The 576,716-nt window shown below is 45.1% G+C and overlaps 5 protein-coding genes across 9 annotated transcripts in view; 2 read left to right on the top strand and 3 right to left on the bottom strand.

Moving 5' to 3' along the window:
• Positions 1–90,071, bottom strand: part of LOC140201977 (adenylate cyclase type 8-like) — a 147,087-nt gene extending 57,016 nt beyond the window's left edge. The window contains exons 1-14 of the mRNA XM_072266844.1: positions 89,259–90,071; positions 75,819–75,968; positions 70,764–70,888; positions 64,017–64,128; positions 59,013–59,140; positions 54,558–54,716; positions 54,014–54,329; positions 47,865–48,059; positions 35,185–35,285; positions 31,914–32,115; positions 21,902–22,003; positions 7,708–7,854; positions 7,582–7,615; positions 6,279–6,346 (exon numbers count right to left, since the gene is read on the bottom strand). Of these exons, the coding sequence (XP_072122945.1) occupies positions 6,279–6,346; positions 7,582–7,615; positions 7,708–7,854; positions 21,902–22,003; positions 31,914–32,115; positions 35,185–35,285; positions 47,865–48,059; positions 54,014–54,329; positions 54,558–54,716; positions 59,013–59,140; positions 64,017–64,128; positions 70,764–70,888; positions 75,819–75,968; positions 89,259–90,071 (2,652 nt within the window). The remainder of the gene's footprint in view (positions 1–6,278; positions 6,347–7,581; positions 7,616–7,707; positions 7,855–21,901; positions 22,004–31,913; positions 32,116–35,184; positions 35,286–47,864; positions 48,060–54,013; positions 54,330–54,557; positions 54,717–59,012; positions 59,141–64,016; positions 64,129–70,763; positions 70,889–75,818; positions 75,969–89,258) is intronic.
• Positions 90,072–112,526: 22,455 nt separating this feature from the next.
• dnajc27 (DnaJ (Hsp40) homolog, subfamily C, member 27) lies at positions 112,527–166,850 on the bottom strand. 3 transcript variants are annotated; one of them, XM_072264689.1, is made up of 8 exons: positions 166,581–166,669; positions 145,907–146,191; positions 138,031–138,113; positions 136,818–136,887; positions 126,419–126,583; positions 120,984–121,106; positions 119,756–119,913; positions 112,527–114,954 (listed from the first exon to the last, which is right to left on the bottom strand). In XM_072264689.1, exons 2-8 carry the CDS (start codon positions 145,973–145,975, stop codon positions 114,822–114,824), a joined length of 801 nt encoding a protein of 266 aa, XP_072120790.1. In that variant the 5' UTR covers positions 145,976–146,191; positions 166,581–166,669; the 3' UTR covers positions 112,527–114,821. The 3 variants fall into 3 exon arrangements, with proteins under 3 accessions (XP_072120790.1, XP_072120792.1, XP_072120789.1); XM_072264691.1 differs by lacking the exon at positions 145,907–146,191 and having other exon boundaries at positions 166,614–166,850; XM_072264688.1 differs by lacking the exon at positions 145,907–146,191 and having other exon boundaries at positions 112,528–114,954; positions 166,581–166,850.
• Positions 166,851–186,177: 19,327 nt separating this feature from the next.
• On the top strand, positions 186,178–466,634 carry LOC140202111 (protein EFR3 homolog B-like). 3 transcript variants are annotated; one of them, XM_072266969.1, is made up of 23 exons: positions 186,178–186,353; positions 271,560–271,636; positions 273,381–273,508; positions 287,869–288,019; positions 298,333–298,454; positions 304,757–304,906; positions 310,481–310,615; positions 318,890–318,968; positions 344,888–345,023; positions 345,562–345,723; positions 348,046–348,157; positions 364,336–364,387; positions 376,375–376,547; positions 381,484–381,559; positions 382,239–382,400; positions 385,650–385,781; positions 400,141–400,208; positions 415,979–416,106; positions 439,711–439,802; positions 445,958–446,006; positions 446,672–446,775; positions 450,540–450,589; positions 465,557–466,634. In XM_072266969.1, the coding sequence occupies exons 1-23, from the start codon at positions 186,293–186,295 to the stop codon at positions 465,660–465,662; spliced, it is 2,505 nt and encodes an 834-aa protein (XP_072123070.1). In that variant the 5' UTR covers positions 186,178–186,292; the 3' UTR covers positions 465,663–466,634. The 3 variants fall into 3 exon arrangements, with proteins under 3 accessions (XP_072123070.1, XP_072123069.1, XP_072123071.1); XM_072266968.1 differs by having other exon boundaries at positions 446,669–446,775; XM_072266970.1 differs by lacking the exon at positions 186,178–186,353 and adding an exon at positions 264,403–264,485 and having other exon boundaries at positions 446,669–446,775.
• A 36,125-nt stretch (positions 466,635–502,759) lies between these two features.
• On the top strand, positions 502,760–520,646 carry LOC140202110 (pro-opiomelanocortin-like). The gene is made up of 2 exons (XM_072266967.1): positions 502,760–502,885; positions 519,855–520,646. The coding sequence occupies exons 1-2, from the start codon at positions 502,760–502,762 to the stop codon at positions 520,644–520,646; spliced, it is 918 nt and encodes a 305-aa protein (XP_072123068.1).
• Positions 520,647–563,530: 42,884 nt separating this feature from the next.
• Positions 563,531–576,716, bottom strand: part of pomca (proopiomelanocortin a) — a 13,488-nt gene continuing 302 nt past the window's right edge. The window contains exons 2-3 of the mRNA XM_072266966.1: positions 571,532–571,685; positions 563,531–564,361 (exon numbers count right to left, since the gene is read on the bottom strand). Coding sequence (XP_072123067.1) covers positions 563,570–564,361; positions 571,532–571,657 — 918 coding nt within the window. The 5' untranslated portion in view covers positions 571,658–571,685 and the 3' untranslated portion in view covers positions 563,531–563,569. The remainder of the gene's footprint in view (positions 564,362–571,531; positions 571,686–576,716) is intronic.

Here is a 576,716-nt window from a genome sequence, read left to right as displayed (position 1 = left end):
TGTTTCTCTCTCCCCTCCCCCACCTTTCAAATCAACTCCTCAACTTTTTTTCTCCAGTCCTGCCGAAGGGTTTCAGCCTAAAACATTGACTGGACTTTTTTTCACGGATGCTGCCTGGCCTGCTGAGTTCTTCCAACATTTTGTGTGTGTTGCTTGGATTTCCAGCATCTGCAGATTTTCTCTTGTTTGTGTACTCAAGACACTAGGATAGGCCAAGTCTAGCCAAGGCCCACTCTGTGTACCCAAAGGCCCTGGGATAGGACTGTGACTAGACCAAGGCCCAGGTTGTGTACCCAAAGGCCCTGGGAAGAGACTATGACCAGGCCAAGGATCAGGTTGTGTATCCAAGGCCCTGGGAAGAGACTATGACCAGCTTGTGTACTTTGAGGTAGGCATCCTTATTCAGTGGAATTCCAGACACAACATGGTTGCTTCACATGCAATGAACACTGCAAGAAGCTGGATGTTCAGCATAGAATGGTCTCTTCAGCCCGCCATGCCTGTGGTGAACACAATGCCAAATGAAACAAAGTCATTGCTGTATGCATATGATCCCTATCCTTCCATTCTGTACACATCCATCTACCTGTCTAACAGCTGCTTAAAAGCCTCCACCAACAGCCCTGCAGCATGTTCCAGGGGCCTGCCACTCTGAAAATAAAAATTGTGACCCAGCCCCCCATATCCCTCAACCTTCCCTCTCTCACCTAAATGCATGTGATCTACTACTTGACACTTCTATCATGGGGAAAAGGTACCGACATTCAAGTTTGCCCAACCTCTCCTCCAAATCCGGCAGCATCCAGTTAAACTTCTTCTGTACCCTCTCCACAGCTTCCTCATCCTTCCTGTCGTGGGGTGACAAGAACTCGAAGTGTGGCCTGATCAAAGTCTTATAGAACTGACTCACAAATTTCCAACTTTAACGCTCAGTGCTCAGACAAATGAACAAATGCCAAAGACCTTCTTTACCACCCTTGTGTCTGGGTCCTCTGTTGTCAAGATCCATCTGTACATTAACCCTGCTCACTCCTGCCATGGACTGTGCAATTTCCAGCGTGCATCACCTAACACTGGCTCGCATCAGACTCCATTTGACATTTCTCGATCCAGAGGAGGCTGATGAGAACAATGTCAGGAACAAATGTGTTAATGCATGAGGAGCAAACACGAGGAAATCTGCATGTGCTGGGATTTCAAGCAACACACATAAAAATTGCTGGTGAATGCAGCAGGCCAGGCAGCATCTATAGGAAAAGGTACAGTCGACGTTTCAGGCCGAGACCCTTCGTCAGAACTAACTGAAAGAAGAGATAGTAAGAGATTTGAAAGTGGGAGGGGAGGGGGAAGGGGAGATCTGAAATGATAGGAGAAGACAGGAGGGGGAGGGATGGAGCCAAGAGCTGGACAGGTGATTGGCAAAAGGGATATGAGAGGATCATGGGACAGGAGGCCCAGGGAGAAAGAAAAGGGGGAGGGGGGGAAACCCAGAGGATGGGCAAGGGGTATAGTGAGAGGTACAGAGGGATTAAAAGGAGAGAGAGAAAAAAAATTAATAATAAAAAAATAAATAACGGATGAGGTACGAAGGGGAGGTGGGGCATTAACGGAAGTTAGAGATGTCAATGTTTATGCCATCAGGTTGGAGGCTACCCAAATGGAATATAAGGTGTTGTTCCTCCAACCTGAGTGTGGCTTCATCTTGACAGTAGGGGAGGCCGTGGATAGACATATCAGAATGGGAATGGGATGTGGAATTAAAATGTATGGCCACTGGGAGATCCTGCTTTCTCGGGCGGACAGAGCATAGGTGTTCAACAAAACGATCTCCCAGTCTGCATCGGATCTCGCCACATCGAGAGCACTGGACGCAGTATATCACCCCAGCCGACTCACAGGTGAAGTGTTGCCTCACCGGGAAGGATTTTCGGGGGCCCTGAATGGTGGTGAGGGAGGAAGTGTAAGGGCATGTGTAGCACTTGTTCCGCTTACAAGGATAAGTGCCGGAAGGGAGATCGGTGGGAAGGGATTGGGGGGGGGGGAACAAATGGACAAGGGAGCCGTGTAGGGAGCGATCCCTTCGGGAAGCAGAGAGAAGGGGGGAGGGAAAGATGTGCTTAGTGGTGGGATCCCGTTGGAGGTGGCAGAAGTTACAGAGGATAATATGTTGGACCCGGAGGCTGGTGGGGTGGTAGGTGAGGACAAGGGGAACCCTATCCCTAGTGGGGTGATGGGAGGATGGAGTGAGAACAGATGTGTGTGAAATGGGAGAGATGCGTTGAGAGCAGAGTTGATGGTGGAGGAAGGGAAGCCCCTTTCTTTAAAAAAGGAGGAGGACATCTCCCTCGTCCTGGAATGAAAAGCCTCATCCTGAGAGCAGATGCGGCAGAGACGGAGGAATTGCGAGAAGGGGATGGCATTTTTGCAAGAGACAGAGTGAGAAGAGGAATAGTCCAGGTAGGTGTGAGAGTCCGTAGGCTTATAGTAGACATCAGTGGATAAGCTGTCTCCAGAGATAGAGACAGAAAGAAGATAGGGGAGGGAGATGTCAGAAATGAACCATGTAAACTTGAGGGCAGGGTGAAAGTTGGAAGCAAAGTTAATGAAGTCAACGAGCTCAGCATGCGTGCAGGAAGCAGCGCCAATGCAATCGTTGATGTAGCGAAAGAAAAGTGGGGGACGGATACCAGTATAGGCTTGGAACAGGAATTGTTCCACAAAGCCAACAAAAAGGCAGGCATAGCTAGGACCCATACGGGTGCCCATGGCTATATCTTTAGTTTGGAGGAAGTGGGAGGAGCCAAAGGAGAAATTATTAAGAGTAAGGACTAATTCCGCAAGACGGAGCAGAGTGGTGGTAGAGGGGAACTGATTAGGTCCGGAATCCAAAAAGAAGTGTAGAGCTTTGAGACCTTCCTGATGGGGGATGGAAGTATATAGGGACTGGGCATCCATGGTGAAAATAAAGCGGTGGGGGCCAGGGAACTTAAAATCATCGAAAAGTTTAAGAGCGTGAGAAGTGTCACGAACATAGGTAGGAAGGGATTGAACAAGAGGGGATTAAACAGTGTCGAGGTATGCAGAAATGGGTTCGGTGGGGCAGGAGCAAGCTGAGACAATAGGTCTGCCAGGACAGGCAGGTTTGTGGATCTTGGGTAGGAGGTAGAAACAGGAAGTGCGAGGTGTGGGAACTATAAGGTTGGTAGCAGTGGATGGGAGATCCCCTGAGCGGATAAAGTCGGTGATGGTGTGGGAGACAATGCCCTGGTTCTCCTTAGTGGGGTCACGATCGAGGGGTAGATAAGAGGAGGTATCCATGAGTTGTCGCTGTGCCTCGGCAAGGCGGAGGTCAGTACGCCAGACTACAACAGCATCCCCTTATCGGCGGGTTTAATAGTAAGGTTAGGATTAGTGCTGAGGGAGTGGAGAGCAGAGCATTCGGAAGGAGTGAGGTTGGAATGGGAACAAGGTGCAGTGAAGTCGAGACGGTTGATGTCCCGTCGGCAGTTAGCAATAAAGAGATCCAGAACAGGCAGAAAACCAGAGCGGGGTGTCCATGAAGAGGAGGAGGGTCGAAGACGGGAGAATGGGTCATTGGTGAGGGTGGGAGAGTCCTTGCCGAAGAGGTAGGCTTGAAGACGGATTCGGCGGAAGAGGAGTTCCGCGTCATGCCGAATGCAGAACTCACTGAGATGTGGGCGAAGGGGGACAAAGGTGAGGTCCTTACTGAGGACAGAGCGCTCTGCCTCAGAGAGTTGAAGGATGGAGGGGATGGTAAAGACCTGGCATGGATGAGAAGTGGGATCAGAGGGGGGAGGGGGAGAGAGGCTGGTGGTGTCAGTGGAGAGGGGAAGGTTGGGGTGAGAGGAAGAGGGAGCCTCCGAGGGCCCAGGAGTAGCTGATGGAATGTGAGGGAGACAGGGTTGCAGAGCAGTGGTGGGGGAAGGGGAGATGGGAGTCACAATAGCAGCACATGAAGACCCGGCCTGGAGTTCAAGGCTGGAATCTTGAGAGCTGGGATCAGAGGGGGGAGGGGGGAGGTTGGGGGTGTCAGTGAAGAGGGGAGCGTTGGGGTGAGAGGAAGATGGATGAGGAGCGTTTGATTGTTCTGGACCTGTACTCGCTGGAATTTAGAAGACTGGGGGTGGGGGTAGAAATCTCATTTAAATCCACCAAATATTGAAAGGTTGAGATAGAGTAGATCTGGAAAGGATGTTTCCAATAGTGGGAGAGTCCAGGACTAGAGGGCACCGCCTCAAAATAGAGTGAATTCCATTTCGAACAGTGATGTGGAGGAGTTTCTTTAGCCAGGGAATGATGAATCTGCGGAATTCATTGCCACGGGCAGCTGTGGAGGACAAGCCATTGAGTATATTTAAAGCAGAGGTTGACAGGTTCTTGATTAGTCAGGGCATCAAGGGTTACAGGGAGAAGGCAGGAGAATGGGGTTGAGAGGGTTAATACAGAACATATAACAAGTATTCACCCCCTTGGAAGTTTTCATATTTTATTGTTTTACATCATTGAATCACAGGGGATTTAATTTGGCTTTTTTGACACTGATCAACAGAAAAAGACTCTTTCATGTCAAAGCGAAAACAGATCTCTACAAAGTGATCTAAATTAATTACAATTATAAAACACATAAGTATTGCATAAGTATTCACCCTCTTTAATATGACACACCAAATCATCACTGGTGCAGCAGACTGGTTTTAGAAGAAGCAGTAAAGGTGTTTCAATTGATTGTAGTAAAAATACACCTATATCTGGAAGGTCCAACTACTGGTGAGTTAGTCTCCTGGCAAAAACTACACCTTGAAGATAAAATAACATTCCAAGGAGCGCTGCGTAAAGATTATTGAAAGGCACCAGTCAGGAGATGGATACAAGAACATTTCCAAGTCACTGATTATCCTCTGGAGTACAGTTACGTCAATCATCAAGAAATGGAAGGAATACAGCACAGCTGTAAATCTGCCTAGAGAAGGCTGTCCTCGAAAATGGAGTGACCGTGCAAGAAGGGGGCTAGTGAGGAAGGCCATCAATAGACCTAAGACAACTCTGGAGGTGATACAAGTTTCAGTGGCTGAGATGGGAGAGACTGTGCGTACAACAACCGTTGCCCAGGTGCTTCATCAGTCACAGCTTTATGGAAGAGTGGCAAAGAGAAAGCCACTATTGAAAAAGAAACTCACAAGAGTTCTTGGCTAGAGCTTGCCAGAAGGCATGTAGGAGACTCTAAAGTCAGCTGGAAGAAAGTTCTGTGGTCTGATGAAACCAAAACTGAGCTTTATGGCCATCAGACTAAACACTATGTTTGACGTATACCAAATACCGCACATCATCAAAAACACACCATCCCTATTGTGATGTATGGTGGTGGCTGCATCATGCTGTGGGGATGCTTCACTGCAGCAGGCCCTGGAAGGCTTGTGAAGGTAGAGGGTAAAATGAATGTGGCAAAATACAGGGAAATCCTGGAGGAAAACCTGATGCAGTCTGCAAGAGAACTGCAGCTTGTGAGACGATTTGTTTTCCAGTGAGACAATGACCTGAAGCATAAAGCCAAAGCCACAAAGGAATGGCTTAAAAACAAAGTTAATGTCCTGGAGTGGCCAAATCAGAGTCCAGACCTCGATCCAATTGAGAATCTGTGGCTAGACTTGAAAAGGGCTGTTCACTCACGATCCCCATATAATCTGACAGAGATTGAGCAGTCTTGTAAAGAATGGGGAAAAATTGCAGTGTCCAGATATGCAAAGCTGATAGAGAGAGACCTATCCACACAGACTCAAGGCTGTAATTGCTGCCAAAGGTGCATCTATTAAATACTGACTTGAAGGGGGCGAGTATGCAATCAATTATTTTGTGTTTAATAACTGCAATAAATTTAGACCCATTTGTAGAAATTTGTTTTCACTTTGACACGAAAGGGTCTTTTCTATTGATCAGTATCAAAACAGCCAAATTAAATCCACTGTAATTCAATGTTGTAAAACAATAAAACATGAAAACTTCCAAGGGGGGGTGAATACTTTTATAGGCACTGTAAATCAGCCTTGATGGAATGCCAGCACAGACTCAATGAGCTGAATGGCCTAATTCTGCTCCTACGTCTCATGATCTTATGGATATGTCATTGATTTATACTCTGCTGTGTCCTTTTACAGCCCTTTCCCAAGTTGAGACCTCCTACAATCCCTGTATCATTTGCAGACCTACCACCACATGCATCAGTATTACCATTCACCATATCTAGGCATTGAGTGGTGTACCTGTCGCCCGTGGTAAAACACAGTTATGACGAACATTAGCATCAGCACAACAATGATCCCTTGATGCCACCTGGTGTAGGCACTGTGAAGGCAGAAACAAAACAATGATCACTTCAGCAGGGAATCACATGAGAATGTGGGTTTCTGTGTCTACGTCAGCTGTTCCTGCCTGTCCGTAATGGTGCTTCAAGTGACCAGTTACATGGGGGGGTAGGGAGTGACATACAGATTGGGCCCCCTCCATGATGGCACTGGGAGACAAGGAGGATTGTCTCATGGATTTATTTCCAACAACTGAAATTAAACTCAAACTGTGGTTGTGGATCTCTGGAGAGGGTCTAGCATCCAGGGCAAGACGAGCTCTTCTGGCTATCACAACCCCCTCACTGACCCCTCCCCCCACCGCCAATGACCCACTCACCAACCACTGGCTTGGGACAGTTTATCCATGTTCTGAGGAGTGACCAGTGGGTTGTGTGCCCAGTGGAGTGACCTGTGACCAAGGGGGTGACCAATGGGATGTACAGTTGGGTAACCAGTGGGGCTATGCGTCCAGTTGGGTGAGCAGTGACAAGAGAGTTGATCAGTGGTTACACGTGAGGAGACCTGTGCACACCACAAAATGTATGCTGATGACACAAAGGTGTTGTGGACAGTGTGGAGGGCTATCAGAGATTACAACGGGACAGCGATAGGATGCAAAACTAGGCTGAGAAGTGGCAGATGGAGTTCAACCCAGATGAGTGTGAAGTGGTTCATGTTGGTAGGTCAAATATCATAGCAGAATATAGCATTAATGGTAAGACCCTTGGCAGTGTGGACGATCAGAGGATCTTGGGGTCCGAGTCCATAGGACACTCAAAGCTGCTGCGCAGGTTGACTCTGTGGTTAAGAAAGCATATGGTGCATTGGCCTTCATCAACCATGGATTGAGTTTAGGAACCGAGAGGTAATGTTGCAGCTGTATAGGACCCTGGTCAGACGGAGGTTGAGATGTGATCTGATAGAGGTGTATAAGATGATGAAAAGCATTGATCATGTGGATAGTCAGAGGCTTTTTCCCAGGGCTGAAATAGCTAACATGAGAAGGCACAGTTTTAAGGTGCTTGGAAGCAGATACAGAGGAGCTGTCAGGGGTAAGTTTTTTTATGCAGAGAGTGACAAGTGCTGGAATGGGCTGCTGGCGACGGTGGAAGTTGATACAATAGGGTCTTTTGAGAGACTCTTGGATCGATACATGGAGCTTAGAAAAATAGAGGGCTATGGGTAACCCGAGGTAATTTCTAAAGTAAGGACATGTTCGGTACAGCGTTGTGGGTCGAAGAGCCTGTACTGTGCTGTAGGTTTTCTGTTTCTGTGTTCTATGTTGAAAATCTCAGTTTGCTGGCAATGTTTCTGGAAGCTGGGGTCATTACCTGGTCACTGATACTTGTGGATCTGCATGATCCAGGGCGACTTCAGTAATGTAGATGTAGCTGGCCATGATCAGTGCAAGACACAACATCTTCACAACCGAATGCAGATGGAGAAAGACAGCGCAAGTGACCATGGTTGGCACACCAACCAGCATAAAAAACTGAAGGAAGAAACAAGTCCAGGTTAGGGCCATTTCATTGTCCACATCATCCCCAGCAGCCCAGAACTGCCTCGTGACCAAGCCTTGGATGGACACCTTGCTCTTGTGGAGGTGAACACAGCTGTACAATACCCACCAGACCCTCCCACAGCTACCAGGTGTGGACAAGCACACAACTTCATACAGACAACGTAGTCCAAAGTTCTTTACAGTGGGGTAAAGGGCAAACATGAAAATAAAAATAAACATGAAAATAAAAGACAAAAGATGTTAGTTAAAAACAGGGTTAAAAAGTGTCAACTGTGTCTGCATCCCTTATAGATTTAGGTATTGCAGTTCCACAGCTTGGGAACGTTCTGACGGTCCAATCAGTGGCAGGAGCAGTGCGCAGCAAGGAGGTTACTCGCAAGTCAGTGGCGCTCGATTGACAAGAGAGCTTCACAGCGTTTGGTTTCATTCCAGCATCCAAATCAGCAGTGGATGCTGCACAGAGAGGATTAAATAAAAGTAAAGAAGGGACCCGCAGAGCAGCCATCGTTGGGAGTAGGCCAATGGTGAGGTGGGGGGGTTGTTAGGCTTTGGATTAAAGGAGGGTTTGGCTCGGAAGAGGCGTTGGCTTTGGGTAAGTTGTCTGTGTATGTTTGTTAAGTTTCCTTATTTCTTACTGCGTCAACGGTACTTGGTGTAGTTTAAATGGCTGTTGTGAGCTCTTCATGCCGGATGTTGGAGTCCTGGGAGACCCAGAGCCTCCCAGAGAACTACATCTGCCTGATGTGCATCCAGCTGCAACTCCTTGAAGACCATGTTGGAGATCTGGAGCAGCAGCTGGACGACCTTCGGCTTGTATGGGAGAGTGAGGAGATCATCGACCAGAGTTACAGGGAGGTGGGCAGCTTGGGGGACTGTCCGGAGAAGAAATGGGAAGGCAAATTGGCAGTTAGTGCAGAGCACCCCTGTGGCCATTCCCCACAATAATAAATATACTGCTTTGGACACTGATGTGGGAGATGACCTCCCAGGGGAAAGCCACGGAAACCGGGTTACAGGCACTGAGCATGGGTCCATGGTGCAGAAGGGAAAGAGGGAGAAGAGGGAAGTGGTAGTGATAGGGGACTCGATAGTCACAGGAACAGACGGGAGATTCTGTGGATGCGAACAGGACACCCGAATGGTATGTTGCCTCCCAGGTGCCAGGGTCAGGGATGTCTCGGATCACACCCACATCATTTTGGAGAGGGAAAGAGAGCAGCCAGATGTCTTGGTACCAATGACATAGGAAGGAAAAGCAATGAGGTCCTGAACCATATCCTTCCAATTTATTTTGGCCAGCTCCTCTCTCATAACACTATAATTTCCTTTACTACACTGAAATACTGCTATATCAGACTTTACTTTCTCCCTATCAAATTTCATGTTGAACTCACTCATGTTATGATCACTACCTCCTAAGGGTTCTTTTACTTTAAGCTCCCTAATCGCTCTGGTTCATTGCAGAACACCAAATCCTGTATAGTTGATCCCCTAGAAGGCTCAATGACAAACTGCTCGAAAAAGCCATCTCACAGGCATCTAACAAAGTCACTCTCTTGAGAGATCCATTACCAACCCAATTTTCCCAACAGATTTGCATGTTGAAATCGCCCATGACTATCATAACTTGGCCCTTTAGACATGTCTTTTCTATTTCCTGTTGTAATCTGTTTTCCACATCACTGCTACTGTTGGGAGGCTTGTATATAACTGTCATCAGGGTCCTTTTACCCTTGCAATTTCTTAACTCAACCCACAAGGATTCAACATCTTCCAATCCTATGATTTGATGCCATTCTTTACGAATAGAGCCACGCTCCGCCTGCTTTCCGATCCCTCCAATACAAAGTGTAACTTTGGACATTCAACTCACAACCTCAACCATCCTTCAGCTACAATTCAGTGATAGCCACAACATCATACCTGACAATCTGTAATAGTGCAACAAGATCATCCATCTTATTTCTTATACTCTGCGCATTGAGATATAACACTTCAAGTACTGTATTTGCTGCCCTTTTTGATTCTGCATCCCTAATGTACTGATACTCACCCTGCTGGCTTCAATTATGTCCTATCATTTGCCTGCCCTCCCTGACTGTCTGACTGCTTGCTACCTTTGCCTTTTTATCATCTGTCCTATCCTGAGTCCTTTCACTCTGGTTCTCACTCCCCTGCTAACTTAGTTAAATGCTCCCCAACAGCTCTAACAAACCTGTCCATTAGAGTATTTGTCCCCCTTTGTGTTCAGGAGCAACCTGTCCCTTTTGAACAGGTCATACCTCCCCCTGGGGAGATCCCAATGATCCAAGAACCTGAAGCCCAGCCCCCTGCACCAGCCTCTTAGCCACTTATTTATCTGCCAAATCATCCTGTTTCTACTCTCACTGGTACGTGGCACAGGTAGCAACCCAGAAATTACTTCTCTGGAGGTCCTGTTTCTCAGCTTTCTGTAGCTCTCTAAATTCTCTCTTTAGGACCTCTTTGCTTTTCCTTCCTATATCATTTGAACTATGTGCCAAGGCATCTGGTTGCTCTTCCTCCCTCTCCAAAATGACCACACACTTCCCTACACTGTATTCCATCTGCCAATTCTTTGCCCATTCTCCAGATCTGTCTGTCCTTCTGTAGCCTCTTTTTTTTACGTCGCATCCGGAGTTTCTCTGGTTAGCGGGCGATTTCCCTCCACGCCTCTCTGACGTAGCGGGGAACCGCATACGAGGCAAGTTTCAGCAGTGGTTTGCCATTGCCCTCTGCCGGGTGAGTTTCCAAAGAGATCATCAGCTTGTAACCCAGCACGGGTGGAAAGCATGCAGGGGAGCCAGCTGGATTCGAACCTGGGACCTTTTGTCCCGAAGTCCAACGCTGATGCCACTACGCCACCAGCCGGGTGGTAGCCTCTCTACTTCCTCAAAATTACCTGGCCCTCCAACTATCTTCATATCGTCTGCAAACTTTGCAACAAAGCCATCAATTCCATCATCTAAATCACTGACGTATAAGGTAAAAACAATCGGTCCCAACATAAATTTCAGTGGAGCACCATTAGTCACCTGAAGCCAACCAGAAAAGGCTTCCTTTATTCCCGCCCTTTGTCTCCTCCACATCAATCACCGCTTTATTCATGCTAGAATCTTTCTGCAATACCATGACTTGTAGCTTGTTAAACAGCCTCATGTGTGGCACCTTGTCAAAGGCCTTCTGAAAATCGAAGTACACAGCATCAACCAATTCTCCTTTGTTTTTCCTGCTTGGTATTTCTTCAAAGAATTAGAAACATAAACATAGAAACATAGAAAATAGGTGCAGGAGTAGGCGATTCAGCCCTTCGAGCCTGCACCGCCGTTCAGTATGATCATGGCTGATCATCCAACTCAGAACCCTGTACCTGCCTTCTCTCCATATCCCCTGATCCCTTTAGCCACAAGGGCCATATCTAACTCCCTCTTAAATATAGCCAATGAACTGGCCTCAATTGTTTCCTGTGGCAGAGAATTCCACAGATTCACCACTCTCTATGTGAAGAAGATTTTCCTCATCTCGGTCCTAAAAGGCTTCCACTTTATCCTCAAACTGTGACCCCTCGTTCTGGACTTCACCAACATCGGGAACAATCTTCCTGCATCTAGCCTGTCCAATACCTTTAGGATTTTATACGTTTCAATAAGATCCCCCCTCAATCTTCTAAACTCCAGAGAGTATAAGCCTAGCCGATCCAGTTTTTCATCATATGAAAGTCCTGCCATCCCAGGAATCAATCTGGTGAACCTTCTTTGTACTCCCTCTATGGCAAGGATGTCTTTCCTCAGATTAGGGGACCAAAACTGCACACAATACTCCAGGTGTGGTCTCACCAAGGCCTTGTACAACTGCAGTAGTACCTCCCTGCTCCTGTACTCGAATCCTCTTGCTATGAATGCCAGCATACCATTTGCCTTTTTCACCGCCTGCTGTACCTGCATGCCCACTCTCAATGACTGGTGTATAATGACACTCAGGTCTCGTCATACCTCCCCTTTTCCTAATCGGCCACCATTCAGATAATAATCTGTTTTCCTGTTTTTGCCACCAAATTGGATAACCTCACATTTATCCACATTAAATTGCATCTGCTGTGAATTTGCCCACTCACCTAACCTATCCAAGTCACCCTGCATCTTCTTAGCATCCTCCTCACAGCTAACACTGCCACCCAGCTTCGTGTCATCCGCAAACTTGGAGATGCTGCATTTAATTCCCTCGTCTAAGTCATTAATATATATTGTAAACAACTGGGGTCCCAGCACTGAGCCTTGTGGTACCCCACTAGTCACCGCCTGCCATTCTGAAAAGGTCCCGTTTATTCCCACTCTTTGCTTCCTGTCTGCTAACCAATTCTCTATCCACATCAATACCTTACCTCCAATACCATGTGCTTTAAGTTTCCACACTAATCTCCTGTGTGGGACCTTGTCAAAAGCCTTTTGAAAATCCAAATATACCACATCCACTGGTTCTCCCCTATCCACTCTACAAGTTACATCCTCAAAAAATTCTATGAGATTCGTCAGACATGATTTTCCTTTCACAAATCCATGCTGATTTTGTCCGATGATTTCACCGCTTTCCAAATGTGCTGTTATCACATCTTTGATAACTGACTCTAGCAGTTTCCCCACCACCGATGTTAGTCTAACTGGTCTATAATTCCCCGGTTTCTCCCTCCCTCCTTTTTTAAAAAGCGGGGTTACATTAGCCACCCTCAAATCCTCAGGAACTAGTCCATCAAGAGATTTGTTAGGCAAGATTTCCCGTGAGAAAACCATGCTCACTATGACCTATTTAATCATGTGCCTCCAAGTACCCTGAGACCTCATCCTTACGAAATCAACTCCAACATCTTCCCAACCACTGAAGGCAGACTAACTGGCTGATAGTTTCCTTTCTCCTGCCTCTCTCCCTTCTTCAGGAGTGCAGTGATATCTGCAATTTTCCATTCTTCCAGAGCCATCCCTGAATCTAGTGAATTTTGAAAGATCATTTCTAATGCCTTCATGATCTCTTCAGCCACCTCTTTCAGAACCCTGGTGTGTGCACCATATGGTCCAGGTGACTTACCTACCTTCAACCCTTCCAGTTTCCTAAGAACCTTCCCTCTTGCTATAGAAACTTTACACACTTCACGCCCCCTGAGACCTGGAACTTCCACCATACTGCTAGTGTGTTCCACACTGAAGATTGATGCAAAATACTTATTCATTTCGTCCGCCATTTCATTGTCACCCTCTCCAGCATCATTTTCTAGTGGTCTGATATTTACTCTCGCCCTTTTCTACTCTTTATGTATCTGAAGAAACTTTTGGCATCCTCTTTAATATTACTGGCTAGCTTCCTTTCATATTGTAATTTTACCTTCTTACTGACTTTTAGTTGCCCTCTGTTGGTTTTTAAAAGCTCCCCAATCCTATAACTTCCCACTAATTTTTTCTCTATTATATGTCCTTTCTTTGGCTTTTATGTTGGCTTTGATTCCTCTTCTTAGCCACGGCTGTGTCATCTTGCCTTTAGAATACTTCTCCCTCTTTGGGATGTATGAAATGATCGGACAAAGTCAGCATGGATTTGTGAAAGGAAAATCATGTCTGACGAATCTCATAGAATTTTTTGAGGATGTAACTAGTAGAGTGGATAGGGGAGAACCAGTGGATGTGGTATATTTGGATTTTCAGAAGGCTTTTGACAAGGTCCCACACAGGAGATTAGTGTGGAAACTTAAAGCACACGGTATTGGGGGTAAGGTATTGGTGTGGATAGAGAATTGGTTAGCAGACAGGAAGCAAAGAGTGGGAATAAACGGGACCTTTTCAGAATGGCAGGCAGTGACTAGTGGGGTACCGCAAGGCTCAGTGCTGGGACCCCAGTTGTTTACAATATATATTAATGACTTGGATGAGGGAATTAAATGCAGCATCTCCAAGTTTGCGGATGACATGAAGCTGGGTGGCAGTGTTAGCTGTGAGGAGGATGCTAAGAGGATGCAGGGTGACTTGGATAGGTTGGGTGAGTGGGCAAATTCATGGCAGATGCAATTTAATGTGGATAAATGTGAAGTTATCCACTTTGGTGGCAAAAATAGGAAAACAGATTATTATCTGAATGGTGGCCGATTAGGAAAAGGGGAGGTGCAACGAGACCTGGGTGTCATTATACACCAGTCATTGAAAGTGGGCATGCAGGTACAGCAGGCGGTGAAAAAGGCGAATGGTATGCTGGCATTTATAGCGAGAGGATTTGAGTACAGGAGCAGGGAGGTACTACTGCAGTTGTACAAGGCCTTGGTGAGACCACACCTGGAGTATTGTGTGCAGTTTTGGTCCCCTAATCTGAGGAAAGACATCCTTGCCATAGAGGGAGTACAGAGAAGGTTCACCAGATTGATTCCTGGGATGGCAGGACTTTCATATGAAGAAAGACTGGATGAACTGGGCTTGTACTCGTTGGAATTTAGAAGATTGAGGGGGGATCTGATTGAAACGTATAAGATCCTAAAGGGATTGGACAGGCTAGATGCAGGAAGATTGTTCCCGATGTTGGGGAAGTCCAGAACGAGGGGTCACAGTTTGAGGATAAAGGGGAAGCCTTTTAGGACCGAGATTAGGAAAAACTTCTTCACACAGAGAGTGGTGAATCTGTGGAATTCTCTGCCACAGGAAACAGTTGAGGCCAGTTCATTGGCTATATTTAAGAGGGAGTTAGATATGGCCCTTGTGGCTACGGGGGTCAGGGGGTATGGAGGGAAGGCTGGGGCGGGGTTCTGAGTTGGATGATCAGCCATGATCATAATAAATGGCGGTGCAGGCTCGAAGGGCCGAATGGCCTACTCCTGCACCTATTTTCTATGTTTCTATGTATATATCCTGTGCTTTCCAAATTGCTCCCAGAAATTCCAGCCATTGCTGCTCTGCCATCGTCCCTGCCAGTGTTCTTTTCCGATCAGTTCTGGCCAACTCCTCTCTCATGTCTCTGTAATTTCCTTTACTCCACTGTTATACTGATATATCTGACTTCTCAAATTCTCTTTCTCCTTCTCAAATTCTCTTTCTCCTTCTCAAATTCTCTTTCTCCTTCTCAAATTTCAGGGTGAATTTGATCATATTAGTTCTGATGAAGGGTTTTGGCCCGAAACATCGACTATTTACTCTTTTTCAAAGACTGCTGAGTCCCCCCAGCATTTTGCGTGTGTTGCTTAGATTTACAGCATGTGCAGATTTTCTCTTGTTTGATCATCTTATGATTACTTTTCCCCAAGGGTGCTTTTACCTTAAGCTCTCTCATCAATTCCGGTTGATTACACAACACCCAATCTAGACCAACTGATCCTCTCGTGGGCTCAACCATGAACTGCTCTGAAAAGCCATCTTGTAGGCATGCTGGAAATCCCCCCCTCCTGGAATCCCACACCAACCTGATTTTCCCAATCTACCTGCATATTGACATCCCCCATGACTATTATAACACTGTCCTTTCGGCATGCATTTTCTATCTCCTGTTGTAACTTGTTAACTGTTTGGGGGTCTGCTTATAACTCAGGATCTTTTTACCCAAGCAGTTCTTTAGTTCTATCCACAATGATTCAGCATCTTCCAACACTATGTCACCTCTTTCTGATGATTTGATTCCATTTTTTACCAACAGAGCAACACCGTCCCCTCTGCCATCCTACCTGTCTTTTCGATAGAATGTGTATCCCTGGATATTAAGCTCCCAGCTATAATCTTTCAGCCATGATCCCTACCTGCCAATCTGCAACTGTGCTGCAAGTTCATCTACCTTATTCTGTACACTGCACACATTAAAACAAAACCCCTTCAGTCCTGTATTCATCCTTTTCGATTTAATCTGCCTTTTACTTTTCAATCTGTTGACAGCAGTTTTGCCCTATCAACAGCCTCTCCTCACTACACATTGCCTCTGTTTGTAAACCAGCTACCTCATCTTCAGCATTATTAACCTCCCTTCCCTCAAAACTTGCTGCATTGAAATATAGGCAGCTCAGTACAGCAGTTGCACCATGCTCAACCCTTTGATTCCTGACTTTGTCTGAAGTCTTACCAACAACTCCCTCCACAACTCTACTAACTGTTCTGGCACTCTGGTTCCCATCCCCCTGCAACTCTAGTTTAAACCCCACCATGCAGCATTAAAAAAAAACCTTCCCACTAGGATATCAGTCCCCCTCTAGTTCAGGTGCAATTTGTCCCTTCTGTACATGTCCCACCTTCCCTGGAAGAGATCCCAATGACCCAAATTCTTACCATGTAACCATATAACAATTACAGTACGGACACAGGCCATCTCGGCCCTTCTAGTCTGCGCCGAACTCTTACTCTCACCAAGTCCCACCGACCTGCACTCAGCCAATAACCCTCCATTCCTTTCCTGTCCATATATCTACCCAATTTAACCTTAAATGACAACATCAAACCTGCCTCAACCACTTCTGCTGGAAGCTCGTTCCACACAGTTACCACTCTCTGAGTAAAGAAGTTCCCCCTCATGTTACCCGTAAACTTTTGCCCTCCCTCCTACACCAACTCCTTAGCCACGTATTAAACTGTATAATCTTCCTAGATCTGGCCTTGCTAGCACGTGGCATGGGTAGCAATCGCAAGATCTCTACCGTGAAGGTCCTTCCCTTTAACATAGCACCTAACTCCCTGAACTCCCTGTGCAGAACCTCATCACTCGCCCTACCCATGTCATTGGTACCTATATGGACCGTGACTCTGGCTGTTCACCCTCCCACTTAAGAATGCTGAGGACTCAGTCGGAGATAACCCAGACCCTGGAACCTGGGAGGCGACATACTAATCAGGAATCTTGTTCTCGCCCACAGAACCTCTTGTCTGTTCCCCTAGCTCACGATATCACCATAATGTGCCTGTTCTCCCCCTTCCCTTCTGAGTCCCAGAGGCAGACTCGGTGCCAGAGACCTGACCATTGTGACTTCTGTTAGGTCATTCCCCTCACCAGCACCCAAAGTGATATACCTGCTGTTGAGGGGTATGGCCAGGGGGCTACTCTGCACAGGCTCCTTCCCCTTCCTGACCGTCACCCAGTTTCCTGTGACCTGCACCTTGGCATAACGACCTCTCTATATGTCCTACCTATCACCCCTCAGCCTCCCGAATGATCCAGAGCTCATCCAGTTCCAGCTGCAGCTCCTTAGCATGGAGTGTTAGAAGCTGCAGCTGGATGCATTTCTCGCAGTCGTAGTCGTCAGGGACACTGCCGGGGTCTCCAACATACCGCAAGTGGAGCATTCAACCATCCTGCCTGGCATCTCTACTATCCTAGCTGAGCAGATAGAAAGAAGGAAAGGGGAAAAAACAAGAGCTTTCTCTCACTGAAGCCTCTCTTCTGGAAGCCTCTACTGCGTTTTGGACTCAGGCAGTGGACCTGATTGAAGTCCCCTCCTCTCAAAACGTACAATGCCTGGATTGGCCGCTGATCAAAGCTCTTTTTTTGTGTACTGACCCACTGCTGCCTTTTGTACTCGGCCAGTGACCTGAATGAAGGAGAGTCCCCCCCCGTCCCCCTCCTCTCAGAACGTATAATGTCCAGGCTAGTCACTGGTCAAAGCTCTTTTTCAGTGGGAGACAGACTGGATAGTATTCCCTCTGAGCAGAGAGACGGTCTGTTCACAGAACAGACAGTCTGTCTCCCCACTGAGCAAGCATTCCATCTCACCACCGACCAGACACTCTGTCTGCCCACCGATAGTGCGGTCTGTCTCCCCTCTGACCAGACAGTCTATCTCACCACCGACCAGACAGACTGTCTGCCCACCGATAGTGCGGTCTGTCTCCCCTCTGACCAGACAGTCTATCTCCCCATTGAATACATAGACCACCTCCATTATTGAACAGGAGAGATAAGGGCAGGGTCGGCTATTCAGCCCCTCATGGCAGCTGATCATTTAGCCTCTCAGAAATTTATTGGCAACTCACAGGAATGTGGGCAAGCTGAGCGAATGAGTGAAGATGCAGCAAATGGGATACAATGTACAATCATGTGTAATACAGAGCAGAAGGAATCTAGAACACCACAGTGCAGTTCACATCCTTCAGCCCACAATGTTGTGCTGACCTGTTAACCTACTGCAAGATCAATCCAACCCTTCCCTCCACATAACCCTCCATTTTTCTATCGTCCACATGCCTAACAGTATCTTAAGAGTTACAAATGTAGTTGCCTCCTCTATCACCCCGGCAGGGTGTCCCACACACCAACCACTCTGTGTGTAAAATACATACTTCTGACATCCACTCCATACTTTCCTCTGAGCACCTTAAAATTGTGCTCCCTTGTGTGGGCCAATACTGCTGTGGGAAGAATTCCCTAGCTATCCAGTCGATCTATGCCTCTTATCGTCTTATACATCTCTAACAAGCCTTTACAGGCAGCAGCACAAATTAAACCCGGGTCACTGGTGGTATAACACTGTTATGCTAATGGCTACACCTATACTCTGCCCTGAAGTATCTCCCTGGCAGGGAACTCACGTTAACCATTATACCCAAAATGTGCATCACCATAAGACCATAAAACATCGACCATTCGGCCCATTGAGCGTGCTCCACCATTCCATCATGGCTGATTTATTATCCCCCTCAACCCCGTTCTCCTCACTCCTCCCCATAGCCTTTGATGCCCTTTCTAACTAATAACCTACCAATTTTTGCTTTAATTATACCCTTTCTAACTTTCATACCAATGTGTATGACTGAACATTTTTCTGCATTATTTTCCATCAGTCATGGCCCTAGCTGTTCAATCTGCCACCTGCGTCCTCCTGAGAACCCACAACACTGACTCCAATACTCAGTACAGAAGGTGAAGAACAGGGGCAGACCTTCAACCACCCCCCCTCTCCCCTCCCTGCCTCCACTGTAAGTATGTAAGGTCATGGGTGACCTCTCCTAGAGGAGGGTCATGAGAATGACCCTGGGAATGAAAGGGTTAACACATGTTCAGGGCCTGTACTTGCTGGAATTTAGATAAATGAGGTGGGGGGGGGGGGATCTCATTGAAACCTACTGAACATTGAAAGGCCTAAAAAACGTGGATGTGGACAGGATGCTTCCTGTTGTGGGTAAGTCTAGGACCAGGGGACGTAGCCTCAGGAGAGAGTGACATCCATTTTGAGCAGAGATGGGAAGACTTTCTTTACCGAGAGGGTGGTAAATCTGTGAGACTCATTGCCACAGACAGTTGTACACGCCAAGTCATTGAGTTTATTTAAAGCGGAGGTTGATAGGTTGTTGATTAGTCAGGGCGTCAAAGATTACGACGAGAAGGCAGGTGTAGGGGGTTGAGTGGGATCTGGAATCAGCCATGATGGAATGGCGGAGCAGACTCGATGGGTGAATGGCCTAACTCTGCTCCTATATCTTATGGTCTAACAGAATTGAGAGGGATAATAAATCAGCCATGATGGAATTATAGAGTAGATGCGATGAGCTGAATCTAATTCTGCACCTATGTCTTATGGTCTGATAACCCTGGGTACTAATCTTCAAGCTCAGGGAGATCTTGTGTGCTTCAGTGAAATCACCTCTTAACCAGTTCAACTGGTTAATCTGTCCCAAAAGCAGGAGAATACCATTTGGCACTCGTACCTACTTCTGGACTGATAATTTAACTCAACGCCACTTTCCAAATACTCTCTGAGGCTCTATCCAGTAAGAGGGAACCAGTGGATGCGGTGTACTTGGTAGGCTACCAATGAGGGCTCAAGCAGGTTACAGTGTCAAAGGTCTGAGTAATGTAACCTACGGCTTGAGAGTTAGATATTGGACTGAGTACGAATAAACGGACCATTCCAAGATGGACCATTCCATTCCAATGACATGGGTAGGAAAAGGGAAGAGGTCCTGAAAAAAGACTACAGAGACTTAGGAAGGAAGTTGAGAAACAGGACCACAAAGGTAGTAATCTCGGGATTACTGCCTGTGCCACGCAACAGTGAGAATAGGAATAGAATGAGGTGGAGAATAAATGTGTGGCTAAGGGATTGGAGCAGGGGGGCAGTGATTCAGATTTCTGGATCATTGGGACCTCTTTTGGGGCAGGTGTGACCTGTACAAAAAGGATGAGTTGCACTTTAATCCCAGGGGCACCGATATCCTGGTGGGGAGGTTTGCTAAGGCTACTGGGGAGAGTTTAAATTAGAATAGTTGGGGGGTGGGAACTGAACTGAAGAGACGGAGGAACAGGAGGTTGGCTCACAAATAGTGTTTGCCACATTTGCCTTCATTAATCAAAGTATTGAGTACAGGAATGGAGATGTTATAGTGAAGTTATGGTGGGGCCTAATTTGGACTATTGTGAGCAGTTCCGGTCACCTACCTACAGGAAAGATGTAAATAAGATTGAAAGAGTGCAGGGAAAATTTACGAGGATGTTGCCAGAACGGACGGACCTGAGTTACAGGGAAAGGTTGAACAGGTTAGAACTTTATTCCCTGGAGTGTAGGAGAACGAGGGGAGATTTGATAGAGGTCTACGGAATTATGAGGGGTATAGATAGGGCAAATGCAAGCAGGCTTTTTCCCCTGAGGTTGGGTAAGACTAGAACTAGAGGTCATGGGTTAAAGGTGAAATATTTAAGGGGAACATGGGGGGAGCTTCTTCACCCAGAAGGTGGCGAGAGTGTGGAACGAGTGGTCAGCAGAAGTGGTGCATAGGAGCTCGATTTCAACATTTAAGGGCAATTTGGATAGTTACATGGATGGGACGGGGGTATGGAGGGTGATGGTCCGGGTGCAGGTCAATAGGACCAGGTACATTGATAGTTTTGTGTGGACTAGATGGGCCGAAGGGCCTGTTTCTCTGTTGTAGTGTAGTGTTCTATAACTGAATGGAACTTGAGGAGCAGTTTTCAACACAAAAGGTGGTGGGGATATGGAACGAGCCTCCAGAGGAGGTGGTTTCTGTGGGTACCATTACACCATTTGAAAGGTGGCTGGCCAAGCTTTTCCTATAGAGGTTGGTGGGGTATCCCAAGTATCCAAGTTCCTGGGTGTCAAGATCTCTGAGGATCTAATCTGGTCCCAACATATCGATGCAGTTATAAAGAAGGCAAAACAGCTGCTATACTTCATTAGGAATTTAAGGAGATTTGGAATTTCAACAAAAACACTCAAAAACTTCTATAGATGTACCGTGGAGAGCATTCTGACAGGCTGCATCACTGTCTGGTATGGAGGGGCTACTGCACAGGACCAAAAGAAGCTGCAGAAGGTTGTAAATCTAGTCAGCTCCATCTTGGGTACTAGCCTACAAAGTACCCAGGACACCTTTAGGGAGCGGTGTCTCAGAAAGGCAGCGTCCATTATTAAGGACCTCCAGCACCCAGGGCATGCCCTTTTCTCACTCTCACCATCAGGTAGGGGGTACAGAAGCCTGAAGGCACACGCTCAGTGATTCAGGAACAGCTTCTTCCCCTCTGCCATCTGATTCCTAAATGGACATTGGATCTTTGGACACTACCTCACTTTTTTAATATATTTCTGTTCTTGCATGATTTTTAACCTATTCAATATATGTATACTTTAATTGATTTATTTATTAATTTTTATTATTATTTTATTTTGTTTTTTTCTTCTAGATTATGCATTGCATTGAACCAACCTTCCTCGGGTCACATTTGTTGGGACATGGACAGAACAGTTACTCTGTGGGAGAGTCTGGGACTTGCCACAGGTCACATTTGTTGGGATGTGGATAGACAGTTACTCTGTGGGAGAGTCTCGGACTTGCCACGGTTCACATTTGCTGGGATGTGGATAGACAGTTACTCTGTGGGAGAGTCTGGGACTTGCCACAGGGCACATTTGTTGGGATGTGGATAGACAGTTACTCTGTGGGAGAGTCTCGGACTTGCCACGGTTCACATTTGTTGGGATGTGGATAGACGGTTACTCTGTGGGAGAGTCTGGGACTTGCCACAGGTCACATTTGGAAGAAGTACTCACCTCCGGCTGACTGCAGATGCTGTTTGCCCACATGCTAGAGTTTGTCCACTTGGTCACATTGTACCCAATTTCTTCAAACGGGTTCAAATTTGGGCACCAAATCTTCAAGCAAGATCAAAAAATGAACTATCAGCATATGATGGAGGTGGATGTCAGTTGCTGGCTCATTATACAGTAAACATTCTACATCAGATCATCTTGCACTGGCCCGTCCTCTCCCCACACCCCAAATCCCCACGTTCTCAGATTAATTACTTACCCTGCTTCCATGGGTACATCCTGTAGCCATCCCAAACTCATCCCAATACCTCACCTTCTCACCACAAAACGTTTCACGACATATTACCCACTAACTCATGTTCTCAGTGTGATTTATTTGCAGAGATAGTCTGTCGTACTTTAGTTGCTTTTTCAAATCTCTGTGTGTAGTTTATCATTGACTTCTTTGTTGCATGCAAGAAAATGAATCTCAGGGTCGTAGTAACATGGTCACTGAAATTGAGTACAATGTTCTCCTCAGTGGTTGGGTCTTCAGGTGGCTGTAGGGCCCAACCTGTGATCCACATATTCTGGTGCAATTTGGGCAAGAACTTTAAGAGTAATATACAGAGACATAGGACTTGAATAATAAATGGGCTTTGAGCATTTGCCAGTGATCATAATCGTGGTTCTAGAAGTTTTAAAGGGCTGCAGGTGGAAGAATCGGTTAGGACAGGCCAGTGAAGCTATGGACTGGAGGAGTGATGCTGTGAGCTCAGAACGGAAGACTTGGAAATGGACACAGTGTGGGGAGTGTGCACGTGATGGACACCAGTTTAACCAAGCCTCGTCTCCCTGCTCCTGGGAACTGAAGGGAGACAGCTAGAGAGAGTAGGTGAAGATAAGGCAAAGGCATATGTGATAAGAACATAGAACTATACAGACCTTTCAGCCCACAATGTTGTACTGACCCTTTAACCTAGTCTAAGGTCAATCTAACCTGTTCATCCACACTTCCTCCAGAATGATCTTGGACTGCCTCTCCATAGATCCCTGAAGTTCACAGGAAAGATAGATAAGGAAAACATACAGGATATCTTCCTTTAACAGCAGCAGTGAGACGAGGCTTGTATAAACTGATCTCCATCTGACTGGGTACCCACCTTCTCTGGCCTCCCCCTCCAGTCTTCAGTGAGCATAAGACCAAAAGACACGGGAGCAGAATTAGGCCACTTGGTCCATACAGTCTTCTCCGCCATTCAATCATTGCTGATCTTTTTATTTCCTCCTCAGCCCCACTCCCCAGCCTTCTCCCCGTGACCTTTGATGCTATGTCCAATCAAGAACCTATCAATCTCTGCCTTAGATACACCCAATGACGGCCTCCACAGCTGCCTGTGGTAACAAATTCTGCAAATTCACCACCCTCTGGTAAAAGAAATCTCTCCGCATCTCTGTTTTAAAGATTCAAAGATTCAAAGATTCAAAAAACTTTACTGTCATTCTAACCGTACGCCAGCTCTGCAGGGCAGAATGAGACAGCGTTTCCCAGGAGCAGTGCAATCATAACATAACAAACACAACACTAAATAATAAACATAACAATAAATAGTAAAACACAACAGCCACATGTCAGTTAAAATCAATTATAAGTGTCCAGTGCAAGTTAAAAGTGTCCAAAGCAGAGTCAGGTGGAGCAGCTATTTAGCAGTCTGACTGCCTGTGGGAGGAAGCTGTTTAGTAGCCTTGTGGTTTTAGTTTTGATGCTCCTCTAAATGGACGCCCCTCTATCCTGAGGCTGTGCCCTCTTGTCCTAGACTCCCCTACCATGGGAAAAATCCTTTCCACATCAACTCTGTCTAGGCCTTTCAACATTCAAAAGATTTCAATGAGCTCCCTCCAATCCTTCTAAATCTCATGGAGCACAGGCCCAGAGCCATCAAACGTTCTTCATAAGATAACCCTTTCATTCCTGGAATCATCCTTATGAACCTCCTCTGAACCTTATCCAACGCCAGCATATCTTTTCTTAGATAATGAGCCCAAAACTGTTCACAATATTTAAGGTGAGTCCTCACCAATGCCTTCTAAAGCCTCAGCATCACATCCCTGCTCTTATATTCTGGATCCTTTGAAATGAATACTAATAATGCATTTGCCTTCCTCACCACCGACTCAACCTGCAAGTTAACCTTTAGGGTGTTCTGCACAAGGACTCCCAAGTCCCTTTGTATCTCAGGTTCCTGGATTTTCTCCCCATTTAGAAAATGGTTTGCACATTCATTTCTTCTACCAAATTGTATGACCATGCATTTTCCAGCATTGCTATAACCGGTGCACCAGTCGTGAGTTGGAGAGCTCCAAGAGAGGAGGTGGCGCAAAGGTCCAGGAGCGAAGTTTAAAAGGGGAAAGCTTGACAGGAACTCGGCTATAACCGGTGCACCAGTCGTCTGTTGAAGAGCAGAGAAGTTTCAGGCATAAAAGGAAGATACTGCCGAGTGGAGCGGTCATCGATGGAGCGGTCTGAGTCAGAGTGGTAGGGCTTTGGCTCATTTGGGCTTTAGCAAGGTAGGTGGACATCGTTTTTTTCCTCCCTTGCGTTTTTTTCGGAGGAACAGAGAGCATGTCTGTAAGGTTAGTACTTTGCTCTGGGTATCAGATGTGGGAATCTTGGGATTCTTCCAGTCTCCCAGATGGCCACATCTGCCCCAGGTGCACCGAGATGCAGCTCCTGAGGGACCGTGTTAGGGATCTGGAGCTGCTGCTTCATGACCTACAGCTTATTAGGGAAAGTGAGCAGAAGGTAGATAGGAGATAGGAGCTACCAGGAGTTAGTCACCCCGGGGCTGCAGGAGTTAGATAAGTGGGTGACAGTCAGGGAAGGGAAGGCCACCCCTGTGGCCATCCCCCTCAGTAATCGTTATCTCGTTTTGGATGCGTTGAGGGGGGTGACCTGACAGAGGACGACCACGGCGATCGGGTCTCTGGCACTGAGCCTGGTTCCCTGGTGCAGAAGGGAAAGAGGAAGATGAGGAATGTGGTAGTCATAGGGGATTCCACAGTGACAGGAACCGACGGGAGGTTCTGTCAGCCTGATAGAGATCCCGCGTGGTGCGTTGCCTCCCAGGTGCCAGGGTACGGGATGTCTCAGATCGGGTGCAGAGCATTCTGAAGGGAGAGGGTGAACAGCCAGAAGTCTCGGTACACATTGGTACCAATGACATAGGTAGAAAAGGGAGGAGGTCCTGAAGAGAGAATTCAAGGAGTTAGGTAGGAAGCTGATAAGCAGGACCTCCAGGATAGTAATCTCAGGATTGCTGCCTGTGCCACGTGCTAATGAACGCAAGAATAGTATGATCAGGCATATTAATGTGTGGCTGAGAGACTGGTGTAGGGGACGGGACTTCAGGTTCCTGAATCATTGGGGCCTTTTCTGGGGGAGGTACCACCTGTACAAAAAGGATGGGTTACACCTGAACCCAAAGGGGTCTAATATCCTAGCAGGCACGTTTAATAGAGCAGTTAGGGAGGGTTTAAACTAATTTGGCAGGGGGATGAAAGCTTGAGAGATAGGGCTGAGGAAGGTGAAACAGAAATAGATCAAAGATAGCGTCCAACAGAAAAGATAGAAAGAACAGGCAGGAGATGAGGCTTAATCACAGCCAGTGGCATGAGTTACAGGGCAATAGAGGCATGGTGCAGTTAAAACAGAAAGCAACAAGCAGAGTCATTAACGATGATCTTTCAAGGATCAATAGGTTCTGGCGTTGTACCCGATGACTGGAAAATTGCAAATGTTACTCTGCTGTTTAAGAAGGGTGGGAGGCAGCAGAAAGGAAACTATAGACCTGTTAGCCTGACATCAATGGTTGGGAAGTTGATGGAATCGATTGTTAGGGATGAGATTATGGAGTACCTGGAGGCACATGACAAGATAGGCCAAAGCCAGCATGGTTTCCTGAAAGGAGAATCCTGCCCGACAAACCTCCTGCAATTTTTTGAGGAATTTACAAGCAGGGTAGACAAAGGAGATGAAGTAGACATGGTGTACTTGGATTTTCAGAAGGCCTTTGACAAAGTGACGTACATGAGGCTGCTTAGCAAGATAATAAGCATCCGTTAGTCTCATGAGACCATGGATTTGCGTTTTGGAAGGTTTCCAGGGCACGGGCCTGGGCAAGGTTGTATGAAAGACCGGCAGTTGCCCATGCTGCAAGTCTCCCCTCTCCACACCACCAATGTTGTCCAAGGGAAGGGCACTGGGGCCGATACAACTTGGTACCGGTGCCGTTGCAGAGCAATGTGTGGTTAAGTGCCTTGCTCAAGGACACAACACTCTGCCTCAGCCAAGGCTTGAATTAGCGACCTTCAGATCGCTAGACAAATGCCTTAACCACTTGGCCACATGCCAACACAAGATAAGAGCCCATGTAATTATAGGAAGTCACTAGCATGGGTGGAGCATTGGCTGGTCGGCAGAAAAAAGAGAGTGGGAATAAATGGATCTTATTCTGGCTGGCTGCCAGTTACCAGTGGAGTTCCACGGGGCTCGGTGTTGGGACTGCTGCTTTTTATGATGTATGTCAATGATTTGAACTATGGGATTAATGGATTTGTCACTAAATTTACCATGATATAAAAATAGGTGGAGGCACGGGTAATGTTGAGGAAACAGAGAGCCTGCAGAGAGATTTAGATACTTTAGGGGAATGGGCAAAGAAGTGGCAAATGAAATACAATGTTGGAAAGTATATGGTCATGCACTTTGGTGGAAGAAATAAATGGGCAGACTATTATTTAGAAGGGGAGAGAATTCAAAATGCAGAGATGCAAAGGGACTTGGGAGTCCTTGTGCAAGATACCCTAAAGGTTAACCTCCAGATTGAGTTGTTGGTGAAGAAGGCGAGTCCAACGTTGGCATTCATTTCTCGAGGTAGAGAATATAAGAGCAGGGATGTGATGTTGAGACTCTATAACGCACTCGTGAGACCAAACTAGGAGCATTATGTGCAGTTTTGGGCTCCTTATTTTGGAAAGGATATACTGACATTGGAGAGGGTTCAGAGAAGATTCACAAGAATGATTCCAGGAATGAAAGGGTTACCATATGAAGAATGTCTGGCAGCTCTTGGGGGATCTCATAGAAGCATTCCGAATGTTAAAAGGCCTGAACAGATTAGATATGACAAAGTCATTTCCCATGGTAGGGGATTCTCGGACAAGAGGGCATTACTTCAGGATTGAAGGATATCCACTTAGAAGCGAGATGCAGAGAAATTACTTTAGTCAGAGGGTGGTAAATCTATGGAATTTGTTGCCATGAGCGGCTGTGGAGGCCAAGTCACTTGGTACATTTAAGGCAGAGATAGATAGGTTCTTGATTAGCCAGGGCATCAAAGAGTATGGGGAGAAGGCAGAGGAGTGGGGATGACTGGAAGAATTGGATCAGCCCATGATTGAATGGCGGGGCAGATTTGATGGGTCAAATGGCCTACTTCTGCTCCTATATCTTATGGTCTTTTGTTGTGACACTACTCAGCCAGATTTTCAATCTCCCTCCTGTACGCTGATTCATCACCACCTTTGATATGGCCCACAACAATGGTGTCATCAGCAATCTTGAATATGGTGAGGATGCTGTACTTCAGCCTCACAGTCACAGGTTGTTTATCTGTTGTGTGTTTTGTGCTCATCAGATCTGGAGTAACAATTATTTTGTTCTCCATGTGTACAGGAAATTACATGAAACAATCTTGAATCTTGAATCTCAAATCATTCCCTTCATGACCTATTAGTTTTACTATTCTTTGCAAGTTTCTTCCACATGCACTTAATCTAGATTTAATTTCAAATGATTCATCTCCACCATGAAAATAGAGCATTGTGTACATTCTCCCAGTCATATTGACCATTGCACTGAAGTCATAAAGGGTTATACCTCATCCCTGCTGATCAAGTTGCCTTAACATGCTTGTCCCATTCACCAGCATTTGGCCCACAACCTTCTAACCTTTCCTCCTCATGTCCGATTGTCTCTTAAGTGTCATAATTGCACCCACCTTTACCACTTCCTTTAGCAGCTTGTTCCACATGCTCACCACCCTCTGTGTGAAAAAGTTGCCTCTCAGGTCCCCTTTAAATCTTCCTCCTCTCCCTGAAAGCTCTAGTTTTAGACTCCCTCCCCAGGGAAGAAAACTGTGAGCATAGGGTGTAGGAGGAGAAAGAGACAGGGTGCTGAGTAGTTCGGGAGGACAGGGAAAGAGGGACAGAAAGAAACACACACATAAAATGCTGGAGGAACTCAGCAGCTCAGGCAGCATCTGTGGAAATAAACAGTCGACTTTTCAGGCTGAGTCTCTTCATCAGTACTGATTACCTGATGAAGGTCATGGCCTGAACCATAAGACCATAACATATACGAGCCCCACACATCAAAGTTGCTGGTGAACGCAGCAGGAGCCCCGCCATTCAACCACGGGCCGATCCAATTCTCCCCGTCATCCCCACTCCCCTGGCTTTACCCCATACCATTTGAAGCCCTGGCTAATCAGGAACCTATCTAACTCTGCCTTAAACACACCCAAAGACTTAGCCCCCGCAGCCGCTCATGGCAACAATTTCCACAGATTTACCACCCTCTGACTAATGTAACTTCTCCATATCTCTGTTCTAAATACACGTCCTTCAATACTGAAGTCGTGCCTTCTTGTCCTAGGATCCCCTACCATGAGAAATAACTTTACTATATCTAATCTGTTCAGGCCTTTTAACATTCGGAATGTTTCTATGAGATCTCCCCTCATTGTCCTGAACTCCAGGGAATACAGCCCAAGAGCTGCCAGACGTTCCTCACATGGTAACCCTTTCATTCCTGGAATCATTCTCGTGAATCTTCTCTGGACCCTCTCCAACGTCAGTATATCCTTTCTGAAATAAGGAGCCCAAAACTGCACACAATACTGCAAGTGTGGTCTCACGAGTGCCTTATAGCAGCGGTCCCCAACCACCGGGCCACAAAGCTTGTGCTACCGGGCCGCTAGGAAACGATATGATTTGGCAATATGAGTCAGCTGCACCTTTCCTCATTCCCTGTCACACCCTCAGTTGAGCTTGAACGTACGCGAGGTCATTACGCACGCGTCATCCATGTCAGCGCGGGAAGAAGATCAACTCCCCAAGCTTGCAAATGATGACAGGCTGAAAAGTTATGTTTGACATAACATCGACTGTACTTCTTCCTAGAGATGCTGCCTGGCCTGCTGCGTTCACCAGCAACTTTTATGTGTGTTGTTTGACATAACATCTCTGCTGGTATTCTGGTTCAAAGTCAAGGCTAAATATCCTGAGATAGTCAGGAAAGCACTGAAAACGTTGCTTCCATTTCCAACATATCTCTGCAATGAATGCAATGAAAACTAAATTGCGGAATAGACTGGACATAAGGAACCCATTCGAGTATCGCTGTCTCCCATCACCCCTCGATGGCACCGTCTTGTTGCAGGGAAACAAGCCCAGGGCTCCCACTGATTCAGCGATATTGGTGTGTTGCAATGATTTCATGTGTTCATATGGGGAAAATATGTGCTGTGTGTTTAATATTCAAATGTTACTTAAAACGTTATGATGCTATTGATTATAAGTGACTTATCACTATATTCATGCGAGGAAAATATGCGCTGTGTGTTTAATATTAAATTTGTTAGATAAACCCTTTTAGAAACGAAATTGAGCATATTAGCCACTTATCACCTATATTCTGGTTGTGATTAACACCTCCCTGAACAGAATCGCCAAAAACGATTTGTCAAAAAAAATCGGCATGTACACGCATGTGCACATAGGTGCCTGCGCAAGGCTTCATGGTCATTGTAGTCTTTCTTTGGGTAAACACAATGTATTTGACTGCTACTCTTGTCCGTTGGCAACCCTACCCCCCCCCACCCCCCCGGGTCAGCCGGTCCACAAGAATATTGTAAATAATAAACCAGTCTGCAGTGCTAAAAAGGTTGGGAACTCCTGCATTATAGAGCCTCAACATCACATCCCTGCTCTTATATTCTATACTCCTAGAAATGAATGCAACACTGCATTCGCCTTCTTCACAACCGACTCAACCTGGAGGTTAACCTTCGGGGTATCCTGCACAAGGACTCCCAACACACAGCTCGAACCACATCATCAAGTTCGCCGATGACACGACCGTGGTGGGTCTCATCAGCAAGAACGATGAGTCAGCATACAGAGAGGAGGTGCAGCGGCTAACGGACTGGTGCAGAGCCAACAACCTGTCTCTGAATGTGAACAAAAGAGATGGTTGTTGACTTCAGGAGGACACGGAACGACGACTCTCCACTGAACATCGACGACTCCTCCATAGAGATCGTTAAGAGCACCAAATCTCTTGGTGTTCACCTGGCGGAGAATCTCACCTAGTCCCTCAACACCAGCTCCATAGCAAAGAAAGCCCAGCAGCGTCTCCACTTTCTGCGAAGGCTGAGAAAAGTCCATCTCCCACCCCCCCATCCTCACCACATTCTACAGAGGTTGTATTGAGAGCATCCTGAGCAGCTGCATGACTGCCTGGTTCGGAAATTGCACCATCTCGGATCGCAAGACCCTGCAGCGGATAGTGAGGTCAGCTGAGAAGATCATCGAGGTCTCTCTTCCTGCCATTGCAGACATTTACACCACACACTGCATCCGTAAAGCAAACAGCATTGTGAAGGACCCCACGCACAGCTCATACAAACTCTTCTCCCTCCTGCCATCTGGCAAAAGGCACCGAAGCATTCGGCTCTCACGACCAGATTTAACAGTTTCTTCCCCCAAGCCATCAGACTCCTCAATACCCAGAGCCTGGACTGACACCAACCTACTGCCCTCTACTGTGCCTATTGTCTTGCTTATTATTTATCGTAATGCCTGCACTGTTTTTGTGCACTTTATGCAGTCCTGGCTAGGTCTGTAGTATAGTGTAGTTTTGTGTTGTTTTACGTAGTTCAGTGTAGTTTTTGTATTGTTTCATGTAGCACCATGGTCCTGAAAAACATTGTCTCATTTTTACTGTGTACTGTACCAGCAGTTATGGTCGAAATGACAATAAAACGTGACTTGACTTGACTTGACTTGAGTTGAAGTCACTTTGCATCTCTGCATATAAGTGCACGACCATACACTTTCCAACATTGTATTTTATTTGTCACTTCTTTGCCCATTCCCCTAAATTATCTAAGTCTCTCTGCAGGCTCTCTGTTTCCCCAACACTACCTGCTCCTCCACCTATCTTTGTATCATTGACTTGTACCACCTATCGTTGACTGTTTACTCTCCTCCACAGATGCTGCCTGATCTGCTGAGCTCCTCCAGCATTGTGTGTGTGTTACTCTCAATTTCCATCATCTGCAGAATCTCTCTGCTTAAGTTCTGGGGCGATGGTCTAAATCTGTCCAATGCCAATGCTCTTGAACCCTTGAGGGGACAATCCTACGAGAAGTTGTGGCTACAGCCCAGTCCAACACACGTAACACCCTCCCCACCACTCGGTACACCTGTAAGGAACAGTGTTGCAGAAAGCAGCGTCCATCACCATGGGCCCCCACCACCCAGGTCATGCTCCCCTGTCACCGATGCCATTGGGAAGGTGGTACAGGAGCCTCAGGGCTCACAGCAGCAGGTTCGGGAACAGTTATTACCCCTCAACCATCAGGATCTTGAACTAAATGGGATAACTTCACTCACCCCATCACTGAATTGTTTCCACAACCCATGGACTCATTTTCAAGGATTCTTCATCTCATGTTCTCAAAATTTATGGCTGATTTATCTGTTATTATTTTTTGGGGTTTTTTTTTGGTATTTGGACTGTTTGTGTCTTTTGTACATTGATTTGTTTGTCTGTCTCGTTATGTACAGTTTTTCTTTGTATTTAATGTGATTGCTCGCAAGAAAATGGCTCTCAGGGTTGTACATAGTGACACATGTGTACTTTGATAATAAATTTACTTTGAAGTGCCAGGTTGAGTTTTCCACTCACCATGTCGTAAATGGATGAGATGAAATTAATCGAGATGGAGAAGACCATGATGGTGGTCCGGACACTGTATGTCTCCTGTATCCAACAGCACATTTCGTGCATGGCCTTCGGGAGACAGGCAAACCCCTCAGCCATGGTGCAGCACAGAAGACAGCAGAGGACGAGCACGGTGCAGATGAAGTGGCTGAGCCTCATCTCTTCCCTGTGCAGACAAGGGCAGTAAGTTGTGAGGGCAAAACCTGTTGAATGCTGAATGGCCTAGATAGACTGGATGTGGAGAGGATGTTTCCTGTTGTGGGTGAGTCTAGAACCAACAGGCACAGCCTCAGAATAGGAGGAGGTTCATCTAGAACAGAGCTGAAGAGGAATTTCTTTAGCCATTGGATGGTAAATTTGTGGAATTCATTGTCATAGACGGTTGTGAAGGCCAAGTTTAAAGCAGAGATGATAGTTTCTTAATTAGTCAGGGTGTCAAAGGTTATGGGGGAAGGCAGGAGAATGGGGTTGAGAGGGATAATAAATCAGCCATGATGGAATGGTGGAGCAGATTTGGTGGGCTGAATGGCCTAATTCTGCTCCTTTGCCTTGTGGTCTAAATCTTGTCATGAATTGAGACACTGTAAAAGGTAATGGTGGGTGTTGTTGGTCCGATTGTGAAACGTCCAAAGGAATGAGTTGTTTCACTTTTGGAGAGCAGGTAGGGCAGCGGTGAAAGAGGAGAGGGGAACTGAGTGGAGGGAAGGGGGTAAATGGACAGGAGAAGAGAAAAGGGAAAGGAAGGTGTAGAGGTAGGGAGTGGAGGGAAGAGAAAGGGAAAGGAAGGTTTAGAGGGAGGAAGTGGAGGGACGAGAGAAGAGGGCAGCTATGAAGTGTGTGCAGTTGAAGGGAAGAATAACAGGGAAACAGACCGGGAATCCATCCAGTGTCTTCCTTTAGCCTCCCTCCCCCACCAATTTCCAGTGCTTTCTCACCCTCCACTCCCTTCCACCACCATCGAACACCAGTCTCTCCTCCCTACCTCCACCCCCCAGGTCTCTTCCTCCTCTCTCACCCATCAGTCCCTCTTGTCTCCCCCACCAATCCTGCCCTCCTCCCTCCCTCCATCAGTCACTCTTCCCTCCTCACATTTCTCCTTCTTCAATCACATCCCTCATTTTCCCCCACAAATCCCTTCCTCCTCCCCCTCAATCAGTCCCTCCTCCCTACCTCTCTACTCTACCCGTCCCTTTCTCCCTACCCTCCATTTGTCTCTCCCCCCTCCCACAGGTCCCTCCCTCCCACCATGCCCCATCACGTCTATCCCCCCTCACTGACTCCCTCCCTCATTTGGTCCCTCCTCCCTCCCCAGCTGTCTGTCCTCCCTCTCCCATCAGTCCCTCCTCCCTACTTCTCCACCTCACCAATCCCTCCTCCCTTCCCCAACCATCCCTCCTCCTTACCTGTCCACCCCACCAGTCCCTTCCTCCTCACCCTCCATTAGTTTCTCCAACCTCTCACAGGTCTCTCCCTCCCTCTGTGCCCCATCACGTCTCTCTCCCCTCCCTCCCCACCCATCCGTCCCTCCTCCCTACCTCTCCACCTCACCAGTTCCTCCTCCCTCCACCTGTCCTGTCCCTCCCCCTCTTCCACCTTCCCTCGATCAGATCCTCCTCCCCCCCAAGGACTGTCCCTCCCTCATATCTCTCGCTCTTCTCTCTCCCACCAGCACCACCTCTTACACCTTCCCACACCCCTCCTTCTCAAATCATCTCTCCTTCCTCCCTCCTCCAGTTTCTTCCATCCATCATGTCTCATCTCCCACCTTTCTCCCTCCACCGTTTCGTTCCACGGGGGTTGCGTTGTGACCAATTCTTATTAAGTTATCTATCAACGGTTTGGATGATGGAAACGATGGGTTTGTGGTCAATTTTGCAAATGATATGAAGACAAATGGGGTTGTAGGTAGTGTTGAGGAAGTAGAGAGGCTACTGAAGGACTTAAACAAATGATGAGTATGGGTAAAGAAGTGGCAGATGGAATACAGTGTTGGCAAGTATATGGTCAGGCACTTTGGTAGAAGAAATAAAAACGTAGACTATGTTCTAAATGGAGAGAAAATTCAGAAGTCTGAGGAACAAAGGGACTTGGGAGTCCTCATGCAGGATTCCCCACAGGTTAATCTGCAGGCTGAGAAAGGCAAATGATTTCATCTTGAGAGGGCTGGAATATAAAGGCAAGGATGTAATGCTGAGGCTTTATAAGGAACTGATGGGGCCTCACTGGGTGTCTTGTGAGCAGTTTTGGTACTCTTATCTTGGAAAGGATGAGGGGGAATGTTGGAACCCACTGTCTTGCTTTTAATGATACCTTTTATAAGATTTGTACTTTTTAACAAACTCGTGTATTTCTCACAGTATGTGGTGGTTCATCCCCACTCAGTGGCAGAAAGGGGTATAGCAGCTACTATCACTTCTCATTTTTCACTGGCAAAGTATTTGCACAGCACCCATGTAATGTAATTGCTTTAATTGTGTAGCCTTTTAGCTAGTTTATTCCTATCTTATTGTAAAAGTGATGGAATTTATTCTGTTGTCTTTGCATTCACCCCTCAGCATCGTTTCTCAACTCTTTATTTAGTTTGCTTAATAATTGTATGTTCGCTTGTACTCTAAAATAAACTGAATCTTGGAATTAAGACTACGTGTCATTCCTGAGTCCTGGAAGAATCCTAACTATTAAACAGAAATCTAACAGGGATCTTCTTGAAAGCTATCAAATGGTGAAAGACCTTGATAGAATGGATTTGGAGAAGATGCTTCCTCTGGTGGGAGAGTCTAAGATTAGAGGACACAGCCTCAGAATAGAGGGATACCAATTCAGAACGGAGATGAGGAGGAATGTCTTTAGCCGAAGAGTGGCCAGTCTGTGGAATTCATTGCTAGAGGAGCTGTGGAGGCTAAGTTACGGAAGAAGTTGATAGATTCCTGATCGGTCAGGGCATGAAGGGATACGGGGGTGGAGGAAGGCAGGAGGGTGAGGCTGAGAAGACAATTGGACCGGCCATGATGAAATGGTAAAGCAGACCTGAAGGGCCAAATGGCCTAATTCTGCTCCTATATCTTATGGTATAATGGACTTTTCTTCTTCCCTCCCCTGCCAGTATGACTTTCCTCTCCTTACCATGCCATCCCTCCCCCACAGCACAAACACACTCCACCACAGTCCTTTGCTTGCTGCCTACTCGTCCCACGGGATGCGCCTCGGTAGGCCCGCGTGCGCCTCTGATACTCACTCGGGCACTGTAAACACCAGCTGTACTGCGATGATGAACAGCATCATGAGGAGGGTACAGGCCACACTGGAGGTGAACACATCGTCCCGGATCCTGCGATACTATGCGTGGGAGAGAGAGGCCAGTGAATACGCAGGGCAGTGGTGACTCGGGAGCTCTCTGAAAACTTCAGCCCACTTACTGTATGTAATCCACTATCTCACTACCCCTGCCCACTCCCTTGCTGGAAACTAGCCAGAAAATACAGTGGATTCCAGTTAACTGTGCCACTGGTTAATCAGGGCAGCCACTTATTTGGGACAACTATTAAAGAGCAAAAACTAACTGAGAAAATAGCTGCGATTCCCTTCATTTATTTGGGACAACACACATCAAAGTTGCTGGTGAATGCAGCAGGCCAGGCAGCATCTCTAGGAAGAGGTGCAGTCGACGTTTCAGGCCGTTATGTGTGTTGCTTGAATTTCCAGCATCTGCAGAATTCCTGTTGTTTGCGTATTTATTTGGGACAGGTGAGTTTTGCTGAACAGTTTTTAATAGCAGAGACACTTGCACTTGAGCGACCACTGGACACTACACCACGTTTAGAGCAAACAACTTTTAAATAGCATCAATTTCAGGAGCTTATATTCAAAATGCAATGGTTTTTGTCACTGATGGTTAACAAGAAATAAACAGTAAGACAATTTTGAACTCCTTTGCTCACTGCAGTTTCAAGCATTCAGGCCAAAGATGCCAGAAATGGTCGGAGGGAAATGAAACTATTTCACTACTTCAACAAGTTAGGAACTACGTAAAATTTGAAGGATCAACAATCCTCTTGAATGTTACAATGAAGATGAAGATTTGGATGATACAGTCATCAAAAGCATTGTATGAAGGCAGTCTATTATCTACACTAGGTGTCTGCGCTGATTTTGCTCATTTACAGTCAATTAAAAGAATGCAGCAGGGTACACTGGATTATTTCATCCATCAATAATTATTAGGAACTAATACACAGTTTTATAGCACTGTAGTAATATAGGTAGTGTTATAATTTGTTCTGTATTTCATTTACAGTATTGTGCAGAAGTCTTAGGCATAATAATAGTTAGGGTGCTTAAGACTTTTGCACAGTACTGTAGTAATTTTATGTGTTATACTATACTGCTGCCGCAAAAAAAAACAAATTTCATGACACGTGAGTGATGATAAACCTGCTTCTGATATGCGTCTCTATTGCAAACTGAGAGTGGGAAGAGGCAGGAAGAGGGAAATCTTGTTTGGTAAAAGGGAACAAGAGAGGGGAGGGAGTGGGAAGCACCAGAGAGACATTTTGTAATGATCATTAAACCAATTGTTTAGAATCAAATGACTGTGCCTGGTGTCTCAGGGCTGGGTGTGTCTGCTCCCGTGCCACCCCCTGCCCCTGCCACCTGTCCCACACGCCTCCTGCGGGGCTCCACCCGACCATTACTTGCAATTTGCTCCCACCAGATTTACAAACTTGTTCTCTGCTCCATGTTGACAAAAACAGTACTGTGTAAAAGTCTTAGGCATGTTAGTTATATATACGTACCTAAGACTTTTGCACAAGAATGTAAATGCAGAATTTGTTACACAGTTTATCTTTGTTATAGCTTTTTAACTACTTCCATGAAACTTTGGCTAATTGTTTCAATTGGACTAGAATGTACTGGGGCGATGTTTCCCAGTTAACTGGAATCCATGGTGCTCAACGATAGACCATAGAACAGTATGGAACAGTTCCGGCTCTTTGGCCCATGATGTTGTGCAGATCTTTTAATCCACTCCAACATCAATCTAACCCTTCCCTCTTACATGGGTCAGGTCACAGATCTTTCAGTGGGTGAGCATCTGGGGGACAGTGACCACCGCTCCCTGGCCTTTAGCATTATCATGGAAAAGGATAGAATCAGAGAGGACAGGAAGATTTTTAATTGGGGAAGGGCAAATTATGAGGCTATGAGGCTAGAACTTGTGGGTATGAATTGGGATAATGTTCTTGCAGGGAAATGTGCTATGGACATGTGGGCAATGTTTAGGGATCTCTTGCAGGATGTCAGGGTCCCGGTGAGGACTTATAATGCTGGCCTTATAATCTTCTAGATCTCTATCATTATCTAGTTTTTTTGAACCTTTCATAAGCTTTTCTGTTCTTATTGACTAATTTTACATCAGCCTTTGTACACCACGGTTCCTGTACCCTACCATCCTTTCCCTATCTCATTGGAATGTACCTATGCAGAACTCCACGAAAATATCCACTGAACATTAGCCATATGTCTTCCATGCATTTCACTGAGAACATCTGTCTCCAATTTACGCTTCCAAGTTCTTGCCTGATAGCCTCATATTTCCCCTTACTCCAATAAACGCTTTCAACTTGTCTGTTCCTATCTCTCTCCAATGTTATGGTAAAGGAGATAGAATTGTGATCACTATCCCCAAAATGCTCTCCCACTGAGAGACCTGACACCTGACCAGGTTCATTTCCCAATACCAAATCAAGTACAGCCTCTCCTCTTGCAGGCTTAGCTACATATTGTGTCAAGAAACCTTCTTGAACACACCTAACTATCAGTAGACGCCAGCTTTTTTTGCACCTCGGGATTTGTTACTCAATTAATATTACTGTGTACACAGTACGTGGTCTGTGATTGGATCCCTGACAGTACAACCCGGCCAGAATGGATCCAGCAGACCCTGGTCATCTGAGAGCTGCTCTGGAACAACAGGGAGAGATGCTGGGGAAACACCAGAATCAGCTGGACTCCGTGTGCAGGGCAGTGGAGTCACCTTCCGCCGGTGTAGCTGACCTTGTGGCCCAGACTCAGTCACTCCAGCTGTCCCAGAGCGCCCATCAACATTCTGTGACTGCATCTTCTACCCCACCCTCCATGTTCTCACTTGCTCCTCCTGTCCAACAGCCCCGTCTGCCTCCTCCAGAAAAGTACTCAGGGAGACCGGTACCTGACGCTCTTTCCTTTCCCAGTGCACCCTCATTTTTGTAAATCAAAAACTGTAAACCTACAAAAAGCAACTAAAAGAATCATTAAAAGGGAAAAGATGAAATATGATAGCAACCTAATAAATAATATCAAAGTGGATAGTAAAAGCTTTTTCAAATATGTAAAAAATAAAAGAGATGTGAGTGGATACAGGACCACTAGAAAATGAGGCAGAAGAAATAATAACAGGGGACAAGGATTCGGCAGATGAACTAAATGAGTATTTTGCATTAGTCTTCACTGTGGAAGACACTAGCAGTATGCCTGATGTAGTGTGTGAAGGAAGAGAAGTGGGTGCAGTCACTGTTACAACCTGCTCAAGAAGCTGAAAGACCTAAAGACCTAAAGTTACCCGGAACAGATGACCAGAGGAACTGCACCCTAGGGTTCTGAAAGAGGTAGTGTTAGAGATTGTGGTGGCATTAGAAATGATCTTTCAAAAATCATTCGACTCTGGCATGATGCCAGAGGACTGGAAAATTACAAATGTCACTCCACTCTTAAAGAAAGGAGGAAGGCAGCAGAAAGGAAATTACAGACCAATTAGCCTGACCTCAGTGGTTGAGAAGATGTTAGAGTCAATTGTTACGGATGAGGTGATGGAGTACTTGGTGACACAGGACAAGATAGGACAAAGTCAGCACGGTTTCCTTCAGGGAAAATCCTGCCTGACAAACCTGTCGGAATTCTCTGAGGAATATTACAAGTAGGATAGATAAAGGGAATACAGTGGATGTTGCATATTTGGACTTCCAGAAGGCCTTGGACAAGGTGCCACACATGAGGCTGCTTACCAAGTTAAGAACCCATGGTAATACAGGAAAGTTACTAACATGGTTAGAGCATTGGCTGATTGGTAGGAGGCAGTGAGTGGGAATAAATAGATCCTTTTCTGGTTGGCTGCCAGTGACTAGTGGTATTCCACAGGGGTTGGTGTTGGGACCACTTCTTTTTATGCTGTATGTAAGTGATTTAGATGATAGAATAGATGGGTTTGTTGCCAAGTTTGCAGATGATACGAAGATTGGTGGAGGGGCAGATAGTGTTGAGGAAATAGGTAGGATGCAGAAGGACTTAGACAGATTAGGAGAATGGGCAAGAAAGTGACAAATGAAAAATAATGTTGGAAAATGCATGGTCATGCACTTTGGTCATAGAAATAAATGTGGGACTTATTTCTAAAAGGGGTGAAAATCCAAAAATCTGAGATGCAAAGGGACTTGGGAGTCCCTGGGTAGAATACCCTAGAAGTTAACATGCAAGTTGAGTCGGTGGTGAGGAAGGCAAATGGCATGTTAGCATTCATTTCAACAGGTCTAGAATACAAGAGCAGGGATGTGATGCTGAGGCTTTATAAGGCACTGGTGAGGCCTCACCTTGAGTATTGTGAACAGTTTTGAGCTCCTCATCTTAGAAAAAATGTGCTGGCATTGGAGAGGGTCCAGAGGAGTTTTACAAGGATGATCCAAAGAATGAAACGGTTATCATATGAGGAACATTTGATGGCTCTGGGTCTGTACTCACTAGAGCTTAGAAGGGTGAGGGGAAATCTCAGTGAAACTTCTTGAATGTTGAAAGGCCTAGGCAGAATAGATGTGGAAAGGATATTTCCCATGGTGGGAGAGTCCAGGACAAGAGGACACAGACTAAGGATAGACAGGTGTCCATTCAAAACAGAGGTGCGGAGAAATTTCTTTAGCTAGAGGGTGGTAAATTTGTGGAAATTGTTGCCACATGCAGGTGTGGAGGCCAGTCATTGGGTGTATTTAAGGCAGAGATTGTTAGGTTCTTGATTGGACATGGCATCAAAGGTTACGAGGAGAAGGCCAGAAAATGGGGTTGAGGAGGAGAAAATAAAATATCAGCCATGATTGAATGGTGGAGCAGACTCAATGGGCCAAATGGACTAATTTTTGCTCCTGTGTCTTACGGTCTTAATGTCCAAGGATACATGTTGTATCGAAAAGACAGGCAGGAAGGCAGAGGGACTGGTTAAAAAAATGAAATAAAATCTTTAGAAAGAGGAAAAATAGGCTCGGAAAGTGCGGAATCATTGTGGATAGTCCTAAGAAACCTTAAGTGTAAAAAGACCCTGATGGGAGTTCTATACAGACTCTCAAACAGGAGGAAGGATGTGGCCTACAAATTGCAATGGGAAATAGAAAATACGTACCAAAAGGGCAAAGTTACAATAGCACTAGAGGATTTCAATATACAGGTAGATTGGGAAAGTCAGGTTGGTGTTGTATTCCAAGAGAGGGAATTTCTAGAATGCCTATGAGATGGCTGTTTAGAGCAGCTTGAGCTTGAGCCCACACGGCGATCAAATATTCTGAATTGGGTGTTGTGCAATGAACCAGAACTGATTAGAGACCCTTAGGATAAAAGAACCGTGAGGGACAAGTGATCATAAGATGATCAAATTTACAGTGAAATTTCAGAAGGAGAAGCTATAGTCAGATGTATCAGGATTACGATGGAGTAATGGGAATTACAGAGGCATGAGAGAGGTGTTGGCCATAACTGATTGGAAAAGAGCACTGGCAGGGATGATGGCAGAGCAGCAATGGCTGGAATTTCTGGAATCCATTTGGAAGGCACAGGAAAACCAAAGAGAGGGCATATAATAAGGGCAGGTAAGTGTGAGATGGTTCATTTTGGAAGGTCAAGTATGATGACAGAATATAGTATTAATGGTAAGACTCTTGGCGGTGTGACCCAGCTGGTGGCGTAGTGGCATCAGCGTCGGACTTCGGGACGAAAGGTCCCGGATTCAAATCCAGCCAGCCAGCTCCCCTGCGTGCTTTCCATCCGTGCTGGGAAACTCACCCGGCAGAAGGCAATGGCAAACCACTGTTGTAACTTGCCTCGTACACGGTTCCCCACTACGTCAGAGAGGTGTGGAGGGAAATCGTCTGCTAACCGGAGAAACTCCGGATGCAACGTACCTTTCCTTTCCTTGGCAGTGTGGAGGATCAGAGGGATCTTGGGGTCCAAGTCCATAGGACACTCAAAGCAGCTACGCAAGTTGACTCTGTGGTTAAGAAGGCATACGTTGCATTGGCCTTCATCAATCGTGGGATTGAGTTTAAGAGCCAAGAGGTAACGTTGCAGCTATATAGGACCCTGGTCAAACCCCACTTGGAGTACTGTGCTCAGTTCTGGTCGCCTCACTACAGGAAGGATGTGGAAACCATAGAAAGGGTGCAGAGGAGATTTACAAGGATGTTGCCTGGATTGGGGAGCATGTCTTATGAGAATAGGATGAGTGAACTCCAATGGAGGATGACAGGTGATCGGATAGAGGTGTATAAGATGATGAGAGGCATTGATCATGTGGATAGTCAGAGGCTTTTTCCCAGGGATGAAATGGCTAACACGATAGGGCACAGTTTTAAGGTGCTTGGAAATAGGTACAGAGGAGATGTCAGGGGTAAGTTTTTTACGCAGAGAGTGGTGAGTGTGTGGAATGGGCCGCCGGCAACGGTGGTGGAGGTGGAAACGATAGGGTCTTTTCAGAGACTCTTGGACAGGTATATGGAGCTCAGGAAGATAGAGGGCTATGGATAACCCTAGGTAATTTCTAAGGTAAGTACATGTTCGGCACAGCTTTGTGGGCTGAAGGGCCTGTATTGTGCTGTAGGTTTTCTACAGCAAAAACTGGTGGGAAGTTAGAGCTTTTAAAAATGAACAACTAAAAAAAGTCATTAAGAAGGTAAAGATGGAATACTTAAGTAAGCTAGCCAATAACATTAAAGGGGATACCAAAAGTTTCTTCAGATACATAAAGTGTAAAAGAGAGGCAAGAGAGGATATTGAACTGCTGGAAAATGATGGAGAGGTAGTAATGGGGGACAAGGAAATGAATAAGTATTTTGCATCAGTCTTCACTGTGGAACACACAAGCAGTGTGGTGGAAGTTCCAGGTCTTGAGGTCATGAAGTGTGTGAAGTCACCATTATTAGAAGAAGGTTCTTGGGAAACTGAAAGGTCTGAAGGTAGATAAGTCACCTGGACCAGATGGTGTTCACCTCAGGATTCTGAAAGAGGTCGCTGGAGAGATTGTGGAGGTATTCATAATGATCTTTCAAGAAACACTGGAAAATTGCAAATTTTACTCCACTATTCAAGAAGGATAGTTGGTGAAGTAGTTATGGGGGACAAAGAAATGGCAGATGAACTTAATGGGTACTTTGCATCAGTCTTCACTGTTGAAGACACTGGCAGTGTGCCAGAGGTCTGTGGGTGTCAGGGCCTTTGTTATTACAAAGGAAAAAGTGCAAGCTCAAAGGTCTTGAGGTGGCTAAGTCACCTGGACCAGATGGACTACATCCCAGAGTCCTGAGAGAGGTTGCTGAAGAGATAACGGATGCATTGGTCATGATCTTTCAAGAATCACTTGAATCTGGCATGGTCCCGGAAGACTGGAAGATTGCAAATGTCACTCCACTCTTTAAGAAGGGAGGAAGGCAAAATAAATTTTAGGCCAGTTAGCTCAACCTCAGTGGTTGGGAAAGTGTTGGAGTCTATTATTAAGGGTGAGGTTTCAGGGAATTTGGAGACTAATGATAAAATAAGTGAAAGTCAGCATGGTTTCTGCCAAGGGAAATCTTGCCTGACAAATCTGTCAGAGTCCTTCGAGGAAGTAACAAGCAGGGCGGACAAGGGAGACGCAGTGGGTGTCAGTAACTTGGATTTTCAGAAGGCATTTAATAAGGTGCCACACCTGACGCTGCTTAACAAGTAGAGTAAACACCGAAAGGCTTTAAATGGCAGTAAAATGTGACCTCCACCATGCTGAGTATCTGCCCTGGACTGAGAGGAGAAGCAATGGCCCAATCGCCTTTATTCAGGGGTCTGTGGGAGAAGTCGCAGGAGCAGTGAGCAGAGGGGCGTGTCCAGACAGGTAACCCAGTTACAACATATATATATATATGGTTTACCACAACAAGATAAATTCCTATGGCGTTACAGGAAAGATACTGGCATGAACAGCAGATTGGCTGACAGGCAGGAGGCAGTGAGTGGGAATAAAGGGGGCCTCTTCTGGTTGGCTGCCAGTGACTAGTGGCATTCGTCTGGGGTCAGTATCAACACCACTGATTTAGATAATGGAATTGAAGGCTTTGTGGCAAAGTTTGTAGATGATACGAAGATAGGTGAAGGGGTAGGTAGTGCTGAGGAATCAACGCAATTGCAGCAGGATTTGGACAAATTGGAAGAATGGGCAAAAAAGTGGCAGATGGAATATAGCGTTGGGAAATGTATGATAAATGTACAATGCGTTTCGGTAAAAGGAAAAATAGTACGGACTATTATCTAAATTGGGAAAAGATTCAAACATCAGAGGTTCAGATGGACTTGGGAGTCCTTGTGCAAGGCTCCCTGAAGTTTAATTTACAGATTGAGCCTGTAGTAAAGAAGTCAAATGCAATGCGTGGCTAGGGACAGCTCAAATACTATCTATAACTTTGCTGACAATACAACCATTGTTGGTAGAATCTCAGCTGGTGACGAGAGGGCGTACAGGAGTGAGATATGCCAGCTAGTGGAGTGGTGCCACAGCAACAACCTGGCACTCAGCGTCAGTAAGATGAAAAACCTGATTGTGGATTTCATGAAGGGTAAGATGAAGGAACATGTACCAATCCCTCATTGTGAGATCAGAAGTGGAGAGAGTGAGCAGTTTTAAGTTCTTGGGTGTCAGGATCTCTGGGGATCTAACCTGGTCCCAACATATTGATGCAGTTATAAAGAAGGCAAGACAGCAGCTATATTTCATTAGGAGTTTGAAGAGATTTGGAATGTCAACAAATACACTCAAAAACTTCTAGAGTTGTACTGTGGAGAGCATTCTGACAGGCTGCATCACTGTCTGGTATGCAGGAGCTACTGCACAGGACCGAAAGAAGCTGAAGAAGGTTGTAAATCTAGTCAGCTCCATCTTGGGTACTAGCCTACAAAGTACCCAGGACATCTTTAGGGAGCGGTGTCTCAGAAAGGCAGTGTCCATTACTAAGGACCTCCAGCACCCAGGGCATGCCCTTTTCTCACTGTTACCATCAGGTAGGAGGTACAGAAGCCTGAAGGCACACACTCAGCGATTCAGGAACAGCATCTTCCCCTCTGCCATCTGATTCCTAAATGGACATTGAACCCTTGGACACTACCTCATTTTTTTAATATTGAGTATTTCTGTTTTTGCACATTTTTAATCTATTCAATATACATATACTGTAATTTATTTATTTATTATTATTTTATTTGTTTTTTTTTCTCTGCTAGATTACGTATTGCATTGAACTGCTGCTGCTAAGTTAACAAATTTCACATCACATGCCGATGATAATAAACCTGATTCTGATTCTGAAAGTACAGGGAAGGTTCACGAGGATGATTTTGTGAATGAAGGGGTTAACATATGAGAAGTGTTTGGCAGCTTTGGGCCTGTATTCACTGGAATTTAGGAGAATGCGTGGGATCTCATTGAAACCTACTGAATGTTGAAAGGATTAGATAGGGTGGATGTGGAGAGGATGTTTCCTATGGTGGGGGTATCTGGATCTAGAGGGCACAGCCTCATAATTGAGGGCGACCTTTTAGAATTTTTTTTAGCCAGAGAGTAGTGAATCTCTGGAATGCTCTGCCACAGACTGTGGTGGAGGCCAAGTCCGTGGGTATATTCAAAGCAGAAGTTGACTGTTTCGTCATCAGTCAGGGCATCAAAAGATATAGCGAGAAGGCAGGTGTATGGGGTTGAGTGGAATCCAGCATCAGCCCTGATTGAATGGCGGAGCAGACTCAGTGGGTTAAGTGCTTTTCCCTCAGCTCATTACTCCTCTCTACCTTTCAGTCCAGATGAAAAGACCTTAAGCGCCAACTCTCCATTTTCCTCCACAGACGCTGCCTGACTGCTGAGTTATTCCAGTATCCGTTGTCCCCTCATATCCACATTGCTTTCAGCCCCTTTCGGATACAGATAACTAAAAATGGCAGAGGTATGATCTCTGCCAGCCCAACCCAGGTTAACAGCCACTGTGTGGAGGAACCTTTGTGACCTCTTGACATCAGGCAGCAGGTACAACCGCATAAGAATCAGAACTGTCAGGCTGGGTAATGGTTCTTCTCCAGGCTGCTGGACTTGTTAACACCCTGCTGCCACCCAGCACACATGTACACATGTCTGAATGCCCCGTCTCTCCCTCCCACCAACTCAAAGACACACTCTCATCTTGGTAATTTTTCATCTGTTATTGCTGCTGTTTCACGTATTTGTGTTTATTTTATTATAATCGTATCAGTAACATTATACTGTCTTATGAGGATATTTCCATATGAGGAGAGTTTGGCAGCTTTGGTCCTGTACTCACTGGAATTTAGAAGAATGCAGGAGGATCTCACTGAAAGCTACTGAATGTTGAAAGGACTTGATAGGGTGGATGTGGAGAGGATGTTTCCTATGGTGGGGGTATCCAGAACTGGAGGGCACAGCCTCATAATTGAGGGGCAACCTTTTAGAACAGAGGTAAGGAGGAATTTTTTAGCCAGAGAGTTGTGAATCTGTGGAATGCTCTGTCACAGTCTGCGGTGAAGTCCAAGTCCATGAGAATATTTAAGGTAGAAGTTGATTGTTTCCTGATCGGTCAGGGCATCAAAGGATGTGACAAGAAGGCAGGTGTTTGGGGTTGAGTGGGATCCGGAATCAGCTGTGATGGAATGGCAGAGCAGACTCGATGGGCTGAATGGCCTAATTCTGTTCCTATGTCTTATGGTCTCCCATAAACATGCACCTCATGCTAAATGCCAACCTATCAATCTCCAGAGACTTGTGCAAATATTAATTTGTGGCTGTATGTGCTGGATCATAACTATATATGCTGTGTGATTTTAGTGCACCTTCTGTGCTTTGCACCTTCGTTCTGGTGGAATGCAACTGTACGCATGTGATGGTTGAATGACGACAGACTTGAACTTAAATGTTAAAATCTCTGTTCAAATCCAGAGACACAGCACAAAAATTCCCACTCATCCTTGTGAACTCACTGTCGGTGTGACAACGAGTGCAGCCTCAGATTCAGGCCCGGCACCACAGATGTAATGTGGAGAGCATTCTGACTGTTGCTTCACCACCTGGTGTGGGGTGGGGGTGGGTCCACTGTACAGGATCGGAATAAGCCGCAGAGGGTTGTAAATTCATCCAGCACCATCACGGACACTAGCCTCCGCAGCACAGACACCTGCAACAGGCGATGGCTGAAAGACAGCATCCATCATTAATGACCCCCGCCTCCCCCCCATTATTCAGGACGTGCCCTCCTCTCATTGCTACCATCAAGGAGAAGGTATAGGAGCCTGACAACACACTCACAATGTTTCAGGAGCAGCTTTTCCCCTCCAGCATCAGATTTTCAAAAGGGCACTGAATCCACGAACACTACCTCAGTAATTATTTTCCCCTCTTTGCACTGCTTATTTAAATTTAACTTTTATATATACAGTACTGTGCAAAAGTCTTAGGCACATACATATAACTAGGACTAAGACTTTTGCACAGTACCGTATTTGCCAACGTGGAGCAGAGAGTGAGTTTGATCGTTAAGAGCACCAAATTTCTTGGTGTTCACCTGGCAGAGAATCTCACCCGGCCCCTCAACACCAGCTCCATAGCAAAGAAAGCCCAGCAGCGTCTCTACTTTCTGCGAAGGCTGAGAAAAGTCCATCTCCCACCCCCATCCTCACATTCTACAGAGGTTGTATTGAGAGCATCCTGAGCAGCTGCATCACTGCCTGGTTCAGAAATTGCACCATCTCGGATCGCAAGATCCTGCAGCGGATAGTGAGGTCAGCTGAGAAGATCATCGGGGTCTCTCTTCCCGCCATTACAGACATTTACATCACACGCTACATCCGTAAAGCAAACAGCATTATGAAGGACCCTACGCACCCCTCATACAAACTCTTCTCCCTCCTGCCATCTGGAAAAAGGCACCGAAGTATTCTGGCTCTCACGACCAGACTGTGTAACAGTTTCTTCCCCCAAGCCATCAGACTCCTCAATACCCAGAGCCTGGACTGATACCAACCTACTGCCCTCTACTGTGCCTATTGTCTTGTTTATTATTTATTGTAATGCCTGCACTGTTTTGTGCACTTTATGCAGTCCTGGCTAGGTCTGTAGTCTAGTGTAGTTTTTGTGTTTTTTCTTACATAGTTCAGTGTAGTTTTTGTATTGTTTCATGTAGCACCTTGGTCCTGGAAAACATTGTCTCATTTTTACTGTGTACTGTACCAGCAGTTATGGTTGAAATGACAATAAAAAGTGACTTGACTTGACTTGAAATCTGGCAAGAGAAAAGGATATTGGAAATGGTGAGAGTGAAGAGCCATGGGAGGGGTGTGGAGCAGGTGGCACAGAAGGAGTGCCAGGGGTGGGGGGTGCTGGTGTGGTTGCAGACACGGGCAAGGTCATTTGATTCCAAACAGTTGGTTTACTGATCGTCTCTCTGATACTTCCTGCTCCCTCCCCTCTCCCTGCCCCTTTCCCACTCTCAGTCCACAACAGAGACCCAGGTTTATCATCACTCACAGATGCCATGAGATGGGTTTTTGTTGTGGCAGCAGGACTACTGTACAACAGATTTCATGGCATTTGCAGCAAGGCTACACTACCTTCTTTTCAATGTTGTGGTCCTTGAAGGCCAGAGTGATCTCACTGATGTAGGCTGCCCGCAGTTTGTCACTGCTACGCAGCTGGATGGCTTTCTCGACTCTGAAGTTCACCTCAGTAAATCTGGCCGAGCTGTGACGCTGCGCCTTCGATCTGTCTACCTTTTTCTTACATTTCTTCATCAGGGCCGCCATAACCTGCAGGAATAATGCAAGAGGCAAAAGCACCCGTAAACTCTCAGCTTAATACTCCTCTCTATTTTATTCTCTGGAACGTAGGCAAAATAAGGGGAGATTTGATAGAGGTATACAACATTATGAGGGTATAGATAGGACAAACACAAGCAGGCTTTTTAAGAACATAACGAATAGGAGCAAGAGTCAGCCATCTGGCCCGTCGAACCTGCCCCACCATTGAATAAATCCCAGCTGATTGGGCCATGGACTCATCTCCAACTACCCGCCTTTTCCCCATAACCCTTAATTCCCCTACTACGCAAAAATCTATCCAAACGTCTTAAATACAGGATAGCCTCCACTGCTTCATTGGGCAGAATTCCACAGATTCACCACTTTCTGGAAAAAGCAGTTCCTCCTCATCTCTGTCCTAAATATACTCCCCCAGATCTTGAGGCTATCTCCCCTAGTTCTAGTCTCACCTACCAGTGGAAACAACTTTTCTGCTTCTATTTTATCTATCCCTTTCATAATTTTATATGTTTCTATAAGATCTCTTCTCATTTTTCTGAATTCCAGTGAGTACAGTCCCAGGCAAATCAACCTCTCCTCATAGTCCAATCGCCTCATCTCTGGAATCAAACTGGTGAATCTCCTCTGCACTGCCTCCAAAGCCAGTATATCCTTCCTCAAGTAAGGAGACCAGAACTGCACACAGTACTCCAGGTGCGGCCTCACCAGTACCCTGTATAACCTCCCTGCTCTTAAATTCAATCCCTCTAGCAATGATGGCCAACATTCCATTTGCCTTCTTGATAGCCTGCTGCAACTGCAAACCAACCTTTTGTGATTCATGCACAAGCACTGCCAGGTCCCTCTGCACAGCAGCATGCTGCAAACTTCTACCATTTAAATAATTATCTGCTCTTTCATTTTCCCTTCCAAAGTGGATGACCTCGCATTTACCAACACTGTACTCCATCTGCCAGACTCGTGCCCATTCACTTATGCTAGCTATATCTCTCTGCAGATGCTCTGTATCTTCTTCCCGATTTGATTTTCCACCTATTTAGTATCATCAGCAAACTTTGATACACTACCCTCAATCCCCTCTTCCAGATCGTTACTGTAGATCGTGGACAGATGCAGGCCCAGCACCTGCAGCACACCACTCACCACTGATTGCCAGCCAGAGTAACACCCATGTATCCCAACTCTCTGCTTTCTATTGGTTAACCAATTCTCTATCCATGCTAATACATCACTCCCAACTCTATACATCCTTATATTATGGAGAAGTATTTTATTGAGCTGCTCGTCGAATGCCTGGTGGAAGTCCATGTAAATAACACCCATCTGTTCCCCTCCATCAACTGCGCTCATTGTATCCTCAAAGAATTCCACTGAGGTGGACTGAGACTAGAATTGGAGGTCATGGGTTAACGATGAAAGGTGGAATGTTTAAGGGGAACATGAAGGGGATCTTCTTCACTCAGAGGGTGGTGAGAATGTGGAATGAGCTGTCAGCAAAAGTGTTGGATGTTGGTTCAATTTCAACATCTAAGGGAGGCTTGGATAGGTACACAGATGGGAGGAATACATAGGGCTATGATCTGGGTGTGGATTGATGAGACTAGACAGAATTACAGTTCAGCACAGACTAGATAGGCTGAATGGCCTGTTCTGTCCTGTAGTACTCCATGACTATGACTCTAGGCTGAGGGGTCCTCTGTCATAGACACAGTGGTGCAGCAGGTTTCAAAGGAGCACAGAAGCAGCATGGAGAAGTACTGAGGGATAACAGAATGGTTACAACAGCAGTTCTTAGACACGTTGGTCAATGGCCCCTCTCAGAGTGGAGGAGCAACACCTCATGTTCCATCTAGGTAGCCTCCAACCTGATGAGATGAACATTGATTTTTATCAACTTCTATTCAGTTTTTCCTCACCCCCTTCTCTCTTCTACTCCCCACTCTGACCTCTTTTCTTCTCACCTGCTTATCACCTCCTACTGGTACCCCTCCTCCTTCCCTATATCCCATGGACCACCCTCCTCTCTATCATTTCAGCCCAGCTTCTTACATCACTCCACCCTCCCCCACCCACCTGGCTTCACCTATCACCTCCAAGTGTGTCCTCCTCCTCCTCCCTCCACCTGTTTATTCTGGCATCTTCCCCCTTCCTGTCCAGTCTTGGTTAAAATGTGAGCAAGACCAAGGAGCTGACCATTGAGTTCAGCAGGAGGAGGCCCGTCTTCATCGGGAGTTCAAAGGTGGAGAGGGTCAGGAACTTTAACTTGTTCAGGGTTATCGTTTCCGAGGACCTGTCCTGGGCCCAGCATTCAACTGCAATTATGAAGAAAGCAGGGCAGAGCCTCTACCCGCTTCCTTGGCAAGGCATCTAATACTTCGACAAACTTCTATAACGTGTGGTGGAGAGTATATTGACTGGTGCATTACAGCCTGGTATGGAAACACCAATGCCCTTGAGCAAAAGGTAACACACACAAAATGCTGGAGGAACTCAGCAGGATAGGCAGCACCTATGGAAAAGAGTAAACAGTTCACATTTCAGGTCCAGACCCTTCTCGCATTCTTGAAGTGGGGTCTCAGCTGAAATGTCAACTGTTTACTCTTTTCCATAGAGATGCTGCCTGGCCTGTTGAGATCGTTCAGCATTTTGTGCATGTTGCTTTGGACTTCCAGCATCTGCAGATTTTCTCCTGTTGGTGATCCCACAAAAAGTCTGTCACAGGAAATGCCCTCCCCACCATTGAGCACATCTACAGAATGCTGTCACAGGAAAGTAGTGGATACGGCCCAGTCCGTCGCAAGTAAAGCCCTCCCCACCATTGAACACATCTACAGAATGCTGTTGCATCCATTGTTAGGAACCCCCGCCATCCAGACTTGGTTGTCTTCCGGCTGCTATGATCAGGAAGGTGGTATGGGAGCCCAAGGACTCACACAACTGGGTTCAGCAACAGATTTTACCCCTCAGCCATCAAGCTCTTCAACTAGTGAGGATAACTTCACTTGCCCCATCAGTGAATTGTTCCCACAACCAATAGATTGACTTTCAAGGACTATTGCTCTCATGTTCTCGAAATTTAGTTTGTTCATGTATTTTTTTTTCTGTTTTATATTTGCACAGTTTGTCATCTTGAGCACATTGAGAGTTTGCCCATCCTGTTGGGTGCAGTTTCACTGATTCTATATGGTTCTTGGATTCACTGAGTATGCCCGCAAGAAACAGACCTTGGTGTTTCATATGGTAACATATACTTTGATAATAAATTTACTTTGAGCTTTAATGAAGGGCATCATCTGAAATGGTGACTGCTTATTCACTTCCATTGATGCCGCTGAATTTCCGCAGCATTTTGTGTGTGTTTTACCAAGACAGTGTAGGAACATGGGAGGGACACACCGCAGGGGGTGGGGGGGTGTCATTTCTCACCTCACCATGGTGGGTGCAGGGATGGCTCAGGAGTGTGCTGTGCCTCCGGCCATTCCAACCCCTGCTGTGCGAGAGGTGCTTGCTGAACCCCAAACCTGAATCCTCCTTCAGAAGCCAGTCCCGTGCAGCACGAGCGGCCTCACCGAGATACTCACCACACCATTCCGTGAGGTGCTCAGACGGTTCCCGTATGGGCTGCTCTTGCACACTGTTCACTTCATTGTCCTCGCCCACCATCTGAACATGCTTTGGTAGTCGCCCTTGCCAGTGAGGGGGGCCCCAGTGGAAGTCTCTCTATGTAGACGGTGGGGACCTGAGGTGGAGGGTGTTGTACAGGGCAATACCCTGTAATAGATTCCTGAGCAGGTTCACTGATACCCCATCCACCTGTCTTTTCTGTGGACGGGAGTAACCCATGTACAATGCCTACATGGAGTGTGGGAGGCTGCAGCCCCTGTCTGAACATCTGAGGGGGCTGCTCCTCAGTTTCTGGCTGCTTTTTATCTCCTAGCTCCTGGTTTATGGGCACTCAGAAAGGAAGGGGAGGGTTGTTCGGACGATATCCTGGTTGGCTTGCTCTTGGGCCTGGCCAAACATTTGAATTTAGTCACTGTATTGTAACCCCTATCCTTTGTATGCTCTCTGGCTTGTCAGTGGAGCCGAACTGGGTTTGAAAGAGCTGCCTGCAACTCGAAGGCATCGGAGTTGGTGCGCGAAGGTGGCATGTAATCATCAGTGATTGTCTTGGACATCTCTCTTGCGATTGCGAGACCTTGTTAGATATCGAAAATGTAACTTGCCGCAGGCCTGTTTTCTTGGGTTTGCGGCTGGCACAGGCAGTGGGGAAGCTGCGTAGCCTTGGTTGTAGTAAGGACTGAGCCTCAGGCCATGGGCTGGCCTGCTGTAGCAGTCCAGGAGAGGAGACGCCGGAGGTGGTGCAATGTGGCATCCATGCTCAGTTGGGGCTGGCCTCTCCTGGTGCTGCCCTCCAGTGGTCAATCAGTGGGATGTCAGGCTGGATCCTGTGCGTCTGCACTGCCAGTAACTGTATCATCAATTTGTAGGACATGGTGCTCAAGGTCTTGGGCTCTATATGTGCTTATTTTTTGCATAACTATGTTTTTTGGCTCACTATTTTTGAATGTGCTGTGTATGTTTTGCATCTTGGTCCTGGAGTGCTGTTTCATTCAGCTGAATGTATGTATGGTTAAATGATAATTAAACTCGATTTGATTTGATTGATTTATATTTAAATAAAAGTTTGTATATTTTGTGAAAAAAGGATGGCACTGCTCAGGATGGGTGGGCAGTGGTCACTTGTGGCTGCCTCCAGCACATCCTTGGGTGTGTTGTTTGTGAACATAACTGATACATTTCACTATATTTATGTACATGTGACAAAAAACTAATCTCTTAACATCTGTACTGAGGAAGGATGTACTGTAGGAAGGGTCAGTGGAGAGGGTCCAGATAAGGCACAGAAGAATTATTCCAGAAATGAAAGGGTTAACACATGAGGAGCGTTTGGCAGCTTTGGACCTGTACTCACTGGAACTCAGAAGAATGAGGGGGTTCTCATTGAAACCTATTGTGTGTTGAAAGGTTTAGATAGAGTGGACATGGAGAAAATGTTTCCTATAGTGGGAGTCTAGGACCAGAAGTCAGTGTCAGAATAGAGGGACACCTATTTAGAACAGAGATGAGGAGGAATTTCTTAAACCAGAGGATTTAAAGCAGAGGTTGATCGTTTCTTGATTAGTCGGACTTTCAGCAGGGGCACATTTGAGGGCATCCTGACTGGCTGCATCACTGCCTGATATGGGGACTGTACTTCTCTCCATAGCAGTGCTCTGCAGGGGGTGGTGTGGACAGCCCAGCGCATCTGTAGATGTGAACTTCCCACTATTCTGGTCATTTACAAAGACAGGTGTGTAAAAAGGGCCTGAAGGATCATTGGGGACCTGAGTCACCCCAATCACAAACTGTTCCAGCTGCTACCATCCAAGAAATGGTACTGCAGCATAACAGCCAGGACCGACAGGCTCCAGGACAGCTTCTTCCACCTGGCCACCAGACTGATTAATTCACGCTGACACCATTGTATTTAGAAACATAGAAAACCTACAGCATAATACAAGCCTTTTGGCCCATAATGCTGTACTGAACATGCACTCACATTAGAAATTACCAAGGGTTACCCATAGCCCTTTATTTTTCTAAGCTCCATGTACCTATCCAGGAGTTGCTTAAACGACCCTATTGTATCCGCCTCAACCACCATCGCCGGCAGCCCATTCCACGCACTCACCACACTCTGAGTAAAAAACTTACCCCTGACATCTCCTCTGTATCTACGCCCCAGCACCTTAAAATTGTGACCTCTCGTGTTAGCCATTTCAGCCCTGGGGAAAAGCCTCTGACTATGCACACAATCAATGCCTCTCATCATCTTATACACCTCTATCAGGTCACCTCTCAACCTCCATCGCTCCAAGGAGAAAAGGCCGATTACTGACTTTATTCAAGCTGATGATCCTGTTAAAGGGATGGTCAAGCCTCCAGGGGGTCTCGGACTCCATCAAGTGCAGCAGATTGTCGTCTATCTGCAGCACACTGCTGTGCACGTTCTCCCTCCTCCGCTCCTGCATCACGATCGGACGACTGATGCTGGACTGTCTTCGTTTCGAGATGGGTAAACCTGATGGCTGCTTGATAAAGAAAGTCTGGATATTATACTGCGCCAGAAGACTGCTCCTTTGATGGCCATATCCCTCTTCCGTTTGGTAATCTCCTTCTAAGCACTGTAACGTAGCTTCAGATATGTGGACTCGCCTGAGACACAACAGATGACAATCGTTAGAATCGGGTTTATTATCACTGACATAAGGCATGAAAATTGTGGTTTTGCGGCGGCGGTACCATACAAGACATAAAATAGATGATAAATTACAAAAATAAATACCATTTCTTTTGGTACCTCCTGCAGCTCATAAAGAGGGTTGTTTTGTTCGTGGTCTCTGCTTTAACCTTTCTGTCTCTCCAGACTGAGTCAGTACTTACCCAGGCTGACCAGAGCTCTCCATCTCACCAGCAATGTGTACATCTAGTGACCAGACATCAAACTGCCACTTGCGCAGACCCAGCACCCCACACAGGACAAATCCCGAGTGGATTCCGATCCGCATGTCAATGTCTGAGTGAAAACTCAAGCGGATCTTCCTAGACAACAGAGAAACACAAAGTAGCACACAGAAAATGCTGGAAGAACTCAGCAGTTCAGACAACAACTACGAATGGAATTAACAGCTACATTTTGGGCCGAGACCCTTCACTGGGGTTCATCAGAAGAGAGAAACACAGGTGTCAGATTCATTTCTGGTATGATCCTCTTTGGAGGATTAAACGTTCACTCTTGAATCAGTGAGGATAAATTCACTCACTTCAACTCTGAACTGATCCCACAACCTACTGACTCACTTTCAAAGGGCTCTATACCTAAGGACAGCGTGATAACGTAGCGGTTACTGCGACACCGTTCCAGTTCAGTGTTCGACCACAGCATCCTCGGTAAGGAGTCTGTACATCCTCCTTGAGGAATGTCTCTGTTTCTATGGGTGCTCCATCTTTTAAAAGTGAGATACAGCACAGGACAGGCCCTTCCAGCTCTTCGAGCCAAGCTGTCCAGTAATCCCCCGATTTAATCATAGAAACACAGAAAACCTACAGCACAATACAGGCCCTTCAGCCCACAAAGCTGTGCCAAACATGTCCTTACCTGAGAAATTACCTTGGGTTACCCATAGAACCTCTATTTTTCTGAGCTCCATATACCTGTCCGGGAGTCTCTTAAAAGACCCTATCGTATCCGCCTCCACCACCATTGCCAGCAGCCCATTCCACGCACTCACCACTCTCTGAGTAAAAAACTTACCCTGACATCTCCTCTGTACGTCCTTCCAAGCACCTTAAAATTGTGCCCTCTCATGTTAACCATTTCAGCCCTGGGAAAAAGCCTCTGACTATCCACACAATCAATGCCTCTCATCATCTTATACACCTCTATCAGGTCACCTCTCATCCTCCGTCACTCTAAGGAGAAAAGGCCGAGTTCACTCAACCTATTCTCATAAGGCATGTTCCCCATTCCAGGCAACATCCTTGTAAATCTCCTCTGTACCCTTTCTATAGTTTCCACATCCTTCCTGTAGTGAGTTGACCAAAACTGAGCACAGTACTCCAAGTGGGGTCTGACCAGGGTCCTATATAGCTACAACATTACCTCTTAGATCCTAAACTCAATACCCTGACCGATGAAGACCAATGCACCATTTGATTTCTTAACCACAGAGTCAACCTGCACAGCAGCCTCGAGTGTCCTATGGACTCAGACCCCAAGATCCCTCTGATCCTCCACACTGCCAAGAGTCTTTCCATTAATACTATATTCTGCCATCATATTTGACCTACCAAAATGAACCACCTCACACTTATCTGGATTGAGCGCTATCGGCCACTTCTCAGCCCAGTTTTGCATCCTATCAATGTCCCGCTGTAACCTCTGACAGCCCTCCACACTATCCACAACACCTCCAACCTTTGTGGCATCAGCAAACTTACTAACCCATCCCTCCACTTCCTCATCCAGGTCATTTATAAAAATCATGAAGAGGAGGGGTCCCAGAACAGATCCCTGAAGCACATCACTGGTCACCGACCTCCATGCAGAATATGACCCGTCTACAACCACTCTTTGCCTTCTGTGGGCAAGCCAGTTCTGGATCCACAAAGCAAGGTCCCCTTGGATCCCATGCCTCCTTACTTTCTCAATGAGCCTTGCATGGGGAACCTTGTCAATCCCAGCCTAATCACAGGACAATTTACAATGACCAACTAACCTACCAAGAAGTTGTGTCTTTGGATTGTGCGCATTTCTTCTGTTCAGTTTTATATGTTCTGTGTATCTGCCTGTACCACCACCTCTGGGAGAGAACGCCACCCACCAAACACTCTGTGTAAAAACCTTATCCCTGACTTCCCCCTCTATACATAGAAATATAGAAACATAGAAAATAGGTGCAGGAGTAGGCCATTTGGCCCTTCGAGCCTGCACCACTATTTATTATGATCATGGCTGATCATCCAACTCAGAACCCCGCCCCAGCCTTCCCTCCAAACCCCCTGATCCCCGTAGCCACAAGGGCCATATCTAACTACCTCTTAAATATAGCCAATGTACTGGCCTCAACTGCTTCCTGTGGCAGAGAATTCCACAGATTCACCACTCTCTGAGTGAAGAAGTTTTTCCTAATCTCGGTCCTAAAAGGCTTCCCCTTTATCCTCAAACTGTGACCCCTTGTTCTGGACTTCCCCAACATCGGGAACAATCTTCCTGCATCTAGCCTGTCCAATCCCTTTAGGATTTTATACGTTTCAATCAGATCCCCCCTCAATCTTCTAAATTCCAACGAGTACAAGCCCAGTTCATCCAGTCTTTCTTCATATGAAAGTCCTGCCATCCCAGGAATCAATCTGGTGAACCCTCTTTGTACTCCCTCTCTGGCAAGGATGTCTTTTCTCAGATTAGGGGACCAAAACTGCACACAATACTCCAGGTGTGGTCTCACCAAGGCCTTGTACAACTGCAGTAGTACCTCCCTGCTCCTGTACTCAAATCCTCTCGCTATAAATGCCAGCATACCATTCGCCTTTTTCACCGCCTGCTGTACCTGCATGCCCACTTTCAATGACTGGTGTATAATGACACCCAGGTCTCGTTGCACCTCCCCTTTTCCTAATCTGCCACCATTCAGATAATCTGTTTTCCTATTTTTGCTACCAAAGCGGATAACTTCACATTTATCCACATTAAATTGCATCTGCCATGAATTTGCCCACTCACCCAACCTATCCAAGTCACTGTGCATCCTCTTAGCATCCTCCTCACAGCTAACACTGCCACCCAGCTTCATGTCATCCGCAAACTTGGAGATGCTGCATTTAATTCCCTCATCCAAGTCGTTAATATATATTGTAAACAACTGGGGTCCCAGCACTGAGCCTTGCGGTACCCCACTAGTCACCGCCTGCCATTCTGAAAAGGTCCCGTTTATTCCCACTCTTTGCTTCCTGTCTGCTAACCAATTCTCCATCCACATCAATACCTTACCCCCAATACCGTGTGCTTTAAGTTTGCACACTAATCTCCTATGTGGGACCTTGTCAAAAGCCTTTTGAAAATCCAAATATACCACATCCACTGGTTCTCCCCTATCCACTCTACTAGTTACATCCTCAAAAAATTCAATGTGATTCGTCAGACATGATTTTCCCTTCACAAATCCATGTTGACTTTGTCTGATGATTTCATCGCTTTCCAAATGTGCTGTTATCACATCTTTGATAACTGACTCCAGCAGTTTCCCCACCACCGACGTTAGGCTAACCGGTCTATAATTCCCCGGTTTCTCTCTCCCTCCTTTTTTAAAAAGTGGGGTTACATTAGCCACCCTCCAATCCTCAGGAACTAGTCCAGACTCTAACGAGTCTTGAAAAATTATCACTAATGCATCCACTATTTCTTGGGCTACTTCCTTAAGCACTCTAGGATACAGACCATACTTTCCTCCAATCCTCTTAAAATTATGGTCCCTCACATTGGCCAATTCCAATCTGGAAAGAAGTCTCTGGCTGTCCACTTGATCTCTGTCTCTTATCATCTTGTACACCTCTATCAAGTTTCCTCTCATCATCCTCCACTCCAAAGAGAAAAGCACTAGCTCGCTCAACCCATCCTCACTAGACATGCTGTCCTCTGCATCCTCTCCAAAGCTTCCTCATGCTTCCTACAATGTCAACCAGAATGTTGGAAATGTAATGTCTGATTGAGAGAGAAGAACATAGAACATAGGAGCGGAATTAGGCCATTTAGCCCATCGAGTCCACACCATCATTCCATCATGGCTGATTTATTATCCCTCTCAACCCCATTCTTCTACCTTCTCTCCATAACCATTGACAAGCTAACTAATTCAGAACTTATCAATCTCCGTCTTAAATATATTCAATGACTTGGCCTCCACAGCCGTCAGTGGCAATAAATTCCACAGATTCACTCCCTCTAGCTAAACAAATTCCTCCTCCACTCTGTTCTAAATGGACATCCCTCTATTCTGAGGCTGTACTCTCTGGTCTTAGACTCCCCTGCTATAGGGAACATCCACTTTACACCCATGTCCACTCTATCGAGGCCTTTCAACATTTGACAGGTTTCGATGAGATCATAAGACATAGGATCAGAATTAGGCCATTCTGCCCATTGAGTCTGCTCCACCATTCCATCATGGCTGATTTACTATCCCTCTCAATCCAATTCTCCTGCCTTCTCCCTGTAATGTTTGATGCCCTGGCTAATCAAGAACTCATCAACCTCCACTTTAAATATACCCAATGACTTGGCCTCCACAGGCATCTGTGGCAACGACTAGCACAGAGAAGGCCCTGAATGCATTACCTTACCGAATTGCTTGGATCATCCCCAGACCCAGTTCCACACAGCAGTGAGCGTGGTCGGTGCGTGGTTCAGGCAACCCAGCCACCGCATAGTAGCAGTCCCCAAGGATCTTAATTCGCATACAGCCATGCTTCTGTAAAACATAAGATTATGATAAAACATTATAAAGTGCATCATCTCACCCTGCTGTACTGGTAACATCACAACACCACAGAAACTAGAACATTACACCACTGTACAGGATTTTCAAACTCAGGCATGGACAGTCCCAGGCCTAGCTGCAAAAGGATGAGAATTGGCCGTGGGTCTAGCTACGCTAACCAGTGAAAAACCCAGTGTTACGAAAGTACCAACAGAAACTCCAAAGACCTTATCCCCGGGAGAGGAAGGATTGTTGAAAATGGCCTACATCTGGGGGCAACCTGAAAGGCACCCATAACAGAGGACTCTGATGAGCTGCTCTCTGGTTAGGGTGATGGGCTTCAGTTAGTAATTACATACAGGCACTTTAGCCATGAAGTTATGACAACCTTTTGACCTACTGCAAGATCAACCTAACCCTTGTATATTTAACTGGTGTGTCTTTTTGTCCTAGATAGAGTGCATGTGGAGAGGATGTTTCCTATAGTGGGTGAGTCTAGGACCAGAGGGCACAGCATCAGAATAGAGGGACATCCATTTAGCACAGAGATGAGGATGGATTTCTTTAGCCAGGGGTGGTGCATCCATTGAATTCTTTGCCAGAGACAGCTGAGAGAAAGACATTAAGTATATTTAAAACGGGGGAATATTGGTTTTTGATTAGTAAGGTTGTCAAAGGTTACGGAGCAAAACCATGAGAATGGGATTGAGAGAGATAATAAATCGGCTACGATGGAATGGTGGAGCAGACTTGATGGGCTGAATGGCCTAATTCTGCTCCTACGCCTTATGGCCTTAAAGTCTTGCGTGACATCTCCAAACTTTGTATGTTGATGGTTATACCATAGAACATTAGTCCTTGTTCTTGTTCATGTCACAGTATACTCTCTTCCTCTTCTTCTCGGAAGACAGCTGGAATCTTTAATATCAGTTCTGATGAAAATTCACTGACCCAAATGCTAATTGCTATGGAGATTTTATAAGCATAAGAGATACTGCAAATGCAGAAAATCCAGAGCAACGCACAAAAACTGACCTGCTGGGTTCCTCCATCATTTGGTGTGTGTTGACTCAAATTTAGTTCAGCTTCTCTCTCCATAGGACTTCGCTGGAGCCCTCAGTATTCCCAGCAGGTTTCAGTTCCTGTTGTCAGTCCTGTTCCTAGTGCTGAGAAAGGAACAATTCTGCTCTTCCCCCTTTCAGTTTGTGACAGCACACCGAGAAGTGGAAAGCAAGAGGACAATATCCCAATACGTAAGCCCCAGGCCCCAACCTGGTCAACCCACTCAACCGCACCAAACATGGGTGCCACGGTAACTTAGCAGTTACTGCAATATGGTTACAGCGCACGACCTTCTGCAGTTCGGAGTTCATCTCCAGCACCAGCTGTAAGGAGTTTGCATGTTCTTTCCATGAACCACTTAGGTTTCCTCAGGTGCTCCGATTTTTCACCACAGTACAAAGGCATAGAAACATAGAAAACCTACAGCACAATACAGGCCCTTTGGCCCACAAGGTTGTGCCTAACATGTCCTACCTTAGCAATTACTAGGCTTATCTACAGCCCTCTATTTTTCTAAGTTCCATGTACCTATCCAAAATTCTCTTAGAAGACCCTATTGTATCTGCCTCCACCACAGTTGCCGGCAGCCCATTCCACGCACTCACCACTCTCTGAGTAAAAAATTTACCCCTAATATCTCCCCTGTACCTACTCCGCAGCACCTTAAACCTGTGTCCTCTTATGGCTGACATAGCCCTGGGAAAAAAGCCTCTGACGATCCACACGATCAATGCCTTTCATCATCTTATACACCTCTATCAGGTCACCTCTCATCTTCCGTTGCTCCAAGGAGAAAAGGCCGAATTCACTCAACCTATTCTCATAAGGCATGCTCCCCAATCCAAGCAACATCCTTGTAAATCTCCTCTGCACCCTTTCTATGGTTTCCACATCCTTCCTGTAGTGAGGCGACCAGAACTGAGCACAGTACTCCAAGTGAGGTCTGACCAGGGTCCTATATAGCTGTAACGTTACCTCTCGGCTCCTAAGCTCAATCCCACGATTGATGAAGGGCAATACGCTGTATGCCTTCTTAACCACAGAGTCAACCTGCGCAGCAGCTTTGAGCGTTTGATGGACTCGGACCCCAAGATCCCTCTGATCCTCCACAATGCCAAGAGTCTTACCATTAATACTATATTCTGCCTCATATTTGACCTACCAAAATGAAAAACTTCACACTTATCTGGGTTGAACTCCATCTGCCACTTCTCAGTCCTGCTTTGCATCCTATCAATGTCCGGCTGTAACCTCTGACAGCCCTCCACACTATCCACAACACCTCCAACCTTTGTGTCATCAGCAAACTTACTAACCCATCCCTCCACTTCCTCATCCAGGTCACTTATAAAAATTACGAAGAGTAAGGGTCCCAGAACAGATCCCTGAGGCACGCTACTGGTCACTGACCTCCATGCAGAATATGACCCGTCTCCAACCACCCTTTGCCTTCTGTGAGCAAGCCAGTTCTGGATCCACAAAGCAATGTCCCCTTGGATCCCATGCCTCCTTACTTTCTCAATAAGCCTTGCATGGGGTACCTTATCAAATGCCTTGTTGAAATCCATATACACTACATATACTGCTCTTCCTTCATCAATGTCTTTAGTCACATCCTGAAAAAATTCAGTCAGGCTCGTAAGGCAAGACCTGCCCTTGACAAAGCCATGCTGACATAGTCATAGTCATAGTCATAATCATAGTCATACTTTACTGATCCTGAGGGAAATTGATTTTCGTTACAGTTGCCTCAACCAAGAATAGAGTATAAATATAGCAATATAAAACCATAAATAATGAAATAGTAATATGTAAATTATGCCAGGAAATAAGTCCAGAACCAGCCTACTGGCTCAGGGTGTCTGACCCTCCAAGGGAGGAGTTGTAAAGTTTGATGGCCACAGGCAGGAATGACTTCCTATGACGCTCAGTGTTGCATTCCTAATCCTAATCATATTATACCGCTCCAGATATTCATAAATACTGCCTCTCAGGATCTTCTCCATTAACTTACCAACCACTAAGGTAAGACTCACTAGTCTATAATTTCCTGGGCTATCCCTACTCCCTTTCTTGAATAAAGGAACAACATCCGCAACCCTCCGATCCTCCGGAACCTCTCCCGTCCCCATTGATGATGCAAAGATCATTGCCAGAAGCTCAGCAATCTCCTCCCTCAGCTCCCACAGTAGCCTGGGGTACATCTCATCCGGTCTTTGTACACCATGGTTCCTGTACCCTACCATAACTTCCCTGTCTCATTGGAACGTACCTATGCAGTACTCCACACCAATATCCCCTGAACATTTGCCACATTTCTTCCGTACTTTTCCCTGAGAACATCTGTTTCCAATTTAAGCTTCCAATTTCCTGCCTGATAGCCTCAAAATTTCCCTTACCCCAATTAATCACTTTTCAAACTTGTCTGTTCCTACCTCTCTCCAATGCTATTGTAAAGGAGATAGAATTGTGATCACTATCTCCAAAATGCTCTCCCACTGAGAGATCTGACACCTGACCAGGTTCATTTCCCAATACCAAATCAAGTACAGCCTCTCCTTTTGCAGGCTTATCTACATATTGTGTCAAGAAACCTTCCTGAACACACCTAACAATCTCCATCCCATCTAAATCCCTTGATTTGGGAGATGCCAATCGATATTTGGGAAATTAAAATCTCCTATCACGACAACTCTGTTATTATTACACCTTTCCAGGATCTGTTTCCCTATCTGCTCCTTGATATCCCTGTTACTATTGGGCGGCCTATAAAAACTCCCAGTAAAATTACCTCTTCCTGTTCCTAACCTCCACTCACAGAGACTCAGTAGACAATCCCTCCATGGTGTCCACCTTTTCTGCAGCCGTGACACTATCTCTGATCAACAGTGCCACGCCCCCACCTCTTTTGCCTCCCTCCCTGTCCTTTCTGAAACATCTAAAACCTGGCACTTGAAGTAACCATTCCTGTCCCTGAGCCATCCAATTCTCTGTAATGGCCACAACATCATAGCTCCAAGTACTGATCCACGCTCTAAGCTCATCCGCTTTGTTCACAACACTCTTTGTGTTAAAATAGACACATTTCAAACCGTCGGTCTGAGCACGTCCCTTCTTTATCACCTACCTATCCTCCCTCACACACTGTCTTCAAGCTTTCTCTATTTGTGAGCCAACCGCCTCTTCCCCAGTCTCTTCAGTTCGGTTCCCACCCCCCCCCCAACAATTCTAGTTTAAACTCTCTCAAATAGCTTTAGCAAACCTTCCCACCAGGATATTGGTCCCCCTCAGATTCGAGTGCAACCCATCCTTTTTGTACAGGTCACACCTGCCGCAAAAGAGTCCCAATGATCCAGAAATCTGAATCCCTGCCCCCTGCTCCAATCCCTCAGCCATGCATTTATCCTCCACCTCATTCCATTCCTATTCTCACTGTCGCGTGGCAAAGGCAGTAATCCCGAGATTACTACCTTTGCGGTCCTGCTTCTCAACTTCCTTCCTAACTCCCTGTAGTTTTTTTTCAGGACTCCTTCCCTTTTCCTACCTATGTCATTGGTACCAATGTGTACCACGGCCTCTGGCCGTTCTCCTTCCCACTGCAGGATATCTTGGATGCGATCTGAAACATCCCAGACCCTGGTACCTGGGAGGCAAACTACCATCCGAGTGCCAGTTAGCACGTTAATTGGTCATTGTAAATTATCCTATGATTAGGCCAGGGTTAGATAGGTGGTTTGCTGGGTGGTGCGGCTTGTTCCGTCAGAAGGGCTTGTTTCACTCTGTATCTCTAACTAAATGAACTCACCTCAGCAAGGTCATCAAACTGCCCAAAGAGTTCATCCAACAGGTGGACCAGTTCATGTGGTGGAAGAACAATCGATAAGTTGGTGAAACCCTTGATATCTGCAAATATTATACTGGAGAGAAACAGGTTGCTAGTTACAAAGAGGATTTTGCTATTCTGCACTACCAATTAGACACAGCCCGAAATATTGGATTGAAAAGGTTCTCATGCAAATTCCATGAACCCAGACCCAAGTTAGCAGCGTGTCCTCAGCACAAATACACAAGTTAGCAGATTCCATAAGACCATAAGATATAGGAGCAGAAGTAGGCCATTCGGCCCAGTGAGTCTGCTCCGCCATTCAATCATGGGCTGATCCAATTCTCCCAGTCATCCCCACACCCCTGCCTTCTCCCCATACCCTTTGATGCCCTGGCTAATCAAGAACCTATCTATTTCTGCCTTAAATGCACCCAATGACTTGGCCTCCACTGCCACTTGTGGCAACAAATTCCACAGATTTACCACCCTCTAGCTAAAGTAATTTCTCGGAATCTCTGTTCTAAATGGACGTCCTTCAATCCTGAAGTCGTGCCCTCTTGTCTTAGACTCCTCTACCATGGGAAATAACTTTGCCATATCTAATCTGTTCAGGCCTTTTAACATTCAGAATGTTTCCATCAGATTCCTTTCTCCTCCCCTCATTGTCCTGAACTCCAGGGAATACAGCCCAAGAGCTGCCAGACGTTCCTCATATGGTAACCCTCTCATTTCTGGAATCATTTTCGTGAATCTTCTCTGAACCCTCTCCAATGTCAGTATATCCTTTCTAAAATAAGGAGCCCAAAACTGCACACAATACTCAGTGTGGTCTCGTGAGTGCCTTATAGAGCATCAATATCACATCCCTGTTCTTATATTCTATACCTCTAGAAATGAATGCCAACATTGTATTTGCCTTCTTCACAACCAACTCAGTCTAGAGATTAACCTTTAGATGGAGCATTGCTTGTCAGAGAAAAAATTACAGCGGTGCTCTGGCAGGATAGATTAAAGGGCTCGTCTAGGGAGGCTATTTAGGTGGAACTGAGGAATGGGAAAGGTGTAGTAACACTTATAGGGGTGTATTATAGACCACCTAATGGGGAGCGAGAAATGGAGGAGCAAATTTGTAAGGAGATAGCAGATATTTGTAGTAAGGACAAGCTTGTGATTGTGGGATATTTTAATTTTCCACACATAGACTGGGAAGCCCATACTGTAAAAGGGATGGATGGATTGGAGTTTGTAAAATGTGTGCAGGATAGTTTTTTGCAGCAATACATAGAGGTACCAACTAGAGAAGGGGCAGTGTTGGATCTCCTGTTAGGGAATGAGATAGGTCAGGTGATGGAGGTATGCGATGAGGAGCACTTCAGGTCCAGTGATCACAATGCCATTAGTTTCAATATAATTAATGGAGACAGCTAGGTCTGGACCAAAGGTTGAGATTTTTGATTGGAGAAAGGCTAATTCTAAGGAGATGCGAAAGGATTTAGAAGGAGTGGATTGGGACAATTTGTTTTATGGGAAGGATGTAATAGCGAAATGGAGGTCATTTAAAGGTGAAATTTTGAGGGTACAGAATCTTTAAGTTCCTGTTAGGTTGAAAGGAAAGGTTAAAAGTTTGAGAGAGCCATGGTTTTCAAGGGATATTGGAAACTTGGTTCAGAAAAAGAGAGATATCTATAATAAATATAGGCAGCATGGAGTAAATGAGGTGCTCGAGGAATATAAAGAATGTAAAGAGAATCTTAAGAAAGAAATTAGAAAAGCTAAAAGATACGAGGTTGCTTTGGCCAGTAAGGTGAAAATAAATCCAAAGGGTTTCTACCATTATATCAATAGCAAAAGGATAGTGAGGGATAAAATTGGTCCCTTAGAGAATCAGAGTGAACAGCTATGTGTGGAGCCAAAAGAGTTGGGGGAGATTTTGAACAATTTCTTTTCTTCGGTATTCACTAAGGAGAAGGATATTGAACTGTGTAAGGCAAGGGAAACAGGTAGAGAAGTTATGGAAACTATTATGATTAAAGAAGAGGAAGTATTGGCGCTTTTAAGGAATATAAAAGTGGATAAGTCTCTGGGTCCTGACAGGAAATTCCCTAGGACCTTGAAGGAAGTTAGTGTAAAAATAGCAGGGGCTCTGACAGAAATATTTCAAATGTCATTAGAAACGGGGATGGTACCGGAGGATTGGTGTATTGCTCATGTTGTTCCATTGTTTAAAAAGGGTTCTAAGAGTAAACCTAGCAATTATCGGCCTGTAAGTTTGACATCAGTGGTGGGTAAATTAATGGAACGTATTCTTAGAGATGGTATATATAATTATCTGGATAGACAGGGTCTAATTAGGAACAGCCAACATGGATTTGTGCATGGAAGGTCATGTTTGACAAATCTTATTTAGTTTGTTGAAGAGGTTACTAGGAAAGTTGACGAGGGTAAAGCAGCGGATGCTGTCTATATGGACTTCAGTAAGGCCTTTGACAAGGTCCCACATGGAAGATTAGTTAGGAAGGTTCAATCGTTAGGTATTAATATTGAAGTAGTAAAATGGATTCAGCAGTGGCTGGATGGGAGATGCCAGAGAGTAGTGGTGGATAACTGTTTGTCAGATTGGAGGCCAGTGACTAGCAGTGTGCCTGAGGGATCTGTACTGGGTCCAATGTTGTTTGTCATATACATTAATGATCTGGATGATGGGGTGGTAAATTGGATTAGTAAGTATGCAGATTATACTAAGATAGGTGGAGTTATGGATAATGAAGTAGGTTTTCAAAGCTTGCAGAGAGATTTAGGCCAGTTAGAAGAGTGGGCTGAAAGATGGCAGATGGAGTTTAATGCTGATAAATGTGAGGTGCTACATTTAGGTAGGACTAATCAAAATAGGACATACATGGTAAATGGTAGGGCATTGAGGAACGCAGTAGAACAGAGGGATCTAGGAATAATGGTGCATAGTTCCCTGAAGGTGGAATCTCATGTGGATAGGGTGGTGAAGAAAGCTTTTGGTATGCTGGCCTTTATAAATCAGAGCATTGAGCATAGGAGTTGGGATGTAATGTTATAATTGTAGAAGGCATTGGTAAGGCGAATTTGGAGTATTGTGTACAGTTCTGGTCACCAAATTATAGGAAAGATGTAAACAAAATAGAGGGAGTACAGAGAAGATTTACTTGAACGTTACCTGGGTTTCAGCACCTAAGTTACAAAGAAAGGTTGAACAAGTTGGGTCTTTATTCTTTGGAGTGTAGAATGTTGTGGGGGGACTTGATAGAGGCATTTAAAATTATGAGGGGGATAGATAGAGTTGATGTGGATAGGCTTTTTCCATTGAGAGTGGGGGAGATTCAAACAAGAGGACATGAGTTGTGAGTTAAAGGACAAAAGTTTAGGGGTAACACGCGGGGGAACTCTTTATTCAGAGAGTGGTAGCTGTGTGGAATGAGCTTCCAGTAGAAGTAGTAGAGGCATGTTCAATATTGTCATTTAAAGCTAAATTGGATAGCTATATGGACAGGAAAGGAGTGGAAGGTTATGGGCTGAATGCAGTTCGGTGGGTCTAGGTGAGAGTAAGCGTTCGGCACGGACTAGAAGGGCTGAGATGGCCTGTTTCCGTGCTGTAATTGTTATATGGTTACATCGAATCTTACACAAGGACTCACAGGTCCCTTTGCATCTCTGTACTTTCAATTCTCTCCCCATCTAAATAATAGTCTGCCCGTTTATTTCTTCCACCAAAGTGCACGTACACTTTCCAACATTGTATTTCATTTGCCACTTCTTTGCCCATTCCCCTAAACTATCTAAGTCTCTCTGCAGGCTCTCTGGTTCCTCAACACTACCTGCTCTTCCACCTATCTTTGTATCATCGACAAATCTAGCCACAAATCTATTAATCCCATAGTCCAAATTATTGACATACATCGTAAAAAGCAGCTGTCCCAACACCGACCCCTGTAGAACTCCACTGGTAACCGGCAGCCAGCCAGAATAGGAACCCTTTATTCCCACTCTCTGTTTTCTGCCGATCAGCCAATGTTCCACCCATGCTAGTAACTTCCCTGTAATTCCATGGGCTCTTATCTTGCTGAGTAGCCTCATGTACGGCACCTTGTCAAAGGTCTTCTGAAAATCCAAGCACACCACATGTACTGCATCTCCTTTGTCTACCCTGCTTGTAATTTCCTCAAAAAATTCCAGAAGGTTATCCAGGCAGGATTCTCCTTTCAGGAAACCATGCTGGCTTTGGCCTATCTTGTCATGTGCCTCCAGGTACTCCATAATCTCATCCCTAACAACCAATTCCAGCAACTTCCCAACCACTGATGTCAGGCTAACAGGTCTATAGTTTCCTTTCTGCTGCCTCCCACCCTTCTTAAATAGCGGCGTGACATTTGCAATTTTTCAGTCATCCGGTACAATGCCAGAATCTATCGATTCTTGAAAGATCATCGTTAATGCCTCCGCAATCTCTCTAGTTACTTCCTTCAGAATCCAAGGGTGCATTCCATCAGGTCCAGGAGATTTATCCCCCCTCAGACCATTAAGCTTCCTCCACACAAATACATAAGTTAGCAACTTGTCCTCAACACAAATACACAAGTTAGTAGCCTGCCCCAAACGCAAATACACAAGTCAGCAGATTCCTCCACACAAGTTAGCAACTTGTCCTCAACACAAGTACACAAGTTGCCGCTTGTTCTACTGTCGCAATGAGGCCACACTCAGGTTAGAGGAGCAACACGTTGTATTCCGTCTGGCTAGCCTCCAACCTGACAGCATGAACATGACTTCTCGAACTTCTGGTAATGCCCCTCTTCACCATTCTCCATTCCAATTTCCCTCTCTCACCTTATCTCCTTACCTGCCCATCACCTCCCTGTGGTGATCCTCCCCCTTTTCTTTCTTCCATGGTCTTCTGTCCTTTCCCACTAGATTCCCCCTTCTCCAGCCCTGTATCTCTCACCAATCAGCATCTCAACTCCTTACTTTACCCCTCCATCCCCAGTTTCACCTATCACCTCGTAGTTCTTCCTCCCCTCCACCTACTTTCTTACTTTGACTCCTCGTCTTTTTTTCCAGTCCTGATTAACTGTATTGGCCCGAAACTATACTCTTTTCCGTAAATGCTGCCTGGTCTGCTGAGTTCCTCCGGCATTTTGAGGATGTTTCCTTTGGTGGGAGAGTCTAAGATCAGAGGACACAGCCTCATTATAGAGGGGCACCCTTTTGCAATGGAGATGTTAAGGAATTCCTTTAGCCAGGGAGTGGAGAATTTGTGGGATTCTTTGCCACAGGCGGCTGTGGAGGCCAAGTCATTGGGTATATTTAAGGCAGAGGTTGGTGGATTCTTGATTAGTCAGTGCCTAAGGGGAGGAAGGGAGGAGGGATAAAGTGAGAAGAAGGAAGTTGAATAGCCATGAAGAAATGGTGAAGCAGACGCGATGGGCCAAATGACCTAATTTTACTCATATACCTTAAGTTCTTACGGTCTTTCTAAATGGACGTCCCACCATTCTGAGTCTATGTCCTCTGGTTCCAGATCTCTCCACTATAGGAAACATCCTTTCTACATCTAGGCCTTTTAATATAAGATAGGGTTCAATGAGATCCCTCCCTCCTTCTTCTAAGCTCCAGCAAGTACACATTAGCGGCCTGTCTTCAACACAAACGCAGTCTGTTGCCATTCACGTTCCCAAAAAACAACAGCTAAGTCACAGAATGTCGAGCACAGAGCAAGCGCCTCACACAACCCTCACCAATCCCCACCCACTGCAGCCAGCTCCACAGCTACCCTCCCGGGGAGAAAAACATCCCCATCACATTACATTCATTTCCATCTACCTGTTCGTGGCCCACATAACATCCCAGTTCCAATTTCCCCATTCCCACACCCACATTACATCCCAGTTCTTATCTCCCCATTCCCACATGACATCCTTGTTCCCATCTCCCCATTCCTGTTCCCAAATAACATCCCAATTCCTCTCCCCATTCCCACATTACATCCTTATTCCCATCTCCACATAACATCCCTGTTCTTATCTCTCCATTCCCACATTACATCCCAGTTCCCATCTCCCCATTCCCATTCCCACATAACATCCCAGTTCCTCTCCTCATTCCCACATTACATTCCAGTTCCCATCTCCCCATTGCAGTTCCCACATGAAATCCCAGTCCTCATCTCCTATTCCCACATTACATCCTTGTTCCCATCTCCCCATTCCCATTCCCACATGAAATCTCTGTTCCCATCTCTCTATCCCAGTTCCAACATTACATCCCAGTTCCCGTCGCCCCATTTCAAAACCCGCATAACATCCCAGTTCCCATCTCTGCAGTCCCGTTTCCCACATTCCATCCCTGTTCCCATCTCCCCATTCCCACACCCACATCACATCCATGTTCCCTCCACCCCTCTGCATTCTGACCCCCAGGGCCAATGTTGTTTCTAGCCTGATAACCAACCCAGAGGGTGTTCCCTACAGATCAGTGTCGACCTCTCCCAGCCTCCGTTCACGCACTCTGCCATTCCATCTTCTCACTGGTCCCTTGCTTTGGCACTGAGAGACTTAGTGCAGTCTGCACCATTCCATGATGCCACATCCACCCAGAGTTTTATCTGTGCCGATCGAATGCACAATCAATCAGGTTCCTCCCTGTGTCAACTTCCATCTGCCTAACTGGCAGCTTGAACTTCTTCAATGTATATACGCTCACCTGACGTCCTCATACTGGTGCACATAGATCTTGTGGAAACCTCGTAGCCTTCTCACTTCTTCAGACATGTCATGAGTCATCTCGAGCACCATAAACTGTGGAAGCACGGACAGCACCAACTTTTCCTGTTTAAAACACAATGAGAAAAACTAAGGATGATTACCTTCATAAAATAGCCAAAGAACAGAGTGTTCTTCACCATCTAAAGAGAGACAGAGAAAGCTCATCATTATAGGTATTGAACCACAGTGCACACCATCTTAAACACTACTGAAGTACTGTGTAAAATTGTGGGATATGCGAACACGGTAGGGATGGAGATATGGGGAGACAGTGTAATGGAGGATATGGGGAGATGATGGAATGGGATATGGGAAGACGGTGCATTGGGGGATATGGGGAGACAGTGCATTGGGGGATATGGGGAGACTGTGATGGAGGATATGGGGAGATGATGGAATGGGATATGGGAAGACGGTGCATTGGGGGATATGGGGAGACAGTGCATTGGGGGATATGGGGAGACTGTGTGATGGGGATATGAGGAGACAGTGTGATGGGGATATGAGAAGACAGTGTGATGGGGATATGAGGAGACAGTGTGATGGGGATATGAGGAGACAGTGTGATGGGGATATGAGGAGACTGTGTGATGGGGGATATGAGAAGACAGCGTGATGGGGATATGAGGAGACAGTGTGATGGGGATATGAGGAGACTGTGTGATGGGGGATATGAGAAGACAGTGTGATGGGGATATGGGGAGACTGTGTGATGAGGATATGAGGAGACTGTGATGGGGATATGAGGAGACTGTGATGGGGATATGGGGAGACTGTGTGATGGGGATATGGGGAGACTGTGTGATGGAGGATATGGGGAGATGATGGAATGGGATATGGGAAGACGGTGCATTGGGGGATATGGGGAGACAGTGCATTGGGGGATATGGGGAGACTGTGTGATGGGGATATGAGGAGACAGTGTGATGGGGATATGAGAAGACAGTGTGATGGGGATATGAGGAGACAGTGTGATGGGGATATGAGGAGACAGTGTGATGGGGATATGAGGAGACTGTGTGATGGGGGATATGAGAAGACAGCGTGATGGGGATATGAGGAGACAGTGTGATGGGGATATGAGGAGACTGTGTGATGGGGGATATGAGAAGACAGTGTGATGGGGATATGGGGAGACTGTGTGATGAGGATATGAGGAGACTGTGATGGGGATATGGGGAGACTGTGATGGGGATATGGGGAGACTGTGTGATGGGGATATGGGGAGACTGTGTGATGGAGGATATGGGGAGATGATGGAATGGGATATGGGAAGACGGTGCATTGGGGGATATGGGGAGACAGTGCATTGGGGGATATGGGGAGACTGTGTGATGGGGATATGAGCAGACAGTGTGATGGGGATATGAGCAGACAGTGTGATGGGGATATGAGGAGACTGTGTGATGGGGGATATGAGAAGACAGCGTGATGGGGATATGAGGAGACAGTGTGATGGGGATATGAGGAGACTGTGTGATGGGGGATATGAGAAGACAGCGTGATGGGGATATGAGGAGACAGTGTGATGGGGATATGAGGAGACTGTGTGATGGGGGATATGAGAAGACAGTGTGATGGGGATATGGGGAGACTGTGTGATGAGGATATGAGGAGACTGTGATGGGGATATGGGGAGACTGTGATGGGGATATGGGGAGACTGTGTGATGGGGATATGGGGAGACTGTGTGATGGAGGATATGGGGAGATGATGGAATGGGATATGGGAAGACGGTGCATTGGGGGATATGGGGAGACAGTGCATTGGGGGATATGGGGAGACTGTGTGATGGGGATATGAGCAGACAGTGTGATGGGGATATGAGCAGACAGTGTGATGGGGATATGAGGAGACTGTGTGATGGGGGATATGAGAAGACAGCGTGATGGGGATATGAGGAGACAGTGTGATGGGGATATGAGGAGACCGTGTGATGGGGGATATGAGAAGACAGCGTGATGGGGATATGAGGAGACAGTGTGATGGGGATATGAGGAGACTGTGTGATGGGGGATATGAGAAGACAGTGTGATGGGGATATGGGGAGACTGTGTGATGAGGATATGAGGAGACTGATGGGGATATGGGGAGACTGTGATGGGGATATGGGGAGACTGTGTGATGGGGATATGGGGAGACTGTGTGATGGGGATATGGGGAGACTGATGGGGATATGGGGAGACTGATGGGGATATGGGGAGACTGTGATGGGGGATATGGGGAGACTGTGATGGGGGATATGGGGAGACAGCACAATGGGGGATATGGGGAGACAGCACAATGGGGGATATGGGGAGACTGTGTGATGGGGATATGGAGAGACAGTGTAATGGAGATATGGGGAGATGGTTCAATGGGAGATATGCAGAGATGATGGGAATGGGATATGGAGAGATGACAAGATGGGGATATGGGGAGACGATGGGATGCGGTTACGGGGAGATGGTGGAAGGGATGTGGAGAGATGGTGGGATGGGCATATGGAGAAATGGTGAGATAGAGATATGGGGGAGATGATGGGATGGGCATATGGAATTATGAAGGGATGGGATATAGAGAGATGGAGGGATGGGGATATGGAGAGATACTGGGATGGGGATATGGTGAGATGGTGGGAGTGGAGTATGGAGATATGGAGGAACAGGCATAGGGAGAGTTGGAGGGTTGGGGATAGAGAGAGATGGTGGATGGGAATATGGAGAGATGATGGGAATGGTATATGTGGAGATGATGAGAAGATGGGGATATGGAGAGATGGTAGGATGGGGTTATGTGGCGATGGTGGGAAGGGAATATGAGGAGATGGTGGGATGGGGATATGGAGAGGATAATGAGATGGGTATATGAGATGGTGGGAGGGGAACATGGAGAGATGGTGGCATGGTGTTATGGGGAGAAGATGGTAACAGTATATGGAGAGATGGTGGCAATGGGATATGGAGAGATGGTGGTTTGGGGATATGGGGAGTTGGTGGGATTGGGATATGGAGAGGAGGGATGGGGATATGGAGAGAAGGAGGGATGGGGATCTGGGGAGAAGGAGGGATGGGGATATTGAGAGATGGTTGAATTGGCGAGGTGGAGAGAAAGTGGGATGGGGATATGGAGAGATGGTGGGAGTGGGATATTGAGAGATGGTGGAAGGGGTATATGGAGATGGTGGGAATGCGATATGGAGAGATGGTGACAATGGGATATGGAGAGATGGCGGTATGGGATGATAGTGAAATGGGGGCATCAGTAGATGGTGGGAATGGGAAATGGAGAGATTTTGGGAATGGGAATATAGAAAGGTGGAGGGATGGGGATATGGGGAGAGGGTGGGAAGAAGGTATGGACAGAGGGTGCGATGGCGATATGGAGAGATGGTGGGTAGGGGATATGGGGAGATGGTGGGATGAGGTGATTGAATTATGGAGGGATAGGGATATAGAGAGAAGGAGCGATGGGGATATGATGAGAAGGAGGGATGGGGATATGGAGAGGAGGAGGGATGGGGATATGGAGAGAAGGAGGAATGGGGATATGGAGAGATGGTGGAATTGGGAGATGGAGAGATAGTAGGATTGGGATATGGAGTGATGTGGAATGGGGATATGGAGAGTGTGGGAGCAGGATATGGAGAGGGTGGGATGGGGATATGGAGAGGGTGGTATGATATGGGGAAATGGTGGGATAGGACTATGGAATTATGGAGGGATGGGAATATGGAGAGATGGAGGGACAGGGATATCAACAGAAGGAGGGATGGGGATATGGTGGAATATGGGATATGGAGAGATAGTGTGCTGGGGATATTAAGAGATGGTGGGAGTGGGGTATGGAAGGATAGGGAGAGTTGGAGGGTTGGGGATAGGGAGAGATGGAGGGACGGAGATGTGGAGAGTTGGTGGGATGTGAATGTTGACAGATGGTGGAAGGCAGATGTGGAGAGATGGTGGGAATGTATATGTGGAGCTGGTGGGAATGAGATATGGAGAGACGAAAAGATGGTGATATGGGGAGATGGTGGAAGGGATATGGAGAGATGGTGGGATGGAGATCTGGGGAGATGGTGGGATGGGAATATGGAATTATGAAGGGATGGGATATAGAGAGATGGAGGGATGGGGATATGGGAAGATGGTGGGAGCAGGATATGGAGAGATGGTGGAAATGGGATATGGAGAAATGGTAGTGGCGGTATGGGGAGAATATGGGAGGGGGAAAGAGATGATGGAAATGGGGATTTGAAGAAATGTTGGGATAGTTACAGGGAGAAGACATGGAACTGAGGTTGAGGAGGAGAAAAAAAGAAGATCAACCATGATCGAATGGCAGAGCAGACTCGATGGGCCAGATGGCCTAATTCTGCTCCTATGTCTTATGGTCTTATATGGAGTGTTGGTGGAATCATGGATATGAAGACTTGGTGTAATGGGAACATGGAGAGATGGTTGGATGGGAATATGGGGGATAGTGGAATCAGGGATATGGAGGGATGGACAGATGGACTTATGGGGAGGGTGGGATGGGGATATGGAGAGATGGTGGAGTAGGGATATGGGGGGGATGTTGGATGGGGATTATAGGGAGATGTTAGGATGGGGATATGGAGAGATGGTGAGATGGGGATATGGGGAGATGGTGGAATCAGGGATATGGAATGATGATTGGATGGGGTTATGGGGAGATGGTGGAATCGGGGACACCGGGTGATTCTGGGATGGGTATATGGGGATAGGGTGGAATCAGGGATATGGGGAGATGGTTGGATTGGGAGATGGTGGAATCGGGGATATGAGGAGATTGTGGGATGGGAAGATGGAGAGATAGTGGTATGGGGATATGACGAGATGGTGGAATTAGCGATATGGGGAGATGGTAGAATCCAGTATATAGGGGGATGGTGGGATGGGGATATGGAGGGACGTTGGGATGGGACATGGAGGGACAGTGGCATGGGGAATTAGTCTGTGAGCTGACAACAGTGTTCCGCCTCTGATGTTACCTGTCTTTCGTTTTCTTTCTCCAATTGCAGCCTGCCATCAATACTCTGTCTAGTCTTCAGGAAAGCCAATCGCTGTGCCCGGTCAGTGAGGTAACTGATGAAGAGACTGCTGATGTTCATGCAAGCCAGCAGAAGCAGTTTGACAGAGATCTGTAATGGGAAGACAGGACTCATCGCCAGAACATTGGGACGGAGGCACTTTTGACAATATTGCTGGTGCGGGAGATATACTACACATCATTGAACATACTGCCTGGAACAGTACCGCACCAGAACTGGTCCTTTGGCCCATAATGTTGTGCCAAACCAATTAATCAAATGGTTAACTAAAGTAATTCCTTCTGCCTAAAAAATGTCCATACCTTTCCATTTTCTTCACATTCATATGACTATCTAAACATCTTTTAAAAAGCTCTAATGTATCATATTTAGTTATATATTTAGAGATACAGCATGGAATAGGCCCTTCCACCATTTGAGTCATGTTGACTGGCAATTTAACCCTAGCCTAATGATGGGAGAAATTACTGTGGTCAATTAACCTACTAACAGACACATCTTTGGACTGTGGTAGGATACCAGAGCACCCAGGGAAAACTCATACATTCCATAGGGAGGACATACAGACTGCTTACAGATGACATTAGAATTGACCCTAAGCTGTAAGGGAATTGTGAGAACCATATCACTACCGTGTAGTAAAATTGCTTTCACCTCTACCTTCGGTGTTCAATCAGGTGACCCTGAAGTTCCTGACCTTCAAAATAAACCAGGAAATTATAGGCTGGAGGGCCTGACATCAGTAGTGGAAATATTATTGGAAGATATTGGAAGGGAGCAGATATATGAGTATTTGTATAGACATGGACTGACTAGGGAGAGACAGCATGGCTTCATGTGTGGGAGGTCATGTCTAACCAATCTTATAGAGTTTTCTGAGGAAATTACCAGAAATGTTGATGAAGGCAAGGCAGCGTATGTTGTCTACATGGACTTTTAGCAAGGCATTTGAGAAGATCCACATAGGTGGTTGGTCAAGAAGGTTCAGTCACTCAGCATTAAATTGTATTAGACATTGGGTTTGTGGGAGAAGACAGAGAGTGGTAGTAGATACAGGCAGTCCCCGGGTTACGAATTTCCGACTTACGGACAACTTGTACTTACGAACAGACTGCCATAAAGCCTAGCACATTGAAAATTTGAGTTAAATACAATGATTCGTAATAACGAACACACGCACTACATTGTGATGCTCATGAAAACATTGCGCGGCTTCAGCGATTCGTCGGCTTGAGGAAGAAGAATGCCGTCCGCCATTTTAAGTCAGATCATGTTGCCATTAACACTGTGTTGAGTGTGCAACTTTGTACTTGGCTTAAATTTTTCTCTTATTTACCCCTGTAACCATGCCTCCAAAGCGTAAATCCAATGCAAGTGCTGGTGATGGATCAAAGAAAAGGAAAACGATCACGATTGAAAATAAAGTGGAAATAATAAAGCAATCGGAAAGAGGTGAAACACCATCGGTCATTGGAAAAGCGTTAGGCTTCAGTCAGTCAACAATCGGAACAATTTTAAAGGATAAAATGAGAATAACGGAGCATGTGGAAAGGCCCTGGCCCGATGAAAGTTACAATTATTACTAAGCAACGCAGTGGTTTAATTACTGAAATGGAAAGGCTATAGATAATATGGTTAAAATTATCATTATTTGCATAGAAAGGTAAAATATATACTAAATACTAAGACAAACATTTGACTAACTGACGCTAAATAAGACCGGATGTACCTGTTCGGACTTACGTATAAATCCGACTTAAAGACAGACTTAGGAACGGATCTCGTTCGTAACCCGGGAACCGCCTATAGTTGCCTCTATGACGGGAGGCCTGTGACTAGTGGAGTGCCACAGGGATTGGAGCTGGGTCCATTGTTGCTTGTCATCTATATCAATGATCAGGACGATAACGTGGATGACTGGATCAGCAATTTTGCGGATGACACCAAGATTGGATGTGTAGTGAACAGTGAGGAAGGCTATCATGGACCAGCTACCAGGATTTGGACCAGCTGGAAAAATAGGCTGAAAATTGGCAGATGGAATTTAATGCAGAGAAGTGTGAAGTGTTGCATTTCTGTAGGACCAACCAGATTAAGTGTTACACAGCGAACGACAGGGCACTGAGGAGTGCGGTAGAACAAAAGGATTTGGGAATACAGGTCCACAATTCATTGAAAGTGGTGTCACAGGTTGATAAGGTTGTAAAGAAAGCTTTTGGCACATTGGCCTTCATAAATCAAAGTATTGAGTACAGGAGATGGGATGTTACGTTAAAGTTGTGTAAGACACTGATGAAGCCTAATTTGGAGTCTTATGTGCAGTTTTGGTCACCTACTAACAGGAAAGATGTAAATAAGGTTGAAAGAGTACAGACAGAATTTACAAAGATGTTGCTGGGTCTGGAGGACCCGAGTTTTATGGAAAGATTGAACGGGTTAGGACTTTATTCTTTGGAATGTAGAAGACTGACAGGAGTTGTGATAGAGGTATACAAAATCGTGATAGGGGTAAAGATGGAGTAAATACAAGCAGGCTTTTTCCACCGAGGTTAGGTGAGACTACAACTAGAGATATTGGATTAAGAGTGAAAGGTGAAAAGTTTAAGAGGAACATGAGGGAAAACTTCTTCACTCAGAGGGTGGTGAGAGTGTGAAACGGGCTGCCAGCACAAGTAGTGTATGCGAGCTCGATTTCAAAGTTTAAGAGAAGTTTGGATAGGTACCTGGATGGAAGGGGTATGGAGGTCTATGGTCCAGTGCAGGTCGATGGGATTAAGCAGTTTAATTGGCTCGGTATGGACTAGATAGACCAAAGAGCCTGATTCTGCACTGTACTTTTCTATGAATCTATGACTCGATGACAAATCAGATATGAACTCAGTAAACCTATCACCACAAGGCAAAACCACTCTAAAATGGGGTCCCAGATCAGACTAGCACAGCTTACATATTGTAACATACACAGTATGTAAAACAGTTCAGGCAGCATCCATCATTTCTCAATGAGCTTGACAAATTCTATGCTCATGTTGGAAAGAAGGGAATAGAAAGCCACTCCTCACCCCAGCAGCCTCTAATGCTTCTGCATCCACAGTCACCATTGTGAATATCAAGAGAGTGAGTCTGCAGGAAGCATCTAGCCTGGATGTGTCTCTGACCGTATCCTTACATCCTGTGTAGATTAGCTGACGAGGGCTGCTCCAGATATTACTAACCTCTCCCTGCTTCAATCTGAGGTTCCTACCTTCTTTCAGTATCGTGGTACCAAAGGACAATTTTGAGAGGACAAGAAGATTGCAATGCTGAGGCTTTATAAGGCATTGGTCAGACAGCACTTGGAGCACAGTAAGCAGTTTTGGGCCCCTTATCTAAAAAAGGATATGCTAGCATTGTAATGGGTCCAGAGGAAGTTCAAGGGAATGTTTCTGGTAATGAATAGATTATCATATAAGTAGCATTTGATGGCTCTGGACCTGCCTGCACTCACCGTAGTTTAGAAGAATGAGGGGTGATCTCTTTAAAATATATCAAATAGTGAAAGGCCTAGATATAGTGGATGTGGAGAGGTGGAGAGGATATTTCCTAAAGTGGGGGATTCTCAGACCAAAGGCCATAGCCTCAGAATACAAGGATGTTCCCTTATAACAGAGGTGAGACAGAATTTCTTTAGCCAGACAGTAGTGAATAGGTGCGATTCATCGTCACAAATGGCTGTGGAGGCCAAGATATTGGGTATATTTAAAGTAGATGTTGAAAGGTTCTTTATTAGTCAGGGCTGTAAAGCTAACAGGGAGAAGGGAGGAGAACGGGATTGAGAGGGTTAATAAATTCAGTCATGATGGAATGATGGAGTAGACTCAATGGGTCAAATGGCCTAATGTTCCTCCTATATCTTATGTTCTTATGGTCTAAAAATAAAATAACATGCCATATCAGCTCCAGCACTGACTTCATGAATGGTTTAGAGAGGCTGGTCAACTCCAGCCTCTCAGACAAACTCAATCACTGCAATTTGCCTACAGTCAAAAAAGATCTACTGTGGATTCTACCTCCCAGCCCTACACTCATCTCTGGAGCATATGGACAATAAATACATCTATGTTAAGACATTGTTCATTGCCTACAGTTCTTCTTTTCTAGCAATCACTTAAATCTGGGACTCAACATCTCTCTTTGCAATTGGATCCTTGACTTGCTGACAAACACATTTATTCTAAACACTGGTGCTCCACAAGGCTGCATCGAGGACGTGGAAACCATAGAAGGGGTCAGAGGAGATTTACAAGGATCTTGGCTGGATTAGGGATTGGCTTGGCGAGCTTTCCTAAATACTCTGTTCTTATCCCTCTCCAATGCTATGGTAAAGGAGATAGAATTGTGATCATTATCTCCAAAATGCTCTCCCACTGAGAGACCTGACAGTTGACCAGGTTCATTTCCCAATACCAGATCAAGTTCAGCTTCTCCTCTTGTAGGCTTATCTACATATTCTGTTAAGAAACCTTCTTGAACACACCTAACAAACTCCACCTCATCTAAACCCCTCACTCTAGGGACAGATAAATCCCCAGGGCCTGACAAGGTGCCCCCTTGGATCTTGTGGGAGGCTAGTGCAGAAATTGCAGAGTCCCTAGCAAACGTCCTTAACCATGGGTGAGGTGCCAAAGGACTGGAGGATAGCTCAGGTTCCATTGTTCAAGAAAGGCTCCAAGATCAAGCCAGGAAATTATAGGCCAGTAAGTGAATGAATTTTTGGAAGATTTTCTAAGGGACCAGATATGCAATTATTTGCATAGACAGGGGCTGATTAGGGATAGGCAAGATAGCTTTGTGTGTTTTATAGAGCTTTTCAAGAAGGTTACAGAAAAGTTCCCCAATTAGAAGCCCTGGATGAACCATGAGATCTGAAATTTGCTGAGGGCCAGATCTGAGGCATTCAAGTCTGGAGACCAAAAAAGTGACAAGAGGTGCAGGTATGATCTCTGGGAAGCCATCTCCCGGATGACGTGGAGATTCCAGGCCAAACATGAATCAACGACGGATACTCAACATCTGTGGCAGGGTTTGAATGTTGTAACCTCCTACAAAGCTAAATCAAGCAACATGGGAGACTGCAGAGTTTCACTTCCAGATGAGCTCAATGCCTTCTTCACTCGCTTTGACAGTCAGAACATGAAAGAACCATTGTGAACCCCCCACGTCTTCTGATGATCCTTTGACCTCAGTATCTGAAGCTGACGTGTCGTCTGCCTTCAGGAGAGTGAATCCACAGAAAGCATCTGGACCAGACAGGGTACCTGGCCACGTACTAAAGACCTGTGCTGACCAACAGGCCAGTGTGCTCATTGTGAGCTTTAACTTCTTGCTTTGGCAGTGTGTAGTAACTAACTACTTCAAGCAGGCATTTAACATACTGGTGCCAAAGAAGAGGATGGTTACTTGCCTCAATGACTATCACCCATTTGCACTTACATTTTCATTTTTAAAATCTTTTTATTGATATATAATCTTCTATAGCTATAAAATACAAATGTTCAACAAATTAGTATATATATATATATAATTAATAAAGCTGAAGAAAAAAACTTGTATATGCTAATAAAAAAATTATATAAGAAAAAGAGGGAAAAAGAGAACCCCAACTAACTAAAAAAAAACCATTAGGAACCAACTCCCGGAGCAATACGTCTTACAATCATCTACATATATAAAAGAGAAAAAAAACAACCGCCAAATCACATTTATGTAACATAAAATTGGAAGGAAACCATATAAATTAATTCAAATTAAATGGTAATATTTGGCAAAAGAGCTCCACCTTCTCTCAAAATCAAATCGGGGATCAAAAGTTCTACTTCTAATTTTTTACAAACTAAGACACAACATTACTTGGGAAAACCATTGAGTTAGTGTAGGAGCAGAAGTGTCTTTCCACTTCAATAAAATAGCTCTTCTTGCCAACAATGTTACGAATGCAATTACATATTGCTTTGAAAATGAAATAACCTGAATATGATGTGGAACTATTCCATATAGAACAGTCAATGTATTAGGTTGTAATTAATTTTCAAAGCTTTAGAAATTGGTAACTTTAGAAGCGTGGTAACTGGAATCTCCAGAGTAGAAGGCCCCGAATCCTCGGCTTTGCTTGTTTCGGCGGCCAGGATTAGGTTGAAGGCGTTCAGCAGAGGATGGCGCTCGGGAGGCTGTATCGGTGGGGCTGGTCGGAGGCTCAAAGTTTTCGGATGGAAGGACTCGGTGTCGGCTGTGGTCGGCTGCTTCCAAGGCACTGGCAGTTGTCGGTGCCTTGGAGGTTTATAGCAGGGAGTTTCTCCCTTTTGCCGCCTGCTATCGGGGACTTGGGAGTTAATCGGGACTTGAGACTTTTTTTACCATGCCCATGGTCTGTTGTTTATCAAATTATGGTTTTGTTTTGCACTGCTGTAACTATATGTTATAATTATGTGGTTCTGTCAGTGTTAGTCTTTGATTTGTCCTGTTTTCTGTGATATCACTCCGGAGGAACATTGTATCATTTCTTAATGCATGTATGCATTTCTAAATGACAATAAAAGAGGACTGAGTGTTCTCATAATCAAATCTAATTGTAGAAAATAAAGATTTCCAAAAAGGTTTCAATGAGGGACATGACCAGAACATATGTGACAAAGTAGCTACTTCATTTTCACACCTATCACAATAATTGTCTATATTAGGAAATATTTTGGATAGCCTCTCCTTTGTTAAATAATAACAGTGAACAATTTTAAATTGAATTAAACAATGATTGGCACATATCGAAGAAGAATTAACCATTTTCAGAACTCGCAACCAATCTTCGTTAACAAAAGTCATATTAAGTTCTCTCTCCCAATCTTGTTTAATCTTTAGTGAGACGTTATCTTTTTGGAGCAAAAATAAATTGTAAATTCTACCAATGGAACCAAAGGATTCATATTCAAAATAGTATCCAACAAATCAGATTCTTGCATATATGGAAATGTAGAAACATATTTTTGTAGAAAATGTCTAACCTGAAAATATTGCAAGAAATGTGTATGAGAGAGAGAATATTTGCTAGTTAACTCTTCAAAAGTCATCAATCGGCCATCATTAAATAAATCTGCAAAAGAACAGATCCCCTTATTTCTCTATAATAGAAAAATGGGATCAGTAATTGAAGGTTTAAATAGTAAATTTCGAAAACAGGGCTAGACAATTTAAATTGTTTAAAATTAAAAGAGTTGTGAAACTGAAACCAAATTTATAAGGACTGTTTAGTAACAGGGTAGAGATTTAAACCGGGAATTTTAGCAAGTTGTAAAGGTAATGGAGCTCCTAATAATGAAGTTAAATTAAATTGTTTAATAGCTTTTAATTCCAAATCAATCCAAGCTGGTTTTTGGCTCTTATCGAGCCAATATACCCAAAAACATAATTGTCAAATATTAACAGCCCAATAATACAATCTTAAATTAGGTAGCGCAAGTCCACTATCTTTTTTGGATTTTTGTAAATGAAACTTGTTAACTCTTGGTTTTTTATTATTCCAAATAAAGGACGAAATAGTAGAATCAATTTGATCAAAAAAATTTTTATTTAGAAAAATAGGTATATTTTGAAAAATATATAAAAATCTAGGTAAAATCATCATTTTCATGGCATGAATACGACCTATTAAAGTAAGTATAAGAGGATTCCATCTAGAAAGTCATTGTTTCATAGAGTCCAATAAAGGAACTGCATTAGCTTTATAAAGATCTTTTTTTTTATAATGGTAATACCCAAATATTTAAAAGAATTCACAATTCTAAATGGACTATCATTATATATAAAAACAGGAACATATAAAGGGAACAGTTCACTTTTGTTTAAATTAAGTTTACATCCTGAAAATTTTCCGAAATCAGTTAGTAATTCCAAAAGATTAGGAATAGATTCTTTAGGATCTGAAATATAAACCAAAAGAACATCTGCATAAAGAGAGGTCTTATGTATGGTCCCATTTATAGAAATACCATGAATGTTTTTAGCTTCACGAATTGTTATAGCCAAAGGCTCCAGTCAGAGATTAAATAATAAAGGACTTAATGGACACCCTTGTCCAGTACCTCGTGAAAGTGAAAAAAAGGGAGACCTAAGATTATTAGTAATAACAGTGGCGATAGGGTTCTTATAGATCATTTGAATCCACTTATTAAAATTATTACCAAAGCCAAATTTCTCTAATACATGAAACAAATAAGTCCATTCAACTCTATCAAATGGCTTTTCTGCAACCAGAGAAATACCACACTGGGGTGTTTTGGATAATGGTGAATATATAATATTCATCAATCTCCGAATATTAGAAAAAGAGTAACAGTGTCTAATAAAGCCTGCTTGATCCATAGAGATAATTTTAGATAAAATGTTTTCCAAACCGTTAGCCATTATCTTAGGAAGAATTTTAGCATCCATATTTAATAACAAAATAGTCATAGTCATGCTTTATTGATCCCGGGGGAAATTGGTTTTCGTTACAGTTGCACAATAAATAATTAATTAGTAATAAAACCATAAATAGTTAAATAGTAATATGTAAATTATGCCAGGAAATAAGTCCAGGACCAGCCTATTGGCTCAGGGTGTCTGACCCTCCAAGGGAGGAGTTGTAAAGTTTGATGGCCGCAGGCAGGAATGACCTCCTATGATGCTCTGTGTTGCACCTCAGTGGAATAAGTCTCTAACTGAATGTACTCCTGTGCCCACCCAGTACATTACGTAGTGGATGGGAATCATTGACCAAGATGGCATGCAACCCAGACAGCGTCCTCTTTTCAGACACCACCGTCAGAGAGTCATAGAAATAGGTCTATAAGATGAGCATTCAGTAGGATCTTTATCTTTCTTAAGGATTAAAGAAACAGAAGCTTCATAAAAAGAAGGTAAATTGCCTTTCTCAAAAGATTCATGAAATATTTCCAAAAGGTACGGAGAAAGTAATTTTTCAAATATTTTGTAAAATCCTACCGAATAACCATCGAGTCCAGGAGCTTTACCTGATTGCATTGACCATATAGCTTTCTGCATTCATGCTCAGCGATTGGAGCATCAAGGGTCTGTTGATCTTCAGCAGTAATTTGAGGAAATTTAATCTTATATTAAAAAACCTTCATTTTAGAGGGCTCTGCTGGAAACTGAGATTTATGCAGATCGGAATAAAAATCCTGAAAAATATTATTAATGTCTTCATAATTACTTACTATATCTCCATTATCTTTACGAATCTTTGAAATTTGTCTTTTAGCTCTAGCAGCCCTTAATTGGGAAGCTAAGAACCTATAATTTTTATCCTCAAAAATATAAAACTGGCTTTTTAATTTAAGCAAATATCCTTCAATAGGATAAGTTAATAATAAATTATATTATGATTGTAATTCCACTCTTAAACAAATCAACATTTGGAAAGATTGCATTGATATTATCTAATTCTTTAATTTGTTTAGCAATTTTATCTAATTCCATTCTTGTCTGTTTCTTCAATTTTGCTAAATAAGAAATAATCTGACCACGTAAATAAGCTTTTAACATATCCCAAATTACTAACTTTGAGACGTTTCCTGTATTATTAAAGAGAAAAAAACGCTTTTATCTGAGTTTCAATAAACTCAACAAAATCTTAACTTTGTAACAAATGTTCTGGGAAATGCCAAGGTGGTCTTGTAGAAACAACATCTTTCAAATCAAATATTAAATATAAGGGAGCATGATCAGATATAACAATCACATCATATTCACATTTCTGAACATTAAATAAGAGTTGAGGGTCAGCTATAAAATAGTCGATTCTCGAATATTTATTATGAACATGTGAAAAAAGGAATATTCTCTATCGCTAGGATGCACATGTCTCCGGACTTCAACTAAGACTCACTGGTCTATAATTTCCTGGGCTACCTCTACTCCCTTCCTTGAATAAGGGAACAACATCCGCAACCCTTCAAACTTCCGGAACCTCTCCCGTTCCCATTGATGATGCAAAGATCATCGCCAGAGGCTCAGCAATCTCCTCCCTCATCTCCCATAGTAGCCTGGGGTACATCTCATCCCGTCCCAGTGGCATCCAACTTGATGCTTTCCAAAAGCTCTAGCACATCCTCTTTCTTAATATCTACATGATCAAGCTTTACAGTCTGCTGCAAGTCATCACTACAATCACTAAGTTCCTTTTCCATAGTGAATACAGAAGTAAAGTATTCATTAAGTACCTCTACTATTTCCTCCAGTTCCATACACACTTTCCAACTGTCACACTTGATAGGTCCTATTCTTTCATTTCTTATCCTCTTGCTCTTCACATACTTGCAGAATGCCTTGGGGTTTTCCTTAATCCTACCCACCAAGGCCTTCTCATGGCCCGTTCTGGCTCTCCTGACTTCCTTCTTAAGCTTCTTCCTATTAGCCTTATAATCTTCCAGATCTCTAACGTTACCAAGCTCTCTGAACCTTTTGTAAGCTTTCCTTTTCTTCTTGACATGATTTACTACAGCCTTCGTAAACCACTGTTCCTGTACCCTACCATAACTTCCCTGTCTCATTGGGACGTACCTATGCAGAACTCCACACAAATATTTCCTGAATGTTTGCCACATTTCTTCCCTACCTTTCCCTGAGAACATCTGTTCCCAATTTAAGCTTCCAAGTTCCTGCCTGATAGCCTCATAATTCCCCTTACTCCAATTAAATGCTTTTTTAATTTGTCTGTTCCTATCTCTCTCCAATGCTATTGTTAAGGAGACAGAATTATCATCACTATCTCCAAAATGCTCTCCCACTGAGAGATCTGACACCTGACCAGGTTCATTTCCCAATACCAAATCAAGTACAGCCTCTCCTCTTGTAGGCTTATCGACATATTGTGTCAAGAAACTCTACATATCTGATCAGGGACAGTCAGCATGGCTTTGTGAAGGGCAGATCATATCTAACAAGCCTGATAGTGTTCTTTGAGGAGGTGACCAGGCATATAGATGAGGGTAGTGCAGTGGATGTGATCTACATGGATTTTAGTAAGGTATTTGACAAAGTTCCACACAGTAGGCTTATTCAGAAAGTCAGAAGGCATGGGATCCAGGGAAGTTTGGCCAGGTGGATTCAGAATTAGCTTGCCTGCAGAAGGCAGAGGGTCGTGGTGGAGTGAGTACTTTTGGGTTGGAGGGTTGTGACTAGTGGTGTCCCACAAGGATCTGTTCTGGGACCTCTATTCTTCGTGATTTTTATTAACGACTTGGATGTGGGGGGTAGAAGGGTGGGTTGGCATGTTTGCAGATGACACAGAGGTTGGTGGTGTTGTAGATAGTGTAGAGGATTGTCGAAGATTGCAGAGAGACATTGATAGGATGCAGAAGTGGGCTGAGAAGTGGCAGATGGAGTTCATCCCGGAGAAGTGTGAGGTGGTACACTTTGGAAGGACAAACTCCAAGGCAGAGTACAAAGTAAATGGCAGAATACTTGGTAGTGTGGAGGAGCAGAGGGATCTGGAGGTACATGTCCACAGATCACTGAAAGTTGCCTCACAGGTAGATAGGGTAGTTAAGAAAGCTTATGGGGTGTTCACTTTCATAAGTCCAGGGATAGAGTTTGAGTCACAATGTAATGATGCAGCTCTATAAAACTCTGGTTAGGCCACACTTGAAGTACTGTGTCCAGTTCTGGTCGCCTCACTATAGGAAGGATGTGGAAGCATTGGAAATGGTACAGAGGAAATTTACCAGGATGCTGCCTGGTTTAGAGATTATGCATTATGATCAGAGATTGAGGGAGCTAGTGCTTTACTCTTTGGAGAGAAGGAGGATGAGAGGAGACATGATAGAGGTGTACAAGATATTAAGAGGAATAGATAGAGTGGATAGCCAGCGCCTCTTCCCCAGGGCACCACTGCTCAACACAAGAGGACATGGCTTTAAGGTAAGGGGTGGGAAGTTCAAGGGGGATATTAGAGGAAGGTTTTTTACTCAGAGAGTGGTTTGTGCTTGGAATGCACTGCCTGAGTCAGTGGTGGAGGCAGATACACTAGTGAAGTTTAAAAGACTACCAGACAGGTATATGGAGGAATCTAAGGTGGGGTCTTATATGGGAGGCAGGTTTTGAGGGTCGGCACAACACTGTGGGCCGAAGGGCCTGTACTGCGCTGTACTATTCTATGTTCTATGTTCTGTATTGTCTCTTCTGCACACTGGTTGGTCTTTCATTGATCCTGTTATAATTACTATTCAATAAATTTGCTGAGTATGCCCGCCATAAAATTAATCTCAGGGTTGTATATGGTGACATTTATGCACTTTGATAATAAATTTACTTTGAAGTCTATATGGACTTTAACAAGGCTCTGGACAAGGTCCCACATATGAGGCAGATCAAGAATATTCAGTTACTTGGCATTCAGGGAGAGGTAGTAAATTGGATTCCATATTGGCTTCATGGGAGAAGCCAATGAGTGGTAGAAGATGGTTGCCTCTTTGACTGATGGCCTATGATCAGTCAACTGTTGATGTGCCACAGGGATCGGTGCTGGATCCTTTGTTGTTTACCATATATAGCAATAATCTGGATGATAATGTGGTAAACTGGGCCAGCAAATATGTGGGTAACGAGATTGAGGACTTAGTAGAGAGCAAGGAATGCTATCAAAGCTTGCATAATCTGGGACAGCTGGAAATGGGCTGAAAGATGGAGGATGGAATTTAACAAGTATGAATTATTGCAGTTTTAGAGGACAAATCAGGATTGGACTTTTGGTACATTGGCCTTTGGAAATCAGAGTATTGAGTACAGGAGTTGGGATGTTATGCTGAAGTTGTATAAGATGTTGCTGAGGCCAGTTGGGAGCAGTGAATGCCTTTCTGGCATACAATAAATAGGACTGTAAAGAGTAAAGAGAAAGTTTACAAGGATGTTGCCAGGATTTGAGGGCCTGAGTTATAGGTTGAATAGGTTAGGGCTTTATGTAGGAGAATGGGGGAAGATTTGATAGAGGTATGAAGGGGTATAGATGGAGTAAATACAAGCTGGCTTTTTCCACTAAGGTTGGGTGAGACTGGAACTTGAGGTCATGAGACAAGGGTGAAAGGTGAACTGTTTAAAGGGATCATGGGGTGGAACTTCTTCACTTAGAGGGTGATGAGAGTGTGGAACTGGCGCTAGAGGCAGCGGTGGGTACAGGTGTAATTGCAACATTTAAGAGGTTTGGTTAAGTACATGGCTAGGAAGGGCATGGAAGGATATTGTCCAGGGGCAGACGGTGGAACAAGGCTGAAGATCGGGATGGCATGGATTGGGTGGGCGAAATGGGTCAATTTCTGAGCTGTGAGACACTAAAGCAAAAGCGCCGTCAGGTACCTGGTGAGCGAAAATGACACCTTGTGAGTAGCGGAATCCCTCGATGAGTAGGTGGCCGACTGATGAGAGGGTACCGGCTAGGATACTCCAGAGCAGCGGGAGGGGCAGCATGGTATAGGTGCCGAACACAATGTAGAGAATGTACCACGTCTCGTTGGTCTTCAAGCCCACCCCCACCACCAGGAGAATCTGCAGAGTCTGGTAGAACCAGGTGGCGAGGCCAATGTATTGCAGGTAGTTGTGCGAGACGGCGTCCTTGCCGGCCTGGACCATTAAACACAGCGTCGCTGAGAAGAGAATGATGAGGCCCGTTAGCCCGCTCTTCACAGGTTCGATCAGCTGGGGCGATAGGAAATAATACACGACCAGAATAGTGAACTTGGTCAAGCAGTCTATCAGGTTCATCATCACGACAGAATTCCGCCGCTGGCGAGCGAAGTAGCGTTGGTATAATTTCTCCAGCTCCTTAGATCTGAAGGATTGGTTTAAGGAGGGGAACAGTAGCCCCCGGTAACTGTAACCCGTCGACACGAAGAACTCTGTCACGTCTGCGGACTCGCTGTCCACGAAAGGATAGACGGAGCCCGCCTTGGTGGAGATATTAGACAGGATCTGCTGGTTGATTTTGTAAATGTATTCTTTCTTGATGGAGAAGTTGTACTTTGGGAAGCTGGCGGCATTGGACAGTGATTCCTTCCTCTTGCCGAAGAACCTGGTAATGCTTTGCCACTGGAATTCTTTTTGAGATTCGGCCTGGTCTTGAATCGGCCGCACGGAGACCTCGAACTCGGAACCCTCGTGTAATGTTTCCATTGTTGTGGTGGAGGGTCCAACTCCCCGAAGCTAACCACCGGCCTTATCGCCTTCAGCCATGCTGGCGACGGAGGAGCGCCATTCCTCTCGGTTTCTTTCCCAGCAACCACCCACCTCAAAGGGTCGCTAGACACTAGCAGCCAGTTCCAAATCCAACCATTGGACTTCGCTCATTACAAAGGCGAACAGGTCCACGACCCTCCACCGCCGCCCGATCTCCTACCCCGCTCTCTCTCTGCCCAAGGACAATTGTGACTCCTTCCCGCTACTGTCCTGTCACAATGGAGTGAGCACGCCGATATTGTTGGCTTTCGCCTGGTACGCAACAGTAGCGCTGCGCAGGAGGTCTTCAAAGAACGCGGAACTCACGCCGGCGGCGCACTCTGTGGGTGAAGAGCCATCAAAATCAATTAGCTGAATGCAGCGGTACTCCCCCGCTCCTCACGTAAACCCAACCGAACCACTGCAGGCGCAAGTAAAGCACGCAAGGCAATCGTAGAGCGTGGATAATAGTTCTTAGAAGTCTCAGATCGGAGTACATCAGAGAATCGCTTCCGTTTTATAGTCCTGCTCGAGCTCTCAAGTCTTGTTCCGCCGGTCTCTTAAATTTAAACCATCTCTCTCAGGTCAGCTTTTTGTGAATTATGCCCCTAAACTGTGAAATGCAACTCCGAAAACTATAAAGAACACAGACTCAATTACTTTCAAACTCCAGCTCAACCTATTTAATTAACCTTGCTCTTAACTAAGTTTTTGTCTTTTATTTCCATGTTTATTTTTATTATTTTATTTGCATGTTTACACTTTATCCCATGGTAAAAAGCTCCTATTGCTGGAGCTTTAGGAAAGCATCAAGTTGGGTAAGTCTCCTGGACCTGACGAGATGTACCCCAGGCTACTGTGGAAGGCGAGGAAGGAGATTCCTGAGCCTCTGGCAATGATCTTTGCATCATCAATGAGGATGGGGGAGCTTCCGGAGGATTGGAGGGTTGCAAATTATAAAATGCTCATGATAAAATGGCGGAGCAGACTCGATGAGCCAAATGGCCGACTTCTGCTCCTGATAAAATGGCGGAGCAGACTCGATGGGCCGAATGGCCGACTTCTGCTCCTGGTAAAATGGCGGAGAAGACTCGATGGGCCGAATGGCCGACTTCTGCTCCTTTGTCTTATGGTCAGATCTTGTTCCCTGATTCAAGAAAGGAAGCAGAGATAGACCAGGAAATTATAGACCAGTGAGTCTTACTTCAGTGGTTGGTAAGTTGATGGAGAAGGTCCTTAGAGGCAGGATATGTGAACATCTGGAGAGGCATAATATGATTAGGAATAGTCAGCATGGCTTTGTCAAAGGCAGGGCGTGCCTTACGAGCCTGATTGAAATATTTGAGGATGTGACTAAACACATTGATGAAGGTAGAGCAGTAGATGTAGTGTATATGGATTTTAGTAAGGCAAATGATAAGGTACCCCATGCAAGGTTTATTGAGAAAGTAAGGAGACATGGGATCCAAGGGGACCTTGCTTTGTCGATCCAGAATTGGCTGCCCACAAAAGGCAAAGAGTGGTTGTAGACAGGTCATATTCTGCATGGAGGTCGGTGACCAGCGGTGTGCCTCAGGGATCTGTTCTGGGGCCCCTTCTCTTCATGACTTTTATAAATGATCTTGATGAGGAAGTGGTGGGATGTGTTAGTAAATTTGCTGATGACAGAAAGGTTTCAGGTGTTGTGCACAGTGTAGAGGGCTGTCAGAGATTACAGCAGGACATTGATAGGATGCAAAACTGGGCTGAGAAGTGGCAGCTGGAGTTCAACCCAGATAAGTGTGAGGTGGTTCATTTTGGTCGGTCAAATACAATGGCAGAACATAGTATTAATGGTAAGACCCTTGGCAGTGTGGAGGATCAGAGGGATCTTGGGGTCCGAGTCCATAGGACACTCAAAGCTGCTACACAGGTTGACTCTATAGTTAAGAAGGCATATGGTGCATTGGCCTTCATCAACCGTGGGATTGAGTATAAGAGCCGAGAGGTAATGTTACAGCTATATAGGACCCTGGTTAGACCTCACTTGGAGTACTGTGCTCAGTTCTGGTTGCCTCACTACAGGAATGATATGGAAACCATACAAAGGGTGCAGAAGAGATTTACAAGGATGTTGCCTGGATTTGGGGAGCATTCCTTATGAGAATAGGTTGAGTGCAGGCACAGTATCAGTGGAAGAACAGTACACACATTCAAAGAACCGTTTAGACATGCTTGCAGTTTTATTACTCATTGAGCCAAGGACACAGGCTCAATTCCAGTTGCTGTCTGTGAAGACTTTGCATTTTCTCTCTGTGAGCGCATGGGGTTCCTCCTGGTGCTCCGATTTCCTCCCACATTCCAAACAGACGATGAAGTTCTGTAAGTTGTGGACATGCTATGTTGATGCCTGACGTATGGAGACACTTGCAGTCTGCCACCAATACACCATCAGATTTGGCCGTGATGGAAGAAACAGATTTCATGCTACTTTTCAATGCACTTGTGGCAAATAAAGCTAATCTTTATCTTTAAATCATGAACAAGTCAAAAATCTGCAGATGCTGGAAATCCAAGAAACACACTCACAATGCTGGAGGATCTCAGCGGGCCAAGCAGCATCTATGGAAAAGAGAATTTCAAAGTTTCCAGCCAAGACCCTTCATCAGGAGTGGAGGAAAAAACATGAGGAGTCGACTGTACTCTTTTCCATAGATGCAGCCTGGCCTGCTGAATTCCTCCAGTATTTTGTGTGTGTGTATCCTGAGGCCACGCCCTGTTGTCCGAGACTCCTCCACCATGGGAAACATCCTTTCCACATCTACTCTGTCCAAGCCTTTCAACATTCAAAAGGTTTCAATGAGATCCCCTCCATCTTCCTAAATTCCAGCGCATACAGACCCAGAGCCATCAAACGTCCCTCATATGATAACCCTGTCATTACCGGAATTATCCTTGTGAACCTCCTCTGGACCCTCTCCAATGCCAGCCCATCTTTTCTTAGATAAAGAGCCCCAAACTGTTCACAATATTCAAGATGAAGCCTCTCCAGTGCCTTATAAAGCCTCAGCATCACATCCTTGCTATTGTATTCTAGACCACTTGAAATGAATGCTAACATGCCATTTGCCTTCCTCGACACCGACACCTGCAAGTTAACCTTTAGGGTGTTCTGCACAAGAACTCCCAGATCCCTTTGCATCTCAGATTTATGGATTTTATCCCTATTTAGAAAATAGTCTGTACATTTATTTCATCTACAAAAGTGCATGACCATGCATTTTCCAACATTGTATTTCATTTGCCAGTTTCTTGCCCATTCTCCAAATCTGTCTAAGTCCTTCTGCACTCTATCCGTTTCCTCAACATTACCTGCCCCTCCACCAGTCTTCATATCATCTGCAAACTTGGCAACAAAGCCGTCTATTCCATCATCTAAATCGTTTATATCCAGCATAAAAAGAAGTGGTCCCAACACTGACCCCTACAGAACACCACTAGTCACTGGCAACCAACCAGAAAAGTATCCTTTTATTCCCACTCGCTGCCTCCTACCAATCAGCCAATGCTCTAACCATGCCAGTAACTTTCCAGTAATACCATGGGCTCTTAACTTAGTAAGCAGCTGCATGTGTGGCACCTTGTCAAAGGCCTTCTGTAAGTCCAAATATACAACGTCCACTGCATCTCCTTTATCTACCCTACTTGTAATCTCAAGAATTCCAACAGGTTCATTTGGCAAGGTTTTCCCATAAGGAAACCATGCTGACTTTGTTCTGTCTTGTCCTGTCTCACCAAGTACTCCATCACCTCGTCCTTAACAATTGACTCCAACATCTTCCCAACCACTAAGGTCAGGCTAACTGGTCTGTAATTTCCTTTCTGCTGTCTTCTTCCTTCCTTAAAGAGTGGAGTGACATTTGCAATTTTCCAGACCTCTGGAACTATGCCAGAGTCCAATTATTTTTGAAATATCATTTCTAATACCTCCACAATCTCCACCGTGACCTCTTTCAGAACCCTAGGGTGCAGTTCTTCTGGTCCTGGTGACTTAGGTCTTTCAGCCTTTTCAGCACCTTCTCCCTTGTAATAGTAACTGCACTCACTTCTCTTCCCTCACACCCTTCAACATCTGGCACACTGCTAGTGTCTTCCACAGAGAAAAATACTCTATTAGTTCATCTGCAACTTCGTTGTCCCCCATTATTATTTTTCCACCCTCATTTTCTAGCAGTCCTATATTGATTTTCACCTTTTATTTTTTTTAAATACTTGAAAATGCTTTTACTATCTACTTTGATATTGTTAGATAGCTTGCTTTCATATTTCATCTTTTCCCTCCTAATGATTCTTTTAGTTGTTTTCTGTAATTTTATTAAAAGCTTCCCACTCCTCTATCTTACTGGTAATTTTTGCATTGTTGTATGCCATCTCTTTTCCATTTACATTAGCTTTGGTTTAACTTGTCAGCCACAGGTGGACTATTTTGCCATGAGTATTTTTTCACTTATGGAATACATGTCCTGCACTTTCCTCATTTTTCCCAGACACATTGCTGCTCTGCTAACATCCCTGCCAGCATCTCCTTCCAATTTACTCTGACCAGCTCCTCTCTCATACCACTGTAATTTCCTTTACTCCACTAAAATACTACTATATCAGACTTTACTTTCTCCCTATTCATTTTCAAGTTGAACTCAATCATATTGTGATCACGTTGCCAAAGCGTATTTTAACCTTAAGCTCCCTAATCACCTATGGTTCGTTATATAACACCCAATCCAATATAGCTGATCCCCTAGATGACTCAATGACAAACTGCTGTGAAAAGCCATCTCATAGGCATTCAGCAAACTTACTCTCTTTGGGATCCATTACCATCCTGAATTTCCCAAGCTCCCATGACTATCTTAACATTGTCATTTTCACACATCTTTTCTATTTCTTGTGTTGGCACGTGGCCAAGTGGTTAAGATGTCGGTCTAGTGATCTGAAGGTCACTAGTTCAAGCCTCAGCTGAGGCAGCGTGTTGTGTCCTTGAGCAAGGCACTTAACCACACATTGCTCTGCAACGACACCGGTGCCAAGCTGTATCGGCCCTAGTACCCTTCCCTTGGACAACATCGGTGGCATGGAGAGGCATGAGCAACTGCCAGTCTTCCATACAACCTTGCCCAGGCCTGTGCCCTGGAAACCTTCCGAGGTGCAAATCCATGGTCTCACAAGACTAACGGATGCCTATTATTATATTTCTATTTCTCATTTGTAATCTGTGGTCCACATCCCAGCTGCTGTTTGAAGGCCTGTATATAACTGCCATCAGGGTCCTTTTACCCATGCAGTTTCTTAACTCAACCCACAAGGATTCAACATCTTCCGATCCTATCTCATATCCGTTTAATGATTTGAAGCCATTGTTACCAGTAGAGCCACAACACTCCCTCTGCCTACCTTCATACCCTCCGGTAGAACCTTACCAATCATTATTACAAGGAGTGATTCTTGTAACACCCCATTGCCAAGATATCCTTTCTGTCAACTACAACTTGATTTTATCCAATTACATTGTGTGCACTGTTATAAGTATTGTCTTGATGTTCTTAGTAGGTGGACTGAAGCATATCCCACCACAGATAACAAAGCCGATTCCGTAGTGCGTATTTTGTTGAAAGAAGTCATTCCGAGATTCGGGGTACCAACGCAAGTTGTATCTAACAACCGCTTTAAACAGACATTCCACTGTCCCCACAGACCACAGGCTGCCGGCCTGATTGAAAGGCCTAATGGGACGCTGATAAATTGGCTAAATTAGGACAAGAAACTGGTCAAAATTGGCTCAAAGTGCTACCGATAGTCTTGTTCCAGATGAGGACTCATTATCAGACCAAACATGGTCTGTCGGCAGCTGAAACAGTATATGGCAGATCATTAAGAACCACCCCCCCCCCCTCCGGAAGGCTGCCATGCCGACCCCGAAATTGCCTGAGATGGACTTGAATCAAATGTCAAATGAAATTATAGGGTATATCCTGGCACTAACCAAATCTCTCCAGGTGTGCATTCGCAGAAGGAGGCCCACTGGGAAGGAGAGGAAGTGGAAAGTGAACATCAAGTTCTCCCAGGAGACTTTGTTTTCGTAAAGAATCATCTTAGAAAGAAGCTGGAGCCTCACTGGAAAGGACCCTCCCAAGTGTCACTGACCACTCCAACGGCAGTCAAACTACAAGGACTTCCAAAATGGACATAACTAGGACATGTCAAACGTGTGGATTCATGACTAAGCTATTACTGTCTATATTTGTAATCTTAAGCACTTATATTGTAGTAACCAAGCCAAACATCTTCCTGTCACTTTGCTATAGTTATGCTGGGAAAACTAACTCATCTGCCTGCTGGGTGAATGCTGTGATTCCTCCCCATGGGAAGACAGGGGTTCCCCTAATCGCCATTCTGCTGAACAGCAGTGAACAATGGTCAGTCTGGGCTTTTCCTAATAACACTCAGACTAGTGAGGCCTAAAATTGCCCCAGTGATGTGACTGGAGACGGTGGGTGTAACTGCTTTGATAGTTAGTACATTCGTACCCCCGGAAAAAGCCACCCGATGGGAAGGTCAGACGTCATGTGCCTCCACCATTGTCAGATCTGACCAACCAGTAAAAGCTATCTGCTACTGTAATTTCAAAGGTAAGGGGACTTACTTTCTGGACAATAGTACCTGTGCCATTTATACAACGGCCGAACCACCGCGCTCCCTGAACGGAACTCAGTTGGTTTGCAGGGAAAGGGCCTACTTGTGGCTTCCAGGAGAGACAGCTAGCCGATGGGACACCCAACAAGAGAGCAGAAATTGGATGTGACGCTGTTTCCTGGCTTACCTTGTACCCCACATGCGAATGCTGAAAATCCTGGACCAGCACCCTTCCCTCCTACGGCAAAAGCGAGGAATCTCACAACCGGAGCACTTCTGGATGATAGCTTTCCCCTTCCACCGGGCAGCCCGCAATTCAAGGGAAATCATCAACCTGGCCGCAGTTTTGGAGGAGATGGCCAATAGTAACACTAAGGCCGTAGATGGCATCCAGGATCAGGTGAGGGCCATCACCGCTGAAATGATGGTGCTACAACAGACTGTTTTACAAAACCGAATGGCCCTCAATTTTGATCTGGCTGAAAAAGGAGGTGCATGTACTGCTATAGGAGAAGAGTGCTGCACCTACATCTCAGATGAATCGGAGAACATTACCTCTCTCTCCAGTCACATTCAAAAAGAGGTAAATAAAATCTGGAAAATCAGGGCTGACCTACATGGCTTTAGCTCAAAAGGGGGATGTTGGCCCTTCAGTGGCATCTTCACAGGATGGAGCGGTATACTGCTACATTATGCTATCATCATCACAGGAGTACTCATACTTACTGCACTTGTCCGATGTTTATGGCCCCTCGTCAGCTGGTGCTTTTGCCCTACACCCACAGGGATATTTATACAAGGTGCCCCCCTAGAAGGAAGGGGACCTCAGAGATACCAAGGTGCAAATGATGGGGATGGGGACTACGATGACATAGAAAGCCCTTTGGCTTATCCCAGAGCTTACTATCCACCCTCCTTACACGAATATGAAAATTAAGATGTACAACAACCCTGACAGTGATAATCCTAGATGTCATGGAATGACAAAAGGAGGGAATGAGGAGTTATATGCAGAATTAAAAGGGCTAAAAGCTAACTGACTTATTTGCAGCTTGGCTAATAACGTTGCAAAGATAACTAATGAACAAAAAAGTGCTTGTTGCATGGGAAAGCTGCCAAGGACGTTTAGCAACAATCAGAGTATGTATGTGATAATGAATGTATAACAGCATCCCCACAGAGCACTCGGGGGCTCATTTGACTTGTAGATTTTCCCAAACTCTGTGAATGGGGCACTGTGGTTCAACCGAGAACGCAAGCTTGCTAATAAACAGTATGTACTTTTAAGTAAGCTGTGTTTGACAATTATTTCCTGGGTCTGAACCTGAAGTCCTCTGGTAGAAAGGCAGATAGACAGAGTGAGGAATGAGCCACTGTTGAGGTTACAGCAACTGTGGAGTGAAGAATGTGTCTCTCATGAGGTGACAGGAATGTTGGAGGAATGAGTCATAATGAGGTCACAGTAATGATGGAGTGAGGACACAGCCACACATGAGCTGGCAGTAATGGAGTGAGGAATCCACAACTCATGAGTTGACAGTGCCGGTGGAGTGAGGAGTGAGTCACTCATGAGGTTGTTGTAATGGTGGAGTGAGGAATGAGAGACTCATGAGGTGACAAATGGTGGAGTGAGGAACACTCCTGCTGTGAGGTTACAGATCATGTTGTGATATATTTAAGTCAGATGCCGATGGTCACAGCACCCAGTGACGCACAGCTTTGTCCATCCTCTTTGACTCCATGGTAGTTCTGAACAACATCATGGATGATGTCCAGTGAAGTTGTGCTTTTTGTTTTAAGGACAGTCACCCATCTATGTTGTCATGGAGAGCTGCATCTGCCAGGGGTGCCAATAGAGACAAACACATCATGGGCACTTAAGAAAGGCATAGACAGACACATGGATGACTGAAAAATGGGGGGCTATGTCGGAGTGAAAGGTCAGAATGATTTGAGAGTTGGTTTAGTGGTTGGCACGATGTTGTGTGCTGGAAGTCCTATCCTGTGCTGCTTTATAGGTGGAGTGGTTAGGACAAAATGCAACAGGTTTATCCTTTGAGTTGGTCACTCATTACCTGTCACACGCCCATTCTGTTTCCTATATCCTGAAGGCTTGACCAGCGTAGTCAGTGGAGGTGCTTCTACTCTTTCTCAGTGGCTGACATTCTGGCCCACGCTCTGTGCTGCCATGAAGTTTTGTTCCCAACGGAGGGAAAATGATTGATCAGCTGAAGGAGGACACTGGGATGCAATGAGGAGATTTAATTGGCTATGTTTAGGGACTGGAGTCAACGTTGAGGCCACCAGAGGCTGCAGTCCCTTGCATCTTTCCCAAGAAGTTCCCTGGAATGGAGGGCCGTAGTTACAGGAGATTGGATCTGCTGGGTTATTCTCACTGGAACATATGAGTTAAGGATGAGCTCATAAGTAGAATATGATGGATCATACGCTTCTCAAAGAATAACTTTTTCATTCCCAGAATCATTTTTGTGAACCTCCTCTGAACCCTCTCCAATGTCAGCACATCCTTTCTTACAATACTCCAAGTGAGGCCCTACCAGTGCTTTATAAAGCCTCAGCAGTACATTATTGCTTTAATGTTTTATTCCTCTCATAATGAATGCTAACATTGTACTTGACTTCCTCACCACAGACCCAACCTGCAAGTTAACCTTTAGAGAATTTTGCACAACTCCCAAGTCCCTTTGCACCACAGATTTTTGAGTTTTCTCCGTTTAGAAAATTGTTTGTTTTTATTCCTTCTACCGAAGTGCATGACCATACATTTCTCAACACCATATTCTGACATTTCTTTGCCCATTCTCCTAATCTGTCTAAGTCCTTCTGCAACCTCCCTGCTTCCTCAACATTCCCTGCCCCTCTACCTATTGTCGTGTCCTTTTCAGGGCGGTTAGTCCACCTTTGGTCCCCACCTGGCACTCAGCTCTCACCTGTGGCTCCCCATAGCTGTTTGCATGCAACAGCGGCCACACCCCGGGCAACGGCTTTGACAAGCCGGCTAAACCAGGTGAGGGTAGCCGACGGGTTTCAAACCCTCGGTGTGATAGGGAGTTGTCTATCCCAGCATGTGAAGACAGACTCCGGCGGATTGAGCGGATGAGACCTATGGAAGGTCCAACAGTCATGAAGGCGGTCTCTGCAAGCGTCGTGGAACGTGTAGAGCAGGACAAGACACAGAAGACGTCCTGGTCATCCACTGCGCCTAGTCCCATCTCCAGCCATCTAGACTCTGTCTTGCCACTGGATCCAGATGGGAATTGGGAAGAGAAAGTGAGGCTGACGCTGCGCAACTCTCCCTCACTTAAATCCAAATCACGCGCTAGTCTTGACACCATCATAATGGTGTCGAGGTCCTCATTGACGTCAACGATGGACGAACAACCAACCTATTGTCGTATCGTCTACAAACCTGGCCACAAAGCCATTAATTCTGTCATCCTGATCATCCACGTAAAACGTGACGAACAGTCTGAACAACAACCCTTGCAGTGCAAAACTAGATACCAGCAGCCAATAAGCAAAGGCTCCCTTTATTCCCACTATTTGTCTCCTCCTGATCAGCCAATGTTCTATCCATGCTAGTATCTTTCCTGTAATACCACAGGCTCTTATCTTGTTAAGCAGCCTCATGTATGGTATCTTGTCAAAAGCCTTCTGAAAATTCAGGTACACAGCTTCTTTTGTCTGTCCTGTTTGTTACATCCTCAGTGAGTTCCAACAGATTTGTCAGGCAAGATTGTCCCTTAAGGAAACCATGCTGACTACTGCCTATTTTATCATGTACCTCCAAGTATCCAGAGACCTCATCCTTAATACCCAATTCCAATATCTTGCCAACCACTGAGGTCAGGCTAACTGCCCTACAATTACCTTTCTTCAGCCTGCCTTCCTTCTTGAAGAGCAGAGTGACATTTGTGATTTCCAGTCCTTCGGAACCATTCCAGAATCTCAGTGTTTCTTGAAGGATCATTACTAATGCCTCCACAATCTCTTCAGCTACAGCTCGATGACCTGGTCTGGTGAGGTGGTGATAGAGAGGAGCTATAGGCAAGTAGTCACACCAGGGTCTCGGGAGACAGATACTGTAAACGGGTAACAGTCAGGAGAGGGAAGGGCAAGATTCAGATACTAGAGAGTACCCCAATGGCTGTCCCCTTTAACAATAAGTATATCTGTTTGAGTACTGTTGGAGGGGGGGGGATGACCTACCTGGGGAAGCAACAGTGGCCACATCTCTGGCACAGAGTCTCGCCCTGAGGCTCAGAAGGGTAGGGAAAGGAAGAGGATGGCAGCAAAGATTGGGGACTCTATAGTTAGGGGGTCAGACAGGTGATTCTGTGGATGCAGGAAAGAAACATGGATGGTAGTTTGCCTCCCAAGTGCCAGTTTCCAGGATGTTTCTAATTGCATCCATGATATCCTGAAGTGGAAAGGTGATCAGCCAGGAGTCGTGGTACATATTGGTACCAATGACATAGGTAGGAAAAGGGAGCAGGTCCTGAAAGCAGACTACAGGGAGTTAGGAAGGAAGTTGAGAAGCAGGACCTCAAAGGTAGTAATCGCGAGATTACTGCCTATGCCACACGACAGTGAGTATAGGAATAGAGTGAGGTGGGGGATGAATGCGTGGCTGAGGGATTGGAGCAGGAGGCGCAGGGATTCAGATTTTTGGATCACTGGGATCCCTTTTGGGGCAGGTGTGACCTATACAAAAAGGACGGATTGCATTTGAATCCGAGAGGGACTAATATCCTGGCAGGGAGGTTTGCTAAAGCTACTGGGGAGAGTTTAAACTAGAATTACTGGGGGGGTGGTGGGAACCGAACTAAAGAGACGGAAGAAGGGGTGGTTAGCTCACAAATAGAGAAAGCTTGGAGGTACAGTGCAAGAGGGAGGATAGGCAGGTGATAGAGAAGGGACACGCTCAGACTGATGGTTTGAGATGTGTCTATTTTAACGCAAGAAACATCATGAACAAAGTGGACGAGCTTGAGAGCATGGATCAGTACTTCGAGCTATTCCAGAGACTTGGATGGTGCAGGAGCAGGAATGGCTACTTCAAGTGCCAGGCTTTAGGTGTTTCAAAAAGGACAGGGAGGCAGGCAAAAAAGGTGGGGGTGTGGCACTGTTGATCAGAGATGGTGTCACGGCTGCAGAAAAGGAGGAAATCATGGAGGGATTGTCTACTGAGTGTTTTTTTATATACCTCCCAATAGTAACAGGGATACCGAGGAGCAGATAGGGCGACAGATTCTGGAAAGGTGTAATAATAACAGGGTCATAATGGTGGGAGATTTTAATTTCCCAAATATTAATTGTCATCTCCCTAGAGCAAGGTGATTAGATGGATGGAGTTTGTTAGGTGTGTTCAGGACGTTTCCTGACGCAATATGTAGATAAGCCTGCAGCAGGAGAGGCTATACTTGATCTGGTATTGGAAAATGAACCTGGTCAGGTGTCAGATCTCTCAGTGAGAGAGCATTTTGGAAATAATGATCATAATTCCATCTCCTTTACCATAGCATTGGAGAGGGATAGGAATCAGGCAGGAACTTGGAAGCATAAATTGGAAACAGATGTTCTCAGGGAAACATACGGAAGAAATGTGGCAAGTGTTCAGGGGATACTAGTGTGACGTTCTGCATAGGTACGTTCCAATGAGACGGAAAGGATTGTAGGGTACAGGAACCATGGTATAAAAAGGCTGTTGAAAAGTTAGTCAAGAAGAAAAGTTTACGAAAGGTTCAAAAAAACTAGGTAATGATCAAGATCTAGAAAATTAGATTAGATTATGCACACAGTCCTCGTTTATTGTCATTTAGAAATGCATGCATTAAAAATGATACAATGTTCCTCCAGAATGATATTACAAGAAACATAAGACAAACCAAGACTAAAACTGACAAAACCACATAATTATAACATGCAGTTACAACAGTGCAAAGCAATCCCATAACTTGATAAAGAGCAGACCATGGGCACGGTAAAAAAAAGTTGCAAAGTTCCGAAAGCCTCATCATCTCATGCAGACGGCAGAAGGGAGAAACTCTCCCTGCCATGAACCTCCAAGCGCCGCAAACTTGCCGATGCAGAACCATTGGAAGCACCCGACCGCAGCAGACTCTGGGTCCATCCAAAAACTTCGAGCTTCCGACCAGCCCTCCGACACCGTGCACCGAGCACTATCCTCTGCCGAGCGCTTCGACCCCACCCCGGCTGCTGAGCAACAAACAAAGCCGAGGACTTGGGGCCTTCCCCTCCGGAGATTCAGGATCACACAGTAGCAGCAGCAGCGAAGCAGGCATTTCAGAAGTTTCACCAGATGTTCCTCTGTGCTCTCACATCTGTCTCCATCAAATCAGGATTGTGCACAGCACCCTACTTGACGGATAACAGATATCACCACCGGAGCGGCCGCTGTGAGCTGCGTCGCGCCGCCATCTTCTCCTCCCTCTGGATATTTTAAGGCTAGCAGGAAGGAGCTTAAGAATGAAATTAGGAGAACCAAAGGAGCCATGAGAAGGCCTTGGCCAGCAGGATTAAGGAAAACCCCAAGGCATTCTGCAAGTATGTGAGGAGCAAGTGGACAAGACGTGAGAGAATAGGACCAATCAAGTGTGACAGTGGAAAAGTGTGTATGGAACCAGAGGAGATAGCAGAGGTACTTAATGAATACTTTGCTTCAGTATTCACTATGGAAAAGGACCTTGGCGAATGTAGGGATGACTTATAGCGGACTGAAAAGCTTGAGCATATAGACATTAGAAAGAGGATGTGATGGAGCTTTTGGAAAGCAACTTGATGGACAAGTCACTGGAACTGGACGAGATATACTTCAGGCTACTGTGGGAGGCGAGGGAGGAGATTGCTGATCTTTGCACCATCAATGGGGATGGGAGAGCTTCCGGAGGATTGGAGGGTTCAGATGTTGTTCCCTTATTCAAAAAAGGGAGTAGAGATAGCCCAAGAAATTATAGACCAGTGAGTCTTACTTCAGTGGTGGGTAAGTTGATGGAAAAGATCCTGAGAGGCAGGATTTATGAGCATTTGGAGAAGCATAATATGATTAGGAATAGTCAGCATGGCTTTGTCAAAGGCAGATCTTGCCTTACGAGCCTGATTGAATTATTTGGGGATGTGGCTAAACACATTGATGAAGGTAGAGCAGTAGATGTAGTGTATATGGATTTCAGCAAGGCATTTTATAAGGTACTCCTTGCTTATTGAGAAAGTAAGGAGGCATGGGATCCAAGAGGACATTGCTCTGCGGATCCAGAATTGGCTTGCCCACAGAAGGCAAAGAGTGGCTTTGGACTGATAATAACCTATGTTTCTCGAGCAACACTACCCTCTCTACCTTCCTGCCTGTCCTTTTCATACTCTGTGTATCCTTGAGCATTAAATTCCCAGCTATAACCTACTTTCTCATTTCTCCTTTATTTTTAACATACTTGAAAAAACCTTTACTATCCATTTTGACATTATTTGCTAGCTTGCTTTCAGATTTCATATTAAGCCAAAAAGATTGCAAAATAGATTCACAAGGATGTTGCTGAAGTTATAAAGGGAGACTAGATAGGCTGGTGCCTTTTATTCTTGGGGTGCTGGAGTCTGAGGACTGACTTTACAGAGGGGTACAGGTAAGATGAATAGGTACAGTGCTTTCCCAGGGTAGAAATCAAAAATTAGAAAACATGGGTTTAAGGTATGAGGGGAAAGATTTAGAGGAAAGGGGACCTGAGGAGCAACATTTCTCTCTTCACACAGAGGTGCAGAGAGAAGGCGAAGCGAGGGAGTAGTAGAGACAGGTGCAATTACAGTGTTTAAAAGTCACTTGGACAGGTACATGGATAGGAAAGTCTTAGATAGATAGATACTTTATTGATCCCAAATGAAATTACAGTGTCACAGTAGCATTACAAGTGCACAGATTTACAAATATTCAAATAGAAATAAGAAAGAATAAAAAATAAGTTACCTCAAACAGTTTAACTGGAGAGGGGGCCATTACTTTCCCGGTTACAAGTTGACTGAGTATAGAGCCTAAGGGCCAAGGTTAAGAATGACCTCATATAACACTCTTTGGAGCAGTGCTGTTGTCTTAGTCTATTTCTGAAAGTACTCCTCTGTTCAGCCAAGGTGGCACGCAGGGGGTGAGAAACACTGTCCAGAATTGCCAGGATTTTCTGGAGAGTCCTTTGTTCTACCAGATACTCCAGTGTGTCCAGTTTGACTCCTATAACAGAGCTAGCATTTCTAATCAGTTTAGTGAGCTTGTTGACATCACCCATGTTCATGCCATTGCCCCAGCATACCACAGCATAAAAGATTATACTGGCGACAACAGAAGGAGAGGCCTACATACTCCAAAGTACCTCAGTCTCACAGGAAGTAGAGGCAACTCCGACCCTTCTTGTTTACAGCCTTTGTATTGGTTCTTATCTCAAGTCTGTCATCCTGGTGTAGGTCCTCACTACATTGACATCCTCACCATCAATAGTCACAGGGAGCAGTGCAGTCTTAGTTTTCCTGAAGTCCATCACAATTGTCTTCCTAATGTTGAGCTGCAGGTGATTCAGCTTGCACTATTTGACAAAGTCCTCCACCAGGGCCCTGTATTCATCCTCCTGTCCTTCCTTTATACACCAACTATTGCTGAGTCATCAGAGAATTACGTGACTCAGTGTTCTATCTAAAGTCCGAGGTATAAAGAGACTGGAAGGGAGCCAATACAGTCCCCTGTAGGTTCCCCGTACTGCTTATAGCCATGTATGATACACAGCTCTGAAGAGCTGCTTGAACTGTGGTCTGCCAGTCAGGTCACCCATTATCCAGGATACAATGGAAGTGCCAACCTGCATTGAACAGAGCTTTTCCCCCAGCAATTAGGGCTATATGGTATCGAAAGCACTCGAGAAAGAAGATCCTCACAGTTCTGCCCTGCTTATCCATATATGAGTAAGCTCTGTTCAGCAGGTAGACGACAGCATCGTTGACTTCAATGTGTTCCTATAGGTAAATTGCAGGGGATCGAGAGCTGATTGAGGGTTGGAGGTGAGCCAGGACCACCTTCTCTAGGGTCTTCATAGTGTGTGAGCTCAGAGCCTCTGGATGGTAGTCATTCAAGACTTTTGGGTCTTCTTGAGTACTGGGTCCACAGATGATGTTTTTCACAGTTGGGACCTTTTCCAGGCTGAGACTCAATTTGAAAATGTACTGGAGAACTCCACACAGCTGCTCAGCACACTCTTTCAGGACCTTGGGGTTCACACCATCTGGTCTCAATGCTTTACCATGTCTGAGTTTCCCCAGAGCCCTTCTCACCTGCTCAGTAGTGAAGGTGAGTCCATGATGACTGGGGAGTAGGTGGAAGGCGGGGGCTGGGTGAGGTGAAGAACGGGACAATATGAGGAGGTGTGGATGATCAGGGCAAGGAGGGTATGTAGATAGTTCATCCAAATGTTGAACTGGAGGGGGGAGGAGGGAGGAGGGGAGGCATTGGTGCTGATGGAACATTGGGTGTCTCGCACCTAGGCTGGTGTCAGGTGGGAACAGGAGGGCAATCATCAAACCTATTGAAGAATTGGCTTAACTCATTACCTCATTCATGGCTGCATTCTGAGGCTCTACAGCTGGGCTGATTGAAGCTGGTGATGGTCTTACATTTAGAGTGGTTTGGGCTAAATGCAGAAGGCGAGCTCAGAAAGGCAAGCTGATTGGAGTGGACAAGGTAGACGGAAGGGCCCTGAATCCAGGTGGTCTAACTTTCTCTCCATGACTACTGTCTTCTATGACCAAACAAATTCTACCCACCAACTCAGTACGGGGTTCATGCAATTTAACTTTCTGAATCAGCCCGCCAGGAGCAACCATGCCAAATGCTTTACCCAGGTCCACATAGACAATATCCATTGCCCGATTCTCTTTAACCATCTTTCTAACTTTCTCCAAAACACTCAAAGACTGTAAGACATACCACCCCCTCTGCTGGAACGCTTCGTAGATCCAAGAAGAATGCAATTTTAACACAAGTTTTCTTTCACCTAACAGATGCTCTTCCCTTCAGTCATCTAAACAGGACCTCACTAGACAGAGAAGCTGCTCAGGTTTGTTTAACTTCAAATGATGAGGTAACAAAGTAATTGCTAATGCTTTTGGGAGTTAACCACTTGCTTTTAGAACATATAACAGTACAGTACAGCGCAGGGCTTTCAGCCCAAGATGTTGTGTCAACCTTTACTCCACTCCACAATCAGACTAACTTTTCTCTCCCATGCAACCCATAACCCGCGATCTTTCTTTCATCCACGTGCCTCTCTAAAAGTCTCTAATGTATCTGCTTCTACCACCACACCAGGCAGAGCATTCTAGCACAATCTCTACTTCTGACATCCCCATACTTCCTTCCAATCACCTTAAAATTACATGCTCTCATGATATTCATTTCAAACCTGGGAAAAAGGTGTTGGCTGTCCACTTTATTTAAGCCTCTCATAATCTTGTACATTTTTAAACCATAAGACCATGAAACATAGGAGCAGAATTAGGCCATTTGATCTATCGAGTCTGCTCCCCCATTCAATCATAGCTAATCCTTTTTTCCCCTCCTCAACCCCATTCCCAGGCCGCCTCCCCCCGCCATAACCTTTGATGCCATGTCCAATCAAGAACCTATCAATCTCTGCCTTAAATACACCCAGTGGCCTGGCCTCCACAGTTGTCTGTGGTCATGAATTCCACAAAATCACTACCCTCTGGCTAAACAAAATTTCTCTGCAAACAACAGGAATTCTGCAGATGCTGGAAATTCAAGCAACACACATCAAAGTTGCTGGTGAACGCAGCAGGCCAGGCAGCATCTCTAGGAAGAGGTACAGTCGACGTTTCAGGCCGAGACCCTTCGTCAGGTTTGAAATGACTATCATGAGAGCATGTAATTTTAAGGTGATTAGAAGGAAGTATGGGGATGTCAGAAGTAGAGATTGTGCTAGAATGCTCTGCCTGGTGTGGTGGTAGAAGCAGATACATTAGAGACTCTTAGAGAGGCACATGGATGAAAGAAAGATCGCGGGTTATGGGTTGCCTCTTAGGTTAGTCTTGACGAAGGGTCTCGACTGTACCTCTTCCTAGAGATGCTGCCTGGCCTGCTGCGTTCACCAGCAACTTTGATGTGTGTTGCCTAAAATTTCTCTGCATCTCTGTTTTAAATAGATGCTCCTCCATCATGACACTGTGCCCTCTTCTCCTAGCCTCCCTCACGATGGGAAACATCCTTTCCACATCTACTCTGCCTAGTCTTTTAACATTCAAAAAGTTTCAATGAGATCCTCCTCTCATCCTTCAAAATTCTAGCAAGTACAGATCCAGAGCCATCAAACATTCTTTGTGTGATAACTGTTTCATTCCTGGAATCATCCTTCTGAACCTTCTCTGGACTCTCTCCAATGCCAGCACATTTTTTTTATAGATGAAGAGCCCAAACTGTTCACATAACTCAAGGTGAGGTCTCACCAGTGCCTTACGAAGCCTCAGCATCACATTCCTGTTCTTGTATTCAAAACCTCTTGAAATGAATGCTAACATTGCATTTGCCTTCCTCACCACCGACTCTACCTGTAAGTTAACATAAGAGCATAAGAAATAGGAGCAGGAGTAGGCCATCCGGCCTATCGAGCTTCCCCACCATTCAATAAGATCATGGCTGATCTGTCTGTAAACTCAGCTCCATCTACCTGCCTTTTCCCCATAACCCTTAATTCCCTTACTATGTAAAAACCTACCTAACTGTATCTTAAATATATTTAGTGAAGAGGCCTCAACTGCTTCCCTGGGCAGAGAATTCCAGATTCACCACTCTCTGGGAAAAACAGTTTCTCCTCATCTCCGTCCTAAATCTTCTTCCCTGAATCTCGAGGCAATATCCCCTAGTTCTAGTCTCACCTACCAATGGAAACAACTTTCCTACTTCTATCTTACCTGTCCCTTTCAAAATTTTATATGTTTCTATAAGATCCCCTCTCATTCTTCTGAATTCCAGAGAGTATAGTCCCAGGCAACTCAATCTTTCCTCATAGGTTAACTCCTTCATCCCTGGAATCAACCTGGTGAGCCTCCTCTGCACTGCCTCCAAAGCCAGTATATCCTTCCTCAGGTATGGAGACCAGAACTGCACACAGTACTCCAGGTGCGGCCTCACCAGTACCCTGTATAGTTGCAGCATGACCTCCTTACTCTTGAATTCAATCTCTCTAGCAATGAAGGCCAACATTCCGTTTGCCTTAATAACCCATTGTACCTGCAAGCCAATTTTTTGCAATTCATGAACAAGCACTCCCAAGACCCTTTGCACAACAGCATGCTGCAATCTTTCACCATTTAAATAATAATCTGCTCTTCTATTATTCCTTCCAAAGTGGATGATCTCGCATTTACCAATGTTGTATTCCACCTGCCAGACCTTGGCCCACTCACAACCTATCTATATCCCTCTGCAGACTCTCCACATCATCTGTACAATTTGCTTTACCACTTAGTTTAGTGTCATCAGCAAATTTTGCTATGCCGCACTCAGTCCCACTCTTCCAAATCATCAATGTGAATGGTAAACAGCACTGACCCCTGCAGCACCCCACTCACCACTGACTGCCAACTGGAGAAACACCCATTTATACCAACTGCCTTCTCCCGGTTAACCAATCCACTAGCCATGCCAATACACATCCTCTGACTCTATGCATCCTTATCTTATTTATAAGTCTCTTGTGTGGCACCTTATCGAACGCCTTATGGAAATCCAAATATACGACATCCACCTGTTCCCCTGTATCCACTGCACTCATTATGTCCTCAAAGAACTCCAGTAAGTTTGTCAAACAGGACCTGCCCTTTCTGAATCCATGCTGCGTTTGTCTAATGGAACCACTCCTTTCTAAATGTTTCACTACTTCTTCCTTAATGACAGCTTCAAGCATTTTCCCAACTACAGATGTTAAGTTAACTGGCCTATTATTGCCCGTCTTTTGCTTACATCCTTTTTTAAAAAGTGGCGTGACATTTGCTGTCTTCCAATCCATCATGACCTGCCCAGAGTCTAGAGAGTTTTGATAAATGATTACCAATGCGTCTACTATAACCTCCGCCAGTTCCTTCAGCACCCTGGGATGCATCCCTATCAGGACTAGGGGACTTATTTACCTTCAGGCCCTCTAGTTTGCTCATCACTATCTCTTTAGTGACGGTGATTTTATCGAGGTCCTCACCTCCCATTTCGTCCATAACATCCTTCTTTGGCATATTAAACATGTCCTCCACTGTGAAGGCCGACACAAAATAGTTGCTCAATGCCTCAGCCATTTCCTTATCACCCAATATCAATTTCCCCTTCTCGTCTTCCAAGGGACCTACGTTGACTTTAGCCACCCTCTTCCGCTTTGTATATTTATAAAAACTTTTGCTATCTGTTTTTATATTTTGTGCTAATTTACTTTCATGCTAATTTCCCTTTCCTTATTTCTTGTTTAGTTGTTCTCTGTTGCTCTTTAAAGTTTTCCCATTCCTCCAGTCTCCCACTACTCTTTGCGACTTTGTACACGAGCTTTTAATTTGATATTATCTTTCATTTCCTTAGTTATCCAAGGCTAGCTCTCCCCACACTTACAGTCCTTACTTTTGACTGGAATATACTTTTGTTGAGCACTATGAAAAATCTCTTTGGAAGTATTCCACTGTTCCTCAACTATCGTACCAAATAGCCTGTGCTCCCAATCCACATTAGCCAACTCTTCCCTCATCCCGTTGTAGTCTCCCTTGTTCAAGCATAATACATTAGTTTTAGATTTAATTATTTCATCCTCCATCTGAATGCGAAATTCAGTCATACTATGATCGCTCTTTCCAAGAGGATCCCTGACTACAAGATTGTTAATCTTACCTGCCTCATTGCACAGGACTAGATCTAAGATAGTATTTTCCCTTGTAGGTTCACAAACATGCTGCTCAAGAAAGCCATCACGGATGGATTCTATGAAGTCTTCCTCAAGACTTCCTTGACTAACCTGATTCACCCAATCTATGTGGAAGTTAAAATCCCCCATGACAACTGCCGTTCCGTTCTTACAAGCCTCACTTATTTCTTGGTTAGTTGCATCTGTCACTGCAATATTTTTATTAGGCGGCCTATAGACAACACCCACCAGTGATTTTTCCCCTTTACTATTCTTAATCTCTACCCAGATGGACTCAACATTCTGCTCCGTAGATCTTATATCATCTCTCACAATCGCCCTGATCTCATCCCTAATCAAGAGCGCCATCCCACTTCCTCTGCAGGAAGCCTATCTTTCCGTATTACCTGATACCCTTGGATATTTAGTTCCCAGTCATCTCCACCTTGCAACCAGGTTTCTGTAATGGCCACTAAATCATATGCCTTGGTACTGATCTGTGCCACAAGTTCACTAACCTTATTTCTGATACTACGGGCTTTGAAAGAAAGTGCCCTTATACTCATTGTCCTTTTAGAATCGAGTGACCTATGCGATTTTTGCTTTTTACTTTTATGCACTCTACTCTTACTTTTTTCTTCACTAACTCCAGCTTTGGTCTCTGTATCACTTCCCTCTTCTTTTCTGTGTGGGTTCCCATCCCCCTGTCATATTAGTTTAAAGCCTCTCCAACAGCACTAGCAAACAATCTCCCTAGGACATTGATCCCGGCCCTGCCCAAATGTAGACCATCCAGACGGTACTGGTCTCACCTCCCCCAGAAGCGGTTCCAATGCCCCAAGAACCTGAAACCCTCCCTCCTGCACCACCACTCAAGCCACATATTCATTCTAGCTATCCTGCTATTCCAACTCTGGCTAGCACGTGGCACCAGTAATATTCCTGAGATTATTACCTTTGAGGTCCTACTCTTTATCTCCTAGCTCCCTAAATTCAGCTTGTAGGACCTCATCCCGCTTTCTTCCTATATCGTTAGTCCCTACATGCACCACGACAGCTGGCTGCTCACCCTTCCCTTTCAGAATGCCCTGAAGCCTCTCCAAGACATCTCTGACCCTTGCACCAGGGAGGCAACACACCATACGGGAGTCCCATTTGCAGCCACAGAAGCTCCTCTCTATTCCCCTTACCATGGAATCCGCTACCACACAGCTCCGCCACTCTTTTTCTTGCCCTCATGTGCAGCAGAGCCACCCACGATGCCATGATCCTGGCTACTGCTGCCCTCACCTGATGAGCCATCTCCCCCCATTGTCTCCAAACTGGTATATCTGTCTTGGAGGGAGATGATCGCAGGAGACTCCTGTACTACCTTCCTGCTACTACTCTTCCTGTTGGTCACCCATTTCCTATCTTTCCTTAGATCCTTAAACTGCAGTGTGACCAATTCACTAAATGTGCCATACACAACATTCTCAGCACCTCAGATGCTCCAAAGTGAGTCCATGCACAGCTCCAGTGTTGTCATGTGGTCTATCAGGAGCTGCAGCTGGACACACTTCCTGCACATGTAGTCTTCAGGGACACTGTCAGCCTCCCTGATTTCCCACATGGCACAGGAGGAGCTTGGCATGGGTCTGGGTTCACCTGCCACGACAGAGCAACCGATGTTAGCGGAGGAGGACCACGGGAGAAAGAGAAGAGCCCACTGGGGAAGTCGAAGGCCGTTATCTGTGAATCTCTGCAAATCAGTTCTTCAACTTGACCCTTCTTCGCCAAAGCCCCATTTGAGCCAAAGCCCTCTCACTCTGCTGCCTTCTCACTCTGCTACTCTGTCACTCCGCTGCCCGCTCCGAACGCTGCCTGCTGTAAATGGTGGTCTTCTGTTTAAACTCTCCCTGCTCTCCACTGGCTGACGTCATGCGCCTGTGCAGTCTTGCCTCTCTTTACCGCGAGTGGTAAAATGCCTTCTCTCAGAAAATCCTTTCAGACATTCCACTCGCAGCCTTCTTGCTTCGAATCTAAAACCACTGAAGAATCCTTGCCTTTTTAAACTCTTCCTGCTCTCCACTGGCTGACGTCATGCACCTGTGCAGTCTTGCCTCTCTTTACCCCGAGTAGTAAAATGCCTCCTCTCCAAAAATCCTTTCAAACGTTCCATTCGCCAACCTTCAGGGTGTTCTACACAAGGACTCTCAAGTCCCTTTGCATCTCAGATTTTTGGATTTTCTCCCCAGTTGTTCTACAATGCAAAGCAGTTTGTGTTTCGAACTACTGATTATACAATATATCCCACAAAATGTTCCTCAACACATCTTACCTTCAGTTTATTGTGTTGTCAGCAATGCTCCAAAGTGTAGGTCGCAACTCAAGCCTCCACTCAAAGGACCTTCTTCCTTCCTTAGCCTTCTTCAAATCTTGACATTGCAACACAAGGTCAAAAGACTCCAAAAGATTCCAACTCAATAAAATAATGTTGGTTAATGGAATGGATTTATTGCCACATACATAAAAAGATACCCATAGGGAAAAATAATCAATGAGTTTTGTTAACTCAGAACAACCTAAAAGAATGGCAGAATGGGAACTACAGGGAAACAGATCACACTGAAGCAAAAGTATCACAGAATACAGCTGTCATTGGCAACTAGAACATAGAACAGTAGAGCACAGGAAAAGGCCCTTTAGCCCACAATATTGTGCCAAACCAATTAAATTAGTAATCAGATACACAACTAGACTAATCCATTCTGTCTACACAGTGTCCATATCATTCCATTTTCCTCACATTCATGTGCCTATCTAAACTTCTCTTAAAAGTCCCTAATGTATCTGCTGCTACCACTACTGCAGGCAGCGCATTCCAGGCAGCCACGCTCCCTGTGTAAAACATTTGCCCATCACATCTCCCTTGAAATTACATCCTCTCACCTTAAATCCATGTCCTCTGGCATTGGACATTTCAAACCTGGGAAAAAGTTATTGCCTTTTTACTCCACCTACGCCTCTCATAATCTTATAAACCTCTATCAGATCTCCCCTCAGCTTCCACCGCTCCAGGGAAAACTGCCTGTTTGTCTCAGGATTGTATATGATGACATATATGTACTTTGATAATAATTTTACATTGTATTTCGAACTTTGCTAGAAATCCAGCATAACGCACACAAAATACTGGAGGAACTCAGCAGGTCAGGCAGCATCGATGGAAATGAATCAACACAAAAGATTCTACATATACTGGAAATCCAGAACACACAGAATGCTGGAGGAACTCAGCAGCTCAGACAGCATCTATGGAGATGCATGAACAGTCGATGTTTTGGGCCAAGACCCTTCATCAGCACTGGGAAAGAAGGGGGAGATCCCCGAATAAAAAGGAGGGGTTGGGGAAGAAGGACAAACTGATAGGTGATAGATGAAGCCAAGTGTGTGGGAAAGGTAAAGTGCAGGAGAAGAAAGGAATCTGATTGGAGTGGAGAATGGACTATGGGAGAAAGAGGAGGAAGGACACCAGAGAGAGAGATGATAGACAGGCAAGAGGCCAGAATGGGGAATAAAAGAAGAGTGAAGGGGAAAGGAAATAAATTACCAGAAGGAGAAGTCAGTGTTTATGCCATCAGGTAGATATTTACAGATATCTGAGTTCAATGATCCATTGTCAGAACAGACTTCATTAGCATGGACATGAAAAGAATGGTAAGCACCAATGTCCCAGATTCATCAGTTCAGCTTGAAGTATTTGGTGAAGTGCATTTTCAAAGCCTACCTGTGTTGGCCTGGAACACATCCCACCCTGCAAAAGCACGTCCATTTGATAGGTGTTCTTCATCTCACCACACAGACCACTGCCCCCTCGGAGGACTTGGTTACTGCTTGCCTCCGATTACAAGGCCATGGATCAGCGAAGATTGATTGTGCAAATCAATGTAAGCATTCATGTTTATTTGTCCTACACACACACCAAATATTAAATAATGTAATAACTTCCACTGAAATCTCAAGTATAGGTAGTGTAACATTCAGCCTATGGAGATGATGTTTCTTATCTGGTTTCAGAATCGTCACCTTATTCTTACTTGATGTTTTTCAGTAACACAGTCCGTGCATTGACAACTGCTTTGAAGGCATCTTCACTTCCCGGGGCGAGGCACTTGTCTGGGTGAAGGAGCATGGCCAGCTTTCGATAAGCTTTGTTTACCTCATCCCTGCAAAGTTACAACAGTGTGAGTTTCCCATCTGTGGTACCATCGATACACATTAAACACAGTCCTGACAGGGTATGGAAACTATATCGCCATTCCCATTCCAACATTAAACACGGTCTTGAGAGGATACAGAAAATATATCCCCATTACCATTCTGACATTAAATTCAGTTATGACAGGGTACTGAAATTATATTCCCATTCCTGTTCCAAATTTAAACACATCCCTGACAGGGTACAGAAATTATTTTCCCATTCCCATTCCGATCATAAACACAGTCATGATGAGGTAAAGAAATAAATCTCCCGTTCTCATTCGGACATTAAACAGTCCTGACAGAATACAAAAATTTTATCTCCATTCTCATTCTGACATGTTGATTTCCTATTCCCATTCCCATTTCGAAATGTAGATTTCCTACCTTCATTTCTGTTCAGATATGTCAATTTCCAGCCCTCATTCCTGTTCCGACACGTCAATTTCCTACCCCATTCTCATTCTGACATGTTGATTTCCTATCCATATTCTAACATAGATACGTAGAAAAATATAGCACAGAAATAGGCCCTTCGGCCCATCTAGTCCATGCCAAGCTATTTAAACTGCCTTTCCATCAACCTGCACCAGAACCATCATCTTCCATACCCCTATGTACAGTCAGATGACAATAAACTTGAACTTACAGTCTGAAACTTCAATGGCATACCAATGGTTCCACTGGGCGTTTGAGCAGATTTGATATGTCATCAAAGAGCACAGCAAATTTCTACAGATATACAAAAGCATTCTAACTGGTTGCATCACCATCTGGTATGGAGGGGTCACTGCAGTTCAGGTGCCTTCCCGTTCAGCGTGGGCGATCATGTCTCTCGATCCATCATGGTCCCTAACCCTCCAAATTGTAATTGTTGTCTCCCCTGTTTCTAACCATGATGTTATTCCATCTATCATTTCCATTCTCTGTCTGCCTCTGCTTCTTTTTCCTTCCAGTTTTCCAGCTGTAACTAAATGTTCTAATGCCTCTCTTCGCATAATGTTTTCAAAGAATTTTGACTGCTGTTTTGTGATTTTTTTTTTAAGTAATGTACATTTTGTTTTCGTTCTCTGTAGAACTTCTTTGTTGGTTATCCTGTCTGTATATGATATGCATAACATTCTTCTGAGGAACCACATCTCTGCTGAATTGATTCTTTTTTCCATTGCATTTTTGATGGTCCATGACTCGCAGCCATACATCAATATAGGAAAAATGTAGCAGCTGAGAGTTCTAAGGCAGATGTCAATTGCTATTTTCTTGTTCATTAGGATGTTTCTCATTTCTGTAAATGCTGTTCTTGCCATTGCTATTCTTGCATTTATGTCTGTTTCACATTTGCCATCAGATGCACACGGTAAAAAAAAGTCTCAAGTCCCAATAGCCCCATCATCTTACGCAGGCGGCAGAAGGGAGAAACTCTCCCTGCCATGAAGCTCCAAGTGCCGCAAACTTGCCGATGCATTGGAAGCACCCGACCGCAGCCGACTCTGAGTCCCTCTGAAAACTTCGAGCCTCCAACCAGCCCTCCGACACTGAGCACCATCCTCTGCCGAGCGCTTCGACCCTGCCCCGGCCGCCGAGCAACAAGCAAAGCCAAGGACTCGGGGCCTTTCCCTCCGGAGATTCTGGATCACACAGTAGCAGCGGCAGGGAAGCAGGCATTTCAGAAGTTTCACCAGATGTTCCTTCGTGCTCTCACGTCTGTCTCCATCAAATCAGGATTGTGCACAGCACCCTACTTGACAGATAACAGATATCATTCACTGGAGTGGCCGCTGCAAGCTGCGTTGCGCCGCCATCTTCTCCTCCCTCAGTTCAACCGGAATGTTATCTGGTCCTGATGATTTCCCCTTTCGCATTTTCTTCACAGCAGGTTCCACTTCTTCTTTCAGTATTGCTGGGCCCTCGTTGTTGTTGCCAATATCAAAGTTGTCCTCTCGGTCTTTGTCATCGTATAGGTCTTTGATGTATTCTGACCATCTCTGCATTATTTTTCCTTTTTCCATAATTGTAGCTCCGTCTTTTGTTTTTATACATCCTGTTGTTGCCCTGCTTTTCTTCTGATTTGTGACCTCTTTGATTATATCGTGCATACGTTTGCTGTTGTTGGTCTTCTGCAATTGTTTTATTAACTCACATTTGTCCTTAAGCCACTTTACTTTTGCTTCCTCGCACTTGGTTGTTATCTGTGCATGCAAGGATACATAGGCTTCTTCATTTTCCTTACAGTTTCTTCTTTGTTCCATAAGATTCAGAATTTCTTCTGTCATCCATTTCTTTTTAGCCTTTTTCTGTTGTTTGGGACTCCCCTCTTGTGCTGCTTGTGTTATGCTGTCTCTGAAGTTTTCCCATTGCTGTTCTATAATAGTGATGTTTTGTAGAGCCTCGAATTTGTTCTTCATTGTTATTTGGAATTCATTTTTGATGTCACTGTTTTTTCTCAAAAGTCCCAAATTCAGCTTCGGCTCTCCTCTTGGTCTTTTCAGCTTTCTCATTCTCAGGTACATCACCCTGATTATTGGTACGTGATCACTGTAGCAGTCTACACCTGGATATGTTTTGCATGATTTCAGAGCATTTCTATACCTTCTCCTTATAAGCACGTAATCAATCTGGTTTCTGATGTCATCCCCTGGGATCTTCCATGTCCATAGTTTTCTCAGGTGTTGCTTGAAGACGGTATTACCAATTATATAATCTTTTTCTGTGACCCATGTAGCTAGTCGTTCACCTCTGTCATTTCTCTCACCTATGCCGAAATGCCCAATATTGTCCTTGTCCCTGGTCTTGCCTACTTTTGCGTTAAAGTCACCTTGAATAATGGCATTTTCTGAGCTTTTACATTGTCTTAATGCCGTTTCTAGTTCGTCATACGACATTTTCTTCACTGCTGTCTGCTGTTGGAGCATAAACTTGAACGATGTTTTGGTCTTCTGGATCGGGACAAACAGAGCGGCGTGGGAGCTGAATTCTGAAGGAAGGCAGTTTTTTTTAAAAACTTCTTCGAATGCAAGAAGGATGAGACTGCGCAGGCGCGTGATGTAGACAGGACAGTGCGGAGAGTTTAAAAAGGAGACCACCCTATACAGCGGGCAACGGAGTGAGTGGTAGCAGAGTGTAGGGCTTTGGCTTCAATGGGCTTCAGCGGTAACGGGAAGAGGCGAGAGCAAAGCACCAACTTTTATTTTCCCCTTGACAAATCGGCCCGGACAGATAGCGAATCTGCCAGCGACTGTGGTGGAGGCGGATACGATAGGGTCTTTTAAGAGGCTCCTGGATAGGTACATGGAGCTTAGAAAAATAGAGGGCTATGGGTAACCCTAGTAATTTCTAAGGGAGGGACATGTTCGGCACAACTTTGTGGGCTGAAAGGCCTGTATTGTGCTGTAGGTTTTCTATGTTTCTGTTGATCAGTGTCAAATAAAGCCAAGTTAAATCCCCCACAATTCAATGTTGTAAAATAATATAACATGAAAACTTCCAAGAGGGGTGAATACTTTTGATAGGCACTGTACATAAAGACTTGGTGTCCACAGCTGCCTGTGGCAACAAATCCTACAAATTCACCACTATCTGGCTAAAGAAATTCCTCCTCATCTTCATTCTAAAAGGACGCCGCTCTATTCTGAAACTGTGTCCTCTGGTCTTAGACCCTCCCACTAAGGAAACCTCTTCTCCACATCAAGGACTTTCACCATTCAATGGGTTTCAATTAGGTCACCCCTCATTCTTCTGAATTCTAGTGAATACAGGCCCAGAGTCATCAAACACTCTTCATATGACAAGCCATTTAACCCTTGAAATCATTTTTCTGAACTTCCTTTGAACCCTCTCCAGTTTCAGCACATCCTGCACACACTACTCCCAAGTGAGGACTCATCAGTGCTTTATAAAATCTCCACATTATATCCTAGAAAATGCTGGAGGAACTCTGGTTAGGTAGCATCTATGGAAATGAATAAACAGTTGATGTTTTGGACTGAGACCTTCCATCAGGTCTGGAAAGGACCAGGGCAAAAGCCAGAATAAGGTGGGGTGGGGAAGGGGTACAAGCTGGCAGATAATTGGTGAGACCAGGTGACAGGGATGGTGGGTAGGTGAGGGAGGGAAGATGAAGTAAGAATCTAGGAGGTGATAGGTGGAGGTGGTGAAGAGCTGAATAAGAAGGTGCAACACCCACAAATGCTGGAGGTCTTGATAAGGTAGCATCCATGGAAATGGAAAAAACAGTTGATGCTTCAGGCCCAGACCCTTTATCAGGACTGGAAAGGAAGGAGAAAGACTCCAGAATAAAAAGGTGGGAGGAGGGGAAGGATTACAAGCTAGATAGATGAAGTAACCTGATAGAAGAGGAGAGTGGAACTTGGCAGAACGGGAAAGAGGAGGGGAAACAGAGGGATGTGATGGTCAGGTGAGAAGAGAATGAAGAACCAGAATGGGGAATGGAAAAAAAGAGAAGGGAAGGGTGAGGAATTACTGGAAGTTACAGAAATTGATGTAAACAGAACTATAGAATCTGAGAAAAATTTAGTTAATGGTTTGTTTTCAGTATACAACAGCTGTCTGAACTCTCAAGGAGGAGAAACAGATAGTTAGGTATCCCATCATGCTAGAAGAGCCCAGACATGATCCCTGTCTATGCCATTGACGTGGGCTCAGGCTGTCATTGATGAGCCCTGTAGCAAGGTCCACAGTACCCACTTAAGTTTGTACAAACACTGACCCACTTGACCCTGTAATAGCATTGACCAGAGTTTGCTTTACCTGGATGCCCCTGGCTTCATTCCCAGCATTTCCCAGCTATCCTTGCTGTTCCGTATCCTGCGGATGGTGTCAGCCTGCTCTTTGGTAAAGCCCAGGCTAAGGCTGCTCTGAGGCCGTTTACCGTTCTCACACAAGTCAAGGATCAAAGAGAAGAAAGTCTAGACTCAGAATGCAAAGAGAAAAGCAGATTAAACAAGATTCACTATAAAGCCCCAGCCAGAACGATGGGGTCCCTCACACCCACTCGACTACCGGCACCTGGACCATGGCACTGCCATAACCTCCAGCATTGCCAGGACTCCCCATCTCTCCGGGAATCCAATGCTCCACACATACGCTCGGGATCCACAGTCCATGGTAGTGCCTGAAAAGATTAGCTTTATTTGCCACATGTATATCAAAATGTACAGTGAAATGTGTCGTTTACGTCAACAGGCAAGTGAAGATGTGCTGGGGGCAGCTCGCAAGTGTCACCATGCTTCCAGCACCAACATAGCATGCTTACAGCTTACTAACCCTAACCCTTCCATCTTTAGAATGCGGGAGGAGACTGGAGCATCCGGAGGAAGCCCATGTGGTCATGGAGGACATGCAAACTATTTACTGACAGCTGCAGGAACTGAACCCTGTTGCTGTGAAGCATTGCGCTAACCACTACTTCCCTAACAGTACCATGTACTGGCATATCTGTGGGAATTAAAATAGGAGAAGAATACGACAAGAATCTGCACCCAAAGGTCTTCTAGATGTGAAGGAAAGTGTCTGTGTACATACAAATATCAGCTTCATTTGTCACATGACCAGCAATCCATAAAATGAAATGTGTTGTGAGCTAATGGCTAGCACAGTCTGAGGATGTGCTGGAGTAAGCCCGCAAGTGTCTCCATGCATCTGGCACCAACATAGCACTCAATTAACTTACTAACCTGTACATGTTTGGAATGTGGAAGGAAGCCCACGTGGTCATGGGGAGTGTATACAAACTCCTACAGACAGTGGCAAGAATTGAACTCTGATCATTGGCACTGTAAAGCGTTACGCTAACTGTTACGTTTCCTTGTTCAATGCTATTTCCCTGCTTCCCATCCACCTCTCCCAGGAAGTCCAGGTGGTTCCCACCTGTCCCTGGGAACCTGACCAACATTCATCCCGACAAACATTCCCCATTGGAAATGCCCACAACTTGCCACACTGTGTTTGCTGGAATGGTGCTGATCCAAGTACATACCTGGAACATCTCATTGATTCCCTCCCCAGACTGTGCTGAGGTTTCAAAGTAGTAGAATCCCCTGCTCTCAGCCCAGAGCCGTCCCTCGCTCTCGTCAATCACACGGCGCTTCCCACAGTCCACCTGGGTAAAAGAGGAAGAGGAGAAGCCTCCCACAACAACTGTTCCTATTGTGCTGAAAGGATTATTAGCTCCAGAGTACAGAAATGTTCCTTGTAGGCACTCTGGAACCCAAAGACTCCCGTGCATTTGATACAGAGTAAAGCTTCCTCTATACTGTCCCAGTTATGGGTCAGACACAGTTATACTAGAACCATATCATGTTGATTGTAAGAATATAACCAAGTGCGCACATGGCCAATTGATTGCACGGTATCAATTGAGCCTCCTATGCGTGGAAGGCACTCACACTACCAAATGAAAATTTAAATGCCTAGATAGAGTGGAAGTAGAGAGGATGTTTCCTATGGTGGGAGAGTCTAGGATAGAGGGAACAACCTCAACAGAGGGACATATATTTAGAAAGCAGATAAGAAGGAGTTTCTTTAGCCAGATGGTAGTGAATTTGTGGAATTTATTGCCATGGAAGGCTGTGGATGCCAAGTCACTGAGTACATTTAAAGTGGACGTTGATAGGTTCTTGATCAGTTGGGTAAGGCATCATGTATGAGTACAGACAGACCAGCTGGAGCTACAGGGGTAAGGTACCACGTTTGAGTACACACAGACCAGTTGGAGCTACAGGTTAAGGTATATCTGAGTACACACAGACCAGTTGGAGCTACAGGGTAAGATACATCTGAGTACACACAGACCAGTTGGAGATACAGGGTAAGGTACCACATCTGAGTACAAATAGAATTGAGGCACAACTGTGCAGGCACATGCACGTCAGTGAGTTAGACCGGTGGGCAGAACTTTAAAAAGACAGCTTTATAGAGCACGTGACCCAGAGTAGAGGTCATCAGAGTAGAAGGACTTTGGCCCAATGGGGCTTCAGAGATAACTGGTCAAGGCGAGGTAAGTTACTTGTGAAGAATAGGAAGTATGTCTGTGAGGCCAGTGTTCTGTACTGAGTGTTAGATGAGGGATGTCTGGGAGACTACCAGCCTCATAGATGGCCACATCTGCGCCAAGGGTGTCGAGCTGCTGCTCCTTAGGGACCAGGTTAGGGAACTGGAAATGCCGCTCAATGACCTTGTATGCAGGGAAAGTGAGGTGTTAGAGAAGAGTTATAGGCAAGTAGTCACAGGAGACAGATAAGTGGGTAACAGTCAGGAGAGGGAAGGGCAAGAATTAGATACTAGAGAGTACCCCCATGGCTGTCCCCCTTAACAAGGAGTACTCCTGTTTGAGTACTGTTGGGGGAGACGGCTTACCTGGGGGAAGTAACAGTGGTCACGCCTCTGGCACAGAGTCTGGCCCTGAGGCTCAGAAGGGTAGGGAAAGGAAGAGGATGGCAGCAGTGATAGAGGACTCTATAGTTAGGGGTCAGACAGGCGATTCTGTGGATGCAGGAAAGAAACACCGATGGTAGTTTGCCTCCCAGGTCCGAATGTTTCCGATCACGTCCAAGACATCCTAAAGTGGGAAAGTGAACAGCCAGGGATCGTGGGATATACTGGTAACAATGACAGAGGTAGAAAAAGTCCTGAAAGCAGACTACAGGGAGTTAGGAATGAAGTTGAGAAGTGGGACCACAAGGGTAGCAATCTCGGGATTACTGCCTGTGCCACGTGACAGTGAGTATAGGAATAGAATGAGGTGGAGGATAAATGTGTGGCTGAGGGATTGGAACAGGGGGCAGGGATGCAGATTTCTGGATCATTGGGACATCTTTTGGGGCAGACATGACCTGTACAAAAAGGATGGGTTGCACTGGAATACGAGGGGGATCAATATCTTGGCAGGGAGGCTTTCTACAGGCTATTAGAGAGAGTTTAAACTAGAATTGCTGGAAGATAGGAACCAAACTCAAGAGATGGAGGAAGGGGTGGTTGGCTCACATCGAGAAAGCTTGGAGGCAACGTGAGAGGGAGGAGGGGCAGGTAATAGAGAAGGGATGCGCTTAGACTGACGGTTTGAGATGTGTCTACTTTAATGCAAGGAGTATCGTGAACAAAACAGCTGAGCTTAGAGCGTGGATCAGTACTTGAAGCTATGATGTTGTGGCCATTACAGAGACTTGGATAGCTCAGGGGCAGGAATGGCTACTTAGAGCGCCAGGCTTTAGATGTTTCAGGAAAGACTGGGGGGGGGGTGCAAAAGAGGTCGGGGCGTTACACTGCTGATCAGAGATAGTGTCACAGCTGCAGAAAAGGTGGAAGTCATGGAGAGATTGTTTACTGAGTTTCAGTGGGTGGATGTTGGAAACACAAAAGGGTCAATATCTCTGCTGGGTGTTTTTTTATAGACCACCCAATAGTGACAGGGATATCGAAGAGCAGATAGGGAGACAGATTCTGGAACAGAATTGTTGGGATGTAAGATTTCAATTTCCCCAATATTGACTGGCATCTCCCTAGAACAAGGGGTTTAGATGGGGTGGAGTTTGTTAGGTGTGTTTAGGAAGGTTTCCTGACACAATATGTAGATAAGCCTATAAGAGGAGGGGCTGTACTTGATCTGATATTGGGAAATGAACCTGGTCAGGTGTCAGGTCTCTCAGAGGGAGAGTATTTTGGAGACATGATCACAATTCTACCTCCTTTACCATAGCATTGGAGACGGATAGGAACAGACAAGTTAGGGAAATGTTTGATTGGATTAAGGGGAAATATGAAGCTATCAGGCAGGAACTTGGAAGTATAAATTGGGAGCAGATGTTCTCAGGGAAATGTATGGCAGAAATGTGGAAAATGCTCTGGGGATATTCGTGTAGTATTCTGCATAGGTACGTTTCAATGAGACAGGGAAAGGATGGTAGGGTACAGGAACCATGGCATACAAAGGCTGTTGAAAATCCAGTCAAGAAGAACAGAGAAGCTTACGAAAGGTTCAAAAAACTAGGTAATGATAGAGAGTAAGAAAATTATAAAGCTGCAGAAAGGAGCTTAAGAATGAAATTAGGAGAGCCAGAAGAGGCCATGAGAATGCCTTGGTGAGCAAGATTAAGGAAAACCCCACGGCATTCTACAGGTATGTGAAGAACAAGAGGATGAGACGTGAGAGAATAGGACCAATCAAGTGTGACAGTGGAAAAGTGTGTGTGGAACCAGAGGAGGTAGTGGAGGTACTTAATGAATACTTTGCTTCAGTATTCACTACGGAAAAGGATCTTGGCGATTGTAGGGATGCCTTACAGTGGACTGAACAGCTTGAGCATATAGACATTAAGAAAGACGAGGTGCTGGAGCTTTTGGAAGGCATCACATAGAACACAGAAATCCTACAGCACAATACAGGACCTTCGGCCCACAAAGCTCTGCCAAACATGTCCTCACCTTAGAAATTACCAAGGGTTACCCATAGCCTTCTATTTTTCTGAGCTCCATGTACCTGTCCAGGATTCTCTTAAAAGACCCTATTGTATCCGCCTCTGCCACCATCATCGGCAGCCCATTCCACGCATTCACCACTCTCTGCGTAAAAAAAAAACAACATACCTCTGACATCTCCTCTGTACGTACTTCCAAGCACCTTGAACCTGTGCCCTCTAGTGCTAGCCATTTCAGCCCTGGGAAAAAGCCTCTGACTATCCACACAATCAATGCCTCTCATCATCTTATACACCTCTCATTCTCTGTCACTCCACAGAAAAAAGACTGAGTTCACTCAACCTATTCTCATAAGGCATGCTCCCCAATCCAGGCAACATCCTTGTAAATCTCCTCTGCACCCTTTCTATGGTTTCTACATCCTTCCTGCAGTAAGGCTACCAGAACTGAGCACAGTACTCCAAGTGGGGTCTGACCAGGGTCCCATGTAGCTCACATTACGTCTCGGCTCCTAAACTCAATCCCACGATTGATGAAGGCCAATGCACCATATGCCTTCTTAACCACAGATTCAATCTGCACAGCAGCTTTGAGTGTCCTACGGACTCGGACTCCAAGATCCCTCTGATCCTCCACACTGCCAAGTCTTACCATTAATACTATATTCTGTCATCATATTTGACCTACCAAAATGAACCACCTCACGCTTATCTAGGTTGAACTCCATCTGCCACTTCTCATCCCAGTTTTGCATCCTATCCATGTCCCGCTATAAGCTCTGACAGCCCTCCACACTATCCACAACACCTCCAACCTTTGTGTCATCAGCAAATTAACTAACCCATCCTTCCACTTCTTCATCCAGGTCATTTATAAAAATAACTTTGGATAAGTCACCGGAACCGAAAGAGATATACCCCAGCTACTGTGGGAGGTGAGGGAGGAGATTGCTGAGTCTCTGACAATGATCTTTGTATCATCAATGGGGACGGGAGAGGTTCCGTAGGATTGGAGGGTCACAAATGTTGTTCCCTTATTTAAGAAAGGGAGTAGAGATAGCCCAGGAAATTATAGACCAGTGAGTCTTACTTCAGTGGTTAGTAAGTTGATGGAAAAGATCCTGAGAAGCAGGATTTATGAACATTTGGAGAGGCATAATATGATTAGGAATAGTCAGCATGGCTTTGTCAAAGGCAGGTTGTGCCTTACGAGCCTGATTGAATTTTTTGAGGATCTGACAAAACATATTGATGAAGATAGAGCAGATGATGTAGTGTATATGGATTTCAGCAAGGCGTTGATAAGGTACTCCAAGCAAGGCTTATTGAGAAAATAAGGAGGCATGGGATCCAAGGGGACATTGCTTTGTGGATCCAGAACTGACTTGCCCACAGAAGGCAAAGAGTCATATTCTGACAGCTCATATTCTGCATGGAGGTCGGTGAACAGTGGTCTGCCTCAGGGATCTGTTCTGGGACCCCTACTCTTCGTGATTTTTATAAATGACCTGGATGAGGAAGTGGAGGGATGGGTTAGTAAATTTGTTGATGACACAAAGGTTGGGGGTGTTGTGGATAGTGTGGAGGGCTGTCAGAGCTTACAGCGGGACATGGATAGGATACAAAACTGGGCTCTGAAGTGGCATATGGAGTTCAACCCAGATAAGTGTGAAGTGATTCATTTTGGTAGGTCAAATATGATGGCAGAATATAGTATTAATGGTAAGACTCTTGGCAGTGTGGAGGATCAGACGAATCTTGGGGTCCAGGTCCATAGGATATTCAAAGCTGCTGTGCGGGTTGACTGCATGGTTAAGAAAACATATGGTGCATTGGCCTTCAGCTGCGGGACTGAGTTCAGGAGCCGACAAACAAGGTTACAGCCACAAGTTAAGGCACTATGTCTGAGTACAGATAGACTATGCACCACACAGGTAAGATACCACGTCAGAATACAGATGGACCAGTTGGATTCACAAAGGCTATCAGAAGTCATTACCTTATTAGCACAGACAACAAAAACAATGTTCTCCAGGTTTGCATGAGGTCCAAGCTCCTGCTTCATCTCAGCAAGCCAGTTCTCCAGTGCATTGTAGGATTCTTTATGTCCAACATCGTAAACCAGGATAACCCCCTGAGTATCTTTGTAAAACTCATTGCGCACCTATTTAAAAACAAAATGCTCACAGTAATGTAAGAAACTCAGGAACACACATTGTAAACATTAACAGTAATAAAGAATTGATAGCTAAACATGTGGGAAATACCTTTGACTACCCACAGTTGGAAGTGTTGGATCTGATTGTTTAATCCTTAGATTAAACTGTTTAATGGTTATTTTACTTGCAGTTTAACAATTAATTATCTGTTTGTATTTTAGGTAGTTCTAATATGCATATAGCAGTTTAAAATGCCTTCAGTGTTCGACAAAATATAACTCTGGAAAGCTCTGGAAGTTCCTTTGTTGTGCATTATTTTAAAAGTGCTTCCTTATTGTTTAACTTGGTACTGCAGTATTCAAACGAGTGCTTTCTTATTACGTACAAATTAGAATGGAATTTTTCTTTATCTGTATGGGTATAAAACAAAACACAAATCAGTGCTACTTTAGTATTTTAATCTTCTCAGCATCTTAGTTTTGTTTTTGAGCAAATTAAAGGAAGACAGTGCCAAGCGCAGCAGCTGTAGTCTGAGTGGACAGAGTCAAAGTAGTCATCTTAAGGCTTCAGCTCTTCGAGGCTTCAAAGAAGAAAGGCTTCAGTCAGAGAAAGCAAAGGAAAGAAAAGCTCGTTTTTTTTTCCCATCCCTTCTTCATAGTCATACTTTATTGATCCCGAGGGAAATTGGGTTTCGTTACAGTTGCACCAACCAAGAATAGAGTATAAATATAGCAATATAAGACTATAAATAATTAAATAACAATATGTAAATTATGCCAGGAAATAAGTCCAGGACCAGCCTATTGGCTCAGGGTGTCTGACTCTCCAAGGGAGGAGTTGTAAAGTTTGATGGCCACAGGCAGGAATGACTTCCTATGACGCTCTGTGTTGCATCTCGGTGGAATGAGTCTCTGGCTGAATGTACTCCTGTGCCCACCCAGTACATTATGTAGTAGATGGGAGACATTGTCCAAGATGGCATGCAACTTGGACAGCATCCTCTTTTCAGACACCACCGTCAGAGAGTCCAGTTCCATCCCCACAACATCACTGGCCTTACGAATGAGTTTGTTGATTCTGTTGGTGTCTGCTACCCTCAGCCTGCTGCCCCAGCACACAACAGCAAACATGATCGCACTGGCCACCACAGACCCGTAGAACATCCCCAGCATCGTCCAGCAGATGTTAAAGGACCTCAGTCTCCTCAGGAAATAGAGGCGGCTCTGACCCTTCTTGTAGACAGCCTCAGTGTTCTTTGACCAATCCAGTTTATTGTCAATTCGTATCCCCAGTTATTTGTAATCCTCCACCATGTCCACACTGACCCCCTGGATGGAAACAGGGGTCGCCGGTACCTTAGCTCTCCTCAGGTCCACCACCCAGCTCCTTAGTCTTTTTCACATTAAGCTGCAGATAATTCTGCTCACACCATGTGACAAAGTTTCCTACCGTAGCCCTGTAGTCAGCCTCATCTCCCCTGCTGATGCATCCAACTATGGCAGAGTCATCCAAAAACTTCTGAAGATGACAAGACTCTGTGCAGTAGTTGAAGTCCGAGGTGTGAATGGTGAAGAGAAAGGGAGACGACAGCACTTTATATCTACACCGCTTGGAGAGCAGAGATGCTAGGCAAAATAGTTAATAGTGATGGTGACCCTGACCAATACAAATGCAGGAAGTGCATCCAGCTGCAGCCCCTAATAAACCACGTTAAGGAGTTGGAGCTGGAACTAGATGAACTCAGGATCATTCAGGAGGCTGAGAGAGTGATAGATAGGACATATAGAGAGGTAGTTACACCCAAGGTGCAGGACACAGGAAAATGGGTGACAGTCAGGAAGGGGAAGGCCATTAAGGAGCAAGTATACAGTATCCCTTAACAACATTAGTATATCACTTTGGATACTACTGGGGGGATTGACCTAACAGAGGAAAGTCACAGTGGTCAGGTCTTTGGTACTGAATCTGTCTCTGTGGCTCAGAAGGGAAGGGGGAGAAGAGGCACACTGTGGTGATAGGGGATTCATCAGCCAGGAGAACGGATAGGAGGTTCTGTGGGCAAGAGCAAGATTCCCCGATGGTATGTTGCCTCCCAGGTGCAAGGGTTTGGGATATCTCGGATCGAATACTCAGCATTCTTAAGTTAGAAGGCATGGGATCCAGGGAAGTTTAGCTAGGTGGATTCAGAATTGGCTTGCCTGCAGAAGGCAGAAGGTCGTGGTGGAGGGAGTACATTCAGATTGGAGGATTGTGACTAGTGGTGTCCCACAAGGATCTGTTCTGGGGCCTCTACTTCTCATGATTTTTATTAATGACCTCGATGTGGGGGTAGAATAGTGGGTTGGCAAGTCTGCAGAAGACACAAAGGTTGGTGTTGTTGTAGATAGTGTAGAGGATTGTCAAAGATTGCAGAGAGACATTGATAGGATGCAGAAGCGGGCTGAGAAGTGGCAGGTGGAGTTCAACCCGGAGAAGTGTGAGGTGGTACACTTTGGAAGGACAAACTCTAAGGCAGAGTACAAAGTAAATGGCAGGATACTTGGTAGTGTGGAGGAGCAGAGGGATCTGGAGGTACATGTCCACAGATCCCTGAAAGTTGCCTCACAGGTAGATAGGGTAGTTAAGAAAGCTTATGGGGTGTTAGCTTTCATAAGTCGGGGAATAGAGTTTAAGAGTCGCAATGTAATGATGCAGCTCTACAAAACTCTGGTTAGGCCGCATTTGAAGTACTGTGTCCAGTTCTGGTCCCCTCACTATAGGAAGGATGTGGAAGCATTGGAAAGGGTACAGAGGAGATTTACCAGGATGCTGCCTGGTTTAGAGAGTATGCATTATGATCAGAGATTAAGGGAGCTAGGGCTTTACTCTTTGGAGAGAAAGAGGATGAGAGGAAACATGATAGAGGTGTGCAAGATAATAAGAGGAATAGATAGAGTTGATAGCCAGCACCTCTTCCCCAGGGCACCACTGCTCAATACAAGAGGAGATGGCTTTAAGGTAAGGGGTGGGAAATTCAAGGGGGATATTAGAGGAAGATTTTTTACTCAGAGAGTGGTTGGTGCGTGGAATGCACTGCCTGAGTCAGTGGTGGAGGCAGATACACTCATGAGGTTTAAGAGACTACGAGACAGGTATATGGAGGAATTTAAGGTGGGGGGTTATATGGGAGGCAGGGTTTGAGGGTCGGCACAACATTGTGGGCTGAAGGGCCTGTAATGTGCTGTACTATTCTGTGTTCTATGTTCTACTTTAAGTGGAAGGATGAACAGCCAGAAGCCATGGTCCATGTAGGTACCAATGACATGGTAGGACGAGTGATGAGGTTCTGCACAGGGAGTTCAGAGAGTTAGGTGTTAATTTAAAGGGCAGAACCTCCATGGTGATCTCAGGATTGCTACCCGTGCCACGTGCGAGTGAGGCCAGAACTAAGAAGATTAACATATGGCTAAGGAGTTGGTGTAGGAGGGAGGGGCATAAGATTTTTGGATCACTGGGCTCTCTTCCAGGGAAGAAGGGACTGTTTGCAACTGAACTGGAGCAGGACTAATATCCTAGCGGGAAAGTTTGTTAATGCTGCACGGTGGGGTTTAAACTAGAGTTGCAGGGGGATAGAAGCCAGAGTGCCAGAACAGTTGGTAGAGAAGTTGTGAAGGCAAATGTTAGTAAGACCTCTGATGAAGTTAGGAACCGAAAAGTTGAGCATGGTGCAATTAGTGTACTGAGCTGCGCATATTTCAATGCAAGAGGTATCGTAGGAAAGACAGATGATAGTGTTGAGGATGAGGTTGCTAGTTCACAAACAGAGACAATGTGATAGGGCAAAATTGCAGTCAGCAGGATGAGTTGCAATGTAGAAGTTGGACAAAATCGAAAAGGGTGAATACAGAACTGCAATAGAGAATTTGCAGCACAATTGCATGTTGGCAGGTATGATGTTGTAGGTATCACAGAATCATGGCTGAAAGAAGATTATAGCTGGGATAGTCTGTTCAAGGAGAGACGCTGTATCAAAAGAAGAGGCAACAAGGCAGAGGGGATGGCAATGGTGTTGGGGAAAAAATGAACTCAAATTATCAGAAGAGATGACACAGGGTCAGAAGGTGTTGAATCTTCGTGAATAGAGCTAAGGAACTGCAATGGTAGAAAGACCCTGATGGGAGTTGCATACAGTAATATAGTAGTAAGGATGTGGTCACAAATTACAATGGGAGATAGAAAATGCATGCCAAAAGGGCAACATTACCCTAGTCATTGAAGATTTCAATATACAGGTAGATTGGGAAAATCAGATTGGTGCTAAATTGCAGCACAGGGAATTTTCAGAGTGCCCACTAGGGGATCAGCTATTCTGGATTGGGTGGCATGCAAAGAACCAGAATTGATTAGAGACCTTGAGGTAAAGGAACCCTTAGGGGCAAGTGATGATAATATGATTGAATTCACCCTGAAATTTGAGAAGGAGAAACTAAAGTCAGATATATCAGTATTACAGTGGAGTAAAGGGAATTACAGAGGCATGAAAGAGGAGTTGTTCAGAACTGATTGGAAAAGAATACTGGCAGGGATGATGGCAGAACAGCAAAGGCTATAATTTCTAGAAGTAATTCCGAAGACACAGGATATATACTGTATATATTCCAACAGGAAGAAGTAGATAGATACTTATTGATCCCAAAGGAAATTACAGTGTCACAGTAACATTACAAGTGTATAGATATACAAATATTAGAAGAGAAGTAAGAAAGAATAAAAAAAAAGTTACCTCAAACAGTCTAACAGGAAGGGAGGGTCATCACTTCCCCAGTTATAAGTTGACTCATTATAGAGCCAATGACAGAGTGTAAGAATGACCTCATATAACTCTTTTTGGAACAGTGCATTTGCCTTAGTCTATTACTGAAAGTACTCCTCTGTACAGCCAAGGTGGCATACAGAAGGTGGGAAACAATATCCAGGATTGCCAGGATTTTCCGAAGGGTCTTTCGTTCTATCACAGCCTCCAATATGTCCAGTTTGTCTCCTGCAATCCAGCCTTTCTAAACAGTTTATTGAGCCTGTTGGCATCACCCATGTTTTTGCCATTGTCCAACACATCACAGCTAAGAATATGGTACTGGCAACAACAGACTAGTAGAACATGTAAAGGAGAGGCCTGCATACTTCAAAGGACCTCAGTCCCCTCAGGAAGTAGAGGCCACGGGCCCTTCTTGTATACAGCGCCTGTGTTGGTGCTCCACTTAAGTCTGTAATCCAGGTGCATCTCCAGATACTTGTAGATCCTCACCACAAATAGTAACAGGGAGCAGTGCAGACTTCATAGTCCTGAAGTCCATCACCTTTGTCTTAACGATCTTGAGCTGCAGAAGATTCAGCTTGTACCATTTGACAAAGTCCTCCATCAGGGCCCTGTATTCATTTTCCTGTCCTCCCTTTACACACCCAAATATTGCTGAGTCTTCAGAGGATAGCTGCAGATGACATGACTCAGTGTTCCATTTAAAGTCTGGGGTATACAGGGCATTCTAAAGGAAAGATAACACAACCATGGCTAATAATAAAAGTCTAAGCCAGCAGAAAAGGCAAAGGGGGGGACATTATAGAGCAAAAATTAGTGCAAAGTTCGAGGATCGGGAAGCTTATAAAAACCAACAGAGTGCATCTAAAAAAGTAATTAAGATAAAGATGGAATACAAAAGTAAGCTGGTCAGTAATATTAAAAAGTGTACCAAAGTTTCTTCAGAAACATAAAGTGTAAAAGAGGCGAGAGTGGACGGCTGGAAAACGATGCTGGAGAAGTAGGAATGGGTGACAAGGAAATGGTGCATCAGTCTTCACTGTGGAACACACGAGCAGTATGGTGGAAGTTCCAGGTCTTGAGGTCATGAAGTGTGTGAAGTCACCATTATTAGATAGATAGATACACTTTATTGATCCCGAGAGAAATCGGGTTTTGTTACAGCCGCACCAACCAAGAATAGAGCATAAATATAGCAATACAAAAACCACAAACAATCAAACAACAATATGCAAACTATGCCAGATGAAAATAAGTCCAGGACCAGCCTACTGGCTCAGGGTGTCTGACCCTCCACAGGAGGAGCTGCAAAGTTCGATGACCACAGGCAGGAACAACCACCCGTGACGCCCAGTGTTATACCTCGGTGGAATATGGCCAGAGACTAACAGCAAAAAGTTCCATATCCGGTCTACAAATACGTTCCTTGATCATAATATGACCAGGATTGCACCATCCATTGTTAATCAGAACAGTAAGCTCCCAATTCCTTTACGTTTACCGCTCTCAGTGCACTTCAGGTCAGCCCAAACGGTCTGGAAGCCGTCCATGGAAAAGTTTTGATCGGATATGTCCTCGTGCAGTCCGGTTCCAGTAAAACACATAACACTGCACTCCTGAAATGTTCTCTGAGGCCTGGCTAGCGCCGTGAACGCGTCCATTTTATTACCCACCAAACTCCTCTTCTCCATAAGTCTCTGTTGTCTCGACCCGGTCCACTTTCCTCGACTTAGTGATCCTCCCCTGCATCCGCTGTGTGTTTTCCTTCAGATTTCAGCAGGGGGTGTCCGCCGTTCTGCTCGCTAAACCAGCCGGCATAAGCGCAATCAGCTGGTCCCTAGAATAAACAATGCGACCATACTGCTGCCCCGCTAATGAGGCGTGTCAGAATGTAACTATTTCCAGCGCTAAAAACCCAAATAAAACTCTCCCTACCAGCATGTTAGAGAGGGTGCAGCTTCAACGTGTTACCGTGAAAAAAAAATACAACAAATAACGGAAGTTAAAAAAGTAATAAGAAAAAAGTAAGAATACTGGTCAGAATGGCTGTAACAGAAGGGAGAAAGGCAGGAGAAAGGAAACTACAGGCCAGTTAGTCTGACATCAGTGATTGGGAAGAGTTTGGAGTCGATTATCAAGGATGAGGTCTCTGGATACTTGGAGGCAGATTGATAAATCGGCTGTATTCAGCATGGTTTCCCCAAGGGAAAATCTTGCCTGACAAATATATTCCAAATAAGAAGAAATTTTTGAATTGAAGGAGGCATTGATCGTGTGGATAGTCAGAGGCTTTTTCCCAGGGCCGAAATGGCTAACATGAGAGGGCACAGTTTTAAGGTACAGAGGAGATGTCAGGGGTAAGTTTTGTTACGCAGAGAGTCGTGAGTGCATGGAATGGGCTGCCGCCAGCGGCGGTGGAGGTGGAAACAATCAGGTCTTTTAAGAGACTCCTGGTTGGATACATGGAGCTTAGAAAAATAGAGGGCTATGGGTAAGCCGAGGTAGTTCTTAAAATAAGGACAGCTTTGTGGGCTGAAGGGTCTGTATTGTACTGTAGGTTCTCTATGTTTCTATGAATGCACCCTCAGGTTCTGAAGCAAGTAGCTGGAGAGATTGTGGTGGCATTAACAATGATCTTTCAAGAATCGACAGATTCTGGCATTGTACCGGAAGACTGGATAATTGCAAATGTTACTCCGCTATTCAAGAAGGGCGGGAGGCAGCAGAAAGGAAACTATAGACCTGTTAGCCTGACATCAGTGGTTGGGAGGTTGTTGGAATCGATAGTCAGGGATGAGATTACGGGACACCTGGAGGCACATGATAAGATAGGCCAAAGCCAGCATGGTTTCCTGAAAGGAAAATCCTGCCTGACAAACCTACTGCAATTTTTTGAGGAAATTACAAGCAGGGTAGACAAAGGAGATGCAGTAGATGAGATGTACTTGGATTTTCAGAAGGCCTTTGAGGCCGCACATGAGACTGTTTAGCAAGATAAGATCCCATGGAATTACAGGGAAGTTACTAGCATGGGTGGAGCATTGGCTGATTGGCAAAAAACAGAGAGTGGGAATAAAGGGATCCAATTCTGGCTGGCTGCCGGTTACCAGTGGAGTTCCACAGTGGTCGCTGTTGGGACCGCTGCTTTTTACGATGTATATCAATGATTTGGACAATGGTATTAATGGATTTGTGGCTAAATTTGCCGATGATACAAAGATAGGTAGAGGAACGGGTAATATTGAGGAAACAGAGCCTGCAGAGAGGCTTACATAGTTTAGGGAAAAGGACAAAGAAGTAGCAAATGAAATACAATGTTGAAAAGTGTATAGTCATGCACTTTGGTGGAAGAAATAAATGGGCAGACTATTATTTAGATGGGGCGAGAGATGCAAAGGAACTTAGGAGTCCTTGTGCAAGATACCCTGAAGGTTAACCTCCAGGTTGAGTTGGTGGTGAAGAAGGCAAATGCAATGTTGGCATTCATTTCTTGAGGTATAGAATATAATCTTTCTTTCTTTCTAATCAATCTCCCGATAGCTCTGATGTTGAGGCTCTATAAGGCACTCATGAGACCACACGGAGTATTGCGTGCAGTTTTGAGCTCCTTATTTTGGAAAGGATATACTGACATTGGAGAGGGTTCAGAGAAGATTCATGAGAATGATTCCAGGAATGAAAGGTTTACCGTATGAGGAACATCTGGCAGCTATTAGGCTGTATTCCCTGGAGTTCAGGAGATTGAGGGGTGAGCTCATAGAAACATTCCAAATGTTAAAAGGCTTGAACAGATTAGATATGGCAAAGTTATTTCCCATGGTAGGGGATTCTCGAACAAGAGGGCACAATTTCAGAATTGAAGGATGTCCATTTAGAACAGAGATGTGGAGAAATTACTTCAGTCAGTGGGTGGTAAATCTGTGGAATTTGTTGCCACCTGTTGCTGTGGAGGCCAAGTCATTGGGTGCATTTAAGGCAGAGATAGATAGGTTCCTGATTAGCCAGGGCTACAAAAGGTATGGGGAGAAGTCAGGGGAGTGGGGATGACTGGAAGAATTGGACCAGCCCGTGATTCAATGGCGGAGCAGACTAGATGGCCGAATGGCCTACTTCTGCTCCTATATCTTATCGTCTTACACTCATAGTGCTTTTAAAATCTTGTAACCTTTTACTCTTTAGCACCTGACATTTCTTCACTCCACTCTTACTTTTCTCTTTATCTTTTGCTTTTACTTTTATCTTTATCCACACTTTTCAACCTCTGTCTTAAATATACAGAAAGACTTGGTCTCCACAGCTGATTACAGCAAAGAATTTCACAGATTCACCACTCTCTGGCTGAAGAAACTCCTCCTCATCTCCGTTCTGAAAGGATGCTCCTGTAGTCTGAGGCTGTGTCCTCTGGTCTTAGACTCTTCCACTAAAAGAAGCATCGTCTTCACATCCACTCTGTCCAGGCCTTTCACCATTCAATAGGTTTAAATTAGGTCACCCCTCATTCTTCTGGTTTCTAGTGAATACAGGCCCAGAGCCATCCAATACTCTTCACGTGACAAAGCCGTTCAATTCTGAAATCATTTTTGTGAACCTCTTTTGAACACTCTCCAGTTTCAGCACGTCCTTGCTAAGGGGCCCAGAACTGCTCAAAATACCCCAATTAAGGCCTCATCAGTACTTTATGAAGTCTCAACATTACATTCTTGTTTTTATATTCTAGTCCTCTTCAAATGAATGCTAATATTGCATTTGCCTTCCTTACCACAGTCTCAACTGGCAAATTATCCTTTAGGAAATCCTACACAAGGACTCCCAAGTCCCTTTGTGCCTCAGTTCTTTGTATTTTCTCTCCATTTAGAAAATAATCACCCCTTTCATTTCTTCTACCAAAGTACATGACCATACACTTCACAGCATGTATTCCATCTGTCATTTCTTTGCCCATTCTCCTAATCTGTCTTTCTGTTGCCTCTCTACTTCCTCAAAATAATCTGCACTTAAGACAAGGATGGATAGATTTTTGCATAGTAGGGGAATTAAGGGTTATGGAGAAAAGGCAGGTAGGTGGAGATGAGTCCATGGCCCAATCAGCTGGGATTTTATTGAATGGCAGAGCAGGCTTGACGGACCAGATGGCCTACTCCTGCTCCTATTCCTTATGTTTTGAATCTTGAGTGGTCAGGGCATGAAAGGATACAGGGAGAAGGCAGAAGATTGGGGCTGGATCAGCCGTGATGAACTGGTGGAGCATACTCGATGGACTAAATGGCCTAATTCTGCTCCTATATCTTGTGGCCTTTCAGCTTTCTACTACTAGCTTTTCCTCCATTTCCTTTGTCCTGTAAGTCTTGCAGTGTGCTATATTCAATTTCAATTGGACCTTATCATCTGGAGAAAAGGAAGTTTTAAAAAGGCAGTTGTTTTCCAGCTCCTTCTCTCACACCCACCTCGTAGAAAAATGGATGACCCGCCATGTCAAAGATGTTAACTTTAATCTCCCGATCCCTCACCTGAACCCTAAGTGGACAAAAACAAAAGTAAGCATTTCTGCATTATTATTCTGCAAAAAGCACCTGAAGTATTGATCTAGTATTCACAAAGAATACCATATCCATCACACTAAATGTTCAAAGTCTCTTCAGACTGCAGTCTGTACTTTACTAATATCAATTGTACATTTCAAGCTCAAATTTATTGCCATTCAACCATATACATGTATATCCTGAAATGAAACCATGTTCCTCTGGACCAAGGTGAACAACACAGGCATATAACTCAAGCACAACATGTAAGGTAATATTACCTCAAATAAATTAACAATTAATAAGGTGCATTTACGACACAAGTTAAAAAGTAAACAGTATAACAGCATTGGCACTTATGTGATGAGACCTGGATGGTGGCAGGGAGTTGAGTAGTCATATGGCTTGGCGGTAGAAGCTGTTTCTGACCCGGATAGTCCTTGTCCTAATGCTAAGTTATCTCCTGCATAGGGCGTCAAAGAGATTGTTGGACAGATGGAAGGGATCACTGGCAATACCAAGGGCCCTAGATACCAACACTACTGATAAACATCTCTGTTCGGTAGAAGAGGGACCCCAATGATTGTCTCAGCAGTCCTCATACAAAATGTGAGAGGAACTCAGCAGGTCAGACAGCATCTACGGAGAGGAATAAACTGACAAAATGCTGGAGGAAAATTGTTTAATGTTATTTCCAGCATACATGTTTAAAGGAGAATGAAGCAATTGTTACTCCAGATCCAATGCAGCATAAAAAATGCAATAAGATAAAGAACAGAATAATAAAGAACCCACAAAACCACATAAAATACATAAGAAAGCTTACTATATACATAAGATTGATATGTGCCTAAAGTGACACTAATCACAGGGGTGTCTGTATACGAGGCGACTACCTAGAAATTATGAAACGGTGGTGGTTGGGGGTGTGGAGGAGTGAGTTAGTGGGTGGAGGTGTTGATTAGCCTTACTGCTTGGGGAAAGTGTTTTTGAGTCTGATGACCCTGGTGTGGATGCTACTAGTCTTCTCCCTGACAGGAGTGAGGGGGGTATCCACCATGATGTTACTGGCCCTTCTCTGCCACCTTCCTCACCCAAATTACTGAAGTTGGGGGAAATAATAGTCCACAATACTCACTTTGTAACTCCATAATCAATTCCAATAGTCGCCATGTATTTTGAGACAAATCGTTTCTCACAGTATCGCTTGATAATACAGCTCTGGAAAGATAAAATTACAGTTAACACCTGAAAACACCACAAGAGTCTGGAGAGCCCAGACTCAAAATTAAAAGAAAAGATTAGCTTTATTTGTCACATGTACATCAAAATGTACAGTGAAATATGTCATTTTGAATCAATGTAAATGAGTGAGGATGGTGCTGGGCAGCCTGCAAGCATCTCAGTGCTTCTGGCACCACCACTCACTCACCCCAACCCAGAGGTCTTTAAATGTATGAGGAAACCAGAGCACCCAGAGGAAAGGCACATGGTCACGGGAGAAGGTACAAACACCTAGCACAATCTAGCGCTGTAAAACCATGTGCTAACTGGATTCCATTAGCTGATTTCACTCAGTATGCCAGAATGATATGGAGAGCAGGAACAGCCCATCATTGCTGTCTGAGTCCATAAAACAGAGGAGCACAATTAGGCTGTCACCTCCACTCTCAAGTGTGGGTAAGTGTGCCCAACGAGGGAAGAAAACAGATGGTAAGCCACAACAGCACATTAGTGCAAGGGGTTTTATTTAGTGCCGGGGGAAAAATGCAAAACCTGCCCAAAAGTTGTGAAGAAAATTATTTACATGCAAATGAAAAAAAAAGGATGCACAAAAATTTACAAATACACAGAGGCTTTATCCAAGACACACTTAGTGTTTATCTTTCCAATACAAATCAATGTCTATTCACCAATCATCAACCTCTCCAGCAAAGTCAGACTGAAGGTTTTAATCTGCCTCCGCCTGGCCTGGAAAAACCAAGAAATTCTACTGTTAATCATGTGACCAGACCATAATAATTATTTCAGATGCAGAAGTGCAACATTTTAAACAAGGTTCTAACATCCTAGTTTTAATCCACAGCAAACGTGGCCTACCAGCAGCATCAACAGAGCTGTACGGACTAAATAAAAGTATAGAAGGAATAAGCGGAGCAGCCATTGTCAGGAGTAGGCCAGTGGCGAGAGTAGAAGTGACAGGCTTTGGCTCAAAAGAGGCGTTGGGTCTGTGTAAAGCGTCCGTTAAGGTTTCCTTTTTGGGTTTTTTCCCCTCTCTTACTGTACCATTTCAATGGCTGTGGTGTGTTCTTTGTGCCGGATGTTGGAGAACTGGGAAACCCAGAGCCTCCCGGAGAACTACATTTGCATGAAGTGCATCTGGCTGCAGCTCCTTGAAGACCGTGTTAGGGATCTGGAGCAGCAGCAGGATGACCTTCAGCTTGCACAGGAGAACAAGAATACAATTGATCAAAGCTACAGTCACTCCAAAGTTGCAGGTGGTGAGTACCTGGGTGACTATTGGGAGAAATGGAAATAGACAGTTAGAGCAGAGCACCCTGTGGCCATTCCCCTCAAAAATAAGTATACCGCTTTGGATACTTTTGTGGGAGATGACCTCCCGGGAGAATGCCACAGCGACTGGGTTACAGGCACTGAGAATGGGTCTGTGGTGCAGAAGGAAAAGAGAGAGAAGAAGGGAGCAGTAGTGATAGAGGACTCGATAGTGATGGGGACAGGAGATTCTGTGGATGTGAATGGGACACCCGGATGGTATGTTGTCTCCCAGGTGCCAGGGTCAGTGATGTCTCAGATCACATTCACAACATTTTGGAGATGGAGGGAGAGCAGCCAGATGTCTTGGTACATATTGGTACCAAAGCCATAGGAAGGAAAAGCAGTGAGGTCCTGAAAAGAGAATGTAGAGAGCTAGGTAGAAAGCTGAAAAACAGGACCTCCTGGGTAGTAATTTCTGGATTGCTGCCTGTATCCCGCGCCTGGAGGGTAGAAACAGGATGATTTGGCAGATAAATGAGTGGCTGAGAAGCTAGTGCAGGGGGCAGGGCTTCAGGTTCTTGGATCTCTTCTGGGGGAGGTATGACCTGTTCAAAAGTGACGGGTTGCACCTGAACCCGAGAGGAACCAATATTCTCACGGGCATGAGATGTTGGAGAAGGTTTAAACAAACTTGGTAGGGAGGTGTGAACTAGACAGAAGGGACTCAGGATAGGATGGATGGTAAAAAAGTAAAGACAGCGTGCAGTCAGACTGTAAGGAAAGGCAGGTAAGTGATGGGACTTAGTTGCAGACAACAGGCTGAGTATCAAATCATTAGGGATGCAGTCAGAAAGGACAGCAAATATGGTACTCAAGGTGTTGTATCTAAATGTGCATAGTAAAAGAAATAAGGTGGATGATCTTGTTACAATATTACAGATTGCCAGGTATGACGTAGTGGCCATCACTGAATCTTGGCTGAAGGATGGTTGTAGTTGGGAGCTGAATGTCCAAGTTTACATGTTGTATCGGAGAGATAGGAAGGGAGGCAGAGGGGTTGGTGTGGTTCTACTGGTAAAGAATGGCATCAAATCAGTAGAAAGATGTGACCTAGGATCGGAAGATGTTGAATCCTTGTGGGTTGAGTTAAGAAACTGCAAAGGGTAAAAGGACATTGATGGCAGTAATATACAGGCCTCCCAACAGTAGCTGAGATGTGGATAACAGGTGTAATGCCCTGGGAAAGGCTTCATTGCTAATGCAATGGTTTCTCTGTAGCAGCAGTGTTCGGGTTATGGCTAGTTATAATGGGGGCTTTGGAATGTGCGCCGTCCAATGAGGGGAGTGTTTTTCTTTCTTATGTGCCCAGAGGAGGTATTCGCGGGCTTTTATTGGCGAGAGATGAAGAGAGAAGACGCGAGAAAGGAGAGCTCATAGACACAGGACGGTGTGAGGGTCTGGGAGGCGATGACTCTCGGAGGAAATCGATGGTGGACTAATGGATGGGAAACCGTGAGCTCCAACGTGCACATTAGACTGGTTCATTCGAATGGGCCCTTTTCTTCTTGTTTTTCTTTACTAACCCTATAGTCAAATTAGGAATAATAAAGCTAAATCATTTAATTGCATATAGTGTACTGTCTGATATTTCGTGGTACTGATTTGTAACAAGGTAACACATCATGCAGCATCCACACAAACAAGATTTCACATGTTTGGCGGGGCCAGAGACTGCCTTCCCTAGACTAACGCCACCGGCCGAACCTGAGGATTACAATTGTGAGGGTATCGTTCCGGAATTGATTTCGTTGGATGCTGTGTGATTGCCCTGTGCATTGAACCAGTGAGTTGTGTGTTTAAGTCTGTGCTAGTATGGATACTGCCAGGGTGGAACGGTGGTGTGCATTCACGGGGATACCAGTAATTAATGCATGCGTGTTGGGTGGGGTAGATATTCGTACTCCGGATGAATTGTTAATTCGACTGTCAAGTACTATTAAAATTGTCAGCAAAGTTACGATTGCGGGGCGGAGGTTTGATAAAATGGTGAGCACAGACCTCGTTTTACTGCGGGCTAGCACTGATGTAACAGCAGTGGAACGGCCTGATACTATCAGGGGCCCAGGTGAGGGGAGGGCCATGGGCTGTCCATACTTTCCAGGAAGAGGAGAGTGTAGCGGAGCGGGCTGAATCGCAAGTTGAGTTTCCCGTAGCTGGGCGCGGAGACTTCAAAGACAGGGCTCTATCGTTTCTGAGGAGTGAGGGGAATGAATGGTCACATTTGGAATGTCTAATTAGTCCCTGCCCCCCAGTGAAGAGTGAGAGTTCTGAGTTGGCACCAGCCCTTACCTCTTTGGCAAATAAATGGACCAGTGCACAGGCAGAGGCTCCGAGTCATCGGAAGCTAAGAATATTCTCTGGAATAATGCCCACCCCTAAAGGGGAAGAGGAGTATGAGGTTTGGGCAGAGCAGACCTCTCGGTTGTTAGATGAGTGGCAGTGCTCTGATGACATAAAGTGACAGAGATTGGTTGAGAGTTTGAGGGGGCGGGTTGCTGACATTGTGAGATCGAAGTCCCGGTACCCCCTAGCCAATGCTTCTGATTACATGTTAGCACTGAAAAATGAATTTGGCATGACAGCACGTACAATGGAGCTCATGACAGGGTTTCAGAACATGCATCAGGAGAAGGGGGAGAAGCTTTCTGCCTACATTTTTCAGCTAGAGAGGCAGCTAAATTCCTTGCGGCACAGAGGGGTCTTTTAGGCAGCTGAGATGGATCAGTTTAGAATGGACCAAATAGCAAAAGATGCCCAGTCCCATGACCTGATCACCTGGGGTCTCCGACTGTCTCGTAAAACGCGCCCCCCCACCACACCCCCGTTTGTTGAGCTGCTCAGAGAAGTATGGGAGGAGGAGAACGCGTCAGAGGCACGGTCGGGCTCCATCAGCAGGGTACAGTCCTCGGTTGTGGCCCCTCGTGGGGAAGTGACCATGGGTAGCCCAACCCTGGGAGTAGTAAAGGAGATTGTGGCAGAGTTGAGAACTGAGATGTCCCAGTTGTTATCAGTGGGTGTGCCCCCCCCCGTATGATGGGACTGATAGAGAGGCAGACCCCCTAAGGGGACAGACTGTACAGAGGGCTGCAGGTAGCCGGAGTTTCGCGAGGAGGAGGGGTGGCTGGTATTGTCTGTTATATATGGTGAAGAGGGCCACTTCAGGCGGAAGTGTGAGCAACAGGAAGCCCCTCAGAGAGTGAGCCTCCGGGTACCTAAGCAGAGAGAGATGTCGGGAAACTTAGAGGAGACCCAGTGAGGGAACTGTCTTGTGTCTCCGGGGGAACATGTTCCCAGCAATATACCAAGGAACCCTCAAAACTGAAAGACCCTATTCTGGAAGGCTTAATGGGGCCATGCTCCAATGTATCGCTACAGATAAATGGTATTTATGCTAAACCCATACTCAACATGGGGCCGCAGGTCACGTTGTTGTACCGTTCATTTTACAACCGGTATCTGATGCATTTACCATTGACCCCATTCAGGGCACTGGAGATCTGGGGTCTGAGTGCTGATGATTATCCATACGATGGTTATTTGTCAGTGAAGCTGGAGCTCTCAGAGGCCGATGTGGGAGTGGCTGAGGTCTTTGATACATTAGTGCTGGTTTGTCTAGACCCCATTAAGAAGGGCGGTGTTTCAATTCTGGTGGGGACCAACACTCCTCTTGTGAGGAGGCTCATGGGGGCCTGTAAGGAGAAGGCCGGCGAGAGCTTTCTGAGAACATTGACCATTCACCTGGTGTTTTGAGCTGCATTTGAGGAGGTGTGTGGCTGCATTGGGCCAGATACTGAATTTAGATGAGGGACTGTGTGGTTCACCCAGTCAAAGCCAATCGTGTCATGGCCCGGGGAAGTAGGGAGAGTGATGCGGACTCCCAAATTTCCCGGAATGCCTGAGGGCGAGCCCTTTAGTGGATGCTCCGGAAGACCATGGGGGGAGTCGGGATTTCCTGCTGGGGTACTGGTGAGGCCCGAACTGCAGAAGCCCTCGGTTATACGGGCGAACAGGATGGCAGTGATTGTCGGGAACACTGCAAAGTGGGAGGTCACCTTCAAGCGGGGGATACCCCTGGCGTATCCGTTCCTGGTGACGGTAATGTCTAGTGTCCCGGTGAAACAAGCTGGGGAGAAACCCTCTGAAAAGAGGAGCAAGTTGACCGCTGAGTCATTCAACTTCGGGAACTCCCCAGTACCTGTGGGTTGGAAGAGGAGGTTGATACAGAAGATGTTTAAGCTGTGGAAGGTGTCTTTTCCACTGACAATTTTAATGTGGGTTGTTCCAAGAGCACTCGTCACACTATCTGGGTGACAGAGGACACCTCGTTCAGAGAGAGGTCGCGGCTACTGCTCACTGCAGAGATGGAAGACGTTTGGCAGCATTTGTGCAAGTTGAAGGAAGCTGGGATCATCACTGAGTCTCGAAGCCCCTATGTGTCCCAATAGTAGCGTCAGCAATGCTGGGGACATCTTCTCACTGGATGGAGTAGCCAGAGATCCATCTAAGATATAGGCGGTGACCACATGGTCAAGGCCCCAGACTGTGAGCGTTTTGTGCTCATTCCTCCGGTTCTGTGGTTACTATCGGAGGTTTGTTAAGGGCTATGCAAAAGTGAGTCACCCGTTGAATCAGCTTCTGTTTGGTTCCCCTCCCTTGGGGAAGAAAGGGAGGGGAACAAAAGGAGAGCAAGGTAGACAATATCTTAGCCTTTCAGAGCCTTTTGGACCGAGGTGGGACGCCAAATATGAAGAGGCCTTTCAGTTGTTGAAGGAGCTGCTGATCCAGGCACTGGTGCTGGCTTTTGCAGACCCCCGATTGCCATATGTACTGCATATGGATGCAAGCCGCGAGGACTTAGGGGATGTCCTGTTATCAGGATCAGGGCTCCGGGTTGAAACCTGTTGCATTTGTCAGCTGGAGTCTGTTGCTCTCTCAGAGAAGCTATTCCATGCACAAGTTGGAGTTTCTGGTGTTGAAATGGGCTGTGGTAGATAAGCTGAGTGACTACCTCTATGGTGCCAAGTTTGAGGTGAGGACCATATAACGGACAATAATCTCTTAACTTACATCCTGACCTCGGCGAGATTGGATGCCACAGGCCAATGGTAGTTGGCAGCGTTGTCTGCGTATGATTTCAGCCTGCAGTACCGGCCAGGAAGCAGGCACATCGATGCTGATGCTTTGTCCTGACATGCACATGAAGGGCTGGACAGGGATGAAGAGTGAGAGAGCGTTCCTGCCCTGGGAGTGAAAGCCATGTGTCAGTTTGACATCACAGTGAAGGCAGACGGAAAGCTATAGACCTGTTAGCCTGACATCAGTGGTTGGGAAGTTGTTGGAATCGATTGTTAGGGATGAGATTATGGAGTACCTGGAGGCACATGACAAGATAGGCCAAAGCCAGCATGGTTTCCTGAAAGGAAAATCCTGCCTGACAAACCTACTGCAATTCTTTGAAGAAATTACAAGCAGGGTAGACAAAGGAGATGCAGTAGACGTGATGTACTTGGATTTTCAGAAGGCCTTTAACAAGGTGCCGCACATGAGGCTGCTTAGCAAGAGCCCACGGAATTATAGGGAAGTTACTAGCATGGGTGGAGCATTGGCTGGTCGGCAGAATACAGAGGGTGGGAATAAAGGGATCCTATTCTGGATGGCTGCCGGTTACCAGTGGAGTTCCACGAGGGTCAGTGTTGGGACTGCTGCTTTTTACAATGTATGTCAATGATTTGAACTACAGTATTAATGGATTTGTGGCTAAATTTGCCGATGATACGAAGATAGCTGGAGGAGCAGGTAGTGTTGAGGAAACAGAGATCCTGCAGAGAGATTTAGATAGTTTAGGGGAATGGGCAAAGTAGCAGCAAATGAAATACAATGTTGCAAAGTGTATGGTCATGCAATTTGGTGGAACAAATAAACAGGCAGACTATTATTTAGATGGAGAGTGAATTCAAAATGCAGAGATGCAAAGGAACTTGGGAGTCCTTGTGCAAGATGCTCTAAAGGTTAACCAGGTTAAGTCGGTGGTGAAGAAGGCGAATGCAATGTTGGCATTTATTCGTACAGGTATAGAATGTAAGAGCGGGGATGTGAAGTTGAGGCTGTATAAGGCACTCATGAGACCACACCTTTTTTTTTAGATTATGACAACACTCAGTCCTCTTTGTCATTTAGAAATGCAGACATGCATTAAAAAAAATGATACAATGTTTCTCCGGCGTGATAGCACAGAAAACAAGACAGACAAGAGACTAACACTGACAAAACCACATAATTATACCATATAGTTACAGCAGTGCAAAGCAATACCATAATTTGATGAAGAACAGTCCATAGGCACAGTAAAAAAAAGTCTCAAAGTCCCGAGTCGATCGACTCCCGAGTCCCCGAAAGCGGGCGGCAAAAGGGAGAAACTCCCTGCCATAAACCCCCAGGCACCGTCAACTTGCCGATACCTTGGAAGCAGCCAACCACAGCCGACCCTGAGTCCATCCGTCCGAAAACTCTGAGCTTCCGAGCAGCATCTCCGATACAGCCTCCCCGATACAGCCTCCCGAGCGCCATCGACCTCTCCCCGGCCGCTGAAACACGCAAAGCCGAGGATTTCGAAGCCTTCAGCTCCAGAGATTCCGGTTACCACACAGTAGCAGCGGTAGCAAAGCAGTCATTTCAGAAGTTTTCCAGATGTTCCGCTATGCACTCATGTCTGTCTCCATCAAATCAGGATTGTGCACGATCCCCTACTTGACAGATAAGAGATATTCATCACCAGAGAGGCCGCGCGCGCTGTCATCACGCCGCCATCTTCTCCCCGACACCCCGGAAATTGGAGTATTGTGTGCAGTTTTGGGCTCCTTATTTTAGAAAGGTTATACTGACATTGAAGTGGGTACAGAGAAGATTCACGAGAATTATTCCAGGAATGAAAGGGTTACCATATGAGGAACATCTGGCAGCTCTTGAGCTGTATTCCCTGGAGTTCAGGAGAATGAGGAGGGATCTCAAAGAAACATTCCGAATGCTAAAAGGCCTGAACAGATTAGATAAGGCAAAGTTATTTCCCATGGTAGGGGATTCGAGGACAGGAGGGTGACTTCAGGATTGAAGGACGTCCTTTTAGATCTGTGATGCGGACAAATTATTTTTCGTCAGAGAGTGGTAAACCTGTGGAATTTGTTGCCACGAATGGCTGTGGAGGCCAAGTCATTGATAGATGGGTTCTTGATTAGTTAGGGAATTAAAGGGTACGGGGTGAAAACAGGGGAGTGGGGATGACTGGAAGAATTGGATCAGCCCATGATTGAATGGCAGAGCAGACTCGATGGGCTGAATGGCCTACTTCTGCTTCTATATCTTGTGGTCTCACAGCATCCTGACATAGGTCTAAGGCCGTGTGAAGAACCATTGAGATTGCGTCTGCCATTGACCTATTGCAGCAACAGGCAAATTGCAGTTGGTCCAGGTCTTTGCTGAGGCGGGAATTCATTCTAGTCATGACCGACCTCTCAAAGCATTTCATCACTGTAGATGTGAGTGCTACTGGGCGATAGTCATTAAGACAGCTCACATTATTCTTCTTAGGCACTGGTATAATTGTACCAGTACCCTGACATTCTCTTGTAAAGTGTCTTGATATAATTTTGAATTTATTCTTCCCTCAATGATTGCAAGCTGTCCAGCCCCTGAGACAACAAAGCAGCCCCAAACTATGATGCTCCTTCCACTATGCTTCACAGTTGGGATGAGATTTTTGTGTTGGTGTGCAGTGTCCTTTCTCCTCCAAACATGGCAACGTGCATTACTACCCAAAAGTTCAACTTCTGTCTCACCTGTCCACAGAACATTGTCCCAGAAGCATTGTAAAACATCCAGGTGGTCTTTTGCAAATGAGACATGCAGAAATGTTTTTGTTTTGGAGAGCAGTGGTTTCCTCTGTGGTGTCCTTCTATGAACACCATTCTTGTTCAGTGTTTTTCTTATAGTGGGTACATGAACAGACACTTTAGCAGGCCTTTTGCTGTTACCCTTGTGTTCTTTTTCACCTCCTTCAGCATTACAGTTTGCAGGATGCCCTAGGGCGAGTAGCAGCAGTACTGAATTTCCTCCATTTGTAGACAATTTCTCTTACTGATGAACACTCGAGTCTTTAGAAATACTTCTGTTGCCTTCTCCAGCTTCATGCATCTCTACAATTCTTCTTTTAAGGTCCTCTGAAAGTTGTTTTGATCGAGGCATGGTGTACCTAACTACAAATTGCTTCTGTAGAAGGCATTACCCCAGAGGTTCACATACTTTTTTGAAACCAGATTGTGATTGTTTAAATGGTGCACTCAGTATTTGCAAGAAGAAATACAATCGTTTGTGTGTTATTAGTTTAGGCAGATGTGTTTGTCTATTATTGTGACTTAGATGAAGATCAGACCACATTTTATCAGTAATTAATGCAAAAAGCAGGCAATTGCAAATGAAAATCCCTCCTCATTTCCATTCTATGAGACATGTCATCTACATAAATTCTCTAATGACTCAGCAATAGTTTGGTGTATAAAGGGAGGATGGGAGGATGAATACGGAGCTCTGGTAGAAGAATTTGTCAAACGGTACAAGCTGAGTCATCTGCAGCTCAGCGTCAGTAAGACAAAGGATATGGTGATAAGCTAAGCCTGCACTGTTCCCTGTTACTATTGATGGTGAGGACATGGAAGTGCAACAGATAGGTGGTTCTGTGGGTGAAAATGAAATTCCCAAATGGTACGCTGCCTCGCTGTGCCAGAGTCCAGGACATCTGTGATTGAGTCCTCAGCATTCTTAAGTGGGAGGGTGAACACCCAGAAGTCATCATCCATGAAGGTACCAATGGCATGGGTAGGACATGTGATGAGGTTCCGCATAGGCTGCTCAGTGAGTTAGGTGTTAAGTTAAAGGGCAGGACCTCCAGGGTTGTGAGCTCAGGTTTGCTACCTGTGCCTTGTGCGAGTGAGGTTAGAACTAGTAAGATTATACAGTTTAATATGTGGCTAAAGAGTTGGTGTTCGAGTGAGGGCATATGATTTTTGGATCATTGGGTTCTCTTCCAGGGAAAGTGGGACCTGTACAGAAGGATGGTTTGCACCTGAACTGGAGCGGGACTAATATCCTAGCGGGAAAGCTTGTTAATGCTGCACGGTGGAGTTTAAACTGGAGTTGCAGGAGATGGGAACCAGAGTGCCAGAACAGTTAGTGGAGTGGTTGTAGAAGAAGATGTTAGTAAGACCTCAAAATTAGGTTGAGTATGGTGTGACTAATATCCTGAGCTGCATATATTTCAATGCAGGAAGTATCATTGGATAATAGTGCTGAAGTTGAAGTAGCTGGCTTACAAACAGAGGCAATGTGTAGTGAGGAAAGGCTGTTGATAGGGCAAAATTGCAGTCAACAGGATGATTTGCATCGTAAAAGGCAGACAAAATCAAAAAGGGTGAAACAGGATTGAAGGTATTGAATGTATGCCTTGCACCTTGGCCCCAGAGGAACCTGTCCCATTTGACTGTATCCATGTATGATTTGAATGATAATTAGACATTGATTGAAGTACAGCGGAGACACAGTAGAAGCATTCCTGCACAAGTCCAGCGAAGAACTTTAAAAATACAGTCTCCCTAAAAGAGGGGTACTGTCCAGCGAAGCAGTCGTCGTAGGAAAGGTCTGAATCAGAGTAGTAAGGCTTTGGCTCAGCAGGCTTCGACAAGGTAAGTAGGTAAGTTCATTCCTCATTTCTTATTTAACTCGTGAGAGAATAGAGGGTATGTCTACAGGGCAAGAGTTCTGTTCTAGGTGTCAAATGTGGGTTTTCGGGGAGACGACCAGCCCCTTGATGGCCACTCTGCACTAGTACATCAAGATGCAGCTCTTTTGAGACTGTTAAGGAACTGGAGCTGCAGCTCGATGATCTTCAGCCTGTTAGGGGAAGTGAAGCAGTGACAGACAAGAACTACAGAGAGGTAGACACCCCAAGGCTACAGGAGACAGATAAATGTCAAGAGAGGGAAGGAAGAATGTCAGATAGTGGAGAGCACCTCTGGTCCATCCCACTCAACAAGTATTTTGAATACTGTTGGGGGAGTGGGAGAAAACGACCTACCTGGGGGAAGCAACACCAGTCATGCCTATGGCACTGAGTCTGGCCCTGGGCTCAAAAGGGTAGGGAACTGAAGAGGGTGGCAGCAGCAATAGGGTACTGAATAGTTGGGGGACAGACAAGCGTGGATGCTAAAAAGAAACACGGATGGTAGTTTGCCTCCCAGGTGTCAGGATCCGTGACATTTCTGAATGCATCCACAATATTCTGAAAAGGGAGAGTGAGCAGCCGTGGTACATACTGGTACAAATAACATAGGTAGAAAAAGGGAGGAGGTCCTGAAAACAGAATCCAGGGTGTTAGGAAGGAAGCTGAGAAGCAGGACCTCAAGGGAATCTTGGGATTGCTGCCTGTGCCACGTGACAGTGAGGATAGGAATAGAATGAGCGGGCAAATAAATACATGGCTGAAGAACTAAGGCAGGGATTCAGATTTATGAATAATTGGGACCTCTTCTGGTGCAGGTGTGACATGTACAAAAGGGATGGGTTGCACTAAAATCCAAGGGGGATCAATATTCTTGTGGACAGGTTTACTAGAGTTGTAGGGAGCGGTTTAAACTAATATGCCAGGGAGATGGGAAACAGGATGATAGAGCTGAGGATGAGCCCGCAGGTTTACAAGTAGATGATGGGTGCAACATGAACGTAAGGAAGGACGAGCCAATGATTGTCCTTCCAACCAATGGAAGGTTTCTTGACACAATATGTAGATAAGCCTACAAGAGGAGAGGCTGCACTTGATTTGGTATTGGGAACTGAACCTGGTCAGGTGTCAGATCTCTCAGTGAGAGAGTATTTTGGAGATAGTGATCATAATTCTATCTCCTTTACAATAACATTGGAGAGAGATAGGAACAGACAAGTTAGAAAAGCATTTAATTGGAGGAAGGGGAATTATGAGGCTATCAAGCAGGCAATTGGAAGCTTAAATTGGAAACACATGTTCTCAGGGAAAAGTACAGAAGAAATGTAACAAATGTTCAGGGGAAATTTGTGTGGAGTTCTGCATAGGTACGTTTCAATGAGACAGGGAAGTTATGGTAGGGTACAGAACTGTGGTGTACAAAGGCTGTAATAAATCTAGTCAAGAACAGAAAAGCTTACAAAAGGTTCAGGGAGCTAGATAATGTTAGAGATCTAGAAGATTATAAGACTAATAGGAAAGGAGCTTCAGAAGGAAATTAGGAGAGCCTGAAGGGGCCATGAGAAGCTCTTGGTGAGCAAGATTAAGGAAAACCCCAAGGCATTCTACAAGTATGTGAAGAGCAAGAGGATAAGATGTGAAAAAATAGGACCTATTAAGTGTGACAGTGGGAAAGTGTGTACGGAACCAGAGGAAATAGCAGAGGTACCTAATGAATACTTTACTTCAGTATTTACTGTGGAAAAGGATCTTGGTGATCGTGGTGATGACTTGCAGCAGACTGAAAAGCTTGAGCATGTAGATATTAAGAAAGAGGATGTGCTGGAGCTTTTGGAAAGCATCAAGTTGGATAAGTCGCCGGGACCAGATGAGATGTACCGCAGGCTACTGCGGGAGGCGAGGGAGGAGATTGCTCAGCCTCTGGCAATGACCTTTACATCATCAATGGGGATGGGAGAGGTTCTGGAGGATTGGAGGGTTGCAGATGTTGTTCCTTCATTCAAGAAAGGGACTGGAGATAGCCCAGGAAATTATAGACCAGTGAGTCTTTACCTCAGTGGTTGGTAAGTTGATGGAGAAGATCCTGAGAGGCAGGATTTACGAACATTTGGAGAGGTATAATATGATTAGGAATAGTCAGAATGGCTTTGCCAAGGGCAGGTCGTGCCTTATGAGCCCAATTGAATTTTTTGAGAATGTGACTAAACACATTGATGAAGAAGGAGCAGTAGATGTAGTGTATATGGATTTCAGCAAGGCATTTGATAAGGTACCCCATGCAAGGCTTATTGAGAAAGTAAGGAGGCATGAGATCCAAGGGGACATTGCTTTGTGAATCTAGAACTGGCTTGCCCACAGAAGGCAAAGAGTGGTTGTAGACGGGTCATATTCTGCATGGAGGTCGGTCACCAGTGGAGTGCCTCAGGGATCTGTTCTGGGACCTTTACTCTTCGTGATTTTTATAAATGACCTAGATGAGGAAGTGGAGGGATGGGTTAGTAAGTTTGCTAATGACACAAAGGTTGGAGGTGCTGTGGATAGTGTGGAGGGCTGTCAGAGGTTACAGCAGGACATTGATAGGGTGCAAAACTGGGCTGAGAAGTGGCAGGTGGAGTTCAACCCAGATAAGTGTGAGGTGGTTCATTTTGGTAGGTCAAGTATGATGGCAGAATATAGTATTAATGGTAAAACTCTTGGCAGTATGAAGGATCAGCGGGATCTTGGGGTCCGAGTCCATAGGACACTCAAAGGGGCTATGCAGATTGACTCTGTGGTTAAGAAGGCGTACAGTGTATTGGCATCCATCAATCGTGGAATTGAATCTAGGAGCCAAGAGGTAACGTTGCAGCTATATAGGACCCTGGTCAGACCTCACTTGGAGTACTGTGCTCAGTTCTGGTCACCTCACTACAGGAAGGATGTGGAAGCCATAGAAAAGGTGCAGAGGAGATTTATAAGGATGTTGCCCAGATTGGAGAGCATGTCTTACGAGAATAGAATGTCTTTTCTCCTTGCAGCGACGGAGGATGAGAGGTGACCTGATAGAGGTGTATAAGATGATGAGAGGCATTGATCGTGTGGATAGTCAGAGGCTTTTTCCCAGGGCTGAAATGGTTGCCACAAGAAGACACAGGTTTAAGGTGCTGGGGAATAGGTACAGAGGAAACATCAGGGGTAAGTTTTTTACTCAGAGAGTGGTGAGTGCGTGGAATGGGCTGCCGGCAATGGTGGTGGAGGCGGATACGATAGGGTCTTTTCAGAGACTTTTGGATAGGTACATGGAGCTTAGTAAAATAGAGGGCTATAGGTAAGCCTAGTAATTTCTAAGGTAGGGACATGTTCGGCACAACTTTGTGGGCCAAAGGGCCTGTATTGTGCTGTAGGTTTTCTATGTTTCTCTGATTAGGTACAGATGCAAACAGAGCAAAGAGCTAAATTGGACCACAGAGGCAAAATTCAAAAGGGTGAAGAACGCTGTACTGAAGGTTCTGTATTTAACCGCGCTTTGCATTTGTAATAAGGTGGACGAACATGTGGCGGAAATAGAGGTTGGTCTGTATGAGTTGGGAGCTTAACAACAAAGGATACATTTTGTATCAAAAGGACAGGCAGAAAGGTGTAGGTGGTGGTGCAGCTCTGTTGGTAAGAGATGGAATTACATCTTTAGAAAGAGGTGACATAGGGTCAGAGAATGTTGAATCTTTGTGGGTGGAGTTAAGAAACTGCAAGGGTAAAACAAAACGTTATGGAAGTCATACATAGGCCTCCAAATAGTCACCAAGATGTGGGGTCGAGATTGCAAAAGGAGCTGGAAAAAGCATGTAATAAGGGCAATGTCACAATTGTAATGGGGGATTTCAATATGAAACAGATGGGGAAAATCAGGTTGGTGTCAGATCGCAAGAGAAGGAATTTGTTGAATATGTACAAGATGGCTTTTTAGAGCAGCTTTTGCTTGAGCCTATTCGGGGAAAAGCTCTCTTAGATTGGGGGTTGTGTAATGATCCAGATCTTATTAGGGAGCTTAACATAAGGGAACCCTTAGGAGGCAGTGATCATAATATGATTGAATTCACACTGCAATTTGAAAGGGAGGAGCATAAGTCACATGTATCAGTATCGTAATGGAATAAAGGGAATTGAAGAGGTATGAGACAGGAGCTTGCCCAAGTGGATCGGAGGGGGATACCGGCAGGGACGATGGCAGCACAGAGATGGCTGAAGTTTCTGGGAGTAGTTCACAAGGCGCAGGACAGATATTCTCAAATGGCAGAGGTAGGGAACCGTGGCAAACAAGAGAAGAACAAAAGACAACTAAAAAAGCTATAAGGAAAAAGATGAAATATGAGGGCAACTTCGGCAATAATATAAAGCAGGATACTAAAAGTTCTTTCAGTTCTATGAATAATAAAGTGAGGTGAGAGATGATATTAGACCACTGGAAAATGACGTCGGTGAGGTTGTAACACGGGACAAAGAAATGGCAGATGAACTTCATGAGTACTTTGCATCAATCTTCACTGTGGGAGACACTGGAGGTGCCAGAAGTCTGTGAATATCAAGGAGCAGGAGTGAGTACCATTGTTATTACAAAGGAAAAAGTGCTAGGCAAACTGAAAAGGCCTTAAAGTGGGTAAGTCACCTGGACCAGATGGACTACATCGCAGAGTCCAAACAGAAGTTGCTGAAGAGATAGTGGATGCATTACTCATGATCTTTCAAGAATAATTTGATTCTGTGATGATCTTGGAGGACTGGAAGACTGCAAATGTCTCTCCACTCCAAGAAGGGAGGAAGGCAAAAGAAAGGAAATTATAGACCAGTTAACCTAATTTCAGTGGTTGGGAAAGTGTTGGAGCCTATTATTAAGGATGAAGTTTCAGGGTACTTGGAGACCAATGAAAAAATAAGTCAAAGTCAGCATTGTTTCTGTGAAGGGAAATCTTGTCTGACAAATCTGTTAGAGTTCTTCAAGGAAGTAACAAGCAGGATGGATAAAGGAGAGGCAGTAGATGTCATTTACTTGGATTTTCAGAAGGCATTTGATAAGATGTCACACATGAGGCTGCTTAACAAGATAAAATCCTATGACATGACATAGGAACTGGCATGATTGACAGGTAGGAGGCAGCAAGAGGGGCTTAGACAGATTAGGAGAATGGGCAAAGAAATGGAAGATGGAATACATGCTGGGAAGTACATGGTCATGTACTTCTGTAGAAAAGAATGAAAGGAGTGACTATTTTCTAAATGAGAGAAAATACAAAAAATGAGGCGTAAAGGGACTTAGGAGTCCTTGTGCATGATTCCCTAAAGGATAATTTGCTAGTTGAGTCTATGGTAAGGAAGGCTAATGCAATGTTAGCAGTAATTTCAAGAAGACTAGAATATATAAACAAGGATGTAATGTTGAGACTTTATAAAGCACTGGTGAGGCCTCAGCTGGAGTACTGTAAACAGTTATCTGAGAAAGGATACATTGGAACCGGAGAGGGTTCTCGGGAGGTTCATAAATGTGATTCCAGGATTGAATGTCATATCATATGAAGTGTTTGATGGCTCAGGCCTGTATTCACTGGAATTCAGCAGAAAGAGGGGTGACCTGATTGAAATCTATCGAATGGTGAAAGGCCTTGATAGAGTGGATGTACAGAGGATGTTTCCTGTGGTGAGAGAATCTAAGACCAGAGGACAGCCTCAGAATAAGGGACGCCCACTTAGAATGGAGATGAGGAGGAATCTCTTTAGTTAGAGATTGGTGAATCTGTGGAAGTCTTTGCCACAGGCAGCTGTGGAGGCCAAGTCTTCATGTATATTTAAGGCAGAGTTTGATAGATTCTTGATTGGTCAGGGATACAGGGAGAAGGCAGGAGATGGAGGCTGAGAGGAAAATTGGATCAACCATGAAGAAATGTCAGAGCGGACTCTCTGGTCCAAAGGGCCTAATTCCACTCCTATATCTTCTTTTGTAATTTATTTTTTATTGAATCAAAGAGGACAGGAAAATTTTTAATTGGGGAAAGACAAATGATGAGGCTCTAAGGCTAGAACTTGCGGGTGTGAATTGGGATGATGTTTTTGTAGGGAAATGTACTATGGACATGTGGTCGATGTTTAGAGATCTCTTGCGGGATGTAAGGGATAAATTTGTCCCAGTGAGGAAGAGAAAGAATGGTAGAGTGAAGGAACCATGGGTGACAAGTGAGGTGGAAAATCTAGCTAGGTGGAAGAAGGCAGCATACAAGAGGTTTAGGAAGCAAGGATCAGATGGGTCTATTGAGGAATATAGGGAAGCAAGAAAGAAGCTTAAGAAGGGGCTGAGAAGAGCAAGAAGGGGGCATGAGAAGGCCTTGGCAAGTAGGGTAAAGGAAAACCCCAAAGGCATTCTTCAATTATGTGAAGAAAAAAAGGATGACAGGAGTGACGGTAGGTCCGATTAGAGATAAAGGTGGGAAGATGTGCCTGGAGGCTGTGGAAGTGAGCGAGGTCCTCAATGAATACTTCTCTTCGGTATTCACCAATGAGAGGGAACTTGATGATGGTGAGGACAATATGAGTGAGGTTGATGTTCTGGACCATGTTGATATTAAGGGAGAGGAGGTGTTGGAGTTGTTAAAGTACATCAGGACAGATAAGTCCCCGGGGCCTGACGGAATATTCCCCAAGCTGCTCCACGAGGCGAGAGAAGAGATTGCTGGGCCTCTGGCTAGGATCTTTATGTCCTCGTTGTCCACGGGAATGGTACCGGAGGATTGGAGGGAGGCGAATGTTGTCCCCTTGTTCAAAAAAGGTAGTAGGGATAGTCCGGGTAATTATAGACCAGTGAGCCTTACGTCTGTGGTGGGAAAGCTGTTGGAAAAGATTCTTAGAGATAGGATCTATAGGCATTTAGAGAATCATGGTCTGATCAGGAACAGTCAGCATGGCTTTGTGAAGGGTAGATGGTGTCTAACAAGCCTGATAGAGTTCTTTGAGGAGGTGACCAGGCATATAGATGAGGGTAGTGCAGTGGATGTGATCTATATGGATTTTAGCAAGGCATTTGACAAGGTTCCACACCGTAGGCTTATTCAGAAAGTCAGAAGGCATGGAATCCAGGGAAGTTAGGCCAGGTGGATTCAGAATTGGCTGCCTGCAGAAAGCAGAGGGTCATGGTGGAGGGAGTACATTCGGATTGGAGGGTTGTGACTAGTGGTGTCCCACAAGGATCTGTCCTGGGACCTCTACTTTTCGTGATTTTTATTAACAACCTGGATGAGGGGGTAGAAGGGTGGGTTGGCAAGTTTGCAGACGACACAAAGGTTGGTGGTGTTGTAGATAGTGTAGAGGATTGTCAAATATTACACAGAGACATTGATAGGATGCAGAAGTGGGCCGAGAAGTGGCAGATGGAGTTCAACCTGGAGAAGTGTGAGGTGGTACACTTTGGAAGGGCAAACTCCAAGGCAGAGTACAAAGTAAATGGCAGGATACTTGGTAGTGTGGAGGAGCAGAGAGATCTCGGGGTACATGTCCACAGATCCCTGAAAGTTGCCTCACAGATAGATAGGATAGTTAAGAAAGCTTATGGGATGTTAGCTTTCATAAGTCGAGGGACGAAGAGTCGCGAGGTAATGATACAGCTCTATAAAACTCTGGTTAGGCCACACTTGGAGTACTGTGTCCAGTTCCGGTCGCCTCACTATAGGAAGGACGTGGAAGCATTGGAAAGGGTACAGAGGAGATTTGCCAAGATGTTGCCTGGTTTAGAGAGTATGCATTATGATCAGAGATTAAGGGAGCTAGGGCTTCACTCTTTGGAGAGAAGGAGGGTGAGAGGAGACATGATAGAGGTGTACAAGATAATAAGAGGAATAGATCGAGTGGATAGCCAGCACCTCTTCCCCAGGGCACCACTGCTCAATACAAGAGGACATGGCTTTAAGGTAAGGGGTGGGAAGTTCAAGGGGGATATTAGAGGAAGGTTTTTTATTCAGAGAGTGGTTGGTGCGTGGAATGCACTGCCTGAGTCAGTGGTGGAGGCAGATGCACTAGTGAAGTTTAAGAAACTACTAGACAGGTATATGGAGGAATCTAAGGTCGGGGCTTATATGGTAGGCAGGGTTTGAGGGTCGGCACAACATTGTGGGCCGAAAGGCCTGTACTGTGCTGTACTATTCTATGTTCTATGAATTTCATCATCAAACAAACTGTATTTCAGACACTGTACATATACATCATATAATCATATTTGTCACAAATCTCCACATAATACTTATCTGAGGTGTACACTTATAGGAAGGAGAGGAAAGAAAGAACAATCAAAAGAGGAAAACTATGTACAGAGTAGGGAGTGATCTTTTTTTTTACAACATATTCATTGATTTGTGAGAATAAAATCAGGCCTATGAGGTGTTATGGAGTTAAACCATTTTTCCCAGTATGAATCAAATTGTTCCAACTTGTGATTAACAGATGCTGTTATCTTCTCCATTTAGTTAATGTCCATTGTAATTTCCATCCATACATTTAAGGTTGGGCTCTCCTGTGATAACCATTTCCTGGTAAGAGTCTTTTTACCAGCCACCAGCAGTACATTCATTAAGTATTTATCTCTGTTCAACCATTCTTGAGGTATAAACCCAAAATATATGGTCTTACTCTCTAAGGGTATTTCACATTTAAAGATGTCTTGTAGGACATTATGTATCCCACTCCAATAGTCTTTGATAACGGGGCATTTCCAGAAAATATGATCAGGGTTTGCATTTTGATTTCCACAATTTCTCCAGCAAACAGGGGGGGTTACTATCGTAATAGGATTTCTGAGAGGGTGTAATAAAATATCTTATCAAGTTTTTCCACCGGAACTCCCTCCATTTCTGTGAACTGGTACACTTCCATTGATACCTCCATATTATTGTCCAGTCTTCCTCAGATATTATTATCCCTCCTTCCTTCTCCCATTTGTTTTAATGTATGAAGTCGAATGTGTTTTAAGTTTTGACAAACCCTTATACACACTTAAAATGCTTCTACTACTGTTTGAATTTATGCTTTTCTAAATAGCTCTATCAGATGTGTACTTGCCTTGGTTACATTTTTAACCGTGCTATTAACATACTGTCGCATCTGTAAATGCCGGTAAAAGACTTGTTTTTCTAATAAGTGTTTCTCTTTGAGCATTTCAAAACTGAACAGTGTTCCTTCTTTCATTATATTGCAAATAGCTGTTATTCCTTTAGCTGTCCAGTCCTTAAATCTAGCATCCAGTTTATTTGGTGTAAAATCCGAGTCATATGCACACCATTTAAGAATTGCAATGTCTCTCTCTAGTTTATATTCTTTTATAATAGTTTTCCATATTTTAACAGTCCCTTTCACCCATATTATTTATGTAACTTTGTAGGTTGTTATCAGCCAAAATTGCCCCTATGGGGATGGAAAGTATCCTGTCCTCAATGTTTTTCCATTGAGTGTCATATGATGGGTTGCACCAGCATATCACGGCTCTCAACTGTGCTGCAAAATAATAATCTACAAGAGAAGGTAGGCCCCATCCCCCCTTTTCCTTGGCTAATTGCAAAGTTTTGAGATGAACCCCCGGCCTTTGACCTTGCCATATATATCTTGATAGCATCTTGTTCCATTCATTAAATTGATTTTGGTTAATCTCTACTGGTAGGGTGTGAAAGAGATATAGTAGTCTGGGCAGTATATTCATTTTAATAGATTCAATCCTTGAACTGAGACCAAGAAAAGGAATTAGGTTCCATTTTGTTAAATCTTCCTTAATTTTTTTATATATAGGCTGATAATTGCATTCTGATAATTTTGCCAAATCTTTTGGCATAGTGATGTCCAAATATTTGACGGACTCTGTTTGCCATGCCCAAGGATATCTACTTTCAATTTCTCTTGGTGGGCTATAGTTATAGGAAAGTAGTTGGGTTTTATCTATGTTGATCTTGTATTCTGGTAATTGGGCATATTGTTCAAAGGATTGCATTAATTTAGGTAAAGAGTATGTTGGTTGCCCCAGATAGGTCAAAATGTTATGTGCATAACAGACCAATTTATGCTCTGTCCCTTTAATAGTAATTCCCCTGATATCTTCATTTTGTCTGATGTATTGAGCTAATGGTTCCAGATATAATACAAAGAGTAGCAGTGACCATGTACAACCCTCTCTTGTGCCCCTTTCTAGGGTAAAACTATTAAATAAATATCCATTGATTTTAATCCTAGCAGTAAGATTGTCATATAGTGCCTGTATAGTTTTAATAATTGTGTCATGGAGACCAAATCTATGTAAAACTCTGTAAAGAAAATTCCAATTAACCGAATCAAATGTCTTTTCAGCATCCACGCTTATCACTATTGCTTCAATTTAATTTTTTTATATGATCCATAATGTGAAGTGTCCTTCGTATGTTGTCTTGTGTTTGGCGTTGTTGTATAAAACATGTCTGATCATTATGTATCAGTGTGGGTAGAAACTCATCTAATCGTTTGGCCATGATGGAGGTAAATATTCTATAATCCACATTAAGAACAGATATTGGTCAAATTGACCCACATTCCATTTTATCCTTGCCTTCTTTCGGTATAGCTGAGGTTATCGCCTCCTTCCAGCTGGGTGGCATTTGCGCCTTTCTTAGGGCCAATTCAGTGTGGGGAGCAAAACATAAATTAACTCACTTCTAAACTCTTTATACCACTCTGCCGTATATCCATCTGATCCTGGTGACTTGCTTAATTTGAGCCTACTAATTGCAGTTTTTAGTTCAGCTTCAGTTATGTCAGCAGTCATTGTTCTATTTTGTTCTTTGTTTGAAGTGGGTAACTCTAAAGAATTCAGGAAGGTGTCAATTTGGGTTATGCTTCCCCTTGGAACTTTGGAATATAGAATTTTGTAAAACATTTCAAAAGCTTCTTGAATTTCACTTAGCTTATTTTTTTTTATCACTTTTGCTCTTGGATCCCTAGTTCTATGAATTGCATTTTCTGCTACCTTTTTTTTCAGTTTCCACGCCAGTATTTTCATAGATTTAGATCCACTTTCATAGTGTCTCTGTTTCGGAAACATTAAATTTTTTCTAATTTCTTGTGTAGCCAAACTATTAATTTCATTCCTAATTTTTAAAATTTCCTCTAGTGTATCCTGTGCCAAACTCAGTTTGTGTTTTTTTCTAGTTCCTTCAGCTTATTTTGTAATTCCTCTAATGTTTTATTCCTTATTTTTTTCTTATATGAAGATATCGCTATAATTTTCCTTCTTAAGACAGCCTTCAGAGTATCCCATAGGATGGGAGGTGAAACCTCTCCATCATCATTGAATTCTAAGTAAAGAACAATTTCCTTTTTAATTAGTTCCTTAAAATAGGGATCATTGAGTACACTTGAATTTAGTTTCCAAATAGTATTCTTTGGTTGTAGGTCAAAATCAACAAATATATAGGTGTATGGTCACTTACATCTATTGTCCTAATTCCACAGGTGATTATTTTGTCTCTATCTTTTCCAAATGTTATGAAATAATCTATTCTTGTATATAAGGAATGGGGGGGGGTGCAGAATAATGAGTGTAATCCCTTCTGTCAGGGAAAAGGTCCCTCCATATATCAATTAGACCAAAATCCTCAAAAAGAGTGTTAACTTTCTTATGTAAGAACTTTGTTTCATAAGTTTTTCTATTGGAAGAGTCTAACTTTGGTTGTAATTGTAAATTTAAATCTTCCCCACATATCAAGAGACCTTCTGTTTCCGTTACCATATTAATAATTTTCTGGAAGAAACTAATATCACTTCTTGGGGGTGCGTATATATTCAATAAAATAACTAGATTTCCGTCTATACTCTCCCTTACCAGAATATATCTGCCCTCCTTATCTCCCATTTCCAATACTTTTTCAAAATTTAGCTTGCTTGAGATGAGAATAGCAACCCCTCTTCTATGCCCTGATTTATATGAGAAAAATAAATTAGTGAAGCCCATTCTCTTTAATTTTCCATGCTCATTATCACTTAAGTGAGTTTCCTATAAATATACTACATGGGCTTGTTCTTTTTTTCATTTTTGATAGAATTTTACTGCCCTTGACTGGATTCAACAGCCCATTGACATTAAAAGAAATGAATTTTACTTTGTCCTTAGCCATGTGTATTTATCTGTTAGTATATCATTGAAATTTGCAGAATATAATTTAATCGATCTACTCCCTGAACAAATAAGAGCCAAGAAACGTGAACAATAAAAAAGAAGGTAACAAAGGTGTGATTCCAAGGCTGGGGTCTCTAGATGACCCTGGGCTGAGCTAGGAGAAATGTCTAGGCGTGGGGGATAGCCCCTCCAACCAGTGAGTTGAGGGTCCCCCGCTGCAGTACCTATAAAAGTAAGTTAAAAAAAATCTAAGTCCATTACATAGAACAACAGGAATTCTGCAGATGCTGGAAATTCAAGCAACACACATCAAAGTTGCTGGTGAACACAGCAGGCCAGGCAGCATCTGTAGGAAGAGGTGCAGTCAACGTTTCAGGCCGAGACCCTTCGTCAGGACTAACTGAAGGAAGAGTGAGTAAGGGATTTGAAAGTTGGAGGGGGAGGGGGAGATCCAAAATGATAGGAGAAGACAGGAGGGGGAGGGATGGAGCCAAGAGCTGGACAGGTGATTGGCAAAAGGGGATACGAGAGGATCATGGGACAGGAGGTCCGGGAAGAAAGACAAGGGGGGGGGGACCCAGAGGATGGGCAAGAGGTATATTCAGCGGGACAGAGGGAGAAAAAGGAGAGTGAGAGAAAGAATGTGTGCATAAAAATGAGTAACAGATGGGATATGAGGGGGAGGTGGGGCCTTAGCGGAAGTTAGAGAAGTCGATGTTCATGCCATCAGGTTGGAGGCTACCCAGGCGGAATATAAGGTGTTGTTCCTCCAACCTGAGTGTGGCTTCATCTTTACAGTAGAGGAGGCCATGGATGGACATGTCAGAATGGGAATGGGATGTGGAATTAAAATGTGTGGCCACTGGGAGATCCTGCTTTCTCTGGCGGACAGAGCGTAGATGTTCAGCAAAGCGGTCTCCCAGTCTGCGTCGGGTCTCGCCAATATATAAAAGGCCACATCGGGAGCACCGGACGCAGTATATCACCCCAGTCGACTCACAGGTGAAGTGTTGCCTCACCTGGAAGGACTGTTTGGGGCCCTGAATGGTGGTAAGGGAGGAAGTGTAAGGGCATGTGTAGCACTTGTTCCGCTTACACGGATAAGTGCCAAGAGGGAGATTAGTGGGGAGGGATGGGGGGGACGAATGGACAAGGGAGTTGTGTAGGGAGCGATCCCTGCGGAATGCAGAGAGAGGGGGGGAGGGAAAGATGTGCTTAGTGGTGGGATCCCGTTGGAGGTGGCGGAAGTTACGGAGAATAATATGTTGGACCCGGAGGCTGGTGGGGTGGTAGGTGAGGACCAGGGAAACCCTATTCCTAGTGGGGTGGCGAGAGGATGGAGTGAGAGCAGATGTACGTGAAATGGGGGAGATGCGTTTAAGAGCAGAGTTGATAGTGGAGGAAGGGGAGCCCCTTTCTTTAAAAAAGGAAGACATCTCCCTCGTCCTAGAATGAAAAGCCTCATCCTGAGAGCAGATGCGGCGGAGACGGAGGAATTGCGAGAAGGGGATGGCATTTTTGCAAGAGACAGGGTGAGAAGAGGAATAGTCCAGATAGCTGTGAGAGTCAGTAGGCTTATAGTAGACATCAGTGGATAAGCTGTCTCCAGAGACAGAGACAGAAAGATCTAGAAAGGGGAGGGAGGTGTTGGAAATGGACCAGGTAAACTTGAGGGCAGGGTAAAAGTTGGAGGCAAAGTTAATAAAGTCAATGAGTTCTGCATGCGTGCAGGAAGCAGCGCCAATGTAGCAAAGGAAAAGTGGGGGACAGATAGCAGAATAGGCAGGGAACATAGATTGTTCCACAAACCCAACAAAAAGGCAGGCATAGCTAGGACCCATACGGGTGCCCATAGCTACACCTTTAGTTTGGAGGAAGTGGGAGGAGCCAAAGGAGAAATTATTAAGAGTAAGGACTAATTCCGCTAGACGGAGCAGAGTGGTGGTAGAGGGGAACTGATTAGGTCTGGAATCCAAAAAGAAGCGTAGAGCTTTAAGACCTTCCTGATGGGGGATGGAAGTATATAAGGACTGGACATCCATTACATAGAAATGATTTCCCTGTGTATTCGTCCCATGTATATATTCTCATTTAGGTGGGGAAAAAGGAATGAATGAATGAACTTTTAAAAATTGAGTAATATAAAATCCACATTATAATACATATTTATCGAGATAGGTATATCACTGTCCAGTTTTGCTTCCGTTTAGTTTATCAGCACTTTTAAAGTTAGCCAAACCTTACGGCTCTTCTGGAGGAGGTGAGAGCTGTCCTCTGAGAACTCACAGTCTCTTCCTAATATCCTTCTCTCGTCCTGCTCCTGTCCCCTGCTTTCTAGGTTATCTTACTATTTCCGAAGCAGATCAGGATAACTGCTCAGCCAGAGTTTCCCTTGGTTTGACCACGCTAATGGACAGTCCTCTGTTGTTCATGTCTGTAGTCACCTCTTCCACCGTCTGGTACAGTCGCATCCCCTCTTGGTAAAATACCCTCAGTTTAGCAGGGTACAGGGTATGGAATTTAATCTTTTCTTTCTTTAATATTCGTTTTGCTTCTGAATATTCCTTCCATTTCTGTAGGACCGCTGGGGGGTAATCATGATCGAAGTATATTAACTTCCCGTTCCAAAAAACCCTCTTCTTACCCCAGGCCCTTCGTAGAATCTCCGCCTTGCTCTTGAATCAAATGAATTTATGTACTATTGAGCGCGGTTTACTTTCTCTGTCTCTGGAAGGCCTCGGGACGAGCACACAATGTGCCCTCTCAATTTCAATCTCCATAGTCTGGGGAATCTCCAGCGCTTCCCACAGCAGCTTTTCTACAAACTTCATCATCGATAATCCCTCTGCTCCTTCGGGAACATTATAAATCCTGATATTTTTCCGTCGCAATCTTCCCTCCTGGTCAAGCAATTTACTTTCCTGTTGATTTAATATTTTTATCGTCTTACTTAGTATCTGTTCCACATTTTGCACACGATCTTCCACCTTCTCAATTCGAGTCTCTGCCACTGCTATTTTCTGATTGACGTTGGCGAGCTCTGACTTTATATCATTGAGTTGCTGCTTTATATCTTTTTGGACTTCCTTTATCTCTTCCAGAAACTTTATCATATTTGCCGCTTCACCTGAGCGAGGCCCTGCGGCAGCCTCACTGCCACACGCACGTGTAGGAGAGCCGCGCGCTGCACCTCTCTCTTCCACAGGCTCCACAGTGATGCTTTTTTTTATCTCCATTCTTTTTCCCCATTCTTGCCCCCCTTATCAATTCAGATATTTTCGAAAGATCTTATATTTGATAGATTAATGGAGCAAAATATGCGTTTTTCCGGAGGAGCTGTTGATTTAAGCTGCCATTCTGAACGATGATGTCACCAGAACCCTCTGCTCCTATATCTTATGGTGTTATGGTTATGACACCAAGACCTACGAGCTCAGATAGGCAACTTGATTGGCTTGGACATTGTACCAAGAGGCACAATTCTATGTATAACTCATAGCTTTGCTAATACTGTGGAGGGAGAGCAAGCCTAGACACAGTGTTGACTTGTTAAGGACATAACAGGCAACCACAATTTGAACCATCTGCACTAACAGAGAAAGTGAAATTGAGTAATATCATGTATGGATGATGTACTCAGAAACCAACAATTGTAATACAGACAAAAATACGGACTACCCCAGCATTTCCCTTGGTGTGTTGGTTGTTAATGCAAACAATGCATTAATAACCAATGAAAAGTAGTAGATAATGCCCAGTCCATCACAGGTAAGCCTTCTCCATCATTGAGCACATCTGCCATGAGCTCTGTCTCAGAAAAGCACCATCCATTATCAAGGACCCCCACCATCCAGGCCATACCTGGATCATATTTAGAGCATGCATACCTCTACCACCATACCAGGCAGCTCATTCCAGGTATCCACGACTCTAAGTGAAAAAAACTCGGTCACAACATCCTGCGTTGAACGTACCTCCTCTCATCTTCAAAGCATGTCTTCTGGTATCAGACATGTCAGCATTGATACCCTGTCTCTGTGCCTCTCATAATTTTGTAAACCTCCAGCAGATCTGAGCTCCCTCCATGACACTACAGAGAAGACAACCTAAGTTTATCCAGCCTCTCGTGATAGCACATGCCCTCTAAACCAGGGAGTATCCTGGTAAAGCTCTTCTGCACCCTCTCCAAAGCCTCAACATCCTTCCTATAATGGGGCGACGGGAACTGTATGCAATACCTCAGATGTGTTCTAACCAGAATTTTATAAAGAAATCAAACCACACCATCACCCCATCCATGATTTTCCCCTTACTATCCCTGGCCCATCATCATCAAAAGGGCCATCGATGTCACAAAGAATCCACTCACCTTGCTCATGAACTGTTTATCCCACTCCAATCAGGGAGGAGGCTACGTACTGTAGCATCCCTGTCACGACTACCAGCCTCAAAAATCAGTTACCTTCCCCAAGCAGTAAGACTGATCAACACCTCTACCCACTAACCCACCCCTCCACACTCCCAACCATCACAACGTTATCATTTCCCGTCAGTCATCTATGGTCTGTGCCCAACTTTTGTGACATACTATCAATCCATGTATATAAGCAATCTTATGTATTTATCTTGTTTTTAATTACTGTGTTGTTTATCTTGTTGTGTTTTTTTGTTTTGCATCGGATCCAGAGTAATGATTATTTTGTTCTCCTTTACTGTACTGGAAATGACATTAAACTATCTTGAACCTCTCCGCCAATCTTCCAACTAACATACCTCAGCCTGCAAACCCCTCAACATCTACTCAATCCAAGACCAGACCTATCCTGAGTCCTAACCAACCCCACCCCCTCCAGCTGCAGACCACCCATCTCTTAAAGCCAGCTCTCCGGCGCTGTCTGCCCCCTTTAGACCGAGGAGCAGAATGAGGCCATTTGGCACATCGACTTCAATCTATCATACTGATTTTTTTTTTCCCTCTCAATTCCACTCTGCTGCCTTGGCCCGGTAGCCTCTGACACCCTGACTATCAACCTTCGCTGTAACTATTACACACAAAGTACTGGAGAAACTCAGCAGGTCAGGAAGAATCTATGGATGGGAAGAAACGTCTGGGGCCGACACCCTTCATCACAGATGCTGAGCTCCCCCAGCATATTATGTGTATCACTCTAGATTTCCAGTATCGGCAGCACTCCTGTGGCTCCGCTTTAAATATCTCCCTTACCTTGCCCACCTCAGTACTGCCCAGGGTGATTACCTTCACCCGCAGCGGCTTCTTGCCCTGCTTGTGGACGGAAGTTTCCATGGCAACGGGCCACCGCCCCCCCTCAGCAACTGCACTGCGATTCGGCGGCCGAAGTTGCCGCGGCGGCAGGCCCCGCTGATGACACACGGCGCTGGCGTCGCTCCTCTCCCCCTCGGCTTCTCACAGAGTCAGCGGCGGAAAAGGCAGCCAGTCAGCCCCCGCCACCATCCACCCCGGAGCCAGGCTCCCTCTGGGGCACCGCACGACCGCACAGCGCATGCCCGGCGTCACCCCAGCCTCTCGCGAGATCCTGCCGAGAGTGGCGACCGTGCCCGCGCTCGGCATGCTTGCTGTCATGTCCCTGGTCGATGGCCGGCTTCTCCGGTGCCCGAAGGCAGCAAGGTCTCAGACACGAAACGTTAATCCCGTCTCCAGCTTCATTGCAGACCGTGCGCTGGAATTAGAAAATGACGCATGGCATGAGGGAGGGGGAGGTCGAACCGATCTGCAACAAGTGCAGATCCCATTTGTCAGGGCATCAATTTATTTAAAATATACAGATAAAAAACCGAAAATACTTGAAATCTTAAATAAGAACGGAATGCTAGAAACACAGGAAGAAGTGTTATCTGAAGAAAGTAAATGTGCCATGTCAAATGCTTTCGTCTATGCATTGAATTGAATTGACTTTATTTCTTACATCCTTCACAAACATGGGTAAAAATCTTTACGTTACGTCTCCATCTGAATGTGCAATCATAGTAATTTATAATAAATGGAACCGACTATGTAACATAGAAATACACACAAATCAGTTTGAGTTAATCCGTCTGATGGCCTGGTGGAAGAAGCTGTCCTGTTGGTCCTGGCTTTTATGCTGCAGTATCGCTTCCCGGATGTTAGCAGCTGAAATATATTGTGATTAGGGCGACTCTGGTCCATAATGATTTTTTGAGCCCTTTTTTCACACCTGTCTTCGTGAATGTCCTGAGTCATAGGAAGTTCACAACCACAGATGCACTGGCAATTCAGTTCACAAATTGACATGAATACAGCCAAATAAAGCATATTTATTCTGGGGCCAAGGTGCAAAAGTTGCCAGTCTATACACTCTGAAGATGCAGAAGGACCTGCGCATTTTACCACCTCCCCCTGCTCTCAGAGTCAAGCTCATTGCCTGCAGTTTCCAGAAGACCAAGCACTTAGCCGCGATGAGAATGACCAAGCTCCGCAAAGAGTGAAATGGCGGAGCAGACTCAACGGCAGCAGCATATCCATTGGTCAGTGGCAGCCGGGGGCGGGGCCCGGTGCGGTTACGGACAGGGACAGCAGCATATCCATTGGTTAGTGGCAGCCGGGGGCGGGGCCCGGTGCGGTTACGGACAAGGACAGCAGCATATCCATTGGTCAGTGGCAGCCGGGGGCGGGGCCCGATGCGGTTATGGACAGGGACAGCAGCATAGCCATTGGTCAGTGGCAGCCGGGGGCGGGGCTTTCCTGTGCCTCGTGGGTCGCGGCTCGCGGCTCGGTCCTTGAGTGAAACTGTCACTCGAGAGCAGGCTGCGTGTTCAGGATTGGGGGGCGATATTGGTAGTACGAGTTGAGGCTTTTGATGTTTCAGTATTCTGCAGGGCGGTGAATATTGGCAGCTTGGGTTGAAACGTTGAGGATGAGGGTGAATATTGGGAGCACGGGTTGAGGAGTTTGATGCTGTGGTTGTCGTCGAGCTTGGCAATGTGGAGACGTTTCATCACCAGAAGAGGTGATATACTTAGTGCGCAATTGCGGGCGTTACTCTATGTTGATATAGCCTCCGCAATATCAAAATGTGCAAGGTGAACCCAGGCACGGCGTCGACTCAAGCCCATCCACAATCTTCCTTACTCATTCATACACTTCCCGTGCGGTTCCCAGCTCCCGGTCTCGGCCCCAAATTCCCAGTCCCCTCCCCAACCTCCCGGTCCCTGCCCCAAACTCCATGTCTGGTCCCAAATCTCACCATCCTATCCTTAAAATCCCCATCCATTCCCCAATCTCCTGACCCAAGCCTTCTGCCCATCCCATCCCCAATCTCGTCCTGTCCCCAAACATCTCGTCCTGTCCCCAAACCCTGGTCCGCCATGAAGCTCCTCATCCCATCCCCAAAATCCCCACCAAATCCCTAGTCTCTCAATCCCGGACCCAAACTGCCCATCCCGTCCCCATACTCTGTGTCTCGAACCCAAACTGTCTATCCTGTCCCCATCAACACTCACAATACGCTAGAGGAACTCAGCAGGTTGGGCGGCATCCGTGGAAACGATGAGTCGACGTTTCGGGCCGGAACCCTTCGTCAGAACTGTAGGGGGAAGGGGCAGAGGCCCTATAAAGAAGGTGGGGGGAGGGTGGGAAGGAGATGGCTGGTAGGTTCCAGGTGAAAAACCAGTAAGGGGAAAGATAAAGGGGTGGGGGAAAGGAGGCAGGGAGGTGATAGGCAGGAAAGGAGAAGAAAGAATAGGGGAAAACACAATGGGTAGTAGAAGGAGGTGGAACCATGAGGGAGGTGATAGGCAGCTGGGGGAGGGGGCACAGTGACATAGGGATAAGGGAAGGGAGGGGGAGGGAATTACCGGAAGTTGGAGAATTCTATGTTCATACCAAGGGGCTGGAGACTACCTAGATGGTATATGAGGTGTTGCTCCTCCAACCTGAGTTTAGCCTCATCATGGCAGTAGAGGAGGCCATGTATGGACATATCTGAATGGGAGTGGGAAGCAGAGTTGAAGTGGGTGGCTACTGGGAGATCCTGTCTGTTTTGGCGGACGGAGCGGAGGTGCTCGACGAAGCGGTCCCCCAGTCTGCGTCGGGTTTCACCGATGTGGAGGAGGCCGCACCAGATGCAATAGATGACCCCAACAGACTCACAAGTGAAGTGTTGCCTCACTTGGAAGTACTGTTTGGGGCCCTGAATGATGGCAAGAGAGGAGGTGTAGGGACAGGTGTAGCACTTGCGCTTACAGGGGTAAGTGCCAGATGGGAAATCCCTGGGGAGGGACGTGTGGCCCAGGGAGTCGCGGAGGGACTGATCCCTGCGGAAGGCGGAGAGGGGTGGAGAGGGAAAGATGTGCTTAGTGGTGGGGTCCTGTTGAAGGTGGTGGAAGTTGCGGAGGATAATGTGTTGGATCTGGAGGCTAGTGGGGTGGTAGGTGTGGACAAGGGGAACTCAGTCCCTGTTGTGGTGGTGGGAGGATGGGGTGAGAGCTGAAGTGCGGGAAATGGAGGAGATGCGAGTGGGGCATCATTGTCATGACATTGTCCAATCTCCCCGTCCCGTTCCCAGAGTTCCCATCCTATCTCCAAACTCCCGATCCTGTCCCCAAACTCACCGTCCTGTCCGCAAACTGTCAGTCCCAACTCCAAACTCCCTGTCCAGTCCCCAAGCTGTCAATCCCAAATCCAAACTTCCAGTCCTGTCCATAAACTCACGGTCCCATCCCAAAACTCCCGGTGCCATCCCCAAACTCCACCTATTTTCTCCAATATCCTGGCCCTGTCCCAAACATCCCCGTCTTGTCCCCAATCTCCCTGTCCCATCCTGAAACTCTCCGCCCCATCCCAAGGTCCTCAGCCTGTTGCCAAACTCTCCATCCTGCCCCCAAACTCCGCATCCTGTCTCCAAACTCCTCTTTCTGTCCCCAAAAACTTGTTCCTGTCCCCAAGATCTCCATCCTTTCCCTAAACTGCCCATCCCATCCTCAAATTTCCTGTCCTGTCTCCAAACTCACTATTTTTTTCCCTAAACTCCCCGGCCCATCCCCAAACTCCCTGTCCTGTCCCTAAACTGCCCGTCCCATCCCCAAACTCATCGCCCAGTCCCCATCCTGTCCCCAAACTGCCCATTCTGTCCCCAGACTCCCTATCCCTTCCCCAATCTCACCATCTCCATGCTGTCAGATCTGGCCCCAAGCTCCCCATCACATCCCTAAACTTCTCATTTTGTTCCAAACTCCCCATCCCATCTCTAAACTCACCGTCCCTTCCCCAAACTGACCATCCTGCCCTGAACCTCCTCATCTTGTCAAACTCCCCATCCCACCCCGAAATTCCCCTTCTTGTCCCCAAACCCCCTTCCTGTCCCCAAACTGTCAGACCCAACCGCAAACCCCTCCCTTTCTATCACAAAGCTCTCCTTCCTGTCCCCAAACACTCCTTCCTGTCCCCAAACACTCCTTCCTGTCCCCAAACTCCCCTTCCTGTCCCCAAACTCCCCTTCCTGTCCCCAAACTCACCTTCTTGTCCTGTCCCCAAACTCTCCTTCCTGTCCCCAAACTCCCTTCTTGTCCTCAATTCCCCTTCCTGTCCCCAAACTCTTTGTCCCATCTCCAAATTCCTCATCCCGTCTCCATGTTCCTTGTCCTGTCCTCAAATTCCTCATCCTATCCCCAAACTCCCCATCCCTTTCCCATACTCCCCTTCTTGTCCCCGCAATCCCTGTCCTGTCTCTAAACTCTCAGTCCCAGTCCCAACCCCAAGAACCCTGTACAGTCTCCAAACACACACCATCCCTTTTCCTAACTTTCTATCCCATCCCAAAACTCCTTGCCCCATCCCCAAACCACCCTTTCTGTCCAGAAACTCTCTATCCCATCCCCAAACTCCCCTTCTTGTCCCCAAACACCCTGTCCCGTCCACAACCTTCCCATCCCATCTGCAGTCCTCCCCGTCCCAACCCCAACCTCTGTCCAACACCAAATTCCCCGTACCCAATCTCCCATCCGCAGACTCCCCATCCTGTAGTCAAACTGCCCGTCCCTTCACCAAACTCCCTGTCATCATCTACTCTCTTTCTATCCCATGCCCAAACCTTACTGTCCGCATCCCTATCTGACAGTATTCCTAAGGTTGAATGATTTCCTGGATTTCCCATTGGCCAACCATTTTAATTCCCATCCCATCCCCATTCTGACATAGAACTTTGAACAGTACAGTGCAGGAACATGCCCTTCAGCCTAGAATGTTGGACCACAGCAATTAAATTAGTAATCAATTTAGTGGACAACTAGACTAATCCCTTCTGCCTTCATGATGTCCATATCCTTCCTCACACTCATGAGCCTATCTAAACATTTCTTAAATTTCTTTATGTATCTGCCTCAACCACCAACCCAGGCATAGCATTCCAGACTCACCGATCTCTGTGTGAAAAACCTTGCCCCTCACATCTTTGAAATTACTCCCTCTTACCTTAAATGCATGCCTTCTGGTATTGGACATTTCAACCCACATGTCTGTCTTCTCTGTCTGTGCCTCTCGTAATCTTATAAACCTCTATCAGATCTACCCTCAGCCTCTGCCAGTTCATCGCATCCTTGACTGTCATGATGAGGCAGCTCTCAGGTTGGAGGGGCAACACCTCTTATTCCATCTGGATAGCCCCCAACCTAATAGCATAAACAGTAAATTTTCCTGCTTCCAGTATATTTTCACCGTCTCCCTTCCCTCGCCTTCTGTTCCCAAATTGAGCTACCCTCTCGATCCTTCTCTCCTCACCTGTCCATCACCTCCCTCTGATGCCCTCCTTCCTTTCTTTTTCTCATGGTCCACTGTCCTTTCTGATTAGATTCTTTACCTCTTCCACCTATCACCTCCCAGTTTCTCACTTCCACCCTCCCTCCTTCACCCACCTGGCATCACCTGTCACCTTCTATGTTGTACTCTTTCCCTCCATTTTGATACTCTGGCTGCTTCCTCCTTCCTTTCCAGTCCTGACGAAGGATCTCGGCCTGAAACGTCGACTGTTTATTCCATTCCATAGATGCACCTGACCTGCTGAGTTCCTCCAGCATTTCGTGCGTGTTGCTCTGGATTTCTACCATCTGCAGAAGCTCTTGTTTTTCATACTTGATCGCACTTTTCACTGTTTATGTCCACTGAATAATATTTGCATTTTGTTCACAGGGTTTGGACACCATAGGAAAATGCTTGGTACTCAGTGCCACTCAACTCATTACAACAATCGATTCATTTCAGTCAGTGGTAAGTAGGCTCATGTTTACCAGTATTCACTCAGGTAACTACATCTACAACTAAATATCCCAGTTACTGTCATAGTTCAAAGTTCAAAGTAACTTTATTCAGAGAGTACATATGTATTATCATATACAACCATGAGATTCTTTTACTTGTAGGCATACTCAATAAATCCATAACACAATACTAATCATAATAGAATCAATGAAAGGCTGTAGCAACTGAGTGTTTAACCAGTGTGCAGAACACAACAAACTGCAAATACATAAAGAAAGAAATAATAATAATACATGAATAAGTAATAGATATCGAGTACAAGAGATGAAGAGTCTTTGAAAGTGAGTTTGTAGGTTGTAGGAACAGTTGAGCAATAGGGCAAGTGAAGTTGCTTGAAGTTCTCCCCTCTGGTTCAAGAACCTGAAGGCTGAGGGTTAATAACTGTTCCTGAGCCTGGTGATGTGAGTCACGTGACTCTAGATCATTAGTTCAAAGGTTCACTTATTGAAATATACATCTCTGAAATTCTTTAGTTCTCTGGGTAGTCATGAAACCAAGAAAGAAAAGAAAGGTAGCACAATCATCAAACCCCAAATTCCACCTTCCGCAAAAAAATACAATCAAAATGGAACAGACATGTCAGCGCCCAAATTCCTCCCCCTGCACAAAAACCAAGCAAAACAAATCAGGCACATCGACCCTAAAATCCCTCCCCCTGCACAAAAACCATGCAAAGCAGATCAGACACATTGACCCTAAAATCCCTCCCCTGCACAAAAACCAGGCAAAATGGATCAGGCACATTGACCCAAAAATCCCTCCCCCTGTACAAAAAACAGACAAAACGGATCAGACACGTTGACCCTAAAATCCCTCCCCCTGCACAAAAACCAGACAAAACGGATCAGACACATCGACCCTAAAATCCCTCCCCCTGCACAAAAACCAGACAAAACGGATCAGACACATCGACCCTAAAATCCCTTCACCTGAACAAAATAAAACCAAGAAGATTGGGCGAGAAGATACAGAATATGAAAACTGTAAGACTGAAAAATGATTCTATAGTCCAAGTCCAGACTTAGAATGCAGAAAGAACCTGGGCACACTCCGGGCACAGCGGACTCTCCAGTACAGAGCAACTGATCAAAGGGCAAGCAGCCAGCACTCACCCTCTCCACTTGCTTCGATGCTTCAATCATGCTCGTTGTTTTAATTGGTGGACAATGGGAGCTTTAATCGGCAAAATGGAGCCAAGCGTCGGCTTGTGCCCCATCCTGCAGCCCTCCTGCTACAAGGTTACCTCTGCCTCCCAGAATCTTCTCAGAGACTGCAGAGCACTAGAACACCCAAATGATCTCCAAAATTCTGCATTCCCCTTGATGTTTCAATCACCCTCGGCGCTTTAATCAGCGAATAACGGAGGCTTTAATCACTGAAATGGGGTCAAACGTTGGCTCACGTGCCTTCCGCAGCCTTCTTGCCATGAGGTTCACTCACACTGCCTCTGCCCCCGAATCCTCTTGGATACTGCAGAGCGCTGAAGGACCTAAACAGTCTCCAAAGAGCAAAACACAGGCTCCAACAATTCCAGAATCACATTCAAGAGGAGAAACAAATGTAAAAGACATAAAAGAAGTCAAAAAGATATCTGAAAGATGTCGACCAAAGGAGTATTGTACACAGGTGCCATCATTAGTATGAGTACTTGAGGCCGCTGTTGGTCGGGTTCAACCATGGATGTTGTGCCCCAGCTGTCATTTACAAGCCAGGGTGGTACAATATGGAGAGCAAGCTGTTGTCCATGCAGCAAGCTCCCCTTCACCACGTAACTGATAAATCTAAAGGAATGGCATCAGCATTGAACTCAGTGTTGGACTGCCTTAGAGACTGTAGCTCTGGATTTTTCCTCTGGGGTTTATTCCCAACTCCTTCCCATGAGTAGGTAAGACAGCAGAGGTTTGAGATTAGAGTTTTCCTTTTCCTAGAGGAGCTGCCAACCACGGCTGGTGAGCCCCACCTGCCTAAAGCGACTGAATCTTACTTTTCACATTGTTTTGTCAAAGATTTATGTAGTGGAATTGATAGCTTTGTGGCAAAGTTTGTGGATGATATGAAATTAGGTGGAGAGGTAGGTAGTGCTGACAAAGCAACAGGATTGCAGCAGGCCAGACAAGTTGGAAGAATGGACAAAAGAGCAGCAGATGGAATACACTGTTGGGATATGTATGATAATACATTTTGGTAAAAGGCGTAATAGGGCGGACTATTATCTAAATGGGGAGAAAGTTCAAATATCGGAGGTGCAGAGGGACTTAGGAATCCTTAGGCATGACTCCCAGAAGATTAATTCACAGGTTGAGTTTGTGATAAAGAAGACAATAATTTCAGGGGAATAGAATATAAAAACCAGGAGATAATGCTGAAGCTTTATAAGACACAAGTCAGGCCGCACTTCGTGTATTGTCAACACTTTTGGGCCCCTTATCTCAGAAAGGATGTATTTGCTTTTCCTCAATAAGATGAAATTATTTAAGGAATATTGTCATAATCCAACAATAATTAACACAATCAGGGCTTGGAGGGCAGTGTGACAAAATTGAGGGCAACACAGCAAAAATATCACCCTTCACTCCACTAACTGGCAGTCCAGATTTTCAACCTGGCATACTGGATCCTGGATTTAAACTTTGGATTTCTAAGGGTATTTTCCATCTAGGAGACTTATCTGATGAAGGAACGATGATGTCTTTTAGTCAAATAGTACAGAAATTCAACGTACCCGGCAAAGATCTTATTCGTTTCTTTCAGATAAGAGATTATATACAGAAAAAAACATCATTGTTAACTGATTTCTATAGTTCCGACATAGAAAAGAAGGTGTTTCATTCTAAGGGTGAAGTCTCTATTAGTACGTTTTACAGCATCCTGAGGGAATATTCTTGTGGAGAGGCTGAGCAGCTGGGAAGGGTCTGGGAGGAAGAGCTGGGAGTTAAAATTACAGCCGAAACATGGGAAGATATCTGTGATAATGCAAAGAAAATTTCAGTTTGTAATAGAACTAAAGCATTGCAACTCAGAATTCTGCATAGAGTCCATCTGATTCCAGATAATCTCTCGAAGTTTAAGACGGGGGTTTCTCCAATGTGTTCTAAATGTAAGGGAAATATTGGAACTCTCACCCATTGTTTTCGGACTTGTCCTAAACTTCAGGCATACGGGAGTGATATTTTGGGTGAAATGGAAAAGATTCTGAAGATGGAGCTTGAACTGGACCCAGTGTCTTTTCTCTTAGGCTTACCTAGCAGTCATATTATTAATGCACATCAGAAAAAACTTCTTAACATCCTGACTTTTTGTGTGAGGAAGAACATTCTTTTGTTGGATATCCAATAAGGCCCCTGGACTTTCTGGTTGGTGTAAATTAATCATGGAATTCATTCCTTTGGACTTTTTAACATGTATGGTACACTTAAAAACAAATAGTTTATATAAAACATGGCAACCTTTTCTACAATATGTAGATGTAAACCTGTCTGCTATACTATTAAGGGCTTTTGTATAGGATGTGGTGGTGATGTCTATACTTTGATGGGGAAGTGTTCTGATAGCTGATATCTGTGAGGGGAAGAAATGTAAATGTACCTGGAAATTGAAAGTTTTGTTATGCTGAGCAAAAAAAAGTAGTAAATTAAGAAAACAAAAAAAAGGATGTATTGTCATTGGAGAGAGTCCGGACAAAGTTCACGAGGATGATTGTGGGAATGAAGGGGTTAACTTGTGAGGAGCATCTGGCAACTTTGGCCTGTAATCACAGGAATTTAGAAGAATTCATGGGGATCTCTTTGAAACCTACCAAATGTTGAAAAGACTAGATAGGGTGGATGTGGGGAGGATGTTTCTTATGGTGGGGCTATCTAGAACTAGAGGATACAGCCTCAAAATAGAGGGGTGACCTTTTAGAACAGAAGTAAGGAGGAATTTATTTAGCCAATGAGTGGTGAATCTGTGGAATGCTCTGCCACAGACTGCAGTGGAGGCCAAGTCCGTGGGTATATTTAAGGCGGAAGTTGATAGATTCCCGATTCATTGGGGCATCAAGGGATATGGTGAAAGGGCAAGTGTGTGGGGTTGGGTGGATCTGGGATCACTCATGATGAAATGGCAGAGTGGACTCAATGGGTTGAATGGCCTAAATCTGCTCCTTTGTCTTATGGTCTTATGGTCTAAGGTGTCAATAACCCACCTTTGCCCCTTCGCCTATCAGTAGAAGTGGTTCTACTGGGCTTAGTAGCTAAGCCACACATGAAGGCCAGGAGTTGGACTTGGTTGTCAGAGGCCATTGGGAGCATTTAATAGGTAGTGGGAGCTTATCCCCACTAACAGCCCTCCCCCCATCCCCACCCCAGCTATGAAAACCTTAAGGAACTTGTGAATACTACCCCAGTAATTTAAGTATTATGATGTTGTACCCTGAGGTGAAAAAGCTTCGGTGAACCAGTTACTTCCAGTACCATCCTCTGATCTACTCTTGAGCCCATAGTTTTTATGTATACATGGGACTGGGAATTAAAGATTAGCTTTATTTGTCACATGTACATAAAAACACACAGTGTTCACGTCAAATCCAATAAATGAAGATGTGCTGAGCAGCCATAGAAACCATAGAAACTACAGCACAGAAACAGGCCTTTGGCCCTTCTTGGCTGTGCAAACCATTTTCTGCCTAGTCCCACTGACCTGCACACGGACCATATCCCTCCATACACCTCCCATCCATGTATCTGTCCAATTTATTCTTAAATGTTAAAAAAGAACCCGCATTTACCACCTTGTCTGGCAGCTCATTCCATACTCCCACCACTCTCTGTGTGAAGAAGTCCCCCCTAATGTTCCCTTTAAACTTTTCCCCTCTCACCCTTAACCCATGTCCTCTGTTTTTTTTCTCCCCTTGCCTCAGTGGAAAAAGCCTGCTTGCATTCACTCTATCTATACCCATCATAATTTTATATACCTCTATCAAATCTCCCCTCATTCTTCTACGCTCCAGGGAATAAAGTCCTAACCTATTCAACCTTTCTCTGTAACTGAGTTTCTCAAGTCCCGGCAACATCCTTGTAAACCTTCTCTGTACTCTTTCAACCTTATTTATATCCTTCCTGTAATTTGGTGACCAAAACTGAACACAATACTCCAGATTCTGCCTCACCGATGCCTTATACAACCTCATCATAACATTCCAGCTCTTATACTCAATACTTCGATTAATAAAGGCCAATGTACCAAAAGCTCTCTTTACGACCCTATCTACCTGTGACGACACTTTTAGGGAATTTTGTATCTGTATTCCCAGATCCCTCTGTTCCACTGCACTCCTCAGTACCTTACCATTAACCCTGTATGTTCTACGTTGGTTTGTCCTTCCAACGTGCAATTCCTCACACTTGTCAGTATTAAACTCCATCTGCCATTTTTCAGCCCATTTTTCCAGATGGTCCAAGTCCCTCTGCAGGCTCTGAAAATCTTCCTCACTGTCTACTACACCTCCAATCTTTGTATCGTCAGCAAACTTGCTGATCCAATTTACCACATTATCATCCAGATCATTGATATAGATGACAAATAACAATGGACCCAGCACTGATCGCTGTGGCACACCACTAGTCACAGGCCTCCACTCAGAGAAGCAATTCTCTACCACCACTCTCTGGCTTCTTACATCGAGCCAATGTCTAATCCAATTTACCACCTCTCCATGTATACCTAGCGACTGAATTTTCCCAACTAACCTCCCATGTGGGACCTTGTCAAAGGCCTTACTGAAGTCCATGTAGACAATATCCACTGCCTTCCCTTCATCCACTTTCCTGGTAACCTCCTCGAAAAACTCCAATTGATTGGTCAGACATAACCTGCCACGCACAAAGCCATGTTGACTCTCCCTAATAAGTCCCTGTCTATCCAAATGCTTGTAGATTCTGTCTCTTAGTACTCCCTCCAATAACTTAGCTACTACTGACGTTAAACTCACCGGCCTATAATTTCCCAGATTACTTTTCGATCCTTTTTTAAACAACAGAACAACATGAGCCACTCTCCAATCCTCCGGCACTTCACCCGTAGACAGTGACATTTTAAATATTTCTGCCAGGGCCCCTGCAATTTCAACACTAGTCTCCTTCAAGGTCCGAGGGAACACCCTGTCAGGTCCCGGGGATTTATCCACTTTAATTTTCCTCAAGACAGCAAGCACCTCCTCCTTTTCAATCATGTTTATGATGACAGCACAGTATGCCCACAACTTACTAACCGAAACCCATAAGTGTGGAGGAAACTGGAACCCCCGGAGAAAACCCACAGAGTCCGAAGGAGCATGTACACACTTCTTCACACAGAGACGGGAATTGATGCTGATCTTACAGCTGGCACTGCAAAGTGTGGTGCTGATTTCTCTGCTGCCATGCTGCCCAGTCGTCATTATACTCACTTTCCCGAAAGGCATTACTGCAAACAAAACTGGGGCACTGTGCTCCTGTTCTTTACCCTCGTTAAACTGAAACCGGCTGCCTTTGTAACTATGGGTGTTTCTTTGTCCTTCGAAGGGAAAATATGCCGTCTGTTCTTGACTATACCTTGGCAGTGATTGCAGAGTTTTATCATTGCATTTGACCATTGGACATCAAAGCAGAATTAGGCTATTCAGCCTATCCAATCTGCTCTGCCATTCTATCATAGCTGCTTCTCGTGCCTTCGCCCCATAACTGTAAAATTTGCAGAGAGATAGCAGTTGCAAGAAACATAGGTGATTTTAACTTTCCACACATTGACTGGGATGGGATGGATGGATGGATAGGATAGAGTTTGCCAAATGTTCAGGAAAGATTCCTCAGTCTGGTCCCAATTAGAGGGTGCAATACTGGATCTCCAATTAGGGGATGAGACAGAGCAGGTGACAGAAGTTTGTGGGGGGAACATTTTGCATCTAATGATCATAACTCACTTTACAGTTATGACTGTGAGGCTAAGCACAGCTCTAATGACATATTCAAGTTTGCTGATGACACCACTATCAACTGAATCAAAGATGGTGACGAATCAGTATATAGAAGGGACATTGAAAATCTGGCTGAGTGGTGCCACGACAACAAACTCTCACTCAATGTCAGCAAGACCAAGGAGCTGATTATTGACTCAGGAGGAGGAAATCAGGGATTAGAGGTGGAGAGAGGACCTGTACTGAGCCCAGCACGTAAGTGCCATTATGAAGAAAGCACAACAGCATCTCTACTTTTTTTTTTAGAATTAACAAGAACTCAGCATGTCATCTGAAAATTTCACAAGCCTTTCATCCTAAGATCATTTTTGTGAACCTCCTTTGAACACTTTCCAATGTCAACACATCCTTTCCTTAGATAAGGAAGCCAAAACTACTTGCAATACTCCGAATGAGGCCTCACCAGAGCTTTATAAAGCCTCAAAATTCCATCCTTGCTTTTATATTCTAGTACTTTCAAAATGAATGATAACATTGCATTTGCCTTTCTCACCACTGACTCAACCTATAACTTAAACTTAAGGGAATTCTGCACGAGGACTCCCAAATCTCTTGCTGCTCAGATTTTTGAATTTTGCTCTCCATCTAGAAAATAGTGAATCCTTTTATTTCTTCAACCAACGTATGTGACCATACACTTCCTGACACGGCATTCCACCTGCACTTTTTCGCCCATTTTCCTAATCTTTCTTGTCTTTCTGTAGACTCTCTACTTCCTCAAAACTACCTGCCCCCCCACCTATTTTCTTATTGTTTGCAAACTTTGCAACAAAGCCATCAACTCCATCATCTAAATCATTGACATATAACATAAAAAGAAGTGGTCTCAACACAGAGCACTAGTCACTGGCAGCCAACCAGAAAAGGCTCCCTTTATTCTCCCTCCTTGTCTTCTGCCAATCAGTCAGTGCTCTATCCGTGCTGGTATCTTTCCTGTAATGGACTCAACTTGTTAAGTAGCCTCATGTGTGGCGCCTTGTCAAAGGCCTTCTGAAAATCCAAGTACAGAACATCCACCATTTCTGCTTTGTCTATCCTGCTTGTTATTTCTTCAAAGAATTCCAGCAGATTTGTCAGGTAAGATTTTCCCTTGAGGAAACCATGCTGACTGTGGCCTACTTTATCATGTGCCTCCAAGTACCCCAAAACCACATCATGAACAATCAACTCCAACATCTTCCCAAGCACTAAGGTCAGACTAACTAGCCTGTAATTTCCTTTCTTCTTCTCTCTCCCTTCTTGAGGAATGGAGTGACATTTGCAATTTTCCATTTCTTTTCAACCATGCAAGAGTCAATTGATTCTTAAAGGATCACTGCTAATGCCTCCACAATGTCTTCAACCACCTCTTTCAGAACCCTGAGGTGTATACTGCCTGGTCCAGGTGAGTTAACCACCTTCAAACCTTTCAGTTTCCAAGAACCTTCTTAGTAATGGCAACTTTATACACTTCTGACCCCTGACACACTCGAACTTCCAGCAAACTGCGAGTGTCTTTCACAGTGAAGACTGATGCAAAATACTTGCTCAGTTCGTCCACCATTTCCTTGTCCCCCATTACTGCCTCTCCAGTGTCATTTTCCAGTGGTCTGATACTGTATCTACATGGGCCTCTTTTTTACACTTTATGTATCTGAAGAATCTTTTGGTATCCTCTTTAATATTATTAGATAGCTTACCTTCATATTCCATCTTTTCCTTCCTCATGACTTTTTTAGTTGTATTCTGTTGGTACTTGAAAGCTTCCCAATCTCTAACTTACCACTAATTTTGCTCTATTATATGCCCTCTCTTTGGCTTTTACATTAACTTTAATTCATCTTGTCATCTGTGGTTATGTCATCCTGTCTTTAGAATACTTCTTACTCTTTGGGATGTATATATCCTGCACCTTCAAAATTGATCCCAGAAATTCCAACTCTGCTGTCACCCTGCCAATGTTCTGTTGCAGTCAGTTCTGGTCATTGTTGCCTCTGTAATTCCCTTTACTCCACTGTAATACTGAAAGATCTGACTTTAGCTTCTTTTAAAATTTCGGGGTGAATTCTATCATGTTATAATCACTTACCCCTAAGGATTCCTTTACCTTAAGCCCTGCAATTAATTCTGGTTCATTGCACACCAAATCCGGAAATCTGATCACTTAGTGGGCTCAACCATGAGCTGCTCTAAAAAAGCCATCTCATAGGCATTCTAGAAATTACCCCCCTTGGAATTAGATTAGATTTATTGTCATTGTGCTGAGTACAGATACGCCGGTCGTGCATGCAGCCTGTTACAGCCATTCTGACCAGCATTCTTTTTTCTTCTTACTTTTTAGCTTAGGTTATTTTTTGTATTTTTTTTCTTACGGTAACACGTTGAAGCTGCATCCTCTCTAACATGCTGGTAGAGTTTTATTTGGGTTTTTAGCACTGGAAATAGTTACATTCCGACACGTCTCATTAGCGGGACAGAAGCATGGTCGCATTGTGTATTCCAGGGACCAGCTGCTTGCGCTTATGCCGGCCGGTTTAGCGAGCAGAGCAGCGGACACCCCGGCTGAAATCTGGAGGAAAACACACAGAGGATGCAGAGGGGGATCAGAAAGTCGAGGAAAGAGGACCGGGTGGAGACAACAGACACTTATGGAGAAGACGGTTTCAGTGGGTAATAAAATGGATGCGTTCACGGCGCTAGCCAGGTGTCACAGAACATTTCAGGAGTGCAGTGTTATGTGTTTCACTGGAACGGGGCTGCACGACGACATATCCAATCAAAACTTTTCCATGGACGGCTTCCAGACTGTTCGGGCTGACCGGAAGTGCACTGAGAGCAGTAAGCATAAAGGAGTTGGGTGCTTACTGTTCTGGTTAACAACAGCTGGTACAATCCGGGTCATATTACGATCGAGGAACATGTTTGTAGACCGGATATTGAACTTTTTGCTGTTGGACTCCGGCCATATTCCACCGAGATACAACACTGGGCGGCACGGGAGGTTGTTCCTGCCTGTGGCCATCGAACTTTACAGCTCCTCCCGTGGAGGATCAGACACCCTGAGCTAATAGGCTGGTCCTGGACTTATTTTCCATCTGGCATAGTTTGCATTTTGTTGTTTGATTGTTTGTGGTTTTTGTATTGCTATATTTATGCTCTATTCTTGGTTGGTGCGGCTGTAACGAAACCCAATTTCCCTCGGAATCAATAAAGTATATCTATCTATCTATCTAAGTGCAATTAGCATCTGACCAGAAATGCAAAGAATAGCGTTATTTACAAAATAACTGCGAATAAAAAGTAAGTGCTACAGCACACAAATATAAAAGTACTGAGACAGTACAATATGGGTGCAATACTGCTTAGCACTGTGATGAGAGGTTCAGCAGGGTCACAGCCTCAGGGAAGAAGCTCTTCCAGTGCCTGCTGGTGCAGGAGCCGAGGCTCCTGTAGCATCTACTGGATGGGAGGAGAGTAAAAAGCCCATGGTTAGGATGTGATGCATCCTTGATAATGCTTTTCGCCCTGCCCAGGCAGCGTTTATGGTAGATATTCTCAACGGTGGGCAATTGGGTGTCGATCCAGCACCAACCTGATTTTCCTAATCTACCTGCATATTGAAATCCCCTGTGATTATTGTAACATGCATTTTATACCTCCCATTGTAATTTATAGGCCACATCTTTACTATTGCTTGGGGGTCTATATATAACTCCCATCAGGATCTTTTTACCCTTGCAGTTCTCAGATCTACCCACAACAATTCAGCATCTTCCGACCTTATGTTACCCCTTTCTAATGACTTGATTTCATTTTTTACCGACAGAGCCACACCACCTGCTCAGCCAACCTGCTTGTCCTTTCGATACAGTATGTATTCTTGGACGTTAAGCTCCCAGTTATAATATTCTTTCAGCTATGATTCAGTGATGACCTTATTCAGTACACTGCACATATTCGGATATAACACCTTCAGTCCTATATTCACCTTTTCAATGTTGTCTGCCTTTTACATTGCAACTCATCCTGTTGACTGCAATTTTGCCCTAATCATCAGCCTCTACTTGCTAGCAGTCTCACTGTACGCTGCCTCTATTTTTTTAAACCAACTCCCTCATCTTCAGCACTATCGCTCTGGGTCCAATCCCTCTGCCAAATTAGCTTAAACCCTCCCAAACAAATCTAGCCAATCTGCCCGTAAGGATACATGTGATAAATAAATTTAAATCTGAAATTGTACAGGGTACTGGTGAGGCTGCAGTACTAGCCAACGTGAAGTTCTAGTCTGCTTGCTTGGTAAAGATGAGGAGCAATTGCTTTCTCTGCAGAGTGGTGAATCTGTGGAATTCTCTGCCCAGGGAAGCAGTGAAGGCTACCTCATTAAATACACAGAGACACAGAGATTTTTGCTCTGCAGGGAAATTAAGGTTTCTGGGGAAAAGGCAGGTAGGTGGAGCTGAGTCCACGGCAAAATTAGTCGTGTTTGACTCCTGCTCCGTCCTTATGTTCTTAATGAACATCGGAACAGGCTCGGCAAGCTGGATGGCCAACTCCTGCTCCGTCCTTACATTATTAATGAATGGTGAAGCAGGCTCAATGGGTCGGATGGCCGACTAATGCCCCTGGTTCTGATGTTCCTATCATTAAGCTGGAAAGAGTGCAAAGAAGGTTTTATGAGAATGTTGTCAGGACTCAAGGGCCTGAATCACAGGGTGAGGTCAGCTCATCTAGGTCTTTATTCCTTGGAACTTAGGATACCTAGGGTGACTGTAGAGAGCCGCTTAAAATCATGAGATAGATAGATATGATGAATGCACAGTTGTCCCAGGGAAAGGGAACCAGAAGTAGAGGGTATAGGTTGAGGATGAGAGGGGAATGAGTTAGAGTCATGGAGTCTCAGAAAGGCAGCGTCCATTATTAAGGACCTCCAGCACCCAGGACATGCCCTTTTCTCACTGTTACCATCAGGTAGGAGGTACAGAAGCCTGAAGGCACACACTCAGTGATTCAGGAACAGCTTCTTCCCCTCTGCCATCCGATTCTTAAATGGACATTGAATCTTTGAACACTACCTCACTTTTATTTAACATACAGTATTACTGTTTTTGTACTTTTTAAAAAATTTATTCAATATATGTAATTGATTTACTTGTTTATTATTATTATTTTTATTTTTTTTTATTATTGTTTCCTCTGCTAGATTATGTATTGCATTGAACTGCTGCTAAGTTAACAAATTTCACGTCACATGCCGGTGATAATAAACCTGATTCTGATTCTGATTCTGACCGTGCACTACAGGTCCTTCAGCACATCAAGTCCTGTCAAACTTTTATGCTACCTAGTCCCATCGACCAGCGCCCAGGACGGAACCACAGCCCTCCCTTCCATGTACCTATCCAAGCTTCTCTTAAATGTTGAAATGAAACCCTCATCCACCACTTCGACTGGCACCTCATTTCACACTCTCACCACCCTCTGAGTTGAAACAGCCCCCTCAGGTTCCCTTAAATATTTCACCTTTCACTCTGGATCCATGACCTCTCATTCTAGTCTCATCCAAGCTCAGTGGAGAAAGCCTGCTTTCATTTACCCTGTCTGTACCCCTCATTCTCCTGGGCTGTAGGAAATAAAGTCTAACCCATTCAACTTTTCCCTATAATTCAGAGCCTCAAGTCCCGGTAACATCCTTTAATTTAAAAGGGATCACTTCTTTGAGTTTATGGTGCATATATGGAATGAACTGCCAGTGAAAATAGTTGAGGCAGGTACAATATAAAATTTAAAAGACACTTAGAAAGGTACACAGATAAGTTTAGAGGGATATGGGTCAAATTTCTCATTTGCTGGCCACCGTACTTTGGCATAGATGAGATGCCCTGAAAGGCATATTTACACCTTGTATCATCTTATGGATTCTATGCCTGATACATGTCCAGTCTCTCACACAATACCTGTGATTTCCAGCGACACTTTAATCGCAGATGCAATTGAGAGTATGCAACATGACTGCGGTGTTGCTTGAAAATACTAACCCAGAATCCAAAACGTTCTTGTTTCAATTATGATGGTGTGATCAGAGATTCTGATCATCTGGATTCATGCCATTTCACTCACACATTTCCATATGTATTTGAATGCTGCCTTCAGAATACTCTCTTCCCACTGAGTCTCATGATCAAATCTGTGTACTTTTGTAAATTGGCCCACACAGCTGCAGAGTGGATGTTTGTTTTACACTTTGAGCATTTTACTGTGCATTTCTCTGTTCAGCTGAGAAAAGTAAATCTCAAAAGTAGCAGTGGTTTTTCCCTCTAGTGTAGGGTAGTGATAAGTCTTACATTGAAAGTTGTGTGTGCAAGTGTGTTGTTTTTGCTAATGTAAATGCATAAGAATTAGAAATGGGTTTATGTGTGTCACTGGTATCACAACGCCCTTGAAAGGAGAGCACGAGCTGCGGAGGGCGAAGGCTGCAATATAAAGCTGGAGCTGTTTGCTCTCTGCTGAATGCTCAAGCCTCTTTTCAGTTGACAGGACAATAGCCGCATTCCATGCAGCAGGAGAAATCTGTGTTTGCCTCTCCGTTCTCCTTCAAAGCGCTTTCTGTTGTGATGAGTGAAGGCTGAGCCCTGATTTACTGGAATGCTGGCGAATGAACACAGGGGCATTCCTAATGGACTGCTGTAGGATTGCTGATCACCATGTTGGAAATGGTAAGGAACTAACAGTGACTCGTATCTTGTAGGCTTTGTCCCTGTCTCCAGAAAAGACAGCAAGATTGTGGTGGTAGAGGGAGCTGTCATTTAACGAAAAGCTGCTGTGACAGGTATTGAAAGTATAGTTTGAGGAAATGGAGGCTGAAACAGGCGGTGTTCTTACTGCTTAGCTTGTGAGCAGTTTCTCACATATTGCATTTATTGATTTGATAAATTGTACTTTTATTGCCCCCCCCCCGTGAATTCTGTTTAAAATGTACTGGGAATCCAGCATTCCCCACCCCCTATGCCAGCCCTAACGAGCGGCGTGACTGCCAGCAATTTGCTGCTGATGCTGAGGTAATGCATTCAGTGCCGAAGCTTTGTGTCAGATACTGAGACTGAATACTTGTCCCCAGAGAGAAGAAAGGATCATCATTGAATCAATGATTCCTCCTTCATTCATCCTGTAGTGGCTGTGCTGAATGAAGTATCTGTGTCATTCAGTATTCATCAGGACCCCTGCTGTCGTCACCGAGGGGCTCAGGTCATCTGCTGCCTTCCTTTCAGGAGAGATCAAATCTTTTCAGATCCTGCCTGGCATTGAGGGAGAGATGGTATAGTCCCCTTTAACATGTACGGTAAGGCTTGAATTAATCATCTTATCAAAATTCAGGCCCAGTCTTAGTGTAAAAATGGACTGTGTTTTACAGCCACTTTACTACATTAAATTGATGTTAAACTATGGGTTTCTGAATGAAATACTGTCAGTAACTGGACTGAGACAGAAAGAGACCTTGGGCAGCTGCACCCATGACTGAACAGTCCTATTTAGGATACATGCTCACCATACTCGGGGCAGGGGCTGGAAATAGGCTGCCTCAAAACCTCCCACTGCATGTGGATCCTCTCCAGCCACCTGAAGACCCACCATTAGATGACCCTTTAGAGAAGATCATACTCAACTCGAGTGGTTGCATTGATACTACTGTCCATGATTTGTGAAGCGATCTGTTACTGCACATCAAGTGTTGTAAGATATGTTTAAATCGCTGCAGTCTTTTGCGCCCTGATGTGTTACATCATCTGTGTGCAGTGGCAGCAAAAGGACACGGCTTGAACTTCATGCTGCACAGAGGCAGATACGTCATGAACTTGTGGTAGTGAGCAATATCGAGCTCACCTAATCCAGTACCACAAATTACTCCGCATAGCCCTGAATTAAACCAATTGTAATAAGACCCAAAGAAGATAAGAAATAGGCTCATTGAGTCTGCTCTGCTATTCTACCATATCTGATTTATTACCCCTCTCAATGCCGTTCTCCTGCCTTTTCCCTGTAACCTTTGACGCCCTGACTAACCAAGAACCGATCAACCTCCGTTTTAAATATACTCCACAGTTGTCCACAGCAATGAAGACCACAGATTAACCACTCTCTGCTTAAAGGGATTCCTTAGCTCTGTTCTAAATGGACGTCCTTTATTCTGAGGCTGTGCTGTCTGGCCCTAGACTCTTCCACTATAGGAGACATCCTCTCCACATCTAAGCCTTCCTATGTTCCATAGGTTTCGATGAGATTCTCCCCCACCGTTCTTCTAAACACCAGTGAGTACAGGCCCAGAGCCATCAAATGCTCCTCATACGTTAACCCTTTCATTCCTGGAATCATTCTCAGGAACCTTCTCCCAGTGCCAGCACATCTTTATGGCAGGTATTCATTCTTGTCACTCTCGATCTGTGTTTGTGGATATTTGCTAAGGACTGCATTGGTTTGATATATACCATCCAGTCTCAATTCAGTTAGATATTCAGCTCTGCAGGCATTTCCAGCCCTGTATCCAAGAAACAGAGCATCTCAGGTAGGACAGGTAGGTAAAGCGCAAACACGAGGAAATCTGCAGATGCTGGAAATTCAAGCAACACACACAAAATGCTGGTGGAACGCAGCAGGCCAGGCAGCATCCATAGGAAGAAGCACAGTCGATCTTTCGGCCCGAGACCCTCGTCAGGACTAACTGAAAGAAGAGATAGTAAGAGATTTGAAAGTGGGAGGGGGAGGGGGAGATAGATCCGAAATGATAGGAGAAGATAGGAGAAGATGGAGCCAAGAGCTGGACAGTTGATTGGCAAAAGGGATACGAGGCTGGAGAAGGAAGAGGATCATGAGATGGGGAGGCCTAGGGAGAAAGAAAGGGGGAGGGGAGCATGAGAGGAAGATATAGCGAGAAGGACACGGGGAGAAAGAAGAGAAAGAAAGGAAAAAATAAAAAATAATAAATAAATATTCGGTGGGAAGGGATGGGAGGGACGAATGGACAAGGGAGTCGCGTAGGGAGCGATCCCTGCAGAAAGCAGAAAGAAACCAGGATGAAGGAGATGTCTTCCTTTTTTAAAGAAAAGGGCTTCCCTTCCTCCACCATCAACTCTGCTCTCAAACGCATCTCCCCCATTTCACGCACATCTGCTCTCACTCCATCTTCCCGCCACCCCACTAGGGATAGGGTTCCCCTTGTCCTCACCTACCACCCCATCAGCCTCAGGGTCCAACATATAATTCTCCGTTACTTCCGCCACCTCCAATGAGATCCCACCACCAAGCACATCTTTCCCTCCCCCCCCCCCCCCGGCTTTCCACAGGGATCACTCCCTATGTGACTCCCTTGTCTATTTGTGCCCCCCATCCCTCCCCACTGATCTCCCTCCTGGCACTTATCCTTGTGAGTGGAACAAGTGCTACATGTGCCCTTACACTTCCTCCCTTACGACCATTCAGGGCCCCAGACAGTCCTTCCAGGTGAGGCGACACTTCACCTGTGAGTCGGCTGGGGTGATATACTGCGTCCAGTGTTCCCGATGTGGCCTTCTATATATTGGCGAGACCCAATGCAGACTGGGAGATCGTTTCACTGAACACCTACACTCTGTCCGCCAGAGAAAGCAGGATCTCCCAGTGGCCACACATTTTAATTCCACATCCCATTCCCATTCTGACATGTCTATCCACGACCTCCTCTACTGTAAAAATGAAACCATACTCGGGTTGGAAGAACAACACCTTATATTCCATCTGGGTAGCTCCAACCTGATGGCATGAACAGTGACTTCTCTAACTTTCGTTAATGCCCCACCTCCCCCTCGTACTCCATCTGTTATTTATTTATTTATTTATTTATTTATCCTCTCCCCCCCCCCCCCCTTTTTCTCCCTCTGTCCCTCTCACTATATCTTCCTCTGGTGCTCCCCTCCCCCTTTTCCTTCTCCCTGGGCCTCCTGTCCCATGATCCTCTCGTATCCCCTTTGCCAATCACCTGTCCAGCTCTTGGCTCCATCCCTCCCCCTCCTGTCTTCTTCCTATCATTTTGGATCTCCCCTCCCCCTCCCACTTTCAAGTCTCTGACTATCTCTTCCTTCAGTTAGTCCTGATGAAGGGTCTTGGCCCAAAACGTCGACTGCACCTCCACCAGCATTTTGTGTGTGTAGGTAGGTAAAGGATCTGGAGGAGGTAGATACAGCATAGCTCCAGCTATATTGTTCTGTCATACAATCTCAGGGCAGGACCAGCAGGGGTAGGGAAAAGATAGTAAAACTGCATTTACACCTACTGAGTTCTTCCAGCACATTGCTTGTTGCTCCATGTTCCGATTTCTACTGTCCCTTTTGTGTCTAAAGCTCCCTTACACTGTCCTATCACACACACACAAACTGATTTATTAGCAATAGATGAGGAAGGCAAATGCAATGCTAGCATCCATTTCAAGAGGACTAGAATATAAAAGCAAGGATGTAATGCTGAGGCTTAATAAGGCATTGGTCAGACCACACTTGGAGTATTGTCAGCAGTTTTGAACATAGAACATAGAAAACCTACAGCACAATACAGGCCCTTCGGCCCACAAAGCTGTGCCAAACATGTCCCTACCTTAGAAATTATTAGGCTTACCTATAGCCCTCTATTTTGCTAATCTCCATGTACTTATCTAAATGTCTCTTAAAAGACCCTATCATATCCGCCTCCACCACTGTTGCCGGCAGCCCATTCCACGCACTCACCACTCTCTGAGTAAAAAATTTACCCCTGACATCTCCTCTGTACCTGCTCCCCAGCACCTTAAACTTCTGTCCTCTTGTGGCAGCCATTTCAGCCCTGGGTAAAAGCTTCTTGACTATCCACATGATCAATGCCTCTCATCATCTTATACATCTCTATCAGGTCACCTCTCATCCTCCGTTGCCGCAAGGAGAAAAGGCCGAGTTCTCTCAACCTATTCTCATAAGGCACGCTCCCCAATCCAGGCAACATCCTTGTAAATCTCCTCTGCAGCCTTTCTATAGTTTCCACATCCTTCCTTTAGTGAGGCAACCAGAACTGAGCACAGTATTCTAAGTGGGGTCTGACCAGGGTCAGATTACCTCTCGGCTCCTAAACTCAATCCCACGATTGATGAAGGCCAATGCACCGTAAGCCTTCTTAACCACAGAGTCAACCTGTGTAGCTGCCTAAGATTCCTCTGATCCTCCACATTGCCAAGAGTCTTACCATTAATACTATATTCTGCCATCATATTTGACCTACCAAAATGAACCACTTCACACTTATCTGGGTTGAACTCCATCTGCCACTTCTCAGCCCAGTTTTGCATCCTATCAATGTCCCGCGGTAACCTCTGACAGCCCTCTACACTATCCACAATACCCCCAACCTTTGTGTCATCAGCAAATTTACTAACCCATCCCTCCACTTCCTCATCCAGGTCATTTATAAAAATCACAAAGAGTAAGGGTCCCAGAACAAATCCCTGAGGCACTCCACTGGTGACCGACCTCCATGCAGAATATGACCTGTCTACAACCACTCTTTGCCTTCTGTGGGCAAGCCAGTTCTGGATCCACAAAGCAATGTCCCTTTGGATCCCATGCCTCTTTTGGGTCCCTTATCTAAGAAAAGATGTGCTGGCATTGGAAGGGGTCCAGAGGCAGTTCACGAGAATGATTCTGAGGATGAAAGGGTTAACGTATGAGGAGCATTAAGGCCTGTACTTACTGGTTTAGAAGAATGGGGGGGAGGATCACATTGAAATCAATTGAATATTGACAGACCAAGATAGAGTGGATGTTGAGAGGATGTTTCCTACAATGGAAGAGTCTAGGACCAGAGGGCACAGCCTCAAAATAGAAGGACTATTTAGAACAGAAATGAGGAGGAATTTCTTTAGCTAGAGCATAGTGGATCTGTGGAATTCAGTGCCACAAACAGCTGTGAAGGCCAAGTCATTGAGTATGTTTAAGGCTGAGGTTAATAAGTTTTTGGGCATCAAAGGTTATGGGAAGAAGGCAGGAGAATGGGATTGAGAGGGATAATAAATTATCCATGATAGAATTTCAGAGCAGACCCAATGGGCCAAATGGCCTAATTCTTCTTCTATGTCTTATGGTCCAAGGCTTTGTGCAGGGGAGGTCAGATTTTACAAAAAGCTTGACTCAGTTTTCTCAGGAGGTGACTAAGTTACAAGCTATGTGGGGAAAGATTAGAAAGAGACCCTAGGGGTGACTTCCTTACACAAAGGGTAGTGAGAACTTCGAATGATCTGCCAGAGGGTATGGTTGAGGCAGGTACAATTGCAACACATTTGGATATAATATATGGAGTAGAGGGGTTTGGGGAGTTATGGGATGAATGCAAACAACTGAGACTAGCAGGGTGCGTGCTGTGGTCGAAATGGACCAGTTGGGGTGAAGAGCCTGTTTCTGTGCTATGGCTCTAGAATCCTTCTCTGAGGATGGTCATCTTGTCATGGTGGAGAGGTTTCTGAGTTCTGAGACTCTGAGAGTGAGCCGTCTGGAGTTCAGCCATCTGGTGTTTAGCTCCTGGTAGGGTCACTCAAGGACATAAGGTCAAGGGGGAGGTTCCAGACAAAGACCAATCCAACCAAGACCTCAGTAGTGGAGAAGGCAGGAGATGATGACACCTCACGAGGGCAGCGAAGGCTGAGCAGTCAAGGGTGCCCAGTCAGCTTGCAGTCTATGCTGCTGGACCCCGACCCCAATATGTTGAGGCTGCCTGTGTATCAGCTTTCCGATGTTAAAGAGGTCCGCACACGTGTTCTCCATTTATGTTGAAAGTTCAAAGTATATGTCATTGTACGCAGCCCTGGGATTATTTCCTTGCAGGCATCCACAGTAAATACATGAAACACAAAAGAATCAGTGAGAGACTGCTTCCAACAGGATGGATAAACAGCCAATGTGCAAAACACAACACACTATCCAAATAGAAAAAAGAAAGAGAAAAAGAAATAATGATAATAGTAATAAATAAATAAGCAATAAATATCAAGAACATGAGATGAAGAGTCTTTTAAAGGGAACAGTTCGGTGATGGGACATGATGTTGAGTGAAGTTATCCCCACTGTTCATGAACTTGATGGTTGAGGAGTAATAACTTGCTGAACTTGGTGGTGTGGATCCCAGATCGGCCTCTCCAACCATCTGAAGACCCACCAATTGACAACTCCTTAGGAGAACATCATCCTCAGCATTACTGCTCCCATGACTGTATGCCTGATGAGGGTAGGAAATGTTATATACATGGACTTTGGTCAATCTATCCACAAAGTTTAATCCAGACAAATGTGAGGTCAAATAGAAGGGAAAAGCACGCAGTTAATGGCAGGATCCCAAGGATTATTAATGTACAGGGGGACCTTTGTCCATAGCTCTATAAAAGTGGCAAGACAAGTAGATGGGCATATTGGCCTACTTGTCTTCACTTCTCTGGAAGTTAAGTATGAAAGTTAGGTATTTATATTGTGTCTATATAAAACTTCGCTTATGTCAAACTTTGCTTTGGCCCCACAGTAGCTTAGTGGTGGGTGCAGCTCAATCACAGCTCAGGGTGTTCTGGAGCACAGAGTTCAATTCCAGCACCCTCTGTAAGCAGTTTGTACATTTTTCCCATGGACATGTGGGTTTCCTCCAGGTGCTCTGGTTTCCTCCCACATTCCAAAGACATATCGGTTAGGGGTGAATTGGTCACTGTAAATTGTCCGGTGATTAAGCTATGGTTAAATTGGTGGGTTTCTGGGTGGTGCTGCTCATGGAGGGAAGGCCCTGTTCAGTACTGTAACTCTAAATAAATAAATAAATAAAGCCATATCAGGCGTATTATGTGCAATTCTGCTCACCACATTGTGTAGTAAGGATCAGGAGGCTAGACAGAGGAGGTTCAGTAAGAGATTCAGTCCTGTTGAAGGGTCTTGACCCAAAGCATTGACTGTTTACTTTTTTCCATAGATGCTGCCTGGCCTGCTGTGTTGCTTAGATTTCTAGCATCTGCAGATTTTCTCTTGTTTCAGAAAGATACTACCTGGATTAGAGAGTATAAGCTCAATGGAGAGGTTGGACAGTCAGGGACTGATTCCTCTGGAGAACTGGAAGCTGAAGAGGCAATCTGATAGGGGAATATAGAATCATGAGAAGCAGAGATGATATAAAACGAAAGTCTGTTTCTCAGTAGGGCACAGGTTTAAAGGAATTGAGTTGACTTTATTTCTTACATCCTTCACATACATGAGGAGTAAAAATCTTTACATTACGTCTCCGTCTAAATGTGCAATGTGCAATCATAGTAATTTATAATAAATAGAACAGTCAATGTAACATAGAAATACACTCAAATCAGCGTGAGTTAATTAGTCCGATGGCCTGGTGGAAGAAGAGGTCTGGAGCCTGTTGGTCCTGGCTTTTATGTTGCAGTACCATTTCCCGGATGGTAGCAGCTGTGGTTGGGTGACTCGGGTCCCCGATGATCCTTCAGGTCCTTTTTACACACCTGTCTTTGTAAATGTCCTGAATCATGGGAAGTTGACAACTACAGATGTGCCAGGCTGTCCGCACCACGCTCTGCAGAATACTGCGATTGAGGGAGGTACAGTTCCTGTACCTGGCAGTGATGCAGCCAGTCAGGATGCTCTCAGTTGTGCCCCTGTAGAAAGTTCTTACGATTTGGGGGCCCATATCAAACTTCCTCAACCATCTGAGGTGAAAGAGACACTGTTGTGCCTTTTTCACCGCACAGCTGATGTGTACAGACCACACGATGTGCATGCTGAGGTACTTAAATCTGTTTACCCTCTAAACCCCAGATCCATTGATGTCAATAGCCGTTAGCTCATCTCCATTCCTGCTATGATCCACAACCAGCTCCTTCATTTTTGCAACATTGAGGTAGAGGTTGTTTTCTTGACACTACTGTGTCAGAGAGATGACTTTTTCCCTGTAGGCCACCTCGTTATTGTTTGAGATTAGGCCAATCAATGTAATGTCAAATTTAATTAGCAGATTAGAGCTGTGGGTGGCGACACAGTCATGGGTATACAGGGAGTAAAGGAGGGGGCTTAGTACACAGTATTGAGAGGCTCCTGTGTTGAGGGTCAGATGGGTGGAGATGAGGGAGCCCACTCTTACCAACTGCTAGCGATCTGACAGGAAGTCCAGAATCCAGCTACCCAAGGCAGGGTCAAGGCCGAGGTCTCCGAGCTTTTTGTCAAGACTGGAAGGGATTTATGGTGTTGAATGCTGAACTGTAGTCCAAAACAGCATTCTCACATAAACATCCTTCTTCTCCAGATGTGTAAGGACGGTATGTAGAGCAGTGGCTATTGTGTCGTCTGTCGATCGGTAGGTGAATTGTAAGGGGTCCAGTTTGGGTGGTAGCAGGCTGCAGATGTAGTCCTTGACCAGCCTCTCAAAGCATTTGTTTATTATTAAATGAGTGCAACAGGATGCCAGTCGCTCAGGCTTTAGATTCCTGGATCATTGGGGCCTTTTCTGGGGGGGGTACGAGCTGTACAGACGGATTACACCTGAACCCAAAGGGGTCCAATATCCTAGCAGGCACGTTTAATAGAGCTGTTAGGGAGGCATTAAACTCATTTGTCAGGGGGATGGGAACCAGAGCGATAGGGCTGAGGAAGGGGAAAACAGAGATAAATCAAAGATAGCATGCAACAGAGATTATAGAAAGGACAGGCAGGAGATGAAGCTTAATCACAGCCAGTGGCATGAGTTACAGGGCAATAGAGGTGTGGTGCAGTTAAAACAGAAAGCAACAAATACTGGACTGACAGTGTTGTATTTAAATGCACGCAGTAAAAGGAATAAAATGGACGATCTTGAAATTCAGCTACAGGTTGCCAAATATGACATAGAAACATAGAAAACCTACAGCACAATATAGGCCTTTCGGCCCACTGAGTTGTGCTGAACATGTCCCTAACTTAGAAATTACTAGGCTTACCTACAGTCCTCTATTTTTCTAAGCTCCATGTACCTATCTAAAAGTCTCTTAAAAGACCCTATCGTATCGGCCTCCACCACCGTTGCCAGCAGCCCATTCCACGCACTCACCACTCTCTGAGTAAAAAACATACCCCTGACATCTCCTCTGTACCTACTCCCCAGCACCTTAAACCTGTGTCCTCTTGTGGCAACCATTTCAGCCCTGGGAAAAAGCCTCTGACTATCCACACGATCAATGCCTCTCATCATCTTATACACCTCTATCAGGTCACCCCTCATCCTCTGTCGCTCCAAGGAGAAAAGGCCGAGTTCACTCAACCTATTCTCAGAAGGCATGTTCCCCAATCTAGGCAACATCCTTGTAAATCTCCTCTGCACCCTTTCTATGGTTTCCACATCTTTCCTGTAGTGAGGTGACCAGAACTGAGCACAGTACTCCAAGTGGGGTCTGACCAGGGTCCTATATAGCTGCAACATTACCTCTCGGCTCCTAAGTTCAATTCCACCATTGATGAAGGCCAATACCAGACATCCCACCCTGCAAAAACTCATTTCAGGGAGGTAGCACCATCAGTTTGTGGGAGACTCCCGGAACTTCCGGGAGACGTGGGATGTCTGCAACAGAGTAGCTCCTGAGCAGCTAGCCAGCTAGTTTAAATAATGTTAGCTATGCTAATGAACGAATGACACCTGTTAAACTCACCTCAACTTGCCTTTCACAGTCTTAACCCACCATGGGCAATAGAAAAGTCACTGTTGCAAACAGCGCAATGAGCAACACTGTCATTATTTTTGACCCCTATTAGGCAGGGGTACACTTTAGGGTAGTCTGGGGTGACGTACATTTTATATAGTATTTTCTTTTTTTGGAACACTCTGTCATGGCGCTCGCTCTCTCTCTCTCTCTCTCTCTCGCTTGCTCTCAAAAAAATTGATTTCTGGGATATTGTATATAATTTGCGGGCATCAGGGAGCCACTATTAATATGCGGGAAACTCGCGGAACTTCCGGGAGAGGTGGGATGTCTGCAATACACCGTACACCTTCTTAACCACAGAATCAACCTGCGTAGCTGCTTTGAGTGTCCGATGGACTTGGACCCCAAGATCCCTCTGATCCTCCATACTGTCAAGAGTCTGACCATTAATTCTATATTCTGCCATCATAGTTGACCTACCAAAATGAACTACCTCACACTTATCTGGGTTGAACTTCATCTGCCACTTCTCAGCCCAGTTTTGCATCCTATCAATGTCCCACTGTAAGCTCTGACAGCCCTCCACACTATCCACAACACCTCCAACCTTTGTGTCATCAGCAGATTTACTAACCCATCCCTCCACTTCCTCATCCAGGTCACTTATAAAAATCACGAAGAGTAAGAGTCCCTGAGGCACTCCACTCCACTGGTGACCGACCTCCATGCAGAATATGACCCATCTACAACTACTCTTTACCTTCTTTGGGCAAGCCAGTTCTGAATCCACAAAGCAATGTCCCCTTGGATCCCATGCCTGCTTACTTTCTCAATAAGCCTTGCCTGGGGTACCTTATCAAATGCCTTGCTGAAATCCAGAATCAGTACATCTGCTGCTCTACCTTCATCAATGTGTTTAGTCACATCCTCAAAAAATTCAATCAGGCTCGTAAGGCACGACCTACCCTTGACAAAGCCATGCCGACTATTCCTAATCATATTATGCCTCTCCATATGTTCATAAATCCTGCCTCTTGACCATGTCTGCATGCTTTTATGCATTGGGCTTCTGTCACATAATTGGCTGTTAAGATATTTGCATCAAAGAGCAGGTGTACAGATTTACCTAATAAAGTGATCACTGAGTGTCTAGTCATTTTGTTTGAAAACAGCGAGCTGCTGTGGTCTGGGACTCGCAAGTTCAACAGGAAATTTCAGAACAGAATTCGATAGAAACTTTGAAAAATAACACAGCAACAGGACAGGGGAGAGCAGTGAGAGGTGAGATAGGTAGGTTGCAGATCAATAGTATTTTAGAGAGCAAGTTGTGTTGCTGCCACATGATTGGCTGATTAGATACTTGCATAAACAAGAGAAAATCTGCTGAAGATGCTTTAAATCAAAGTAATACACACAAAATACTGGAGGAACTCTGCAGGCCAGGCAGCATCTATGGAAAAGAGTAAACAGTCGATGTTTCAGAGCCAAGACTCTTCGTCAGGACTGGAAAAAAGGTGGGGGAGGAGAGGAAGAAGTACAAGATAGTAGACGTAGGTGTAACTGGGAGGGAGGAGAAGTGAAGTAAAGAGCTGAGAAGTTGATTGTTGAAAGAGATGAAGGCCTGGAGGAGGGGGAATCTGACAGGAGGGGACAGAAGGCCATGGAAGAAAGTAGAAGGAGCACCAAGGGAGGTGATGGATAGATAAGGAGAAAGGTGGGAGAGAGAAACGGGAATGGGGAATGGGGGGGTAGGGTGGGCATTACCAAATGTTTGGTGCCATCAGATTGGAGACTACCCAGATGGAATATAAAGTGCTGTTCCTTCAACCTGAGTGTGGCCTCATTGAAGCGGTAGAGGAGACATATGGGAATAAGAAGTAGAATTGAAATGGATGGCCAGCAAGAGATCCTGCTTTTTCTGGCAGACGGAGAGTTGGTACTTGGCGAAGCAGTCTCCCAATCTACATTGGGTCTCACCAATATACAGGAAGCCACACCAGGATCACTGGATACGGTAGATAACCCCAAAAGACTTACAGGAGAAGTGTTGCTTCACCTGCAAGGACTATTTGGGGCCCTGAATGGTAGTGAGGGAGGAGGTGTCGAGGCAGGTGTGGCACTTGTTCCACTTGCCAGCATAAATGACAGGAGGGATTTTAGTAGGGAGAGATGAATGGACAAGGGAGTGGTGTAGGGAGCGATTCCTGTGGAAAGCAGTTGGGGGGAGGGTAAGATGTGCTTGGTGTTGGAATCCTGTTGGAGATGGCGGAAGGTACGGAGAACTATGTGCTGGACATGGAGGCTGATGGGGTGGTAGGTGAGGACGAGAGGAACCCTATCCCTGGTGGTGTGGTGGGTAGATGGGGTGAGTGCAGATGTGTGTGAAATGGAAGAGATCTGGGTGAAGGCAGCATTGATGGTGGAGGAAAGAGTTCTGAAGAGTTCTCATTAGTTCTGAAATGAAAAGCTTCATTCTGAGAGCTGATGCAGTGGAGATGGAGGAATTGAGAGAAAGGATGGCATTTTAACAAGTAGCTGTGAGGATTGGTGGGTTTATACAAGATATCTGTGAATAAACTGTCTCCAGAGAGAGACCGAGAGATCAAGAAAGGAAATGGAGGTTTTGGAAATGGACCAGGTAAATTTGAGAGCAGGGTGGAAATTGGAGGCACGGTTGACGAAGTCGATGAGCTCGGCATGGACGCAGGAAGCAGCACCAATGCAGTCATCGATGCAGCATAGGGAAATGGGGCAGTGATACGGCTGTAGGTTTGAAACAAGGACTGTTCCACATAGCCAACAAAAAGGAAGGCATAGCTGTGGCCCATGCGATTGCCCATGGCTACACCTTTTGTTTGGAGGAAGTGGGAGGAGCTGAAAGAGAAATTATTGAGAGTGAGGACCAGTTCCATCAAATGGAGGAGAGCAGTGTTGGAGGGGAACTGATTGGGTCTGTGTCCAAAAGAAATGAAGGGTTTTGAAGCCTTCCTGATGGGAGATGGAGGTGTATATTTGCATAGCAAAAATGAGATGACCAGAGCCAAGGAACTGAAGTCAATGAAAAGATTAAAAGTGTGTGAAGTGTCATCAATGTAGGTAGGAAGGGATTAAACTAGGGGTGTTAAAACAGAGTCAAGGTATTCAGATATAAGTTTGATGGGGCAGGAAAAAGTAGAAACAGTGGGTCTACCTGGACAGGCAGGTTTATCGATCTTGGATAGTAGGTAGAAACGACGTGCGAGGTAAGGGAACTATGAGATTTTCGGCTGTGGATGGAAGATCCCCGGAGTTAATAAGGCCAGTGATGGTGCAGGAGACAATGGCCTGGTTCTCCTTAGTGGGGTCCTTTTCATAGGGTAAGTATGTGTCTAAGAGTTGTCACCTGGCCTCAGCAAGGTAGAGGTCAGTCCGCCAAACTACTACAGCACCCCCATTATGTGTGGGTTTGATGGTGAGGTTAGGATTAGTGCAAAGCCAGTATAGAGCAGGGCATACGGAAGGAGTGAGTTTAGAATTGAAGAGAGGAGTAGTAAAGTTAAGATGGTTGATATCTCATCAGCAGTTAGCAATGCCAAGATCCTGAGCAGGCAGAAGACCAGAGCAGGGTGTCTAGGAAGGTTGGAGACTGGAGAAGGGGTCGTCAGTGCAGGCTGGAGAGTCCTGGCCAAAGACATAGGCATGGAGAGCTATGTGTCATATTTGTATTAATGAGCAAGTGTACAGGTGTACTAATAAAGTGGCCACTGTGTGTATAACTAGGTGTGGAATGTAGCTCTCAGCAAGATCACATTTTTCTCTCATTCCCTTAGTTGCTGGATTCAGCAACTTTAGAAGCATTGCAGTGCATACTTTTGCCCATTTTCTACATAAATGTTAGAAATCCTATTTTATAACCTTACGAATTGCTTGCTTCTGCCTCTTCTCAAGGGCATTCTGTTGTCAGCACCAGTAGTTCACAGCCGAGCTGTGCCACAATCCACGCCAAAAGAGCGTGAGAAGAGCCACCTTTTCATCAGGAGGGCGACTGAGATTTGAAAGGCAGAGTTTCAACAGCAGTTTCTCTGAGTTGAGGAGTGACAAATCAGCAAGCAGCGTTCATTAGAAAGGGCCATTGAAAATAATTCAACTGCAGGTGGAGCGGCCATCTTGGAGGGGCCTTTGTTTTGGAGTGTGCCAGTGTTTAAAGTGACCTTGGCTCATCAGGCTTGGGTGAAGTAAATTGTCTTGTAAGTTTCCCTCCCTCCCCCCCACCCCCACCTTTATTTGTTCATTCATCACCTGTTAGGCCGTAGTAGTTTAGTGAGAATGGCACCAGGGGCAATGTTTAGTACTGTGTGTGGGATGTGGGAAGTCTGGGAGACCTCCAGTCTCCCAGGTAAACACATCTGCACCAGGTGACCGAGTTGCAGATCCTGAGAGAACGCATTAAGGAACTGGAGCTGCAACTCGATGACCTTTGAATCATACGGGAGAATGAGGAACTGATAGACAGGAGCTACAGGGAGGTAGTCACCCCTAGGTTGCAGGAGACAGGTAACTGGGTGACAGTTAGGGGAAGGAGGGGAAATGAACAGCCAACGCAGAGAACATCAGTGGCCTTTCCATCAATAATAAGTATAACACTTTAGATACTATTGAGGGGGATGACCTTCTGGGGGGAGCCACAGTGACCAAGTCTCTGGCACTGTGTCTCGGAAGAGCAGAGAGATAAAGAGGACTGTACTGTTGATAGGGGATTCCTTGATCACAGGAACAGAGACGAGGTTCTATGGGCACGACAGTGACATCCGGAAGGTATGTTGACTCCCTGGTGTCAGGACCAGGGATGTCTCGGATCGGGTCTATGGCATTAGACCACAACATAGGAGCAGAATTAGGCCATTCGGCCCATTGAGTCTGCTCTGCCATTCAATCATAGCTGATCGTTTTGTTTTGCCTTCTCAGTGCCACTCCCCGGCCTACTCCCCGTAACCATTGGTGACGTGTCCAATCACGAACCTGTCAAGCTCTGCCTTAAATACACCCAACGACCTGGCCTCCACAGCTGCCTGTGGTAGCAAAATCCACAAATTCACCACTCTCTGGTGAAAGAAATTTCTCTACATCTCTGTTTTAAATGGATGCTCTTCTATCCTAAGGCTGTGCCCTCATCTCCTGGACTCCCCATCATGGGAAACATGCTTTCCACATCAACTCTGTCTAGGCCTTTCTACACTTGAAAGATTCCAATGAGGTCCCCCTTTTATCCTTCTAAATTCCAAGGAGTGTAGACCTAGAGCTATGAAATGTTCCTTGTATGATAACCCTTTCATTCCCAGAATCATCCTTGTGAACCTCCTCTGAACCCTCTCCACTGCCAGCTCATCTTTTTGTAGATGAGGAGTCCAAAACTGTTCACCAATGCCTTATAAAGCCTCAGTATCACATCACTGCTCTTGTATTCTAGACCTCTTGAAAGGAATGCTAACATTGCACTTGCCTTCCTCACCACCGACTCTACCTGCAAGTTAACCTTTAAGTTGTTCTGCACAAGGACGCCCAAGTTTCTTTGCATCTCAGATTTTTGGATTTCTTCCCCATTTAGAAAATAATCTGCACATTTATTTCTTCTACCAAAGTGCATGACCATGCATTTTCCAGCATTGTATTTCATTTGTCACCCTCTTGCCCATTCTCCTAATCTAAGTCCTTCTGCAGCCCATCTGTTTCCTCAACACCACCTGCCCCTCCACCTACCCTCGTATCATCTGCAGACTTGGCAACAAAGCCAACATTAGCTTTCACTTCCCTTCTCAGCAACAGTTGTACTATTTTACCATTTGAGTATTTCTTCATTTTTGGATCCTGCACCTTCCTCATCTTTTTCCCCAAAAACTTGCACTATTGCTACTCTGGTGTCATCCTTGCCAGCATCTCCTTCCAATTCGCTTTTGCCAGCTCCTCTCTCATACCTCTGAAATTTCCTTTACTCCACAGAAATACTGCTACGTCAGACTTTACTTTCTGGCTACCAAATTTCTAGCTGAATTCAATCATATTATGATCACTGCCTCCTAAGGGTTATTTTTTATCTTAAGCTCCCTAATCACCTCTGGTTCATCACACAACACCCAATCCAGGATAGCTGATCCCCTCTTAGGCTCAACAGCAAACTGCTCTGTAAAGCCATCTCGTAGGCATTCAACAAACTCACTCTTTTGAGATGCATTTCCCAATCAACCTGCATGTTGACTCTCCTGTGACTATCATAACATGGCCCTTTTGGCACGTCTTTTCTATTTTCCATTGTAATCTGTGTCCACATCCCAGCTACTGTTAGGAGGCCTGTATATAACTGCCATCAGGGTCTTTTTACCCTTGCAGTTTCTGACCTGAAGCCACAAGGATTCAGCATCTTCTGATCCTATGTCACATCTTACAACTGATTTGATGCCATTCTTTAACAGCTGAGCCATACCATCCCCTCTGCCTACCTTCCTATCCCTCTGCTACAATGTGACCCCCTCAAACTGCAGGGTAAATGCCATCATGTTATGATCACTGGCTCCTAAGGGTTCCTTTACCTTAAGCTCCATAATTAAAATCTTGTTCATTACACAACACCCATTTCAGAATTGCCTTTTTCCTAGTAGGCTCAACCACAATTTGCTCTAAAAATCCACCTTATAAGCATTCTGCAAATTCCTGCTCATGGGATCCAGGACCAACCTGATTTTTCCATTCTATCTGCATATTGAAATCCCCCATGACTACCATAATACTGCCCCTTTTACATGCCTGTTCTAATGCGCCAGTCCTGATGAAAGGTCTTGGCCCGAAACGCCAACTTTTTTATTCATTTCCATGGAAGTTGCCTGGCCTGCTGATTTCCTACAACATTTTGTGAGTGTTGCCCTGGATTTCCAGCATCTGCAGAATCTCTCATTCATTTCCATGGATAAAGCCTGCCTGCTGATTTCCTCTAGCATTTTGTTATGTGTTACTCTGGATTTCCAGCATCTACAGAATCTGTTGTGCCTCTTCTATCTCCCATTATAATTTGGAACCCACATCCTGTGGCGAGAAGTTTGACAGATTCACCACTCTCTGGCTAAAGAAATTCCTCCTCATCTCCGTTCTAAAAGGATGCCGCTCTATTCTGGGCCTAGACTCTCCTAACACAGGAAACATCCTTTCCACATCCACTCTACTGATGCCTTTCATCATTCGATAGGTTTCAAAAAGGTCATCCCTCATTGTTCTGAATTCCAGTGAGCAGAGGTCGAGAGGCATCAAACGCTCCTCATACGTCAAGCAGTTCAATCCTGGAATCATTTTCATGAACCTCCTTTGAACCCTCTGCAGTGTCAGCACATCCTTTCTAAGATAAGGGGCTCAAAACTGCTCAAAATACTACCAAGTGAAGCCTCACTAGTGCTTTATAAAGCCTCAACATTACATCCTTGCTCTTATATTCCAGTCCACTTGAAATGTGGACATCGTATTTGCGTTCCTCACCACAAACTCAACCTGCAAATTAACCTTTAGGGAATCCCAAGTCCCTTTGCATCTCAGATTTTTGAATTTTCTCTCCATTTGGATAATAGTCTATGCTTTTATTTCTTCCATCAAAGTGCATGATCATATACCTCCTGACACTATATACCATCTGCTACTTCTTTGCCTATTCTCCTCATCTGATTTAGTCCTTCTGTAGCCTCTCTACTTCCCTTCACTTTGTCTCTATGCCCACAACGGCATAACGAGTCAGGCTTTCGGATCTATCTCTAAATTTAAATGCAGTCCAACAACTATCCTGACCTAAAGGTGGTGCTGCTGGCTAAATCTGATATCTTGGCTGATACCTGTCGCCAACTCTTCCATTCCAGTACTCTACCTCCAGGGGAGTCACTCACCGAGACGTATCATCACCTGAGGGGTCTCTACCACCGATGGATTCCACCAGAGCAGAAGTTCAAGGAGGAGATTGGTTCTTCCTCCAGACACCAGAATATGGGTCTGAGAGCATGAGGCAGTGGACGGATTTGGTGGGGCCTGACTTGCCCTGCAGTATCTCAGTGCCCACAAGGGGGCGCCATCACAGATCTCGTTCTGAAGCAACAGTAACTCCAACCCTCCAAGGGACTCTCAGTTTAACTTTGCAGAATCGGGGAGTGGGAGAAACCTTTAATAGTTGCTTTTAAGACTTATTTGCTACTATTGTTAGCAGCCAGGTAATAAGTCCTCTGTGTGTCCTGTCAAGAAGCCCAAATTGTCGGGTATGTACTGTGTACCAAGAGAGGGGGAACGTGATGATGATGATAATGACTGTAATGATAGTGAGTATGGCCATGGAAAACAGCAGAATGTGAGGAGAAAGAGCCCATGTTTATGATAATCAAAGTTAATGGAAACCTGTTAAAGCTCTTTTGAATGCTGATAGCTCACTGTCATGAATTAAAACCAGTCTTGTCCCTGCCTTTGATGTTGACTACAGTCACCAAACAGATGTTCAGTGTGCCCATGGTGACCGGAAGTCTGAGCCACTGGCAGAACTCACCACTAAGTTGGATAACCATATCAGTATTTGCTGAAAGAGAAACTACTCATTGACATGATTCTGGGGAGGGATTTGTCTGTGTTACACGAGTTACTGAAGAAACAAAATAGCCAATGACATCCATCTGTTACTCCAGGCGTAGTTAGTGCTGTTTCTTATTATCAAGGTTCAAGCTGAAACAAAAGCAATGGCCATGTTACAGTCTCTGTCTGACTTGGATGCTGGTTTGTGTGAGGGAGGAGCCAAAAGACCTAGAGACATGAAGAAGACAAGACAGTGGCTATATTTCACCTAAAGCACTGGCAATCTTATGCAGATGTACTGTGGAAAGCATTCTGACAGGCTGCATCACCTTCTGGTATGGGGGAAGGTGCTACTGCACAGGGTCAAGAGAAACTACGGAAGGTTGTAAAATGAGTCAGCTCTGCCATGGGTACAGGCCTCCATTGTCTCTGGAATTTCCGGAAGCAATTTGAAAGGCACAGGAGATATACATCCCAAAGAGGAAGAAGTATTCTAAAGGAAGAATGACACAACCATGGCTAACAAGAGAAGTCAAAGGCAATATAAAAGCCAAAGAGAGGGTATACAGTAGAGCAAAAATTAGTGGAAAGTTAAGAGGTTTGGGAAGCTTTTAAAAACCAACAGAAGGCAGCTAAAGTCATAAAGAAGGTAAAGATGGAATATGTAAGTAAGCTCCAGGACAGCTTCTTCTACTAGTCCATCAGACTGCTTAACTCATGCTGACATTTCTATGTTCTATTGACTATCCTGTTGTACATACTATTTATTATAAATTACTATAAATTGCACATTGCATGTTTAGACAGAGACGTAACGTATAGATTTTTACTCATGTATATGAAGGATGTAAGTAATACATTCAATTCAATTCAATTCAATAATATTAGAGAGGATACCACAAATTTCTTCAGATACATCAGGTGTAAAAGAGTGGTGAGAGTGGATATCAAACCACTGGAAAACAATGCTGGAGAGGTAGTAATGGCGGTCAAGGAAATGGCAGATGAACTGAATAAATGCTTTCCATCAGTCTTCACTATGGAAGACACTAGCAGTATGGCAGACATTCCAGGTGTCGAGGTCATGAAGGGTGTGAGGTTATACGTGCTAGAGAGAAGTTCTTGGGAAACTAAAAGGTCTGCAAGTAGATAAGTCACCCGGACCAGATGGTGAACACCCCAGCGATCTGAAAAGGGTGGCTGATGCGATTGTGGAGCCATTAGTGATGATGTTTCAAGAACCATGAGATTCTGGAATGATTCCAAAAGACTGGAAGATTGCAAATGTCACTCCAAGAAGGGAAAGAGGCAGAAGAAAGAAAACTATAGACCAGTTAGTCTGACCTCAGTGGTTGGGAAGATGTTGGGAGTTGCTTTTTAAGGATGAGGTCTCAGGGTACTTGGAGGCGCATGATAAAATAGGTCTTAGTCAGCATGGTTTCCTCAAGGGAAAATCTTGCCTGACAAATCTGTTGGAATTCTTTGAAGAAATAACAAGCAGGATAGACAAAGGAGAATCAGTAGATGTTGTGTACTTAGATTTTCAGCTTGTCTATGACAAGGTGCCACTCGTGAGGCTGCTTAACAAGCTATGAACCCATGGTATTACAGGGAAGGTTCTAGCATGATGAAGCAGTGGCTGTTTGGCAGGAGGCAAAGAGTCAGAATAAAGGAAGCCTTTTCCACTGTATTGGGAGTGATTCTTTTTATGTTATATGTTAATAATTTGGATAATCAAATTGATGGTTTTGTTGCAAAGTTTGCAGATGATATGATGATAGGTGGAGGGGCAGGTAGTTTTGAGGAAGTAGAGAGGCAACAGAAGCAACACACATAAAAGTTGCTGGTGAACGCAGCAGGCCAGGCAGCACCTATAGGAAGAAGTACAGTTGATGTTTTGGGCCGAGACCCTTCGTCAGGACTAACTGAAGGAAGAGTTAGTAAGAGATTTGAAAGTGGGAGGGGGAGGGGGTGATCCAAAATGATAGGAGAAGACAGGGGGGGGAGGGATGGAGCCAAGAGCTGGACAGGTGATTGGCAAAAGGGATATGAGAGGATTATGGGACAGGAGGCCCAGGGAGAAGGAAAAGGGGGAGGAGGAAGCCCAGAGGATGGGCAAGGGGTATAGTGAGAGGGACAGAGGGAGAAAAAGGAGAGAGAGAGAGAGAGAGAGAGAGAGAGAGAGAGAGAGAGAAAATGTGTGTATATAAATAAATAACAGATGGGGTACGAGGGGGAGATGGGGCACTAGCAGAGGTTTGAGAAGTCAATGTTCAAGCCACCAGGTTGGAGGCTACCCAGACAGAATATAAGGTGTTGTTCCTCCAACCTGAGTGTGGCTTCATCTTTACAGTAGAGGAGGCCGTGGATAGACATGTCAGAATGGGAATGGGATGTGGAATTAAAATGCGTGGCCACTGGGAGATCCTGCTTTCTCTGGCGGACAGAGCGTAGGTGTTCAGCAAAACGATCTCCCAGTCTGCGTCGGGTCTTGCCAATATATAGAAGGCCACATCGGGAACATGGAAGGCATTACAGAGGGAATTAGATTAGGAGAATGGGAAAAGAAATGGCAGTGTTGGGAAGGGTATGGTCCTGCACTATGGCTGAAGCAATGTAAGGGTTGATTATTCTACTAAATGGAGAGAAAATACAAAAAAACTGCAGTGCAAGGGACTTGGCGAGTCCTTGAGCTGGATTCCCTCAAGGATAATTTGAAGGTTGAGTTTGTGGTGAGGAAGATAAATGCAATGTTAGCATGCATTTCAAGAGGACTAGAATATGAAAGCAAGGATGTAATGTTGAGACTTCATAAAGCACTGGTAAGGCCTCACTTGGAGTATTTGTGAGCAGATTTTTCCCCCTTATCTTGGAAATGATGTGCTGAAACTGGAGAGGCTTCAAAGGAAGTTTGTAGAAAAGATTCCAGGATTGAATGGCTTGTCATATGAAGAGCGTTTGATGGCTCTGGGCCTGTACTCACTGGAATTCAGAAAAATCAGGGTGACCTCATTGAAACCTATTGAATGGTGAAAGGCCTTGATAGAGTGGATGGGGAGAGGATGTTTCCTATGGTGGGAGCGTCTAAGACCAGAGGACACAGCCTCAGAAAAGAGGGGGTGTCCATCTAGAACAGAGATGAGAAGGAATTTCCTTAGCCAGAGAGTGGTGAATATGTGGAATTCTTTGACACAGGCAGCTGTGGAAACCAAGTCATTATATTTCAGGCAGATGTTGACGGATTCTTGATTGGTCAGGGCATGAAAGGATATGCAGAGAAGGCAGGAGATTGGGCTGAGTGGAAAATTGGATCAGCAATGATGAAATAGTGGAGCAGACTCATTGGACTAAATAGTCTAATTCTGCTCCTATATTTTATGGCCTTATGGTCTTATCCCAATGGCTGCAAATCAGTGGATTTGCAGTGACTTTCCACAGCTGTTCAAGCACAGACCAAGGCTGACAAAGATCCTAAAACACTCCATCAGGATCAGACCTGACCAGGGTTCAGTACACCAACACTGTTACAGAGTTCCAGAGTGACTTGTGGGGCCTTTGAAGGATGGGATTGAGACCATGCTGGAGCTGGGAGACACTGAGTCTTCAAATAGTGAGTGGAATAATCGTATCGATTTCATCCTCAACAATGATAGCACCCTGAGGGTATGCATTGATTTCTGGAAGTTGAATGCCATTTCTTTGTTTGATGCGGGTCCTATGTCCCGCATTGATGATCTACTAGAAAAGATTGGATGGCAATTTACATAACTACACTGGACCTTTATAAGGGTTACTGGATGACCAATCAAAACCACTCACTGCCTTCCACAGTCCTCTGGGTCTGTTTCAGGTCACTGTGATGCCAGTCCCTTTGGTCTTCATGTCCCCATCAACCTTCCACAGTCCTCTAGGTCTATTTCAGGTCACTGTGATGCCCTTCCCTATCGTCTTCATAAACCCATCAACCTTCCAGCAGCTGCTGGGCCAGGTGCTCCAAGTGAGGAATGCAGTGTGGTCTATCGAGATGATCAGTGAGGACTGCAGTGTGGTCTATCTACATGATCATTAGTGAGGACTGCAGTGCGGTCTATCTAGATGATCATCAGTGAGGACTGCAGTGCAGTCTATCTAGATGATCATCAGTGAGGAATGCAGTACGGTCTATCTGGATGGTAATCAGTGAAGACTGCAGTGCGGTCTATCTAGATGGTAATCAGTGAGGACTGCAGTGTGGTCTATCTGGATGGTAATCAGTGAGGACTGCAGTATGGTCTATCTAGATGGTAATTAGTGAGGATTGCATTGTGGTCTATCTCGATGATCATCAGTGAGGACTGCAGTGCGGTCTGTCTAAATGATCATTGGTGGGGACTGAAGTGTGGCCTATCTAGATGATCATCAGTGCGGTCTATCTAGATGGTCATCAATCAGGATTGCAGTGTGGTCTATCTGGATGATCATCACTGAGGACTGCAGTAAGGTCTATCTAGATGGTCATCAGTGCAGTCTATCTAGATGATCATCAGTGAGGACTGCAGTGCGGTCTATCCAGATGTTCATCAGTGAGGACTGCAGTGTGGTCTATCTAGATGATTATCAGTGAGGATTGCAGTGTGGCCTATCTAGATGATCATCACTGAGGACTGCAGTGTGGTCTATCTAGATGGTAATCAAAGAGGACTGCAGTGCGGTCTATCTAGATGATCATCAGTGAGGAACTCAGTGCAGTCTGTCTAGATGATCATCAGTCAGGATTGCAGTACGGTCTATCTAGGTGATCATCAGTGAGGAATGCAGTGCGGTCTATCCAGATGATCATCAGTGAGGATTGCAGTGCGGTCTATCTAGATTATGATCAGTGAGGAATGCAGTGCGGTCTATCTAAATGATTATTGGTGGGGACTGCAGTGTGGTCTATCTAGATGATCATCAGTGAGGACTGCAGTATGGTCTATCTAGATGGTCATCAGTGTGGTCTCTCTGCATGATCATCAGTGAGGATTGCAGTGTGGTTTATCTAGATGATCATCAGTGAGGACTGCAGTTCGGTCTATCTAGATGGTCGTCAGTGAGGACTGCAGTGCGGTCTATCTGGATGGTCATCAATGAGGACTGCAGTGCGGTCTCTCTAGATGGTCATCAGTGAGGAATGCAGTGTAGTCCATCTGGATGATCATCACTGAGGAATGCAGTGCATTCTATCTAGATGATCATCAGTTAGGAATGCAGTGCGGTCTATCTAGATGAGCAATGAGGAATGCAGTGCTGTCTATCTAGATGATCATCAGTGAGGACTGCAGTGCGGTCTGTTTAGATGATCATCAGTCGGGATTGCAGTGCGGTCTATCTAGATGACCATCAGTGAGGACTGCAGTGTGCTCTATCTAGATGATCAATGGTGAGGAATGCAGTGCGAACTATCTAGATGATCATTGGTGGGGACTGAAGTGTGGCCTATCTAGATGATCATCAGTGCGGTCTATCTAGATGGTCATCAATGAGGATTGCAGTGTGGTCTATCTGGATGATCATCACTGAGGACTGCAGTAAGGTCTATCTAGATGGTCATCAGTGCAGTCTATCTAGATGATCATCAGTGTGGCATATCTAGATGATCATCAGTGAGGATTGCAGTGCAGTCTATCTAGATGATCATCATTGAGGACTGCAGTGTGGTCTTTCTAGATGGTCATCAGTGCAGTCTATCTAGATGATCCTCAGTGAGGAATGCAGTGCGGTCTGTCTAGATGATCATCGGTGAGGACTGCAGTGCGGTCTATCTAGATGATCATCAGTGAGGACTGCAGTGCGGTCTATCCAGATGATCATCAGTGAGGATTGCAGTGCGGTCTATCTAGATGATCATCAGTGCGGTCTATCTAGATTATGATCAGTGAGGAATGCAGTGTGGTCTATCTAAATGATTATTGGTGGGGACTGCAGTGTGGTCTATCTAGATGATCATCAGTGAGGACTGCAGTGTGGTCTATCTAGATGGTCATCAGTGTGGTCTCTCTGCATGATCATCAGTGAGGATTGCAGTGTGGTTTACCTAGATGATCATCAGTGAGGACTGCAGTTCAGTCTATCTAGATGGTCGTCAGTAAGGACTGCAGTGCGGTCTATCTGGATGGTCATCAATGAGGACTGCAGTGCGGTCTCTCTAGATGGTCATCAGTGAGGAATGCAGTGCAGTCCATCTGGATGATCATCACTGAGGAATGCAGTGCGGTCTATCTAGATGATCATCAGTTAGGAATGCAGTGCGGTCTATCTAGATGATCAATGAGGAATGCAGTGCTGTCTATCTAGATGATCATCAGTGAGGACTGCAGTGCGGTCTATCTAGATGATCATCAGTGAGGACTGCAGTGCGGTCTGTTTAGGTGGTCATCAGTTGGGATTGCAGTGCGGTCTATCTAGATGACCATCAGTGAGGACTGCAGTGTGGTCTATCTAGATGATCATCAGTGAGGACTGCAGTGTGGTCGTTCTAGATGGTCATGAGTGCGGTCTATCTAGATGATCATCGGTGCGGTCTATCTAGATGATCATCGGTGAGGACGGCAGTGCTGTCTGTCTAAATAATCATTGGTGGGGACTGCAGTGCGGTGTATCTGGATGATCACCAGTGAGGAATGCAGTGCGGACTATCTAGATGATCATCTGTGAAGAATGCAGTGCGGTCTATCTAGATGATCATCAGTGAGGAATACAGTGTGGTCTATCTAGATGATCATCAGTGAGGAATGCAGTGCAGTCTATCTAGATGATCAGTGAGGAATGCAGTGCGGTCTATCTAGATGATCAGCAGTGAGGAATGCAGTGCGGTCTATCTAGATGGTCATCAGTGCGGTCTGTCTAGATGATCATCAGTGAGGAATGCAATGCGGTCTACCTAGATGATCCTCGGTGAGGACTGCAGTGCGGTCTATCTAGATGATCGTCAGTGAGGACTGCAGTGCCGTCTATCCAGATGATCATCAGTGAGGATTGAAGTGCGGTCTATCTAGATTATGATCAGTGAGGAATGCAGTGTGGTCTATCTAGATGGTCATCAGTGCGGTCTGTCTAGATGATCATCAGTGAGGAATGCAGTGCGGTCTATCTAGATGATCATCGGTGAGGACGGAGTGCTGTCTATCTAAATATTCATTGGTGGAGACTGCCGTGTGCTCTATCTAGATGGTCATCAGTGCGGTCTATCTAGATGATCAGTGAGGAATTCAGTGCGGTCTATCTGGATGATCATCAGTGAGGAATGCAGTGTGGTCTATCTAGATGATCATCAGTGAGGATTGCAGTGCAGTCTATCTAGATGATCATCATTGAGGACTGCAGTGTGGTCTTTCTAGATGGTCATCAGTGCAGTCTATCTAGATGATCCTCAGTGAGGAATGCAGTGCGGTCTGTCTAGATGATCATCAGTCAGGATTGCAGTGCGGTCTGTCTAGATGATCATCAGTGAGGCCTGCAGTGCAGTCTATCTAGATGGTCATCAGTGAGGACTGCAGTGCGGTCTATCTAGATGATCATTAGTGAGGAATGCAGTGTGGTCTATCTAGATGATCATCAGTGAGGATTGCAGTGCGGTCTATCTAGATGATCATCAGTGAGGATTGCAGTGCGGTCTATCTAGATGATCATTAGTGAGGAATGCAGTGCGGTCTATCTAGGTCATCAGTGAGGATTGCAGTGTGGTCTTTCTAGATGGTCATCAGTGCGGTCTATCTAGATGATCATCAGTGAGGGTTGCAGTGCGGTCTGTCTAGATGATCATCACTGAGGACTGCAGTGCGGTCTACCTAGATGGTCATCAGTGAGGACTGCAGTGCGGTCTATCTAGATGATCATCAGTGAGGACTGCAGTGTGTTCTATCTAGATGATCATCAGTGAGGATTGCAGTGTGGTCTATCTAGATGATCATTAGTGAGGAATGTAGTGCTGTCTATCTAGATCATCAGTGAGGAATGCAGTGCGGTCTATCTAGATCATCAGTGAGGATTGCAGTGTGGTCTATCTAGATGGTCATCAGTGAGGACTGCAGTGTGGTCTTTCTAGATGGTCATTAGTGCGGTCTATCTAGATGATCATCAGTGAGGGTTGCAGTGCGGTCTATCTAGATGATCATCACTGAGGACTGCAGTGCGGTCTATCTAGATGGTCATCAGTGAGGACTGCAGTGCGGTCTATCTAGATGATCATCAGTGAGGACTGCAGTGTGGTCTATCTAGATGATCATCAGTGAGGATTGCAGTGTGGTCTATCTAGATGATAATTAGTGAGGAATGCAGTGCTGTCTATCTGGATCATCAGTGAGGAATGCAGTGTGGTCTATCTAAATGATTATTGGTGGGGACTGCAGTGTGGTCTATCTAGGTGATCATCAGTGAGGACTGCAGTGTGGTCTATCTAGATGGTCATCAGTGTGGTCTCTCTGCATGATCATCAGTGAGGATTGCAGTTCAGTCTATCTAGATGGTCGTCAGTAAGGACTGCAGTGCGGTCTATCTGGATGGTCATCAATGAGGACTGCAGTGTGGTCTATCTAGATGATCATCAGTGAGGAATGCAGTGCGGTCTATCTAGATGGTCATCAGTGCGGTCTGTCTAGATGATCATCAGTGAGGACTGCAGTGTGGTCTATCTAGATGATTATCAGTGAGGATTGCAGTGTGGCCTATCCAGATGATCATCAGTGAGGACTGCAATGTGGTCCATCTAGATGATCATCAGTGAGGAATGCAGTGCGGTCTATCTAGATGATCATCAGTGAGGACTGCAGTGTGGTCTATCTAGATGATCATCGGTGACGATTGCAGTGTGGTCTATATAGATGGTCATCAGTGTGGTCTATCTGGATGATCATCAGTGAGGATTGCAGTGCGGTCTATCTAGATGATCATCAGTGAGTACAGCAGTGCGGTCTATCGAGATGATCTCAGTGAGGAATGCAGTGCCGTCTATCTAGATGATTATCAGTGAGGAATGCAGTGCGGTCCGTGTAGATGATCATCACTGAGGACTGCAGTGTGGTCTATCTAGATGGTAATCAAAGAGGACTGCAGTGCGGTCTATCTAGATGATCATCAGTGAGGAATTCAGTGCAGTCTGTCTAGATGATCATCAGTCAGGATTGCAGTACGGTCTATCTAGGTGATCATCAGTGAGGAATGCAGTGCGGTCTATCCAGATGATCATCAGTGAGGATTGCAGTGTGGTCTATCTAGATTATGATCAGTGAGGAATGCAGTGCGGTCTATCTAAATGATTATTGGTGGGGACTGCAGTGTGGTCTATTCAGATGATCATCAGTGAGGACTGCAGTGTGGTCTATCTAGATGGTCATCAGTGTGGTCTCTCTGCATGATCATCAGTGAGGATTGCAGTGTGGTTTATCTAGATGATCATCAGTGAGGACTGCAGTTCGGTCTATCTAGATGGTCGTCAGTAAGGACTGCAGTGCGGTCTATCTGGATGGTCATCAATGAGGACTGCAGTGCGGTCTCTCTAGATGGTCATCAGTGAGGAATGCAGTGTAGTCCATCTGGATGATCATCACTGAGGAATGCAGTGCATTCTATCTAGATGATCATCAGTTAGGAATGCAGTGCGGTCTATCTAGATGATCATCAGTGAGGACTGCAGTGCGGTCTGTTTAGATGATCATCAGTCGGGATTGCAGTGCGGTCTGTCGAGATGACCATCAGTGAGGACTGCAGTGTGCTCTATCTAGATGATCAATGGTGAGGAATGCAGTGCGAACTATCTTGATGATCATTGGTGGGGACTGAAGTGTGGCCTATCTAGATGATCATCAGTGCGGTCTATCTAGATGGTCATCAATGAGGATTGCAGTGTCGTCTATCTGGATGATCATCACTGAGGACTGCAGTAAGGTCTATCTAGATGGTCATCAGTGCAGTCTATCTAGATGATCATCAGTGTGGCATATCTAGATGATCATCGGTGCGGACTGCAGTGCGGTCTATCTAGATGGTCATCAGTGAGGACTGCAGTGCGGTCTATCTAGATGTTCATCAGTGAGGAATGCAGTGTTGTCTATCTAGATGATTATAAGTGAGGAATGCAGTGCGGTCTATCTAGATGATTATCAGTGAGGATTGCAGTGTGGCCTAGCTAGATGATCATCAGTGAGGACTGCAGTGTGGTCTATCTAGATGATCATCGGTGAGGACTGCAGTGTGGTCTATATAGATGGTCATCAGTGCGGTCTATCTGGATGATCATCAGTGAGGATTGCAGTGCGGTCTATCTAGATGATCATCAGTGAGGACTGCAGTGCGGTCTATCTAGATGATTATCAGTGAGTACAGCAGTGCGGTCTATCGAGATGATCTCAGTGAGGAATGCAGTGCCGTCTATCTAGATGATTATCAGTGAGGAATGCAGTGCAGTCTATCTAGATGATCATCACTGAGGACTGCAGTGTGGTCTATCTAGATGGTAATCAAAGAGGACTGCAGTGTGGTCTATCTAGATGATCATCAGTGAGGAATTCAGTGCAGTCTGTCTAGATGATCATCAGTCAGGATTGCAGTACGGTCTATCTAGGTGATCATCTGTGAGGAATGCAGTGCGGTCTGTCTAGATGATCATCAGTAAGGACTGCAGTGTGGTCTTTCTAGATGGTCATCAGTGCGGTCTATCTAGATGATCATCGGTGAGGACTGCAGTGCGGTCTATCTAGATGATCATCAGTGAGGACTGCAGTGCGGTCTATCCAGATGATCATCAGTGAGGATTGCAGTGCGGTCTATCTAGATGATCATCAGTGCGGTCTATCTAGATTATGATCAGTGAGGAATGTAGTGTGGTCTATCTAAATGATTATTGGTGGGGACTGCAATGTGGTCTATCTAGGTGATCATCAGTGAGGACTGCAGTGTGGTCTATCTAGATGGTCATCGGTGTGGTCTCTCTGCATGGTCATCAGTGAGGATTGCAGTTCAGTCTATCTAGATGGTCGTCAGTAAGGACTGCAGTGCGGTCTATCTGGATGGTCATCAATGAGGACTGCAGTGCGGTCTCTCTAGATGGTCATCAGTGAGGAATGCAGTGCAGTCCATCTGGATGATCATCACTGAGGAATGCAGTGCATTCTATCTAGATGATCATCAGTTAGGAATGCAGTGCGGTCTATCCAGATGATCAATGAGGAATGCAGTGCTGTCTATCTAGATGATCATCAGTGAGGACTGCAGTGCGGTCTGTTTAGATGGTCATCAGTTGGGATTGCAGTGCGGTCTATCTAGATGACCATCAGTGAGGACTGCAGTGTGGTCTATCTAGATGGTCATCAGTGAGGACTGCAGTGTGGTCGTTCTAGATGGTCATGAGTGCGGTCTATCTAGATGATCATCGGTGTGGTCTATCTAGATGATCATCGGTGAGGACGGCAGTGCTGTCTGTCTAAATAATCATTGGTGGGGACTGCAGTGCGGTGTATCTGGATGATCACCAGTGAGGAATGCAGTGCGGTCTATCTAGATGATCATCAGTAAGGTCTGCAGCGTGGTCTGTCTGGATGATCATCAGTGAGGACTGCAGTGTGGTCTATCTAGATGATCAATGGTGAGGAATGCAGTGCGGACTATCTAGATGATCATCTGTGAAGAATGCAATGCGGTCTATCTAGATGATCAGCAGTGAGGAATGCAGTGCGGTCTATCTAGATGGTCATCAGTGCGGTCTGTCTAGATAATCATCAGTGAGGAATTCAGTACAGTCTGTCTAGATGATCATCAGTCAGGATTGCAGTACGGTCTATCTAGGTGATCATCTGTGAGGAATGCAGTGCGGTCTGTCTAGATGATCATCAGTAAGGACTGCAGTGTGGTCTTTCTAGATGGTCATCAGTGCGGTCTATCTAGATGATCATCGGTGAGGACTGCAGTGCGGTCTATCTAGATGATCATCAGTGAGGACTGCAGTGCGGTCTATCCAGATGATCATCAGTGAGGATTGCAGTGCGGTCTATCTAGATGATCATCAGCGCGGTCTATCTAGATTATGATCAGTCAGGAATGCAGTGTGGTCTATCTAAATGATTATTGGTGGGGACTGCAGTGTGGTCTATCTAGGTGATCATCAGTGAGGACTGCAGTGTGGTCTATCTAGATGGTCATCAGTGTGGTCTCTCTGCATGATCATCAGTGAGGATTGCAGTTCAGTCTATCTAGATGGTCGTCAGTAAGGACTGCAGTGCGGTCTATCTGGATGGTCATCAATGAGGACTGCAGTGCGGTCTCTCTAGATGGTCATCAGTGAGGAATGCAGTGCAGTCCATCTGGATGATCATCAGTGAGGAATGCAGTGGGGTCTATCTAGATGATCAGCAGTGAGGAATGCAGTGTGGTCTATCTAGATGATCAGCAGTGAGGAATGCAGTGCGGTCTATCTAGGTGGTCATCAGTGCGGTCTGTCTGGATGATCATCAGTGAGGAATGCAGTGCGGTCTACCTAGATGATCATCGGTGAGGACTGCAATGCGGTCTATCTAGATGATCGTCAGTGAGGACTGCAGTGCCGTCTATCCAGATGATCATCAGTGAGGATTGAAGTGCGGTCTATCTAGATTATGATCAGTGAGGAATGCAGTGTGGTCTATCTAGATGGTTATCAGTGCGGTCTGTCTAGATGATCATCAGTGAGGAATGCAGTGCGGTCTATCTAGATGATCATCGGTGAGGACGGAGTGCTGTCTATCTAAATAATCATTGGTGGAGACTGCCGTGTGCTCTATCTAGATGGTCATCAGTGCGGTCTATCTAGATGATCAGTGAGGAATTCAGTGCGGTCTATCTGGATGATCATCAGTGAGGAATGCAGTGTGGTCTATCTAGATGATCATCAGTGAGGATTGCAGTGCAGTCTATCTAGATGATCATCATTGAGGACTGCAGTGTGGTCTTTCTAGATGGTCATCAGTGCAGTCTATCTAGATGATCCTCAGTGAGGAATGCAGTGCGGTCTGTCTAGATGATCATCGGTGAGGACTGCAGTGCGGTCTATCTAGATGATCATCAGTGAGGACTGCAGTGCGGTCTATCCAGATGATCATCAGTGAGGATTGCAGTGCGGTCTATCTAGATGATCATCAGTGCGGTCTATCTAGATTATGATCAGTGAGGAATGCAGTGTGGTCTATCTAAATGATTATTGGTGGGGACTGCAGTGTGGTCTATCTAGATGATCATCAGTGAGGACTGCAGTGTGGTCTATCTAGATGGTCATCAGTGTGGTCTCTCTGCATGATCATCAGTGAGGATTGCAGTGTGGTTTACCTAGATGATCCATCAGTGAGGACTGCAGTTCAGTCTATCTAGATGGTCGTCAGTAAGGACTGCAGTGCGGTCTATCTGGATGGTCATCAATGAGGACTGCAGTGCGGTCTCTCTAGATGGTCATCAGTGAGGAATGCAGTGCAGTCCATCTGGATGATCATCACTGAGGAATGCAGTGCGGTCTCTCTAGATGATCATCAGTGAGGTCTATCTAAATAGTCATCAGTGGGGACTGCAGTGTGGTATTTCTAGATGGTCATCAGTGCAGTCTATCTAGATGATCATCGGGGTGGTCTGTCTAGATGATCATCAGTGAGGACTGCAGTTCAGTCTATCTAGATGGTCGTCAGTAAGGACTGCAGTGCGGTCTATCTGGATGGTCATCAATGAGGACTGCAGTGCGGTCTCTCTAGATGGTCATCAGTGAGGAATGCAGTGCAGTCCATCTGGATGATCATCACTGAGGAATGCAGTGCGGTCTCTCTGGATGATCATCAGTGAGGTCTATCTAAATAGTCATCAGTGGGGACTGCAGTGTGGTATTTCTAGATGGTCATCAGTGCAGTCTATCTAGATGATCATCGGGGTGGTCTGTCTAGATGATCATCGGTGAGGACGGCAGTGCTGTCTGTCTAAATAATCATTAGTGGAGTCTGCAGTGCGTTCTATCTGGATGATCACCAGTGAAGACTGCAGTGCGGACTATCTGGATGATCATCAGTGAGGTCTGCAGTGTGGTCTATCTGGATATTCATCAGTGAGGACTGCAGTGTGGCCTTTCTAGATGGTCATCAGTGAGGACTGCAGTGTGGACTTTCTAGATGGTCATCAGTGAGGACTGCAGTGTAGTCTGTCTAGATGATCTTCAGTGCAGTCTATCTAGTTGATCACCAGTGAGGACTGCAGTGTGGTCTATCTAGATAGTAATCAATGAGGACTGCAGTGTGGTCTATCTGGATGATCATCAGTGAGGACTGCAGTGTGGTCTATCTAGATGATCAGCAGTGAGGAATGCAGTGTGGTCTATCTAGATGGTAGTCAATGAGGACTGCAGTGCAGTCTAGGTTATCATCAGTGAGGACTGCAGTGCGGTCTATCTAGATCAGTGAGAATGCAGTGCGGTCTATCTTGATGATCATCAGTGAGGACTGCAGTGCGGTCTATCTAGATGATCAGTGAGGAATGCAGTGTGGTCTATCTAGATGGTAATCAAAGAGGACTGTAGTGCAGTCTATTTACATGATCATCAGTGAGGACCGCAGTGCGGTCAATCTAGATGGTAATCAATGAGGACTGTAGTGCAGTCTATTTACATGATCATCAGTGAGGACCGCAGTGCGGTCTATCTAGATGATCATCAGTGAGCAATGCATTGCGGTCTATCTAGCTGATCATCAATGAGGATTGCAGTACGGTCTATCTAGATGATTAACAGTGAGGAATGCAGTGCGGTCCATCTAACTGATCATCAGTGAGGATTGCAGTGCGGTCAATGTAGATGACTATCAGTGAGGAATGCAGTGCGTTTTCTCTACGTAATCATCAGTGAGGGCTGCAGTGTGGTCTATCTAGATGATCATCAGTGAGGAATTCAGTGCGGTCTATCTAGATGATCATCAGTGAGGACTGCAGTGCGGTCTATCTAGATGATCGTCAGCGAGGACTGCAGTGCGGTCTATCTAGATGATCAGTGAGGAATGCAGTGTGGTCTATCTAGATGGTAATCAAAGAGGACTGTAGTGCAGTCTATTTACATGATCATCAGTGAGGACCGCAGTGCGGTCAATCTAGATGGTAATCAATGAGGACTGTAGTGCAGTCTATTTACATGATCATCAGTGAGGACCGCAGTGCGGTCTATCTAGATGATCATCAGTGAGCAATGCATTGCGGTCTATCTAGCTGATCATCAATGAGGATTGCAGTACGGTCTATCTAGATGATTAACAGTGAGGAATGCAGTGCGGTCCATCTAACTGATCATCAGTGAGGATTGCAGTGCAGTCAATGTAGATGACCATCAGTGAGGAATGCAGTGCGTTTTATCTACGTAATCATCAGTGAGGGCTGCAGTGTGGTCTATCTAGATGATCATCAGTGAGGAATTCAGTGCGGTCTATCTAGATGATCATCAGTGAGGACTGCAGTGCGGTCTATCTAGATGATCGTCAGCGAGGACTGCAGTGCGGTCTATCTAAATGATCATTGGTGGGGACTGCATTGTCTATCTATATGATCATCAGTGCGGTCTATCTAGATGATCATCAGTGAGGACTGTAGTGTGGTCTATCTGATGATCATTAGTGAGGACTGCTGTGAGGTCTATCTAGATGATCATCAGTGCGGTCTATCTAGATGATCAGCAGTGAGTAATGCAGTGTGGTCTATCTGATGATCATTAGTGAGGACTGCAGTGAGGTCTATCTAGATGATCATCAGTGAAGACTGCAGTGTGGTCTATCTAGCTGATGATCAGTGAGGACTGCAGTGTGGTCTATCTAGATCAGTGAGGAATGCAGTGCGGTCTATCTAGATGATCATCAGTGAGGACTGCAATGTGGTCCATCTAGATGATCATCACTGAGGACTGCAGTAAGGTCTATCTAGATGGTCATCAGTGTGGTCTATCTAGATGATCATCAGTGAGGAATGCAGTGCTGTCTATCTAGATGATTATCAGTGAGGATTGCAGTGTGGCCTATCTACATGATCATCAGTGAGGACTGCAATATGGTCCATCTAGATGATCATCAGTGAGGAATGCAGTGCGGTCTACCTAGATGGTCATCAGTGTGGTCTCTCTGCATGATCATCAGTGAGGATTGCAGTTCAGTCTATCTAGATGGTCGTCAGTAAGGACTGCAGTGCGGTCTATCTGGATGGTCATCAATGAGGACTGCAGTGCGGTCTCTCTAGATTGTCATCAGTGAGGAATGCAGTGCAGTCCATCTGGATGATCATCAGTGAGGAATGCAGTGCGGTCTATCTAGATGATCAGCAGTGAGGAATGCAGTGTGGTCTATCTAGATGATCAGCAGTGAGGAATGCAGTGCGGTCTATCTAGATGGTCATCAGTGCGGTCTGTCTAGATGATCATCAGTGAGGAATGCAGTGCGGTCTACCTGGATGATCATCGGTGAGGACTGCAGTGCGGTCTATCTAGATGATCGTCAGTGAGGACTGCAGTGCCGTCTATCCAGGTGATCATCAGTGAGGATTGCAGTGCGGTCTATCTAGATTATGATCAGTGAGGAACGCAGTGTGGTCTATCTAGATGGTCATCAGTGTGGTCTCTCTGCATGATCATCAGTGAGGATTGCAGTTCAGTCTATCTAGATGGTCGTCAGTAAGGACTGCAGTGCGGTCTATCTGGATGGTCATCAATGAGGACTGCAGTGCGGTCTCTCTAGATGGTCATCAGTGAGGAATGCAGTGCAGTCCATCTGGATGATCATCAGTGAGGAATGCAGTGGGGTCTATCTAGATGATCAGCAGTGAGGAATGCAGTGTGGTCTATCTAGATGATCAGCAGTGAGGAATGCAGTGCGGTCTATCTAGGTGGTCATCAGTGCGGTCTGTCTGGATGATCATCAGTGAGGAATGCAGTGCGGTCTACCTAGATGATCATCGGTGAGGACTGCAATGCGGTCTATCTAGATGATCGTCAGTGAGGACTGCAGTGCCGTCTATCCAGATGATCATCAGTGAGGATTGAAGTGCGGTCTATCTAGATTATGATCAGTGAGGAATGCAGTGTGGTCTATCTAGATGGTTATCAGTGCGGTCTGTCTAGATGATCATCAGTGAGGAATGCAGTGCGGTCTATCTAGATGATCATCGGTGAGGACGGAGTGCTGTCTATCTAAATAATCATTGGTGGAGACTGCCGTGTGCTCTATCTAGATGGTCATCAGTGCGGTCTATCTAGATGATCAGTGAGGAATTCAGTGCGGTCTATCTGGATGATCATCAGTGAGGAATGCAGTGTGGTCTATCTAGATGATCATCAGTGAGGATTGCAGTGCAGTCTATCTAGATGATCATCATTGAGGACTGCAGTGTGGTCTTTCTAGATGGTCATCAGTGCAGTCTATCTAGATGATCCTCAGTGAGGAATGCAGTGCGGTCTGTCTAGATGATCATCGGTGAGGACTGCAGTGCGGTCTATCTAGATGATCATCAGTGAGGACTGCAGTGCGGTCTATCCAGATGATCATCAGTGAGGATTGCAGTGCGGTCTATCTAGATGATCATCAGTGCGGTCTATCTAGATTATGATCAGTGAGGAATGCAGTGTGGTCTATCTAAATGATTATTGGTGGGGACTGCAGTGTGGTCTATCTAGATGATCATCAGTGAGGACTGCAGTGTGGTCTATCTAGATGGTCATCAGTGTGGTCTCTCTGCATGATCATCAGTGAGGATTGCAGTGTGGTTTACCTAGATGATCATCAGTGAGGACTGCAGTTCAGTCTATCTAGATGGTCGTCAGTAAGGACTGCAGTGCGGTCTATCTGGATGGTCATCAATGAGGACTGCAGTGCGGTCTCTCTAGATGGTCATCAGTGAGGAATGCAGTGCAGTCCATCTGGATGATCATCACTGAGGAATGCAGTGCGGTCTCTCTAGATGATCATCAGTGAGGTCTATCTAAATAGTCATCAGTGGGGACTGCAGTGTGGTATTTCTAGATGGTCATCAGTGCAGTCTATCTAGATGATCATCGGGGTGGTCTGTCTAGATGATCATCAGTGAGGACTGCAGTTCAGTCTATCTAGATGGTCGTCAGCAAGGACTGCAGTGCGGTCTATCTGGATGGTCATCAATGAGGACTGCAGTGCGGTCTCTCTAGATGGTCATCAGTGAGGAATGCAGTGCAGTCCATCTGGATGATCATCACTGAGGAATGCAGTGCGGTCTCTCTGGATGATCATCAGTGAGGTCTATCTAAATAGTCATCAGTGGGGACTGCAGTGTGGTATTTCTAGATGGTCATCAGTGCAGTCTATCTAGATGATCATCGGGGTGGTCTGTCTAGATGATCATCGGTGAGGACGGCAGTGCTGTCTGTCTAAATAATCATTAGTGGAGTCTGCAGTGCGTTCTATCTGGATGATCACCAGTGAAGACTGCAGTGCGGACTATCTGGATGATCATCAGTGAGGTCTGCAGTGTGGTCTATCTGGATATTCATCAGTGAGGACTGCAGTGTGGCCTTTCTAGATGTTCATCAGTGAGGACTGCAGTGTGGACTTTCTAGATGGTCATCAGTGAGGACTGCAGTGTGGACTTTCTAGATGGTCATCAGTGCAGTCTATCTAGGTGATCATCAGTGAGGACTGCAGTGTAGTCTGTCTAGATGATCTTCAGTGCAGTCTATCTAGTTGATCACCAGTGAGGACTGCAGTGTGGTCTATCTAGATAGTAATCAATGAGGACTGCAGTGTGGTCTATCTGGATGATCATCAGTGAGGACTGCAGTGTGGTCTATCTAGATGATCAGCAGTGAGGAATGCAGTGTGGTCTATCTAGATGGTAGTCAATGAGGACTGCAGTGCAGTCTAGGTTATCATCAGTGAGGACTGCAGTGCGGTCTATCTAGATCAGTGAGAATGCAGTGCGGTCTATCTTGATGATCATCAGTGAGGACTGCAGTGCGGTCTATCTAGATGATCAGTGAGGAATGCAGTGTGGTCTATCTAGATGGTAATCAAAGAGGACTGTAGTGCAGTCTATTTACATGATCATCAGTGAGGACCGCAGTGCGGTCAATCTAGATGGTAATCAATGAGGACTGTAGTGCAGTCTATTTACATGATCATCAGTGAGGACCGCAGTGCGGTCTATCTAGATGATCATCAGTGAGCAATGCATTGCGGTCTATCTAGCTGATCATCAATGAGGATTGCAGTACGGTCTATCTAGATGATTAACAGTGAGGAATGCAGTGCGGTCCATCTAACTGATCATCAGTGAGGATTGCAGTGCGGTCAATGTAGATGACCATCAGTGAGGAATGCAGTGCGTTTTATCTACGTAATCATCAGTGAGGGCTGCAGTGTGGTCTATCTAGATGATCATCAGTGAGGAATTCAGTGCGGTCTATCTAGGTGATCATCAGTGAGGACTGCAGTGCGGTCTATCTAGATGATCGTCAGCGAGGACTGCAGTGCGGTCTATCTAGATGATCAGTGAGGAATGCAGTGTGGTCTATCTAGATGGTAATCAAAGAGGACTGTAGTGCAGTCTATTTACATGATCATCAGTGAGGACCGCAGTGCGGTCAATCTAGATGGTAATCAATGAGGACTGTAGTGCAGTCTATTTACATGATCATCAGTGAGGACCGCAGTGCGGTCTATCTAGATGATCATCAGTGAGCAATGCATTGCGGTCTATCTAGCTGATCATCAATGAGGATTGCAGTACGGTCTATCTAGATGATTAACAGTGAGGAATGCAGTGCGGTCCATCTAACTGATCATCAGTGAGGATTGCAGTGCGGTCAATGTAGATGACCATCAGTGAGGAATGCAGTGCGTTTTATCTACGTAATCATCAGTGAGGGCTGCAGTGTGGTCTATCTAGATGATCATCAGTGAGGAATTCAGTGCGGTCTATCTAGATGATCATCAGTGAGGACTGCAGTGCGGTCTATCTAGATGATCGTCAGCGAGGACTGCAGTGCGGTCTATCTAAATGATCATTGGTGGGGACTGCATTGTCTATCTATATGATCATCAGTGCGGTCTATCTAGATGATCATCAGTGAGGACTGTAGTGTGGTCTATCTGATGATCATTAGTGAGGACTGCTGTGAGGTCTATCTAGATGATCATCAGTGCGGTCTATCTAGATGATCAGCAGTGAGTAATGCAGTGTGGTCTATCTGATGATCATTAGTGAGGACTGCAGTGAGGTCTATCTAGATGATCATCAGTGAAGACTGCAGTGTGGTCTATCTAGCTGATGATCAGTGAGGACTGCAGTGTGGTCTATCTAGATCAGTGAGGAATGCAGTGCGGTCTATCTAGATGATCATCAGTGAGGACTGCAATGTGGTCCATCTAGATGATCATCACTGAGGACTGCAGTAAGGTCTATCTAGATGGTCATCAGTGTGGTCTATCTAGATGATCATCAGTGAGGAATGCAGTGCTGTCTATCTAGATGATTATCATTGAGGATTGCAGTGTGGCCTATCTACATGATCATCAGTGAGGACTGCAATATGGTCCATCTAGATGATCATCAGTGAGGAACGCAGTGTGGTCTATCTAGATGGTCATCAGTGTGGTCTCTCTGCATGATCATCAGTGAGGATTGCAGTTCAGTCTATCTAGATGGTCGTCAGTAAGGACTGCAGTGCGGTCTATCTGGATGGTCATCAATGAGGACTGCAGTGCGGTCTCTCTAGATGGTCATCAGTGAGGAATGCAGTGCAGTCCATCTGGATGATCATCAGTGAGGAATGCAGTGGGGTCTATCTAGATGATCAGCAGTGAGGAATGCAGTGTGGTCTATCTAGATGATCAGCAGTGAGGAATGCAGTGCGGTCTATCTAGGTGGTCATCAGTGCGGTCTGTCTGGATGATCATCAGTGAGGAATGCAGTGCGGTCTACCTAGATGATCATCGGTGAGGACTGCAATGCGGTCTATCTAGATGATCGTCAGTGAGGACTGCAGTGCCGTCTATCCAGATGATCATCAGTGAGGATTGAAGTGCGGTCTATCTAGATTATGATCAGTGAGGAATGCAGTGTGGTCTATCTAGATGGTTATCAGTGCGGTCTGTCTAGATGATCATCAGTGAGGAATGCAGTGCGGTCTATCTAGATGATCATCGGTGAGGACGGAGTGCTGTCTATCTAAATAATCATTGGTGGAGACTGCCGTGTGCTCTATCTAGATGGTCATCAGTGCGGTCTATCTAGATGATCAGTGAGGAATTCAGTGCGGTCTATCTGGATGATCATCAGTGAGGAATGCAGTGTGGTCTATCTAGATGATCATCAGTGAGGATTGCAGTGCAGTCTATCTAGATGATCATCATTGAGGACTGCAGTGTGGTCTTTCTAGATGGTCATCAGTGCAGTCTATCTAGATGATCCTCAGTGAGGAATGCAGTGCGGTCTGTCTAGATGATCATCGGTGAGGACTGCAGTGCGGTCTATCTAGATGATCATCAGTGAGGACTGCAGTGCGGTCTATCCAGATGATCATCAGTGAGGATTGCAGTGCGGTCTATCTAGATGATCATCAGTGCGGTCTATCTAGATTATGATCAGTGAGGAATGCAGTGTGGTCTATCTAAATGATTATTGGTGGGGACTGCAGTGTGGTCTATCTAGATGATCATCAGTGAGGACTGCAGTGTGGTCTATCTAGATGGTCATCAGTGTGGTCTCTCTGCATGATCATCAGTGAGGATTGCAGTGTGGTTTACCTAGATGATCATCAGTGAGGACTGCAGTTCAGTCTATCTAGATGGTCGTCAGTAAGGACTGCAGTGCGGTCTATCTGGATGGTCATCAATGAGGACTGCAGTGCGGTCTCTCTAGATGGTCATCAGTGAGGAATGCAGTGCAGTCCATCTGGATGATCATCACTGAGGAATGCAGTGCGGTCTCTCTAGATGATCATCAGTGAGGTCTATCTAAATAGCCATCAGTGGGGACTGCAGTGTGGTATTTCTAGATGGTCATCAGTGCAGTCTATCTAGATGATCATCGGGGTGGTCTGTCTAGATGATCATCAGTGAGGACTGCAGTTCAGTCTATCTAGATGGTCGTCAGCAAGGACTGCAGTGCGGTCTATCTGGATGGTCATCAATGAGGACTGCAGTGCGGTCTCTCTAGATGGTCATCAGTGAGGAATGCAGTGCAGTCCATCTGGATGATCATCACTGAGGAATGCAGTGCGGTCTCTCTGGATGATCATCAGTGAGGTCTATCTAAATAGTCATCAGTGGGGACTGCAGTGTGGTATTTCTAGATGGTCATCAGTGCAGTCTATCTAGATGATCATCGGGGTGGTCTGTCTAGATGATCATCGGTGAGGACGGCAGTGCTGTCTGTCTAAATAATCATTAGTGGAGTCTGCAGTGCGTTCTATCTGGATGATCACCAGTGAAGACTGCAGTGCGGACTATCTGGATGATCATCAGTGAGGTCTGCAGTGTGGTCTATCTGGATATTCATCAGTGAGGACTGCAGTGTGGCCTTTCTAGATGTTCATCAGTGAGGACTGCAGTGTGGACTTTCTAGATGGTCATCAGTGAGGACTGCAGTGTGGACTTTCTAGATGGTCATCAGTGCAGTCTATCTAGGTGATCATCAGTGAGGACTGCAGTGTAGTCTGTCTAGATGATCTTCAGTGCAGTCTATCTAGTTGATCACCAGTGAGGACTGCAGTGTGGTCTATCTAGATAGTAATCAATGAGGACTGCAGTGTGGTCTATCTGGATGATCATCAGTGAGGACTGCAGTGTGGTCTATCTAGATGATCAGCAGTGAGGAATGCAGTGTGGTCTATCTAGATGGTAGTCAATGAGGACTGCAGTGCAGTCTAGGTTATCATCAGTGAGGACTGCAGTGCGGTCTATCTAGATCAGTGAGAATGCAGTGCGGTCTATCTTGATGATCATCAGTGAGGACTGCAGTGCGGTCTATCTAGATGATCAGTGAGGAATGCAGTGTGGTCTATCTAGATGGTAATCAAAGAGGACTGTAGTGCAGTCTATTTACATGATCATCAGTGAGGACCGCAGTGCGGTCAATCTAGATGGTAATCAATGAGGACTGTAGTGCAGTCTATTTACATGATCATCAGTGAGGACCGCAGTGCGGTCTATCTAGATGATCATCAGTGAGCAATGCATTGCGGTCTATCTAGCTGATCATCAATGAGGATTGCAGTACGGTCTATCTAGATGATTAACAGTGAGGAATGCAGTGCGGTCCATCTAACTGATCATCAGTGAGGATTGCAGTGCGGTCAATGTAGATGACCATCAGTGAGGAATGCAGTGCGTTTTATCTACGTAATCATCAGTGAGGGCTGCAGTGTGGTCTATCTAGATGATCATCAGTGAGGAATTCAGTGCGGTCTATCTAGGTGATCATCAGTGAGGACTGCAGTGCGGTCTATCTAGATGATCATCAGCGAGGACTGCAGTGCGGTCTATCTAGATGATCAGTGAGGAATGCAGTGTGGTCTATCTAGATGGTAATCAAAGAGGACTGTAGTGCAGTCTATTTACATGATCATCAGTGAGGACCGCAGTGCGGTCAATCTAGATGGTAATCAATGAGGACTGTAGTGCAGTCTATTTACATGATCATCAGTGAGGACCGCAGTGCGGTCTATCTAGATGATCATCAGTGAGCAATGCATTGCGGTCTATCTAGCTGATCATCAATGAGGATTGCAGTACGGTCTATCTAGATGATTAACAGTGAGGAATGCAGTGCGGTCCATCTAACTGATCATCAGTGAGGATTGCAGTGCGGTCAATGTAGATGACCATCAGTGAGGAATGCAGTGCGTTTTATCTACGTAATCATCAGTGAGGGCTGCAGTGTGGTCTATCTAGATGATCATCAGTGAGGAATTCAGTGCGGTCTATCTAGATGATCATCAGTGAGGACTGCAGTGCGGTCTATCTAGATGATCGTCAGCGAGGACTGCAGTGCGGTCTATCTAAATGATCATTGGTGGGGACTGCATTGTCTATCTATATGATCATCAGTGCGGTCTATCTAGATGATCATCAGTGAGGACTGTAGTGTGGTCTATCTGATGATCATTAGTGAGGACTGCTGTGAGGTCTATCTAGATGATCATCGGTGCGGTCTATCTAGATGATCAGCAGTGAGTAATGCAGTGTGGTCTATCTGATGATCATTAGTGAGGACTGCAGTGAGGTCTATCTAGATGATCATCAGTGAAGACTGCAGTGTGGTCTATCTAGCTGATGATCAGTGAGGACTGCAGTGTGGTCTATCTAGATCAGTGAGGAATGCAGTGCGGTCTATCTAGATGATCATCAGTGAGGACTGCAATGTGGTCCATCTAGATGATCATCACTGAGGACTGCAGTAAGGTCTATCTAGATGGTCATCAGTGTGGTCTATCTAGATGATCATCAGTGAGGAATTCAGTGCGGTCTATCTAGATGATCATCAGTGAGGACTGCAGTGCGGTCTATCTAGATGATCGTCAGCGAGGACTGCAGTGCGGTCTATCTAAATGATCATTGGTGGGGACTGCATTGTCTATCTATATGATCATCAGTGCGGTCTATCTAGATGATCATCAGTGAGGACTGTAGTGTGGTCTATCTGATGATCATTAGTGAGGACTGCTGTGAGGTCTATCTAGATGATCATCAGTGCGGTCTATCTAGATGATCAGCAGTGAGTAATGCAGTGTGGTCTATCTGATGATCATTAGTGAGGACTGCAGTGAGGTCTATCTAGATGATCATCAGTGAAGACTGCAGTGTGGTCTATCTAGCTGATGATCAGTGAGGACTGCAGTGTGGTCTATCTAGATCAGTGAGGAATGCAGTGCGGTCTATCTAGATGATCATCAGTGAGGACTGCAATGTGGTCCATCTAGATGATCATCACTGAGGACTGCAGTAAGGTCTATCTAGATGGTCATCAGTGTGGTCTATCTAGATGATCATCAGTGAGGAATGCAGTGCTGTCTATCTAGATGATTATCATTGAGGATTGCAGTGTGGCCTATCTACATGATCATCAGTGAGGACTGCAATATGGTCCATCTAGATGATCATCAGTGAGGAACGCAGTGTGGTCTATCTAGATGGTCATCAGTGTGGTCTCTCTGCATGATCATCAGTGAGGATTGCAGTTCAGTCTATCTAGATGGTCGTCAGTAAGGACTGCAGTGCGGTCTATCTGGATGGTCATCAATGAGGACTGCAGTGCGGTCTCTCTAGATGGTCATCAGTGAGGAATGCAGTGCAGTCCATCTGGATGATCATCAGTGAGGAATGCAGTGGGGTCTATCTAGATGATCAGCAGTGAGGAATGCAGTGTGGTCTATCTAGATGATCAGCAGTGAGGAATGCAGTGCGGTCTATCTAGGTGGTCATCAGTGCGGTCTGTCTGGATGATCATCAGTGAGGAATGCAGTGCGGTCTACCTAGATGATCATCGGTGAGGACTGCAATGCGGTCTATCTAGATGATCGTCAGTGAGGACTGCAGTGCCGTCTATCCAGATGATCATCAGTGAGGATTGAAGTGCGGTCTATCTAGATTATGATCAGTGAGGAATGCAGTGTGGTCTATCTAGATGGTTATCAGTGCGGTCTGTCTAGATGATCATCAGTGAGGAATGCAGTGCGGTCTATCTAGATGATCATCGGTGAGGACGGAGTGCTGTCTATCTAAATAATCATTGGTGGAGACTGCCGTGTGCTCTATCTAGATGGTCATCAGTGCGGTCTATCTAGATGATCAGTGAGGAATTCAGTGCGGTCTATCTGGATGATCATCAGTGAGGAATGCAGTGTGGTCTATCTAGATGATCATCAGTGAGGATTGCAGTGCAGTCTATCTAGATGATCATCATTGAGGACTGCAGTGTGGTCTTTCTAGATGGTCATCAGTGCAGTCTATCTAGATGATCCTCAGTGAGGAATGCAGTGCGGTCTGTCTAGATGATCATCGGTGAGGACTGCAGTGCGGTCTATCTAGATGATCATCAGTGAGGACTGCAGTGCGGTCTATCCAGATGATCATCAGTGAGGATTGCAGTGCGGTCTATCTAGATGATCATCAGTGCGGTCTATCTAGATTATGATCAGTGAGGAATGCAGTGTGGTCTATCTAAATGATTATTGGTGGGGACTGCAGTGTGGTCTATCTAGATGATCATCAGTGAGGACTGCAGTGTGGTCTATCTAGATGGTCATCAGTGTGGTCTCTCTGCATGATCATCAGTGAGGATTGCAGTGTGGTTTACCTAGATGATCATCAGTGAGGACTGCAGTTCAGTCTATCTAGATGGTCGTCAGTAAGGACTGCAGTGCGGTCTATCTGGATGGTCATCAATGAGGACTGCAGTGCGGTCTCTCTAGATGGTCATCAGTGAGGAATGCAGTGCAGTCCATCTGGATGATCATCACTGAGGAATGCAGTGCGGTCTCTCTAGATGATCATCAGTGAGGTCTATCTAAATAGTCATCAGTGGGGACTGCAGTGTGGTATTTCTAGATGGTCATCAGTGCAGTCTATCTAGATGATCATCGGGGTGGTCTGTCTAGATGATCATCAGTGAGGACTGCAGTTCAGTCTATCTAGATGGTCGTCAGCAAGGACTGCAGTGCGGTCTATCTGGATGGTCATCAATGAGGACTGCAGTGCGGTCTCTCTAGATGGTCATCAGTGAGGAATGCAGTGCAGTCCATCTGGATGATCATCACTGAGGAATGCAGTGCGGTCTCTCTGGATGATCATCAGTGAGGTCTATCTAAATAGTCATCAGTGGGGACTGCAGTGTGGTATTTCTAGATGGTCATCAGTGCAGTCTATCTAGATGATCATCGGGGTGGTCTGTCTAGATGATCATCGGTGAGGACGGCAGTGCTGTCTGTCTAAATAATCATTAGTGGAGTCTGCAGTGCGTTCTATCTGGATGATCACCAGTGAAGACTGCAGTGCGGACTATCTGGATGATCATCAGTGAGGTCTGCAGTGTGGTCTATCTGGATATTCATCAGTGAGGACTGCAGTGTGGCCTTTCTAGATGTTCATCAGTGAGGACTGCAGTGTGGACTTTCTAGATGGTCATCAGTGAGGACTGCAGTGTGGACTTTCTAGATGGTCATCAGTGCAGTCTATCTAGGTGATCATCAGTGAGGACTGCAGTGTAGTCTGTCTAGATGATCTTCAGTGCAGTCTATCTAGTTGATCACCAGTGAGGACTGCAGTGTGGTCTATCTAGATAGTAATCAATGAGGACTGCAGTGTGGTCTATCTGGATGATCATCAGTGAGGACTGCAGTGTGGTCTATCTAGATGATCAGCAGTGAGGAATGCAGTGTGGTCTATCTAGATGGTAGTCAATGAGGACTGCAGTGCAGTCTAGGTTATCATCAGTGAGGACTGCAGTGCGGTCTATCTAGATCAGTGAGAATGCAGTGCGGTCTATCTTGATGATCATCAGTGAGGACTGCAGTGCGGTCTATCTAGATGATCAGTGAGGAATGCAGTGTGGTCTATCTAGATGGTAATCAAAGAGGACTGTAGTGCAGTCTATTTACATGATCATCAGTGAGGACCGCAGTGCGGTCAATCTAGATGGTAATCAATGAGGACTGTAGTGCAGTCTATTTACATGATCATCAGTGAGGACCGCAGTGCGGTCTATCTAGATGATCATCAGTGAGCAATGCATTGCGGTCTATCTAGCTGATCATCAATGAGGATTGCAGTACGGTCTATCTAGATGATTAACAGTGAGGAATGCAGTGCGGTCCATCTAACTGATCATCAGTGAGGATTGCAGTGCGGTCAATGTAGATGACCATCAGTGAGGAATGCAGTGCGTTTTATCTACGTAATCATCAGTGAGGGCTGCAGTGTGGTCTATCTAGATGATCATCAGTGAGGAATTCAGTGCGGTCTATCTAGGTGATCATCAGTGAGGACTGCAGTGCGGTCTATCTAGATGATCATCAGCGAGGACTGCAGTGCGGTCTATCTAGATGATCAGTGAGGAATGCAGTGTGGTCTATCTAGATGGTAATCAAAGAGGACTGTAGTGCAGTCTATTTACATGATCATCAGTGAGGACCGCAGTGCGGTCAATCTAGATGGTAATCAATGAGGACTGTAGTGCAGTCTATTTACATGATCATCAGTGAGGACCGCAGTGCGGTCTATCTAGATGATCATCAGTGAGCAATGCATTGCGGTCTATCTAGCTGATCATCAATGAGGATTGCAGTACGGTCTATCTAGATGATTAACAGTGAGGAATGCAGTGCGGTCCATCTAACTGATCATCAGTGAGGATTGCAGTGCGGTCAATGTAGATGACCATCAGTGAGGAATGCAGTGCGTTTTATCTACGTAATCATCAGTGAGGGCTGCAGTGTGGTCTATCTAGATGATCATCAGTGAGGAATTCAGTGCGGTCTATCTAGATGATCATCAGTGAGGACTGCAGTGCGGTCTATCTAGATGATCGTCAGCGAGGACTGCAGTGCGGTCTATCTAAATGATCATTGGTGGGGACTGCATTGTCTATCTATATGATCATCAGTGCGGTCTATCTAGATGATCATCAGTGAGGACTGTAGTGTGGTCTATCTGATGATCATTAGTGAGGACTGCTGTGAGGTCTATCTAGATGATCATCAGTGCGGTCTATCTAGATGATCAGCAGTGAGTAATGCAGTGTGGTCTATCTGATGATCATTAGTGAGGACTGCAGTGAGGTCTATCTAGATGATCATCAGTGAAGACTGCAGTGTGGTCTATCTAGCTGATGATCAGTGAGGACTGCAGTGTGGTCTATCTAGATCAGTGAGGAATGCAGTGCGGTCTATCTAGATGATCATCAGTGAGGACTGCAATGTGGTCCATCTAGATGATCATCACTGAGGACTGCAGTAAGGTCTATCTAGATGGTCATCAGTGTGGTCTATCTAGATGATCATCAGTGAGGAATGCAGTGCTGTCTATCTAGATGATTATCATTGAGGATTGCAGTGTGGCCTATCTACATGATCATCAGTGAGGACTGCAATATGGTCCATCTAGATGATCATCAGTGAGGAACGCAGTGTGGTCTATCTAGATGGTCATCAGTGTGGTCTCTCTGCATGATCATCAGTGAGGATTGCAGTTCAGTCTATCTAGATGGTCGTCAGTAAGGACTGCAGTGCGGTCTATCTGGATGGTCATCAATGAGGACTGCAGTGCGGTCTCTCTAGATGGTCATCAGTGAGGAATGCAGTGCAGTCCATCTGGATGATCATCAGTGAGGAATGCAGTGGGGTCTATCTAGATGATCAGCAGTGAGGAATGCAGTGTGGTCTATCTAGATGATCAGCAGTGAGGAATGCAGTGCGGTCTATCTAGGTGGTCATCAGTGCGGTCTGTCTGGATGATCATCAGTGAGGAATGCAGTGCGGTCTACCTAGATGATCATCGGTGAGGACTGCAATGCGGTCTATCTAGATGATCGTCAGTGAGGACTGCAGTGCCGTCTATCCAGATGATCATCAGTGAGGATTGAAGTGCGGTCTATCTAGATTATGATCAGTGAGGAATGCAGTGTGGTCTATCTAGATGGTTATCAGTGCGGTCTGTCTAGATGATCATCAGTGAGGAATGCAGTGCGGTCTATCTAGATGATCATCGGTGAGGACGGAGTGCTGTCTATCTAAATAATCATTGGTGGAGACTGCCGTGTGCTCTATCTAGATGGTCATCAGTGCGGTCTATCTAGATGATCAGTGAGGAATTCAGTGCGGTCTATCTGGATGATCATCAGTGAGGAATGCAGTGTGGTCTATCTAGATGATCATCAGTGAGGATTGCAGTGCAGTCTATCTAGATGATCATCATTGAGGACTGCAGTGTGGTCTTTCTAGATGGTCATCAGTGCAGTCTATCTAGATGATCCTCAGTGAGGAATGCAGTGCGGTCTGTCTAGATGATCATCGGTGAGGACTGCAGTGCGGTCTATCTAGATGATCATCAGTGAGGACTGCAGTGCGGTCTATCCAGATGATCATCAGTGAGGATTGCAGTGCGGTCTATCTAGATGATCATCAGTGCGGTCTATCTAGATTATGATCAGTGAGGAATGCAGTGTGGTCTATCTAAATGATTATTGGTGGGGACTGCAGTGTGGTCTATCTAGATGATCATCAGTGAGGACTGCAGTGTGGTCTATCTAGATGGTCATCAGTGTGGTCTCTCTGCATGATCATCAGTGAGGATTGCAGTGTGGTTTACCTAGATGATCATCAGTGAGGACTGCAGTTCAGTCTATCTAGATGGTCGTCAGTAAGGACTGCAGTGCGGTCTATCTGGATGGTCATCAATGAGGACTGCAGTGCGGTCTCTCTAGATGGTCATCAGTGAGGAATGCAGTGCAGTCCATCTGGATGATCATCACTGAGGAATGCAGTGCGGTCTCTCTAGATGATCATCAGTGAGGTCTATCTAAATAGTCATCAGTGGGGACTGCAGTGTGGTATTTCTAGATGGTCATCAGTGCAGTCTATCTAGATGATCATCGGGGTGGTCTGTCTAGATGATCATCAGTGAGGACTGCAGTTCAGTCTATCTAGATGGTCGTCAGCAAGGACTGCAGTGCGGTCTATCTGGATGGTCATCAATGAGGACTGCAGTGCGGTCTCTCTAGATGGTCATCAGTGAGGAATGCAGTGCAGTCCATCTGGATGATCATCACTGAGGAATGCAGTGCGGTCTCTCTGGATGATCATCAGTGAGGTCTATCTAAATAGTCATCAGTGGGGACTGCAGTGTGGTATTTCTAGATGGTCATCAGTGCAGTCTATCTAGATGATCATCGGGGTGGTCTGTCTAGATGATCATCGGTGAGGACGGCAGTGCTGTCTGTCTAAATAATCATTAGTGGAGTCTGCAGTGCGTTCTATCTGGATGATCACCAGTGAAGACTGCAGTGCGGACTATCTGGATGATCATCAGTGAGGTCTGCAGTGTGGTCTATCTGGATATTCATCAGTGAGGACTGCAGTGTGGCCTTTCTAGATGTTCATCAGTGAGGACTGCAGTGTGGACTTTCTAGATGGTCATCAGTGAGGACTGCAGTGTGGACTTTCTAGATGGTCATCAGTGCAGTCTATCTAGGTGATCATCAGTGAGGACTGCAGTGTAGTCTGTCTAGATGATCTTCAGTGCAGTCTATCTAGTTGATCACCAGTGAGGACTGCAGTGTGGTCTATCTAGATAGTAATCAATGAGGACTGCAGTGTGGTCTATCTGGATGATCATCAGTGAGGACTGCAGTGTGGTCTATCTAGATGATCAGCAGTGAGGAATGCAGTGTGGTCTATCTAGATGGTAGTCAATGAGGACTGCAGTGCAGTCTAGGTTATCATCAGTGAGGACTGCAGTGCGGTCTATCTAGATCAGTGAGAATGCAGTGCGGTCTATCTTGATGATCATCAGTGAGGACTGCAGTGCGGTCTATCTAGATGATCAGTGAGGAATGCAGTGTGGTCTATCTAGATGGTAATCAAAGAGGACTGTAGTGCAGTCTATTTACATGATCATCAGTGAGGACCGCAGTGCGGTCAATCTAGATGGTAATCAATGAGGACTGTAGTGCAGTCTATTTACATGATCATCAGTGAGGACCGCAGTGCGGTCTATCTAGATGATCATCAGTGAGCAATGCATTGCGGTCTATCTAGCTGATCATCAATGAGGATTGCAGTACGGTCTATCTAGATGATTAACAGTGAGGAATGCAGTGCGGTCCATCTAACTGATCATCAGTGAGGATTGCAGTGCGGTCAATGTAGATGACCATCAGTGAGGAATGCAGTGCGTTTTATCTACGTAATCATCAGTGAGGGCTGCAGTGTGGTCTATCTAGATGATCATCAGTGAGGAATTCAGTGCGGTCTATCTAGGTGATCATCAGTGAGGACTGCAGTGCGGTCTATCTAGATGATCATCAGCGAGGACTGCAGTGCGGTCTATCTAGATGATCAGTGAGGAATGCAGTGTGGTCTATCTAGATGGTAATCAAAGAGGACTGTAGTGCAGTCTATTTACATGATCATCAGTGAGGACCGCAGTGCGGTCAATCTAGATGGTAATCAATGAGGACTGTAGTGCAGTCTATTTACATGATCATCAGTGAGGACCGCAGTGCGGTCTATCTAGATGATCATCAGTGAGCAATGCATTGCGGTCTATCTAGCTGATCATCAATGAGGATTGCAGTACGGTCTATCTAGATGATTAACAGTGAGGAATGCAGTGCGGTCCATCTAACTGATCATCAGTGAGGATTGCAGTGCGGTCAATGTAGATGACCATCAGTGAGGAATGCAGTGCGTTTTATCTACGTAATCATCAGTGAGGGCTGCAGTGTGGTCTATCTAGATGATCATCAGTGAGGAATTCAGTGCGGTCTATCTAGATGATCATCAGTGAGGACTGCAGTGCGGTCTATCTAGATGATCGTCAGCGAGGACTGCAGTGCGGTCTATCTAAATGATCATTGGTGGGGACTGCATTGTCTATCTATATGATCATCAGTGCGGTCTATCTAGATGATCATCAGTGAGGACTGTAGTGTGGTCTATCTGATGATCATTAGTGAGGACTGCTGTGAGGTCTATCTAGATGATCATCGGTGCGGTCTATCTAGATGATCAGCAGTGAGTAATGCAGTGTGGTCTATCTGATGATCATTAGTGAGGACTGCAGTGAGGTCTATCTAGATGATCATCAGTGAAGACTGCAGTGTGGTCTATCTAGCTGATGATCAGTGAGGACTGCAGTGTGGTCTATCTAGATCAGTGAGGAATGCAGTGCGGTCTATCTAGATGATCATCAGTGAGGACTGCAATGTGGTCCATCTAGATGATCATCACTGAGGACTGCAGTAAGGTCTATCTAGATGGTCATCAGTGTGGTCTATCTAGATGATCATCAGTGAGGAATGCAGTGCTGTCTATCTAGATGATTATCAGTGAGGATTGCAGTGTGGCCTATCTACATGATCATCAGTGAGGACTGCAATATGGTCCATCTAGATGATCATCAGTGAGGAATGCAGTGCGGTCTACCTAGATGGTCATCAGTGTGGTCTCTCTGCATGATCATCAGTGAGGATTGCAGTTCAGTCTATCTAGATGGTCGTCAGTAAGGACTGCAGTGCGGTCTATCTGGATGGTCATCAATGAGGACTGCAGTGCGGTCTCTCTAGATTGTCATCAGTGAGGAATGCAGTGCAGTCCATCTGGATGATCATCAGTGAGGAATGCAGTGCGGTCTATCTAGATGATCAGCAGTGAGGAATGCAGTGTGGTCTATCTAGATGATCAGCAGTGAGGAATGCAGTGCGGTCTATCTAGATGGTCATCAGTGCGGTCTGTCTAGATGATCATCAGTGAGGAATGCAGTGCGGTCTACCTGGATGATCATCGGTGAGGACTGCAGTGCGGTCTATCTAGATGATCGTCAGTGAGGACTGCAGTGCCGTCTATCCAGGTGATCATCAGTGAGGATTGCAGTGCGGTCTATCTAGATTATGATCAGTGAGGAACGCAGTGTGGTCTATCTAGATGGTTATCAGTGCGGTCTGTCTAGATGATCATCAGTGAGGACTGCAGTGCGGTCTATCTAGATGATCATCAGTGAGGACTGCAGTGCGGTCTATCTAGATGACCATCAGTGAGGACTGCAGTGTGGTCTATCTAGATGATCATCAGTGAGGACTGCAGTGTGGTCGTTCTAGATGGTCATGAGTGCGGTCTATCTAGATGATCATCAGTGAGGTCTATCTAAATAGTCATCAGTGGGGACTGCAGTGTGGTATTTCTAGATGGTCATCAGTGCAGTCTATCTAGATGATCATCGGGGTGGTCTGTCTAGATGATCATCGGTGAGGACGGCAGTGCTGTCTGTCTAAATAATCATTAGTGGAGTCTGCAGTGCGTTCTATCTAGATGATCATCAGTGAGGACTGCAGTGCGGTCTATCTGGATGATCACCAGTGAAGACTGCAGTGCGGACTATCTAGATGATCATCAGTGAGGTCTGCAGTGTGGTCTATCTGGATATTCATCAGTGAGGACTGCAGTGTGGCCTTTCTAGATGGTCATCAGTGAGGACTGCAGTGTGGACTTTCTAGATGGTCATCAGTGCAGTCTATCTAGGTGATCATCAGTGAGGACTGCAGTGTAGTCTGTCTAGATGATCATCAGTGAGGACTGCAGTGCGGTCTATCTAGATGATCATCAGTGAGGAATTCAGTGCAGTCTGTCTAGATGATCATCAGTCAGGATTGCAGTACGGTCTATCTAGGTGATCATCTGTGAGGAATGCAGTGCGGTCTGTCTAGATGATCATCAGTAAGGACTGCAGTGTGGTCTTTCTAGATGGTCATCAGTGCGGTCTATCTAGATGATCATCGGTGAGGACTGCAGTGCGGTCTACCTAGATGATCGTCAGTGAGGACTGCAGTGCCGTCTATCCAGATGATCATCAGTGAGGATTGCAGTGCGGTCTATCTAGATTATGATCAGGGAGGAATGCAGTGTGGTCTATCTAAATGATTATTGGTGGGGACTGCAGTGTGGTCTATCTAGATGATCATCAGTGAGGACTGCAGTGTGGTCTATCTAGATCAGTGAGGACTGCAGTGTGGTCTATCTAGATGATCATTGGTGCGGACTGCATTGTGGTCTATCTAGATGATCATCAGTGCGGTCTATCTAGATGATCATCAGTGAGTAATGCAGTGTGGTCTATCTGATGATCATTAGTGAGGACTGCAGTGAGGTCTATCTAGATGATCATCAGTGAAGACTGCAGTGTGGTCTATCTAGCTGATGATCAGTGAGGACTGCAGTGTGGTCTATCTAGATCAGTGAGGAACGCAGTGTGGTCTATCTAGATGGTCATCAGTGTGGTCTCTCTGCATGATCATCAGTGAGGATTGCAGTTCAGTCTATCTAGATGGTCGTCAGTAAGGACTGCAGTGCGGTCTATCTGGATGGTCATCAATGAGGACTGCAGTGCGGTCTCTCTAGATTGTCATCAGTGAGGAATGCAGTGCAGTCCATCTGGATGATCATCAGTGAGGAATGCAGTGGGGTCTATCTAGATGATCAGCAGTGAGGAATGCAGTGTGGTCTATCTAGATGATCAGCAGTGAGGAATGCAGTGCGGTCTATCTAGGTGGTCATCAGTGCGGTCTGTCTGGATGATCATCAGTGAGGAATGCAGTGCGGTCTACCTAGATGATCATCGGTGAGGACTGCAATGCGGTCTATCTAGATGATCGTCAGTGAGGACTGCAGTGCCGTCTATCCAGATGATCATCAGTGAGGATTGAAGTGCGGTCTATCTAGATTTTGATCAGTGAGGAATGCAGTGTGGTCTATCTAGATGGTTATCAGTGCGGTCTGTCTAGATGATCATCAGTGAGGAATGCAGTGCGGTCTATCTAGATGATCATCGGTGAGGACGGAGTGCTGTCTATCTAAATAATCATTGGTGGAGACTGCCGTGTGCTCTATCTAGATGGTCATCAGTGCGGTCTATCTAGATGATCAGTGAGGAATTCAGTGCGGTCTATCTGGATGATCATCAGTGAGGAATGCAGTGTGGTCTATCTAGATGATCATCAGTGAGGATTGCAGTGCAGTCTATCTAGATGATCATCATTGAGGACTGCAGTGTGGTCTTTCTAGATGGTCATCAGTGCAGTCTATCTAGATGATCCTCAGTGAGGAATGCAGTGCGGTCTGTCTAGATGATCATCGGTGAGGACTGCAGTGCGGTCTATCTAGATGATCATCAGTGAGGACTGCAGTGCGGTCTATCCAGATGATCATCAGTGAGGATTGCAGTGCGGTCTATCTAGATGATCATCAGTGCGGTCTATCTAGATTATGATCAGTGAGGAATGCAGTGTGGTCTATCTAAATGATTATTGGTGGGGACTGCAGTGTGGTCTATCTAGATGATCATCAGTGAGGACTGCAGTGTGGTCTATCTAGATGGTCATCAGTGTGGTCTCTCTGCATGATCATCAGTGAGGATTGCAGTGTGGTTTACCTAGATGATCATCAGTGAGGACTGCAGTTCAGTCTATCTAGATGGTCGTCAGTAAGGACTGCAGTGCGGTCTATCTGGATGGTCATCAATGAGGACTGCAGTGCGGTCTCTCTAGATGGTCATCAGTGAGGAATGCAGTGCAGTCCATCTGGATGATCATCACTGAGGAATGCAGTGCGGTCTCTCTGGATGATCATCAGTGAGGTCTATCTAAATAGTCATCAGTGGGGACTGCAGTGTGGTATTTCTAGATGGTCATCAGTGCAGTCTATCTAGATGATCATCGGGGTGGTCTGTCTAGATGATCATCGGTGAGGACGGCAGTGCTGTCTGTCTAAATAATCATTAGTGGAGTCTGCAGTGCGTTCTATCTGGATGATCACCAGTGAAGACTGCAGTGCGGACTATCTGGATGATCATCAGTGAGGTCTGCAGTGTGGTCTATCTGGATATTCATCAGTGAGGACTGCAGTGTGGCCTTTCTAGATGTTCATCAGTGAGGACTGCAGTGTGGACTTTCTAGATGGTCATCAGTGAGGACTGCAGTGTGGACTTTCTAGATGGTCATCAGTGCAGTCTATCTAGGTGATCATCAGTGAGGACTGCAGTGTAGTCTGTCTAGATGATCTTCAGTGCAGTCTATCTAGTTGATCACCAGTGAGGACTGCAGTGTGGTCTATCTAGATAGTAATCAATGAGGACTGCAGTGTGGTCTATCTGGATGATCATCAGTGAGGACTGCAGTGTGGTCTATCTAGATGATCAGCAGTGAGGAATGCAGTGTGGTCTATCTAGATGGTAATCAAAGAGGACTGTAGTGCAGTCTATTTACATGATCATCAGTGAGGACCGCAGTGCGGTCAATCTAGATGGTAATCAATGAGGACTGTAGTGCAGTCTATTTACATGATCATCAGTGAGGACCGCAGTGCGGTCTATCTAGATGATCATCAGTGAGCAATGCATTGCGGTCTATCTAGCTGATCATCAATGAGGATTGCAGTACGGTCTATCTAGATGATTAACAGTGAGGAATGCAGTGCGGTCCATCTAACTGATCATCAGTGAGGATTGCAGTGCGGTCAATGTAGATGACCATCAGTGAGGAATGCAGTGCGTTTTATCTACGTAATCATCAGTGAGGGCTGCAGTGTGGTCTATCTAGATGATCATCAGTGAGGAATTCAGTGCGGTCTATCTAGATGATCATCAGTGAGGACTGCAGTGCGGTCTATCTAGATGATCGTCAGCGAGGACTGCAGTGCGGTCTATCTAAATGATCATTGGTGGGGACTGCATTGTCTATCTATATGATCATCAGTGCGGTCTATCTAGATGATCATCAGTGAGGACTGTAGTGTGGTCTATCTGATGATCATTAGTGAGGACTGCTGTGAGGTCTATCTAGATGATCATCGGTGCGGTCTATCTAGATGATCAGCAGTGAGTAATGCAGTGTGGTCTATCTGATGATCATTAGTGAGGACTGCAGTGAGGTCTATCTAGATGATCATCAGTGAAGACTGCAGTGTGGTCTATCTAGCTGATGATCAGTGAGGACTGCAGTGTGGTCTATCTAGATCAGTGAGGAATGCAGTGCGGTCTATCTAGATGGTCATCAGTGCGGTCTGTCTAGATGATCATCAGTGAGGAATGCAGTGCGGTCTACCTGGATGATCATCGGTGAGGACTGCAGTGCGGTCTATCTAGATGATCGTCAGTGAGGACTGCAGTGCCGTCTATCCAGGTGATCATCAGTGAGGATTGCAGTGCGGTCTATCTAGATTATGATCAGTGAGGAACGCAGTGTGGTCTATCTAGATGGTTATCAGTGCGGTCTGTCTAGATGATCATCAGTGAGGACTGCAGTGCGGTCTATCTAGATGATCATCAGTGAGGACTGCAGTGCGGTCTATCTAGATGACCATCAGTGAGGACTGCAGTGTGGTCTATCTAGATGATCATCAGTGAGGACTGCAGTGTGGTCGTTCTAGATGGTCATGAGTGCGGTCTATCTAGATGATCATCAGTGAGGTCTATCTAAATAGTCATCAGTGGGGACTGCAGTGTGGTATTTCTAGATGGTCATCAGTGCAGTCTATCTAGATGATCATCGGGGTGGTCTGTCTAGATGATCATCGGTGAGGACGGCAGTGCTGTCTGTCTAAATAATCATTAGTGGAGTCTGCAGTGCGTTCTATCTAGATGATCATCAGTGAGGACTGCAGTGCGGTCTATCTGGATGATCACCAGTGAAGACTGCAGTGCGGACTATCTAGATGATCATCAGTGAGGTCTGCAGTGTGGTCTATCTGGATATTCATCAGTGAGGACTGCAGTGTGGCCTTTCTAGATGGTCATCAGTGAGGACTGCAGTGTGGACTTTCTAGATGGTCATCAGTGCAGTCTATCTAGGTGATCATCAGTGAGGACTGCAGTGTAGTCTGTCTAGATGATCATCAGTGAGGACTGCAGTGCGGTCTATCTAGATGATCATCAGTGAGGAATTCAGTGCAGTCTGTCTAGATGATCATCAGTCAGGATTGCAGTACGGTCTATCTAGGTGATCATCTGTGAGGAATGCAGTGCGGTCTGTCTAGATGATCATCAGTAAGGACTGCAGTGTGGTCTTTCTAGATGGTCATCAGTGCGGTCTATCTAGATGATCATCGGTGAGGACTGCAGTGCGGTCTACCTAGATGATCGTCAGTGAGGACTGCAGTGCCGTCTATCCAGATGATCATCAGTGAGGATTGCAGTGCGGTCTATCTAGATTATGATCAGGGAGGAATGCAGTGTGGTCTATCTAAATGATTATTGGTGGGGACTGCAGTGTGGTCTATCTAGATGATCATCAGTGAGGACTGCAGTGTGGTCTATCTAGATCAGTGAGGACTGCAGTGTGGTCTATCTAGATGATCATTGGTGCGGACTGCATTGTGGTCTATCTAGATGATCATCAGTGCGGTCTATCTAGATGATCATCAGTGAGTAATGCAGTGTGGTCTATCTGATGATCATTAGTGAGGACTGCAGTGAGGTCTATCTAGATGATCATCAGTGAAGACTGCAGTGTGGTCTATCTAGCTGATGATCAGTGAGGACTGCAGTGTGGTCTATCTAGATCAGTGAGGAATGCAGTGCGGTCTATCTAGATGATCATTGGTGCGGACTGCATTGTGGTCTATCTAGATGATCATCAGTGCGGTCTATCTAGATGATCATCAGTGAGTAATGCAGTGTGATCTATCTGATGATCATTAGTGAGGACTGCAGTGAGGTCTATCTAGATAATCATCACTGAGGACTTCAGTATGGTCTAGATGATCAGTGAGGAATGCAGTGTGGTCTATCTAGATGATCATCAGTGTGGTCTATCTAGATGGTAATCAATGAGGACTGCAGTGCAGTCTATCTAGATGGTCAGTAAGGAATGCAGTGTGGTCTATCTAGATGATCATCAGTGCGGTCTATCGAGATGGTAATCAATGAGGACTGTAGTGCAGTCTATTTACATGATCATCATGCAGTGCCATCCATCTAGATGATCATCAGTGAGGAATGCAGTGTGGTCTATCCAGATGGTTATCAGTGCGGTCTATCTAGATGATCATCAGTGAAGACTGCATTGCCGTCTATCTAGCTGATCATCAGTGAGGAATGCAGTGCTGTCTATCTAGATGATCATCACTGAGGAATGCAGTGTGGTCCACCTAGATGATCATCAGTAAGGAATGCAGTGCAGTCAATCTAGATGATCATCGGTAAGGAATGCAGTGCAGTCTATTTAGATGATCATCAGTGAGGACAGCAGTGCGGTCTGTCTAGATGATCATCACTGAGGAATGCAGTGCGGTCTATCTAGATGATCATCAGTCAGGATTGCAGTGCGGTCTATCTAGATGATCATCAGTGAGGACTGCAGTGTGGTCTTTCTAGATGGTCATTAGTGAGGACTGCTGTGAGGTCTATCTAGATGATCATCGGTGCGGTCTATCTAGATGATCAGCAGTGAGTAATGCAGTGTGGTCTATCTGATGATCATTAGTGAGGACTGCAGTGAGGTCTATCTAGATGATCATCAGTGAAGACTGCAGTGTGGTCTATCTAGCTGATGATCAGTGAGGACTGCAGTGTGGTCTATCTAGATCAGTGAGGAATGCAGTGCGGTCTATCTAGATGGTCATCAGTGCGGTCTGTCTAGATGATCATCAGTGAGGAATGCAGTGCGGTCTACCTGGATGATCATCGGTGAGGACTGCAGTGCGGTCTATCTAGATGATCGTCAGTGAGGACTGCAGTGCCGTCTATCCAGGTGATCATCAGTGAGGATTGCAGTGCGGTCTATCTAGATTATGATCAGTGAGGAACGCAGTGTGGTCTATCTAGATGGTTATCAGTGCGGTCTGTCTAGATGATCATCAGTGAGGACTGCAGTGCGGTCTATCTAGATGATCATCAGTGAGGACTGCAGTGCGGTCTATCTAGATGACCATCAGTGAGGACTGCAGTGTGGTCTATCTAGATGATCATCAGTGAGGACTGCAGTGTGGTCGTTCTAGATGGTCATGAGTGCGGTCTATCTAGATGATCATCAGTGAGGTCTATCTAAATAGTCATCAGTGGGGACTGCAGTGTGGTATTTCTAGATGGTCATCAGTGCAGTCTATCTAGATGATCATCGGGGTGGTCTGTCTAGATGATCATCGGTGAGGACGGCAGTGCTGTCTGTCTAAATAATCATTAGTGGAGTCTGCAGTGCGTTCTATCTAGATGATCATCAGTGAGGACTGCAGTGCGGTCTATCTGGATGATCACCAGTGAAGACTGCAGTGCGGACTATCTAGATGATCATCAGTGAGGTCTGCAGTGTGGTCTATCTGGATATTCATCAGTGAGGACTGCAGTGTGGCCTTTCTAGATGGTCATCAGTGAGGACTGCAGTGTGGACTTTCTAGATGGTCATCAGTGCAGTCTATCTAGGTGATCATCAGTGAGGACTGCAGTGTAGTCTGTCTAGATGATCATCAGTGAGGACTGCAGTGCGGTCTATCTAGATGATCATCAGTGAGGAATTCAGTGCAGTCTGTCTAGATGATCATCAGTCAGGATTGCAGTACGGTCTATCTAGGTGATCATCTGTGAGGAATGCAGTGCGGTCTGTCTAGATGATCATCAGTAAGGACTGCAGTGTGGTCTTTCTAGATGGTCATCAGTGCGGTCTATCTAGATGATCATCGGTGAGGACTGCAGTGCGGTCTACCTAGATGATCGTCAGTGAGGACTGCAGTGCCGTCTATCCAGATGATCATCAGTGAGGATTGCAGTGCGGTCTATCTAGATTATGATCAGGGAGGAATGCAGTGTGGTCTATCTAAATGATTATTGGTGGGGACTGCAGTGTGGTCTATCTAGATGATCATCAGTGAGGACTGCAGTGTGGTCTATCTAGATCAGTGAGGACTGCAGTGTGGTCTATCTAGATGATCATTGGTGCGGACTGCATTGTGGTCTATCTAGATGATCATCAGTGCGGTCTATCTAGATGATCATCAGTGAGTAATGCAGTGTGGTCTATCTGATGATCATTAGTGAGGACTGCAGTGAGGTCTATCTAGATGATCATCAGTGAAGACTGCAGTGTGGTCTATCTAGCTGATGATCAGTGAGGACTGCAGTGTGGTCTATCTAGATCAGTGAGGAATGCAGTGCGGTCTATCTAGATGATCATTGGTGCGGACTGCATTGTGGTCTATCTAGATGATCATCAGTGCGGTCTATCTAGATGATCATCAGTGAGTAATGCAGTGTGATCTATCTGATGATCATTAGTGAGGACTGCAGTGAGGTCTATCTAGATAATCATCACTGAGGACTTCAGTATGGTCTAGATGATCAGTGAGGAATGCAGTGTGGTCTATCTAGATGATCATCAGTGTGGTCTATCTAGATGGTAATCAATGAGGACTGCAGTGCAGTCTATCTAGATGGTCAGTAAGGAATGCAGTGTGGTCTATCTAGATGATCATCAGTGCGGTCTATCGAGATGGTAATCAATGAGGACTGTAGTGCAGTCTATTTACATGATCATCATGCAGTGCCATCCATCTAGATGATCATCAGTGAGGAATGCAGTGTGGTCTATCCAGATGGTTATCAGTGCGGTCTATCTAGATGATCATCAGTGAAGACTGCATTGCCGTCTATCTAGCTGATCATCAGTGAGGAATGCAGTGCTGTCTATCTAGATGATCATCACTGAGGAATGCAGTGTGGTCCACCTAGATGATCATCAGTAAGGAATGCAGTGCAGTCAATCTAGATGATCATCGGTAAGGAATGCAGTGCAGTCTATTTAGATGATCATCAGTGAGGACAGCAGTGCGGTCTGTCTAGATGATCATCACTGAGGAATGCAGTGCGGTCTATCTAGATGATCATCAGTCAGGATTGCAGTGCGGTCTATCTAGATGATCATCAGTGAGGACTGCAGTGTGGTCTTTCTAGATGGTCATTAGTTAGGAATGCAGTGCGGTCTATCTAGATGATCATCAGTGAGGACTGCAGTGTGGTCTATCTAGATGATCATCAGTGAGGATTGCAGTGTGGTCTATCTAGATGATCATTAGTGAGGAATGCAGTGCGGTCTATCTAGATGGTTATCAGTGCGGTCTATCTAGATGATCATCGGTGAGGACGGTAGTGTTGTCTATCTAAATAATCAGTGGTGGGGACTGCAATGTGGTCTATCTAGATGATCATCACTGAGGAATGCAGTGTGGTCCACCTAGATGATCATCAGTAAGGAATGCAGTGCAGTCAATCTAGATGATCATCGGTAAGGAATGCAGTGCAGTCTATTTAGATGATCATCAGTGAGGACAGCAGTGCGGTCTGTCTAGATGATCATCACTGAGGAATGCAGTGCGGTCTATCTAGATGATCATCAGTCAGGATTGCAGTGCGGTCTATCTAGATGATCATCAGTGAGGACTGCAGTGTGGTCTTTCTAGATGGTCATTAGTTAGGAATGCAGTGCGGTCTATCTAGATGATCATCAGTGAGGACTGCAGTGTGGTCTATCTAGATGATCATCAGTGAGGATTGCAGTGTGGTCTATCTAGATGATCATTAGTGAGGAATGCAGTGCGGTCTATCTAGATGGTCATCAATGAGGACTGCAGTGCGGTCTATCTAAATGGTCATCAGTGAGGAATGCAGTGTGGTCAATCTAGATGGTCATCAATGAGGACTGCATTGTGGTCTATCTAGACGATCATCAGTGAGTAATGCAGTGTGGTCTATATAGATGATCATCAGTGAGGACTGCAGTGTGGTCTTTCTAGATGGTCATCAGTGCTGTCTATCTAGATGGTCATCAATGAGGACTGCAGTGCGGTCTATCTAAATGGTCATCAGTGAAGAATGCAGTGTGGTCAATCTAGATGATCATCAGTGAGGACTGCATTGTGGTCTATCTAGACGATCATCAGTGAGTAATGCAGTGTGGTCTATCTAGATGATCATCAGTGAGGACTGCATTGTGGTCTATCTAGACGATCATCAGTGAGTAATGCAGTGTGGTCTATCTAGATGATCATCAGTGAGGACTGCAGTGTGGTCTATCTAGACGATCATCAGTGAGTAATGCAGTGTGGTCTATCTAGATGATCATTAGTGAGGACTGCATTGTGGTCTATCTAGACGATCATCAGTGAGTAATGCAGTGTGGTCTATCTAGATGATCATCAGTGAGGACTGCAGTGTGGTCTTTCTAGATGGTCATCAGTGCTGTCTATCTAGATGGTCATCAATGAGGACTGCTGTGTGGTCAATCTAGATGATCATCAGTGAGGACTGCATTGTGGTCTATCTAGACGATCATCAGTGAGTAATGCAGTGTGGTCTATCTAGATTATCACTAGTGAGGACCGCAGTGTGGTCTATCTAGATGGTAATCAATGAGGACTGCAGTGTGGTCTATCTAGATGATCATCAGTGAGGAATGCAGTGCGGTCTGTCGAGATGATCATCAGTGAGGACTGCAGTGTGGTCTATCTAGATGTTCATCAGTGAGGACTGCAGTGCGGTCTATCTAGATGATCATCAGTGAGGTCTATCTAAATAGTCATCAGTGGGGACTGCAGTGTGGTATTTCTAGATGGTCATCAGTGCAGTCTATCTAGATGATCATCGGGGTGGTCTGTCTAGATGATCATCGGTGAGGACGGCAGTGCTGTCTGTCTAAATAATCATTAGTGGAGTCTGCAGTGTGTTCTATCTGGATGATCACCAGTGAAGACTGCAGTGCGGACTATCTAGATGATCATCAGTGAGGTCTGCAGTGTGGTCTATCTGGATATTCATCAGTGAGGACTGCAGTGTGGCCTTTCTAGATGGCCATCAGTGAGGACTGCAGTGTGGACTTTCTAGATGGTCATCAGTGCAGTCTATCTAGGTGATCATCAGTGAGGACTGCAGTGTAGTCTGTCTAGATGATCATCAGTGCAGTCTATCTAGTTGATCACCAGTGAGGACTGCAGTGTGGTCTATCTAGATAGTAATCAATGAGGACTGCAGTGTGGTCTATCTAGATAATCATCAGTGAGGACTGCAGTGTGGTTTATCTAGATGCTCAGCAGTGAAGAATGCAGTGTGGTCTATCTAGATGGTAGTCAATGAGGACTGCAGTGTGGTCTAGGTGATCATCAGTGAGGACTGCAGTGCGGTCTATCTAGATCAGTGAGAATGCAGTGCGGTCTATCTAGATGATCATCAGTGAGGACTGCAGTGCGGTCTATCTAGATGATCAGTGAGGAATGCAGTGTGGTCTATCTAGATGATCATCAGTGTGGTCTATCTAGATGGTAATCAAAGAGGACTGTAGTGCAGTCTATTTACATGATCATCAGTGAGGACCGCAGTGCGGTCTATCTAGATGGTAATCAATGAGGACTGTAGTGCAGTCTATTTACATGATCATCAGTGAGGACTGCATTGTGGTCTATCTAGACGATCATCAGTGAGTAATGCAGTGTGGTCTATCTAGATGATCATCAGTGAGGACTGCAGTGTGGTCTTTCTAGATGGTCATCAGTGCTGTCTATCTAGATGGTCATCAATGAGGACTGCAGTGTTGTCAATCTAGATGATCATCAGTGAGGACTGCATTGTGGTCTATCTAGACGATCATCAGTGAGTAATGCAGTGTGGTCTATATAGATGATCATCAGTGAGGACTGCAGTGTGGTCTTTCTAGATGGTCATCAGTGCTGTCTATCTAGATGGTCATCAATGAGGACTGCAGTGCGGTCTATCTAAATGGTCATCAGTGAGGAATGCAGTGTGGTCAATCTAGATGATCATCAGTGAGGACTGCATTGTGGTCTATCTAGACGATCATCAGTGAGTAATGCAGTGTGGTCTATCTAGATGATCATCAGTGAGGACTGCAGTGTGGTCTATCTAGACGATCATCAGTGAGTAATGCAGTGTGGTCTATCTAGATGATCATTAGTGAGGACTGCATTGTGGTCTATCTAGACGATCATCAGTGAGTAATGCAGTGTGGTCTATCTAGATGATCATCAGTGAGGACTGCAGTGTGGTCTTTCTAGATGGTCATCAGTGCTGTCTATCTAGATGGTCATCAATGAGGACTGCTGTGTGGTCAATCTAGATGATCATCAGTGAGGACTGCATTGTGGTCTATCTAGACGATCATCAGTGAGTAATGCAGTGTGGTCTATCTAGATTATCACTAGTGAGGATCGCAGTGTGGTCTATCTAGATGGTAATCAATGAGGACTGCAGTGTGGTCTATCTAGATGATCATCAGTGAGGAATGCAGTGCGGTCTGTCTAGATGATCATCAGTGAGGACTGCAGTGTGGTCTATCTAGATGTTCATCAGTGAGGACTGCAGTGCGGTCTATCTAGATGATCATCAGTGAGGTCTATCTAAATAGTCATCAGTGGGGACTGCAGTGTGGTATTTCTAGATGGTCATCAGTGCAGTCTATCTAGATGATCATCGGGGTGGTCTGTCTAGATGATCATCGGTGAGGACAGCAGTGCTGTCTGTCTAAATAATCATTAGTGGAGTCTGCAGTGCGTTCTATCTAGATGATCATCAGTGAGGACTGCAGTGCGGTCTATCTGGATGATCACCAGTGAAGACTGCAGTGCGGACTATCTAGATGATCATCAGTGAGGTCTGCATTGTGGTCTATCTGGATATTCATCAGTGAGGACTGCAGTGTGGCCTTTCTAGATGGCCATCAGTGAGGACTGCAGTGTGGACTTTCTAGATGGTCATCAGTGCAGTCTATCTAGGTGATCATCAGTGAGGACTGCAGTGTAGTCTGTCTAGATGATCATCAGTGCAGTCTATCTAGTTGATCACCTGTGAGGACTGCAGTGTGGTCTATCTAGATAGTAATCAATGAGGACTGCAGTGTGGTCTATCTAGATGATCATCAGTGAGGACTGCAGTGTGGTCTATCTAGATGCTCAGCAGTGAAGAATGCAGTGTGGTCTATCTAGATGGTAGTCAATGAGGACTGCAGTGCGGTCTAGGTGATCATCAGTGAGGACTGCAGTGCGGTCTATCTAGATCAGTGAGAATGCAGTGCGGTCTATCTAGATGATCATCAGTGAGGACTGCAGTGCGGTCTATCTAGATGATCAGTGAGGAATGCAGTGTGGTCTATCTAGATGATCATCAGTGTGGTCTATCTAGATGGTAATCAAAGAGGACTGTAGTGCAGTCTATTTACATGATCGTCAGTGAGGACCGCAGTGCGGTCTATCTAGATGGTAATCAATGAGGACTGTAGTGCAGTCTATTTACATGATCATCAGTGAGGACCGCAGTGTGGTCTATCTAGATGATCATCAGTGAGCAATGCATTGCGGTCTATCTAGCTGATCATCAATGAGGATTGCAGTACGGTCTATCTAGATGATTAACAGTGAGGAATGCAGTGCGGTCCATCTAACTGATCATCAGTGAGGATTGCAGTGCGGTCAATGTAGATGACCATCAGTGAGGAATGCAGTGCGTTCTATCTACGTAATCATCAGTGAGGGTTGCAGTGTGGTCTATCTAGATGATCATCAGTGAGGAATTCAGTGCGGTCTATCTAGATGATCATCAGTCAGGATTGCAGTGCGGTCTATCTAGATGATCATCAGTGAGGACTGCAGTGTGGTCTTTCTAGATGGTCATTAGTTAGGAATGCAGTGCGGTCTATCTAGATGATCATCAGTGAGGACTGCAGTGTGGTCTATCTAGATGATCATCAGTGAGGATTGCAGTGTGGTCTATCTAGATGATCATTAGTGAGGAATGCAGTGCGGTCTATCTAGATGGTCATCAATGAGGACTGCAGTGCGGTCTATCTAAATGGTCATCAGTGAGGAATGCAGTGTGGTTAATCTAGATGATCATCAGTGAGGACTGCATTGTGGTCTATCTAGACGATCATCAGTGAGTAATGCAGTGTGGTCTATCTAGATGATCATCAGTGAGGACTGCAGTGTGGTCTTTCTAGATGGTCATCAGTGCTGTCTATCTAGATGGTCATCAATGAGGACTGCAGTGTTGTCAATCCAGATGATCATCAGTGAGGACTGCATTGTGGTCTACCTAGACGATCATCAGTGAGTAATGCAGTGTGGTCTATCTAGATGATCATCAGTGAGGACTGCAGTGTGGTCTTTCTAGATGGTCATCAGTGCTGTCTATCTAGATGGTCATCAATGAGGACTGCTGTATGGTCAATCTAGATGATCATCAGTGAGGACTGCATTGTGGTCTATCTAGACGATCATCAGTGAGTAATGCAGTGTTGTCTATCTAGACTATCACTAGTGAGGACCGCAGTGTGGTCTATCTAGATGGTAATCAATGAGGAATGCAGTGCGGTCTATTTAGATGATCATCAGTGAGGACTGTAGTGTGGTCTATCTAGATAATCATCATTGAGGACTTCAGTGCGGTCTGTCTAGATGATCATCAGTGAGGAATGCAGTGCGGTCTGTCTAGTTCATCATCAGTGACGACTGCAGTGCGGTCTATCTAAACGGTCATCTCTGAGGAATGCAGTGCAGTCTATCCAGATGATCATCACTGAGGAATGCAGTGCGGTCTATTCAGATGATCATCAGTGAGGAATGCAGTGTGGTCTATCCAGATGATTATCAGTGAGGACTGCAGTGTGGTCTATCTAGATGATCATTAGTGACGACTGCAGTGCTGTCTATCTGGACCGTCATCACTGAGGACTGCAGTGTGGTCTATCCAGATGATCATCAGTGAGGACTGCAGTGTGGTCTATCTAGATGATCATTAGTGACGACTGCAGTGCGGTCTATCTGGAGCGTCATCACTGAGGACTGCAGTGCGGTGTATCTAGATGATCATCAGTGAGGAATGCAGTGCGGTCTATCTGGATGAGCACCAGTGAGGACTGCAGTGTGGTTTATCTAAATGATCATAAGACCACAAGATAAAGGAGCAGATTTGGGCTATCGAGTCTGCTCCACCATTCAACTGTGGCTGATCCTTTTGAAAAAAAATTTTTTATCTCCCCCTCAACCCCAGTTCCCGGCCATCTCCTCGCAACCTTTGATGCCATGTCCATTTAAGAACCTATCAATCTCTGCCTTAAATATGCCCAACAACCTGGCCTCCAAGGCTGCATGTGACAACAAATACCACAAATTCATCACCCTTTAGCTCAGGAAATTTCTCCACATTTCTGTTTTGAAATTGTGCCACTCTATCCTGAGTGCCCTCTTGTCCTAGACTCTACCACCTTGGGAAATAGCTTTTCCACATTTATTCTTTCTTGGCCCTTCAACATTGAGAAGGTTTCAATGAGATCCTCCCTCATCCCACTGTATTCCAGCGAGTACAGACCCAGAGCCATCAAACGTTCCTTGTATGATAACCCTTTCATTCCTGGAATCATCCTTGTGAACCTCCTCTGGACCCTCTCCAATGCCAGTACAGTTTTTCTTAGATGAGGGGCCGATAACTGTTCATAATACTCAAGGTGAGGCCTCACCAGTATCTTATAAAGTCTCAGCGTCACATCCTTGCTCTTGTATTCTAGCCCTCTTGAAATGAATGCTAACATGGCATTTGCCTTCCTCACCACCAACTCAACCTGCAAGCTAACTTTCAGGATGTTCTGCACAAGGACTTCCAAGTCCCTCTGCATCTCACATTCCTGGATTTTCTCCCAATTTAGGAAATAATCCACATATTTATTTCTACTACCAAAAAGTGCATGGCAGTGCATTTTCAAACATTTTATTTTGTTTGCCACTTTTTTGTCTGTTCTCCAAATCTAAGTCCTTCTGCATCCTACCTATTTCCTCAACACTACCTTGCCCCTCCACCAATCTTCGTATCATCTGCAAATTTGGTAACACAGCCATCTATTCCATCATCTAAATCATTGATCTACAGCATAAAAAGAAGTGGTCCCAACACCGACCCCTGCAGAACACCACTAGTCACTGGCAGCCAACTAGAAAAGGATCCTTTTATTCCCACTCGCTGCCTCCTACCAATCAGCCAATGTTTTAACCGTGTTAGTAACTTTCCTGTAATACCATGGGCTCTTAACTTGGTAAGCAGCCTCATTTATGGCACCTTTGTCAAAGGCCTTCTGAAATTCCAAATTTTCAGCATCCACTGCATGCCCTTTATCTACTTGTAATCTCCTCAAAGAATTCCAACACTGAGGTCAGGCTAATTAGTCTATAATTTCCTTTCTGCTGCCTTCCTCCCTTCTTAAAGAGTGGAATAACATTTCTAATTTTCCAGTCGTCTGGCACTATGCCAGAGTCCAATGATTTTTGAAAGATCATTTCTAATGCCACCGCAATCTCTAATGCTATCTCCTTCAGAACCCTAGGATGAAGTACCTCTGGTCTGGGTGACTTCTATACCTTTAAGTATTTCTGCTTTTTGAGTACCTTCTCTTTTGTAACAGTAACTCTACCCACTTCTCTTCCTTCACACACTACCACATCAGGCATACTGCTAGTGACTTCCACAGTGAAGACTGACAAAAAATACTCATTTAGTTCATCAGACATCTCCTTGTCCCCCGTTATTATTTCTCCTGCCTTGTTTTCTAGCGGTCGTATATCGACTCTCATTTCTCTTTTATTTTTAACATACTTGAAAAAAACTTTACTATCCACTTTGATATTATTTGCTAGCTGGCTTTCATATTTCATCTTTTCCCTTCTAATAATTTTTTTAGTTGCTGCCTGTAGGTTTTTAAAAACTTCCCAATCCTCTATCTTCCCACTAATTTTTGCTTTGTTGTATGCTCTTTCTTTTGTTTTTACATTAGCTTTGATTTCCCTTGTCAGCCACATTGTACTATTTTACCATTTGAGTGTTTCTTCATTTTTGGAAAACACATGTCCTACACCTTCCTCATTTTTCCCAGAAAAACATGCCATTGCTGCTGTGCTGACATCCCTGCCAGCAGCTCCTTCCAATTTACTTTGGTCAACTCCTCTCTCATACCACCGTAATTTCCCTTACTCCACTGAAATACTGCTATATCAGACTTTACTTTTACCCTATTAAATTTCAAGTTGAACACAATCACATTGTGATCACTGGCTCCTAAGTGTTTTTTTTTACCCTAACCTCCCTAATCGTCTCCAGTTCATTACATAACACCCAATCCAGTATAGCTGATCCCCTGGTCGGCTTAATGACAAACTTCTCTGAAAAGCTGTCAACAAACTCACTCTCTTGAGATCCATTACCAACCTGATTTTCCCAATCGACCTGCATGTTAAAATCTCCCATGACTACCAAAACATTGCCCTATTGACACACCTTTTCTAACTCCTGTTGTATCCTGTGGTCCACCTCCCAGCCACTGTTGGGAGGTCTATATATAACTGTCATCAATGTCCTTTTACCCTTCCAGTTTCTTAACTCAACCCACAAGGATTCAACATCTTCTGACCCTATGTCACATCCTTAAAGACGGTACAAAGGTTGGGGGTGTTGTGGAAAGTGTGGAGGGCTGTCAGAGGTTACAGCGGGACATTGATAGGATGCAAATCTGGGCTGAGAAGCGGCAGATGGTGTTCAACCCAGGTAAGTGGGAGGTGGTTCATCTTGGTAGGTCAAATATGATGGCAGAATATAGTATTAATGGTAAGACTCGTGGCAGTGTGGAGGATCAGAGGGATCATGGGGTCCGAGACCATAGGACACTCAAAGCTGCTGCGCACATTGACTCTGTGGTTAAAAAAGCATATGGTGCATTGGCCTTCATCCATCATAGGACTGAGTTTAGGAGCCAAGAGGTAATGTTAGATAGATAGATAGATAGACAGACAGACATACTTTATTGATCCGGAGGGAAATTGGGTTTTGTTACAGTTGCACCAACCAAGAATATAAAACCATAAATAATTAAATAATAATATGTAAATTTGCCAGATGGAAATAAGTCCATGAGCAGCCTATTGGCTCAGGATGTCTGACCCTCCAAGGGAGGAGTTGTGAAGTTTGATGGCCACAGGCAAGAATGACTTCCTATGACGCTCAGTGTTGTATCTCGGAGGAATGAGTCTCTGGCTGAATGTACTTCTGTGCCAACCAATACATTATGTAATGGATGGGAGACATTGACCAAGATGGCATGCAACTTAGACAGCATCCTCTTTTCAGACACCACCGTGAGAGAGTCCAGTTCCATCCCCACAACATCACTGGCCTTACGAATGAGTTTGTTGATTCTCTTGGTGTCTGCTACCCTCAGCCTGCTGCCCCAGCACACAACAGCAAACATGATAGCACTGGCCACCACAGACTCGTAGAACATCCTCAGCATCGTCTGACGGATGTTAAAGGACCTCAGTTTCCTCAGGAAATAGAAACGGCTCTGACCCTTCTTGTAGACAACCTCAGTGTTCTTTGACCAGTCCAGTTTATTGTCAATTCGTATCCCCAGGTATTTGTAATCCTCCACCATGTCCACACTGACCCCCTGGATGGAAACAGGGGTCACTGGTACCTTAGCTCTCCTCAGGTCTACCACCAGCTCCTTAGTCTTTTTCACATTAAGCTGCAGATAATTCTGCTCACACCATGTGACAAAGTTTCCCACCATAGCCCTGAACTCAGCCTATCTCCCTTGCTGATGTTACAGCTATAGAGGACCCTGGTCAGACCCCACTTGGAGTACTGTGCTCAGTTCTGGTCAACTCACTATAGGAAGGACGTGGAAACCATAGAAAGGGTGCAGAGGAGATTTACAAGGATGTTGCCTGGATTGGGGAGCATGCCTTATGAGAATAGGTTGAGTGAACTTGGCCTTTTTTCCTTGGAGCTTTGGAGGATGAGAGGTGACCTGATAGAGGTGTACAAGATGATGAGAGGCATTGATCGTGTGGATAGTCAGAGGCTTTGTCCCAGGGCTGGAATGGCTAGCACAAGAGGGCATAGTATTAAGGTGTATGGAAGTAGGTACAGAGGAGATGTCAGGGGTAAGTTTTTTACTCAGAGAGTGGTGAGTGTGTGGAATGGGCTGCCGCCAACAGTGGTGGAGGCGGATACGATATGGTCTTTTAAGAGACTCCTGGACAGGTACATGGAACTCAGAAAAATAGAGGGCTACGGGTAACCCTAGGTAATTTCTAAGGTAAGGACATGTTCGGCACAGCTTTGTGGGCTGAAGGGCCTGTATTGTGTTGTAGGTTTTCTATGTTTCTATGTAATTAAAGGTGGTATGTCCTAGTCCCTAATAAATGAGGTTCATCACTCTCATTAGGAAAGAGATCAGGACTGCCAAAAGTTCACACTGGACAAAGTGTGGAGCTAGTATTCTGTTTTCTGGTTGATAACTTTTTGTAAATATTGGCAGTTTTTTTTCACTATTATCAGTAATTTTTGTGTTTGATCTTTGACTCACCTAATAAATACCATTGTACTAAAGTGTCAAGCTGCTCCACCCATATTTCCTTTGGTCATAACCCATGTATCTAACACTTGTATATTTCATAGAATGTTAAAAAATACAGCATGGTACAGGCCCTTCAATCCAAGATGTTGTGCTGACCTTTTAACCTACTCCAGGAGGGCACAGTTTTAAGGTGCTTGGAAGTAGGTACAGAGGAGATGTCAGGGGTAAGTTTTTTACCCAGAAAGTTGTGACTGTGTGGAATTGGCTGGTTATTTGAGTTGCTGTCAGTTTGAACCAGGTTGACCATTTTCCTCTGACCTCTCTCATTGACAGGTATTGTTGTCCACAGAATTGCCACTCACAGGATATTTTCTGTTTTTCACACCATTCTTTGTAACCCTGGAGCAGGAGTTCCCAATCTGGGGCTCACAAACCCCTCAGTTAATGGTAGTTGTGCATGACTTAAAAAAGGTTGGGAATCCCTGCTCTGGAAACTGTTGTGCATGAAAATTCCAAGAGCTCAGCAGTTTCTGTGATACTGAAACTGTTCTATCTGGCACTAACAATCAGTCCACAGTTAATGTCACTTGGATCATATTTCTTTCCCACTCTGTTATTTGGTCTGCAGGACAACTAAACCTCTTGACCATGACTGCATGCTTTTATTCATTGAGTTGCTGCCACATGATTGGCTGATTAGATATTAGCATTAACAAACAGGTGTACGTGTGTACGTAATAAAGAGGCCACTGTCTACATACTTAGCTAATAAATTTACTTTGACTTTTCCCAAATGTAGTTTAAAAAGTAAAAGGAAGCAAGCATCTGCAAAGTTCAGGAAGCTAAAATCAGACAGGGTCCTGCAGGACTAGAAAAGAAGCAGGAATGTTTTAAATAGGGAAACAGAGAGGCTAGAATGTTTTAAACAGGGAAACAGGGAGGCAGGAATGTTTTAAACAGGGAAACAGAGAGGCAGGAATGTTTTAAACAGGGAAACAGGGTGGCTGAAAAGGGCTCTGAGTCTAAACCTTACTAAAGTCTATATACACTTTATCCACCACTCTACCTTCATCAGTCTGTTCCATCATCTCCTCCAAGAACTCAGATAGTCTTGAAAGGCATGATCTAGCCATCACAAAACCATGCTAACTATAACTAATCAGACTATGCTGGTAAACCCTGTCTCTTTGAATTCTCTCCAATAGCTCGTTCACTACTCACATCACACTCACTGGTCTATAATTCCCACGATTACTTCTATTACGTTTCTTCAATAAAGGAACACCTTCCAGTCATCTGGTATCATTCCTGTGGCCAGTGAGGACACAGGGATCATCGTAAATGCTCCAGCAATCCCTTTCTATGCTTACTGTTGTAAACTGGGGAATATTCCTTCCAGCTTTAGGGACTTATCTATCTTAATTTGTTTTCAAAAGCTCCAACACTGTCTCTGTCTTAATCTTGATATACTGTAGAAGAATAGGCTGTTTTACACTGATCTCATATTCAACAAGGTCCCTCTTACCCAGGGGTTCCCAACTCTTACTGGTGAATAGTAAAGCAAAGTATTCATTAAGGATCTCCCTTGTCTCCTCAGACTCCAGGGACACGTTTCCTCCTTTATTCCCGAGCAGTCCTACCCTCACCTTAGTCATCCTCCTGTTCTTCATGTACATGTAGAACACCTTGGGGAATGGCAGAAGTAGTTTTTTTACACAGAGAATGGTTCTTGGATTTCTTGACACAAAGACCACAGTCAGTCCATGTTGAAGGCAACATCTCCAGCTCCATCACGCTGATTCAATTTTCCTCTCAGCCCCAATCTCCTGCCTTCTCCCCATATCCCTTCAGATCCTGACCAATCAAGAATCCATCAACCTCTGCCTTAAATATACAGAAAGACTTGACCTCCACGCCTGCCTGTGGCAACGAATTCCACAGATTCACCAATCTCTGGCGAAAGAAATTCCTCCTCATCTCCATTCTTAAAGAACCCCCTCCCCCAATTCTGAGGCTGTGTATATCAGCATATTTTACCGTGAGATTCATTTTCTTGTGGGAATTCACAGTAGAACAAAGTAATACAATATAATCAATGAAAAACTACACAGAAAGGAAGAGTGACAAACAACCAAAGTGCGAAAGACGACAAATAGTGCAAATACAGTCATAGCAATTATAAATAAATAATATAGAGAACATGAGTTGCAGAGTTCTTGAAAGTGAGTCCATGACTGTGGAATCATTACAGAGTTGAGATGAGTGAAGTTGTCCACACTACTTCAAGAGCCTGACCATCACCTTATCTCTGCCTTTCGTGATTTTATATATCTATAAGGTCACCCCATTGTGACGACATCCTGGGCAAGAAGAACCTTACATCAAGCATGGTCTCTCTAGTGACTTGTTTTTTGTAAAGTGATATTCCAGCTCCTGTACTCATTGGCCTGACTGATGAAGGCAGGCTTCTTCCCCAACCTGTCTATTTGTCAGTCTGCTGAAGAAGGGTCTCACCCCAAAACATTGACTGTTTCCTCTTTTTCTTGGATGCTGCCTTGCCTGCTGAGTTCCTCCAGCATCTTGTGTGTGTTGCTTGGATTTCCAATATCTGCAGATTTCCTTGTGTTTCTCCTCCAGCATTTTGTGTGTGTTGCTTGGATTTCCAATATCGGCAGATTTCCTTGTGTTTCTCCTCCAGCGTTTTGTGTGTGTTGCTTGGATTTCCTTTGAGGGTAGCTTTTCATTAACTCTACTATAAGAAAATGAATCTCATGGTAGTACGTGGAGATATACTGTCAGTGGCCACTTTATGAGATACCACCTATAGCTATTAACGTGGCCACTGAGTGTATGTTCGTGGTCTTCTGCTGATGTAGCCCATTAACTTTAGGGTTTGGCATGTCTTGAGTTCAGCAATGCTCTTCTATATACTGCTGTCTCTAGTATCCAATTTCAGGCACTTATGTACTGTACCCCTTGGGCCCGCTGTTCTACTACCCTGTTCTGGGCCCTACTATTTACTGTGTAAGTCCTGTCAAGGTTTAATTCACCAAAGTACAACATCTCAAACTTGTCCAAATTAAATTTCATCTGCCACTTTGGGATGCTCTTCCACAGCTGGGTTCATGATTCAACATCCAAGATTTTTTATTGTCATTCATCAGTACAAAGTGTAAAGGAGGTAGAAGCCATTGTAATATGAGGGGCTACAAGTCAATGCTCGAGTATGACGCAGTACTGGAAACTCGCAGTTTCCGACTCCTGAAAGTGCACATGACACACAACCTCTCATGGTCCCAGAACACATCCTACACAGACAGGAAACTTCAGCAACACCTCACCTTTCTGAGGAGGTTGTAGAGAACTGGTTGTTGCACATCCATGCTCACATCTTTCTACAGAAGAGCAGTAGAGGGCATTCTAACAAGCTGCATCATTGCTTGGTACAGAAATTGCATGGCAGTGGACAGGAAAGCTTTACGGTGGGAACTGCCCAACGCATCACCAGCACCAGCCTACCATCAAGTTCATACGTACAGTAATGTGCTGGAAAAGGGTCAGTAACATGGACCCTCTTGTCCGCTCATGGACTCTTTGTCCTGCTCCCATCATGAAGGAGGTTACATAGCATCCACTAAGGTTGACCCACTAACCCACCCCTCCACAACTCCAACCACCAATACTTTATCATTTCCTGTCAGTCACCTTAGGTACAGACACTCCTGTGCTTAGCATCACTTTATGGGCATACAATCTTATGTATTCATATTTATTGTGTTTTTATTTTTTTTTAATTTATTCATTTATAGGATGTGGGCATCACCAGATAAGCCAGCACTTAGTGCCCATCCCTAGCTCCCCTTGAGAAGGTGGTGACGAGCTGCCTTCTTGAACCACTGCAGTACCTGAGGTGTAGGTACACCCTCAGTGCTGTTAGGGAGGGAATTCCATGATTTTGACCCAGTGACAATGAAAGAACAGTGACATGTTTCCAAGTTAGGATGGTGAGTGACTTGGAGGGGAATTTCCAAGTGGTGGTGTTCCCAGGTATGTGCTGTTCTCGTCTTTCTAGTGGTCATGGGTCTGGAAGGTGCTATGTTCTTTATCTTACTGTGTTTTCTTTGTTCTGCTTTGATTACAATTACTTCATTCTCCTTTATACTTGTGTACAGAAAATGACATTAAACAATCTTGGAACGTGAAGGTATGCATCACTTAGTGAGATACTGTTCAGATGAAGTTATTAGGGAGTCAGTGAGGTGCCTTGGGAGTGTTTTATATCTTCACAGAGCTTTGTTCATCACTTTGTGATTAGATGTGAAATCACATCTGAGGATGCGAGAGATGGTTTACAAATAGAGCCCGTGTGTAGTGAGACTGTGAATAAGGAGAGGCTAATAATAGGGAAAAATTGCAGTTAACAGGATGAGTTGCAATGAAAAATGTGGACAAAACTGTAAACAGTGAATACAGGACTGAAGTTGTTATATGTCATGGTTCCATTTGGTTGTTCCCCTTTAACGCCCCTTTCTCCCTGATTATGCCCTAATTACAGCCATTAGATTGCCAATTGCTGCTAGTTTACTTAATTATGGTACACCTGGTTTGCATCAGAGACTGTGAAATAAGTACAATGGCGTCACTACACAGGTTGCCAGTTTGTTGGTCTGTTCTTGTGTAATACTTCATTCTCTCATCCGCTTAGAACTGTTAGTTCTAAGTTTAGTTCCAAGTTCTGCTCTAGTTTCAAGATAGTCCTTGTAGATCCCGTCTCCTTGTCAAGATTCCTCCGGTTTGCTGTCCTACGTTCACATCTACGCCAGCATCCCCAACCTCTAGCCGAACCTCAAGACCCAAGATCCCAGCCTCAAGCCATGTCATGTCCTTGCCTGGTTTTGGGGTCCGAGCCCAAGGCAAGACCCAGGTTCTAGGTCCTTGTCCAGTCTCTGGCTCGGAGTCCAAGCCTTGTCTCCTAGTCCATGGTTCCTAGTCCTGGTCCCTAGTCCTGGTCCCACTTTCCCTGGCCCAAGTCTGCATTCTTGTCCCTGCTCCTTGCCTGTATCCTGTCACGTCCCTACTCTAGTCAAGTCCTGTTCCTTGTACTTCAGTGTCTGTGTCTTGCATTTGGGTCTGTTCCCAGCACCCCATTGTGACAGAACAAGCTAGCCAACATGAACCCAGCAGACACGAATCATCTGCAACAAACACTCGCCAGCCAGGGCTCCCTACTGGGCTTGCACAATCGGCTGCTCCAGGAAGTCATGGAAAACCTCCGTTCCCTGTCAGTAGACGTAAGAAAGGTCAGTGAACAGGTCGACCGAGTATCCACCTATCTTACCCCGTCGACTCCGGGACCTCCGTCTGACCAGCCCAGACAGTCTGTGGTGGCAACGCCCAAGGCGTCAACAACACGTCCGCTAAGGGAGCTGCGCGTCCCTGAACCAGAACCCTACGCCGGAGATCTGGGGAAGTGCCGGGTTTTTCTGCTACAATGTTCCCTGGTGTTTGAGCAGCAGCCATCCATGTATGCCACGGACAGATCTAAAATAGCTTACATTATGGGGTTATTACGAGGAAATTCCTTAGCGTGGGCCACCGCGATTTGGGATAATCAGCCAGAGACCTGCTCTTCCTTCATCTCGGAAATAAGGAAGATTTTTGACCATCCTGTCTGCGGTAAAGATGCCGCTAAGCGGCTACTCACCCTCCATCAAGGCTCACGTAGTGTTGCAGAATACTCCGTGGAGTTCCAGACACTAGCGGCCGACTCGGGCTGGAATGATGAGGCACTCCAGGAGGTATTCCAGCAAGGCCTCTGCGACAAGGTAAAGGACGAGTTGGCGGCTAGGGATGACACTAACAGCCTGGATTCAGTGATCTCCCTAGCCACCAGGCTGGACAACCGACTCCGAGAACGACAGAGGGAGAGAACCGGTTGTCCTTTGGCCACCCCACGGCACGCTTTACCATCTACTCCTAGCCCTAACCCCTCTCCTCCTCCCACTCCTAGAATAGCATCCGGACCGGCCGTTTCCACCAGCCCGGGAGAGGAACCAGTGCAGCTGGGACGGAGCCGTCTTTCTCCCTCAGAGCAACTCCGGAGATTAAGAGCAGGGGATTGTTTCTATTGCGGTCAGTCTGGCCATTTTCATGCTACCTGTCCCCTTCGGCCAAAAGGGAGGGCTCACTAGTAGAAAGGGGAACCCTGGTGAGCCAGACCACATTCCCTTCTGTCCACCAATCCCGGATGCAAGTCCAAGCCACTGTAAGCTACAGCCAACAGTCCCTGTCTTTGTCTGCCTTGATAGACTCCGGTGCTGAGGGGAATCTGTTGGATGAAGATATAGCTTCCCAGGCCGGAATTCCTCGGGAGCCGTTGAGTACCCCTCTGGAAACCCGGGCACTGGACGGAAGACTTCTGGCCTGAGTCACTCACTGTACCCCACCATTGTCTTTGATTCTCCCTGGGTACCATCGGGAACAGGTACAATTTAACTTGATCTCCTCTCCTCAAGCTCCAATAGTTCTTGGGTACCCCTGGTTAAGCTGCCATAACCTTTGCATTGATTGGTCCACCGGGAAGATAGCCAGCTGGAGTCTGTTTTGTCACACCACCTGTCTGCAGTCGGTCCTTTCCCCTGTAAAAACCACCTTGACCTCACCTGCCGTTGAACCCCCTGACTTGTTTAGGGTTCCAGCGGAGTACCACGACCTGGGACACATGTTTAGTAAACAACGCGCCCTTTCCCTGCCTCCACACCGACCATACGATTGTGCTATTGACCTACTCCCCGGAGCTCCCTTGCCCACCAGTCGGCTGTATAACTTGTCCCGGCCAGAGAGGGAAGCAATGGAGGGTTACATCAGCGAATCTCTCGCGGCGGGCATCATCCGACCCTCATCCTCCCCAGTGGGCGCAGGGTTCTTCTTCGTGGTGAAGAAGGATGGTTCTGTACGTCCCTGCATCGACTACCAAGGCCTAAATCATATAACCATAAAGAACAAGTACCCACTGCCTCTGATAAGTTCTGCGTTCGAACCACTTCACGGAGCCCCTTTTGCCCTCACCAACGCCCCTGCAGTCTTTCAGGCCTTGATTAACGATGTACTAAGAGACTTTATTAACTGCTTTGTGTTTGTCTATCTGGATGACATCCTAATCTTTTCCAGCAGTTCCCAGCAAGACATTCTCCATGTCCGTCAAGTCCTGCAGAGACTGGGGGAGAATAAGTTATTCATAAAGGCGGAGAAGTGCGAATTCCATGTCCCCTCGGTCAGCTTCCTAGGTTGTATCATCGAGAGCGGACAGGTGAGAGCTGATCCCAAGAAGATCCGGGCTGTGACGGAGTGGCCCAAACCCACGGACCGCAAGCAACTCCAACGGTTCCTGGGGTTTGCAAACTTCTATTGCCGGTTCAGCAGAAACTACAGTCAGGTGACGGCTGCTCTGACCCGACTTACCTCAGCTGCCACACCTTTCCTTTGGAACTTCGAGGCGGACTCAGCATTCGCCGAACAAAAGTGGCGTTTCACGTCTGCTCCCGTTCTGATTCAACTGGACCCCTCCTGTCAATTCATTGTGGAGGTTGACGCCTCCGACTCTGGGGTGGGAGCGGTACTGTCCCAACGTTCGGGCCCGGATCGGGAACTACATCCCTCGCCAACTTCTTCTCTCACCAACTGTCTCCCGCTGAACGAAATTACAACGTGGGGAACCGGGAGCTGCTGGCAGTCAAACTGGCGTTGGAAGAATGGAGACACTGGTTGGAGGGGGCGGAACACCTGTTCATCGTCTGGACAGACCATAAGAGCCTTGAATATATCCAGACCGCCAAACGCCTGAATTCTCGCCAGGCCCGTTGGGCATTATTTTTTGGCCGGTTCAGGTTTACCCGGGTTCCAAGAACGGGAAGCCCGATGCTCTCTCCCGTCAATACGTTTCCGAGGAAGACCTTCCCAACCCCGAGACCATCCTTCCATCATCCTGTGTAGTGGCTGCCCTCACCTGGGAGATCGAATCCAGAGTCAAAGAGGCCCAACGGACTCAGCCTGACCCAGGTATCGGACCTCCCCCTGGCCTCTTTGTACCTCATTCTGTCCGATTGCAGGTTCTCCAGTGGGGGCACACTTCTCATTTCGCCTGCCACCCCAGAATTGATCGGACTCTGACCCTTCTGAAGAGGTATTTCTGATGGCCCTCCATGGACGCCGACACCCGTTCCTATGTCTCTGCATGTTCCGTCTGTGCCCGTGGAAAAGCCTCCCATCGGCCACACGCGGGACTGCCTCGTCCCCTGCCTGTCCCTGGTCACACATCGCTCTGGATTTCGTCACCGGGCTACCCCTTTCATGTGGAAACACTGCCATACTAACTGTGGTGGGCCGTTTCTCCAAGTCGGTGCATTTTGTAGCCCTCCCTAAACTCCGTCCCGCGCAGGAGACCGCAGACCTTCTCGTCACCCACGTTTTCCGACTTCACGGAACCCCTTTGGATATTGTCTCCGACTGGGGACCTCAATTCATTTCGCAAGTTTGGAGATCTTTTTGTTCGGCCCTTGGTGCCTCAGTTAGCCTATTGTCCGGGTTTCACCCCCAGACCAACGGGCAAACGGAGCGGGTCAACCAGGAGTTGGAGGCGGCGTTACGTTGTGTAACAGCCAACAACCCGTCTACCTGGAGCAACCATCTCGTATGGGTAGAATACGCCACAACTCTCTGGTCAGCACTGCGACCGGAAAATCTCCTTTTGAATGCTCTCTTGGTTATCAACCCCCGCTGCTTCCTGCCCAGGAAGAAGAGATTGCATTGCCGTCAATCCAGGCCCATATACACAAGTGCCGAAAAATCTGGGAAGACACACGCACAGCCCTACTTCTCTCAGCCAACAGTAACCGGAAAATTGCCGACCGCCATCGTACCCCTGCTCCTGAGTAGAGACATTCCTCTGAAGAACCAGCCCAAGAAGCTCACCCCCACTTCCTGGGACCTTTTGAGGTTGAAAGCATTATCAACCCCACAGCAATCCGGCTCAAACTACCTATGTCCATGTGGATCCATCCTACATTTCACATCTCCCAGTTAAAACCAATTTCTGTCAGTCCCTTGTGCCCTCCGACCGAACCCCCTCCAGCCCACCCCCCTATCATCGATGACCATCCGGCATACACCATGCGGCTGTCATTGGATGTCTGCCATCGGGGCAGGGGTCTCCAGTACCCGGTTGACTGGGAGGGGTAAGGCCCAGAGGAACGTGCCTGGATTCCCTGCTCCTACATTCTGGACCCTTCTCTCATCCAGGATTTCCATCTGGACTATCCAGACAAGCCTGGAGGATCGCCAGGAGGCTCCCGTTTGGGGGGGGGGGGGTGTACTGTCATGGTTCCGTTTGGTTGTTTCCCTTTAACGCCCCCTTCTCCCTGATTATGCCCTAATTACAGCCATTACATTGCCAGTTGCTGCTAGTTTACTTAATTACGGTACACCTGGTTTGCATCAGAGACTGTGAAATAAGTACAATGGCGTCACTACACTAGTGCCCATTCTGGAGCAGAGGGTGGCGGTAATGCACCATTAAGCTGGATGCCAACCGCCGTAAAACAAGATACAGACAGACAGACGGACAGACACAGGTCACCAGTTTGTTGGTCTATTCTTGTGTGATGCTTCATTCTCTCGTCCACTTAGAACTGTTAGTTCTAAGTTTAGTTCCAAGTTCTGCTCTAGTTTCAAGATAGTCCCTGTAGATCCCGTCTCCTTGTCAAGATTCCTCCGGTTTGCTGTTCTACGTTCACATCTACGCCAGCATCCCCAGCCTCTAGCCAAGCCTCAAGCCTCAAGACCCAAGACCCCAGCCTCAAGCCACGTCATGTTCTTGCCTGGTTCTGGGGTGCGAGTCCGAGGCAAGACCCAGGTTCTGGGTTGTAGTCCAGTCTCGGGCTCGGAGTCCAAACCTTGTCTCCTATTCCATGGTTCCTAGTCCTAGTCCTGGTCCTGCTTTCCCTAGCCCAAGTCTGCGTTCTTGTCCTTGCTCCTGGTCTGAATCCTGTCATGTCCCTACTCTAGTCAAGTCCTGTTCCTTGTACTTCAGTGTCTGTGTCTTGCATTTGGGCCGGTTCCCAGCACCCCATTGTGACATTTTATTTGAATGTGCACAATATACAGAATATGGTAAATGAACTTGGCTGAAAGAAGATTATAGCTGAGAGCTTAATGTCCAAGGATACACATTGTGTCAAAAGGACAGGCAGGAAGGCTGATGGGGTGGTGTGGCTCTGTTGGTAAAAAATAAAATAAAATCGTTAGAAAGAGATGACATAAGGTCAGAAAGTGTTGAATCGTTGTGGAGAGAGCTAAGGAACTGCAAGGGTAAAAAGACTCTGATGGGAGTTATATACAGATCCCCAAACAGTAGTCAGGATGTGGTCTACAAGATACAATGGGGGATAAAAGATGTATGTCAAAAGGGAAATGTTATGATCATCATTGAGGATTTCAATATGCAGGCAGTTTGGGAAAATCATGTTGGTGCTGGATCCCAAGAGGGGGAATTTCTACAGTGCCTATGAGATGGCTTTTTAGAGCAGCTCATGGATGAGCCCACTGGGGGCTGTTATTCTGGATTTGGTGTTGTGTAATTAATTAGAATTGATTAGAGTGCTTAAGGTAAAGGGACTGATATATAGGAGGCCACACCTGCCCCTACACTTCCTTCATCACTACCACTCAGGGCTCTGAGTGGTCCTTCCACCCGTGAATCTGTTGGGGTCATGTACTGCGTCTGGTGCTCCTGGTGTGGTGAGACCTATGCTCTACCACCAAAAAAAGCAGGCTCTCCTGGTGGCCACCCATTTCAATTCTCCTTCCCATTTCCATTCTGACATGTCAGTCCTCTGCTGCCGCAATGAGACCACAGTTAGGTTGGAGGAGCAACACTTTATATTCTGTCTGGGTACCTCCAACCTGTTGGCATGAACATTGATTTCTTGAACTTCCAGTAATTGCCCCCACCCTTCACCCTCACCATTCTCCATTCCCATTTCCCTCTCTCCCTTGTCTCCTTGCCTGCCCATCACCTCCCTCTGGTGCCCTTCCCCCTTCCCTTTCTCCCATGGTCTTCTGTCCTCTCCTGTCAAATTCCCCCTTCTCTAGGCCTTTATCTCTTTCACCAATTGACTTCCCAGCTCTTTATTTCACCCCTCCCTCTCTCCTGGTTTCACCTATCACCTACTATCACCTACCACCTTGTACTTCTTCCTGTCCTCACCCTAATTTCTTATTCTGACCTCTGATTTTTTTTTCCAGTCCTGATGGAGGGTCTTGGCCTGAAACATCGACTGTTTACTCTTTTCCATAGATGCTGCATGGCCTGCTGAGTTCTTCCAGCATTTTGTGTTGGGACTACTTCTTTTTATGCTATATGTCAATGATTTGGATGGCATTGTGACCAAGTTTACAGATGTTACGAAGATAAGTGGAGGGGCAGGTAGTTCTGAGGAAGTAGAGAGGCTGCAGAAGGGCTCGGACAGATTAGGAGAATGGGTAAAGAAGTTGCAGATGGAATATCATGTCAGGTAGTGTTGTGCACTTTGGTAGAAGAAATAAAAGGTAGATTATTTTCTAAACAGAGGGATAATTCAAAAATCTGAGGGGCATAGGGACTTTGGAATTGTTGTGCAGGATTCCCTGAAGGTTAATTTGCAGGTTGAGTCGATGGCAAGGAAGGCAAACGTTATGTTAGCATTCATTTCGAGATGACTAGAATATAAAAGCAAGGATGGAATGTTGAGGCTTTATAAAACTCTAGCGAGGTCTCAGTTGGAGTATTGTGAGCAGTTTTGGGCCCCTTATCGAAGAAAGGATGTGCTGACATTGGAGAGGGTTCAAAGGAGGTTCATGAAAATGATTCCAGGATTGAAAGGTTTGCCATATGAGGAGCTCAGGGCTTCTGCTCACTGGCATTCAGAAGAATGAGGGGTAACCTCACTGAAACCTATCGCATGTTGAAAGGCCTCGACTGAGTAGATGTGGAGAAGATGTTTCCTATGGTGGGGGAGTTTAAGAGCAGAAGAGACAACCTCAGAATAGAGGGGTGTCCTTTTAGACTGGAGGTGAGGAGGAATTGCTTTCAATAGAGAAAGGTGAATCTGTATAGTTTATTGTCACAAGTTCTTGTGATGGCCAAATCATTGGGTATACTTAAGGCAGAGGTTGATCGATTCTTGATCAATCGAGCTTGAAGGGATAAAGGGAGAAACATACATAGAAAATAGATGCAGGAGTAGGCCATTCGGCCCTTCGAGCCTGCACCGCCATTTATTATGATCATGGCTGATCATCCAACTCAGAACCCCGCCCCAGCCTTCCCTCCATACCCCCTGACCCCCGTAGCCACAAGGGCCATATCTAACTCCCTCTTAAATATAGCCAATGAACTGGCCTCAACTGTTTCCTGTGGCAGAGAATTCCACAGATTCACCACTCTCTGTGTGAAGAAGTTTTTCCTAATCTCGGTCCTAAAAGGCTTCCCCTCTATCCTCAAACTGTGGCCCCTCGTTCTGGACTTCCCCAACATCGGGAACAATCTTCCTGCATCTAGCCTGTCCATTCCCTTTAGGATTTTATACGTTTCCCCCCTCAATCTTCTAAATTCCAACAAGTATAAGCCTAATTCATCCAGTCTTTCATCATATGAAAGTCACCAGGAATCAATCTGGTGAACCTTCTTTGTACTCCCTCTATGGCAAGGATGTCTTTCCTCAGATTAGGGGACCAAAACTGCACACAATACTCCAGGTGTGGTCTCACCAAGGCCTTGTACAACTGCAGTAGTACCTCCCTGCTCCTGTACTCGAATCCTCTCGCTATAAATGCCAGCATACCATTTGCCTTTTTCACCGCCTGCTGTAACTGCATGCCCACTTTCAATGACTGGTGTATAATGACACCCAGGTCTCGTTGCACCTCCCCTTTTCCTAATCGGCCACCATTCAGATAATAATCTGTTTTCCTATTTTTGCTACCAAAGTGGATAACTTCACATTTATCCACATTAAATTGCATCTGCCATGAATTTGCCCACTCACCCAACCTATCCAAGTCACCCTGCATCCTCTTAGCATCTTCCTCACAGCTAACACTGCCGCCCAGCTTCGTGTCATCCGCAATCTTGGAGATGCTGCATTTAATTCCCTCATCCAAGTCATTAATATATATTGTAAACAACTGAGGTCCCAGCACTGAGCCTTGCGGTACCCCACTGGTCACCGCCTGCCATTCTGAAAAGGTCCCGTTTATTCCCACTCTTTGCTTCAAGAAGGCAGAAGACTGGGGCTGAGAGGAAAATTGGATCAGCCATAATGAAATGGTGGAACAGACACGATGGGCCAAATGGCCTAATTCTGCTCCTAGATCTTATGGTCTTTTGGTCATCATCTGGTCTCCATAATAACTGATATTATTGCTGCAACAAATATGCCCAATTTAGTGTTCAGTATTTTCCCACAGGAAGTCAAATGGTGCATGAGTAAGGGGGTCAGTAACACATCTGTGCTTCTTGCAGGTGTTTGCGGTTGTTGCGGAGCTCTGCGTCCAAGATACAAGAGGCTAGTGGACAACATCTTCCCTGAGGACCCTGAGGTAAACAGTGATCCATTAATTCAAGCATTAAATGCTGCAAATCAGTAGTTTTTGCATTGTATCTGTAGGCAGGGATCTGGCTGAATGTATTCATTGACCATGGAACAGAACACCACGGGTCATGACCATAAATCACAAGACATAGGAGCAGAATTAGGCCATTCAGCCCATTAAGTCTGTTCCAATGCCTGGGCTCTTCAGCCCACATTGTTGCGCCAAGCCCATTAAATTAATCATCAAATGGCTAACTAAACTAAGCCCCTATGCCTACGCAATGTCCACCTCCTTCCATTTTCCACACGTTCATATGGTTGTGTAGAGTCTCTGAAAGTATCTTCCTCGACCACCCCTCCAGGCAGCACATTCCAGGCACCCACTACCCACTGTGTAAAAACTTGCCCCTCACAACTCCTTTGAAATTACCCCATTTTACCTTAATTGTAATCCCTCAGGTATTGGACAATCCAACCCTAGGAAGAAGATGCTGTCAGTCTACTCGATCTATGCCTTTCCTAATCTTGTAAACCTCAGATCTCCCCTCAGTTTTTGATGCTCCAGAGAAAATGAAGCAAGTTAATCCAACCTCTCATTAGATTATGAGAACACTCAGTCTTTTATTGTCATTTAGAAATGCATACATGTATTAAGAAATGATACAATGTTTTTCCGGAGTGATATCACAGAAGACAGGACAAACCAAAGACTAACACTGACAGAACCACATAATTATAACATATAGTTACAGCAGTGCAAAGCAATACCATAATTTGATGAAGAACAAACCATGGGCACGGTAAAAAAAGTCTCAAAGTCCCCGAGTCGATGGACTCCCGAGTCCCCGATAGCAGGTGGCAAAAGGGAGAAACTCCCTGCCATAAACGTCCAGGCACCGTCAACTTGCAGATGCCTTGGAAGCAGCCGACCACAGCCAACACTGAGTCCATCCGTCCGAAAACTCCGAGCTTCCGAGCAGCCCCTCGATACAGTCTCCCGAGTGTCATCCTCTGCCGAGCGCCTTTGACCCATCCCCGGCTGCTGAAACACGCAAAGCTGAGGATTTGGAGGCCTTCAGCTCCAGAGATTCCGGTTACCACACAGTAGCAGCAGCAGCAAAGCCGGCATTTCAGAAGTTTTCCAGATGTTCCGCTGTTCTCTCACGTCCGTCTCCATCAAATCAGAATTGTGCACGATCCCCTACTTTTGATATTCATCACTGGAGAGGCCGCGCGCGCGCTGTCGTCGCGCTGCCATCTTCTCCTGCACATATTCCTTTGGTAGTCAATTAATCATAGGTGAATTAGAGATGGTGTGATGTGCCCTGAGTCCATTTGTAGGAGGAGGCATGTTTCCTCCTCCGTTTCTAAGGTTTGAAAAAATTCCATTTTTTCCCCACTCAAGTCCAAATCATTAAAATATGTTCCAGTGTGGAATGTGGCCGTACCCCTCAGTGAAGTGGCTGCAACCACACTCACTCCCAATGTCTCTTTCTACCCTATTTTCTGTATGTGTGTGTGTGTGTGCATGTGTATGCATGTGTCTATATGTGTGTGTGTCTGTCCGTGTGTGCGTCTGTGTCCGTATCTGTATCCGTGTTTGTGTTTGCCACCCTTTCCCTCCTCCCCTCCTGTTTCTCTCTCCCCTCCTCCACCGTCATCTCATGGAAAGTGATGGAAGTTCCTCAGACTCATCTATTCCTCCAGTCCTAGCGGTGATAAATCTAACTGGCCCTTACTGTTATCGACAGGATGGGCTCGTGAAAGCCAACATGGAGAAGCTGACATTCTACGCCCTCTCAGCTCCAGAGAAGCTGGACCGAATTGGTGCCTATCTTGCAGAGAGACTGAGTAGAGACGTTGCTAGGCACCGATATGGGTAAGAATATAAGACATAGAAAATCATAAGACCATAAGATATTGGAGCAGAAGTAGGCCATTCGGCCCATTGAGTCTGCTCTGCCATTCGATCATGGGCTGATCCAATTCTTCCAGTCATCCTCGCTCCTCTGCCTTCTCCCCATACCCCTTGATGCCCTAGCTAATCAAGAACCCATCTATCTCTGCCTTAAATGCATCCAGTGACTTGGCCTCCACAGCCACTCGTGGCAACAAATTCCACAGATTTACCATCCTCTGACTAAAGTAATTTCTCCACATTTCAGTTCTAAATGGATGTTCTTCAATCCAAGTCATGCCCTCTTTTCCAAGACTCCCCTACCATGGAAAATAACTTTGCCATATCTAATCTGTTCAGGCCTCTTAACATTCGGAATATTTCTATGAGATCCCCCCTCATCCTCCTGAAATCCAGGGAATACAGCCCAAGAGCTGCCAGACGTTCCTCACACAGTAATCATTTCATTCCTGGAATCATTCTTGTGAATCTTCTCTGAACTCTTTCCAATATCAGTATATCCTTTCTAAAATAAGGAGCCCAAAACTGCACGCAATACTCCAAATGTGGTCTGAGTGCCTTATAGAGCCTCAACTTCACATCCCTGCTCTTATATTCTACACCTCTAGAAATGAGTGCCAACATTGCACTCGCCTTTTTCACCACCTGGAGGTTAACCTTTAGGGCATCCTGCACAAGGACTCCCAAGTCCCTTTGCATCTCTGCATTTTGAATTCTCTCCCTATCTAAGTAATAGTCTGCCCGTTTATTTCTTCCACCAAAGTGCACGACTGTACACTTTCCAGCATTGTATTTCATTTGCCACTTCTTTGCCCATTCCTCTAAGCTATTTAAATCTCTCTGCAGGCTGTCTGTTTTCTCAACTCTACCCGCTCCTCCAGCTATCTTTGAATCATCGGCAAATTTAGTCACAAATCCATTAATCCTACAGTCCAAATCATTGACATACATGGTAAAAAGCAGCAGTCCCAACACCAACCCCTGTGGAATTCCACTGGTAACCGGCAGCCAGCCAGAATAGGATGCCTTTATTCCCAGTCTCTGATTTCTGCCGATCAGCCAATGCTCCACCCTCGCTGGTAACAGAGAAAGGTCATTGAGGCACTCGAGGTTGCTCTGTTGTACAGTGTGGAAGGCACAGGAGACCGCATTGAACTGAAGTCTAGAACTATAAACAATCTGCTGATGGAGCTCAACTGATTGAACTGCTGTTGCCTATAATAAAATAACTAAAACTATAACTAAAATAAAATAACTGGACCTTTACACACTCTCAAGACTCAACCACACTTTATTTTCAATGTGCACAAGGAGAACAGCATGGCCCCTGTCAACACACTGTTCTGAATTCAGAACAAAGAAACACCATTTTTATACAGAATTGGCTGATCAGTTATGGAAATTGACTATTTGGTAAATTGCGTGTGTTTGAATCCCTTACTTGCAAGAACAACACCATATAGAATACATATGTTAAAAGTCAATAGAAGCTACAAGCTGACAATTGAAGATACTTCGAAGTTAGTAAATCAATTGTTCTTTAGATGGTGTATGTGTCTCACTTATCTTGTTTCCAGACCACTGGAAAGTTAGGGTTTCAGCCCAAAGCATTGACTGTACTTTTTTCCATAGATGCTGCCTGGCCTGCTGAGTTCATCCAGCATTTTATGTGTGGTATATGCTTTTCAATGACCTTTCTTACCTGGGCTGTCTGCTCTCTATCTGCAGTCTATCCTTGTCTGGATAGTGTGTTAACCCTTGCCTTACTGCAACTTCCACAGAGCAGCATCAATGGGGAGGGGAGGGAAAGGGAATTATCCATGTTTCAGGTCAAAACATGGAAAGTTGGAAATCTATGCTGATGGAGGGCTTTAACTCCTTCCCTCTGACATATGCTGCCTGACCCACTGAGCTGCAAAGAGCAGAAGCCATTCAGCCAATTGGTCTGCTCCACCAGCTGCTATTGTTTGCTACTAATGATTGCCACTCTGCAGGCCATGATGCCTCTCTGCATTCGGTGCCACTTTCTTGCACTAACGCCAAATCTCTATAGCTTGCCAACTACCTTGAATATACTCTGCTCCTGTATAAAGGGAGGGTTCACAAACCAACTCTGAGCATCTGTATCTGTGTAGTAGCCACTTTGTTAACGGAATGGGGAGGCAACAAAGGCAAATGTCACATTTGAGAACTTGGAACAAAACAGCACAGAAACAAGCCCTTTGGCTCACAAAGTTGTGCCGAACCAAATAAATTAGTAATCAAATGACAAACTAAATGAATCCATTATGCCGACCCAATGCTCATATCTCTCCATTTTCCTCATATTCATGTGCCAATCAAAGCATCTCTTAAAAATCTCTAATGTATCTGCCTCTACCACCACCCCAGCAGCACATTACAGACACCTAAGACTTACCCCCTCTCACCTTAAATGCATGTCTAGGTATTAGACATTTCAACTCTGGGGAAAAAGATACTTTCTGTCTACTCTACCTGTCCCTCTCATAACCTTTTTTTAAGAAATCTACAGCACATTACAGGCCCTTTGGCCCACAGTATTGTGCCAATGATCTAGAAACTGCCTAGAATTTCCCTACTGCACAGCCCTCTATTTTTCTAAGCTCCATGAACCTATCTAGGAGTCTCTTTAAACATCCTATTGTATCTGCCTCTACCACTGTCACTGGCAGTACATTCCAAGTACTCAGCACACTCTGTGTGAAAATACACCTCTGACAAACCCCTTGTACCTACTTCCAAGCACCTTAAACCTGTGCCCGCTTGTGTTAGAAATTCAGCCCTGGGAAAAAGCCTCTGACTATCCACACGATCAATGCCTCTCATCATCTTATACACCTCTATCAGGTCACCTCTCATCCTCTGTCCCACCAAGGAGAAAAGGCCAAGTTCACTCAACCTATTCTCATAAGGTACACCCTCCAATCTTGGTAACATCCTTGTAAATCTCCTCTGCACTGTCTCTATAGTATCCCCATCCTTCCTGCAGTGAGGTGACCAGACTGAACACAGTACTGCAAGTGGGGTCTGACTAAGGTTTTATATAGCTGTAACATCACCTCATGGCTCTTAAACTCAATACCACAGTTGATGAATGCCAACACACCATATGCCTCCTTAACAGCACTGTCAACCTGTGTGGCAGCTTTGAGTGTCTTTTCAACAGGGACCCCAAGATCTTTCAGATACTCCACACTGCCAAGAGTCTTACCATTTATATTATATTCTGTCTTCAAATTGGATCTACCAAATTGAACTACTTCACACTTACTGGGTTGAAGTCAATCTGACATTTCTCAGCCCAGTTCTGCATCCTATCGATGTCCCACTATAACCACTGACAACACTCCAGACTATCCACAACACCCCCAACCTTTATGTCATCAGCAAACTTATTAACCCATCCTTCTACTTCTTCATTCCGGTCATTTATAAAAAAAACAGAGGAGGGGTCCCAGAATAGATCCCAACGGAACACCACTGGCAACCGACCTCTATGCAGGAAACGAACCACCTACAACCACCCTTTGTCTTCTGTGGGCAAGCCAATTCTAGATCCACAAAGCAAGGTCACCATGGATCCCAAGCCTCCTTACTTTCAGAAGGAGCCAGGCATGGAGTACCTTATCAAATGCCTTCCTGAAATCCATATACACTACATCCATCTCTACCTTCATCAATGTGTTTTATTATTCCTCTAAGAATTCAATCATGCTTGTAAGGCACAACCTGCCCTTGGCAAAGCCATGCTGACTATCCCTAATCTCTCCAAATGTTCATAATTCCTATCTCTCAGGGTCTTCTCCAACAACTTGCCCACCACTGAGGTCAGACACACTGGTCTATAATTTCCTGGGTTATCTTGACTCCCTTTCTTGAACAAGGTACCAACATTTGCAGCCCTTCAATCCCCTGGTGATTCTCCTGTCCCTACTGATGACGCAAAGATCATTGCAAGAGGCTCAGCAATCTCCTCCCTCGCTTCCCTCAGTAGCCTGAGGTATATCTCATCCAGTCCCGGTGACTTATCTAACTTAATGCTTTTCAAAAGCTCCAGCACATCCTCTTTCTTAATGTCTATGTGCGCAAACGTTTCAGTCTACTGTAAGTCATCCCCACAATTGCCAAGGTCTTTTTCCCTGGTGAATATAGCTTTAACATTACCTCACGGCTCTTGAACTCAATCCCACAGTTGATGAAGGCCAACACACCATACTTAGCAATGCTGTCAACCTGCATAGCAGCTTTGTGTGTCCTATGGACATGGACCCCAAGACCTCGCTGATCCTCCACACTGTCAAGAGTCTTACCATTAATATTATATTCTGTCTTCAAATTTGACCTACCAAAATGAACCACTTCATACTTATCTGGGTTGAACTCCATCTGCCAGTTCTGCATCCTATCGATGTCCCACTGTAACTTCTGACAACCCTCCAGACTATCCACAACACCCCCAACTTTTGTGTCATCAGCAAACTTACTAACCCACCCTTCTACTTCCTCATCCAGGTCATTTATAAAAATCACAAAGAGGAGGGGTCCCAGAACAGATCCCTGAGGTACACCACTGGTCACCATCTACCATGCAGAATATGAACCATCTACAACCACCCTTTGCCTTCTGTGGACAAGGATATTCTGGATCTACAAAGCAAGATCTCCTTGGATCACATGCCTTATTACTTTCTGAATGAGCACCTTCAGAAAGTGGGGCACCTTCTCAAATGCCTTACTGAAATCCATACACTCACTACTCTACCTTCATCAATGTGTTTCGTTAAATCCTTAAAGAATTCAGTCAGATTCGTAAGGCACAACCTGCCCTTGACAAAGCCATGCTAACTATCCCTAATCAGATTATGTCTCTCCAAGTGCTCATGGATGCTGCCTGTCAGGATCTTCTTCAACAACTTGCCCACCACTGAAGCAAACCTCACTGCTCTGTAATTTCCTGGGTTATCTCTACTCCATTTCTTGAACAAGGGAACAATATTTGCAACCCTTCAATCCTCCGGAACTTCTCCTGTCCCTATTGATGATGCAAGGATCATCACCAGAGGCTCAGCAATCTCCTCCCTCACTTCCCACAGTAGCCTGGGGTACATCTTGTTCAGTCCCGTGACTTATCTAACTTAATTGTGGATACGATAGGGTCTTTTAAGAGACTCCTGGATAGGTACATGGAGCTTAGAAAAATAGAGGCTATGGGTAACCCTAGGTAATTTCTAAGGTAAGGACATGTTTGGCACAGTTTTGTGGGCCGAAGGGCCTGTATTGTGTTTAGGTTTTCTATGTTTCTATGTTAATACCTTTCAAAAGCTCCAGCACATCCCTTTCTTAATGTCTATATACTCAAGCATTTCAGTTCACTGTAAGTCATCCCCACAATTCTCAAGGTCCTTACACTGGTGAACACATAGTCATAGTCATATTCATAGTCATAGTCATACTTTATTGATCCCAGGGGAAATTAGTACTGAAGCAAAGTATGCATTAAGTACCTCTGCTACCTCTTCCGGCTCCATGCACACGTTTCCACTGTCACACCTGATTGGTCCTATTCTCACATGGCTCTCACGTTGCTCTTCACATACTTGTAGAATGCTTTGGGGTTTTCCTTTCTCCTGCTCACCAAGGTCTTCTCATGGCCCCTTCTAGATCTCCTAATTCCATTCTTGAGCTCCTTCCTGGGATCGTTGTAGTTTTCTAGAGCTCTAACAGTATCTAGTTTCTTGAACCCTTCGTAGGCTTTTCTTTTCTTCCTAACTAGACTTTCTACATCCCTTGTACACCATGGTTCTTTTACCCTACCACCTGTCCCTGCCTCAATGGAACATACCTATAAAGAATGTCATGCAAATGTTCCCTGAACATTTGCCACATTTCAGCCATGCATTTCCCTGAGAATATCTGCTCCCAATGTATTTCCCCAAGTTCCTGTCTGATAGCATCTATTTCCCCCGACCCCAATTAAATGTTTTCCCAAATTGTCTGTTCCTATCCTCTCCAGTGCTATGGTGAAGGAGATAGAGTTGTGATCACTACCTCCAAAATGCTTTCCCACCAAGAGATCTGACACCTCACTAGGATCATTTTCCAATACCAAATCATTTACAGCCTCTCCTCTTGTTGGCTTGTTTACATATTGTGTCAGGAAATGTTCCTGAACACACCTAACAAGCTCCACCCCATTTAAGCCTGTTGCTCTAAGGAGATGCCAGTCAATATTGGCAAAAGTTAAAATCACCCATCACAGCAACCCTATTGCATAGTTCCAGAATCTGCCTCCCTATCTGATCCTCAATGTCTCTGTTACTATTGGGGGGGTCTATAAAATCTAGTAGATTTACCTCTCCCTTCCTGTGTCTGACTTCCACCCACAATGACCCTGTTGACAATCCCTCCATGACTTCCTCCTTCCCTGCAGTTGTGACACTATCCCTGATTAGCAGTGCAACTCCCCCACCTCTTTTGCCTCACTCTCTGTCTTTTTTGAAATGTCTAAAGCCCAGCACCCTCAGCAGCCATTCCTGCCCCTGCGACATCCCAGTCTCTGTAATGGCCACAACGTCATAGTTCCACGTATTGATCCACGTTCTAAGTTCATTCGCCTTGCTCGTGATACTCCCTGCATCATGACACATCTCAAACCATCTGGCTGAGTGCTTCTTTGCCCGAAGATGGCGGCGCGTGTGTATCACGAGGCTCAGTGTCTTACCAGATTTCGAAAAATAGTGTTAATTTATTTCAAGCAACACACATAAAAATTACTGGTGAACACAGCAGGCCAGGCAGCATCTATAGGAAGAGGTACAGTTGCCGTTTCGGGCCGAGACCCTTCATCAGGACTAACTGAAAGAACAGATAGTAAGAGATTTGAAAGTGGGAGGGGGAGATCCGAAATGATAGGAGAAAACAGGAGGGGGAGGGATGGAGCCAAGAGCTGGACAGTTGATTGGCAAAAGGGATATGAGAGGATCATGGGAAAGGAGGCCCAGGGAGAAAGAAAAGGGGAGGAGAAAGCCCAGAGGATGGGCAAGGGGTATAGTGAGAGGGACAGAGGGAGAAAAAGGAGAGAGAGAAAAAGAATGTGTTTATATAAATAAATAAATAACGGGTGAGGTAAGAACAGAAGGAGGGGCATTAACAGAAGTTAGAGAAGTCAATGTTCATGCCATCGGGTTGGAGGCTACCCAGATGGAATATAAGGTGTTGTTCCTCCAACCTGAGTGTGGTCTCATCTTAACAGTAGATGAGGCCGTGGATAGACATATCAGAATGGGAATGGGACGTGGAATTAAAATGTGTGGCCACTGGGAGATCAAAAACCCGTGGATAGACATATCAGAATGGGAATGGGACGTGGAATTAAAATGTGTGGCCACTGGGAGATCCTGCTTTCTCAGGCAGACAGAGCGTAGGTGTTCAGCGAAACAGTCTCCCAGACTGTGTCGGGCCTCGCCAATATATAGAAGGCCGCATCGGGAGCACCGGACGCAGTATATCACCCCAGCCAACTCACAGGTGAAGTGTCGCTGCTTCCTGCATGCATGCTGAGCTCGTTGACTTCATTAACTTTGCCTCCAATTTTTACCCTGTCCTCAAGTTTACCTGGTCCATTTCCAACACCTCCCTCCCCTTTCTAGATCTTTCTGTCTCTGTCTCTGGAGACAGCTTATCCACTGATATCTACTATAAGCCTACTGACTCTCACAGCTATCTGGACTATTCCTCTTCTCACCCTGTCTCTTGCAAAACTGCCATCCCCTTCTCGCAATTCCTCTGTCTCTGCTGCATCTGCTCTCAGGGTGAGGCTTTTCATTCCAGGACGAAGGAGATGTCCTCCTTTTTTTAAAGAAAGTAGCTTCCCTTCCTCCACTATCAACTCTGCTCTCAAACGCATCTCCCCCATTTCACGCACATCTGTTCTCACTCCATCCTCCTGCCACCCCACTAGGAATAGGGTTCCCCTTGTCCTCACCTACCACCCCACCAGCCTCCGGGTCCAACATATTATTCTCCATAACTTCCGCCACCTCCAACAGGATCCCACCACTAAGCACACCTTTCCTTCCCCCCCTCTCTGCTTTCCCCAGGGATCGCTCCCTACGTGACTCCCTTGTCCATTCGTCCCTGCCCCATCCCTCCCCACTGATCTCTCTCCTGGCACTTATCCTTGTAAGCGGAACAAGTGCTACACATGCCCTTACACTTCCTCCCTTACCACCATTCAGGGCCCCAAACAGTCCTTCCAGGTGAGGCAACACTTCACCTGTGAGTCGACTGGGGTGATATACTGCGTCCGGTGCTCCCAATATATATTGGCAGGACTTGATGCAGGCTGGGAGACCGTTTCGCTGAACACCTATGCTCTGTCTGCCTGGGAAAGCAGGATCTCCCAGTGGCCACACACTTTAATTCCACGTCCCATTCCCATTCTGACATGTCTATCCACGGCCTCCTCTACTGTAAAAATGAAGCCACACTCAGGTTGGAGGAACAGCACCTTATATTCCGTCTGGGTAGCCTCCAACCTGATGGCATGAATATTGATTTCTCTAACTTCCGTTAATGCCCCACCTCCCCTTCATACCCCATCCGTTATTTATTTATTTATTGTTATTAATTTTTTTTCTCTCTCTCCTTTTTCTCCCTCTGTCACTCGCACTATACCCCTCGCCCATCCTCTGGGTTCCCCCCTCCCCCCTTTTCTTTCTCCCTGGGCCTCCTGTCCCGTGATCCTCTCATATCCCTTTTGCCAATTACCTGTCCAGCTCTTGGCTCCATCCCTCCCCCTCCTGTCTTCTCCTATCATTTTGGATCTCCCCCTCCCCCTCCCACTCTCAAATCTCTTACTAGCTCTTCTTTCAGTTAGTCCTGACGAAGGGTCTCAGCCCGAAACGTCAACTGTACCTCTTCCTAGAGATGCTGCCTGGCCTGCTGCGTTCACCAGCAACTTTGATGTGTGTTGCTTGAAATTCCAGCATCTGCAGATTTCCTTGTGTTTGCGTTAATTCATCTGCTTGTTTCCTGCGCGTTCGCTCAATTCGGCTATGCGAACTACGCTGACAGCAAACGGTCACTTTTGGACATTAACTATCGATGCACCAACAGTTTTGGACTATCTCTACACTCTTCAAGAAGGGAGAGAGGCGAAAGAAAGGAAATTATAGGCCAGTTAGTCTGACCTCAGTGGCTGGGAAGATGTTGGATTTGATTATCAAGAATGAGATCTCAGGGTACTTGGAGGCACACCATGAAATAGGCTGTGGTCAGCATGGTTTCATCAAGGGAAAATCTTGCCTGGCAAATCTATTGGAATTCTTTGAAGAAATAACAAGCAGGATAGGCAAAGGAGAATCGGTTGGTGTTGTGTACTTGGATTTTCAGAAGGCCTTTCATAAGTTGCCACACATGAGGCTGCTTAATAAGCTATGAGCCTATTACAGGAAATATTCCAGCATGGAGAAAGCAGTGGCTGATTGGCAGGGGGCAAACAGTAGTAATAAAGAGAGCCTTTTCTCTTTATTACAAAATAACTGCGAATAAAAAGTAGGTGCTACAGCACACAACTATAAAAGTACTGAGACAGTACAATATAGGTGCAATACTGCTTAGCGCTGTGATGTGAGGTTCAGCAGGGTCACAGCCTCAGGGAAGAAACTCTTTCTGTGCCTGCTGGTGCAGGAGCGGAGGTTCCTGTATCGCCTAGCGGATGGGAGGAGAGTAAAAAGTCCATGGTTAGGGTGAGATGCATCCTTGATAATGCTTTTCGTCCTGCCCAGGCAGCGTTTATGGTAGATGTTCTCAATGGTGGGCAATTGGGTGCCGATAATCCGCTGGGCAGTTTCACCACACGCTGCAGTGCTTTGCGGTCCAATACGGGACAATTGCCATACCACACTGAGATGCAGTTGGTGAGTATGCTCTCAATGGTACAGCAGTAGAAGTCTGTCAGTATCCTGGGACAGAGGTGAGCTTTCTTGATGCTCCGCAGGAAACAAAGGCGCTGTTGCCTTTGGATTTTGATTTTCAAAAGGCTTTTGACAAGGTCCCACACAGGAGATTAGTGTGCAAACTTAAAGCACATGGTATTGGGGGTAAGGTATTGATGTGGATAGAGAATTGGTTGGCAGACAGGAAGCAAAGAGTGGGAATAAACGGGACCTTTTCAGAATGGCAGGCTGTGACTAGTGGGGTACCGCAAGGCTCAGTGCTGGGACCCCAGTTGCTTACAATATATATTAATGACTTAGATGAGGAAATTAAATTCAGCATCTCCAAGTTTGCGGATGACACGAAGCTGGGCGGCAGTGTTAGCTGTGAGGAGGATGCTAAGAGGATGCAGGGTGACTTGGATAGGTTAGGTGAGTGGGCAAATTCATGGCAGATGCAATTTAATGTGGATAAATGTGAAGTTATCCACTTTGGTGACAAAAACAGGAAAACAGATTATTATTTGAATGGTGGCGGATTAGGAAAAGGGGAGGTGCAACGAGACCTGGGTGTCATTGTACACCAGTCATTGAAAGTGGGCATGCAGGTACAGCAGGCGGTGAAAAAGGCGAATGGAATGCTGACATTCATAGCAAGAGGATTCGAGTACAGGTGCAGGGAGGTACTACTGCAGTTGTACGAGGCCATGGTGAGACTACACCTGGAGTATTGTGTGCAGTTTTGGTCCCCCTAATCTGAGGAAAGACATCCTTGCCATAGAGGGAGTACAAAGAAGGTTCACCAGATTGATTCCTGGGATGGCAGGACTTTCATTTGATGAAAGACTGGATCGACTAGGCTTATATTCGTTGGAATTTAGAAGATTGAGGGGGGATCTTATTGAAACGTTTAAAAACCTAAAGGGATTGGACAGGCTAGATGCAGGGAGATTGTTCCTGATGTTGGGGAAGTCCAGAACGAGGGGACAGAGAGTGGTGAATCTGTGGAATTCTCTGCCACAGGAAACAGTTGAGGCCAGTTCATTGGCTATATTTAAGAGGGAGTTAGATATGGCCCTTGTGGCTACGGGAATCAGGGGGTATGGAGGGAAGGCTGGTGCAGGGTTCTGAGTTGGATGATCAGCCATGATCATACTGAATGGCGATGCAGGCTCGAAGGGCCGAATGGCCTACTCCTGCACCTATTTTCTATGTTTCTATGTTGCGCCTTTTTGATCAGGATGGAGGAGTTCAGGGACCAGGTGAGATTCTCAGAAATGTGGACACCAAGGAATTTGAAGCTTGTTACATGTTCCACTACAGCTCCGTTGATGTAGATGGGGACATGAATGTGGCTCCTAGCACGCCTGAGTCCACAATGATCTCCTTGGTCTTCTGGGTGTTAAGGGCCAGGTTGTTGTCGGCACACCACGCGGCCAGGTGCTGGACCTCATCCCTGTAGGCAGTCTTGTCGTCCCCTCTGATCAGGCCAACCACCGTGGTGTCGTCTATGAACTTGATTATGGAGTTAGAACCATGTACAGGAACGCAGTCATAGGTGAAAAGGGAGTACAGAAGAGGGCTCAGCACACAGCCTTGAGGCACGCTCAGGGTGAGAGTGGAGGAGGAGAGGTTGTCTAACTTAACTGATTGGGGTCTGTTGGTCAGAAAGTCCAAGGTCCAATTGCAGAGGGATGAGCTGATACCAAGCTGGCGAAGTTTGGTGATCAGATTGGAGGGGATCACAGTATTGAATGCCGAACTAAAGTCAATGAACAGCATTCTGACGTAAGAGTTGGGGCTGGCCAGGTGGGTCAGGGCAGAGTGAAGTGCCGTGGAGATGGCGTCCTCTGTTGACCTATTGGTGCGATAGGCAAATTGATGGGGGTCCAGGGTAGTGGGCAGACAGGATTTCAGATGTGATAGAACCAGTCTCTCAAAGCACTTTGCAATGATGGGGGTGAGTGCAACTGGGTGGAAGTCATTCAGGCCCGTGGCAGTGGAATGCTTCGGCACTGGCACGATGGTGGCGATCTTGAAGCTTGTGGGGACAACTGCCTGGGCCAGGGACAGATTGAAAATGTCTGTGAAGACCCGGGCCAACTGCCCTGCACAGACTCTGAGCACACAGCCAGGTATTCCATCCGGACCAGCTGCCTTCCGTACATTCACCCTGCTCAGAGTGGCACAAACATCGGAGGTGGAAAGTGAGAGAGGCAGTTCACCAGGTGGGAGATCCGCTTTGAGGGTGACATCCTTGTTCTCTCGGTCAAAGCGAGCGTAGAAGTAATTGAGCTCAACAGGGAGGGAAGCAGAGCTGGAAGGGGGCACCGTACTAGGTGGTTTGAAGTCTGTAATGACCTGTATGCCACGGCACATGTGCCGGGGGTCCGAAGAGTTGAAATGCTCCTCGATTCTCTGTTTGTATATGTGTTTAGCCTGAGAGATTCCCCTCCTCAGGTTGGCCCCGGCTGAGCTGTAAGCCTCCCGGTCTCCAGACCTGAAGACTGAATTTCTGGCTTTGAACAGGAGGCGAACTTCTCTGTTCATCTATGGTTTCTGATTGGGGAAACTTTTATTTGTTTTTGTGATGTCACTATCTACACACTTGTTGATATGCTGAAGGACAGAGTTGGTGTATAAATCAATGTTAATCTGAGAGTCTGTGGTGGCATGGGCAGCAAACGTGCTCCAGTCTGTGTGCTGGAATTGGTGCTGAAGAGCAGAGTCAGCACCCTCCAGCCAGATCTTAATAGTCTTCATTGTGGGTTTCACACGTTTAATGACCTGGCTACACTTGGGAAACAGAAACAATGAAAGATGGTCGGACGGTCCCAGGTGGGGGAGGGTAGTGGCTTTGTAAGCGTCAGCCACATTTGTGTAGACATGATGTAAGGTTTTATTACCCCTGGTGGTGCATGATACATTTTGGTAAAATCTTGGAAGCACGGTACGTAGGTTACAATGATTAAAGTTCCCAGCGACAGTAAAGGCTCTGTCTGGATGCAATGTCTGTGGCTTGCTAATAGCGACACTGAGGTCTTTCATGGCTACTTTAATATTAGCATCCGGTGGAACATAAACTGCGACAGCAATGATGCATGTAAACTCTCGAGGTTGATAAAAAGGTCTACAATTAATAATCAGGTATTCCAGATCAGCAGAGCAATAAGTGTCAGCAATGGTAGAGTTAGTACACCATGATCGATTCACGTAGATGCATAAACCACCTCCCCTACTTTTACCTGTCGCTGTTGCAGCTCTGTCAGCCCTGAAGACCTTGAACCCTTCCAGTTCCACATGTTGTTCGGGACATCACTGTTTAGCCACGTCTCTGTAAAAAACATGACGTTGCAATCCGTAAGCCTTCTTTGTGTGAGGGTCCAAGTCCTTAGTTCATCCAGCTTGTTTGTCAGAGACCAAACATTGGCGAGGAAAATGCTCGGTAGCGCTGGCCGGTGTGGATTTAGCCTTAGCCTAGCACGCAAACCTCCACGCCTCCTCGTCTTTGTTTACGGTCTTGACGCCAGCGCCGGGCCCTTCCAGCCGGAGCGAGTTGAATGCAGGTCCGTGGTCTCCTTACTAACTCCAGAGGTAGTTGGTCAAAGTTGAATGGATAGTCCAAAACTGTGTTGGTGCATCGATAGTTAATGTCCAAAAGTGACTGTTTGCTGTAGGTGTAGTTCACATAGCCAAATCAAGCAAACATGCAGGAAACAAGCAGATAAAGTAACACTATTTTTTGAAATCTGGTGAGACACTGAGCCTCGCGATACACACGTGCCGCCATCTTCAAGCAAAATGAGAATGACCCTGGAAATGAAGGGATTAACATACAGGCCCGGAGCATTTGATGGCTCTGGACCTGTACTCGTTGGAGTTTAGAAGAATGTTGTGGCGGGGGGGGGGGGGGGGAGAATCTAATTGAAACCTACTGAATATTGAAAGGTCTAGATAGAGTGGACATGGAGAGAATGTTTCCTATAGTTGGGGAGTCTAGGACCAGGTGGCTCATCCTCAGTATAGAAGGACATCCATTTAGAACAGAGATTAGGAGGTATTTCTTTAGCCAGACAGTAGTAAAGCTGTGGAATTCATTGCCACAGATGGGTCTAGAGGCCAAATCATTGGGTAAATTTAAAGTAGAGGTTGATAAATTCTTGCTTAGGTAGTCATCAAAGGTTACAGGGAAAAGGCAGAGGAATGGGGGTTGAGAGTGGAAATAAATCACATATAATGGAATTGCAGAGCAGACATGATGGGCCAAATGGCCTATGTATTATATGGGAAGGGAGGCACGTGTGGAAGGGTTGATGAGGTAGCTGTATTTCCTTATGGTGTGTATGCTTGCTTGTCCATCAGATATGTGTGTATTGCCATGGAGGCTCTGGACCAACTCCTGATGGCCTGTCACTGCCAAAGCATCAACTTGTTTGTAGAGAGCTTCCTCAAGATGGTGGCCAAGCTTCTTGAGTCTGATAAAGCCGCTTTACAGATCTTGGGAACCAATTCGGTAAGTCTATTTCCTGACTGCAAATTAATATGTAGATAGGTGCCCCTGAGGAATTAGGGTCTGGCTTTGACAGTTGCTGTCAATACTGGTAACCTGGTAGTGTCCACCGAATTACAGTGGATTCCGCTTAATTGCGCTATCGGTTAATTGGGGCAGCCACTTATTTGATACAGCTCTTAAAAGACAAAGACAAATCAAGAAAATAGCCAAGCTTCATTTAGGTTATTTGGGACACACTACTGCTTAATTGGGACAGAAAATGTTGCCCAAGTTTCTCGCAAACAACAGTCCCGCACTCTTGTATGGCCGTCAGACACAACACCATGAACAATTTCTAAATAGTATCAGTTGCATGTTTGTGTCCTAAAAGCAGCGATTTTTGTCACTGATGATTGGTAATAAACAAGCAGTAAGACAACTCGGAAACGTTTTGCTCACTGCGGTTTCAAGCATTCAGATGTGCAGATGCCAGAAATGGCTGGGAGTAGAAATGAAATGATTTCACTACTTCAACAAGTTAGGAACTATAAAAAATTGAAAAGAATCAACAATCATCTGAAATGTTACCAGGAAAATTTAGATTTGGAGGATGCAATTGTAAAGCATTGCATGAAGGCAGTGCTGTGTGGGAGAATATTTAAAGTGAAAATGCACTGGGGCAGCTCCACTCTCTAAACCTCAGCAGTCTGTGTCCAATGGTACGAGCAAGTGTCACAAACTGTGGTCTTCCTTGGTTGCAATGGATGACCTTGACAGGAAGGATATAAATAAGGTTGAAAGAGTGCAAAGAAGGTTTACAAGGATGTTGCCGGGACTTGAGAAACTCAGTTACAGAGAAAGGTTGAATAGGTTAGGACTTTATTCCCTGGAGCGTAGAAGAATGAGGGGAGATTTGATAGAGGTATATAAAATTATGATGGGTATAGATAGAGTGAATGCAAGCAGGCTTTTTCCACTGAGGCAAGGGGAGAAAAAAACCAGAGGACATGGGTTAAGGATGAGGGGGGAAAAGTTTAAAGGGAACATTAGTGGGGGCTTCTTCACACAGAGAGTGGTGGGAGTATGGAATGAGCTGCCAGACGAGGTGGTAAATGCGGTTTTTTTTTAACATTTAAGAATAAATTGGACAGATACATGGATGGGAGGTGTATGGAGGGATATGGTCCGTGTGCAGGTCAGTGGGACTAGGCAGAAAATGGTTCGGCACAGCCAAGGGCCAAAGGGCCTGTTTCTGTGCTGTAGTTTCTATGGTTCTATGGTTCAATGGTTCTCTTGTGCCTTGTCACGATCTTTGCTCTCCGTGGAACATTGCAGAACCACTTTCCTGGCTATTGAACTTCACTCAAGTCTGCCGTAGTTGACTTCAGATGCTAGGACAGGCACCTGGCTACCCTCACCCGGTTTAGCCCGCTTGTCAAAGCAGTATATTGGGATCTGGCCGCAGTTACATGCAAACAGGTAAGAGCTAAGTGTCCAGTGGCGATGAAAGGTGAATGAGCTGCCCCAGGATTGCCCCTTCAGCACAGGTGCCACCCCTCCCTGGACATCCCATACTCCCATGTCATTTTTTTAATACCTTTTTAACTATTGTCATGTAGCTTCATTTAATTGGGACAGCCTGTTAATAGGGCCAAAATGTACTGGTCCACTGTGTCCCAGTGAACTGGAATCCACTGGATTAGATAAACACTTCCATCGCCCTTGTTCAAAAGTACACGAGTACTGCTTAAATCATATGGAGGCACGTGACTCTGCAGATGGTGCATCTGAAACAAAAAAGAAACTTAAAGGACGTCCGCTAGTCAGGAAGCATTTGCAGAGGCAGACTTACCATGGAAAACATTGATGAAGCTAGAGAATTCAGGCCAGAGAATAGTGTTATTTTAAAAAAAATGTTGACATCACAAAGGAGGATATGTTGGTGGTCCTGAGGTCCATATGTCCCCTGGGCCTGACCAAATATGTTATTTATTTTATTTTATTTAGAGTTACAGCATGGCCAAATGAGTGGTGCTGCCCAATTACACCCATGTAACCAATTACCCTATTAACCAGTACGACTTTGGAACCTGAGAGGAAAGCAGAGCACTTGGAGGAAACCCACGTGGTCAAGGGGTGAATGTACAAGCTCCTTACAGGCAGCAGTTGGAATTGAATCCAGGTGGCTGAGACTGGAAAAACGTTACACTAACTGCCGTGTAACCAAAGCCACCAGGACATTGTGGCAGACGAGAAGAAATTTCTGCGGTCCTGTTTGGTATCTTTGTATTTTTCTCATCCCTGGTTACGAACTGGAAGTAGGGTGGCTAAGTACCTTTATTTAAGGAGGGCTGCAAGGAGAAGCCAAAGAATTTTAGCCTGGTGAGCCTTATGCTATTGTGGGAAAGTTATTGGAAAGTGATTCTGTATAATTAGGATTCATTTACAAAGACCAGTAAAGATAGTCAGCATGGCTTTCTGCATTGGAAATCAGGCCTCACAAATTTGATTGAGAGGTTTGATGAGGACAGAGAGGTGGACATTGTCTAATCAGTGTTTCCCAACCTTTTTTAGCCCAATGCCCCCCCCAAAACATTTTCATGCTCGCCAATGCCCCACGAAAGCACCTTCATACTTACCAACATTCCTCTTAGGCACAATGTACTTTCCGGTGCCCCTATAATGTAAAAACATGTCTAACATACACAAAAATGATTCTGCTTTAATTTTTTATTTGTCTTTAAACCTAGCTTACATGGTACCTGTATGCTGTACAGCAGCTTTGCCATCAGTGTGATTCCTTGAGCTTGATGGTTTTTAGCAAGAGTTGAAATATCTGGTTCAATTTGTGACAGTAAAAGCCTTAAGTCCCCCTTCGTAACAATGTCCAAGTGATTTCTGCTCACTGCACTGGAGCCTCTTTCAACAAGGTAGGAAGTTGGAAACGTAATGAAGAGCAGTTTGCCTCTTCTCCAAAGACCAGGAAATTTCATATGACAGTGTAGCCACAAAAGCCAACATTTTTGAAAAACATTTTTGCTTCTTCATCATTCTGAATTTCGATAATTTCTTCTTGCAAGCTCCCTTTCTGTTCTTCCACCTTGCAAAGAAATGGGTTAATTACCCAGTCCATAATTTCCAGATCATTCAAATCCTTGAATTGATTCTGAAATCCTTCTTCAGTGGCTGCAGGTGTAAGCAGTACTCTTGTAAATCACCATCTGTGAAACAGAGTGCCATACTTTCCATGCAGGGAAACAGTGAGAACATTTCTTCTCCCAGTGTTTTGCTTATATATTTCCAATTTTCTGCTAAAAGTGGACACTGAACTTTTTGCATGGATTAAATTGACGTTCTCACCCTGCAGTTTCATATTTAGAATGTTCATTTTGTTGTACAGATTGGCTGCATATGCCACGTCTCCACATAGAAATTCAACCTTGTTTCCAAAGCTTTTGTTGACTTTGATTTGAGCAAAAATTCAAACACAGTGTCAAAAAGATCAAAGAAACGTTTTAAGAAACAGCCTTTTGACAGCTAATGCGCTTAAGTGTGAAGAAGCAAGTGTCCAAACTCCTCACCGTTATCTTGGCATAACTGGTGAATTATTCTGCTATTTAATGGAAGAGCTTTAATTTTGTTGATAGCATATATTACAAGAGTCATGCTTCAAAGAAGTCACTGAGTGAGATTTTTGGCTGTGATATGTTAACAAAGAATTACACAATGGATTGGAAATAGGCTTGGAATTTCTTTTTTCATAAATGCTACTGAAGCAGCATGCAACCTGTTATATATGGTGCTCTATCTGTTGCACAGGAAATCATGTTCCTAATCAGAATACTTTTATCCTCAATATATATTATGAGCTTGTCGTAGATTGATTCTCCATTAATATTTGTTTCTAACCTTTTATAAAAGAGAAAATCTTCATAAACATTTCCATTTTTGATAAACCGTACATATGCCATTAGCAATACCTCGTTGTCTTGCACAGTTGATTCATCCAGTTGTATCCCAAATTCTATTTTTCGTAGCTCTGTGCATAGATGATACTGAATGTCTTCACTCGTTTCATCAATATGACAAACTATAGAGTTATTAATCATACGAATTGATTTTAAAATACTGGTATCAATTTTGAGAACAGTGGTGAGCACTCCTCTCTGTGATGAGTAGACATTATTAATCTTTCACCAATTTTATGAGATTTTACACACTTTCAATCATTTTGGAAATGTTATAAGAAGCAATGAGACCACAATCAAGGTAAATTTAACTTTCTTGGCAAATGACCATAACAGCATAAGATATTGGAGCAGAATTAGGCCATTTCACCTATCGAATCTGCTCCGCCACTTCATCATGGCTGATCCAATTTTCCTCTCAGCCCCAATCTCCTACCTTCTCCCCGCATCTTTTCAGTCCCTGACCAATCAAGAATCCATCACTCTCTGCCTTAAATATACATACAGACTTGGCTTTCACAGCTGCCTGTGGTAAAAAATTCCACAGATTCACCACTCTCTGGGTAAACAAATTCCTCCTCATCTCCATTCTAAAAGGACACTCCTGTATTCTGAGGCTATGACCTCTGTCTTAGACTCTCCCTCCATCGGAAGCATCCTCTCCACATCCACTCTATCGAGGCCTTTCATTGTTCGATTGGTTTCAATGAGAACACCCCTCATCCTTCTGAATTCCAGCAAATACAGGCCCAGAGCCATCAAACACTCTTCATATGACAAGCCTTTCAATCCTGGTATCATTTTTGTGAAGCTCCTTTCAACCCTCTCCAATTTTAGCACATCCTTTCTAAGGTAAGGGGCCCAAACCTGTTCACAATACTCCAAGTGAGGCCTCACCAGTGCTTTATAAAGTCTCGACATTACATTCTTTCTTTTATTTTCCAATCCTCTTTATATGAATGCTAACGTTGCATTTGCCTCCCTCACCACCAACTCAGCCTACAAATTAACCTTTAAGGAATCCTGCACAAGGACTCCCAAGTCCCTATGCATCTCAGATTTTTGTACTTTCATAGTCAACCTAGTCAACCTTTTCCTTTCTTCTACCAAAGTGCATGACCATACATTCTCCGACACTGTATTCCAACTGACATTTCTTTGTCCATTCTCCTAATCTAAATCCTTCTGTAGCCTCTCTACTTCCTAAAAACTACCTGCCCTCCACCTATCCTCATATCATCTGCAGAATTAGCAACAAAGTCATCAATTCCATCATCCAAATCATTGACATAAAATGGAAAAAGAATTGGCCCCAACACAGTTCCTTATGGAACACCACAAGTCACCGACAGCAGCCAGAAAAGGCTCTCTTTATTACCACTGTTTGCCTCCTGCCAATCAGCCACTGCTTTCTCCATGCTGGAATATTTCCTGTAATGGGCTCATAGCTTATTAAACAGCCTCATGTGTGGCAACTTATGAAAGGCCTTCTGAAAATCCAAGTACACAACACCAGCCGATTCTCCTTTGTCTAACCTGCTTGTTATTTCTTCAAAAAATTCCAATAGATTTGCCAGGCAAGATTTTCCCTTGATGAAACCATGCTGACCACAGCCTATTTCATGGTGTGCCTCCAAGTACCCTGCGATTTCATTCTTGATAACCAACTCCAACATCTTCCCAGCCACAGAGGTCAGACTAACTGGCCTATAATTTCTTTTGCCTCTCTCCCTTCTTGAAGAGTGTAGAGACATTTGCAATTTTCCATTCTTCTGCAACTATTCCAGAATTTAGTGATTCTTGAAAAATCATTACTAATGCCTCCACTATCTCTTCAGGCACTTCATTTAGAACTTTGAGATGTACACCATCTGGTCCAGGTGACTTGTCTTCTTTGAAACTTTCAGTTTCTCAAGAACCTTATGTCTAGTTATGTTAACTTCACACACTTCATGATTCCTGAACCTGGAGTTTTCACCATACTTCGTAATTCCCGAACCTGGAGTTTTCACCACACTTCATGATTCCTGAACCTGGAGTTTTCACTATATTGCTAGTGCCTTCCACCGTGAAGACTGTTGCAAAATACTGTGTCTACACCTTCACCCTCACAACCATTCAGGGACCTAAACAGTCCTTCCAGGTAAAGCGGTGAGACCTGACGTAGATTGGGAGACCATTTCGCCGAGCACCTATGCTTTGTCTGCCAGGAGAACGGGATCTCCCAGTGGCCACCCAGCGTTTGTGTGTGTGTTGGTTGATGCAAAATACTTATTCAGGTTGTCTTTCATTAACCTTGTCCCTCATTACTACCTCTCCGGCATCGTTTTCCAGCAGTCTGTTATCCACTCTCACCTCTCTTTTACACTTTATGTATCTGAAGAAACTCTTGGTATCCTTTTAAAATTATTGGCTAGCTTACTTTCATATTCCATCTTTATCTTCTTAATCACAAAAAAGAGAAAATATGCTTAATATCCAAGTAGCACACACAAAATGCTGGAGGTACTCAGCAGGCCAAGCAGCATCTATAGAAAAGAGTACAGTCGATGTTTCAGGCCGAGACCCTTCAGCAGGATTCTTAATTACTTTCTTAATGACTTTTTTAATTGTCTTCTGTTGGTTTTTAAAAGCTTCCCAATCCTCTAACTTCCCACTAATTTTCTTTTCCAATCAATTCTGACCAACTCCTCTCTCATGCCTCTGTAATTCCTCTTTAAGAAACATAGAAAACCAGGACTCTAGTCGCACCATGCTCAACCTTTTAATTCCTAACTTTGTCTGAGGTCTTACCAACATCTGCCTTCACAAATGACTTGAATGTGCGAAGCTTTTCATCTTCTGGAACTGAGTAATACCAAAAGTAGCCTTTTTAGGGTGTCTGTTGTGGAAGTGTTCCGGCAATCTTGATGGTTTCAAAGCTTCATTAGATAGTACAATATTACAAACAAGACATATGGAGCATCGCTGATCTGACAGGAATGGAATAAAACCATACTCTTGGTATGTTACATTGTATTGACGCACTTCCTGTAGTTTGTTTTTCTCAGCAGGATTAGGATTCAAGGCTCCACCACCTTCAGACTCACAGAGATCACACTGTATGTATTTATCCAACATTAACGGGGCTAAATTAAAATAAAAAATGTACACAAACTGGGAATGCATATGAGATGTTGACATGGTTGGTCAGATCTCGTGTCTCAAGTTAGGTTGTCGCTTTCAGTCCCCCCCCTGCCCCCACCCCAGGATCCTGAACACCACCCCCAGCACTTCTATTTCCCATAACGTCTCCTTAGGACATGTCACCACCCCGTTGGGGGAGTGGTATGGCCCCCGTTGAGAATCACTGGTCTGCATGGTCTTTTGCAAGGCCTTTGACAAAGTCCTCACTGGCAGGCTGCTCCAGAAAGCTAGAACACATGGTATTCAGGGTGAGCTGACCAATTAGGTTTGGTCACCCCATAATAGGAAAGATGTCAAGGCTTTGGAGAGAGTGCAGAAGAGGTTTGCAAAGATGCTGTCTGGATCTGTGGGCCGAAGGGCCTGTACTGTGCCGTACTATTCTATTACAAAAAGGGACTGGACAAACTCAGGTTATTTTCTCTGGAATGGCGAAGATGACGGGAGATCTGATGGAGGTTTGTAAGATTATGGGAGGCATAGATAGAGTAGACCAGACAGTATCTTTTTCCCAGTGTTGAAATGTCCAGTTCTTGAGGGCATGTATTTAAAGTGAGAGGGGATCATTTCAAAGGAGATGTGAGAGGTAGGTTTTTAACACAGAGAGAGTGGATGCCTAGGGTGAAAGTAGAGGCAGAAATATTAGAAACTTTTAAGAGATGTTTAGACAGGCCCATGAATGGGAGGGAAATTGAAGGATATGGACATTGTGTAAGCAGAAGAAATTAATTTAGTTGGCCATTTGGTTACTTATTTTTATTTTTTCAGCACAACTCTGTGGGCCGAAGGGTACTGTACTATGGGGTACTGTTCTGCGTTCGATGTTCCAGACACAAAGCTGGTTGATGGTAGGAGGCAAAGGGCAGAAGTTTGGAGGCTTGCAACCTGTGGTGTTCCACGGGGAGAGGTGCTGGGTCCACTGCTGATTGTCATATTACGATATTGGATGAGAATGCAGAATGACACAATTAGTACGTGTGCAGATAACACCAAGATGGGTACTATAGAATCATAGAAATCTACAGCACATTACAGGCACTTCAGCCCACACTGTTGTGCTGATCATGTAACTTATTCTAGAATCAGCCTAGAATTTCCCTACCGCATAGCCCTCTATTTTTCTAAGCTCCGTGTACCTATCTGAGAGTCTCTTAAAAGACCCTATCGTATCTGTCTCTACCACCTGCGCTGGCAGTGCACTCCACACACCCACCACTCTCTGTGTGAAAAACTTACCCCTCACATCCCCTCGGTGCCTATTTCTAAGCATCTTAAAACAGTGCCCCCTTGTGTCAGCCATTTCAGCCCTGGAAAAAAGCCTCTGGCTATCCACACAATCAATGCCTCTCATCATCTTATATACCTCTATCAGGTCACCTCTCATCCTCCATCACTCCAAAGGAAAAAAGGCCAAGTTCACTGAACCTATTCTCATAAGACACACTCTCCAATCCAGGCAACATCCTTGTAAATCTCCTTTGCACCCTTTCTATAGTTTCCACATCCTTCCTGGAGTGAGGTGACCAGAACTGAATACAGTACTCCAAGTAGGGTCTGACTACGGTCTTATATAGCTGAAGAGAGCTAAGGTACCGGTGACCCCTGTTTCCATCCAGGGGGTCAGTGTGGACATGGTGGAGGATTACAAATACCTGGGGATACGAATTGACAATAAACTGGACTGGTCAAAGAACTCTGAGGCTGTCTACAAGAAGGGTCAGAGCCACCTCTATTTCCTGAGGAGACTGAGGTCCTTTAACATCTGCCGGACGATGCTGAGGATGTTCTACAAGTCTGTGGTGGCCAGTGCTATCATGTTTGCTGTTGTGTGCCGGGGCAGCAAGCTGAGGGTAGCAGACACCAACAGAATCAACAAACTCATTCGTAAGGCCAGTGATATTGTGGGGATGGAACTGGACTCTCTGACGGTGGTGTCTGAAAAGAGGATGCTGTCCAAGTTGCATGCCATCTTGGACAATGTCTCCCATCTACTACATAATGTACTGGGTGGGCACAGGAGTACATTCAGCCAGAGGCTCATTCCACCGAGATGCAACACAGAGCGTCATAGGAACTCATTCCTGCCTGTGGCCATCAAACTTTACAACTCCTCCCTTGGAGGATCAGACACCCTGAGCCAATAGGCTGGTCCTGGACTTATTTCCTGGCATAATTTACATATTACTATTTAACTATTTATGGTTTTATTACTATTTAATTATTTATGGTGCAACTGTAACGAAAACCAGTTTCCCCCAGGATCAATAAAGTATGACTATGACTATAACTAACATTACCTTACAGCTCTTGCACTCAATCCCACATTGATGAAGGTCATCACACCATATGCCTTCTTAACAACACTGTCGACAGGTTGAAATCAATTGACAAAACTGGGAAAAGGAATGACAGATGGAATTTAACTCCGATTGATTGAAAATGCTAGAGTGTCCAAAAGAGATTGACAACAATTGCCTCGAATGGGGAGCTAGATGTGTATGGAGAAATTGAATAGTCTGGGTGTGTTTGCAATGGAACCACAGAACACTGAAAAACAGAAACAGGTTCTTTGGCCCATCTTGCCCATGCCAAACCATTAATTTGCTTTGTCCCATTGACCTGCAGCTGAGTTATAGCCCTCCCATGCACGTATCTATCCAAATTTCTTTCAAATGTTGAAATCAAACCTGATGCCACTACCTGGGCAGGCTGAGGGTATATAAAATCATGAGAGGCATAGGTAGGGTAGGAGTCCAGTGTGTGTTTCCCATGGTAGGGGTATCTAAAACTAGAGGCCATGAATTTCACGTGAGGAGTGAAGTTTAAAAGGTTTGTGAGGGGTAAATTTTTCATACAGTGTCATTGTTATGAATTGCCAGAGGAGATGTTGGAAGCAGGAATAGTAACAGCATTTAACATTTGCCACTTCTCAGCTCAGCTTTGCATCTTGTCAAAGTCCCGTTGTAACTCACAACACCCATCTTCACTATCCAGAACAACACCAGCCTTTCTTTCCCATTAAAATGCTGCATCTATCTGCAAGGATAGAATTCCTTCTCCTGCACAGGTACTGGTCGGCCCACTTGTCCACTAGCAGTGTGTTTCTGGTTCAAATAACATTAATACATTTTGGTTTCTATCAACTGAATCTGTTTTATTAAACAAGAACTTTCTTTTCCACAGTTCATAAAGTTCGCAAATATTGAAGAAGACACGCCATCATATCACCGAAGTTATGACTTCTTTGTGTGTCGGTTCAGTGAAATGTGTCACTCAGGGAATGATGATGTAGCTGACAGGACCAAGTAAGTTCATGTCTGACCTCAATTCCAGACTGAGTCAGAATGGAATTGGGAACCAGGTCCTGGTCGGATGGGAGGGAGATTGAGAGCTGGGTCCTTGTGGGATGGGGATTGGGAAGGGGTTCTCGTGGGAGTGCACGGAGTAGAAGAAATAAAGTGGATGATCTTGTTACATTTTTTCAGATTGTCAGGTATGATGTTGTGGCCATCACTGAATCATGGCTGAAGGGTGGTTGTAGTTGGGAGCTGAATGTCCAGGGCTACACGTTGTATTGGAGATAGGAAGGTAGGTAGAGGGAGTGGCATGGCTCTGCTGGTAAAGAATGGCATCAAATCATTAGAAATATATGACACAGGACCGGAAGATGTTGAATCCTTGTGGGTTGAGTTAAGAAACTGCAAGGGTGAAAGGACCCTGATGGTAGTTATACAGTGGTGCTAGCAAGTTTGTAAACCCGTACTATTTTCTCTGTTTCTGCATAAATATCACCTAAAATGTAATCAGATCTTCATGTAAGTCCTGAAACTAGATAAAGAGAACCCTATTAAATAAATAACACAGAAACATTATACTTGTTCATTTATTTATTGAGAAAAATAATCTAATATTACATGTATTTGTTGGAAAAAGTATGTGAACCTCTGAGGTCATGCCTTCCACAAAATCTATTCTGAATCAGGCGTTCCAATCAATGAGATGAGATTGGAGGTGTGGGTTGTAGAGGTGCCCTGCCCTATAAAAAAGACACACCAGGTCAGGATACTGACAGAATCTGTTCTTCTCAAGAAATATACGTTTACGTGCACCATGGCTCGATCAAAACAACTTTCTGAGGTCCTTAAAAAAAGTTGTACAGGAAAAGGCTACGAAAGCATTTCTAAAGACCTGAGTGTTCATCAGTCCACAGTAAGAGTAATTGTCTACAAATGGAGGAAATTCAGTACTGTTGCTACTCTCCTTAGGAGTGGGCATTCTGCAAAGATCACACCAGGAGCACAACATACAAAGCTGAAGGATGTGAAAAAGAACCCAAGGCCAACAGCAAAAAGACCTTCAGAAATCTCTAGAACTTGCTAAAGTCTCTGTTCATGTGTCCACGATAAGAAAAACACTGAACAAGAATGGTCTTCATGGAAAGACACCACAGAGGAATTCACTGCTATCCAAAAAAACATTACTGCACATCTCAAGCGAAAGACTACCAGGATGTTCTATGACACTTCTGGGACAATGATGTATGGACAGATGAGACAAAAGTTGAACTTTTTGGCAGAAATGCACATTGCTATGTTAGGAGGGAAAAGGACACTGCACATCCACAGCAAAACCTTATCCCAACTGTAAAGCATGGTGGAAGAAGCATCATAGTTTGAGGCTGCTTAGTTGCTGCAGGGCCTGGACAGCTTGCAATCGTTGAGGGAACAATGAACTCAAAATCGTATCAAGACATTTTACAGGAGAATGTCAGGGTAGCAGTCTATCACCTGAAGCTTAATAGATGTTGAATAATGCAACAAGACAATGATCTGAAAGACAAGAGTAAATCAACAACAAAATGATTTAAAAAGAAGAAAATTTGTGGTTTAGAATGACTGAGTCAAAGCCTTGATCTTAATCCTATTGAGTTAATGTGGAAGGACCTGAAGCAAGCAGTTAATGCAAGGAGGACGACTAACATCCCAGAGTTGAAGCAGTTTTATAAAGAGGAATGATCTGAAATTTCACCAAGCCAATGCACAGGACTGATCAACAGTTACTGGAAACGTTTGGTTGAAGTTGTTGCTGTACGAGGGGGTCACACCAGTTACTGAAAACAAAGGTTCAAATACTTTTTCCAACAAATACATACAATATTGGATCATTTTTCTCAATAAATAAATGAACAACTATAATGTTTTTTGTTTTATTTAAGTATATGTTTAATTTTTTGGGGGGTTTTTATCTCGCTTTAGGACTTACATGAAGATCTGATCACTTTTTAGGTCATATTTATGCAGAAATAGAGAAAATTCTGCAGAGTTCACAAACTTTCTAGCAACACTATATACAGGCCTCCAAACAATAGCTGAGATATGGAGTACAGATTATAACAGGAAATAGAAAAGGCTTGTCAAAAGGGCAATGTTATAATAGTCATGGGAGATTTTAATATGAAGGTTGATTGGGAAAATCAGGTTGGTAATGGATCTCAAGAGAGTGAATTTGTTGAATGCCTGCAAGATGGGTTTTTAGAGCAATTTGTCATTGAGCCTGCTTGGGGCCCAGCTATACTGGATTGGATGTTATGTAATGAACTGGAGGTGGTTAGGGACCTTAAGGTAAAGGAACCCTTAGGAGCCAGTGATCACAGTATGATTGAGTTCTACTTGAAATTTGATAAGGAGGAAGTAAAGTCTGACTTAGCAGTATTTCAATGCAGTAAGGGAAATTACAGTGGTAAGAGAGAGGAGTTGGCTAAAGTAACTTGAAAGGAGATGCTGGTCAGGATGGCAGAAGAGCAGCTATGGCTTCAGTTTCTGGGAAATATGAGGGAGGTACAGGGCAGATGAGTTCCAAAAATGAAGTACTCAAATAGCAAAATAGTACAATGTGGCTGACAAGGGAAGTCAAAGCTAATGTAAAAGCAAAAGAGAGGGCATACAACAAAGCAAAGATTAGTGAAAAGATAGAAGATTGGGAAGCTTTTAAAAACCTATAGAAAGCAACTAAAAGAATCATTAGGAGGGAAGAGATGAAATTTGAAAGCAAGCTAGCAAACAAAATGAATGTGGATAGAAAATGCTTTTTCAAGTATATAAAAATAAAACAGAGATGAGAGTGACTATAGAACCACTAGAACATGAGGAAAGAGAAATAACAACGGGGGACAAGGAGATGGCAGATGAACTAAAATGAGTATTTTGCATCAGTCTTTACTGTGGAAGACACTAGCAGTGTGCCAGATGTTGAAGGGTGTGAGGGGAGAGAAGTGAGTGCAGTTACTATTACAAGGGAGAAGGTGCTCAAAAAGCTGAAAGACCTAAGGATACATAAGTCACCCAGACCAGATGAACTGCGCCCAAGGGTTCTGAAAGAGATAGTGGTAGAGAAATATACAAAATTTTGAAAGGGGTAGATAAGATAGAAGTAGGAAAATTTTTTCCATTGGTAGGTGAAACTAGAACTAGGGGACATTGCCTCAAGATTCAGGGGAGAAGATTTAGGATGGAGATGAGGAGAAACTGATTTTCCCAGAGAGTGGTGAATCTGTGGAATTCTTTTCCCAGGGAAGCAGTTGAAGCTTCCTCACTAAGTATATTTAAGATACAGTTCGATAGGTTTTTACATAGTAAGGGAATTAAGGGTTATGGGGAAAAGGCAGGTAGATGGAGCTGAGTTTACGGACAGATCAGCCATGATCTTATTGAATGGCGGGGCAGGCTCGATGGACCTACTCCTGCTCCTATTTCTTATGTTTCTTATGTCGAGATGGTGGAAGTATTAGTAATGATCTTTCAAACATCATTGGATTCTGGCATGGTTCCGGAGTACTGGAAAATTGCAAATTCACTTCTCTCCTTAAGAAAGCAGGAAGGCAGCAGAAAGGAAATTATAATTCAGTTAGCCTGACCTCAGTGGTTGGGAAAATGTTGGAGTCAGTTGTTAAGGATGAAATTATGGAGTACTTGCTGACACAGGACAAAATAGAGCAAAGTTAGCATGGTTTCCTTAAAGAAAAATCTTGCCCAGTGAACCTGTTGGAAGTCTTTGAAGAGATTACAAGTAGGATGGATAAAGGGGATGCAGTGATTATCGTCTGCTTGGATTTTCAGAAGGCCTTTGACAAGGTGCCACATGTGAGGCTGGTTACCAAGTTAATAGCCCATGGTATTACAGGAAAGTTACTAGCATGGTTAGAGTATTGGCTGATTGGTAGGAGACAGAGAGTGGGAATAAAAGGATCCTTTTCTGGTTAGCTCCCAGTAACTAGTGGTGTTCTGCAGGGGTTGGCACTAGTGAGGCCTCGTCTTGAGTATTGTGAACAGTTTTGGGCTCCTTATCAAAGAAAAAATGTACCGGCATTGGAAAGGGTTCAAAGGAGGTTCACAAGGAATGAGAGGGTTATAATATGAGGAACATGTGATGGCTCTGGGCCTGTACCCACTGGAATTTAGAAGGATGAAGGGGTATCCCATTGAAACCTTTCAAATGTTGAAAGGCCCAGACAGAGTAGACGTGGAAAGGGTGTTTCCGATGGTAGGGGAGTCTAGGACAAGAGGGCACAGCCTCAGGATAGAGGGTTGTCTACTTAAAACAGAGATATAGAGAAATTTCTTCAGCCGGAGAGTGGTGAATTTGTGGAGTTTGTTGCCACAGACAGCCATGGAGGCCAGGTGGTTGGGTGTTTTTAAGGCACAGATTGATAGGTTCATGATTGGCCATGGCATCAAAGGTTACAGGGAGTAGTCCAGGGAGAATAAAAGAATCAGCCATGTTTGAATGGTGGAGCAGACGCAATGAGCCAAATGGCCTAATTCTGCTCCTGTCTTATTGTCTTATGGGATGGGAGGGAGATTTGGAACTGGGTCCTTGGGGATGGGTGATCGGGAACAGGTTCGGGTGGGATGGGAGGGAGATTGGGAACTGAATTCTGGTGGGATAGATGGAAGGGTAGGAAATGCTCCCAAGGAACCAGAACCTTGAACCATTATGATTTCTGTGTAGTCAGCGGATTATCAGAGTTTGGCTGTCATTAGTCCAAATGCAAGAACGCTGCAGTTACTTTTGAAAAGTGAGCCAACATTTTCATCCCTATAGCAATGTCGTCTCTGACTCCTCATGGTTTAAAGATACTGAATGGCTGACTGAGGAGTTACAATCTTCTGGCTATGGACCAGGAATGGGTTAATCCCTATGATTATTCTTCAGTCAGTCTGGATGCAGCTGGTTACATGCCTGGTCTGTGTGAGACTTCCATTTGGTTGAAGGCACCTGTGCCACCCCAGAGAGGAGTGCAGCTTTGGGCTGACACAGTGTTTCTCAAAGCACCTGCAGTCCACCCTGGTAACAATAGTTGTCTCTTTGAGGACTGATTACGATTGCCCAAAGTTAAACCCTTGGATTGTCAATGTGCATGTGGAACTTCAGGATACCTTGGAGCTCCCTTACTTGGTCCAGACCAATGTAGAGATGTGAGCAGGTGGGTGGACACCAAATGCACATCCTTCAACCTAACGTCACATTGTGCGTGTCAGAATCCATATGTCGGTATAAAGTGTCCATAGGGAGAATATAGAACATAGAATAGTACAGCACAGTACAGGCCCTTTGGCCCACAATGTTGTGCCGACCCTCAAACCCTGCCTCCCATATAAGCCCCCACCTTAAATTCCTCCATATACCTGTCTAGTAGTCTCTTAAACTTCACTAGTGTATCTGCCTCCACCACTGACTCAGGCAGTGCATTCCACGCACCACCACTCTCTGAGTAAAAAACCTTCCTCTAATATCCCCCTTGAACTTCCTACCCCTTACCTTAAAGCCATGTCCTCTTGTATTGAGCAGTGGTGCCCTGGGGAAGAGGCACTGGCTATCCACTCGATCTATTCCTCTTATTATCTTGTACACCTCTATCATGTCTCCTCTCATCTTCCTTCTCTCCAAAGAGTAAAGCCCTAGCTCCCTAGAGAGAGGTGATCCTTACACTACATTCTGTCCATCAGAATCCGTGTGTCGGTATAAAGTGTCTATAGGGAGAGGTGATCTTTACCCTACATTCTGTTCCATCAGAATCCGTATGTCGGTGTAAAGTGTCTATAGGGAGAGGTGATCTTTACCCTACATTCTGTCCCATCAGAATCCGTATGTCGGGTATAAAGTGTCTATAGGGAGAGGTGATCTTTACCCTACATTCTGTCCATCAGAATCCGTATGTCGGGTATAAAGGGTTTGCAGGGAGTGGTGATCTTTACCCTACATTCTGTCCATCAGAATCTGTATATCGGTATAAAGTGTCTATAGGGAGAGGTGATCTTTACCCTACGTTCTGTCCATCAGAATCCGTATATCGGTATAAAGTGTCTATAGGGAGAGGTGATCTTTACCCTACATTCTGTCCATCAGAATCCGTATATCGGTATAAAGTGTCTATAGGGAGTGGTAATCTTTACCCTACATTCTGTCCCATCAGAATCCGTATGTCGGGTATAAAGGGTTTGCAGGGAGCGGTGATCTTTACCCTACATTCTGTCCCATCAGAATCCGTATGTCGGGTATAAAGGGTTTGCAGGGAGCGGTGATCTTTACCCTACATTCTGTCCATCAGAATCCGTATGTCGGGTATAAAGGGTTTGCAGGGAGTGGTGAGGAAGACTGTCAATGATGAACTGCAAGCCAATATCTGGGAACCACAACACATGGATAAGATCGTCCCTTCACTGCTCTTCAATCTACAACAGGTGGAGGAAGCTGACAGGTAAGCCATTCTCTTCCTCTATCTCAGCAGCACATGAGCAGGAAGCTGTAGAAGCAGAATTAAGCTCTTTGGGTCATCGAGTCTACTCCACCAGTGTGGTCACCTTACCACTCTGAACTGATCACCATTCTCTATCTCCAGATCTCTGACTTCCCTTTGTCATCTACCACCAAAAGAGGAACTCCTTGCTGATTAAATTCACTTTAACTTTACAAACCTCAAAGCCTCAGTCTAATCACTCATCCACAGTTTTCGAATCAGACTCAGTCAGAAGTCTGAGATGCAAGAGGACTCGTGCAGGATTCGCTGGAGGCTAATTTGAAGGTTGAGTTTGTGGTAGGGAAGGTAAATGCAGTGTCATGTTTATTTCGCGAGGACTAGAATATAAAAGGAAGGATGTGATAACAAGGCTTTGTAAGGCACTGATGATGCCTCGTTTGGAGTATTGTGAGCAGTTTTGGGCCCCTCATTTTAGAAAAACTATTGACGCTGGAGAGAGTGTAGAGGAGATTTATGACAATGATTCCAGGAGTGAACAGGTGAATGCCTGAGGAGCATTGGTTGATTTTGGGCCTACTCTTGCTGGAGTTTAAGAAAATGAGGGAGCATCTCATTAATGAATTTTTGAATTTTTCGGTTTTTTTCCATCGGCGTTCAGAGAGGCAGGACTGCGCAGGTGTGTGACGTCGGGCAGTGAAGCGCGGAAGATTTAAAAGGACAGAAATCCTGCTTCGGGTTTAATTCCAAGGAGGAAGTCTGAGAATCGGAGCGGGAGTGCGGAGGAAACCACTTTTGAATTTTTCGGGGTTTTTTTCCATCGGCGTTCAGAGAGGCGGGACTGCGCAGGTGTGTGACGTTGGGCAGTGAAGCGCGGAAGATTTAAAAGGAACAGAGCCTCATACAGTGGGCAGCGTAGTTTGCGGGCGGTAAAGTGAGCTGGGAGCAGAGTGAAGGCTTAAGGGCTTCGGCTCAACGGGCTTAGGCGGAAACAGGTGAGGCAAGGAAGGTTTGGTATTTTTTTTTGTTGTTATACGAGGAGAGGGGCAGTATGAGTGTGAGGGCAGTTTGTTGTTCTCGGTGCTGGATGTGGGAGGCCCTGGAGTCTCCAAGCCTCCCGGACGTCCACATCTGCGCCAGGTGCACCGAGATGCAGCTCCTAAGGGACCGCGTTAGGGAACTGGAGCTGCAGCTCGATGACCTTCGTCTGGTCAGGGAGAGTGAGGAGTTGATAGAGAGGAGTTACAGGCAGGTGGTCACACCGGGGCCACGGGACGCAGACAAGTGGGTCATGGTTAGGAGGGGGAAGGGGAAGAGTCAGGTAATAGAGAGTACCCCGGTGGCTGTGCCCCTTGACAATAGGTACTCCTGTTTGAGTACTGTTGCGGGGGACAGCTTACCTGGGGGAAGCGACAGTGGCCGTGCCTCCGGCACAGAGTCCGGCCCTGTAGCTCAGAAGGGTAGGGCAAGGAAGAGGAGGGCAGTTGTAATAGGGGACTCAATAGTAAGGGGGTCAGATAGGTGATTCTGCAGACGCAGTCCAGAGACCCGGATGGTAGTTTGCCTCCCTGGTGCCAGGGTCCGGGATATTTCTGATCGTGTCCAATATATCCTGAAGTGGGAGGGTGAGGAGCCAGAGGTCGTGGTACATATAGGTACCAATGACATAGGTAGGAAAAGGGAAGAGGTCCTGAAAGGAGAATATAGGGAGCTAGGAAGGGAGTTGAGAAAAAGGACTGCAAAGGTAGTAATCTCGGGATTACTGCCTGTGCCACGCGACAGTGAGAGTAGGAATGCGATGAGGTGGAGGATAAATGCGTGACTGAGGGATTGGAGCAGGGGGCAGGGATTCAAGTTTTTGGATCATTGGGACCTCTTTTGGCACAGGTGTGACCTGTACAAAAAGGACGGGTTACACTTGAATCCTAGGGGGACCAATATCCTGGCAGGGAGATTAGCGAGGGCTACTGAGGTGACTTTAAACTAGAATGGTTGGGGGGTGGGAATCAAATTAAAGAGGCTAGGCGAGAGGAGGTTAGTTCACAACAGGGGGATGGGAACCAGTGCAGAGAGACAGAGGAGTGTAAAGTGAGGGTAGAAGCAAAAAGTAGTAAGGTGAAAAGTAAAAGTGGCAGGCCGACAAATCCAGGGCAAGCATCAAAAAGGGCCACTTTTCAACATAATTGTATAAGGGCTAAGAGAGTTGTAAAAGAGCGCCTGAAGGCTTTGTGTGTCAATGCAAGGAGCATTCGTAACAAGGTGGATGAATTAAAAGTGCAGATTGTTATTAATGAATATGATATAGTTGGGATCACAGAGACATGGCTTCAGGGTGATCAAGGACGGGAGCTCAACATTCAGGGATATTCAATATTCAGGAGGGATAAACATGAAAGAAAAGGAGGTGGGGTGGCGTTGCTAGTTAAAGATGAGATTAACGCAATAGAAAGGAAGGACATTAGCCAGGAGGATGTGGAATCGATATGGGTAGAGCTGCATAACACTAAGGGGCAGAAAACGCTGGTGGGAGTTGTGTACAGTCCACCTAACAGTAGTAGTGAGGTTGGGGATGGTATTAAACAGGAAATTAGAAATGTGTGCAATAAAGGAACAGCAGTTATAATGGGTGACTTCAATCTACACGTAGATTGGGTGAACTAAATTGGTAAGGGTGCTGAGGAAGAGGATTTCTTGGAATGTAGGCGGGTTGGTTTTTTGAACCAACATGTCGAGGAACCAACTAGAGAGCAGGCTATTCTAGACTGAGTATTGAGCAATGAGGAAGGGTTAATTAGCAATCTTGTCGTGAGAGGCCCCTTGGGTAAGAGTGACCATAATATGATGGAATTCTTCATTAAGATGGAGAGTGACATAGTTAATTCAGAAACAAAGTTTCTGAACTTAAAGAAGGGTAACTTTGAAGGTATGAGACGTGAATTAGCTAAGATAGACTGGCAAATGACACTTAAAGGGTTGACGGTGGATATGCAATGGCAAGCATTTAAAGATCGCATGGATGAACTGCAACAATTGTTCATCCCAGTTTGGCAAAAGAATAAATCAAGGAAGGTAGTGCACCTGTGGCTGACAAGGGAAATTAGGGATAGTATCAATTCCAAAGAAGAAGCATACAAATTAGCCAAAAAAAAGTGGCTCACCTGAGGACTGGGAGAAATTCAGAGTTCAGCAGAGGAGGACAAAAGGCTTAATTAGGAAGGGAAAAAAAGATTATGAGAGAAAACTGGCAGGGAACATAAAAACTGACTGTAAAAGCTTTTATAGATATGTGAAAAGAAAAAGATTGGTTAAGACAAATGTAGGTCCCCTACAGACAGAAACAGGTGAATTGATTATGGGGAGCAAGGACATGGCAGACCAATTGAATAACTACTTTGGTTCTGTCTTCACTAAGGAGGACATAAATAATCTTCCAGAAATAGTAGGGAACAGAGGGTCCAGTGAGATGGAGGAACTGAGGGAAATACATGTTAGTAGGGAAGTGGTGTTGGGTAAATTGAAGGGATTGAAGGCAGATAAATCCCCAGGGCCAGATGGTCTGCATCCCAGAGTGCTTAAGGAAGTAGCCCAAGAAATAGTGGATGCATTAATGATAATTTTTCAAAACTCTTTAGATTTTGGACTAGTTCCTGAGGATTGGAGGGTGGCTAATGTAACCCCACTTTTTAAAAAAGGATGGAGAGAGAAACCAGGGAATTATAGACCGGTTAGCCTAACATCGGTGGTGGGGAAACTGCTAGAGACAGTTATCAAAGATGTGATAACAGCACATTTGGAAAGCGGTGAAATCATCGGACAAAGTCAGCATGGATTTGTGAAAGGAAAGTCATGTCTGACGAATCTCAGAATTTTTTGAGGATGTAACTAGTAGAGTGGATAGGGGAGAACCAGTGGATGTGGTATATTTGGATTTTCAAAAGGTTTTTGACAAGGTCCCACACAGGAGATTAGAGTGCAAACTTAAAGCACATGGTGTTGGGGGTAAGGTATTGATGTGGATAGAGAATTGGTTGGCAGACAGGAAGCAAAGAGTGGGAATAAACGGGGCCTTTTCAGAATGGCAGGCTGTGACTAGTGGGGTACCGCAAGGCTCAGTGCTGGGACCCCAGTTGTTTACAATATATATTAATGACTTGGATGAGGGAATTAAATGCAGCATCTCCAAGTTTGCGGATGACACGAAGCTGGGCGGCAGTGTTAGCTGTGAGGAGGATGCAGGGTGACTTGGATAGGTTAGGTGAGTGGGCAAATTCATGGCAGATGCAATTTAATGTGGATAAATGTGAAGTTATCCACTTTGGTGACAAAAACAGGAAAACAGATTATTATCTGAATGGTGGCCGATTGGGAAAAGGGGAGGTGCAACGAGACCTGGGTGTCATTATACACCAGTCATTGAAAGTGGGCATGCAGGTACAGCAGGTGGTGAAAAAGGTGAATGGTATGCTGGCATTTATAGCAAGAGGATTCAAGTACAGGAGCAGGGAGGTACTACTGCAGTTGTACAAGGCCCTGGTGAGACCACACCTGGAGTATTGTGTGTAGTTTTGGTCCCCTAATCTGAGGAAAGACATCCTTGCTATAGAGGAAGTACATAGAAGGTTCACCAGATTGATTCCTGGGATGGCAGGACTTTCATATGATGAAAGACTGGATGAACTAGGCTTATACTCGTTGGAATTTAGAAGATTGAGGGGGGATCTGATAGAAACGTATAAAATCCTAAAGGGAATGGACAGGCTAGATGCAGGAAGATTGTTCCCGATGTTGGGGAAGTCCAGAACGAGGGGTCACAGTTTGAGGATAAAGGGGAAGCCTTTTAGGACCGAGATGAGGAAAAACTTCTTCACACAGAGAGTGGTGAATCTGTGGAATTCTCTGCCACAGGAAACAGTTGAGGCCAGTTCATTGGCTATATTTAAGAGGGAGTTAGATATGGCCCTTGTGGCTAAAGGGATCAGAGGGTATGGAGGGAAGGCTGGTACAGGGTTCTGAGTTGGATGATCAGCCATGATCATACTGAATGGCGGTGCAGGCTCGAAGGGCCGAATGGCCTACTCCTGCACCTATTTTCTATGTTTCTAAAACCTGTCAAATATTGAAAGGTCCAGACAGAGAGGATGTTTCCTACAGTAGGAGAATCTGTGACCAGAGGGCACAGACTCAGAATTGAGGGAACTCCATTTATTTTGCCAGAGCATGATGTATCTGTGAGACAGCTGTGGAGGCCAACACATTGAGTACATTTGAAGTGGAGGTTGATCGGTTCTTGGTTAGTCAGGGCATCAAAGGTTATGGGAAGGAAGAAAGAGGGATAACAAATCAGCCATGATGGAATGGCGGAGCGGACTCGATGAGGCAAGTGGCATAATCTGCTCCTGATGTATGTCTTCCATGAATGTCACAATGAAGCCTCCTCTTTTACATCCTCCCTCACTCTGAAGGTGAGTTACTCATCCATTCCTTGGCCTCGTCATCCTGTCCAATGGAAAGTTTAACATTTCAGTCCTTGTGTTTAAAACTTCAGCTGTACTGATTCTGCTAACTACGTTTTTTCAGTCGATCTCCATCGCCACTGCAGGCAACTGAGAAGGAGAAGGACAGTCCAGCAGCATTGGCAGAAGGCTGTCTCCGGGAGCTGCTGGGCAGAGCTGCCTATGGTAACATCAAGAATGCCATCAAGCCTGTTTTAATGTACGTGTTCATCAGGCCAGGCAAATCGTCCCTTAGAGAACCACATTGATATAAATGCCTCCTGTACCTCCTCCTTGTTGGTAGCAGTGAGAAGAGGGCATGTCCTGGGTGATGGGATCTTTAATGCTGGGTGCAGCGGTCTTGAGGTCTTGCTGTTTGAAGGGGTCCTGGATGCTGGGGGGGCTGGGGGTTGGGGGTTGCTCATGTCCATGATGGTGCTGGCTGAGTGATGGACATCATTAAGGAAAATGAGAAATTCCTCTGCCTCAGGTATTCAGAATTCAAAACTCAAGATTGTTTAATGTCCTTTCTAGTGCACAAGTGTAAAGGAGAACAATATAATTGTTACTAGAATTTCGATGTTGCACAAAAAAACACAATAAGATAAAGAACACAATAATAAAAAATACAAAATAAATATAAATAGATACATGGATTGAATGTCCATAAAATGACCCTAGGCACAGGAGTGACTCTGTCGTGGTGGTTGTGGATGTGGAGGGGTGGAGGTGTTAATCAGCCTTACTGCTTGGGGAAAGTAACTGTTTGTGAGTCTGGTGGTTCTGGCATGGATGCTACATATCCTCGTCTCTAATGTTGCCTCTCCAGTCTGCAGACCAAAGATGTTAGTGAGTGGCTGCAGAACTTTCTGAGTGAGAATGCTCCATCAGTCTCAGCCATTTCCAGAGTTTGCAGGGAACTGGCGATGGAATACGTAGAACGTCTAGGTGGAAAGTCCAAAGGCAGGAGTTTGCTGGACCAACTTGCTTGATCATGGAAGAGATGCTTTTGCCAATCCGAACTGACAGGGTTCTGCAAGAGAGGAAACCTAGAATATAATTACACAAGGAGGTATTGAAGCCAAGGTCTTGGAGCTTATTGATTAGTTTTGAGGGGATATCTCAAAAAGGATGTGTTGTCATTGGAGAAATTCCAGAGGAGGTTCATGAGGCTGATTCTGGGAATGAAGGGGTTAACGTATGAGTAGCATTTGGCCATTTTGGGCCTGTACTCACTGCAATTTAGAAGAATGCATGGGGATCTCATTGAAACCTACAGAATGTTGAAAGGGCAAGATAGGGTAGATGTGGAGAGGATTTTTCCTATGGTGGGGGTATCCAGAACTAGAGGGCATAGCCTCAGAATTGAGGGGCAACCCTTTAGTACAGAGGTAAGGAGGAATTTTTTAAGCCAGAGAGTGCTGAATCTGTGGAATGCTCTGCCACAGACCGCGGTGCAGGCCAAGTCCCTAGGTATATTTAAAGCAGAAATTAAATGTTTCCTGATCGGTCAGGGCATTAAAGGATATGGCAAGAAGACAGGTGTATGGGGTTGAGTGGGATCTGGGATCAACCATGATGGAATGGCAGAACAGACTGGATGGGCTGAATGGCCTAATTCTGCTCTTGTGTCTTATGGTCTTAAGTGCTGAGCTGTATTCGGAAAAGAGCATCCTGATGTGCACAACTTTGCTGTTCAGATGTTCCAGGAAAAAGTGAAGAGCCAATGAGATGGCATCTGCTGTAGACCTGCTGCTCCGGTAGGCTAGGATCTCTTGGGCTCCGGTAGGCTAGGATCTCTTGGGCACCGGTATAATAGACACCTGCATGAAGCAAGTTGTGTACCATGTATTGCTGAAGGGAGAGGTTAAAGATCTCAGTGAACACACCAGCCTGTTGGTCAGCACAGGTCTTTAGTACGTGGCCAGGTACCCTGTCCGGTCTGGATACCTTCCATGGTCTGAAGGCAGCCACACGTCAGTTTCAGATACTGATATCAAAGGATCATCAGAAGATGTTGAGGTTCACGATGTTCATCCATATTCTGATGGTCAAAGTAAACACAGAAGGCATTGAGCTCATCTGAGAGCAAAGCCCTGCTGTCCCTATGTCACTTGATTTAACATTGTTAAGGGTTACAGAATTCAAACCCTGCCACAGCTGTAAAGCATCCCTCATTGATTCCCGATTGGACAAAACCTCCACCTCGCCAATGAGATGCACCTCTTGTAGCACTCTTGGTTTCCAGATTTGAATGCCTCTGATCTGGCTCTCAGCAAATTTCGATCTCATGGTTCATCCAGGGCTTCTGATTGGGGAAGACTCTGAATGATTTGGTGGTGTCACGGCCCAGTCCACTAGCTCAAAGCAACCCAGTAATTGTTCCTCTGCTTCTCGTGAACACCTCTTGGTTGTCCTAATATCTGGAGCCTTGTTTTTCAGACTCTGTCTCAATGCAGATTGGTGGGGGAGGTGGGTGGGAGGACAGCAAGGGATGCAATTTACTAAAACACAGTCTGGGTAAGGAACAGTAGGCATTCCTTATCTTAGTGTAGCGTTATTTGGATCAGCAACACATTGTGGAATGGAAGGCCTGTTCCTGTGTTGTACAATGTTCTGTGTATAAATTTACTGATAACATGGGGACGTGGGTCTCAGGTAATAGGTGTGAGGATTTGAGGAAATATATCATAGATTTTGGTGTTTAAATCCAAGGTTTCTTCAGAAGTCAGGAACGAGGCATAAAACCTGTTGCTTCATAATCATTTTACTCAAAGCTGATAGAACTCTTGGAATACAATGTTGGGAAATGAATGGTCATGCACTTTGGTAGAAGAAGTGAAATGGTTGACTATTTTCTACATAGAGAGAAAATATTGAAACTGAGATGCAAAAGGACTTGGGAGGGCTTGTGCAGGATTCCCTAAAGGCTAATTTGCTGTTTGAGTCAGTGGTGAAGAAGACAAATGCAATGTTAGCATTCATTTCAAGAGGACGAGAATATAAAAGCAAGGATGTAATGTTGAGACTTTATAAAGCACTGGTGAGGCTTCACTTGGAGTATTACAAGCAGTTCTGTGCTCCTTATCTTGGAAAGGATGTGCAAGAGGGTTCAAAGGAGACAGACCTGCAGAAGGGTCTAGGCCCAAAACGTCAACTGTACATTTTTCCATTGTTTGTCCAGCATTTTGTGTGTGCTACTTAGATTTCCAGCATCTGCAGATTTACACCTGTGTGTGACACAAAAATGATTTCAGATTTGAATGGCTTGTCATACGAAGAACATTTGATAGTTTTAGGCCTAGTATTCCTTGGAATTCAGAAAAATGAAACTTACGGAATTATGAAAGGACTTGATAGAGTGGACATGGAGAGGATATTTCCTGTGGTGGAAGTGTTTAAGTTCAGAGGACACAGCCTCAGTATAGAAGGGCCTGCTTTTAGAATGGAGATGGGGTGGAATTTCTTTAGCCAGAGGGTGGTGAATCTGTGGGATCTGTTGCCACAAGTAGCTGTGGATGCCAAGTCTTTCCATTTACTTAACCCTGAGGTTGATGGATTCTTGATTGGTCAGGGCATGAAGGGGTACAGGAGAGGGAAGTCAGGAGATTGGGGCTGAAAGGCAAAATGGATCAGCTGTGATGAGATGACAGAAGAGACTCGATGGGACAAATGGTCTAATTCTGCTCCTCTATCTTATGATCTCATGGAAGAAAAGGAAGTTGAAACAAACAGGGATGGTGGTCAGCTACTTGAAGAAGAGACAAAGTAATGATGGCAGCAAGCATAGAGCAGCTACTTTTATACCCAGAGATGGGAAAAATAGCACTCAAATCTGGAGATAATAAAAAAACAATTAGAAAATACTTCTTCAATACTGTAGTAAAAATTAATCACTGAGAAAATTCTTCACTTAAAGCAGAACAAATCTTTCAGAATAATGCTTTGTATAGCCACCTGAGGCATAATAGCCTGTTATGCGTATAAAAAAGAGAAAATGAAAAATTGCCTTTAAACTCACAAGAGAGCATAGGTTATCAACTTTTTGCTGTTCATGTTTCTGTAGCAGGCAATTTCTTTTTTATGAGGTCGAGTTGCTAGCTCAACGCTCAACCCAGCACGGATGGAAAGTGTGCACAGGAGCCCACTGGATTCGAACTCGGGACCTTCCCCCCCCCCCCAAAGTCCAGCGCTAATGCCACTACGCCACCAGCCAACTGTCATGCGTATAAAGGCTACTTAAAATGCAAGCAGATAATTAATTATTAAACTGTAAAGAACTGGACAGTTAAACAGCCAGATCCAACATATATTTTCAGTCAGTGTCGTGGTGTTTTGGAAGTTAGCCTGAAATGATCCTGGAGTCTGAAACCTTCTCAGTGAATCTGTAACTCAATAAGTACATGATGTCTTGTAACTCAGGGCTACAGACCAAAGTAGGATTAGTGTAAAGCCTCCTTCTCTATCACAATAGACAGAATGGTGTTGATTGTCAATGATGGCGCCCATTTACTCTGCTGACATGGCCCGTCTGTAAATCAGAATTCAGGATCAACAAAAACGTCAAAAGCAGCAAACTTCATTCACGCAGCCCCTTGAGCACATCCTAATGTACCAGACAAGAGACATCAGCTCAGCCCATGTCAGGTCAGATTATTGTCATTCACAGCAGGGTGTAATGAAATTCCTTGTATCCATGATGATAGCAGAATGAACCAGAACCAGTATCAGGTTTAACATCACCGGTGTATAGCATGAAACTTGTTGTTTTGTGGCAGCAGTTCATTGCACTCTATTGATCGATAAATCTATAAAATTATAATTAAAATCTACAAATTATTGTAAGGATATTTATGTGTGTGTGTATAAACTTAAATAAGTAGTGCAAAAGCAGAGGAAAAATCAGTGAGATAGTCTTCATGGTTTCCTCGTCTGTTCAGAAATCTGATGGTGGAGCAGAAGAATCTGAGTGTGTAACTTCAGGCTCTTGTACCTCCTTCCTTATGGTAGCAATGAGAAATGGGCTGTGTGGGCAATGGGATCTCTAAAGCTGGATACAGCCTTCTTGAGACATTGCTGTCTGAAGGGGTCTGAGAAGCTGGGGCAGGTGCTCATGATGGGGATGGCAGAGTGATGGGCGGTTCCTCGGTCTCAGATATTCAGGATTCAAGATTCACGGTTGTTTAACGTCATTATCAGCACACAGGTCTCAAAGAGGAAAATATAATTGTTATCCCAATTTCTTTTTTTTTAATCTTTTTATTAATTATTATTGAAAATCAACAACAGAGAAAAATACGTCAAAATAATCGAGACAACATATCCATATGTAGAATAAGAGTTAAACTACCAACCAGACTGAACAGTATATCAATAATAATCAAAAAACAAAGTGTTAAAGTTTTTTTTATGGAAAAAGAAAGAAAGTAAAAAAGAACCCCTACTAACTAAAAGAGGGAAAAACCCCTAATAACTAAAAAAAAGGCAAAAAAAAAACCCATTTGGAGCTCAAACCCGAGGCTATGCGCCATACAGGCTTCCATAAAAAACAGACATCACACCGCCAACAAAATCCATATACCCAGGCATCAGAAAAGGACGATCTTTATTAACTCAAGTCAAATGATAACAACAGGCAAAAGAACCCCACCTTTTCTCGAAGTCAAATCCAGGATCAATGTCAATGTATGAGACTCCAAAGTGGTTTCTATTTCTGCTGGGTTTTTTTATCCCCGTCACAGGGTACGTGAATAAATTGTTATTCCAATTTCGATGCAGCATAATAAACAACACAAAAAGATAAAGAACACAATAATGAAAATACAAAATAAATCTAAATAGATACAGAGATTAAATGTCCCTAAAATCATGCAAGGCACAGGTCTGACTCTGACAGGAAATGATAAAGTCATGGTGGTTGGGGTGTGAAGAGGTGAGTTAGTTATGGTGGTTGGGGTGTGGAAGGGTGAGTTAGTCATGGTGGTTGGGGTGTGAAGAGGTGGGTTAGTCATGGTGGTTGGGGTGTGGAGGGGTGAGTTAGTCATGGTGGTTGTGGTGTGGAGGGGTGAGTTAGTGGGTGGAGGCATTGATTAGCCTTACTGCTTAGGGAGAGTAACTGTTTGTAATTCTGGTGGTCCTGGCATAGATGCTACATAGCCTCCTCGATAATGTAGCCTTCCCAGTCTGCAGACCAATGATGTCAGTGAGTGGCTGCAGAACTTTCCGAGTGAGAATGCTCCATCAGTCTCAGCCATTTCCAGAGTTTGCAAGGACCTCGCAGTGGACTATGTAGAATGTCTAGGTGGTGGAAAGTCCAAAACCAAGAGTTTGCTGGAACAGCTTGCTTACACTCCCTTAGAACCACAACCACCCGTCTCCACTGATGGTGTGAAGATGGTGGCACTAGACAGGGTGTAGATCAGATTAATGGAGGAACATTACTGGTCAGGAGGACACACTATCCAGACTAGTGTTGGTTTCTTTGGAAGAGAGAAGACGGTGGGTTGCAGGCACGTAGAGAAGATTAAATTGAGGTATGCAGAATGGGAGGCCTAAACGGTATACATTATACATTAGAAACTTTTAAGAGACATTTAGATAGGTACATGAATGTGAGGGAAATGGATGATATGGACGTTGTGTAACCAGAGGGAATTAGTTAGGTTGTCCTTTTGACTAGCTGTATAATTAGATCAGCACAACACTATTCCTGTGTTGTATGTTATGTGTCCAAAATTATTGATTAAATCTGGGATTGTTTCATGTAATTGATGCAAGGATTTGAGGAAATCTAGGATGGATTTTGATGTTTTTTCAGAAGACAGGAACAAGGCAAAAAACATGTTGCTTCATGATTGTTTTTTGCAGCCATCTTGAGATATCACCGTTTGAAAATGTTCTCTGTGCTGGGGAGGCAAGTAGGGCGAACAATATATATGGTAATAATAAATACAATGATAAATGAATGAGTGCAGAACCACAGAATGGTGCAAGGTCTATAGAGTAAAAAGAAATGCTAAAGTGATCCCAAACCCCATTACAGAATATCAGGACTGTAAGAGTATGATGATTAAAGTGTGATAGAGGAGGAGGGAGCCTGGCATTAGCAGCTGATGGAATGGATACCATTTTGTGTAGGGGAACACTTTGCATCTAGTGGTAACAATACAATTAGTTTTTAAGTACATATGAGAAAAGATAGGACTGGTCCATGGGTTGAGATTCAAAATTGAAGAAGGGACAATTTTGATTGGTGTCAGAAAGGATCTGGGAAGTATAGATTGGGACAGGCTGTTTTCTGCATTCAAATGTGAAATTTTGAGAGTACAAAGCTTCTAAATGCCTGTTAGGGAACTTTGGTTTTCAAGAGATATTGAAGGCCTGGATAAGAAAAAAGAGAATATGCATCACAGGTTTAAGCAGGTAGGAACAAACAAGGTGCTTATGGAGTATATGAAATGCAAGAGAACACTGAAGAAAGAAATTAGGAGGGTTAAAGGAAGGCATGATGTTGCCATAACTGACAACAGATTCTAAGAGATTCTATAGGTATGTTAAGAGCAAAAAGATTGCAAGGGAAAAAATTAGTCCTCTGGAAGATCAGATTGGTAATCCATGCATGGAGCCAAATGATATGGGGGAGATCTTAAATGAATTCTCTGCATCTGTATCTGCTTGGGAGATGGAGACAGAGTCTACAGAAGTGAGGCAAAGAGCAGCGAGGTCATGGACCCTATGCAGACTATACAGGAGAAAGTGTTTGCTGTCTTGAGCCAAATTAAGGTGAATAAATCCCCAAGGTTTGAGCAGAGATATTTAAATCATCCTAAGTAACAGGTGTGGTATTGGAGGATTGAAGGATAGCTAATGTTGTTCATGCAGATGGTCATAAGAGTGTGGGACGAGCTGCTAGCACAAGTTGTGCATACAAGCTCGATTTCAACGTTATGAGAAGTTTGGATAGGTACAAGGATGGTAGGGGTATGGAGAGTGTAGATCAATGGGAATAGGGAGTTTAAGTATTTTGGAATGGATTTGATAGGCTGAAGGGCCTGTTTTTGTGTTGTATGACTCTAGTGCTGGAACAGTGTAATTCGGGGACAAGAGAGCCAGGAACTGCATGGCTAGGGGCAATTGCAGAAATGGGAATTCAGGCCAAGAGTATATTTGAAATCTCGAATGAGATATTGTTTTCCACAATCTGTTGGTAATTGAAGAAAGAACGAAAAGGGAGATCTGCATCCCTACCACAGAAGGCAGAAACTTTTATGGGGTATTTCGACTGACACGTGAATGTGAGGAAAATGGAAGGATTTGGACATTGTGTAAGCAGGAAGGATTAGGTTAGTTGGTCATTGGATTTTTAATGTAATTGGATTGACACAACATTGTGTTCCTGTACTGTTCTGTTCTGCGCTCTATGTTCTAAGGCACCTTGTGTGATTCATGGTAGGAGGGGTCATTATAACTGAATCTCTTGTGATCTTTTCCTCAGGCACCTCGACAATCATTCACTGTGGGAGCCAAAGCTGTTTGCGATACATTGCTTCAAGATCATCATGTATTCTGTGCAGGTAACCCCGCCTATTGGCATGAATCCAATTATTTTCCTGCATGATGGCAGTGTTGGGAGTATAGCGCCTTGTATCAGGAGTTTAGCACCTTGTATCAGGGACGAAGACAGCCACTGCTACACTCCATAGTCCATCTCCTCATTCTTCAATACACTGGTCTGTTACATAATTGCGGTAATCACACTTGCCTTTCGCCAACACAAGTTGCGATTGTACAGAGATTACCAATACTTTGTAGTGTAGTTTATTTGTGGTTCCTTAAGCTTGTCATAGCCGAGGGTGGGGGTGGGGGGTGGTGTAGTGGAGATAAGCTCCCGATGGTTTGTGTCTCAAATTCCCTTCTGACAACAAAGTCCAGCTCCTGGCCTTCATGTGTAGCTTAGCTACGAAGCATGCCAGAACAATTTCTACTGACAGGAGAAAGGACAATGCCTGGAACCATCGCTTCGGGCAGACGGGGCTCGTCAGCCGTGGTCGGCAGCTCATCTAGGAGAAGGAAAACTCTGCCACTTTGTGGTTATACCCACACATGAGGAAGGCTTCAGAAGTAAATCCAGAACAGGAATCCGTAAGGCAGCCCTACACTGAGTTCAACACTGACTGGCAACTCCTGTGATGCCGCTGGGACCAAACTGTATCAATCTCTGCCGTTCCTTTGGATTGAACAGCTGCGTGAACAGGGGGAGCCTGCTACACGGCAACAGTTGCTCTCCATATCGTACAGTCCTGGCTGGCGTATGAGAGCCAAGACACAACATCGATGTTCAACCCTGACCAATGGATGGTGTCAATGAGTTTAGTGTGACCCACCACCAGTGGCTTTGAGGAGGTCGATGTTATTAAATGTGCAAAGCTTTGTCATAGAGTCATACAGCGTGGAAACAACCCTCCTACCCACCAACCATTTACACCGATCCCACTTTGTTCCTTTACTTTTTTCCACACCCTACCTCGCATCTACACCCTTGGCTGATTGTTCAATGGCCAAATAACCTCGCAACTTCATACAAAATGCTGGAGGAACTCAGCAAGTTAGCAGTATCTATGGAGGGGAATAAACAAATTTAATTATCATTCAACCATACATTGAATACAGCCAAACTAAACAGAGTTTGTCCAGGAACAAGGTGTAAAACATAGAACCAACAGCACACCACATACAGCACAAATTATTACAACAGCAGGAAAACATACAGTCAAAAAAACCCAGAAAGCAAAATAAATGAATTTAGATTCCTGGCCCACATCATACTCCAGTGCAGCCAGAGATAAATACAATTTCGTCTTCCATTGAGTGAAATTGGTCGGCAGGAGCAGCCCCCAGCCGAGCACAAATTCCAGCTCTCTCCAACACTGGTTCTGGCCTCTCTTTCCCTGGGCAGCTGTAGCAGGTCACCCTGTGGTATGAGGGTCTGGTCCGTGCAAAAACAGATCCCTTTATGCCTGCCTCACCGTGTAGACGTTTTGGGGCCCTCAGTCCCTCCAGCATTTTGTGAGCGTATTGCTCTGGATTTCCAGCATCTGCAGAATCTCTTGTGTTTACCTAAAAATCTTCATATGTTTGGAATGTTGAAAGAAACTAGAGCAACCAGAGGAAGTATGCCTAAGGTCAGGATTTAACGCGGCTGTTTGGAGCCATGAGGCAAAAGCTCCACTAGCTGTGCCGCTGTTCCACTGCACTGCCATGACACATGCCTCTGTGCTACTGTTCCATGGGTTTACAGCATTAGATCACATTCCATGCCTATTCCACTCCCAGTTCATCACACTAACTCCCAGCAATCTTCTACCAGTGTCTTCCACATCCTAACAGGTCAAGTTGGATGATGGGGAAGTTTTTAAAATCCAACAAACGGCAACTAAAAAAGCTATGAGGGCAAACTAGAGAAGGATACTGAAGCAACACACATCAAAGTTGCTGGTGAACGCAGCAGGCCAGGCAGCATCTCTAGGAAGAGGTACAGTCGACATTTCAGGTCTCCTAGAGATGCTGCCTGGCCTGCTGCGTTCACCAGCAACTTTGATGTGTGTTGCTTGAATTTCCAGCATCTGCAGAATTCCTCGTGTTAGAAGGATACTGAAAGTTTTTTTCAGTTATATAAAGAGTAAAAGGGAGCTGACAGTTGATATTGGACCACTAGAAAATGATGCTGGTGAGTTAGTAATGGGGGACAAAGAAATGGCAAATGAACTTAATAAGTACTTTGCATCAATCTTCACTGTGGAAGACACTATCAGTGTGCCAGAGGTCCGTGAGTGTCAGGGAGCAGGAGTGAGTGCCATTGCTATTACAAAGTGAAAAAGTGCTAGGCAAACTCAAAGGTCTTAAGATGGATAAGTCACCTGGACCAGAGTCCTGAGAGAGTTTGCTGATAAGATAACGGATGCATTGGTCATGATCTTTCAAGAATCACTTCATTCTGGCATGGTGCCTGAGGACGAAACTCTTTAAGATCACTCCACTCTTGAAGAAGGGAGGAAGGCAAAAAAAAAAAAAAAAAGAAATTATGGGCTACACACACAAAATGCTGGAGGAACTCAGCAGACCAGGCAGCATCTATGGAAAAAAGCACAGTCGACGTTTCGGGCTGAGACACTTTGGCAGAACTAGAGAAAATAAGCTGAGGAGTAGATTTGAAAGTTGGGGGGTAGGTGAGAGAGCGAAAAACACCAGACGATAGGTGAAACTTGGAGGGGGAGGGATGAAACAAAGAGCTGGGAAGTTGATTGGGGAAACAAACAGAAGGCCATGGAGGAAAGGAAAAAAGGGGTGAGGGAGGAGCACCATAGGGAGGCAATGTGCAGGGAAGGAGATAACATGAGAGAGCAAAAAAGGGATAGGAAATGGTGATGGGGGCGAGGCATTACTGAAAGTTTGAGAAATCGATGTTCATGCCATCAGGTTGGAGGCAACACAAACAGAATTAAACTAATTTGGCAGGGGGATGGGAACCTGAATGACAGAGCGGAGGAAGGGGAAAACAGAAATAAATCTAAGATAGGGAGCAGTAAAGATGTCAGGAAAGACAGGCAAGTGATGGGGAAAATTTGTAGCCATTGGGATGAGTTGCAGTGCAATAAAGTTGCAGTGAAATCAAAGCGAAAAGTATCAAATACTGGTCTTAAGGTGTTGTACTTAAATGCACGCAGCATAAGGAATACGGTGGATGATCTTGTCATACAGCTACAGATTGGCAGGTATGATATTGTGGCCATCACTGAGACCTGGCTAAAGGATGCACGTCTCTGGGAGCTGAACGTCCAAGGATACACGGTGTATCGGAAGGATAGGAAGGTAGGCAGAGGGGGAGGCGTGGCTTTACTGGTAAGAAATGATATTAATTCATTAGAAAGAGGTGATATAGGATTGGAATGTACAGAATCTTTATGGGTTGAGCTAAGAAATAGCAGGGGTAAAAGGACCCTGATGGCAGTTATTTACAGGCCTCCAAACAGCTGCAGGGATGTGGACTACAAATTACAACTGGAAATAGAAAAGGCTTGTCAGAAGGGCAGTGTTATGATAATTGTGGGGGATTTTAACATGCGAGTAGATTGGGAAAATCAGGTCAGCACTGGATCTCAAGGGAGAGAATTTGTAGAATGTCTGCGAGATGGCTTTTTAGAACAGCTTGTTGTTGAGCCCACTAGGGGATCGGCTGTACTGGATTGGGTATTGTGTAATGAACCGGAGGTGATTAGAGAGATTGAGGTGAAGGAACCCTTAGGAGGCAGTGATCATAACATGATTGAGTTCACTGTGAAATTTGAAAAAGAGAAGCCGAAATCTGATGTGTCGGTATTTCAGTGGAGTAAAGGAAACTACAGTGGCATAAGAGAGGAACTGGCCAAAGTTGACTGGAAAGGGACACTGGTGGGAAAGACGGCAGAGCAGCAGTGGCTGGAGTTTATGTGAGAAATGAGGAAGGTGCTAGACAGGTATATTCCAAAAAAGAAGAAATTTTTGAATGGAAAAAAGATGCAACCGTGGCTGGCAAGAGAAGTCAAAGCCAAAGTTAAAGCAAAGGAGAGGGCATACAAGGAAGCAAAAATTAGTGGGAAGACAGAGGATTGGGAAGTTTTTAAAACCTTACAAAAGGAAACCAAGAAGGTCATTAAGAGGGAAAAGATTAACTACGAAAGGAAGCTAGCAAATAATATCAAAAAGGATACTAAAAGCTTTTTCAAGTATATAAAGAGTAAAAGACAGGTGAGAGTAGATATAGGACCGATAGAAGATGATGCTGGAGAAATTTTAATGGGAGATAAGGAGATGGCAGAGGAACTGAACGAGTATTTTGCATCAGATATCAGCAGTATACCAGACACTCAAAGGTGGCAGGGAAGAGAAGTGTGCACAGTCACAATTACGACAGAGAAAGTACTCAGGAAGCTGAATAGTCAAAGGGTAGATAAATCTCCTGGACCAGATGGAATGCACCCGCGTGTTCTGAAGGAAGTAGCTGTGGAGATTGCGGAGGCACTAGCGATGATCTTTCAAAAGTCGATAGATCCTGGCATGGTTCCAGATGACTGGAAGATTGCAAATGTCACTCCGCTCTTTAAGAAGGGGGCAAGGAAGCAAAAAGGAAATTATAGACCTGTTAGCTTGACATCGGTGCTTGGGAAGTTGTTGGAGTCGATTGTCAAGGATGAGGTTACAGAGTACCTGGAGGCATATGACGAGATAGGCAGAACTCAGCATGGATTCCTTAAAGGAAGATCCTGCCTGACAAACCTATTACAATTTTTTGAGGAAATTACCAGTAGGTTAGACAAGGGAGATGCAGTGGATGTTGTATATTTGGATTTTCAGAAGACCTTTGACAAGGTGCCACACATGAGGCTACTTAACAAGATAAGAGCCCATGGAATTACGGGAAAGTTACATACGTGGATAGAGCGTTGGCTGATTGGCAGGAAACAGAGAGTGGGAATAAAGGTATCCTATTCTGGTTGGCTGCCGGTTATCAGTGGTTTTCCACAGGGGTCCGTGTTGGGGCCGCTTCTTTTTACATTGTACATCAACGATTTGGATTATGGAATAGATGGCTTTGTGGCTAAGTTTGCTGAGGATACGAAGATAAGTGGAGGGGTCGGTAGTGCTGAGGAAATGGAGAGTCTGCAGAGAGACTTGGATAGATTGGAAGAATGGGCAGAGAAGTGGCAAATGAAGTACAATGTTGGACAGTGTATGGTTATGCACTTTGGCAGAAAAAATAAACAGGCACACTATTATTTAAATGGGGAAAGAATTCGAAGTTCTGAGATGCAACGGGACTTGGGAGCCCTCGTACAGGTTACCCTTAAAGTTAACCTCCAGGTTGAGTCAGTAGTGAAGAAGGCGAATGCAATGTTGGTATTCATTTCTAGAGGAATAGAGTATAGGAGCAGGGATATGACGTTGAGGCTCTATAAGGCGCTGGTGAGACCTCACTTGGAGTACTGTGGGCAGTTTTGGTTTCCTTATTTAAGAAAGGATGTGCTGACGTTGGAGAGGGTACAGAGAAGATTCACTAGAATGATTCCGGGAATGAGAGGGTTAACATATGAGGAACATTTGTCTGCTCTTGGACTGTATTCCTTGGAGTTTAGAAGAATGAGTGGAGACCTCATAGAAACATTTCGAATGTTGAAAGGCATGGACAGAGTGGATGTGGCAAAGTTGTTTCCCATGATGGGGGAGTCTAGTACGAGAGGGCATGACTTAAGGATTGAAGGGCGCCCATTCGGAGCAGAAATGCGAGGAAATTTCTTTAGTCAGAGGGTGGTGAATCTATGGAATTTGTTGCCACGGGCAGCAGTGGAGGCTAAGTCATTGGGTGTATTTAAGGCAGAGATTGATATATATCTGAGTAGCCAGGGCATCAAAGGTTATGGTGAGAAGGCGGGGGAGTGGGACTAAATGGGAAAATGGATCAGCTCATGATAAAATGGCGGAGCAGACTCGATGGGCCAAATGGCCGACTTCTGCTCCTTTGTCATATGGTCTTATGGATATACAGGAAACCCCGACAAACTCACAGGTGAAGTGTCAGCTCACCTGGAAGGACTGTTTGGGACCCTAAATGAAATTATGGGCCAGTTAGCCTAACTTTGGTGGTTGGGAAAGTGTTGGAGTCTATTACTAAGGATGAGCTTTTGGGGTACAGGCAGACTATTGATAAAATAAGTCAAAGTCAGCATGGTTTCTAGTGAGGGGAAATCTTTCCTGACAAATCTGTTAGAGTTTTCCAAGGAAGTAACAAGCAGAGTGGACGAAAGAGAGGTGGTAGATGTTAGTTGCTCGGATTTTCAGAAGGCATTTGATAAGGTGCCACACATGAGGCTGCTTAACAAGATAAAATCCTATGGTGTTACAGGAAAGTTACTGACATGGATAGAGGAATGGCTGACAGGCAGGAGGCAGCGAGTGGGAACCAAGGGGGCCTTTTCTAGTTGGCTGCCAGTGTCTGGTGGTGCTCCAGAGAGTAGTGAATCGGTGGCATGCTCTGCCATCTGTTAGGGTATCAAAGGATATGGCGAGAAGGCCATATGGGGTTGAGTGGAACCCAGGATCAGCATAATGAAATGATGGAGCAAACCCAATGGGCTGAATGGCCTAATTTTGCTCCTATGTCTCATGATGTAATTACACACAGTGACCTGGAGAGTGCCACAGATTCACCACCCTTGGGTTGAAGAAGCTCCTCCTCATCTCCATTCTAAATGGACATCATCTATTCTGAGGCTGTGCCCTCCAGATGAGACTCCCCCAATATGGGAAACATCTTCTCTGTATCTTTCAACAGACAATAGACTTCAATGAGATCCCTCCACATTCCTCAAAATTGCAGTGAGTACAGGCCCAGAGCCATTAAACACTCCTCAGTCAATCACCCTTTTATTCTCGGAATCATTCTCGTGACCTTCCTCTGGGTCTTCTCCAATGTCAACACACCCTATTTTAGATGAGGAGCTCAACACTGCTTTACAATACTCCAAGTGAGGCCTCACCAGTGCCTTGTAAAGCCCGAGCATTACATCTTGCTTTTATATAGAACATATAGAATAGTACAGCACAGTACAGGCCCTTCGGCCCACAATGTTGTGCCGACCCTCAAACCCTGCCTCCCATTTAAGCCCCCACCTTAAATTCCTCCATATACCTGTCCAGTAGTCTCTCAAACTTCACTAGTGTATCTGCCTCCACCACTGACTCAGGCAGTGTATTCCACGCACCAACCACTCTCTGATTAAAAAACCCTCCTCTAATATCCCCCTTGAACTTCCCACCCCTTACCTTAAAGCCATGTCCTCTTGTATTGAGCAGTGGTGCCCTGGGGAAGAGGTGCTGGCTATCCACTCTGTCTATTCCTCTTATTATCTTGTACACCTCTATCATGTCTCCTCTCATCCTCCTTCTCTCCAAAGAGTAAAGCCCTAGCTCCCTTAATCTCTGATCATAATGCATACTCTCTAAACCAGGCAGCATCCTGGTAAATCTCCTCTGTACCCTTTCCAATGCTTCCACATCCTTTCTATAGTGAGGTGACCAGAACTGGACACAGTACTCCAAGTGTGGCCTAACCAGAGTTTTATAGAGCTGCATCATTAAAATCTATCCCTCGACTTATGGAAGCTAACACCCCATAAGCTTTCTTAACTACCCTATCCACCTGTGAGGCAACTTTCAGGGTTCTGTGGACATGTACCCCCAGATCCCTCTGCTCCTCCACACTACCAAGTATCCTGCCATTTACTTTGTACTCTGCCTTGGAGTTTGTCCTTCCAAAGTGTACCACCTAACACTTCTCCGGGTCGAACTCCATCTGCCACTTCTCAGCCCACTTCTGCATCCTATCAATGTCTCTCTGCAATCTTCAACTACACTATCTATAACACCACCAACCTTTGTGTCGTCTGCAAACTGGCCAACCCACCCTTCTACCCCCACATCCAGGTCGTTAATAAAAATCACGGAAAGTAGAAGTCCCAGAACAGATCCCTGTGGGACACCGCTAGTCACAATCCTCCAATCTGAATGTACTCCCTCCACCACAACCCTCTGCCTTCTGCAGGCAAGCCAATTTTGAATCCACCTGGCCAAACTTCCCTGGATCCCATGCCTTCTAACTTTCTGAATAAGCCTACCGTGTGGAACCTTGTCAAATGCCTTACTAAAATCCATGTAGATCATATCCACTGCACTATCCTCATCTATATGCCTGGTCACCTCCTCAAAGAACACTATCAGGCTCTATCAGAACACGATCTGCCCTTCACAAAGCCATGCTGACTGTCCCTGATCAGACCATGATTCTCTAAATGCCCGGAGATCCTATCTAAGAATCCTTTCCAACAGAAACTGCAGTGTGGCAGACAGCAAGGCTCTGCCATGGGTAATCAAAACTGCAAATGCATAACAAGCACCATCTTGAACATAAATACAGAAAGGTGCTGGAAAAGGGCCATGAACATCATAAAGCATCTCACCCACCCTGCTCATAGATCATTTGTCTGACTCCCATCATCCATGACAGGACCACCAGACTCAAAAACAGTTCCTTTCCCAAGCAGTATGGCTGATCAACACCCCCACCCAATATCCCCACCACTACCTTATTAGTTCCCGTTGGTCCTCTTAGGTCTAACCTAATCAATGAATTCAATGAATGTATTTAAGCCATGTAATGTATTAATATTTATTGTGCTGTTATTATTGTTATTGTGTTCTTTATTTTTGCATTTTTTTGTGCTGCATTGGATCAGGAGTAACAATTATTTTGTTTTCCTTACACTTGTGTACATGAAATTACATTAAATAATCTTGAATATTAAATCACATTTCACCCCATTCTGATATTTGGTCTGAAGAGCAACTGAACCTCTTGACAATGTCTGCATGTTTTGATGCATCGAGTTGGTGCCACATGATTGGCTGATGAGATACTTGCATTAACGAGCTGGTGTACAGCTGGACCCACTAAAGTGGCCACTGAGTGTAGACTGGTCCTTTAAATTTTCCTCCTCCCACCTTAAATCTGTGCTCTCTAGTCTTCCTTTGACAGCTCCAAGCTGGGAAGAAAGATTCTGAATATCCATTCCTGTCCACACCCCTCATATTATTAACAACTTCTGTAAGATCGCCTCGTAACCTCTGGTGCTCCAGAGGAACAATCCAAGTGCCTGCACTTTCTCTTCAGCTGTTAGATGTTATTCTGCATTCTGTTACTGTTTTACCTTGTGCTACTCAGTACACTGTGTACTCATCTGTAAGTACAGTGTACAAGACAAGTTTTCCATTGTACCTCGGTACATTTAACAATCATAAACCATTGCACCAACTTTGTCCAGTCCAGACGTCTACCTCTTCTATACCCGACACAAATCTTCCATATACTTCCTGGCTACCTCATAATTCTCCAGAGCCCTGGCTGATCCTTCCTTCCATAAGCTTCCTTCCTCCTGTTGACGAGATATTCCACATCTCTTGTCAACCATGATTCCTTCACCCTGTCACCCTTTCCCTGCCTCACTAGGACAAACCTATCCTGAACCCATTCAAGTGCTCCCTAAACAAACCCCACATTTCCATTCCACTTTTCCTTGAGTACATCTATTTCAATTTATGCTCCCAACTTCCTGCATGATGGCATCATAATTCCCTCTCTCTGAATCAAATACTTCCCACACTATCTGCTCCTGTCCCTCTCTGAGGCTGTGGTAAAGGTCAGGGAGTTGTGGTCACTGTCCGTGAAATGCTCTCCCACTGAGGGATCTGACACCTAACCTAGTTCATTACCAAGTACCAGATCCAGTCAGGCCTCTTCTCTACTCAGCCTGTCTTCATATGGTGTCAGACACCTTTCAGCTATATGAAGAGTAAGAGGGAGATTGGGGTTAGATTATAAGACCAAAAGATATAGGAGAAGAACTAGGCCATTTGGCTCATCGAGTCTGCTCCACCATTCAATCTTGGCTGATCCTATTTTCCCCTTGTCAGCTCCACTCCCTGGCCTTCTCCCCGTAACCTTTGATACCATGTCCAATCAAGAACCCGTCAAGCTTCACCTTAAATACACCCAATGACCTGACCTCCACAGCTGCCTGGGGTAATAAATTTCACAAATGCACCACCCTCTGCCTAAAGGAATTTCTCCGCATCTCTGTTTTAAATGGACCCCGCTGTATCTGCCCTCTTGTCCCAGACTCCCCCAGCATGGGAAACATCCCTTCCACATCTACTCTATCTAGGCCTTTCAACATTCAAAGGTTTCAATAAGATCCCCCCTCATCCTTCTAAATTCCAGTGAGTACAGAACCACAGGTATCAAATGTTCCTTGTATGATAACTCTTTCATTCCTGGAATCATCCTTGTGAATCTCCTCTGGAGCCTCTCCAATGCCAGCACATCTTTTCTTAGATGAGGAGCCCAAAACTGTTCACCATACTCAAGGTGAGGCCTCACCAGTGCCTTATAAAGCCTCAGCATCACATTTATGCTCTTGTATTCTAGACCTCTTGAAATGAATGCTAACATGGCATTTGCCTTCCTCCTCACCAACTCAACCTGCAAGATAACCTTTAGAGTGTTCTGCACAAAGACTCCTAAGTCCCTTTGCATCTCAGATTTTTGGATTTTCTCCCCGTTTAACAAATAGACTGCAAATTTATTTCTGCTACCAAAGTGCAAGACCATGTATTTTCCAACATTGAGTTTCATTAGCTACTCTCCTGCCTATTCTCCTAATCTGTCTAAGTCCTTCTGCAGCCTTCCTGTTTCCACAACACTACCTACCCCACCACCAATCTTTGTATCATCTGTAAACTTGGCAACAAAGCCATCTATTCCATCATCTTAAATCATTGATATACAGCATAAAAAAGTCTTCCCAACACCGACCCCTGTGGAACACCGCTATTCACTGGCAGCCAACCAGAAAAGGATCCTTTTATTCCCACCCACTGCCTCCTACCAATCAGCCAATGCTCTAACCATGTTAGTAACTTACCTGTCATACCATGGGCTCTTAACTTGGTAAGCAGCCTCATGTGTGGTACCTTGTCAAAGGCCTTCTGAAAGTACAAATATACAACATCCCCTTTATCAATCCTACTTGTAATCTCCTCAAAAATTCCAACAGGTTCATCAGGCAGGATTTTCCCCTAAGGAAACCATGCTGACTCTGTCCTATCTTCCCCTCTGTCACCAAGTACTCCATAATCTCATCCTTAACAATCGACTCCAACATCTTCCCAACCACTGAGGTCAGGCTCACTAGTCTATAATTTTCTTTCTGCGCCTTCCTCCTTTCTTAAGGAGTGGAGTGACATTTGCAATTTTCCAGTCCTCTGGCACCATGCCAGAATCCAACAATGTTTGAAAGATAATTTCTAACGCAACCACAAAGTCCCTACCGCTACCTCTTTCAGAACCAGTTCATCAGGCCCGGGTGATTTACGTACCCTTAGGTCTTTCAGCTTTTTGAGCAGCTTCTCCCTTGTAATAGTAACTGCACTCACTTCTCTTCCCTCGCACCCTTCAATATCTGGCACACTGCTAGTGTCTTCCACAGTGAAGACTGATGCACTTTCCCGTACTTTCCTCGTTTTTCCCAGAAATGCACACCTTTAAGCTCTGCTGACATCCCTGCCAGCATCTCCTTCCAGTTTACTTTGGCCAGCTCCTCTCTCATACCACTGTAATTTCCTTTACTCCACTGAAATACTGCTACGTCAGACTTTACTTTCAAGTTGAACACAATCATATTCTGATCATTGCTTCCTAAGGGTTCTTTACGTTAAGCTCCCTAATCACCTCTGGTTCATTACATACACCCAATCCAGAATAACTGATCCCCTTGTAGGCTCAACAACAAACTGCTCTAAAAGCCATCTTGCAGGCATTCAACAAACTCACTCCCTTGAGATTCATTTCCAATCTAATTTTCCCAATCGATCTGTATGTTGAAATCTCCCATGACTATCATAACATTTCCCTTCTGACAGCAGGGATGTGATGCTGAGGCTTTATAAGGCACTGGTGAAGCCTCACCTTGAGTATTGTGAACAGTTTTGAGCTCCTCGTCTAACAAAAGTTGTGCTGGCATTGGAGAGGGTTCAGAGGAAGTTCACAAGGATGATTCTGGAAATGAAGGAGTTATTGTACAAGGAACGTTTGATAGCTCTGGTTCTGTACCTGCTGGAATTTAGGATGGGCGGCCGGGGGGGAGGGGGGGGGGCCGGTGACCTGACTTAAACCTTTCGAATGTTGAAAGGCTAAGGCAGAGTAGATGTGAAAAAGATGTTCGCCATGGTGGGGGTGCCTAGGACAGGAGGACACAGCCTCAGCATAGAAGAAATGTAGAGACATTTCTTTAACCAGATGGTGGTGAACTTGTGGAATTTATTACCACATACAGCTATGGAGGCCAGATCATTGAGTGTTTTTAAGGCAAAGCTTGATAGGTTCTTGTTTGGACATGGTTACAGGGAGAAGGTGGGGAGTGGGGCTGAGGGAGGACCCTAGTCAGACCCCACTTGGAGTACTGTGCTCAGTTCTGGTCACCTCACTACAGGAAGGATGTGGAAACCATAGAAAGGGTGCAGAGGAGATTTACAAGGATGTTGCCTGGATTGGGGAGCATGTCTTATGAAAACAGGTTGAGTGAACTCGGCCTTTTCGGCTTGGAATGACGGAGGATGAGAGGTGACCTGATAGAGGTGTATAAGATGATGAGAGGCATTGATCGTGTGGATAGTCAGAGGCTTTTTCCAGGCCTGAAATGGCTAGCACAAGAGGACACAGGGGAGTAGGTACAGAGGAGATTTCAGGGGTAAATTTTTTACTCAGAGAGTGGTGAGTGCGTGGAATGGGCTGCCGGCAATGGTGGTGCAGGTGGATACAATAGAGTCTTTTAAGAGACTCCTGGATGGGTACATGGAGCTTAGAAAAATAGAGGGCTATGGGTAAGCCTAGTAATTTCTAAGGTAGGGACATGTTCGGCACAACTTTGTGGGACGAAGGGCCTGCATTGTGCTGTAGGTTTTTTATGTTTCTAAGGAAAAAAGGATCAACCATGATCGAATAGAAGAGCAACACACATAAAAGTTGCTGGTGAACGCAGCAGGCCAGGCAGCATCTCTAGGAAGCGGTCTCGACCCTTGGTCAGCTTGAATTTCCAGCATCTGCAGAATTCCTGTTGTTTGAATAGAAGAGTAGACTTAATGGGCCAAATGGTGTAATTCTGTTCCTATGTCTTATGGTCTTCTGGTCTTTTCTATTTCCTGTTGTAAACTGTGGTTCACATCCCAGCTACTGTTGGGAGGCCTGTATATAACTGCCATCAGGGTCCTTTAACCCTTACAGTTTCTTAACTCACCCACAAGGATTCAACATTTTCCGATCCTGTGTCCCATCTTTCTACTGATTTGATGCCATTCTTTACCAGCAGAGCCACACCACCCCCTCTGCCTACCTTCCTGTCCCTCCAATACACCGTGTAACCTTGGACATTCAGCTCCCAGCTACAACCATCTTTCAGCCACGATTCAGTGATGGCCACAACAACATACCTGACAATCTGTAATAGTACAACAAGATCATCCATCTTATTTCTTATACTCTGTGCATTGCAGTATAACACTTTGAGTGCTACAGTATATTTGCTACCCTTTATGGTTCTGCATCCCTAATGCACTGATACCCTGCTGGCTGCAATTATGTCCTATCATCTGCCTGCCCTTCCTGACAGTCTGACTGCATGCTATCTTAGCTTTTTTACCATCCGTCCTATCCTGAGTCCCTTCACTCCGGTTCCCACTCCTTGCCAAATTAGTTTAAACCCTCCCCAACAGCTCTCACAAACCTGCCCATGAGAATATTGGTCCCGCTTGGGTTCAGGTGCAACCCGTCACTTTTGAACAAGTCATACCTCCCCCAGAAGAGATCCCAATGATCCAAGAACCTGAAGTCCTGCCCCCTGCACCAGCTTCTCTGCCACACATTAACTTGCCAAATCACAAGCAAGAGAAAATCCACAGATGCTGGAAATCCAAGCAACACACATAAAATGCTGGAGGAACTCTGCATCCCTAGAGAAAACTACAGTCAACATTTTGGGCCAAGACCCTTTGACAGGAATCAGCCCGTTTCTACCCTCACTGATGCGTGGCACAGGTGGCAATCCAGAAGTTACTACCTGGGTGGTCCTGCTTCTCGGCTTTCTACCTAGCTCTCTAAATTTTCTCATCAGGACCTCTCTGCTTTTTCTTCTTATGTCATCGGTATCAATATGTTGCTGCTCTCCTTCCCTCTCTAAGATGTTGTGGACGCAATCCAAAACATCCCTAATGCGGGCACCTGGGAGGCAGCATCCCACCCGGGTGTCCTGTCCAGGTCCACAGAATCTCCTGTCTGTTCCCCTGACTACAGAGTTCCCTATCACTACCACTCCCTTCTTCTCTCTTTCCCTTCTGCACCATGGACCCACGCTCAGTGCCAGTAACCTGGTCTCTGTGGCATTCCCCTGGTAGGTCATTCCCCACAACAGTATCCAAAGTGGTATACTTACTTTTGAGGGGGCACTTTGCACTAACTACCTATTCACATTTCTATTTCTCCTGACAGTCACCCAGCTACTCGCCTCCTGCGACTTTGGAGTAACTACTTCCCTGTAACTCTTAACTGATTATCTACTCACTCTTCCATTCAAGCTGAAGATCCCTAACACGGTCTTCAAAGGAGCTGCAGCCGGATGCAGTCCAGGCAGGTGTAGTTTCCTGGGAGGCTCTGGGTCTCTCAGGACTCCCAACATCTGGCATGAAGAGCACACAACAGCCATTTACTCTACTAGGTACAGTAAGAGAAAACAAAAAGGGAACCTTAACAGAAGCTTCCCAAGAGCCAACGCCTCTTTCCAGCCGAAGCCTCCTTTGAGCCAAAGCCTGACACTACTTCTCTCGCCACTGGCCTACTCCCAACAATAGTCACCCCGCTTGTCCCTTCTGTACTTTTAAACAAGCATCACCGTCGTGCCAGAAACCTCATCACTATGGCCTGCTTCTGCTGCTGATTGGGCCATCGGAATGTGACAGGCAAGATTTTTCCTTGAGGAAACCATGCTGACGACAGTCTACTTAATCACATGCCTCCAAGTACCCTGACGCTTCATCCTTAATAATCAACTCTAACATCTTCCCAACCACTGAGGTCAGACTAACTGGCCTATAGTTTCCTTTCTTTTGCCTCTCTCTTTTGTTGAAGAATGGAGTGACATTTGCAATTTTCCAGTCTTCAGGAACCATTCCAGAATCTAGTGATTTTTGAAAGGTCATTACTAATGCCTCCGCAATCTCTTCAGCCTCCTCTTTCACAACTCTGGGCTGTACATCATCTGGTCCAGGTGACTTCAGACCTTTCAGTTTCCCAAGAACCTTCTGTCTAGTTATGGTAACTTCACACACTTCATGATTCCTGAACCATACTACCAGTGTCTTACACAGTGTAGACCGATGTAAAATTCTTATTCAGCTCATCCGCTATTTCATTGACCCCCATTACTACCTCCCCAGCATCATTTTCCAGCAGTCCAAGATCCACTCTCGCCTTTCTTTTATGTATCTGAATGAACTTTTGGTATTTTCTTTAATATTATTACTAGCTTACTTTCATATACCATCTTTACCCTCTTAATGACATCTTTAGTTGCCTTCTGTTGTTTTTTAAATTCTTCCCATTCCTGTAACTTCCCACTAGTTTTCACTCTATTATATGCCCTCTCTTTGGCGTTTATGTTGGCTTTGACTTTTCTTGTTAGCCATGGTTGTGTCAACTTTCCTTTAGAATACTTCTTCCTCTTTAAGATATATATAACCTGTGCCTTCCATATTACTTCCAGAAATTCCACCCGTTGCTGCTCTGCCGTCATCCCTGCCAGTGTTCTTTTCCAATCAATCTGGCCAACTCCTCTTTCATGCCTCTGTAATGCCCTTTACACCACTGTAATACTGATACATCTAACTTTAGCTTCTCCTTCTGTAATTTCAGGGTGAATTCAATCGTATTATGATCACTTGCCATAACGGTTCTTTTAACTTAAGCTCTCTAATCAGTTCTGATCTATTAATCCTCAGTCCAGATAGCTGTCCCTCTGGGCTCAATCATGAAAAGCCTTCTCCTAGGCACTCTAGAAATTCCCCATTCTGGAATCCCGCACCAAACTGATTTTCCCAATCTACCTGCATATTGAAGTCCCCCATAATTATTGTAACATTGCCATTTTGGCATGCATTTTCTCCCATTGTAATTTGTAGGCCACATCCTTATTACTGTTTGAGGGTCTGTATACAACTTCCATCGGGGTCTTTTTACTTTTGCAGTTCCTTCGATCTATCCACAATGATTCACCACCTTCCAACCCTATGTCACCTCTTTCTGATGATTTGATTTTTCACCAACAAAGCAACGCTGCCCCCTCTGCCTTCCTGTCTGTCCTTTTGATACAATGTGTATCCTTGGACGTTAAGCTCCCAGTTATAATCTTTCAGCCTTGGATCTGTGATGCCTGCCATCGTACCTGCTGCCGTATCTACCTTATACCATATACTGTACACGTGCGGATACAACACCTTCAGTCTTCTATTCATCCTTTTCGATTTTGCTGCACGATGCTCAACCTTTTGATTCCTGACTTTGTCTGAAGTCTTACCAGCATCTGCCTCCACAACCTCTCCATTAACTGTTCTGGCACTCTGGTTCCCATCCCCCTGCAACTCTAGTTTAAACTCCACTGTGCAGTATTACCAAACCTTCCTGCAAGGATACCTGCCCCCCTCCAGTTCAGGTGCAAACTGTCCCTTCTGTACAGGTACCACCTTCCCCGGAAGAGGGACCTATGATCCAAAAATCTTATGCCCTCCTTCCTACACCAACTCCTTAGCCACATGTTAAACTGTATAATCTTCCTAGTTTGAGCCTCACTAGCACGTGGCATGGGGAGCAATCCAGAGATCACAACTCTGGAGGTCCTGCCCCTTAACTTAGCACCTAACTCCCTGAACTTCCTTTGCAAAGCCTCGTCAGTCATCCAATGCATGCCATTGGTTCCACTGCTATACCTAATAAAGTGCCCACTGAGTGTGTGTGGCAGGTTACCTACACTTTTTAAATACAGTGTCTAAATTAACCATTCTGATGCACAATCACGGGTAATGTTTAATCCATATTGGGCACACCATGTAAATTGGATAGCCATTAAAGTCTGATTAAACTATTTAGCTCATAAGATCAATGACACCAGAAATCCATCTTGAACGGCAGCGATAGGGGATTTGATTAGGTGGACAGACTGGTGTTTCCATGGTTACAGACATACACCAGTGTGGGATTGTTGCTTTCCTGGTCCCAGGGTGAAGAGAATCACTGAACAACAGCACCACATCTTAAATGCTGGACCAATTCAGCAGATAAGGCAGTATCTGCAGAAATGAATCATTAATCAATGTTTCGGGCCGAGACTCTCCATCAGCACTGAAAAGCAAGGGGAAAGATGCCAGAATAAAATGGTGAGCTCACCTGCACATCACCACCCCCTGCTGCCCCTCCTCCCTCCCTTTCTCCCATCGTCCACTCCCTTCTCCTGCTATGTTCCTTCTTCTATGGCCCTTTGCCTTTTCCACCCATTATCTCCCATCTTCTCACATCATCTCCCCCCTTCCACACCCAGCTGATCTTACCTATCAACTTCTTGTCCTCCTTCCCCTCCCCCGACATTCTCTTCTGGCATCTTCCCCCTTCCTTTTCAGTGCGATGAATGGTGCCACCCGAAACGTCGACTGTTTATTGCTTCTATAGATGCTGCCTGACCTGCTGGCTTCCTCCAGCATTCTGTGTGTGTTGCTCTGGATTTCCAGCACCTGCAGAATCTCTTGTGGTCGTCTTTGACTGCTTCTTAAAAGATGTAGAATGGTTGAGTAGCCACCATTGGATATGGTGTATCTAGATTCCAGAAGGTAGCACGAGTGTGGGTTGAAGGACTAATCAATAAGCTTGAAGTCCTAGGCCTCAATGCCTCCTTGTGCAACTAGGTCCTCATTTCCTCACTTGCAGACCTCAGTAATTTCAGATTGGCAACAACATCTCCTCCACAATCTCCATCAGCACAGGTGCACCACAGGGCGGTGTGCTTTGCACCGTGCTCTACTCACTTCACACTTATGCCTGTGTGGCTAAACACAGCTCCGATGCCATATGTATGTTTGCCCATGACACCACTGTCATTGACCAAATCAAGGGTGGTAATAAATCAGGATATCGACCATAAGACCAGAAGATATAGGAGCAGAATTAGGCCATTTTGCCCATCGAGTCTGCCCTGCCATTTCATCAAGGCTGATCCAATTTTCCTTTCAGCCCCAATCTCCTGCCTTCTCCCTGTATCCCTTCATGCCCTGACCAGTCAAGAATCTATCAACTTCTGCCTTAAATATACATAAAGTCTTGGCCTCCTCAACTGCTTTTGACAAAGAATTCCACAGATTCACCACTCTCTGGCTAAAGAAATTCCTTCTCATCTCCATTCTAAACGGAAGCCCCCCTTTTCTGAAGCTGTGTCCTCTGGTCTTAGACCCTCCCACCATAGGAAACATCCTCTCCACATCTACTTTATCAAGGCCTTTCACCATATAACCATATAACAATTACAGCACAGAAACAGGCCATTTCGGCCCTTCTAGCCCATGCCGAATCCTTACTCTCACCTAGTCCCACCGACCTGCACTCGGCCTATTACCCTCCATTCCTTTCCTGTCCATATATCTATCCAATTTAACTTTAAATGACAACGTCGAACCTGCCTCAACCACATCTGCTGGAAGCTCGTTCCACACAGCTACCACTCTCTGAGTAAAGAAGTTCCCCCTCGTGTTAACCTTAAACTTTTGCCCCCTAACTCTCAACTCATGTCCACTTGTTTGAATCTCCCCTACTCTCAATGGAAAAAGCCTATCCACATCAACTCTATCTATCCCCCTCATAATTTTAAATACCTCTATCGAGTCCCCCCTCAACCTTCTACGCGCCAAAGAATAAAGACTCAACTTGTTCAACCTTTCTCTGTAACTCAGGTGATGAAACCCAGGGAACATTCTAGTAAATCTTCACTGTACTCTCTCAATTTTGTTGACATCTTTCCTATAATTCGGTGACCAGAACTGTACACAATACTCCAAATTTGGCCTTACCAATGCCTTGTACAATTTTAACATTACATCCCAACTCCTATACTCAATGCTCTGATTTATAAAGGTCAGCATACCAAAAGCTTTCTTCACCACCCTATCCACATGAGATTCCACCTTCAGGGACCTATGCACCATTATTGCTGGATCCCTCTGTTCTACTTCATTCTTCAACACCCTACCATTTACCATGTAGGTCCTATTTTGATTAGTCCTACCAAAATGTAGCACCTCACACTTATCCGCATTAAACTCCATCTGCCATCTTTCAGCCCACTCTTCTAACTGGCCTCAATCTCTCTGCAAGCTTTGAAAGCCTACTTCATTATCCATAACTCCACCTATCTTAGTATCATCTGCATACTTACTAATCCAATTTACCACCCCATCATCCAGATCGTTAATATATATGACAAACAACATTGGACCCAGTACAGATCCCTGAGGCACACCACTAGTTGCCGGCCTCCAACCTGACAAACAGTTATCCACCACTACTCTCTGGCGTCTCCCATCCAGCTACTGCTGAATCCATTTTACTACTTCAATATTAATTCCTAACGATTGAACCTTCCTAACAAACCTTCCGTGTGGAACCTTGTCAAAGGCCTTGCTGAAGTCCGTATAGACAACATCCACCGCTTTACCCTGGTCAACTTTCCCATTAACCTCTTCAAAAAAATTCAACAAGATTTGTCAAACATGACCTTCCACGCACAAATCCATGTTGACTGTTCCTAATCAGACTCTGTGTATCCAGATAATTATATATACCATCTCTAAGAATACTTCCCATTAATTTACCCACCACTGACGTCAAACTTACAGGCCGATAATTGCTAGGTTTACTCTTAGAACCCTCTTTAAACAATGGAACAACACGAGCATTACGCCAATCCTCCGGCACCATCCGCTTTTCCAATGACATCTTTGTCAGAGCCCCTGCTATTTCTATACTAACTTCCCTCAAGGTCCAAGGGAATATCCTGTCAGGACCTGGAGAAATATCCACTTTTATATTCCTTAAAAGCGCCAATACTTCCTCTTCTTTAATCATCATAATTTCCATAACTTCCCTACCTGTTTCCCTTACCTTACACAATGCAATATCCTTCTTAGTGAATACCAAAGAAAAGAAATTGTTCAAAATCTCCCCCATCTCTTTCGGTTCCACACATAGCTGTCCACTATGATTCTCTAAGGGACCAATTTTATCCCTCACTATCTTTCTGTTAATAATATAGCTGTAGAAACCCTTGGGATTTATTTTCACCTTACTTGTCAAAGCAACCTCGTATCTTCTTTTAGCTTTTCTAATTTCTTTCTTGAGATTCTTTTTACATTCTTTATATTCCTCGAGCACCTCATTTACTCCATGCTGCCTATATTTATTGTAGATATCTCTCTCTCTTTCTGAACCAAGTTTCCAATATCCCTTGAAAACTATGGCTCTCTCAAACTTTTAACCTTTCAACTTAACATGAACATAAAGATTCTGTACCCTCAAAATTTTACCTTTAAATGATCTCCATTTCTCTATTACATCCTTCCCATAAAACAATTTGTCCCAATCCACTCCTAAATCCTTTCGCATCTCCTTAAAGTTAGTCTTTCTCCAATCAAAAATCTCAACCCTGGGTCCAGACCTATCCTTCTCCATAATTATATTGAAACTAAAGGCATTGTGATCACTGGACCCGAAGTGCTCCCCAACGCATACCTCCGTCACCTGACTTATCTCATTCCCTAAAAGGAGATCCAACACTGCCCCTTCTCCAGTTAGTACCTCTATGTATTGCTGCAAAAAACTATCCTGCATACATTTTACAAACTCCAAACCATCCAGCTCTTTTACAGTATGGGCTTCCTAGTCTATGTGTGGAAAATGAAAATCTCCCACAATGACAACTTTGTGCTTACTACAAGTACCTGCTATCTCCTTCCAAATTTGCGCCTCCAATTCTCGCTCCCTATTAGGTGGTCTATAATACACCCCTATAAGTGTTACTACACCTTTCCCATTCTTCAATTCCACCCAAATAGCCTCCCTAGGCGAGCCCTCTAATCTATCCTGCCAGAGCACTGCTGTAATATTTTCTCTGACAAGCAATGCAACACCTAACCCTCTTGTCCCTCTGATTCTATCACACCTGAAGCAACGAAATCCAGGAGTATTTAGTTGCCAATCACACCCCTCCTGCAACTATGTTTCACTAATAGCTACAACATCATACTTGCAGTTATCAATCCATGTTCTAAGCTCATCCACCTTTCTTACAATGCTCCTAGCATTAAAATAAATGCATTTAAGAAATTTTCCACCTCTTACTCTCTGTTTATCACTAACGGTGCAAACAACTTTACTATTTTCTTTTTCTTCCTTCTCCCCTACATCTGTTTCTACACTGTGGTTCCCCTCCCCCTTTGTATCTAGTTTAAATCCACTGGAGTCTCTCTAGCAAACCTACCTGCAAGAATATTTGTCCTCCTCCAGTTCAGATGTAATCCGTCCCACCGGAACAGGTCCCACCTTCCCTGGAAAACTGCCCAATTATCTATAAATCTGAAGCCCTCCCTCCTGCACCATGTCTTCAGCCACGTGTTGATCTGCGCTATCTTACTATTTCTAAACCCGCCTGCACGCGGCGCTGGTAGCAATCCTGAGATTGTTAACCTGGAAGTCCTGTCATTTAACTTGGCATCTAACTCCCTGAACTCACCTTTCAGGACCTCCTCACTCTTCCTACCCACGTCATTGGCCCCTACATGGACCATGACATCCGGCTGCTTACCCTCCCTCTTGAGAATACTGAGAACTCGATCCGCGATATCGCGGACCTTGGCACCAGGGAGGCAACAGACCATCCGGGATTCTCGATCTCTTCCACAGAACCTCTTATCTGTCCCTCTAACTACCGAATCCCCTATCACTACTGCTCTCCTCTTTTCCCTCCTTCCCTACTGAGCTGAGGGTCCTGTCTCGGTGCCAAGATGCAACCACTGCAACTTGTCCCTGGTAGGTCGTCCCCATCAACAGTATCCAAAATGATGTACTTATTATTGACAGGAACGGCCACAGGGGTGCTCTGCTCATTCTGTCTATTCCCCTTCCCTCTCCTGACAGTCACCCAGCTACCTGTCTCCTGACTCTTAGCGGTGACTTTCTCCCTGTAACTCCTGTTTATTTCTGCCTCTGCCTCCCGAATGATCCAAAGTTCACCCAGCTCCAGCTCCAGTTCCCTAACTCGGTTTGTCAGGAGCTGCAGCTGGATGCACCTTTCGCAGGTGTAGTCATCAGGGACGGTTGTGCTCGCCCTGACTTCCCACATACGGCAAACAGAGCAGTCAACTGCCCTAACTGCTGTCTCCATTACTTACACTTAAGATAATTAGATTTATTAAAGGAAATTACCTGGCCTTACCTCACTTGGAGTGAAGCTCTTCCTCAGTCTCTGCTCACCGAAGCAGCTCGAGCCAAAGCCTTCGTACTCTGTCTCCCTCTACTCCGTTGCCCGCTCTGTTACACTTCTCTCTTTTAAACATTCCCGCTGCCTCACGGTCCAACTCACACGTGCTTGCGCAGTCGTGCCCCGTTCAACTGCTATTATAAGACCTTAAGACCATCAGACCTAGGAGTAGAATTAGGCCATTTGGCCCATCTAATCTGCTTCACTATTCAATCATTGTTGATCCTTCTATCCCCTCCTCAGCCCCACTCCCCAGCTTTCTCCCCGTAACCTTTGATGCCACGTCCGGTCAAGAATCTACCAAGCTTGGCCTTAAATACACCCAATGACCTGGCCTCCATAGCTGCCTGTGGTAACAAAATTCCACAAATTCACCACCCTCGGGCTAAAGGAGTTTCTTCACCTCTGATTTAAATGGATTCCCCTCTATCCTGAGGCTGTGCCCTGTTGTCCTAGACTCCCCCACCATGGGAAACATACTTTCACCATCTACTATGTCTAGGCCTTTCAACATTTGAGAACTCGATCCGAGATATCGTGGACCTTGGCACCAGGGAGGCAACAGACCATCCGGGATTCTTGATCTCTTCCATAGAATCTCTTATCTGTCCCCCTAACTATTGAATCCCCAATCACTACTGATCTCCTCTTTTCCCTCCTTCCCTTTTGAACTGAGGATCCCATCTTGGTGCCAGAGACGCAACCACTGCAACTTGTCCCTGGTAGGTCGTCCCCATCAACAGTATCCAAAATGATGTACTTATTATTCATGGGTACAGCCATTGATAGTTTTCAATGAGGTCACCCCTCATTCTTCTGATTTCCTGTGAATACAGGCCCAGAGCCATCAAACGCTCTTCATATTGGGAAGATGTGTCTGGAGGCTCTGGAAGTGAGCGAGGTCCTTAATGAATACTTCTCTTCGGTATTCACCAATGAGAGGGAACTTGATGACGGTGAGGACAATATGAGTGAGGTTGATGTTCTGGAGCATGTTGATATTAAGGGAAAGGAGGTGTTGGAGTTATTAAAATACATTAGGACGGAATATTCCCCAGGCTGCTCCACGAGGCGAGGGAAGAGATTGCTGAGCCTCTGGCTAGGATCTTTATGTCCTCGTTGTCCAAGGGAATGGTACCGGAGGATTGGAGGGAGGTGAATGTTGTCCCCTTGTTCAAAAAAGGTAGTAGGGATAGTCCGGGTAATTATAGACCAGTGAGCCTTATGTCTGTGGTGGGAAAGCTGTTGGAAAAGATTCTTAGAGGTAGGATCTATAGGTATTTAGAGAATCATAGTCTGATCAGGGACAGTCAGCATGGCTTTGTGAAGGGCAGATCGTGTCTAACAATCCTGATAGAGTTCTTTGAGGAGGTGACCAGGCATATAGATGAGGTAGTGCAGTGGATGTGATCTATATGGATTTTAGTAAGGCATTTGACAAGGTTCCACACGGTAAGCTTATTCAGAAAGTCAGAAGGCATGGGATCCAGGGAAGTTTGGCCAGGTGGATTCAGAATTGGCTCGCCTGCAGTAGGCAGAAGGTCGTGGTGGAGGGAGTACATTTGGATTGGAGGGTTGTGGCTAATGATGTCCCACAAGGATCTGTTATGGGACCTCTACTTTTCGTGATTTTTATTAATGACCTGGATGTGGGGTTAAAAGGGTGGGTTGGCAAGTTTGCAGATGACACAAAGGTTGGTGGTGTTGTAGCTAGTGTAGAGGATTGTCAAAGATTGCAGAGAGACATTGATAGATTGCAGAAGTGGGCTGAGATGTGGCAGATGGAGTTCAACCCGGAGAAATGTGAGGTGGTACACTTTGGAAAGACAAACTCCAAGGCAGAGTACAAAGTAAATGGCAGAATACTTGGTAGTGTGGAGGAGCGGAGGGATCTCAGGGTACATGTCCACAGATCTCTGAAAGTTGCCTCACAGGTGGATAGGGTAGTTAAGAAAGCTTATGGAGTGTTAGCTTTCGTAAGTCGAGGGATAGGGTTTAAGAGTCGCGATGTAATGATGCAGCTCTATAAAACTCTGGTTAGGCCACACTTGGAGTACTGTGTCCAGTTCTGGTCACCTCACTACAGGAAGGATGTAGAAGCATTGGAAAGGGTACAGAGGAGATTTACCAGGATACTGCCTAGTTTAGAGAGTATGCATTATGATCAGAGATTAAGGGAGCTAGGGCTTTACTCTTTGGAGAGAAGGAGGATGAGAGGAGATATGATAGAGGTATATTAAGATATTAAGAAGAATAGATAGAGTGGGTAGCCAGCACCTCTTCTCCAGGGGCTTCTTCCCTAGTGGGGATTTCATAGATCAGATCTCTGCACCAAGCTATTCAGTGAACCAAATATAACATCCCCATGTTTATGGATGAGACAAAACTATCTGTGAGTGTAAATAGTGATGAGGATTCAAAGGTGTTTACCCAGGGCTGAAATGTTTGCCACAAGAGGACACAGGTTTAAGGTGCTGGGGAGAAGGTACAGAGGAGATGTCAGGGTAAGTTTTTTACCCAGAGAGTGGTGAGTGCGTGGAATGGGCTGCTGGCAACGGTGGTGGAGGTGGATACGATAAGGTCTTTTAAGAGACTTTTCGATAAGTACATGGAGCTTAGTAAAATAGAGGGCTATGGGTAAGCCTAGTAATTTCTAAGGTGGGACATGTTTGGCACAACTCTGTGGGCCGAAGGGCCTGTATTGTGCTCTAGGTTTTCTATGTTTCTATGTTTTTTTGGAATAGAACTGACACTTTTTAAAAACTTCACTCTAAGCGCTGTGTAACATCTGACAGCCACAGAAGTGCACTGATGTTACTTAGAACCCGCTTGGCAACCATCTCCTTCCCCATTTAAGTGGCATTGTGTACTGAATAAATGAAGGGAATCCCGGCAATTTTCCTGATTAGCTTTTGTTCTTTAAAAGTTGTCCCAAATAAATGTCTGCCATGATTACTGACGGTCCAATTAACTGGGATCCACTGTAAATGGAGAAGATCTTTATTGCTCAGTAGCCTCTACCTAACCTGTACTTTGAGGGTATTTTATCTCCATGTTACTACTTATATGTGTTAGCCGAGTCTCAGATGCTGCATTACGGGGCTGAATATCTCAGTATCTCACAGTGACCGTGATGCACATTCCACCTATAGTGTGGACGAGGATCAGGGAAGAAAAAAGTAAGGTTGTTATTAATCCTCTTCAACCATCCACTCTCTTGTCTCCTGTAGTCACAGCATTCCCATCTGGTCATACAGCATCTGGTGGGACATCTGGATGCCAACAGTAAGAGTGCCGCTAAAGTGCGCACTGGCATTGTGGAGGTGCTGTCCGAGTCAGCTGTGATTGCAGCAGGTGGCTCTGTAGGTGAGTATGAAGCTTGTCTCCTTACTCATTCCACTTTTGTGCACCATTTTTGTTTTTATGTCGATAGCCAGTGGTGGATTATTCCTCGCAGGTCAGAAACACATGACAGAGGTCACTCAACCAATCCAAAAATAATGTGATTAAACCCGTCTTTCTGCTCCTGAGCGCTAAATACACCTACACCTGCTCTCTAATCTAATTGCCGTCTGAGGCAATGAATTCCACAGATTCACCACCCTCTGGCTAAAGAAATCCATCCTCATCTCTGTTCTAAATGCATGTCCCTCTGTTCTGAGGCTGTGCCCTCTGGTCCTAGACTCGCCCACCATAGGAAACCCCAACTCCACGTCCACTCTATCGAGAATTTCCAATATTTAAGAGGTTTCAATGACATCCCTCCGTCATTCTCCTAAACTCCAGGGAGTACAGGCCCAGAGCCATCAAACCCTTCCATTTCTGTGATCATTCTCGTGAGCTCCCTTTGGACCTTCTCCAGTGCCAGCATATCCTTTCTGGTTCTGCCTGATTCCCTCCTCAGGACCCACAGTACTGGAGGTGTTCAACACGCTGCTCCGACACCTGCGTCTCAGCATCGACTACGAAGTGACAGGCGAGTGTTCTTCCATCACCGACGTCGGCAACCAGGTCGTCAAGGAGCGTGAGGAGCGGCTGTTCCAGGAGGCAGTCATCAAGACCATCGGTGAGTGAGGGGCCTGGCCAGGTCTGCAGCTTCAGCTGTTGCTTTGCGATGAAAAGTTGGTTCTGAATATTGACCCCCAGGGGAGTACAGCCAACACCTAGAGGATAGACAGGGGAGGAGAGCAAAGGTAGAGCAGTCCAAAGGCAAAATAAATCAGATGCTGTAAATCTGAAATAACATCAGAAAATTATGTACACCACATACTCTTCAGGCAGGATGCTATGCCAAACTAATTCAACCAATTCTTTTCCTTCTTAAGTCCATCACTCTCACTGGGGCAGAGGCTTTCAGCTATCCCCGGGTGTAGAACATCTTTGTAAATCCTAATTCATCTAATCCAGGGCTTCCCAACCTGGGGTCTGCTGAGCCCTCAGTTAACGGTAAAGCTTCATGGTGTAAGGAAGGTTTCCCTATACAATGACCATATCATTCCCTTCTCTGAATATTCATGTGCCTATCATGAGTCTTTGAAACAGTCCTATGCTATCTGCCTCTGCCATCACCCCATACCACCATTCTGAACAAAAAATACTTGCCTCACACATCTCCTTTGTACTTTCCCCTTATTACCTTAAATACATGCCTGCTAGTGCGAGGCATTTCAATCCTGGGGAGAAAGATACTGGCTGCTTATCTATGCCTCATATAATTTTGTAAACTTCTATCACATATGCCCTCTCTTCTCGGGGAAACCACCCCAGTTTGACCAGCCTCTCCTCAGTGCACGTCCTCCAATCTTGCCTCGATCATAATCAATCTGCCATTTCTCTGCCCGTATCTGTACCTATATCTCGCTTCATCCTTTGACAACCTTCCTCATGATCCACAAAGTCATCAATTCCGGCTGTCATCCACGAACTTAATAATTCGCCAGCCTACGTTTTCATCCACACAGTTGCTATATTTTACCAGATATAGACTTGCATTTTTCTTTGTACCACCAGCTGTGGTACAGAACCACAGGGACAGTACTGATGGGACAGGACAGGAGGGGGTTTCAGATTTCTGATTCTGGGTGGCTTGTCCTCTGGGTCTAATCTGTGCACTGGTCTGTTTACTGACCAAGACTACAAGGCTCACAGATTACTTCAAAGCCCGCTCACCATTCCTTCAATGCCACTATTTAGTGGCAAGGCTGAAGAGAGCTGGACTATGCAGATCTATACTCACATCATTCTATAAATGCACAGTAGAGAACATACTGACATGCTGTATCCCTGCATGGTACGGAAACTGTACTGGGGTGGACAGGAAGGTTCTACAACAGGTGCTCAGAACTGCCCAACACACCACTAGCAACTGTCTATGTCAAGGACATGTATACAGAAAGGTGCTGGAACAGACCAGTAACATCATGAAGTATCCTACCCATCCTTGCTTATGGACTGTTAGTCCCCTACCCATCAGGGAGGAAGCTACGTTACATCCATGCCAGGACCACCAGACTCAAAAACTGCTACTTGCCCCAAGTAGTAAGACTGATCAACACTTACACCCACTAACCCACTCCTCCACACCCCAGTCATCATTACTTTATCATTTCCTGTTAGTCACCTTAAGGACAGACAGTCATACACCTACCATCACTTTATGAAACATAGAAACATAGAAAACCTACAGCACAATACAGGCCCTTCGGCCCACAAAGTTGTGCCAAACATGTCCCTACCTTAGAAATTACTAGGCTTACCCATAGCCCTCTATTTTTCTAAGCTCCATGTACCTGTCCAGGAGAATCTTAAAAGACCCTATTGTATCCGCCTCCACCACCTTTGCCGGCAGCCCATTCCACGCACTCACCACTCTCTGCATAAAAAACTTACCCCTGACATCTCCTCTGTACCTACTTCCAAGCACCCTAAACCTGTGTCCTCTTGTGGCAACCATTTCAGCCCTGGGAAAAAACCTCTGACTATCCTCACAATCAATGCCTCTCATCATCTTATACACCTCTATCAGGTCACCTCTCATCCTCCATCGCTCCAAGGAGAGAAGGCCGAGTTCACTCAACCTATTCTCATAAGACATGCTCCCCAATCCAGACAACATCCTTGTAAATTTCCTCTGCACCCTTTCTATGGCTTCCACATCCTTCCTGTAGTGAGGCGACCAGAACTGAGCACAGTACTCCAAGTGGTGTCTGATCAATCTAATAAGCTATCATACATATTTAATTATTGTGTTCTTTATGATATTGTTAATTTTTGTGCTGCATCAGATCCAGAGTAACAATTATTTTGAAGTCCTTTACACTTGCGTATGGAAATAACATTAAACAATCTTGAATCTTGTCTCTGCTTGTGAATTCCCGTTTCTCTTCAGGTGCTTTCGCCAACACTTTGCCTGCTTATCAAAGGTCAGAAATCATGTTGTTCATCATGGGGAAGGTCCCGCTCCCTGCGGTTCGCCAGGCCTTGGGCCTGCAAACAATAAGGTGAGCAATTTAACTACCAAAACTTCTTCTAATCTGTGTCCCTCCACTGTGGTCTGATTTGGAGTATTGTGTGCCTTTCTGGTCACCTCCCTACAGGAAAGATTAGATTAGGAGGACACGCGGTCCTCTTTTATTGTCATTTAGTAATGCATGCACTAAGAAATGATACAATATTCCTCCTGTGTGATATCACAGAAACACAGGACAGACCAAGACTGAAAAACTAACAAAAACCACATAATTATAACATATAGTTACAACAGTGCAACAATGCCATATCTTGCTGAAGAAGTCCATGAGCACAGTAAAAGTTCAAAGTCTCTCGAAAGTCCTACATCTCACACAGACGGGAGAAGGAAGAAAACTCTCCCTGCCATGTCTGAGCACAGTCCGACTCTGAGTCGTCCGAAAACTTCGTGCTCTGATCAGCCCTCGGACACCAAGTACCGAGCACCATCTCTGCCAAACGCTTCGACCCCAGCCTCGGTCGCCAGCAGCAGGCAAAGCCGGGGATTTTAGGGCCTTCCCTCCGGAGATTCTCAATCGCACAGTAGCAGCGGCAGCGAACCGGGCATTTCAGAAATTTCTCCAGATGTTCCTCTGTGCTTCTCACGTCTGCCTCCATCAAATTGGAATTGTCCACAGCCCCTATTTAACAGATACGATATCATTTCACCAGAGAGCTGTGCGCGCTGCGTCGCATCGCCATCTTCTTCTCCCGCCGATATCAATTTTTGACCAACGGCCTATCAGAGATTTGAAGCTTGAGAAGTTGTAGCCCACTCAGGTTCACTGATTGAGTAGATAAGGCAGAGACTTGTGGCAATCAGTGTTTTGAGCTGCGGCCAATCGGCAATCGGGATTGATTGGCAAGAATAAATTAAAATAAGGCAAGTGCAAGTGGAGTGGCCATCATTGGGTGGACATACTTAGAGTGGGGATTTTCAGCCTTTAGATCTTCGAGGCTTCAGTGAGAGAAGGTGAAAAAGCTGAAGGTAATTTTTTTGCCACAATTTATTCATTGTTTTTCGTTCTTTACATCAACAGGTACATTTAATGTCAGAGAAATGTATACAATATACATCCTGAAATTCGTCTTCTTTGCAAACATCCACAAAAACAGAGGAGTGCCCCTAAGAATGAATGACAGTTAAACATGAGAACCCCAAACCCCCCCAGATCCCTCCCCCCACACACAAGCAGCAGCAAGGTAATGATCCCCCCTCCCCCACCAGCAAAAAAAACTATCAGCCCCCCTCACCGAGCACTCAAGTGTGCAGCAAAGCAGCAATAAAGACACACCCCAAAGACTACTCATTCACCATACTACAGGCTCTCTCTCTCCCTAATAAGTTGAAAAGGGGTGTCCCCGTTTCACAGCAAGAGGGGAGATATAACAAAACAGCGCACTGATTTATGGTGTTAAAAGTCTGTTGCATCGCCTTTTCCGAGCTCTGTGCCTCTGGGCACACAGCCAACAGCCAGCCCACTCCTTCTGATCTTCCTCGTTGTCTTTTACTCAGTTAACTCACATTTACTCAGTTAACTCACATTTACTCAGTTAAGTAACATTTATTCAGTTAACTAATATTTGCTCAGTTAACTAACATTTACTCAGTTAACTAACATTTACTCAGTTAGAACAGTAGGGATGCCAGGTAGAATAGTGGAATGCTGCTGTTGTGGGATGTGGGAGGACAGGGAGACCTCAAGTGTCCCTGATGACTACAACTGTGAAAAGTGCATCCAGCAGCAGCTCCTAACACTCAATGTTAAGTAGTTGGAGTTAGAGCTGGAACTGGATGAAATCCGGATGAAATCCCATCAGCACATGTTGATGGGAGAAGACAGTTTAAATGGGTCGGCATGGATTAGATGGACTGAATCGCCTGTTTCTGTGCTCTAACTCTATGACTTATTCAAGAAGTAGATGGGGTGATAGATAGGACATATAGGGAGGTAGTTACAGCCAAGGTTCTGGACACAGGAAACTGGGTGACAGTCAGGAAGGGGAAAGGGGTTAAGGAGCCAGTGCAGAGTAACCCTGTGGCCACAGCTCTCAACAACAGGTATAACACTTTGGATACGGTTTGGGGGTTGGGGGTGACCTCGCAGAGGAAAGTCACAGCAGTCAGGTCTCTGGCACTGAGTCTGGCTCTGGGACTCAAGAGGGAAAGGAGGAGAAGAGACGACCTGTGATGATAGGGGATTCGTTAGTTAGGGGAACAGAAAGCAGGTTCTTTGGATGAGAACAAGATTCCCAGATGGTATATTGCCTCTGGTGCCAGAGTTAGTGATATCTCAGACCAAGTCCTCAGCAACCTTGAGTAGGAGGGCAAACAGCCACAGGCTGTGGTCCATGTAGGTGCCAATGACATAGATAGGAAGAGTAATGAGGTTCTGCAGAGTGAGTTTAGGGAGTTGGGTGCTAAGATAAACGATAGGATCTCCAGAGTTGTGATCTTAGGATTGCTACGCATGCCACGTGCTAGTGAGGCCAGAGGTAGGGGGATTATACAGTTTTACATGTGACTAAGGAATTGGTGTGGGAGGGAGGGCATCAGATTTTTGGATCATTGGGCTCTCTTCCATGGAAGGTGGAATTTGTTCTGAATAGATGGTTTGCACTTGAACTGGAAGGGGACTAATATTCTAGTGGGAAGGTTTGCTAGTGCTACATGGGGTGGGAGTGGGGTTTAAATTAGAGTTGCATGGGGATGGGAAATAGAATGCCAAAACAGTTGGTGGAGAGGTTGTGGAGACAGACATTGGTAAGAGCAGAGAAAGTCAAGAATCAAAAGTTTGAGCATGGTGAGACAGGACAGAGTGGGAGGGATTAAAGGAGGAGGCATGGCGTACTAGTCAAGTAAAATGTCACGGCAGTGCTCAGTCAGGATAAACCAGAGAACTCATCTATTGAGGCATTATGTGTGGAACTGAGGAATAAAAAGATACGACAACATTAATGGGGCTATATTTCAGACCACCCAACAGTCTGAGAGACTTAGAGGAACACATTTGTAGAGAGATTGCAGACAAGAAGCATAAGGTTGTTATAGTAGGTGATCTTGACTTCCCACATATTGACTAGAACTCCCATACTGTAAAAGGTCTAGATGGGATAGAGATTGTCAAATGTGTCAGGAAAGTTTCTTTCATCAGTATGTACAAGTGCCAACGAGAGAGTGTGCGATACTTGAACTGTTATTATGGAATATGACAGAGCAAGTGAGAGAAGTTCGTGTTGGGGAATACTTGACGTCCAGTGATCATAATGCCATTACTTTCAAGGTAAATATACAAAACAATAGCTCTGGTCTGTGGGGTGAGATTCCAAACTGACGAATGACCAATTTTGATGGTATCAGAAAAGATCTGGCACATGTGGATTGGGACAGGCTGTTTCCTGGCAAAGGTGTACTTGGTAAGGGAGAGGCCTTCCAAAATGAAATTTTGGGATACAAAAGGTTGTATGTGCCTGTCAGAATAGAAAGTAAAGATAACAGGCTTACGGAACCTTGGTTTTCAAGAGATTGCTCTGGTTAGGCAAAATAAGGAGGTGCAAAGGAGGTATAGGCAGGTAGGAATAACTGAGGTACTTATGGAGTATAAGAAATGCAAGAGAACACTTAGAAAGAAATCAAGAAGGCTAAAAGGAGGCATTAGGTTGCCCTAGCTGCCGAGGTATAGGAGAATCCTAAGGGATTCTACAGATATTTAAGAGCAAAAAGATTGCAAGGGACAAAATTGGTCCTCTGGAAGAGCAGAATGGTAATCCATGTGTGGAGCCAAAAGGGATGGGGGAGATCTTAAAGGAATTTTTTCCATTTGTATTTGCTCGGGAGATGGACACAGAGTCTATAGAAGTGAGGAAAAGCCATCGACTTCAGTGACCCTATACAGGTTACAGAGGAGGAGATGTTTGCTGTCTTGAGGAAAATTAGGTTGAATAAATACCCAGGGTCTCACAAGGTAATCCCTTGGACTCTCTGGGAGGCACGTGCAGAAATTACAGAGGCCCAAGCAGAGATATTTAAATCATCCTTAGCCAATGTTGTTCAACTGTTTAAGAAAGGCTCTAAATAAACCAGGAAATTACAAGCCAGTGAGGCTGACATCACTAGTGGGAAAATTTTTGTAAGGTATTCTAAGGGACCGGATATTTAAGTATTTGGATAGACGTGGACTGATTAAGAATAGTCAACATGGTTTCGTACATGGTAGGTCATGCCTAACCAATCTTATATAGTGTACCAAGGAAGTTACCAGGAAAGTGAATGAAGGCAAGGCAGTGGATGTTGTCTACATGGACTTTCGTAATGGGAGGCTGGTCCACACGGTTCAGTCATTGGGCATTCAGGATGAGGATGTAAAGTGGATGAGACATTGGCTTTGTGGGAGAAGCCAGAGAGTGGTAGTAGAGTGTTACCTCTCTGACTGGAGGCCTGTGACTAATGGAGTGCTGCAGGGATCGGTGCTGGGTCCATTGTTGTTTGTCATATATTTCAACAATCTGGATGATAATGTGGTGAATTGGATCATCAAATTTGCAGATGGCACCAATATTTGGGGAGGGTAATGGACAGCAAGGAAGAGTATCAAAGCTTGCGGTGGGATCTGCTGGAAATATAGGCTGAATAATGGCAGATAGAGGTAGGTACGAGGTGTTGCACTTCGGTAGGACCAACCAGGGAGGGTCTTTCACAGTAAACAGTAGGGCACTGAGAACAAAGGCATCTCAACTGCTTTCTCTCACACATATGCACCGTGTACAAATCCCTTTTAAATTAAAGGATGTTGCTGGGTCTGGAGGACCTGAGTTAGAGAGAAAGGTTAAATAGGTTCAGACCATATTCCTTAAAATGTAGAAGATTGAGGGGAGATTTGATTGGGATATATATGAAATTATGAGGGGTATAGATAGCATAAATACAAGCAGGCTTTTCACTGAAGTTGGGTGGGACTACAACTGGAGGTCATAGCTTAACGGTGAAAGGTGAAAAATTTAAGGGGGACATGAGAGGGAACTTCCACACTTAGAGAGTCATGAGAGAGTGGAACGTGCTGCCAGCACAAGTGGTGCATGCGAGCTTGATTTAATTGTTCAAGAGAAGTTTGGATAGGTACATGGATGGTAGGAGTATGGAAGGCTGTGGTCCTGGTGCAGGTCAATGGAAGTAGGCAGTTTAAATGGTTTGAGATGTACTAGATGGGCTCAAGGATGTGCTATATTTTTCTATGACGCTAACATGGAAAGAATTCAGAGAAAATTTGCAAAGATCTTGCTGGGACTTGAGGACCTAAATTTTATGGAAAGGTTGAATAGGTTAAAAGGTTCAAAGGATCACTTATATCAAAACATGTATCCATATATAACTTTGAAATTTGTCTTCTCCAGATAGCCAAGAAACAAAGATAGAACATGAAAGTCATTCAGAGACAAACATCAAACCCACAACCGCTCTCTGCACAAAAATACTAACAGAACACAACAGAACATTAACCTCAAACACTGTCCCCTCACGCAACAAAACAGAAAAGGAATGAGCAATAAAAGCACAGAATATAAATCCATAAATTTGAAAATGACCACAGTGCATAAACACAATAGTCTAATCCATGAAACACAGAACCATGCTACCACCTTACATGATCACCGCCGACATTCATGGAAAGAGAAGGACACCACGTGAGGCAGAGAGACCAGCCCCTTGCATTTGCTCTTCGTGAAGCTGAAGATATTTATGGGATTTCTGTGAATGAGACCATTCATAAGATTTCTCTTTACACTGACGATTTATTGGTTTATATATCTAATCCCGAAGAATTTATTCCTCCCTTACTAAAATTATTTAATGAATTTGGAGATTTTTCAGGATTTAAACAAAAATTTTAGTAAAAGTGAATTGTTTCCTTTAAATGAATGGTTTCTATATATGATAATACTCCTTCAAAGTCACGGATTAGATATTTAGGTGTTATAATCACTAAAAAATATAAGGATCTTTATAAAGCCAATTTTGTTCCCTTGGTAGATTATATGAAGTATTTATTTAGTAGACGGAGTCCACTTACATTTTCACTTGTTGGTCGCATCCATCTAGTCAAAATGATGATTTTACCAAAATTTTTATACTTACTTCAGAATATTCCTGTTTTTTTTTGACTAAGAAATTTTTTGATTGGATTGATTCTATTATTTTATTTTTTATTTGGAATAATAAAAGACCAAGAATTAGTAAATGTCACTTACCAAAGTTGAAAAAGGATGCAGGTCTCGCTTTGCCTAATTTAGGAATGTAATTTAAGGGGTGGGTTGGCAAGTTTGCAGACGACACAAAGGTTGGTGGTGTTGTAGATAGTGTAGAGGATTGTCAAAGATTGCAGAGAGACATTGATAGGATGCAGAAGTGGGCTGAGAAGTGGCAGATGGAGTTCAACCCGGAGAAGTGTGAGGTGGTACACTTTGGAAGGACAAACTCCAGGGCAGAGTACAAAGTAAATGGCAGGATACTTGGTAGAGTGGAGGAGCAGAGGGATCTCGAGGTACATGTCCACAGATCCCTGAAAGTTGCCTCACAGGTAGATAGGGTAGTTAAGAAAGCTTATGGGGTGTTAGCTTTCATAAGTTGAGGGATAGAGTTTAAGAGTCGTGATGTAATGATGCAGCTTTATAAAACTCTGGTTAGGCCACACTTGCAGTACTGTGTCCAGTTCTGGTCGCCTCACTATAGGAAGGATGTGGAAGCATTGGAAAGGGTACAGAGGAGATTTACCAGGATGCTGACTGGTTTAGAGAGTATGCATTATGACCATGATCAGAGATTAAGGGAGCTAGGGCTTTACTCTTTGGAGAGAAGGACGATGAGAGCAGACATTATAGAGGTGTACAAGATAATAACAGGAATAGATAGAATGGATAGCCAGCGCCTCTTCCCCAGGACACCACCGCTCAATACAAGAGGACATGGCTTTAAGGTAAGGAGTGGGAAGTTCAAGGGGGATATTAGAGGAAGGTTTTTTTACTCAGAGAGTGGTTGGTGCATGGAATGTACTGCCTGAGTCAGTGGTGGAGACAGATACACTAGTGAAGTTTAAGAGACTACTAGACAGGTATATGGAGGAATTTAAGGTGGGGGCTTATATGGGAGGCAGGGTTTGAGGGTCGGCACAACATTGTGGGCTGAAGGGCCTGTACTGTGCTGTACTATTCTATGTTCTACGTTCTAAATGAATCTGTTTCTATATACTCATTTCAAAGTCACGGATTCTTTTAGATAACACACATAAAAGTTGCTGGTGAACGCAGCAGGCCAGACAGCATCTCTAGGAAGAGGTGCAGTCGACGTTTCAGGCCCAGACCCTTCATCAGGACTAACTGAAGGAAGAGTGAGTAAGGGATTTGAAAGTTGGAGGGCGAGGGGGAGATCCAAAATAATAAGAGAAGACAGGAGGGGGAGGGATGGAGCCAAGAGCTGGACAGGTGATAGGCAAAAGGGATACAAGAGGATCATGGGACAGGAGGTCCAGGAAGAAAGACAAGGGTGGGGGGACCCAGAGGATGGGCAAGGGGTATATTCAGAGGGACAGAGGGAGAAAAAGGAGAGTGAGAGAAAGAATGTGTGTAAAAAAATAAGTAACAGATGGGGTACGAGGGGGAGGTGGGGCATTAGCGGAAGTTAGAGAAGTCGATGTTCATGCCATCAGGTTGGAGGTTACCCAGACGGAATATAAGGTGTTGTTCCTCCAACCTGAGTGTGGCTTCATCTTTACAGTAGAGGAGGCCATGGATAGACATGCCAGAATGGGAATGGGATGTGGAATTAAAATGTGTGGCCACTGGGAGATCCTGCTTTCTCTGGCAGACAGAGCGTAGGTGTTCAGCAAAGTGGTCTCCCAGTCTGCGTCGGGTCTCACCAATATATAAAAGGCCACATCGGGAGCACCAGACGCAGTATATCACCCCAGCCGACTCACAGGTGAAGTGTTGCCTCACCTGGAAGGACTGTTTGGGGCCCTGAATGGTGGTAAGGGAGGAAGTGTAAGGGCATGTGTAGCACTTGTTCCGCTTACACAGATAAGTGCCAGGAGGGAGATCAGTGGGGAGGGATGGGGGTGATGAATGGACAAGGGAGTCACGTAGGGAGCAATCCCTGCGGAATGCAGAGAGACGGGGGGAGGGAAAGATGTGCTTAGTGGTGGGATCCCGTTGGAGGTGGCAGAAGTTACAGAGAATAATATGTTGGACCCGGAGGCTGCTGGGGTGGTAGGTGAGGACCAGGGGAACCCTATTCCTAGTGGGCTGGAGGGAGGATGGAGTGAGAGCAGATGTACGTGAAGTAGGGGAGATGCGTTTAAGAGCAGAGTTGATAGTGGAGGAAGGGAAGCCCCTTTCTTTAAAAAAGGAAGACATCTCCCTCGTCCTAGAATGAAAAGCCTCATCCTGAGAGCAGATGCGGCGGAGACGGAGGAATTGCGAGAAGGGGATGGCGTTTTTGCAAGAGACAGGGTGAGAAGAGGAATAGTCCAGATAGCTGTGAGAGTCAGTAGGCTTATAGTAGACATCAGTGGATAAGCTGTCTCCAGAGACAGAGACAGAAAGATCTAGAAAGGGGAGGGAGGTGTTGGAAATGGACCAGGTAAACTTGAGGGCAGGGTGAAAGTTGGAGGCAAAGTTAATAAAGTCAACGAGCTCAGCATGCGTGCAGGAAGCAGCGCCAATGCAGTCGTCGATGTAGCGAAGGAAAAGTGGGGGACAGATACCAGAATAGGCACGGAACATAGATTGTTCCACAAAGCCAACAAAAAGGCAGGCATAGCTAGGACCCATACGGGTGCCCATAGCTACACCTTTAGTTTGGAGGAAGTGGGAGGAGCCAAAGGAGAAATTATTAAGAGTAAGGACTAATTCCGCTAGACGGAGCAGAGTGGTGGTAGAGGGGAACTGATTAGGTCTGGAATCCAAAAAGAAGCGTAGAGCTTTGAGACCTTCCTGATGGGGGATGGAAGTATATAAGGACTGGACATCCATGGTGAAAATAAAGCGGTGGGGGCCAGGGAACTTAAAATCATCGAAAAGTTTAAGAGCATGAGAAGTGTCACGAACATAGGTAGGAAGGGATTGAACAAGGGGGGATAAAACCGTGTCGAGGTATGCAGAAACAAGTTCGGTGGGGCAGGAGCAAGCTGAGACAATAGGTCGGCCAGGACAGGCAGGTTTGTGAATCTTGGGTAGGAGGTAGAAACGGGAAGTGCGAGGTGTGGGAACTATAAGGTTGGTAGCAGTGGATGGGAGATCCCCCGAGCGGATAAAGTCGGTGATGGTGTGGGAGACAATGGCCTGGTGCTCCTTAGTGGGGTCCAGATTGAGGGGTAAATAAGAGGAGGTATCCGCGAGTTGTCGCTGTGCCTCAGCAAGGTAGAGGTCAGTATGCCAGACTACAACAGCACCCCCCTTATCGGCGGGTTTAATAATAAGGTTAGGATTAGTGCGGAGGGAGTGGAGAGCAGAGCGTTCCGAAGGAGTTTTCCGGGTCCAAATATTATTCTCCGTAACTTCCACCACCTCCAACGGGATCCCACCACTAAGCACATCTTTCCCTCCCCCCCTCTCTCTGCATTCCGCAGGGATTGCTCCCTACGTGACTCCCTTGTCCATTCATCACCCCCATCCCTCATTTTACACACATTCTTTCTCTCACTCTCCTTTTTCTCCCTCTGTCCCTCTGAATATACCCCTTGCCCATCCTCTGGGTCCCCCCGCCCTTGTCTTTCTTCCTGGACCTCCTGTCCCATGATCCTCTTGTATCCCTTTTGCCTATCACCTGTCCAGCTCTTGGCTCCATCCCTCCCCCTCCTGTCTTCTCCTATCATTTTGGATCTCCCCCTCCCCCTCCAACTTTCAAATCCCTTATCACTCTTCCTTCAGTTAGTCCTGACAAAGGGTCTCGGCCTGAAACGTCGACTGTACCTCTTCCTAGAGATGCTGCCTGGCCTGCTGCGTTCACCAGCAAATTTGATGTGTGTTGCTTGAATTTCCAGCATCTGCAGAATTCCTGTTGTTTGTGATTCTTTTAGATATTTAGGTGTTACAATCACTAAAAAATATAAGGATCTTTATAAAGTCAATTTTGTTCCCTTGGTAGATTCTATGAAGTATTTATTTAGTAGATGGAGTCCACTTACATTTTCACTTGTTGGTCGCATCCATGTAGTCAAAATGATGATTTTACCAAAATTTTTATATTTATTTCAGAATATCCCTGTTTTTTTGACTAAGAAGTTTTTTGATCGGATTGATTCTATGATTTTATCTTTTATTTGGAATAATAAAAGACCAAGAATTAGTAAATGTCACTTACAAAAGTTGAAAAAGGATGGAGGTCTCGCTTTGCCTAATTTAAGAATGTATTACTGGGCTGTTAATGTGCGATACATGTCCTTTTGGTTATATTGGGTTGATAAGAACGATCGACCAGTTTGGGTAGACTTGGAATTGAAAGCTGTGAAACAGTTTTATTTAACCTCGTTATTGGGAGCTGCTTTACCTATGCAATTAGCTAAAGTTGCTAATTTAAACCTATACCCTGTGATTAAGCATCCTTGACAAACCTGGCTCCAGTTCCGCAATTTTTTTGGATATTGGATGCTGACCTGTTAGATACTATTATGAGTATGAACCCTTCGATGAAGGGTTCTATTGAAAGAATTTATAATTTACTATTACAATGGGATAAGTGTCCTTTATTTAAGATTAAACAAGATTGGGAAAAGGAACTCAATTTGACTTTTATGATGGAAGATTGGACGCGGATTCTGAAGCTGGTTAATTCTTCTTCGATCTGTGCTAGTCATTCACTGATTCAGTTTAAAATTGTACATCGTTACCATCTGACGAAGGAGAGACTGTCTAAAATATTTCCTAATGTTGATAGTTATTGTGATAGATGTAAAACTGAGATAGCTACACTGACACATATGTTTTGGTCTTGTTCTATATTGGAACAGTTCTGGAAGTCGGTTTTTTCAACAATTTCTAAAGCACTTAAAATTAATTTACAACCTAACAAATTAACTGTGCTTTTTGGAATAATTCCTCAAAATATCTGTGGTATCTCTGTGTCTGACCAACATATTATTGCATTTGCTACATTGATAGCCAGGAGGGCCATTTTGTTGAAGTGGAAGGATACATCAGCTCCCACTTTGTCACAATGGTTCTCTTAAGTGTTGCTATGTCTTAGTTTGAAGAAAATTAGAAGTCGAACCTTTGAACCTATGTTTGATTTTGAGAAAAGATAGGGTTAATTTGCTCGTTATTATCATTTGAGTTAATTGATAGATTTCCTCCATGATCTAATTGTAAATTTTTGGTACTTTTTTTCTCTTGCTGGTGGTTTGATGTTTATCTTTAGAAGCTTTTTGTATGACGCATGGCTCTGGGGTTGTACACCTAACGGGTTTTTTTCTCACTTTTTCTTGCTTAGTACGGTTTTTTTTAATCACCAAAATTTTTTCAATCTTTAAAATAATGTTTTTTTCTTGAGACATTGGAGGTGTTGCTTACTTCGATGTACTCGTGTTAATTTTGGATAATAATGAAAAGATTTGAAAAGAAAGAAAGAGGCAGAGAGACCTATGCATCTATAACAACGAGCCGCACAGTGATAATGCTGCTCATAGTCTCTTTGTCCAGCAGCGATCAGAACAAGGGCAGTTGGTGCTGAAACTCTTGCTCACCTTCTGTACTTGCCTCAATGTCTCAGTTAGGACTTTATTCCCTAAAACAGGGAGATTTGATAGAGGTATACAAAATTATGAGCGGTGTAGATAGCGTAAATGCAAGCAGCCTTTTCTACTGAGATTGGGTGAGACGAACTAGATGATGATGATGACGTTGACTTAGGCGTGAGAGGCCAGCGTCAGGCATTTTTATGCCTTACAAAGCGTGGATCGGAAGGCTGTGTGGAGCGCCACTCCTTGCACAGACGTTTCGCAGTATATTTTATGAGGCCGAGTCGCAAGCTCGACATCAACCCGGCGCGGATGGAAAGCACGCTCGGGGCTGGTCTGTCACTGGATCGAACTCGGGAACCTCCGTTCTCGAGCCCGGCGCTGATCTCACTGCGCCACCAGCCGACCCTTGAACTAGAGGTCATGGGTTAAAGGTGAATGCTTAAGGGGGATATGAGGGGAGCTTCTTTACTCAGAGGATGGACAGGTACTGTACATGGGATGGGAGGGTTATGGAGGGCTATGGTCCAGGTGCAGGTTCAGCACGGACTAGATGGGCTGAAGTGCCTGTTTCTGTGCTGTAGTGGATTATGACTCTATGACTGCATGCATGGTCATTGACTGTGGTTTAACACTACAATCCATCATAGTAACATACACAGAATGCTGGAGGAACTCTTTAGATCAGACAGCATCTATGGAAATGAATAGATGCCAATGTTTCGGGCCAAGTCCCTTCTTCTCGACAGAGAAGGAAAGGAGAAGACACCAGAATAGCTCACGGGAGCTGTAGACAAATAGCTCACGGGGATCATTGTCCTAACTTTTCAACAGACGACGCCATTGCCATCACCCTCCACCAGGACAAAAAAGACACGTATGTTTAAATGCTGTTCATAGACTTCAGTTCAGCATTCAACACAATCATTCCTCAGAAACTGATTGGAAAGCTGAGCCTACTGGGCCTGAACACCTCCCTCTGCAACTGGATCCTAGACTTCCTGACTGGGAGATCTCAGTCAGTCCGGATTGGAAGCAGCATCTCCAACACCACCACACTGAGCACGGGGGCCCCCCAGGGCTGTGTACTCAGTCCACTGCTGTTCACTCTGCTGACCCACGACTGTGCTGCAACACACAGCTCGAACCACATCATCAAGTTCACCGATGACACGACCGTGGTGGGTCTCATCAGCAAGAACGATCAGTCAGCATACAGAGAGGAGGTGCAGCGGCTAATGGACTGGTGCAGAGCCAACAACCTGTCTCTGAATGTGAACAAAACAAAAGAGATGGTTGTTGACTTCAGGAGGACACGGAGCGACCACTCTCTGCTGAACATCGATAACTCCTCCGTAGAGATCGTTAACACCACCAAATTTCTAGGTGTTCACCTGGCGGAGAATCTCACCTGGTCCCTCAACACCAGCTCCATAGCAAAGAAAGCCCAGCAGCGTCTCTACTTTCTGCGAAGGCTGAGAGAAGTCCATCTCACTCTCCCCATCCTCACCATACTCTACAGAGGTTATATTGAGAGCATCCTGAGCAGCTGCATCACTGCGTGGTTCGGAAATTGCACCATCTCGGATTGCAAGACCCAGCAGCAGATAGGTCAGCTGAGAAGATCATCGAGGTCTCTCTTCCCGCCATTACAGACATTTACATCTCACACTGCATCCGTAAAGCAAACAGCATTATGAAGGACCCCACGCACCCCTCATACAAACTCTTCTCCCTCCTGCCATCTGGCAAAAGACACCGAGGCATTCGGGCTGTCACAACCAGACTATGTAACAGTTTCTTCCCGCAAGTCATCAGACTCCTCAATACCCAGAGCCTGGACTGACACCAACCTACTACCCTCTACTGTGCCTATTGTCTTGTTCATTATTTATTGTAATGCCTGCACTGTTTTGTGCACTTTATGCAGTCCTGGGTAGGCCTGACGTCTAGTGTAGTGTTGTGTTGTTTTTAAGTAGTTCAGTGTAGTTTTTGTATTGTTCATGTAGCACCATGGTCCTGAAAAACGTTGTCTCGTTTTCTCTGTGTACTGTACCAGCAGTTATGGTCGAAATGACAATAAAAAATGACTTAACTTGACTTGGATTACTTTCGGTGTCACGTGGTAGCCAGGGCAGGAATAGAAAGCTAGAAACTGAGAAACTGCTTCAAGGGGGCAGAATTCCAGATTCTTGGATAGCAGCATAGTCTGATTAGGGATAGTCAGCATGACTTTCTGAGGGACAGATCATGTCTCTTGACCCTGATTGAATTCTTTGAGGATGTGACAAAGCACATTGATGAAGGAGAGCAGTCAATGTGGCATAGTGTATATAGATTTTAGTACAGCGTTTGATTAGGTTCCCCTTTGTAGGCTCATTCAGAAAGTCAGGAAGTATCGGATCTAAGGAAACTTGGCTGTGTAGACTCAGATTTGGCTTGCCCACAGAAGACAGGGTGTAGATGGAACATACTCTGCTTGGAGTTGGTGGTATTCCACAAAGGTCATTTCTGGGTCCCCTGCTGTTTGCCATAGTTATAAATGACCTGAATGGGGAAGTGGAAGGGTAGGTTAGTAAGCTTGCAGGTGACATGAAGGTTGATGGAGCTGTAGATAGTGTAGAGGATTGTTGAAACATGACATTGACTAGATGAAGAGCTGACCTGAGAAGTGGCAGATGAAGTTCAACTGGAAAAGTGTGAAGTGATTCACTTTGCAAGGTCGATTTTCAAGGCAGAATACAGGGCTGATGGCATGTCCGTAGATTCCTGATAAGTTGCCACGCAAGTTAATAGGGTAGTTAAGAAGGCTTATGGCATGTTGGTCTTCATTAGTCAAGGGATTATCACAAGGTAATGTTGCAATTCTATAAAACCCTGCTTCAGTTCTGCTCACAACATCATAGGGAGGATGTGGAAGCTTTAGAGGAGGTGCAGAAGGATGATGCCTGGATTAGAAAGCACGTCTTATGAAGATAGGTTGAGCAAGCTCGGGCTTTTGTCTTTCGAGTGAAAGAAGAAGAAAGGTGAGTTGATAGAGGTGTACAAGATTGTGAGGCATAGATTGATCAAAGGATAGCTTTATTTGTCACATGCACATTGAAACATCAAAATATACAGCTATAGCCTACTGTGTGGAACCTTGTCAAATGCCTTACTAAAATCCATATAGATCACATCCACTGCACTACCCTCATCTATATGCCTGGTCACCTCCTCAAAGAACTCTATCAGGCCTGTTAGACACAATCTGCCCTTCACAAAGCCATGCTGACTGTCCCTGATCAGACCATGATTCTCTAAATGCCTATAGATCCTATCTCTAAGAATCTTTTCCAACAACTTTCCTACCACAGACGTAAGGCTCACTGGTCTATAATTACCTGGACTATCCTTACTACCTTTTTTGAACAAGGGGACAGCATTTGCCTCCCTCCAATCCTCCGGTACCATGCTGTGGACAACGAGGACATAAAGATCCTAGCCAGAGGCTCAGCAATCTCTTCCCTCGCCTCGTGGAGCAGCCTGGGGATTATTCCGTCAGGCCCTGGGGACTTATCCATCCTAATGTATTTTAACAACTCCAACACCTCCTCTCCCTTAATATCAACATGCTCCAGAACATCAACCTCACTCATATTGTCCTCACCATCATCAAGTTCCCTCTCATTGGTGAATACCGAAGAGAAGTATTCATTGAGGACCTCACTCACTTCCACAGCCACCAGGCACATCTTCCCACCTTTATCTCTAATCAGTCCTACCCTCACTCCTGTCATCCTTTTTTCCTTCACATAATTGAAGAATGCCTTGGGGTTTTCCTTTACCCTACTCGCCAAGGCCTTCTCATGCCCCCTTCTTGCTCTTGTCAGCCCCTTCTTGAGCTGCTTTCTTGCTTCCCTATATTCCTCAATAGACCCATCTGATCCTTGCTTCCTAAACCGCATGTGTGCTGCCTTCTTCCACCTGTACTTATTTGGAATGGGGGAGGGAACTGGAGCACCCATTGGATACTCACACGGTCATGGGCAGAACATGCAGACTCCTTACTGCAGCAGCAGGAATTGAATCACAAATCCTACGCCTGGTGCTGTAAAGTGCTGTACTAATTGCTACACAGCCGAGAGCTGTTCAAACTCTCAAAATCATGAGGCTGAGCACAGAGTGAACGCAGGGAATGGGTTCCCGTTGGTGGGAAGGTTCAGAGCCCACAGGAACAGGTAATGTTTTTGGTGAAGGAGCCAGAGGTGTCAGGGGAGGGTCATAATCTCAACTTTCCAGTCTGAACAGCACGAGAGAGAAAAGATTTGCACAGAAGCAGGGAAAGAGCAAGCTGTGATGTATTGAGTCTCTCGCAAAGGGATGTGTTGGCTGAGCAGCTCTGTGTGCTGAATAGCTCAATATTTAAAGGTAAACAATGCTAATTTTCTCTCTTTGTCTTCCAGGGATGATGCAAACCGTATGATTCAGATGATGCTGCTGAAGTCTCTTCTCCAGGTAATGACTCGAGGAGAATATTACCCATCTCTGACTCTGGAAGTCCCCAAGCTGTAATAGTGTTAGGCTAACAGCTACACTATCATGACCTGAGGAGAATATTCTCTAGGTCCAGCACTACGCACACCTGACAGATGCAGTCACGGGGAGAATGTACAAACACCCGACGGATAGTGCCCAAATTGAATTCCAAACTACGGAACCCCCCAAGCTGTAATAGTGGCACGCTAAGCAATACACGGCCATAACTTGAGGTGTATGTTTTCTCAGTCCTGCACTGCGCACTGCACGCACCTGACCAACCACTCACACACCAAAAGATCAAACAAATGTACAAACTCCTTGCAGACTGCACCAGAACTGAAATCCAAGCTCCAAACACACAAGCTGTGGTAAGGTCATGCTAACCGATATGCTGCCGAGACGTGAAGAGAATATTCTCTCAGTCCAGCACTGTACACACCTGACCATCCATTCAGAAGCTGAAAGAGCAGACCACTGGTCTCACGGTTCTACCCCTCTGGTCAAGCCATCCACCAAAGTTTAGTTTACACGTCGACTGGGAGGTCAGAACAGTAGCAGAGTACTGTTGATTCCACCTGAGTAGGAAATCCGCAGCTTAAGGTCATAAGACAAAGGAGCAGAATTAAACTATTCAGCCCATCAAGTCTGCTCTGTAATTTCATCACTGCTGATTTAGTATCCATCTCAACTTCTTCTAGATTTTGATCGTAAATATGTGTGGTGGGACACTGTACAGGAATTCTAAAGAGACACTCAGCTGGAATAAATCACCAAACTCATTAGGCATGTTCCACCATTCAGTCTGATCATGAAGGATCCATACTGGCCTCAACCCCCTCTCTCTGCCAGTACACCACAACTCCCTTTCTCAGTCAGTACACCACAACTCCTCTCTCTGCCAGTACACATCAACTCCTGTCTCTGTCAGTACACCACAACTCCTGTCTCTGCCTGTACACATCAACTCCTGTCTCTGCCTGTACACATCAACTCCTGTCTCTGTCAGTACACCACAACTCCTGTCTCTGCCTGTACACATCAACTCCTGTCTCTGTCAGTACACCACAACTCCTGTCTCTGCCTGTACACGTCAACTCCTGTCTCTGTCAGTACACCACAAGTCCTGTCTCTGCCAGTACACCACAACTCCTGTCTCTACCAGTACACCACAACTCCCTTTCTCAGTCAGTACACCACAACTCCTGTGTCTGTCAGTACAGAACAACTCCTCTCTCTACCAGTACACCACAACTCCTGTCTCTGCCTGTACATCACAACTCCTCTCTCTACCAGTACACCACAACTCCCTTTCTCACAGTACACCACAACTCCTCTCTCTGCCAGTACACATCAACTCCTGTCTCTGTCAGTACACCACAACTCCTGTCTCTGCCTGTACACCACAACTCCTGTCTCTGCCAGTACACCACAACTCCTGTCTCTGCCAGTACACCACAACTCCTGTCTCAGTCAGTACACCACAACTCCTGTCTCTGCCAGTACACCACAACTCCTGTCTCTGCCAGTACACCACAACTCCTATCTCTGTCAGTACACATCAACTCCTGTCTCTGTCAGTACACCACAACTCCTGTCTCTGCCAGTACACCACAACTCCTCTCTCTGCCTGTACACCACAACTCCTGTCTCTGCCTGTACACCACAACTCCTGTCTCTGCCAGTACACCACAACTCCTGTCTCTGCCAGTACACCACAATTCCTTTCTCTGACAGTACACCACAACCCCTCTTCCTGCCAGTACACTACAACTCCTGTCTGTTCCAGTACACCACAACTCCTGTCTCTGTCAGTACACATCAACTCCTGTCTCTGCCAGTACACCACAACTCCTGTCTCTGTCAGTACACCACAACTCCTCTCTCTGCCAGTACACATCAAATCCTGTCTCTGTCAGTACACCACAACTCCTGTCTCTGTCAGTACACTACAACTCCTCTCTATGCCAGTACACCACAGCTCCTGTCTCTGCCTGTACACCGCAATCCCTCCCTCTGCCAGTACACCACAGCACCTCTCTCTGCCTGTACATCACAATTCCCTTTCTCTCCCAGTACACCACAGCTCCTGTCTCTGCCTGTACACCGCAATCCCTCCCTCTGCCAGTACACCACAGCACCTCTCTCTGCCTGTACACCACAACACCTCTCTCTGCCTGTACATCACAATTCCCTTTCTCTCCCAGTACACCTCAATTCGCTTTCACTGCCAGTACACCACAATTCCTGTCTCTGTCAGTACATCACAACTCCTCTCTATGCCTGTATGCCACAACTCCTGTCTCTGCCTGTACACTACAACTCCTCTCTATGCCAGTACACCACAGCTCCTCTCTCTGCCTGTACACCGCAATCCCTCCCTCTGCCAATACACCACAACACCTCTCTCTGCCTGTACATCACAATTCCCTTTCTCTGTCAGTACACCACAACGCCTGTCTCTGTCAGTACACCACAATTCCTGTTTCTGCCTGTACACTACAACTCCTGTCTCTGTCAGTACACCACAACTACTCCCTCTGCCTGTACACTACAACTCCTGTCTCTGTCAGTTCACCACAACTACTCCATCTGCCAGTACACATCAACTCCTGTCTCAGTTAGTATGCCACAACTCCTGTCTCTGCCAGTACACCACAACTCCTCTCTCTGCCTGTACACCACAACTCCTGTCTCTGTCAGCACACCACAACTCCTGTCTCTGCCAGTACACCACAACTCCTCTCTCTGCCTGTACACATCAACTCCTGTCTCTGCCAGTAAACCACAACTCCTGTCTCAGTCAGTACACCACAATTCCTGTCTCTGTCAGTACATCACAACTCCTCTCTATGCCTGTACGCCACAACTCCTGTCTCTGCCTGTACACTACAACTCCTCTCTATGCCAGTACACCACAGCTCCTCTCACTGCCTGTACACCGCAATCCCTCCCTCTGCCAGTACACCATAACACCTCTCTCTGCCTGTACATCACAATTCCCTTTCTCTCCCAGTACACCTCAATTTGCTTTTACTGCCAGTACACCACAATTCCTGTCTCTGTCAGTACATCACAACTCCTCTCTATGCCTGTACGCCACAACTCCTGTCTCTGCCAGTACACCACAACTCCTCTCTCTGCCTGTACACATCAACTCCTGTCTCCGCCAGTACACCACAACTCCTGTCTCTGCCAGTACACCACAATTCCCTTTCTCTGACAGTACACCACAACCCTCTCCCTGCCAGTACACTACAGCTCCTGTCTGTTCCAGTACACCACAACTCCTGTCTCTGTCAGTACACCACAACTCCTGTCTCTGTCTGTACACCACAATCCCTCCCTCTGCCAGTACACCACAGCACCTCTCTCTGCCTGTACATCACAATTCCCTTTCTCTCCCAGTACACCTCAATTCGCTTTCACTGCCAGTACACCACAATTCCTGTCTCTGTCAGTACACCACAACACCTCTCTCTGCCTGTACATTACAATTCCCTTTCTCTCCCAGTACACCTCAATTCGCTTTTACTGCCAGTACACCACAATTCCTGTCTCTGTCAGTACATCACAACTCCTCTCTATGCCTGTACGCCACAACTCCTGTCTCTGCCAGTACACCACAACTCCTGTTTCTGCTTGTACACTACAACTCCTGTCTCTATCAGTACACCACAACTCCTGTTTCTGCCTGTACACTACAACTCTTGTCTCTGTCAGTACACCACAACTCCTGTTTCTGCCTGTACACCACAACTCCTGTCTCTGTCAGTACACCACAACTCCTGTTTCTGCCTGTACACCACAACTCCTGTTTCTGCCTGTACACCACAACTCCTGTCTCTGTCAGTACACCACAACTAATCCCTCTGCCTGTACACTACAACTCCTGTCTCTGTCAGCACACCACAACTACTCCCTCTGCCTGTACACTACAACTCCTGTCTCTGTCAGTACACCACAACTCCTCTCTCTGCCAGTACACATCAACTCCTGTCTCTGTCAGTATGCCACAACTCTTCTCTCTGTCAGTACACAATTCCCTTTCTCTGCCTGTACACCACAACTCCTGTCTCTGCCTGTACACTACAACTCCTGTCTCTGTCAATACACCACAATTCCTGTTTCTGCCTGTACACTACAACTCCTGTCTCTGTCAGTACACCACAACTACTCCCTCTGCCAGTACACATCAACTCCTGTCTCAGTCAGTATGCCACAACTCCTGTCTCTGCCAGTACACATCAACTCCTCTCTCTGCCTGTACACCACAACTCCTGTCTCTGCCAGTACACCACAACTCCTGTCTCTGCCTGTACACATCAACTCCTGTCTCTGTCAGCACACCACAACTCCTGTCTCTGCCAGTACACATCAACTCCTGTCTCTGTCAGTACACCACAACTCCTGTCTCTGTCAGTACACCACAACTCCTGTCTCTGCCAGTACACCACAACTCCTGTCTCTGCCTGTACATCACAACTCCTGTCTCTGCCAGTAAACCACAACTCCTGTCTCAGTCAATACACCACAACTCCTGTCTCTGCCAGTACATCACAACTCCTTTCGATGCCTGTATGCCACAACTCCTGTCTCTGCCTGTACACCACAACTCTCTTCTCTGTTGCATGTACCTTTCAATTCCTTCATCTAGCAAGTATCCCCCCTTAACATGACTCATAGAGTGATAAAGCAGGAAACATATTTTCCATGGTGACCAGGATTCCCATCTGAGCCAGTGCCATTTAGCTGCATTTAACTCATATCCCTCTATCTCTACACTCCATGTGGCTGTCAATGTTGAGGTCTCTCCCTCACCCACTCTCCCTGGCAGCTCATTCCATATACTGACCATCTTCTGGGTGAAAAAGCTGCTCCTGTGATTCCTATTAAATCTCCCCCCCTTACCTCAAACCTGTCTCCTCAGCTTCTTGTTTCCACAACCCTGGGAAACAGACTGCGTGCATTCTCCTGAGTATTCTCCCCCCCCCCCCCCCCCCCACCCCTCATGATTTTAAACAGCAAGTCCCGGCACCATCCTCAGAAATCATTGTATTCTTTCTAGCTTAATGGTACTTTTCCTAGAACAGCATGACCAGAACTGAACACAATGCTACAAATGGAGCCTCACCAATAACTGCCCCATAACCTCCCAACTCCAGTACTCAGTGCCCTGATGGAGACCAGTGTGTCGAAAACCTTTTTCACCACTTTCAGAGAATCGTGGAATTATACTCTGCTTATTTTTATTTTTATTTTGAGATACATCATGGAACAGACCCAGAGCTCCTGAAAATAGAATAGAGTGAATTAGGAAGGAAGCTGAGAAACAGGACCTCAAGGTTGGTAATCTCAAGATTCCTACCTGTGCCATGCAAAAGTCAGTGTATGAATAGAATGAGGTAGCAGGTAAATGTGTGACTGAAAAATTGGAGCAGGGGACAGGGATTCAGATTTCTGGATAATTGGAACCTCTTCTGGGGCAGGTGGGATCTGTACAAAAGAGATGGGTTGCACTTGAATCCAAGGGGGACCAATATTCTCGCACTCAGGTTTACCAGAGCCTTTGGGAGTGGTTTAAACTAATACGGCAGGGAGATGGGAACCAGTATGACAGAGCTGAGGATGAGCCAGCAGGTTGATAACTAGATGATGGGAGTAACATGAATGTAAGGAAGGACAAGCCAATGATTGGGTATAAATGCAGACAGAGCAAAGAGTTAAATTGTACCACAGAGGCAATATTCAAAAGGGCAATTAGTATAGGACTGAAGGTGCTGTGTTTGGATGTGGGTAGCATTTGTAATTAGGTGGACGAACGCATGGCACAATTAGAGATTGGTTGGTATGATGATGTGAGCATCACTGAGTCACGGCGGAAAGAAGGTCATAGTTAGGAGCTTAACATCAAAGGATATTTGTTATATCGAAAGGACAGGCAGGGAGGCACAGGCGCTGTTGTGGCTCAGTTCGTAAGAAGTGGAATTACATCTTTAGAAAGAGGTGACATAGGGTCAGGGAATGTTAAGTTTTGTGGGTGGAGTTAAGAAATTGCAAGGGTAAAAAAAATTATGGGAATCATATATACGCCTCTAAATAGTAGCCTAGATGAGGGATTGAGATTGCAAAGGGAGCCGGAAAAGGCAGGTAATAAGTGTAATGACACAATTGTAATGAGGGACTTCAATATGCGAGGGGATTGGGACAATCAGGTTGGTGTCGGATCACAAGAAAGGGAATTTGTTGACTGCTTATGAAATGGCTTTTCAGAGCAGCTTGTGCTTGAGCTTCCTTGGGGAAGGGCTATCTTAGGTTGTGTAATAACCTAGATGTTATTAGGGAGCTTAATATAAAGGAAGCCTCAGAAGTCAATGATCATAATATGATTGAATTCATACTGCAATTTGAGAGGGAGAAGTAGAAGTCACGTGTATTAGTATCGCAATGGAATAAAGGGAATTACAGAGGCGTGAGAGAGGAGCTTGACCAGGTGGATTGGAGGAGGATACTGGTGGGGATGACAGCAGAGTCGAGATGGCTGAGGTTTCTGGGAATAGTTCACCAGGCACAGGATACATATGTCCCACAGAGGAAGAAGTTCTCAAATGACGGGGGTAGGCAACCGTGGCTGACAAAGGAAGTTAAGGGCAGCATAAAAGCCAAGGAAATGGCATATAGGGTAGCAACAGTGTGTGGGAAGTTGGATGACTGGGAAGCTTTTAAAATCCAAAAAAAGGCAACTAAAAAAGTTATAAGAAGGGAAAAGATGAAATATGAGAGCAGACTAACCAATAATATAAAGCAGGATACCACGACCTCTGGCTGCTCACCCTCCCATTTCAGGATATGAAAAGTTTTCAGTTAGATAAAGAGTAAAAGGGAGGTGAGAGGTGATATTGGACTACAGGAACATGATGCTGCTGAGGTAGTACTGGGGGAGAAAGAAATGGCAGGTGAACTTAATAGGTACTTTACATCAGTCTTCATTGTGGAAGACACTAACAGTGTGCCAGAAGTCAGTAAGTGTCAGGGAGCAGGAGTGAGTGCCATTTTATTACAAAGGAAAAACTGATAGGCAAACTCAAAGGTCTTAAGGTGGATAAGTCACCTGGGCCAGGTGGACTACATCCCAGAGTCCTGAGAGAGGTTGCCGAAGAGATAATGGATGTACTGGTCATGATCTTTCAAGAATGACTTGATTCTGGCATGGTCCCGGAGGACTGGAAGATTGAAAATGTCACTCCACTCTTTAAGAAGAGAAGAAGACAAAAGTGAGGAAATTATAGGCCAGTTAGCCTAATCTTAGTGGTTGGGAAAGTGTTGCAGTCTATTATTAAGGATGAGGTTTTGAGGTACTTGGAGACTAATGATAGAATAAGTCAAAGTCAGCATGGTTTCTGTAAAAGGAAATCTTGCCTGACAAATCTGTTAGACTTCTTCAAGGAAGTAACAAACAGGGTTGACAAAGGAGAAGCAGTGGATGTCATTTACTTGGATTTTCAGAAGGCGTTTGATAAAGTGCAACAAATGAGGCTGCTTAACAAGAGAAAATCCTATGATATTACAGGGAAGATATTGGCATGGATAGCGGAATGGCTGACAGGCAGGAAGCAGCCAGAAAGTAGTAGATCTGTGGAATGCTCTGCCACAGACTGCGGCCGTCTGTGCATATGCTTAAGGTGGAAAGTAATCATTTTCCGATCAGTCAGAGCATCAAAGGATATAGTGAGAAGTTGGGTGTATGGGGTTGAGTGGATCTGGGATCAGCCATGATGGAATGGTGGAGCAGACTCAATGGGCTGAATGGCCTCATTCTGCTCCTATGTCTTATGGTCTAATGGTCTTCCAGCCCACTGAGGCTAAACCGATTTAATCCCAATCTAAACACAGGACAATTTACAATGACTGTGGGGGAAAACAGGCATCCGGAGAAAACCAACATACAGACAGGAAAAATGAACTTTGGCCCCCTGGGATATATCCTCCATAGTATCCAAGACATCTTCAAGGAGTGGATCCTTTGGATGGCAGTGTTCATCAGTGAGGATCGTCATCACCCAGGACATGGTACGAGAGGGAAAGCAACCAGAAATCGTGATACATGTTGGGACCAATGACATAGGCAGGAAGAGGGATGAGGTCCTGAAGTGTGAGTTTCGGGAATTAGGCAGAAGGCTGAAGAACAGGATCTCAAGGGTGGCGTTCTCAGGATTGCTGCCAGTGCTACGTGACAGTGATGATAAAAATTGGAGGAGATGGCAGTTGAATGCGTGGCTGAGGAGTTGGTGCAGGGAGCAAGGTTTTAGATTTTTAGATCATTGGGATCTCTTCTGGGGAAGGTGGGACCTGTACAGATTGGATGGGTTGCACCTGAACTCGAGGGGGAGCAATATCCTTGCAGGTAGGCTTGCTAGCATGGTTTGGGAGGATTTAAACTAATTTGCGAGGGGGATGGGACCCAGAGCGATAGAGCAGTGAAAGAAGTGCATGGAGTAAAGCCAGATCTAACATACAGAGAGGCTTTGAGGAAAGAGAAGCAGAATAAACGGTGTAAAGACAGTAAGGTAGAAGGGCTGAAATGTGTGTACCTCAATGCAAGAAACATCAGGAACAAAGGTGATGAACTGAGAGTTTGGATACATAAATGGAATTATGATGCAGTGGCCATTACAGAGACTTGGCTGGCACCAGGGCAGGAATGGATTCTCAATATTTCTGGATTTCAGTGCTTTAAAAGGGATAGAGAGGGCAGGAAAAGGGGGGGAGGGGTGGCATTACTGGTCAGGGATACTATTACAGCTACAGAAAGGGTGGGTAATGTAGCAGGATCCTCTTTTGAGTCAATATGGGTGGAAGTCAGGAACAGGAAGGGAGCAGTTACTCTATTGGGGGTATTCTATAGGCCCCCTGGTAGCAGCAGAGATACAGAGGAGCAGATTGGGAGGCAGATTTTGGAAAGGTGCAAAAATAACAGGGCTGTTATCATGGGTGACTTTAACTTCCTTAATAGTGATTGGCACCTGATTAGTTCCAAGGGTTTAGATGGGGCAGAGTTTGTTAAGTGTGTCCAGGATGGATTCCTGTCACAGTATGTGGACAGGCCGACCAGGGGGAATGCCATACTAGATCTTGTACTAGGTAATGAACCGGGTCAGGTCACAGATTTCTCAGTGGGTGAGCATCTGGGGGACAGTGACCACCGCTCCCTGGCCTTTATAATTATCATGGAAAAGGATAGAATCAAAGAGGACAGGAAAATTTTTAATTGGGGAAAGGCAAATTATGAGGCTACAAGGCTAGAACTTGCGGGTGTGAATTGGGATGATGTTTTTGCAGGGAAATGTACTATGGACATGTGGTCGATGTTTAGAGTTCTCTTACGGGATGTAAGGGATAAATTTGTCCCGGTGAGGAAGATAAAGAATGGTAGGGTGAAGGAACCATGGGTGACAAGTGAGGTGGAAAATCTAGTCAGGTGGAAGAAGGCAGCATACATGAGGTTTAGGAAGCAAGGATCAGATGGGTCTATTGAGGAACTTAGGGAAGCAAGAAAGGAGCTTAAGAAGGGGCTGAGGAGAGCAAGAAGGGGGCATGAGAAGGCCTTGGCGAGTAGGGTAAAGGAAAACCCCAAGGCATTCTTCAATTATGTGAAGAAAAGAAGGATGACAGGAGTGAGGGTAGGACCGATTAGAGATAAAGGTGGGAAGATGTGCTTGGAGGCTGTGGAAGTGAGCGAGGTCCTCAATGAATACTTCTCTTCGGTATTCACCAATGAGAGGGAATTTGATGATGGTGAGGACAATATGAGTGAGGTTGATGTTCTGGAGCATGTTGATATTAAGGGCGAGGTGGTGTTGGAGTTGTCAAAATACATTAGGACAGTTAAGTCCCCGGGGCCTGACGGAATATTCCCCAGGCTGCTCCACGAGGCGAGAGAAGAGATTGCTGAGCCTCTGCCTAGGATCTTTATGTCCTCGTTGTCCACGGGAATGGTACCGGAGGATTGGAGGGAGGCGAATGTTGTCCCCTTGTTCAAAAAAGGTAGTAGGGATAGTCCGGGCAATTATAGACCAGTGAGCCTTACATCTGTGGTGGGAAAGCTGTTGGAAAAGATTCTTAGAGATAGGATCTATAGGCATTTAGAGAATCATGGTCTGATCAGGGACAGTCAGCATGGCTTTGTGAAGGGCAGATTGTGTCTAACAAGCCTGATAGAGTTCTTTGAGGAGGTGACCAGGCATATAGATGAGGGTAGTGCAGTGGATGTGATCTATATGGATTTTAGTAAGGCATTTGACAAGGTTCCACATGGTAGGCTTATTCAGAAAGTTAAGGCATGGGATCCAGGGAAGTTTGGCCAGGTGGATTCAGAATTGGCTTGCCTGCAGAAGGCAGAGGGTGGTGGTGGAGGGAGTACATTCAGATTGGAGGATTGTGACTAGTGGTGTCCCACAAGGATCTGTTATGGGACCTCTACTTTTCGTGATTTTTGTTAACGACCTGGATGTGGGGGTAGAAAGGTGGGTTGGCAAGTTTGCAGACGACGCAAAGGTTGGTGGTGTTGTAGATAGCGTAGAGGATTGTCAAAGATTGCAGAGGGACATTGATAGGATGCAGAAGTGGGCTGAGAAGTGGCAGATGGAATTCAACCCGGAGAAGTGTGTGGTGGTACACTTTGGAAGGACAAACTCCAAGGCAGAGTACAAAGTAAATGGCAGGATACTTGGTAGTGTGGAGGAGCAGAGGGATCTCGGGGTACATGTCCACAGATCCCTGAAAGTTGCCTCACAGGTGGATAGGATAGTTAAGAAAGCTTATGGGGTGTTAGCTTTCATAAGTCGAGGGATAGAGTTTAAGAGTCACGATGTAATGATGCAGCTCTATAAAACTCTGGTTAGGCCACACTTGGAGTACTGTGTCCAGTTCTGGGCACCTCACTATAGGAAGGATGTGGAAGCATTGGAAAGGGTATGGAGGAGATTTACCAGGATGCTGCCTGGTTTAGAAAGTATGCATTATGATCAGAGATGAAGGGAGCTCGGGCTTTACTCTTTGGAGAGAAGGAGGATGAGAGGAGACATAATAGAGGTATACAAGATAATAAGAGGAATGGATAGAGTGGATAGCCAGCGCCTCTTCCCCAGGGCACCACTGCTCAATACAAGAGGACATAGCTTTAAGGTAAGGGGTGGGAAGTTCAAGGGGGATATTAGAGGAAGGTTTTTTACTCAGAGAGTGGTTGGTGCGTGGAATGCACTGCCTGAGTCGGTGGTGGAGGCAGATACACAGTGAAGTTTAAGAGACTACTAGACAGGTATATGGAGGAATCTAAGGTGGGGGTTTATATGGGAGGCAGGGTTTGAGGGTCGGCAGAACATTGTGGGCCGAAGGGCCTGTACTGTGCTGTACTATTCTATGCCCTCTTCACACTGTTACCGTCAGGAAACAGGTACAGAAGCCTCCTCCAGAAGCACACACTCAGCGATACATTTATTTATCATGAATTTCATTGTACTACTGCTGTAAAGCTGAAAAATTTCATGACATGTACCAGTGATATTAAATCTGATTTTTGTAAAATTGTCATCCTAACTGCTTTGCTGCGATAGCTCTGCTGTTCAGTGTGAAACTGAAATCCAATTTGTCATCCCATAATGCAAAACCTCACAGATATCTGAATTAAGCTCCATTTGCTAATCCTCAATTACCCAGCTAATCAAGATCTTTCTGTAAATCCTCATAACGCTTTTCACTGTCAGTGACTTCATCTATGTTAATGTCAGCTGCAAACTTACCAACCATTCTTTACGTTCTCAGTCAGTGATGTCAGCTCCAGCAACAGCAGATTCCAGAGATACACTTTGTTCCTTGTAGGAGCTTGATCTTTCCCAACCTGCCATGTGGAGGATCTATAAGCACATGTTTCACTTTTCACGGTTGTTGTTCTGTTTTCCTGCCTGCAGGTGACAATTGGGTTTCAGAGCAAGAATCTGTTAGCAACCTTGCCCTCCTCCTTCTTGGAGTCTCTTCTGTCTACAGCATTAATGGAGGATGCTGAACTTCGACTCCTTGTTATCGAGATCCTCCTCAGTCTGATCGACCGTCAGGAAAACAGGCACAAGTTCTCTCATGTCAGGTGTGTGTTCTAAGCAGCCTTCACCCTGTCTCTTTCTCTCTGCCCTGTTCTTCTGCAGGCATATTTCCTCCTTGTCATCCTCTAGTATTAACCATAGATACAACGCACACAAAATGCTGAAGCATCTCGTTAAGCATCATCACTTCTCATGAAGGGTCCTGGCCCAAAACATCGACTGTTGGTGCTGCCTGACCTGCTGATTCCCTCCAACAATTTGTGTGTTTCTCTGGATACCCAGCATCTGAGAAATCTCTTATGTTTACCATGTTGTGCAGGGAGTTCTTGCATTGTTTCACAGTGGAACATTTCAAAGTTCAGTTTATTGTGATATGCACAAGTACACGTATACAAACCTTACTTGTAGCAGCGCCAGAGGTACAGTACATCATATAAACAGCATTCACAAGAAAAAACTACCCTCAACCATCAGACTCTTGAATCAGAGGGGAGAAAGCCACTCAACTTTGCTTGCTCCATCACTGAATTGTTCCCCAAAATATCTTCTCTCTTTCATACAGTCATAGAAAAGTACAGCACAGAAACAGGCCATTTAGCCCATCTAGGCTGAACCATTTCAACTATCCACTCCCATTGACCAGAGCCCTCCATACCCCAACCATCCAAACTTCAACGTTCAAATTGACTTCAGATGCGCCATGTGCTAGCAGCAAATTCCACAATCTCACGACCCTCTGAGTGAAGAAGTTTTCCCTCAAGTTCCCCTTAAACTGTTCACTTTTCACTCTTAACATATGACCTTTGGTTGTTGACCCACCCAACCTCAGTGGAAAAAACCTGCTTGCATTTACCTTATCTATACCCCTCATAATTTTGTATACCTCTATCAAATCTCCTTTCAACCTTCGATGTTCCAAGGAATAAAGTCTAACCTATTCAATCTTTCCTTATAACTCAGGTCCTCCAGACCCAGCAATATCTATGTAAATTTTCTCTGTACTCTTTCAATCTTATTTACATCTTTCCTGTAGGTAGGTGACCAAAATTGCACACAATACTCCAAATTAGGCCTCGCTAATGTCTTATACAACTTAAGCATAACGTTCCACCTCCTATACTCAGTACTTTGATTTATGAAGGCCAATGGACCAAAAGTTTTCTTTACAACCCTGTGTATTTGTGAAGCCACTTACAATGAATTATGGACCTGTATTCCCAGATCTCTTTGTTCTATCACACTCCTCAGTGCCCTCACTGTGTGACACCTACCCTGGTTGGTCCTGCCAAAGTACAACACCTCACACTTGTCTGCAGTAAGTTCCATCTGTCATTTTTCAGCCCATTTTCCAGCTGCTCTAGATCCTGCTACAAGCCACAATTGCCTTCCTCATTGTCCACTACACTCCCAATCTGCAAATTTGCTGATCCAGTTAACCACATTATCATCCAGTTTGTTGATATAGATGACAAACGACACTGGACTCAGCACCGATCCCTGCAGCACACCACTAGTCACAGGCTTCCAGTCAGAGAAACAACTATCTACTACCACTCTCTGTCTTCTCCCACAAAGTCAATGTCTAATCCAGTTTACTACCTCATCCTGAATGCCAAGCGACTGAACTTTCCTGACCAACCTCCCATGTGGGACCTTCTCAAGTGCCTTACTAAAGTCCATGTAGACAACATCAACTTTCCTGGTAACTTCCTCGAAAAACTCTTTAAGATTGGTTAGACATGACCTACCATACACGAAGCCATGCTGACTATCCTTAATCAATCCATGTTTATCCAAATTTTTATATACCTAGTCCCTTACAATACTTTCCAGTAACTTTCCCACTACTGATGCCAGGCTCACTGGCTCATAATTTCCTGGTTCATTTTTAAAACCTTTCTTGAACATTGGAACAACATTGGCAATCCTCCAATCCCCTTGTACCTCGCCTGTCACTAAGGATGATTTAAATATCTCTTTATGACCCGAGCAATTTCTGCACTTGCCTCCCGTAGAGTCTGAAGGAACACCTCGTCAGTCAGGGCTTATCCACCCTGATTTGCCTCAAGACAGCAAACACATCCTCTTCTGTAATCTGTATAGGGTCCATGAAGTTGATGCTGTTTACCTCACTTTGATAGACTCTGTGTCCGTCTCCTGAGTAAATACAGATGCAAAAAATTTATTTAAGATCTCCCCCATCTGTTTTGGCTCCACGCATGGATTACCATTCTGATCTTCCAGAGGACCAGTTCTGTCCCTTGCAATCCTTTTGCTCTTAACATATCTGTAAAATTCCTTAGGATTCTCCTTCACCTAGTCAGCTAGAGCAAATTCATATCTTCTTTTAGCCTTCCTGATTCCTTTCTTAAGTGCTCTCTTGCATTTCTTCTACTCCATAAGCACCTCATTTGCTCCTACATGCCTATACCTGCTATGCACCTTGTTTTTTCTTAACCAGGGCTCAAAATCTCTTGAAAATCAAGGTTTCCTACACCCATTATTATTACCTTTTATTCTGACAGGAAATTACAAGCTTTGTACTCTCAAAATTTCACTTTTGAAAGCCTCCAATTTACCAACTACACCTTTGCCAGAAAATAGCCTGTCACAATCCACAGTTGCCAGATCATTTCTGATATCATCAAAATTGGCCTTTCTCCCATTAGAATCTCAACCCGCAGACCAGACCTATCTTTTGGCATATTTACTTTGAAACTAATGGCATTGTGATCACTAGATTCAAAGTGTTCCCTACACAGACTGACGTCACCTGCCCTGTCTCATTCCCCAGTAGGAGATCAAGTATCGCACATTCTCTCATTGGCACTTCTACATACTGATTAAGGAAACCTCCCTGAACACAAATGACAAACTCCATCCCATCTATTCCTTTTACAGTATGGTAGTTCCCCCAGTCAATATGAGGAAAGTTAAATTCACCTGCTATATCAACCTTATGTTTGTTGCAGCAGTCTGAAATCTCTCTGCAAATTTGTCCCTCTAAATCCCTTGAACTGTTGGATGGTCTGTAATATAGCCCCATTAATCAAATCAAATTCAGGTTTAATTATCATTCAACCATACCAGAATACAGCCGACTGAGACAGTGCTTCTCTGGGGCCACGGTGCAGAACATACACAGCACAATCAAGATAGTAAGCACACATACAGTCCCACACACAAAAAAATTTATATATATATATATATATATATATATATAGTGACGCTCCGGGGGATGGGAGAGGTGTGGTCAACAGCCTGTCCTTGCATCTCCGATGATCAGCACTTGTGTTAAAACGTGTTTGTGGGATTATGGTGGGCAGTTCATTTATTGTTACATTTTAGTTTGGGTTATACAGATATTTGCTTGTGTATTTGTGGGTCACCCTAACTGTAACCGGGGTGTGTGATGGTCACCTCCCTCCGTCTGCGTGAGACTGGTTGGGTTCAGTCTGTGGGTCATGTGGTCCCCAATCTGTTTTGTGTTCATCACAATAAAACAGTTGTTGATTTTAACGAGTTTCCTCGTTTGTCGTTATGGACCAAATGCTTGCCACATTATACTGTATATATCTTAAGACCCTGAGTGACATGTCCCACAAGTTACATCACCTCTGGCATCTACTGTCCCAGACAGCAGCAGCAGGCAAGCCTGTGGCTTAGGGCCTAGTCCTTGCTACAACCGAGGCCATGCAGCTCCCCTGCCGTCTGTCACACCATCAAAAAAAGCAAACAGGCCTGTAGCACCTTAAATGTCCAACAAGATCTTCAGATTGCAAGAGAAACATCCAAGACAATTACCTGCGGTCACATTGCATGCCTCCTTACATGCACCAATTCCAATACCTTCCTGTAGCAGGCAGCAACACCATCCAGTTCCTCCACCAACAAGCAGCTCACTGATGGGATACTACGACTAAACATACCTTTACCTGCCCTCCCTCTCTCTGGTTTCAGCAGGGATCATACGCTCGTGATTCCCTTGTCCACTCATCCCTCCCCTCTCATCTCCCTCCTGGCACTTACCATAGAACCATAGAAACTACAGCACAGAAACAGGCCTTTTGGCCCTTCTTGGCTGTGCCGAACCATTTTCTGCCTAGTCCCACTGACCTGCACACGGACCATATCCCTCCCATCCATGTATCTATTCAATTTATTCCTAAATGTTAAAAAAGAACCCGCGTTTACCACCTCGTCTGACAGCTCATTCCATACTCCCACCACTCTCTGTGTGAAGAAGCCCCCCCCCAATGTTCCCTTTAAACTTTTCCTCCCTCACCCTTAGCCCATGTCCTCTGGTTTTTTTCTCCCCTTGCCTCAGTGGAAAAAGCCTGCTTGCATTCACTCTATCTATACCCATCATAATTTTATATACCTCTATCAAATCTCCCCTCATTCTTCTACACTCCAGGGAATAAAGTCCTAACCTATTCAACCTTTCCCTGTAACTGAGTTTCTCAAGTCCCGGCAACATCCTTGTAAACCTTCTCTGCACTCTTTCAACCTTATTTATATCCTTCCTGTAATTTGGTGACCAAAACTGAACACAATACTCCAGATTCGGCCTCACCAATGCTTCAATCTTCCTTGACAACTTAATCAGTGAGTCAGTCTTGGCCCCTAATCTCATCTCTGAGCTTCTCCTCATGGTAGCTCGTGCTTGCATTTCTCTCCTGGAGTTTTCTCAGGGACAGCAGAACGCATCTGCAGAATCTCTCATTTTTTTTTTATTATTGTGTTCTTTATCTTTTGTGTTTTTTTTTTGTGCTGCGTCAGATTCAGAGTAGCAATTATTTTGTTCTCCTTTGCACTCGTCTACTGGAAATAACATGAAACAATCTTGAATCTTGAAGTTTGAAATGTTAACACACCCACCTCCTCTAGCAAATCTTACTTTACGCACTTTGGAATCACCGTGCCATGTAATGTGTGGTCAGTCCACTGTGACTGACTGTGTTTGCTTTTGGTCCTCAGTGTTATTTCCGATATCTCGTCCCTGATGCTGAAGGTGGACAAGTGCTCTCGGCAGGATACGCTGTTCATGAAGAAGGTATGTTGATGTGACGTACCTTTCCTTTCCTTACTGACTGACTGACTGACTGACTACCTTGTTGACCCAGTGCGGTTTCAGCAAAAAGAATAGGATTAACCGAAGGTTTGAAAGATAAGTTCCACTCTCAACATACCTCTCCAGAAGAGGACAGGCACTCAGGGTTACCTGGTGTCACATGGATGCTTGGTAAATTGGTTTATGATTGTCACATGTACTGAGGTAAAGTGAAAAATGTCTTTGCATACAGACCAATTCATTTCAACAATACATTGAAATAGAGGAAATTCAAAGAATAAAAGGATGCAGAATGAATTGTTACAGTGCAGGCAGAGAGTGAGGTGGCAGTTAAGGGAGCTGCGATAGAGGCACTGAGATGAAGGCCTGAATGTGCAGAGAATGCAGGGCTCTGGGTCGTCTACAGGGAGAAGGATGAGGTGTCATTAGCTGAATTATTTTGCCAACACCTTGTGGACAAAAGGGCCTGTTCATATACAGTACAGTAATATTTTCTACTAATATCTCCTGGTGCCTCTTAAATATTGTCACGGTCCTGCCTTCAATACAGGAGTGTGTTTCCTGCTGGCAGTTGGTGGTAACAGGGGGTGCCTGAGGTAATGACTGTCTCTGTCTCTGTAGTAATGTCCATGTTGATTAAGGTTGGCCTCTTCTCTTACAGCACTCGCAGACCTTGTACAGATATATCTACATGAGCTGTAAGCAGCAGAATAACTCACACATCCACTACGATGCCATCTATGCCATGCTTGCCCTTATCAGTGTGGAACTTGCCAATGAAGAGGTGGTGGTAGACTTAATCCGGGTGGTACTGGCTCTCCAGGTGGGTACGGTGAGGTGATGGTGGAACTGATCTGTGTAGTCCTGGCTCTCCAGGTCAGTACAGTGAGTTGGTGATGATGGAACTGATCTGTGTGGTACTGGCTGTCCAGTTCGGTATAGTGAAAAGAAAGTGGACTGGACCCATAAGGTATCTGCCTTCTGGTGGGTGCAGTGAGTAGGTGGTAGACTTGTTCAATGAGGTTTCTACCCTACACCTCGACCAGTGAGGTGGTGGTGGTGGAACACCTCACGGATGTGGTTGAAATTCCTGCTTGTGCTCACTCTCAAGATGTCAAGAGTGAGGGACTCACTTGCGGGCTGTCCCCAGCACAGCTTTAGGTTAGGTTGTTTGTAGGTTTCAATGAATCTGAATCTCAGTCTCAACTGATTGTAATTTCATTCAAAGTCTGCGGTGTTGGTTAAATGCTCTCTTTAATAATACTTATACATCCCATGTCTTAATGTGAATTTAGAACATTTTCAGCCCATTTTTCCAGCAGGTCCACATCCTGCTGCAAATTTGATAGCCTTCCTCACTGTCCACAGTGCTTCTTGTCTTGGTGTCATCCACAAATCTGTGATCCAGTTCACCAGTTATCATCTAGGTTGTTGATAGAGATGACAAACAACGATGGAGCCAGCACCAGTCTCCGTGGCACACCACTAATCTCAGGCCTCCAATCAGAGAGGCAACCATCTACCACCACCCTTAACCACTCCTGTTAAGCCAATGACAAATCTGGTTTACCACCTTATCCTGAACGCCAAGCGACTGAACTTCCAGCAGCTCATCCATAGTTAAGGATGCGTTAAAAACATCTGCCAGGGCTCCTCTAACATCCATACTAGCCTCTGACAAGGTGCGAGGAGACTCTTTGTCAGGCTCTGGGCATTTATTCACTCTAATTTTTATCACGACAGCCAGCACCTTGTCCTTTATAATCTGCAAAGGGTCAATGACCTCCTGCTACTTTGCCTCACTGCTGCGTCCATCCCCAAAGCAAATGCTGATGCAAAAAATCCATTGAAGCTCCCCCTCATCTCCTTCAGCTTCATGCTTAGCTGACCACTCTGATCTGCAAAAGGTCACATTTTGTCCCTTGCTGTCTTTTTGCTCTTATTATATCTGTAGAAACCCTTAGGATTCTCCCTCACCTTGTCTGCTAGAGCAACCTCTTGCCTTCTTTTAAGTTTTCGCTTGCATTTCTTATACTCATTTCTTCTGATGGCCTATAGCTGCTCTGCACCTTCTTCTTAATCAGGGCTTTAATCTTTCTCAAAAAACAAGGTCCCCTAATCTTTGCCTTTCATGACAGAAACTTGCAAACTCTGTACCCTCAAATATTTCACTATTGAAGACCTCTTGCTTCCCAAGTACACCTTTGCCAGAAAACAACCTGTCTCAGTCCAACTTGCAAGATCCTTTCTGATACCATCAGAACTGGCCTTTCTCCAATTTAGAATATTTTTGCAAATTGACTTTGAAACTAATGGTATTATGATCTCTTGATTTGAAGTGTTCCCTTACGCAAACTTATGTCACCTGCCCATCTCATTCCCAATAGGAGATCAAGTATCGCACACTCTCTCGTTGGAATTTCTATGTACTGATGAAGGAAACTTTCCCGAACACATTTGACAAACTCTTTCCCATTTAGTCCTTTTACAGAATGGGAGTCCCAGTCAATATGTGGAAAGTTAAATTCATCTACTATCACAGCCTTATTTTTCTTGTAAATGGTGCGATCTCTAAATTCTGTGACTATTGGGAAGTCTATTCTATAATCCCATCAATGTGATCATCCGTTACTTATTCCTCAGTTCCACCCATGCATCCCCAATAGATGAGCTCTCCAATCTGTCCCATCTGAGAATCGCTGTGCCATTTTCCCTGACTAATAATGCCACCCCTCCCCCTTTAACAACTCCCCCTCAATCACATCTAAAACAACAGAACCCCAGAACACTGAGCTGCCAGTCCTGCCCCTGCTGCAATCAAGTTTTATTAATGCCTACACTGTCATAATTCCACATTGTGATCCATGCTCTAAATTCACCTGCCTTTCCTATAATATGCCTTGCATTGAAGTACACACAACTCTAACATTTACCTTGCCATTCTCAACCTTTCAATTTCTGACTTGGTACGTAGGTTTACCAACATCTTTCTCCAATATCTGATCTGGCACTTGGTTCCCATCTCCCTGCAACTCTAGTTTAAATGTCTTGGCGCATCAAGAGCAAACCTTCCCACAAGGGTATTAGTAGCCCTCTGGTTGTGGTGTAGTCTGTCCTTTCTGTAGACGAAACAAGTCCAGTAACCCAAACATTGAAGCCCTCTCTCTTGCACCTGATGGTGCCTGAGAGGGGATTCGATACACATCGCCAATGCTCTGAGGAGCAGACGGTGCCTGAGAGGGAATTCGATACACATTGTTAATGCTCTGAGGAACTGACGGTGCCTGAGAGGGGATTCGATACACATCGTTAATGCTCTGAGGAACTGACGGTGCCTGAGAGGGGATTCGATACACATCGCCAATGCTCTGAGGAGCAGACGGTGCCTGAGAGGGAATTCGATACACATCGTTAATGCTCTGAGGAACTGACGGTGCCTGAGAGGGGATTCGATACACATCGCTAATGCTCTGAGGAACAGACGGTGCCTGAGAGGGGATTCGATACACATCGTTAATGCTCTGAGGAACAGACGGTGCCTGAGAGGGGATTCAATACACATCGCTAATGCTCTGAGGAACAGACGGTGCCTGAGAGGGGATTCGATACACATCGTTAATGCTCTGAGGAACAGACGGTGCCTGAGAGGGGATTCGATACACATCGCTAATGCTCTGAGGCTTCTACATTCAGGGCACCCACAGCAGCATGGTGGTTAGCGTGACCCTGTTGCAGCTCAGGGTTGTGGAGTTTGGAATTCAGACTCGATATCCTCTGTACGTCCTCAGAGTGGAATATGTGGGTTTCCTCTGGGAGCTCTGCTTTCCTCCCACACTCCTGTAGGGTAATTGATCATTGTGATTAGGCTGGGGTTAAATCGGTGGGTTGGACAGCGTGGTTTGAGGGCCTGTTCTGCGATGTATTTCTAAATAAAATAAATGGACCAACTGTGCTTGGAAAGCCAAGTAGTATGGTAAATAGTCTCAGCATGCTGTTAAATTCCCATTGGTGTATAGCTCAGCACTCAGCTGTGGGGAGTGATAGAGAGTGAAACGATTTGTCTCTTTGACAGGAACTTTCCCTCAGCAATGAAGACAACCTCCCTGTGTGGAGCCGCTGTGCCATCCATGCCCTAGCCTCTGCCTACCTGAACTTCATCAGCCAGCTCACCACCCTGCCAGCCTTCTGCCAGAATATCCAGCAGGTAAGGTGCCCAAGGCGAGCCCATCTCCCTCACTACTAATACCCTGCTCTAGTTCGTCCCTGGAGACATATTGACTTACCTCAACCCATTAGCCCGATAGTAACTCACCAGAGTCCCTCTCCCGCGCCTGTCTTTGAAATTGTCTCCGAATGTGGGCCATCTTTTAGCTGTATCCTTCCTTGCCCAGGGATGAGGCTTTGGTGCGTCTGTTGCCATTTCTGTAGCATTGTGTTTTACAGGATAGGGTTCCTGGCCCCAGACCCAACCTTCCTCCTGTCACAGCCAGGCTTGAGAATATCTATGGTAGAGTTTCTGTAGAGGCATGATCTTGTTGCAGGGGGATGGGAACCAGTCTGATAGAGCAGAGGGTGAGCCAGTAGATGATGTAATATGTAAGGAAGGACAAGCCAATGATTCAGTACAACTGAAGACAAAGGAAAGAGTTAAATTGTACCACAGAGGCAAAAGGGCAAAGAATGCAGGACTGAAGGTCAGTATTTAAATACACATAGCATTCGGAATAAAGTGGACGAACTCATGGCGCAATTAGAGATTGGTCGATATAATGTTGTAGGCATCACTGAGTCATGGCTGAAAGAAGGACATAGCATCTTTAACATCTGCCGGACGATGCTGAGGATGTTCTACGAGTCTGTGGTGGCCAGTGCGATCATGTTTGCTGTTGTGTGCTGGGGCAGCAGGCTGAGGGTAGCAGACACCAACAGAATCAACAAACTCATTTGTAAGGCCAGTGATGTTGTGGGGATGGAACTGGACTCTCTCACAATGGTGTCTGGAAAGAGGGCGCTGTCTGGGTTGCATGCCATCTTGGTCAATGTCTCCCATCCACTACATAATGTACTGGGTGGGCACAGGAGTACATTCAGCCAGAGACTCATTCCACCGAGATGCAACACAGAGCGTCATAGGAAGTCATTCCTGCCTGTGGCCATCAAACTTTACAACCCCTCCCTTGGAGGGTCAGACAACCTGAGCCAATAGGCTGGTCCTGGACTTATTTCATAATTTACATATTACTATTTAACTATTTATGGTTCTATTACTATTTATTATTTATGGTGCAACTGTAACAAAACCAATTTCCCCCTGGGATCAATAAAGTATGACTATGACTATAGTTAGAGTTTAACGTCAGAGGATATACTTTGTGTCAAAAGGGCAGGCAGGAAGGCATAGGCGGTGGTGTGGCTCTGTTGGTAAGAGATAGAATTACATCTTTAGAAAGAGGTGAGGTAGGGTCAGAGAAGATTGAATCTTTGTGGGAGGAGATTAGAAACTGCAAGGGTAAAACAAACCATGATGGGAATCATATATAGGCCTCCAAATAGTAGCTAAAATGTGGGGTTGAGATTGTCAAGGGAGCTGGAAAAGGCATGTAATAAAGGTAATGACACAATTGTAATGGGAAACTTCAATATGCAAGGGAATTAGGAAAATCAGGTTGGTGTCAGATCACAAGAGAGGGGATTTATTGAATGCCTACGGGATGGCTTTTTAGAGCAGCTTGTGCTTGAGCCTACTCGGGGAAAGGCTGTCTTAGATTGGGTGTTGTGTAATAACCCAGATCTTATTAAAGAGCTTAACATAAAGGAACCCTGAGGAGACAGTGATCATAATGTGATTGAATTCATGCTGCAATTTGAGAGGGAGAAGTGAGGGTGGTTACTATTACAAAGGAAAGGTGTTCAAAAAGCTGAAAGACCTAAGGGTACATAAGTCGCCTAGACAAGATGAACTGCACCCTCTAAAAGAGGTAGCGGTAGTGATTGTGGAGGGATTAGTAAAGATCTTTCAAAAATCATTGGACTCTGGCATGGTGCCAGAGGACTGGAAAACTGCAAATGTCACTGCTCTCTTTACGAAAGGAGGAAGGCAGTAGAAAGGAAATTATAGACCAGTTAGCCTGACCTCAGTGGTTGGGAAGATGTTGGAGTCAATAGTTAAGGATAAGGTTATGGAGATAAGATATGGAGTACCTGGTGACACAGTCAAGATAGAACAAAGTCAGCAGTGTTTCCTTTAGGGAAAATCTTGCCCGACAAACCTGTTGGAATTCTTTGAGGGGATTACATGTCAGATAGATAAAGGGGATGCAGTGAATGTTGTACATTTGGATTTTCAGAAGTCTTTTGATAAGGTGCCACACATGAGGCTGCTTACCAGGTTAAGAACCCATGGTATTACAGGAAAGCTACTGGCATGGTTAGAGCTTTGGCTGATCAGTAGGGGACAGTGTGTGGGAGTAAAAGGATCCTTTTCTGGTTGGCTGCCAGTGACTAGAGGTGTTCCACAGAGGTCCATGTTGGGACTGCTTGTTTTTATGCTGTATTTCAATGATTTAGATGATGAAATAAACAAGAGAAAATCTGCAGATGCTAGAAATCCTGAGTCCTGCTGAAGGGTCTTGGTCCGAAACGTCGACTGTACTCTTTTCCATAGATGCTGCTTGGCCTGCTGATTTCCTCCAGCATTTTGTGTGCATAGATAGTTTTGTTGCCAAGTTTGTAGATGTTACGAAGATTGGTGGAGGGGCAGATAGTGTTGAGGAAACAGGAAGGCTGCAGGTGGACTTGTACAGATTAGGAGAATGGGCAAGAGGTTGGCAAATGAAATACGATGCTGGAAAATGCATGGTCATGCACTTTGATAGTAGAAATATATATGCAGACTATTTTCTAAATGGGGAGAAAAGCCAAAAATCTGAGATTAAAAGGACATTGAAGTGCTTGTGCAGAACACCCTAAAGGTTAACTTGCAGGTTGAGTCGGTGGTGAGGAAGGCAAATGCAATGTTAGCATTCATTTCAAGAGGTCTAGGATAGAAGAGCAAGGATGTGATGCTGAGGCTTTATAGGGCACTGCTGAGGCCTCATTTTGAGTATTCTGAACAGGTTTGGGTTTTTCATCTAAGAAAAGATGTGCTGGCACTGGAGGGGGTCCAGAGGAGGTTCGCAAGGATGATTCCATTAGAATGAAAGGGTTATCATGTGAGGAATGTTTGATGACTCTGCATTGTACTTTAGAAGGATGAACCGGATATGAATGTTGAAAGGCCTAGACAGAGTAGATATGGAAAGGATGTTTCCTATGGTGGGAGAGCCTAGGACAAGAGGGCACAGCCTCAGGATAGGGGGGTGTCCATTTAAAACAGGGATGTGGAGAAATTTCATTAGCCAATGGGTGGTGAATTTGTGGAATTTGTTACCACATGCAGCTGTGGAGGCCAGATCCTTGGATGTATTTAAGGCAGAGATTGATAGGTTTTTGACTGTACATGGCACCGAAGATTACGGGGAGAAGGCCAGGGTGTGAAGCTGAGGAGGGGAAAAAAGGATCAGCAATGATTAACTGGCGGAGCAGACTCGATGCGCCAAATAGCCTAATTTTGCTCCTAAGTCTTATGCTCCTTACCTGAGAAATTACCTGAGGTTACCCATAGCCCTGTAATTTTCTGAGTTCCATATACCTGTACAGGTATCCGCCCCCACCACTGTCGCTGGCAGCCCATTCCATGCATTCAAGCAGTAGCAGGACATCGATAGGATGCAAAACTGGGCTGAGAAGTGGCAGATGGAGTTCAACCCAGACAAGTGTGAGGTGGTTCATTTTGGTAGGTCAAATATGATGGTAGAATATAGTATGAATGGTAAGACTCTTGGCAGTGTGAAGGATCAGAGGGATCTTGGGGTCTGAGTCCATAGGACACTCAAAGCTGCTGCGCAGGTTGACTGATTAAGAAAGCATCCAGTGCATTGACCTTCTTCAACCATGGGATTAAGTTTAAGAGCTGAAAGGTAATGTTACAGCTAAATAAGACCCTGGTCAGACCCCACTTAGAGTACTGTGCTCAGTTCTGGTCGCCTCACTGGAGGAAGGATGTGGAAACTATAGAAAGGGTGCAGAGGAGATTTACAAGGATGTTGCCTGGATTGGGGAGCATGCCTTGTGAGAATAGGTTGAGTGAACTTGGCCTTCTCTCCTTGGAGAGATGGAGGATAAGATGTGACATGATAGAGGTGTATAAAAGGATGAGAGGCATTGCTCGTGTGGATAGTCAGAGGCTCTTCCCCAAGGCTGAAATGGCTATCATGAGAGGGCATAGTTTTAAGGTGCTTGGAAGTAGGTACAGAGGAGATGTCAGGGTTAAGTTTCTTACGCAGAGAGTGGTGAGTGCGTGGAATGGGCTGCCAGCGATGCTGGTGGAGGTTGATACAATAGGGTCTTTTGAGAGTCTCCTGAATAGGTACATGGAGCTTAGAAAAATAGTGGGCTATGGTTAACCCTCAGTAATTTCTAAAGTAAGTACATGTTCAGTATAGCATTGTGAGCTGAAGGGCCTCTATTGTGCTGTAGTTTCTCTATGTTTCTATGATCCTTCCTTTCCCTACCCTTCTGAGCCACAGGGCCAGAGTCTGTGCCAGAGGCATGGCCACTATTCCAGGTATGCTGTCCCCTTCCAACAGTACTCAAACAGGATCTCTAACCCTGAGAAATCCATTCCGGCAGTAATATCCCTGCTTGCTCAGTTTTGTAACTTTTCTGGCTACAAATTGAATCTTAGTAAGAGTGAACTCTTCCCATTAAATATGCAGGTTCCAATTTATAGACGTTCACCATTCAGAATGGTTACGGACTATTTCACTTATCTAGGTGTTAAAATTACTAAGAAGCATAAGGACTTACTTAAGCTCAATTTTTTACCGTTAATTAATCAGGTTAAACAATTGTTTACTAAATGGTCCCCATAGTCTTTATCACTGATTGGCCAAGTCTATGCTATTAAGATTATTATTCTACCTAAATTTTTGTATCTATTTCAAGCGGTACCAACTGTTATTTGTAAATCCTTTATCGATACTGTTGATTCTAAAATTTCCTCATATATATGGCAGAGTAAAAATCCTAGACTAAGTAAAAAATATTTACAGAAGTACTCAAACAGGAGTACTTATTGTTAAGGGGGACAACCACAGGGGTACTCTCTAGTATCTGACCCTTACCCTTCTCTTTCCTGACTGTTACCTACTTGTCTGACTCTCAAGGCCCTGGTGTAACTATTTGCCTATAGCTCCTCGTTATCACCTCCTCACTCTCCCTGGCCAGAAGAACGTCATCGAGCTGCATCTCCAGTTCCCTAAACCGGTCCCTAAGGAGCTGCAGCTCGACGCAGCTGGCCAAAGATACATGCTGGTCAAAGTTCAGGACAATGTGCTCCTGTGTTTGGGAACCTTGGATCACAAGAAAGGTCGCAAATTTTACCAAAACAGACATAAAAAGAATAGAACATGAAGATTCTCAGTCATCCAGGTCATTGTTTATCAGGCAGTAGTAAATCGAGGCAACTGGACGTGTGTCGTCGAGAAGACGTTTCATCACTCCTCCATAAGACTTGTCTAGTGTCATCCATCGTGGGTAGTTTGCCAGTTTATAAACTGTCAGTTTTTGAAGGTACAGTATCGCAATCACATGAGGGCCATTAAGAGTCATAAAGGTAATGAGGTAGAGATAACAATGTCCACTTTTTGGACAGGGAGGACAGGTTGTTTAAAAGAGGGGTTAAAGAAGCTATCTTTGTCAAACTGGCAAACCCATCCCTGAACAGAGGGGATGGGGTATGACACTCATCAGCTACTTAGAATGCAGTCGTAACATCTCTACCCCGGCATCTCCACAACAGTTCACACCTCCATTCATGTAAAGATAAGACTAATGATCCTCTCATTGTCTCTATGACTCTTAACGACCCTCATGTGATTGCTGTACCTTTAAACAACTCGAGTTTACAAGCTGGAAAATTACCCATCACGGATCAGATCTGAAGAAGCCTCTCGGATGAGTGATGAAATGTCTTCTAGACAACACAGCAAGTCCAGTTGCCTTGATTTACTACTGCTTGATAGAACATAGAACAGTACACCACACAATGTTGTACTGATCCTTTAACCTACTGTAGGATCAATCCCTTCCACATAGCCCTCCATTTTCTATTATCCATGGGCCTATCTATGGGTTTCTTAAATGTCCCTAAGGTATTGTATTACAGACCACCCATTAGTCAACGAGAATTGGAAGAGCAAATCTGCAGAGAGACAGCAGGCAACTGCAGGAAACATAAAGTTGTGGTGGTAGGGGATTTTAATTTTCCATATATTGATTGGGTCTCCCATACTGTTAGGGGTCTAGATGGTTTAGAGTTTGTAAAATGTGTTCAGGAAAGTTTTCTAAATCAATATATAGAGGGACCAACTAGAGGGGATGCAATATTGGATCTCCTGTTAGGAAACGAGTTAGGACAAGTGACAGAAGTCTGTGTAGGGGAGCACTTTGGTTCCAGTGATCATAACACCATTAGTTTCAACTTGATCATGGACAAGGGTAGATCTGGTCCTAGGGTTGAGGTTCTGAACTGGAAGAAGGCCAAAATTGAAGAAATGAGAAAGGATCTAAAAAAGCGTGGATTGGGACAGGTTGTTCTCTGGCAAGGATGTGATCGGTAGGTGGGAAGCCTTCAAAGGAGAAATTTTGAGAGTGCAGAATTTGTATATTCCTGTCAGGGCTAAAGGCAAAGTGAATAGGAATAAGGAACCTTGGTTCTCAAGGGATATTGCAACTCTGATAAAGAAGAAGAGGGAGTTGTATGACATGTATAGGAGGCAGGGAGTAAATAAGGTGCTTGAGGAGTATAAGAAGTGCAAGAAAATACTTAAGAAAGAAATCAGGAGGGCTAAAAGAAGGCATGAGGTTGCCTTGGCAGTCAAAATGAAGGATAATCCAAAGAGCTTTTACAGATATATTAAGAGCAAAAGGATTGTAAGGGATAAAATTGGTCCTCTTGAAGATCAGAGTGGTCGGCTATGTGCGGAACCAAAGGAAATGGAGGAGATCTTAAATAGGTTTTTTGTGTCTGTATTTACTAAGGAAACTGGCATGAAGTCTATGGAATTAAGGGAAACAAGTAGTGAGATCATGGAAACTGTACAGATCGAAAAGGAGGAGGTCCTTGCTGTCTTGAGGAAAATTAAAGTGGATAAATCCCCGGGACCTGACAGGGTGTTCCCTCGGACCTTGAAGGAGACTAGTGTTGAAATTGCAGGGGCCCTGGCAGAAATATTTAAAATGTCGCTGTCTACAGGTGAGGTGCCGGAGGATTGGAGAGTGGCTCATGTTGTTCCATTGTTTAAAAAAGGATCGAAAAGTAATCCAGGAAATTATAGGCCGGTAAATTTACGTCGGTAGTAGGTAAGTTATTGGAGGGAGTACTAAGAGACAGAATCTACAAGCATTTGGATAGACAGGGACTTATTAGGGAGAGTCAACATGGCTTTGTGCGTGGTAGGTTATGTCTGACCAATCTACTGGAGTTTTTCGAGGAGGTTACCAGGAAAGTGGATGAAGGGAAGGCAGTGGATATTGTCTGCATGGATTTCAGTAAGGCCTTTGACAAGGTCCCGAATGGGAGGTTAGTTAGGAAAGTTCAGTCACTAGGTATACATGGAGAGGTGGTAAATTGGATTAGACATTGGCTCAATGGAAGAAGCCAAAGAGTGGTAGTAGAGAATTGCTTCTCCGAGTGGAGGCCTGTGACTGCTGGTGTGCCACAGGGATCAGTGCTGGGTCCATTGTTATTTGTCATCTATATCAATGATCTGGATGATAATGTGGTAAATTGGATCAGCAAATTTGCTGATGATACAAAGATTGGAGGTGTAGTAGACAGTAAAGAAGGTTTTCAGAGCCTGCAGAGGGACTTGGACCAGCTGGAAAAATGGGCTGAAAAATGGCAGATGGAGTTTAATACTGACAAGTGTGAGGTATTGCACGTTGGAAGGACAAACCAAGGTAGAACATACAGGGTTAATGGTAAGGCACTGAGGAGTGCAGTGGAACAGAGGGATCTGGGAGTACAGGTACAAAATTCCCTAAAAGTGGTGTCACAGGTAGATAGGGTCGTAAAGAGAGCTTTTGGTACATTGGCCTTTATTAATCAAAGTATTGAGTATAAGAGCTGGAATGTTATGATGAGGTTGTATAAGGCATTGGTGAGGCCCAATCTGGAGTATTGTGTCCAGTTTTGGCCACCAAATTACAGGAAGGATGTAAATAAGGTTGAAAGAGTTCAGAGAAGGTTTACAAGGATGTTGCCGGGACTTGAGAAACTCAGTTACAGAGAAAGGTTGAATAGGTTAGGACTTTATTCCCTGGAGCGTAGAAGAATGAGGGGAGATTTGATAGAGGTATATAAAATTATGATGGGTATAGATAGAGTGAATGCAAGCAGGCTTTTTCCACTGAGGCAAGGGGAGAAAAAAAGCAGAGGACATGGGTTAAGGGTGAGGGGGGGGAAATTTAAAGGGAACATTAGTGGGGGCTTCTTCACACAGAGAGTGTGGGAGTATGGAATGAGCTGCCAGACGAGGTGGTAAATGCGGGTTCTTTTTTAACATTTAAGAATAAATTGGACAGATACATGGATGGGAGGTGTATGGAAGGATATGGTCCGTGTGCAGGTCAGTGGGACTAGGCAGAAAATGGTTCGGCACAGCCAAGAAGGGCCAAAAGGCCTGTTTCTGTGCTGTAGTTTCTATGGTCTCTATGGTCTTACTGGCATGTGTCCAAAAACCTCTCAGTTTCAGTGTTAAGTCAACAAAGAATCTAATTGGCATTAGAGGGAAGGGATTCTGTATTTCTAGCACAGCGGTCATTCCGGAACTCAGTCCTGGGAGATCTGGCTCCAATGTTTATATAGCTGGAGTCAGCTACTTCATCTTCAGCATTATCATCCGCCTTTCCTGTAAGAAGTATTGTTGGAAAGGTGGTTGATAAAACTAAAGATGAGGTAGCTAGTTTGCAAACAGATTGGGAAAAATTGCAGTTAACAGGAGAAGTTGCAACGTAAAAGGCGGACAAAATCGAAAAGGGTAGATAAATAAAGAGTTATACCAAAGGGTTATACTTGAATGTGCATAGCATATGGAATAAGGTAGATGAACTTGTAGTACGTTTGCAGATTGACAGGTATGATGTTACAGGCATCACCGCACCATGGCTGAGAGAAGACAATAACTGGGAACTTAACTGAATTTACACAAGTTGGTATATTTTGCACATTGTTTCAACTTTGTTGTGTGTGGCTTTTCATCAATTCTATTATGTTTCTTTATATTTACTATGAACGCCTGGAAGAAACTGAATCTCGGGATTGTTATTAGTTACGTGTGTACTTTGATAGTGAATTTAAGTTGAACTTTGTAGTTTTTTTTCTTTTAAACCGCTGCCAGAGGAGGTGGTGGGATCAGAAACAAAGCGTAGATGAGGTGACTGATCTGCAGAGCACCCACACACTGTCCACAGTGACTACCTCAGCGTCGGGTTACATGTTGGTTTAACTTCGCTTCCCACTCAAACAGTGACCAGTCTAACCTCGGCCCTCTTCATTGTTATGCAGAGGCCAAATAAAAATTGGATGAATAACATGGGATCTTACCACCCGGCTGGTGGAAGTACAGTATTACATCTTCCAAGTTCCTGATGGATTCTGATGTTTTTGATCCAGGGTTTTTTCGTGTCAAGAAAGAGGCACAAAACTTGCTAAGGAAACAAAGGAATTGGAAGTGGCCAGTAGCAGGAGTCTCAGGAGAATATCTGCGGATGTTAAAAATCAAAGCAATACACACACAGAATACTGGAGGAACTCAGCAGGCCAGGCAGCATCTGTAGAAAAGAGTAAACAGTCAACGTTTTGGGCCAAGACCTTTCATCAGGACTGGGTAAAAGAGATCAGAAGCCAAAGTAAGAATGTGTGGGGAGGAGAGGAAGAAGTACAAAGTTGTAGTTGATAGGTAAAACCAGAAGAGGGGAAGGAGTGAAGTAAAGAGGTAGGACGTCAATTGGTAAATGAGATCAAGGGCTGGAGAAGGGGAATCTGATAGGAGGGGATCGAAGGTTATGGAAGAAAGGAGCACCAGAGGGCGGTAATGGGCAGGTGAGTAGATAAGGTGAGAGAGGGAAATGGGAATGGGGAATGGTGAAGGAGAAGGTGGGGGGGGGGACAATTTGAGAAATCAATGTTCATGCCATCAGGTTGGAGGCTACTCAGATGGAATAGGAGGTGTTGCTCCTCCAACCTGAGTGTGGTCTCATCACTGCAGGAGAGGAGGCCACGGACTGAAAAGTCCAGTAAGAGAAGGAAAAAAGAAGTAAAGATGACGGGCCAAAGTGATCAGCCCTCCTTCTGCCGTAGATCTGAGACATGCCATTCAAATTTGTAGGTAAAAGTTAACCAATCAGATGGCCTCTATTCAAATAATGTGACACCAAAGAAGCTTCCAGAAAGAGAGCACTTGGAGACAACACAGAACATTTGCTATACATAGGTAATTATATAAAATACAAGCAGGCGTAGATTATTAAACTGAAAAGAACAATTATACAGTCCAATCCAACACTCTCTTTCCACACACACTCATCTGTCTATCTTGTTTACTTCTTGCCTTGTTCAGCTCTCCCATTAGTCCATCATTTCCCCCGGCCCCCGTTCCCCGCTGCCACCATGATCGGGTTTCACACATCACCTACAACATTGGTCCCCCAATTCACTCCCCCCACCTGCTGTTAACTAACTACCATCTCCCTCCCATCCAATTCCATCCATCGCCAACAACCTCTGTGCCTCTCTCACTCGTACCACTCATATGTCATAGTCAAAGATAACAGGAAACCTGTGTGGTAGAGTTTCTAAAGTGACACTGGGACAGTTCCGCTGCCTCACCTTTGGCAGTCCAGCTCTAGTGGTAAGAGCCATCATCGTCACTGGCAGTCTTCCTTGGTTGCCGCAGAAGACCATAACTCCGTTTATGCCTCGTCATGTCCTTCACCGAGAGTTGCAGAAACATATTCCTAGCCGTTGGATCTCATCTACCCAGTTCGCCAGAAATGGCTTTGCACACTAAGACGGGTATGTCCCTACTGCACTGGGCTATGTCCCTACCTCACAGGGGCATGAGGCCCAGCTTCTACCCTCACCTGGTTTAGCCCACCATATGGAGCAGTATACTAGGGTGTGACCACTGTCGTATGCAAACAACTACTATGATTCACAGGTGAGAGCTGAGTGTCTGGTGGAGACCAAAGGGGAGAGAGCTGCCCCTCCCTGTACACAAATACCCCAAATGCTCCATACTGGCAATTTTTCGCCTTTTCTCTCAGAAAATGATTCCAGGATTGAAGGGCTTGTCATATGAAGAGCGTTTGATGGCTCTGGGCCTGTATTCACCGGAATTCAGAAGAATGAGGGGTGACGTCATTGAAACCTATCGAATGGTGAAAGGCCTTGATAGAGTGGATGTGACAAGGATGCTTCCTATCATGGGAAAGTCAAAGACCAGAGGACACAGCCTCAGAATAAAGGGGAGTCCTTTTAGAATGGAGATGAGGAGGAACTTCTTTAGCCAGAGAATGGTGAATCTGAGGCAGAAGTTGATAGATTCTTGATTAGTCATAGCATGAAAGGAGACAGGGAGAAGGCAGAACATTGGGGCTGAGAGGAAAATGGGATTGGCCATGATGAAATGGCAGAGCAGACTCAATGGGCCAAATAGTCTAATTCTACTCCTATATCTTAAGGTCCTGTGGTCTTAAAGGAAGGGGGTTGAAGCTTTGGAGAGGGTGTAGAAGGTATTCACCAGAATGCTGCCTTCATTAGAGGGCATGTGCTGTACCCAGATGGACCAAGAGCACCCACTATCTCTAATGTCACCTCTATCATAACTCCGCCATGTGGTTCAGCAGCTTTTGGGGATTTATCAACTTCCAAACTCACCAACTCCAGGATTATATTGTGACCAACAGTTCCTCCATTTCCCCCCTCACTGCATCCCTGAATCTCCAGTATGTCAGGCAGATATTGTGTGTCTTCTATGTAATTTTCCAAATATCTGGAGGATTTTGAGGTGGCACGATAGCATAGCACTGTTACAGTGCCACTGACCTGCATTCAACTTGTGCTACTGTCCGCAAAGAGTGTGTACAATCTCCCCACGACTGCCTGGGTTTCTGTGGGTGCCCCAGTTTCAAAGACATATGGGTTAGGTATAGTAAACTTCGGGCATACTATGTTGGCGATGGAAGCATGGTGATTCTTGTGGGCTTCCCCCAGTACATTCTTAGGTTGTGTTGGTCATTGTGGCAAATGATACAATTCACTATATGTCTCCATAATAACGCTCATCTATCATCTTCATTTCCTTTTCCCAGTAGTTATTTCTCCTGTCTGCACCTGTGGGGACCCACATTTTCCCTCATTGATTGTTTTGTTTTACTGAACAATAACATTTCTTTCCATTTGTTTTTATCCTCCGCACCAGCCTGCTGTCATATTCAATCAGCCTTTCTTCCTCAATTACTCAATTTCTCAGGCCTGACTGATTTCAAAGCTGCCTCTTGCCATCAAGTCTTCTGCTGTTTCTCAGCAGGCCAGGCAGCATCTCTTGGAAGAGGTACAGTCGACGTCTTATGTTCCTGCTGTTTCTGCCAGCTTTAGCAGCTTCATCCTTTCGCTGGTATCCAGCCTTCTAATTTTCTTCTCAACCATAGATGTCAACCTTTTCCTGCCTTTTTTCTGGCTAATATTTTATTTGCAACTTGTTCTTTATTTTACACCTAGCTATTGTATGTCCACTGTCCTGTCTTTCAATGTATTCACCCAGTCAACCACACAAAACTACCAGGATATGAGACAAACCGTTACTTCACTGATGTCTGTCAGGGAAGGAGGTGGAGACAGATATGAGGCCAAAATTTAAGAGACATTTAGACCAGGGGTCCCCAAACTTTTTTGCACTGCGGACCGGTTTAATATTGTCAATATTCTTGCGGATCGGCCGACCCTTGTGCGGGCACCAGTGCGCATGCGTGACCTGCCCACGTGTGTACCTGCCGATCTTTTTCCCTGCAAATCGTTTTTGGCGATTCTGCTCGGGGGGGGGGGGGGAGGTTGTTAATCACGACCGGAATATAGGTGAGAAGTGGCTAATACACGCAATTTCATTTGTAAAAGGGTCTATCTAACGAATTTAATATTAAACACACAGCGCATATTGTCCTCGCACGAATATAGTGATAAGTCAATTATCAGGGGAGGACAGGGGAGCTTGAAGTAACTGTTGAACGAACTTCCAGTAGAAGTGGTAGAGGCATGTTCAATATTATCATTTAAAGAAAAATTGGATAGCTATATGGACAGGAAAGGAATGCAGGGTTATGGGCTGAGTGCAGGTTGGTGTGACTAGGTGAGAGAAGCGTTTGGCACGGACTAGAAGGGCCGAGATGGCCTGTTTCCGTGCTGGAATTGTTATATGGTTATATAAGTAAGTCAATAGCATCATAACATTTTAAGTAACGTTTGGACATTAAACACACAGCACATATTTTCCCCGTATGAACATCTAAAATCATTGCACACACCAATATCGCTGAATCAGTGGGAGCCCTGGGCTTGTTTTCCTGCAACAAGACGGTCCTATCGAGATGTGATGGGAGACAACGATACTTGAAGGGGGTTCCTTATGTCCAGTCTATTCCGCAATTTAGTTTTCGTTGCATTCATTGCAGAAAACTCGGCTTCACAGAGATATGATGTTGGAAATGGAAGCAACATTTTCAGTGCTTTCGCGGCTATCTCAGGATATTGAGCCTTGACTTTGATCCAGAATGCCGGCAGAGATGTTATGTCAAACGTACTTTTCAGCCCGCCGCCATTTGCAAGCTTGAGGAGTTGATCTCCTTCCCGCGCTGACATGGATGACGCGTGCGTAATGACCTCGCATACATAATGGCTCAACAGTGGCCGTGACAAGGAATGAGGAAAAGTTTCCTCACGGCCCGGCAGGGAATGAGGAAAGGTGCCGCTGACAGGGAAAGGTGCCGCCCGTGACAGGGAATGAGGAAAAGTGCAGCTGACTCATATCGTCAAATCATATCGTTTCCTCACGGTCCAGTAGCAAATGCTTTGCGTCCGGTACTGGTCCGCGGCCCGGTGGTTGGGGACCACTGATCTAGGCAGACACATTAACAGGCAGGGATGAACAAACAAGGGAGTCAAGAATGTAAAGGGGGAGATAGATAGTGATTCACTCTGCTCCCATTGGTTAAACCCATGATTCACTGAGTCTCCCATTGGAAAAATCCCTCATTCATTCTGTGTCCTCATTGGTTCAACCCGTAATTCACTGTGTCTCCCATTCGTCAAAACCCTGATTCACTCTGTATCCCACTGGTCAAATCGGTGATACACTCTCTCTCCCTCAGCCTTGTAGACTTCCTAACTGTTGACCTTTTTACAGGTGATTGAGGCGCGTCAAAAAGAAGCTCCATACCTATTACCTGAGGGAATCTTTAAGTCCGAAAACAGGTATGAAGGAAAATTGGTGCTGTCAATCTGTGCCGAATCTTGAGTGGGTTTTATATACTTGCTGTGTGTAATGCCGCCACAGTTTCTGACACAATTCGTAGTGGCTGTTAACAGATTCTTTGTTTTGGGTCCATGTATTGCTGAGGGCCATGCCATCTACATTGCTGCGGAGTGGGTTCATGTCAAGTGCTGGACAGGTCCCTGATAACTGGGAGTAAAGTTTCTGTGTGGTACTACCCTGTGGTTCAAAAGATGTTCCAGAAATGAACTAAAGTTCAGACACATCTGTGAGGATGCAAATGTGTCTTTTAGTTTTGTTTAGATTAGATTGTGAGGACACTCAGTCCTCGTTTATTGTCATTTAGAAATGCATGCATTAAAAAATGATACAATGTTCCTCCAGAAAGATATCACAGAAACATGGGACAAACCAAGATTAACTGACAAAAACCATATAATTATAACATATAGTTACAACAGTGCAAAGCAATACTGTAATTTGATAAAGAGCAGACCATGGACATGGTAAAAAACGTCTCAAGTCCCGATAGCCCCATCATCTCACGCAGACAGAAGCACCACAACTTGCCGATGCATTGGAGCACTCGCCCGCAGCTGACTCTGAGTCTGTCTGAAAACTTCGAGCCTCCGACACCGAGCACCAAGCACCATCTCTGCCAAGCGTTTTGACCCCACCCCGGCTGCCGAGCAACAAGCAAAGCCGAGGACTTGAGGCCTTTCCCTCCGGAGATTCTGGATCACACAGTAGCAGCGGCGGCAAAACAGGCATTTCAGAAGTTTCTCCAGATGTTCCTCCATACTCTCACATCTGTCTGCATCAAATCAGGACTGTGCACGGCACCCTACTTGACAAGTAACAGATATCATTCACCGGAGTGGCTGCTGCGAGCTGCGTCGCGCCGCCATCTTCTCCTCCCTTCCTTTTCCATCGACTTCAATCATTTCCCTTCAGAAACAGTGCACTTCAGGAAGCAAGCTCTCTATCTCATCAATTGCTCTCAAACATTCCTCTCTCACCTCAACGCTATACTCTAGTATTTGATATTTTTGAGTGAACTTTATCTACCTGTCAGGAAATGTAGAGGAGGCAGAGCAGCGGAAATGATTTAGCGGTGAGCGACAACTTTACTAATCAACTGCAAAGTAACAAGCCATGAGGGGACACAAAACAAGAGAGAACAGACACTGAACACCACAGGCAACAGGGTAACTGAAGGCCAGGAACCACTAGTTGAGGCCGGCTGGTTTGATGAGTGAACAAGGATTGTGGATGCGTACTGGGTTTAAATAGGCTGCAGGTGATGGGTTGAAAATGAGCAGTAGTTGTCTCCTATTAGTTGGGTGGAGACTGGGAGGTGCTTGCCTGTGCAGGTCTAATACTACAGTTTTATCATCTTGCTCCTTAGCTTCTGACAGTCCAAACAAAATGATCCAAGTTTGTCCAAACCTTTGGGCCAAACACTGGCAAATGGGACTCACTTGAATGGGACATCTCAGATGAGCATAGGGCCTGTTTCTGTGCTGTATGACTCTATGACTTTCTTTCTGATTAATGCAGGCAGTATCATAATGAAGCACCAACCGGTTAAAATGTAGGCAGGACTGCTACCAGCAGGTAAGACTACATCCAACATAGAGTCATTGAGCTCTACAGCACAGAAACAGGCCCTTTGGCCCATCTAGCCCATACTAAACTATTATTCTGTCTAGACCCATCGAGCTGCATCCAGACCATAGCCCTCCATATCCCTCCCTCCATGTACCCATCGAAATTTCTCTTAAATATTGGAAATGAATCCGCGTCCTAAACTTCCACTGGCAGCTCATTCCACACTCCCACCATCCTCTGAGTAAAAAGTTTCCCCTCGTGGCCCCTTAAATATTTCACCTTTCACCTGTAACCTTTGGCTTCCAGTTCTAGTCTCACCCAACCTCAGTAGAAAAAGCCTGCTTGCATTTACCCAATATACACCCCCCAGCATTTTGCATAGCTCTATCAAATCTCCCCTAATTCCCTCATGCTCTTGTGAGAGAGAGAGTTGGTAACATAGAACATAGAACATTATAGCACAGTACAAGTTCTTCAGACTTTTAACCTACTCCACGATCAATTTAACCCTTCCCTCCCACATAGCCCTCAATTTTTCTATCTTTATGTGCCTATCTATTCTTATATGTCCCTAATACAGCAGCCTCTTCCATCGTAGAGGCAGGGCTTTCCAAACGACTACGACTCTCTCTGTAAAGAACTTGCCTCTGATAACTGCCCTGTATGGTAGAAACATAGAAAACCTACAGCCCTTCAGCACACAATGCTGTACCGAAGATGTACTTACTTTAGAAATTACATAGGGTTAACCATAGACCTCTATTTTTCTAAGCTCCCTGTACCTATCCAGGAGTCGCTTAAAAGACCCTATTGTGTCTGCCTCCACCACCGTCGCCGGCAGCCCATTCCATTCACTCACCACTCTCCGCATAAAAAAACTCACCCCTGACATCTCCTCTGTTCCTGCTTCCAAGAACCTTAAATGCCCTCTCATGCTAGCCATTTCAGCCCTGTGAAAAAGCCTCTGATTATCCACATGATCACTGCCTCTCATCATCTTACACATCCCTATCAGGTCACCTCTCATCCTCCGTAGCTCGAAGGAAAAAAGGCCGAGTTCACTCAACCTATTCTCATAAGGCATACTCCCCAATCCAGGGAACTTCCCTGTAAGTCTGCTCTGCACCCTTTCTATGGTTTCCACATCCTTCCTGTAGTGAGGTGACCAGAACTGAGCACAGTACTCCAAGTGGGGTCTGACCAGGGTCCTGCAACATTACCTCTCGGCTCTTAAACTCAAGCCCATGGTTGATGAAGGCCAATGCACTGTATGCCTTCTTAACCACAGAGTCAACCTGCGCAGCAGCTTTGAGCGTCCTATGGACTGGGACCCCAAGATCCCTCTGATCCTCCACACTGTCAAGAGTCTTACCATTAATACTATATTCTGCCATCATACTTGATCTGCCAAAATGAACCACCTCACACTTATCTGGGTTGAACTCCATCTGCCACTTCTCAGCCCAGTTTTGCATCCTATCCATGTCCCGCTGTAACCTCTAACAGTCCTCCACACTATCCACAACACCACCAACCTTTGAGTCATCAGCAAATTTACTAACTTATCCCTCCTCTTCCTCATCCAGGTCATTTATAAAAATCAAGAAGAGTAGGGGTCCCAGAACAGATCCCTGAGGCACACACCTGGTAACTGACCTCTGTGCAGAATATGACATGTTTACAACCACTCTTTGCCTTCTGTGGGTAAGCCAGTTCTGGATCCACAAAGCAAGGTCCCCTTGGATCCCATGCCTGCCTACCTTCTCAATAAGCCTTGCATGGAACACACATCAAAGTTGCTGGTGAACGCAGCAGGCCAGGCAGCATCTGTAGGAAGAGGTGCAGTCGACGTTTCAGGCCGAGACCCTTCGTCAAGCCTTGCATGGTGTACCTTATCAAATGCCTTGCTGAAATCCACATACACTACATCTACTACTCTACCTTCATCAACATGTTTAGTCACATCCTCAAAAAATTCAATCAGGCTCGTAAGGCACGACCTGCCCTTGACAAAGCCATGCTGACTATTCCTAATCATATTATGCCTCTCCAAATGTTCATAAATCCTGCATCTCAGGATCTTTTCCATCAACTTACCAACCACTGAAATAAAACTCGCTGGTCTATAATTTCCTGGCCTATCTCTACTCCCTTTCTGGAATAAGGGAACAACATCTGTAACCCTCCAATCCTCTGGAACCTGTCCCGTCCACATTGATGATGCAAAGATCATTGCCAGAGGCTCAGCAATCTCCTCCCTCACTTCCCACAGTAGCCTGGGGTACATCTGGTCCGGTCCCGGTGACTTATCCAGCTTAATGCTTTCCAAACACTCCAGCGCATCCTCTTTCTTAATGTCTATATTCTCAAGCTTTTCAATCTGCTGTAAGTTATCCCTACAATCACCAAGATCCTTTTCCATTGTGAATATTGAAGCAAAGTATTCATTAAGTACCTCTGCTATTTCCTCCAGTTCCATACACACTTTTCCACTGTCACAGATGATTGGTCCTATTCTCACACGTCTTATCCTCTTGCTCTTCACATACTTGTAAAATGCCTTGGGGCTTTCCTTAATCCTGCTCACCAAGGCCTTCTCATGGCCCTTTCTGGCTCTCCTAATTTAATTCTTAGTCTCCTTCCTGCTAGCCTTATAATCTTCTAGATCTCTATCATTACCTAGTTTTTTGAACATTTTGTAAGCTTTTTTTCTTGACTAGATTTTCAACAGCCTTTGTACACCATGGTTCCTGTACCATACCATCCTTCCCCTGTCGCGTTAGAATGTACATATGCAGAACACCATGCGAGTATCCCCTCAACATTTGCCACATTTCTGCCGTACATTTCCCTGAGAACATCTATTCCCAATTTATGAAACAGAACATAGAAACATAGAAAACCTAAAGCACAATACAAGCTCTTCAGCCCGCAAATCTATGCCGAATATGTCCTTACCTTAGAAATTACCTAGGTTACCCATAGCACCTCTAATTTTCTAAGCTCCATGTACCTATCCAGGAGTCTCTTTAAAGACCTTATCGTATCTGCTTCCACCACCGTTGCTGGCAGCCCATTCCACGCACTCACCACTCTCTGCATGGCATCTCCCCTGTACCTACTTGCAAGCACCTTAAAACTGTGCCCTCTCGTACTAGCCATTACATTCCTGGGGAAAAAGCCTCTGACTATCCACATGATCAATGCCTCTCATCATCTTATACACCTCTATCAGGTCACCTCTCATCCTCTGTCACTCCAAGGAGAAAAGGCTTCCAAGCTCCTGCCTGATAGCTTCATATTTTCTCTTAGACCAATTAAATGCTTTCCTAACTTGTCTGTTCCTATCGCTCTCCAATGCTATGGTAAAGGAGATAGAGTTGTGATCACTATCTCCAAAATGCTCTCCCACTGAGAGATCTGACACCTGACCAGGTTCATTTCCCAGTAACAAATCAAGTACAGCCTCTCCTCTTGTAGGCTTATCTACATATTGTGTCAGGAAACCTTCCTGAACAGACCTAACAAACTCCACCCCATCTATACCCCTCGCTCTAGGGAAATGCCAATCAATATTTGGGAAATTAAAATCTCCCACCATGACAACCCTGTTATTATTACAGCTTTCAGAATCTGTTTCCCTATCTGCTCCTCGATGTCCCTGTTACTATTGGATGGTCTATGAAAAACACCCAGTAAAGTTATTGACCTCTTCCTGTTTCTAACTTCCACCCACAGAGACTCCATAGACAACCGCTCCATGACTTCTTCCTTTTCTGCAGCCGTGACACTATCTCTGATCAACAGTGCCACGCCCCCAACTCTTTTTCCTCCTTCCCTGTCCTTTCTGAAACACCTATAGCCTGGCACTCTAAGTAACCATTCCTGTCCCTGAGCCATCCAAGTCTCTGTAATGGCCACAACATCATAGCTCCAAGTACTGATCCACGCTCTAAGCTCATCCACTTTGTTCGTGATGCTTCTTGGATTAAAATAGACACATCTCAAACCATCAGTGTGAGCATATCCCTTCTCCATCATCTGCCTATCTTCCTTCTCACACTGTCTCCAAGCTTTCCCTATTTGTGAGTCAACAGCCCCTTCCTTAGTCTCTTCAGTTCGGTTCCCACCCCCCAGCAATTCTCAACATCCCCAATAGCCTAAGCAAACCTCCCTGCTAGGATCTTGGTCCCCCTCGGATTCAAGTGCAACCCATCATTTTTGTACAGGTCACACTTGCCTCAAAAGAGGTCCCAATGATCCAGAAATGTGAATCCCTGCCCCCTGCTCCAATCCCTCAGCCGCGCATTCATCCTCCGCCTCATTCTATTCCTATATTCACTGTCGTGTGGCATAGGCAGTAATTCCGAGATTACTACCTTTGAGGTCCTGCTTCTCAACTTCCTTTGAACTACCCTGTAGTCTGTTTTCAGGACCTCATCCCTTTTCCTGCCTATGTCATTGGTACTAATATGTACCACGACCTCTGGCTGTTCACCTTCCCACTTCAGGATATCGTGGACGCAATCAGAAACGTCCCGAACCCTGGAACCTAGAAGGCAAACAACCATTCATGTTCCTTTCTTGCGACCACAGAATCACCAGTCGGACCCCTTAACTATAGAGTCCTCTATTACTGCTGTGGGAGGTGAGAGAGGAGACTGCTGAGCCTCTGCCAAAGATCTTTGCATCATCAATGAGGACGTGGGAGGTTCCGGAGGATTATAGAGTTGCAGATGTTGTTCCCTTATTCAAGGAAGGGAATAGAGTTAGCCCAGGAAATTATAGACCAGTGATTCAGTGGTTGGTAAGTTGATGGAAAAGATCCTGAGAGGCAGGATTTATGAGCATTTGGAGAGATATAATATGAATAGGAATAGTCAGCATGGCTTTGTCAAAGGCAGGTCATGCCTTACGAGCCTGATTGAAATTTTTGAGGATGTGACTAAACACATTGATGGAAGTAGAGCGGTAGATGTAGTGTGTATGGATTTCATCAAGGCATTTGGTAAGGTACTCCATGCAAGGCTTATTGAGAAAGTAAAGAGGCATGGGATCCAAGGGGACCTTGTTTTGTGGATCCAGAATCAGCTTGCCCACAGAAGGCAAGGAGTGGTTATAGACGGGTCATATTCTGTATGGAGGTTGGTTACCAGTGGTGTGCCTCAGGGATCTGTTCTGGGACCCCTTCTCTTGTGAAGTTTATAAATTACCTGGATGAGAAGTAGAGGGATGGGTTAGTAAACTTGCTGATGACACAAAGGTTTCGGGTGCTGTGGATAGTGTGGAGGGCTGTTAGAGGTTACAGTGGGACATCGATAGGATGCAAAACTGGGCTGAGAAGTGGATTACATAGAAACATAGAAAACCTACAGCACAATACAGGCCCTTCGACCTACAAATCTGCGCCAAACATGTCCTTACCTGAGAAATTACCTGAGGTTACCCATAGCCCTGTATTTTTCTGAGTTCCATATACCTGTTCAGGTATCCGCCCCCACCACTGTCGCTGGCAGCCCATTCCACGCACTCAAGCAGTAGCAGGACATCGATAGGATGCAAAACTGGGCTGAGAAGTGGCAGATGGAGTTCAACCCAGACAAGTGTGAGGTGGTTCATTTTGGTAGGTCAAATATGATGGTAGAATATAGTATGAATGGTAAGACTCTTGGCAGTGTGGAGGATCAGAGGGATCTTGGGGTCTGAGTCCATAGGACACTCAAAGCTGCTGCGCAGGTTGACTGATTAAGAAAGCATCCAGTGCATTGACCTTCTTCAACCATGGGATTAAGTTTAAGAGCTGAAAGGTAACGTTACAGCTAAATAAGACCCTGGTCAGACCCCACTTAGAGTACTGTGCTCAGTTCTGGTCGCCTCACTGGAGGAAGGATGTGGAAACTATAGAAAGGGTGCAGAGGAGATTTACAAAGATGTTGCCTGGATTGGAGAGCATGCCTTGTGAGAATAGGTTGAGTGAACTTGGCCTTCTCTCCTTGGAGAGATGGAGGATAAGATGTGACATGATAGAGGTGTATAAGATGATGAGAGGCATTGCTCGTGTGGATAGTCAGAGGCTTTTCCCCAAGGCTGAAATGGCTATCATGAGAGGGCATAGTTTTAAGGTGCTTGGAAGTAGGTACAGAGGAGATGTCAGGGTTAAGTTTCTTACGCAGAGAGTGGTGAGTGCGTGGAATGGGCTGCCAGCGATGCTGGTGGAGGTTGATACAATAGAGTCTTTTGAGAGTCTCCTGAATAGGTACATAGAGCTTAGAAAAATAGTGGGCTATGGTTAACCCTCAGTAATTTCTAAAGTAAGTACATGTTCAGTATAGCATTGTGAGCTGAAGGGCCTCTATTGTGCTGTAGTTTCTCTATGTTTCTATGATCCTTCCTTTCCCTACCCTTCTGAGCCACAGGGCCAGAGTCTGTGCCAGAGGCATGGCCACTATTCCAGGTATGCTGTCCCCTTCCAACAGTACTCAAACAGGATCTCTAACCCTGAGAAATCCATTCCGGCAGTAATATCCCTGCTTGCTCAGTTTTGTAACTTTTCTGGCTACAAATTGAATCTTAGTAAGAGTGAACTCTTCCCATTAAATATGCAGGTTCCAATTTATAGACGTTCACCATTCAGAATGGTTACGGACTATTTCACTTATCTAGGTGTTAAAATTACTAAGCATAAGGACTTACTTAAGCTCAATTTTTTACCGTTAATTAATCAGGTTAAACAATTGTTTACTAAATGGTCCCCATAGTCTTTATCACTGATTGGCCAAGTCTATGCTATTAAGATTATTATTCTACCTAAATTTTTGTATCTATTTCAAGCGGTACCAACTGTTATTTGTAAATCCTTTATCGATACTGTTGATTCTAAAATTTCCTCATATATATGGCAGAGTAAAAATCCTAGACTAAGTAAAAAATATTTACAGAAGTACTCAAACAGGAGTACTTATTGTTAAGGGGGACAACCACAGGGGTACTCTCTAGTATCTGACCCTTACCCTTCTCTTTCCTGACTGTTACCTACTTGTCTGACTCTCAAGGCCCTGGTGTAACTATTTGCCTATAGCTCCTCGTTATCACCTCCTCACTCTCCCTGACCAGAAGAACGTCATCGAGCTGCATCTCCAGTTCCTTAAACCGGTCCCTAAGGAGCTGCAGCTCGACGCAGCTGGCCAAAGATACATGCTGGTCAAAGTTCAGGACAATGTGCTCCTGTGTTTGGGAACCTTGGATCACAAGAAAGGTCACAAATTTTACCAAAACAGACATAAAAAGAATAGAACATGAAGATTCTCAGTCATCCAGGTCATTGTTTATCAGGCAGTAGTAAATCGAGGCAACTGGACGTGTGTCGTCGAGAAGACGTTTCATCACTCCTCCATAAGACTTGTCTAGTGTCATCCATCGTGGGTAGTTTGCCAGTTTATAAACTGTCAGTTTTTGAAGGTACAGTATCGCAATCACATGAGGGCCATTAAGAGTCATAAAGGTAATGAGGTAGAGATAACAATGTGCACTTTTTGGACAGGGAGGACAGGTTGCTTAAAAGAGGGGTTAAAGAAGCTATCTTTGTCAAACTGGAAAACCCATCCCTGAACAGAGGGGATGGGGTATGACACTCATCAGCTACTTAGAATGCAGTCGTAACATCTCTACCCCGGCATCTCCACAACAGTTCACACCTCCATTCATGTAAAGATAAGACTAATGATCCTCTCATTGTCTCTATGATTCTTAACGACCCTCGTGATTGCTGTACCTTTAAACAACTCGAGTTTACAAGCTGGAAAATTACCCATCACGGATCAGATCTGAAGAAGCCTCTCGGACGAGTGATGAAATGTCTTCTAGACAACACAGCAAGTCCAGTTGCCTTGATTTACTACTGCTTGATAGAACATAGAACAGTACACCACACAATGTTGTACTGATCCTTTAACCTACTGTAGGATCAATCCCTTCCACATAGCCCTCCATTTTCTATTATCCATGGGCCTATCTATGGGTTTCTTAAATGTCCCTAAGGTATTGTATTACAGACCACCCAATAGTCAACGAGAATTGGAAGAGCAAATCTGCAGAGAGATAGCAGGCAACTGCAGGAAACATAAAGTTGTGGTGGTAGGGGATTTTAATTTTCCATATATTGATTGGGTCTCCCATACTGTTAGGGGTCTAGATGGTTTAGAGTTTGTAAAATGTGTTCAGGAAAGTTTTCTAAAACAATATATAGAGGGACAAACTGGAGGGGATGCAATATTGGATATCCTGTTAGGAAACAAGTTAGGACAAGTGACAGAAGTCTGTGTAGGGGAGCACTTTGGTTCCAGTGATCATGACACGATTAGTTTCAACTTGATCATGGACAAGGATAGATCTGGTCCTAGGGTTGAGGTTCTTAACTGGAAGAAGGCCAAATTTGAAGAAATGAGAAAGGATCTAAAAAGCGTGGATTGCGACAGGTTGTTCTCTGGCAAGGATGTGATCGGTAGGTGGGAAGCCTTCAAAGGAGAAATTTTGAGAGTGCAGAATTTGTATGTTCCTGTCAGGGCTAAAGGCAAAGTGAATAGGAATAAGGAACCTTGGTTCTCAAGGGATATTGCAACTCTGATAAAGAAGAAGAGGGAGTTGTATGACATGTATAGGAGGCAGGGAGTAAATAAGGTGCTTGAGGAGTATAAGAAGTGCAAGAAAATACTTAAGAAAGAAATCAGGAGGGCTAAAAGAAGACATGAGGTTGCCTTGGCAGTCAAAGTGAAGGATAATCCAAAGAGCTTTTACAGATATATTAAGAGCAAAAGGATTGTAAGGGATAAAATTGGTCCTCTTGAAGATCAGAGTGGTCGGCTATGTGCAGAACCAAAGGAAATGGAGGAGATCTTAAATAGGTTTTTTGCGTCTGATTTACTAAGGAAACTGGCATGAAGTCTATGGAATTAAGGGAAACAAGTAGTGAGATCATGGAAACTGTACAGATCGAAAAGGAGGAGGTGCTTGCTGTCTTGAGGAAAATTAAAGTGGATAAATCCCCGGGACCTGACAGGGTGTTCCCTCGGACCTTGAAGGAGACTAGTGTTGAAATTGCAGGGGCCCTGGCAGAAATATTTAAAATGTCGCTGTCTACAGGTGAGGTGCCGGAGGATTGGAGAGTGGCTCATGTTGTTCCGTTGTTTAAAAAAGGATCGAAAAGTAATCCGGGAAATTATAGGCCGGTAAATTTAACGTCGGTAGTAGGTAAGTTATTGGAGGGAGTACTAAGAGACAGAATCTACAAGCATTTGGATAGACAGGGACTTATTAGGGAGAGTCAACATGGCTTTGTGCGTGGTAGGTCATGTTTGACCAATCTATTGGAGTTTTTCGAGGAGGTTACCAGGAAAGTGGATGAAGGGAAGGCAGTGGATATTGTCTACATTGACAAGGTCCTGCATGGGAGGTTAGTTAGGAAAGTTCAGTCGCAAGGTATACATGGAGAGGTGGTAAACTGGATTAGACATTGGCTCAATGGAAGAAGCCAAAGAGTGGTAGTAGAGAATTGCTTCTCCGAGTGGAGGCCTGTGACTACTGGTGTGCCACAGGGATCAGTGCTGGGTCCATTGTTATTTGCCGTCACAGGTAGATAGGGTCGTAAAGAGAGCTTTTGGTACATTGGCCTTTATTAATCAAAGTATTGAGTATAAGAGCTGGAATGTTATGATGAGGTTGTATAAGGCATTGGTGAGGCCGAATCTGGAGTATTGTGTTCAGTTTTGGCCACCAAATTACAGGAAGGATATTAATAAGGTTGAAAGAGTGCAGAGAAGGTTTACAAGGATGTTGCCGGGACTTGAGAAACTCAGTTACAGAGAAAGGTTGAATAGGTTAGGACTTTATTCCCTGGAGCGTAGAAGAATGAGGGGAGATTTGATAGAGGTATATAAAATTATGATGGGTATAGATAGTGTGAATGCAAGCAGGCTTTTTCCACTGAGGCAAGGAGAGAAAAAAAGCAGAGGACATGGGTTAAGGGTGAGGGGGGAAAAGTTTAAAGGAAACATTAAGGAGGGCTTCTTCACACAGAGAGTGGTGGGAGTATGGAATGCGCTGCCAGACGAGGTGGTAAATGCGGGTTCTTTTTGAACATTTAAGACTAAATTGGACAGATACATGGATGGGAGGTGTATGGAGGGATATGGTCCGTGTGCAGGTCAGTGGGACTAGGCAGAAAATGGTTCGGCACAGCCAAGAAGGGCCAAAAGCTTGTTTCTGTGCTGTAGTTTCTATGGTTTTTTCTATGGTATCTGCCTCTACCACCCCTTGCAGCACGTTCCTCACACCCACCACCGTCTGTGTGAAAAACCTTCCTCTGATACTCCACCACCTTAGGTTAATTTAATCACTGTAAAATTATGCCCCCCTTATAAGCCATTTCTACCCTGAGAAACAACCTCTTACTGTCCACTCAATCAATGCCTTTTAATCATCTTGTGCACCTCTATCAAGTCACTTCTCATCCTCAGTAGGAAGGTTTAGGTAGCTGAAAATGAAGATATTATAGAATTATAACTGAAGTAGGAGAGAACTGAAGTAGGAGAGAGCTGAAACACGGAACTGAGTGATCTGAAAGGGCTTCAGAAATACCTGCAAAACAACTGGGATTGGAATTGGACCAAGTGGGGAAAGTCTGCATGGCTTTGTGTCTTTCAGGCTTGAATGAGTTTTATGAGGAAGTCTCAAAGCTGATTGATGAGAGTAGGACAGAGGATCTCGTATACATACATTTTAATGAAACCTTTGACAAGGTCACTCATGGCAGGTTGATGCAGGCGATTAAGGCGCATGGGATCCATGGAGACTTGGTAGATTGGATTCAAATTTGGCAAGGCCATAGAAATCAGAAGAATAGAAGGACACGCCAGAGGCAGGAAACATGTTCCCGATGTTGGGGGAGTCCAGAACCAGAGGCCACAGTTTAAGAATAAGGGGTAGGCCATTTAGAACAGAGTTGAGGAAAAACTTTTTCACACAGAGAGTTGTGGATCTGTGGAATGCTCTGCCTCAGAAGGCAGTGGAGGCCAATTCTCTGGATGCTTTCAAGAAAGAGTTAGATAGAGCTCTTAAAGATAGCGGAGTCAAGGGATATGGGGAGAAGGCAGGAATGGGGTACTGATGATCACAGTGAATGGCGGTGCTGGCTCGAAGGGCCGAATGGCCTACTCCTGCACCTATTGTCTGTTGTCTATAAGAGGATCAGAAGTAGGAGCAAGAGGGGGCAATCTGTCCATCTGGCCCATTGAAGGTATTGGTGGAGGAGTGATACTCTGACTAGTCCCAGTTAACCTTTGTAACTTCCTATCCAGTACAGTGTAACTACTGGTCCTTCAGGCAATGATGTTTATGCTGACCATGACACCAAATGAAGATAATCGCTTGCAGTCGTGGGCCTATCGAATCTGCTTCCTCCATCACCCCGGCACCTACCACTCTCTGTGTGAAAAAAACTTACCCCACACATTCCCTTAACACTTTCTCCATCTCACCTTAAACCTTTACCATATACATTCAACATTTCTACCCTGGGTAAAGATTCTGGCTGTTTAGCCTAGCATTAATTTATGAACCTCTGTCAGGTCTAATGCCATATCATTAGCCTTGCTCAAACTTAGAAGGCTTTAGTTTATATTATTGTCCTACATCCGAGGCCATACTGACTATCCCTAATCATGTTCCAAGATCCATCTAACATTCTCTCCAACATAGCTCTCCATTTATCTATCATCCATAGAACTATAGAACACTACAGCACAGAAAACAGGCCATTTGGCCCTTCTAGTCTGTGCTGAAACTTTATCCCGCTAGTCCCATTGACCTGCTCCCAGTCCATAACCTTCCAGACCTCTCCCATCCATGTATCTATCCAATTTATTCTTAAAACTTGAGTGAACCCGCATTTACCTCCACTCTCTGAGTGAAGAAGTTCCCCCTAATGTTCTCCCTAAACCTTTCCCCTTTCACCTTAAAGCCATGTCCTCTCGTATTTATCTCTCCTAATCTAAGTGGAAAGAGCCTACTCGCATTTACTCTGTCTATACCCCTCATAATTTTGTAAACCTCTATCAAATCTCCCCTCATTCTTCTACGCTCCAAGGAATAAAGTCCTAACCTGTTCAATTTTTCCCTGTAACTCAACTCCTGAAGACCCGGCAATATCCTAGTAAAGCTTCTCCGCACACTTTCAATCTTACTGATGTCCTTCCTATAGTTAGGTTACCAGAACTGCACACAATACTCCAAATTTGGCCTCACCAATGTCTTATACAACCTTACCATAACATCCCAACTCCTATACTCGATACTTTGATTTATGAATGCCAGGATGCCAAAAGCCTTCTTTACAACCCTGTCTACCTGTGACGCCACTTTCAGGGAATTATATATCTGAACTCCCAGATCCCTTTGTTCCTCCGCACTCCGCAGTGCCCTACCATTTATTGTGTATGTCCTACCTTGATTTGTCCTTCCAAAATGCAACACTTCACAATTGTCTGCATTAAATTCCATCTGCCATTTTCTGGCCCATTTTTCCAGTTGGTCCAGATCCCTCTGCAAGCTCTGAAAGCCTTCCTCGCTTTCCACAACACCTCCAATCTTAGTGTCATCAGCAAACTTGCTGATCCAATTTTCCACATTATCATCTAGGTCATTGATATAGACAACAAACAATGGTCCCAGCACAGATCCCTGAGGCACATCACTAGTCACAGGCCTCCAGTCTAAGAAGCAATCATCCACGACCACTCTCTGTTTTCTCCCACACAGCCAATTTTGAATCCAGTTTACAACCTCTCTAAGTGCCTAAGAGTTTCTTAAGTGCCCCCAATATATCTGTGGCTAGCACCACCCCTGGCGGAGTATTCCACACACCTAGCACACCTACTACTCTCATCCTCCCCTATACTTTCCTCCAACCTCCTTAAAATAATGCCCTCTCATATTAGCCATTGATGCCCTGGGAGAAATCTGTCTACTTGGTCTATGCCTCTTTTCATCTTGTACACCACTATCAAGCCACCTCACGTATCTCTTGCCAAGATGTTGGTGCGATGATCACATCATACTGCTTGTAGAGACAAAGTTCCATCTGTGCAATTAGAATTCACTGCATCTTGCACTACACTCCGTTTAGAAACGATGACATGTCCAAGAGGTACAAGGTGCCCAGGAGGAGCAGCTGAAGCAGATTACGCAACATTCAAAGTTGAAAGTAAATTTATTATCAAAGTACATGTATGTCACCATGAAAAACACCAAAATTTATTTTCTTCCGGGCATTCACAGCAGATACAAAAAAATGCCATAGAATCGATGAAAACCCACACACAAGACAGACAAACAACCCATGCACTAAAGACAATAATTTGCAAAAGGAATAATAAATAAATAAACAAACAAACAAACAAGCAAGCAAGCAATACGTATCAAGAAAATGAAATGAAGGGTCATGAAAGTGAGTCCATTGGTTGTGGGAACAGTTCAGTGATGAGGTGAGGGAAGTTATCTCCATTGGTTCAAGAGCCTGATGGTTGAGGGATAATACCTGTTCCTGACCTGGTGGTGTGAGTCCAGACACTCTTGTACCTTCTCCTGATGGCAGCGGAGTGAAGTGAGCCTGGGCTTGAGGGTGGAGGTGTTGAGTACTCTACTACAAACTGTAACACCATGGCCTGCTCCAGCCCGTGCTCAGTACCAGGACAAACCAGTCTGCCCATCCTGATCTGCCAATGCTGAGTGATCATCTGTCTCAGCACCACATTCCTGGATCAACCCCACACAGGGCGCGACTTCAGAATCAGGTTTAATATCACTGGACTAGAGAAAGTCTGCAGGTGCTGGAAATCCAAGCAACACACACGAAATGCTGGAGGAACTCAGCAGGCCAGGTAGCATCCATGGGAATGAACAAGCAGCCTACACTTCGGCCGAGACTCTTCTTCAGGACTGTTATAACTATTGCCCTTTTGCAGCCGCTGGGAACCTCCGAGTGCACCAGTAAGAGATTGTGATAACTGTGAAGGCCATTCCTCTTTGCAAGCTGCCCACTCTCATCTCCTCACTGACGGCACTCTTTTTTCTTGTCTCTTTCTCACAGCATTCCTCAGTCCTTGGATACATTGGAGAAGGAGGTGCTATTTTTGCAGAGTGAAATCAGTGAGGTTCTTGCAGGGAGTGGTTACAGCTCTGAAAGACTGGGAATCCCCTACATTCCCCAGTTCACAGGTAGGACCCTGGGGAACCACCTTCTCACATTGCAAAGCAAAGCTTTCTAGCCACATGAGTACTTTGTGCAACCTGCCTTCTGTTCCTTCCTTGCGGCACAACCAGGGTTTCTGGATGAAGAAGACATCAGCTGGTGGTTGAAGTCAAAGTCCAGATTATACACATAGGCACAGGTACTTGTACACACAGGTCCATTGGAAAACATATCATGATACAGGCAGCATTCACAAGAAAAACATAAACAATTTTTACAAGAAAAAAAGTAACAAAAATATGCCCTAATACAGGAGTTCTCCAGATGCTGGAAATCCAGTTGCTCGGTTAGAAAAGTAGAGATGTCAGACTGGAAAGTCTGACATAGAAGAGGTCCTGAACAGAGATTTCCAGGAGTTAGGAAGGAAGCTAAGAAGCAGGACCTCTAGGGTAGTAATCTCGGGATTGCTACCTGTGCCACGTGCTAGCGAGGGCAAGAATAGAGGGATCAGGCAGATGAATGCGTGGCTGAGAGACCGGTGTAGGGGGCAGGGCTTCAGATTCTTGGATCATTGGGATCTCTCCTGGGGGAAGTATGATCTGTTCAAAATGGACAGGTTACACCTGAACCCGAAGGGGACCAATATCCTGGCGAGAAGGTTTAACAGAGCTGTTAGGGAGGGTTTAAACTAATTTGGCAGAGAGATGGGAACCAGAATGATAGAGCGGAGGAAGGGGAAAACAGAAATAAATCTTAGATATTAAGCAGTAAAGATGTCAGGAAAGACAGGCAGGTGATGGGGCAAATTTTCAGCCATTGGGATGAGTTGCAGTGCAATAAAGTTGCAGTGAAATCAAAGCGAAAAGTACCAAATACTGGTCTTAAGGTGTTTTACTCAAATGTACGCAGCATAAGGAATAAGGCAGATGATCTTGTTGTACAGCTACAGATTGGCAGGTATGATATTGTGGCCATCACTGAGACCTGGCTAAAGGATGCATGTCTCTGGGAGCTGAACGTCCAAGGATACACAGTGTATCGGAAGGATAGGAAGTTAGGCAGAGGGGGGGGCGTGGCTTTATTGGTAAGAAATGATATCAAATCATTAGAAAGAGGTGATATAGGATCGGAAGGTGCAGAATCTTTATGGGTTGAGCTAAGAAATCGCAGGGTAAAAGGACCCTGATGGCAGTTATATAAAGGCCTCCAAACAGCTGCAGGGATGTGGACTACAAATTACAACAGGAAATAGAAAAGGCTTGTCAGAAGGGCAGTGTTATGATAATTGTGGGGGATTTTAACATGCGAGTAGATTGGGAAAATCAGGTCAGCACTGGATCTCGAGAGAGAATTTGTAGAATGTCTGTGAGATGGCTTTTTAGAACAGCTTGTTGTTGAACCCACTAGGGGATCGGCTGTACTTGATTGGGTATTGTGTAATGAACCAGAGGTGATTAGAGAGATTGAGGTGAAGGAACCCTTAGGAGGCAGTGATCATAACATGATTGAGTTCACTGTGAAATTTGAAAAAGAGAAGCCGAAATCTGATGTGTCGGTATTTCAGTGGAGTAAAGGAAATTACAGTAGCATGAGAGAGGAACTGGCCAAGTTGACTGGAAAGGGACACTAGCGGGAAGGACAGCAGAGCAGCAGTGGCTGGAGTTTATGCGAGAAGTGAGGAAGGTACAAGACAGGTATATTCCAAAAAAGAAGAAATTTTCAAGTGGGAAAAGGATGCAACCATGGCTGACAAGAGAAGTTAAAGCAAAGGAGAGGGCATACAAGGAAGCAAAAATTAGTGGGAAGACAGAGGATTGGGAAGTTTTTAAAAGCTTACAAAAGGAAACTAAGAAGGTCATTAAGAGGGAAAAGATGAACTATGAAAGGAAGCTAGCGAATAAGAGGATACTAAAAGCTTTTTCAAGTATATAAAGAGTAAAAGACAGGTGAGGGTAGATATAGGACCGATAGAAAATGATGCTGGAGAAATTGTAATGGGAGATAAGTAGATGGCGGAGGAACTGAACAAGTATTTTGCATCAGTCTTCACAGGCAGACTATTATTTAAATAAGGAGAGAATTCAAAGTTCTGAGATGCAATGGGACTTGGGAGTCCTCGTGCAGGATACCCTTAAGGTTAACCTCCAGGTTGGGTCAGTGGTGAAGAAGGCGAATGCAATGTTGGCATTCATTTCCAGAGGAATAGAGTATAGGAGCAGGGATGTGATGTTGAGGCTCTATAAGGCGCTGGTAAGACCTCACTTGCAGTACTGTGGGCAGTTTTGGTCTCCTTATTTAAGAAAGGATGTGCTGACGTTGGAGAGAGTACAGAGAAGATTCACTAGAATGATTCTGGGAATGAGAGGGTTAACATATGAGGAATGTTTGTCCACTCTTAGAACCATAGAACAATAGAAACTACAGCACATTAACAGGCCTTTTGGCCCTTCTTGGCTGTGCCGAACCATTTTCTGCCTAGTCCCACTGACCTGCACACGGACCATATCCCTCCATACACCTCCCATCCATGCATCTGTCCAATTTATTCTTAATTGTTAAAAAAGAACCCGCATTTACCACCTCGTCTGGCAGCTCATTCCATACTCCCACCACTCTCTGTGTGAAGAAGCCCCCCCTAATGTTCCCTTTAAACTTTTCCCCCCTCAACCTTAACCCATGTCCTCTGCTTTTTTTCTCCCCTTGCCTCAGTGGAAAAAGCCTGCTTGCATTCACTCTATCTATACCCATCATAATTTTATATACCTCTATCAAATCTCCCCTCATTCTTCTACGCTCCAGGGAATAAAATCCTAACCTATTCAACCTTTCTCTGTAACTGAGTTTCTCAAGTCCCGGCAACAACCTTGTTAACCTTCTCTGCACTCTTTCAACCTTATTTATATCCTTCCTGTAATTTGGTGACCAAAACTGAAGACAATACTCCAGATTCAGCCTCACCAATGCCTTATACAACCTCATCATAACATTCCAGCTCTTATACTCAATACTTTGATTAATAAAGGCCAATGTACCAAAAGCTCTCTTTACGACCCTATCTACCTGTGACGACACTTTTAGGGAATTTTGTATCTGTATTCCCAGATCCCTCTGTTCCACTGCACTCCTCAGTGCCTTACCATTAACCCTGTACGTTCAACCTTGGTTTGTCCTTCCAACGTGCAATACCTCACACTTGTCTGCATTAAACTCCATCTGCCATTTTTCAGCCCATTTTTCCAGCTGGTCCAAGTCCCTCTGCAGGCTCTGAAAACCTTCCTCGCTGTCTGCTGCACCTCCAATCTTTGTATCATCAGCAAACTTGCTGATCCAATTTACCACATTATCATCCAGATCATTGATATAGATGACAAATAACAATGGACCCAGCACTGATCCCTGTGGCACACCACTAGTCACAGGCCTCCACTCAGAGAAGCAATTCTCTACCACCACTCTCTGGCTTCTTCCATCGAGCCAATGTCTAATCCAATTTACCACCTCTCCATGTATACCTAGCGACTGAATTTTCCTAACTAACCTCCCATGCGGGACCTTGTCAAAGGCCTTACTGAAATCCATGTAGACAATATCCACTGCCTTCCCTTCATCCACTTTCCTGGTAACCTCCTCGAAAAACTCCAATAGATTGGTCAAACATGACCTGCCACGCACAAAGCCATGTTGACTCTCCCTAATAAGTCCCTGTCTATCCAAATGCTTGTAGATTCTGTCTCTTAGTACTCCCTCCAATAACTTACCTACTACCGACATTAAATTTACCGGCCTATAATTTCCCGGATTACTTTTCGATCCTTTTTTAAACAACGGAACAACATGAGCCACTCTCCAATCCTCCGGCACCTCACCTGTAGACAGTGACATTTTAAATATTTCTGCCAGGGCCCCTGCAATTTCAACACTAGTCTCCTTCAAGGTCCGAGAGAACACCCTGTCAGGTCCCGGGGATTTATCCACTTTAATTTTCCTCAAGACAGCAAGGACCTCCTCCTTTTTGATCTGTACAGTTTCCATGATCTCACTACTTGTTTCCCCTAATTCCATAGACTTCATGCCAGTTTCCTTAGTAAATACAGATGCAAAAAACCTATTTAAGATCTCCTCCATTTCCTTTGGTTCCGCACATAGCCAACCACTCTGATCTTCAAGAGGACCAATTTTATCCCTTACAGTCCTTTTGCTCTTAATATACTGGTAAAAGCTCTTTGGATTATCCTTCACATTGACTGCCAATGCAACCTCATGTCTTCTTTTAGCACTCCTGATTTCTTTCTTAAGTATTTTCTTGCACTTCTTATACTCCTCAAGCACCTTATTTACTCCCTGCTTCCTATACATGTCATACAACTCCCTCTTCTTCTTTATCAGAGTTGCAATATCCCTTGAGAACCAAGGTTCCTTATTCCTATTCACTTTGCCTTTAATCCTGACAGGAGCATACAAATTCTGCACTCTCAAAATTTCTCCTTTGAAGGCTTCCCACCTACCGATCACATCCTTGCCAGAGAACAACCTGTCCCAATCCACGCTTTTTAGATCCTTTCTCATTTCTTCAAATTTGGCCTTCTTCCAGTTAAGAACCTCAACCCTAGGACCGGATCTATCCTTGTCCATGATCAAGTTGAAACTAATCGTGTCATGATCACTGGAACCAAAGTGCTCCCCTACACAGACTTCTGTCACTTGTCCTAACTTGTTTCCTAACAGGATATCCAATATTGCATCCCCTCCAGTTTGTCCCTCTATATATTGTTTTAGAAAACTTTCCTGAACACATTTTACAAACTCTAAACCATCTAGACCCCTAACAGTATGAGAGTTCCAATCAATATATGGAAAATTAAAATCCCCTACCACCACAACTTTATGTTCCCTGCAGTTGCTTGCTATTTCCCTGCAGATTTGCTCTTCCAATTCTCATTGACTATTGGGTGGTCTGTAATACAATCCCACTAATGTGGCCATACCTTTCCTGTTTCTCAGCTCCACCCATAAGGACTCAGTAGACAAGCCCTCTAATCTGTCCTGCCTGAGCACTGCTGTAATATTTTCCCTAACAAGCAATGCTACTCCCCCACCTTTCATTCCTCTGCCTCGATCACATCTGAAACATCGGAACCCTGGAATATTAAGCTGCCAGTCCTGCCCCTCCTGTAGCCAAGTTTCACTAATTGCTATAACGTCATAATTCCGCGTGTCAATCCACGCCCTCAATTCATCCGCCTTCCCCGCAGTACTCCTAGCATTGAAATATATACACCTCAGAAGATTTTTACCATCACTCACAACCTTTCTATTTACAGGTTTGCTTGAACTTTTAACATCATTTATTTTCACCCCAGCCACACTGTCAGCTCTGGCACTCTGGTTCCCATCCCCCTGCAAATCTAGTTTAGAGCCTCCCCAATAGCACTAACAAACCTCCCTGAAAGGATATTGGTCCCCCTGTAGTTCAAGTGTAACCCGTCTCTCTTGTACAGGTCCCACCTGCCCCAGAAGAGGTCCCAATGATCCTGAAATCTGAAATCCTGCCCCCTACACCAGTTCCTCAGCCACTTGTTCATCCTCCAGAGCATCCTATTCCTACCCTCACTGGCACCTAGCACAGGTAGCAATCCTGAGATTACCACCCTCGAGGTCCTGCTTTTCAACTTCCTACCAAGCACTCTATACTCACTCTCCAGGACCTCCTCACTCTTCCTTGCTATGTCATTGGTACTGATGTGCACCACGACATCTGGCTGATCACCCTCCCACTTCAGAATGTCATGCAATCGATCAGAGACATCCTTGACCCTGGCACCCGGGAGGCAACAAACCATCCTGGATTCTCTGTCACGACCACAGAACCTCCTATCTGCACCTCTAACTATCGAGTCCCCTATCACTACTGCTCTCCTCTTTCTCCTCCCTCCCTTTTGCACTGCAGAGCCAGACTCAGTGCCAGAGATCCGGCTACTGTAGCTTGTCCCAGGTAAGTCATCCCCCCCAACAGTATCCAAAGCGGTATACTTGTTGTTGAGGGGAATGGCCACAGGGGAACCCTGCTCTGCCTGCCCTTTCATCTTCCCTTGCCTGACAGTGACCCAATTTCCTGTCCTCTGCTCCTTTGGCGTAACTACCTCCCTGTAGCCACGATCTATAATCTCCTCATTCTCCTGAATGATCTGCAGGTCATCCAGCTCCTGCTCCAGTTCCCTAACGCGGTTTGTCAGGAGCTGCAGCTGGATGCACTTCTTGCAGGTATCGTTGTCAGGGACACCGGAGGGCTCTCTGACTTCCCACATCCTGCAAGAGGAGCATTCCAACATCCTGCCTGGCATTCTCTCTACTCTAAACTATCTGAATAAAAAAAAAACTTACCAGAACCTACCCTGGCCTCTGCCTGTATTTCTTGGAGTTTAGAAGAATGAGGGGAGACCTCATAGAAAGGTTTCGAATGTTGAAAGGCATGGACAGAGTGGATGTGGCAAAGTTGTTTCCCATGATGGGGGGGTCTAGTACGAGAGGGCATGACTTAAGGATTGAAGGGTGCCCATTCAGAACAGAGATGAGAAGAAATTTTCTTAGTCAGAGGGTGGTGAATCTATGGAATTTGTTGCCACGGGCAGCAGTGGAGGCCAAGTCATTGGGTGTATTTAAGGCAGAGATTGATAGGTATCTGAGTAGCCAGGGCATCAAAGGTTATGGTGAGAAGGCGGGGGAGTTGGACTAAATGGGAGAATGGATCAGCTCATGATAAAATAGTGGAACAGACTCAATGGGCTGAATGGCTGACTTCTGCTCCTTTGTCTTATGGTCTTATGATAGTGGAATGCTCTTCTTGTAGGATGTGGGAAGGCAGGGAGACCTTCAGTGTCCCTGATGATTACATCTGTGAGGTGCATCCAGTTGCAGCTTCTGACACTCCACGCTATGGAGTTGGATCTGGAGTTGGATAAATTCCAGATTTTTTGGGAGGCTGAGGGGTGATAGAAAGGACATATAGAGAGATAGTTGCACACAAGGTGCAGGACACAGGAACCTAAGTGACAGTCAGGAAGGGGAAAGGGGTTAAGGAGCCAGTGCAGAGCACCCCTGTGTCTATCGCCCTCAACAACAGGTGTATCACTTTGGATACTGCTGCAGGGGATGACCTCACCAAGGAAAATCACAGCAGATAGGTCTCTGGCACTGTGTCTCAGGAGGGAAGAGGGGAGACAGTCAAGTTGTGGTGATAGGAGATTCATTAGATAGGGGAACAAAAGTAAGGTTCTGTCAGTGATAACAAGATTCCTAGATGGTATATTGCCTCCTGGGTGCTGGGGTCCAGGATATCTTGGATCTCGCCCTCAGCATTCTTAAGTGAGAGGGTGAATAGCCTGAGGTCATGGTCCAGGTAGGTACTGTACCAATGACACGGGTAGGATGAGTGATGACATTCTTCAAAGGGAGTTAAGGGAATTGCGTGCTAAGCTAAAGTGCAGGACCTTCAGGTTGTGATCTCAGATTGCTACCCATGCCATGTGCTACTGAGGCCAGAACTAGGAAGATTATACAGTTTAACACATGGCCAAGGAGTTGGGGTAGGAAAGAGGGCATAAGGTTTTTTGATCATTCGTTTCTCTTTCAGGGAAGGTTGCACCTGTATAGAAGAGACAGTTTGCACCTGAACCGGAAGGGGACTAATATCGATTGGGAAGGTTTGTTAATGCTTCACGGTCGGGTTTAAACTAGAGTTGCAGGGGGATGGGCCAGAGTGCAAGAACGGTTAGTGGAGAGTTGTAGACACAGATATTGTTAACACCTCAGGCAAAGTCAGGAGTCAAACGATTGAGCATGGTGTGACTACAGTGCACCTGAGCTCATCTGCTTTCCTATGATTCTTCTTTCAATGCAAGTTCATCCATGCCCTGATGACACTTGGTTGCAGGGGAGGCAAGACTGTCAGTTCAATATCCTGGAGTTCTGTTGTTGTAGATGTGACGGAATAGGAGGGGTTAAAGGAGGAAGGCGAGTGTTAGTAGTCAGGGAAAATGTCATGGCAGTGCTCCATCAGGACAGATCAGGAAAGCATTATGTGTGGAACTGAGAAATAAGAAAGGTATGACCACATTAATGGGGATATATTACAGACCACCCAACAGTCCAGTTAGAGGAACATATTTCCAGAGAGACCACAGACTGTTGCAAGAAACATAGGGTTGTGATAGTAGGTGATTTTAACTTTCCACATGTTCACTGGGAATCCCATACTGTGAAAAGACTAGATGGAACAGAGTCTGCCAAACACATTCAGGAATGTTTCCTTAATCAGTATGTAGAAGTCCCAATGAGAGAGTGTGCAATACTGGATTAGGGAATAAGACAGGGCAAGTGACAGATGTTTGTGTAGGGGGATACCTTGCATCTAGTGACTGCAATGTCACTAATTTCAAAGTAAACATGCAAAGAGATAGGTCTTGTCCGCAGGTTGAGATTCCAAACTGGAGAAAGGCCAATTCTCATGTTGTCAGAAATAATCTGACGAGTGTGGATTAGGACAGGCTGTTTTCTGCCAAAGGTGTACTTGGTAAGTGGGTGGCCTTCAGAAGCAAATTTTGAGAGAACAAAGCTTTTATGTGCCTATCAGAATCAAAGGTAAAGGTAACAAGTGTAGAGAGCCTTGGTTTGCAAGAGGTATTGAAGCCCTAGTTAAGAGAATAAAAGGAGGCGCATTGCAGGTATAGGCAGGTACGGTACTTAAGGAGTATATGAAATGCAAGAGAACACTGAAGAAAGAAATCAGGAGGAGTGAAAGAAGACATGAAGTTGCTTTAGCAGACAAGGTGAAGGAGAATCCTAAGGAATTCTACAGGTATGTTCAGAACATGGAGTTTAGGAGAATAGAGGTACATGGAGCTTAGAAAACCTTAGGTAATTGCTAAAGTAAGGACATGTTCAGCACAACATTGTGGGCGGAAGGACCTGTATTGTGTTGTAGGTTTTCTATGTTTCCATGTTTTCTATGAACAAAAGGATTGCAAAGGATAAAATTGGTCCTCTGGAAGATCTGTGTGTGGAGCCAAAACAGATGAAGGAGATCTTAAGTGAATTGCGACAATCAATTCAGAAGCAGGAGCAGGCCACCACAATGAGGTTTCTCGCATGTTGGCGACAATTATTGAAAAATACAGAGGGGACAGGCAGGGTGGCCATTGTTGGGAGTAGGCCAGTGGTGAGATTGGGAGTGTCAGGCTTTGGCTCAAAGAAGGCTTCGACTCGAAAGAGGCATTGGCTCTGGGTAAATTTCTGTTAAGGTTCGCTTTTTCTCTCTGAATATACCTAGTGTATTAAATGGCTGTTGTGTGCTCTTCATGCCAGATGTTAGTCATGGGAGACCCAAAGTCTCCCCAGGAACTACATCTGTGTGAAATGCATCCGGCTGCAGCTCCTTGAAGACCGTGTTAGGGAACTGGAGCAGCAGCTGGATGACCTTCGGCTTGTATGGGAGAGTGAGGAGATAATCGATCAGAGTTACAGGGAAGTAGTCACCTCGAAGTTTCAGGAGTCGACTAGCTGGCTGACTGTCAGGAGAAATGGAAATGTGAATAGGCAGTTAGCGCAGAGCACCTCTGTGGCCATTTCCCTCAAAAATAAGTATACCATTTTAGATACTAAAATGATCGTGACAGGGAATCCAGGATGGTTTGTTGCCTCCCAGGTGCCAGGGTCAAGGATGTCTCTGATCGATTGCATGACATTCTGAAGTGGGAGGGTGATCAGCCAGATGTTGTGGTGCACATCGGTACCAATGACATAGCAAGGAACAGTGGAGAGGTCCTGGACAGTGAGTATAGAGAGCTTGGTAGGAAGTTGAAAAGCAGGACCTCAAGGGTGGTAATCTCAGGATTGCTACCTGTGCTAGGTGCCAGTGAGGGTAGGAATAGGGTGCTCTGGAGGAGGAACAAGTGGCTGAGGAACTGGTGTAGGGGAGCAGGGTTTCAGATTTCAGGATCACTGGGACCTCTTCTGGGGCAGATGGGACCTGTACAAGAGAGACGGGTTACACTTGAACCACAGGGGGACCAATATCCTTTCAGGGAGGTTTGTTAGTGCTATTGGGGAGGCTTTAAACTAGATTTGCAGGGGGATGGGGACCAGAGTGCCAGAGCTGACAGTGTGGCTGGGGTGAAAATAAATGATATTGAAAGTTTAAGCAAATTCGCTGATAGAAAGGTTGTGAGTGGTGGTAAAAATCTTCTGAGGTGTATATATTTCAATGCTAGGAGTATTGCGGGGAAGGCGGATGAGTTGAGGGCGTGGATTGACATGTGGAATTATGATGTTGTAGCAATTAATGAAACTTGGCTACAGGGGGGGCAGGACTGGCAGCTTAATATTCCAGGGTTCCGATGTTTCAGATGTGATTGAGGCAGAGGAATGAAAGGTGGGGGAGTAGCATTGCTTGTTAGGGAAAATATTACAGCAGTGCTCAGGGAGGACAGATTAGAGGGCTTGTCTACTGAGTCCTTATGGGTGGAGCTGAGAAACAGGAAAGGTATGGCCACATTAGTGGGATTGTATTACAGACCACCCAATAGTCAACGAGACTTGGAAGAGCAAATCTGCAGAGAGATAGCAGACAACTGCAGGGAACATAAAGTTGTGGTGGTAGGGGATTTTAATTTTCCATACATTGATTGGGACTCCCATACTGTTAGGGGTCTAGATGGTTTAGAGTTTGTAAAATGTGTTCAGGAAAGTTTTCTAGATCAGTATATAGAGGGACCAACTAGAGGGGATGCAATATTGGATCTCCTGTTAGGAAATGAATTAGGGCAAGTGACGGAAGTCTGTGTAGGGGAGCACTTTGGTTCCAGTGATCATAACGCCATTAGTTTCAATTTGATCATGGACAAGGATAGATCTGGTCCTAGGGTTGAGGTTCTGAACTGGAAGAAGGCCAAATTTGACGAAATGAGAAAGGATCTAAAAAGCGTAGATTGGGACAGGTTGTTCTCTGGCAAAGATGTGATTGGTAGGTGGGAAGCCTTCAAAGGGGAAATTTTGAGAGTGCAGAGTTTGTATGTTCCTGTCAGGATTAAAGGCAAATTGAATAGGAATAAGGAACCTTGGTTCTCAAGGGATATTGCAACTCTGATAAAGAAGAAGAGGGAGTTGTATGAAATGTATAGGAAACGGGGTAAATAAGGTGCTTGAGGAGTATAAGAAGTGCAAGAAAATACTTAAGAAAGAAATCAGGAGGGCAAAAAGAAGACATGAGGTTGCCTTGGCAGTCAAAGTGAAGGATAATCCAAAGAGCTTTTACAAGTATATTAAGAGGAAAAGGATTGTAAGGGATAAAATTGGTCCTCTTGAAGATCAGAGTGGTCGGCTTTGTGCGGAACGAAAGGAAATGGGGGAGATCTTAAATAGGTTTTTTGCGTCTGTATTTACTAAGGAAGCTGGCATGAAATCTATGGAATTGAGGGAATCAAGTAGTGAGACCATGGCAACTGTACAGATTGAAAAGAAGGAGGTGCTTGCTGTCTTGAGGAAAATTAAAGTGGATAAATCCCCGGGACCTGACAGGGTGTTCCCTCGGACCTTGAAGGAGACTAGTGTTGAAATTGCGGGGGCCCTGGCAGAAATATTTAAAATGTCGTTGTCTACGGGTGAAGTGCCGGAGGATTGGAGAGTGGCTCATGTTGTTCCGTTGTTTAAAAAAGGATCGAAAAGTAATCCGGGAAATTATAGGCCGGTGAGTTTAACGTCAGTAGTAGGTAAGTTATTGGAGGGGGTACTAAGAGACAGAATCTACAAGCATTTGGATAGACAGGAGCTTATTAGGGAGAGTCAACATGGCTTTGTGCGTGGTAGGTCATGTTTGACCAATCTGTTGGAGTTTTTCGAGGAGGTTACCAGGAAAGTGGATGAAGGGAAGGCAGTGGATATTGTCTACATGGACTTCAGTAAGGCCTTTGACAAGGTCCCGCATGGGAGGTTAGTTAGGAAAATTCAGTCGCAAGGTATACATGGAGAGGTGGTAAATTGGATTAGACATTGGCCCGATGGAAGAAGCCAGAGAGTGGTGGTAGAAAATTGCTTCTCTGAGTGGAGGCCTGTAACTAGTGGTGTACCACAGGGATCAGTGCTGGGTCCATTGTTATTTGTCATCTATATCAATGATCTGGATGATAATGTGGTAAATTGGATCAGCAAATTTGCTGATGATACAAAGATTGGAGGTGTAGTAGACAGAGGAAGGTTTTCAGAGCCTGCAGAGGGACTTGGACCAGCTGGAAAAATGGGCTGAAAAATGGCAGATGGAGTTTAATACTGACAAGTGTGAGGTATTGCACGTTGGAAGGACAAACCAAGGTAGAACATACAGGGTTAATGGTAAGGCACTGAGGAGTGCAGTGGAACAGAGGGATCTGGGAATACAGATACAAAATTCCCTAAAAGTGGCGTCACAGGTAGATAGGGTTGTAAAGAGAGCTTTTGGTACATTGGCCTTCGAAGTATTGAGTATAAGAGCTGGAATGTTATGATGAGGTTGTATAAGGCATTGGTGAGGCCGAATCTGGAGTATTGTGTTCAGTTTTGGTCACCAAATTACAGGAAGGATATAAATAAGGTTGAAAGAGTGCAGAGAAGGTTTACAAGGATGTTGCCGGGACTTGAGAAACTCAGTTACAGAGAAAGGTTGAATAGGTTAGGACTTTATTCCCTGGAGCGTAGAAGAATGAGGGGAGATTTGATAGAGGTATATAAAATTATGATGGGTATAGATAGAGTGAATGCAAGCAGGCTTTTTCCACTGAGGCAAGGGGAGAAAAAAAGCAGAGGACATGGGTTAAGGGTGAGGGGGGAAAAGTTTAAAGGGAACATTAGCGGGGGCTTCTTCACACAGAGAGTGGTGGGAGTATGAAATGAGCTGCCAGACAAGGTGGTAAATGCGGGTTCTTTTTTAACATTTAAGAATAAATTGGACAGATACATGGATGGGAGGTGTATGGAGGGATATGGTCCGTGTGCAGGTCAGTGGGACTAGGCAGAAAATGGTTCGGCACAGCCAAGAAGGGCCAAAGGGCCTGCTTCTGTGCTGTAGTTTCTATGGTTCTATGGTTCTACTGTTGTACGGGATAATCTCGCAGGGGAATGCCACAGAGACCAGGTTACTGGCACTGAGCGTGGGACCGTGGTGCAGAAGGGAGCGGTAGTGATAGGGGACTTGATAGTGAGGGGAACAGACAGGAGATACTGTGGACGTGAACAGGACACCCGGACGGTATGTTGTCTTCCAGGTGCCAGGGTCAAGGATGTCTCGGATCACATCCACAACATTTTGGAGAGGGAGGGGGAGCAGCCGGATGTCTTGGTACATATTGGTACCAAAGACTTCGGAAGGAAAAGCAAAGAGGTCCTGAAAGGAGAATTTAAGAGCTAGGTAGAAAGCTGAGAAGCAGGACCTCCCAAGTAGTAATTTCTGGATTGCTGCCTGTGCCACGCGTCAGTGAGGGTAGAAACAGGATAATTTGGCAGATAAATACGTGGCATAAAGCTGGTGTAAGGGGCAGGGCTTCAGATTCTTGGATCATTGGGATCTGTTCTGGGGGAAATATGACCTGTTCAAAAGTGACCAGTTGTACCTGAATATGAGAGGGACCAGTATTTTCGCAGGCAGGTTTGTTAGAGCTGTTGGGAGGATTTAAAATAATTTGGCAGAGGGGTGGGAACCGGAGTGAAGGGACTCAGGATAGGACGGATGGTAACAAAGTAAAGACAGTGTGCAGTCAGACTGTCAGGAAGGGCAGGCAAATGATAGGATAAAATTGCACCCAGCACAGTGAGCACAGCGCAGTGGGGATGCAGGATCAAAAAGGGTAGCAAATGCAGCACTCAAAGTGTTATATCTCAATGCACAGAGTATAAGAAATAAGGTAGATGATCTTGTTGCACTATTACAGATTGTCAGGTATGATGTTGTGGCCATCACTGAATCATGGCTGAAGGATGATTGTAGTTGGGAGCTGAATGTCCAAGGTTACACATTATATCGGAGAGATAGGAAGGTAGGCAGAGGAGGTGGTGTGGCTCTACTGGTAAAGAATGGCATCAAATCAGTAGAAAGATATGCATTGGATCTGAAGATGTTGAATCCTTGTACGTTGAGTTAAGAAACTGCAAAGGTAAAAGGACCCAGGTGGCAATGGTCCACATCCCAACAGTGGTTGGGATGTGGATCACAGATTACAACAGGAAATAGAAAAGGCGTGACAAAAGGGCAATGTCATGATAGTCATGGGAAATTTGAACATGCAGGTCAATTGGGAAAATCAGGTTGGAAATGGATCCCAATGGAGTGAGTTTGTTGAATGCCGATGAGATGACTTTTTAGTGCAGTTTGTCATTGAGCCTACTAGAGGATCAGGTGTACTGGATTGGGTGTTATAAAATGAAATGGAAGTGATTAGGGAGCTTAAGGTAAAAGAACCTTTAGGAGTCAATGATTGACTTCAACTTGAAATTTGATAGGGAGAAAGTAAGGTCTGGCATAGCACTATTTCAGTGCAGCAAAGGACATTACAGTGGTATGAGAGAGGAGTTGGCCAAAGTAAATTGGAAGGAGATGCTGGCAGGGATGACAGCAGAGCAGCAATGGTGTGAGTTTCTAGGAAAATTGAGGATGATGCAGGATCAGTGTATTCCAAAAACAAGGAAATACTCAATGGTTAAGTAATACAACCATGGCTGACAAGGAAGCTCAAAGCTAATGTAAAACCAAAAGGGAGAGCATACAAAAGAGCAAAAATTAGTGAAAAGACAGAGGATTGAAAGCCTTTCAAAACCCTACATAGAGCAAATAAAATAGATAGATAGATAGATAGATATACTTTATTAATCCCGAGGGAAATTTGGATTCGTTACAGCTGCACCAACCAAGAATAGAGCATAAATATAGCAATACTAAAACCCAACAATCAAACAACAAAATGCAAACTATGCCAGATGGAAAATAAGTCCAGGACCAGCCTATTGGCTCAGGGTGTCTGACCCTCCACCGGAGGAGCTGCAAAGTTCAATGGCCACAGGCAGGAACGAGCTCCCGTGAAGCCCAGTGTTGTATCACGGTGGAATGTGGCCGAAGTCCAACAGTAAAAAGTTCAACATCCAGTCTGCAAACACGTTCCTCAAACGTAATATACCCCAGATTGCACCATCCGTTGTTAACCAGATCAGTAAGCACGAAACTCCTTTACGCTTACCGCTCTCAGTGCACTTCCGGTCAGCCGGAACGGTATTACCCACCGAACTCCTCTTCTCCAAAAGTCTCTGTTGTCTCGACCCGGTCCTCTTTCCTCGGCTTTGTGATCCACCTCTGCATCCTCTATGTGTTTTCCTCCAGATTTCAGCAGGGGTGTCCGCCACTCTGTTAGCTAAGCCGGCCGGGATTTGCTGGTCCGTGGAATACACAATGCGACCTTGCTTCTGTCCCGCATGTCGGGATGTAACCATTTCCAGTGCTAAAGAAAACCCAAATAAAACTCTCTCTACCAGCATGTTAGAGGGGGTGCAGCTTCGACATGTTACCATGAGAAAAAAAAATACAAAAATAACGTAAATTAAAAAGTAAGAAGAAGAAAGTAAAAGAATAGATGAGAGTGGCTGTACCAGGCTGCATGCACGACCGGCGCATGCGCACTAGAAAGAATCATTAGGAAGGAAAGGTGAAATATGAAAGCAAGCTAGCAAACAATATCAAAATGGACATTAAAAGCTTTTTCAAGTATGTAAAATATAAGAGAGATAAGAGCGGATATAAGACCGCTAGAAAATGAGGCCAGAGAAATAATAACTGGAGCCAAGGAGACGGCAGATGAACTAAATGAGTGTTTTGCATCAGTCGTCACTGTGGAAGACATTAACAGTGTGCCAGATGTTGAAGGGTGTGAGGGAAGAGAAGTGAGTACAGTTACTATTACAAGGGAGAAGGTGCTCAAAAAGCTGAAAGACCTAAGGGTACATAAATCACCCAGGTCAGATGTACTGTTACCCACAGCCCTCTATTTTTCTGAGCTCCATACACCTGTCCAGGAGTCTCTTAAAAGACCCTACCGTATCCATCTCCACCACACCATCGCCGGCAGCCCATTCCACACACTCACCACTCTCTGCATAAAAAAAACTTACCCCTGATATCTCCTCTGTTCCTACTTCCAAGCACCTTAAATTGTGTCCTCTTGTGTAAGCCATTTCAGCCCTGGGAAAAAGCCTCTGACTATCCACACAATCAATGCCTCTCATCGTCTTATACACCTCTATCAGGTCACCTCTCATCCTCCATCGCTCCAAATAAAAAAGGCCGAGTTCACTCAACCCGTTCTCATAAGGCATGCTCCCCAATCCAGGCAACATCCTTGTAAATCTCCTCTGCACCGTTTCTATGGTTTCCATATCCTTCCTGTAGTAAGGCAACCAGAACTGAGCACAGTACTCCAAGTGGGGTCTGACCAGGGTCCTGTATAGCTGCAACATTACCTCTCGGCTCCTAAACTCAATCCCACGATTGATGAAGACCCATGCATAATCCTGTTCCTATATTTTATGATCTTATGGTCTTAAAACAACAAATTTCTCGACATATGTCAGTGATAATAAACCTGATTCTGATTTTGAGGTGTATCCAAGAGCACGATGAGAAGGTAGAGAAGCAATTGAGGGAACCCTGACTCAGATATACACATAGTGATGCATGGAGTACTGAAAGACTGGAGGGTGGTGAATGTTGTGCTTTTATTAAAGAAGAGCTGCAAAGACAACCTGGGAACTGTAGACCAGTAAGCCCAATATCAATAGCCAATAGACAATAGGTGCAGGAGTAGGCCATTACAGTGGTGAGTGAGTTACCAGATGGGATTCTGAGTGATTAATGTTGCCAAGTATTTGGAAAAGCAGATCTATCCCTAATCAACAACATCACTTGTGTGTAGGAGATGACGTCTCCCAAATTTGAATAGGTTTTTTTTTGACAATGAGGCCAGAGTAGGACACATGGTCTATTTGTCTAAATCCTTCTGAAATTGCAATGCTTCCTCAGCACGACCTACCCCTCCACCTATCGTTGGATCATTCACAAACTTTGCCACAAAGCCATCAATTCTAGTATCCAAATCATTGACAAGCAATGTGAAAAGCAGCAATCCCAATGCTGACCCTTGAGGAACACCACAACCAGGAAAGGCCCCCATTATTCCCACTCAATGCCTCCTGCCTGTCAGCAGTCCCTCGATCCATGCCAGTATCTTTCCTGTAACGCCATAAGATTTTATCTTGTAAAGCAGCCTCATGTGTGGCACCTTATCAAATGCCTTCTGAAAATCCAAATAAATGACATCCACTGCCTCTCTTTTATCCCACCCTGCATGTTACTTCCTTGAAGAACTCTAACAGATTTGTCAAGCAAGTTTTCCTTGACATAAACCATGCTGACTTCGACTTATTTTATCATTAGTCTACATACCCCAGAACCTCATCCTTAATGATAGACTCCAACACTTTCCCAACCACTGAGGTTAGGCTAACTGGCCTACAATTTCCTTTCTTTTGCCTTCCACCCTTCTTAAAGAGTGGAGTGACATTTGCAATCTTCCAGTCCTCCAGGACAATGCCAAGATCAAGTGATTCTTGAAAGATCATGACCAATGCATCTATTATCTCTTCAGCAACATTTCTCAGGACTCTGGAATGTAGTCCATCTGGCGAGGTGACTCAACCACCTGAAGATGTTTAGGTTTGCCTAGCACTTTTTCCTTTGTAATCGCAATGTCACTCACTCCTGCTCCCTAACACTCACGGACCTCTGGCACACTGCTCGTGTCTTCCACAGTGAAGAATGATGCAAAGTACCCATTAAGTTCATCTGCCATTTCTTTGTCCACCATTTCTACCTCACCAGCATCATTTTCCAGTGGTCAAATATCAACTCTCACCTTTACTCTTTATATAACTAAAAAAACCTTTATATCCTGAAAAAGGAGGATGAGCAGCTAGAGGTCGTGGTGCATATTGATACCAACAACATAGGTAGAAAAAGAGTGGAGGTCCTGAAAGCAGAATATAGGGAGTTGGGAAGGAAGCTGAGAAGCAGGACCGCAAAGATGGTAATCTCAGGATTACTGCCTGTGCCACATGACAGTGAGTGTAGAAATAGAATGAGGTGGAGGGTAAATGCATGGCTGAAGGATTAGAGCAGAGGGCAGGGATTCAGATTTTTGGATCACTGGGACCTCTTCTGCAGCAAGTATGACCTGTACGAAAAGGACAGGTTTCACGGAATCTGAGAGAGACCAATATCTTGGTGTGGAGGGTTTAAACCGGATTTGCAGGGGGTGAGAACCAAAGTGAAGAGGCAGAGGATGGGGAGATTGGAGCACAAGTAGAGACAGCTTGTAGGGAGTTTGTGAGGAAGGATAGGCAGATGTCAGAGCAAAGATGCACTCAGCCTGATGGTTTGAGATGCATCTATTTTAATGCAAGGAGTATCATAAACAAGGCAGATGAATTTAGAGCATGGATCAATAGGTGGAACGATGATGTTGTGGCCATTACAGAGTCTTGGATGTCTCAGGGGCAGGAACGGCTGCTGAATGTACCAGGCTTTAGGTGTTTCAAAAAGAACAGGGAGGGAGGCAAAAGAGGTGGGGGTGTGGCATTGCTAATTAGGGATAGTGTCATGACTGCAGAAAAGGAGGAAGTCATGGAGGGATGGTCTACTGAGTCAGTGCGGGTAGAAGTCAAAAAACAGGAAAGGGGCAATAACTCTACTGGTGTTTTTTATAGACCCCCCAGTAGTAAAAGAGATATCAAGGAGCAGATAGGGAGGCCAATTCTCAAACGGTACAATAATAATAGGGTTGTTGTGATGGGAGATCTTAACTATCCAAATATTGATTTGCCTCTACTTAGCACAAGGGGTTGAGATGGGGTGGACTTTGTTAGGTGTGTTCAGGAAGGTTTCTTGACACAATATGTAGATAAGCCAACTAGAGGAGTGGTTGTACTTGATCTGCTATTGGGAAATGAGCCTGGTCAGGTGTCAGATCTCTCGGTGGGAGAGCATTTTGGAGGTAGTGACCACAACATTTTCTCCTTCACCATAAAGTTGGAGATGGATGGGAGCAGACAATTTGAGCGGACATTTAATTAGGGTGGGGGAAATATGATGCCATTAGGCAGGAAGTTGGGACCATAAATTGGGAGCCGATGTTCTCAGGGAAATGCATGGCAGAAATGTGGCAAATGTTCAGGGAAAATTTGCATGCAGTTCTGCATAGGTATGTTCCATTGAGAAAGGGAAAGGATGGTAGAGTTAAAGAATCATGGTGTACAGAGGCTCTTGTAAATTAGTTAAGGAATAAAAAGCTTACAAAAGCTTCAAAAAAACTAGGTAATGATAGAGATCTAGAAGGTTATAAGGCTAGCAGGAAGGAGTTTAAGAATGAAATTAGGAGAGTCAGAAGGGGGCATGAGAAGGCCTTGGCAAGCAGAATTAAAGAAAACCCCAAGGCATTCTACAAGTATGTGAACAGCAAGGAGATAAGACGTGAGAGAATAGGACCAATCAAATGTGACAGTGGAAAAGTGTGTTTGGAACCGGAGGAGATAACAAAGGTACTTAATGAATACTTTGCTTCAGTATTCACTGTGGAAAAAGATCTTGGCGATTGTATGGATGACTCACAGCGGATTGGAAAGCCTGAGCATATAGACATTAAGAAAGAGGTAGTGCTGGAGCTTTTGGAAAGCATCAAGTTGGCTAAGTCTCTGGGACCGGACGAGATGTACCCCAGGCTACTGGGGGAGGCGAGGGAGGAGATTGCTGAACCTCTGTCCTTTCTGAAACATCTGAAGTCCAGCACTCTAAGTAACCATTCCTGCCCCTGAACCATCCAAGTCTCTGTAATGGCCACAACATCATAGCTCCAAGTTCTGATCCACGCTCTAAGCTCGGCTGCATTGATCATGATGCTTCTTGCATTAAAATAGACACATCTCAAATCAACAGTCTGAATACATCTCTTCTCTATCACCTGCCTATCCTCCCTTTTGCACTGTCTCCAAGCTTCCTCTATTTGTGAGAGAACAGCCCCTTCCTCCATCTCTTCAGTTCGGTTCCCACCCCCCAGCAATTCTAGTTTAAATTCTTCCAATTGCCTAAGTAAACCTCCCTGCCAGGATATTGGTCCCCCTCGGATTCAAGTGCAATCCAACCTGGTGGCATGAACATTGACTTCTCTAACTTCCGCTAATGCCCCACCTCCCCCTCGTACCCCATCCATTATTTATTTATATATACACATTCTTTTTCTCTCTCTCTCCTTTCTCTCCCTCTGTCCCTCTGACTATATCCTTGCCCATCCTCTGGGTTTTTTACCCCCTCCCCCCTTTCCTTCTCCCTGGGCCTCCTGTCCCATGATCCTCTCGTATCCCCTTTTGCCAATCACCTGTCCAGCTCTTGTCTCCATCCCTCCCCCTCCTGTCTTCTCCTTTCATTTTGGATCTCCCCCTCCCCCTCCAACTTTCAAATGTCTTACTAACTCTTCCTTCAGTTAGTCCTGACGAAGGGTCTCAGCCCGAAACGTCGACTGTACCTCTTCCTAGAGATGCAGCCTGGCCTGCTGCGTTCGCCAGCAACTTTGATGTGTGTTGCTTGAATTTCCAGCATCTGCAGAATTCCTCTTGTTTAAGTATGAAGTGGTTCATTTTGGTAGGTCCAATTTGAAGACAGAATATAACATTAATGGTAAGACTCTTGGCAGTGTGTAGGATCTGAGAGATCTTGAGGTCCATGTTGATAGGACACTCAAAGCTGCTCCGCAGCTTGACAAAGGTTGTTAAGAAGGCGTATAGTGTGTTGGCCTTCATCAGCCGTGGGATTGAGATCAAGAGCTGTGAGGTAATGTTACGGTTATAAATAACCTTGGTCAGACCCCACTCTGGTCACTTCACTACAGGAAGGATGTGGATACTATATAGAGAGAGTGCAGAGGATATTTACAAGGATGTTGCCTGGATTGGAGGGCATACTTTATGAGAGTAGGTTGAGTGAACTTGGCCTTTTCTCCTTGAAGCAACAGAGAATGAGAGGTGACCTGATAGAGGTGTATAAGATGATGAGAGGCATTGATCATGTGGATAGTCAGAGGCTTTTTCCCAGGGCAGAAATGGCTAACACGAGGGGACATAGTTTTAAGGTGATGGAAAGTAGGTACTGAGGGGATGTCAGAGGTAAGTTTTTCACACAGAGAGTGGTGGGTGTGTGGAATGTACTGCCAGCGACGGTGGTAGAGGCGGATACAATAGAGTCTTTTAAGAGCCTCCTAGATAGGTAAATGGAGCTCAGAAAAATAGAAATCTATGTACTAGGGAAATTCTCGGCAGTCTCCAGAGCAGGTTACATGGTCAGCACAACATAGTGGGCCGAAGGGCCTCTAACCGTGCTGTAAATTTCTATGTATATTATTGGCTAATTTGCCTTGTATTTCATTGTTTCCCTTTAGATTTTTTACTTTCTTTTTGTTGGATTTTAAAAGTTTCCCAATCATCCAATTTCCAACTGACTTTTGCTACTTTATATGCCCTTTCTCTGGCTTTTATGCAGTTGTTAACTTCCCTTGTCAGTCATGGTTGCCTACCCCTGTCATTTGAGAACTTCTTATGTGGGACATATCTATCCTGCACTTTGTGATTTATTCCTAGAAACTTCAACCACCTCTGCCCTGCCGTCATCCCTACCAGTGTCCTCCTCAAATCCACCTGGCCAAGCTCCTTCCTTTATTCCATTGTGATACTGATACATCTGACTTGCTCCTCTCTCTCTCATATTGCAGTACAATTTAAATTCCTTTACATTAAGTTCTCTAATAAGATCAGGTTTATTACACAACACCCAATCTACGATAGCCTTACCCCAAGTAGGCTCAGGCACAAGCTGCTCTAAAAAGCCATTTCTTAGGCATTCGACAAATTCCCACTCTTGCAATCAGAAACATAGAATATAGAATAGTACAGCACATTACAGGCCCTTTGGCCCACAATGTTGTGCTGACCCTCAAACCCTGCCTCCCATACAAGCCCCCACCTTAGATTCCTCCATATACCTGTCTAGTAGTCTCTTAAACTTCACTAGTGTATCTGCCTCCACCACTGACTCAGGCAGTACATTCCACGCACCAACCACTCTCTGAGTAAAAAATCTTCTTCTAATATCTCCCTTGAACTTCCCACCCCTTACCTTAAAGCCATGTCCTCTTGTATTGAGCAGTGGTGCCCTGGGGCAGAGGCGCTGGCTATCAACTCTATCTATTCCTCTTATTATCTTGTACACCTCTATCATGTCTCCTCTCATCCTCCTTCTCTCCGAAGAGTAAAGCCCTAGCTCCCTTAATCTCTAAACCAACCTGATTTTCCCAATCCCCTTGCATTTTGAATTTCCCCTTTACAATTGACACTACCCTTATTACATGCCCTTTCCAGCTCCCTCTGCAATACAACCCCACGTTTTGGATACTACTTGGAGGCCCATAATGTTTTTTTAACACTTGCAGTTTCTAAACTCCACCCACAAAGATCCAACATTCTCTGACTCTGTCACCTCTTTCTAAGGATGTAATTCCATCTCTTACCGACAGAGCCACACCATCGTCTATGCCTTCATGCCTGTCCTTTCGATACAAAATATATCCTTTGATGTTAAGCTCCCAACTTTGGCCTTCTTTCAGCCATGACTCAGTGATGCCCACAATGTCATACTGACCATCTCTAATTGCGCCATGAGTTCATCCACCTTATTCCGAATGCTACACACATTTAAATACAGCACCTTCAGTCCTGCATTTTTCACTCCTTTGAATTTTGCTTCTGTGGTACAATTTAACTCTTTACTCTTTCTGCTTCTGTACCCAATTATTGGCTTGTCATAACACCTATCATCTACTTGTAAACCTGCTGGCTCATCCTCAGCTCTGTCTTACTGGTTCCCATCCCCCTGCCATATTCGTTTAAACTACTGCCAACAGTTTTAGCAATCCTGCCCACAACTGTATTGGTCCCCCTCCGATTCAAGTGCAACCTGTCGTTTTTGTACAGGTCACACCTGCCCCAGAAGAGGTCCCAATGATTCAGAAATCTGAATCCCTGCCCACTGCTCCAGTTCTTCAGCCACGCATTCATCTGCCATCTCATTCTATTCTTACCCTCACTGTTGCGTGACACATGCAGCAATCCTGAGATTACTACCTTTGAGGTCCTGTTTCTCAGCTTCCTTCCCAACTTGCTGCATTCTGTTTTCAGGACCTCCTCCCTTCCTCTGCCTATGTCAATGGTACCAATATGTACAACTTCTCACCCTCCTTTTTCAAGATGTTGTATGTTGTGGATGAAGAGCTATTATGGAAGAGCCATGTTAATGTACTTTTTTATTTCTGTTGCATTTTTTAATTTAATTGAACTGATATAATTCACAGTTTTTTTCTCTCTATTTTCATGTATTTACATTGTACTGCTCCCATAAAGTTAACAAATTTCATGACATATGCGGATGATTTTAAACCTGATTCCGGTTCTCATTCTGATGTGTGTGGTAGATGAAGACCGATTATCGAAGAGGAAGAGCATTGGTGACACCATCTCTCTGCAAGTGCAAGTGGAGTCTCGCAATAGCCCGCAAAAGGAAGAGGTACCTCTGACACTGGGTTACAGAGCCTGTAGGTGAACTGGTGCAATGGGCTCTCACCAAAGTACCGAGCACGAACACAAACTTTCATCAGCACACTTACTGGGGAAACTGAGCACAGAGCCAGCTTCATGGAGTCTCTTTTGTGAGGGAAGGTGAAAGCAGTTCCTTAGAATGGGTACTCCACTGTCTCTATTCTTCCAAAACTGACTAAACTAAATGACCATAAGACTTAGATGCTGAATTAGGCCATTCAGCCCATCGAGTCTGCAATGCCATTTTACCATTTATTTTCCCTCTCAACGACGTTTTTCTGTCTTCTCCCCAAAACTTTTGACACCATGACTAATCAAGGACTTATCATCCTCCATTTTAAATATGCCCAATGACCATTGGCTTCTGTGGCATTTTCTCAGATTCACCAACTTCTGGCTAAACAAATTCCTCCTCATCTCTTTCCTAAATGGACATACCTCCATTCTAAGACTGTGCCATCTGGTCCTAGATTCAATCACTATAGGAAACATCCTCCCCACATCCACTCTATCTGGACCTTTCAATATTCGATAGGTTTCCGTGAGATCCCCCATCATTCATCTAAACTCCAGCAAGTACAAGCCCAGAGCCATCAAATAACCCTTTCATTACTGGGATCATTCTTGTCAACACTCTGCAATGTTAGCACATCCTTTCTTAGATAAGGGGCCCAAAACTCCAAGTGAGGCCTCACCGATACCTTACAAAGCCTCAGCATTACCTCTTTGCTCGTATATTCTAATCCTCTCCTTATCACCAACTCAACTTGCAAATGAAGGGGCCATGAGAAGGCCTTGGCAGACAGGATTAAGGAAAACCCCAAGGCATTCTACAAGTATGTGAAGACCAAGAGGATAAGACATGAGAGAATGGGACCAATCAAATGTGACAGAGGAAAAGTGTGTATGGAACTGGAGGAGATGGCTGAGGTACTTAATGAATACTTTGCTTCAGTATTCACTATGAGAAAGGATCTTGGCACTTGTAGGGATGCCTTACAGTGGACTGAAAAGCTTGAGCATGAAGATATTAAGGAAGAGGATGTGCTGAAGCCTTGAAAAGCATCAAGTTGGATAAGTCTCTGGGACTGGACGAAATGTATCCCAGGCTACTGTGGGAAGCAAGGGAGGAGATTGCTGAGCCTCTGGCGATGATCTTTGCATCATCAATGAGGACGGGAGAGGTTCCAGAGGATTGGAGGGTTGCAGATGTTGTTCCCTTATTCAAGAAAGGGGGTAGAGATAGCCCAGGAAATTATAGACCAGTGAGTCTTACTTCAGTGGTTGGTAAGTTGATGGAGAAGATCCTGAGAGGCAGGATTTATGAACATTTGGAGAGGCATAATATGATTTGGAATAGACAGCATGGCTTTGTCAAAGGCAGGTCATGCCTTACGAGCCTGATTGAATTTTTTGAGGATGTGACTAAACACATTGATGAAGGTAGAGCAGTAGATGTAGTGTATATGGGTTTCAGCAAGGCATTTGATAAGGTACCCCATGCAAACCTTATTGAGAAAGTAAGCAGGCATGGGATCCAAGGGGACATTGCTTTGTGGATCCAGAACTGGCTTGCTCACAGAAGGCAAAGAGTGGTTGTAGATGGGTCATATTCTGCATGGAGGTCGATGACCAGTGGTGTGCCTCAGGGATCTGTTCTGGGACCCTTACTCTTTGTGATTTTTATAAGTGACCTGGATAAGGAAGTAGAGGGATGGGTTAGTAAATTTGGTGATGACACGAAGGTTTGGGTGTGTTGTGGATAGTGTAGAGGGCTGTCAGATGTTACAGCAGGACATTGATAGGATACAAAACTGGGTTGAGAAGTGGCAGATGGAGTTCAACCCAGATAAGTGTGAAGTGGTTCATTTTGGTAGATCAAATATGATGGCAGAATATAGTATTAATGGTAAGACTCTTGGCAGTGTGGAGGATCAGAGGGATCTTGGGGTCTGAGTCCATAGGACACTCAAAGCTGCTATGCAGGTTGACTCTGTGGTTGAGAAGTCATACGGAGCATTGGCCTTCATCAATTGTGGGATTGAATTTAAGAGCCAAGAGGTAATGTTGCAGCTGTATAGGACCCTGGTCAGACCCCACTTGGAATACTGTGCTCAGTTCTGGTCACCTCACTACAGGAAGGACGTGGAAACTATAGAAAGGGTGCAGAGGAGATTTACAAGGATGTTGCCTGGATTGAGGAGCATGTCTTATGAGGATAGGTTGAGTGAATTCAGCCTTTTCTCCTTGGAACGACGGAGGATGAGAGGTGACCTGATAGAGGTGTGTAAGATGATGAGAGGCATTGATCGTGTGGATAGTCAGAGGCTTTTTCCCAGGGCTGAAATGGCTAGTATGAGAGGGCATAGTTTTAAGGTGCTTGGAAATAAGTACAGAGGAGATATCAGGGTAAGTTATTTACTCAGAGAGTGGTGAGTGTGTGGAATGGGCTGCCGGCGGCGGTGGTGGAGGTGGAAACGATAGGGTCTTTTAAGAGACTCCTGGATGGATACATGGAGCTTAGAAAAATAGAGGGCTATGGGTAAGCAGAGTAGGTAGTTCTAAAGGAAGGACATGTTCGGCACAGCTTTGTGGGCTGAAGGGCCTGTATTGTGCTGTAGGTTTTCTATGTTTCTATGAACCTTTAGGGAATCCTATGTGAGGACTCCCAAGTCCCTTTGCAACTGTGATTTCTGAATTTTCTCCATTTAGAAAATAGTCTGCGTTTTTGTTCCTTCTACCAAAGTGCATGACCATACACTTCCCAACAATGTGTTCCGTCTGCCACTTCTTTGCGCATTCTCCTAATTTGTCTTCGTCTTTCTGCAGACTTCCTGCTTCTTCCACCGACAAACGTTTGTATATTTGTATTATCTGCAAGCTTGGCAGCAAAGTCATCAATTCCTTCATCCAAATCATTGATATTTCATGTATATATCTGTGAACACCACGAGTCACCAGCACAATCAGAAAAGGACTCCTCCATTACCATTCTTTTTATTTAGCAATACAGTGTGGAGAAGGCCCTTCTGACCGTTTGAGACATGCCATCTCAGCAACCCACAACCCTGATTAACCGATTAACCCTAACCTAATCGCAGGACAATTTGCAATTACCAGTCCACCTACCCCGTATGTCTTTGAGCTTGGGGACCAAACCAGGGGACTCAATAGGTATACTGAATATAATGTCAAAGAAATGTATACTGTATACGTCCTGAAATTCTTCTTCTTCGCAAACATCCGCTCAAAGAAAACCACGTGCATCCCATGGGGAGGACATACAGAGACTCCTTACAGAATGGTGCTGGATTTGTTCTCGAAACTCTGCACACCCTGAGCTATAATAGTGCCAGGCTAACTACTACACTAACGTGCTGTCTGCCTGTCAGCCAATCTTTGATCCATGCTGGTATCCACTCTAAGGAGCTGTAGCTCAATGCACCTCCTGCAGGTGGAGTTAACAGGGAGACTGGAGTTGCCCACGTCTCACAGGAAGGGCATACCACTAACCCTGGGCCCATTCTTACCTTTGTACTATTACACAAAGGATTCTCTGAGGAAGTAACTGGCAGGGTAGACAATATAGAGCAGTGGTCCCCAACCACCGGGCCGCGGACCGGTACTGGGCCGCAAAGCATGTGCTACCGGGCCACGAGGAAACGATATGATTTGGCGATATGAGTCAGCTGCACCTTTCCTCATTCCCTGTCACGGCCACTGTTGAGCTTGAACGCATACCATCCATGTCAGCGCGGGAAGGAGATCAAATTCTCGAGCTTGCAAATGACGGCGGGCTGAAAAGTATGTTTGACATAACATCTCTGCCGGCATTCTGGATCAAAGTCAAGGCTAAATATCCTGAGACAGCCACGAAAGCACTGAAAACGTTGCTTCCATTTCCAACATATCTCTGCAATGAATGCAACAAAAACTAAATTGCAGAATAGACTGGACATAAGGAACCCCCTTCAAGTATCGCTGTCTCCCATCACCCCTCAATGGGACCGTCTTGTTGCAGGAAAACAAGCCCAGGGCTCCCACTGATTCAGCAATATTGGTGCATTGCAATGATTTTATATGTTCATACGAGGAAAATAAGCGCTGTGTGTTTGATATCCAAACGTTACTTAAAATGTTATGATGCTATTGATTTATAAAACCATATAACAATTACAGCACAGAAACAGGCGATCCCGGCCCTTCTAGTCCATGCCGAACGCTTACTCTCACCTAGTCCCACCGACCTGCACTCAGCCCATAACCTTCCATTCCTTTCCTGTCCATATAGCTATCCAATTTTTCGTTAAATGATAATATCGAACCTGCCTCTACCACTCCTACTGGAAGTTCGTTCAACACTTACTTCAAGCTCCCCTGTCCTCTGCTGATAATTGACTTATCACTATATTCATGCGAGGAAAATATGCGCTGTGTGTTTAATATTAAATTCATTAGATAAACCCTTTTAGAAATGAAATTGAATGTATTGGCCACTTATCACCCATATTCTGGTCGTGATTAACACTCTCTCCCGCCTCCCCCCCGAACAGAATCGCCATAAATAATTTGTGGAAAAAATCGGCACGTACACGCATGCGCACTGGTGCCCGCGCAAGGCTTCATGGTCATTGTAGTCTTTCTCGGGGTAGACAACATATTTGACTGCTACTCTTGTCCGTTGGCAACCCTACCCCCCCCCCACCCCCGGGTTGGTCAGTCCGCAAGAATATTGTCAATATTAAACCGGTCCGCAGTGCAGAAAAGGTTGGGGACCCCTGATAGAGAGAATTGGTTGATATTGTGGAGTTAGATTTTCAGAAGGCCTTTGACAAGGTGTCACACATGAGGCTGCTTAACAAGATAAGAGCCAATAACAAGAGCCCATGTTATTAAAGTAAAGATACTAACATAGATAGAGCATTGGTTGATTGGCAGGAGGCAAAGTGTGGGAATAAAAGGAGCCTTTTCTAGTTGGCCCTCAATGACTACTGGTGTTCCACAGGGGATGGCATTGGGAGCACTACTTTTTACATTATATGGCAATAATTTGGATGAGAGAATTGATGACATTGTGGCCAAGTTTGCCGACTTTCTAGATTGCATAAGTTACTTTGGTCGCCCTGCCAACTAAGCTCAAAGGATGATGGAGCGTAGGAATGCCTGATGCACAGGAGGAACTGCAACAACACAAAGGAGGTGGCATTTCTCCTCTGTTACACACAAGGAAATCACATCAATTTATTATTTAGAGGTAAGGGGCAGGGGCCTTCTAGGTCAGAGAGTCCATGCTGCCAACTACACCAGTCTGACCAGTTAAACATAGAAAACCTACAGCACAATACAGGCCCTTTGGCCCACAAAGCTGTGCTGAACGTGTACTTACCTTAGAAATTACTAGGATTACCCACAGCCGTCTATTTTTCTAAGCTCCGTGAACCTATCCAGGAGTCTCTTAAAAAACCCTCTTGTATCTGCCTCCACCACCATTGCTGGCAGCCGATTCCACGCACTCACCACTCTCTGTGTAAAAAAACTTACCCCTGACATCTCCTCTGTACCCATTTCCAAGCACCTTAAAACTGTGCCCTCTCATGCTAGCCATTTCAGCCCTGGGAAGAAGCCTCTGACTATCCACACGATCAATGCCTCTCATCATCTTATACACCTCTATCAGGTCACCTCTCATCCTCCATCGCTCCAAGGAGAAAAGGCCGCGTTCACTCAACCTATTCTCATAAGGCATGCTCCCCAATCCAAGCAACATCCTTGTAAATCTCTTCACCCTTTCTATAGTTTCCACGTCCTTCCTGTAGTGAGGCGACCAGAACTGAGCACAGTGAAGCCAACAAGCTGTAGGTGTCTGGAAAACGGGAGGAGGCTGCAGCACCCAGAGGAAACCCACAGAGTCACGGGGAGAATGTACAGACAGTGGCAAGAATTGATCACGGGCTGCTGGTGTTGTAATAGCTTTATGCTAACCGTTATGCTGCCAAACTGCCCCTAGGTACCGTACCGACCCAGTGTGAATTAATCATGGTTCTCCTCAGCATTCTGCGTCTCTTGTGCATTCAGTTGTTACGGGGAATGCCAGTAATGCGCAATGTTTGCACCTTGTTACAGAAGATGCCAGCTGAGGAAATCACCTATGAAACACTGAAGAAAGCAATAGGTAGGTCCAGCTTCTTTCTGAGAGCAGTGCATCTCCCTGCAGTGGGGGTTCTCACATGCTGGGCTGCAGTTTGCTGTAAGTGCGCATGGCATCTTGCTGCACTGATGCTGCAGTCAAGCCGCTGCTGTTGTGCCTCCAGTAGAACCTCTCAACACATGAATTGTGTGGGAACGCTGACTTGTGACACTTCCAGCTAGTGAAGACACTGATCAAATCCTGATGATAGAGTAAAGTTGCCAAGACTCGAGGGCCTGAGTCACAGGGAGAGATTGGGCAGACTTTATTCAGTAGGACATGGGAGACGGAGGGGTGACCTTACAGGACTGTGTAAAGTCACGTGGAGTGTAAGCAGGGTGAATGCATGCAACTTTATTTCCCAGAAAAAGGGGATCAAAGAGGACTGGTGATAAGTTTTTGGTGAGGGGAGAAGGATTTGGAAAGTATCTGCAGGGCAACTTTATATTCAGGGGGTGATGGGTATTTGGAATGAGCTGCCAGAGGAAGTGGTTGTGGTGGGTACAATAACAACATTTCAAAGCCATTTGGACAGGTGCGTGGATAGGAAATATCTAGTGGCAATGAATTCCACAGATTCACACCTCTTTGGTAAAAGAAATTCCTCCTCATACCTGTTGATTGATTGTGCCGTGTCTTTTGTCCAGAAGATGGTGGAGCAGTGGAAGAACAGGAGAAAGAGAGGAGGCGACTGGTGGTGGAGAAGTTTCAGAAGGCTCCATTTGAGGAGATTGCAGCCCACTGTGGAGCAAGGGTAAGGATGTGCTCTGTAAGGACTGTGCCCACCGTAAAGGATGTGCCCTGTAAGGACTGTGCCCACCGTAAAGGATGTGCCCTGTAAGGACTGTGCCCACTGTGGAGAGAGGGTGAGGACATGCTCAGTAAGGACTGAGGGTAAGGATGTGCCCTGTAAAGACTGTGCCCACTGTGAAGGATGTGCCCTGTAAGGACTGTGCCCACCGTAAAGGATGTGCCCTGTAAGGACTGTGCCCACCGTAAAGGATGTGCCCTGTAAGGACTGTGCCCACTGTGGAGAGAGGGTGAGGACATGCTCAGTAAGGACTGAGGGTAAGGATGTGCCCTGTAAAGACTGTGCCCACTGTGAAGGATGTGCCCTGTAAGAATTGTGCCCACTGTGGAGCGAGGATGACATCATTTGCAATGAATTCCACAGATTCACCACCCTCAGGTTAAATAAATTCCTCCTTATCTCTGTTCTAACTAGAAGTCCCTCTATTCTGAGTCTGTGTCCTCTGGTCCCAGACTCTCCCACTATAGGAAACGTCCTTTCCATATCCACCCTATCTATGCCCAGCCAGTCGATGTCAGCTTTTACCCCCACGTGAACAAACAATTCTAGCCTCCTGAACACTTCAACCCCACCACCTCCTTTAAACTGATCCCTTTCTCTTCACTCCAGTTTCATCTCACCGCCCTGGTGTGCTGTAGCACTCTGCTGGGTAGCATTTCCCACACATTGATGTGATGTGCAGTGCACTGGGATCAAGAGGTCTCAATGAGGCATTTGTTCCCCTCCCACTGCAGGAGATGGGAGATGTTAATTTCAAATAATGAAACAAGTTTGGAATAAAAACTATACCATTTGTGATCTTGAAACCATGAGGTTCTCACCAAATCTATAAGACCAAAAGACATCGGAGTAGAGTGACTTGGCAGTTGTCGTTAACTGCCGTCTGTGGCAATTAATTCTACAAATCTCAACCCTCTGGCTGAAGAAATTCCTCCTCATCTCCGTTCAGAATCAGAATCAAGTTTATTATCACCAGCATGTGATGTGAAATTAGTTAACTTAGCAGCAGTTCAATGTAATACATCATATAGCAGAGGAAAAAATTATAATAAATAAAAGAAAAACAATAATAATAAATAAACAAGTAAATCAATTGCAGTATACGAATATTGAATAGATTTTTAAAACGTGCAAGAATAGAAATACTGTATATTAAACAAAACGTGAGGTAATGTCCAAAGATTCAAAGTCCATTTAGGAATCAGATGGTAGAGGGGAAGAAGCCATTCCTGAATCGCTGAGTGTGTGCCTTCAGGCTTCTATACCTCCTACCTGATGGTAACAGTGAGAAAAGGGCATGTCCTGGGTGCTGGAGCTACTTAATAATGGACGCTGCCTTTCTGAGATACCACTCTCTGAAGATGTCCTGGGTACTTTGTAGGTTAGTACCCAATGTGGAGCTGACTAGATTTACAACCCTCTGCAGCTTCTTTTGGTCTTGTGCCATAGCCCCTCCATACCAGACAGTGATGCAGACTGTCAGAATGCTCTCCATGGTACAGCTATAGATGTTTTTGAGTGTTTTTGTTGACATACCAAATCTCTTCAAACTCCTAATGAAATATAGCTGCCATCTTGCCTTCTTTATAACTATATCAATATATTCGGATTAGGTTAGATCCTCAGAGATCTTGACACCCAGGAACTTGAAGCTGCTCACTCTCTCCACTTCTGATCCCTCTATGAGGATTGGTATGTGTTCCTTCGTCTTGCCCTTCCTGAAGTCCACACTCAGCTCTTTCATCTTACTGACGTTGAGTGCCAGGTTGTTGCTGCGACACCACTCCACTAGTTGGCATATCTCACACCTGTACGCCCTCTTGTATCCATCTGATATTCTACCAACAATGTCAGCAAAGTTATAGATGGTATTTGAGCTGTGCCTAGCCGCACAGTCACGTGTATTGTTACAAGAATCACCCCTTGTAATAATGATCGGTGAGGCACAGAGAATCTGTATTTATGGACAAGTAACTTATCATTTCAACTAAAAGCACGTGGGTTCACTAACTGTCTCCGTGTGCACCCTACTAGAATTCCCTGACAGTCCATGAGCAGTGTAGACTCTGGGGAAAGGAGTCTACATTGGCCAGGCATTCCTCGTGGTCCTGATTTCCATGTGTCCGGGGGTCCTCCTTATCAGAGATGGTTGGTCTCTGGCTGCTGGAGAGTTATTTCCCCTGTATATTTGCAGCTCCTGAGTCTTATACGGTTCCTCATCAATTGAACCATTGGACCTCCATCCCATTGGCTCAAGGTCACCTGACCTACCTGAGTCACCACATTACTGGTCATTGTACAGGGCTACAACCAACACCATTTCATGGCTCTGCCTACCCCAGCCTTGTGTATTTGTGTCTCTACACTCTGACTGGTCCAAACCAGTCAAATGAGGCAACCCAGCTAGAGTCTAACGAGATTACAGATTGCAGGTCTGGCATTTTACATAACAAGTAGCTGCTCCTCTGAGAATGGTCTCAGGTTTATTGCTCTGATTAGATTGTCCCAGAACAAACATCAGTTCAGAGTCCATTCCCTTTACATAATGAATGGCTATTTGTTTGAGAATGGTCTCAGGTTTAGCTGATCATTACTTGAAGCTTCCTGTGTCCACATTCAGTTGCTCTGATTAGATTATCCAAGAGCAAGAAACTGTTCGGAGTCCACAAAATGGCGGGAAACAAAGACAACTGGCTTGTCTGCTTCCCCTGTCCTTGATCAGACTGAAGTTTCTTCTGGCCAACAGCATATAGAGAGTAGAGCAGTGGGCTACGCACACACCCCTGAGGTGCACCAGTGTTGATCATCAGCGAGGAGGATATGTTATCACCAATCCACACAGATTGTAGTCTTCCAGTTAGGAAGTCGAGGATCTAATTGCAGAGGGAGGTATAGAAGCCCGGGCTCTGCAACTTCTCAATTAGGATTGTGGGAATGATGGTATTAAATGCTGAGCTATAGTCGATGAACAGCATCCTGACATAGGTGTTTGTGTTGTCCAGGTGGTCTAAAGCCGTGTGGAGAGCCATTGAGATTGTGTCTGCCGTTGACCTATTGTGGCGTTAGGCAAATTGCAATGGGTCCAGGTCCTTGCTGAGTTCTAAAGAGATGTCCCTCTATTCTGATTCTGTACCCCTTGGTCCTAGACTCCCCTTCTCTTGGAAACCTCCTCTCCACGTCTAGTCTATCCAGACATTTCAATATTTGAAAGATTTCAGTGAGATCCCTCCTCATTCTTCTAAACTTCAGTGAGTACAAGCCTTTTCAAGAAGGAATATATTGGGAATGATGGTGAGTTTTGATTTCTGAGATACTGTGATATTGTACATTTGCTTATGCAGGAAGATTGTTCCCGATGTTGGGGAAGTTCAGAACGAGGGGTCACAGTTTGAGGATAAAGGGGAAGCCTTTTAGGACTGAGATTAGGAAAAACTTCTTCACACAGAGAGTGGTGAATCTGTGGAATTCTCTGCCACAGGAAACAGTTGAGGCCAGTTCATTGGCTATATTTAAGAGGGAGTTAGATATGGCCCTTGTGGCTACGGGGGTCAGGGGGTATGGAGGGAAGGCTGGGGCGGTGTTCTGAGTTGGATGATCAGCCATGATCATAATAAATGGCGGTGCAGGCTCGAAGGGCCGAATGGCCTACTCCTGCACCTATTTTCTATGTTTCTATGTTTCTATGTTTCTCATTTCTTTAATTACAGGCGACTGTTCTGCAGAATAAACTGAATCAAATATTTGAGATAACAATCAGGTAAGTTCTATGACAGCCTATCTGAGTGCTCCAACAGGTTAACATGCTATCAGTTCCCTTCATTCCAGCTGCACAGTGAAAGGATCTTCCTTTAGTCTGTGCCTATAATGAGAATCATAGAGTCACAGGACACTACAGCACAGAAACAGGCCCTTTGGCCCATCTAGTCTGTGCGGAACTCTTAATCTGCCTAGTCCCATTGACCTGCACCTGGGCCATATCCCTCCATACCCTCCTATCCATGTATTTAACCAAATTCCTCTTAAATGTTAAAATCAAACCATATCCATCCCCTCGGCTGGCAGCTTATTCCAAACTCTCACCACCCTCTGAGTGACGAAGTTCTCCTCATGTTTCCCTTGAACATTTCACCTGAGGTGCTGAGCAAGCTAGTGCTGTGGTTCAGAAGAGCAGAAAGGTGCAGCGGACTACAGTGGTGACAGGAGATTCCATAGTCAGAGAAACAGAGACGAGACTCTGTGGGCACAATGGAAACACCTGGATGGCATGTCTCCTGCCAGATGCCAGGGTTAGGGGTGTCTTGGACGGGTCTACGTCATTATCAAGGATGAGTGAGCAGCCAGAAGTCTTGTCAGTACCTCCAGTTGAACTCTGTCTTTTTGTGTGTTTCGCCCTAGCTGTCAGTCTGTGGTTTTGTATTGCCATGTGCTCCTGTCCCCACTCCTGCTCTACTCCGGCCCCTGTATTATTGAGTATTCAGTCTCTCATCTGTTTCTCATTATTATCTGTATTGCTGCACCTGTGTCTCATTGTGCTCCACCTATCATCTGCCTTTCTGTTTATTGCTCAGTGTATTTCAGTCCTGTGATTTCACCTGTTTGGTGCCAGACTGTGCCAGTGAGTTTTCCTGAGCCTTTCCAGTATTTGTATTTGCATTTGCATTTGCACTCACTGTGCTCCACCTATCATCTGCTCCTCTGTTTATTGCTCAGTTTATTTCAGTCCTGTGTTTTGTTGCCAGATTATGCCAGTGAGTTTTCCTGAGCCTTTCCAGTATTTGTATCTGAACTCTGTCTGTCTGAATATCAACTCTGCCCGTTTCCTGAATCTGGTTTTTGAATTTCTCTGGATGTTTTGATCTCCGCCTGAACTTTGATGCTGACTTTGTTTGCACCTTGGGATTTGTTGCTGAATTAATATCACTATGTACACAGTACCTGGTCTGCGATTGGATCCCTGCCCCAGCGCCCTGACAGTACAACCTGGCCAGAATGGATCCAGCAGACCCCGGTTGTCTGAGAGATATCCTGGAACAACAGGGAGACTCCAGAACCAGTGGAGTCTGCGTTCAGGGCAGTAGAGTCATTTTCTGCCGATGTAGCCGATCTTGGGGCCCGGGTTCAGTCTCTCCAACTGCCCCAGAGCGTCCATCAACATTCTGTGACTGCATCTTCCACCCTGCCCTCCGTGTCCTCGCATGCTCCCGTCCAAGAGCCCCGTCTGCCTCCTCCAGAAAAGTACTCGGGTGAGCCCGGTACCTGCCGCTCTTCTCTTTCCCAGTGCACCCTCATTTTTGAATTACAACCCACCACCTTTCCGACTGATCGAGCAAACTAGCCTACATCATCACCCAACTGTCCGGTCGGGCGAGAGAATGGGGAACAGCCGTCTGGGAGGCAGGCTCCCCTTTCTGCATCAGTTTTCAGTTATTTTCTGAGGAGATGAGAAAAGGGTTTGATTGTTCCAAATGCAAACACGAGAAAATCTGCAGATGCGGGCTTCTCAGCCCGAAACGTCGACTGTACTTCTTCCTATAGATGCTGCCTGGCCTGCTGTGTTCCACCAACATTTTGTGTGTGTTGATTGTTACAAACATGGGAGAGAGGCTGCCCGTGAAATGCTGCACGTGCACCAGGGGCACAATCTGTGTCAGATTACACCATAGAGTTCCAGACCCTAGCCACCTCCAGCAGCTGGAACTCAGAGGCACAGTACAACACCTTCCTGAACGGCCTCTCCAAGGACATCAAAGATGAGCTAGTCACCCAGGACCTTCCTGCCACCTTTGAAGCCCTGGTGGATTTGGCCATCTGTATTGATGTTCGCCTTCAGCAGTGCTGCAGAGGGCCCCTGGGGGGGGGCACTGGGTGATTTCCAAGCTCCTCGTCAGTCTACATTGCCCTGCCGTTTGCCCCCATCTACAATTCTTGTTCCAGAGCCCAAGCTTTGCATGTTGACTGTACCCTCCTGATGCCAACAGAAAGACAAAGGAGAATCAGTACCCGTTCCTGTCTGTACTGTGGTCAACCAGACCACTTCATCTCCCCCTGCCCAGTAAAAGCCAAGCGCTCACCAGTAGGACGAGGAGTATTGGTGAGCGTGACCCCTGTCCGGCCCTCCTCGACGCCACTCACTCTCATCCCTGCTTTTCTGGAGTGGGGCGTCCAACGGCGAGCAGTCTCCACCTTGGTGGATTCTGGTGAGGAGGGGTGTTTTATCGATTCCAGCTTGGCTGCCCAGTGGGAATTACCCACGTCTGCTCTCCAGTCACCATTGGTGGCCAACGCCTTGAACAGTCAGAGACTGGCTAATATCACCCAGGTCACGGCCCCAGTGAGTCTCAGTTTATCCAGCAGCTATCATGAGCAGTTAACCCTTTATGTTATTGACTCTCCTCAAGCTCCCATTGTCTTGGGCCATCCCTGGTTAGTTAGACACAACACCCGCATTGACTGGCTCAGTCTCAAGATTGTAGGCTGGATCCCATTCTGTCACTCCCACTGCCTCCACCATGCTCAGATCCCCTTGTCTCCAAGCCCAGATCTCCCCCTGAGTAATTTCCGTACCTTAGTGCCATCCGTCCTGAATACATGGACCTCAAGGCTGTGTTCAGCAAGTCCCGGGCCACTTCCCTACTGCCTCATCATCCATATGATTGTGCCATTGACCTCTTGCATGGCACATCTTCCCCCAAGGAGCCGCCTGTATTCCCTGTCCATACCTGAAACAGGAGCCATGAGTAAGTACATTCAAGAGTCTCTGGCTGCAGGCTTCATCCGGCTGTCTTCCTCCCCTGTTGGGGCGGGTTTTTACTTTGTTGAAAAGAAGGACGGCTCCTTGCGTCCATGCATTGATTATCGGGGACTGAATGAAGTCAATGTTAAGAACCGTTACCCTCTTCCGCTCATGACTTTGGCACCTGAACTACTGCAAGGAGCCTCAGTTTTCACCAAGCCTACAATCTTGTCCGCATCTGCGAAGGGAACGAGTGGAAATTGGCCTTCACCACCACCTCAGGCCACTACGAGTATCTGGTCACGCCATTGGATCCCATCAATGTCCCCGCCATCTTCCAAGTCCTGGTAAATGACATTCTCGGGGACATGCTAAACCAATTTTTTTTTTGTGTGTGTGTGTGTATCTCGACGACATCTTGATTTTTTTTCTAAGACCCTTGCTGAACACACAGGTCACATCCGCAGAGTTCTCCAGCACCTACTGGAGAACCAGCTCTTTGTGAAAGCTGAGAAATGTGAGTTTCATCACAATACAGGCTCCTTCCTGGGGTATGTAATTTCAGGCGGTTCCATTCAGATGGACCAACAGAAGGTCAAGGCAGTAGTTGAATGGCCCCAACCAGCGACTCGTCGGGAAAACATAGAAATATAGAAAACATACAGCACAATACAGGCCCTTCAGCCCACAAAGCTGTGCTGAACATGTCCTTACCTTAGAAGAACCTAGGCTTTACCCATAACCCTCTATTTTTCTAAGCTCCATGTAGCCATCCAGGAGTCTCTTAAAAGACCCTATCGTTTCCGCCCCCACCACTGCCACTGGCAGCCCATTCCACATACCCACTACTCTCTACGTTTTTTTTAAAAAAAGGAAACAAACTTACCCCTGCCATATCCTTTGTACCTACTTCCAAGCACCTTAAAACTGTGCCCTCTCATGCTAGCCATTTCAGCCCTGGGAAAAAGCCTCTGACTATCCACACGATCAATGCCTCTCATGATCTTGAACACCTCTATCAGGTCACCTCTCATCATCTGCTGCTCCAAGGAGAAAAGGCCGAGTTCACTCAACTTATTCTCATAAGGCATGCTCCCCAATCCAGGCAATGTAAGTCTCCTCTGTACCCTTTCTATGGTTTCCACATCCTTCCTGTAGTGAGGCAACCAGAAATGAGCACAGTACTCCAAGTGGGGTCTGACCAGGGTCCTATATAGCTGTAACATTACCTCTCGGCTCTTAAACTCAATTCCACGATTGATGAAGGCCAATACACTGTACGCCTTCTTAACCACAGAGTCAACCTGCGCAGCAGCTTTGAGTGTCCAATGGACTCGGACCCCAAGATCCCTCTGATCCTTCACACTGCCAAGAGCCCTGCCATTAATGCTATATTCTGCCATCATATTTGACCTACCAAAATGAACCACCTCACACTTATCTGGGTTGAACTCCATCTGCCACTTCTCAGCCCAGTTTTGTATCCTATCAGTGTCCCGCTGTAACCTCTGACAGCCCTCCACACTATCCACAACACCCTCAACCTTTGTGTCATCAGCAAATTTACTAACCCATCCCTCCACTTCCTCATCCAGGTCATTTATAAAAATCACAAAGAGTAGTGGTCCCAGAACAGATTCCTGAGGCACACCACTGGTCACCGATCTCCATGCAGAATATGACCTGTCTATAACCACTCTTTGCCTTCTGTGGGCAAGCCAGTTCTGGATCCACAAAGTAATGTCCCCTTGGATCCCATGCCTCCTTACTTTCTCAATAAGCCTTGCGTAGGGTACCTTATCAAATTTGATATCAAATATCAAGTTGCAACGCTTCTTGGGCTCCGCTAACTTCTATCGCGGCTTCATCAGAATTTACAGTAGACTGGCTGCACCACTCACTGCTCTTACCTCGTGCTGTCAGATTCTCCTGGTCCTGCTGCTGAAGTATTCTCTGACCTGAAGGAACGTTTCACCTCTGCCCTCATCCTGATTCAACCTGACACCGACCAGCAGTTCATTGTGGAGATGGATGCATCTGACATTGGCGTAGGAGCTGTTGTCTGTCAGCACTCGGCCAAGGATGAGAAGGTACACCCTGCGCCACCTTCTCTCACCACCTCACTGCCACGGAGCAGAATTACGATGTTAGAAACCGGGAGCTTCTGGCTGTGAAGCTAGCTCTGGAGGCATTGGCTTGAGGGAGCAAAGATGCTATTCTTAGTCTGGACTGATGATAGGAATCTGGAATATGTCCATACGGCCAAGCATCTCAACTCCCGTCACGCTCATTTGTCCCTGTTTTACTCAAGATTCAATTTTACTCTGTCCTTCCACCCCAGTTGCAAGAATGGAAAACCTGATGCCCTCTCCCGAAGAATTCCCTCCTCTGAGACCCCTGAGGTCCCTGATGTCATCCTCCCTGTTCACTGTCTCGTGGGTGCAGCGCAATGAGACACTGAAGCCATTGTGCAAGCTGCTGAACAGAGCGAGGCAGCCCCCGGTCAATGCCCCACTAACCGTGTTTATGTTCCCAGCTCTGTCCGCTCACAGGTATTGCAGTGGGGTCATTCTTCCCAGTTATCCTGTCACCCTGGATCCAAGCGTATGCAGGCCTTCATCAGTCGGTGGTTCTGGTGGTCCTCCATGGGAGATGACATCTGCAACTTTATCTCAGCCTGCTCAGTCTGTACTCAAGGCAAGAACTCTAACCGGTCACCTGCTGGTCTGTTACAACCCCTGTCTATTCCCAAGAGACCCTGGTCCCACATTGCCCTGGATTTTGTCACCAGTCTTCCCCCATCAGATGGTAATGCCACCATTCTCATAGTAGTTGATCATTTCTCCAAGTCTGTACGCTTCATTCCTTTACCTAAACTCCCCTCGGCCAAAGAAACAGCCAAATTACTAGCACTGCATGTTTTTAAATTACATGGTTTACCTGTAGATCTTGTGTCAGGTAGGGGCTCTCAATTCACATCTAACTTCTGGAGGGCATTCCGATGGACCACAGACCGATGGCCAGACCGAGCGGGCCAACCAACAGCTAGAGACTGTATTGCAGCGTCTAGTCTCCCAGAACCCCTCGCGTGGAGTCAGCAGCTACCCTGGGCCGAGTACGCCATAAACTCTCATCCGTTGTCCTCCACCAGTCTGTCCCCTTTCGAGTGCTGCCTTGGCTACCAACCTCCACTGTTTCCTGCCCAGGAAGAGGAGGTTGGCATTCCATCCGCTGAGGCATTCACCCGCCGTTGTCAGCGGACATGGAGGCGCACGCACTCTGCTCTTCTCCGTGCCTCTGCTAGAATCAAGCGTCAAGCTGACCACCATGGCTCCAAAGCCCCACGTTACCATCAGGGACAGCGTGCATGGCTTTCAACCCGAAACCTGCCCCTCAAGGTGAATTCCTGCAAGCTCGCCCCTCACTTCATCAGCCCCTTTCCCATTGCTAAAGTCATCAGCCCTGCTGCCGTCCGTCTCAAGCTCCCCTCCACTCTCTGCCGCATTCATCCCATCTTCCATGTGTCCTGCATCAAGCCTTTCATGAGCCGCCCCCTGTGTCCTGTGTCCAAACCCCACCTCCCCACCTCCCCACGGCTCATTGATGGTTCAGGGGGTTTCACGGTGCATCAACTGCTGGATGTTCATCGCTGGGGCCATAGCCTCCAGCACCTTGTGGACTGGGAGGGCTACGGTCCTGAGGAGAGGTGCCGGGTCCCCGCTCGTAACATCCTGAACCCCTCTCTCATCACAGACTTCCATCGCCAGCACCCAGCTCTACCTGCTGTGATGCCAGGAGGTGTCCCGGTGGGGGGGGGGGGGCGCGGGGAGAAATATTGTCAGTACCTCCAGTTGAACTCTCTTTTTGTGTGTTTTCCCCCCTAGCTGTCAGTCTGTGGTTTTGTATTGCCATGTGCTCCTGTCCCCGCTCCTGCTCTACTCCGGCCCCTGTATTTCTGAGTACTCCGTCTCTCACCTGTTTCTCATTATTACCTGTATTGCTGCCACTTCTGTCTCATTGTGCTCCACCTATCATCAGCCTGTCTGTTTATTGCTCAGTGTATTTCAATCCTGTGTTTTCACCTGTTTGTTGCCAGTGAATTTTCCTGAGCCTTTCCAGCGTTTGTATCTGTCCGTCTGAATATTGACTCTGCCAGTTTCCCGATTCTGGTTTTTGGATTTCTCTGGATGTTTTGATCTCTGCCTGAACTTTGATGCTGATTTTGTTTGCACCTCGGGATTTGTTACTCAATTAATATCGCTGTGTGCACATTGGATCCTTGCTCCAGTGTCCTGACAAGTCTTGGTACATATTGGCACCAATGACATGGGTAGGAAAGGTGAAGAGAGTTCTTAGGGAGCTGGGTAGAAAACTAAAAAGCAAGATCTCCATGGTAGTAATTTGTGGATTGCCTTCTGTGGCACGTACCAGTGAGAGTAAGAAAAGGATGATTTGGCTGAGGAACTGATGCTGGGGGTAGGGGTAGCAATGTCTGGATCATTAGGATCGCTTCTTGGGAAGGTACAACTGATACAAATGGGATGGGTTACACCTGAACCTGAGGGGGACCAATACCCTTGCAGGCATGTTTGCTAGAGCTACTCAGGAGGGTTTAGATTTGGCAGGGCAGTAGGAACCAGAGTAATCGGGCTGAGGATGAGGGAGATGGTTTATAAACAGAGCCATTGTGCAGTGTGACTGTGAGCAAAGAAAGGCTGTTGATAGGACAAACTTGCAGTCAACAGGATGAGTTGCAACATAAAAAGCAGACAAAGTTGAAAAGGGTAAATAAAGGACTGAAGGCGTTATATTTGAATGCGGGTAGTATATGGAATAAAGTAGATGAACTTGTATCTCAGTTACAGATTAGCATGTATGATGTTGCAGGCATCACTGAATAATGGCTGGGAGCTTAATGTCCAAGGATATACGCATTGTATCAGAAGGACAGACATGAAGGCAGAGGGGTTGATGTAGCTCCCCTGCTTTTAAAAAAAAAAATGAAATCAAATCATTAGAAAGAAGTGACATAAGAGCAGAACTATTCTGTATAGAACTGTATCTTAACTCCCTTGTAGTTCCTTAGATGAATTATATACAGATCCCCAAACAGTAGTAAATATATGGTCTGCAAATTACAACGGGAGATAGAAAATGCATGCCAAAAGACAATGCTATGATAGTCATAGGGGAGTTCAATATGCCAGTAGATGAAGAAAATCAGAATGGTGCTAGATCCCAAGAGTGGGAATTTCTAGAATGCTTATGAGATGGCTACCTAGAGCAGCTCATAGTTGAGCCCAATAGAGGATCCACTATTCTGGATGGGTTGCTGTGCAAAGAACTGGAATTATTTAGCAAGCTTAAAGTAAAGGAACCCTGAGGGATAAGTGACCATAAGATATGGGGCAGAACTAGGCCATTTGGCCCATCGAGTCTGCTCTGCCATACAATCATGACTACACACTCAGCAGGCCAGGCAGCAACTATGGAAAAAGTACAGTCCACGTTTCGGGCTGAAGTTTAAATCTTCAGACTATTTTTTTTCCCATAGATGCTGCCTGGCCTGCTGAGATTCTTCAGCATTTTGTGCCTGTTGCTTGGATTTCCAGCATCTGCAGATTTTCTCTTGCTTGTGTTTCAGTCATGACTGATCCTATTTTCCACCTCAGCCCCATTCACCACCATTCTCCCCATAACTTTAGATGCTGTGGCCAATCAAGAACCTATCAATCTCTGCCTTAAATACACCCAACAACCTGGACTCCACAGTTGACTGTAGCAACAAGTTCCTCAAATTCACCACCTCTACTGAAAGAAATTTCGCGACATCTGTTTTAAATGGGCACCCCTCTGTCCTGAGGCTGTGTCTTCTTGTCCTAGGTTTCTTCACCATGCAAAACATCCTTTCCATATCTACTCTGTCTAGGTCTTTCAATATTCGAAATATTTGAATGAGATCCTCCCTCCCAGAGCTATCAAACCCTTTCATTCCAGGAATGATCCTTGTGAATCTCCCCTGAACCCTCTCCAACATCAGCACAGCTTTTCTTAGATAAGAAACCCAAAGCTGTTCACGATACTCAAGGTGAGGCCCCACTAGTGCTTTATGAAGCCTCAGCATCACATCCCTGTTCTTGTATTCTAGACCTTTGAAATGAATGTTAACATTGCATTACATTTGCCTTCCTTACCATCGATCCACCTGCAGGTTAACCTTTAGGGTGTTCTGTACAAGGACTCCCAAGTCCCTTTGCAACTCAAGTTTTTGGATTTTCTCCCCATTTATGAAATAACCTTCACATTTATTTCTTCTACCGAAGTGCATGACCATGCATTTTTCAACTTTGTATTTCATTTGCCACTCTCTTGCCCATTCTCCTAATCTGTCCAAGTCCTCTCCAACCTACCTGTTTCCTCAACATTACCTCCCCCTCCACCAATCTTCATATCATCTGCAAACTTGGCAACAAAACCATCTATTCCATTATCTAAATTATTGGTACAGCAGATAAAGAAGTGGTCCCAACACCAACCCCTGTGGAACACCACTAGTCACTGGCAGCCAACCAGAGAAGAATCCATTTATTCCCACTCGCTGCCTCCTACCAATCAGCCAGTGCTCTAACCATGGCAGTAACTTTCCAGTAAAATCATGCGCTCTTAATTTGGTAAGCAGACTTATGTGTGGCACTTTCTCAAAAGCTTTCTGAAAATCCAAATATACAACTTCCATGTAATTCCTCAAAGAATTCCAACAGGTTCATCGCTGAAGGAAACCCTGCTGACTTTGTACTATCTTGTCCTGTGTCACCAAGTACTACATAGCCTCAACCTTAACAATTGACTCCCAATATCTTCCCAGCCACTGAGGTCAGGCTAACTGGTCTATAATTTCCTTTCTGCTGTCTTCCTCCTTTCTTGAACAGTGGAGTGAAATTGGCAATTTTCCAGTCCTCTGGCACCATGCCAGAGTCCAATGATTTTTGAAAGATCATTGTTATGCCTCCACAATCTATAATGCTACCTCTTTCAGAACCTTAGGGTGCAGTTCATTCGGGTTTGGATGACTTGTGTACCCTTAGGTCTTTCAGCTTTTTGAGCACCTTCTCCCTTGTAATAGTAACTGCACTCACTTCTCTTCTCTCACACCCTTCAACATCTGGCACACTGTCCACAGTGACAACAGAGGCAAAATACTCGTTTAGTTGAACAGCAAGAAGATCAAGAGATGAAGAGGGTAAGAGATGAGAGAATAGGATCAATAAAGTGTGACAGTGGAAAAGTGAGTATGGAACCAGAAGAGATAGCAGAGGTACTTAATGAGTACTTTACTTCAGAATTCACTATGGAAAAGGATCTTGGCGATTGTAGGGATGACTTGCAACAGACTGAAAAGCTTGAGCATGTAGATATTAAGAAAGAGGATGTGCTGGAGCTTTTGGAAAGCAGCAAGTTGGATAAGTCACTGGGACCAAACGAGATGTACCCTAGGTTACTGTGGGAGGCGAGGGAAGAGATTGCTGAGCCTCTAACTATGATCTTTGCATCATCAATAGGGATAGGAGAAGTACCAGAGGATTGGAGAGTTGCTGATGTTGTTCCATTATTCAAGAAAGGGAGTAGAGATAGTTCAGGAAATTATAGACCAGTGAGTCTTACTTCAGTGGTTGGTAAGTTGATGGAGAAGATCCTGAGAGGCAGGATTAATGAATATTTGGAGTGGTATAAGATGATTAGGAATAGTCAGAATGGCTTTGTCAAGGGCAGGTTGTGCCTGATCAGCCTGATTTAATTTTTTGAGGATGTGACTAAACACATTGATGAAGGTAGAGCAGTAAATGTAGGGTGTATGGATTTCAGCAAGGCATTTGACAAGGTACCGCATGCAAGGCTTATGGAGAAAGTAAGGAGGCATGGGATCCAAAGGGACATTGCTTTGTGGATCTAGAACTGGCTTGCCCACAGAAGGCAAAGAGTGGTTGTAGACGGGTCATATTCTGCATGGAGGTCGGTGACCAGTGGTGTGCCTCAGGGATCTGTTCTGGGACTCCTCCTCTTCGTCATTTTTATAAATGATCTGGATGAAGAAGCGGAGGAGTGGGTTAGTAAATTTGCTGATGACACAAAGGTTGGAGGTGTTGTGGATAGTGTGGAGGGCTGTCAGAGGTTACAGCAGGACATTGATAGGATGCAAAACTGGGCTGAGAAGTGGCAGATGGAGTTCAACCCAGATAAGTGTGAAGTGGTTCATTTTGGTAGGTCAAATATGATGACAGAATATAGTATTAATGGTACAACTCTTGGCGGTGTGGAGGATCAAAGGGATCTTGGGGTCTGAGTCCATAGGACACTCGAGGCTGCCTGTTTCTATTCTTCACAGGTAACCTATTCTACCTCAACGCCCTTATTGCCAAAGCCCTCCTACACTGACTCCCTCTACTCGGTTGCCTGCTCAATAAAGCTGCCTCCTTTTAAACTCTTCATGCTGGTCTAACTCGCTGACGTCCACGCACTTGCACAGTCATCCCTCGAACTGGCTGCTCTCCCCCCCCCCCCCCAAATGCTGTGACCCGATCCAAGACGTCGCTGACCCTGATGTCTGAGAGGCGACACGCCCGTTCCCATCCGCAGGATCTCCCCTCTGTTCATCTAACTATTGAGCCCCCATCATGACTTCTCCCTCTTTCCCTTCTGCACCATGGACCCATGCTCAGTGTCAGTAACCTGGTCTCTGTGACATTCCCCTGGGAGGTCATCCCCCACAACAGTGTCTAAAATGGTGTGCTTATTATTGAGGGGGATGGCCACAGAGGTGCTCTGCACTAATGGCCTAGCCTATTCACCTTCTATTTCCTTCACCTGACAGTCACCAGGAATATGATGGAATTCACCCTGAAGTTTGAGATAGAAGCTAAAGTCAGATTTTATCTGTGAAGTAAAGGGAATTACATAGACGTGAGAGAGGAGCTTGCCAAAATTGTTTTGCAAAGATACATAAGGTATAAAAGAGAGGCGAGTATGATATTGGATAACTGGAAAATGATGCTGGAGAGGTAGTAATGGGGGGCAAGGAAATGGCAGATGAACTTAATAAATATTTTTGCATCAGTCTTCACTGTGGAAGGCCCAAGCTCTATGCCAGAAGTTTGGGAGTGTCAGGCGGCAGAAGTATGTGAAGTTGCCATTACTGGGGTGAAGGTTCTTAGGACGTGGAAAGGTCTGAAGGTAGATAAGTCACCTGGTCCAGATGGTAGAAAACCCAGGGTTCTGACAGAGGTGACTGAAGAGATTGTGGAGGCATTAGTAATGATCTTTCAAGAAACACTAGATTCTGGAATGGTTCCGGGGGAATGGAAATTTGCAAATGCCACTCCACTCCTCAATAAGAGACAGGGACAGAAGAAAGGAAATTATAGACCAGATAGTCTGACCTCAGAGGTTGGGAAAATGTTGGAGTTGATTACTAAGGATGAGGTCTCAGGGTACTTGGAGGCACATGATAAAATAGACTGTAATCAGCATTGTTTCCTTGAGGGAAAATCTTCCCTGACAAAACTGTTGGAATTCTCAGAAAACATAACAAGCAGGGTAGACAAAGGAGAAATGATGGATGTTGTGTACTTGGATTTTTGGAAGACCCTTGACAAGGTGCCACACTTGATGCTGCTTAACAAATTGAGGGCCAATGGTATTACAGAAAATGTATGAGGCATAAATGGATAAAGCAATGGCTGATTGGCCGGAGGCAAAGAGTGGGAATAAAGGAAGCCTTTTCTGGTTGGTTGCCAGTGACTACTGTTGTTCCACAGAGGTCTGTGTTGGGACTGTTTCTTTTTACATTATATGTCAATGATTTGGATGGTAGAATTGATGATGTTGTGGCTGAGTTTTCAGATGATACAAAGACAGACCATAAGATATAGGAGCAGAAATGGGCCCTTTGGCCATCGTTTTCCAGCAGTCTGACATCCGCTCACAACTCTCCTTTACATTTTATGTATCTGAAGAAATTTTTGGTATCCCCTTTAATATTATTAGTTAGCCTCTTTTTGTATTCCATCTTTTAGGTGAGGGGCAGGTAGTTTTCAGGAAGTGGAGGGGCTACAGAAGGACTTAAATTAGGAGAATGGGTAAAGAAGTGGCAGGTGGAATATAATGTCAGGAAGTTTATGGTCATGCACTTTAGGAGAAGAAATAAAAGTGTAAACTATTTTCTAAATGGAGAGACATTCAAAAATCTGATATGCAAAAGGATTTGGGCGTCTTTATGCACAATTCCGTAAAGGTTAATTTGCAGGTTGAGTCAGTAGTGAGGAAGGCAGATGCAATATTAACATTTCATTTTGAGACAACTAGAATATAAAAGCAAGGATGTAATGTTAAGGCTTTATAAAACACTGCTGAGACCTCACTTGGGAGTATAATGAGCAGTTTTGGGCCCTTCATCTAAGGAGCTGCGGATCGAGTTCAAAGGAGTTTTACAAAACTGATTGCAGAATTGAAAGGTTTGTCATGCGGGGAGTGTTTGATGACTCTAGGCCTCTACTCACTGGAATTCAGAAGAATGAGGGGTGACCTCATAAAAATATATAGAATGTTGAAAGGCTTTGTTAGAGTGGACATGGAGAAGATGTTTCCTATTGTGGGTGATTCTAAGACAGCATCAGAATAGTGTTCTTTTAGAACAGATATGAGGAATTTCTTTCGCTAGAGGGGAGTAAATCTGTGGAATTCATGGCCATAGGTGGCTGTTCTAATGGGACATCCTTCTATTCTGAGGCTGTGCCTTCTGGTGTTAGGCTCTCCCACTGTAGGAAGCACCACCTCCACGTTCACTCTAACTAGGTCTTTCAATGTTCGATAGATTTTAATGAGATTGCTCCCTCATTCTTTTAAACTACAGTGAGCACAGGGACAGAGCCATCAAACACTCCTCACATATTAACCTTTTCATCCCAGAATCATTCTCATGAACCTCCTCTGGACTCTCTCTAATTCCAGCACATTCTTTGTTGTTGAGGCTTTGGAGAGGGTGCAGATGAGGTTCACCAGGATGCTGCCTGGATCAGAGAGAATGTGCACGAGAACTTTGACAAACTCGGTAGTTTTCTCTGGAGTGATGGAATCTGAGGGGAGATCTGACAGAGATTTATAACATTACAAGAGGCTTAGATCAAGTTGGAACATTAGCTCAGACAGGAACATTTTCCCAGGTTGATATGTCTGATACCAGCGGGCATGTAATAAGATGAGAGGGGGTAATTTCAAAAAAGATGTTTTTTACCCAGAGATGCCTGAAGTGTGCTCCCTTGGGCAGTGGTAGGGGCAGATACATTACAGACTTTCAGAATCCATTGAGATGGGCAGATTAATGTGTGGAAAATGGAAGCATATGGACATTGTTCAGGCAGAAGGGATTACTTTAATTGGAAATCTGGTTACTAAGTTAATTGGTTCGGCACAACATTATGGGCTGAAGATTCTGTTCCTATGCTGTAATGGTCTATGTTCTATGTTTGAAATTCTGGGCAAAAGCAGTATTTTTACAGGGCAGGTAGTGCTGGTGTTTAATTCGCTCTCTGAGCAACATTGCCATGGCTGCCAGAAGAATTGCCCTTGGTCTGTACCCCACCGAAGTAAGCACTGGTAACTGGTGATCTGTGAACAACCGTGTACACGGTCATCATGGTAGTGTTGCCGTGAGAGTTCAGGGTGTCAGAGTTCAGAGTTCAATTCCAGCATCCTCTGTAATGTGTTTGTACATTCTTGCCCGGCTGCGAGTGGGTTCCCTCCGGGTGCTCTGGTTTCCTCCCACAGTCCAAAGATCTGCCATTTAGTGGTTTAATTGGTCATTGTAAATGATCCTATGGTTGGGTTAGGGTGAGCTCGGTGGGTTGCTGGGGTGATGTGGTTCACAGGGCTGAAGGGGCCTGTTCAACACTGTCTCTAGATAAATAAATACTCACTTTGTCTTTCCTTTATTTCCAGGCCTCCCCCCAGCCCTTCAGGTACCATCACCGCAGGCTACGGCCAGACACAACCCCGCTCCGTGCCTGTGTATGAGATGAAGTTCCCAGACCTTTGTGTCTACTAGTAGAGCGCATCACAGAGTAATTCTGGGCTCGTCTCTCACCCCAGGGACTGGGACAACAACATCAAGATATCACATTGGCCATGCCACGGAATGCCCGGCATCGCCCAGCTGCAGCTGCTGTCTCCGTCGGAACGAACATCGCGGCCCTCCTCCATTTGGCTTGGTAGACTTCCATATGAGACGTGTGTGTCATTGTGCGGTTTGCGCTTTCCTGAGGTCACAGATAGGCTTCACTGCAGCCTGCGCTTTCCTGTGGTGTGAGTGTGAGGCACCGTGACAGGCAACAGTGGAGGAGCTTGTATCTTCTACCCATAACGTCCATCACCACTGGACCCCAATAGCCTGCATCGGCCCCTCAGGATCCTTGCTAGGTGGAGCCACAACAGTCTTGGTTTTGAGTTCGGGGTAAGAACAAGGATGTGTGCAGTCTGTTTAATATTCAGACTAACTGTCAGCTAAGCAGTAGCCCTGGGAATTTGCTTACCCTCTTGCCACTCTCTTGTTGGAGAACTCCTTTCTCCTGATGTTATCTGGGCCCTCGAACGTCAGTGCAGGAGGAAGCTCTGAGATCATCCGGAGAGGAGAAGTGGGGAGTAGAGTGGTGTGGGCGTAGGCTTGGCTTAGTCTTCGTTTTGGTGCAGGACATGCTACCAATGCTTCAATTTAATATCCGTTTTCACTCATCATGCAGAAATACTAGAAATCAGAAATAAATCCAGAGCCCTCTGCAAACACTCACCAGGTCAGGCAGCATCTGAGCAGAGAGATTCAGTTAACATTTCAGGTGGGAAAGCCTCTGACAGACAGTCCTCAAGGTGAAAGGTTGAATTTCTCCCTCCCCAGATGCTGACTGACCTGATGAGTGTTTTATTTTGTTAGTAATCTGTCTTCTCCATATTAGGTCAGTTTCTGTACACAAAGCCGAGGAAGAGTTTGTCTCCCAGGGAGCCCGGCTCTCGCACCATCAGCTTCACTCAGTATTAAACAATGTTTAAACCTTCAACGCGTGTGTGCATTCATCTACTGTGCGGACAGAGATTGTGGTGAATTTTCTTCAACTACAAGTGAAGGGCTTACAGAAACTTTCCAGGCGGAGCACAGAGGTAGAGCTTAACGTGGGTAAAGGGTTCCTTGTGTCCATGAAGAGTTGCTGTACATTGATTACCTGTCTTCCACAGAACTCAGAAAGAAATCCTCAGTGATGGTGAACTGGGAAGGAGCACACATCCACATGTGGACACAAATACAGGCACATGGACACCACACATAAACATACAGACAAACACACATCCACAGGGGTTGCAGACTCTGATACCAAGACATTCCCGTCACCCTGTAGCATATTCCTGAACAGTTACTCTGCCAGTAGCACGCTGGCACAGCAGGAATGACCTTGGCATTGACCGCTTCCTATTCTGGGCATGGGACGATTACCAGGCTGAACACCTACTCCTTCCCATTCTGGGCACAGGCCGGTGACTGGGCTGAACACGGGCTGGTAAATGGACAACATGGATGAGTAACTGAGCTCTACACGGATCAGTAACAACTACACAGAGGAGTCAGAGCTATAAATGATCTGGATGGAAGTGTAGATGGGTGAGTTAGTAAGTTTGTAGGCAATACAAGGTTTGGTACTGTTGTGGACAGTGGAGATACTTGCCAAAGGATACAGTGGGACAGATACTGAGGTAGAGAAAGGCAGCTGGAGTTTAACACAGCCAATATGCTGGGCATGCTGTAAGTTTAATGTGAGAGGGGAAAGATTCAATAGGATGGTGAGGGCAGCATTTTTCATACTGGGTAGTACAGTGTCTCTGAAGACCGAGCTACCAGAGGATGTGGTTGAGGCAGATATAATAACAACTTGTAAAAGACTGTTGGACAGGTACATGGATCAGGGAGATTTACAAGGTTATGGACCATAAACTGGCAAATGGGACCAGCTTGGATGAGGTATCGTGGCCAGCATAGACCAGTTGGGCTGAAGGACCGTTTCTGTCTGTATGATTACGGTTCTAAGTGTGAGGTGTGGCACGTCTTGAGACGACGTGTAAAAGGGAGAGTGAACAGTTGCTGCCAGAACCATTAACAGTGTTAACATACAGGGGGATCTGACAGCTCAAATCCATCGCTCCTTACACAGGTTGTTAGGATGGCTAGGAACGGTAAAGCATGCTTGTATTTATTAGTCAAGGCACTGAGTTCATAGGTCAGCAAGTTATGCAGAGAGTCACAAGATTCTGCAGATTTTTCAAGCCACACACACAATGCTGGAGGAACTCAGCAGGTAAGCAGCATCTGGGGATGGAAATGAACAGTCAGCGTTTCGAACTAGAACTTCAATGGAACTGGAAAAGAAGAGGACAGAAGCTGGAATAAAAGGGTTTGAGATGAGGGAAGTTAACGAGCTGGCGGGTGGGGATAGGTGGAAGAGTCAAAGGGCTGAACGAGATGAAAGGTGATAGGAGATATTAAAGGGAAGGAGGTGGGGAATAAGAGAGAGGACTTGTCCTTTAACAATAGTGGTGTTTAACAGACTCTATAAGTCAGACTTCTGTAAGTCATAGAAGTCAAATCAAGTTTATTGTCATTTAACAATATACATGTATACCGTCTAAGGAGACAAGGTTTCTCCGAATTAGGGTGGACAGCACTGTAGTGTATGTAACACACATAACACACAACTTGTGAAAGTAAGGGTGAAACCTACAGCTGGATTACACATAAATAAACCAGCTAAAGTGCATAAATTAAATATTGTAAGATACAGAACAGATTAACTAGTGACACTTTGAATGCAATGTGGCAGGGAGTTCAGAAGCCTAATGGCCTGAGGGAGGAAGCTGTTTCCCATCCTGACCGTGTTTTTATGCATCAGAGTATCCTGACTGATGGCAGAAAGTCAAAGAGAATGCTGGATAGATGGGTAGGATCCTTAATAATACTAAGGGCCCTGTGTTTGCAGCTTTCTTGATAAATGTTCCCCGTGGATGGTAAGGAGACCCCTATGATCCTCATCGTCCATTGTAGGGACTTCAGGTCCAATGCTTAGGTGCTCCCATACCAGATGGAGATGCAATTTTTCAGGATGCTCTCAATGCTGCTGCTATAAAATGCAGTTAGGATGGGAAGGGGAGCCTCACTTTCCTCAATCTCCTCAGGAAGTGGAGACACTGCTGTGCCTTCTTGTTCAGAGTGGTGATATTAGGAGCCCAGGTGCGGTCATCATTATGTGACCTCCCAGGAACTTGGAGCACTTAACGTTCTCTATGGAGAAGCCATGTACTTGCAGAAGGGGATGATTCATCTGCATCTTTCTGGTCCATAATGATTTTCGTGGTCTTCTCCATGTTCAGTCTTGGGCTGTTCATCTCACACCAATCCACCAGTCACTCCACTTCCTCTCTATACCCTGACTCATCATTGTTTTTGATGAGGCCAACCACTGTTGTGTCATCAGAACATTTGATGACACGGTTTGAGCTGGCTGAGCTTTTCAGGTGCACTCAGACCTGATATTGGTTGTACTCACTCTACGATCAGTAGCTGTGCCTTGAGGTGGTGTGCTATCCCTTGTGCTTGGAGGTCATTATACAGCTTCCTTTCACTGGAACATTCTCTCCAGCATAGTCAGTCACTTTTAACTGCACTGGGAAAATCTTGTTCTTTACTTTGAGAGTCTTGTAATCATCCATAAACATCAGATTTACCTGGTCTCCAGTGTCAAACTTGAATGGAGTTACTGTCACATTCACAGTCGTTGGAACAACCCTTCCTGTTTTACCAGTGCCAGCAGTCTGTCCTTTGTCCACCCTGCTTGTTACTTCCTCGAAGAACTCTAACAGATGTGTCGGACAAGATTTCCCTTGACAGAAATCATTAGTCTCCAAGTACACCAAATCCTCATCCTTAATATTAGACTCTCGCACTTTCGCAACCACTGAGGTGAGGCTAACTGGCCAAGAATTCCTCCCTTCTCAAAGAGTGGAGTGACATTTTCAATCTTCCAGTCCTCCAGGACCATGCTAGAATCAAGTCATTCTGGAAAAATCGTGACCAATACATCTGTTATCTCTTCCGCAATCTCTCTCAGGACTCTGGGATGTAGTCCATCTGGCCCAGGTGACTTATCCACCTTAAGACATAGAAACATAGAAAATTCGGCCCTTCAAGCCTGCACCACCATTTATTATGATCATGGCTGATCATCCAACTCAGAACCCTGCACCAGCCTTCCCTCCATACCCCCTGATCCCCGTAGCCACAAGGGCCATATCTAACTCCCTCTTAAATATAGCCAATGAACCGGCCTCAACTGTTTCCTGTGGCAGAGAATTCCACAGATTCACCACTCTCTGTGTGAAGAAGGTTTTCCTAATCTCAATGCTAAAAGGCTTCCCCTTTATCCTCAAACTGTGACCCCTCGTTCTGGACTTTCCCAACATCAGGAACAATCTTCCTGCATCTAGCCTGTCCAATCCCTTTAGGATTTTATATGTTTCAATCAGATCCCCCCTCAATCTTCTAAATTCCAATGAGTACAAGCCTAGTTCATCCAGTCTTTCTTCATATGAAAGTCCTGCCATCCCAGGAATCAATCTGGTGAACCTTCTTTGTACTCCCTCTATGGCAAGGATGTCTTTCCTCAGATTAGGGGACCAAAACTGCACACAATACTCCAGGTGTGGTCTCACCAAGGCCTTGTACAACTGCAGTAGTACCTCCCTGCTCCTTTACTCGAATCCTCTCGCTATAAATGCCAGCATACCATTCACCTTTTTCACCGCCTGCTGTACCTGCATGCCCACTTTCAATGACTGGTGTATAATGACACCCAGGTCTCGTTGCAGCTCCCCTTTTCCTAATCGGCCACCATTCAGATAATAATCTGTTTTCCTATTTTTGCCACCAAAGTGGATAACTTCACAATTATCCACATTAAACTGCATCTGCCATGAATTTGCCCATTCACCCAACCTATCCAAGTCATGCTGTATCCTCTTAGCATCCTCCTCACAGCTAACACTGCCACCCAGCTTCGTGTCATCCGCAAACTTGGAGATGCTGCATTTAATTCCCTCATCCAAGTCATTAATATATATTGTAAACAACTGGGGTCCCAGCACTGAGCCTTGCGGTACCCCACTAGTGACCGCCTGCCATTCTGAAAAGGTCCCGTTTATTCCCACTCTTTGCTTCTTGTCTGCTAACCAATTCTCTGTCCACATCAATACCTTACCCCCAATACCGTGTGCTTTAAGTTTGCACACTAATCTCCTGTGTGGGACCTGGTCAAAACCTTTTGAAAATCCAAATATACCACATCCACTGGTTCTCCCCTATCCACTCCACTAGTTACATCCTCAAAAAATTCTATGAGATTCGTCAGACATGATTTTCCTTTCACAAATCCATGCTGACTTTGTCCGATCATTTCACCGCTTTCCAAATGTGCTGTTATCACATCTTTGATAACTGACTCCAGCAGTTTCCCCCCCACCGACGTTAGGCTAACCGGTCTATAATTCCCCGGTTTCTCTCCCCCTCCTTTTTTAAAAAGTGGGGTTACATTAGCCACCCTCCAATCCTCAGGAACTAGTCCAGAATCTAACGAGTTTTGAAAAATTGTCACTAATGCATCCACTATTTCTTGGGCTACTTCCTTAAGCACTCTGGGATGCAGACCATCTGGCCCTGGGGATTTATCTGCCTTTAATCCCTTCAATTTACCTAACACCGCTTCCCTACTAACATGTACTTCGCTCAGTTCCTCCATCTCACTGGACCCTCTGTCCCCTACTATTTCTGGAAGATTATTTATGTCCTCCTTAGTGAAGACAGAACCAAAGTAATTATTCAATTGGTCTGCCATGTCCTTGCTCCCCATGATCAATTCACCTGTTTCTGTCTGTAGGGGACCTACATTTGTCTTCACCAGTCTTTTCCTTTTTACATATCTATAAAAGCTTTTACAGTCAGTTTTTATGTTCCCTGCCAGTTTTCTCTCATAATCTTTTTTCCCCTTCCTAATTAAGCCCTTTGTCCTCCTCTGCTGAACTCTGAATTTCTCCCAGTCCTCAGGTGAGCCACTTTTTCTGACTAATTTGTATGCGTCTTCTTTGGAATTGATACTATCCCTAATTTCTCTTGTCAGCCACGGATGCACTACCTTCCTTGATTTGTTCTTTTGCCAAACTGGGATGAACAATTGTTGTAGTTCATCCATGCAACCTTTAAATGCTTGCCATTGCATATCCACCGTCAATCCTTTAAGTGTCATTTGCCAGTCTATCTTAGCTAATTCACGACTCATACCTTCAAAGTTACCCCTCTTTAAGTTCAGAACCTTCGTTCCTGACTTAACTATGTCACTCTCCATCTTAATGAAGAATTCCACCATATTAAGGTCACTCTTACCCAAGGGGCCTCTCATGACAAGATTGCTAATTAACCCTTCCTCATTGCTCAAAACCCAGTCTAGAATAGCCTGCTCTCTAGTTGGTTCCTCAGCATGTTGGTTCAAAAAACCATCCCGCATACACTCCAAGAAATCCTCTTCCTCAGCACCTTTACCAATTTGGTTCACCCAATCAACATGTAGATAGAAGTCACCCATTATAACTGCTGTTCCTTTATTGCACACATTTCTAATTTCCTGTTTAATACCATCTCCGACCTCACTACTACTGTTAGGTGGCCTGTACACAACTCCCAACAGCGTTTTCTGCCCCTTAGTGTTATGCAGCTCTACCCATATCGATTCCACATCTTCCTGGCTTATGTCCTTCCTTTCTATTGCGTTAATCTCATCTTTAACCAGCAACGCCACCCCACCTCCTTTTCTTTCATGTCTATCCCTCCTGAATATTGAATATCCCTGAACGTTGAGCTCCCATCCTTGGTCACCCTGGAGCCATGTCTCTGTGATCCCAACTATATCATAATCATTAATAACAATCTGCACTTTCAATTCATCCACCTTGTTACGAATGCTCCTTGCATTGACACACAAAGCCTTCGGGCGCTCTTTTACAACTCTCTTAGCCCTTATACAATTATGTTGAAAAGTGGCCCTTTTTGATGCTTGCCCTGGATTTGTTGGCCAGCCACTTTTACTTTTCTCCTTACTACTTTTTGCTTCTACCCTCACTTTACACCCCTCTGTCTCTCTGCACTGGTTCCCATCCCCGTGTTGTGAACTAACCTCCTCTCGCCTAGCCTCTTTAATTTGATTCCCACTCTCGCTAATCAGTAGCCCTCGCTAATCTCCCTGCCAGGATATTGGTCCCCCTAGGGTTCAAGTGTAACCCATCCTTTTTGTACAGGTCACACCTGTGCCAAAAGAGGTCCCAATGATCCAAAAACTTGAATCCCTGCCTCCTGCTCCAATCCCACAGCCACGCATTTATCCTCCACCTCATTGCATTCCTACTCTCACTGTCGCGTGGCACAGGCAGTAATCCCGAGATTACTACCTTTGCAGTCCTTTTTCTCAACTCCCTTCCTAGCTCCCTATATTCTCCTTTCAGGACCTCTTCCCTTTTCCTACCTATGTCATTGGTACCTATATGTACCACGACCTCTGGTTCCTCACCCTCCCACTTCAGGATATCTTGAACACGATCAGAAATATCCCGAACCCTGGCACCAGGGAGGCAAACTACCATCCGGGTCTCTGGACTGCGTCCGCAGAATCGCCTTTCTGACCCCCTTACTATCAAGTCCCCTATCACAACTGCCCTCCTCTTCCTTCCCCTACCCTTCTGAGCTACAGGGCCAGACTCTGTGCTGGAGGCACGGCCACTGTCGCTTCCCCCGGGTAAGCTGTCCCCCCCAACAGTACTCAAACAGGAGTACCTATTGTTAAGGGGCACAGCCACCGGGGTACTCTCTATTACCTGACTCTTCCCCTTCCCCCTCCTAACCATGACCCACTTGTCTGCGTCCCGTGGCCCCGGTGTGACCACCTGCCTGTAACTCCTCTCTATCAACTCCTCACTCTCCCAGACCAGATGAAGGTCATCGAGCTGCAGCTCCGGTTCCATAACGCGGTCCCTTAGGAGCTGCATCTCGATGCACTTGGCGCAGATGTAGACGTCCGGGAGGCTTGGAGACTCCAGTGCCTCCCACATCCGACACCGAGAACAACAAACTGCCCTCACACTCATACTGCCCCTCTCCTCAAATAACAACAGAAAATGAATACCAAACCTTCCTCGCCTCGCCCGTTTCTGCCTGAGCCCATTGAGCCAAAGCCCTTAAGCCTTCACTCTGCTCCCCGCTCACTCCACCGCCCGCAAACTACGCTGCCCGCTGTATGAGGCTCTGTTCCTTTTAAATCTGCCGCGCTGCACTGCCCAATGTCACACGCCTGCGCAGTCCCGCCTCTTTGTCCGCCTTTCACAGACCTTTGAGTTTGCCTAGCACTTTTTCCTTTGTAATAGCAATGGCACTCACTCCTGCTCCCTGACATTCATGAACCTCTGGCATACAGCTAGTGTCTTCCACAGTGAAGACTGATGCAAAGTACCCATTAAGTTCATCTGCCATGTCTTTCTCCCCCATTACTACCTCACCAGCATCATTTTCCAGTGGTCCAATATCAACTCTCACCTCTCTTTTACTCTTTATATAACTGAAAAAAGTTTCAGTATCCTGCTTTATATTATTGGCTAGTCCGTCCTCACATTTCATCTTTTCCCTTCTTACAGCTTTTTTTAGTTACATGCCCCTTCCTTGGCATTTATGTAATCCTTAACTTCCTTTGTCAGCCACAGTTGCCTACTCCTTCCATTTCAGAACTACTTCTTTGGTAAGACATATCTATCCTGTGTGAACTATTCACAGAAACTTCAACCATCTCTGCTCTGTCATCATCTCCGCCAGTATCCCCCTCCAATCCACCCGAGCAAGCTTCTCTCTCATCCTTTATTCCATTGTGATATTGATGCCTGTGAGTTATGCTTCTCTCTCTCAAATTGCAGTATGTGTTCAATCATATTATGATCACTGCCTCCTTTACATTAAGCTCCCTAATAAGATCTGGGTTATTACACAACACCCAATCTAAGATAGGCTTTCCCTGAGTAGGCTCAAGCACAAGCTTCTCAAAAAGCCATCTTGTAGGCATTCACCGAATTCCTTTTCTTACGATCTGATACCAACCTAATTTCCTAATCTCCTTGAATATTGAAGTCCCCTGTTACAATTGTGTCATTACCTTTATTACATGCCTTTTCCAGCTCCCTTTGCAATCTCAACTCCTCATCTTGGCTACTATTTGGAGGCCTATATATGATTCCCATAATGTTTTGTTCTTACCCTTGCAGTTCCTTAACTCCACCCACAAAGATTCAACATTCTCTTTCTAAAGATGTAATTTCATCTCATACCAACAGAGCCACACCACTGCCTATGCCTTCCTGCCTGTCCTTTCAATACAAAGTATATCCTTTGATGTTAAGCTCTGAACTATGGGTCTTCTTTCAGCCACAACTCAGTGATGTCCACAATGTTATACTGACCACCCCTAATTGCACCATGAGTTCGTCCACCTTATTCCAAATGCTACATGCATTTAAATACAGCACCTTCAGTCCTGCATTCTTTGCCCTTTTGAATTTTGCCTCTGTGATACAATTTAACTCTTTGCTCTATCTGCATTTGTTCCCTGTCATTGGCTTGGTCTTTCTTACATCCATCAGCTCCTTGTGAACCTCCAGCTCAAGACCAGCAGCACAACCAGCTTCCCCAAAATCAATTCCAGTTCCAGGTGAATCACCCACATTTCCTTTTGGCAACTGCAGTTCTTTATTACGTACACATGTAATAACACACTGACTATGGCCTATTTTATCATGTGTCTCCAGGTACCCCAAAACCACATCTTTAACAATCGACTACAATATCTTCCGTACCACTGAAGTCAGACTATCATTTCCTTTCTTCTGCCTCTCCCTTCTTGAAGAGTGGAATGACATTTGCAATCTTACAGTCTTCCAGAGCCATTCCAGAATCTAGTGATTCTTAAAAGATCATTTTTAATGCCTCCACAATCTCTTCAGTCACCTCTTTCAGAACTCTGGGGTGTAGACCATCTGGTCCAGGTGACTTATTAACCTTCAGACCTTTCAGTTTCATAGAAACATAGAAAATGGGTGCGGGAGTAGGCCATTCGGCCCTTCGAGCCTGCACCGCTGTTCAGTATGATCATGGCTGATCATCCAACTCAGAACCCTGTACCTGCCTTCTCTCCATACCCCCGATCCCTTTAGCCACGAGGGCATTATCTCTTTAGTTTCTCACTAGTAATGGCAACTTCACACATTTCAGACCACTGACATTCTCAAACTTCCAGTGTACTGCTAATGTCTTCCACAATGAACACCAATGCAATTTGTTGCAGCACGTTAGTGTGGTGCTCATCACAGTGATTTACAGTACCAGCAATCCAGGTTCAATTTCCACCTCTCCCCGTAGGGAGTTTATAGGTTCTCTCTGTGGCCGCGTGGTTTTCCTCTGGGTGCTCCAGTTTCTTGTCACAGTCCAAAGATGTACCTGTTGGTAGGTTATTGGTCGTTGTAAATGATCCCATGATGAGGCTGGGGTTAAATTGGGGGATTGCTGGGTGGCGTGGCTCAAAGGGCCACAAGGGACGATGTCATTCTTGTCTCCCATTACTACCTCTCCAACATTGATATCCAACAGACCAATATCCACTTTTGCTTCTCTTTTACACTTTATGTATCTGAAGAAACATTTGGTGTCCTCCTTAATATTATTGCTAGCTTACTTCCGTATTCGATCTTTACCTTCATGATTTTTTTAGTTGCCTTGTGTTCGTTTTTAAAAGCTTCCCAATCCTCGAATTTTCCGCTAACTTTTGCTCTATTATGCACCCTCTTTGGCTTTTATATTGGCTTTTACTTCCCTTGTTAGCCATGATTGTGTAATCTAACCTTTAGAATAATTCTTCCTATTTGATATGTATATAACCTGTACCTTCTGAATTGCTTCCAGAAATTCCAGCCTTTGCTGCTCTGCTGTCATCCCTGCCAGTGCTCTTTTCCAGTCTATTTTGGCCAAATCCTCTCTCATGCTTCTTGCAATTCTCTGTGCTCCACTGTAAAACAGATAAATATGACTTTAGATTGGATTATGAGACCACTCAGTCCTCCTTTATTGTCATTTAGAAACGCATACATGTATTAAGACAGTGGTCCCCAACCACCGGGCCGCGGACCGGTACTGGGCCGCAAGGAAACGATATAATTTGGCGATATGAGTCAGCTGCACCCTTCCTCATTCCCTGTCACGCGCTGTTGAGCTTGAACACACACGAGGTCATTACCCACGCGTCACCCATGTCAGCGTGGGAAGAAGATCAACCCCTCGAGCTTGCAAATGACGGCGGGCTGAAAAGTATGTTTGACAGAAGATCTCTGCCGGCATTCTGAATCAAAGTCAAGGCTGAATATCCTGAGATAGCCACGAAAGCACTGAAAACGTTGCTTCCATTTCCAACATCATAGCGCTGTCAAGCGGAGTTCTCTACAACGAATGCAACAAAAACTAAATTGCGGAATAGAGTGGACATAAGGAACCCCCCTCAAGTATCACTGTCTCCCATCACCCCTCGATGGGACCGTCTTGTTGCAGGAAAACAAGCCCAGGGCTCCCACTGATTCAGCGATATTGGTGTGTTGCAATGATTTTATATGTTCATACGGGGAAAATATGCGCTGTGTGTTTAATATCCAAATGTTATTTAAAATGTTATGATGCTATTGACTTATAAGTGACTTATAATTGGCTTGTCACTATATTCATGCGCTGTTACATAAAACCTAAAATAACACTAACATATAGTAAAAGCAGGAATTATATGATAAATACACAGCCTATATAAAGTAGAAATAATGTATATACAGTAATTTCACTGAACACAATCACCAAAAACGACTTGTAGAGAAAAAAATTGGCAAGTATACACATGCACACGTCACGCATGCGCACAGAGGTGCCCGCGCAAGGCTTCATGGTCATGGTAGTCTTTCTCTGGGTAAACACAACGTATTTGACTGCTACTCTTGTTCGTTGGCAGCCCTACACACCCCCCCCTGTCCCCCGGACGGCTGGTCCACAAGAATATTGACAATAATAAACCGGTCTGCGGTGCAAAAAAGGTTGGGGACCCCTGCATTAAGAAATGATACAATGTTCCTCTGGAGTGATATCACAGAAAACAGGACAAACCAAAGACTAACACTGACAGAACCACATAATTATAACATATAGTTACAGCAGTGCAAAGCAATACCATAATTTGATTAAGAACAAACCATGGGCACGGTAAAAAAAAGTCTCAAAGTCCCGAGTTGATCGACTCCCGAGTCCCCGATAGCAGGCAGCAAAAGGGAGAAACTCCCTGCCATAAACCTCCAGGCACCGTCAACTTGCTGATACCTTGGAAGCAGCCGACCACAGCCGACACTGAGTCCATCCATCTGAAAACTTCAAGGCTCCGACCAGCCCCTCCGATACAGCCTCCCGAGTGTCATCCTCTGCCGAGCACCTTTGACCCCTCCTCGGCCGCTGAAACACGCAAAGCTGAGGATTCGGGACCTTCTGCTCCAGAGATTCCGGTTACCACACAGTAGCAGCGGCAGCGAAGCAAACATTTCAGAAGTTTTCCAGATGTTCCTCCGTACTCTCACGTCCGTCTCCATCAAATCAGAATTGTGCACGGTCCCCTACTTGACAGATAACAGATATCATTCACCAGAGAGGTCGTGCACGCTTTAGCTTCTCCTTCTCAAATTTCAGGATAAATTCAAATAAATTATGACCACTTTCCCCAAGGGTTCTTTTACATAAGCTCTCTGGTTAATTACACAGCACCCGGTCCAGAGTAACTGAATCCCCAGAGGGAGCAGCCATCTCACCGGCACTCTAGAAATTCCTCCTCATGGGAGCACCAACCTGATTTTCCCAATCTACCTGCATATTAAAATTCCCCATGACTATCGTAACATTGCCCTTTTGGTATGCATTTTCTATCTCCCATTGTAATTTGTAGACCCAATCCTTACTACTGTTTGGGGTCTTTTTCTCTTTGAGTTCCGTGGCTCTAACCACAACAACTCAACACCTTCTGATCCTATGCCACATCTCTTGAATGATTTGATTTCATTTTTTACCAATAAAGCCATGCCACCCAAATCTGACGACCTTGCTGTCCTTTTGATACAATGTGTATATTTTGCTATTAAGCTCCCAGCTATAATCTTCTTTGTTATAATTCAGTGATCCCAAAACGTCTTACATGCCAGTCTGTAACTGTGTTACAAGTTTATCTACCTTATTCGGTATACTACATGCATTCAAATATAACACCTTAAGTCCCGTATTCACCTTTTTGATTTTGAGCAACTTTTACATTGCAACTCATCCTGCTGACTGCAATTTTGCCCTATCATCAGCCTTGCTTTGCTAGGTGTCTCACTACACATAGTTATAGTCATAGTCATAGTCATGCTTTATTGATCCCGGGGGAAATTGGTTTTCGTTACCATAGAACCATAGAAACTACAGCACAGAAACAGACCCTTTGGCCCTTCTTGGCTGTGCCGAACCATTTTCTGCCTAGTCCCACTGACCTGCACACGGACCATATCCCTCCATACACCTCCCATCCATGTATCTGTCCAATTTATTCTTAAATGTTAAAAAAGAACCCGCATTACCACCTCGTCTGGCAGCTCATTCCATATTCCCACCACTCTCTGTGTGAAGAAGCCCCTCCTAATGTTCCCTTTAAACTTTTCCCCCCTCACCCTTAACCCATGTCCTCTGGTTTTTTTCTCCCCTTGCCTCAGTGGAAAAAGCCTGCTTGCATTCACTCTATCTATACCCATCATAATTTTATATACCTCTATCAAATCTCCCCTCATTCTTCTACGCTCCAGGGAATAAAGTCCTAACCTATTCAACCTTTCTCTGTAACTGAGTTTCTCAAGTCCCGGCAACATCCTTGTAAACCTTCTCTGCACTCTTTCAACCTTATTTATATCCTTCCTGTAATTTGGTGACCAAAACTGAACACAATACTCCAGATTTGGCCTCACCAATGCCTTATACAACCTCATCATAACATTCCAGCTCTTGTACTCAATACTTCGATTAATAAAGGCCAATGTACCAAAAGCTCTCTTTACGAACCTATCTACCTGTGACGACACTTTTAGGGAATTTTGTATCTGTATTCCCAGATCCCTCTGTTCCACTGCACTCCTCACCTTACCATTAACCCTGTATGTTCTACCTTGGTTTGTCCTTCCAACATGCAATACCTCACACTTGTCAGTATTAAACTCCATCTGCCATTTTTCAGCCCATTTTTCCAGCTGGTCCAAGTCCCTATGCAGGCTCTGAAAACCTTCCTCACTGTCTACTACACCTCCAATCTTTGTATCATTTACCACATTATCATCCAGATCATTGATATAGATGACAAATAACAATGGACCCAGCACTGATCCCTGTGGCACACCACTAGTCACAGGCCTCCACTCAGAGAAGCAATTCTCTACCACCACTCTCTGGCTTCTTCCATCGAGCCAATGTCTAATCCAATTTACCACCTCTCCATGTATACCTAGCGACTGAATTTTCCTAACTAACCTCCCATGCAGGACCTTGTCAAAGGCCTTACTGAAGTCCATGTTGACAATATCCACTGCCTTCCCTTCATCCACTTTCCTGGTAACCTCCTCGAAAAACTCCAACAGATTGGTCAAACATGACCTACCACGCACAAAGCCATGTTGATTCTCCCTAATAAGCCTCTGTCTATCCAAATGCTTGTAGATTCTGTCTCTTAGTACTCCCTCCAATAACTTACCTACTACTGACGTTAAACTCACTGGCCTATAATTTCCTGGATTACTTTTCGATCCTTTTTTAAACAACGGAACAACATGAGCCACTCTCCAATCTTCCAGCACTTCACCCGTAGGCAACGACATTTTAAATATTTCTGCCAGGGCCCCCGCAATTTCAACACCAGTCTCCTTCAAGGTCCGAGGGAACACTCTGTCAGGTCCCGGAGATTTATCCACTTTAATTTTCCTCAAGACAGCAAGCACCTCCTCCTTTTCAATCTGTACAGTTTCCATGGTCTCACTACTTGATTCCTTCAATTTCATAGATTTCATGCCAGCTTCCTTAGTAAATACAGACGCAAAAAACCTATTTAAGATCTCCCCCATTTCCTTTGGTTCCGCATAAAGTCGACCACTCTGATCTTCAAGAGGACCAATTTTATCCCTTACAATCCTTTTGCTCTTAATATACTTGTAAAAGCTCTTTGGATTATCCTTCACTTTGACTGCCAAGGCAACCTCATGTCTTCTTTTAGCACTCTTGATTTCATTCTTAAGTATTTTCTTTCACTTCTTATACTCCTCAAGCAGCTGATTTACCCCCTGTTTCCTATACATTTCATACAACTCCCTCTTCTTCTTTATCAGAGTTGCAATATCCCTTGAGAACCAAGGTTCCTTATTCCTATTCAACTTGACTTTAATCCTGACAGGAACATACAAACTCTGCCCTCTCAAAATTTCCCCTTTGAAGGCTTCCCACCTACCAATCACATCTTTGCCAGAGAACAACCTGTCCCAATCCACAGTTGCACCATAAATAATATAGTAATAAAACCATAAATAGTTAAATAGTAATATGTAAATTATGCCAGTAAATTATGAAATAATTCCAGGACTAGCCTATTGGCTCAGGGTGTCAGGGTGTAAGTTTGATGGCCACAGGCAGGAATGACTTCCTATGACGCTCTGTGTTGCATCTCGGTGGAATGAGTCTCTGGCTGAATGTACTCCTGTGCCCACCCAGTACATTATGTAGTGGATGGGAGACATTGTCCAAGATGGCATGCAACTTGGACAGCATCCTCTTTTCAGACACCACCGTGACAGAGTCCAGTTCCATCCCCACAACATCACTGGCCTTACGAATGAGTTTGTTGATTCTGTTGGTGTCAGCTACCCTCAGCCTGCTGCCCCAGCACACAACAGCAAACATGATCGCACTGGCCACCACAGACTTGTAGAACATCCTCAGCATCATCTGGCAGATGTTAAAGGACCTCAGTCTCCTCAGGAAATAGAGACGGCTCTGACCCTTCTTGTAGACAGCCTCAGTGTTCTTTGACCAGTCCAGTTTATTGTTAATTCGTATCCCCAGGTATTTGTAATCCTCCACCATGTCTACACTGACCCCCTGGATGGAAACAGGGGTTGCCGGTACCTTAGCTCTCCTCAGGTCTACCACCAGCTCCTTAATCTTCTTCACATTAGGTTGCAGATAATTCTGCTCACTCCATGTGACAAAGTTTCCTACCGTAGCCCTGTACTCAGCCTCACCTCCCTTGCTGATGCATCCAACTATGGCAGAGTCATCCGAAAACTTCTGAAGATGACAAGACTCTGTGCAGTAGTTGAAGTCACTGATTGTAAACCAACCACCTCATCTTCAGCAGTATCACTCTGGATCCCATCCCCCTGCCAAATTAGTTTAAACCCCTGCTCACAAGGATATTGGCTCCCCCTCGGGTTCAGGTGTAAATTTAGAACAGAGATGAGGAATATTCTTTGAATGAGAAGGTGGAATGCATTGCCAAAGACAGATGTGGACACCAAGACATTGAGTATATTTGAAGCAGAGTTTGATGGAATCTTGATTGGTAAGGTTGTGAAAGGTTACTAGAGAAGGTATAGAATAGGGTTGAGAGGGATATTAAATCAGACATAATGGAATGGCAGAGCAGACAATGGGCGGAATTAGGTCGGAATTTAAGAGCGTCAATTGGGAAAAGACGTACTCAGGGCATCAGACTCAGGTTTAATTAAAGGCATCTGTTATTCTTGCGAGACCATGGATCTGCACCCGGAAAGTCTTCACTCTCCAGGACGCAGGCCTGGGCAAGGTTGTATGGAAGACCAGCAGTTGCCCATGCTGCAAGTCTCCCCTCTCCATGACACCGTTGTTGTCCAAGGGAAGGGCATTAGGACCCATACAGCTTGGCACCAGTGTCATCGCAGAGCAATGTGTGGTTAAGTGCCTTGCTCAAGGACACAACACGTTCCCTCGGCTGGGGCTCAAACTCATGACCTTCAGGTAGCTAGTCCAATGCCTTAACCACTCGGCCACGTGCCCACACTCAGGTTTAATATCAGTGGGATATTAAACCTGAGTTGGACAGCCAAGGGCTGATTAAGGATAGTCAGCATGGCTTTGTGCGTGGTAGATCGTGTTTAACGAACCTTGTAGAGTTTTTTGAGGAGGTTACAAAGAAAGAAGATAAAAGTAAGGCTGTGAATGTTGTTTACGTGGACCTTTTGGCATGTGACCAAGTGGTTAAGGCATTCGTCTAGTGATCTGAAGGTCGCTAGTTCGAGCCTTGGCTGAGGCAGCGTGTTGTGTCCTTGAGCAAGGCACTTAACCACACATTGCTCTGTGACGACACCGGTGCCAAGTTGTATGGGTCCTAATGCCCTTCCCTTGGACAACATCGGTGGCGTGGAGAGAGGAGACTTACAGCATGGGCCACTGTCGGTCTTCCATACAACTTTGACCAGGCCTGCGCCCTGGAAACCTTCCAAGGGACAAATCCATGGTCTCACGAGACTAACGGATGCCTATAGTAGTAAGACCTTTGACAAGGTCCCACATGGGAGGTCAGTTCAGAAGGTTCAGACACTAGGTATCCACGGAGAGGTTGTAAACTGGATTCGAAATTGGCTGTGTGGGAGAAGACAGAGAGAGGTAGTGGATGATTGCTTCTCGGACAGGAGGCCTGTGACTAGTGGTGTGCCTCAGGGATCTGTGCTGGGACCATTGTTGTTTGTTTTCTATATCATTGATCTAGATGCTGATGTGGTAAATTGGATCAGCAAGTTTGTTGATGACACTAAGATTGGAGGCGTTGTGGACGGTGTGGATTCTTTTCAAAGCTTGCAGAGGGATCTGGACCAACTGGAAAAATGGGCTAGAAAATGACAGATGGAACTTAATGCAGACAAGTGTGAGGTGTTGCATTTTGGAAGGACAAATCAAGGTAGGATATACACAGTAAATGGTAGGGGACTGAGGAGTGTGGAGGAACAAAGGGATCTGAGAGTTCAGATACATAATTCCCTGAAAGTGGTGTCACAGGTGGAAAGGGTGGTAAAGAAGACTTTTGGCATCCTGGCATTCATAAATCAAAGTATTGAGTATAGAAGTTGGGATGTTATGGTGAGGTTGTATAAGACATTGGTGAGGTCAAGTTTGGAGTATTGTATGCAGTTCTGGTCACCTAACTATAGGAAGGATACTTTATACTTTATTGTCGCCAAACAATTGATACTAGAACGTACAATCATCACAGCGATATTTGATTCTGCGCTTCCTGCTCCCTGGATTACAAATCAATAGTAAATATTAAAAATTTAAATTATAAATCATAAATAGAAAATAGAAAAATTGAAAGTAAGGTAGTGCAAAAAAACCAAGAGGCAGGTCCGGATATTTGGAGAGTACGGCCCAAATCCGGGTCAGGATCCGTTCAGCAGTTTTATCACAGTTGGAAAGAAGCTGTTCCCAAATCTGGCCGGACGAGTCTTCAAGCTCCTGAGCCTTCTCCCGGAGGGAAGAGGGATGAAAAGTGTGTTGGCTGGATGGGTCGTGTCCTTGATTATCCTGGCAGCACTGCTCCGACAGCGTGCGGTGTAAAGTGAGTCCAAGGACAGAAGATTGGTTTGTGTGATGTTCACGATCTTCTGCAGCTTCTTCCGGTCTTGGACAGGACAACTTCCATACCAGGTTGTGATGCACCCTAGAAGAATGCTTTCTACAGTGCATCTATAAAAATTAGTGAGGGTTTTAGGGGACAGGACAAATTTCTTTAGTTTTTTCAGGAAGTAAAGGCGCTGGTGGACCTTCTTGGCAGTGGACTCTGCTTGGTTGGACCAAGTCAGGTCATTTGTGATATTGACCCTGAGGAACTTAAAGCATTTGACCTGTTCCACTTGTGCACCACCGATGTAAATTGGGTCATGCGGTCCGCTACTCCTTCTGAAGTCAACAACCAATTCCTTTGTCTTGCTGACGTTGAGGGATAGGTTATTGTCTTCGCACCATGTCACCAGGTTCTTAATTTCTTCTCTGTACTCAAACTCATCATTACCCGAGATACGACCTACAATTGTTGTGTCATCAGCGAACTTATATATTGAGATTGATGGAAACTTGGCTACACAATCATGGGTGTACAGTGAGTACAGCAGGGGGCTGAGTACACAACCTTGTGGGGCACCGGTGCTCAGAGTGATTGTAAGATTGTAAGTTATCAGTAAGATTGAAAGTGTGCAGAGAAGATGTACTAGGATATTGCCGGGTCTTCAGAAGTTGAGTTACAGGGAAAGATTGAACAGGTTAGGACTTTATTCCTTGGAGCGTAGAAGAATGAGGGGAGATTTGATACAGGTTTACAAAATAATGTGGGGTATACATAGAGTAGATGCAAGTAGGCTCTTTCCACTTAGATTAGAAGAGATAAATACGAGAGGACATGGCTTTAGGGTGAAAGGGGAAAGGTTTAGGGGGAACATTAGGGGGAACTTCTTCACTCAGAGATTGGTGGGAGTGTGGAACGAGCTGCCATCTGATGTGGTAAGTGCAGGCTCACTCTTAAGTTTTAAGAACCAATTGGATAGATACATGGATGGGAGAGGTCTGGAGGGTTATGGACTGGGCGCAGGTCAATGGAACTAGCAGAATAAAGTTCTGGCACAGACTAGAAGGGCCGAGTGGCCTGTTTCTCTGCTGTAGTGTTCATATTCTGTGGATATGCTGTGAAATAGTCAAACTAAATAAATAGGGCAAAAAATAGAAATAAAAAACAAGTAATAGGATGGTCCTTGAAGATGCCCTAGATTATCCGGAGGCTGGTGCCCATGATGGAGCTGGCTAATTTTACAACTCTCTGCAGCTTGCTTTGATTTTGTGCAGCAGCCCACCCGTCCCACATCCCGTACCAGACGGGGATGCAGACAGTTAGAATGCTCTCCACGGCACATCTGTAGAAACTTGCGAGCCTTTTAGGTGACACGCCAAATCTCCTCAGACCCCCAGTGAAATATAGCCACTGTCTTACCTTCTTTATAGCTGCATCAATATGTTGCGTCCAGGTTAGATCCTCAGAGATATTGACACCCAGAAACTTGAAGTTTTTAGATTATGAAGACATGCAGTCCTCTTTTATTGTCATTTAGTAATGCATGCATTAAGAAATGATACATTATTTCCTCCGGTGTGATATCACAAAAACACAGGACAAACCGAGAATGAAAAAACTGACAAAACCACATAATTATAACATATAGTTACAACAGTGCACAATACCATAACTTGATGAAGAACAGTCCATGAGCACAGTAAAAAGTTCAAAATCTCTCAAATGTCCCACATCTCATGCAGACAGGAGACCCATGCCCCACCACAGTCCGACTCTGAGTCATCCGAAAACTTCGAGCTCAGATCAGCTCTCCAACACCGAGTACTGAGCGCCATCTCTGCCCGAGCGATTCGCCCTCAACCTCGGTTGCCAAAAGCAGGCAAGGCCGGGGATTTTGAGGCCTACCCTCCAGAAGATTCCCGATCACGCAGTAACGACAGCAGCGGACGGGCGTTTCAGAAATTTCTCCAGATGTTCCTCTGTGATTTCACATCCATTCTCCATCAAATCAGAATTGTCCACGGCCCCTATTTTGCTAAGTTGCTCTCTCTCTCTCCTCTTCAGATCCCTCTGTTGGTGTGTGTTTCCTCATCTTACCCTTTCTGAAGCCTACATTCAGTTTTTTGGTCTAACTAACGTTGAGTGCAAGGCTGTTACTATGACACCACTCCAGCCCTTGCTCTTGCTCTTGTACGTCCTCTTGTCACCATATGACATTCTGCCAACAATGGTTGTATCAAGCATTTGAGCTGTGGCTAACCACACAGTCATGGGTGTAGAGAAAGTAGAGTAGTGGGCTAAACACACATCCCTGAGGTGTGCCAGTGTTGATTGTCAGTGAGCTGGGGATCTTATTGCTGATCCACACAGATTGTGGTCTTCTGGTTAGGACTTTGAGGATCCAGTTGCAGAGAGAGGTACAGAAGCCCAAGTTTTGTAGCTTTTCAATCAGGACTGGAGGAATAATGGTATTAAACACTGAGCTATAGTCAATGAACAGCATCCTGACATAGGCATTTGTACTGTCCACATGATCCAAGGTTACATGGAGAGCCATTGAGATCATGTCTGCCTTGGTCCTATTGTGGTGATAGGCAAATTGCAGTAGGTCAAGGTCCTTGCTGAAGCAGGAGTTGGATTCTAGCCGTAGCCAGTCTGTCAAAGCACTTCATTACAGATTCTCTAAGATGAGAGGGATCCCAGGGGAAAAGACAAGGTGAAATCTAAGTAGTTCAGAATGGTTCCCTATCCAAACGTGAAGGGAGTCTGAAACAGGACACACATCTCCTGGCTCAAATGGTCTGCCCTCGAGAGTGCTGGCTGGCAAGGGATGATCTAACGTAGAGATTGGGACTCCCCTCTGTTAGGCGACCCCCAGATCTAAAAAATTAACCATGGAGCCAGAGTCTATAAAGGCCCAAAGGGCCAGTTCCTCATTGCCCCAGTCAATAAAGAGGGCACATGTACCCCAGAGGTCACAGGACTCGGAGGTAACTTTAGGACCGCCCTTGGAGTTTCCCGACTTCTCTGAACAAGTTGAAAGTGCCCTTCTTCTGTGCAATAAAGGAACCATCTGTCTCTTATCCTTCTGTCCCATGCAGCAGGGGTGAGGTGGGTCTTGCCCAACTGCATGGGTTGCTCGTTTGTGGGTGGGGTCACTTGTGGTGAGGTACTTGAATGAGTAGGAAATGTGGGTGAAGAACAGAGATAGAAGTGACCAATGCTGCTCCCTCTGGTGCTCTGGCATTGGATTATCAAGTACGATAGCTAACTCAATGAGTCCATCGAGGTCCTGAACCGCTTCAAAGATGGCCAGTTCACTCCTGAGCTATTCATTCAGTTCTCTATAGACCATGGAAACGAGGGCTTCTACGTTCCACATGCTCTCAAGTGCCAGTCTCCGGAACTCGATGGAGGTGTTGGCCACACTCCATAACCCCTGTTGCATATGGAGAAGTTTGCCAGCCACCAACTTGCCCCCAGCATGGTGATAGAAGGCCCTTTCATGGCACTCATGAAGCTGCCAAAGGTCAAACATCCGAGAAAGTCTTGACAGACGCAATCAGTTCTTGCAGCATTTCCTCATGCCGACCGACTGCCATAACTTCCTGTGCCAGAGTCACTGAAAGTCAAATCCTGCTGAATTCAGGGCAAACATGAGGAAATCTGCAGCTGCTGCAATTTCAAGCAACACACATAAAAGTTGCTGGTGAACGCAACAGGCCAGGCAGCATCTCTAGGAAGATGCCACCTCCAATGGGATCCCACCACTAAGCACATCTTTCTTTCCCCCACCTCTCTGTTTTCCGCAGGGATCGCTCCCTACGCGACTCTCTTGTCCATTGGTCCCCCCCATCCATCCCCACTGATCTCCCTCCTGGCACTTATCCTTGTGAGTGGAACAAGTGCTACACATGCCCTTACACTTCCTCCCTTACCACCATTCAGGGCCCCAAACAGTCCTTCCAGGTGAGGCAACACTTCACCTGTGAGTCGACTGGGGTGATATACTGCGTCCGGTGCTCCCGATGTAGCCTTCTATATATTGGCAAGACCCAAGACAGACTGGAAGATTGTTTCGCTGAACATCTACGCTCTGTCCGCCAGAGAAAGCAGGATCTCCCAGTGGCCACACATTTTAATTCCACGTCCCATTCCCATTCTGATATGTCTATCCACGGCCTCCTCTACTGTCAAGATGAAGCCACACTCAGGTTGGAGGAACAACACCTTATATTCCATCTGGGTAGCCTCCAACCTGATGGCATGAACATGGACTTCTCTAACTTCTGCTAATGCCCCACCTCCCCCTCGTACCCCATCCATTATTTATTTTTATACACACATTCTTTTTCTCTCTCTCCTTTTTCTCCCTCTGTCCCTCTGACTATACCCCTTGCCCATCCTCTGGGTTCCCCCTCCCCCTTTTCCTTCTCCCTGGGCCTCCGGTCCCATGATCCTCTCATATCCCTTTTGCCAATCATCTATCGAGCTCTTGGCTCCATCCCTCCCCCTCCTGTCTTCTCCTATCATTTTTGATCTCCCCCTCCCCCTTTCAAACCTCTTACTAGCTCTTCTTTCAGTTAGTCCTGACGAAGGGTCTTGGCCCGAAACGTCGACTGTACTTCTTCCTAGAGATGCTGCCTGGCCTGCTGAGTTCAGGGGCATGTCGTATTGTCTTGCTGAATTTTTGGACCCAAGTGTAGGATCAAACACAGACTCAGAACGATTAAACAAATCTAGGAATTTTGTTACCAGAAAGATAAAGCAAAACGGTAGAATTTATGAGGTCTGGAATAACTCAGCCAAAACTTCAGTCAGCATGGATCAGGATGACCAAGCTAACGAGGGGTTAGCACTATCCCTTTATATACCCTCCAGAGTATGAAAGAATCTGTGCCCAGCTTATAAAACCCTAGACTAATTACAAGCTAACAAGGAACTATTCGAATAAAGAGACCGAAGTCCAAGGACTTACTAGAACACCTGCAAAGTCTCAGAGAATTAATTGGAAGTATTCAAGGACAATTTCAACTTAAATGTCAAGTAGCGAAGACCCAACAGTAACACAGAACAAACCCGAAGTGCAACAATACAGTATTCACCTGTGAGAGGGACTTTGACATTTGTGACAACAGCATAAAACAGACTGATATGCTAGAATATGTCAAAATGTTGTGCCAAACCAGCTCACAAATCAAAATCAACCAAACATTAATCCCTCCTACCTACACCATGCCCCTATCCCTCCATCTTCCTCACAACCATGTGCCTATGCAAGTATCTCCTCAGCGCTTCTAATGTATTTGCCTCTACCACCATGGAAAGCAGCAGGTTCCAGGCATTCATCACTCCCTGAGTAAAACTCTTATTCCTCACATCCCCCTGACCCTAACCCCTCTCACCTTCATTGCATGCCTTCTGGCATTAAACATTTCAACCCTGGGAAACAAATAACTCTGTCCACTCTATCCATGCTCCTCCCATCGTGTAAACCTCTATCTGATCTCAGAGAAAAGAACCCCAGTTTGTCCAGCCTCTCGTGGGACATATCCCAGTTTACAGCAGGAAACGGCAGAAGAGATTGCTGTACTTTTAGTGATGATCTTTGCATCCTCACTGGCCCTGGGATAGTACCAGATGATTGTTTGGTGGCAAATGTTGTTCCGTTTTCACAAAGGGTGTAGGGATAACCCTGGGAATTATAGACCAGTGAATCTTCCTCCAGTGGCAGGAGAATTATTGGAGAAGATTCTTAGAGACAGGATTTATGAACACTTGGAGAAGCATTGTCTGACTTGGGATAGTCAGCATGGGGCAGCTCGTGCCTCATGAGCCTGAATGAATTCCCTGAGGATGTGACAAAGCACATTGATGAAGGTAGAGCAGTGGCTGTGATGTACTGTACATGGATTTTAGTACAGCATTTGGTAAGGTTCCCTTGGTAGGCTCAATGAGAAAGCTGGGAGGCACGGAAACCATGGGAGCTTGGCTGTGCAGATTTATAGAAGGCAAAGTACACCTATTATCTATGTATAATACCATATAGAACCAGGAATAGTACCAGATGATTGTATGGTGGCAAATGTTGTTCCTTTGTTCACGAAAGGTAGCACTATGTACATACATCTACTGATGCTTCTGGACACATCTTCAGTGACGTTCCTGGAATCATCGGGTATTTCGGGTCTTTCAACATCATACAACCTCCTCCAGGTGACCCAGCCAGGGTTGATCATTTTTGTAGGTCCACAGGAAGACAAAGAAATACAATAGAATCCACAAAGAAAGAAACAAAGACTGACTGACATCCAATGTACAAAAGAGAACAAATCGTATCAATAATAAACAGGTCATATTGAGAATATCAACTGCAGGGGCCCTGAAAGTGAGTCCACAGGCTGCAGAGTCAGTCCAGCACTGAGGCGAGTGAAACTTTAACTGTTGCCTTAACCCGTTGATTGATAGATCGTCCACTAATCCGTCACTTCCTAATAAAGCTGCGACTTGTATTAATTCTTTTTTATTAGAATATGGTCTGGTCGACATTTGGCGATTTTAATTTCCTAAAGAAAAAGATATTTCTTTTTTTTCCACATGTATTCCATGAGTATTCAAGAATTGATTATTTTTTCTTGGATACGTGATCGGTGCCCTCTGTGGTTGAGTGTGCCTATGATGTGATTGCGTTGTCAGATCATGCACCTATGAAACTAACTTTGGAACTCTTTGATAATATTCACATACCTCAGTGGAGATTTAATGTTTCATTGTTGCAAGATTCAACTTTTGTAAATTTTATTAAAGAACAGATTTCTCTATTTTTTGAATTGAATATAACTGAGGGAATGTCAAATTTGGTTATTTGGGATGCGATGAAATCTTTTTAAGAGGACAGATAATTTCATATTCAGTAGGTTCAAGATGGAAAACTAAGGCGGAACTTTTGCTGGTCACTAATAGGATTAAAGAAATAGATAAACTTTATTCATGAACGCCTAGTGAAGATCTCTTTAAGGAAATGGTGGAACTCCAAGCACAACATGATTTGTTTTTGACTCTTCCCATTGAACAGTAACCTCTTAAATCCAAAAACCAATTTTATATACATGGAGACAAGTCAGGCAAATTATTAGCTGGTCAGTTACAAGCAAATATGTCTAGAAGACAGATCCTGAAAATACGAAGACCTGATAGACCTGCAACGGTAGATCCTGATGAAATTAATAAGATATTTATGGATTTCTACTCTAATCTTTATGAGTCTGAATTTTCAGATAATATTACCTTTATGAATAGTTTTTTGCAAAAGTTGAATATACCTAAAATCTCTATTCAAGATATGAATATATTAGATGCACCTATTAAACAAGAGGAAATAGCAAGGGCTATATCCTCCCTCCAATCAGCTAAGGCTCCAAGACCAGATGGATATACAGTGGAATTTTATAGGGCTTTTACTGATATACATATACCTTATTTATGTCAAACTTTCACTGATTGTATGTCCTCTGGGACTCTCCTGAAAACTTTCTATGAAGCTTCAATCTCTTTAATTCCTAAAAAAGATCTGAATGCGCCTCTTATAGACCAATTTCTCTATTGAATGTGCATTTTAAAATTCTCTCTAAGATCTTGGCTAATAGACTTGAGAATATTGTACCTACTGTTATTTCCAATGACCAAACTGGATTTATTAAAAATAGATATTCATATTTTAATATTCAAAGATTATTAAATATTATCTACTCTTCTCCATCTACAGAATCTGAATGTGTTGTTTCTCTTGATGCAGAGAAACCTTTTGATAGTGTGGAGTGGTCTTACTTATTTGAGGTTTTGGAAAGATTTAATCTTGGCCCGGGATTTATTTCCTGGATTAAATTGATCTATCATGCTCCCATGGCTGCTGTTACAACTAATAATCAACAATCTCCCTATTTTAGATTACAGAGGGGTACTCGACAGGGGTGCCCTCTCAGCCCTTTATTATTTAACTTGGCCTTAGAACCCCTTGCTATTGCTCTTAGAGATTCTAACTCTGTTCAGGGTATTAACAGAGGGGACAAAATACTCAAGGTTTCACTATATGCAGATGACCTGTTAGTTTATACTTCAGATCCTAGGAAATCTATTCCTTCTATGTTGTCTACATTTTCTGAATTCAGTAGTTTTTCTGGGTATAAATTAAATTTACATAAAAGTGTGTTATTTCCTATTAATAATTACTCAGATCCAAATCATCAAGTGCCTTTTAGTATTGCTAAAAATTACTTTACCTATCTTGGTATTAAAATTACTAAAAATTTTAGGGATCTCTATATATATAATTTTTTTCCATTAATTGGCTACACCAAACAAATGCTTTCTAAATGGTTGCCTATGACATTATCATTAATAGGTCGAATTAATGCTATTAAGATGATAGTTTTACTGAAATTTTTATATATATTTCAGGCAGTTCCTTCCCTTGTCCCTAAAAAGTTATTCAACAGAATAGATTCTATAATTTTATCTTATATTTGGAACAATAAAAATCCTAGATTGAGTAAATCCTTATTGCAGAAATTAAAAAAGGATGGTGGTATGGCTTTGCCTAACTTTAGAATGTGCTATTGGGCAATTAATATTTGATATATTACTTTTTGGATTCAATGTTCAGATACACATGAATGTCCTTCATGGTTGGATTTGGAGGAAAACTCGGTGGAAGGGTTCTCTTTGGCCTCTTTACTGGGAGCTCCTCTTCCCTTTTTGTTTTCTAAGATTAGTAGACAAGATTTTAATCCCATTATTAAACATACATTAAGAATTTGGTTTCAGTTTCGTAGATTTTTTGAGTTAAATAATTTTATTCTTTCTAGTAATATCCATCTCAATTTTTTTTAAACCATCAATTTTGGATAAGGCCTTTTTAATTTGGAAAACCAAGGGAATAATAACTTTTTCAGATTTGTTTTTAGGGGACTGTTTAATGTCTTTTCCTCAGTTAGCGGATAAATATGATTTATCTGATGTACACTTTTTTAGATATTTACAAATTAGGAATTTTTTACGTGGTTTGTTGCCAAATTACCCTTCTGCTTATCCACCTAATATGACAGATGCTCCCTTTCAGTTTAAACCATTTCAAAAAGGGTTGATAGCTATAAACGGTTATTGAACTCACGAATGATATCTAATGATAAAATTAAACGTGCTTGGGAATTGGAATTACAAGAGTCATTTTCAGATAATCAACGGAGTAAAATTTTTCATTTGGTTAATAACTCATCTATTTGTGCCTGTCATTCCTTGATACAGTTCAAGGTAGTGCATCGAGCCCGTATGTCAAAGGATAAACTAGCGCGTATTTTCTCCAATATCAATCCTATTTGTGACAGATGTAATACTGAGCTGGCCACTTTAACTCATATGTATTGGTCTGTATAAAGCTAGATAACTTTTGGAGAGATGCTTTTAAAATACTATCAAAAGTTTTGGATCGGGATCTACAGCCTAATTTGCTTACGGCGATTTTTGGGATTATCTCATCGGAAGCGGGAAATATTCCTGTCTCCGCTCAACATATGATAGCCTTTTCGACTTTATTGGCTAGGAGAGCCATTTCTTGAAGTGGAAGGATGCTAACCCACCGACTGTGTTTTATTGGCTCTCCTCCATCATGTCCTGTTTAAGTGTAGAGAAAATAAAAAGTCGGACATTTGATACATCCTTTAAATTTGAGCAAATCTGGCAACCTTTTATACAATATTTTCATTTAATTTGATTTATTACTCTTTCAATCTTTTTTTTCGAAGTTTTAGATTTGATCAGAAAGTCTGTCTTTCTTTTTTTTTGGTCGTATCCTCAAAATGGACTGCCCAGTCCTTTTTTGTTGTTTTTTTTCTATAGTGCAGTGTTTTTTTAATTTTCATTTAAAACCCAATTTCCTCTTATCATAAACTGATAAGAGGAGAATTGTCATTTTCATTTTTTTATTACATATTTTATACTAGTTTAACAATATCTATGATTTTGACAATGTCTATCTTAATCTTGGCCTATATTGTTACTGATAGATATATTTGAGATAATTCTCCTCTTAATTGTATTTGGTGGTGGCATCCGTTAGTCTCGCAAGACCATGGATCTGCGCCTGGAAAGTCTTGCTTCAGTCTGTGTTAGAGCAGCGGCTGTTGTGGCTGTAGAGGCCCACACGGGAGTGACAGTCTCGGCTGCAGCGACTGCACTTGAAGGCGCTGTCCTCCAGTGTTGTCTTGGTGCTGTTTTTCCGACAAGTACGCTTTTCTTCAGCAGTAAGCGTCAGCTTCTCCTCTCCTCTTTTTAGACCTCTGCGTAGTTCCAGCCTCCAGCGAGAGCGATCGCTTGCGACGTCCTCCCACCTCTCGACGTTCATTTTCAGTGACTTCATGTCTCTCTTGCAAACGTCTTTGAAATGAAGATGGGGCTGCCCTTGTGCTCTCTTGCCGGAGGCCAGTTCCCCGTACAGCAGGTCTTTTGGTATCCTCCTGTCTGACATGCGGTGTACGTGGCCCAGCCAGCGGAGACGGCGTTGTTGGAGCAGGGTGAAGAGGCTGGGTATCTGGGCGCGGGCCAGGACCTCATTGTTGGTGACTCGGTCAGTCCACGTAATGGCCAGGATGCACCGGCATCTGACCTGTCTCCCTCTCGCCTCACTGCTACCATTGGACGGGAGGCGCAGAGGTCTTGGGTCCCACGCTGACAGATTTGGCAGCAATTATTGTCCCACAGCCACAGGGCTCTGAATCGGGCTTCACTCACTTCAGCTCTGGACTGACCCCGCAGCCTGTGGACGCACTTCAGCGGCCCCTGCAGTGCATATTCTATGTACGTACATTATTTTATTATTGACGTGATCTGTCCGCTTTTGCACACTGGATTTTCATGGGTTCTATAATACTTATTTTCCTGTGGCGGCCTACAGAGAATGATTATTGAGGTTGTGTATGATTTACTTTATTAATAACTTTTACTTTGAACTTTGAAGCCAGCACCAGCATGTTCTCTCTCCTGTCTCCTGTCGTCTACACCAAGGTGCGGTCTCTGCATTCCTGAGAGCGAAAGTTGCCGTATTGCTGGGTCACTTAGACAGTTCAAAAGCAGGCTTCTTAAAGGGAAATTACAGGCTGTGGATTGCAGTGATCATAGTTCACAAGAAGTATATCTAGTAGTTTTGTGAGTTGCCATCGAACATGGTCATATATCCCAATGCCAACTAGCACGTATCTTGGTGGTGTTTGTCTGGAGGTCGGTGACCAGTGGTGTTCCACAGGGATCTGTTCAGGGATTCCTGCTCTTCCTGATGTTTATAACTGACCTGCATGAAGAAGTGGCAAGCTGTGTTAAAAAGTTTACAGGTGACACAGAGATTGGTGGTGTTGTGGATAGGGTAGAAATTTGCCATAAGCTACAACAGGACATTGATAGGATGCAGAGCTGAGCTGAGCTGTGACAGATGGAGTTCAACCCGGAAAAGTGGTAAGTGATTCACTTTAGACGGTGGAAGTTGAAGGGGTAATGACAGGATTCTTGGCAGGGCGGAGAAATGCAGGGATCTTGGGGTCCACTTCCGCAAATTTACTGCCAAAGTTGATAGGGTGGTTGAGAAGGCATATGGTGCGTTGGCTTTCATTGGTCAGTAGACTGAGTTCAAGAGCCGCGAGTTAACGTTGCATCTCCATAACACCCTGGTGAGGTCACACTTGGAGTATTGTGTTCACTTCTGGTCACCTCATTGTAGGAAGGATTTGGAAGCTTTAGAGAAGCTGTGGAGGAGATTTAGAAGGGGGCTGCCTGGATTAGGGAGCATGTCTTATAAGGACAGGCTAAACAAGCTGGGGCTTTTCTCTCTCCAGTGAAGGAGGGAGAGAGGTGATGTGAGTGAGGTGTACAAGATGATAAATAGTATAGATAGAGCGGACAACCAGAGACCCTTTCCCAGTGCAGAAATGGCTAAATCGAGAGGGCATAATTTTAATGTGATTGACAGGAAGTGTAGGGGAGAGATCTCAGAGAGTGGTAGGTGTGGAATGTGCCGCCAAGGGTCAAGAGGCAACTAGATTAGGGTGAACTAAGAGACCCTGAGATAGGCAGAAGGATGACAGAAAAATACCAGGCGGTGTAGGAGGGAAGGGTTAGATTGATGTTGGAGTAGGTTAAAAGGTCGTTACCACATGTGGGCAGTAATATTCTCTGTTACTCACTCTGTGTCAATGAGACGTATCACTGAGGGAGCTGGATTAACGTCAGTGGGGATACAGTCAGAGACACGGGATGCTGGGAGAGGGGTCACTGAGGGAGCTGGAATAATGTCAGTGGGAATACAGTCAGAGACACGGCACTGGGGGAGAGGGGTCACTGAGGGAGCTGGATTAACGTCAGTGGGGATACAGTCAGTGACACGGGGTGCTGGGGGTGAGGGGTCACTGAGGGACAGTGTGAGGGAGCTGGATTAACGACAGTGGGGACACAGTCAGTGACACGGGATGATGGGGGAGAGGGGTCACTGAGGGACAGTGTAAGGGAGCTGGATTAACGTCAATGGTGATACAGTCAGTAACAAGGGATGCTGGGGGAGAGGGGTCACTGAGAGAGCTGGAATAATGTCAGTGGGAACACAGTCAGAGACACGGCGCTGGGGGAGAGGGGTCACTGAGGGAGCTGGATTAATGTCAGTGGGGATACAGTCAGTGACACGGGGTGCTGGGGGAGAGTGGTCACTGAGGGACGGTGTGAGGGAGCTGGATTAACGTCAGTAGGGACGCAGTCAATGACACGGGATGCTGGGGGAGAGGCCTCACTGAGGGAGCTGGATTAACATCAGTGCTGATACAGTGAGTGACAAGGGGTGCTGGGGGAGAGGGGTCACTGAGGGAGCTGGATTAACGTCAGTGGGAATACAGTCAGTGACACGGGATGCTGGGGGAGAGGGGTCACTGAGGGACGGTGTGAGGGAGCTGGATTAACGTCAGTGGGGACACAGTCAGTGACACGGGATGCTGGGGGAGAGGGGTCACTGAGGGAGCTGGATTAACGTCAGTGGGGATACAGTCAGTGACACGGGATGCTGGGGGAGAGGGGTCACTGAGGGATGGTGTGTGGGAGCTGGATTAACGTCAGTGGGGACACAGTCAGTGACACGGGATGCTGGGGGAGAGGGGTCACTGAGGGAGCTGGATTAACGTCAGTGGGGATACAGTCAGTGACACGGGATGCTGGGGGAGAGGGGTCACTGAGGGAGCTGGATTAACGTCAGTGGGGATACAGTCAGTGACACGGGATGCTGGGGGAGAGGGGTCACTGAGGGACGGTGTGTGGGAGCTGGATTAACGTCAGTGGGGATACAGTCAGTGACACGGGATGCTGGGGGAGAGGGGTCACTAACGGACGGTGTGAGGGAGCTGGATTAACGTCAGTGGGGATACAGTCAGAGACACGGCGCTGGGGGAGAGGGGTCACTGAGGGAGCTGGATTAACGTCAGTGGGGATACAGTCAGTGACACGGGATGCTGGGGGAGAGGGGTCACTGAGGGACGGTGTGAGGGAGCTGCATTAACATCAGTGCTGATACAGTCAGTGACAAGGGGTGCTGGGGGAGAGGGGTCACTGAGGGAGCTGGATTAACGTCAGTGGGGACACAGTCAGTGACACGGGATGCTGGGGGAGAGGGGTCACTGAGGGACGGTGTGAGGGAGCTGGATTAACGTCAGTGGGGATACAGTCGGTGACACAGCGCACTGGGAGAGAGGGGTCACTGAGGGAGCTGGAATAACATCAGTGGGAATACAGTCAGTGATACGGTATGCTGGGGGAGAGGGGTCACTGAGGGACCCTGTAAGGGAGCTGGATTAACGTCAGTGGGGATGCAGTCAGTGACACAGCGCACTGGGAGAGAAGGGGTCACAGACGGAGATGGAATAACATCAGTAGTGATACAGTCAGTGACAAGGGGGGCTGGGGGAGGGGGATCACTGAGGGAGCTGGATTAATGTCAGTGGGGATACAGTCAGTGACACGGGGCACTGGGGGAGAGGGGTCACTGAGGGACGGTGTGAGGGAGCTGAATTAACATCAGTGGTGATACAGTCAGTGACAAGGGGTGCTGGGGAGAGGGGTCACTGAGGGACGGTGTGAGGGAGCTGGATTAACATCAGTGGGGATACAGTCAGTGACACGGGGCACTGGGGGAGAGAGGTCACTGAGGGACGGTGTGAGGGAGCTGGATTAACGTCAGTGCTGATACAGTCAGTGACAAGGGGTGCTGGGGGAGAGGGGTCACTGAGGGAGCTGGATTAACGTCAGTGGGGATACAGTCAGTGACACGGGGCACTGGGGGAGAGGGGTCACTGAGGGACGGTGTGAGGGACCTGGATTAACATCAGTGGGGATACAGTCAGTGACACAGGGTGCTGGGGGAGAGGGGTCACTGAGGGAGCTGGATTAACGTCAGTGGGGATACAGTCAGTGATACGGGATCCTAGGGGAGAGGAGTCACTGAGGGACGGTGTGAGAAAGCTGGATTAACGTCAGTGGTGATACAGTCAGTGACAAGGGGTGCTGGGGGAGAGGGGTCACTGAGGGAGCTGGATTAACGTCAGTGGGAATACAGTCAGTGACACAGGACGCTGGGGGAGAGAGGTCACTGAGGGACGGTGTGAGGGAGCTGGATTAACGTCAGTGGGGACACAGTCAGTGACACGGGATGCTGGGGGAGAGGGGTCACTGAGGGACGGTGTGAGAAAGCTGGATTAACGTCAGTGGTGATACAGTCAGTGACACGGCGCTGGGGGAGAGGGGTCACTGAGGGAGCTGGAATAATGTCAGTGGGAATACAGTCAGAGACACGGCGCTGGGGGAGAGGGGTCACTGAGGGAGCTGGATTAACATCAGTGCTGATACAGTCAGTGACAAGGGGTTCTGGGGGAGAGGGGTCACTGAGGGAGCTGGATTAACGTCAGTGGGAATACAGTCAGTGATACGGGATGCTGGGGGAGAGGGGTCACTGAGGGATGGTGTGAGGGAGCTGCATTAACATCAGTGGGGATACAGTCAGTGACACAGCGCACTGGGAGAGAGGGGTCACAGACGGAGATGGAATAACATCAGTAGTGATACAGTCAGTGACAAGGGGTGCTGGGGGAGAGGGATCACTGAGGGAGCTGGATTAATGTCAGTGGGGATACAGTCAGTGACACGGGATGCTGGGGGAGAGGGGTCACTGAGGGACGGTGTGAGGGAGCTGGATTAACGTCAGTGGGAATACAGTCAGTGATACGGGATGCTGCGGGAGAGGGGTCACTGAGGGACGGTGTGAGGGAGCTGGATTAACGTCAGTGGGGATACAGTCAGTGACACAGCGCACTGGGAGAGAGGGGTCACTGAGGGAGCTGGATTAACGTCAGTGGGGATACAGTCAGTGATACGGGATCCTAGGGGAGAGGGGTCACTGAGGGACGGTGTGAGAAAGCCGGATTAACGTCAGTGCTGATACAGTCAGTGACAAGGGGTGCTGGGGGAGAGGGGGTCACTGAGGGACGGTGTGAGGGAGCTGGATTAACGTCAGTGGGAATACAGTCAGAGACACGGCGCTGGGGGAGAGGGGTCACTGAGGGAGCTGGATTAACATCAGTGGTGATACAGTCAGTGACAAGGGGTGCTGGGGGAGAGGGGTCACTGAGGGACGGTGTGAGGGAGCTGGATTAACGTCAGTGCTGATACAGTCAGTGACAAGGGGTGCTGGGGGAGAGGGGTCACTGAGGGAGCTGGATTAACGTCAGTAGGAATACAGTCAGTGATACGGGATGCTGGGGGAGAGGGGTCACTGAGGGACGGTGTGAGGGAGCTGGATTAACGTCAGTGGGAATACAGTCAGTGATACGGGATGCTGCGGGAGAGGGGTCACTGAGGGACGGTGTGAGGGAGCTGGATTAACGTCAGTGGGGATACAGTCAGTGACACAGCGCACTGGGAGAGAGGGGTCACTGAGGGAGCTGGATTAACGTCAGTGGGGATACAGTCAGTGATACGGGATCCTAGGGGAGAGGGGTCACTGAGGGACGGTGTGAGAAAGCCGGATTAACGTCAGTGCTGATACAGTCAGTGACAAGGGGTGCTGGGGGAGAGGGGGTCACTGAGGGACGGTGTGAGGGAGCTGGATTAACGTCAGTGGGAATACAGTCAGAGACACGGCGCTGGGGGAGAGGGGTCACTGAGGGAGCTGGATTAACATCAGTGGTGATACAGTCAGTGACAAGGGGTGCTGGGGGAGAGGGGTCACTGAGGGACGGTGTGAGGGAGCTGGATTAACGTCAGTGCTGATACAGTCAGTGACAAGGGGTGCTGGGGGAGAGGGGTCACTGAGGGAGCTGGATTAACGTCAGTAGGAATACAGTCAGTGATACGGGATGCTGGGGGAGAGGGGTCACTGAGGGACGGTGTGAGGGAGCTGGATTAACGTCAGTGGGAATACAGTCAGTGATACGGGATGCTGCGGGAGAGGGGTCACTGAGGGACGGTGTGAGGGAGCTGGATTAACGTCAGTGGGGATACAGTCAGTGATACGGGATCCTAGGGGAGAGGGGTCACTGAGGGACGGTGTGAGAAAGCCGGATTAACGTCAGTGCTGATACAGTCAGTGACAAGGGGTGCTGGGGGAGAGGGGGTCACTGAGGGACGGTGTGAGGGAGCTGGATTAACGTCAGTGGGAATACAGTCAGAGACACGGCGCTGGGGGAGAGGGGTCACTGAGGGAGCTGGATTAACATCAGTGGTGATACAGTCAGTGACAAGGGGTGCTGGGGGAGAGGGGTCACTGAGGGACGGTGTGAGGGAGCTGGATTAACGTCAGTGCTGATACAGTCAGTGACAAGGGGTGCTGGGGGAGAGGGGTCACTGAGGGAGCTGGATTAACGTCAGTAGGAATACAGTCAGTGATACGGGATGCTGGGGGAGAGGGGTCACTGAGGGACGGTGTGAGGGAGCTGCATTAACGTCAGTGGGGATACAGTCAGTGTCACAGCGCACTGGGAGAGAGGGGTCACAGACGGAGCTGGAATAACATCAGTAGTGATACAGTCAGTAACAAGGGGTGCTGGGGGAGAGGGATCACTGAGGGAGCTGGATTAATGTCAGTGGGGATACAGTCAGTGACACGGGATGCTGGGGGAGAGGGGTCACTGAGGGACGGTGTGAGGGAGCTGGATTAACGTCAGTGGGGATACAGTCAGTGACACGGGGTGCTGGTGGAGAGGGGTCACTGAGGGAGCTGGATTAACGTCAGTGGGGATACAGTCAGTGACACGGGGCACTGGGGGAGAGGGGTCACTGAGGGAACGGTGTGAGGGAGCTGGAATAACGTCAGTGGGGATACAGTCAGTGACACGGGATGCTGGGGGAGAGGGGTCACTGAGGGACGGTGTGCGGGAGCTGGATTAACGTCAGTGGGGATACAGTCAGTGACAGCGCACTGGGAGAGAGGGGTCACAGAGGGAGCTGGAATAACATCAGTGGGAATACAGTCAGTGATACGGGATGCTGGGGGAGAGGGGTCACTGAGGGATGGTGTGAGGGAGCTGGATTAACGTCAGTGGGGATACAGTCAGTGACACAGCGCACTGGGAGAGAGGGGTCACAGACGGAGCTGGAATAACATCAGTGGTGATACAGTCAGTGACAAGGGGTGCTGGGGGAGAGGGATCACTGAGGGAGCTGGATTAACGTCAGTGGGGATACAGTCAGTGATACGGGATGCTGGGGGAGAGGGGTCACTGAGGGACGGTGTGAGGGAGCTGGTTTAACGTCAGTGGGGATACAGTCAGTGACACGGGGCACTGGGGGAGAGGGGACACTGAGGGACGGTGTGAGGGAGCTGGATTAACGTCAGTGCTGATACAGTCAGTGACAAGGGGTGCTGGGGAGAGGGGTCACTGAGGGAGCTGGATTAACGTCAGTGGGGATACAGTCAGTGACACGGGGCACTGGGGGAGAGGGGTCACTGAGGGACGGTGTGAGGGAGCTGGATTAACGTCAGTGGGGATACAGTCAGTGACAAGGGGTGCTGGGGGAGAGGGGTCACTGAGGGACGGTGTGAGGGAGCTGGATTAACATCAGTGGGGATACAGTCAGTGACACAGGGTGCTGGGGGAGAGGGGTCACTGAGGGACGGTGTAATGTCAGTGGGAATACAGTCTGTGTCACAGGGCACTGGAACAGAGGGGTTAATGACGAATGCTTTCTCTTTTATCCTCGCAGACACTACTGATCCTGACTTCTGCTGATGATGTGGCCGTCAATATGGAGAGGTCTCTTGCCTCTTCTGTTTGCTCTGTGGGCTGTGTCCGCTAATATACTGGATTGCATAGAGGGAAAACAATGCCACAGACGATACCCATTTAGGACTGTGAAGGTAAGTGGCAGTGAAGACAGAGCCTCTGCTGGTCCCGATTGCAGACAAAGAACACGGTGTGCCCCTGGTCCCAAACATTGACTGTTTACTCTCTTCCACAGATGTTGTCTGATTGACTGAGTTCCTGCAGATCCGCCCACCCCCTGGTCTCTTATCCCCTCCTGAACTTTTCATTTCCAATCGTCTTCACTTCAGTGCTGCCCTCACCTGCGGATCTTCCCCCTTTCTTCCCTTTCCTCCCTTTCCTCCACAGTCCGCTCTCCTCTCCTATCAGATGCCTTCTTCAGCTCTTTACCTTTCCTACCTATCACCTCCCAGCTTCCCACTTCATTCTCCCTTCCTCCCACCCTCCATCACCTTCTAGCTTATCCTCCTACTTAGTTTGATTTCTTCCCTGCTCCTTTCCAGTCCCCATGAAGAGTCTCGGCCTGAAGCATCGACTGTTTATTCATCCCATAGACTGCCTGAGCTGCTGTGTCCCTCCAGCATTTTGCGGGTGTTCCTCTCGATCCCAGCATCTCAGAATCTCTTGTGTTGTTGGTATTTCCTCTCAGGATTACCCTCATTGAACCGGACACGGAATACAAAGGTTGGGACAAAATTCACAGCTGTTCAGGACATTGGTAAGACCAGACCTGTGTGTAGGAAGCTCGGGATTTAGCGAGGGTGGGTGCAGAAGAAATCACATTGCCTTGAGCAAACTTTATAGGGTTTCTAATGTCACCAAGGTCGTAGGAATTCCGTAAGATATAGGAGCAGAATTAAGCTCCTATGTTCACTTTTGGTCAACTCACTACTAGAAGGACGTGGAAACTATAGAAAGGGTGCAGAGGAGATTTACAAGGATGTTGCCTGGATTGGGGAGCATGCCTTATGAGAATAGGTTGAGTGAGCTCGGCCTTTTCCCCTTGGAGTGATGGAGGATGAGAGGTGACCTGATAGAGGTGTACAAGATAATGAGAGGCATTGATCGTGTGGATAGTCTGAGGCTTTTTCCCAGGGCTGAAATGGCTAACACGAGGGGGCATAGTTTTAAGGTGCTTGGAAGAAGGTACAAGAGGGATGTCAGAGGTAAGTTTTTCACACCGAGAGTGGTGAGTGCATGCAACACACTGCCAGCAATGGTGGTAGAGCCAGATACAATAGGGTCTTTTAAGATACTCTTAGGTAGGTACATGAAGATTAGAAAAATAGAGGGCTATGTGCTAAGGCAGCTTCTAGAGTAGGTTACATGGTCGGCACAACTTTGTGGGCCGAAGGGCCTGTAATGTGCTGTAGATTTTCTATGTTCCGTGCTCAATGTTCTAGGCCATCCCTCCAACGAGCCTGCTCCACCATTCCATCGTCTGATTTATTAACCCTCTCCACCCCATTTTCCTGTCCTCTCCCCGTAACCTTTGATGCCTTGACTAATCAAGAATCTATCAACTTCAACTTTAAATAGACACAATGATTTGGTCTACGCAGCTGCTCGTGGCAACAAATTCGACGAATTCACAAACAGTAGCTAAAGAAATTTCTCCATATCTCTATCCAAAAGTGATGTCATTGTATTCTGAAACTGTTCCTTCTGGTCTTAGACTCCCCCACTACTAGAAATTATCTTTCATATCTATTCTATCTATGCCTTTCAATATTTGATAGGTTTCAAAGAGATCCCCCCACCATTCTTCTAAACGCCAGTGAGTACAGGCCCAGAGTAATCCAACATTCCTCACACAGAGATCCCTCCATTCCTAGAATCATCCTCATGAATCCTCTCACTGTTCAGCCACAAGAGACAGCAGACGGAGAAACTCAGAGCAACCAGACAAACTGATGTGGGAACTTGGCAGCTCAGGCATCATCTGTAGAGACCTTGTTGCATTCCTGGTAGCTTGAACTAGTCTGGCCATTCTCCTCTAACCTGTCCCATAAACAAAGTGTTTCACCCACAGAATGCCACACACAGGATGTTTTTTTTGTTTCTTGCATCATTCTCTGTCAACTCTAGAGACCAAGTTATCTCCTCTGGACACTCTCCAGCACAGTCATATCGTTCCTAGTGACAAGGGTTAATGCTGTTCTCCAGACGTGACCCAGCCAATGGGGAATACAGTTGTGGCAAATCCTCTCTACCCCTAGTTCATCTCAGTTAACTTATCTCTCCGGGCTGCCACCATTAGGGTTACGAGGACGAGGACATCATGGTCCCTTTGTTGCAAAGGGACTTGGGGGTCCTGGTGCAGGATTCCCTAGAAGATGCTTTGCTGGTTGAGTTGGTGGTGAGGAAGGCAAATGCAATGTTACCATTCGTTTCGCCCCTATCAAAGAAAGGATGCGCTGTCAATGGAGAGTGTTCGAAGTAGGTTCATGAAAATGATTCCAGGATTGAAAAGGCTTATTGTATGAGGAGCGATTGATGGCCCTGGGCCTCTGCTTACTGGAATTCAGAAGAATGGTGGAGGAGATTTCATTGAAACCCATTGACTGTTGAAAGGCATAGATGGACTGGATGTGGAGAGGATATTTCCTATAGTGAGAGTGTCTGGGACCAAAGGGCACAGACTCAGAATAGAGGAATGTCCAGTTAGAATGAAGATGAGGAGAAATTTATTTAGCCAGAGTGTGGTGAATCTGTGGAAATCATTATCCATAGATGGCTGTGGAGGCCAAGTCATTGGGTGTATTTAAGGCTGAGGATGATAGATTCTTCGTTATTCAGCGTGTGAAAGATTACGGAGAGAAGGCAGGAGAAAGCGATTGATAGAGGAATGGATCAGTCATGATCCAATGGCAGAGTAGACTCGAAGGGCTGAATGGGATCATTCTGCTTCTAATGAAAAGAAAATAAAAGAATGCACCCAGTGATCCTTGCAGGGTTTCCAATTGTTGAGGTTATCTTGTTCCCCTAGACCCGAGAGCACCATTCCAATTCAAGGCACAACAGTAGCCTAGTCATTAGCACGAAGTTATTTCACCTTGGGGAGCTCTGGAGCTCGGAGCTCAGAGTTCAATGACAGTACCATTCCATAAGGAGTTCTCCCAGTGACCGCGTGGGTTTCCTCTGGGTGCTCCGGTTTCCTGCCACATTCCAAAGACGTACCGGTCAGTAGGTTAACTGGTCATTGTAAATTGTCCTGTGATTGGACCAGGGTTGAATAGGTGGGGTGCTGGGCCAGAAGGGACTGTTCTGTTCCGTAATGTGCCTCGAAATAAATCAGTAGATTTGCAAAAACTTGCTGATGAGGGAAATATGACAGAAAAACACCAAACGATGGAATTAGCATATGAAAAGAGAAACAGAGTTAGTGACTCATTAGAACCAGGAAAAGTGAGAAATGCAAGATGTTTGAAGTTGTAGAGATGAAAGGTGTGCAAAGATATCAGAAAGCTCGTCTGTCATAAGGCAGATTCTGAGAGATTGTGTGCAGATGCTGGCTGTGCTTTTGAGAGGAGATAGGAATGCAGGGAGCTGAGTTCAACTAGCAGGTGATTAGACCTTTAATAATGATGATCAGAGCAAGTTAGAGCTTTGAATTGTGGACCAGATCTGTCCCTTTTCATAACTCATATACAATTAATAGAACTATGGCCACTGACCCCAAAGAGCTCTCCTACTGACACCTGCAGGAGCCTGAACACATCCCGGTAACATAGCAGTTAGCTCAATGTTATTACAGTTTGGGGTGTCGGAGCACATCCCACCAGGCTCAAGGACAGCTTCTATCCCACTGTTATCAGATTGTTGAACAGATCTCTTGTACGATGAGATGGGCTCTTGACCTCGCAATCAGCTTCACTATGATCGTGCACTTTATTGCTCAACTGCATGGCACTCTCTCAGTAACTTTTACACTTTATTCTGCATTAGACTCATAGAGTCATAGAGAAGTATAGCGTAGAAACAGGCCATTTGGCCCATCTAGTCCATGCCAAAACCATTGAAACTGCCTACTCCCAACAAACTGCACCTGAATCTTAGCCCTCCGTACCCCTACCATCCAAACTTGGCTTAAAATTTGAAATTGAGCTCACATGCACCACGTGTGCTGGCAGCTCATTCCACACTCTCACCACCCTCTGAGTGAAGAAGTTTCCCCTCGTGTTCCACTAAAACTTCTCATCTTTCACCCTTAACCCATAACCTCTGGTTGTAGTTGCACCCGACCTCAGAGGAAAAAGCCTGCTTGTGTTTACCCTATCTATACCCCTCATAATTTTGTATACCTCTGCCAAATCTCCTCTCAATCTTCTACATTCTAAGGAATAAAGTCCTAACCTATTCAATCTTTCTTTATACCTCAGGTACTCCAGACCCAACAACAACCTTGTAAATTTTCTCTGTATTCTTTCAACTTCATTTACATCTTTCCTGTTGCTGGTTGACCAAAACTGCACACAATACTCCAAATTAGGCCTCACCAATGTCTTATACAACTTCAACATTACAGCCCATTTCCTGTACTCAATACATTGATTTATGATGCCAATGTGCCAAAAGCTTTCTTTATGACCCCCTCTATAGTATGTGTGATGCCATTCATAGGCGGCCTTGGCTATGTTTGTCCCGTTTCAACCGAAACGGGCCCCACCCTCCCAGGGGCCCCCGACTGACATGAAAAAATTTAAAGCGTAGCTCCCAGATGCCACAATATTCTCCTGCTATTGCCAGCCGAACCACCAGTGGGCGCTCGCTGGCTGACATCTGAGAAAATTCATTAAAATATTGACTTCACTTGTAAACATTGCTCCCAGCAAAGAACGCTACTTTTCAATGAGAGGAAAATGAAACGCTCCACTCCTAGTGGTGCTGAAAAACGGAAAATGTTAGACACCAAAACAAAACGTCTAAATAGTCTCCCAAAAGTTACATCCTTCTTTGGTCCAGCATCTGTAAAAGGCCCGCAGACTGCAGTTGCTGCTGCACCATTGTCACAGCATGGGGCTGCAGTGCCAAGTGACAGTGTAAGCGGTACAGGAGATGCTGATAATCAGAGCAATGAAAATGAGAAGAACAATTCGACTCAAACAGATGGTGATAATGATGACCAAACTTTGTTTGATGAACAAGCACCACAGCATGGTGACAGTCCTACAACTGAGACAGGTGAGGGAGATGCCTCCACCAGCACACCAGACAGAGAGAAAGCCCCACTAACATTCACAGAGACTGATCCAGCACGTTGGCCAACGTATATTACCAGTGACCAATGGATCGACATTGTTAGGAGAGGTCCCATTCAGTTAGAAGACATTAACTTTCCACAGAGCCAATCATGTCATTGTTTTACCAAGGACAGATATCTTATGAAGATGAAAAATGGAGAAACCATTCGTAGGTCATGGTTAGTGTACTCTGTTACATACCCCGTATCTGGGTTGCCAAACCAGTAGAAATGGACCACTTAGTTGGAGTCTGGATTACTGGAACTAAGAAAGTTTTATTAAAGAAATAAGCAACACAGTACTCTAATAGTAAGGATATAAGTGCAACAGGTTAGCAATGAATAAACATACATGTACACAGAACTAGGATAATAGGATCAATCAAGCTCTATCACAGTCTAGGGGTAAAATGATCAGTCATCAAGTGACACGGAGTTCAGTTCAATTTAGTTCAGTTGGCAGTAACTGCCGTCGTGCCATTGGGGAGGGAGAGAGAGAACGAATGAATATGCAAATCGGATTCCAAACAGACCTTCGATATTCCTTGCAGTTAGCTTTCGGGCGAGCCCTTTGTAATATCTTCTGAGGTCACCGACTGTGACCCCTCCGTTCCAGATACGATCATTCTTCTGCGGTGAACCCGGCACCCAGGCAAGGGTGGACTCACACACCAGGTTCCCGCCGACCATATCTTTCCACCCTGTGCGTCTGTGGCTGGTCCCGCGACCAGACCTCCAAAACTCCCAGCAACTTGTGGGGGCACACCGCTTCCAGGGTCTCGGTAGCTCGTGGTGTCGTGGTGTCTCTTGCCTTAGCGAACCTGTTCCTTTCATCCCCCTGCTGGGGTATCGCCTGTCCATCAAACTTCAAACAGTTCAGGGTTCAAAGCCACCGGTCTCTGACAATATTCGGAACCGTGTCTCCTTTCCGTTAATCCCTCTCGTTTCTCATTAACATTTCTGAATGTTCCCCCATTGTCCTCTTATCGGCATCAATCTTCTGATAATTTGATCTGTTGTCACAACTCAGAATCATCTGATTCAATCTTCTGTTTCTGCTGTAGCCTATTTGGCAAGCAAAATCACAGTCTCGCTTGCGGAGGTTTCAGAGTGTGGGAGCGACTCACTCTCACGCTCCAGGATCATGAGAAATCAAATGCGCACCATGCCAACATGGATAGCTGGCGCAAGCTGGAAACGCGCTTAAGAACGCACAGTGCCATTAGAACCATAGAACCATAGAAACTACAGCACAGAAACAGGCCCTTTGGCCCTTCTTGGCTGTGCCGAACCATTTTCTGCCTAGTCCCACTGACCTGCACACGGACCATATCCCTCCATACACCTCCCATCCATGTATCTGTCCAATTTATTCTTAAATGTTAAAAAAGAACCCTCATTTACCACCTCGTCTGGCAGCTCATTCCATACTCCCACCACTCTCTGTGTGAAGAAGCCCCCACTAATGTTCCCTTTAAACTTTTCCCCCCTCACCCTTAACCCATGTCCTCTGTTTTTTTTCTCCCCTTGCCTCAGTGGAAAAAGCCTGCTTGCATTCACTCTATCTATACCCATCATAATTTTATATACCTCTATCAAATCTCCCCTCATTCTTCTACGCTCCAGGGAATAAAGTCCTAACCTATTCAACCTTCCTCTGTAACTGAGTTTCTCAAATCCCGGCAACATCCTTGTAAACCTTCTCTGCACTCTTTCAACCTTATTTATATCCTTCCTGTAATTTGGTGACCAAAACTGAACACAATACTCCAGATTCGGCCTCACCAATGCCTTATACAACCTCATCATAACATTCCAGTTCTTATACTCAATACTTCGATTAATAAAGGCCAATGTACCAAAAGCTCTCTTTACGACCCTATCTACCTGTGACGATACTTCCAGGGAATACTGTATCTGTATTCCCAGATCCCTCTGTTCCACTGCACTCCTCAGTGCCTTACCATTAACCCTGTATGTTCTACCTCGGTTTGTCCTTCCAACGTGCAATATCTCACACTTGTCAGTATTAAACTCCATCTGCCATTTTTCAGCCCATTTTTCCAGCTGGTCCAAGTCCCTCTGCAGGATCTGAAAACCTTCCTCGCTGTCTACTACACCTCCAATCTTTGTATCATCAGCAAACTTGCTGATCCAATTTACCACATTATCATCCAGATCATTGATATAGATGACAAATAACAATGGACCCAGCACTGATCCCTGTGGTACACCACTAGTCACAGGCCTCCACTCAGAGAAGCAATTCTCTACCACCACTCTCTGGCTTCTTCCATCGAGCCAAAGTCTAATCCAATTTACCACCTCTCCATGTATATCTAGCGACTGAATTTTCCTAACTAACCTCCCATGCGGGACCTTGTCAAAGGCCTTACTGAAGTCCATGTAGACAATATCCACTGCCTTCCCTTCATCCACTTTCCTGGTAACCTCCTCGAAAAACTCCAACAGATGGTCAAACATGACCTACCACGCACAAAGCCATGTTGACTCTCCCTAATAAGCCCCTGTCTATCCAAATGCTTGTTGATTCTGTCTCTTAGTACTCCCTCCAATAACTTACCTACTACCGACGTTAAACTTACCGGCCTATAATTTCCCGGATTACTTTTCGATCCTTTTTTAAACAACGGAACAACATGAGCCACTCTCCAATCCTCCGGCACTTCACCCATAGACAGCGACATTTTAAATATTTCTGCCAGGGCCCCCGCAATTTCAACACTAGTCTCCTTCAAGGTTCGAGGGAACACTCTGTCAGGTCCCGGGGATTTATCCACTTTAATTTTCCTCAAGACAGCAAGCACCTCCTTCTTTTCAATCTGTACAGTTGCCATGGTCTCACTACTTGATTCCCTCAATTCCATAGATTTCATGCCAGCTTCCTTAGTAAATACAGACGCAAAAAACCTATTTAAGATCTCCCCCATTTCCTTTCGTTCCGCACAAAGCCGACCACTCTGATCTTCAAGAGGACCAATTTTATGCTTTACAATCCTTTTGCTCTTAATATACTTGTAAAAGCTCTTTGGATTATCCTTCACTTTGACTGCCAAGGCAACCTCGTGTCTTCTTTTTGCCCTCCTGATTTCTTTCTTAAGTATTTTCTTGCACTTCTTATACTCCTCAAGCACCTTATTTACTCCCTGCTTCCTATACATGTCATACAACTCCCTCTTCTTCTTTATCAGAGTTGCAATATCCCTTGAGAACCAAGGTTCCTTATTCCTATTCAATTTGCCTTTAATCCTGACAGGAACATACAAACTCTGCACTCTCAAAATTTCCCCTTTGAAGGCTTCCCACCTACGAATCACATCTTTGCCAGAGAACAACCTGTCCCAATCCACGCTTTTTAGATCCTTTCTCATTTCTTCAAATTTGGCCTTCTTCCAGTTCAGAACCTCAACCCTAGGACCAGATCTATCCTTGTCCATGATCAAATTGAAACTAATGGTGTTATGATCACTGGAACCAAAGTGCTCCCCTACACAGACTTCTGTCACTTGTCCTAACTCGTTTCCTAACAGGAGATCCAATATTGCATCCCCTCTAGTTGGTCCCTCTATATACTGATTTAGAAAACTTTCTTGAACTCATTTTACAAACTCTAAATCATCTAGACCCCTAACAGTATGGGGGTCCCAATCAATGTATGGAAAATTAAAATCCCCTACCACCACAACTTTATGTTTCCTGCAGTTGCCTGCTATCTCTCTGCAGATTTGCTCTTCCAAGTCTCGTTGACTATTGGGTGGTCTGTAATACAATCCCACTAATGTGGCCATACCTTTCCTGTTTCTCAGCTCCACCCATAAGGACTCAGTAGACAAGCCCTCTAATCTGTCCTGCCTGAGCACTGCTGTAATATTTTCCCTAACAAGCAATGCTACTCCCCCACCTTTCATTCCTCTGCCTCGATCACATCTGAAACATCGGAACCCCGGAATATTAAGCTGCCAGTCCTGCCTCTCCTGTAGCCAAGTTTCACTAATTGCTACAACATCATAATTCCACGTGTCAATCCACGCCCTCAACTCATCCGCCTTCCCCGCAATACTCCTAGCATTGAAATATATACACCTCAGAAGATTTTTACCACCACTCACAACTTTTCTATCAGCGAATTTGCTTAAACTTTCAATATCATTTATTTTCACCCCAGCCACACTGTCAGCTCTGGCACTCTGGTTCCCATCCCCCTGCAAATCTAGTTTAAAGCCTCCCCAATAGCACTAACAAACCTCCCTGAAAGGATATTGGTCCCCCTGTGGTTCAAGTGTAACCCGTCTCTCTTGTACAGGTCCCACCTGCCCCAGAAGAGGTCCCAGTGATCCTGAAATCTGAAACCCTGCTCCCCTCCACCAGTTCCTCAGCCACTTGTTCCTCCTCCAGAGCATCCTATTCCTACCCTCACTGGCACCTAACACAGGTGGCAATGCTGAGATTACCACCCTTGAGGTCCTGCTTTTCAACTTCCTACCAAGCTCTCTATACTCACTGTCCAGGACCTCTTCACTCTACCTTGCTATGTCATTGGTACCGATGTGCACCACAACATCTGGCTGATCACCCTCCCACTTCAGAATATCATGCAATCGATCAGAGACATCCTTGACCCTGGCACCTGGGAGCACGTACCAAGCAATACAAATGTTGGGAAAAAAAACACTGGAATGATGTCATGAAGAGGTTCATTGCCATAGTCTGTCAACTTGTAGAATGAAACGTTGCTTTCCGTGGCCACAATTCCACCCTACATGAACCAAGTAATGGGAACTTTCTAGGTCTGGTGGAGCTTCTTGCCGAGTTCGACCCGGTGGTGAGCGAACATGTCAGACGAGCAGAGAAAAAAGAGATTGCTGACCACTACATGGGGAAAACCATACAAAGTGAGTTAATCACACTTTTTGGAGACAAGACACTGGAAGCGATAACAGAGAGAGTAGAACAATCACGTTACTACTCAGTGATAATGGACTGCACCACTGACGCTGCACACATAGAGCAGCTCTCTGTGACACTGCGCATTGTCACCTGCCAGGTAAATGTCGGAGCTACTGTTACTGAGCATTTTGTCCGTTTCCTACCAGTGCTTGACACAACAGGTGCAGGCCTCACCGACGTTTTCTTCATGCATATGGAGAAGCTAGGATTAAATAACTCAAAATGCAGGGGGCAGGCATATGATAACGGGAGCAATACGCGGGGGGAAAATAGCGGGGTGCAGAAGAGGGTGCTAGATATTAACAAACAAGCACTGTTCATGCCATGCGCCAGCCACAGCCTAAACCTAGTCATTGTTGATGCTGCAAAATCAGCAGTGGGGTCTGTGAGCTTCTTTGGGGTGCTGCAACGTCTATACACACTATTCAGCTCATCGACACAGAGACGGGAGCTTTTCAAGGAGAACGTGCCACAGATGACCCTCAAGGCCATATCCAACACGCGATGGGAGTGCCGCGTGGAAAGCGTGAGAGTCCTGCACTACCAGCTTCCCGATGTTGGCAATGCGCTCCTGTCACTGATTGAACATGCCACACAGAAAGCTGACAGTGAAACCACATCTGCAGCCAGAGGCCTAGAACAGGAGATCATGTCATGGAAATTCCTGCTGACTGTTATCATCTGGTACAACGTTTTACATGAGGTGAATCATGTCAGCAAGCTGCCCCAGAGCCCACGAGTGGGAATCGATGTGCTACAGCGCGAGGTGGAATATGTTCTGAAATTTCTCAAGGAATACAGAGAGAACGGCCTTTCGTCTACCCAAACAGATGCCAAAGATGTAGCTGAAGAGATAGGGGTTCCAATGGTCTTTCCTACTGCACGAACCAGGAAACCAAAACGCCAGTTCCAGTACAAGTCCCAAAGTGCAGATCCTTCCCTGACAGTGGCACCCGAGGAACAGTGCAAGAGAGAAGTTTTCCTTCCACTAGTGGACTCTGCCATCACAAGCATTAGTGAGCACTTCAAGCTGATGGAGTCATTTTACAGTCTGTTTGGCTTCATTTATGGAAGAGAGGAAATGAAAAAAGCCACCCAAAGTCGCACACTGAAAGACAGCTGCGTAAACATGGAGAGGACACTTGGTGATGCGGATGCTGAGGACCTTTTCCGTGAGGTGTCGGCTGCTGTCAGTGCCGTGCCTGCAAAAGAAACCACTGGCGTGCAGATCCTGAGCTACATTTACAGCAACAATCTGGCTGAACTGTATCCTAACCTCACCATTGCTCTAAGACTCATGCCGACAGTGCCTGTGACTGTAGCTAGTGGAGAGAGAAGATTTTCGAGGCTAAAGCTCATCAAAACGCATCTGAGGACAGCCATGCTCCAGGAGTGTCTGTCAGCTCTTGCTCAGATATCAATTGAGCATGAAATAACAAGATCGCTGGACAAAGATGAGCTCATTAAAGCATTCTCAGCACTCAAACACAGGAGGGTGGTGAAGTTCTAGTGGTAAGTCTTTTAACACATTTTTAGCAGAAATAAAGTTTATAATTAAAATAATAAAATAAACCACATATTTCACTCAAAATGTGTATAGGCGATTTGGTGGCGTTTCCACAAATGGTAATTTCTCTCTCCTGCTAGCGTCCCCTCTCTCTCTCTCTCACTCTCCTCCTGTTCACTCTCCAGACCTTATGTGAGCTGTCCGTGGTGCTGAAAGAGCGCCAGACGCAGTTTGTTGTAAACTTCCAGTAGTTTCAGACACTGTTCATTGAATAAATAAAGTGTGAATTTTCATTAAATATGACATTGCTTTTGTTGTTAATTAATTAGAGGGAAATTGTTTAAACTGTTCTTATGTCAGCTGATACCTAACACATAGTGCTGTTCAATGCAGACTAGTTGCTGAAAAGGGCGAGGCTTCTCACTCCAAAGCGAAAAATGTCATTGTTTCAGTTTTTAATTAAGGGAGTTGTTTGGATTATGTTGAACTGTCTGTCCACTATGCTGAAAGTGCAGATAATGCATCAACATTTAAGTCCGAAATTATACCATTATTGATGCAAACCAACTTGAATATTCACTTTTTTTCTTTCTTTTTTCTTGGGAAGCCGGGGTAGGGCCCCACATTAACTCTGCAAACAGGCTCCCAGATGCTTAAAGCCGCCTATGATGCCATTTTTAATGAATTATGGACCTGTATTCCCAGATGCTTTTGTTCTACCTCACTCCACTGTGTAAGTCCTACCCTGGTTAATCCTACTGAAGTGAAACACCTCACACCCATCTGCATTAATCTGCCATCTTTCAGCCCATTTTTCCAGCTGATCTAGATTTCTCTGCATGATCCATCCAGATTGTTGATAAAGATGATAACAACAACAGACCCAGCACTGACCTCTGTGGCACCCCACTTAGTCTCAGGACTCCAGTTAGGGAGGCAACCCTCTACTATCAATCTCTGGCTTCTCCCACAAAGCCAATGTCTAATCCAATTTGCATCTCTAGGAAGAGGTACAGTCGACGTTTCGGGCCGAGACCCTTCGTCAGGACTAACTGAAAGAAGAGTTAGTAAGAGATTTAAAAGTGGGAGGGGGAGGGGGAGATCCAAAATGATAGGAGAAGACAGGAGGGGGAGGGATGGAACCAAGAACTGGACAGTTGATTGACAAAAGGGATATGAGAGGATCATGGGACAGGAGGCCCAAGGAGAAAGAAAAAGGGGAGGGGGGAAACCCAGGGGGGCAAGGGGTACAGTGAGAGGGACAGAGGGAGAAAAAGGAGAGAGAGAAAAAGAATGTGTGTATATAAATAAATAAATAATGGATGGGGTACGAGGGGGAGGTGGGGCCTTAGCGGAAGTTTGAGAAGTCAATGTTCATGCCATCTGGTTGGAGGCTACCCAGATGGAATATAAGGTGTTGTTCCTCCAACCTGAGTGTAGCTTCATCTTTACAGTAGAGAAGGCCATGGATAGACATATCAGAATGGGAATGGGACGTGGAATTAAAATGTGTGGCCACTGGGAGATCCTACTTTCTCTGGCGGACAGAGCGTAGGTATTCAGCAAAGCGGTCTCCCAGTCTGCTTTGGGTCTCGCCAATATATAGAAGGCCACATCGGGAACACTGGACGCAGTATATCACCCCAGCCGACTCACAGGTGAAGTGTCGCCTCACCTGGAAAGACTGTCTGGGGCCCTGAATGGTATTGAGGGAGGAAGTGTAAGGGCATGTGTAGCACTTGTTCCACTTACAAGGATAAGGGCCAGGAGGGAGATCGGTGGGGAGGGATGGGGGGGACAAATGGACAAGGGAGTCGCGTAGGGAGCGATCCCTGTGGAAAGCAGAGAGGTGGGGGAGGGAAAGATGTGCTTAGTGGTGGGATCCCGTTGGAGGTGGCGGAAGTTACGGAGAATTATATGTTGGACCTGGAGGCTGGTGGGGTGGTAGGTGAGGACCAGGGGAACCCTATTCCTAGTGGGGTGGCGGGAGGATGGAGTGAGAGCAGATGTACGTGAAATGGGGGAGATGCATTTGAGAGCAGAGTTGATGGAGGAGGAAGGGAAGCCCCTTTCTTTAAAAAAGGAGGACATCTCCCTCATCCTGGAATGAAATGCCTCATCCTGAGAGCAGATGCGGCAGAGACGGAGGAATTGCGAGAAGGGGATGGCATTTTTGCAAGAGACAGGGTGAGAAGAGGAATAGTCCAGATAGCTGTGAGAGTCAGTAGGCTTATAGTAAACATCAGTAGATAAGCTGTCTCCAGAGATAGAGACAGAAAGATCAAGAAAGGGGAGGGAGGTGTTGGAAATGGACCAGGTAAACTTGAGGGCAGGGTGAAAGTTGGAGTCAAAGTTAATGAAGTCAACGAGCTCAGCATGTGTGCAGGAAGCAGTGCTAAGGTAAGCTGTCCCCCAACAGTACTCAAACAGGAGTACTTATTGTCAAGGGGTACAGCCACTGGGGTACTCTTTAGTACCTGACACTTCCCCTTCCTCCTGCTAACCGTGACCCACTTGTTTGCCTCCCGTGGCCCCGGTGTGACCAAATGCCTGTAACTCCTCTCTATCAACTCCTCACTCTCCCTGACCAGACGAAGGTCATCGAGCTGCAGCTCCAGTTCCCTAACGCGGTCCCTTAAGAGCTGCATCTCGGCGCACCTGGCATAGATGTGGACGTCCGGGAGGCTTGGAGACTCCAGGGCCTCCCACATCCGACACCGAGAACAGCAAACTGCCCTCACGCTCATACTTCCCCCTCTCCTCAAATAACAGGGAAAATTGAAAACCAAACCTACTTCGCCTCACCAGTTTCCAAGTAAGCCCATTGACCCAGAGCCCTCAGGCCTTCACTCTATTCCCAGCTTACTCCGCTGCCCACAAAACGACACTACTTGCTGTACAAGGCTGTGTTCCTTTTAAATCTTCCGCTCTTCACTGCCTGACGTCACACGCCTTCGCAGTCCCACTTCTCTTAACTCCGATGAAAAAACTAAACCTTCAAAATGATTTCCGTCGCACTCCTACTCCGTTTCTCAGACCTTCTTCTCCAAATACCAGCCCTCTTCCCCTCTTCCCCTCATCTCACTCTGATCCCAGCTCTCATCTGTGCCGGGTCTTTAAAATTCACTCTGACCTTCCCTTCTCTGAGGCAGTGTCTCCCTCACCTTCTCCCTTTCCTTCTCTCTGAGAGAAGTGGGGTAGAGAGACAGAGAGAGAGATTCTCGAATCAGGGAACTCAAAATAAAAAGCAACACTTCAAACTGACTCTAACATGAAAGTAGTGACTGTTGTCTCCCCTGTCGCTGTGGGAGGAGTGAAACCTGTCCCTCTCTCGTTTGTAAGAAACAGAGCCTGTGGGATGTTCAACTGTTGGAATGAACAGTTAGTTTTTGATGTACTGAAGATCATGGTCTTTCTTTGGAGGCTGTGACGTTGCTTGCACGGTAGATAGTGGGAGTGCGGTGCTTTAAGCTGGAGTAAGTAGGGGAGGGTGGATGCTGCTTGCTCCTGCTTGTCACGGGAGAGGGCAGGGGGCTTTGGAGTTCTTAAGATTTTTCTGTCATTCACTCTTTGGAGATAGTTCTGTTTCGAAGATGTCTGCAGAGCGTGAGAATTTCTGGTTGTATATTGTATACATTCTCTGATATTAAAAGGAGCTATTGATTGAACCCAACCTCACTGGAAAAACCTTACAATCTACTTCGTTATGCAGAAATGGAGGAAGACATGGAGAGATTGTCTACTGTGTCTCTGTGGGTGGAAGTTAGAAACAGGAAAGGGTCAATAACTCTACTGGGTGATTTTTAGAGATCACCTAATAGTAACAGCAAGGAGCAGAGAGGGAGACAGATTCTGGAACAGTGCAATAATAACAGGGTTGCTGTGGTGGGAGATTTTAATTTCCCCAATATTGATTGACATTTCCCTAGAGTGAGGGGTTTAGATGGGGTGGAGTTTGTTAGGTGTGTTCAGGAAACTTTCCTGACATAATATGTGATATTAGGAAATGAACCTGGTCAGGTGTCAGGTCTCTCAGTAGGAGAGCACTTTGGAGATAGTGATCACAATTCTATCTCCTTTACCATAGCATTTGAGAGGGATAGGAACAGACAAGTTAGAAAAACATTTAATTGGAGTAAGGGGAAATATGAAGCTATCAGCAGGAACTTGGAAGCATAAATTGGGAACAGATGTTCTCAGGGAAATGTACAGCAGAAATGTGGTCGATGTTCAGGGGATATTTGCATGGAGTTCTGCATAGGTATGTTCCAATGAGACAGGGAAAGGATGGTAGGGTACAGGAAATATAGTGTACAAGGGATGTAGAAAATATAGTTAAGAAGGAAAGGAAAGGTTACAAAAGGTTCAAGAAATAAGTACTGCCTGAATTGGGGAGCATACCTTAGAGTCATAGTCATAGTCATACTTTATTGATCCCGGGGGAAATTGGTTTTCGTTACAGTTGCACCATAATAATAAATAGTAATAAAACCATAAATATTTAAATAGTAATATGTAAATTATGGTTGAGTGAACTCGGCCTTTTCTCCTTGGAGCAACAGAGGACGAGAAGTGACCTGATAGATGTGTATAAGATGATGAGAGGCATTGATCATGTGGATAGCCAGAGGCTTTTCCCCAGGGCTGAAATGACTAACATGAGAGGGCACAGTTTTAAGGTGCTTGGAAGTAGGTTCTGAGGGGATGTCAGGGGTAGGTTTTCACACAGAGAGTGGTGGGTGTGTGTAATGCACCACTGGCGGTGGTGGTGGAAGCAGGTACAATAGGGTCTTTAAGGATATCCTCTCAGATAGGTACATGGAGCTTAGAAAAATAGAGGGCTATGCGGTAGGGAAATTGGAGACAGTTTGTAGAGTGGGATACATGGTCAGCACAACATTGTGGGCCGAAGGGCCTGTACTGTGCTGTAGGTTTCTATGTTCTGTGCTCCCTTGTTCTACCTCGTCACACTGTGTAATAGTCTGATCTATATGAACAGTTTGCAAGAGAAGCTTTTCACTGTATCTATGTACATGTGACAATAATTCCAATACACATCTCGCCTTAAACTGTGCCCTCACCATATCCCCCACCATCGTAACGGGTTCCTCTTCCCCTTGCCTACCACCCCACAGGCCGCCGTACGCAGCACATCATTCTCCATAACATCCATCATCTTCAACAGGATCCTACACAAACAAGCGGTTACCTCCACCCACCCACTTCCTGCAGGGACACTCTCTACATGACTCCCTTGGCTAATACCAAGTTTTCTTCTGAATAGTTTGCTGGGAATGCAATGGGCGCTACAGAGGGGAATGTGATCTATCTTTTCACTTGTCTGCAGGAATGCATTGATGGCTGCAAAGTGGACGAGAACATGGAATCCCCAATCTACCCTGGCAACAGCCAGCTTCAGCCTATCGAAGAGAACATCCGGAATTATGTCATGGGTCACTTCCGCTGGAACAAGTTTGGAAAGAAGCGAGGCAACAGCACAGAGTTATCAGTCAGCAAGCGAAAAGATGAAGGGGTCAGAGGAAGACTTGTCCAGGTCCCGTACCTAGACGCACAAGCCTCCAAGAGGGGAAGTGAAGACATGGGCACCCAGTTTCCCAAGCAGAATGATAAAAAGAACTACACAATGGAACATTTCCGTTGGGGAAAGCCAAAGGGCAGGAGGAGAAAGCCTGTCAGAGTTCCCCCAACAACCCATGAAAGTGAGCTACCGGAGTACATGGGGCCAGAAGTCGAGCACGAAGAATCTGTCAACCTTGACTACCCAGCAGAGATGTTAGGAGTGCGTGACTTGGATCTCCATGGAGACACCAAGAAGGATGAGAAGAATTACAAAATGATCCATTTCCGATGGGGCAGGGGTCCGAAGCACCTCATGTATTCCATCAACCTAGAAGACATGCTCCAGGAAAGGCTAAAGGGTGGCCTGCCTGAGGAAGGTGTGAAGAAGGATGTGGAGAAGTACAAATTCGGTCACTTTCACTGGAGTTCCCCACTCAAAGGCAGGCGCTATGGAGGCTTCATGATATCCTCAGTTGAAAGGGGCCAGAAACCTCTATTGACCTTTTTTCGGAATGTCATCATCGAGGATGGCCAGGAAGCCCAGGCTTTCCATCAATAGATGGATAGAGTTGAGTAAGAAAGCTGGCTGGGTGTAAGAGATAGGACCTACCATCAATATATTACAGTGATCGGTAAACTGAAAAATAAAGTTTTTCTTTGCAAATGGTCACAGTCTTAGTAGTGTCTGCTTACCTCCATTAGTTCATGACCTTGGTGTGAAATATGACAGCACAAGAAGTGCAGACCACCCGGCCCCTTCAATCCTAACCCCATTCACCAGGCCCATGAATGGTCAGTACCATAAGATCACAAGACCATACGACATAGGAGCAGAAGTAGGCCATTTAACCCATCGAGTCTGTTCCACCAGTCCCTCTCGGCCCAATTGTCCTGGCTTCTCCCTGTATCCTATGATGTCCCGCCTGATCATGGATCCATCAAGCTCTGCTTTAAATATTCCCAATAACTTGGCCTCCACAGCTGTCTATTGCAATGAATTCCATAGATTCACCACCCTCTGTCTGAGAAATTCCTCCTCATCTCACCTCAACTAGGTTTCAACTCCCCTTCTGTGCTAGTGCCAATTTTCCTCTCCCACAAACTTCAATCACGGACCAACACTATCGTCTGACCCACACTGGTACTCTGCAAGAATGGTTATTTTAAGGGAGTCTTAAAGCCCCCCCTCATCCTTCTAAATTCCAATCAGTACAGACCCAGAGTCATCAAACATTCCTCGTATGATAACCCTTTCATTCCTGGAATCATCCTTGTGAACCTCCTCTGAACCCTCTCCAATGCCAGCACATCTTTTCTAAGATGAGGGGCCCAAAACTGTTCACAATACTCAAGGTGAGGCCTCACCAGTGCCTCATAAATCCTCAGCATCACATCCCTGCTCTTGTATTCTAGACCTCTTGAAATGAATGTGAACATTGCATTTGCCTTCCTCACCACCGACTCAACCTGTAAGTTAACCTTTAGGGTGTTCTGCACAAGGTCTCCCAAGTCCCTTTACATCTCAGATTCCTGGATTTTCTCCCGTTAAACATAGAAATGTAGAAAATAGGTGCAGGAGTAGGCCATTCGGCCCTTTGAGCCTGCACCGCCATTCAGTATGATCATGGCTGATCATCCAGCTCAGAACCCTGCACCAGCCTTCCCTCCATACCCCCTGATCCCCTTAGCCACAAGGGCCATATTTAACTCCCTCTTAAATATAGCCAATGAACTGGCCTCAACTGTTTCCTGTGGCAGAGAATTCCACAGATTCACCACTCTCTGTGTGAAGAAGTTTTTCCTCATCTCGGTTCTAAAAGGCTTCCCCTTTATCCTCAAACCATGACTCCTCGTTCTGGACTTCCCCAACATCGGGAACAATCTTCCTGCATCTAGCCTGTCCAATCCCTTTAGGATTTTATACGTTTCAATCAAAACCCCCCTCAATCTTCTAAATTCCAATGAGTATCAGCCTAGTTCATCCAGTCTTTTGTCATATGAAAGTCCTGCCATCCCAGGAATCAATCTGGTGAACCTTCTTTGTACTCCCTCTATGGCAAGGATGTTTTTCCTCAGATTAGGGGACCAAAACTGCACACAATACTCCAGGTGTGGTCTCACCAAGGCCTTGTACAACTGCAGTAGTACCTCCCTGCTCCTGTACTCGAATCCTCTTGCCATAACTGCCAACATACCATTCGCCTTTTTCACCGCCTGCTGTACCTGCATGCCCACTTTCAATGACTGGTGTATAATGACACCCAGGACTCGTTGCACCTCCCCTTTTCTTAATCGGCCACCATTCAGATAATAATCTATTTTCTTGTTTTTGCCACCAAAGTGGATAACTTCACATTTATCCACATTAAATTGCATCTGCCATGAATTTGCCCACTCACCTAACCTATCCAAGTCACCCTGCATCCTCCAAGCATCCTCCTCGCAGCTAACACGGCCGCCCAGCTTCGTGTCATCCGCAAACTTGGAGATGCTGCATTTAATTTCCTCATCCAAGTCATTAATATATATTGTAAACAACTGGGGTCCCAGCACTGAGCCTTGTGGTACCCCACTAGTCACTGCCTGCCATTCTGAAAAGGTCCCGTTTATTCCCACTCTTTGCTTCCTGTCTGCCAACCAATTCTCTATCCACATCAATACCTTACCCCCAATACCGTGTGCTTTAAGTTTGCACACCAATCTCCTGTATGGGACTTTGTCAAAAGCCACTGGTTCTCCCCTATCCACTCTACTAGTTACATCCTCAAAAAATTCTATGAGATTCGTCAGACATGATTTTCCTTTCACAAATCCATGCTGACTTTGTCCGATCATTTCACCGCTTTCCAAATGTGCTGTTATCACACCTTTGATAACTGACTCTAGCAGTTTCTCCACCACCGACGTTAGGCTAACCGGTCTATAATTCCCTGGTTTCTCTCTCCATCCTTTTTTAAAAAGTGGGGTTATATTAGCCACCCTCCAATCCTCAAGAACTAGTCCAGAATCTGAAGAGTTTTGAAAAATTATCACTAATGCATCCACTATTTCTTGGGCTACTTCCTTAAGCACTCTGGGATGCAGACCATCTGGCCCTGGGGATTTATCTGCCTTTAATCTCTTCAACTTACCTAACACCACCTCCCTACTAACATGTATTTCGCTCAGTTCCTCCATCTCACTGGACCCTCGGTCCCCTACTATTTCCGGAAGATTATTTATGTCCTCCTTAGTGAAGACAGAACCAAAGTAATTATTCAATTGGTCTGCCATGTCCTTGCTCCCCATAATCAATTCACCTGTTTCTGTCTGTAGGGGACCTACATTTGTCTTAACCAATCTTTTTCTTTTCACATATCTATAAAAGCTTTTACAGTCAGTTTTTATGTTCCCTGCCAGTTTTCTCTCATAATATTTTTCCCCTTCCTAATTAAGCCCTTTGTCCTCCTCTGCTGAACTCTGAATTTCTCCCAGTCCTCAGGTGAGCCACTTTTTCTGGCTAATTTGTATGCTTCTTCTTTGGAATTGATACTATCCCTAATTTCCCTTGTCAGCCACGGGTGCACTACCTTCCTTGATTTATTCTTTTGCCAAACTGGGATGAACAATTGTTGTAGTTCATCCATGCGATCTTTAAATGCTTGCCATTGCATATCCACCGTCAATCCTTTAAGTGTCATTTGCCAGTCTATCTTAGCTAAATCACATCTCATACCTTCAAAGTTACCCTTCTTTAAGTTCAGAGCCTTTGTTTCTAATTAACTATGTCACTCTCCATCTTAATGAAGAATTCCACCATATTATGGTCACTGTTACCCAAGGGGCCTCTCGCGACAAGATTGCTATCTAAAACCACTATCTTTATTGATATATACTTATAATATAGTAACTTAACCAAGATAAACAAAGTTAACAGTGTTATGTGTCTGTGTGTGTAAATATACCTCCCAAACCATTGAGCTCGGGGGAACAAGGCTTAGAGTCTTGAGATGGTAAAGAATGAAAGTTCAGTTCATCCTCTCTCTCTGTGACAGTCTGTCCTTGTTTTAAAGGTGAACAAGCTGTGAGTCAGTCAGTGAACAACATCATAGTCCTGCCTCACTGAAACACTCTTAAAGTGACAGTCCACAGTAAACGAAACCTGTGAGTTCGTAACACTTACCCCAAAACAGAAATTTTGATCTAGGAGAGCAAATTTTTAACTGCAAACTGCAGTATGTGAAACAATACATGTATGGTTACCATATAACACATGGCAGAAGTATATACAAATACCGGATTCCACTTCACTATTAAAAATAAATTGCAAGCTTAACATCTGGAAAAACAATCTGCAATTATATTGTTCCTGCTTTTAATGTAAATTATCATAATATATTCTTGCAAAAACAGACTCCAGTTTGACAATCTTGTATTTTTGTCCTTTACCTTACTCAAAAACACCAATGGTTTGTGATCTGTATAAACCACAAGTGGTTTCTGAGCTGGGCAAACTTAAACATCAGAATGCTGCAAAGCTAGAATCAGTGACAATAACTCTTTCTCTATGGTGGAATAATTTATTTGATGTTCATTAAATGTCCTTGAAAAGTAAGCTACAGGATGTTCAACCTCAGCATTCCCCCTTTGTAATAATACTGCTCCAGCACCTTCATCACTGGCATCCACAGCTATAGAGAAGGGCTTTGCAAAGTCAGGTATCCTGAGTGCAGGTTGATGACATAAAATGGCTTTCAATTGATCAAATGCCTCCTGACAAGGTTCTGTCCAAATTAACTTTTCACCCTTCCTCAGGAGATTAGTCAAAGGAAGAGCAATATCGCAAAGTTCTTACAGAACTTATGATATCCAACCATTCCCAGAAATCTTCGGAGAGCCTTTTTCCCAGTTGGAATGGGAACATCAGAAATTTCCTGAAGAGGAGCTAAGGCACCTTGACCCACCATATAACCAGGATAGGTTACCGTGGCATGACCAAATTCACTCTTAGCTAAGATAACTGTAAGGTTTCCCTGGGAAAGCTTATCAAACAGCTTTTCTACTGCAGAGATATGAACTTCCCAAGTGTCATATCCGTGACTAAATCATCAATATAGGCATCTGTGTGTTCTAACCCTCGAGTTACAAAATTAATCATTCTCTGGAACGTTCCTGGAGCATTTTTCATCTGAAGCAGCAAAGCATTGTACTCATACAATCCAGAAGGTGTCACATATGCAGAAATTTCTCTACCTCCATCCATCAATGGAACACACCAATACCTTTTCAACAAATCAATCTTTGTAAGAAATTCAGCTTTTCCGACCTTATCTATGCAAACATCCACCCTGGGGATGGGATAAGCATCTGATTTAGTTACAACATTCATCTTCCTATAGTCAGTGCAAAACCTAATACTACCATCGGGTTTAGATACCACAACGCAAGGTGAACTCCAATTTGAAGTTAAAGGCCTAATAATACCATTTTCCAGCATATATTCAATTGCTGGCTCAGCCAATTTACATTTTTCTACGTTCATGCGATAGGTGTGTTGCTTAATCAGTTTGGCATCCCCCAACATCCACATCATGTGACAAGACTGTGGTTTGATTCAGAACATCAGGAAATACATTTTTAAACTTCAAAATCAATTCTTTCGTTTGTTGCCTTTTCTGTGGTTGTAAGTGTGCCAACTTGTTATCAATATTTTGTAAAACAACCGAGTTCACTAACCTAGCTGGGACCATGTTTGGCTTACGAACAGTCTCAGACGAGTCATTTATTTCATTCCCAGAGTATTCAGTCTCACTGCGGCTGTCAACAGCCACCACAGCTGCTGGATGTGTCTCACCAAAGGTCATTTTCTCATAATAAGGCTTTATCGTATTGATATGACAAAGCTGTGTTTTTTGTTTACAATCAGGTGTTTTGATTATGCAATTCACATCATTAACCTGAGACTCAATCTCAGAAGGACCTGAAAATGTCACCTGAAGAGGGTTGGAGCTTGTAGGTAACTGTATTAAAACCTTATCTCCTACTTTAAATTTTCTCAGACAGGTTTGTTTATCAAACCAGTGCTTCATTTTCTCTTGAGCAGTTTTCAAGTTTTGTTTTGCTAATTTGCAAACATTGTACAGCCTGTCCTTGAAGTTCAGCACATAATCTAACAAATTGATATGCAAGTCTTTATTAATCCACTGTTCCTTTAACAAGGTGAAAGGTCCCCTCACTCTACAGCCAATTACAAGTTCAAAGGGGATAAAGCCCAGTGATTCCTGTACCGATTCTCTTGCTGCAAACAAAAGCAAATGTACACCTTCATCCCAGTCTTTTTCATTTTCAACACAGTACGTCAATCATTTTTTTTGAGGGTAGACTGAAATCTTTCAAAAGCTCCTTCTGTTTCCAGATGGTACGCGGACAACATAATTTGTTTAGCTCCCAGTTCATAAACTACCTGCTGGAATAATCTAAATGTAAAATTACTTCCGTGATTAGACTGGATTTCTTTAGGTAAACCTAATAAAGTAAAAAATTTGATGAGAGCGTTTGACACAGTTTTAGAGACATAGAAAACCTACAGCACAATACAGGCCCTTCGACCCACACAGTTGTGCTGAACATGTCCCTACCTTAGAAATTACTAGGCTTACCTATAGCCCTCTATTTTACTAAGCTCCATGTACCTATCTAAAAGTCTCTTAAAAGACCCTATCGTAATCGCCTCCACCACCGTTGCCGGCAGCCCATTCCATGCACTCACCACTCTGAGTAAAAAACGTACCCCTGACATCTCCTCTGTACCTACTCCTGAGCACCTTAAACATGTGTCCTCTTGTGGAAACCATTTCAGCCCTGGGAAAAAGCCTCTGACTATCCACACTATCAATGCCTCTCATCATCTTATACACCTCTATCAGGTCACCTGTCATCCTCCGTCACTCCAAGGAAAAAAGGCTGAGTTCACTCAACCTATTCCCATAAGGCATGCTCCCTAATCCAGGTAACATCTTTGTAAACCTCCTCTGCACGCTTTCTATGGCTTCCGCATCCTTCCTGTAGTGAGGCGACCAGAACTGAGCACAATACTCCAAGTGGGGTCTGACCAGGGCCCTATATAGCTGCAACATTATCTCTCAGCTCCTAAATTCAATTCCACAATTGATGAAGGCCAATACACCATATGCCTTCTTAACCACAGAGTCAACCTGCGCAGTTGCTTTGAGCATCCTATGGACTCCGACCCCAAGATCCCTCTGATCCCTCACACTACCAAGAGTCTTAAAATTAATACCATATTCTGCTATCATATTTGACCGACCAAAAAAACCACCTCACACTTATTTGGGTTGAACTATATCTGCCACTTCTCAACTCAGTTTTGCATCCTATCAATGTCCCGCTGTAACCTCTGACAGCCATCCACACTATCCACAATACCCCCAACCTTTGTATCATCAGCAAACTTACTAACCCATCCCTCCATTTCCTCATCCAGGTCATTAATAAACATCACAAAGAGTAAGGGTCCCAGAACAGATCCCTGAGGCACCCCACTGGTGACCGACCTCAATGCAGAATATGACCCATCTACAACCATACTTTGCCTTCTGTGGGCAAGCCAGTTCTGATCCACAAAGCAATGTCCCCTTGGATCCCATGCCTCCTTATTTTCTCAATAAGCCTTGCACAGGGTACCTTATCAAATGACTTGCTGAAATCTGTATACACTACATCTACTGCTCTTCCTTCATCAATAGTCACATCCTCAAAAAATTCAATCAGGCTCGTAAGGCATGACCTGCCCTAGACAAAGCCATGTGGACTATTCCTAATCATATTATACCTCTCCAAATGTTCATAAATCCTGCCTCTCAGGATCTTCTCCATCAACTTACTAACCACTGAGGTAAGACTCACTGGTCTATAATTTCCTGGGCTATCTCTACTCCCTTTCTTGAATAAAGGAACAACATCTGCAACCCTCCAATCCTCTCGAACCTTTCCTATCCCCATTGATGATGCAAAGATCATCACCAGAGGCTCAGCAATCTCCTGGCTCGCTTTCCACAGTAGCCTGGAGTACATCTCATCCGGTCCCGGCAACTTGTCCAACTTGATGCTTTCCAAAAGCTCCAGCACATCATCTTTCTTAATATCTATATGCTCAAGCTTTTCAGTCTGCTGCAAGTCATCACTACCATCACCAAGATCCTTTTCCATAGTGAATACTGAAATAAAGTAATCATTAATAACTCTGTTATTTCCTTCAGTTCCATACACACTTTCCCACTGTCACACTTGATAGGTCCTATTCTTTCACGTCTTATTCTCTTGCTCTTCACATACTTGTAGAATGCCTTGAGGTTTTCCTTAATCCTGCCCACCAAGGCCTTCTCATGGCACCTTCTGGCTCTCCTAAATTCCTTCTTAAGCTCCTTCCTATTCGCCTTGTAATCTTCTAGATTTCTATCTTTACTTAGTTCTGAACCTTTTGTAAGCTTTTCTTTTCTAATTGACTAGATTTATTACAGCCTTTGTACACTACAGTTCCTGTACCCTACCATAACTTCCCAGTCTCATTGGAACATACCTACGCAGAACTCCACACAAATATCCCCTGAACATTTGCCACATTTCTTCTGTACTTTTCCCTGAGAACATCTGTTTCCAATTTAAGCCTCCAATTACCTGCCTGATAGCCTCATAATTCCTCTTACTCCAATTAAATGCTTTTCTAACTTGGCTGTTCCTGTCTCTCTCCAATGCTATTGTAAAGGAGATAGAATTATAATCACTATCTCCAAAATGCTCTCCCACTGAGAGATCTGACACCTGACCAGGTTCATTTCCCAATACCAAATCAAATACAGCCTCTCCTCTTTAGATTTGATTATTAGATTATTAGTATTGTGTCTGCTGTGGAGACCTTCAGGTTTCTGGGTGTCACAATCTCCCTGGACCTGAAGTGGACACCCAACACGGACACTTTTATCAAAAAGGCTCAGCAGAGGTTGTATTTCCTACATCAACTCAGGAAGTACAACCTGCCTCGGGAGCTGCTGATTCAATTCTATTCAGGAATAATCCAGGCTGTTCTGTGTTCGTCCATCACTGCCTGGTTTGGATTAGTTACCAAACAAGACAAGAATAGACTCCAAAGAACCGTCAGGGCTGCGGAAAAGATTATTGGTGTGAAGCTGCCCTTGATCCAGGACTTATATGCATCTAGAGTCAGGAAGCGAGCAAGCAGCATCATTGTAGACCCATCACACCCTGGACATCACCTGTTCCAACTCCTTCCTTCTGGTAGGCGCTTTACATCACTGTATGCCAGGACAAATAGGTACAAGAACAGTTTCTTTCCGTATGCCATCAGTCTTATGAACACTTGAATTTTAGTCTATTATAAACCAAGTCCACCTGTACATACACAGGTATACCTCATTGTATATAGTTCATGATTATTTGCACTATTGTTTTGTTTGCTTTTTGATTCTGTACAGCGAGAGCTCAGGCAAACTGGCATCAAATTCCCTGTATGTGTCCACATACTTGCGATAATAAAGGATTCTGACTCTGATTCTGATTCTGACACGCAGTCCTCTTTTATTGTCATTTAGTAATGCATGCATTAAGAAATGATACAATGTTTTTCCAGAATGATATCACAGAAACACATGACAAACCGACTTAAAAACTATCAAAAACCATATAATTATAACATATAGTTACAACAGTGAAAGCTATACCGTAATTTGATAAGAACAGACCATGGCACGGTAAAAGTCTCAAAGTCCTCGAAAGTCCCATCATCTCGCGCAGACGGTAAACCTCCAGCGCCGCCAACTTGTCGATGCAGCATACTGGAAGCATCCGACCACAATCGGACTCCAAGTCCGTCCGAAAACTCCGAGCCTCCAACCAGCTCTCCGGCACTGAGCACCGAGCACCATCTCTGCCAAGTGCTTCGACCCCGGCCCCGGCAACAGGCAATAGGCAAAGCCGAGGATTTGGAGCCTTCCCGTCCGGAGATTCTTGATTGCACAGTAGCAGCGGCAGCGAAGCGGGCAATTCAGAAGTTTCTCCAGGTGTTCCTCTGTGCTTCTCACGGCTGTCTCCATCAACTCCAGATTGTGCACGGTCCCCTAGTTACACATATGATATTCACTCGGAACAGCCGCACACGCTGGCTTATCTACATATTGCAGGCTTATCTACATATTGTGTCAAGAAACCTTCCTGAACACATCTAACAAACTCCACCCCATCTAAACTCCTTGCTCTAGGGAGATGCCAATCAATATTTGGGAAATTAAATTCTCCCATAGAACATAGAACATAGAATAGTACAGCACAGTACAGGCCCTTCGTCCCACAATGTTGTGCCGACCCTCAAACCCTGCCTCCCATATAAGCCCCCACTTTAAATTCCTCCATATACCTGTCTAGTAGTCTCCTAAACTTCACTAGTGTATCTGCCTCCACCACTGACTCAGGCAGTGCCTTCCATGCACCAGCCACTCTCTGAGTAAAAAATCTTCCTCTAATATCCCCCGTTGAACTTCCCACCCCTTACCTCAAAGCCATGTCCTCTTGTATTGAACCATGGTGCCCTGGGGAAGAGGCGCTGGCTATCCACTCTATCTATTCCTCTTATTATCTTGTACACCCCTATCATGTCTCCTCTCATCCGCCTTCTCTCCAAAGAGTAAAGCCCTAGCTCCCTTAATCTCTGATCATAATGCATACTCTCTAAACCAGGCAGCATCCTGGTAAATCTCCTCTGTACCCTTTCCAATGCTTCCACATCCTTCCTATAGTGAGGTGACCAGAACTGGACACAGTACTCCAAGTGTGGCCTAACCAGAGTTTTATAGAGCTGCATCATTATATCGCGACTTTTAAACTCTATCCCTCGACTTATGAAAGTTAACACTCCATAAGCTTTCTTAACTACCCTATCCACCTGTGAGGCAACTTCCAGGGATCTGTGGACATGTACCCCGAGATTCCTCTGCTCCTCCACACTACCAAGTATCCTGCCATTTACTTTGTACTCTGCCTTGGAGTTTGTCCTTTCAAAGTGTACCACCTCACACTTCTCCGGGTTGAACTCCATCTGCCACTTCTCAGCCCACTTCTGCATCCTATCAATGTCTCTCTGCAATCTTTGATCATCCTCTACACTATCTACAACACCACCAACCTTTGTGTCGTCTGCAAACTTGCCAACCCACCCTTCTACCCCCACATCCAAGTCGTTAATAAAAATCACGAAAAGTAGAGGTCCCAGAACAGATCCTTATGGGACACCACTAGTCACAACCCTCCAATCCGAATGTAGTCCCTCCACCACCACCCTCTGCCTTCTGCAGGCAAGCCAATTCTGAAACCACCTGGCCAAACCTCCCTGGATCCCATGCCTTCTAACTTTCTGAATAAGCCTACCGTGTGGAACCTCGTCAAATGCCTTACTAAAATCCATATAGATCACACCTACTGCACTACCCTCATCTATATGCCTGGTCACCTCCTCAAGGAACTCTATCAAGCTTGTTAGACACGATCTGCCCTTCACAAAGCCATGCTGACTGTCCCTGATCAGACCATGATTCTATAAATGCCTATAGATCCTATCTCTAAGAATCTTTTCCAACAGCTTTCCCACCACAGACGTAAGGCTCACTGGTCTATAATTACCCGGACTATCCCTACAACCTTTTTTGAACGAGGGTAGAACATTCGCCTCCCTCCAATCCTCCGGTACCATTCCCGTGGACAACGAGGACATAAAGATCCTAGCCGGAGTCTCAGCAATCTCTTCCCTCGCCTCGTGGAGCAGCCTGGGGAATATTCCGTCAGGCCCCAGGGACTTATCCATCCTAATGTATTTTAACAACTCCAACACCTCCTCTCCCTTAATATCAACATGCTCCAGAACATCAACCTCACTCATATTGTCCTCACCATCATCAAGTTCCCTCTCATTGGTGAATACCGAAGAGAAGTATTCATTGAGGACCTCGCTCACTTCCACAGCCTCCAGGCACATCTTCCCACCTTTATCTCTAATCAGTCCTACCTTCACTCCTTTTTTCTTCACATAATTGAAGAATGCCTTGGGGTTTTCCTTTACCCTACTCACTAAGGTCTTCTCATGCCCCCTTCTTGCTCTTCTCAGCCCCTTAATCTCCTTTCTTGCTTCCCTATATTCCTCAATAGACCCATCTGATCCTTGCTTCCTAAACCTCATGTATGCTGCCTTCTTCCACCTGACTAGATTTTCATCCTCACTTGTCACTCATGGTTCCTTCACCCTACCATTCTTTATCTTCCTCACCGGCACAAATTCATCCCTACCATCCTGCAAGAGATCTCTAAACATCGACCACATGTCCATAGTACATTTCCCTGCAAAAACATCATCCCAATTCACACCCGCAAGTTCTAGCCTTATAGCCTCATAATTTGCCTTTCCCCAATTAAAAATTTTCCTGTTCTCTCTGATTCTATCCTTTTCCATCATAATGCTAAAGGCCAGGGAGCGGTGGTCACTGTCCCCCAGATGCTCACCCACTGAGAAATCTGTTACCTGACCCGGTTCATTACCTAGTACTAGATCTAGTATGGCATTCCCCCTGGTCAGCCTGTCCACATACTGTGACAGGAATCTGTCCTGGACACACTTAACCATCATGACAACTCTGTTATTATTACACCTTTCCAAGATCTGTTTCCCTATCTGCTCCTCGATATCCTTGTTACTATTGGGAGGCCTACAAAAAACACCCAGTAAAGTTATCGACCCCTTCTCGTTCCTAAACTCCACCCACAGAGACACCGTAGACAATCCCTCCATGGCGTCCACCTTTTCTGCAGTCGTGACACTATCTCTGATCAACAGTGCCTCGCCCCACCTCTTTTCCTTCCCTCCCTGTCCTTTCTGAAACATCTAAAACCTGGCACTTGAAGTAACCATTCCTGTCCCTGAGCCATCCAAGTCCCTGTAATGGCCACCACATCATATCTCCAAGTACTGATCCATGCTCTAAGCTTCCTCTATTTGTGAGCCAACCTCCTCTTCCCCAGTCTCTTCTGTTCGTTTCCCACCCCCCAACAATTCTAGTTTAAACTCTCCCCAGTAGCCTTAGCAAACCCCCCCGTCAGGATATTTGTCCTCCTGCGATTCAAGTGCAACCCGTCCTTTTTGTACAGGTCACACCTGCCCCAAAAGAGGTCCCAATGATCCAGAAATCTGAATCCCTGCCCCCTGCTCCAATCCCTCAGCCACGCATTTATCCTCCACCGCATTCTATTCCTATACTCACTGTCGCGTGGCACAGGCAGTAATCCCGAGATTACTACCTTTGTGGTCGTGCTTCTCAGCTTCCTTCCTAACTCCCTGTAGTCTTTTTTCAGGACCTCTTCCCTTTTCCTATCTATGTCATTGGTACCAATATGTACCACGACCTCTGGTTGTTCTCCTTCCCACTGCAGGATATCTTGGACACGATTTGAAACATTCTGGACCCTGGCACCTGGGAGGCAAACTACCATCCAAATTTCTTTCCTGTGACCACAGAATCGCCTGTCTGACCCCCTAACTATAGCTTTGATATTTCTGAGAGGTCTGGCTTCTGGGAATCTAGATGCAGTACACATGATAGTCAGTAAATACTGATGGCCAGCTTTAGTTTTTGGCAATGGGCCAACACAATCCACTATAACTTGAGGAAAAGGTTCACCAAATGCAGGTATAGGCCGGAGTGGGGTCACTGGAGTGACCTGATTAGGTTTACCCACAACTTGACAAGTGTGACAAGTCCTGCAAAAGGTCACAATATCTTTCCTCAAATTAGGCCAGTAAAATTCTTTCATAATCTTATTTACAGTTTTATTCACTCTAAGATGGCTACCTAAAGTTAAAATCTCGTTCCTATAAACTTTAGGAAATACAACTTGGTGAACAATTTCCCATTCCTCACTCAAAGGTATAGCAGGTGGTCTCCACTTCCTCATTAACACTCCATCCTTGATATAATACCTTACTGGCACTTTCTTAAGCTCATCAACTGAGAGAGCTGTTTCTTTTAAAGCTTCAATCTCAGGGTCTTGGTTCTGTTCTGCTATAAACTCCCTCCTCGACAAGGATAAATCTTTCTCATCAGGTTTACTACCTGAATCCTGTTGAAACAATGAGGGCAGAAAAGTCTCTGACAAGTCATCACCACATGATCCCCGATTTTGGCTGTCATGGGTAGCAGAATCATGCTGCACAGAACTATCTTCATTGGCTGACGTCTCAGCCATACTTTGAGTTACTACACAGGAGGGGTAAATATTAGAATCTATCTGTGGGTCGTCAGTGGTTGGCTTATTTGTCAACTGCACTGCAGGAACAACTTTACCATCTGCTAGATCATCCTTAACAACAGAGTAACACCTTCCACTGATAAACTGGAGCATAGTCCTATCTTAACAGGTCCCGAAACCAACCCTGACTGTAAAGTTACTTTGTGCAGAGGTACAAGAACAATGTCACTCCCAATGCCTTTAATAAGATTTACCTCACTAATATCAGTCTCATCACCAAACTTTAGAACGCTGTCTAATATAAGTGACCAAGAAGCCCCAGTATCTCAAAGAATTTTACTGGTACTGGGGTTGTCCCTTCATTCACTGACACAAACCCATCTGATATAAAATGATCGAATACCTTCCTAACTCGGTCAGACCTCTCAGTCTTCAACTGAGCCTCATCAGAATGTGCAGACCCCTGTGGGTTTATAGGTGCTTCCCAATGCTGAATACAAGCATTTGCGATGGCCTCCTTTCCTTTTTCTTCTTCAGGATGGAACAATTAGCCGTAACATGATCTTGATTGAATGTTTTGAGGGTGTGACTAAACACATTGATGAAGGTAGAGCAGTAGATGTAAGGTATACAGATTTGAGCAAGGCATTTGATAAGGTACCCCATGCAAAGCTTATTGAGAAAGTAAGGAGGCATGGGATCCAAGGGGACATTGTTTTGTGGATCCAGAATTGGCTTACCCACAAAAGGCAAAGAGTGGTTGTAGACAGGTCATATTCTGCATGGAGGTTGGTGACGGGATCTGTTCTGGGACCCTTACTCTTTGTGATTTTTATAAATGACCTGGATGAGGAAGTGGAGGGATAGGTTAGTAAATTTGCTGATGACATGAAGGTTAGGGGTGTTGTGGATAGTGTGGAGGTCTTTCAGAGGTTACAGTGGGACATTCATAGGATGCAAAACTGGGCTGAGAAGTGGCAGATGGAGTTCAACCCAGATAAGTGTGAAGTGGTTCATTTTGGTAAGTCAAATATGATGGTAGAATATAATATTAATGGTAAGGCTCTCGGCAGTGTGGAGGATCAGAGGGATCTTGGGGTCTGACTCCATTGGACACTTAAAGCTGCCGCGCAGGTTGACTCTGTGGTTAAGAAAGCATACAATGTATTGGCCTTCATCAACCGTGGGATTGAGTTTAGGAGCTGAGAGGTAATGTTGCAGCTATATAAGACCCTGGTCAGACCCCACTTGGAGTACTGTGCTCAGTTGTGGTCACCTCACTACAGGAAGGATGTGGAAACCACAGAAAGGGTGCAGAGGAGATTTACAAGGATGTTGCTTGGATTAGGGAGCATGGCTTATGAGAACAGGTTGAGTGAACTTAGCCTTTTTTTCTTGGAGCAACAGAGGATGAGAGGTGACCTGATAGAGGTGTATAAGATGATGAGAGGCATTGATCGTATGGATAGTCAGAGGCTTTTTCCCAGGGCTGAAATGGCTAGCATGAGAGGGCACAGTTTTAAGGTGCTTGGAAGCAGGTACAGAGGAGATGCCAGGGGTAAGTTTTTTTACACAGAGAGTGGTGAGTGCGTAGAATGGGCTGCCGCTGACGGTAGTGGAGGCGGATATAATAGGGTCTCTTAAGAGACTCCTGTATGGGTACATGGAGCTCAGAAAAATAGAGGGCCATGTGTAGTCCTCGGTTGTTTCTAAGGTAAGGAAATGTTCGGCCCGGCTCAGTGGGCCAAAGGGCCTGTATTGTGCTGTAGAATTTCTATGTTTCGAATCACATCCTCTGGTAGCTCGGTCTTCAGAGACACTGTACTACCCAGTAGGAAAAATGCTGCCCTCACCATCCTATTGAATCTTTCCCCTCTCACATTGAACCTACAGCATGCCCAGCATATTGGCTGTGTTAAACTCCAGCTGCCTTTCTCTACCTCACCGTCTGGTCCTGTTTGGTACTGTTGTGGACAGTGGAGATGCTTGCCAAAGGATACAGAAGCATCTCCACTGTCCACAACAGTACCAAACCTTGTATTGCCTACAAACCTACTAATGCAGCCATCTACACTTCCATCCAGATCATTTATAGCTCTGACTCCTCTGTGTAGTTGTTACTATCCGTGTAGGGCTCAGTTACTCATCCGTGTTGTCCACTTACTAATCTGCGTCCCGTCCATGTCCAGATTGGGAACTGGCCCATGTTCAGCCCGGTCATCGGCCCGTGTCCAGAACGGTCTTTGGACTGTGTCCAGAACGGGAAGCGGCCCGTGTCCAGCCCGGTCACCATCCCGTGTTCTCACAAAATAATCTGCAGATGCCCCACCTTCTTGAAAGGGCCTCTGCCCCTTCCCTCTTCGGTCCTGACAAAGGGTTCTGGCCCGAAACGTTGACTGATCGTTTCCACGGATGCTGCCTGACCTGCTGAGTTTTATCTCGTGTTCTGCCTGGTCATTGGACCAAGTCCAGAACGGGAAGCAGCCCGTGTCCAGCCCTGTCACCGGCCCGTGCCCAGAGTGGGAAGCGGTCAATGCCAAGGTCATCCCTGCTGTGCCAGCGTGCTACTGTCAGAGTAGCTGTTCAGGAATACGCTGCAGGGTGACGGATCTGAGTCCCAATCACCAGTGGATGTGTATACAGGCATGTGGACTCTGTGCTCTGCCTGCAATGTTTCTATAAGCCCTTCACTTGTAGATGATGAAAATTCACAGGTATCTGTGTCCACACAGTAGATGAATACACACATGCCTTGAAGGTTTAAACATTGTTTGTTTTAATACTGAGTGAAGTTGATGATGTGAGATTCAGGCTCCCTGAGAGACAAACTCTGCCACTGAACACAGGGACTACAACAGTTCAAACTCTGCTAATGAGCGCAGGGATTATAGCAATTCAATCTCTGTTACTGAACACAGGGATTACAGCGATTCAAACTCTGTTACTGAACACAGGGATTAGATCGATTCAAACTCTGTTACTGAACACAGGGACTACAACAATTCAAACTCTGTTACTGAACACAGGGATTACAACAATTCAAACTCTGTTACTGAGCACAGGGACTACAGCGATTCAAACTCTGTTACTGAACACAGGGATTACATCGATTCAAACTCTGTTACTGAACGCAGGGAATAAAACAATTCAAACTCTGTTACTGAGCACAGGGACTACAGCGATTCAAACTCTGTTACTGAACACAGGGATTACAGCGATTCAAACTCTGTTACTGAACACAGGGATTACAACAATTCAAACTCTGTTACTGAACACAGGGACTACAGCGATTCAAACTCTGTTACTGAACACAGGGATTACAGCGATTCAAACTCTGTTACTGAACACAGGGATTACAACAATTCAAACTCTGTTACTGAACACAGGGATTACAACAATTCAAACTCTGTTACTGTACACAGGGATTACAGCGATTCAAAGGAGGAAGGCAGCAGAACTGAAATTATAGACCAGTTAGCCTGACCGCAGTGGTTGGGAAGATGTTAGCGTCAATTGTTAAGGATGAGGTGATGGAGTAGTTGGAGACACAGGGCAAGATAATACAAAGTCAGCGTAGGAAGGGAGGCAGAGGGGCTGGTGTGGTTCTACTGGTAAAGAATGGCATCAAATCAGTGGAAAGATGTGACGTAGGATCGGAAGATGTTGAATCCTTGTGGGTTGAGTTAACAAACTGGAAGGGTAAAAGGACGTTGCTGGCAGTTATATACAGGCCTCCCAACAGTGGCTGGGAGGTGGACCACAGGTTACAACAGAAAATAGAAAAGGCGAGTCAAAAGGGTAATGTTATGGTAGTCATGGGAGATTTTAACTTGCAGGTTGATTGGGAAAATCAGGTTGGTAATGGATCTCAAGAGAGTGAGTTTGTTGAATGCTTAAGAAATAGCTTTTTAGATGCAGGACATATGTATTCCAAAAATAGTAAAATAGTGCAACCATGGCTGACAAGGGAAGTCAAGGCTATTGTAAAAACAAAAGAAAGGGCAGACAACAAAGCAAAAATTAGTGGGAAGATAAAGGATAGGGAAGTTTGAAAAAAGCTACAGAGAACAACTAAAAAAATCATTGGAAAGGAAATGATGAAATACGCAAGCAAGCTAGCAAATATTTTGGACAGTAAAAGTTTTTTCAAGTATGTTAAAAGAAAAGAGATAAGAGGATATAGGACTGTTAGAAAATGAGGCAGGAGAAATAATAATGGGGGACAAGCAGATGGCTGCTGAACTAAATGAGTATTTTAGAAACATAGAAACATAGAAAACCTACAGCACAATACAGGCCCTTCGGCCCACAAAGTTCTGCCGAACATGTCCCTACCATAGAAATTACTAGGCTTACTCATAGCCCTCTATTTTTCTAAGCTCCACGTACCTATCCAAAGATCTCTTAAGAGACCCTATCGTATCTGCACCCACCACCTTTGCCGGCAGCCCATTCCACGTACTGACCAGTCTCTGCATAAAAAACTAACCCCTGACGTCTCCTCTGCACCAGCTCCCAAGCACCTTAAACCTGTGCCCTCTTGTGGCAGCCATTTCAGCCCTGGGAAAAAGCCTCTGACTATCCACACCATCAATGCCTCTCATCAACTTGTACATCTCTATCAGGTCACCTCTCAATCTCCGTCACTCCAAGGAGAAAAGGCCGAGTTCACTCAACCTATTCTCATAAGGCATGCTCCCCAATCCAGGCAAAATCCTTGTAAATCTCCTCCGCACCCTTTCTGTGGTTTCCACATCCTTCTTGTAGTGAGGCGACCAGAACTGAGCGCAGTACTCCAAGTGGGGTCTGACCAGGGTCCTATCTGAATGTGTGGCTGAGGAACTGGTGCAGGAAGCAAGAATTTACATTCTTGGACCACTGGGGTATGTTTCGGGGTAAGGATGAATTGTACAAAAGGGACGGGTTGCACCTTAATAAGCGGGGTACCGGCATTCTGGCAGGCAGGTTTGCCTCTGCAACACGGGTGTGTTTAAACTAAGTAGTGGGAGCGGGGGGACGAACTGGAAACATAAGGATGGAGATAAAGGGAAAGTGAGAATAAGAAAAGTTAAGAATGACAGCAGAATCAACAGAGCAGAAAGCTCAAGAAGGGATCGTACAGTATGGCCAAGTGAAATAGGAATTGATATGGGAGGTGAGGGGAGTAATGAATTAAAAGTATTGTATATGAATACACAGAGTATAAGAAATAAAGTGGATGGGCTTGAGACACAGTTGGAAATTGGTAAGTATGATATTGTGGGAATAACAGAGACATGGCTTCAAGTGGACAGGGCCTGGGAAATGAATATTCAAGGGTATACGTCCTATCGAAAGGACTGACTGATGGGCAGAGGGGGTGAGGTAGCTCTGTTGGTGAGGAATGATATTCAGTCCCTTGCGAGGAGGGACATAGAATCAGGAGACGTAGAGTCAGTATGGATAGAACTAAGAAATTATAAGGGTAGAAAGACGCTAATGGGAGTTATCTGCAGGCCCCCAAACAGTAGTCTGGATGTAGGGTGTAAATTGAATCAAGAGTTAAAATTGGCATGTCGCAAAGGTAATGCTACAGTTGTTATGGGGGAGTTCAACATGCAGGTAGACTGGAGGAATCAGGTTGGTGCTGGACCCCAAGAAAGGGAGTTTGTGGAGTCCCTCCGAGATGGATTCTTAGAGCAGCTTGTACTACCAGAGAGAACACAATTCTAGATTTAGTGTTGTGCAATGAACCGGATTTGATCAGGGACCTCGAGGTAAAGGAGCCATTAGGAGGTAGTGACCATCAGGATTGCTACCTGTGCCACATGCTAGCGAGGGCAAGAATAGTTGCATCACGCAGATGAATGCGTGGCTGAGAGACTGGTGTAGGGGGCAGAGCTTCAGATTCTTGGATAATTGGGATCTCTCCTGGGGGAAGTATGATCTGTTCAAAAAGGACAGGTTACACCTGAACCCGAAGGGGACCAATATCCTGGCGGGAAAGTTTAATAGAGCTGTTAGGGAGGGTTTAAACTAATTTGGTGGGGGGATGGGAACCGGAATGATAGAGTGGAGGAAGGGGAAAACAAAAATAAATCTAAGATAGTGAGCAGTAAAGATGTCAGGAAAGACAGGCAGGTGATGGGGCAAATTTGTAGCCATTGGGATGAGTTGCAGTGCAATAAAGTTGCAGTGAAATCAAAGCAAAAAGTATCAAATACTGGTCTTAAGGTGTTGTACTTAAATGCACGCAGCATAAGGAATAAGGTGGATGATCTTGTTGTACAGCTACAGATTGGCAGGTATGATATTGTGGCCATCACTGAGACCTGGCTAAAGGATGCATGTCTCTGGGAGCTGAACGTCCAAGGATACACGGTGTATCGGAAGGATAGGAAGGTAGGCAGGGGGGGGGCGTGGCTTTATTGGTAAGAAATGATGTTAAATCATTAGAAAGAAGTGATATAGGATCGGAAGGTGCAGAATCTTTATGGGTTGAGCTAAGGAATAGCAGGGGTAAAAGGACCCTGATGGCAGTTATTTATAGGCCTCCAAACAGCTGCAGGGCTGTGGACTACAAATTACAACTGGAAATAGAAAAGGCTTGTCAGAAGGGCAGTGTTATGATAATTGTGGGGGATTTTAACATGCGAGTAGATTGGGAAAATCAGGTCAGCACTGGATCTCAAGAGAGAATTTGTAGAATGTCTGCGAGATGGCTTTTTAGAACAGCTTGTTGTTGAGCCCACTAGGGGATCGGCTGTACTGGATTGGGTATTGTGTAATGAACCGGAGGTGATTAGAGAGATTGAGGTGAAGGAACCCTTAGGAGGCAGTGATCATAATATGATTGAGTTCACTGTGAAATTTGAAAAAGAGAAGCCGAAATCTGATGTGTCGGTATTTCAGTGGAGTAAAGGAAATTACAGTGGCATGAGAGAGGAACTGGCCAAAGTTGACTGGAAAGGGACACTGGCGGGAAAGACAGCAGAGCAGCAGTGGCTGGAGTTTATGCGAGAAATAAGGAAGGTGCAAGACAGGTATATTCCAAAAAAGAAGAAATTTTCGAGTGGAAAAAGGATGCAACCATGGTTGACAAGAGAAGTCAAAGCCAAAGTTAAAGCAAAGGAGAGGGCATACAAGGAAGCAAAAATTAGTGGGAAGACAGAGGATTGGGAAGTTTTTAAAACCTTACAAAAGGAAACCAAGAAGGTCATTAAGAGAGAAAAGATTAACTATGAAAGGAAGCTAGCAAATAATATCAAAGAGGATACTAAAAGCTTTGTCAAGTATATAAAGAGTAAAAGACAGATGAGAGTAGATATAGGACCGATAGAAAATGATGCTGGAGAAATTGTAATGGGAGATAAGGAGATGGCAGAGGAACTGAACGAGTATTTTGCATCAGTCTTCACTGAGGAAGACATCAGCAGGATACCGGACATTCAAGGGTGGCAGGGAAGAGAAGTGTGTGCAGTCACAATTACGACAGAGAAAGTACTCAGGAAGGTGAATAGGCTAAAGGTAGATAAATCTCCTGGACCAGATGGGATGCACTCTCGTGTTCTGAAGGAAGTAGCTGTGGAGATTGCGGAGGCATTAGCGATGATCTTTCAAAAGTTGATAGATTCTGGCATGGTTCTAGAAGACTGGAAGATTGCAAATGTCACTCCGCTATTTAAGAAGGGGGCAAGGAAGCAAAAAGGAAATTATAGACCTGTTAGCTTGACATCGGTGGTTGGGAAGTTGTTGGAGTCGATTGTCAAGGATGAGGTTACAGAGTACCTGGAGGCATATGACAAGATAGGCAGAACTCAGCATGGATTCCTTAAAGGAAAATCCTGCCTGACAAACCTATTACAATTTTTTGAGGAAATTACCAGTAGGTTAGACAAGGGAGATGCAGTGGATGTTGTATATTTGGATTTTCAGAAGGCCTTTGACAAGGTGCCACACATGAGGCTACTTTACAAGATAAGAGCCCATGGAATTACGGGAAAGTTACATACGTGGATAGAGCGTTGGCTGATTGGCAGGAAACAGAGAGTGGGAATAAAGGGATCCTGTTCTGGTTGGCTGCCGGTTACCAGTAGTTTTCCACAGGGGTCCGTGTTGGGGCCACTTCTTTTTACATTGTACATCAACGATTTGGATTATGGAATAGATGGCTTTGTGGCTAAATTTGCTGACGATACGAAGATAGGTGGAGGGGACGGTAGTGCTGAGGAAATGGAGAGTCTGCAGAGAGACTTGGATAGATTGGAAGAATGGGCAGAGAAGTGGCAAATGAAGTACAATGTTGGAAAGTGTATGGTTATGCACTTTGGCAGAAAAAATAAACGGGCAGCCTATTATTTAAATGGGGAAAGAATTCAAACTTCTGAGATGCAACGGGACTTGGGAGTCCTTGTACAGGATACCCTTAAAGTTAACCTCCAGGTTGAGTCAGTAGTGAAGAAGACGAATGCAATGTTGGCATTCATTTCTAGAGGAATAGAGTATAGGAGCAGGGATGTGACGTTGAGGCTCTATAAGGCGCTGGTGAGACCTCACTTGGAGTACGGTGGACAGTTTTGGTCTCCTTATTTAAGAAAGGATGTGCTGACGTTGGAGAGGGTACAGAGAAGATTCACTAGAATGATTCCGGGAATAAGAGGGTTAACATATGAGGAACATTTGTCCGCTCTTGGACTGTATTCCTTGGCATTTAGAAGAATGAGGGGAGACCTCATAGAAACATTTTGAATGTTAAAAGGCATGGACAGAGTGGATGTGGCAAAGTTGTTTCCCATGATGGGGGAGTCCAGTATGAGAGGGCATGACTTAAGGATTGAAGGGCGCCCATTCAGAACAGGAATGCGAAGACATTTTTTAGTCAGAGGGTGGTGAATCTATGGAATTTGTTGCCACAGGCAGCAGTGGAGGCCAAGTCATTGGGTGTATTTAAGGCAGAGATTGATGGGTATCTGAGTAGCCAGGGCATCAAAGGTTATGGTGAGAAGGTGGGGGAGTGGGACTAAATGGGAGAATGGATCAGCTCATGATAAAATGGCGGAGCAGACTCGATGGGCCGAATGGCCTATTTCTGCTCCTTTGTCTTATGGTCTTATAATATGATAAGTCTTAATCTACGATTTGAGAGGGAGAAGGGAAACTCAGAAGTGTCAGTATTACAGTTGAACAAAGGGAACTATGGGGCTATGAGGGAGGAGCTGGCCAAAGTTCAATGGAGCAATACCCTAGCAGGATGACAGTGGAACAACAACGGCAAGTGTTTCTGGGAATAATGCGGAAGGTGCAGGATCAGTTCATTCCAAAGAGGAAGAAAGATCCTAAGGGGAGTAAGGGGAGGCTGTGGCTGACAAGGGAAGTAATGGACAGTATAAAAATAAAAGAGAAGAAGTATAACATAGCAAAAACGAGTGGGAAGCCGGAGGACTGGGAAACTTTTAAAGAGCATCAGAAGGTAACTAAAAAGGCAATACGCGGAAAAAAAATGAGGTACGAAGGTAAACGAGCCAAGAATATAAAGGAGGTAAAAGCTTCTTTAGGTATGTGAAAAGGAAAAAAATAGTTAAGACCAAAATTGGGCCCTTGAAGACAGAAACGGGTGAATTTATTATGGGGAACAAGGAAATGGCAGACGAGTTGAACAGGTACTTTGGATCTCTCTTCACTAGGGAAGACACAAACAATCTCCCAGATGTAATAGTGGCCAAAGGACCGAGGGTAATGGATGAACTGAAGGAAATTTATATTAGGCAGGAAATGGTGTTGGATGGACTGTTGGGTCTGAAGGCTGATAAGTCCCTGGGACCTGATGGTCTGCATCCCAGGGTACTTAAGGAGGTGGCTTTAGAAATCGTGGATGCATTGGTAATCATTTTCCAATGTTCTATAGATTCAGGATCAGTTCCTGTGGATTGGAGGGTGGTTAATGTTGTCCCTCTCTTCAAGAAGGGAGGAAGAGAGAAAACAGGGAATTATAGACCGGTTAGCCTGACGTCGGTGGTGGGAAAGATGCTGGAGTCAATTATAAAAGATGAAATTATGACACATCTGGATAGTAGTAACAGGATTGGTCCGAGTCAGCATGGATTTACAAAAGGGAAATCGTGCTTGACTAATCTTCTGGAATTTTTTGAGGACGTAACTATGAAAATGGACAAGGGAGAGCCAGTGGATGTAGTGTACCTGGACTTTCAGAAAGCCTTTGATAAAGTCTTACATAGGAGATTAGTGGGCAAAATTAGGGCACATGGTATTGGGGGCAGAGTACTGACATGGATTGAAAATTGGCTGGCTGACAGAAAACAAAGAGGAGCGATTAACGGGTCCCTTTCGGAATGGCAGGCGGTGACAAGTGGGGTACCGCAGCTGTTTACAATATATATTAATGATTTAGATGAGGGAATTAAAAGTAACATTAGCAAATTTGCCGATGACACAAAGCTGGGTGGCAGTGTGAAATGTGAGGAGGATGTTATGAGAATACAGGGTGACTTTGACAGGCTGGGTGAGTGGACAGATGCATGGCAGATGCAATTTAACGTGGATAAATGTGAGGTTATCCACTTTGGTGGTAAGAACGGGAAGGCAGATTATTATCTAAATGGAGTCAAGTTAGGAAAAGGGGAAGCACAACGAGATCTAAGTGTTCTTGTACATCAGTCACTGAAAGCAAGCATGCAAGTACAGCAGGCAGTGAAGAAAGCTAATGGCATGCTGGCCTTCATAACAAGGGGAATTGAGTATAAGGGCAAAGAGGTCCTTCTGCAGCTGTACAAGGCCCTGGTGAGACCACACCTGGAGCACTGTGTGCAGTTTTGGTCTCCAAATTTGAGGAAGGACGTTCTTGCTATTGAGGGAGTGCAGCGTAGGTTCACAAGGTTAATTCCCAGGATGGCGAGACTGTCATATTTCGAAAGATTGGAGCGACTAGGCTTGTATACTCTGGAACTTAGAAGGCTGAGAGGGGATCTTATTGAAACATATAAGATTATTAAGGGATTGGACACGCTGGAGGCAGGAAGCATGTTCCCGCTGATGGGTGAGTCCAGAACCAGAGGCCACAGTTTAAGAATAAGGGGTAGGCCATTTAGAACGCAGTTGAGGAAAAACTTTTTCACCCAGAGAGTGGTGGATATATGGAATACTCTGCCCCAGAAGGCAGTGGAGGCCAAGTCTCTGGATGCTTTCAAGAAAGAGATGGATAGAGCTCTTAAAGATAGCAGAATCAAAGGTTATGGGGATAAGGCAGGAACTGGATACTGATTGTGGATGATCAGCCATGATCACAGTGAATGGCGGTGCTGGCTCGAAGGGCAGAATGGCCTACTCCTGCACCTATTGTCTATTGTCTATATTATCCACATCCTTCCTGTAGTTAGCACAGTACTCAAAGTGGGGTCTGACCTAGGTCTTATATAGCTGTAACATTACCTCATGTTTCTTGAACTCAATCCCATGGCTAATGAATACCAGCACACCATATGCCTTCTTAACAACACTGTCAACCTGTGCAGTAGCTTTGAGTGTCCTATGGACATGGACCCCAAGATCTCTCTGATCCTGCACACTGCCAAGTCTTACCTTTAAGACTATATTCTGCCTTCAAATTTGACCTACAAAAATGAACCACCTCACACTTATCTGGGTTTAACTCCATCTGCCACTTTTCAGCCCAGTTCTGCATCCTATCAATGTCCCGCTGTAACCTCTGACAGCCCTCCATACTATCCACAACACCCCCAACCTTTGTGTCATCATCAAATTTACTAACCCATCCCTCCACTTCCTCATCCAGGTCATTTATCAAAATCAGAAAGAGGAGGGGTCCCAGAACTAATCCCTGAGGCACACCACCGGTCACTGACCTCCATGCAGAATATGAACCATCTACAACCACACTTTGCCTTCTCGATCCTCGATCCACAAAGCAAGGTCACCTTGGATCCCATGCCTCCTTAATTTCTCAATAAGCCTTGCATGGGGAACCTTATCAAATGCCTTACTGGAATCAATAAAACACTACATCCACTGCTCTACCTTAATCAATGTGTTTTGTTACATCCTCAAAGAATTCAATCAGACTCATAAGGCATGACCTGCCCGTGACAAAGCAATGCTGACTATCCCTAATCAGATTATGTCTCTCCAAATGCTCATAAATCCTGTCTCTCAGGTTCTTCTCCAAAACTTGCCCACCACTGAAGTAAGACTCACTGGTCTATAATTTCCTGGGTTACCTCTACACCCTTTCTTGAACAAGGGAACAACATTTGCAACCCTCCAATCTTCCAGGACTTCTCCCATCCATATTGATGATGCAAAGATCATTGCCAGATGCTCAGCAATCTCCTCCCTCGCTTCCCACAATAGCCTTGGGTATATCATTGATTGTATATCATACATTGATTGGGACTCCCATACTGTTAGGGGTCTAGATGGTTTAGAGTTTGTAAAATGTGTTCAGGAAAGTTTTCTATATCAGTATATAGAGGGACCAACTAGAGGGGATGCAATATTGGATCTCCTGTTAGGAAACGAATTAGGGCAAGTGACGGAAGTCTGTGTAGGGGAGCACTTTGGTTCCAGTGATCATAACACCATTAGTTTCAATTTGATCATGGACAAGGATAGATCTGGTCCTAGGGTTGAGGTTCTGAACTGGAAGAAGGCCAAATTTGAAGAAATGAGAAAGGATCTAAAAAACGTGGATTGGGACAGGTTGTTCTCTGGCAAAGATGTGATTGGTAGGTGGGAAGACTTCAAAGGGGAAATTTTGAGAGTGCAGAGTTTGTATGTTCCTGTCAGGATTAAAGGCAAATTGATTAGGAATAAGGAACCTTGGTTCTCAAGGGATATTGCAACTCTGATAAAGAAGAAGAGGGAGTTGTATGAAATGTATAAGAAACAGGGGGTAAATCAGGTGCTTGAGGAGTATAAGAAGTGCAAGAAAATACTTAAGAAAGAAATCAGGAGGGCTAAAAGAAGACATGAGGTTGCCTTGGCAGTCAAAGTGAAGGATAATCCAAAGAGCTTTTGCAAGTATATTAAGAGCAAAAGGATTGTAAGGGATAAAATTGGTCCTCTTGAAGATCAGAGTGGTCGGCTTTGTGCGGAACCAAAGGAAATGGGGGAGATCTTAAATAAGTTTTTTGCGTCTGTATTTACTAAGGAAGCTGGCATGATATCTATGGAATTGAGGGAATCAAGTAGTGAGACCATGGAAATTGTACGGATCGAAAAGGAGGAGGTGCTTGCTGTCTTGAGGAAAATTAAAGTGGTAAATCCCTGGGACCTGACAGAGTGTTTCCTCGGACCTTGAAGGAGACTAGTGTTGAAATTGCGGGGGCCCTGGCTGAAATATTTAAAATGTCGCTGTCTGCAGGTGAGGTGCCGGAGGATTGGAGAGTGGCTCATGTTGTTCCGTTATTTAAAAAAGGATCAAAAAGTAATTCGGGAAATTATAGGCCGGTGAGTTTAACGTCAGTAGTAGGTAAGTTATTGGAGGGAGTACTAAGAGACAGAATCTACAAGCATTTGGATAGACAGGGACTTATTAGGGAGAGTCAACATGGCTTTGTGCGTGGTAGGTCATGTTTGACCAATCTATTGGAGTTTTTCGAGGAGGTTACCAGGAAAGTGGATGAAGGGAAGGCAGTGGATGTTTTCTACATGGACTTCAGTAAGGCCTTTGACAAGGTCCCGCATGGGAGGTTAGTTAGGAAAATTCAGTCGCTAGGTATACGTGGAGAGGTGGTAAATTGGATTAGACATTGGCTCAATGGAAGAAGCCAGAGAGTGATAGTAGAGAATTGCTTCTCTGAGTGGAGGCCTGTGACTAGTGGTGTGCCACAGGGATCAGTGCTGAGTCCATTGTTATTTGTCATCTATATCAATGATCTGGATGATAATGTGGTAAATTGGATCAGCAAGTTTGCTGATAATACAAAGATTGGAGGTGTAGTAGACAGTGAGGAAGGTTTTCAGAGCCTGCAGAGGGACTTGGACCAGCTGGAAAAATGGGCTGAAAAATGGCAGATGGAGTTTAATACTGACAAGTGTGAGGTATTGTACGTTGGAAGGACAAACCAACGTAGAACATACAGGGTTAATGGTAAGGCACTGAGGAGTGCGGTGGAACAGAGGGATCTGGGAATACAGATACAAAATTCCCTAAAAGTGTCGTCACAGGTAGATAGGGTCGTAAAGAGAGCTTTTGGTACATTGGCCTTTATTAATCGAAGTATTGAGTACAAGAGCTGGAATGTTATGATGAGGTTGTATAAGGCATTGGTGAGGCCGAATCTGGAGTATTGTGTTCAGTTTTGGTCAGCAAATTACAGGAAGGATATAAATAAGGTTGAAAGAGTGCAGAGAAGGTTTACAGGGATGTTGCCGGGACTTGAGAAACTCAGTTACAGAGAAAGGTTGAATAGGTTAGGACTTTATTCCCTGGAGCGTAGAAGAATGAGGGGAGATTTGATAGAGGTATATAAAATTATGATGGGTATAGATAGAGTGAATGCAAGCAGGCTTTTTCCACTGAGGCAAGGGGAGAAAAAAACCAGAGGACATGGGTTAAGGGTGAGGGGGGAAAAGTTTAAAGGGAACATTAGGGGGGGCTTCTTCACACAGAGAGTGGTGGGAGTATGGAATGAGCTGCCAGACGAGGTGGTAAATGCGGGTTATTTTTTAACATTTAAGAATAAATTGGACAGATACATGGATGGGAGGTGTATGGAGGGATATTATCCGTGTGCAGGTCATTGGGACTAGGCAGAAGATGGTTCGGCACAGCCAAGAAGGGCCAAAGGGCCTGTTTCTGTGCTGTATTTTCTATGGTTCTATGGTTCTATCTCAACCGGTCCTGTCAACTTATCCAACTTGATGCTTTTTAAAAGCTCTAGTACATCCTCTTTCTGAATGTGTATATGCTCAAGCTTTTCAGTCCACTGTAAGTCATCCCCACAATTGCTAAGATCCTTTTCACCGGTGAATACTGAAACAAAGTATTCATCAAGTACCTCTGCTACCCCTTCCAACCATGCACACATTTCCACAATCACACCTGACTGGTCCTATTCTCACATGGCTCATCCCCTTGCTCTTCACATACTTGTAGAATGCCTTCAGGTGTTCCATAATCCTGCTCACCCAGGCCTTCTCATGGCCCCTTCTAGCTCTCTTAATTTCATTTTTAAGCTCCTTCTTAGCAACCTTGTAATTTTCTAGAACTTTATCAGTATCTAGTTTCATGAACCTTTCATAAGCTTTTCTTTTCTTCTTAACTAGATCTTCTACATCATTTGTACACCATGGTCCTTTTACCCAACCATCCTACCTATACAGAATGCCATACAAATGTTCCCGGAACATTTGTTAAGTTTCGACTGTACATTTCCCTGAGAACATCTACTCCCAAGCTCCTGCCTAATATCATCATATTTCCTCCTAACCCAATTAAATGTTTTCCCAAAATGTCTGCTCCTATCCCTCTCCAGCGCTATGATAAAGGAGATAGAGTTGTGATCACTGTCTCCAAAATGCTCTCCCACTGAGAGACCTGACACCTGACCAGGTTCATTTCCCAATACCAGATCAAGTACAGCCTCTCTTCTTGTAGGCTTATCTACATATTGTGTCAGGAAACCTTCCTGAACACACCTAACAAACCCCACCCCATCCAAACCACTTGCTCTAAGGAGATACCAGTCAATATTAGGAAAGTTAAAATCTCCCATCACAGCAACCCTATTATTATTGCACCGTTCCAGAATCTACCGCCCTATCTGCTCCTCACTGTCCCTGTTACTACTGGGGGGAGGGGGGGTCAAGAGTTGTGCTCTTTTCCTGTCTCTGACTTCTACCCACACAGACTCAGTAGATAATCCCTCCATGACTTCCTCTTTTCTGCAGCCGTGACACTATCTCTGATAAGCAATACCATGCCCCCCACCTCTTTTGCCTCTCTCCCAGTAATTTTTGAAATATACCAAGCCTGGCCCTCTCCAAAAGACTATTAGAACATAAGACATAGCAGCAGAATTAGGCCATCTGGCCCATCGAGTCTATGGCTGATCCTTTTCTATCTCCTCCTCAACCCCAGTTCCTGGCCTTCTCCCTGTAACCTTTAATGCCATGTACCATCAGGAACCTATTAATCTCTCCCTTAAATACACCCGTTGACCTGGCCTCCACAGCTGCATGTGGCAACAAATTCCACAAATACACCACCCTCTGGCTGAAGAAATTTCTCCGCATGTCTGTTTTGAAAGGTAACGCCTCTATCCTGAGGCTGTGCCCTCTTGTCCTAGACTACACCACCATGGGAAACATCCTTTCCACAACTAATCTGTCTAGGTCTTTCAACATTCCAAAAGTTTCAATGAGGTCCCCCATCATCCTTATAAATTCCAGCAAGTACAGACCCAGAGGCATCAAATGTTCCTTGTATGATAATCCTTTCATTCCTGGAATCATCCTTGTGAACCTCCTCTGGACCCTCTCCAATGCCAGCACATCTTTTCTAATATGAGGGGCCCAAAACTGTTCATAATAGTCAAGATGAGAGCTCACCAGTGCCTTATAAAGCCTCAGCATCACATCCTTGTTCTTGTCAAGTCAAGTCAAGTTTATTTATATAGCACATTTAACAACAACCCACGTTGACCAAAGTGCTGTACAGATCAGAGCAAATAGCTAAAATCACAAATACAAGAAACATAGACATAACCAACAAGGCAAACAGCTTACAGTCACAAAAGAAACAACACAAGGGCCAAGGCACAAGTCAAAAATCAGCCACATCAGAAGGATTCAAACGCTAGCGAATAAAAATAAGTTTTGAGCCTGGACTTAAAAGAGTCAATGGAGGGGGCAGATCTGATAGGGAGGGGAATGCTGTTTCACAGTCTAGGGGCTACAACAGCGAAGGCACGGTCACCCCTGAACTTAAATTTAGATCACAGGACAACCAGGAGCCCCAAGTCAGCCAACCTAAGGGAGCTGGAAGTGGAATAAGGGGATAGAAGGTCTGTGATATAGGAGGGGGCCAGCCCATTTAGATTATGAGGACACTCAGTCCTCGTTTATTGTCATTTAGAAATGCATGCATTAAAAAATGATACAATGTTCCTCCAGAATGATATCACAGAAACATAAGACAAAACAAGACTAAAACTGACAAAACCACATAATTATAACACATAGTTACAACAGTGCAAAGCAATACCGTAATTTGATAAAGAGCAGACCATGGGCACAGTAAAAAAAGTCTCAAAGTCCTGATAGCCCCATCATCTCACGCAGACGGTAGAAGGGAGAAACTCTTCCTGCCATGAACCTCCAGCGCCGCAAGCTTCCCGATGCCGCACCATTGGAGCACCCGACCGCAGCGGACTCTGAGTCCGTCTGAAAACTTTGAGCCTCTGACACTGAGCTTCGAGCACCATCTCTGCCGAGCACTTCAACCCCGCCCCAGCCACCGAGCAACAAGCAAAGCTGAGGACTCGGGGCCTTCCCCTCCGGAGATTCTGGATCACACAGTAGCAACAGCAGCGAAGCAGGCATTTCAGAAGTTTCACCAGATGCTCCTCTGTGCTCTCACGTCTGTCTCCATCAAATCAGGATTGTGCACAGCACCCTACTTGACAGATAACAGACATCACCACCAGAGTGGCCGCTGCGAGCTGCATCGCGCCGCCATCTTCTCTTCCCACCCATTTAGGGCTTTATAAACAAACAGGAGAATCTTAAAATCAATTCTGAACCGTACTGGCAGCCATTGGAAGGAGGCCAGGATAGGAGTAATATGGTCCCTCTTCCGGGCACCTGTCAGGAGCCTGGCTGCGCTGTTCTGGACCAGTTGCAGGCGGGACAGGGACGACTGACTAATCCCAGTATACAGGGAGCTGGAGTAGTCCAAACGGGAGGATATAAGGGCGTGGATGACTTTCTCGAGATCTTTGAAAAAGAGAAACTGCTTGATTTTGGCAATAGTACAAAGCTGGAAAAAACTGGCTTTTACTACTGCTTGTGTTCTAGACCTCTTGAAATGAATGCCAACATGAAGTCTATGGAATTAAGGGAAGCAAGTAGTGAGACCATGGCAACTGTACAGATTGAAAAGGAGGAGGTGCTTGCTGTCTTGAGGAAAATTAAAGTGGATAAATCCCCGGGACCTGACAGGGTGTTCCCTCGGACCTTGAAGGAGACTAGTGTTGAAATTGCAGGGGCATTGGCAGATATATTTAAAATATCAGTGTCTACGGATGAGGTGCCGGAGGATTGGAGAGTGGCTCATGTTGTTCCGTTGCTTAAAAAAGGATCGAAAAGTAATCTGGGAAATTATAGGCCAGTAAATTTGACGTCGGTAGTGGGTAAGTTATTGGAGGGAGTACTAAGAGACAGAATCTACAAGCATTTGGATAGACAGGGACTTATTAGGGAGAGTCAACATGGCTTTGTGCGTGGTAGGTCATGTTTGACCATTCTATTGGAGTTTTTCGAGGAGGTTACCAGGAAAGTGGATGAAGGGAAGGCAGTGGATGTTGTCTACGTGGACTTCAGTAAGGCCTTTGACAAGGTCCCGCATGGGAGGTTAGTTAGGAAAATTCAGTTGTTAGGTATACATGGAGAGGTGGTAAATAGGATTAGACATTGGCTCAATGGAAGGAGCCAAAGAGTGGTAGTAGAGGATTGCTTCTCTGAGTGGAGGCCTGTGACTAGTGGTGTGCCACAGGGATCAGTGCTGGGACCATTGTTATTTGTCATCTATATCAATGATCTGGATGATAGTGTGGTAAATTGGATCAGCAAATTTGCTGATGATACAAAGATTGGAGGTGTATGGACAGTGAGGAAGGTTTTCAAAGCTTGCAGAGGGACTTGGACCAGCTGGAAAAATGGGCTGAAAAATGGCAGATGGAGTTTAATACAGACAAGTGTGAGGTATTGCACTTTGGAAAGACAAACCAAGGTTGAACATACAGGGTAAATGGTAAGGCACTGAGGAGTGCAGTAGAACAGAGGGATCTGGGAATACAGATACAAAATTCCCTAAAAGTGGCGTCACAGGTAGATAGGGTTGTAAAGAGAGCTTTTGGTACATTGGCCTTTATTAATCGAAGTATTGAGTATAAGAGCTGGAATGTTATGATGAGGTTGTATCAGGCATTGGTGAGGCCAAATCTGGAGTATTGTGTTCAGTTTTGGTCACCAAATTACAGGAAGGATATAAATAAGGTTGAAAGAGCGCAGAGAAGGTTTACAAGGATGTTGCCGGGACTTGAGAAACTCAGTTACAGAGAAAGGTTGAATAGGTTAGGACTTTATTCCCTGGAGCGTAGAAAAATGAGGGGAGATTTGATAGAGGTATATAAAATTATGATGGGTATAGATAGAGTGAATGTAAGCAGGCTTTTTCCACTGAGGCAAGGGGAGAAAAAAGCCAGAGGACATGGGTTAAGGGTGAGGGGAGAAAAGTTTAAAGGGAACATTAGGGGAGGCTTCTTCACACAGAGAGTGGTGGGAGTGTCGAATAAGCTGCCAGAGGAGGTGGTAAATGCAGGTTCTTTTTTAACATTTAAGAATAAATTGGACAGATACATGGATGGGAGGTGTATGGAGGGATATGGTCCGTGTGCAAGTCAGTGGGACTAGGCAGAAAATGGTTCGGCACAGCCAAGAAGGGCCAAAAGGCCTGTTTCTGTGCTGTAGTTTCTATGGTTTCTATGGTTTTCTATGACATTTGCCTTCCTCACCACCGACTCAACTTGCAAGTTAACCTTCAGGGTGTTCTGCACAAGGACTACCAAGTCCCTCTGCATCTCAGATGCCTGAATTTTCTCACCATTTAGAAAACAGTCTGCACATTTCCTCTTCCTGTAGATGCTGCCTGGCCTGCTGCATTCACCAGCACCTTTTGTGTGTGTTGCTTGAATTTCCAGCATCTGCAGATTTCCTCGTGTCTGCACATTTATTTCTACTACCAAAGTGCATGACCATGCATTTTCGAAAGTTGTATTTCATTTAAAAATGCAAACACGAGGAAATCTGCAGATGCTGGAATTTCAACCAACACACATAAAAGTTGCTGGTGAACGCAGCAGGCCAGGCAGCATCTCTAGGAAGAGGTACAGTTGACATTTCAGGCCGAGACCCTTCGTCAGGACTAACTGAAAGAAGAGCTAGTAAGAGATTTGAAAGTGGGAGGGGGAGGGGGAGATCCGAAATGATAGGAGAAGACAGGAGGGGGAGGGATGGAGCCAAGAGCTGGACAGTTGATTGGCGAAAGGGATATGCTGCGTTCACCAGCAACTTTTATGTGTGTTGCTTGTATTTCATTTGCCACTTTCTTGCCCGTTCTCCTAATCTGTCTAAGTCCTTCTGCAGCCTTCCTGTTTCCTCAACACTACCTGCCCCTCCACCAATCTTCGTATCAACTGCAAACTTGGCAACAAAGCCATCTATTCCATCATCTAAATCATTTACATACAGCATAAAAAGAAGTGGTCCCAACACTGACCCCTGCGGAACACCACTAGTCACTGGCAGCCAACCAGAAAAGGATCCTTTTATTCCCACTCGCTGCCTCCTACCAATCAGCCAATGCTCTTACCGTGTTAGTAAATTCCCTGTAATACCATGGGCTCTTAACTTGGTAAGCAGCCTCATGTGTGGCACTTTGTCAAAGGCTTTCTGAAAGTCCAATTGTACAACATCCACTACATCCCCTTTATCTATCCTACTTGTAATCTCCTCTTTCCAATATTTTTTATTGATTTCTATATGGCTGAGGGATTGGAGCAGGGGGCAGGGATTCAGATTTCTGGATCATTGGGACCTCTTTTGGGGCAGGTTGCACTTGAATCCCAGGAGTTCAAGAGAATATATATTATAAAATAAAATAGAATACCAGATACAGTATATTGAATCACATTAACAAACTCCTTACTCTATATGCATATGGATTAGTTTAATTCATATAGTAGAATATAAACAAATTTATTAAAAAAAATATCTACACCCACTACCAAAGTTGAAGCTGTTTGGGAAAAAAAAAACTTACCAGATAATAAAATATACTATTAACCAACTTCTGTACTTTAACAAGAAGTCAAAGATTATGAAAATAAATAATTAATAAATAATTTAAAAATGGTCCCCACAAATTTGAATTCCAACAGGTTCACCAGGCAGGATTTTCCCTGAAGGAAACCATGCTGACTTTGTATTATCTTGTCCTGTGTCACCAAGTACTCCATCACCTCGCCGTTAACAATTGACTCCAACATCTTCCCAACCACTGAGGTCAGGCTAACTGGTCTATAATTTCCTTTCTGCTGCCTTCCTCCTTTCTTAAAGAGTGGAGTAACATTTGCAATTTTCCAGTCCTCTGGCACAATGCCAGAGTCCAATGATTTTGAAAAATCATTTCTAATGCCACCATAATTCTAATGCTACCTCTTTCAAAACCCTAGGGTGCAGTTCAGCTTTAGGTCTTTCAGCTTTTTGAGCACCTTCTCTCTTGTAACAGTAACTGTACCCACTTCTCTTCCTTCACACATTATAACATCAGGCATACTGCTAGTGTCTTCCACAGTGAAGACTGACGCAAAAGCCCATGTTAAGAACCCATGGTATTACAGGGAGTTAGGAAAGAAGTTGAGAAGTAGGACCACAAAGGTAGTAATCTTGTGATTTCTGCCTGTGCCACGTGACAGTGAGTATAGGAATAGAATGAGATGGAAGATTAATGCATGGCTGAGGGATTGGAGCAGGGAGCAGGGATTCAGATTTCTGGATCATTAGGACCTCTTTTGGGGCAGGTGTGATCTGTACAAAAAGGACAGGTTGCGCTTGAATCCCAGAAGGACCAATATCCTGGTGGGGAGGTTTGCTAAGGCTATTGGGGAGAGTTTAAACTAGAATTGTTGGGGGGTGGGAAACAAACAGAAGAGACTGGGGAAGAGGAGGTTGGCTCACAAATAGAGAAAGCTTAGAGCGTGGATCAGTACTTGGAGATATGATGTGGTGACCATTACAGAGACTTGGATGGCTCAGGGACAGGAATGGTTACTTCGAGTGCCAGGTTTTAGATGTTTCAGAAAGGACAGGGAGGGAGGGAAATGAGGTGGGGCGAGGCACTGTTGATCAGAGATAGTGTCACGACTGCAGAAAAGGTGGACGCCATGGAGGGATTGTTTACGGTGTCTCTGTGTGTGGAGTTTAGGAACGAGAAGGGGTCAATAACTTTACTGGGTGTTTTTTGTAGGCCGCCCAATAGTAACAAGGATATCGAGGAGCAGATAGGGAAACAGATCTTGGAAAGGTATAATGATAACAGAATTGTCATGATAGGAGATTTTAATTTCCCAAATATCAATTGGCATCTCCATAGAGAAAGGAGTTCAGATCGGGTGGAGTTTGTTAGGTGTGTTCAGGAAGGTTTCTTGACACAATATGTAGATAAGCCAGCGTGCGTGGCTGTTCTGAATGAACTTCGTATGTGTAACTAGGGATCTCCATCAACTCCGGATTTGATGGAGACAGCCGTGAGAAGCACGGAGGAACACCTGGAGTAACTTCTGAAATGCCTGCTTCACTGCCGCTGCTACTGTGCGATCGAGAATCTCCAGAGAGGAAGGCCCCAAATCCTCGGCTTTGCCTATTGCCTGTTGCCGGGGCTGGGGTCGAAGCGCTCGGCAGAGATGGTGCTCGGTGCTCGGTGTCGGAGAGCTGGTCGGAGGCTCGGAGTTTTCGGACGGACTTGGAGTCGGATTGTGGTCAGATGCTTCCAGGATGCTGCATCGGCAAGTTTGTGGCGCTGCAGGTTTACTGTCTGTGTGAGATAATGGGACTTTCAAGAGACTTCGAGACTTTTACCGTGCCTATGGTCTGCTCTTATCAAATTACGGTATTGATTTGCACTGTTATAATTATATGTTATAAATTATATGGTCTTTGTCAGTTTTTAAGTTGGCTTGTCATATGTTTCTGTGATATCATTCTGGAAAAACATTGTATCATTTCTTAATGCATGCATTGCTAAATGACAATAAAAGAGGACTGCGTGTCCTCACAATCTAATAATCAAATCTAAAGAGGAGAGGTTGTACCTGATCGGGTATTGGGAAATGAACCTGGTCAGGTGTCAGATCTCTCAGTGGGAGAGCATTTTGGAGATAGTGATTATAATTCTATCTCCTTTACAATAGCATTGGAGAGAGACAGGAACAGCCAAATTAGAAAAGCTTTTAATTGGAGTAAGGGGAATTATGAGGCTATCAGGCAGGTAATTGGAGGTTTAAATTGGAAACAGATATTCTCAGGGAAATGCACGGAAGAAATGTGGCAAATGTTCAGGGGATATTTGTGTGGAGTTCTGCATAGGTATGTTCCAATGAGACAGGGAAGTTATGGTAGGGTACAGGAACTGTAGTGTACAAAGGCTGTAATAAATCTAGTCAATAAGAAAAGAAAAGCTTACAAATGGTTCAGAGAGCTAAGTAAAGATAGAGATCTAGAAGATTACAAGGTGAATAGGAAGGAGTTTAAGAAGGAATTTAGGAGAGCCAGAAGGTGCCATGAGAAGGCCTTGGTGAGCAGGATTAAGGAAAACCCCAAGGCATTCTACAAGTATGTGAAAAGCAAGAGGATAAGACATGAAAGAATAGGACCTATCAAGTGTGACAATGGAAAAGTGTGTATGGAACCGGAGGAAATAGCAGAGGCACTTAATGAATACTTTACTTCAGTACTGCATTCACTATGGAAAAGGATCTTGGTGATGTAGTCATGACTTGCAGCAGACTGAAAAGCTTGATCATGTAGATATTAAGAAAGAGGATGTGGTGGAGCTTTTGGAAAGCATCAAGTTGGATAAGTCACCAGACCGGATGAGATGTACTCCAGGCTACTGTGGAAAGCGAGGGAGGAGATTGCTGAGCCTCTGGTGATGATCTTTGCATCATCAATGGGGATGGGAGAGGTTCCAGAGGATTGGAGGGTTGCGGATGTTGTTCCTTTATTCAAGAAAGGGAGTAGAGATAGCCCAGGAAATTATAGACCAGTGAGTCTTACCTCAGTGGTTGGTAAGTTGATGGAGAAGATCCTAAGAGGCAGGAATTATGAACATTTGGAGAGGTATAATATGATTAGGAATAGTCAGCATGGCTTTGTCAAAGGGAGGTTGTGCCTTACGAGCCCGATTGAATTTTTTGAGGATGTGACTAAACACATTGATGAAGGAAGAGCAGTAGATGTAGTGTATATGGATTTCAGCAAAGCATTTAGTAAGGTGCCCTATGCCAGGCTTATTGAGAAAGTAAGGAGGGATGGGATGCAAGGGGACATTACTTTGTGGATCCAGAACTGGCTTGACCACAGAAGGCAGAGAGTGGTTATAGACGGTTCATATTCTGCATGGAGGTCAGTGGCTAGTGGTGTGCCTCAGGGATCTGTTCTGGGACCCTCACTCTTCGTGACATTTATTAATGACCTGGATGAGGAAGTGGACGGGTGGGTTAGTAATTTTGCTGATGACACAAAGGTTGGGGCTGTTGTGGATAGTGTGGATGGCTGTCAGAGGTTACAGTGGGACATTGATAGGATGCAAAACTGGTCTGAGAAGTGGCAGATGGAGTTCAACCCAGATAAGTGTGAGGTGGTTTATTTTGGTAGGTCAAATATGATATCAGAATATAGTATTAATTTTAAGACTCTTGGTAGTGTGCGGGATCAGAGGGATCATGGGGTCCAAGTTCATAGGACACTCAAAGCAGCTGCGTAGGTTGACTCTGTGGTTAAGAAGACGTACAGTGCATTGGCCTTCATCAATCGTGGAATTGAATTTAGGAGCTGAAAGGTAATATTGCAGCTATATAGGGCCCTGGTCAGACCCCACTTGGAGTACTATGCTCAGTTCTGGTCACCTCACTACAGGAAGGATGTGGAAACCATAGAAAGGGTGCAGAGGAGATTTACAAAGATGTTACCTGGATTAGGGAGCATGTCTTATTAGAATAGGTTGAATGAACTCAGCCTTTTCTCCTTGGAGCAACAGAGGATGAGAGGTGACCTGATAGAGGTGTATAAGATGATGAGAGGCATTGATCGTGTGGATAGTCAGAGGCTTTTTCCCAGGGCTGAAATGGTTTCCACAAGAGGACAGATGTTTAAGGTGCTCAGGAGTAGGTACAGAGGAGATGTCAGTGGTGCGTTTTTTACTCAAAGAGTGGTGAGTGCGTGGAATGGGCTGCCGGAAATCGTGGTGGAGGCGGATACGATAGGGTCTTTTAAGAGACTTCTAGATAGGTACATGGAGCTTAGTAAAATAGAGGGCTATAGGTAAGCCTAGTAATTTCTAAGGTAGGGACATGTTTGACACAACGTGGGCTGAAGGGCCTGTATTGTGCTGTAGGTTTTCTATGTTTCTAAAACTGTGTCAAATGCTCTCATCAAATTTTTTTACTTTATTTGGTTCGGCTGAAGAAATCCAGTCTAATCACGGAAGTAATTTTACATTTAGATTATTCCAGCAAGTAGTTTATGAACTGGGAGCTAAACAAATTACATCGTCTGTGTACCATCTGGAATCACAAGGAGCTTTAGAAATATTTCATTCTACCCTCAAAACCATGATTAAAACATACTGTGCTGAAAATGAAAAAGACTGGGATGAAGGTGTCCATTTGCTTTTATTCGCAGCAAGAGAATCGGTACAGGAATCACTGGGCTTTATCCCTTTTGAAATTGTATTTGGCTATAGAGTGAGGGGACCTTTCACCTTGTTAAAGGAACAGTGGATTAATAAAGACTTGCATATCAATTTGTTAGATTATGTGCTGAACTTCAAGGACAGGCTGTACAATGTTTGCGAAATAGCAAAACAAAACTTGAAAACAGCTCAAGGGAAAATGAAGCACTGGTTTGATAAACAAACCTGTCTGAGAAAATTTCAAATAGGAGATAACGTTTTAATACAGTTACCTACAAGTTCAAACTCTCTTCAGGTGAGATTTTTAGGTCCTTCTGAGATTGAGTCTCAGGTTAATGATGTGATTGCATAATCAAAACATGTGATCATAAACAAAAAACACAGCTTTAACATATCAATATGATAAAGCCTTATTATGAGAAAATAACCTTTGGTTAAATACATCCACCAGCTGTGGTGGCTATTGACAGCTGCAGTGAGACTGAATACACTAGGAATGAAATAAATGACTCATCTGAGACTGTTCGGAAGCCAAACATGGTCCCAGCTAGGTTAGTGAACTCGGTTGTTTTACAGAATATTGATAACAAGTTGGCACACTTAAACCACAGAAAAGGCAACAAATGAAAGAATTGATTTTGAAGTTTAAAAATGTATTTCCTGATGTTCTGAATCAAACCACAGTCACGTCACATGATGTGGATGTTGGGGGATGCCAAACTGATTAAGCAACACACCTATCGCATGAACGTAGAAAAATGTAAATTGGCTGAGCAAGCAATTGAATATATGCTGGAAAATGGTATTATTAGACCTTTAACTCCAAATTGGAGTTCACCTTGTGTTATGGTATCTAAACCCGATGGTAGTATTAGGTTTTGCACTGACTATAGGAAGGTGAATGTTGTAACAGAATCAGATGCTTATCCCATCCCCAGGGTGGATGTTTGCATAGATAAGGTCGGAAAAGCTGAATTTCTTACAAAGATTGATTTGTTAAAAAGGTATTGGTGTGTTCCATTGATGGATGGAGGTAGAGAAATTTCTGCATATGTGACACCTTCTGGATTGTATGAGTACAATGTTTTGCTGCTTCAGATGAAAAATGCTCCAGGAACGTTCCAGAGAATGATTAATTTTGTAACTCGAGGGTTAGAACACACAGATGCCTATATTGATGATTTAGTCACGGATATGACACTTGGGAAGTTCATATCTCTGCAGTAGAAAAGCTGTTTGATAAGCTTTCCCAGGGAAACCTTATAGTTATCTTAGCTAAGAGTGAATTTGGTCATGCCACGGTAACCTATCCTGGTTATATGGTGGGTCAAGGTGCCTTAGCTCCTCTTCAGGAAATTTCTGAAGTTCCCATTCCAACTGGGAAAAAGGCTCTCCGAAGATTTCTGGGAATGGTTAGATATCATAAGTTCTGTAAGAACTTTGCGATATTGCTCTTCCTTCCTTTGACTAATCTCCTGAGGAAGGGTGAAAAGTTTATTTGGACAGAACCTTGTCAGGAGGCATTTGATCAATTGAAAGCCATTTTATGTCATCAGCCTGCACTCAGGATACCTGACTTTGCAAAGCCCTTCTCTATAGCTGTGGATGCCAGTGATGAAGGTGCTGGAGCAGTATTATTACAAAGGGGGAATGCTGAGGTTGAACATCCTGTAGCTTACTTTTCAAGGACATTTAATGAACATCAAATAAATTATTCCACCATAGAGAAAGAGTTATTGTCACTGATTCTAGCTTTGCAGCATTTTGATGTCTATGTTTGCCCAGCTCAGAAACCACTTGTGGTTTATACAGATCACAAACCATTGGTGTTTTTGAGTAAGGTAAAGGACAAAAATAGAAGATTGTTAAACTGGAGTCTGTTTTTGCAAGAATATGATATTATGATAATTCACATTAAAGACAAAAACAATATAATTGCAGATCGTCTTTCCAGATGTTAAGCTTGCAATGTATTGTTAATAGTGAAGTGGAATCCGGTATTTGTATATACTTCTGCCATGTGTTATATGGTAACCATACATGTATTGTTTCACATACTGCAGTTTGCAGTTAAAATTTTGCTCTTCTAGATCAAAATTTCTGTTTTGGGGTAAGTGTTACGAACTCACAGGTTTCGTTTACTGTGGACTGTCACTTTAAAAGAGTGCTTCAGTGAGGCAGGACTATGACGTTGTTCACTGACTGACTCACAGCTTGTTCACTTTTAAAACAAGGACAGACAGTCACAGAGAGAGAGGATGAACTGAACTTTCATTCTTTACCATCTCAAGACTCTAAACCTTGTTCCCCCGAGCTCAATGGTTTGGAAGGTATATTTACACACACAGATACATAACACTGTTAACTTTGTTTATCTTGGTTAAGTTACTATATTATAAGCAGATATCAATAAAGATAGTGGTTTTAACATCAAAACCAGACTCCAGTGTGAACTCTATTGCTGCTGGTTTGTTTCTAAAATGTTACAATTTGTAACAGGAGAAAATCCAAAAATCTCAGATGCAAAGGGACTTGGGAGCCCTTGTGCAGAACACCCTAAAGGTTAACTTGCAGATTGAGTCGGTAGTGAGGAAGGCAAATGCAATGTTCGCACTCATTTCAAGAGGTCTAGAATACAAGAGCAGGGATGTGATGCTGAGGATTTATGAGGCACTGGTGAGGCCTCACCTTGAGTATTGTGAACAGTTTTGGGCCCCTCATCTTAGAAAAGATGTGCTGGCATTGGAGAGGGTTCAGAGGAGGTTCACAAGGATGATTCCAGGAATGAAAGGGTTATCATACGAGGAATGCTTGATGACTCTGGGTCTGTACTGAATGGAATTTAGAAGGATGAGGGGGGACTTTAAGATTCATTTAAAATAACCATTCTTGCAGAGTGGGTCAGACGATAGTGTTGGTCCGTGATTGAAGTTTGTGGGAGAGGAAAATTGGCACTAGCACAGAAGGGGAGTTGAAACCTAGTTGAGGTGAGATGAGGAGGATTTCTCAGACAAAGGCTGGTGAATCTATGGAATTCATTGCAATAGACAGCTGTGGAGGCCAAGTTATTGGGAATATTTAAAGCAGAGCTTGATGGATCCATGATCAGGCGGGACATCATAGGATACAGGGAGAAGCCAGGACAATTGGGCCGAGAGGGACTGGTGGAACAGACTCGATGGGTCAAATGGCCTACTTCTGCTCCTATGTCGTATGGTCTTGTGATCTTATGGTACTGACCATTCATGGGCCTGGTGAATGGGGTTAGGATTGAAGGGGCCGAGTGGTCTGCACTTCTTGTGCTGTCATATTTCACACCAAGGTCATAAACTAATGGAGGTAAGCAGACACTACTAAGACTGTGACCATTTGCAAAGAAAAACTTTATTTTTCAGTTTACCAATCACTCTAATATATTGATGGCAGGTCCTATCTCTTACACCCAGCCAGCTTTCATACTCAACTCTATCCATCTATTGATGGAAAGCCTGGGCGTCCTGGCCATCCTTGATGATGACATTCCGAAAAAGGGTCAATAGAGGTTTCTGGCCCTTTTCATCTGAGGATTTCATGAAGCCTCCATAGCGCTTGTCTTTGAGTGGGGAACTCCACCGAAAGTGACCGAATTTGTACTTCTCCACATCCTTCTTCACATCTTCCTCAGGCAGGCCACTCTTCAGGCTTTCCTGAAGCATGTCTTCTAGGTTGGTGAAATACATGTGGTCCTTCGGACCCCTGCCCCATCGGAAATGGGTCATTTTGTAATTCTTCTCATCCGTCTTGGTGTCTCCATGGAGATCCAAGTCACGCACTTCTAACATCTCTGCTGGGTAGTCAAAGTCGACAGATTCTTCGCGCTTGAATTCTGGCCCCACGTTCTCCCGTAGCTCATTTTCAAGGATTTTTGGGGAAACTTTGATGGGCCTCCTCTTCCTGCCCTTTGGCTTTCCCCAACGGAAATGTTCCATTGAGTAGGACCTTTTATCATTCTGCTTGGGAAACTGGGTGCCCATGTCTTCACTTCCCCTCTTGGAGGCTTGTGCGTCTAGGTACGGGACCTGGACAAGTCTTCCTCTGACCCCTTCATCTTTTCGCTTGCTGACTGATAACTCTGTGCTGTTGCCTCGCTTCTTTCCAAACTTGTTCCAGCGGAAGTGACCCATGACATAATTCCGGATGTTCTCTTCGATAGGCTGAAGCTGGCTGTTGCCAGGGTAGATTGGGGATTCCATGTTCTCGTCCACTTTGCAGCCATCAATGCATTCCTGCAGACAAGTGAAAAGATAGATCACATTCCCCTCTGTAGCGCCCATTGCATTCCCAGCAAACTATTCAGAAGAAAACTTGGTATTAGCCAAGGGAGTCATGTAGAGAGTGTCCCTGCAGGAAGTGGGTGGGTGGAGGTAACCGCTTGTTTGTGTAGAATCCTGTTGAAGATGATGGATGTTATGGAGAATGATGTGCTGCGTACGGCGGCCTGTGGGGTGGTAGGCAAGGGGAAGAGGAAACCCGTTACGATGGTGGGGGATATGGTGAGGGCACAGTTTAAGGCGAGATGTGTATTGGAATTATTGTCACATGTACATAGATACAGTGAAAAGCTTCTCTTGCAAACTGTTCATATAGATCAGACTATTACACAGTGTGACGAGGTAGAACAAGGGAGCACAGAACATAGAAACCTACAGCACAGTACAGGCCCTTCGGCCCACAATGTTGTGCTGACCATGTATCCCACTCTACAAACTGTCTCCGATTTCCCTACCGCATAGCCCTCTATTTTTCTAAGCTCCATGTACCTATCTGAGAGGATATCCTTAAAGACCCTATTGTACCTGCTTCCACCACCACCGCCAGTGGTGCATTACACACACCCACCACTCTCTGTGTGAAAACCTACCCCTGACATCCCCTCAGAACCTACTTCCAAGCACCTTAAAACTGTGCCCTCTCATGTTAGTCATTTCAGCCCTGGGGAAAAGCCTCTGGCTATCCACATGATCAATGCCTCTCATCATCTTATACACATCTACCAGGTCACTTTTTGTCCTCTGTGGCTCCAAGGAGAAAAGGCCAAGTTCACTCAACCATAATTTACATATTACTATTTAACTGTTTATGGTTTTATTACTATTTATTATTATGGTGCAACTGTAACGAAAACCAATTTCCCCCGGGATCAATAAAGTATGACTATGACTATGACTCTAAGGTATGCTCCCCAATTCAGGCAGTACTTATTTCTTGAACCTTTTGTAACCTTTCCTTTCCTTCTTAACTATATTTTCTACATCCCTTGTACACTATAGTTCCTGTACCCTACCATCCTTTCCTTGTCTCATTGGAACATACCTATGCAGAACTCCATGCAAATATCCCCTGAACATCGGCCACATTTCTGCTGTACATTTCCCTGAGAACATCTGTTCCCAATTTATGCTTCCAAGTTCCTGCTGATAGCTTCATATTTCCCCTTACTCCAATTAAGTGTTTTTCTAACTTGTCTGTTCCTATCCCTCTCCAATGCTATGGTAAAGGAGATAGAATTGTGATCACTATCTCCAAAGTGCTCTCCTACTGAGAGACCTGACACCTGACCAGGTTCATTTCCTAATATCACATATTATGTCAGGAAAGCTTCCTGAACACACCTAACAAACTCCACCCCATCTAAACCCCTCACTCTAGGGAAATGCCAATCAATATTGGGGAAATTAAAATCTCCCACCACAGCAACCCTGTTATTATTGCACTGTTCCAGAATCTGTCTCCCTCTCTGCTCCTTGCTGTTACTATTAGGTGATCTCTAAAAATCACCCAGTAGAGTTATTGACCCTTTCCTGTTTCTAACTTCTACCCACAGAGACACAGTAGACAATCTCTCCATGTCTTCCTCCATTTCTGCATAACGAAGTAGATTGTAAGGTTTTTCCAGTGAGGTTGGGTTCAATCAATAGCTCCTTTTAATATCAGAGAATGTATACAATATACAACCAGGAATTCTCACGCTCTGCAGACATCTTCGAAACAGAACTATCTCCAAAGAGTGAATGACAGAAAAATCATAAGAACTTCAAAGCCCCCTGCCCTCTCCCGTGACAAGCAGGAGCAAGCAGCATCCACCCTCCCCTACTTACTCCAGCTTAAAGCACCGCATTCCCACTACCTACCGTGCAAGCAACGTCACAGCCTCCAAAGAAAGACCATGATCTTCAGTACATCAAAAACTAACTGTTCATTCCAACAGTTGAACATCCCACAGGCTCTGTCTCTTACAAACGAGAGAGGGACAGGTTTCACTCCTCCCACAGCGACAGGGGAGACAACAGTCACTACTTTCATGTTACAGTCAGTTTGAAGTGTTGCTTTTTATTTTGAGTTCCCCAATTCGAGAATCTCTCTCTCTGTCTCTCTCCCCCACTTCTCTCAGAGAGAAGGAAAGGGAGAAGGTGAGGGAGACACTGCCTCAGAGAAGGGAAGGTCAGAGTGAATTTTAAAGACCCGGCACAGATGAGAGCTGGGATCAGAGTGAGATGAGGGGAGGAGGGGAAGAGGGGAAGAGGGGAAGAGGGGAAGAGGATTGGTATGTCTGCAGAGAGAGGAGGGTTAGGGTGTTCAGAGAAGGTGGTGTGAGGGGAAAATGGAGTCTCTGAGGATCCAAAAGCTGGTGTTGGGTCCTGAGAGACACGGGAAGGCAACTTGGTGGTGGGAGAAGGGGAGATGTGGGGTAACAGTGGTAGTGTGCAATGTCCTGGCCTGGAAGTGGTGTTGGTCAAGGTCCAGGTTGGAGTCGGAGTTGGAAGTTTTGCAATAGGCATTTGAAGGTGTTCAGGGTCATTGGGACCCACATTGATGGCAGTGAAATCTGTGTTCTGATCTGTTCCGGAATATTAGAGCCACTGAGGTCAGCAGCAGGGAACACGGTCTGGGGATGTCCCTGCCTGCCGATGTTGTCCATAGACGGGCGATCTTGCGAGCATTACTGAGTGTGAGAAAGGTGAAGAAAGCATAGATCCAACAGAGGATAAAGTATCCAGTAACTCTGCAACACTGTCTACCTGTGACGCCACTTTCAATGAAATATGGACCTGTATTCCCAGATTCCTTCATTCTATCACACTCCTCAATGCCCTTCCATTCACTGTGTAAAACCTACCCAGGTTGCTCCTACTGAAGTGATCTTCACACTTTTCTGCTTTAATTTCCATCTGCCATTTTTCAGCCCACTTGCCCAGCTGCAAGCTTTGATAGCCTTCCTTGCTGTATACTACACCTCCAATCTTGGTGTCATCCACAAATCTGCTGATCCAGTTACCCACATTATCATCCCTAGCCTAATCACAGGACAATTTACAATAACTAAGTAACTTAGTAACTGGCACATCTTTGGACTGTGGGAGGAAACCAGAGCACCCGTGGGCACAGGAAGAATGCACAGACTCTTTGCAGGTGGCACTGGAATTAGCTCCGAACATCCCACCCTGCAATATGAATGCACTAACCACAAGCTACAGTCACACTTTAAATCAGGACAATGCTCTCTGGTTTAGAGGAACGAGACGTAAGCTCTATGAATGGAATCCCTGCGAGGTTCACTGTGTGGTATCTTTTCTTTTACACAGGAGCAGAATTCGGCTGTGGAGTCTGCTCTGCCATTTCTTTTCCGGCTCGCTCCCAATCTCCCTCATTCTCCCTGTAGTCTTCCGTGCCCTGACTAATCAAGAACCTATCAACCTCCACTTAAATACACCCAATGACTTGGTCTCCACAGACGCCTGTGGCAATGAATTCTACAGATTCACCACCGTCTGATGAAAGAAATTCCTCATCCCTGTTCTAAATGGATGCCCTCTACTCCGAACCTGTGCCCTCTGCTCATAGACTTCCCCATCATAGGAAACATCCTTTCCCCATCCGCTCTACTGAGGCCTTTCAACATTCGATAGGGTTAAATGACGTCCTGCCCCCTTATTCTTCTGTGTTCCAGGAAACACAGATCCACAGCCATCAAATGCTCCTCATATGATGAAGCCTTTCATTCCCAGAATTGTCTCTGTAGAACTCCTTTGAACCCTCTTCATTTTCAGCATATCCATTTAGATGAGGGCAACATCAATGCTAACATTGCATTTGACCTCCTCTCCACCAACTGAAAATTAACCTTTCAGCAATCATGTACAAGGTCTCCCAAGTTCCCCTGCACCTTAATTTTTTTTAGAACTTTCTCCCTGTTTAGAAAATAGTCTATGCTTTTAATTCTTCTACCAAGGTGCAAGACCGTACACTTCCCAACACTGTATTCCATCTGCCACTTTGCCTATTCTCCTAACCTGCCCAAATCCTAGGCCATTTGGCCCAAGGTGTCTGCTTTGCCATTTTATCATGGCTGATCCAATTTTCTACTCAGCCCCAATCTCCTGCCTTCTCCCCGTATCCCTTCATGTCCTGATCAGTCAAGAATCTATCAACCTCTGCCTTAAATATACATAAAGACTTGGCTTTCACAGCTGCCTGTGGCAATGAATTCCACAGATTCACCACACTGGCTAAAGAAAATCCTCCTCATCTCCATTATCAAAGGATGCCCCTCTATTCTCTATTCTGAGGCTGTGCCCTCTGGTCTTAGACTCTCCCACCACAGGAACATCCTCTCCACACCCACTATCAAAGCCGATAGACTTTAAAGAGGTCACCCCTTATTCTTATGAATTCCAGGCCCAGAGCCGTCAAACACTTTTCATATAACAACCCATTCAATCCTGGAATAATTTTTATGCGACTCCTTTGAACCCTCTCCAGTTTCAGCACATCATAAGGGGCATGAAACTGCTCACAATACTCCGAGTGAAGCCTCACCAGTGCTTTATAAAGTCTCAACATTACATCCTTGCCTTTATATTCTAGTCCTCTTGAAATGAATGCTAACATTGCATTTGTCTTCCTCACCACAGACTCAACTTGCAAGTTAACCTTAAGGAAATCCTGCACAAGAACCCCCAAGTCCCTTTGTTCCTCAGTTGTTTGTATTTTCTCTCCATTTAGAGGGTAAGACATGAGAGAATAGAACCAATCAAGTGTGACAGTGAAAAAGTGTGTTAGGAACCGGAGGAGATGGCAGAGGTACTTTGCTTCAGTATTCATTATGGAAAAGGATCTTGGTGATTATAGGGATGACTTATAGTGGACTAAAAGCTTGAGCATGTAGATATCAAGAAAGAGGATGTGCTGGAGCCTTTGGAAAGCATCAAATTGGATAAGTCGCCGGGACCGGATGAGATGTACCCTAGGCTACTGTGGGAGGTGAGGGAGGAGATTACTGAGCATCATCAATGAGGACGGGAGAGGTTCCAGAGGATTGGAGGGTTGCAGATGTTGTTTCTTTATTCAAGAAAGGGAGTAGAGATAGCCCAGGAAATGATAGACCAGTGAGTCTTACTTCAGTGGTTGGTAAGTTCCCTAATCCAGGCAACATCCTTGTAAATTTCCTCTGCACTCTTCCTATGGTTTCCACATCCTTCCTATAGTGAGGCGACCAGAAATGAGCACAGTACTCCAAGTGGGGTCTGACCAGGGTCCTATATAACTGCAACATTACCTCTTGGCTCCTAAACTCAATCCCATGGTTGACGAAAGCCAATGCACTGTATGCTTTCTTAATCACAGAGTCAACCTGCGCAGCAGCTTTGAGTGTCCTATGGACTTGGACCCCAAGATCCCGTTGATCCTCCACACTGCCAAGGGTCTTACCATTAATACTATATTCTGCCATCATATTTGACCTACCAAAATGAACCACCTCACACTTATCTGGGTTGAACTCCATCTGCCACTTCTCAGCCCCGTTTTGCATCTTATCAATGTCCTGCTGTAACCTCTGAGAGCCCTCCACACTATCCACAACACCCCCAACCTTTGTGTCATCAGCAAATTTACTAACCCATCCCTCCACTTCCTCATCCAGGTCATCTATAAAAATCACGAAGAGCATTTGTGTATATGGATTTCAGCAAGCCACTTGACAAGGGACCCCATGTAAGGCTCATTGAGGAAGTAAGGAGGCATGGGATCCAAGGGGACATTTCTTTGTGGATCCAGAACTGGCTTGCCCACAGAAGGCAAAGGGTGGTTGTAGATGGGTCATATTCTGCATGGAGGTCAGTCACCAGTGGTCTGCCTCAGGGATCTGTTCTGGGACCCCTGCTCTTTGTGATTTCTTCTACCAAAGTGCATGACCATACACTTCACAACACTGTATTCCATGTGCTATTTCTTTGCCCATTCTCCTAAGCTGTCTAAGTCCTTCTGTAGCCACTCTATCTACTCAAAACTACCTGCCCCTCCTCTTATCTTCATATCTTCTGCAACCTTGGCCACTAAGCCAGCAATTCTGCCATCTAAAGCATTGACATATAACGTAAAAAGAAACGGTCCCAACACCAACCCCTGTGGAACACCACTAGTTACCAGCAACTAACCAGAAAAGTCTCACTTTATTCCCTCTCTTTGCCTCCTGCCAATCAGCCACTGTTCTATCCATGCTAGGATCTTTCTTGTAATACTAGGGCTCTAATCTTGTAAAGCAGCCTCATGTGTGGCACCTGTCAAAAGCTGTCTGAAAATCCAAATACACAACATTATGGTTTACATATTATTATTTGATTGTTTGTGGTTTTGAATTGCTATGTTTGCATTCTGTTCTTGGTTGGTGCAACTGTAACAAAACCTAATTTCCCTCGGGATCAATAAAGTATGTCTATCTATCTATCTATCAACCAATTCTCCTTTGTCTATCCTGCTTGTTATTTCCTCAGAGTTCCAGCAGATTTCTCAGGCAGGATTTTTCCTTAAGGAAATCAGCCAACATTGGCCTATATTTTTTATGTGCCTCCAAGTATACAAAGAGACATCCTTAGTAATCGACTCAAACATCTTTCCAGACCACAGAGGTCAGGCTAACTGGCCTATAATCTCCTTTCTTTTGCCTCTCTCCCTTCAAGAGTGGACTGATATTTTCAGTTTTCCATTTCTTTGGCACTATGCCAATATCTATTGATCCTTGAAAGGTCATTTCTATTGCCTCCACAAACTCTTCAGCTTTGTAGCTGAAGGGATTCATGGATGGTGTGCCCCAATTTCATTGCTTAGAACCAGGGCAATGGTTGCTAAGTAAGGGAAAGTGCAGATGCTGTAAACCTGGAGGAAAGGGAAGATAGCGGGAAGATCTGCAGGTGAGGGCAGCACTGAAGTGAAGACAATTGGAAATGAAAAGTTCAGGAGGGGATAAGAGACCAGGGGGTGGGCGGGTCTGCAGGAACTCAGTCAATCAGGCAACATCTGTGGAAGGGAATAAACAGTCAATGTTTGGGACCAGGGGCACACCATGTTCTTTGTCTGCAATCGGGACCAGCAGAGGCTCTGTCTTCACTGCCACTTACCTTCAGCTGCGGCACTGAGGAGATTTCAAGGCACTTGCTGTGTTCCTGGCAATCCAGTAGTTGGCCATTCACAGCCCACAATAAAAGCAGGACAGGCAAGAGGCATCGCCACAGTGACAGCCACATCAGAACCCGAAGTCAAGATCAGCAGTGTCTGCGGCCGATAAAAGAGAAACGATTTGTCAGTGAGCCCTCTCCCCCAGACACTGACTGCATCCCCATTGACGTTAATCCAGCTCCCTTACACGATCTGCCAGTGACCCCTCTCCCCAGTGACCTGTGTCACTGACTGTATTCCCACTGACTTTAATCCCAGATTCTTCACACTGTCCCTCAGTGACCCCCTCTCCCTAGTGTCACTGACTGTATCCCCACTGACATTAATCCAGCTCCCTCACACCATCCCTCAGTGACCCCCTCTCCCCAGTGACCTGTGTCACCGACTGTTTCCCCACTGACGTTAATCCCAGATTTCTCATACTGTCCCTCAGTGACCCCCTCTCCCCAGTGCCCTGTGTCACTGACTGTATCCCCACTGATGTTAATCCAGCCCCCTCACACCATCCCTCAGTGACCCCCTCTCCCCAGTGCCCTGTGTCATCGACTGTATCCCCACTGACATTAATCCAGCTCTCTCACACCATCCCTCAGTGACACCCCCTCCCCAGTGCCCTATGTCACCGACTGTATCCCCACTGACATTAATCCCAGATTCCTCATACTGTCCCTCAGTGACCCTTCTCCCCCAGCGCCCCGTGTCACTGACTTTAGGCCAAGTCTTTATGTATGGATTTTTGATTAGTCAGGGCATGAAGGGATACGGGGTGAAGGCAGGAAACGGGAATGAGAGGGAAAATGGATCAGCCATGATGATATGTCAGAGGAGACTCGCTGGGCCAAAAGGCCTAATTCTGCTCCTATATCTTATGGTCTTAACGTAGAATATTACAGCACAGTACAGGTCCTTTGGCCCACATGTGGTAACGACCTTTTAACCTACTCCAAAATCAATTTAACCCTTCCCTCCTACATTGCCCTCCATTTTTCTGTCATCCTTCTGCCTATCTCAGGGTCTCTTAGTTCATCCTAATGTAGCTGCCTCTTGACCCTTGGCGGCACATTCCACACCTACCACTCTCTGAGATCTCTCCCCTACACTTCCTGTCAATCACATTAAAATTATGCCCTCTCGATTTAGCCATTTCTGCACTGGGAAAGGGTCTCTGGTTGTCCGCTCTATCTATACTATTTATCATCTTGTACACCTCACTCACATCACCTCTCTCCCTCCTTCAGTGGAGAGAGAAAAGCCCCAGCTTGTTTAGCCTGTCCTTATAAGACATGCTCCCTAATCCAGGCAGCCCCCTTCTAAATCTCCTCCACAGCTTCTCTAAAGCTTCCAAATCCTTCCTACAATGAGGTGACCAGAAGTGAACACAATACTACAAGTGTGACCTCACCAGGGTGTTATGGAGATGCAACGTTAACTCGCGGCTCTTGAACTCAGTCTACTGACCAATGAAAGCCAACGCACCATATGCCTTCTCAACCACCCTATCAACTTTGGCAGTAAATTTGCAGAAGTGGACCCCAAGATCCCTGCATTTCTCCGCCCTGCCAAGGATCCTGTCATTACCCCTTCAACTTCCACCATCTAAAGTGAATCACTTACCACTTTGCCGGGTTGAACTCCATCTGTCACAGTTCAGCCCAGCTCTGCATCCTATCAATGTCCTGTTGTAGCTTATGGCAAATTTCTACCCTATCCACAACACCACCAATCTCTGTGTCACCTGTAAACTTTTTAACACAGCTTGCCACTTCTTCATCGAGAGCAGTTATAAACATCAGGAAGAGCAGGAATCCCTGAACAGATCCCTGTGGAACACCACTGGTCACCGACCTCCAGACAAACACCACCAAGATACGTGCTAGTTGGCATTGGGATATATGACCATGTTCGATGGCAACTCACAAAACTACTAGGTATACTTCTTGTGAACTATGATCACTGCAATCCACAGCCTGTAATTTCCCTTCAAGAAGCCTGCTTTTGAACCACCTAAACAAACTGGCAATTTTCTCATCTCTGTTCTAAGAGGATACCCCTCTATTCTGAGGCTGTGCTCTCTAGTATTTGACTCCCCTACTATAGGAAACTAATATGTTCTCACCAATAATTGATAGTTTTCAATGATATCCCTCCTTCATTCTTCTAAATTCCAGCAGATACAGGACCAGAGCCATCAAGTGGTCCTCATATATTGACTACTTCATTCTCAGAATTATTCTTGTGAACGTGCTCTGGACCATCTCCACAACATCTTTTCTTAGGTAACGGGTCCAAAACTGCTCAGATTGCCTAGCCCCAGATCCAGAAAGGCCTCTGCTCTGACTTTCCAGTTTAATCACTTTCTTCCTATCACTGGGTGACCAGAATTGCACATGATACTCAAGTGCTTATACAACTGTAATATAACAGGCTAATTCCAGTCTTGATGAAGGACCTCAGCCCGAAACATGGACTCTACTCTTTTCCATAGATGCTGCCTTGTCTGCTGAGTTCCTCCTGCATTTTGTGCGTGTTGCTTGGATTTCCAGCATCTGCAGACGTCCTCGTGTTTGTGAGTTGGAATGCTAATTCCTGTGCTCAGTGCCCTGTGCAAATAACGGAAGTGTGCCAGACAGCTGCTTCAATGCTCTGTCTACCTGTATCTTCACTCTCAGGGGACACGTTGTGTGAGGAAACTTTCCTGAACACTTTTAACAAATTCCATCTCATCTCATGCAAGCCCTTTGCACTGTCGCAGGTCCAGTCACTAAGAGGGAAGTTGAAGTCACCATTATATCCCCATTATTCCTGCAATCTCCCTACCCAGTTGTTTTTCTGACCACCCCTGACTTCGAGGGGAGGGGAATCAAATGTCCCATCTCATCAAAGTGATCACCCTCTACTTATGTCTCAGTTCCAACCACAAAGCCTCTCTGAACAGTTCCCCAGGAATACCCTCTGAAAATACTGTGCAATCTTCTCTTAATCAAAAACTCAACTCTCCCTCCTCTCTTGTCCCCACCTCTATCACACCTATTGTATCTGTACCATGGAACGTAGAGTGACCCTTCTCGACTATGTATGTGTTATGACTGTATTATCCCAGTACCTCTCAGAATCCCATCAGGTCCCCAGTCCATGACCATGATTGTTCTTGGCAGATTTTTCTACAGAAGTGCCTTCTTCTGGGCAGAGTCTTTACCAGATGGGTGACACTAGCCATTATGTAACCATATAACCATATAACAATTACAGCACGGAAACAGGCCATCTCGGCCCTTCTAGTCCGTGTCAAACTCCTACTCTCACCTAGTCCCACCGACCTGCACTCAGCCCATAACCCTCCATTCCCTTCCTGTCCATATACCTATCCAATTTAACTTTAAGCGACAACATTGAACCTGCCTCAACCACTTCTACCAGCTACCACTCTCTGAGTAAAGAGGTTCCCCCTCATGTTGCCCCTAAACTTTTGCCCTTTAACTCTCAACTCATGTCCTCTCGTTTGAATCTCCCCCACTCTCAATGGAAAAAGCCTATCCACATCAACTCTATCTATCCCCCTCATAATTTTAAACACCTCTATCAAGTTCCCTCTCAACCTTCTGTGCTCCAAAGAATAAAGATCTAACTTGTTCAACCTTTCTCTGTAACTTAGGAGATGAAACCCAGGCAACATTTTAGTAAACCTCCTCTGTACTCTCTCAATTTTATTGACATCTTTCCTATAATTCGGTGACCAGAACTGTACACAATACTCCAAATTTGGCCTTACCAATGCCTTATACAATTTCAACATTACATCCCAACTCCTATACTCAATGCTCTGATTAATAAAGGCCAGCATACCAAAAGCCTTCTTCACCACCCTATCCACATGAGATTCCACCTTCAGGGAACTATGCACCATTATTCCCAGATCCCTCTGTTCTACAGCATTCTTCAATGCCCTACCATTTACCATGTATGTCCTATTTTGATTAGTCCTACCAAAATGTAGCACCTCCCATTTTTCAGCGTTAAACTCCATCTGCCATCTTTCAGCCCACTCTTGTAACTGGACTAAATCTCTGCAAGCTTTGAAAACCTACTTCATTATCCACAACTCCACCTATCTTAGTATCATCTTCATTCTTACTCATCCAATTTACCACCCCATCATCCAGATCATTAATATATATGACAAACAACATTGGACCCAGTACAGATCCCTGAGGCACACCGCTACACACTGTCCTCCAATCTGACACACAGTTATCCACCATTAATCTCAGGCATCTCCCATCCAGCCACTGCTGAATCCATTTTACTACTTCAATATTAATGCCTAACGATTGAACCTTCCTAACTAACCTTCCATGTGGCATCTTGTCAAAGGCCTTACTGAAGTCCATATAGACAACATCCACCACTTTACTCTTGTCAACTTTTCTAATGTCCTCATCAAAAAATTCAGTAAGATTTGTCAAACATGACCTTCCACGCACAAATCCATGTTGACTGTTCCTAATCAAACCCTGTCTATCCAATACCCTTATCAATACTCTTCAGAGATTGTCTGCCTGGTGTCAGTGGTCGAATAACCAGGACTTGTAAAATGCACTAACTGCTCATATGATCATCCACCACTTGCTCACATGGCTTCACATGAATCTGATCGGGGGCTAAGCAGGTGCTACATCTTACCCAAGAGTGACCTGTAGGCTAGTGGAGGGAAGGAGTGCCTTATACCTCCTTTGGTAGAGGCATATCTCCACAGTGCCACCCAGTGTATTCCCTGGAGTGTTTGAAATTTCCACCCTGGGTAAAGATTCTATCTCAGCCTTTCATAATTCTATCAGGTCACCCTTTTGCTCCCACTGTCCCAGAGAAAACAATCCAATTTTATCCAATCTCCAAGTTCAAAACCTCAAAGTAAATTTATTATCAAAGTACATATATGTCACTATATATAACACAGAAATTCATTTTCTTGCAGGCATTCACAAAGCTATCCTTATAGCTAACACACTCTAATCCAGGTAGCATCCAGACGAACCTTTTCGGCCCCTTCTCCAAAGCCTCCACATCCCTCCTATAGCGAGCCGATCAGAACTGGATGCAAGTCTGCAACTGCAGCCTATGCAAACTTTT

The sequence above is a fragment of the Mobula birostris genome, chromosome 8 (genome assembly GCF_030028105.1).
Source record: "Mobula birostris isolate sMobBir1 chromosome 8, sMobBir1.hap1, whole genome shotgun sequence".
Taxonomy (NCBI): domain Eukaryota; kingdom Metazoa; phylum Chordata; class Chondrichthyes; order Myliobatiformes; family Myliobatidae; genus Mobula; species Mobula birostris.
The sequence above is the reverse complement of the archived record's forward strand: the minus strand, read 5'-3'. Positions and strand labels throughout refer to the sequence as shown.

Bases quoted from the DNA above. Each gene is read 5' to 3' on its own strand.
- dnajc27 (XM_072264688.1), bottom strand. From the start codon at position 166,661: ATGGAAACTTCCGTCCACAAGCAGGGCAAGAAGCCGCTGCGGGTGAAG. The intron at 136,888-138,030 runs GTGAGTATTGTG...TTGTCCACTTAG, and splicing joins ATTGATTATGGAGTTACAAA to GGTTCAGGTGAGGGATCGGG. The intron at 121,107-126,418 runs GTAATGACTTCT...TCTTTTACCCAG, and splicing joins TTGTTGTCTGTGCTAATAAG to GTGGACTGTGGGAAGCGCCG.
- LOC140202111 (XM_072266968.1), top strand. From the start codon at position 186,293: ATGAACACAGGGGCATTCCTAATGGACTGCTGTAGGATTGCTGATCAC. The intron at 400,209-415,978 runs GTATGAAGGAAA...TCTTTCTCACAG, and splicing joins ATCTTTAAGTCCGAAAACAG to CATTCCTCAGTCCTTGGATA. The intron at 416,107-439,710 runs GTAGGACCCTGG...TGTGTGTGGTAG, and splicing joins CTACATTCCCCAGTTCACAG to ATGAAGACCGATTATCGAAG.
- LOC140202110 (XM_072266967.1), top strand. From the start codon at position 502,760: ATGTGGCCGTCAATATGGAGAGGTCTCTTGCCTCTTCTGTTTGCTCTG. The intron at 502,886-519,854 runs GTAAGTGGCAGT...ACTTGTCTGCAG, and splicing joins ACCCATTTAGGACTGTGAAG to GAATGCATTGATGGCTGCAA.